Source organism: Ceratotherium simum, chromosome 9 (genome assembly GCF_057802395.1).
Source record: "Ceratotherium simum simum isolate JZ-2026a chromosome 9, ASM5780239v1, whole genome shotgun sequence".
Taxonomy (NCBI): Eukaryota; Metazoa; Chordata; class Mammalia; order Perissodactyla; family Rhinocerotidae; genus Ceratotherium; species Ceratotherium simum.
This window is the reverse complement of record NC_141908.1, coordinates 7,266,402-7,843,117: the sequence shown is the minus strand read 5'-3', so window position 1 is coordinate 7,843,117 and position 576,716 is coordinate 7,266,402.

Here is a 576,716-nt window from a genome sequence, read left to right as displayed (position 1 = left end):
TCAATTAATGATGAGTTGAATTGTTCTGGCTAAAAACCTTGGAGCCACTCTTGTCTCTCATCTTTGTCTCAAATCCCACATCAAATTGTTAATAAATCATGTAGCTGTTTGCTTCAAAATATGTCCAGGATATGACTGCTTGTCACCACTTGTACTGCTACCACTCGTGCCCGTCATCACCATCCTGTCTCATCTGACTTATTGTTAAAACCTCCTGGCTCATCTTCCTGCTTTTGTCCTTGCCTTCATTCATTCAATGCACAATTTACCACAGTAGCCAAAGTTTTCCTATTAAAATATAAAGTAAATTACATCAGTTATTTCTCTGATCAAAACTCTACAATGCCTCCCAATCTTACCCAAAATAACATCCAAAGTTTTTATAATGACCTACAAGGCCATATAAAATCTGGCCCCATTGTCTCTCTGACCTCACCTCCTAGTACTCTCCTTTTTGTTCCCTTTTCTCTAGTCCCCCACTTTGTATTGGTTTCCTTCTCTTCCCTGTCTCAAATTCCCACTACTTTACTAGTGTTTTCTGGAATCACCATCCAAATAAACTAATTGCACTAGAATCCTTAACCCAGGGACTCTGTTAGTGACAGTCTAAGCCAAGACTTTTGGTAATAGAAGTATTTCTAGGAAGCAAACCTTGGGAATCCCTTCTGACTTTGGAACACCTGCTACCCCAATAGCAAAGATGACTTAATTGCTTATGATTAGATGAATGTTAATGACATGTTATACCATCAAAATTTCTAAGACTTTTGCCTATGGTGAATTGGGGTAGAGCTAGAAGTGGATACACTGGCCCATGCAATAGCTCTAGCACATGAGAGGTAGGAAGTCAATGGTAGTTATGAGAAGGTGGTTTAGTTGACTACTGTTAATATCATCAAAGCTCTGGAAGAATAAAATCACAGGCTCAGGTCAGCCAACTCTCAACTCAACTCCAGTATGAAAGTCAGAGTTTAAAGGAACTCACTTTTTGCCACTGGATGGTAGATTGTGCTGAAAATCAGGTCCAGGATATGATAGTTGCAGAGTTACAAAGGTAGCTATATGCACAATCCCAGAAGTCTGTTATGCTGGATTCAGGGCCCAGATAGGAAAGGTATTGAATCCTGAGGTCTGGAATGGAGACATATGGTAGATTTGCTTGAGGACCAAAAGCATCCAGGTTCCCTTGAATCCTCTCAGAAGGCAGAAATGGCCTCCTCTATCTTGATAGAGATTAGCAGCCTTCTCTTGCCTGGAGATCATACAAAGTCCTTACCTGCGATGGATTCCTCACAACATTATGGTTGCTCTCATCAAGACTTTTCTCCTTTTACTGTTTATTGAGCAAAAACTGAGGTCAAGTTTCAATATGCCTCAGTCTGGAAGTCCTGTCCATGCTATAGGAGGAAAGACATTATTTACTAAAGTACTAAAGTAACTGGCCTTGTGGATGGGCAGAACTAGGAGAACAGCTTAGGAATTATTCTGGAGTTTGCTGAACCCTGGTGTTAGAGAGATTATAAGGATTGATAACAGAGATTTGATTGATATGGGGGCATTCTTCTGTTAAACTTGGTGTTTAATGTCCTGGCAAGGTTAGCTAGAGCAAGTCCCAGTACACTGCTGGAATGGATCATTAAAGCTTAAAGAAAATGACAGTATATTGAAAATGAAGTGGAGGTGAGAGAAGTGCCTTGGAAGAATATTGATGAATGGATAAAAGGCTCAAAGAACTGAGCATGTTGAAATCAATCTATTACATAACAAGAGAGAATCCACCAGCTGACCATGTTCCCTAGGGAGGCCCATAGATTCTCCCTTCGCTAGCATGGAAGGAGTGTGCTATCAAGGAGAGTACTGGCATTGTTGAGAAGCTCAGTGTAGACCTCTGTAGGCATAGGTGGACAGTGACAAATTCTGCTATGGAGATGGGCTCTTTCAGGTCATTGGGAATGATAGGCTTCTAGAATAGCAGAGGCCAGTTGGTGTCACTAAACTGTTTGGGATCAGGTGAACCTAAGCAATGTAATGGGCCAAAAAGATAGAATATTAATCAAGATATCCTGATTCACAAGGACCTAGCCATTACTAGGGATTCAAAGAGCAGCCATTGGTGGAATTGCTTGACTTATATAACCAACAGATCATATAAAGCAGAAGGAGAGATACTGATACCACCTATTACAAAGGAAAAATATGGCTGTTGCTGCCTTTCCATATCTGAGCTAATTCTCAGACCCAGATCCCATACATTAAAGGCCAAGAAAGCACCTCAAATAGAAATCCTCCCAAATTTTACTCAATGAACCTATGGTCATGTGTGAGAATAATTGTGCACTGAGGAAAAGGAATACTCAAACCCACAGCTAAGATGGTAAATCAAAGCATGAGTGGAATGGAAGGTTAGTGCCATCTTCAAAGGCTAAATAATGCAAAGGTTATTGTCCTTGTTATATCCACATTTAAGCTTCCAGCTTAGTGCCTGCACAAAGCAGAAGGGCCATGATAGATGATGGTAGATGACTATATGCTTACCTATGTGGTAGTCCCTAATAAAGCAGCTCTGCTGGATGTGGTGTATTTCCTAGAAAAGGTCAACACATTCTCTACAACTTGATATGCAGCTATTTACCTGGTTTTATTCGGTGAGAGTATTCTTTAAAATATCCGTCAAGAAGAGGGATCAGAAACAGTTCACCTTCACCTCGGATATACAGTGGTGCAAGATCACATTCTTACCCCAAAGTTATGTTTCTTTGTCACAATATAGTTTGAAGGGACCCTGATCATCTGGAAATTCCTCAAAATATTACACTGGTCCACAATTTTGATGACATTATGCTAATTGGACATGGTGAGATAGAAGTCCTAGTAAGAACTATGTGTGCCAAAGACTAGGAGATAAACCCTACAAAGTTTTAAGGGCTGTCACATGAGTAGACACTTCAGGTGTCTGGTGGACTGAGTGCCAAGACAACCTGTCCAAGTTAAAGGACAAGATTTTGCATATTGTGTTCCTTAACACCAAGAAAGAGAGGCAGTGCACTTGCCAAACCCCTTTGAATTTTGACTATAGCACATATTGAACATGGGAATAGTTCCAATCTATTTATTGGAAGCCTAACAAGTTTGAGTGGAAATAGCATTAAATCCATCATAAATTGGAGACTGCACATTCAGGAATGAACTTAAGCAATCCAGAGGGTATTTCATTTGGACCTGTAGGATTTTAATTTATGGAGGTGACTGGGTGATGACAGAGAGAGGCCAGCCAACACCATTGAAAGAAGATTTATTACGTACATTTCTAGAGAGAAAGGGCACACCATACCATGCAGGAGCACAGAGGGAAAGCACCAGCATTTGGTCAGCAGGCAGACACAGGAGGGAAGGGAAAGCCTAGGTCAGAGACTTCGTTTGAATTTCCATGGAAAAGACAAGGTTGGGCAGAGTAAACAGTTTAGGATTGGCTTGTTTGAATAATTCCATCAGACTTGGGGCTATAGGAGTGGTCTCTAGTTGTCTGGTACCTGGCCTTCAGTGATTTAGGGCAGGAGAAATATTGGCTTGGTGAGTGAGAGGTAAGAAGGTGCTTGGGAAATATGGACTTAGGATTGGTTGATTTGTATATGGAAAGCATGCTTGTAGGCAAGTTGTTATTTTTGGAAATTCACTAGCCCTGGGAGGGGCAGTTTAAAAGGTCAAAACATCATAAGATACAGAAAATTAAAAAAACATAATTAATACAGAGGGCACAAATAAGTTGCATAAGCAGATGGCTTGGACCACTATCATCTACCTCATATGCACTGACACCACTCCCTCAGCTCACACATGTGAATTATTGGGAGCTGCCGAAACTAGCTAACAGAGTAAGAAAAAACTGATGCCTGGTTCATGGATGAGCTGGTTAGATATGTTGATGTCAGCCAGAAACACACTATTGAAGATTACAGTTTCAGTCAGAGTTGGCCCTGAAAGACAGTAGTGAGGGAAAGTTCTCCCCACATGAAGAAATTCTAGCAATGCACTAGGTCCAAAGTCAGCAAACTTTTTCTTAAAAAGCCAGCTAGAAAATATTTTTGGCTTGTGGGCTATTTGGTCTCCTTTGTAACTACTCAAAGACATCCTTGTAGTCTGGAAGCAGCTGTAGACAATATGTAAACCTATGGGCTCAGTTGCGTTCCAATGAAAATTTACAAAAACTGGTGGCCATGGTTTGCTGACACCTGTACTAGGTTGGTAGGGAGAGAAAAGTGGCCTGAAACAAGAATATACGTGGATTCTAGGGCAATGACAAATGTCTTTGCTCGTTGGGCAAGAGCATGGAAGAAGTAAGTTTGGAATTTCAGTGATAGGAAGTTCTATGGGCCCGTGGGCATAAAGTGTATGGATTTTTGAAACTTGTATCAGTGCCCACCAAGGATCATCTATCAAGAGGAGGAACAGAACAACAAAGTGAATAAGATAACTTGTCCATTGGACGTGAATCATCTGTCTTTGCACACCCTGAGAACAGAAGCAAGGCCAGTGATTCACAGTGGGCCCACGAACAAAGTAGCTATGGTGCCCAGAGAATACTCATGGGTCCAATGGCATGAGTTCTCTTTCACCAAAGGAAATATAGCTACTACTAAAGCTGAATGTTCAACCTATTAGCGGCAGAGACTGACACTGAGCCCTCAATAAGCTTCTCGCTCTTAAAAAGACCAGCAAGCTATTTGTGGTGAATGAGTTAGTTACATCTGTCTCCTAATACCTAAAGCTATGGCTGCCTCATCAGTTTGGGCTTTCCATGCTGTGGGATTAGTGGGCAAAGGAAGAAGTTACTATGCTGGAAAAGATGTGATCCTTATTACTATGAAGAGACAGAGTTTGGATCAAACACTCAGGAACAAATGTCTGAGTAACAAACAACCTTGGCCAGTTGGACTAAATAGTAGTCCAGGGTGACGGGAATATAGAATGAGTGGTAGAGGGTGAAAAGGATGAAAATAAATTGCAGCTTTGGGAATATATGCTCTGTCACTTGGTCCCACTGAAACTCCTGTCCTAGAACTTTTTTTGTTAAGTATTTGTGGCTGACTACCACATGAAAAATAGGTGATCTGATAGAATGAACTTGCAAGTGGTGAGATATAGCAGATGCTTCACTGCCTTACCCTTATCCCCTGAGCACATATCTCTACATGCTGAAGGCTGCTTAAGTGGAAATATCTTAAGTCTCTTCTTTGGGGCATTTTCTTTCTGGCTGTGGGGACATGATCAGTCTTTGCACAGAGCAAACAGACATGCCAAAGCATTAATTATGCCAGTCACAGCCTTCAACCAACGAGGAGAAGGGATTTGATACATAAACACCAGAGCTTCCTCAAGTCATCCCCAGTAGGACTGAGCTCCTACATCCACTGCAGTAACTCACTTGATTATACACCATACTCTTCTTGGCTTGCTTCTATTCTGTGTCTCAAGACCCCACTTTTTTACTGATATTTCCTGAGATTAATTCCCTAATTAATTAATTAACTGCAACTTAAATCCTTTTTCAGAGTCTGTTTCTGGAGAAACTCACGCTAAGACAATGATCTGTTGAGACTGGAGAAGCTAGGTTTGTGCTTGCATTTTGAGGGACCCATTGCACTTAGAGATACAGAATTCCAGAAGATTATAGTTGGATGAGATTCTAGAACTATTTAAGTCTACAGTTCTAAAAAATGTAGTCAGTCTCTCTCTTCACATTTTATAGGTAAAACAAGCCACGGTCCACATTAGTTAGTGGTTAAACCTAAACTATTCTAATTTCTAGTTAGTAGCATTAGCCTACCTTTCTAATTCCCATTTTTAACCACTGAGGCCTCTAAGAGCAACTACGGAATATCTAAAGAAACCACAATTATTCCCAATAAGATAGAAAAGGAATAACTACAGTTCCCATAATTTTGATGAATTGTATAATATAAGGAATTATTCAGAGATTGTTGGAACATGAAATTTTGTTCATTAGTGTATATAAATACATTCATTATAACAATCTATGATATATTTACTAGTAGAGATAATAACAGAAACAAAATCTAACCTCTCTACTAAATTGTGTCTCCTAATCTCAGAAGTTTTACAGTCATCTCCTTTCCAATAACTATTTCATTTGTTTGCTTTTAGGGCCCTCATTTCTTTCTCAAAAGTAATACATACTCTTTACAAAGAATATTTAAGTACAGACCTATAAAGCTGCACACTCTTTTTTCCCCTTTCCCAGTCTTTTGCTCCATTTTCTTGAAATAGCCACTGTTTCCAATTCTTTGAATATCTTTCTTGATATTTTTCTGTAGGTATATACACAAATACCTTGACACACCTGCACAAACACACCTTAAGACCAGACATACATGCATGCACATATTTACATCCTTACATAAATGAGATCATACTACTCAGAGCACTTAGCAACTCACATTATTGATGTAATGTATCTTAGAGATGATTTATGTCACGTCAATAGCCACCTATTTTTTTATTTATCATTCTTGTTGTATTATATTGTATGATTGTACTCCAACTTATAACTAGTTATGTATTGATGGATTTTAAGTTTTTTTCTGATTTATTTCCTATTACAAACAATAACACTGTAATCAATATTCTTATATGATTATCTCATAATATTTCAAAGAACAGATTATTAGAAGTGGGATTTTGGAGTTTAATGATATAGCCACTTTAAAATTACATAGATGATGAGAAATTTCTATCCTAAAATTTGTTGTAATATTCTTTAAACACCAAGAATATTATTTTTGAGAATTCTGGTTTTCCTGTACTTAACACTATTATAAATATTTTACTTCTTCTATTATATTAGACAAAAATAGTATTACTAATAATGTTGATCATCTTTTTAATATACTTGGTGGTTATTTGTGTTTCTTCCACCATGAATTATATGTTCAAATATTTTTCTCTTTTTCTATTGCATTGTTTATATTTAAATTTGTAATTCATAAGAGCATTCATGTGTTATAGACATTAATTTTGGTTTAAATATTGCACATATTTCCCTAGACTTTCTTTTAACTACTTTGTTAAAATTTTCTTCTCTAATAGAGTGTTTTATTTTCATATATTCAAATCACTCACAATCAAAATCAAGTTACAAATATTCGAAGTACTTACTTGTTAACTGAATTTAAGATTTGTTTGTCAAGTTCTTTTGAAAAATCCTTTAGATGACAATTATATGAATTTTGGAAGGCAACAGCATTTTGATTTATATTTGCTTTCTTAAGTTATTTCAAAACTGTCATTCAGTCAGTTCATGCATACTTACCATATTGGAGGCATAATTTTAGGCCTTGGCAATATAGCCATGAACAAGTAATTGACAGTTCATTTTTTTCTCAGGGTAATATTTTAACACTTAAAGGTCAGCGCATATAAAAAAGTAAGCTCTCCATCCAAAATTAGTCATTCCTCTTATATCTTTGATTCCTAAGAATAACACTTCTAATATTCTCAATTATTTAGATCAAAATTCATAGAGCCTCCTTTTCTAGTTTTGTTTTCCCTTCCCCTATCATGGCATAAGTATTTTATCAATACTTGCCTGGTCTGCACCTACAAGTCTTCATCTTCCCTTTCTCTTTCCTGCCTCCACTTTTGTACCATCTTGCCAATTCATGAGTCAGTCTGCCTTTATTCCCCCTCACTACCCCATTCTGTGTGTTCCCTGCTGTCAAACAGAAAATCCTAAACCACGGTCCTGATCATACCACCTCTCAGATCAAGTCCATCAAGTCTTTCCTTCAAATTTTTGAGAATTAAAGCTTGGCCTGGCATTCAAGTAAGACATTGAAAAATCAGTGACAAAATGTGATTTGCTCTGAAAATTAATATGATCCTTATAAAAAAATACAGGAAACATGCGTTAGAAAGGAACATGGCATCAGCAGATAATGAACAAAAGGAAAATAAATAGAACAAAGGAAAGTTTACTAGAATAAAAGCTCCACGAAAGCAAGTTTTTTGAGGAGGGGTCTATTTTATCACTTCCATATTCACAGTGCCTAGAATTATACCTCATGCATAGTATGCTTTCAGTAAATATATTTTTTAATGAATGTCAAAGGCAGAGACAAAGACATTGACATGGATTGTTTGTTTGGGGATTGTCAACAAAGAGTATGGACTCAGGCCTTCCTATCTGAGCAGTGGTGCTATTGATTACAAATAGCTCAGGGATAAACCCTTTATGTAACGATAGCTGGTAATAGTTTCTCAATGCTTACCAGGTACCAGGCATTGCTAAGTACTTTCCATTCATTATATTATTTAATCCCCAAACAGCCATATGATATAATTGTATCATTTCTTCTCACTTTAAAGATAAAGGAACTGAGGCTTAAAGGAGCTAATTAATATGTCTGATGCCAAAGCTAAATGTATGCTAGAACCAGAATTTGAACCTACAGAGTCTTACATAGACTTTATTAGGAGCTACAGACTGCTAAGATCTAAGATATATAGGTTACAAAATAAATAGAGAAAATTATCATAAGATGTAGAAAACCTAAATACGTAAATAACCTTGCACTATAAATTTAAAAAGTCAAAGAATTAAAATAAAAACGTCAATTCCTGATTATTCTATGATGAATTCTTTCAGATTTTTAGTGTTGACACATTCTAATGCTACAAAAGTTTTTCAAGAGAAGAGAAAATTGTGGAAAGTTTTATAATTTATTTTGCAAAATTAATTATTTTTCCAAAAGAGAGCAACTATAGATTGAGCACATACAAGTGTACATGTAATAATCTTACATAAATTACCATACATACAATCCAAACGTATATTAAACTTATAATTTACTTTGTGACAACAGAGTTTTCAGGTAAATTTAATATTATGAAATGTGTTTTTGTAAAAATTAGATCATTATGTGGAAGGGAAAAAAAGTATGCTCATATTTTAGACAATATGCAGGCACAAGAAAAAGTGCAACAACTATTTCTGGTAAAGGCTGAAAACTAGTATCATAAGGATATGTTCTTAGTAAAATAAAGATTGTCTATATCTTTAACCAATAGTTCATCCCATAATTGAAAGCAAAAACACAGGGGAGTTCCCATCACATTTAGGGACATGGCCAGGAGTGTGATTATGTCAATATTATTTAATATTATTCTGGAAGCTTTAGCTAAGGGATGTAGAAAAATATGTATAATATAAGAAAAGACAAAGAAAACTAGTTTTATATTTATTTGATATATTTATTATGCTAATGTTTGGAGTGAGAGAGAGTTACTTGAAGGGACAATCCATAGGGAAAACTTATTTTATGTCTGATTTTTCAATTTATTTTGAAGAAATCAGTGGTCACACAAATGATCTCATGAAAGAAAGATGAAAAAACAAAACAAAACAAAACAACCTCTGGGTCAGTGATAACAGCACTATGCTGTGGTTGTTCTGATCAATAGAACCATTCTCCAAGACCTGGGAAGTCCCACCCCAAGGTAGAGATTCATCATCGTTTACATGTCTTAGAGTGTGGTCAATGTCTTTTATGGAGATCTTTTCTAGATTCCATCTCTTCTAATGTTCTCTGGATAAAAGTGAGGCCCAAGTTTTGACAAAGCAACATTATCAACCTATTAACCAATGGAAATAGAGCACATAGCAGGAATTTGAAACATGTTTTACCCATCCCATTTCAGACTTATGCAAAACCTGTACTTGTTTCTACTTCCCTCATTGTAATAAAGACAAAATAGATGATGGGGAGGAGGTATGTGGTAATCCTCGGGTTTAACTCCTATTTTGATATTCCATGATTTTTAGGACTTCAGGTAAATAATTTGAGATTCAGGTATCTCTGCAAGTCTCAGACTTTTCTATAACAGTATGGTATTCTAAATCTTTAGATCCTTCCACTTTTCCAACTCCATATACCAAAAATCCTAAAATAGTGAGCTTTAAATACTGAAGTGAAAATCATAGGAGAAGTGATTCTAAAAGTAACAGATATGCAAACATATATGCTGAAGTATTAAGCTATGGAAAAATGGTAAATTTAGAACATTTTAGACCCTTGGGGTTCAGGTATTGAAAAACTATACCTTGATTTTGAATGAGCATTTTGTTTCCTATGAAAGCAACACATAAAGAAACAATCCTGCATTGATACCACCCACATCTATCTAAAAACTGAACCGCCAAAGTGCAAAATGACTTAGATAGTATTAGAAACAAGTGCAGCAATGTGGACAATTGAAAAATTAAAAACAAAAATAAAAAATGATTTCTAGTGAATCATTTTCATGAAATTAGCATGCGGCTAGGGTACAAAAATACACATGCAGGCTACATGTTCTGGCTAAGACAAATTAGTCTATAGTATAACAATTATCTGCTGGGAAAAATTATGAAAGCTGAATAAAATACCAAAAAAAAATTTATTTGAAGGCTTAGAGGAAGTATCAAGACAGCCAGAACTTGAGGAGTCAAGCTTCTAGAAAGAAAGAATGGAAGATATTTCTATTGTGAAATAAGCACAATATTTTACACTGCTTCAGAAGTAGCATAAGACAAGATATAGAGAATGCATGCAGAAAGCAAAGGCTAAGAGACTGAGGTTAGTAGGGCTTTTGGCAGTTTCACAGAGCTGGGGAGACGAAAACTGGAAATCTAGGCCAACCAAGAAAAAGGAAACCTGGTATAAATCCCAGGAGTAAGGAGGAATAAGACATAACTGAGCCTGTATAAAGATTGATAAGCTGTGTCTACTTAACTGAAGCCGCAATTAGATTAATATGATGTGCCTCTACTGACACTACCTGCCAGAAGCTAAGGCGGTATTGGAATGCCTACATTTTTTTTTAGTTCAAACGTGTAGCATTCATTAAACAAACAAACAAACAAACAAAGGAAATAGCCACATCAATCACAGAACTAAATGGAAATACACACAATAGAAACAGATTCATAGGTGATCTAGATATTGGAGTTATCATGAGTAACTTTAAAATAATCATAATTAATATGATAAGAAAATCAATGCAATGATTGACATTTTAAACAGAGAATTGCAATCTATACAAAGGGAACAAATGGAAATCCTAGGATTGAATAAAGCAGTGCTTTAAATTAAGACTATACTAGATGGGTATAATAGCAGACTGGACACTAGGGAATAGAAGATTAGTGAGGAAAAGACAGATTTGCAGGAAAATATCAAGACTGAAACACTAAGAGAAAAATAGAAAACACATATAGAAAAGGGGGAAAAAATCTTAAAGGCATCTAATTGAGTTCTCAAAAAGAGAGGAATGAGAAAGAAAGAAGAAAGTAGAAACAATATTTGAAGAGACAAATGGCCAAGAATTTTCAAAAGTTGAGAAAGATATGAGGAAGATCTGCTAAACCAAATACAATAAACACACACATAAAGAATAAATAAATAAGTGCATTGTAATAACACTGAAGAAAGCCAATGAAAAAGTTAAAAGCATCCAGGGAAAAACACATATCTTTCAAAAAGCAACAATGAAATGACAACCAACTTCTCAGAAGAAAGAAGAAAGGATGGAAGCTTGAAGATGATGGAATGGCATTTAAAATGTTTGGGCTTTCTCAGAGAGTCCAAGATCGCAGCATAGGAAGACCCTGAACTCACCTTCTCCCATAGACACACCGAATCTACACCTACATATAGAGCAATTCCTCCTGAAGAAGAACTGAAGGCTGAATGAACAGCTTCTGTGCAGCAAACAATAGAGGGACCACATAGAGACCAGTAGGAGAGATGAAGACATGGTATTGATGGGATATCCACCCCCAATGCATGATATGCAGTAGGGCAGGGTATCACTGAGGGGCTTGCCTGCAGTCTTACCTGCCCTGGGGCACAGCGAAAAAAAAAGCAATTTAAAAGGCAGCTAGACTATAGGTGAAAGAACTTCATTTACTAACCCTAGAGTATTTGACAAATGGGTGAGAAGATGCTGGAATGCTCTCTGGGATTTGAGGCACAGGCAAGTTCCATGCTTTGCATTCCCTCTCCACTTGGGTAAAATCAGCAGGAGCATAGTCCAGGCACTCTAGCCATCCTGGCAAGGACTCCCCAGCACACCATGGGACACTGGCCCACATCATCTCCAGCTGTTCCACCAAGGTGACCCCATCATGGTGCACCCTGGGCCCCCTTCTGATGCCCACCCCAGCCTCAGCCATCCGACCAAGGCAGTCCCAACAGGGAGCTCCCTGAGACCCCTCAAACCCACACCCATCCCTGCTCCAGCCATCCTGCTGGGGTAGCCTCAGTGTGGTGCACCACCAGGACCCTCCCAGCCCATACCCGCTCCAGCTCCAGCCAGCCTGCCCAAGTCATCCAGCACACACAGTCTACACATGGGATGCTCCTACCCAAGGCGACTCCTTCAAGACTGGGAGAGGTAACTGTTTTGCCTAATTCATAAAAACAAACACAGAAAGTCAAACAAGATAAAGAGACAGAGGAATATGTTCCAAACAAAAGAACAAGATAAAACTCCAGGAAAAAACGCTAATGAAACAGAGATAAGTAATTTACCTGATAAAGAGTTCAAAGTACTGGTCATAAGGATGCTTACTAAACTCTGGAGGAGAATGGAGGAAAACAGTGAGAACTTCAACAAAGAGTTAGAAAGCATAAGAAAGGACCAATCAGAGCTGAAGAGTACAATAACTGAAATAAAAAAAATACGCTAGAAGGAATCAACAGCAGATTAAATAATACAGAAGAACAGATCAACAATTTGGAAGACAGAATAGTGAAAATCACCTAATCAGAACAGCAAAAAGAAAAAAGAGTTTTAAAAAATGACACTAGTTTAAGGGACCTCTGGAACAACATCAAGCACATTAACTTTGCATTACAGATGTCCCAGAAGGAGAAAAGAGAGACAAAGAACCAGAAAACTTATTTGAAGAAATAATGGCTGAAAACATGCTTAACCTGGGGAAAGAAACAGACATTCAGATCCAGGAAGCACAGACTCCCAAACAAGATGAACTCATAGAGATCCCCACCAAGACGTATTATAATCAAAATGGCAAAAGTTAAAGAGAGAATCTCAAATGCAGCAAGAGAAAAACAACTATTCACATAAAAGGAAAACCTGGGGGCCGGCCTGGTGGTGTAGTAGTTAAGTTCATGTGCTCTGCTTCAGGGGCCCAGGGTTCACCAGTTCAGATCCTGGGTACAGGCCTACGTGCTGTTCATCAAGCTGTGCTGAGGTGGCATCCCACATAGAGCAACTAGAAGGATGTAGAACTAAACATATAACCATCAACTGGGGCTTTGGAGAGAAAAGGAAAAAAGGAGGAAGATTGACAACAGATGTTAGCTCAGGGCCAATCTTCCTCAAAAAAAACAAATAAATAAAAGGAAAACCAGATAAGACTATCAGCTGATTTTTCAGCAGAAACTTTGCAGCCCAGAAGAGAATGGCAGAATATATTAAAAGTGCTAAAGGGAAAAAACTTACAACCAAGAATACTCTACCCAGCAGGTTATCATTCAGAATTGAATGAGAAATAAAGAGTTTCCCAGACAAGCAAAAACTAGAAGAGTTCATCACACTGAATCAACCTTACAAGAAATGTTAAGAGGTCTTTCAGTGAAAAAAGGCCAGAACTAGAAATTAGAAATTATCTGAAAGAAAAAATTTCACTAGCAGAAGCAAATATATAGTAAAGGCAGCAGATCAGCCACTTAAAAAGCTAGTATGAAGGTTAAAAGACAAAAGTAGTAAAATCAACTATAGCTACAATAGGTAGTTAAGGGATATGCAAAATAAAAACATGTAAAATTTGACATCAAAAATATAAAATATGGAGGGGAGTAAAAATGTAGTGCTTTTAAATGTAGTGCATTTTAACTTAAGTGACTGTCAGCTTAAGATAGACTGCTATACACATAGGTCAATATATATGAACCTCATGGTAACTACAAACCAAAAACCTACAATAGATACACAAAAAATAAAGAGAAAATAATCCAAACATAGCACTAAAGAAAACCATCAAACCACAAGGGAAGAGGCCAAGAGAATAAGAAAGAAATAAAGAACTACTAAAACAACCAGAAAACAATGAGCAAAATGGCAATAAGTACATACCAACCAACAACTACTTTAAATGTAAATGGACTAAAGGCTCCAATTAAAAGATAGTGGTGAATTGGATTAAAAAAACAAGACCCATCTATATGCTGCCTAGAAGAGACTCATCTCAGAGCTAAAAGCATACACAGGCTAAAGGTAAAGGGATGGAAAAAGATATCCCATGCAAATGGAAATGAAAAGAAATCTGAGGTAGCAATACTCATATAAGACAACATTATTCTTTAAAACAAAGTCTATGAGAAAAGACAAGGAAAGGAATTACATAAGGATAAAGGCGTCAATTCAAGAAGAGGATATAACATTTGTAAATAACTATGCACCCAATATAGAAGCACCTAAACATATAAAGCCAATATTAGCAAACCTAAAGGGAAAAATCGATGGGAATGCACTAATAGTAGGGGACTTTAATACCTCACTTACATCAATGGATAGATCATTCAGGTAGAAAATCAATACGGAAACATTGGCCTTAAAGAATATATTAGATCAGAAGAACTTAATAGATATATGCAGAACATTACATCCAAAAACTGCAGAATATGCATTCTTTTTAAGTGTAAATGGAACATACTCCATGATAGATCACATGTTATGCCACAAAACAAGTCTCAATAAATTCAATAAGATTGAAATCATATCAAGCGTCTTTTCCAACCACAATGGTATAAAACTAGAAATCAATTACAAGAAGAAGACTGGAAAAAACAAAAATACTTAGAGACTAAACACGTGCTACTAAACAACCAATGAATCAATGAAAAAATCAAAGATGAAATAAAAACAAATACCTTGAGACAATAAAAATGGAAACACAGCTTTCCAAAATCTATGGGATGCAGCAACAGCAGTTCTAAGAGTGAATTTCATAGTGATAAAGGCCTACCTCAAAAAAACAATCAAACAAACAAAAAAATCTCATATAAACAATCTTACTTTACATCTAAAGGAACTAGAGAAAGAAAATAAACAAAACCCGAAGTTAGTAGAAGAAAGGAAATAATAAAGATCAGAAGAAATAATTATAATAGAGACTAAAAAAAAATATATAGAAAAGATCTGTGAAACTAAAAGCTGCTTCTTTGAAAAGGTAAAATTGATAAACCTTTAGCCAGATTCATTAAGAAAAAAAAAGAAAGGGCCCAAAAAAACAAAATTAGAAATGAAAGAGAAGTTACAACTGACACCACAGAAATACAAAGGATCATAAAAAACTACTATGAATGATTATACATCAACAAATTGGAAAACCTAGAAGAAATGGATCAATTCCTAGAAACACATAACCTTTCAAGAATGAATCATGAAGATATAGAAAATCTTGACTAGACCAACTATAAGTAATGAAATTGAATCAGTAATTAAAAAATTCCCAGGAAACAAAATCCAGGACCAGATGGCTTCACAGGTGAATTCTACTAAATATTTAAAGAATAGTTAATACCTATCCTTCTCAAATTATTCCAAAAAATTGAAGAGGAAAGAACACCTCCAGGCTTATTTTATGAGGCAAGCATTACTTTGTTACCAAAACCAGACAAAGACACCACAAAAAAAGAAAATTACAAGTTAATATCCATGATGAATATACATGCAAAAATTCTCAACAAAATATTAGCAAACTAAATTCAGCAATGCGTCAAAAGAATCATACACGATGATCCAGTGGGATTTACTTCAGGGATGCAAGGATGGTTCAATATCTGCAAATTAATCAACATCATCAGTTATGGGACAAATCAAAATGTGTGTCACCTGGTAGGATGCAATGAAAAGAATACAGCACCTCATCCATGAAATTCTTGCCAACAATACCTAACCTGAATTTAATCACAAAGAAACATCAGCCAAAATTAAATTGAGGAGCACTAACTGGCTTTCAAAAGTGTCATGAAGTCACTAAACGACTAAGGAATTTTTCCAGGTTGAAGGGAGCTAAAGAAATATAACAAGTAAATGCAGCATGTGATTCTAGACTGGAAGTTTCTGTTATAAAAGATATTATTGGGACAACTGGCATAACTTGAATGTGGCCTGAGGACCAGATGACAGTCATAAATTAATATTAGTTTCCTGATTTTGATGGTTGTACTGTGATTATGTAGAAGAATGCCCTTGTTTGTAAGAAATCCACATGAAAATATTTGGTGATGATGAGGCATCATGCTGGGAACTCTCTCTCAAATGGTTCAGGTGGGAATAAAGTTTTTCTCGTACTGAACTTTAAAAATGTTGTGTTTGAAATACCCCTCCAAAAATAAAATAAATAAAATTTTGATTATTTTTCACATTTTGAAGGTTTTCTTAAAGATAGTCCCCCAAAAGCTAGTTATATAATAATCAGTGCTTATACATAGAGAAAAAGAGTGCCTTACATTGAAAGAGTTCATCAGACTATCCTTAAAAGCTAATAAATTTCTGAGAAAATAAGCCATAGAACAGACACTACCTAGAGTCAGGCAGTGATTAGAAGGAAGAGAAATGTCTGAAGCGCAAGACTGGACACAGAGAACACGTTTAACATGTAACAATCCCACATAGAATGCATTCATGCTAACATATTTTTTAAAGATGCATTGCTTACATACTTTGGCCATTTTATATGTCCTTTTCTTTGTTCTTAGCCTTCATTATTTATAACTAAAAGGTTTTAGTTTTTCTCACATGCAGTCTCAGAACGATGTGCCTTAACTGATTTTTTACTGTGTACTTGTTTTTTTAGTAAGCTTTGCATAATGTTAACTTCCTGTTCTTTTGGTTAATGGGAATAACTATATGGGACTGTGGTTCTATGCCTCTTTCTCTCTTCCACCACAATTGTCTACACCTGTGTTCTCTTACCGAGCTGCGTCTCTCAGGGGAACAATAAACTCTGTGAGATGTGGTGAGCAGGAGGCACTTTAAGCCTCTTTGAGTTGGACGAGTCCCTTGTGTATTCAATTCTGAACCAAAAATAGATCCCTCCACTCCTCTTACTGGCTGCTTCCTGCCTAAAACATCAAACACTGCCCTAGCAGCATTACTTAAGATCACCATGATCTAACCACTCTATGCTTTATACCAGCCTTCAGAAGTGGGAAAGGAGTAGTAAGGAACGGAAGCAATAAAAAGGAGAGAAGTCATAATAAAAATTGAAGAGAAGGGGATAGGAATCCTATTTTATTGCAAATTTTAGTGACCATCTTTTGCATACAGGATACTGTTCTAATATTCACAAGAAGTCTGTAAAGTAGGTTTTTACATCTGATTTCTCATTGTCTTACCCAATTAGCAAGTGGATTTACTGGAATCCAAACACAGGATTATTTGAAACTAAAATGTTTGCTCTAATTCCAAAATGACTATAACGCAAAGTTTCTAATTTTTTCTTTCTCTCCAGTTTACTGACTATATAGCTGCATCCTATTTCTAATAGACACATATATATATCGTCAAGATACTTAGAGACTATATCTCTTAACTTATAAAAGATGAAGCCTAATATTGTTGTCAGCATGTTTGCCTTCAAAAAGGTAAAACTGGTCTTATGTTGAATTATAGTAGATGCTCAACTTTTGTTTTATTTGTCATCCATGGTTATAGCATAGGTAGATCATGATTTTCTTTCTTTCTTCCTAATTCCAGAAAATTCTTTTCAAGACAACTATATGTACCAAGATTGGGTTGTTAAGATTGTATTTGTCCCACTAGCCGTGAAGTTCACTACATTTTGTATAGATTATCAAGACCCTACCTGTTTTTTGACCTAGTAAACAACACTTCTTAACCCAGCATGGCACTGTGACAATTTCTCATGTAACTGAACGGAGCTCTGTGAGGGTCAGTGCTATCCCTCCAAGGCCAGCATATTGTCTGGTAGGTAGAAAGAATCCAGAACATAGTGTTGATTACTGTTATTATGCTTTCTTTATTTACTAATCTCTATGTACTTACTCAAAGTTCTAAGTGCTGGCCAAAGTCCTGCCCAAATTTAATGTTTATTCTTTTAAAATAAGAAATGAAGAGGAACTTTATGACAGAGGAAATTTCAGCAGAGGTTAGGCACATATCGATTGCCCTTTGTCTTTTACCAAATGATTTCAAACAACCGTCAGATAATGCACTGAATTCAGCCATCTACTGACATGTTTTAGGCTTTTGCTTTGTGAGAGTTTTTGTTTTGTTTCCCCAAAGTATGAGCAGTTCTTAACTCCCAGTTTTGGAAAGAAACAAGGACAAGAGGTTTTTCTTTCACACTGGAGAAAATGATTCAAAGAAAAGAGGTCATCTCAACCCATTTTATAACCTGTCATTGGGCAGAAATAGTTATCTTTGTTGAATTCTACTCAAAACTATGCTAAGCTATTTGAGGTAAATTGAAAGGACAAGGTCCTGTCCATCCTCATAGCTGCAATAAACAGGAAGCAAACAGACATTGGAGCAAGTTTTTTTTTGTAATAGGAACAATGCAAATGTTGCATGTTTCAGGTATTGCAATATAAGAAATTCATCTTCCAAAGAAAGAAACAGACACATCTTAGTACTACTTTCTTAGTAGACATAGTTAGTCTTTTTCATCTTTCTTTTTTTTTTTTGAGTAAAGAAAGTATCATTAATTATAGAGTGGATATCAGCAGACCTGTACAGGGAAAAATAACCAAGTGTCTTCTGGAACAGTCTGTCAATTAACTGATTTTGACCTTAGCGAATTTGTCCTAATTGCTGCAGATGAAATAGTGAAGAAAACAGTTGTCACTACCAACATGGAATTTGTAATTAAGTGGAGATAACTGAATATTAACATGTTTGTTTTACAAAATAACTACTAGGATACAATGGATTGATGAAAACTGTCAGTGGAACTTGTCTGGAGTTTCAGGGAAATATAGATATGAAACTACCTTTATGGAAGTTTATGCACGACTCATATCCCTATCTAGACTCTTGCTACCTGATGAACTATCATTCGTTCTTCACAACACAGCTTTTGCGAAGTCTTGCTAGCATACTGATTGCCATACCCTCCTCGTACAGACACTGCTTACTGTATATGCTTATTGTGGAAATTGGTGACACTAGGTTGTTGTGAGGTATCATTTTCCAGGTGCATCTGTACTAGATTTCGAGCTCCCAAGGGCAAGCATCTGCCTGTACTGCCCAGCGCAGAGCCTGCCACAGGAAACACCCTCAAAACATATTTATTGAATTGAATAGTAGTGATGTGCCCAGAATGGGGAAATGAGGTTTGTTAGCTTCCTATGTTTTTAATCGTCAAGGCAGTTGTACATTAGTACGTGCATGGAAACTACATTTAATGAGTGTCAGAGGGCAAATCAAGATATTAGTTGCAAGCAGAGAAGAAATATGAAACCTTAGGAGGTTTGGTCCCCTAACAGAAATACAAATAACTTGCTTGGATGGGAAACATTTTTATACAGAATGATTCTCCTGTGCTTGTTTTCATGAGCAATGGTCTCAGGTGTTTTCTTCAAACTCACCATGTTTTTCTCTTGACTCTCTTTTCCCTGAGCTTTTGAAATATTAGCCAGATCTTCTGATGGGCATTGGCATTACCAGCTTTATCAAGCATGACATCTCCTCTTAGTCTCTAATATTTCTCACAGATGGTGTTTCTCAACATGAACTACTTTGTCAATCATGACATTTACTTACAGTTTCTGAGGAGTGGATTAGAGTCTTCCACATAATTTTTACTGCTACAGGTCATTTTTTCATAATTCCCATTGATAACTTATTAGCTACACCACCTTGCTTCTCTGGAAGTCCACTGTGAAGCAGTTTAAAAGTTATGCTTCATAGATTAGTTTAAATAAACCACTTCTGACTTGATTTCATTTTTCATTACCATCTAGAAAGGGATCTTTCTAACAGTTCCTAAAAATCAAGCAAAAGAACCAAGTCTTTCTCAGCGTGTGTGTGTGTGTATGCGCGTATGTGTGCTTGCATATATGTCTAACCTTATACTTCACGTATTTAGTTATCAACATGTGCGATTGGTATATTGAGCACAGAAGTGTTTGGTTATGGGAAATGAAATGTTAGAAAAATACAGAACACCAAAAGCTGTGCATGTGCTTGTGTGTATGTGTGTGTGTGTGTGTTTGTTTGCCTTAACAAAACTGAGAAAAATAGAAAAATAAAACAAATCATTTTGTCTGCGTTTTGTTACTCTAAAGTTAGTTGGAAATATCCATTTAAAAGATTACTTTAATTTTTAAACAGATGTTTAATGTCATGTGGAGATAGCTTCTGGCAATGTTAAAGATTTTTCCTTTGGACTCTGGGGTGTAGCACTAATCCCTAATCCTTTCTTTTCTGTACAAAATTCTGACGTCAATACCATATGGGAGAGGTTCTTCTGGGTTCTGGTTTTACTTTTGTCTATTTTCTTTTCATTTCTCACTGGAGAGCAATAGGTCCTGGCCCCTGGCTTGTTAATTCCTCTTCTTCACAGCCTCAACTTTACAGACTTCCTCTTACTGTCATCTCAAAGGGCACTAACGCTGCCTTCTACACTATCCGTGAGCCACTAAAACGTGAGCTGAGCCATTGTTCTTGAGGCATTAAGACTCCATTGGGTTACACATGGCTAAATTAACATTTTAGGAAATATTGTTTTGGGAGAAATAGTAATTGCAAGGATAGAAAATAAATAAAAGGCTTCCTGGACAACCAATGATCCTTACACATTGGACATTAAGATTCAATACATACTTTGATTGTCCTTGCAAATCTACAGAGAAAATGTGCCTAGAAAAATAGGACATGGGATATTAAGAGTTCAAAATATTATGAAATAAACTCATAAAACTTCTAAAACACTAAGTTCATTAGCCCTTACAAAAACCAGAGCACATTTGTTCATAAAAAAGAAAAGTTTGAAAACAAATTGGAAGTGTATTAATAAATTAAACTCAGGCCACACAAAAAGAAAATGTCATAGCAATTCTAGAAATTAAATTAGTCACTTAATTGCAATTTTAAAGACTCACACTAACTATAGTGTGAGAAGTTAGGCATTAACTAGAATTCATTGCAAATGGATTTTACGTGATTAATCAGAATGGGCCAATTCCAGGGCTAGATGTTAACTGTTTTAATCATTTAAATGTATTAGTTTTTTCCCATGTCATTAATTTTCATCTTTATTCTTCTTATAATCAAAAATCTAGAGTGTGTCTGTTTATCAAAAAATATCTTAAAGATTATTTCCTTCACTCTCTCTGGTTCTTGTATATTTGTTCTGGCAGTATGTTGAGGTGAGAATGACTTAGAATTTCAAGTTAAGTTTAATTATCTGAATTTGATAGTTATCACATACAGAATAGAAAATCACTTATTCTCTCCCTGTGCCTCAGTATCATCGTTTTTCTAGTGAGGGCGAAGATGAGAAAATTATATCCACTGAGGTGTCATTGTCTCAGTCACCTGTTTAGAATCATCCCTTGCTCCTCGGGTCTCCTTTGTCCTCCACAGTCAACTTTAACTCCTTCAGGAAATAAAATGAGGGAGAGGTGGTTAATGCATGATTGACTGAATTAATTATTTATTCAGTCAGGAAATACTTTGTGTTTGTCTCAATATTTTTTATACTTATTTGTTTTTCCATGATTTTTGAAAGTATCCTATTTTAAATAATCATTCTTCTACTTTTGGAATATTCTGTTAACTTGCAATTTCCCTCAATGTAGTCATTCTTACACAAAAACCAAAACTACATACTTTCATCAGATTAATCTTGCTGTTTGCTTCATTATGATTATGTGTTTAAAAAAATTTTCTAATAGTTCTTTATTGCCTGATAAATAAATCTTGGGCCTTGCAGAACATTTAGTCCTGTCCAAAAGATCTATGAGCATATTTGATCTATGCCAAATGGTTTTGGACAGGTCCAGATATCAAGAACCTTTTGGTGTGGACCCAATGTCTTCATTGACATTTTGGACAGGACCAAATGTGACCAGATATCAAGGTCGTTTGGGCACAGAACAAATGTCTGATGGACTTTTGGACAGGACCAAGTGCCAAGGACCTTTTGGCATAGACCAAGTGTCTTATGGACCAAATATCTTTTGGATGTTTAGGACAGGACCAAATATCAAGGATATTTTGGCATGGACCAAATGTCTTACGGATGTTTTGGATAGGACCAAATGTCTGCTAATCATTTAGAGTCATCACCTTGGTGTTGAGTGTTCTCCAAGATTGGGAGCCAACTTACCTTCTTAACCTTGCTTCCAAATACTCTCCCTTGGCAACATATTTCTCCAAAATATGTTAGTAGACTTCTTAGCTACAAAACGGCATTTGAGGTTTCATGGGCCTTAAATGTGATCTATATAAAGGGAATAAATAGAAAAAGTACAAACTATCCTCAAGGAGAGTGTCCAACATCTAAAGACGAAATTCTCATAAAAAATTTGATTCCTATGTTTAATGTATAGAGATTGAAGGAAAATGTACCACAGATGGATGTTAGAAATTTAGCTTCTAAACTTCTGCTGTGAATGGATACAAGAACACTGTTTGAGCTAATTCATACTTAGAGGAAGCTATAGGCCAAGAGGAATTCAGATCCTTGAGGTTTGGGATCTGATAGGTGAAAACCTTTAAATTAGACACACTATTCATCTTATATCACCTAGTTTCTGATACGTAGTGCTTTTAAATATAGATTAAATGAACAAATGAATGACTTAATATACAGTAATGTGCATGCTCTTGCCAATTGCCTGAGGTATAAGGCTGGATTTTTGCTGGGCACCCAAGATATCCAGGAGCCACAAATGGATGATTGAGTATTTGGGAAAAGGTGGGTCTGGTGGTAGTCTGGAAACTCTGGGAAGGAAAGCCAAGAGAAGCTACTACTTAAGGCCTACAAGGTTATGTCTGAAAGTTAGATAATTCTCTCATTAGAATTTAGATATTATCTCAATATAAGTCACCAGAAAGGGGGAAGGTTATCATCAACAAAATGTAAATGAAATAGAAGAGCTTAAGAAGCAATCTTTGATCATGTGTGTCTAGCAACAAGCAGGACAGAAAAATAATGAATGCAGGATGGTTTAGTAAGTCAATAATCACCACCTTGTTGATATATCTTTCAAGACTATTTGCCTCCTTCTGATCAAATTTTAGGCCCAGCAAGCAAATTTCTCATGACTGAAATGCTGGTGAGAAAATTGCTACCACAAAGAGGAGGCCCTGAAGAAAGCGCACATACACAAAATATCCTGGTTGGAAAAGCAGCGTCTCTACCATTGTAAATAGAATGTGTTTAGTCCGTTAGGAAGTTTTATTCATCTGGGTCTACTAATAAAAATGTTTTTCTTTTTCTTGATCTGCAAGTTTCATTTAATTTAAGACACAGGACACATCATAGCAGACACAAAATCATGTGATTCACTGAAGCCTCTCAGCAGCCCGCTCCCTAGCCTTCCCCCGGGCCTCCCTCCACCTCACCACTTATACTGCAGCTCTCAAAGATAAATATCTCTATTTTCCACCATCTCTTTTTTGTTTCATACAATGTTGAAGACAACGATTGCTCCTTAAGTCAAATTTGAAGAGGCTTCTTCCTAAAGTGAGTAATGAGGAGTGAGAAGAAAACAAATCTTCAGTGCACTTCATGTCAGGAGGGCCTGAGAGGAAAAATATAGCCATTTCACAAAGGAATATTAAGTGAGGCCCAGAGCCACAGCCGCAGTGGTACGCGATTGGCCAATTTAATTGTCTGCTGTGTAGGGCTCTGTTAGCAAAGTGACCTGAGGGGCCTAGGTTAAAAATAATGGAGACATTAGTCTTCTATTATAATTGTCTTGGCTTACATCTTATGGATTGCTTTATTAAAGGTAGTTTCTTGAATTGTTCCCCTCTAAGGGGCTAGTTACATTTTAACGCTGGGGCAAGACATATTCCTACTTCCTTTAGATGTTTATCTAATCAGAGATGGGAATCAAGTTATTGTGGACCCAAAGAGAAGAGCTGGGGCTACTTCAAAGCATTAGCGAATCTGTCAAAGCTGCTGCCATCTGGAGTGTTGTCCTAATATGGCAGACAGCAGAGTCCCTCACTGAATGCATTAAACTGCGGCTTAATCAGAGCTACTCGGTGAATTTTGTAACTTGAGGAAATTACTATTGAATATGTGTCTGGGTCGGTTAGGGTTTATGTAGATTTAGGCTGGCATATTATAGAGTATTTTGGTTGGATGGTGCACGAATTGACCAGGGCCAGGGATGGATAGCTCCATAAAAAATTTCATGCGTCAGTATAGCTGGTAAAATCTATAGATTCAACGCAATCCTAATCAAAATCCTCGCAGGCTTTTTTGTAGCTTTAAATAATGTGATTTTGAAATTTATATGGGAAGGAAACATTTATATTGAAAAATAAAGTTGGAAAACTCACACTACCTCATTTTAAAGCATATTATAAAGCTATAGTAATCAAGACAATACGGATTTGGTGAAAGAATAGACACAAAGACCAATGGCACAGAATAGAAAGTCCAAAAATATGTCCACATTAATATGGTCTATTGATTGTTGACAAAGGTGCAAAAACAATTCAATGAAAAAATAAGAGTCTTTTTAACAAATGGTGCTAGAAAAATTAGACATATAATTGCAAAAAAAAAAAATCAAGTTATTTCTCATGTCTTATGCAGAATTAACTCAAAATGGATTATACACACACACATAAACTGTAAGACTATAAAACTTCTAGAAAAAGAAAACGAAAAAATATCTGTCTTGAGTTATTCTATATAACTCCAAAGCATGTGTCATAAAACTTTTTAAGAATAATAAATTGGACTTTGCCAAAATATAAATCTTTTGCTATGCAAACAATAGTGTTCAGAGAATAAAAAGACAAGCTACAAACTGGGAGAAAATATTTACAAATCATAATTGACGAAGGACTTGTACGCAGAATATATAAAGAACTTTTTAAAACTCAACACTAAAAGAAAAATTCAATTAAAAAATGGGAAAAAAATTTCAATAGATATTTTACCAAGGAAGATATATGCATGGCAAATGAGCACATGAAAAGATGCTCAATATTATTAGTCAAATGCAAATTAATACTACAATAAGACTGCACTAGACATCTATTAGAAAGGCTAAAATTACACTCATACACACATATATAGATCTGACATTACACAATATTGATGAGCCTGCAGAGCAACTGGAAGTCTCACATACTATTCGTGAGATTGCAAAATGGTGCAAACAGTTTGGCATTTTTGTATGAAGGTAAACATACATTGACCATAAGACATAGCATCCCCTTTCTAAGTGTTTACGCAAGATAAATGAAAACTTGTGTTCATACAACATTTATATGATATTCTGGAAAAGACAAAATTGTAGGAATAGAGACTAGATCAGTGGTTGCCAGGATTTGGGGCTGGAAAGCATCTGAGCACAAGGGGTAGCATGAGGAAATTATTTAGGGAGATGGAACTCTTCTATGTCTTAATTATGGTGGTGGATACATGACTACATGAGTTTATCAAAACTCATTGAGCTGTCTATCATGAAGAGTTAATTTTACTCTATGTAAATTAAAAAATAAAACAATTATAAAACATATAATGGGTTGGTTTGACAAAAGGCAATGCCTATTTTAGTTTGGTTCGACTGTGAATGCCTATCATTATGATGTCTGGAACAACTGATGGTCCGGCAGACAAAAGTGTTATTGAGAATTTATAGGGTCCATGGATTGATGGGAGCAAAAGCAAGGGAAAGAAAATGAGATTGATATGTACTGAGTATTGATATGACCTGGGCTCTATTCTAGGCTCTTAACATACAAGATTTACCTTCATGTTGATGAGTATTACTACTCTCATTTGGTGGATAATGAAATTGAAGCTTGTCCAGATTAAAAAGAAACTTTTCTGAAGACACACTGTTTCTACATGCAGAATACATAACACTAACCCAGGCCTACAGGTCAGGGAGTGTGAAAATAAAAGAATACATAAGAAAGCATTGAACACAATTCTGCTTAAGGTTTAACATTTCCTTTGTTTTCCAATGATGACTCTAAATAGTCTTGGGGATGTGATGGAGAAACATTAACTGGTTGATAATGCAAATACATGGAGTTATAGATATCAAAACAGCCATATCCAAGGACTGATCACTTTCTGACGGGAAAGAGTGTTCAGGTGATATGCCCCAGGGCTCTGTCTTGTTCTGTAATCTAACACACAACTTGAGTGAAGGCATGTCACACATGTTTATCAAATTCACATGCTATCCAGAAGCAGATAAATGTTTTGTATATTGGATGGTATATGCAAAATATCATGCCAGGCTAGAAATATGGGAACAAGTAAACACTTGAAATTTGCCAGGAATCAATATAAAGATGTGCATTTTAGTTAAAAAAAATTAATTATAGGGCCGGCCCCATGGCTTAGCGGTTAGGTGAGGGCACTCCGCTGCTGGCAGCCCAGGTTCGGATCCCAGGCGCGCACCGATGCACCACTTCTCTGGCCATGCTGAGGCCGTGTCCCACATACAGCAACTAGAAGGATGTGCAGCTATGACATACAACTATCTACCGGGGCTTTGGGGGGAAAAAGAAATAAATAAATAAAATTAATAAAAAAAATTAAATATAAAACAGAGAGTGTCCTGCTAACATTTTGTGAGTAGAATGAGAGAAGAACATAGGTGCTTTCCTAGGTGCTTGTCTGTATCTTTTAAATTTCAAAACATTAAAAAAAAATAGAAGACAGAGAATTTTGGTTTCATAGCAAGTTTTAGGAACACAAATTTGAGTATTTTTATTGGTCAGATTGTAATATGATCAACTATGTGGCTATATATGTTCCATCTCAAGCTGTATTAATGGATGTGTAGAATAGAATCGACATCAATGGAGATGTTGGGTCTATTTCTCTGCTCTGATCTGAACTTCTTTTTGAGGCTGGCCTTTAATTTTACTGTGTGTGTGCATGTGTGCATGTGCGTTGGTAGCTATTGAGATCTAGTGGCCAAATAGCAGCATTCCTGATAGAAATTAGCAGTGAGATAGTAAACTTCAATTTTATTATCTATTAAATTAAATAAATAATTAATTCAACTAAAATCTATTCATAGTGTGCCATGTATGCCAGACACCATTCCCAGGGCTAGAGTTACAGCAGTTGGTTAAAAAAACAGAAAATGAAGATGATAATATCTGCCAGTTTGCACTATTGTGAGGACTGAAGACACCCGGTTATGATATGTGTTCAATCATTGTTAGGTGTGATAGCTATAGACAGAGTGAACAAGTTAGGATAAATATACATTTTATATCCTGATAACTTTTTAAAAACTTCATATAAAGTTATTGATTTGCCAAGACAGAATTAAACAATTTGGCTCGTCTAACCTGTTACTTCAAAGATCACTTTGGGCATTTTTGTGAAAATCCCATTAAAATGTCTCCTTCTGATCAGCGATTGATTCTAACTGCATTGCATGCCTGGCAAACTTGATATTTTAAAGCTGTTTGAAACTGATAGAAAAACAGCGCACAAAAAAAGGTCCTGTTGGAATTGTCAGGGCTCTGAAGATGGCTGTATTCTGCGGCATGGGGAAGGGCGTTCCCACTGGCAAGCAGCCCCTGAGCACCAAAACAGGGGCCTCCTGGAAAGGTGATAACCTGGGCAGCTGAGAGCACAGTCAGACAAACAGGCAGCACAGAAGCCTCACGGGAGGGTAATGAGAATCTCTTCTACCTGATTGAGAGGTCATAAAAAATAAGGGCTCCAACGGACCATGTTCAAACACTGGCCAGAACAGAATAACTTACAAAGTTGAGAAAGAAAGATGACTTCAGCCCCTCTGGAAAGAATAAGATACCTCCAATTACAAAGGGAGAGAAAGAACCACTTTTTAAGGTGGAAAAGACAAATTGAATTTCTTTTTGCATAACTTGCATGCCCTACAGAAACAATGTGACGGCCCCATTAGTTTCTATGCTGTGTCAGGTTGCTCCTCTGGGTTGGTCTGCCAACTAGGTGTCAACCAAGGGACATTTCTGGATGTTTGCCTTACATTAAGCTTTATTTTCAAGGTGCTGAGGAATATGTTAGTATATTTATCCTAGATTCAGAGAATCAGACTATGAATTCTAGCTAGGATAAAATAAGAATGAGGTGACTGAGACAGATATTCTATAATAAACAACTCATTTGGTATCTTGGTACTATTTTCGCAAATCTAGGCTCACAGCTTAAGCACACACGAACCATGTCTAAGAGAAATTTCTTGGTCACAAATACTAGCTATGAATGTTTAGATGTGTTTTTCCATTTATCAGTTGTTTATTGAGAATCTACCATTTGACAGGCACTGCAAATCCCTACTTGTTGGGGTTATATTGTTGCTTCCCTCAAACTGTACCCTCATTAAGGGAAGAGAAAGAGAAATCCACAGACAATTACAATATATTATGGTAAATTGTAAATTTTATGGTCAATTTTATCTCTAACTGGGTAATACTAGTGGGGAGGCATCAGAAAGCCTTCCTAGAGATTAAGTGTAGAACTGAACCTCCAAGAACAAGTGTATCTTACCCAGGTGAATGTGGATGGAAGCAGAAGGGAAATAGAAAATTCTAAGTGGAAGAAGCAGTGTGAAGATTGCCAGATGCTTCACAGAACTTTACCTAAAAGATTTAGGAAATAGTTCTATGGTCAGGCAGCAGCAAAAAATGACACTGAAAAGGTAGTGGGAGTCATAGTGTGAATGATTTTGCTAAGGAACTTTATCCTGAAGGCAAGAACAGATTCCAGGGAACCAGGGTGGTCCCTTTTTTTTAGGCTCTGGTTGAGTCAAGATAATTGAGGGCATTTTGGTTGGATTACAGAGAGATCTCTAACCCAGAGATGGCTGCTGAACAGTTGGAAGACTCAGCAGGACATTTGTTGGTGGAAGGGCGACAAAAAATTGACATCCAACGTCAGGGAAGAACTTCCTCTAAAGAATCTCTGTTTGGGAACTATTCAAAACAACCTAAGACTGACTATGGAAATGGGGCCTTCCCTTAATTGCCACTTTTATACCAGCCTTCAAGAGTTAGAAAGTTCTTTAGAATTGGCCACAAAGTGGCCAATTATGATGTAAGGGATCAAGTCATTCTAATTTCTGTGACATTAGTATTCTGTAGAGTAGATATATCTCTTAAATCAGAGATCTTACAGGCAGGGAGCAAGTAAGCCTGGTGGTGCATGTTTCATGTACAGATCTCATCTGGATTTTGTGGGCTCATAAGGAAGCCTCTGGGATGTGGGCTTGAAGGGGTTGAAAAGAGCTCCCTAGCAGCAAGGGGCTCTCTTTCCTGGAATGCTTTTCACATTTGTAAAGACAAGTTGACAGCACCTGAAGTCCTCCAAGCCCTGACAGGAGAGTTCTGGGTTTTTGAACAACATCCAGCCCTTTGGCAGAAGCAAATTGTCCTGTCTTTCTCACTCGTGGCCCTATAGTCTCCACAACTACCTGCTCCACACCATTTCCTCTTTAGTGATCTGTTGTGCATACTCTTCTGAGTTTCCACGAGGGAGGTCATTGCTCATTATACTTGAACCTACTCCTATGGAATTACTCCGGCACACCAGGTGACGTGCCCTGATCTTTTGTTTGATGGTCATGGATGTAGGATGTAGGCTTCAGTGCAGGTAAGGCAAAGGGCATACGATTTGAAGCTTCGTTGGTCTCAGGTTTGACTTGGATTTTTTTCCTGAAGGCTTTTGTGCCTTTGAGTGACTTCCATACCTTAGATGGTCTTCATGAAAAAATAAAACATATAACAGTCGTCTAATTTTGTTCTGAGATTTTACACTTCCCTGAATATAATGACCTCATCTGACATGAGAGAAGGGGAACAGTTGCAATGTGGCCTGCATATGTCATCTGAAATTTCCTAGGCCTTGCTTCCACAGAGCATCTAAAACAGATACAGCTCAGTGATGTGCTGATTCATGATTCAGATGACCAGGTGACCATGCCCCATGTAGGTGCCGTAATTTCCGCTTTCAACAGAAGGGACTTGAGTTTAAATCCAATTTAAAATTTTCTTTTGTTGTAACCCTCCAGATAGCTGCCCTACCTCTTTCTTGGAAGCAGATTGTTTCTGAGCAAAGCTGATCTCTTGAAATAGGATGTTATAGACTTCCAAAGGACTCTGCTCTAAAATGTATCCCTCATTGACCCTACCAAGATTTCTGCATTAGAAAGCTGAGTTAAGACAGGGCCTCCCACATTTTGGTCATTCCTGTACTATCCTCACAATTTTTGGCACTTGCACTAATTTTTACTTAATGTGTTTTCCCTTGTATTTTTTTTCAAATTAATTTAATACATTTTTTAAAGGAAATTTCTCATCACTAAGATAAGACGAGTGAAATATATTTTTCCAAATAAATATAAGGAAAATACAACAATTAAAATAAATCACATCCGTCTACGTAAAACTCAATCATTTCATGAACACTGAGCTAAAACATAGCTAGTAACATGTAATCACATACATTGTGCTAGGGATCAGGGGTACAACGATAAATACATATAATTCCTATCGTCAAGGAATTCAGAATATAGTAAGGGAGAGAGGCACACAAATAGATCATTGTAACTTGATGTCAGCATTTCTGTGATGAAGAAAAGTCCAGAGTGTTTTATAGGCACAAAGCACTGCCAGCTTGTGTTAGAGAAGAACTTGCTGGAGGAGGTGGTGTCTGATCCAAGCGTTAGGTAAGGGACTCGCAGAGGCAATGGCTAGATGACAAAGGAAAGGTCTCCCAAGCAGAGGGACATCATGAGCAGTCTAGATTCCAGAAAAGGCCTGGGATGAGTGGAAAGTTAGATAGCCTTCATGTCACCAAGGAGTGTTGGGAAGCAGTTGAGGTTGCAGGCTAGACAGGCAGCTTGCGCTTCATTTTGTAAGTAATAGAGTGAGAGGGATAGATTTTACTCTTTTAAGTAGGAAGTTTTTAAAAAAATATTAGAATTGCAGTTTAGTAAGTAAATACCACTCACTGAACAAGGAACACAAAGACGAGAGGGAAATGGAAAGAGGGTTCTGTAAGAGGCACCATGTGGAGACCTTTGGAGAATAAGACAGAGAGCAGAGCATCACACTGCCTAAGAATGACAGACATTAGCCTGACCTTTCCACCTGGTCCAGGCAAGCTTGTTCCAAGGGTAGAGTATATGCTGGAGCGTATGTTGGGGTGCTGGGATTGGGAGGCCCCCAATTGTTCTGTGATAGTAGACAGTGTACCTTGATGGTTGACCTTCTTGAGATTAAGTCTATCCTTCCTTTTCAAAGACTCCTGTAAAATTTCTTACAGCCTCCAGGCAAGAATTTCTTCCTGGGCCAGGATCATGTCCTTGCACTCATATGTGTGATTGTAAGTTTGTTTTTTCCTTTTCAAAGGCTTAATTGTTTCTTCTCTGAAATGAGAGCAATAGAAGTCACCTTGAAAGGTTGTTATGGGGATCTGTTGATATAAAGTATATGAGGGCCGGCCCCGTGGCTTAGTGGTTAAGTGCGCACGTTCCGCTACTGGCGGCCCGGGTGCAGATCCCGGGCGCGCACTGACGCACCGCTTCTCCGGCCATGCTAAGGCCGTGTCCCACATACAGCAACTAGAAGGCTGTGCAACTATGACATACAACTATCTACAGGGGCTTTGGGGAAAAAAAAGGAGGAGGATTGGCAATAGATGTTAGCTCAGGGCTGATCTTCCTCAGCAAAAAGAGGAGGATTAGCATGGATGTTAGCTCAGGGCTGATCTTCCTCACAAAAATAAATAAATAAATAAATAAATAAATAAATAAATAATAAATAAATAAATAAATAATATGAAAATACCTCACCCTGTGATTTGTGCACACTGTAAGTACTCAGTATTTGTTAGTTTTCTATTTCATTTGCTACACAATAGTAAACATGCAACATACAATCAATGTTTGATAGTGATAGTGACTTCAGAAAAGATTCAGCACATCCTTTTGGGTATTGGAAATGTGATTAATGAAACCAAATGGAGTTCAGACTTTTATTTTGATGACAGTGTCAAATAATTTTGTGTTTGGACCTTCATTGTATTTGAAGTTATGGTAGACTGTTCTCTGCTTTAGTGTCACAAGGTGACAAAAGAGAACCCAGGCTTAGAGCATCATCAATTTCCATTAATCCTGATACTGGCCATAATATGCCTACTAGTAGTTACTATTAGTCTATTAGAAAACATTCCTATAATGAGGCCTGGGCCACGAAATACCAATCAAAATCCACATTTACTTTGGACCCATTGCCACTGCTGAACCACTCAGCCTGCATTCCAGTTGGCCTTAGAAGACACATCTTCAGACCAATTGGGAGGAAAAACACAGTTTGTGAAGAGCTTATGTTCAAGACAGTTCATTTTCCTTTTCAGTGGCTATTTTATACCAATGTGTTCAAAGATCAGATGATGGCAAGGACACATGAACAGAATGAAATGCAAAGTAAAATCCATTCCTCAAAAATATTTTATGTTGGTCAGGGCAGTGATGTTGATCTTTCATTTATTAAAATTCTATATGTGTCAGTAATTGTGCTAAGTGCTTTACATAAATTATTTCAGTCAATGTTCCCAACAAGCTAATGATGTATAGAGTTATTGTCCTATTTCAGAGATTAAACAAACTGAGGCTGAGAGAAGTTGAATAAATTGCCTAAGATGACACTCCCGGTTAAGAAGCAACGTAGATATTCACTTCCTGGTCTACCTGCAGCCAGTGTTCAGAGAAATTGCTGTATCCTCCTTTGTCAGATGATGGAAAAGACATTTCCACTACTACGAAACTCACAGGGACACATGGAAATCAACTAAGTGAGTATATGTGAAGGAGATTGAGAAAAAAATATCTAAATTGCTTAGCGTGAGAACCGTGACTAACGTATCTCTACCACAGCCAAAGCAGCATTTCACGCAAAGGAGATGTCAAATGAGTGTGAATGTCAAATGTCAAAGGAGATGGCTGTGAGTGTGGATTAGACAAGAAGTTCCATTAGAAACAAACAAGTGTGGTAAAGTAATTGTGGGAAGGGAGCTGGGCTTCCGATTAATGTAATATTCAGGTTGATGATGTTGCCATGACCTATATGTGGATTACCCATTTCACCAAACTTAGTACGTAGAAAACGCTTCCCACCCCACCAATATCCTGAACACAATGACATCTTATTTTGATGACTCCTGCAGTGTCTGAACTTCCTTTCCACCCTCCAGAGTTCTCTGAAATCACCTTCTGCAGAAAATCTTTACAGATGTCTCCATTCAGATATCACTTTTACTTTCTTTGAGGAACAAAGCAGTATGTTAATAGCTTTTAGAAGACATCATGTCTGACCTCTTTGTTTTAAACATATTTTTGGGGTTTTATATATATTCCCTATTATCACAGCACTTAGCTCACAGCAAACGCGATCATTCTTTTTCACTGAGTTTAATTAAATTGCTACAAATTCCAATTACATTTCTCTCTTAGAGATGCATAAACACTTACTGAATGAAAACTAACAGTTGATACATGCCAATTTTCCAGTGGTACAAAGTCACACTATAGTCTATGCCTTTAGTAACCAGTTCACATGCACTCACCATTATTGTACTTCTGGAATAAAATTTCCAGCCAAAAATATCTTGCTAAGCACTAAACTATGCATGTGTGTTCTGAAAAGAAAAAATGGCCCTGAAATGGGTAGGTCCTGCAAACTTGCTAAATTTGCTTGAGATTAATTTGGCAGAGGAGTTCCTTACCGCTGAGAATGACTAAGTCACCAGACCAAAATTGCACACATTCTTCTTGGGGAAGAGACCACTGGCAAGGGCAGGTATATGTTTTGTAGGCCCTAAAGTTTATAAAATGTTGTGTACCCTCTTTAAGAAAAAGAATACAGGGTGACAAAAATAAAATTATGTCCACTAAGCCCTAGAGATAACAATTCTGTGATGGATTCCATTGGGAATAGAGACGATTGCCTCTCCCATCTTGGGAGACATTTTGAAAGAAAAGCATGAAATAGGAGCTATTTATGCCTTAGACATTTTTCATAAAGTGTCCCTTACATTTTCTTTCCATTCCCTTCTGTTGTCATCATAGTCCTAGGTCTAGAAGTGAGCTAAACAGGGATAGAGCTGAGATACCAATCTGAGAGTCAGAAAATATGCTGCAATCAGATTCATCTGTCTTGTGATTAGACTTTGTTCCTACATCAAACTAATTGTGCCTGATTTCTTGCTCCTATTAGGAGGTATAATAATCATGAATGGTGTTTGCCAAATATGTACAGCACATGGTACTAACTAAACTTCTTGGATTCTTGTAGTTGCGTGTATGTCCGTATGACTAGTTCCAGCCAAGAATTTATGAGCAGAATTGATGTGTGCCACTTCTGAGCATGAGCACTTAATTGATAGCCCAAGAGTGCACAATCTTCTCCAGAGCTCTCTTTCCCTCTACCATGCTGACTGACGATATGAGAATGTGGCTGCTCTGTTATCCTGGCTGGAGTGAGGAGACAAGAGTGCCCCTAGGCTGACCCACAATGGGCAGAAGCTTAAAAATATACCTATCTTGTTGTAGGTCTCTAGGGCTGGTTTGCAAGATGTTTCCAGATGTAACTGAGTCTCATCAGTGGGTGCATATTGGGCTCAAGCAGGGTCTCCACCAAGTAGATGTGAAAAGACTAGTGAGAGGTATGAAAATATATTCATTCAACAAAATTGTATTGCATTCCTATTCTGTGCCAAGTATCTTACGTGATCTTGTCCTGAAGACCAGAATAATTAATAAATTTACATGTGAAGTTGGCACTACTTGGGGGAAATTTTGATGGTGAAGAGGGGGATTAGGCCCCTTTTTCTCTTTCTTTTCCTCTGGATATTGCCAGGCTTAGGATGCTGTATGCTTCTGGACAGCTTCGAGTTGGGAGGAATGAGAGAACCTGGGACATGGCCAGGGAAAAGTGGGTAAGGAGAAATATTTACACTGGCTCTAGGCTTTTAGAGAGAGAAGTTAAGGAGACTTTGAATTTGGTTTATGGTCCAGCCATGCTTACCACACTAAGACATTGCTCAGAAATTTAGGAATATAGATTACTCATTTGACTAAGCATCTCCAGCTTTGTATCTTTTAGAGACCCAGCCTAACTGGCTTCTGGTCCAGGGAAGGAAATTGATGTGGCCAAAGACGGGGGATATTTGGAGTAGCAGTATTTCCTGGAAGAGGCTCTTTGGCTCTGTGATATGACTAGAAGTTACGCTTTATACAAACTCAAGGTGCTCTTCAACTATAATATAGATTTTTCCTTTTCTGGCAATTCACAAACCCCTAAATGGAATGATGCAACTTTACTTTTGTGAAAGCTGTAAAATATTCTCTGAACTTATGCTGCCCCTTTACTTGCTGGTACCAAGAAACTAACTCTCTCCCTTTAAATTCCCTCTTTGAGTCAACTACTCCTAGATCAAGATGTGAGTTTCCACAGGATTTCAATGCCTGCCACACCAAAGCCCACCAAACTCAGAGGTGGCACTGGCTCCTTTTGTTTCTTTCCCCTGTAAAGTGCTTTTCACTGATCATGTCTGGAAGACACTCTCTGGAACATTGTTCCAATTGCAACAATCTGAATAAAGTACCCATTCCCTTGTAATTTGGATCCAGGAGAATTTTTTTAAATTTGAGAGTTTCTAAGAGATGTAAATTTCTAGCAGTCTTAAGAAACAAAAATAGTTTAAAAATAGGGACGTGCTCAGACCAAGAGGGTTTATGATTGGTGAGAAGAGCGGGGGAGGGGTATGTTTCAGAATAGCTGAGCGACTCATTGCCCAAAAAAGTTTCTGTTAAAATTACAACGAAGTCACACCTTTTATACAACATAAAACTTTTTTTTAGGGTTCAATCAATTAAAAGAGACATAAAAGTAGATTTTCTGAATATCTTTAGAGTGTAACAACAATAATTTTAGCTTATATCTATGGAGCACCTACTATATGATAGTTACTTGAATACTCACAGATTAGATAATTATGCATGAACATGAGGAAGAAATTGTATTAGTTTTCTATTGCTGTATAGCAAATTACCACAAACTCAGCAGCTTAAAACGACACCTATGATCCATTTCTGTAGGTCAGGAGTCCAGGTGAGCTCAGCTGGTCTCTGCTGTTATCAAAAGCTGCAATTATGGTGTTAACCAAGTTGAGCACTTCTCTGGAGAACTGGAGGAAGAATCCATTTCCAAACTCAAGCAGGTTGTTGACAGAATGCATTTCTTTAGGGTTGTACAACTGAGACCCCCATTTCCTTGCTGGCTGCTGGGGGTCACTCTTTGCTCCTAGAGGGCACCCGCGTTTCTCTCATTTTGAAATCAGCAGTAGCACTTTGAGCACTTTTTGTACTTCAAATCTCTCTGACTTCCCCTTCTGCTGCCTTCTTCTACCTTTTAAAAGGCTTATGTAATTAGATCAGTCTCACTTGGATAGTCTCCAAATTTTAAGGTCAACTGATCTGAATCTTAAATTACAAGTACAAAGTCACTTCAGAGCAATACCTAAATCAGTGTTTGAACAACCAGGTAATGGGAATCTCGGAGGGAGAGAAGACAATCCTTGGAATTCTGCCTAACACATTTGTTGCATTCTCAAAGTCCTAGAATTTCTTAAAATTGAGCATGTTGAGGGTATGCTAACCTATTTAAACTCCTACTCTGATAATTTTTCCATCTCTGTGTCGACTTCACTCCGATCCATGAATCTAAGAAGCCACTTGGCAAAGAGAGTTTTTCTTTTTTGATGAATAACACCCCCAGCACCCATTCACCTCCAACAATACACACACGCATACACATAACACACACACATGCGCATTTTAGTTCTAAGGTAACTCAGATTATTGACTTTTACTTTTCCACTGAGGAAAAATTTGCCACAGAACTCATTAACCCAAAAAATCAACAACAAAATAAAACAATAGGGAAATTACATGGCACTAATTTGGGATTATAACTAATTTGTAAGGTGAAGCAGAGATATTAACACTTGCACTCATGCTCTAGACTCATCACCACGCCCCAGTTTGAACTCACAGAATCAGCTCTGAATCATATCAGCATCACACTGCTCCTTTGTTAGGAATCCTACATCAAAGTGCCAAAGCCATTCAACGGACTCTTCTTTGCAAGTGCTGACTGCTTGTGTGTGTTTTTACAAATTCATGGTATCCCACTGAAGCTCAGATGTTACAGTTTCTGAACAATTGATTTTCTTCTGTCTTTCTCTTGTCAGATTGCCAAGAAGCTGGCAATTAACTGAAGCTGGTTCTACTGGATAACTCCTCAAAAGCAAGTGTGAAGAGTCCCCTAGAGAGACCCCTGGTCTATAATTCTGAGCTCAATGGGGAAGAAATAGCTTACTGGCATCTGTTAGCAAATAGAGACCTTCCTTAAGTGTTAATATTTCTCTCTATTTCTCCCCTCTGCTCTAATCAGACAGCACTTTATGTCTTTTCTGTTCACGATCCGTTAATTTCCATCTCAGGATCTTTGTTTACGCTTGTCTCATACCTGAAAACCTCCTTCTTCCTGTCTACTTATTTAGAAGGTTATAAATTCTTGATTCAATTTCTTTATAGACATAGACCTATTCAGATTATCTATTTCTCCTTGTGTGAGTTTTGGTAGTTTGTGTCTTCCAAGGAATTGGTCTGTTTCATCTATTATCAAATGTGTGGGCATGAGTGTTCATAGTTTATGTATTCTTTTATTCCCTTTTATTTTTATTTTAAGGTATATGAGACCAGTGATAATGACTTCTCTTTCATTTCTGATATCAGTAATTAGTGTCTTCTCTCTGTTTTCTTGGTGCCAAATAAAAACAAATCCAGACTTAGTTAAGGAAAGATTGTACTGAAAATACTATTGCAATGAGGAGAACACTCCAGACACAGGATCTAAAAGCCTCTCAAAAGCAAACAGAAAAAAAGCTTTCCTTTTATAGGAAGGGGTAAGTAGGACTAGCAGGAACTTTTGAGGGAAAGTTGAGTGGGAATGAACAGACAGCATAATTAAGGCCATCTGCCAGGAAATGTTTCTGTTTCTCACTGTGGTCAGCCAATTCTCAGGATGAGCTGTTAAGCAGGGATGTTCTGTTTTACTGCCTGCTCAGACTTGGGAATAAGCCAAAGTTCGGGGGCCTGGGGGTGGAGAGAAGCCTGCCTAAAGATTGGCCAAGCCAATGTAGAGGGTATGTTATGGGCAATTGTAAACACTTGGTCATTGTTCAGCTCGGCTAGAGGTTTATAGGTTTCATCGATCTTTTCAAAGAGCCAGGTTTTTGTTCATTGATTCTCTCTGTTATTTTCTTGTTTTCAATATCATTCATTTCTGCTCTAATTTTTATTATTTTTTTCTCCTACTCACTTTAGGCTTAAATTTCTCTTCTTTCTCTATTTTCTTAGGTTAAAGTTTGTATTATTATAATACAACATCTTTCCTCTTTTCTAACATACACATTTAGTGCTATAAATTTCTATCTGAGTATTACTTTTGCTGCATTTGACACATTTTGATAAGTTGCATTTAAACTTTCATTTAGGGCCGGCCCTGTGGCTTGGTGGTTAAGTGCGCGCGCTGCAATGCTGGCGGCCCGGGTTCGGATCCCGGGTGCGCATCGAGGCACCACTTCTCCGTTCATCCTGAGGCCGAGTCCCACATGCAGCAACTAGAAGGATGTGCAGCTACGACACACAACTATCCACTGGGGCTTTGGGGGGAAAAAATAAAATAAATAAAATCTTTAAAAAAAAAAAAAATAAATAAACTTTCATTTAGTTCAAAATATTTTTTAAAATTTTTTCGTGAGAATTCTTTAACATATATGTTATTTAGAAGTGTATGTTTAATCACCAAATATTGGGGATTTTTCAACTATCTTTCTGTTATTGGTTTCTAGTTTCATTCCATCATGGGCTGATAACATATTTTAATTATTTTTATTTTTAAAAATTTGATAAGGTGTATTTTATAGTCTAGAATGCCATCTCTCTTGGTGAATATTCCTTGTGAGCTTGAGAAGAATGTGTCTTCTGCTGTTGTTGAAGAGAATATTCTGTAAATATTAATTAGATCAAGTGGATTGGGAGTACTGTTCAGGTCAACTATATTCTTAGTGATTTTCTGCCTGCTTGAACTATCAAATGCTGGTAGAGTGTATTAATGTCTTCGGCTATCCTAGTGAATTTGTCTTTTTCTCCTCGCAGTTCTGTCAGTTTTTGCCTCATGTATTTTGATACTCTATTAGGTACCTACATGTTTAAGTTTATTATGTCTTCTTGGAAAGGTGACAGCTCTTTGTTCCTGATAATTTTCCTCATACTAAAGTCTGCTTTCTCTGAAGTTGATATCACTATTCTAGTTTTCTTTTGATTAGTGTTAGCACGGTATATCCCCTTCTTTCCCTTTATTTTTTATACATCTGAGTCTTTTTTTTAAGTGGGTTTCTTGAAGACAACATACAGTTGGGTCTTGTTTTTTCATTCACTCTGACAATCTCTGTCTTTCATTGGTGTATTCCTTCTACATATATAGACCTTACTCATTGTGGTAGGCAGAATAATGTCCTCCAAAGATATTCATGTCCTAATATCTGGAACCTGTGAATATGTTACATTTCAAGACAAAGGGCGTTTTGCAGATGTGATTAAACTTGAGATGGGGAGATTATTCTGGATTTTCTGGGTGGACTCAATCTAAATCACAGTGAAAAAGGAAGGCAGAAGAGTAGGCCAGAATGATGTAATATGAGAAGGACTCAATCTGCCACAGCTGGCTTTAAAGGTGGAAGAAGGGGCCCATGAGCTAAGGAATGTGGGCTGCCTCTAGAAAGTGGAAAAGACAAGGAAGTAGATCCTAACAAGAGCCTACAGAAAGAAACATAGCCCTCCAACACCTTGATTTCAGCCAAGTAAGACCGCCTCAGATTTCTGAGCTGTAGAACTGTAAGACGATCAATTTATGGTCTTTAACTCTCTAACTTTGTGCTAATTTGTTATGGTAGCAATAGAAAACTAATAGACTCATATTTCAGGATCAAAACCAGCCTCAATATCTCTGGTGTATGTAGCACTTATATACTGACCTGGCCTGGGCTTCAATTCCTTTCGTGCTAAAACACCCTCCTTATATTCTTAACTGTTCTTTGTTTCATGCATGTTAGTTAGTGTCTACGAGACAAAGTTAGAGTGTGTCTGTGTTGTTGCTGTTATTCTTCACTAACGTCACATTCAGCTAAATTAATATTTTTTCCTAAGTTTTTCAGATTTTATATATTACCTAGAAGCGTGCTGGAAATAAAAAAAAAATAAGGCCAATTTGATTGAGGAGAAAGGCTACATGCTGATGTTAGATAATCACAGATTCTAATTTCATGTTACTTAACATGACACCCAAACCTCAGTTTTCTCATCCGTAAAATAGGAATAAAAGTACCTACTCCAGGGAATGTATGTTAAGGATTACAGACAGAAGCATGTAAATTGTTTGCCACTGAGTAGGTGTTTAGATATTAGATATTCTTGGTACTTGATTCTCTTAATAGAAATAGAATATACACAATAATTATGACCATGAAATTTTCACTTCTGTAGCTCTGTTTAAAAAATTGCAGTGAGAGACAAAGAGAAAGTTTATAGCTCCTATTTTCTTGAATGATTACACACAAATTCTGTAATTCTTGAGAGGTAACCGTCCTGTCCATAGACGATACAATGTTCAATCCAATTATATATGAGTAAACATGACACTTGTCCATACATCACTCATTTCCATGGTCTGAAAGATGACAATTAAACTGTTTTTCCTTCATTTAGCTCATACTCATTAGCTGATTGGACATGCATTATGTTATTTCAAAATTTAATCTGTGAACAAAAACAAGCACTTCATGTGATCATTTTTATTTTAATGTATTTTTAGACGCTAAGCATGTGATATTTTATTAAAATGGATTTTGTTTTCACACCACACAAAAAATACTTTTATTAATTTGAGTTTTGTGGGCTTTTGAAAATAATTTAATTAAATATAATTGATATAATTTTTATTTGTACTAAGAACAGATGCACAGAGAATACTCAGAAGGGAGTTTAAAAATCACCAGTATATTTTCAAATCTAATCATTCCCTATATATATATATGTATAGATGATATGTATATATATATCTTATGTATTATTCCCTTTATATATATATGATATATATGTCTAATATATATAAGATATTTATATCATACACACATAATCATATACATCTAAGATATATATATCATATATACACATATATTTATATATGTTTTAAATAAATAAGCTTGTTTTAAATTTTTCAAATGCTGTGTAGTTGAAGAAAAGTGGTTACTTTGTCTGACACTCCAGTTTGTCTTTGGGAGGCCGTGTTGGGAAATAATTTTACACAGGTCTACCGTGTTTCTACACATCTGGTGAACAGAGACACTGAGGCCTTTTTTAAAGACTATCTTCTCAAGGATATTCATAATTCAAACAGCCTTGGAAGATAGAGATTGTGTCTTCCTCCAGAGCAGAGGGAAGGCTTCTTTACCTTCCAGTCTAATAAATCTAGTGTTTCTCTCCATGGCAAATTTTGTGCAGGTGTGCTTACAGTCCCCTATAAGATATATGGGTTCCCAAAACCTGGGGTTTCTCTCCTGTAACAACACTTTGCATATGCAACCATCCTCTGGCCCTCCTTGTGTCACCCTATGGGAACTGGGGCTTGGGAAAACCAAGCAAAAATGATGCTATTCTGGCTACTGCTATTTAGGTGAATAATAAACCGTCCTTTGACTCAGCGCCCTGTTTTCTGCCAGCATCCATAAATCTGTGGCAGGCTAACTTGTTAGTCTGCAGGTAGAGTAAAATCTCAGACCCATTACAGTTCTTGACAGAATGAAATATTAGTACATATTACAAAAGAAGTGCTTCATGGCAACAAAATAAATCAATTATGTGTATGCTTATTTTAAGAAGTCTGGACACATGATTTTCACACATATTCAGAAGCTGCTTAGTGTAATGGGACTAGCACTGGGCTTGTGGCGAAGACACTGAACCCTATTCCAGCTTCTCCTTACCTCAGTTTGTGAACTGAACAAATTTACTTTTGTTCAATATGTTTCTCGTTTATTGTTCACAAATGCAAAATGCAGTAGGTTTTAAGTTACACTCTTCTTTATAAAAGAACATTTATTTTTCTGTTTCCTCTAGTTGATATTTGTAATTTATGCAATTTTAATGTTGTCTGGTATATTTATTCTGGATATGGGAGGTGTGGAGGATATAGGGTGTTGGAGAGGACCACATACAATTTTAGGTTCATTATTTTAAGTTAACTTCAGATCTTGCTGGAAACATTTCAATGTTCATGGGTATTTCCCATGTGTCATAAGACTCCAAGAATTCACTAGAGGAAGATATGACATCTCTAAGGTCAAAAGGGGAGTAAAAGTCACATTGGCCTGTATACATCTCTTGACAAGATACCTCTATGTGTCAGGGGATATGGACTATAATAGAGTAGTTTTGAAGGTTGGACCACAAAGCAAAGTGACTGCAAAATGTCACAATTGGAGAAAAAAAATTGTATTTATTATTTTGATCCAGGCTGAAGGCTTGTATTTTACCATATTTACTCACGATAGTGATAGGCATAATACTGTTATCAAAGGGTTTTTAAATGTTCTGTTTTGAGTGTGATAGTGATTACACGGATGTATATATTTGTCCAAAGCTGTTAAGCTGAACATTTAAATTGTATCAATTTTATTTTATATAAACTCTTCCTCATAAAATAAAGAACATTTTACAAGTTAGTCCCTGAAGGAAAGTCTTTATATTCTCCATGACACCCTAGGTTCCCAGGGAATCTCACCTTTTAATGGGGACATCCAGGTTTCAGGGACACCATGCAATCTTCCATCAGAAGGGACAGCAGTATAAGATTTAATGTAAATGTGTTTCCCAGATTTATTTTTTCTGAAAATAAGCTTTACTTAGGAGATAAAGAAAGAGAGTGTGAAGAGACTAAGACTATGAATAAAAGTAAGAATGAAAGAGAGGTAGATCCTCAAGAAAAAGTGAATCCCTAGGTAACTTTGAATTTCCTCCCAATGCAACTTTCATTTAATCTCACTTTGTATTTTTCCTGTTTCGTAAAACACACACACAGGACACCTAGCCTTCTTTCTCTACTCAGTACCTCATTAATGTAAAAATATTTCCTGTCTTTTTAGACCAGGTAAAGAAATAAATGCAGTTCATTGGCTTTATGTTGTTAGCTATTTAAAACAAATTTAGACAGCTGTAATAGACTATCTTGTATTTATTTAATATTCAGATGATTCAAGCTTGAGTTGCCATTAAAAATAATATCCAGTACAAAAAATTATCCTAGACTTACTGGTTCCATCAAGAGATATGTGAAGAGTTAACTGATCATTATTAGGGATAGAATTATCTATAATTTATCATTATCATCATCATCATCTATGTTTTTTCTAGCATAGTGATCGACATAATATAACAACTTAAAAAAATTTTCCTCTCTGTCAATCTTCCACAGCCACAATGAAAATTATGAACTATAATATTCTGTTAGAATTCCGTTCATCAAGTTGAGCATCTGCACTGTTCTAGTCAGTTCAGGATGACATAGGACACATAAAATTAATGTCTAGTTCCCATTTAAGGCTAGTCATACAGACATTCAAGACCATGGACTTTAGAGTTGTGCTGTGATAGGGTTCCATGGCAAAGGCTGCATCTAGTGAGGTATTTGCTCAGAATGACCAGAAAAAAAAGAAGGGAAATCAAAGGCAGCCCCCAAAATGTTTTAGGGTAAAGTTTCGGGGAGTAAGGATTAGCTGTAAGCAGAAGGTGAGATGTAGGTTCTGTAGTGAAGTGTTCATCGGCAGTTCTGGAAGTTCAGTACAAGGTCTGGTGAGTTGAAGTGGGCAGAAGAGTATCCATGGGACGATGAGATATTACAAAACTTCCTTTGTTATTAGGCATTGTGAAACGTGGCACAGGCGTGCATATAAAGATACAGAACTAGGTTTCATAGAGGAAACAAATTTTGTTCAAGAGACAACATATCCAAAGAGCAAGCAATTAGAACGGTAGTTCTCAACTTTTAGGGTAGATGCTTTTCTCCCACAATGCTTATTATAAGTACCAATTCCCAAGCTCCATTTGAGAATATTTCTGATCCAATAGTTCCAGGATAGGGACAGATTCTTCATTTAAACAAACACCTTAGGTAGCAAAAGTGCAGATGCAATGTTTCAAATATTAAAGTTAAGCTCCAAGTATCATGATTATTATTCTAAAATGTGTTTATTTATTATGTACTTTCAAAATATTTTTAGACATTAACATTTGAATCTGATGCAGTTTGTCTATAAGCATTGGTGATCATGAGGCAAAATGGGACAGTAAAAAGAACCCATTTTTGGAATCAAAATTATGTAAGGTAAAACTCAACCTTTGATATTTTCTAGTCATGTAAACTCTCTCAACCTCATCTTTAAAATCAGGGAGTAGTGGTGCTTATTGTGTAGGGTCATTTGGAGAGTTAAATGAGAAAATGGATGCTAGATGACCAGCAAATGCCCAGAATAAAGTGGGCATAATACAAATGTGATTCTCCAAACTGGGCAACATGAAACTAAAATAATAAACTAATAATAAACTAAACTAATTTTAGCTGGATACAAAGCAATTTGTTTTGATGAGCTAATGATTTTTTTTTTACTAATTTTTTTAAACTAATTTTAAACTTACAGAATAGTTGGAGATTTAGTACAAATAATTCTCTTATATTTTTTATAAGATGTCACCTGCTCCCACTTATGTTAACACCTCACATAACAATAGTGCAATTATCAAGAGCAAGAAGTTAACATTAGCACAGCAATATGAACTAAACAACAAATTTTCTTCTGGGTCATATCCAGGATCCCACATTGCATTTAGTTGTTACTTCTCCTTTGTCTTTTCTAGCATATAACCATTCTTCAATTTTTCCTTGTCTCTTGTGACTTTGACACTTTTGAAAGGTACTGATTTGAATGAGTTCATGCACTTTTGGCAAGAATACTGTATCCTTCTCAGTACGTATCAAAGGGATTAACGATATCAGTATATATTGTTACTAGTGAAGTTTACAGTGATCACTTGTTTAAATTGGCATCTGACAGATTTTTCCATTATAAGTTATTTCTCTCTCCCTTTGTAGTTAACAAGTATCTTAAGAGAGCTACTTCAGGACTTTGCAAATCCTGTGTTTTCACAAATTTTCCCCTCTAACTTTAGCAGCCATCAATGAGTTGTCTTCTACAATTTTAACTTTAGTGTTTACCTAACGGTGACTCTCCATTTTCTACTTTTATTCTACATTTATTAGTTGGATTACACTGTAAGGAAAAATTATCTCTTCTCTCCCATGCATTTATTTATTTATTTATTTTATTAATTTTACATCAGTTTGGACTCATAGATATTTATTTTTTATCAATTAAAATATAGTACTTGAGTTAAAAGTCTTTTATTGGCTACTTTGATCAGGCTTTTTGCCCTAAACTGATGAAGTAGAACTTGTGGCTTGAAGTTAAATGATTGTTCTATCCTAAACAATCTTTTCCAAAATGGTATCTAAATATTGTAGAAACAAACAAACAAAAAATCATGGTAGTCACACAGCTACTTAAAGCAACAATATTTAGAGAGTAGAAACATCAGATTTACACAGTGCTGTGTATGGTTCTTGATTTTACAACTCTCGAACATAACGAAAAATTGTTTGATGTATTAGATGCTCATTTCTTCATTTTTTGAAGTGTACAAGTGAAGTATACAAGTATACTTAAAGTATACGAGTATAAATGTCTTCTTTACATAATTATTATTAGAACAGATGCATGTAAGTTGTTGGTGTCTTATCTGGTATATAGTGAGTGCAAAATAAATTGAATCTATCATACTGTTTGAGATGATGAATCTTTATTTTCTGAATTTCTTGACAAGGCACAAAGCATTTAACTTTTTCCCATGTTGTTCTTTTTCCAAGTGCTAAAATTGAAATAATAGTGTTTGCTTTACCTAACTTCCACAGGAGAATTTCTAGAGGTTCAGTGGTCTAGAGCTTGTTGTAAAATTTTCTCCGAAGGAAGAGAAAGATGAACCCTGCCTTTAAAATGCCTGATGGGGCCAGCCCGTGGCTTAGCGGTTAAGTGCACGTACTACGCTACTGGCGGCCGGGGTTCAGATCCCGGGCGCGCACCAATGCACCGCTTCTCCGGCCATGCTGAGGCCGTGTCCCACATACAGCAACTAGAAGACTGTGCAACTATGACATACAGCTATCTACTGGGGCTTTGGGGGAAAAAATAAATAAATAAAATTTAAAATGACTGATGGTTCATTTTTTATCTTGGAGGCAGCATATGTGACAGTTATGTGTTTTGCACTAAATCTTTCAAAGGGCAACTCAAAGAGCTGCCATTACTGAATGTGGTCCAGGACAGGAGAAGGTTCTCCAGGGTGATCAAGGATACAGAATTCCTAGCCCATGGGCTCTGGCAGATCTCATGGAGGTGATCTGTGATGACCATCACAAGCCTAATAGAAGATTCAAAGAAGATTCCCTATGGTTTGAAGCAAGACAAGTTCCTCCTAAATAAGACCGTTCTATGAGAAACACAGAGATTAATATTGACAGGTTGACATTGACTTATTTTGGAGCTGGAGGAGTTGCCATTTTGGACTCCAAATAACTTTGTCATATGAAGTAGCTATCATGAATCAGATGTTATCTGATTAGGATAACCATATATCTCAGTTTGGCCAGTACAGACATGGTTTAAACTCAATGCCTCAGCATAGTTACTAATCATCCCCACCTTACTCTCAAAAGTGTTTTGACTGGATAATAAGAATATGGTCACCTTATACGTTATGAATCAAACTATAAAGTTGAGTTTGACTCATGTGACACTACTATAAAAAAAAGAAATGTGTAAAGAATTGGCCCCGACACATCTTGCAGGTCCAAACGGTATTTTGAACAACTTTTCCCTGCACATTATGAATTTATCAGCACTTATTCTTTGTATGGTATCTTATACAACATTGTTTTGAACAAAGAATTCCACATCACATTAAAGGAAGACAATGGCCTAATGCCCCTGGAAGTCTTTGATATTATTAGAAAATAGGGAGGGAGAAAAAAGTAGTGGTTAAGGGTCTGCTTTTTGGAGATAGATTACTTGAGTTCAAATCTTGAGCTTTATAAGCTCTCAACTCTTTACTCAGCCTTTTAAGCTAACCTACCTTTTATAAGGTGTGTATCCTGGAACAATATATTTCACTTCTCTATGCTTTCTTTTCCTCATCTGCAAAAGGATATGACTATGATACTATATATAGGGTTATTGTGAAGATTAAATAAATTAACATATGTAAAGTTCTTAGAACTGTGCTTGGCATATAATTAGCACTTGATTATTTTTTATCATTGTCATCATATGTTAGTCTTCTGGAAAATTGAAATTGTTTATTAAATACCTAGCTATAATGCTAAATAAAAGACAAACTACAAGTCCCACTGTTTTGGAAGATTCTGTCTTCTGAACTGCACACTAGCTGTGGTTTGGCAATCTATATATAGCACAAATAGATAGGTTCATGAAGAAAGTAATGGCACTGAGGGCCAGGGGAAAGATATCTACTACATCTATTGACATATTTTCAAAATGATTTTTCCCTGTCCCTACGCATCTGTGCTCTGTTTAGGTAGATGTTTTATTAACCCAAGGGAGGAATGCTTCTACCACTAGACTCAATATATTATACAACTCAGCCTAGAAGCTGAACCTGTCACAGGGTTATTTCAGTCTTCTTATGACATTCAGAGAAGTAGGTAAAAAGGGGGTCCAGGGGGAACCAAGGTTTATAACACATATTGGGGAAGTGTACTTCCTTTGTAATCCTTTGTCCAGTGTTAAAAACATTAAGCACTACTGCAGTGTTTATAGGCAGAACACTGACCTCTTAAAAATAAAGCTTAGTTGCACCTGAATAGCAAAATATAGACCAGCTGAGGCAATGTCTAAGGACAAAAAGACACAGCAGCATTGCAGACGTAGTAACAGATTTATAAAGGGCTTATATATTTGTCAAAACTGATTCAACTCTATACTTAAGATATGTGTATTTCATAGTATAAAAATTACAACTGTGTATAAAATATGTAAATATAGCTTTATTTATCAAACACACACATAACATATACACATATATATTTGTTATATATGTTTATCATAATATATTTACATAGCAAAAGTTGAAAGAACAAAAAGGAGAAATAGAAAAATCCACAGTCATCATAGTTGAACACTTTAATACATCTCTCAATATAATGACCAACTCTAAGCCAATATTAGCAAATTAAATCCATTCATGTATAAAATGCAATCCATTCACGTATGATCATGTATAAAACATCATAATCAAGTGGGATTATTTCAGGTGTGCAAAAATCAATTAACATTAACATTTAATTATCAATCTAGTACACATTAATGAATATTCCTAGCCAGGGCCTAGCTAGTACATAGAAAATTCAAATAATCTAAAGCCAAAATTGAATCAATTAGTAGGGTTTTTTGAGGTGAAATCGATATAACATAGAGTTAACCATTTTAAAGTGTAAAATTCAGTGGCACTTAGTGCATTAACAACTTTGTCAATTCCAAAACATTTTCATCGTGCCAAAGAGAAATCTTATACTCATTAATCAATGACTGCCTATTTCCCCTTCTACCAGCCCCTAGCAACCATTAACCTGCGTTCTGTCTCTACAGATTTACTATTCTGGATATTTCAGATGACTGGGATCATAAATATGTGATCTTTTGTGTCTGGCTTCTTTCACTTAGCATAATGTTTTTGAGGTTCATACTACCAGTACATAATTCCTTTTTATGGCCAAATACTATTCCATTGCATGGATATACTACATTTTGTTTCTCCATTTATCTGTTGCCAACTTTTGAGTATTGTGAATGGTGCTGCTATGAACATTTATATACAATTATTTATTTGAATATCTATTTTTAGCTCTTTTGGATAGATATACCTAGGAGTGAAATAGTTGGATTGTAAAGTAAGTTCATGTTTTACTTTTTAGAAAACTGCCAAACTGTTTTCTAAATTGGTGGTACCACATTATATTTCCCCCAGCAAAGTATGATGGTTCCAGTTTCTTCACCTCCTCACCAACGCTTGTTGTTATCTACCATTTTTTTTGTTATAGATGTTCTAGTAGGTATAAAGTGATATCTCATTGTGGTTTTTATTTACATTTTCCTAATGGCTAGTGATGTTCAGCATTATTTTATGTGCCTATTGATCATTTGTATACCTTCTTTGGAGAAATATCTATCCAAGAACTTTGCCCAAGGAGCCAGCTGGAGGCATAGCGGTTAAGTTCATGCATTCCACTTCGGAGGCCCAGGTTCACTGGTTTGGATACTGGGCATGGACCTATTCACCACTCATCAAGCCATGTTGAGGCGGCATCCCACGTAGAAGAGCTACAACTCTACAACTACGATATAATAATTATATATCAAAGCTGTGTGAGAGAGACAGAGTGAGAGAACAGAAATTACTAATACAGGGGATGAAACAGAGAATATTACCAAAGGCCTTTCATATACTAAACAGATAATAAGGTAATACAGAAAGTGATTATACAACAAAAATTAGATAACTTAGATGAAATTGACCAATTCGTCCTAAAGCATAAATTACCACAATTCCTATATAGAGATTTTTAAAAAATGACATACAATTCATGGAAGAATGAACAAAAAATTAAACCAAACCTTTACAAAAGAGTTTATCCCATTGACCAATAAACACGTAAAAAATTGTTCCACTTCATTTTTTGTCAGGAAAATTTAAAATCAAATCACAATGCTATCCTTGTTCACACTCCTCAGAAAAACTGAGATTTAAAAGGCACATAATACCAAATATTTTTTAGAATGTGGAGGAACCAGAGCTCTCATAACTTGCTTTCAGGAAGACAAACGAGTTCAACACTATTTGTAATCTTTAGTAAAGCAGAACATATGCAAAAAATATAACCCAACAATTCCATTCCTAGGTATGTATCCAACAGGAGTGCATCCATATGTTCACTAAATACATGTATAAGAATGTTTATAATAATGCTGTATGATAGCCCCATATTAGCAACTATGTAAATCACTATCAACGGTACAGTAAATGAATTGCAATATACTCCCACCACCGAACGCACACAACTTTGAGAATATAGTATCTGCTCTTACATGGAACAATTTGGATGCATCACACAAACATAATGGTGAGCAGCAAAACAAGCCAGAACAAAACAAGGGGTATTGTTATGAGCTGAATTTTATCCCCTCCCAAAATTCATATGTTGAAGTCCTAATGCCCAGTGACTCAGAAAGTGACTGTATCTGGAGATAGGGTCTTTAAAGAGGTAATTAAGTCAAAATGAAGTCTTCAGTGTGGGCCCTAATCCAATATGACTGGTATTTGTATAAAAAGAGGAAATTAGGACACAGACACATAGAGAGGGAAGGCCATGTGAAGACAAAGAGAGCACATGGCCTTCCACAAGCCACGGAGCAAGGCTTCAGAAGAAACTAATTCTGCCAACACCTTGATCTCAGGCCTCTAGCCTCAGAATAGGGAGAAAAATTTCCGTCTTTGAAGCCATCAAGTGTGTGGTAGTTTGTTACGGCAGGCCTAGCAAACTAATATAGATATGTATTGTATTTCCACATTTTTTGTTAACAACAAAAGCTGATTAAACTACTGCATATTGTTATTAGTCAGAATAGTGATTACCCTTGCAGAATAATAACTGGAAAAGAATGTGAGAGTCTCTGGCAAGCTGATAATGCTCTAGTTCTTGAGCTCCAGGTGCTAGTTAGACAGGCGTGTTTAGTTGGTGAAAATTCGTCAAGCCGTGTCTTTATAGGATGTGCATTTTTCAATATATATATTATATTTGGAAAAATTTTAAAAGAGTATAAGTTGAAGAATATTGAGATAGGGTATCAACGTGACTTTAGAAGTAAGAGACATCATCCCCAGCACTTGGATTTGGGGAACGCTGGCCTATATCATTCGTTCTGGGTGAAGACATGACTTTGCATTCTGCTCCATGAGAAAGAGCAGTGAGAGCTTGTGTGGTGATGGTAGCTAATCTTTTTTTAGTTGGATGACATCACTGGATATATGGAAAGAAGGATGTGCGTGTGGTCAGTGGAAGGGGTAGAAGCTACATGTGTCTGGACAGCCAAGATGAAATATGCCCGGCTGGCTGAAGACTTTGCTTCTCCCTCCCTGTGAAAAGCCCTGAATACATGGGCAGGCCCCTCGTGGCCATGGCCCTGCCCTCCACCGTTCTCTCCTTGTAGAACGGATTGGTCCAGGACTCATATAAGATAACCACACCTTTTCTTCTTCTTTTTTAATCCCAGGAAGTTGTAATGTTGTATGAAAGGGTGCAAATATTGAGTTATTGTTGCTGAGCAACGTAACAGCAGCACCTGGTGACCCGGCCAATGAGCTCCTGCTGCTGAGATTCCCGGAGCTACTCTGCTTCCTCCCTTTCCCAAGGCTTGGGTGTTCAAGTCTCTCTAGGAGTCCATAAACCAGAGGTCTTCCAATGAATGGACTATGTTGCTTAAGTGAGCTAGAATCTCTTTCTCTTTGTTTTAACACAAAGAGCTATAACTAGTATACACATGTTGCAAAGTGGTTTTGAGAACTAAAATAAATGTGTATAAATGGATTGATGAAGTCCTGAGCATATGGTAGGTGTTGTGTAAGGTGTACCTATTTGTATGACAAAATTTTGTTCTTCCAATAATTTGCCATATTACCAAAAATAAACCATTACAGACCACAGAGGATTTTTAGGGCAGTGAAACTATTCTGTATAATGCTGTAATAGTGGATATATATCATTATACATTTATCAAAACTCATAGAAAGTACAGCACCAAGAGTTAAGCCTAATGTAAACTATGGACTTTGGATGGTAATTGTGTATCAATGCAGGGTCATCAATTGTAACAACTATACCACTTTGGTGCAGAATGTTGATAGTTTGGGAGTTCGTGTGTGAGTGAGAGCAGGGGTTATATGAGAACTCTTTAGTTCTGTTGTACTTTTTTTGCTATGAACCTAAAAACTGCTCTAAAAAATAAAGTCCATTTACAAGGGAAAAAATAATATAGCAGGAAAAAAAAACCATTAAAGTTCCCTGCTGATTCTCCTAATAACTGTAATCAGGTGGTATTGATTTGACCAGTTTTCTTCACAGATTTTATGTGAACATTATATAAAACTTAATCTATAAATGGAAGGGAAATATGTAATACATTTAAAAATTTATAATATGAAAAACACATGGAGTTCAATTATTGTTATTTAATTTTTGGTTACTCGATATAGGTTTTCTTGCACTTTTTGTATACAAAAATATTTTCAAGTTTCTAAAATATTACATATTATATGATATACATATTATATAATATATTGTTTGTAATAAAAACCAATATAAAACAACATTATTCATTGAGTTATAATTAGTATAACTTATTTTATTTTAAAAAATAAAACTCTATTTAAATTATTCAATTATATATTTAATTCTAGAATAAATATATAAATTAATCTATAATATAAAATATTATAGATTAATTTTATAGCTAATATTAATAAATTAATATTTAAAAAGCATTTGTAGCCCACATTATGCTGAACTCTGTAGTAAAGCAAACAAAACAATAAAAAATAGACATTCCTTCAACAACTCAAGTGATAAATTCTATAACTGAAATATATACAAAGTACTAGCTGAGCCCTGAGAAGGGATAAATATATGTGTCTTGGAGAAGAGAAATGCTTCATAACAGAGATGGCACTTAAATTAACTTTTGGTGAATTCATAGGAATCTCATTGGGGAAGAAGTTTACTAAAGACTTTTCAGGCAGACAAACCATCATTGGAAAAATCACAAAGATATATAGGAGCATGCTTTTAGGGGAGTGAATAATTAAGCGTACTGGAATTCTGTTGCACTGTTAATAGTTGCAGAAATGGAATAAGGAGAGGTATATGCAGAGAAACGTTCATAAGGGACCTAAGTGACTCGTATTAATACATTTGGACAATGTCATATAAAGCCATTGTTTATTTTTTTATTTTTATTTTTTGGTGAGGAAGATTCACTCTGAGCTAACATCTGTTACTAATCTTCCTTTTTGTTTTTTGCTTGAGGAAGATTAGCCCTGAGCTAACATCTGTGCCAATCTTCCTCTACTTTGTATGTGGGATGCCTCCAGAGCATGGCTGATGAGTGGAGAAGGTCCACGCACAGGATCCGAACCTGTGAACCCAGGCCGCGGAAGCAGAGCATGCAGAACTTTAACCACTTGGCCATGGGACCAGCCCTCAGTCATTGCTTATTATTAAGGTTAGAAGTGACATGGTCCTATAAGGCTTTTAGGTCCAGCACTTTGGCAATAATATTTGTGTCATAATCTTCTAGAAAATAGACGACAAAGGCCTAAATTAGTCATGAAGAGAGAGAAGAAATTGGATTTAGAAAATTCTAAGACAATAAAATTTATACAAAATTTTCATCAATTGTTTGCTTGCTAAGGGAAGAAGTCATTAATGACTTCTAGTTTTTATCTAGATATGTGTTGATGATATTACTTGAATGTTGAAAAATGGAAGATAAAATGATACTCAAGTGATAAGTATTTAGGGACACAGAGATGTCTATGAAACACGCCTGAGGAAATGGTCACCAGCTGGGACTGGCTACATAATTTATGAAGCCCAATAGAAAATGAAAAAGCAGGGCCCTTGTTTAAGAATTACTAAAAGTTTCAAGACAGTGACAGCAGAGCATTAAACCAGGCATGGGCTTCTTCTGTATAGGGGGCCCTGTGAGACTGCACAGATCGCATGCCCATGAAGCTGGCTCTGCTGGCAGGCAATAGAAAACACGGCAGTAAATTTAGGAGAGAGTAAAATCAATGGTGTCATATGTGATAACTGATTAACAGAAGAGGAAACCCAGGATGAGTCCTAGAAAGGTTACATTTTCAAGAAATTAAAAACATAAAAGAGATTAAAAAGCAATGGTCAGAACATGAGAAGAATCCGGAAAAAAATAATATTGGAATATGGAAATCAGGAAAGAGAAAGTAGCATGATTATAAAATATCAGAAGAAAATGGACTAAAGTGGAAATTCAGAAGTAAACTTGAGTAGGTAATTAGAAGCTATCGGTGACTGATTTTAGATCAAAATCATTGGACAGCAGAAGAATTGCCAAAAGGGATCAAAAGATCAATGTAATTTGAGAAACGGGAGCAACGCTTTCAAGGCTTTGATTCTGCAAAAGTTTCAATGTAACGTTTTTTAAAAAATGAAGAAACAAAGGTGGCTAAGTCCAGTGGTCCTGGAAGCTTTTAAAAACACCATTTTCTTTGATTCATTCAGAAACTATTTATGCTTATTTGGAAATAACTAAATACTGAGCATTTGCTGGGAGTGTCTCCCAAGGCATAAAAAATTTTACCTTCCTAAATGAAGTAAAGTGGCTACCTGGTGACAGGATTATCAAGGCCCCCAATTCCCCAGTAGAATTCTGTCACTCTGGTTGCCAACATCAGCCAATGAGAAAAGTATTGCTTCTCTGAGCTTCTCTTGACTTTGGGAGAAATGCTCTCACGTAGCCTTATGGCCACTGCGTTTCCATTCAAAAATATTAGGGTCAGGGAAAGGTCTTTTTCTTTTTCCTTTATGCCCTCAGAATTCCATTTGGCTTCCTGTCATAATTTTTTCTTTTTCTTTTTGGTACACATATTTTTCTTACTAATATTGAAAGATTTGTAAAAAGCATTAAGACTGATGGTGATGGAATTTTTTTTTTTTTACCAAGCATTTGATATTGAGAGCAATATAAGGTTGACACTTCCCATTATATCTCAAATGAAAAGAAAAATATCAAATTCTGGGTGCCAATAAATGTTGGGATGCTTCTCTTTAAGACATGACAGATATGTTCCTTTTAATGAAAGAGAATGATAATTTCTACATGAAAAGGTAATGATAGGATGCTGTCTCTTTAAATTCTTTATCCACAATACACTTTTCACTGGGAGGAAGAAATGTATAGACTTAAATTCCTGCATTGAATTGAAAAACTAGAATTTAAAGCTGATTTTTTATGTTATGTGCAGTTTTAATGCACATTTTATTTTAAAAAAACACACTGTCACATAAAATCTTATGAGAGCTTTACTGTCACCATGAAGACTGGACATGTCTTATTGTTCTAATTTTAGAGAAGAGGGGGTAGAGGCACAGAGACAAAATGCCAAAGGGTATGTGTGTAAAGGTGAGAATTGATGTCTCTACCTCTTGGTTAAATGCTCCGTCATCTATAGAGTTCTCCCTCAGCGCTTATTTTAACATTCTCCATAATCATCTTTTTTGGCAGAATAATCTTCTCTCTTCCCCTGATTTACGGCTTGGAGAAAATGGTATAGTACTAGGGCAACAACAAAGACAAATGCAACTTGATAATTTTTCAACTTAATGACTGATGTCTTGATTTTAAAGAGGTAACTAAATTAAGGATTCTAATAACCTAGTAACCCTTGTTCCATTTTACTTTCACTAGCTGGACTATATGAAAGCAAAGCATGAACCCAATTTCTGATTCATTATTTGCTGTATAACAGGAACTTGATGTTTTTGAAGGTGAGTGAGATCTTAATAATTTGCCAAATTCAAGGAAGTTGTTAGTTGAGATGCAGACACTTAGTAGTCTCCATGACTCTTCCTCATTAGCTAAGTGACTCCCATTTGCAACATAGCCCAGCAATATGCAGGCTGAGAATGCACACTAGATGCCTAACAGAGGTAATCAAGGGACAGCTCTGATCAGCTGGCCCTTAATGTCTAGAGAAGATAGGCTCAAACGTCTATTCCATTATATATACTGTATAGTTCTCTTCTTTCCAATATTTTTCATGTTTCCAGGATGTTTGCTTTCTAATAGTCGCTAATGTCTTAAATATGTTATTTTCACTTAATTAGTAAATTTTTAAATAGTTCCACCATTTTGCATGGGCTGTTCCTCTTTTGCCCTATGTTGGTTGAGCTATGCATTCCTTACTATCCAACAAAATAAAGTTCCAGATGGCTTTTGTGCATAGTAGAATTTAGATAAATCTTTGAAGAATGGAGAGATTTATGTTACATAAGACAAATACTACCACATGGATTATTAGATATCAGTGTTTTCAGAGTTCTTGCCAATTTTGCCCCTTTTATTTTTTCCAGCTTTATTAAGTATAATTAATAAATAAAATTGAAATATATTTAAAGTGTACAATGTGATGATTTGATATACATATACATTTTAAAAGGATTCTTACCATTAAATTAATTAACATATCTAACTACGCATGCCGTTCTTAAGAACGCTTAAGATCTATTCTCTTAGCAAATTTCAATTATACAATATACTATTATCAATTCTAGTCACCATGCTGTACATTAGATCCCCAGAACTTATTCATCTTATAACTGAAAATTTGGACACTTTTCCCAAACTCTCGCTATTTTTCCTACCACCCAGCCCTCAGCAACCACTTTTCTATTCTTTGTTTCTATGAGTTCAACTTTTTTTTCTTTAGATTCCACATGCAAGTGATCCCATGCAGTATTTGTCTTTCTCTGTCTGGAATATTTCACTTAGCATAATGCCATCCAGGTTCATATACGTTGTGGCAAATGGCAAAATTTCCTCCTTTTTTAAGGCTAAATAATATTCAATTGTATATATGCAACATTTTCTTTATCCATTCATCTGTCAATGGACACTTAGATTGTTTCCATGTCTTGGTTGTTGTGAGTAATACTGCAAAAACACAGGAGTACAGATATCTCTTTGTGATAGTGATTTCATTGACTTTGGATATTTACCGAGAAGTGGGATTGCTGGTTCCTATGGTAGTTCTATTTTTAATTCCTTAAGAAACCTCCATATTGTTTCTATAGTGGCTGCATAAGTTTACATTCCCACCAACAATGTACCCTTTTGTCCACATCTTCATCATCATTTGTTATCTCTTGTTTTTTTGATAACAGCATTCCTAACAGGTGTGAGGTGATCTCTAATTGTGCTTTTGATTTGTGTTTTTCTGATGATTAGAGATATTGAGCATCTTTTCCTATACCTATTGACCATTTATATGTCTTTGAAATTATGTCTATTCAAGTCCTTTGCCCATTTTTTAGTCAAATTACATGTTTTTTTGCTATTGTAAAAACCTTTAGCTAGACTAAGTAAGAAAGAGAGAAAACTTAAATAAATAAAATCAGAAATAAAAGAGGAGACACTACAACTGATAATACAGAAATACTAAGGATCACAAGAAACTTCTATGAATAATTAAATGCCAACAAATTGGACAACCTACATGAAATAGATAAATTCCTAGAAACATACAACCTACCAAGACTAAATCATAAAGAAACAGAAAATATGAACAGAAAAATTACAAGTAAGAAGATTGGATTAGTATTCAAAACCTCCCTGCAAAGCCCAGGACTAGATGGTTTCACTGGTGAATTTTACCAAATATTTGAAGAAGAATTAATACCAATCCTCAAACTCTTAGAAAAAATAGAAGATAAGGGAATACTTCCAAAATCATTCTACTAGGCCAGCATTACCCTAACACTAAAGCCAAATAAAGACATAACAAAAAAATAAAATTACAGGTCAATATCCCTGATAAGCGTGAATGCAAAAATCCTCAACAAAATATTAGCAAACCAAATTCAATAACACATTAAAGAGCCATATACCATGATCAAGTAGGATTTATTCCTGGGATGCAAGGATAGTTCAACATATGCAAATCAATAGATATGATATACTGCATTAACAAAATTCAACATCTTTCCATGGTAAAAAAAACCCTGTCAACAAAGTGGGTATAGAGGGAATGTATCTCAGCATAATAAAGGCCATATATGACAAGCTTACAGCTAACATCACACTCAAATGTGAAAAACTAAAAGCTTTTCCTTTAAGGTCAGGAACAAGACAAAGATGCCCACTCTTGCCCCTTTTATTATAGTACTGGAAGTCCTAGCCACAGCAATTAGGCAATAAAAAGAAATAAAGTCATCTAAATTGGAAAGGAAGAAGTTAAACTTCTTCTATTTGTTTCTATGTGTCTCTATTTGCAGGTGACATGATGTCATATATAGAAAACCCTAAAGTCTCCACCAAAAAACTGTTGGAACTAATAAATGAATTCAGTTAGGTTTCATGATACAAAATCAATATAAAAATATCTGTTGCATTTCTATAAACTAATAATGAACTATCAGAAAGAGAAATATAAAAAATAATTCAATTTACAATAGCTTCAAAAAGAATAGAATAGCTAGGAATAAATTTAACCAAGGATGTGAAAAACCTGTACACTGAAAATTGTAAGATATTGATGAAAAAATTTGAAGAAGACACAAACAAATTGAAAGATACTCTGTGTTCATGAATTGGAAGAACTAATATTGTTAAAATGTCCATACTAGCTAAAGTAATCTACAGATTCAATGCAATCCTTATCAAAATTCCAATGACATTTTTCATAGAAAGAGAACAAACAAGCCTAAAATTTGTTTGAAACCACAAAAGTTCCCAAATAGCCAAAGCAATCTTGAGAAAGAACAAAGCTGGAGACATCACAGTTCTTCATTTCAAACTGTACTACAAACTATAGTAATTAAAACAGTATAATACTGGCATAAAAACAGACACATAGATCAATGGAATAGAATAGAGAGCCCAGAAATAGACCCATGCATATATAGTCAATCAATTTACAACAAAGGAGCCAAGTATATACAATGGGTAAAGGATACCTTCTTCAATAAATGGTATTGGGAAAACTGGACAGCCACATGCAAAAGAATGAAACTGGACCTCTATTTTACAACATATGCAAAAATTAACTCAAAATGGATTAAAGACTTGAAACCATAAAACTCCTAGAAGAAAACGGGGGGTAAACTCCTTGACATCGGTTTTAGGAAAGAGTTTTTGGATTTGACACAAAAAACAAAGGCAACAAAAGCAAAAATAGTCAAATGGGACTACATCAAACTAAAAAGCTTCTGTACGGCAAAGGAAACCATCAACAAAATGAAACAGCTACCTATTAAAAGGAAAAAAATATTTGTAATTCATATATTTAATACCTAAAATATCTAAAATATATAAAGACCTCATATGACTCAGTAGAGAAAAATCTGATTAAAAAATGGTGAGAGGATCTGAATAGGCATTTTTACAAAGAATCTACACAAATGGTCAACAGATACATGAAAACGTGCTTAACATCATGAATCATTAGAGAAATGCAAATCAAACCCATAATGAGATATTACCTCACATTTGTTAGAGGGTTATTTTCAAAAAGACAAGAAATAGCAAATGTTGACGAGATTGGGGAGAAAAGGGGACGCTTGTGCACCATTGGTGGGAATGTAAGTTGATGCAGCCACTATGGACAGTTCTCAAAAAATTAAAAATAGAACCACCATATGATTCAGCAATTCCACTTCTGGGTATTTACCCAAAGAAAATGAAAACATTGACTTGAAAAGATGTACGTACCCCCATGTTCGTTGCAGTATTATTTACAATAGTCAAGCTATGGAAGCAACCTAAGTGTCTATCGACGGATGAATGGATAAAGAAAATGTGATATATACATACAACAGCATATTATTAAGCCATAAAAAAAGAAAGAAATCTTGCCATTGCGACAACATGGATGGACCTTGAGGACATTATGCTAAGTGAAAGAGAGACAGAGAAAGACAAGTACTGTATGATATCACTTATATGTGGAATAAAAAAAAAATCGGTCATAGATGCAGAGAACAGATTGGTGGTTGCCAGAGGTGGGGGATAGGGGTCACTGAAGTGAGTGGAAGTGGTAAAAAGGTACAAATATTCAATTATAAGATAAATAAATCCTGGGGATGTAATTTACAGCATGGTGACTATAATTAATAATACTGTATTACATACTTGAAACTTGCTAAGAGAGTACGTCTTAGAGGTTCTCATCAGAAGAAAAAAAATGTAGCTGAGTGTGGTGATGGAGGTTAACTGAACTTATCAGGGTAGTCATTTTACAATGCATGCGTATATCAAATCATTATGTTTTATACCTAAAACTAGTACATTGTTATATGTCAATTATATATCAATTAAAAAATAAAAAATTTAAATTTAAAAAGAATCATTTCCTAAAATAAAAAAGATATCTCACATCTATTGTTTACTGTTAATCATATGACAGATACTGTTCTAAATTCCATTCATGTCTTACTTTTAAATATCCTTTGCTTACTTTAAATAAAAGAACATTTCATCTGTGCTTTAAAATTTCTTCAACTTCTCACCCTACAATACTACAGAGTTCCATGGCTTTATTTCTCATATAATAGGTTCATCTGGAGCACATCAAGACAGATGAGCTCTCTGACTTAGTTCCAACAGTCTATCCCCTGCATCAGAGACCCTCATTCTGATGATAGTGAGTCCTAAAGTTTTGTTTTTAACCTTTTCTCTCATTTAATGTGTATTATAGCTCTCTTATCTTCTTAACCATCCTTTCTCTTCTGAAAATCTAATTTATCTTTTCTCTTGTTAATATCTAACAGAATTTATATTCCACTTTACACTAACAGAGAATTCCATTTTTCGTATTAAATATATAGCCTTTATGTGCAATTCTATTTTGAATAGCTTTCCCTCTAAATCAGTTACATCTTCATCTTCATCAGATCCCATATAAATGTACAATTTTGTATTTTCTTTTTCTTTTTTAAACTTATGTGCCAGTTTCTTTTATCCTTTTATCCTGATTTTTTTTTCATTTTTCTGGCTTACATTTCTCAGTAACTAATTCATAAAATGTATGTAAACAATAATGTTTCTAAGCTCTTGTCTTACCAAAATGCTGTTAGTTTTCCCATATGAATCCAATTTTGCAGTGGTGTAGAATTCTAGCTTCAAAGCATTTTCCTGCAGAAATTTATGGACAATGTTTCATTATTTTTAATATGAAATATCTCAATATGTTTTGAAATTTCACTTACATATGCATCTTCTAATTTTATTCAATATGTTTTATACTGAATAGACACTTTCAGTATGAATACTTTTTATTTTTTATTTTTAAATGATGGGCAATATTATTCTACTGGTTCTTAGATTTATTTTTTCCTTCTACTCTGTGGTAGAGACCTCCAGCTAGTCAAATTCATTCCTTGATCTTCCCTCCAGTGAGGTGTGGTCATGGGTGTAAGTCCTTCCCAGTGGATTATGAGCAGCAAAGATGTGCGCCCATTCTATAATGGATACCCATCATACATAGCACTCACATGCACTCTTTGGTGATGACCTTTCCTCCCCCAGACTGCTGGTGATGCCTAAAGAGATCTTGCATATGACAGATCCACTGCTAGCCTGGCCCGCAGAAGGTATACATGGAGAACCCTCCACCTACTACCAACCAGAATACCACATGCTTTGGAATATTTGAGCAAGAAATAATCTTCTGCTTCATTAAACCACTAAAATACTGAGATATATTTGTTCATCTCTTAGTCTCCTCTAAAAATATACCATTCTTATGCTGTATGTACTGAATTTTTATCTCTTTGCATATTTATCATATTTTACTTCTATAATCTTTTGTACCACTCCTGTGAAAAATCTTTGAGTCAATCTCCTTGCTTATTGCTTTTCAGTTGTGTCCATTCTTCTCTTTTTTGTCAAGGGTAATAATTTTTATTACCAAGAGTTTTAATTGATATTTTTTCAAAACAATCTGTTCTTATTTCTGGGATATAATGTCTTGCTTTATAATTCTGGAGATCTTGATTTATATTGCGATGTCTTCTGTTTCTTAATAACAACCATTCACTCACTTGTTTGTTCTTGTTTTGGTGACTTGGTTCATGTTTTTATTGGCTTTTCTTTTTTTTTTTTTTTCCTAATTCTAATCTTTTTTTTTTTTGAGGAAGATTGGACCTGTGCTAACATCTGTTGCCAATCTTCCTCTTTTTCCTTTTTTCTCCCTAAAGCCGTAGTACATAGTTGTGTATCATAGTTGTAGAGTTGTAGCTCTTCTTTGTGGGACGCCACCTCAGCATGGCCTGATGAGCAGTGAGTAGGTCCACACCCAGGATCCGAACAGGAAAACCCCGGGCAGGGAAAGTGGAATGTACAAACTTAACCACTACACCACCGGGCTGGCCCCTCTTTTTTTTTTTTTTAATTTGTTTTTTTATTATTGTTTTTTTGCTGGGAAAGAGTCACCCTGAGCTGACATCTGTTGCCAATCTTCCTCTCTCTTTTTGTTTTCTTCCTCTCCAAAGCCCCTGTACATAGTTGTATATTCTAGTTGTAAGTCCTTCTAGTTCTTCTATGTGAGCCACTGCTGCAACGTGGCTACTAACAGACGAATGGTGTGGTTCCATGCCTGGGAACTGATCCCAGGCAGCCAAAGTGGAGTGTGCCAAACTTGAACCACCAGGCCATCAGGGCTGGCTCTTACTGGCTTTTCTTAATTTCCCTTTTGTTAATATTTGGTGATTTTTGTTTGTATGTTCATCTTTCTATTAGAGACTCTCTCTTAACCTATCTGTGCACACATTTTCCGTGTATCAAAGGTAACCTCTACGGACTCTATGGAAAAAAAGGTACATGCTGCCAATAGGCATGCACCATTCCTGAATCTTCTAGATTTGGGCATTTTTCACTGTGCTGATTGTTTTCCCTCATTTCCTGGACACCTGCCACTCTCCCAAATACCTGCACTCACTATTCCAGCCTGAGGGGAAACACTTCTAATGTTCACTGCCAACACAAATAGAGGCCAAGATATCAGACAGAAACCATCTCAGCATATGAAAAATAATGTCCATCAACATTGAATGCCAGAATAATGGCCCTAGGGCTCTTCTGCCAGGGTATCTTTTATCTCTGAGCTTGAGGCGCTGTTGACCAAATCATACCTTTCATAGTAATCTTCCTCTAGCTATCCTATATTTTTAGTGATTTCTGATATTCCTAAATTGTTTTTATTTGCAGATGGGATGAACTCTTGTTTTCCACAGATTTTATGACATTTTGTTTTCACATCATATTTTCTGCAATTTCTGGAAATTTTGGTGAAGGTTTGAGATGGATACCTGTTTCTGCTCAATTTTTCTTCTTTATCCAGTTTCCTTTCAAAAAGTTTTCAATATCAAAGTCACGCAGTAATCATTCCAAATTATCCTTGGTTTTTCTTGTCCAGTCAGTAACAGAATTGACTGCTTCTTAGAAATTGGGGGAGCAAAGACAAAATCACCAATGGCTGTGTAACAGGGTCCTATAAACTAGGACATTAAAAATCACGCACAAGAAGTTGCTAGGTTTAAGACGACAAAGTCTGCCTAGCATTCAACAAGCTTCAGCCAGAGCCCTGATTCATCTGTATATTTTTATTCCAGTGGATGGATGATATGGACCCTTAACTATGGCAGACAAAGAATGTTTGCAGATTTCAAAAGTTTCCGATTAATACACTGAGCACTGTGAGCATATAACATTTCAAATATAATGATATCCTTTATTACAGTAATAACTAATATTTTCTAGCCCTTATACGTCCAATTCTGTTAAGTATTTTATGTATATTGCTTCTTAACTATCACTACGTCTCTATTAGTTAGGTACTTCTAGCTGTTTCATAAAAGAGGATAGTGAGACACGAAGACTATAACTAACTCATCCAAGGTCACATGAGTCAGTGACAGCATTTGAACTCAGGTCCACCCGAATTCAAAGTGCATACTTTTGAATGCTAGGCTATATTGCTATGTACTTCTATGCTACAAAACACTATGCTATGTTTCTACATTGTTCCCCCACAGTCCATCCACTATTCTGATAAACCGAATAAATTTTATTTCATTTCAATGATAAGGAGTTATATTATTGATTCCATTTCAACCTGAAATTGCAGAGTGAACTAGCAACTCTAAGAGAAAGAATGAGATGATATATTTAAAACACTTAGCATAGGAGCTAACAGGTAAAACACATTTAGTAGTTATTGGATAATTGAAACCCTCTCATATGCTTCAAAAAGGCCCAGTTCTCAACTATTAACAAATCACATGCTCAGAATGTAGTTGAGATGCACTTATAGTGAAAGACCAGTCTCTGGACCTCCCAAAAGTATAAACTTTAGTGGTGAAATTTCTTGCTAATTTTTTACTTCGTTATCTCTCAACATATAGAAATGAAAAATTAGAATTCAAATTTCTGGAATAAACATTTGTCTATTTTCTTATAATCTTGGCTTGTTCATAATACCAAGATGTGCATACAGTATGATGCACATGTTTTACTGTGCCTTTTAGTGGATAAACTCTGTGTGTGTGTACGTGTTTGCCTGCTGATTTGTTTTAAAAAAAAGCGAAGTATAATGTACATTGCTTTAATTGTTTTAAATACCTTCAGGTACATTTTATTGCATTCATTGCTAACTAGGCTAGATGGAGGCAATAATCAAATGAATGTTTAATACTTTTTAATTTTGTAGTCTTTGAATATCTACTACTTTGTGTTTTGACAACTCAGCAGTTCTTCTCTGCTACCCTTTGCTTTGCCTAAATTCCATGCTGCCTGGGGAATGAGAAAACACAGAGACAGATTGTAGGTTTAGATCATAAACTGATAATCACCTGCAGCATCCCATAATTTCCCTAAATGCAGGGAAAAGATATTTCTTAAGTCATGTAATTATGGTTTTATGTGGTAACCTTCACATTTCTATTTGTGTGGATTGCAATTTCCAACTGCCTGCCATTTGCTCATAAAATTGAAATGTAAATCTAATTGGAGACTAATGTGGCATTATCACTGTTGCCATGTTAGCTATTTATATGTATGTGTTACATGTATAAATAGCTATTTTGAGTTTAAGCATTTCTGGCAAGACAATATCAACACAGAGGTAGTCTTATGGTAGAATAGAAGTATGTCAAGTACACAGTTTACTTCAGGGCTTCAAAATTTTGCTTGTGACATAAGAAGGATATATTATATATATATATAATCAATACTATGTTTTATTTCAGATAGTTCAAAAAAGACAATTAGTGGAGTACAAATTGTAAAACATTTCCCCACAGTAATGCTGTCAAACTGTTACACGTGGTATCCTCAAGAATGCTGACTTTCCTTGAGGAGACTCCAAGGCTAAAGGTGAGGAACAGTGTGATTATTGCTCTTAATAATAAACTCATTGATTTATATATTCCAAATGTTTCCTTAATAATTCGTTATAGTTCCGTAATTAACAAATTTAGCTTTTCTGAGCGTTTTTTTCTTCTTTTATATTTGCCTCACGGGAAGGTCATGATTTTTTGAAACCCAAATCAAAAGGAAAAAATATGTATATACATGATTTGATCAGACATGAATGCATCCCTTCCTTTGATGAACCCAGTTAACTAGCTGGTTTACTTGTCTTTTGTGTATTTGGAGTTCTGGTCTGTTTCCTGATTTCTTTTGAGTCCTGGATGTTCTTTGAGTTTTATTTTTGGAGAAAGAAGGAAAAAAGTATGATCTTTTCAAAACAAAATACAAAACAAAGAGTAGAAGAGAGAGAATATCACAACTCATATTTATTAGCTTTCTGGACTAGGTCCTCTGGCAAAGGAAGAATTCTATCAAGTCCTAAATGTCCATACCAGTGCCTTCTTGCCATGGCAAAATTGCTGATTGCAAATATCAGTTTTTCCATACAATGTTCCTTTCTTTTATTTTTTATGTTTTTATTATATTTTTTGTCTCTATTTATCCAATACCATCTGTGTGAAATGGATAGAGAAAAGAAAATTTCCTCCATTAGATGTGCAGAGAAACTGAAGACCAGTGAGGCAGTCAGTCAGAGGCTACAGCTCTAACTAATCATACAAACTCTGTGACATGGGTCCACCTTGTTGATTATTGTGTGCCCAGTAGGTAACATAGTGCTTGAGACGTAGCTGCTGTTTCTTAAATAAAAGTAAATGAATGACTGGGTGAAGAGGGCCCAAGCTTGAGACCACATCCCCACATGTCCCCCCATCAATTCACAGCTTTTTATCTGTGGCACATAGCTGGGAAGATTTATTCCCTCAACTTTCTGAGTCCTTCATTTTTAACTTTTATTATCCTGTAATCTTATTACAGACCTCACCACAGATTCTGACAATGGAGCATATAAAGGAACTTAGTAGATGATAATGGTTTATAATCATGGTCTTTTCCTTCTAGATTTAAAGGCTGATTCCAATTACAACCAGTGTCATTGTAATTAATATTTCTTAACATTAATGCTGTGTTTAATATTTTCGAAGCACTTCAGAGTTATTTAGTGAATAGCACAACATTCCCATGAATGATGGCATTATTATTAGCTGCAAGTTCTGTAGATGAAGGTCCTGCTTAAGTGAAGAGACTCGCCTAAGGCAGTTGGCACATTTGTAAGAAAAGAAATTTGTTCGATTCTGTGGCTAGAGAAGAGCACCCTGTTGCAATGGACAAAGCACTTTTTGCTGAAAGTCAAGGGCTGTGTTTAGAAAGCCTCCTTTCTTTTGCACTGTGAGTGGGGCACAATGTTCATTCCCTGTGTCTTCTCTCCTCTTTAATCATGCCTTCACTTTCATTTCCCTACTTAACTCAGGAAAATCTCTGTCTCTAATGAGGTTGTATGGAGATTAGGGCCACACAGTATTGAAAGAGAAAGGTGTGTTGTTGCAGGGCTGCCTCATACCAGGCACTCTGCTAAGGATGACTCCTACATCCTTCCATGTACTACTGCTCGCTGAGTTAGGAAGACATTTGTTTCATTTGATAGTTGGGGTATCGAGACTGAGGGGAGGAGGAGGGATGTGGTTGACTCCAGAACACCTCATACCCCCACTGCACTGAGCCAGAGGTGAGATAGTGCAACCTGGATTCTAGAGCCAGCTCTCCTGCTAATGAACATTTTATGTGACCTTGGATATTTCACTTCAATGTCAGAAGAGTATTACTTGGAGAAAAGACTTCCCTTTCTCTGTAATTAATAAACTCTATAATTGTTTATTAAAATTTTACTGTGTGCTGGATTCTATAGTACTGGGAACAGCAGAATAGCTAGGTAGACCCACCCTTGCACTTGACCCTAATAATTGATCTTATTTTAAGAGTTTAGAAAATTGAGAAAAATAAAATTTATAAAAATGAAAAAAATACACTCCTAAGGCATGTGAGAATACTCTTTCTTACTTATGTGAAAGTCAGAAAACACGTGTTTAGAATTTCGGTCATCAATGCATTTTCTTGTCAAAAATTCCTAATAGTAAGGTCTGAAAGATTCAATATTACTTTTTATTGAACAGATGATAAAAAAGCTTAAAAATTAATTACAAAAAAATTAAAAAGGCCCCTTTTTCATAATTCTAAGAAAGCAGTTTTTCTTTTTGCACATAATCTACTTTTAATTCCCGTTCATGCATGTTGTTATATAGATACAGTGTATATAGCATTTAGGACCATTTTGTTTTTCACTGACTATTATGTTCTAGATGTTTTCTACACTTATTTAATTAATGCACATTTTTTTTTTTTTATTTTCACCTCATCTCATTTAAACATCATTTGGGCAGCATGTAAAATATACTTACAAGGCAATGAGATTATATGTAATGTAGAGGGTAAAGTTGAGGACAATGGATACAAAAGATCTGTGTTCAATTCACAGGTCCACTGTGTGATAAACGTATGACATTGGGCAAGTTATTTAGTGTCTGATGCCTCATTTTCTCTTCTGTTAAATGGAGATAATGTACTCACCTCACAGAGTTGTGAGCATTCAATAAAGTAGTGTATTAGAACTCTTGGATCACTACTTGGTACGGAGTAAGCACTCAACAAATGGTGTTATTAATAAAGAAATAATTCATAACAATGGAAATATATAATGGTAGAATATTAAGATGAAATAAGAATAGTCTTTGGTACAAAATACTGCACTCCAGAGTGTTTTATGCAGTCACTAAAAGAGTAGCACAATGTGGTAGTCTTCGATGTGTTTAAATGTTTTATGTATAGACTTACATCATTTATTAAATCATGTGCTTTTTTGATATTGTTTTCTACCTTCAGTTATTCTATATACTCTTCTAATAAATCCTTCCAACAACTTTTCTTTATAGATGTATGTCTTTGGGATAAGAGAGTCAAAAGGTATAAATATTACCATATAAAACAGATACTGGAAATGTATTTTCAGAATAAGGTAAAACTGATTTTGTTAAATAATATCATTTTACCAAACACTGGATTTAACATACTTGAGCATTTAAATTCATCACATGAAATAAAAAACGTAAGGAAAAAAATAACATGACTGTGACAAGACTAAAAATGTAGGGTGCTTACCACATGATCCAGCAATTTCACTCCTTGATATTTACCCAAAGGAATTGAAAATTTATGTCCATACAAAAACCCGTACACAGATGCTTATTGAAGCTTTATTCATGATTGCCACAATTGGGAAGCAACCAAGACATCCTTCAGTAGGTGAATGGATGAACTGGTACATCCAGACAATGGAAGATCACGCAGTGTCAAAGAAATGAGCTATCAAGCCATGAAAAGACATGGAGGAAACTTAATGCATATTACTAATTAGAAGAATTCAATCTGAAAAGGCTGCATACTGTATGATTCCAACTGTGATACTGGAAATGACAAAACTATGTAGACAGTCAAAGGATCAGTGGTTGCCAGGGGTAATGGTGAGAGAGGGATGAATAGACAAAGTCCAGAGGATTTTCAGGAAGTGAAATTATTCTGTATGATACTATAATGGTGAATACATGCCATTATATATTTTTCAAAACCCATAGAAGGTGCAACACTGAGAGTGAGCCCTAATGTAGACTATGGACTTTGGGTGAGATTGATGTGTCAATGTAGGATCATCAATCGTAGCAAATCTACCACTCTGGTGCAGGATGTTGATAGTGGGGGAAGCTGTATTTATATGGGGGCAGGAAGTATATGTGTAATGTCTATACTTTCCTCTCAGTTTTGCTGTGAACCTAAAACTACTCTAAAATAATAGTCTTTTTTTTAATGCATGATGAATGCCAAAGCTTTAAAGTTTTTCACCTATGAGACCTATCTCAATGGTGATGATGAACCCTTCAGACCAGATGATTTCAAATAATTTACGCATCTTCTTTCAAATTCACTATGTTAAGTAAAAGAGATTATGTACATCGAATCTCAGACTTCAAAACCATAACATAGTGCATTTATGTTTCAAAGCTATATATATTCTCACATACACACATTTATATATGTATATATACCTATATGCATCACTTTTAAGAAATTCATATATATATAAATTTTTTAAAGGCTTCTTGATCCTAAGAAAGACTAGACGGTAGCAATGTGATCAGAGATGTAATGATCATACGATTTGTATAAAACACTATGCTAGACATTGGGGAAAAAAGAGATATAAGAGAAAGGCATTTTTTCAGAAAGCTCAAAATCTGGTTGGAGAAACAATATAATGTGGAAGATTTGTAGTCAGCAGTGGGAATGGGTTTCAGCAGTAATAGGAAAAGGTGAAGGACTCTTGTGTTCTCCAGAGCCACCATTTCAGAAAACTTGGTGAAGATGATGTTTACATCATTAAAAGTGATGCATTTTAGTAATTTTTTCCTCTGTCTAGGAATTCACCTCTCCTACAGGGTGATACAATCTCATTTAGATCTTGTTTTCCACACAACTTGCCATTCCATTATCATATTACTTAGAGTGTATCAGTCACTTTGTTCGCACTGTGTGTGCCTCATTTGTAAATGACATTGTCAAGGCTATTATTGCAGCTGTTTGCAGAATGTCAGAAAGCTGTCAAACCCAGCAGAGTCAAACTATTGCAGCAAACAGCAAATGAAACATGCTTATAAATGATTAAAGGCACTTCATAAGTGATCCTCACCAAGGAAATGGAAATGTTGTCAGACCGAGTCATCATCTGTCTTCTGCACCTGGGATCAAGCGAAAGACAGTTGCTGCTAATAATCAACTAGGGGAATGCCTGTCTCTCTAAAGGAAAGGGAAGCCCTGGAGGAAGAGCCTTTCAATTTGAATGCAGTCTTGTCACATCAAGTGGGGGTTACTCCCTTGTTTTTAGACTCATTATGTAAACTCTATTGTATTCCTTTTGGTGACATCCATAAAAAATATTAGTAATCTGAAAAACAACATAAAATAAAAAAATATCAAAAGTAACAACCAAACACACACATGCACACAACCAGCATTGATTCAAAAGGAACTCATCCACTTGGATATATCTTTTCTTTGTTGACAAAGTAGCCACCTTTATTAAGGAGAATATTACATATATTTAGTGAGATTTGTCCTCAATATGTTCATTGACAGTAGGTCAGGGTCCCAAATGATAATGGAATTCCACTTTTTCAGTTTTACCATTTGGAGAAATTGAGGCCTCTGAAATTAGTTGTCCATGATCACATCTAGTTTAATGAAATTGATGGGGCATTTGGTGGTAAACTGATCACCCTCCAAAACAAGATTTTGATATAAACTTAGCTATATGCAGACAAAATGAGAAAAGCACTCTTAGAAGATGTGTTTACACATGGCTCAAAGAGACAGGTCCAAATCACATATAGTCTTTAAAAAAATCAGCTTTGTTCATGTCTAAAACTCCACTCACAGTGGAGTTTTAACAAAAGTGCATCACCACAAATATGATATAGAGCATTTCTGTAAGTCCAAAAATACTCCACTCCCATTTGCATAAAATTGTTCTTCCTACACTCTAGCCCCTGACAACGACTTATCTGTTTTTCTCTCTACTGATTAGCCTTTTGTTGAATCTTGTATAAACGGGCTGGCTTTGTGTCTGGATTCTTTCCCTTAGTAATGCTTTTGTGACTCACGTTGTGAACATGTTGTGGCCTGTATCGGTAGTTCTTAACATATGCTAAACATTAATGTTCATTCTCCTTTACCTTATCAGAGTTTGTCAAAAACTTTAGAAATTTGACAGTGTTGAGGGGCTCACGATGGAATAATTAATAGTTCTTGAAGGGGAAGTGCTAAGCCATGTGCTGGGTGTGTTCTACACATTAGATTCCCTTCATAACTCTTTAAGGCAGAGTTTTATTAATGAAATGAAAACCAAAGCTCATCAGATGTTTAGGAAAATGTTAAGAATCTCAACAGCTAACCAGGACACAGGAAGTGGAGAGAAAATTTTGTGCTTCAATGGAAAACTATGCAGTGTCTAGAGCACTATTTCCAGGTTATCTGACTGTAGGGAGTTTTTTTATAACGCTGTAAATTGTGGATAATGGATAGCAATGCAGATAATTCTTGTCTATAGACATGCAAATTCTGTCCGGTGGAAGTTCAGTTTACTTCCCTCTCCTCTGTGGAAGGTACCAGGTTTGCCTCCCATTTGCACATTCATTTTAATATTCCTTATCTATAAACATGTCTGTTCTTTGGATTCTCTTTTGAACCATTGTAACATCTTACCAATTTTCTCATTAGTGAGTAAAATAAAATTTTTAACAGATGTTCATTTTTATACATGTATGAGAATCGTGATTTTACCTTTTTTCTTTTTTTGAAAATTATCTTTTAACAGAAGGGAATTAAACTCAGGTTTTGTGACCATAAATTCTCTCCACTGTACCATGATTACCTCACATATTTCCATGATACTTTACCTCTGTCATTATCAATTCCCTTAACACATCAAAAAATATGTTTGCATTTTGAACTCTCTTCTGTCAAAGATATAACAATCTCCCAGGATAAATTTATCTTTTCTACAACAAGCCGACCTTGTGAATGGCATATGTGGGTTGTAAGGGAACTATATAGCTTTGTTTTATAAAGATCAGGCTTCATCAAGTTGTAGCAATAGCAGGAAGCTTGTAACCTTAAGGAAGATGAGGTCATGTCAGACTATCTCCCGTAAGACGTGAAACTGAGGCTTCTCTAAACTCTGACTTTTCTAGCTGCCAACATTTTAGGGAGCATATTAGTGGTAATATTTGCTGGTGAAGAAATCCAGGAAAAAAAGGACATGCCGTTTCTCTGCTCTATTATCCATATAGGTAAAATCTGTGTTTGGTTCTCATAGGAAATGCTGGGTTAGAATAAACCAAATGTCTAAGTTTTATTTATGTCTTGGAATTATAAATAAAGTCCAAGTGTTATAAGGGACTTTTTGATGTCATCTGGGCCAATCTCCACGTGATGTTTCAATCCCACCTATAAAATCTTTTTCAGATGATTGCTCTGGCTATGGGTAAATACTTCCAATGAATAAAAGTTCACCATTATCCAAAAAACCCAATCTATGCTCAGGAGCTCTGATGGTCAGAAGTTTCCCATAGATTACGGTGCTTCTTTACCTGTGAGGTTATAATGAGTACCACTTACTAAGGATTTATTTTAAGTGAGGCACTGTACTGGACACATAAGTACCCACTGATCCTTGCAATTTCTCTAAGGTGCTGTTATCTCATTTTATGGAGATGGAAATTGAGGCTCAGGAGATAAGTAACTTGCCTCCAAATTCAAAAGTTTGCCTCTCTTAACTGTCAAAATTGGAATTCAGACTCAGAGTTGCATGACTCCAAACTACCCTCCCCTCTCTGTTTTTAAAATTTAGCTCTTGAAACCATCCAACAGCTCAAATTCTTCTTCCTGGGGATAATATACAGAGTTTGCAGTATTTAGTAAGGAGTCAGTATTCCTGTCTTTTTGAGTTGTGACATTGGGAGGCTTAAATTTTCAGTGTTGTAGATACAATGATTGCTATTATGGAATCCTTCATTGTTCTCTAGTTTTTACAAAGGGAACTGATCATGGGCCAATTATAGTTCTCTTTTGGAACATATGCTAGATATTGTAGTTGCAAGAAACAGAATCTACTCTAACAAGTTTAAGCAAAAAAAAAAATTATTAAGGGATATTAGCTAGATTTCAGAGTCTTCACCAGGGGCAGATGGTCAAGCTCTGAATCTTCACAGTCAGGAACCACCCCCAGTCATCACCATGGCACTCCTGTGTCAAAGACACTGCCTATGCCGCCTCTTGGCACAATATCTCACCTTGATGATGCTGACACTTGCCCCAGAAGCCCTCCAACTGCTGTCCCCACAAAACCATTCACCTTCACCCACCACCACCCCTGCCAAAAGATGAATTCTATGTGATACATACTTCCTCATATTGCTTTGTTTCAAATAAATTCTAATACAAGTGTAAATGAGAGCTGCAGCCTAGTTCACATGTCTGAGACCTAAGGGAAAAGACTTTGGTGGAAGGAAAAGTATAGCTTCTATTACTTGGGGATGAGAAGGACATGATCATAGACAAAGCAAGAATATTCCCATTAAGATATATGGTGTATGTCCACTGAAGGAAGTGTAGTGTGTGGAGAAAGAGATTCTGTGATTATGAAAAAAAAAAATTCACACATTTGCAAAGTCATCTGACATACTGGTGTTTCTAGTGTATTCCATAAATGTACCCAATCTCAAAGCAGTTTGTTCTTGGCAGTGACTTAAGTTTCTTATCATTTGGAAGCTTGGAGATGACAACTGGATTTAGCAATCTTTTCCCTAGTTTTTCATATGGAAGAGATCCGGCTTTACTGTACCAAACCTAGGACCTTTCAATTTTTCTGTGAATTACTTCCATTGTCATTTTTTCCATTTTTCTCTGTTTCATATGAAATTCCATACCTCATATCTTATTTCACATATAGTATATCCTCTGGGAAGATATTTTAAATGCATGAAAGAATAAATTACTTATAGAACATTAGTCTATGAAATTCAATTTTGTATTTAAGTTTGGTTAATTCAGATCTTATGATGAAATATGTTCTCCTTTATTTCTTATGTGGGAGACATCATTATTTTATTCTCATTTAAAAATCTTGGACCATGGAAGACCCAGCTTAATTTCTACTTTTTCAAGCAGCCAGTTCAGACCAATTTAACTTGAAGTGACATCTCATTTCTCTGAATTTCTGAAGCAAGGGTTATCTATGGCATTTATTTAACCATTACTAATATGTTCTTTTGTGATATAAAAAAAGATGTCCATAAGCTGGCAGAAGGAGCATGTGATCAAGGCCAAAGGACTAGTGCTAGGAATCTACAAGTACGGTCAAGTTGTGTTTTTATAATAAGTTTTTATATGATATAGTGCTAGTCTCCTGTAATTTTCTTTACTTAATATTTTCTTTGTTATTTTTATCTATTTATGCTTCCTCTTTACATTCGGAATATTTGCCACACTTCAGAGAAATGCCATTGTGATTTAGATTGAAATTGCATCAAATAAGTCAATTATTGTGAGAAGCCTTCATATCCTTTTTTGAGGGAAATCCTATATTTCTCTGTTGATCCCTCTCTATCAGATATTAACATGGTCAATTCATTCATATCTTAAAATACCCGTCTTCAATCCCTACCTCAACACCTTATGTCTTTGTACTTCTTCAACATCAAGCTTCTTAAAGGAGTTAACTGTACTTGCTATCTTCTTTTCCTCATATTTTGTGCTAGGGTGACATTCATCCTGGTTTACAGGGAATAATACCCTTTCAGGCTTGTTGTTTAGTCGTCTGTCCATCTGGTTTAACATTCATTCCTAGAGTTTGATTTTTAAACTAATGATCATTAGTTTTTGCATTAACATAAGCTGGGATAGATTTGGTAAAACTCCACTTCACATTTCTAACTTCTGTCATGGTCATACCTCACAGTGGTGAGGACATGTACAATAGACAGACCACACTTTAACATGAGGTTTAATCTGGAAGGACAGAGTGAGTCCAGGCTTTCAGAAGAAAGGCCAGGTGCACTGACCACGACTTAGCTGGGGTTGGAAAGGGGAGAAACTAAGGAATTCCATCCCAACCCACTGGCCACACCTCCTACTCTCCAGGTTGCTGCACATTTTACCTCTTCCTGGTCCTTGCTGGGGCCAGTCCATAGGCCTGTAACCTGAAGAAAAGAGTGCATGAGGCCTGGACCACCTGGAAAAACTACCTCGTGGTTATCACAGCCTTTGAGCTTGTCCCTTCTGTTGCTCCTGGAAACGGCAGAGGACATGCTTTTGCCCAACTGCTCCTGTAGGCTATTTCTTTCACCTCTCATCTCCCTGTACTGACTTTCCAATTTGCCCTGAATTTCTAATCACTCCTCCTCCAGGTCCAGCCCACCTCTGTATAAGGGCATGGTTTTCAAGCTTTTAAGGTTCAGGCAAGCCTGATTGCAGCCTAGGAAGATGGAGGAAATTCATTCATGTTAACACTTCAAAAGGCATTTAAGTCTGAAGTGCCTAAGAATGATGGGGATCTAAGGCTCTTCACAACCATTTCCCTTCCCAAAGACTGTACATTCTAGTTTCCACAGAACCTGCATCCATATCTTTATTCTCAGGTCTCAAATAGCCAAATGACGAGTTTTATTGATCCATGAGTACAATAAAATCAATGTGTAGCATACTAAATAAATATGTTTAAAATATTTAATTTGTAACAATTTTAGCACCTCCTCATTCTCAAAATTATTCATGATTGGCTGATCACTCTTGCCACCATTTGAATTCATCTTTGTTCCACTAAAACTATTCTTGCTAAGAGATCAGTGGTCTCTATGCTGCTATATCCCACAGGTACTTTCCTTTCCCTTTCTTCCTTGACCTTTCTGAAGCCTTCGGTACTATTGGGAATTACATCATATTTGACATACACTCTCTGCTTTTGGTTTCCGTTATATCATACTTCTTTGGTTTTATTTCTATCCCCTAAGGTGGTCCTCACAAAATTCCATAGTTAACCATGTTATAGTTTTTTTTTTAATTGTGTTAAAAAACACATAACATAAAATTTGCCATCTTAATCATTTTTCAGTGTATGTAGTATATGCACATTGTTGTGCAACAGATCTCTGGACCTTATTCATATTACAAAACTGAAACTCTATACTTGTTGAATAACTATTCCCTTTTTCCCCCTCCTTCCAGCCCCTGGCAACCAGCATTCTACATTCTGTTTCTGAGTGTGACTATTTTAGATACCTCATGCAAGTGGAGTCTTACATTATTTGTCTTTATGTGACTGGCTTATTTTACTTAGAGTAATGTCCTCGAGATTTATCCATGTTGTAGCATATGACAGTACTTCCATCTTTTTTGAGGGAGAGTAACATTATATGGCATGTATATACCACATTTTGTTCACCCATGTATCCATCAGTGGACGTTTAGTTGCGTCTACCTCTTGGCTATTGTAAACAATGCTTCAGTTAACATGGGTATGCAAATATCTCTTTAGGATCCTGTTTCAAGTCTTTTAGACATAAACCCAGAAGCAAGATTGCTGGATCATGTGGTAATTCCATTTTTAATATTTTTGTGGAAACTCCATGTTGTTTTACATTCTCACCAACAGGGCACAAGGGTTCCAGTTTCTCCACATCTTCACCAATATTTGTTATTTTCTGTTTTTCCGATAGTAGTCATCCTAAAGGATGTGAGGTGATATCTTATTGTGGTTTTGATTTGCGTTTCCCTGATAATTAGGGATTCTGAAAATATTTTCATGTTTGTTGTCCGTTTGTGTATCTTCTTTGGAGAAACATCTATTCAGGTCCTTTGCTCATTTTTTAATTGAGTTATTTGTTCATTTTTGTTGTAGAGTTGTAGGAGTTCTTTATATATTCTGGATATTAACCCCCTATCAGATATAGGGTTTGCAAATATTTCTCCCATTACAGAGGCTGCTTTTTCACTCTGTTGATTATTTCCTTTGTTGCACACAAGTTTTTAAGTTTGATATAGTCCCATTTACCTATTTTCACTTTTGTTGCCTCTGCTTTTGATGTCATACCCAAGAAATTGTTGCTAAATCCAATGTCATGAAGCTTTTCCCCTGTTTTTTTCTAGGAGTTTTATAATTTTAGTCTAATACTTTATCTTATTTTGAGTTAATTTTTGTATATGATGTAAGGTAAGTATCCAACTTCATTCTTTTGTATGTTGATATCCGGTGTTCCCAACACCATTATTTGAAGAAACTATCCTTTGTTAATTGTGTATTCTTGCCACCCATGTCAAAGATCATTTGACTATAAACACAATGGTTGATTTAAGGGTTTTCTCTTCTGTTCCATCAGTCAATAATGTATTTGTCTTCATGCCACTACCATACTGTTTTGGTTACTGTATCTTTATAAGAAGTTTTGAAATTAGAAAGAATAGGCTGCTGTTTTTCTTTTTCAAGATATTTTTCCTATTTGAGGTCCTTCAAGAGTCCATATAAATTTTAGCATGTTTGTCTCTATTTCTGGAAAAAAAAAATGTCATTAGGATTTTGATGGGGATTGCATTGAATCTGTATGTCGCTTTATGTAGTATGAGCATTTCAATGATATTGAGACTTCCATTCCATGAACTCAGGATATCTTTCGATTTATTTGTTTCTTCTTCAACTTCTTTCAGCCATATTTTGTAGTTTCCAGAGTAAAAGTCTTTTGCCAACTTGGTTCAGTTTATTCCTAAATATTTTATTATTTTTTGATGCTATTGTACATGGAATTGTTAATTTCCTTTTTGGATTCTTCCTTGTTAGTGTATAGAAATACAACTGACTTTTGCATGCTGATTTCATATTTTGCAACTTTGCTGAATTTGTTTATCCTAACAGTTTTATTGTGGAGCATTTAGGGTTTGCTACATGTAAGGTCATGTCACCTGCAAACAGAGATAATTTTCCTACTTCCCTTCCTATTGGGATGCCCTTTATTTCTTTTCCTTGTCTAATTTCTCTGCCTAGAACTTCCAGTAGTATGTTGAATAGAAGTGACAAGAGTGGGTATCTGTGCCTTGTTCATGATCTTAAATGAAAAGCTATCAGTTTTTCACTCTTAAATATGATGTTAGTTGGGTTTTTCATATATGGATTTTATCATTTTGAGATAATTTCCTTCTATTCCTTCTTTGTTAAGTGTTTTCATCATGAAAGTGTGTTGGATTATGTAAAATTATTTTTTTCTGCATCAATTAAGAGGATCATATGGTTTTTCTCCTTTGTTCTGTAATGTGGTGTATTACATTGATTGGTTTTTCTATGTTGAACCATCCTTGCATTCCAGGAATAAATGTCACTTGGTCATGGTGTGTAATCTTTTTTAGTTGTAGTTAAATTTGGCTTGCTACTGTTTGCTACTGTTTGTTTTGTTGAGGTTTTTTGCATCAATATTCATCGGTTATATTGGTCTGTAGTTTTGTTTTCATTTTTTAGTATCTTTAACTGATTTTGGTATCAAGGCTATACTAGCTTCATTAAATGACTTTCAAAGTGTTCCATCCTCTTCAATATTTTGGACAAGTTTGAGAAGGATTGTTGTTAATTCTTTTTTAAATGTTTGTAGAATTGACTAGAGAAGCCATCAAGCCCTGAGCTTTCCTTTGTTTGGTAGTTTTTGATTACTGATTCAGTCTCGTTACTAGTTACAGGTCTATTTAGATTTTTTACTTCATCATGATTCAGTCTTAAAAGGTTGTATCTTGTAAGAATTAATCCATTTCTTCTAGGTTATCCAATTTGTTGGCATATCATCACTCATAGTAGTCTCTTATGATCCTGTTAATTTCTGTAGCATCAGTTGTAAAGTCTCCTCTTTCATTCCTGATTATTTTTATTTGAATCTTTTATTTTTTTTCTTAGTTTAGCTAAGATTTGTCAATTTTGTTGATCTTTTATAAAAAAGAACTCAGTTTCATTGATATTTTTCTATCATTTTTAATTCTCTATTTCATTTATTTCTGCTCTAATATTTATTATTTTTGCTTCTGCTAACTTTGAGTTTAGTTAGTTCTTCTTCTTCTAGTTCCTTGATGTTTAAAGTTAGGTTGTTGATTTGAATTTTTTCTTCTTTTTTAACGTAGATATTTCCGCTATATACTTCCCTCTTAGTACAGCTTTTGCTGCATTGCAGACATTTTGTTTTATTTTGTTTTCATTGTCATTTATCTCAAGATTCTTTTAGATGTCTTTTTTGACCCATTGGTTGTTTAGCAGTGTGTTATTTAATTTCTTCATACTTTGAAATTTCCAGTTTTCCTTTTGCTATTGATTTCTAGTTTCATTCCATTATGGTTACAAAAGATATTTGGTATAATTTCTATCATCTCGAAGTCATTAAGACTGGTTTTATGACCTAATACATGATCTATCCCGTAGAATGTCCATGTGCTCTTGAGAAGAATATGTATTCTGCTGCTATTAAACAAAGTGTTTTGTATATGTCTGTTAGGTCCAACTTGTCTATAGTATTGCTCAAGTCTTCTGTTTCCTTATTGACCTCCTGTCTAGTTGTATCAATTATTGAATGCAGGGTATTGAAATCTCACACCATTGTTGTGTTACTATCTGTTTCCCTTCAATTCTGTCAATATTTGCTTCATATATTTGAATGCTCTGATGTTAGGTGCATATATATTTATAATTGTTATATCTTCATAGTGAATTGACCCCTTTATCATTATATAATGTTCTTCTTTGTCTCTTGTAACAGTTTTTGACTTAAAGTTTATTTATTTATTTTTAATATAGGTATGGCCACCCTTGCTCTTTTTTGGCTACTATTTGCATGGATTATCTTTTCCTCTCCTTTCACTTTTAGCCTATATATGTCCTTACATCTAAAATGAATCTCCTGTACACAGTATATCATTGGATCTTGTTTTTTTATCCATTCAGCCACTCTATGTGTTTTGACTGGGGACTTTAATTCATTTACATTTAAAGTAGTTACTGTTGGAAAAGGAATTACTGTTGCCATTTTGTTCATTGTTTTCTGTATGTTTTGTAGTTTTTCTCCCTCTTTTCCTCTTTCAGCTTTCCTTTGTGTTTCATTGATTTGATTGTAGTGACAGGCTTTGATTCCTTTCTTACTTTCTTCTATGTATCTTCAATAGGTGTTTTTCTGTGGTTACCATGAAGATTCATAAAGTATCTTATAGTTGTAGCAATCTATTTTAAATTGATAACTTTACTTCAACTGCATATAAAAACTCTACTCTTTTATATCTCCTCTCCCTCCATTTTATGTTATCGTTGTTACAAATTACCTCTTTTATATATTGTATCCATTAACATAGTTTTATAGTTATAGTTATTTTAATGCTTTTATCTTTTAAATTCTAAGCCAGAATTAAAAATGATTTACATACCACCATTACAGTATTACAGACTTCTCTGTTTGTGTATATATTTACTTTATTTCAGAAAGCTTTATATTTTCATATACTTTTGTGTTTCTGTCTAGTGTCCCTTCAGTTTAACTTTAGCATTTCTTGTAAGTCAGATCTAGTAGTGATGAACTCCCTCTACTTTTTTTTTTATCTGGGAAGATCTTTATTTCTTCATAATTTTGGAAGAAGTTTTTGCTGGATATATCTTTGGTTAGCAGGGTTTTTGTTTTTTTTTTTTCCTTTCTTTCTTCTAACATTTTGAATATGTCATCCTACTATCTTTGGCCTATAACATTTCTGGTGACAAATCCACTGATAATCCTATGGGTGTTCCCTTATACATGACTAATTGCTTTTCTCTTACTGCTTTCAAGATTCTCTTTTTGTCTTTGGCATTTATCAGTTTGGTTATGATGTGTCTCAGTATGGACCTTTTTGGATTTATCCTGGTTAGAGTTCTTTGAGCTTCTTAAAGTTGAATTTCCATTTTCTTCCTCATATTTTGAAAGTTTTTAGCCATTGTTTCTTCAGATAAACTCTCTACCCTTTTCTCTCTGTTTTCTCCTTCTGGGATGCACATAATATGTGTAATCGTCCCTTGATGGTATCCCATAAGTTCCTTAGGCTTTCTTCACTTTTCTTTATTCTTTCTTCTTTTTGCTCCTCTGATTCAATAATTTAAAGTGAGCTGTTTTTTAGTTCATTAGTTCTTTCTTCTGCTTGATCAAGTCTGCTGTTGTACCCCTTTAGAGAAGTTTTTAACTCAATTGTATTCTTCAGCTCCAGAATTTCTATTTGGTTATTTTCTATGGTTTCTATGTTTGTTTATATTCTCTTTTTGTTCATACATCATTTTCCTTATTTTGTTTAGCTGTCTATCTGTATTCTCATGTAGCTTTATGAGCTTCTTTAAAATGACTATTTTGAATTCTTTGTAAGGTAATTCATAGACCTATGTTTTTTTAGTGTTGGCTTCTCAAAATGTATTTTGTTTTCTTGATTGGGCTGTGTTTCCCTGTTTCTTCAGATGTTTTATTATTATTTTTTTTTGGCATTTGGTTACTTGAAAAAATAACCATCTCTCCCAGTCTTTATGAACTAGCATCATAGAGGGGAACATCTTCACCGATAAGCCCAGCTAGAGATTCTGGGGCTGTTTCAAATCTTTTCTGTGGATTTGTCTTTGGGTGTGTGCATGTAGTTCTCCAATTATGGAGGGTTGCTGGTTTCTTCTTTAGGAGTTTGTAATATTTTCCTCCCTCTGGTGTCTGTCTGTGGCACAGGCTGATTCTCTGGGTTTACAACAAGCCACTGAGCTCCCCTTTGTTCTCTTTTCCTTCAATGGAGAAGCTGCAAGTTGGGCATTTTCTCTTGATTGTACCAAGCTACACTGGCCTGGGGTAAGGGTTGTTGTGGGTGAAATGCATCAACTTTTCTTACCCATTTCAAAGCAGCTGTTCTTAGCTTTGTGCTTATCTGAGGTACTGTGACTTCTTAACTGGTTTCTGGAGTTTTCACAAAGTCCTTTTGAACTATATATTGTGTAAGTCAGTGTCTCTTTGGGGAATGATATATAGGACTCCATACTCCACCATTTTGCTCATGTCCTGTTATAGTTTAATATAATAGCCCCTAAACACTACGCATGTCTGACTTCCACATTAATTATAAGAATCTTTGGGAATAACAACTGTATGTGAGTTTAATTTCATTCTATCTATCTATCTATCTATCTATCTATCTATCTATCTATCTATCTATCTAATCTTATATCTTTCCTTATATTTGTATGTGTGTATATGTATGGCTATGTGCATATATATATTAATATTGATAATTCTAATTTCTTCTTTAGTGCTAGCACTAGTAGACATTCAAGAAATATGTTTATATTGTTGATCTATAAACTTGTAGTAGAGAATAATCTTTTAGAATTTCTTTTCAGGAAAGATTGAAAAATCAGTAGTTGATTACGAGAAATAATGCTTTATTCAAAACTGGTTAAATAACTAGTATGTTTAATGGATTGACTGTAAATATAGACAATGCTTTTCAGGGACATTTCCCAAGGACAGTTACTTGGCCTTGTCAGATGTATCATGTTTACCGCTCACTTCCCAGGGTTCCTTGGGCTTCCACTGTGTGGTCAATGCCACTCCTTATGGCCATTCTTGTGATGCAGCTTCAAGATAGAGAAGCTTCTGAGAGACCAAGGTTTATAAAGTGGGCTCTTATAAAGTACCTAGAAAAGTTATCTTGAAAGAAAAAAATAGAAAGTGCTTTCTGCCTCTGATAGATTTGTTTGAATAATTTAAAACACTATATCAACAACAATCACCTCATTACCATCCTTTACCCCCAGTACCTATGATTGCTGACAAGTCAATTAATATTAAGCTTATTATCGTTGCAGTACCATGAGCAGGGTTCCTTGCAGCATTGCTACCAACCCCCTGGCTTATACTGTGTACCTATCACCATCCTCCTCCTCCTCCTCCTCATCATCATCATCATCATCACTGTTGTCATTATCTTCATCAATCATCATTACCAAGTTTTGAATATTCTTATGTCCTAGACATTGTATTGGGAGCATCACACATATGTTACCAAAGTATGAATATGTGTGATAATCATTACCTCCATTTTACAGATAAGGTAATTCAATTGAGACATAATAAGTAATTTGATTAAGGAAAAACAGATAATAAATTCAAGACTAATATTATTTCCTAACTTGGGAAAGAGAAGAAATTACCCCTGTAATATATTCTGTTTTATCAAGTGAGACACAGCAATCACCCTTCACTTCCTTGATTCACCCCTGGTCTCTTGCCGCAGCTTATGGGTGTATAGATAGGCTATGTCTTCAAGGAGTGAATCTAGAAACACCAAAGGAGCTTACTATTCAAGAGAGTGTCCAAGTGCTGAATCCTTTAATATCCTCCCCCAGTAGGGAAGCTCTCTCTCAGAGATCTCTTCTGGTGACTCTTTGGTTGCCCTCTGGACCTCCCTTCCTCACTTTCCTCAATTTTATTGCAGAGCATTTTATTTGTTCTGAACCTGGCACAGTTTTATCCTCTCTATGTACATCTTTATTTGGATAAGACAGCTTTCAAATCTTCTAGGCAGCAAGATGTTTATACTTTGGGTTATATCTTTAGGTGAGAGGCAAAAGTCCCTTCAAGCCTCTGTACTCTCTACTCCCATTCAATGTATTTGTATTTCAATATTAAGTAAGTAGACAAATAAGGATTTTTTTTGTGGTGCTGGAGGTGGTGGTAGTAGTTGTGGGTTAATTTTATACTTTTCGTCTCAGGAATTAATTGATGCAGTGACAAGGGTTTATTATTAGATTGATTTATATATAAATCTAGATATAGAGATATATAGAGATACAGATATAGATATATAAAACTCAGCTGCTGTAAAACCTGAGTTGCCTTTTCCTACTTGAGTCTCAGTTTCTTCACCTTGAAAATGGGAATAATAAAACCTACTTTACATTTGTCTTGCCATAATCAATTGAGGGACAGGAAAAGCTAGATCTATTACAAAAAGAATAACTCAAGACTATTTTTGTCTGATCATGATGGCACTGGGAATTCAAGGATGATGCAAGCATTTCCTCAAAATTCTCAAGAAGTGCCTCAGTTGGAGCTGTGGCAACTTTACATGGGGTCCTAAAATGTGTCTCTCTCCTTTCTTTGGTCTTTTTCTGCCTCAGCTCCCCCACCTATCTGGAGTTTCTGCTTGACCTTGAAAATATTGTTTCACATAACAACCCCTTGAAGCTACATAATTCTTTATAGTGGAAGACCTATAGGAAAGGAGTCTCACTTGTAATATTGATCACATTTCATGGAAAAACTTCGATGCGTGAGTTTGTTAAAAGTAAAACAAAACAAAATGTAACACAAACTTTTCAGCTAAGATGAGAATGGCACGAAGCACAAGTGGTGAGGTTGCGGAGGATACCATACTGCCACATAAGAATAGCACCTCATATGCTGCTTAGAGCAAGTCAATCACGTGAAATAATTAGAGCCCTCCCAAGAATGACCTTGAAATAATTTCTCAGAAGGGATAGCTGCCTTTCCAAGATCAGAATGAGTGAAAAACACATGTAAACACACACATCAACACACATACACAGACACACAATTCAATAAATGACCCAGAAAAAAACAAAACTATGCTATATAGATTCATGCTAATGGAGGTAAATGCAATGAGAACCAAGAGGCACCTCCTCTTTTGGCAATGACTTCTTAAATAAAATGAGAGTTTATCACCTGTGGAAAGGTATCTCATACCAAGATGAAGATGTGCTTCATGTCTTGTGCTTTTAGTGTAGATTTGATTTTTCAGGCTGGTTAAATGGCTTTGGGAGGGGACAACAGGTGCGAGAGACAGGGATTTCTGAACAGCAAGGTGCTTGCGTTGGGATGCAATCTTGGCTACTGAGGGAAGCTAGGAACTGTTGTTATAGTCAAATTAAATTTTTGATTAAGTATTTTGTTTAAGTATTATTGCTTTCACGACCTGAATTTCTAAGTAAAAATATTTTGAAAACATTACACATTTTGTATACCATCAGCTTTGTTTCAATCCCAATTGTGTCATTATTAGTATCATTCTTTTTTAACTCTCCAGTGTTTCAAATCTTAACACTTAAGGCTCAATCCTGAATTTTTGATGCACATAGTATAATTAGTTCCCTGTGATCCTAGAGGGTTTTTGTTTCTATATTCTCAGTTTTTTGCCCCCGAGTGCTGATTTCTTTTCAGAACTGAAAGGAGCCAGAAATAAATTTCAGCCTTCTAAACTAGGGGTATGTTGGGAAAGAGGTTAAAAAATCTTACATCCATCCAAGAGCAGCAGTTTCAGTACTGAGACACAACTGGTAATGAAATCTGGTGGATCCCTAGGGAAAATCTTGACCAGGCTGAGAGCCCAGAAGTTCTGAGTATTTGAAATGTACTTAACGTGCTCCACTGAGGTGTGGAACAAATGCTGAAAGACCACAAAATCCATGGGGGTTGTTTAGCGGAACTGACTATATTGTGGTATCTACCTCTATTTCGGGGCCAAAAAATATAATTCTGTTTAAGCCCTGACTTTGTTTATGATGAATATACATTGGGTTTTCAAAACTGCCCAAACAATAGTGATGATATATTTGAGGAATATGTGTAGGGACTGACTTTGTAAATTATAAAAGTAAGATCTAAATGGAAAACTTACTAACGTTTATTATGTTTACCACATGAAATGCACTTTAGATATATTACCTTTGTTTCCACAGTCACCAATTGTCAAACCTCATTTCTCCTTCTAGAAATTTCTTTCATTCACTTAAAGGGCTAATTCATCTAATGTACCATCAGATTACCACCAGAGAATGTATACTATTCCATTTTGCAGTACACTACAGATATTTCAGTAATTTTCCTTTATTCACACAAGATTTTATCATCTCACTTTCTGTATTCCTATCTACAACTAATATCAATGTCATTTTTTATGACTATAAAATCCATGCAATTCCATTTAGTACTCTCACTTGTCAGGTCTTCGACCTCCTCAAGTCTACTTTTCCACCTCTGAATCTCTGATTTCCGTTATCTTGCTCTCTAAATATCATACCCTATATTTAAATCTCGCTTATGATTTTAGCTCAACTCCAACAAACTTTCAGCCACATTAGGGCATTCACTGGATGATCCAACTGCTTTTTCACCACTACCGTCTCTTTTCTGTTATCATTTCCCTGCTAACTCAACTTAGATTTAATAGTCTGACACTAAAATTGCCTCGTTACACAGATTCTCAAATTTGTCACACATAACTGACCAAAATCAAGCCCGTTAAAGGAAACACCTTCACTAATCACTTTTACACAAATTTAGTTGAATGATTAAGTGGGATTATTATTTATATATATGTATATAATATTGTTATATTTTCTGACTGGACTAACTTTATGATAAATTTCAAGTGTGCCTTCAGCACTGCCTGATGGTGTCTCAGTATTTTCCTAGTTCTTTCTATTTGCAATGGCCTGAGATGACTATTTGATACACTCTTGTTTCTTCTCAGAACTTAAATACACCTTCTCCTTGCACAGTCTCAGCTGATGCTTCACTATTAGTTCACTGGAAAAATAGAAGCCATCAAATAAGTAGTGTCATCTTCTCACTACTAATTATACTAACCTTTCTATACACACACATAAACACACACACACACACACACACACGTGTATTCTTCCTGTTACAATCAATGTACTATATCTGTGATCATCTAAGACCAAAACTTCCATGTGTGCACTGGACTCCATTGGCTCTTGATCACTCAGAAATGTCCTTCTGTAAATACATAGTTTCACACTTGCCTGCATTACCAATGTTTCCCTCTCTCTCTCCAATTTGTAAAGGGAGAATATGCTGAGAAACTTTCATTTCTTGGGCTGTAGAATTTACCTTAAAAAATATCTCTTGACTTAAAAAAAATCCCTGATAGAAATTGTGTGCATGATATAGTAGGGATAATTTTATAAGTATGATTGAGTTTCACAAAACGCTAAGATAAATCCCCAGGCACCAAAAATGAAGAAAGACTAGAAAATCATACTGACATGTTGACACCACAGCTATGGCTGTGCTCTAGGTATTTGCTAATCTCAGTAATTTAGATATATGGAGTTTGAATGGACTCATGTAGAGAAGAAAAACAAAAATGTCTCTCACTTTAAAATTTTATTATCTATTTTAAATACATAGTTTGTTTTAAAGTAATGGGTACATTATTTTAAAATTAAAAATGTATGAAAGGTTGAAAAAGAGAAGGATAAAGACATACAAGGAAAGAGAATAAAGCCAGGACCCTCAAAAGTCTATCACCTCAATGAAAGGTAGGACTAGAAGAAAAAAGTTTGGTTGCCAGCTATGTTCTGGGTGAGAGAACATGCCCTTTGAGGAGTCATTCACATAGGTCTAATCTTATATGGGTCTGAAGTTTAAATTTAATCTCATCTTATTTCAACAAATTAATTCAAAACACTCAGAGATTGGGACCATCTTAGAACTCCTGGTAGAATAAATGCAAATAATCTCTGCTGGTGTGCATTCTGACAGTATTCCCATAAACCTCTGCTGTTTGAAAACGAATATACAATCCAAAAGTATGAAACACGAAAGAAAAATAAGATTATGAGTGAGAGTCAGTAGAAAAAAAAGCTCAAAGTAATACGATGTTGGATAATGCATATGTTCAAAATGGTTAGAAAAGTAAAAGAGAAAGTTGTAAATATGAGTCAGGAATAAGATAATAGCTTAACACAAAAAGACAAATATTAAAAATTGTACTATTTACAGTTACAGTTGAGTGGGTAAAACAGTAGTTAAGACAAAGTAAGATTTTGTGAGAATGAAGGTACTTCTAAAGAGACTATCTGGAATATAAACAAAGAGAGAAAGAAAAGAAAAAAAAAGAAAAGAGAAGACTAAAAGCTATTGTAGCTACAAGTGGAAAGTTTGGGATAAGACTAATCCAAAGAAGAGAAATACTAGAAAAAGAGAGTGAGGGAAATTGAAAGAAAATAATTCCTGAAAATGTTCCAGATTTAAAGGAGAAAAAAATAATTCTTAGATCTAGATATTATAAAATATTCATACAGAAAAAATAAAAATAAACTCACACCTAAATACATTGTGGTGAGAAAAAAAATGAGAGATAATACAATTTTAAACCAAGCAAAGACAGAACACAGATTATCTACTAAGGTACAGAATTTAGATTGATAGCACCCTTCCTATCAGCAAAAATGGAAGCCACAAGATACAAAAATAATAAATTCCTCCAATGTACTGAGAAAAATAATTTTTAAACCAAAATTGATTAACCAACTAAACAAAACATTTAAGAATTAAGTAAATTGAACACATCCCCCCCCCCAAAACACACACACACAAATTTAAAAGAAAACAAAAAACAATATACCAGCAAAAGATCCTTTCTCCAGGAACTTCCTCCATGACACGCAGGAAATCTCAGGAAAAAAAAAGGTTTTATTTATCTAATAACATCTTGCTTTGGCCTTAATTATTGACAGAGTTTTGTTGTGTACATACTACTAGTTTATACTATATATGATCTCTGGAGCAGTTGCTTCAGGTTGAAGCATGGAGGACTCACAGGGAAAGTTTAATCACCCCTGGAAGTGGACACTTCATTTGACTCACATGTCATTGCCAGAACTGAGTCACGCAGCTGCACCTATGGAATGGGAAAGCTACATAAGGCAGTGGCTGGATTATCAATTTCCAGGGACAACTCAACTATAGTCATCCATCGCTTAACGACAGGGATACATCCTGAGAAATGTGTCGTTAGGCGATTTTGTCGTGCAAACATCATAGAGTATACTTACAGAAACCTACATGGTAGAGCCTACAACACACCTAGGCTGTATGGTACTAATCTTATGGGACCCCCCTTGTATATGCAGTCTGTTTTTGATTGAACCTCACTGTGTGGTGTATGAGAGTATAACGGAAGTGGACAGATTTTGGTGCATAGCTGAGATTCCTCCACCATTGCAGAACCATATGATCATTTCCCAAGTTCAGTTTTCTGGGAGGACTGTTTTGCTCAAAGGCGACTCATATTTTATTGTTAACCAGAAGGCAGTTAATAATTTCATAATACAGATCTTCCTTGAATAACGATGTGGTTACATCTTGATAAACCCATAGTAAGTTGAAAATATCATACATTGAAAATGCATTTGATACCCCTAACCTACCGAACATCATAGCTTAGCCTCACCTACCTTAAACGTGCGCAGAACACTTACACTGGCCTACATTTGGGCAAAATCGTCTAGTACAAATCCTATTTTATAATAAAGTGTTGAATATCTCATGTAATTTATTGAATACCGTCCTGAAGGTGAAAAACAGAATGGTTGTCTGGGTACAGAATAGTTGTAAGTGTGTGGGTTGTTTACCCTCGTGATCGCGGGGCTGACTGGGAGCTGCAGCTCGCTGCCACCGCCCAGCATCGAGAGAGAGGATTGTACCGCGTATTGCTAGCCCAGGAAAAGATCAAAATTCAAAATTGGAAGTACAATTTCTACTGAATGCATATCGTTTTCACATCATTATAAAGTCGAATAATTGTGAGTCAAACCATCATCAGGGACACTCTGCATTGCCATCACAGTCAAATTATTTTATATCTGGAAAGGACCTCAGGGATTACATATCTTTTTTCTTTGATCTGTCCATCTTTCTATCTATCTTTTTCAAAGCCCCAACTAAGGATCAGGCATTAAGTACAGGGTGGTGACCAGATAGGCCACATCAGAGGCTTAAGGCTAGAGAGCAGTATTAGAGTCAGACAAATAAGCATGTATAACAAACACACCTATTAAATCATTAGTTCTAAATCCTATTTGGAAATATGTTTTTATTTTTAACAGCGTTTTTACTTTTAGCATTATTCAAATACATGGTTTAAAATGCATTTTTAGTGAAAAGCTTGTGATTAAATTCATTACCTTGTGCTCGTGCTCAGCCTACCCTCCAATTCCATTCCTTTTTTCTTCCATAAAAATTTTACCACTTCCTCACTTAATTTTCCAAAACATTTTTATCAGGGTTTTTGAATAAATTAGTCATTGTTTATATTATTCATTGATGTAAATATTCTTCATTGATAAGTAGTATACTATTGCTGTATTTTTTTTGCTCAATTTTTATTTTTCCTAGAATTCATGATTTCATTTTTTCTTTTTGTTCTTCCTGTGGGATCTGAGTCTAGATAAAGGTAAGTAATTTATCACAGTATTCACACAGATGTAAGAGAATTAACTAGAAATTCAGACTTAAGATTTTTTTTTTGCAAAGATCATGCTTGTCCTACTCTGTACCAGGCTGAAGGTTCTGGAATCATCTGTGCTGTAAGTAAGTAAAACAAATGAAAATTTTAGCTTAATTCTTCTGTAACTTGAAGCCGTGTGATGCTAGTATGTGGGAAAAGGGTGAAGGTCACGTTCCTAGAGTGGGTTTTCCCCCAAAAGCTCCAAGGGTAAAGTTTTGTTTATTTATTTAGAGTCTGATAATCATTAAGTGTATTCAATTATTAATTTTTTTTAATTAATAAGTATGTAGGAGAATTATAACTAGCAAATCAAGTGGCATTGCTTTTCTTTTCATGCTATTGATGTAAAATTATGTAAAAACAGGTTAAATATTGACTTAAAATTTCCAAGTAAGTTAAAATACAACTGATAATATGAAAGAAATGGTGTGGTGGTATTCACACATGACCATAGGCTGGGCAAACCTGCATGCTAAAAAGTGATAATAGTAAATATCCTTTTGTTCCCCATCTATTATGTGTAAGGTATTGTGATAGATACATATATACATGTCTAATCTTTTAATTAATTTATCCAAATAGATACATTTAGTTCCACTTACAGATGAGGAAACTAACATAACAAAATTAAATGAATTTCCCAAAGTAAGATAATTGATGAAGGGCATAGCAGACCTGCCAAATACCAGACCTATTCAATTCTAATGCCACCTTCTCCATCATCTGCCTTGCCTAATTGTATCTAGAGTGAGGAAAGTCCTCGTAAGTTTACAGAAAACTTGAGGCAAAGCATTTTTGCTTGTCTGCTATGTAAAATATACTCACTATATAGGTGCTGTGCAAGACAGAAGGAAATGCAAGGTTCTAGCCGTTTATAAGAGGCCATGAAGAAAAGTTACAAAGCAAGTTTCATAGTAATATGATATAAAGAGAGACATCAGGCAGTTTGCAATTTATCGTCAATAATTAATTGTTGGTTACATTTTTTAATTACTTTTTCTAAATGGTAGGGCAAATGCAAACATAAAGATGCCATGCCCCTATTAGTTTATAAAGAATCATTTCTAATTCTGAATACAAAGCTACTTGACACCAAATACTGACTGCATTAATTTAGAAACACTATATAGCACACAGTAACATTGCCCTTTATTTTATTTTGTGTCATTTTATTTTATTTTGCATTTCTGTTTTCAAAATCATGATGTATCAGCATCGTTGAACCTCTTGAGGTTATCTAAATATTTTCTTCTGTTTTAGACATGTGTGCATATAATTCTCCTACTCTAATATATTTGATTGGCTTCCATAGTCATAATATTTAGCAGAAAAACTCCAGATATTTTTTTCAGTTCTTTTACCATTCAGTACATTCTTTTGGTTTTGTTCTAAACTGAATTCTCCCCTCTGCAATGTCCTCTCATTTATTCTATGTTCTCTGTGCACTCGGGTCACAAGCTTCACTAAGATAACCATGCTTGTTTTCAGGAACTCTTCTTGCCTATTCTTACTGCCCACACAATCCATCCATTTCTGGCCCCTGTTTGTTGCCTTCTCGAGACACATCAAAATCCACACGACGAAGGCCGGCCCGTGGCTTAGTGGTTAAGTGCATGCGCTCCGCTACTGGCAGCCCGGGTTCGGATCCTGGTGTGCACTTACGCACCGCTTCTCCAGCTATGCTGAGGCCACGTCCCACATACAGCAACTAGAAGGATGTGCAGCTATGACATACAACTATCTACTGGGGCTTTGGGGAAAAAAAGGAGGAGGGAAAAAAAAGAAGCAGGCCAGCGTCTGCTTCTAGTGCTGATAAAGGGTTTATAGGTATGATGGGAAACATGCGTAACATATCTAAGTCTGTTACTCATTTTTCTTCCTGGAGGTCTGTTTCTATCATCAGTAGGTTTGCTCTGAGACTTACACAGAAGAAACAATGGCCCTGAGGCAACAGGGGCACTGTCTGCCTGCGGAAAGCGCTCCACATCCCTCGCTTCCCTAACTTGCAGCAGCTGGATGTGTACTGCCTGCCAAGGAGAGTGGTGCACCTGTGTGCAGTGTGGGGTCATGCGTTAGCTCTGGGTGTCCCGTGACACCCCAGAGCCATCTGGAGAACCAAGTGAGTGCCAGGGAATTAGCAAATTTGGACACAAACCAAATCAAACAACTTACTTAAAAGAAAGAGCAAATTTTCTCAATGTTCTTTTCTTAAAAAGTGATGGAAAAGTTACAGATTTGGAGTGAAATGAAGTTAAAATTACCACTTTACTTCTTTGTTTCCTTAAACTTAATTAAGTAGTCTAATCTTATTCTCCTTACCCCCAAAAATGTAGGAGAATAATATGTACGTAAAGCTCCCAACTTTATATACATTACGTTTAATGTTTCATTTCTTCTGACTTCACTTCCATCACATTGCACAGCAGTATTTCCAGGTCTATCCTGGCCTGGGAAAACTCAGTGCTTATCTTTTTGCAAATAACTTATGTAAATTCCCCTTCCAAGGAATAGACCATAACTCCTCTTCTTTTATGTGAGGGTTGTGCTTAGTCACTTCCTTCCAAAAGAACAGTATGGAAAGGGAGGAGGGGGAAGAGAACTTTACAGTGGAGAAAACTGACAAACGAACACTCCCTCAAGCCGGGGAATAGTCATTGTAATACCATGCACTTTGGATATGATGTGTTGAAAAGTGACACTTTACGTCTGTGGTCTTGGTCCCCCAAACCCATAACCCCAGTTTATCCATGAGAGAAATAACAAGCTGACCCAAATCAAAGAAGATTTTAGAGGAGCCTAACCCTGGTATCCTGGATGAGATCTTAGAACAGAAAAAGGACATTATGTAAAAATTAAGGAAATCTAAATAAGGAATGAATTTTAGTCAATCACAATGTATCAATATCAGTCCGTTGTGACACACATGCTACAGTAATATGTTAATAATAAGGGAAACTGCATGTGATGTATAGGGAACACTCTTTACTATCCTTTGTAACTATTCTATAAATGTAAAGCTACTATAAAATAAAAAGTTTATTTAAAAACTCAAATGTATAGAATTCACAGTAAGAGAAATTGGTACATGGCATGTCCCCATTTTTCTCTCTCACCATGACTGTCCAGTCTTAGACACTAGACCAGAAAAGTACATTTTTAGAAATTTATTATATACAATCAATTTTGTCTAAAGATGCTTTAGTAAAGTTCTTTTTTCAATTGAAACGCTTTTTAAAAATGTGAGTTACCAAAACTTCTTCTTAGTTAAATCTGATTTTGTGTAAGCAAAATCTACAACTCTTTTTTGGAAAATAAAATCTAGGAATACTTTGTGCAAATTCTTAGTTGAGTTTGGATTTTGCTTCATGCAAAATTCAGTGAGCTTCTTAGATAAAGGAATAATGGGAGTCATAAAATCACACTGACAGGTAATTTATACTTGATGAATTTATCCTCATGAAATTTTGTAACAAGAAATTTAAACCTGGGCAAAGTTTGCCAAAGCCAATGTGTATCATATCTGAATAATGTAGGTTAAAAAAAGATCTCTGAGCCAAATGAATTCTGGCCAAAGGAATTTTGGGGAAGATATGAGGAATATGATTTGTCTAATTTACCCAATGTGCTAATATTTGCTCTATGGATTTGTTGAGAGAAAACTGACTGCAATATGAAATAAAATTTACTTTCCTCTTCACCAAGTCTACATTTGGACCACAGAGGAGAACTATCTAATTATCTCTGAGTCAGAGCTTTTAGGTACCACAGTTCTAGTTTATGTTCATTCAGATGACTGAGCAGGTCAGATGCTAGGAGTCAGAAATACCTAGATTTAAAGTCAAATTCGGATACCCTAATGACATTAGCAATTTGTCCAACTTTGAAAAATCTCATTTTCTTCTCCTAACATGAAGGTAATCATAACAACTTAATGCACCAGGCACCTGGTAATTGAGAAATAAACATTAGTTTCCTTCCTTTGTGTTTCCACTTTCCATAACCCTCCTCCTCATCTCTCCAAAACAAGAACGAAAACAAGTGAAAATCCATTCATTGCTTGCCAAATAAAGTTCCGTTCACCCACAAAATGTTTACCAGTTTTTAACTATTCTGCCCAGAGTTCCCACTCACAAGAAAAATATTTACCACAACCCAACATTTTTTTGAATTATGATGGGTATGGGATTTTAGTCTCTCTGAATTTCTCTGACCTAAAATATTACTGTGCATTCAGGTTTACAAGGCAAGTTGTCACATGGAGCAGAACTAGAAGCGATCAGAGTTATTGTACTTTTTAACATGGTGATACAAGGGAGACCGTTCAATAAATATTTGCCATTGTTAATGAATCCGGCATACTTACCCTGAGACTCATTGTCTTTAATTCAATTTCAATTTTTTAACTGCAAAGAAATGACAGTTAATCCTCAAAAGTGCCCAATATGACCCAGATTAAATAGTTTCCTTTTATGGTATCATCTAGTAATCCCCACAATAATTGATTTATTTAGCGAAAAAAAGTACTCCCTTTAGTTCAACATGACATCCAAAATATTTTGTCTCCTCATAATTCTTGCTTCTCTGAATTTACTGTCACAAAAATATTCCTTTTCATGTTCTTTTCTTTAAGATTCTGTATTAGTTCTTGGTGGTCTATACAAGATAAGTTCAAGCACGTCAGCATGACCCACGAGGTCTTCCATCACCCGCTTTCCTCCCAGATGTCACCTCCTGCCACTCACCTATTTGCAGTTTATGCTCTGACAATGGTGAACTACATAAACGTTCCAAATGTTCTATGCTGATTTATGATTCTATTTATTGGCTTCTCTTCTTCTTTTTGTCTTTAATGAACCCTGTCTCCTGCTTAATGAACCCTTAGTACTTTTGTTCAGTTCAGGTGTCATCTTATTAGGAAAACCTTAAGCCTCAAAATTTGGATTGATATATTTCTTTTTTCTATACTTACAGAAAATTTTTTATTTATGCTAACCTCACTCTTAAATTATTGGCTAGAAATAATGTTTAACTGCTTGTCTGAACCAATTATTAATTGAGGACAGGAATTGTGTCCTTTTCATCCTTTCATTTGTAATAACTATCAACAGACTTTCACATTTAGTATGTGATCAATTATTTTTTCCCATTGAACAATTTGCCACCCATCTCAATGCTGGAGTTAATCATCCATAAAAACTATTACCTCATTTGATTAATCATCACAATAATTCTGAAGCTATTATTATTACCATTTATAGAAAGGACAAACTGAGGCTCAGAAATGTTAATTATATTACAAAAGAAAACAATGTTGTAACAATTATTCAACTTCAAAATCCATGCTCTTTCAACTATGTCACTTAACTTCTATCCTGCTTGCCCATCTTTCAAGTAACAACACAATTTCTCTTCCTAAGAATTCTCTCTGCTTATTGTGGTAATGCAAATTATAGCTGCTTAAATACAAAGAGAAACGAGTTAATCATGATCCCAGGAATCGACAAAGAAGATTTCACAAAGAAAAACAGAACTTGAAGTAGACTTTGATATAGGTCAGGATTTATGGAGGTAAGGATGCTGGAGGGAAGAAATTCCAGATGGGTTCATGCCACTGGGATGGATACATGAGGCTCATGTTTCTTGCTTTGGCAATTAATTTTGTTATCAGGAGAGGAGAAAAGAAAGAGGCTATTAAGATGAAACAATAATGTTTATTCTCAAAGAAAAGACACCTAGATTGAGAACAAGGTGGTCAAGAAAGGAATTTTTATTTTCTTTACTTTAAGTAAATTTTATTTTTTCAAACACTTTTAGAATTACAGAATAATTGAAAAGATAGTATAGAGATTTCCCACCTTCACCACACTCAGTTTCCCCTATTATCTTGCATTGGTGTGATACATTTTTTACAACTAATGAGCCAATATTGATACATTATTATTAACTAAATTTCATAGTTTGTGTAGATTATTCAATTTTACTTAATTTTTATCTAATGTCCTTTTACTGTTCCAGGATCGTATCCAGAATACCACTTGATATTTAGTTCACATTTCTTTTTAGGTTACTCTTGGCTGCGGCAGTTTCTCAGACTTTCCTTGTTTTTAATGACCTTGATAGTTTTGCAGAATATTGGTGAGGAATTTTGTAGGATGCTCTGCTATTAGATTTTGTCTGATGTATCAAAATTTCTACTGTCCTAAACAACTGTCTAGTAATTTAATAAAGCTTGCTTAGAAGAAATGTGCTATATAAGCATAAATTACAAATATAGTTGGTGTTATAATTCTGGGGCCAGACAAAGCAAGGGCACCGACAGGGTAATGGACAATGGAGTGTTAAAAAGCTGACTCCCCAAACATTATCAGCACAACCTATTGATAAGACCACACTGAATGTGTTGCTTACTTCAGTAATGGGGAACACCACCTTACAAAACTTTAGCTGTGTATGTGGGGAGGGAGGAGGGATCTTGATTAGGACTGGGTAAAGATCAGGATACAATAACCCAGAACTGGTGGAAACCTCAAGGGAAGAATTTTGAGGTGAGGAATGTAAAGAATCTTAAGGCACAAACTATCTGTTGATATTTTCCATTGAAGCGTTGTTGGGTCTTTTGCAAGGTTTCTGTAGTGAATAATTAAACCATTTACATGAGCAGGAGACATAAAGTCATGCTAATGAGAACAGGGAAATAACACAAAGTCATATTACTGTAGACAATAAGATGTGGTTAACATTCTCAGTGTCCAGGCTGAGTGTAGGTGTATATGGTTTCAGTTCTCAATAAAGTTCTTCATGACAAATAAGAAAAGAAAAATGCATGCTGTGCACACCATAGTAGGCATCACCAGTTACACAAGTCAGAGTGTTTAGTAAAGGTCTTCATTATACCTTTAACCTGTTTCAGTCTTGGATTCACTGTTTAATGTGGTGGAACAAAAGCACGAATGCTCCCTTTTCCTCTAAGTAATTATGCAACCCCAAAAGAAGAGTGGGGCACAGAAACATGAGTTCCTGTTTAACGCATCTAAGAGAAATTTGTGAAACATATTTAACATAAAACGACTGATAATAACTCAATAAAATATGATATTAAGTAAATTTCTATGAAATAAGGAAGTGTAATGAAACACAACTTTTTCAGAGAAGGTCACAAAACAAGTATACAAGAGCTCAAGGAAGACAAGAAGAGTAAGTAAAGAAGTAGATTGGCAACAGATGTTAGCCCAGGACCAGTCTTCCTCAGCAAAAAGAGGAGGATTGGCATGGATGTTAGCTCAGGCTGATCTTCCCCACAAAAAAAAAAAAAAAAAGTAAAATCAAGTACACAAATTAAAAACATAAGATGTCATCAAAAACATGCAGAAATTAAATGAATTAAAATATTATTTTGCTTTATTCTAATAAAATAAATTAAAATTGAAAACACTGGATTAAATGGAATAATACAATTTTATAGAAAAAAATTTGCAAAACTAATAAAAAGATATATTAAGTAGACCTATTACTATGGATGAAATCAAGAAAGTTTTTAACGTTCGATCCCCCCAAAAACACCATACTCAGGAGATTCACAGAGGCATTCTTTCAAATGTTTGAAAATAGATGACTCTAAAGCCTGTTAAGCTTTTCAATAGTGTGAAAAAGAAGGAATTCTCTTCAATATACTTTATGAAGCTAGAATGACGTCAATTCCAAAACGCAACAGAACATGTATAAAACAGAAAACTCTCCATATTTTTACTTACTGAAAATACCCTAAAGAAAATATTAGTAAACATAATTTAGTGGCATATTTAGAGAATAATATGCCTTTTGAGAGAGAATTGTCCCCATTTTTGGCACTCCATTATCATATTTTACCACAGAAGTTGGACAAAATAGAAAAACAAATCATATGGGCAACTCCATAAATATTAAAAAGGTGTTGATATGTTGTAACAATTCCTTGATTTAAAAACTGTCAATAATATATGGATATTTTAAAATAGAAATAAATATTAAATGTGATTTAATATAGATCCATCAAACATAACTTAGAATCTATAATCCAAAAGAATCATCTTTAGGTAGAATCCTGCTCTATTAGAGGAGCCTGACAATCTTGGATGATTGCAGTTAGATGCTTATAGCAAGGAGAGAATCACGAATTAAGCTTTCCTGAAAGTCTCTCCAGCAACATACCATCCATGAAATGATTCTGGTAACTGAGTGACCTCCTCATTGACCTCACTCTGAGCCAACTTAAGCCACTAAGAGAGTGTGAATTGACAGTCCTCACTATATATCTGCAACCCAAGTGTGTTACTACTCAGAGGGACAAGCCCTCTCTCCTTGCTCTCACTCCCACTTTGAAAAATTATCTAAGACTCTTTTGAAGGTATTGCTTACGAAATACAGAAATCTACCAATAATTACCTCCTTTCAAAGTAGTGTAAGAAATCTTTGTGAACAGGGAGTTCAGGATCTTCACAGTAACTCCCTTTCATGGCCTTGCAAGAAATTCTTTATCTCAGAAGACGATGGGAAAATGCTTTGCATTTGGAGCCATTCTACACCTACCCTTTTCCCCAGTCAGGCTTATAGCACCAGAGAATTTCACTATTTTGCCAAGTAATTTATGAGATGAAGAGGTCAATCTGAATGTGAGAGAAGTTTGAGTTCTGGAGTACTTTTAAAAAATTACTGTTTCATAACTTGCAAACACTAGGGTAATTCCAATTCTGAATTTTTTTGCAATTATGCAGTCAACTTGACCCAGTTTAAGGAAGAAAACTTCAGAAGTCAGCATGAATAATGGAAAATCAGAATGGACAGAAAACCACTCTGAGAGGATTTAGTGTCACCTTGGACAAGGTCATGACCTTCCTGTGTTTTGGTTTCAATCCATCAGATTCCTCCTCCGTGTCTCCATATGGGACATGCAAGTGGTGGAAACTATAAGGAGGTAGAGTTCACAGAGGAGATATCAAGTGACAATATTAATGGGGGCAGAAACTGGAAGGAAGTTGGTTACAGACCGAGGAATTTGGGATCAGGATGCTGGGATGAGAGCACATTGAAGAGTGAAGAGATTTGGACCCCTCTCTAGAGTGTACATTCTGAAATCAGACAGTCTGAATGACTCTTAGCTCTGTCACTTATCAGCTCTGTGATATTGATCAAATTATTCAACCTTTCTAAGCATGATTCCTCTTCTGCAATGTGAGGATAATAATAGCAACTTCTTCAGAGAGATGTTGAGACTATGAAATGAGATAAACAGGTAAAAGAGCAAGCACAATGTGTTAGGAATGTTGATAATGATGTTGTTCAGGGATCCTTTTAAGGGCTGGGTGTCAAAGAGTATGAGTAGGTCAGCTGGTGGAAGGCTCAGGGATGGGACTGGGAAGTTCAAGATAAAAATGAATCTGATAATATTTATTATGCTTCTCATATACATTCCTTTTAAAAGGTTCAAATACCATAGCATATGTAAAAGCACAATAAAATTACAAAAAGTGTTATAAATAAAAGATTTAATTATATAATTAGCTGTATTTATCTGCAAATGATGCTTAACACATCTGGATATAGTTTTTTTTTTTTTTTTTTGCGTTAATTGAGTACTGTACAATAGTGTCTAAAGTTTGTTAAGCCATATCATTTTTGCAAAAGAATGAATAAAGAGGGGCCAGCCCGGTGGCGTAGTGGTTAAGTTCACACACTCCACTTTGGTGGTCTGGGCCTCATGGGTTCAGATCCCAGGCACGGCCCTACACACCGCTTATCAAGCCATGCTGTGGCAGGCATGCCACATATAAAGTAGAGGAAGATGGGCAGGATGTTAGCCCAGGGACAGTCTTCCTCAGCAAAAAGAGGAGGATTGGCAACAGATGTTAGCTCAGGGCTAACCTTCCTCACCAAATAAAAAGAAAAAAAAGAATGAATAAAGAAATTTTACCTCAACCTAAGTTGAATTGCCAAAAAATTGAATTAGTGAGATCCAGATAAAGAAATTTCAACTTTATTTGCTGCTCCTTTGGATTTAACTTTGAAGCTCAGAAAGCTTAAGCTTTGTGGTTCCTCATTACAACAGCCCTTTGTAAGACTCACTATGCACCGGAGACTGAGATTGTTGCCCCAGCCTGGGCACAACCTGTAGCGTTTAATGATCACAAGCCTATGGACTATGCCGAGTATCTGAAACCTTTCTTTGTCCCCAAGGGGAAGACTCTGAACTCAGTGTTGTCATAGGGAACTATGACCACCCAGGGATGGGGGTCAGTTGTTACTGGGGAGAATGGGACTTAGTTCACTCTGCTGATATACTGCTGTGGCAGATGCCCTCTGGTGCCAACCAAGTAAGATCAAAGCCTCGGAGTCTACTCAGGACCTGGCATTTGGCAAGAAGTGTTTCTCAGGAAGGAACTATGGAGCTGGATCAAATATAGCATTACCAAAAACGAGTGGTGATGCTGCAGAAAACTTTAATAAACTATCAATAATGATAATTTTTAAAAAATCAAATCAAATCATGCTAAAGGAAAGACTAAATTAACTTTACATTATTTCTATAGAAAAATATTGCAAGTTTATTTTCCTATGAAGAGATGTTTAAAGAATAAGTTGCTAGGAATTTCTTCTCCCAGGAAGATGGGTAGACATAATTTCCCTCTCCTTCTTGCTAAGAACAACTAGAATCCAAGGACATCATATTAAAACAAACAAAAAACAACAACAAAAGAAAACATAAGACGCTGAAAGATGGAGAGGAGGTAGCAGACTGCGTAGGAACCCAAGAAATGACACAGTGGTGAGATCCCTGGGTTTTCTTTTTTGTCCTATATATCCCAGACTTGGAGTGAAAGAATCTGACAACCCAATAAGGTCAGTGGGTGAAGGCAATAAAAGCCTCACCAAAATCCTGCTGTATCTACACAAGAGACCAGGAGAATTGTAGTCTAGCAAGACATGAATTGTTTAGACAACAACCACCCTACCTCAACCAAATACTACAGAAAACATTGATTTCTACCCTACCCACGCCAGCAATTCTGAGTGAAAAGCCTAGATTTCTACCCTTGCCAGGTTACTGAGGGGTCCAAACTCCCCAGATGAAGTGGCTGAGTAGGAAGCCAGGATTTTAACTCCCACCAGGCAGTAACAAGTAGCCTCCCCAACTCCTTGGGTCAATGGATGCCATGCGGGGGGCAGTAATGAGGCAATTCTATCCCACTGTCCAGAGAGGTATCAGGGAAGGCCTAGAGAGAAGCTGGAACTTCCATCCATGCCCAGCAGTACTAAGGAGCTCCCTACCTCAAGTGCTAATGGAGGCTGAATGGGAATCTGGACTCTACCCCCACCTGCCAGGAATGAGATCAACCCAGAATCTTATATCCAGTGAAAACATACTTCAGGGGTAAAAAAAATAAAAAGGAAAAAAAACAAAAAACAAAAACAAGAGATATTAAGTGACGAAAAACTAAGGGAATTTATTTCTAGCAGAACTACTCTAAAAGAATAGCTAAAGAAACTTGTCTAACCAGAAAGGAAATGATAAAAAGAGAACTTTGGAATATCAGGAAGGAAAAAAAAAACACAGTAAGGAAAAAATATGTATAAATATAATCAATTTTCCTGCTCTTTTTAAGTTTTCTAAGTTACGTTAAACCATAGAAGCAAAAATTGTAACGCTATCTGATGTCATTCAAAATTAATGTAGAGGAAATATTTAGGAAAATGACACTATAAATGAAGAAGAGGAGTGAATAATGGGATATAAAGGAGGTAACAATTCTATAGTTCATTCAAATGATGACAAAAGTAGACTGTGGTAAATTATGTATATATAATGTACACAAAATGTACCACTAAAAATCCTGTACACAGAAATGGACTCAAAATCTCTGTTGAAAAATCAAAATAGAATTTTAAAACATATTCCAGTAACCCACAGGAAAACAGGAAAAAAAGGAACAGAAAGCAATAACAACAACAACAACAAAAAAAACCAGAGAGAGCAAACACAAAACAATAAATAAAATGGCAGACTTATACCACGACATAATGATAATTACATTAAATATAAATTATCTAAATACACTAATTAAAATATAGAGATTAGAGGAATGGATTACAAAATGTAAACCAAAATATAGATAGTCTAAAAGAAGCTCATTTCAAATATAACAATATAGATAGGTTGAAAGTAAATAAAAAAATAGAAAATGTTACATTATGAAAATGTTAATCAAAAGAAAGTAAGAGTGACTATATTAATATGAGATAAAGTAAACTTTAGAACCCATAAAATTACCAGAGACCAAGACAGACATTTTATAATGATTAAAAGGTCAGTCTATCGAGAAGATATAGCTATCCTAAATGTGTATATAACAACAGAGCTGCAAAATCTGTAAAGAAAAAATTGATAGAACTAAAATAGAAATAGACAAATGCATGATTATAAGTGAAAACTTCAACACCCCTCAGTCAATAATGAAAACTATACCTAGACAGAAAATCAGCAAGGGTGTAGAAGAACTCAACACCGTCATCAACCAGTAGGCTCTAGTTGACATTTATAGGACATTCTACCCCAACAACAGCAGAATACATTTTTCTCAAATGCCCATGGGCCATATACAAATATAGACAATAACCTGAGTCATAAGATCAGTCTCAACAATTAAACAATTTCAACTAAAAGAATTGAAATCATATGGAGTGTGTTCTCCAACCACAATGGAATGAAACTAAAAATCAATAATATAAATATAGCATAAAAATCTCCAAACACCTGGAAACAAAGAAACATACCTCTAAATACTCCATTATGAGTCTAAGAGGAAGACTTAAGACAGACAAAATAAAAATAAAACATAACATTCATGAGACACAGCTAAAGTAGTGTTGAGAGGGAAATTCATAGCATTAAATGTGTACACTAGAATAGAAAAAAGGTCTAAAATAAAGATAACAGTATAAATTAGTGCAACTGGAAACAGGAAAACAATAGAGAAAATCAATGAAACAAACCTTTTTCTTTTTACATCAATAAGATTAACAAACCTCTAGCAAAACGGACAAAGGAAAAAAAAGAGGGAAAACACAAATTACTGACACAAGGAATAAAATTCTGTCTTGCAGACGTCCAAAGGATAATATGTGACTATTATGAACAATTCAAAACACATTAAGTTGACAACTTAAATGAAATAGACCAATTCCTGAAAAATACAAACTACCAACTCATTAAAGTGATAATTTTAATAGCACTCTACCTATTAAGTGAAAAATTCCTTATTTAAAAGACTCTAAAAAAAAAAAATCTCTAGGTTCCAATGGTTTAACTGGAATATTCTTCCAAATGTTTAAAGAATAATTAATACCAATTCTTCACAATCTCTTCCAAATAATAGAAGAATGTGAAATATTTTTAAATTTATTTTATGAGATACTATTACATAAAAAGCATACAAATATAGTACACAAAAAGAAAATTACAGGCTAATATCCTTCATGAATATAGATACAAATATCCTTAACATATAGTAGCAAATAGAATTCAGCAATATAAAAAAATATATATACACACACACACACACACACACACACACACTATGAACAAGTGGGTTTATTCCAGGGATGCAAACAGAACTGATTCAATATTCAAAAACCAATTAAATAAATCCTCCATATTAACATCCTAAAAAAGAAAAAAAATCACATGATTCAATTACTGTAGAAAAAGCCTGTGGCAAAATGTAGCACCCATTCATGATAAAAACTCTCAGAAAAATTGAAATAAAGAGAACTTCTCCATATTGATATAGAGCATCTTAAAAAAAAAAAAAACATTATTCTTAATTGTGAAACACTGAATCTTTTTCCCTTAAGATGAGGGACAAGGCAAGGATGTCCACTCTCACCAACATAGTGCTAGAGAATCTAGCTATTGAAATAAAATGTGTCTAGATCAGAAATGAAGAAATAAAACTGTTCCTTTTGGTAGATGACAAGAATGTCTATGTGGAAAATCACATGGAATCTCCAAAACCAAAAACTTAGAACTTATAAGTCAGTTCAGCAAGGTCACAAAATACAAGATAAACACACAAAAATCAAGTATATTTTTATATACTAGCGATGAACATGTAGATACCAAAATTAAAAATATAAGAACACTTACAAGAAGATCCTCTACAAAAGAAAAAGGTCCCAGTTAAAGGAAATATTTCTAAAAGTTCGTTAATAATTATTTTATAAAAGTTAATTATTTATTTATAATACTTTATTGTTTTATTTTATAGTATGTTATATAATTATTATAATTATACAATTATTATTATAATTATATTATAGTAAATATAATTATATTTACTAATATATTTATATCTATTATATATCTATAAAATAAATATATTATAGTATGTTATATAATGATTATAATTATTATATAATTATTGTAATATATTATTAGCACTGTATTTTTTATAATGTTTGCATATCCATGAGTTTATAAGAAAATGCTTAGTGTCAGTGGGAGTTTTGGTGAAAGAATGTTTGATTGGATGTCAGAGTGTTTATCTTCTAGCATCAGTTCTGTCACTTCCAAACCACATAACCTCAAGTGAATTCTTTAATCTCCCTGATTCTTCCTTAAAAATGACAGGCAGAATTTTAAGATTTAAATTCTGTCTATCTCTCATGACCTTGGAAAAGTTATATAACCTCCCTGGGCTTCAGTTTCCTTATCTGAAAAAAGGAGCTGATCATAGTATCTCCATCATAGAGTAGCTGTCCTCATTAAAGCAGTCACTATATGTAAAATATTTAGAATTGCACCTTATATAGTAGGTGCACTATAACCTTTTACTTTTACTATTATAAATATTAAGGTGAATTACACGGTCTAAGAATTGTTTCTTGCACTTTGGAGAATATAAGGATGAACATGAGAGTCTCTGGCTTGTCGGTACTTGAAATTTCTGTTCAAGTTTTAACTGTATGTTGTACAATATTCCCAGTGTCACAGCGGGGGCGTCTCCTAGGTCAGAGCACTTTAAAACTTTTATTCTTTCATTCCACAAATACTTCTGAAGTAACTTCCACTCTCCATGACCTTGTGTAGGCCTTGGAACTAAACAAATAAATATATAATATGGAAGGTGATTAGTGATACTGTTGTGTGGGAAATTGTCTGGATGTATCGGTGGTCTCCAAGCACAGTACCAGGCAAGCTATCTTAATGGGCACCATGTAGCCAGTCTCAGGGACCAAATTAAAATGCTCAATTCACAACAGCTCATTTAAATTACACAGCTTAACAATTCAAAACATAGAGTGAGAAGCAAGGGGAAAGAGATGGCAAAAGTCAAGACACTTAGAATAGGGTGCAAGTGAGCTGGGAGGTCCTCACTACCTGAATGCTGGGGCATGCAGTATTCAAACGTCCTGACTTTCTGTCTGCCACACCTGCCTTCTTGCTGATGGTGTAGAAACAAGTTCAGAATGTAGGTTCAAACAATGGGGCCCACAGATAGAAAGTGCCCTGGGCCAATAACACACTTGATCTATTGGAGACACACAGGGACAAGTATCCAGGCACAGCTCTAGGTTGATAATTAGCTGGAGGAACAGCCGTGGGATTTATTTGTGTTTCCTGTGCGGAGGACATATGGGGCCAGAATGGGTGTCACTGATGTGAGACTGAATTAAAACCTCATGAAAATTAAGGTTTAGTGTCTGTTGAGCGTATCTTGAATATTTAGTGACTTTTGTATACTTGCATATCATGGATATTTACTTCATAAACATCTCTCCGTCCTCCCTTCTATGCCTGACCCGTATGTTCTACTTCCTCACTACATATCAACACTTAACACGTCATGTGAATTCTGCCTATATCTAACAAAAGTTTTGCTTACTAGCTACTTATATATTTAAATATTTTAAAGGTTTTTTATGTTTGGCAAACTACAAATTTATTCATCCAAGCAAAGCACGTATTAGATATGAGGAAAAATGAAGCAGGCTGAGTGACAGTATAGCCCAAGTCAACTACAACATCATCTCTATCCTGGCGCAGCGCAGAGCTCAGCCCTTAGCCTTTCTTGTTTCTCTCTCTCTGGAGGTCCTAAGAGGAAGTTTCCCCACATCGCTGCACCAACATTAAGGTTTCTGCCCTTCTGCGCAGAGCTGCTGTTTTCTCAGTGCTCGTGGGCCACAGTCCCCTCTTTCTTTACTTGGTCTTTAGAGCCTGCTTGCCAGTCTGCACTGGCACTCTCTCTGTTCCTTTTGCCCTGAGACCCTTGGCACAGCTTCTCTTTCTGCTACTGCTTGTAGGAGTTCTTTGCCAACTTTCTCACTTGACCATCTCAAGGGTGCACCACAATCTCCTGGGGGGCAGAAAAATATTTGTCTCTTCACATGTCCTATCTTTATTTTAGCAATCTGATAGCAGAGTGTGAATTCCTATCTATCTCTATCTCTATGACTATCTATCATCTATGTATCTATCTATCTGTCTATCTAATTTTGACACAATATCTCCCTCAGTGTAAAGATCACAGGAGGTTAGATATTGCCACACATTGTTTTCTTCCAATATTTAGACCTTGACTTTTCCATCAATGACTTCCGTTTCCATTTCTACATTCTAGATTTTCAATGAGCAACTCCAAGTGCATCAAACATGTTTGTAGACATCTGAATTCTAACTGCAATAAAACTTAAAAATCATTCTGATAGAGTTCAATGACCACATACAAATCAAAATTTGCATTGAGCTGTCATTGGGAATTAGATGGCATTAAACACCATAGGTTTGCAACCACAAAGGCCTCTATATCAGGCAAATTTTAATGGGCATTGTAAGCCAGACATTGGCAAACCTTTTTAGTAAAGGACCAGATGGTAAATATTTTAGGCTTTCCAGACCATACAGTTTCTGTCGCAACTACTCAAATCTTCCATTGTAGCACAAAAACAGCCATAAACAATATAGACATGAAAAGGTGTGTCTGTGTTCCAATTATTTACAAAACCAGGTGGCAGGCAGAAGTTGCCAATCCCTAGTCTAAGTCATATCTCTCTCTTAGGAACACAGTTAACATTTCTTCAAGTGCTGCATGTGAGGGTCTCACAATCAATCTGTTTGTTAGTTGAGTAAGCCACTTTCTGCCATCCTTTTTCCATTAATCACATTCTTCCAGACACTGGGGATAGAGTGTGGGAAAAAAGTCAGAGAAAGAACCCCACCTCTGTGAGGTTTACCCTCCAGTGCTAGGAGGGAGAAAATATATAAAATAAATAAAATATGTACTATATTTCACAGTGATCAATCAAATGATAAAAGCAAAGCAGATAAGGGAGATGGGCTCTGTTGGGGTGTTGGGTTTAAAGGTGAAATCTGAGCAAAAGCTTGAATGATGTGACCCAGCAGACCACGTGAATAATTGAGGGAAGAGCACGTGAGGCGCGGCAAGTGCGAGAGCACTAAGGTAGCAGCATGGATTTTGATGAACTGCAAAAGAATGTGGCAGAAATGGTGACAAAAGGAAGAGAGAGTCTTAAGAAGTAAGGTGAGAAACTAAATAGGCCATCTTATGTAGGGCCTTCTAGACCAGTGGAATCACTTAAACTACCATTCTCAGTGAGTTGGGAAGTCATTTGAGGATTTTGATAGAGATTAGATATTTCAATCTTATCTCTCTCCTCCTTTCATCTTTCTTTCTCTCTTTTGCCGTCTCTAACCATACCTACTTCCTTTTCTCCTTTCTTTTCTTTCCTCCTTCCTTTCTTTTGTAAATATGATGGATTCTACTGAGTGCTAGACACTGTACTATGTACTTGAGATACAGAGATGATGTCTTGTCTAAATTCAGACTAGAGTCTCACAAGAAGAAAGAAAACTGTAAAGAATTACATCACAAAGTGGTATATACTGAGATAGAAGTCGGTAGAGAGTACAGGGAACAAGGAGACCATTGAAAAAGTCACATCTCAACATGGTGGTGAGAATTGATGATCAGAGATTGGTTTGCAAACATTTTGATTAAATTATCTGACTGTTGAATAACTAATTGAAATTAATTAATCAAGACTATATTCTAAGCTAAGGGATATTTCATGACAGGAGGAAAAGTTGAGAAAGCATAATATAATTGGTTAAGCACAAGTAGTTCCATAAAGTGCACATGTGGTGGTGATGTGCAGAAAATGTTAGAAAGGAGTGAAGGGCATATTATTAAAGGTCATATACACTTTAGGGGATGGATCTATTTCAAATGGAATGTTAATTAATTAAAAATTCCTTAATATGCTTTTGATTACAACATCCACGTAGTTTTGCAACAGGCTTGACTGCATTTCACTTATAAAATACCTTTTAACCTTATTTATTTGACCAACACTAGTATATTTTGGGGAGAATGTTCTATATATCCACATTTAAAAACAGTTTTGACCTTCTTAAGCAATATAAAAGTTGGAAACGTACATGTCTGTAAAATACAAAGATGTTAGTAAGTGTAGAGAGCCACAATTTAGATGGATAATAATCTTATTAGAAGTGCAAACTGATATAGAAATGTATCATGGTAGTAATTTTCCATTATGTCTTTTGCATCCTATTAACATTTCATGTCAACTCTAGTTTATTTACTACCATATGGATTCAGCAATGATGCTTTCATAAAACTCATGAATAAATGCCAGCCATAAAAATGCTGAAGATGCTTCACATGACCAATGATGTACCACTCAATGAGGTTGTTTTTAAAATAAGTTCATCTATGATCATGTTCTGTCAGTTTATATACTAATCACAATTTGTAATTTTTCTAAGTTATCTGGGAAGTATTTATTCATATCTTCCAAGCAAGGTGAGAGATGTTTCAGAGCTTCGTCTTTATAATTAGTAGCCTAAGCCAGTTAATGATAAATCTTTTTATTGTATGCAATCTAAATGATCAATTTGATAAGATAGTATTCTTGGAAAGGTTTGAAAGTTTTACATATATTACACTTAAGATCTACTGGCTTGATGATCTCTCATACTTTTAGTACTTTGAGCCTTTCAGAACAAAGCTAAATTGAAACAAGATTTCCCTCGATAATCAGGGATATATTAAGATTAAATTAATAAGGTGTCTCTTAGTTAAATAATCTTGAGAAATATTAAATATGACTAAGTTGAACAGATTTCTCAATAAATTTAATAGACCATACTTTGAATTAAAAAATACCATGGAGAGGGGTCAGAAAAATCACAGAAATATTTTATCCATAGAGCATTTGCCAAAGCTCTATCAAATCATGAAATAAAATATAGTAAATGATGATATAGGCAGCTGTATATAAAAGAAAAGCATTAGATTCAAAACTTCGTTAAGGACAGCCCTCACTAAGAAACAATATTAATTTCTTAGGAATAAGAGAGGTGATGGAAAACAAGAAGTGTTGGGTCAAATGTCTATAACTACTTTATGAACCTGGAACTACATACTAACACTAGAGTATAATGAGATGTTTTAAAAATAAATTTGAACACTAAACTCCACTATTGAAAATATTTAGGCTGTAGTATATTATTGCTGTTCATAATGATGACCCTGATTCAACAAAAGAAGTAAAAAGACAAGTTTATTGAAGAAATCATTTACTATACACAACCAGGAAAAAATAAGCATCAAGAATGTATAAATGACCCATATATTTCAATAAGAAAAGCACAAACAACATAAGGAGAAAAACACGTAAAAGGTATAGATAGGCATTACTCAGAAGAGAAAACATGTAAAGCCATTAAACATTTTAAGATATATTTCACATCATTAATGATCAGAGAAAATAGATCAAGATCACAACGAGATACCATTTTATACCTATTCAACTGGAACAAATTAAAGTTTGACAATACCTAGTATTCAAGATGAGAACAACAACAACAAAATCAACCATGATGACACCCACACAGCTTACTGTCTTCATCAAAATAACTACTATTTCAGAAGAAGATAAAAGTTGCAAATAACTATTATTTCCTTCTGAAACTCTCCCTACCAAAAACAGAAGAATGAACCAAAAAAAACCACCTCTTTAAGTAAACATTGGACTGTTCATGTCTTCTATAGATAGCATGAAACCACAGTTTACTCCCCAAGACATTGTTCCACTTGCCTTGATATCCTCACTTTGCTGGGCCCATCATGTTCATCACACAATCTTATTCAACACCCCACAATGAAAGACCTGCCTTAGATCAGATTCAAAAACTATATGAATAAGTCAGCTTTGCCCTCCCATTCTAAATTGCAACTAAGACTGTGTCAAGGTACTGCTTGCTGTTTCTTACCATGGTAAACTTATCTTTGTCTTATCAAGGTAATTATTGAGATTTTTTAGGGGAGGCAGTATTCTACAGAATAGATGTACATCAACAATTTGTATTGCTTGCAGAAGTATAAATTGGTGCAACATAAAGAAATGCCAATAAAATTAACATCTGACTTCTCAGAAGAAATAATGGACGCCATAAGGCAGTGAGATAACCTATTTAAAGTGCTCAGAGAAAAAAAAAAACTGTCAACCAAGAATCATGTATGTAGCAAAGCTGCCTTTTGAAAATGAAAAGGAAATAAAGACATTCCTAGATAAGAAAAAAGTGAAAGAACTTGTTGCTAGCAGACCTGCCTTTCAAGAAATACTAAAGGAAGATCTTTAGACTGAAATCAAGTGATCCCAGATGGTAATTTGAGTCCACACACACAAAAAAGAGCAACATTAAAAGTAATAAATACATAATGCACAAATGCATATTTTTCTTCTTCCTTGTCTGAACTAACTTAAAAAGCAATTGTATAAAATAACATGTATATAGTATATTATTGAGTGTATAACATATAGACACGTAATATATTTGCCAATTACAGAATATAGGAAGTGGGCAAGAGCAAAACTATATTGAGCTAGTAGAATGACTAGATGGTAATGCAAACCCCATGGGGACAAATGAAGAGAACCAGAAATGATAAGTAAGAGGGTTAATATTACAGAAGCTATAAATAAATAAATACATATATACTTTCCTTTTTTATGTCAGCTTCTTTAAAATATATAAACTTATCTAAAGCAATAATTAAAACAATGTATTTTTGAGTTAATACATTTATAGATTTAATATGTATAAGAATAATACCACAAAGAGAGGGAGAAAGAAATAGAGCTATATGGGAGTATCATTTCTGTATCTCTCTAGAATTAAATTAGTATGAATATGATGATGATTCTGATATGTTAGGATGTATATGTAAGCTCTACAATACCAGTAAGGAAATAATAAAAAAAATATTTAAAAACTATTAGAGAAATTGAAATGTTACATTAGAGTATATTTTCTTAATGCAAATGAAAGAAGAAAAGTGAGAATAGAACAACAAAAAAGACAGGAGACACATAGAAAACAAAAAGGAAAAATCCAACTGTATCAATATAACGTTAAAACTAAATAGATTAAACAATCCAATAAAAAGGCAAAGATTGCAAGACTGAATTAAAAAATATGACCAAACTATGTGCTATCTATGTGAGACACACTTTAGATTCAACTATATTGAAAGTAAAAAGATGGAAAAAGATATATCACTCAAACAGAAACCACAAGAAACTAGGAGGGGTTATACTAATATCAGACAAAATAGACTCTAAAACAAAACTGTTACTAGAGACAAAGAGAGCCATTTTATAAAAATTAAGGGACCAATACATTAGGAAGAAATAATAATTATAAGCATATATGCACCTAATAACAGAGCACCAAAGTACATTAAGCAAAAACTTACAGAAATGAAGGAAGAAATAGACAAATAATAACAGTTGGAGACGTCAATATTCCACTTTCAATAATGAATAAAACAATGAGGCAGAATATCAAGAACATATAAGAAATAGAAAGCACTATAGACCAATTATACATAACTGACATCTATAGAACACTGCATCTAACAACAGCAGAAAATATATTCTTCTCAAGTACATATGGAACATTTTCCAATATAGATCATATTCTAGTCCACAGAATAAACATCAATACATTTAAAAGGATAGAAATAATACCCAGTACATTCTCTGACCACAATGAAATTAAATGGGAAACCAACAACAGAAAGAAATTTAGGATACTCGCAAATATTTGAAAATAAAATAACACACTCACAAATAATCAATGGGTATAAGAAAAAATCAAAAAGGAAATTAGAAAATACTTTGAGACATGTAAAAATGAAAACAAGGATACTAAAACATAGAGTGCTGCAAAAGCAGTGCTCAGAGTGAAAATTATAGTTGTAAATGTTATCTTAGGAAAGATGAAAGATCTAAAATAACAAAACCATACATCTTAGGGAACTAGGAAAAGAAGAGCGAACTAAACTCAATGCTAGCAGAAGAAAGAAAATAATAAAGATTAGAGCACAAAATAATGAAGTGGAGAATAGAAATATAATAAAGAAAATCAATGAATGAAGTGGAGAATAGAAATATAATAAAGAAAATCAATGAAACTAAAAGCTGGTCCTTTGGAAAGATCAATAAATTTGGCAAACTTTTATCTAAAGTGACTAAGAAAAAAGAAAAGAGACTCAAATTACTAGAATCAGAAATGAAAGAGGAGGCATTACTATGTAACTTACTGAAATAAAAAGGATAAAAGGGAAATAGCACGGGGCTGGCCCGGTGGCATAGTGGTCAAGTTTGCACACTCTGCTCTAGTGGCCCGGGGTTCACAGGTTCATATCCCAGGCACGGACATATGTACCACTTATCAAGCCATGCTGTGGCAGGCATCCCACATGTAATATAGAGGAAGATGGGCACAGATGTTAGCTCAGGGCAAATCTTCCCCAGGAAAAAAACAAAAAACTTGTTCTGATATAACTAGAATACGTCTGTTTTCTCCCTTTCTCCTCCTTTCAGGGACAAATGTTTTATCGTCTTCACATCCACAGATACTTTTTATCTCCTAGGAAAAGGAGAAGTCCACTAATTTGTTCTGCTTGGCCTTTATTCTTAAAGCCTCTCTTGTGAATAAACTGTTATAATATCTTCTGAGGAAGGGTCTCCTTCCTGTATATTGACAGAAAATTCCACCCGGTCAACTATTAAGCTAAAGAGTTCTTAAAATACCCTTTTACCCTATTACCTATTAGGTACTGTTTTATAAATAACATGCCATTAATCCCCACTTGCTCTGAGATGTCAATTTTCTTCTTCCCAGTTTATAGGTGATAAAATTATGGTTCACAGAAATTAAGTAATTAGCCCAAATTGATAGGTGCAAGTCTGAGAACTCAAACCCAGTTCTCCACCACGCCAAGAGGCGTCCTAAATCTAGAGGAATTGGGTCCCCTATTTCAAATCAAATATAGATCAGAATCCAATATACCCAAGAATACATGGCTGATATTCAAGAATACATGACTGTCTTACTATCCCAGGCCATTGCGATACAGCAGAAAAAAAGCGGATAAACTCACTGTCAACTCTTTGTGTCTTTAATCCCCCTTGCTGTGTTGTAGGCATAGCTCTAGGGCTCAGGGTACCTCTGTTAGACAAAAATACTCTCTCTCCCAGAGCCTATGTTCTAGTAGAAAATAAACATACTAAAGGGAAAAAGAAAACATACCCTCAGGGTGGGGGTTGACGGGCTCTTCTCGTGGACAATCATGCTACAAGGAGGCAAGCATTGAGACCTCCTCCACACAAGACCAGTCTTGGTGGGGACTCTGTGTCTTTTTGTATTTGCATGCATTTCACTGCTTCTTCCTGTACACAGTGGCATAGATTTCACTTGTATTTCCTGCCTTGTTTCCTCTTAACGATGTTTGATATTGATGCCGCAACCACACCTCAGCCACACCAGGAAAGTCTCTCTTCTTTCTTTATCCACTTCCAATTCAGCTGCTGTATTGCTGCTATTAATAATAGTGGCCACCATACACTGGTTTCTTTTTGTACTAAGTGCTTTTCTATTATTTATTCAATTCAGTTCTCTCAATTACCCTATTAAGTAGGCAGTATAATTTCCATTTAGCAGGTGGGGAAACAGAAAAGAAGGGAAGAACACACAGAGAGTAAAGAGCAGACTTGGACTTCTCATTCGGGCCTGTCAGACTCAAAGCCCACTTTCTTTATACTAGACTATATGATGAAATATTACCATTCCTAGACAAAATGCCTTAACCTGGTTAAAGTGTACATGGTTCTTTAAGAAATATATTTTTATTGAAGCATACTCTACATACAGAAAAATAAGTGCAGATCTTGATGAGCTTCCAGAAAATTAATACCACCACCACCACCATTCATCAAGGAAAAGAATATTAACAGTACCTGGAAGTCCCCATCATGCTTCCCTTTAGTCCTCTACTCCATGGATAATCACTACCCTGAGAAGGAGGAATGTTAAAGTGAAATTAATTTCAGAGATTAAGGCAAGGTAGTGTTGAGAGGGGCTTTGATCAGAAAGACTTTCCATAGATTGTATAGATTACATAGACAGAATCCTGGCACTAATCACTCCAGGTGGCAGTCCATGGCTAAGCAGGTGGCAGGGGATCCACTGCCCACCCCACAGAGTATAGAGAAACAGGTAAATTTTAGGAATAATATTTAGAGATTTTACAAACTGCAAAAAGTCCAAGTCAAATAGAGCCTGGTTGTGGGGCCACAACTTGAATTGCATGTTGTGATGTGTTTTCTGACCAAGCTGCCACCCAAGGCTAGCCTCTCATGGGTATGTAGACAATTTTATATCACAAAATAACATGTTCAGTTTCTACCCTGAAAAGTATTCAACTTGTGCAGAATCAGAATAAATCTTGGAGATAGATAAATATTGCTGAATAAAGAGCAAAATTATGGCTAGTAAAGAGTCTGGGAACAATGAAGAGAAATTTTTAGGAAACCACAAATTATCCTCACAAAGTAACGTCTTAAAATGAAAGTATCAGATGGATGCATGTCTCTTTTTCCTTTCCTTTTTATTTGTCCAACTGAACTTCATTTATAACTTCTTGTGCTTTGATTCAATTAGATTTGACAAGATTGATGTCCTAGGGGTGCAGAGAGAGCTGGTTGTGACTATATACTGCTATTGGGGCGTAAAGTATAAAGATTGCTAATAAAAAAAACAGGAGGTAGAGAAAAATGTCATTCCATGTCAGTGCTTCCAGGTTTGGTTGGAAAACAGCGATGATCTTGTTTACATGACTTTGTGCCTGTCTTCACAATGATAACATGAGAAAGGGATGTGAGATAGAGAGAAGGAAACACACAATACACACAAAGACTGATAGATGGTGTGGGGCTCAGTTTAATAAATCTTTATAGCATGCATTCCATACTCTAGGCCATATGCCATACCCTGGGATAAAAAGGTCCTTTAAAATTATTGGAAAAAACAAGAGAACATACATTTTTACACAATATATTAATTATTATGAGAGGTGATGGTACAGGGTGCAAGGAGGAAGAGTATCTAAAATGGAGAGTCAGCCAGGGCTTTTCCTGGAGGAGACAACACCTGAATTAAGGCAGTCAGGTGAAGAAGAGGTAGAAAGCCATTCTAGATAGATGGACTAGCCCAAGAAAGGGCTTAGAGCCAAAATAAAAAAAATGATACAATCAAGAAACTTTTCATAAAGCAGTGAATTGCCAGAAGGCTATGGAGGTCAGCCACACAAAGATCCTGAGAACTCTTATTCCAGGTGGAGGGACATGGGTTTTATTTGAAGGCCAATGTGGAGCCTCTGAGGGCCACAGTCTTGAGATTTGAGGACTTGTGCTTTAATAAAATCTCTCTGGCAGATGTGTAGAGACAGGGACTGAGAGGGTCAAGATTTGAGACAGAGATAAAAAAGTGACCACATCTTATACACTGGTAAATCAATGGCTTAAACTTTTGTGGTAGAAAGAACTACGCAAAAATTTTAAAATATGTATTTAAAGTCTCATCAGGTTAACTTGTCTCACTAAGTGTTTTCCAAACGTATTTGACCAAAGAAATGTTTGCTCCTGTGTGTGTGTGTTTTCCAAGAAGTACACATTAGCATAATTCTTCAGAAAAGACTTTATGCAGAAAATTAACTCACAGTTGGTTAATAACTTAAATGTAAGACATAAACCCATAAAACTCCTAGAAGAAAACATAAGGAGGGAAGACAGCAGCAAAGAAGGATCCTGCGCTCACCTCTTCCCACAGACACACAAAACTTATAACTATCTGTGGAACAATTTCCTCTGAGACAGATCTGGAAACTGGATGAAAAGAAGCTCTGCAACAAAGGACAACACAGAGAGGGGTGGAAGAGGCAGAGATACAGTCCTGCTGAGGAAAAAAGCCACCCCAATCACTGCACTTCATAGTCAGGAGCAATCTCAAAGGTATGGAGCTTTCCCCGGTGGAGTGGGAGATTTGAGCTTCACATTAGGCACCCCAGCCCTTAGATCTAGCATAAGAGAGATAAGACCCCAAAACACCTAGCACTGAAAACTAACAGGGGATACACATGGAAAACTATAGAACTTCAGGGAAAGGAAAACCTGCTCTTAAAGGGCCAATGCGAAGACTCACTCAACCTGGAAATCATCACAAAGACACCAGATAGAAAAGTGCATAGTCCATTGGTAAAAGAGACTCACTTACTAAGCTCAGAGTGCATCCCAGGTGGCAGGAGGTAGTTGGGATCCTCCCCCACCAAGGACTGCGACACTGGTGACAACCTTTTTGGTGACCTAGTTTGTCTGTGTTGACACGGATGCTGGTAGGTGCCATTTTGGAATTCTTCCTCTAGCCTGTTAGTGCAAAGGCCTGCCTCACCCCCTAGAGCACCCAAGGCAATTGAGTGTAGCCCCAGGGACAAATTGTCCCACCCCAGGGACCTGTCCTGTCCACCAGCATGCCCAAGGCAGTTGTTCATCACCAGGCTGCATAGTCAGCCCATACCAGAGGCCTGCCCCACCCAAGAGCAAGCAAGCAACAGCCACATGCCATGCAGCCAGTCACACCAGGGCTTCCCCCACACACCAGCATGCCTGAAGCAGCTGTGCACCACCAGGACACACAGCCAGCCAGCATATGCTGGGAGCCTGCCCCACCCACCAGTGCATCAGAGAAAGCTGAGCACCACCACACTGTGAAGCTAATGACACCTGGGTCCTGAAGCACTTGCACACCGCTGGGCCTGGCAATTAGCCACACCAGGGGCCTGCCCCACCCACCAGTAAGCCACCAGCACTCATGCATCACTGGACCCCACAATCAGCCACATTGAAGGTCCAACCTGCTCACCAGCAAACCTGCAGTAGTTGTGAGCTACCAGCCCTCACAGCCAGCCATGCTGGGGGCTTGCACCACCCAATAACACATCCGTAGCAACAGCATGTGGCTGAACCCTGCAACCAGCCAGCTTGGGGGACAGCCTAGCCTACCCACATGCCTGCAGAAATAGCAGCCCCACCAGAACAGAAGGGCACATGCAGCCCACACAGGGGACACCTCTGGAGCTTTTAGCATGGAGAGGGGAGCACGCTGGTAGACCCCATAAGTTATCTCTATATAATGCCACATTTCCAAGATTAGGAGATGTAGCTTATCAGACAAGTAGACAAGAGAAATAGACAAAATGAAGAAACAAAGGAATATATTCCAAATAAAAGAATAGGGCAAATCCTAGGAAAAATAGCTAAATGAAACAGAGATGAAAAATCCTGTTAAAGAGTACAAACAAATGGTCAGAAGGATGCTTACTGAATCGCGATAAGAATAGATGAACACAATGAGAACTTCAACAAATAATTAGAAAATATAAAAAAGAACCAATCAGAGCTGAAGAATATAATAATTCAAGTGAAAAATTTACTATAGCAAATCAATAGCAGAGTAGATGACATAGAAGAACAAATAAGCAATCTGGATTACAGAGTGGAGGAAATCACCCAAGCTGAACAGAAAAAAGAAAAAAAAGTTAAAAATAATGAGAACAGTCTAAGAGACCTCTGGGACAACATCAAGTGTACTGACATTCACGTTATAAGTGTCTCAGAAGGAGAAGAGAGAGACAAATGGGCAGAGAATTTATTTGAAGAAATAATAGCTGAAAACATCCCTAACCTAAGGAAGGAAACAGACATCAATGTACAGGAAGCACAGAGAACACCAAAGAAGATGAACCCAAAGAGGCTCACATCAAAACACTTTATAGTTAAAATGTCAAGAATTAGAGAAAGAATCTTAAAAGATACAAGAGAGCAGCAAGAAGTTACATACAAAGGAAATCTCATAAGGTTATCAGCTGACTCATCAGCAGAAATCTTACAGGGTAGAAAAGAGTTGCACAATATATTCAAAGTTCTGAAAGGAAAAAAGCCTATATGCAAGAATACTCTACCCAGAAATGTTATCATTCAGAATGGAAGGAAAGAAAGAGTTTTCCAGACAAGCAAAAACTAAAAGAGTTCACCACCAGAAAACTGGCTTTACAAGAAATGTTATAGGGACTTCTTTGAGTGGAAAAGAAAATCCCACAAAAAGAAATAAAATTATCAAAGAAAAACCACTGGAAAAGGCAAATATATAGTAAAGGTAATGAATCAACTACCTATAAAGCTAGTATGAAGGTCAAAAGACAAAAGTACAAAAATCTATATGTACAATAAGAAGTTAAGTGATACACAAAATTTAAAAAGGTAAAATATGATGTAAAAAACATAAAATGTCAGGGAATAACAATATAGGGCTTTCAGCATGAGGTTAAAGTTAAGAGACCATCTACCTCATAGAGATTGCTATATACATAGCTTATTATATATATGAACTCCATTGTAACCACAAACCAAAAACCTATAAAAAATGCAGAAAAAAAATAGAAAAATAAATCCAAATATAACACTAAAGAAAGTCATCAAATCACAAGGGAAAAGAGCAAGAGAAAAAGAAAAGAATAGAGAATAAATACAAGAAAATCCAGAAAAAAAGTAACAAAATGGCAGCAAGTACATACCTATCAATAATTACTTTAAATGTAAATGGATTACATGCTCTAATTGAAAGACATAGGGTGGCCCAATAGACAAAAAAACAAGACCCATATTTATGCTACATAAAAGAGACACATTTCAGATCTAAAGACACTCACATAATGAAAGTGAAGGGATGAAAAAAGATATTCCATGCGAATAACACTAAAAAGAAAGCAGAAGTAGCAATACTTATATCAGAGAAAATAAACTTTAAAACAAAAACTGTAACAGGAGACAAAGGAAAGCATTACATAATAATAAACAGAACAATCCAAAAAGAGGATATAACACTTGTAAATATCTATGCACACAACATAGGAGCACCTAAGTTGCATAAGGCAAATACATAAAGAAAATATTAACAGAAATAAAGGGAGAAAGTGACAGTAACACAATGATAATAGGGGACTTTAACACTCCATTTACATCAATGGATAGATCATCCAGACAGAAGATCAACAAGGAAACATTGGCCTTAAATGATACATTAGACCAGATGGACTTAGTAGATATATGCAGAACATTCCATTCAAAAACTAAAGAATATACATTCTTTTCAAATGTACATGGAACAGTCTCCAGGATAAATCACATATTAAGCCACAAAACAAGTCTCAAGAAATTTAAGAAGACTGAAAAAATATCCACAAATTTTTCAACCACAATGGTATGAAACTAGAAATCAAATACAATAAGAAAACTGGAAAAATCACAAATATGTGGAAATTAAACAAAATGCTACTGAACAACTATTGGGTTGATGAAGCTATCAAAGAAGAAATCAAAAAATAACTGGAGACAAATGAAAATGAAAACATATACCAAAATCTAGGGGATACAGCAAAAGCGGTACTAAGAGGGACGTTTATAGCAATGCAGGCCTATCTCAAAAAACAAGAAAAATCTCAAATAAACAATCTAACATTTCACCTAAATGACCTAGAAAAAGAAGAAGAAACAAAGCCCAAAACTAGTAGAAGGAAGGAAATGAGAAAAATCAGAGCCGAAATAAATGAAATAGAGACTAAAAAAAAATAGAAAAGATCAATGATCCTAAGAGCTGGTTCTTTGAAAATACACACACACAAAATTGACAAACATTTAGCTAGGCTCACCACGAAAGGAAGAGAGAAAGCTCAAATAAATAAAATCAGAAATGAAAGAGGAGAAACTAAAACAGATACCACAGAAATACAAATTTATATAAGTGAATATTCTGAAAAGCTATACACCAACAAATTGGGTAATCTAGAAGACATGGATAAAGTCTTGGAATTATACAACCTTCCCAACTGAATCAAGAGGAAATAGAGAATCTGAATAGACCAGTCACTACAAAGAAGATCAAAAAAGTAATCAAAAACCTCCCAAAAAACAAAAGTCGATGACCAGACCACTTCCCTGGTGATTTCCACCAAAGATTCAAAGATTTAATATCTATACTTCTCAAACTCTTGGAACAGTTGAAGAGGAGGGAATGCTTCCTAACTCATTTTATGGGCCAACATCACCCTGATACCAAAATCAAGGACAACACAAAAAAAGAAAATTATAGGCCAATATCCCTGATGAACTTAGATTCAAAAATCGTCAACAAAATATTAACAAAGTGAATAGAAAAATATATTAAAAAGATTATACATATAATCAAGTGGGATTTATTCCAGAGATTCAAGGGTGGTTCAACATCTACAAATCAATCAGTGTGATACATCACATTAACAAAATGAAAAAGAATCACATTATCATTGTAATAGATGCAGAGAAAGCATTTAACAAGATACAGCATCCATTTACAATAAAAACTCTGAATAAAATGGGTATAGAAGGAAAACACCTCAACATAATAAAGACCGTATATAACAAACCAACAGCTAACATCATACTCAATGGCGAAAAAGTGAAAGCTGTCTCTCCAAGAACAATGAGACAAGGATGTCCACTTTCGCCACTCTTATTCAACATGGTATTAGAAGTCCTAGCCTGAGCAATTAAACAAGAAAAAGAAATAAAAGGGATCCAAATTGAAAAGAATTAAAACTGTTACTTTTTGCAGATCACATGATTTTTGTATATAGAAAACTGTGACGAATCCACCAAAAACCATTAGAAAAAATAAACAAACACAATAAAGTTACAGGGTACAAAATCAACAGACTAAAGTGTGTTATAGTCTATACACTAATAAAGAAATAGCAGAAGGAAAAATAAAGAATACAATCCTATTTACAATCATAAAAAAAGGAATAAAATACATAGGAATAAATTTAACAAAGGAGGTGAAAGATCTGTACACTGAAAACTATAAAATATTGTTGAAAAGTATCAAAGATACAAAGAAATTGAAAAATATTCTGTGCTCATGGATTGGAAGAATTAACACAGTTAAAATGTTCATACTACCTAAAGCAATGTACAGATTGAATGCAATCCCTATCAAAGTCCCAATGACATTTCTCACGGAACTAGAACAAAGAATTGTAAAACATATGGAACAACAAAAGACCCTGAATGGCCAAAGCAATCCTGAGAAAAAAGAACAAACCTGATGGCATCACACTTCCTGATTTCGAAGTATACTTCAAAGCTATAGTAATGAAAACAGCACGGTATTGGAAGAAAAAAACAAACCTACAGATCAATGGAAGAGAATTGAGACCCCAGAAATAAACGCACACATTTATGGACAGCTAATTTTTGAAAAAGGAGCCAAGAACATACAATAAAGAAAGGAAAATCGCTTCAATAAATGGTGTTGGGAAAACTTGACAGCCACATGCAAAAGAATGAAAGTAGACCACTATCTTATGTCATACACAAAAATTAACTCAAAGTGAAGTAAAGACTTTAATGTAAGATCTGAAACCACAAAACTCCTAGAAGAAAACATAGGCAGTATGCTCTTTGATATTGGTCTTAGCAGTATCTCTTTGATTATGTCTCCTCAGGAAAGGGAAACAAACAAACAAAATAAACAAATGGGACTACATCAAACTAAAAAGCTTTGGTGTGGCAAAAGAAACCATCAACAAAATGAAAAGACAGCCTACCAATTGGGAGAAGATATTTCCAAATCATATATCTGATAAGGAGTTACTATCCAAAATGTTTAAAGAACTCATACAACTCAATAACAGCAAATCAAACAACTTGATCAAAAAATGGGCAGAGGATCTGAACAGACATTTTTCCAAAGAAGATGTACACATGGCAAACAGGCACATGAAAAGATGTTAGATATCACTAATTACTAGGAAAATGCAAATCAAAACCACAATGAGGGGCCGGCACAGTGGCACAGTGATTAAGTTTGTGCACTCCGCTTTGACGGCCCAGGGTTCCCAGGTTTGGATCCTGGGCATGGACCTACACACCATTCATCAAGCTTGCTGTGGCAGTGTCCAACATACAAAAATAAAGGAAGATTGGCATTGGATGTTAGCTCAGGGCCAATCTTCCTCACCAAAAAATAAAAAGAACACACCACAATGAGATATCACCTCATACCCATTGGAATGGCTATTATCAAAAAGACAAGAGATAACAAGTGTTAGAGAGGATGTGGAGAAAAGGGAACCTTCATACACTGCAGATGGGAATGTAAACTGGTGAAGCTTTTACAGAAAACAATATGGAGATTCCTCAAAAACTTCAAAATAGGGGCCGGGCTGGTGGCATAGTTGTTAAATTTGTGTGCTCCACTTTGGTGGCCCAGGGTTCACAGGTGTGAATCCCAGGTGCAGACCTATGCACCACTTATCAAGCCATGCTATGGCAGGTGTTCCACATATAAAATAGAGGAAGATCGGCACAGATGTTAGCACAGGGCCAATCGTCCTCAGTAAAAAGAGAAGGATTGGCAGCTGATGTTAGCTCAGGGCTAACCTTCCTCACCAAAAAAAAAAAAAAAAAAAATTCAAAATAGAGCTACCATATGATCCAGCTATTTCACTTCTAGGTATTTATCTAAAGAGCATAAAAAACACTAATTCAAAAAGATATATGCATCCCTATGTTCATTGCAGCATTATTCACAATAGCCAAGACTTGGAAACAACCTAAGTGACCATCAATGGATGAATGGATAAAGAAGATATATATATAATGGAATACTACTCAGCCACAAAGAAGATGAAATCTTGCCATTTGTGACAACATGGGTTGATTTTGAGAGTATTATGCTAAGCAAAATAAGTCAGATGGAGAAAGCCAAGTACTGTATGATTACACTCATATGTAGAAGATAAAACAACAACAACAATAAATAAACACATAGATACAGAGATTGGATTTGTGATTACCAGAGGGAAAGAGGGGAGGAAGGATGGTGAAAGGGGTGATAGGGCACATATGTATGGTGATGGATGGTAGTTCGTCATTCCAAAGAAGACATACTAATGATCATCAGGTATAAAAAAAACTGTTCAACATCACTAATCATCAGGGAAATGCAAGTCAAACTCACAATGAGATAGCACCTTATACCTGTTAGGATGACTATTATCAAAAAGACAAGAGATAATAAGTGTTGTTAAGGGTGTGGACAAAAAGGAACCCTTATGTGTTGTTGGTGGTAACTTAAATTGGTACAGCCATTTTGGAAACCAGTATGGAAGTTCCTCAAAATTTGAAAATAGAACTACCATATGATCCAGCAATCCCACTTCTGGGTATACATCCAACGGAAATGAAATCAGGATCTTGAAGAGATATCTGCACCCCCAAGTCCACTGCAGCATTATTCACAATATCCAAGAGATGGGAACAACAGGTGTCCATTGACAAATGAGTTTATTTAAAAAATGAGGTATATATACCCAAAGGACTATTATTCAGCCATAAAAAAGAAGGAAATCTTGTCATTTGGGACAGCATGGACGGACCTTGAGAGCATTATTCTAAGTAAAATAAATCAGACAAAGAAAGATAAATACTATATGATGTCACTTATATGTAGAAGCTAAAAAAGCCAAGCTCACAAAAGCAGCGAGTAGAATGTCGGTTGCCAGGGTCTGCAGGAGGGGGAAATGGGGAGATGATAGTCAAAGGGTACAAATTTTCAGTTACAAGATAAGTAAGTTCTGGGGATCTCATGTACAGTATCATGGCTATAGTTAACTATACTCTGTTGTATACTTGAAATTTGCTAAGGCAATAGATCTTGTGTTCTCACCACACACACACACACAAAGATAACTAGTTGAGATTACAGTTGTGTTAATTAGCTTGATCGTGGTGATCATTTCACAACGTACAGGTATATCAAGTTATTACCTTGTACCTCGCAAACATGTAAAATTCTAATTTGTCAATTACATCTCAGTAAAACTGGGGGAAAAAAAAGACTAGGAATGCTAATATATTAGAGAGCTGGCCTTCAAGTTCATAGAATCCCATGCAGTTGAATTTCCTGTGCAGAAGGAAATTCATGTTACTATCAGAAACATGGTTACAAACTGCATGCCTTCATGGAAAGAACATTGAGTCAGAGTCATACAAACAGGTTTATCAGTTACAGCTCATTAACTACCAGCTCTGTGACCTTGGGCGAATCTGTCAAACTTTCTGCACTTTAGTTCCTTCAAATGAGAAGTGATATAGAAAATAATATCCATATCACGAGGTTGTATTAATAACTAAATGATATATCATCTGGGTAAACCCCTAGAAGAGGACTTAAACCTCATCCATTATTATAAAGAAAGAAAGCAAATGGATTAAAACCCAAAGGATTTGATCTTTTCATTCAAAGTAGGACCTAACTTAAGCAGACACTAGCAATAATTATGTTTCTTGCACCAAATATTTGGAAAGGATGTCTGACAATTGTGAATGACAATGACAACATATTTTAAATATTGATGAGCCCCCATAATCCAGGACCTGTTATTGCTGCCTCTACAGGCAACCAATCCACTTGTTTACATGGTTTGATTTGAAGAGCCAAAAGAGCAGTCCAATTATACAAAGATCTCTACCAATACTAAACATTCCTTTAACAAGGAAATAAAACTTTCTTTACACAAACTGACATAAGAATAACAGCTAAAATTTATAGAGTATTTACATGGATCTGAGTGGCATCTTCTACATGCCATTTCAACCTCTCAATGACTTTGTGAGTTTCATGTCATTGTGTATATTTATAAATAAATCTAAGAGAGGTTAAATAAATGGTCTAAGGCCAACCAGGTAGTAAATAGTGGAGTCAAAATTAGAATGGGGTTTGATTTGCATCCAAATATGATTAAGGCCCATAGAATTTACAAAGAAAAAAACAGACCCAGTAATTGCAATAAAATTATTTAAAATAAAATAATATAAAAATGAGATTCCAGACTTGATTTCATGGGTCTGGCACAGAACCCAGGAATCTGAATTTATAATAAGCATATTTTGTCATCATCTAACTAGTTTGGGAAACATTTGTACAGTTTGTTTTTTTATTTTATTCTCTTAGCCTGAATTGAGTGACTAATGAAGAAACAGCTAAAGGAAACTGAATATTGTGCTTATTTTAGTGACATTAAGACTGCTGAAGAACTTTCCTTAACTTCTCAGAGTCAGATTTCAAGTAATCAAATTTTGAAATACTTTTCTTACTAGATATTGTGACAAATATTTTACCATTTGCTTTGGCTGTTGGAAAGATCAAGTTTTTGACTCAATGTAGATATGCAGTTATCTAAATCTTTCCTGATCCCATTCTAATATTCTCCTTTTGTTTTCCTTTTTGTTTTTATATCTTTCTTCATTTATTTCAACCTAATTTGATTGTGTGTTGTAGGGGAGCAGAATTTGACACCCCAAAATATGTCTCTTTGGCATAAGAATTATTTTAGGCTGGTTATTTTTTAAGAAACAGCAGATGTGGGAGATACTCTGAAAACCAAGTAGAAGTTACCCTTTGTAAGAACCATTTACATGTATAAGGGAAATCTCCATTTGTAAGCATGTCTCCCTGGCTGCACCAGGAAGGGGGGGGGGGGTGACTCAATCTCTAGAAACTCTCACCAGTGGAGAAGGCAACAACTTAAATCTGCATAATGACCTTATCCTTGTTTACTGTGCTTTTCCTGGTAACCTCGCATTACTGACTCCCCACCACCAACATCTTTTGTCTTTAGCTGAAGGTGGTATATAACATGATGGCTACAGACATTTTGGAGTGTTGGGTCTCTTGGGTCTCTCTCATATATATATGTGACTAAACTTTTGTTTGTTTTTCACCTATTAATCTGTCTTATGTCAATTTAATTATTAGGCCAGGCAAAGAACCCAGCAGAGTAAAATAAAAATTTTTCCTCACCTATAGTGTGTATGTGTGTGTGTATACTTATATAGTATGTATGTATATATATACATATATATGTAATATATAATCTATTGTATATATATTTAAAAACTACCACATTTATATTCTGATCATAAATAAGAATAATAAATAATGCAAACATACACCATAAAACACATGAAGACCTCATTAAAGTAAAAGCATAATAATATCAGATCCATTCCTTTGAGAGCAGCTCTTTTTTCATTGAGTAGATAAAGGAAACAACCAGAGAAGAGAAACACTGGGAAGGTGGGATGGGAAACCCAGGCAGACTGAACATAAACTTCTCTCTGCCATAGTTTCTCAGAATCATCCTAGCAGATAAGATAGACGTTCCCTGTTTAAATGACATAATTTGTCAGAAGCATTCATTCTAACACATAACTAGAAGCAAATACTCTCCAGAGTATATTGCATTCTGAAACGCTTGGTTAATCTCCAGTATATCAGCTATAGCCAACTCATTTCTATGTCACTCTGATTGTTTGTCGCCAAGAAAGAAAAAGAGTGGGCAATGTAATCAACATTTACTTTTCATGAACTCTTCTTTATTGTCAAGAAATTCCTACTGCTTAAAGAAATTTTGACCAAAACATAACATTTATCCAGTTGCCTTCTTCCCTGCAGTTACAATGAGCTAATGTTTGTTTCAAATTCTGTTTTCTTAAGCAACTGTTTCTGTGGTATGCTTGGAGACATGGGGATTTTGCTCTCAAAATCAGATTAACAACATCTGATTGAATGCCAATACGTTTTTTTCCAAGTTAAGATCAGAAGTACTTGGGTAGATTTTAAAAACTTCTCCAATGGCAAAAAATAAAAGAAAATAAGTTTATAGGAATAAAGCCATTATAATCAAAACCATAGAGCCTACCATTAATTTTAAGTGTCTTTGCATGAATAAGAAAATGGTTAAATGACACATTATCCGTCTGTAAACTCTGCAGATGTTTTGAACCAGCAAGGAGAAGGCAGATGTAATTCAAACGTGCATTGTTCTTTCAATGAGAAAAGTCTGGTCCTTTAGCTGGTGGGTTAGGATTTCAGAAGATATTCTTTAGGTTATTAGATCACTTATTATGGAGTGAGATGACAAGAGTTGAAGAAATGTGGTTTATGACAGAAGACAAACATGATAAAGAACTTATTTGTAAAGGACCAATGCCAAGTCTGTCAATTAGATATTTCCCTTATGAAGAGTAACATTTGTAAAGGATACAGAAAATTCCTTTGTTGCTTTAGCTTAATTGTGTATCAAAATCACTGTAAGTGTTAGCACCGCGTAACAGATAAAATATACCCAACGCTTAACGTAGGTTAGCATAAGGGAAGCCATCTTGTAGAAGGAAGCCATGTTGGAACAGTAAATGACCCTGATTCACCAGACAGCCCCCCTTTTCTTGTCAGTAATGCTTTAATTTGCACATAGCCTAGATAAGTAAGCACCTGCTTATGAGAAATATGCATGCCCTGCTATTTTCGTAGCCCTGGCTTACAGATAAATCTCCCTATTGCGATAAGGCAATAACTTTGTTCCTTAAGTTTTCTCAGGAATGTAACTACCTCTGGAAAAGAGCCCTATGCTGGTATCCATCACTAGTGACAGGAGAAAGAGACAATCTAGTGTCTCAAGGGCTACTACACCAGATGGTCAACATCCTGAAACCCCCCTTTTCAGCCCATTTGGCCTATACAACTGCTTCAAAATTTTGTAGTTTTAAGATGGTTCTTTGGGACATTAGTCAGCCATCTTCCCCCTTGCTAACAATCTGTAATTAAAAAAAAACTCTTTCTCTCCTACCACCTTGCCTCTTGACTGCTGGTTTGTCTTTGCAGCAAGTAGAAGACCCCTTTCGGAGGAAACATGAGGAGATTGGCTAAGTACATATATCCAGGATGTTTACCAATGACATAGATCTGGCTTAGTTATATAGAGCAGAGAAATTAATGTTTATTGAGAGCTTACAATAGGACATGCACTCTGCTAGATGATTTCAAACTTCTTGTTTTATTTACAATACTCTTGTGTAACAAGCGCTATTAATCTCAGTTTTTCAGAAGATTACACAAATTATCAAAGAGAATCCAAGTAACTCAATGCCACAAAGTTAGTAGGCTGTAGATCTGGGATTTAACTCTCCACCATCTGCTCCAAAAATCTCATTCCTACATTGGGTCAGGCTGGTTGCCATTGAACGAGGACTGCTTCTTAGCAGTTATTAAGAAAACTTCTTTACTTAGAAACTTAGTTTTGAGATAATTATAATTTCATACTATTCAATAACAACTATTCTCCATTCATCCAAAATTCTTAGCAGAGTATTTACAATTGCTGTCTACAAAATTTATCCAAACATATGACTGCTTTCATATTTTACTTGTTACTAATTTGTTTAGTGTTATTTCAATAGTAAAAACTCTTATAATAAATTTACTAACTTTTCTTATTAAATGGTTCAGAAATAGTACAACATGAAATAGCTTTTTATCTCCCCACTCAGTTTTTGTGCACATCTCTACCAAATACGAAGTGTGGGTCACTGTTCCTTCTGGTGCCCAACACAATAATTGTCTTGGTTGCCAAACAATTTCAGAAGTACAAACAAAAGGCAGCCAATACCTTTTCATGTAGGCCAGGGTGCAAACACTGCTTAGCTCCCCTCTCCAAATAGACTTCTAGATAAATGCTCAAGTTTGATAAGTTTAATCAAAAGAATCAGTTAATTCTGGAGATAAATGGTAATTCTGCATGATTTTACTCTTACTTGGGGAGGCCACACTATCAAATGTAACAAATATGGTTCTTGGCATCAACAGACCAGACTATAAATACTGGATCTATCAATATTTTCGAGGAGTTGAGCAAATTAACTCATCCCACTAAGCCTCAGTTTCCTCTACTGTAAAATGAAAATCATACTTTAAGGAAGTGATTCTGAGGATTATACATGATAACTTATACAAAGCTCTTGATAGATTTTAGTATTCAATTATTATTATTTACCATTCCCATTTCTAAATACTTTCTACTATCTCCATCTTCTCCTTGTCCCAAGCTCCGGTACAGTTAAGGAATAGTCTAATTCTCTTTATGTATTTACTGAATGTAATGTAAACAATTTTAAAAAATGAAACACCACAAACAGAAGAATGTATTTCACATAATTCAACCTTATAGTCACCTTATATCAGTTTGATTATATGCACGCAACCTCTGTCTCCCTTCCTTTGTTGAACCTAAACGTAAACATACAGTGGATTTTCTGTAGCTGCTAATGCAGAAACATACAGAACTTTGAGAGGTAAGAGGAGTATGCTTACCAAATCAATGATCAGAACTGAAAACAGTATGTCTACAACATTTATCAAATGACAGGATACGAGCTGATAGTAACTGGAAATCTGGTGTTGGGTTTTCAGGGTTCACATATTTGTGTTTATTACAAAGTGGCTGCAGACACAAATTGAATCCATTCACTACTTGGGTAAAGGTCATCAGGAAAAATCAGCTCAGAGCTGTGGAGTCTGACAGGGTTTTTGTAGATCTTGCTACCAATCCCCAAAATAACTATTGGTGAGCACATAAGATTCAGGGCAGATGAATTTTGAAACTGGTCCTATTCATGTGCAGAAGTGCCAAAGGCCGAGCTAGACAGAAGCAACCTGTGAACCTGTGTGAAATAGAAAATCCTGACGGCGATCATAATGCATTTACCACCATCCTTAGCCGATTGATTGGCTCAATGCTTACTAAACATCTCTTATTTCTGAATTTAATGTATCTTCCATGTTCCTTATTTTGTGTATGATCATTATTGTTAGTTTTTTTCAAACAGTATTTGTCATTTTTGAAGATACAATAGCCATTTCAAGGCTGGAGTGAGGTCAAAATTAGAGGCTGCACAAGGTCCCAGCCACCTTCTTGGTTACACTTGCTTTTGTCCCTGACTCAAGCTACCTTCAGCAAGGCATCTATTTCTCTGAGCTCCTGAGCTGATGTGGGATACTACAGTAACTCCAACAATCAAGGAGTCTGGTTCTGAGATGCACTGAATGCCTTAGCACTTCAGATTAACTGAGTTGGTCTATCTCCCCAAAATACATTTTAATTCTAAGTTTTTAAGAAAATATCTATTTTCAAAAAGACATTTATAAGCCAACCAAACTAGGATGAGATTTTTTTCCCCATTAAACAGATACGAAAAACATATATCTGAAATGATCCACCTTATATAGTAAACTGTAAAAAATTGTTTTAACACAGGAAGGTAGTTTTGCAACACAATTACATTATTTTACTGCAGTAGAAACATTGAGTATTACAAGGTAGCAATCAATGGAAAATCAAACAAATAAATATTTTTAAAATCATAAGTTGTGCTACACACTTGGAATTTACATTGAAATTAGAATGAAATTACTTGGTTGGTTTCTTTGTAATAAAGTGGAACATGGAACACTCTAGTTATAAATTTCCTTATAAACAAATACCTACAAAATAATTTTGCAAGTAATATTAGAATGAGGAATAAATGTGTAGAAACATATGGAAAGAAAGTATTTCTTCGTTTTTTATGTCAATTCCCTTAATTGCTGTCATTGAATGCTTTTTCTCATCGAGCCTAAGTCATCAACATAGCCTTCAATGGCAAATGAATAAATAACGTTTAAACTCCAGTTGTAATTGTGCAGACCTCTGCTCTTGCTGATAAGCCAGATGGTGACTTGCAATTCAAAGCAAGAGTGCGTGATAGAAAAAGTGTAGGCCTTGGAGAAAACAGACCTTAGTACCAATTCCAGTTTCACCCCTTATTAACTATGTAACCTTGGACAAATTCCTCTGGCCCTCTGACCTCAGGGTCCTTATCTCTAAAATGATTATAACTCACAAGATTATTGTAAGGCTATAAAGGGAGAAAACATGTAAAACAAACCAATGCAGAGCCAGACTCAAAACTGGGACTCAGACTGACCTTTCCTATAGGAAACGAAGAGATGACCATGAAGCCTTCGTAGCAAGGGAATATAAACATCATGGGCCACACAGCCTGAGCACTGCAGACTTGGGCATCTTGCTCTAGTAACATCAAACAGAATTTTCTTTTGTAATTCATAGAAGTTTCTTAGCCTTAAATTTCTGTCTCCTGTGGGAAATGACATGGTCTCTAAGCATCAACCTCCTTGGCAATACACAATTTCTCATTTTTCCCCTTAGGCAAGGAATAGTTCTTTCTTTCCTGTTCCTATTTCATGATAACTTTAATGCTGTTATGGTTTTATCTCCTTCTGTCTTATTAGATTAGCGTATTGTTTATATATCTTTTTTGCAGTCATATACTGGACCTTTGGGTGAAAGGCCTTGTCTGTGTCTCCATTGTTTCTCTTAAATTGTGTCTACCCACCTGTGCCCTTAATCCTCTCTAACCCACTCTCATAATAGGCAGCAAGGTGATAAAATGTAACAGACCTTGTCCTGAAAGATATCAAATACATGCTGCAAAAAAAGAAACCCTATTATTTCTCAGTCACAAGACCTGAATATCACCTTCATGAACCCAGAGAGGCAGCCCTTCAAACTAGGTGTCTCTTAGGATGCATTCACTATTTCGGTGACTTTCCCAATATATAAGGCCTTCCTCCACACTATATTTGCTCATATTGTGTCAGAATGTGGGAAATGTATCCAGCTGTCAAGGGTAGATATGTTTCAATAAGTTTCACCCAGACATAGAAAAGCAGGATGCCAATTTATTCACTTACAATCAGACATATGGTCATGAAGACCCAATATTTGAAGACCTTACCATAAGTAGGTTTTTTTTCTCTTTACTTTCACTATGAGGAATTACTATCACATGCAAATTAAGAATAGAAATTTCCATCACTGATGTTCTCTTCTCCAATTATTCCACTTCCTTGTGAGTCACACAGGACAGAAGAGGCAGAGCTCCTACCCAGAGTGTTTCATTGTTCACTTTTTTGTTGAATCTTTGTTTTTAATAAGCTGGACCACTCCCCTCCTCATTTTTAAAAAATTTATTTGTAATCGATCTCTCTGAACTGTGGCTATTGTGCATTTTTTGAATAATCACTTGTAAACATTGTGACTGCTTGAAGCTATTTTCTTTACTCAGGTTAAAGGAATTTTGTTGATTTGAGGACCTTGGTGGTAACTCCAAGAGCAGAGTAGGAAACATCCCCAAGTGTAGACTTGATTACTACGAGGGCTGTGGCCCTGCTTTATATTTGTGTTTTTATGTGTCCCTTCATATCAGGATCTAACACACACACAAATGCACAGAATTATTCAATAAAGGATAGCTACTAATATATATGCATTTGCAATATGCTTGAGATAATAAAGATTATCAAACATAAAGCATACATTGCAGTAATTTCTAGCTCTAGCTAATACTTGTCATTTAAAGCATTAGGTAATCACATCCGTCATTCACCTTCACTCTTGGAATATCTTTACTACACCTGCTAGATATTTTTATGTCAAAGATTCTGTTTCCCTAAATAGTAAAAGTAAAAGGACAGGTATCAAATGGGAGGAGAAACCAATTACTAATGAATTAAATAAAAACTTACATTAATTGGGCTTCTATTGATATTCTACGTAGTGCTAAGGTGTTCACAAGAGCTCAGAGTAGTTTTCAGAGTAGATCAGAGTAGTTCCAGTATCTAAGTCAGAGTCAGAGACTCAGAAGTACAGTTGTCACCCAGTGTATAAAGTCCTCAGAGATGCAAACTGCAAGCAGGGGATAAGGACGGCTCCATCTTGATTGCATTGTGTTCATTGATTACATGTAAAGTCTACATCGAAAGGAGGTAGCGTTCTGGGTGTTTTGACGAACGCTTTCCTTCAAACCATATTCTCAGCAAGGAGTTAGGACAATGAAGGCAAAATATTTGTGAAGGTCTGAAGCCTCTTCCCCATGGTCCCTCCTGTTGTTGCTCACATGATTGTTTACTATGTTGTCTAAAGAAAATACATTGAAAACAGGGAGGTTCTGCATCTTTACTGACTCGAAGGCGTGGAGACAGCTCAGAACAACTGACACAGTTCTAATTTCTGCATATAGGGTGGCACCAAAACTCCAAGTTCTAGAATGTACACAAGTTGTGTCATTTTTCTCCTTGTTCATTCTAATTTTTGTGGCTACCTCCTCAGTTCTGGAAACTTTCCCAAGATGCAACTTCTCCCATATACTCACAGTTTTCCCCTAGTAATGATTTCCAAATCTCCTTCTGGTTATTTTGTGCTTGTCCCCATCTCTGTCTAATAATTCTAATTACTTGCTCACTCAGAAGTTTCCTGGGTTTCCACTTGGTTGAAGGTTAGACAGACAGAGTAGTTGACGCAAGCATGCAATCATGTGGGAGGAAGGCTGTGTCCCAGGGCTTGTGATAAGGAATGAAAAATGGCCCTAAGCAGATTGAGCTATGGAAACTCCATGTTTTATTTTATTTTTCTCTCACAGAAGACTCCAGAGATAAACTTTGGTTTTAGCAGATTTGTTGTTGTGGTAGTTATTTGACTTCCAAAATGTCCTGATATTTTCCCAGGTCAAACTTGCTCTTCGGGGAAAATTCTAAACATTTTGGTAAAATTATTATTAGAATAGCCCTAGTAGGCTGATCCCAGGAAACCCAGTATAAAGGGGGTAGAGTCTCCATCGAAAATGCTGCCTTCACTTTCTGCTTAACTGACAATGGACTGCACAAGGAACCAGCCAGTTCCACATTTGATTAGCAGTGAAATTTTCTGAGAGGGCTGTTTTTTGTCTTTTGAACACCTCAAGTTCTACAAAACTTCATTCTCTAACTGAGGAAAGGAGTACCAGTGGGAATAGAAGGAAAAGAAAGGAACTCATTTTTGCTATTTCAGGTATTATATTCACATTCAAAGCACTTTTTAACACAGTTACTTTCAGAAATCTTCACATTTTCCTGAGGGGCAGGTAAGTGTTTTTATCCCAATTTTACAGATGAAAAACTTGAAACCCAAGGTTAAGTGACTTGCTTGCAGCAGCACTGGGAGCCAGTGTCAAGATCAGACTTTCAACGTCAGTGTTTGATTGCTCAGACCACTGGACCGCGACTCTAAGTACATCACAAATGTTTGGAAAATAGTTTTAACTGCCCTTAGGAACACAAACATTCTGAACTGTGTTCTGGGTCAGAGTAGACCTTCCAAATGCCTGACAAACATGGGAATAGTGAAGGCAGAATGGTGGCTGCTATATTTCACTGAGATGGCTACTACTGTAAACAGTTTCATAGGTTAATTCACTCATTGTTTATATTTTCATGCATTAGTTCAACAAACACTTATTTAGCAGCCAATAGCACAATTATGAGGTAAATTACAAATATATATACATATAAATGTTATACATGTATAACACACACTTTTGTAGCTATTATCTATGATTATTCAGTGCCAGATAGTCTAAAATGATTCACATACATTATTACATATATTTAAGCATATGTTACTTCATTTAACATTAAACAACCTTGCCTGATAGTTTAATTGTATCAATTTTATAGGTGAGGAAGTTCACAAGTTACACAGCAAATCACTTATTAAACCAATATTCAAACCTAGGTTGGTGTTGGAAAGAACATGGGCTTTTGTATCAGGCAGACTTGAATTCCAATTATAGTTCCATCCTTTACTAACCAGGTTACAATGGTGTTATTTAAAATCTATGAGTTTAAGTTTACTTGATTTGAAAATGGAAATGTTAATAACTTATGTGATTGTCTAACAATATATGATTCTTGTGCAGATTAAGGAAAAAAATATATTTTTAGTTTCTAATATGTTTTTTCCAGAAAGTTAAGGGCACTCCTCCTAAAAGTAACTTAAAAGTACTCTAGATAAAGCTACTTTAAAAAATCTTAGAAGTATAGGGACTTTGGTGATTAAATAAGGAACTTTCAGAACAGGGACCAAGTGAAGGCAGAAATCCAAGCTGAATCCAATAGCAAGCTGAAGTCAGCAGTTGGCTTTCCCTTCAAGGCATACAGTTACCAAGTGGACTGGAGCCCTGATCTTCACAGACTCATAGGGAAATGGACTAGATGACAAAGTCTAGGTCTTACACAAGGTAGAGTGTCTAATGGGACATCCTCTCACATAAAATGGAGATACCTAAGAGTTATGCCTCAATGAAATAAACTAACCATATTGCCAGATGAAAGCAAACATATGAAAAATATAATATTTTGACAAAGAATGGGGGTTAGAATATGGCTGAGATTTTGAAATAAGTCAGCTATCAGGTTTGTTTATAGCTTTAATGGCTCAAATACTTCCCAGCTGAGAATTTAATATACAGTAACCTAAATTAGTAGCACCACTTAGACACTGAGAAGAAGCAAATAGAGAAATTCTCTGGATCAAACTAACTTCAACTCACATCACAAAAAAGTATAATAGAAAATAGGGGGCCAGCCCGGTGGCTTAGAGGTTAAGTGCGGGCGCTCCGCTGCTGGCGGCCCGGGTACCGATCCCAGGCGTGCACCGACGCACTGCTTGTCCGGCCATGCTGGGGCCGCATCCCACATACAGCAACAAGAAGGATGTGCAGCTATGACACACAACTATCTACTGGGGCTTTGGGGGGAAAAAAAAAAAGGAGGAGGATTGGCAATAGATGTTAGCTCAGAGCCGATCTTCCTCAGCACAAAGAGGAGGATTAGCACGGATGTTAGCTCAGGGCTGAACTCCCTCACAAAAAAAAAAAAAAAAAGAAAAAAAGAAAAGAAAATAGGTAGCGTACTGTTAAATGTAACTATTCCTACAATGAAGTGAGACACTATGAGAAAGAATCAGCACAAAGGAAAACCAAAATAGAACCATAAGGACCTCAGGTATGGATCTGTTAAATATGCATAATAAAAATATTTTGAGCTGAATGTACTTGTAACAAGAAACTATAAATATTTGAGAAGATGATTGAAAAAATAACCAATATAACTACTAGAAATGAACTAAAAGCATAATTAAAATTAAAAATCAACTGAGTGGTAAATGTTGAGTAAGTTAGGTTAGTTTCCCATACATAACAATTATAAAATCTGGACAAAAATTTTTAAAGCTCTATTGGATGGAACTGGAGATTAACCATAATTAGGAAGAAAATAGAAGGGAATATATTCCTGAAAGAAGAAATTAGGCAGGTAAGATTTATAACTTTGTGGCTTTTGCTTGAGGACACAGGCTATGGAAAACCACTTCTATATTGGTGTGAAGTATCAGAGGACAGAGTTTAAAGCCTTCAGAGCAGTGAGAAAGTCAGGGGGAAATCCAAGAAGAAAATGAGCCAGAGAGGGGTTGAGCCCTAAATTCCATTTACAAAATCCACCTTAATCCTTTAGTGATTGCTAAACCAGGCACATATTGAGATGATCCCACACAGCTCAGGAAAAAGAAGCATCTGGAGAGTCAAAGAATTAAGGAAGGATTCCAGCTGATGGCCACTGCAGGTAAGACAGTTTGTAATTTGAATCAGATCAAATTAATTACCTTGTAGAACAATAACAACCACAAAATTACTTATTAGAGAAAGATAACAAAATATAGAATCTCTAAAACATGTATAGTACGCTACTAAAAATTACAGAATCAGGGAGGAAGTCAAGATGGCGGCGTAGGCAGACTCTGAACTCACCTCCTCCTGCGGACACAGCCAATTTACAACTACTCGTGGAAAAATTACCCCTGAGACAGAACTGAAAACTGGATAAGAGGAACTCCTGCAACAAAGGACAATCCTAACTGAGGTAGAAGAGGCAGAAACTCCCTTCTGGAGAGGAAAAACGCCGCCTTCACAAGCAGCAGCACCTCACGGCCTCCCGGGAGCAGCCCACAGGTACACAGCCCTCCCTGGAGGCGTGGGGCCCTGAGCTGGGAGCACCCCCACTGTGGGCATTTTGTGGACCCAGCACAATCCAGATGAGTGTCATAATATCTGACTTTGCCTGCCACTAAAACAGTGGGGAGTACCCCCAGAAAAGCTGGTTCACAAAGAAATTAAAACCTGCTCTTAAAGGGCCCATGTGCAAACTCACCCGTTTCAGAAAGCATCCTAAAATCACCAGAAAGAAAGGTGCACAGTGCTGTGGTGAAAAGAGACTCACCTAATAGGCCCTGTGTGCATCTTGGTGAGAGGTGAGACCTGTCTAGGGACTGGGACATTGGCGTTGGCAATTGTTGTGGCCCGGTGTGGGCATACTGACACAGATGCCATTGGAGTTCTCCCAGAGGGCTGCTAGCCCAGGGTCTGCCCCACCCACTAGAGCACTGACTTAATCCAGCTCAGCCAGGGCAGGCAGCCCACCCTAGAGATTGGCCTCAACCAACAAGCCCTCAGGCAACTTGTGGGTCTGCATAGATTGGTGACTGGATTCTCTGTAGCTTGGCAACTGAGCCAACTTCAGTGGGGCAGGGCATGCACAAGGAGCAGGTGGAGAGTGTGGGGTGGTGTGTGTGGGGCTCCCGCTGTGGAGAGACTGGGTTCACTTCAGGAGGTCGGGACGAGCACACGGGGCAGGACTGTGTTGACTGTGTGTGTGGACCTGTGGGCGGCAGGGCTTGTCAGCTGCAGAAGACTTGTGTTTCTCAAAGACCCACCTAGGGGGTTTGCCCCACCTTCCAAAGCCTGAAACAATTGGGTGCTCCTGTGCCTGAGGCCAGCCCCACCCAGCTGCAATCCTCACAGAGCTGACAAGAGACCTAAAGGCTGGAGGCTTATAGCAATTGTAAGGCCCTAAGCCTAACAACCTGCCACGCTGGGGGCCTACTCACTTAAAAGAAATACTGCAACACAAATGAGGTATTAGAACTTGCAGCCAACTGTGCTGGGGCTCCCCACACTTCATAAAGAGACTGAAGGGCCCACAACAACTACAAGCACCTGAGCATTACAACAGCTGGCCAGGAGCATAAGTCAGCCTCCCTGGGTGCCTACAGGGAGAGCAAATAGGCCACAACAGAAGGACACAAATAGCCCACATAGGGGTTGCCCCTGGAACATTGAGAACTGAGGGAAGCACACTGCAGACCTCCTAAGCCATCACTTAAATAAGGTCACCTACCCAAGAGCAGGAGACTTAGCTGACCTACCTAATACGTAGACACAAGCACAGGGAAAGAGGCAAAATGAGGGGGCAAAGGAATACATCCAAGTAAGGGAACAGGACAAAACCCCAGAAAAGGAACTAAGTGAAACAGAAATGAGCAACCTACCCAACAGAGACTTCAAACAAAGAGTGTTAAGGATGCTCACTGATCTGGGGAGAAGAATAGATGAACTCAGTGAGAATGTCAACAGAGAGATGGAAGACATAAAAAAGAACCAATCAGAAATGAAGAATACAATACTGGAAATGAAAAATTCACTAGAGGGACTCAAAAGCAGAGTAGAGGATACAGAAGAACGGATCTGTGAGCTGGAAGAAAGACTAGAAGAAATTACCCAAGGTGAACAGGTAAAAGAGAAAAGAATTAAAAAGAGTGAGGACAGTCTAAGGGACCTCTGGGACAACATCAAGCGCACTAACATCCGTGTTATAGGTGTCTCGGAAGGAGAAGAGCGAGACAAGCGGGCAGAGAATCTATTTCAAGAAATAATAGATGAAAACTTCCCTAACCTAAGGAAGGAAACAGACATCCAGGTACAGGAAACACAGAGAGCCCCAAACAAGATAAACCCAAAGAGGCCCACACTAAGACATATCATAATCAAAATGTCCAGAACTAAAGATAAAGAGAGAATCCTAAAAGCTGCAAGAGAATGTCAAGTTACATACAAAGGAAAACCCATAAGGCTATCAGCTGACTTCTCAGCAGAAACCTTACAGGCTAGAAGAGAATGGCATGATATATTTAAAGTGCTAAAACTTACAGCCAAGAATATTCTACCCAGCAAGGTTATCATTCAAAATGGAAGGAGAGATCAAAAATTTCCCAGACAAGCAAAAATTAAAGGAGTTTGCCACCAAGAAACCAGTGCTACAAGAAATGTTAAAGGGACTGATTTAAGGAGAAAAGAGAAGATCACAAATAGGATATGATATCAAAAACAAAAAATGAGGGAGGAGGGGAGTTAAAGAGTAGAGCTTTCAGACAGAGGTCAAACTAAAGAGACCATCAATTCTGTATAGAAGAAGAAAGGAACAGAGAAGGACTACTAAAACACTGAGAAAAAAAAAAAAGTTAAAAAATAGCAGTAAGTACATACTTATCAATAGCTGCGTTAAACGTCAATGGACTAAATGCTCCAATTAAAAGGCATAGGGTGGCTGATTGGATAAAAAAACAAGACCCATATATATGCTGCACACAAGAGACACACTTCAGACCTAAAGACACTCACAAACTGAAAGTGAAGGGATGGAAAAAGATACTCCATGCAAATGGCAATGAAAAGAAAGCTGGGGTACCAGTACTCATATCAGACAAAATAGACTTTAAAACAAAAACTGTAAAAAGAGACAAAGAAGAGCATTACAGTATGATCAAAGGAACAATCCAACAAGAGGATATAACACTTGTAAATATCTATGCACCCAATGTAGGTGCAGCTAAATATATAAAGCAATTAACAGACATAAAACAGAAATAGACAGTAACACAATAATAGTAGGGGACTTTAACACTCCACTTACACCAACGGATAGATCATCCAAACAGAAGATCAATAAGGAAACATTGGCGTTGATGATACACTAGAACAGATGGACCTAGTAGATATATACAGAGCATTCCATCCAAAAACCGAAGAATACACTTTCTTTTCAAATGCACATGGAACATTCTCCAGGATTGATCACATATTAGGCCACAAAACAAGTCCCCATAAATTTAAGAAGATTGAAATAATACCAAGCATTTTTTCTGACCACAACGGTATGAAACTAGAAATCAACTATAGGAAGAAAATCAGAAAAGCCACAAATACGTGGAGATTAAACAAAATGCTACTGAACAACGACTGGGTCAACAAAGAAATCAAAGAAGAAATCAAAAAATACCTGGAGACAAGTGAAAATGAAAATACAACATGCCAGAATTTATGGAATACAGCAAAAGCAGTTCTAAGAGGGATGTTTATAGCAATACAGGCCTTCTCAGCAAACAAGAAAAATATCAAATAAACAATCTAACAATGCACCTAAAGGAACTGGAAAAAGAAGAGCAAACAAAGCTCAAAATCAGTGGAAGAAGAGAAATAATAAAAATCAGAGCAGAAATAAATGAAATAGAGACCAAAAAAAAAAAAAAGAAAAAGTTAATAAAACCAAGAGCTGGTTCTTTGAAAAGATAAACAAATTTGGCAAACCTTTAGCTAGACTCACCAAGAAAAAAAGAGAGAAGGCACAAATAAGTAAAATCAGAAATGAAAGAGGAGAAATTACAACAGACACCTCAGAAATACAAAAGGATATAAGAGAATACTATGAAAAGCTGTATGCCAACCAATTCGACAATCTGGAAGAAATGGATAAATTCTCAGAATCATACAACCTTCCAAAACTGGATCAAGAAGAAGTAGAGAATTTGAATAGACCAATCACCAGTAAGGAAATCGAAACAGTAATCAAAACCTCCCCCAAAATAAAAGTCCAGGACCAGATGGCTTCCCTGGTGAATTCTACCAAACATTCAAAGAAGACATAATACCTATCCTTCTCAAACTCTTCCAAAAAATTGAGGAGGGGGGGAAGCTCCCTAACTCATTCTACAAAGCTGACATTACCCTGATACCAAAACCAGACAAGGACAACACAAAAAAAGAAAATTACAGGCCAATATCACTGATGAACATCGATGCAAAAATCCTCAACAAAATACTAGCAAATCGCATACAATAATATGTTTAAAAGATTATACACCATGATCAAGTGGGATTTATTCCAGGTATGCAGGGATGGTTTAATATTCGCAAATCAATCAACGTGATACACCACATTAATAAAATGAAGAATAAAAATCACATGATCATCTCAATAGATGCAGAGAAAGCATTTGACAAGATACAGCATCCATTTATGATAAAAACTCTGAATAAAATGGGGATAGAAGGAAAGTACCTCAACATAATAAAGACCATATATGACAAACCCACAGCTAATATCATCCTCAATGGTGAAAAATTGAAAGCTATCCCTCTAAGAACAGGAACCAGACAAGGATGCCTACTGTCACCACTCCTATTTAACATAGTACTGGAAGTCCTAGCCAGAGCAATCAGGCAAGAGAAATAAATAAAAGGGATCCACATTGGAAAGGAAGAAGTGAAACTGTCATTATTTGCAGATGACATGATTTTATATATAGAAAACTCTAAAGAATCCACCAGAAAACTTTAGAAGTAATAAACTAATATGGTAAAGTTGCAGGATACAAAATCAACATACAAAAATCAGTTGCATTTCTATACACTAACAACAAAGTAGCAGAAAGAGAAATTAAGAATACCATCCCATTTACAATTGCAACAAAAAGAATAAAATGCTTAGGAATAAACTTAGCCAAAGAGGTGAAAGAGCTGTACATTGAAAACTATAAACGTTGCTGAAAGAAACTGAAGAAGACACAAAGAAATGGAAAGATATTCCGTGCTCTTGGATTGGAAGAATTAACATAGTTAAGATGTCCATACTTCCTAAAACCATCTATAGATTCAATGCAATCCCTATCAAAGTTCCAACAATATTTTTCATAGAAATAGAGCAAAGAATCCTAAAATTTATATGGAACAACAAAAGACCCCGAATAACTAAAGGAATCCTGAGAAAAAAGAACAAAGCTGGAGGTATCACACTCCCTGATTTCAAAATATACTACAAAGCTATAGTAACCAAAACAGCATGGTACTGGCACAAAAACAGACACACAGATCAATGGAATAGAGTCAAAAGCCCAGAAATAAACCCACACATCTATGGACAGCTAATCTTTGACAAAGGAGCCAAGAACATACAATAGAGAAAAGAAAGTCTCTTCAACAAATTGTGTTGGGAAAACTGGATAGCCACATGCAAAAAAATGAAAGTAGACCCTTACCTTACACCATATACAAAAATTAACTCCAAATGCATTAAAGACTTGAATGTAAGACCTGAAACTATGAAACTTTTAGAAGAAAACATAGGCAGTATGCTCTTCAACATAGGTCTTAGCAACATATATTCAAGCACCATGTCTGACCGGGCAAGGGAAACAATAGAAAAAATAAACAAATAGAACTACATCAAACTAAAAAGCTTCTGCACAGCAAAGGAAACCATCAACAAAACGAAAAGACAGCCTAACAATTTGGAAAAGACATTTGCAAACCATACATCTGATAAGGGGTTAATCTCCAAAATATATAAAGAACTCACGCATCTCAACAACAAAAAAACTAACAACCCGATTAAAAAATGGGCAAAAGACCTGAACAGACATTTCTCCAAAGAAGATATACAGATGGCCAACAGACACATGAAAAGATGTTCAAAATCATTGACTATCAGGGAAATGCAAATCAAAACTACAATGAGATATCACCTCACGCCCGTCAGAATGGCTATAATTAACAAGACAGGAAACAACATGTGTTGGAGAGGATGTGGAGAGAAGGGAACTCTCATACACTGTTGGTGGGAGTGCAAACTGGTGCAGCCACTATGGAAAACAGTTTGGAGATTCCTCAGAGAATCAGGGATAGAACTACCATATGATCCAGCTATTCCACTGCTGGGTATTTATCGAAAGAACTTGAAAACACCAATGCATAAAGATACATGCAACCCTGAGTTCATTGCAGCCTTATTCACAATAGCCAAGACTTGGAAGCAACCTAAGTGCCCATCAAGGGACGAATGGATAAAGAAGATGTGGTATATATACACAATGGAATACTACTCAGCCATAAGAAACGATAAAGTCCAGCCATTCGTGACTGCATGGATGGACATGGAGGGTGTTATGCAAAGTGAAATAAGTCAGAGGGAGAAGGTCAAATACCGTATGATTTCCTTCATTAAGTAGTAGATAATAACAACAATAAACAAACACATAGAGACAGAGATTGGATTGGTGGTTACCAGAGGGGAAGGGGGGAGGGAGGAGGGCGAAAGGGATAATTCGGCACATGTGTGTGGTGATGGGTTGTAATTAGTATTTGGGTGACGAACATGATGTAATCTATGCAGAAATAGAAATATAATGATATACACCTGAAATTTATACAATGTTATAAACCAATGTTACTGCAATAAACAAAAAATTAAAAAAAAAATTACAGAATCAGCAAAAAAACAAAAATATCACCCATTCTCAAGGGTAAGTTTTTAAAAAAGGAAATAGAAGTCAGCCCCATGAAGACACAAATTAGTAATTAGCAGATAATAACTAGAAAGCAGCTGTTGTAAATACATTCCAGAACTTAAAGAAAGATATATGTTTAATTAATGAAAAAGTAGGGAATCTCAGCAGAGCATTAGAAATTTATATTTTTGAAAAAACAAATTGGAAATTTCTGAGATGAAAAGCTAAAGAAACGAAATAAAAATGTATTGAGTGGATTTAACAGAATATTGGAGATGGTGAAAAGAGAGCCACTATTACTAAGATAAATCAAAAGCAATTATCTAATGTGAAATACAGGGATGAAAAAGATCAGTGACTTAAAAAAATCCTCGGAATACTTTAAGACAATATCAAATTAGATCATATAAGTTATTTGAGTCTTAGAAGAACAAAAATCATAGGATGAAGTAGAAAAAAGATATATTTGAAGAAATAATACTCTAAAACTGCCCCACATTAATGAGACATCAACTTGAAGATCCAAAAAGATCAATGTACTTCCAACTGGAAAATATGATGAAAACAAAAGCAAAATAAACCTACATCTAGGCATATTCATGTCAAGTTGCTCAAATCCAAAGAGTAAGAGAATATCTTGAAACTAGCCCAAGGAAACCCAACCATTACACACAGGAGAAAAATCATACAAATGATGGCTATCTATTCATTAGAAATGATGGGGGCCATCAGATATTCAAATGATGTCTTTAAAGTGATGAAAGAGAAAGTAAAGTAGTCCACCCAGAATTCCATATGCAACAAAACTAAATTGAGTTTGAAGGTGAAATGATAATATTTCAACTAAAGACAAAGTGACAGAATGTATCATTAGCACACCAGAATTACCAGAAATGCTGAAAAATTTTCTTCAAGATAAAGAATTTTTCAGAATAAACAGTTACCAGATGGTAAGCTTGATTTATTAGAAGGAATGAAAAATAAAATAAATGGTAAATACGTAATAAATATAAAAGTATCTTCTTCTCCCTCTCTCTTTCTCTTTCCCTCTCTCCTCACTTTGTATGTGCACACACATATTTTCTTTTCATCTCTCAATTTCTTTAAAGATATGACTGTATTGCTGTTTAAAGGAAAAATGTTAGTACTATATTTTGGGGATCATAATGCATGTATGTTATGCACATTCTTGGAATGCTTCAACATATGAAAATCAATTGAGATAATACACTACATAAATGAAGAGAAAAACAAATATCTCAATTGATGCAGATAAAGCAAAAATTAACTCACTTTCTTGATAAAAACACTCAACAAACTAGGAATAGAAGGACATTTCTTCAGCATAATAAAGGCCATACATGAAAAACTCATAGATAACAGTTTTATACTCAATGTTGAAAAACTGAAAGCTTTTCCCCAAAGATCAGGAATAAGACAAGAATGCTTGCTTTCACCATTTCTAATCAACATAGTATTAGACGTTCTAGCAAGAGTGATTAGGCAAGAAAAAAAATAATATCTAAATATAAGAGCTAAAACTATAAACCTTTTAAAGAAAACAAAGTGGAAAAAATCCTCTGAAATTGGATTTGGTGATGATTTCCTGGATATGTAAACAAAAGCACAGACAACAAAAGAAGAAAATAGATAAGTACACTTCATCAAAATTAAAAATTTTTGTGCATAAAAGGACACTATCAACATAGTGAAATGGAAATCCAAGAAATGGGAGGAAATATTTGCAATTCATATATCTAATGAGGGATTAATATCAAGAATATATAAAGAACTCCTATGACTCAACAACAATAATTAATAAACAACCCAATTGAAAAATGTGCAAAAGTCCTGACTAGACATTCCTCCAAAGACAATATACAAATGGCCAACAACCTCATGAAACAATCCTCAACATCTCATATTCCACATACTTAACATGCAGATGCAAATCAAAACAACAATTAGATATCACTTTACACCCATGAGGATGGATTTTATTGAAAAAAAAAAAACCTTAAAATGACAAATGTTGATAAGGCTGTGGGGAAATTAGAAACTTTTTGCATTACTGATGAGAATATAAAATAACATATCTTCTATGGAAAACAGTATGGAATTTCCTCCAAAAATTAAACATAAAATACCATAATATCTCTCAATGCTACTTCAAGGTGTATACCCAAAGATTTGACAGCAGGGACTCAAAAAGATATCTATACACTTATCTTATGTTCATAGTAGCATTATTCACAATCACTCTGACGGTGGAAAAATCCCAAATGTCCATTGATATATGAATGGATAACCAAAATGTGGCTATACATACCAAGGAATATTATCCAGCCTTTAAAGGAAGGCAATTCTGACAGACACTATGACATGGACAATCTTTGACAACATTATGCTAAGTGAAATAAGCCGGTCACAAAAGGACAAATATTGTATGGTTCTAGTTAAATGAAGAACCTAGAATAGTCAAATTCATAGAGATAGAAATTAACAATGATGGGCTCCAGGATCTTGGTGAAGGAAGTATGAATTTATTGTTTAATGGGTTCAAAGTTTCAGTTTGGGAACAAAAAAAGTTCTGGAGATGGTTGGTGATGTTGGTTGCACAACAACGTACATGTACTTAATGCCACTGAGTTGAACATTTAAAATTGGCAAATTTTATGTTATGTATATTTTGCCACAATAAAAAATAAAGTGCCCAAATTGCTTAATTAAACTGTGAACAAATAACTAAAGAAACCAGGAGAATGGTATATCAACAACTAGAAAATATCAATAAAAAGTAGAAATTATAAAAAGAAACCAAATAGAAATTCTGGAAATGAAAAGTACAGTAGCTGAAATGAAAACATCACTAGATGATATCAACAATAGATTTGATCAGGCAGAAGAAGAAATTTGTGAATTTGAAGGACCAGCAATAAAAAAATAGTGAAGAAGAATGAACAGAGCCTGTGGGAAAACATAATATGGACCAATATACACATAAAATCCAAGAAAAGAGAAGAGAAAGGCTAGAAAAATATATATCAAGAAATAGTGGCAGGAAACTTCTCAAATTTAAGGAAACACATGAATCTATACATCCAAAAAACTTAATGAATGCCAAACATGATAAATTAAATAAATCCATACCAAGCCATATTATAACCAAACTGTAGAAAGGTGAAGACAAAGGAAGAATGTTGCAGCAAGAGAGAAGTGACACATCATGTACAAGGGACCTTCAGTGTAATTAAAAGCCAATTTCTCATCAGAAACCATGGAGGCCAGAACGACATATTTAAAGTGCTGAAAGGAAAAATAAATTCAATCAAGAATTCTCTATCCAGGGGCCGGCCTGGTGGCATAGCGGTTAAGTGCACATGCTCTACTGCGGTGGCTTGCGGGTTTCGCAGGTTCAGATCCCAGGTGTGCACCAACACATCGCTTGTCAAGCCATGCTGTGGCAGCGTCCCATATAAAGCAGAGGAAGAGGGGCACGGATGTTAGCCCAGGGCCAATCCTCCTCAGCCAAAAGAGGAAGATTGGTGATGGATGTTAGCTCAGAGCTAATCTTCCTCACAAAAAGAAAAAAAAGAATTCTATATCCAATAAGACTGAACACCAAGAATGAAGAATAAATTAAGACATTCCCAGATTTAAAAAAAAAATCTGAATAAGACCATTGCTAGACTACTTGCCCTACGTGAAATATTAAAGGAAGTCCTTCAAAATGACATGACAAAACACTGAATGGTAACTCAAAGGCATGTGAAGAAATAAAGAACTCCAGTAACAGTAATTACGTAAGTTAATATAAACATCAGCACTATGGTACTTTTGGTTTGTAATTATTTTTTGTATTTCTATGAGTTTAAAAGATAAATGCATAAAAAAATTATGTCTATGTTAGCCAGCACACAATATATAAGGATATAATTTTTGACAATAACCACATAAAGAGGATTAGAAGTTTATATAACTAGAGTTTTTGTATGTTATTGAAGCTAAATTGGTATCAATTCATAGATTTTTACAAATGTGAGATGCTAATTGCAGTCATTGGGGTAACTATTAAGAAAACAACTAAAATAGAGATATATATACATTTTATATACATAATTCTATATATACTGTATATATGTACCGTATATATGTATATTTGTGTATATATATACACAAAAGGAAATGAAAATGGAATAAAAAAGGTAGGCTGAAAAAATCTTTGAAACACAAAACAGTGCAGTGTTGGAGGATTCAGGGCGAAAAAGAAGCAAAATTTATTGAAAACAGAGTAAAATGACAGAAGTAAGTACTTCTTTATCGGTGATCACATTAAGTGTAAATGGATTAAACTCATTGTTTAAAAGACAAGAATGACACAATGGAGAAAGTAATATGATCCAATTATATGCTAACAGAGACTGACTTAAATCCAAAGACACAGATTGAAAATGAAGAATTAGAAAAGATATTCTGTACAAACAGTAAACAAAAGGGAACTGGGATCACTATACTAATATCAGACAAAATGATGTTAAGTAAAAACATGTTACAAGAGAAAAAAAGGAGTTTAAACATTGATGAAAGAGTCAATTCATTAAGATGATATGACAATTATAAACATATACATAACAAACATCACAGCAACAAAATATATGAAACCAACACTGACAAAATGAAGAGAGAAATAGACAGATCTAAAATAACAGAGTGAGACTTCAATACCTCACTTTCAATAATGGATACAACAATCAGATAGAAGATGATTAAGGAAATAGAGGACTGAAACAACAATATTAATAAACTAGAGTACATAGACTTATATAAAGCACCCACCCAATAATAGAACACACATTCTTTTTAAGATCACATTGAACATTCTCCAGGATAGACGATATGCTAGATCATAAAACAAGTACCAATAAATTTTAAAATATTTAAATCATAAAACTCTCTTCTCCAACCACAATGGAATGAAGATAGAAATGAATAACAGTAAAAACTGGAAAGTTCACAAATATGTGGAAATTAACACAGTCTTAGACAACCAATGGAACAAAGTAAAAATCACAAGGAAATTAGAAAATACTTCCACATAAACGTAAATGAAAACAAAACTTACCAAAATTCGTGAGATATGTTAAAAGCAGTGCTCTGAGAGAAATTTATAACTACATTAAGAAAGAAGAAAAATCTCAAATCAATAACCTAACTGCACTTTAAGGAAATAAAAAATGAACAGCAAACTAACCAAAACTAGAAGAAGGAAGGCAATAATAAAGATTAAAAGTAGAGACAGATGAAATACAAAAACAATAGGGGGAATCAACAAAACAAAAAGTCATTTCGCAGAAAAGATCAACAAAATTGACAAAGGTTTAGATAGACTGACTAAGAAAGATGAGAGAGAAGACTCAAATCACCAAAATCAGACATGCAAGTGAGCACATTATTACCAACCTTATATAAACTAAATGGATTTTAAGAGAATACTATAAACAATTGTATGCAAACCAATGAGAAAACCTAGATGAAATAGGCAAATTCCTAGAACACACAAATTACAAAAACTGACTCAAGAAGAAATAGAAAATCTGAATAGACCTGCAAGTACAGAGATCAAATCAGGCATAAAAAGCCTCCCAACAAAGGAAAATCCAGAGTCAGATGGCTTCACTGGTGAAGTCTAACAAATATTTAAAGAACAAATACTAATCCTTCTCAAAATCTTCCAAAAAGTACAAGATGAAGGAATACTTTCCAACTCATTCTATGAATCTAGCATTACCCTGATACCAAAGCCAGACAAAGACACTACAAGAAAATAAAACTACAGACTCATATCCCTTATTGATATAGACGTAAAAATTCTAAACAAAATATTAGCATAACAAATCCAACAGCCTACTAAAATGATTATACAAATTATATATAGTAAATTATACATCCTAAAAAGATTATGATCAAGTGGGATTTATCCCAGGAATGCAAAAGTGTTTCAACATAAGAAGATATACCAAAATATACCACATTACCAGAATAAAGTGGGAAAAAAACCCACAAGATCATGTCATTTGATTTTGAGAAAGCATCTGACAAAGTTCACTTATAAAACAAGGAATAGAAAGGAACTTCCCAAACATGATAAAGGGCATTTATGAAAAACTCACAGCTAACAACACACTCCTTACTCGATGGTGAAAGATTAAAAGCTTTTGTCCTAAGATCAAGAACAAGGCAAGTACACCTGTTTTCAACACTGTTATTCAAAATTTTATTGGAAGGTCTAGCCTGAGTAATTAGGCAAGAAAAATGAGTTAAAGCCATCCAACTGTAAAAGAAAAAGTAAAACTATCACTATTTACAGATGACATGATCTTATATGAAGAAAAATCTTAAGGACTACACACACACACACACAATTAATAGAGCTAATAAAGTAATTCAGCAATGTTGCAAGGTACAAGATCAGCAAATGCAAACCAGTTGTGTTTTTATACACCAGCAATAAACAATCCAAACAAGGAAATGATTTAATTAACAATAACATTCATATGAATAAAATACCCAGGAATAACACTAACCAAGAATATTAAAGATAGGTACATTGGAAACTACAAAATATTGCTGAAAGAAATTAAAGATGAACTAAATAAATAAACAGACATTCCAAGTTCATGGGTTGGAAGATATAATATTGTTAAGATGGCAATTCTTCCAAAAGAATCTACAGATTCAATTCAACCCGTATCAAAATTCCAATTACATTTTTGCAGAAATAGAAAAACTGTTCCTCAAATTCTTATGGAATTGCAAGATATTCTGGATAGTCAAAACTGTATTGAAAAAGAAATCAACCTATATATTTATGGTGAATTGATTTTTGACAAGAATGCCAACCCTATTCAACGGGGAAAGAATAGTCCCTTCAACTAATGGTGTTGGGACAACTGGATATGCATATGCAAAAGAATGAAGTTGGATCCCTACTTCACATCATATAAAAAACTATCTTAAAATCAATCAAGGACCTAAATAGAATAGCTAAAATTATAAAACTGTTAGAAGGATCCATAGAGGTAAGTCTTCACAATCTTGGATTTGGCAATGACTCTTAGATGGGACACCAAAAGCACAAGCAACAGAAGAAAACATAGATAAATTGGACTTCATCAAAATTAAAAATTTTGTGCATCAAAGAACACTATCAAGAAATTGAAAAGACCTCTCACAGATACGGAGAAAATACTTGCAAGTCATATATATTGTGAGGGTCTAGTATCCAGAATACATAAATAACTTGCACAGCTCAAAAACAAAAAAGACAAAAACCTCAACTAAATATTTGCAAAGGACTTGAATAAACATTTCTCCCCCCACCCCAAATATATACAAATGCTTAACAAGCACATGAAAAGAAGTTCAATATCCTTAGGCATTAGGGAAATGAGATACCATTTCGTGTACTCTATGATGGCTATAAACAACCAGAAAATAGCAAGTGTTGTTGTGGATGTGGAGATATTGGAGCCCTTGTACACTGACGGAAATGGTTCAAGCACTGTGGAAAACAGTTTGGTGGTTTCTCAAAACGTTAAACATAGGGAGGAAGGAGAGATGAATAGGCAGAGCCCAGAGGATATTTAGGGCAGTGAAACTATTCCGTATGATATTATGATTGTGGATACATGTCACATACATTTATCAAAACCCATAGATTACAACACCAAGACTGAAACCTAATGTAATTATGGACTTGGGGTGATAATCATGTGTCAATGTAGGTTTTCAATTGTACAAATGTACCACCCTGGTGCAAGATGTTCATAGTGGGGGACGCTGTGCTTGTCTGGGGGTGGTGAGTATACGGAAACTCGCTGCTTTGTGCTCAATTTTGCTGTGAACCTACGACTGCTATAAAGAATAAAGTCCAGGGCCGGCTCCGTGGCTTAGCGGTTAAGTGCGCGCGCTCTGATGCTGGCGGCCCGGGTTCGGATCCCGGGAGCGCCCCGAGGCACCACTTCTCCGTCCAACGTGAGGCCGAGTCCCACGTACAGCAACTAGAAGGATGTGAACCTATGACATACAACTATCTACTGGGGCTTTGGGGGGAAAAAACTGAATAAATAAAATCTTTAAAAAAAAAAAAAGAATAAAGTCCAATTACAAAAGATTAAACATAGAATTACCATATGACCCAGCAATCCCACTTCCAGATATACATCCAAAAAAAAAAAAAAAGAAAGAAAACAGGTACTCAAACAAATACGTGTACACAATATTCCTAGTAGTTCTATCCTCAAGAGCCAAAGGTGGAAATTACCTAATGCCCATCAAAGGATAAATGGATAAACAAATTGTTGTATGTATGTACGATGGAATATTATTCAGTCACAAAAATGAGTGAAGTACTGCTACATGCAACAACATGGATGAACTTCAACCTCATTATGCTAATTGAAAAAAGTCAGGCACAAAATGTCACATAATGTATAATTCCAGTTACATAGATTATCCAGAATAGGTAAATCCATGGAGACAGAAAGCATATTGGTGGTTGCCAGGGGCAAGGAAGAGGGTAGAATGGGAAGTAATTGCCTTACACTTATGGAGTTTTCCTTTTGGTGATGAAAATGTTTTGGAACTAGAAGTAGATGTTGGTTGTACAACATCGTGAATGTACTTGATGCCACTGAATTGTATGCTATAAAATGGTTACTTTTATGGTATATGGATTTTACTTCAATTAAAAAATAACTCATCATAGATTAGCTAAGCAAAAACTCAGATGGAAAGTGAGATTTGCTATTGATTAAATTATAGTTTGTCAAATCAGGGAACTTTAGAGTCGTCTTGTAAATATGTGATGCATCTGAATGGCATCTTATATTTTTTGTTGTTTAATATAGATTATTTTAAGGAAATACTAGAAGCATGGCCCTGCTCTGCTTAGTTTTATGAGTATATAAATTTATTGGAAATTATCAAAATGGATTTATTTATAAGTCATTTACAAATGATTGCTGTGAACTTAATTTATTTGAAGATAGCTTGATTTCTGAATCAGGTTAAGAATTTCCCCTGTAATTTTATATAAAATATAGATTTTATAAGTAAATCTCTTAAGCTAATATTAATATAAATTCTACTTCAGGTCCATACAAATTCTTTATCATCCAAGTCATCTTAACATCATTAAACAGAAGGACGATAGGCATAGTGATGACAATAATCATGAAATTCAGAAAAACAATTCTAATTCCCTCTTTGATTCTCAAAGTCCAACTATGTAACTGAGGGAATTATGGGATTTATACAGGACTTCATTTGGTACCAAATTCTTTCTCTTTTCCATCTATAATAAACATCCATGCAATGATGCAATGTACCTATAAAGATCTTATATCAGTTTATGTATCTCTAAGAACCTTCGGATAATTAAATGAAATAATTTTTTCCTGTGCTACAGTTCTGATAGAAAATTAACTCAACATTTTCCTTCTTTTTTGTTTCATGTTGAAATTTCCAAAGGAATACCAAAAAAGATTTCAATTTCCAAGGTAGAACATTTGAGTCTAGGTTTAATTAAATTGGGAATGGGTTGACATACATTTGATATTACTTAACTATTTCTTGCTCATTTATACCATACGACCTATTTGCTTTATGTTTCCTATATGCTAAGTATTCTTAATATTATACATTATTTATTTTTACATCAAACCAAGGAAATTGGTGTTATTATCCCCTTTTTACTGATAAGAAAACTGAAGTCTGGAGAAGTTAATTAAATGTGCCCATGATCAGAAAGGAGGCTTTGAAAATTCATGCTTTTAAGTACTGTGTCTTATAGCTTAATCTATCATTGACACGTATCTTTGATGATAAAGAAAAAAAGATTCCATTGTAAAAATTTCAGGTGTACATCACTGTACTTCTATTTCTGCATAGATTACATCATGTTCACCACCAAAATACTAATTACAACCCATCACCACACACATGTACCGAATATACAAACCAATGTTACTGCAATAAACAAAAAATTAAAAAAAAAATAAAATAAAATAAAAATAAAGCCAAGTTGAATCTAAAAAAAAAAAAAAAGATTCTTCTGCCATCAATAGAAGTTTGATGAAGTTGGGGAGAAAATATAGATACTCATGTATTAGGTGATGGGTGACCCTTATCATCAATGAACCTTGATTTATTAGGAAAATGGATTTAAATATCTTTCTCCTCGCAGGACATTTAGTCCTTCTGGACAGTCCCAAATGTCTGCTAATCATCTTTCTTGCTTTATGCACAGATTTGTAAAAGTGTTTGCATGTTTATGATACACTGCAAAATTAAAGATATTGATTATTAGTTCAATAAGGACCAGAATGCCATTCCATGTAACTGAAATATGCAACAAAATTATTCATTAAACATCTCCCAGTGCCAGGCAATATGTTAACATTAATATTAATCTTCAAAACAATTTTAGAAGACAGGCATTACAATATCAACTTTACAGAAACAACAATTATTAAGAGATGTTAAGTAACTTGTTTAGAATGTAGGTGGTGATATTAAAAGTCATGCCCATCTGGCCAAAATTCCCAAGCTCTTTCCACAGGCTCCTCTAAAGTCAGACCAGATGTGCTTGAATCCATGTCAGCCATTATGGTGCTCTGGTGCTCAGTGATTTACTGAACTCAGAGCCTCAGTCCCCACATCTCTTGGCCTTGTCTGAATCTACGGTCATTCTGCTGTAAATTACCTTGTCAAATACAATATCTAAATTGCTTTTCTTCCACTGGTAACAAGGCATGGATTAAGAGCAGCAAGATGCTCAAGTTACAGAGATTAATTACAAGGCTGTTGAGGGTATGCAAATGTGAGGTGATCATATCAGTAGTAGGAAATGACATGAGAAATATGAATGAAAAAATGAATAACAAATGCCCTTGGGAAGAAGATACAACAAGACTCAATGTAAGAATTTATGTAAGGGATAAAAGAAAGTTTTGAAGTTAATCCCAAACCACTCTACTTAAGGAATTAGCTTAATGGTGGCAAGTCTGAAAGAAAATGTTAAGATGAGAAGAAATCCTATCTGAAACATGAAATACATCATTTCTAACTTTAGAGAACACATAAATTAGTGAGAAAGACATATAAATGGCAATTAAATAGAATGTGATAATGCTAATGTTTCATAAATGTTGGTTAAGACACCACTGTGTACCCTGCATGCTGTCCCTCCTCCGCTGAAAAAGAGTCCATTACCACCACCCCTACTCAGTGGCACACAGGAACTGTGACACCCACATAGGACACGTGACCCCACCTCTGTTATTGAATGACTGTGCATCTAACCAGATTGGGCCAATCAGATTATTTTTCCTGGGAGTTTGGTATACAAGAATGCAGAAAGCATAGACTGGATGATTAAACTCTGTGGTTATGTAACTCTGGGGCTAGGGCAGCCATGTTGGACCAGACATGGTACACATGTGAGTAGTTTCCAAATTGTACTGCAGTGAACATTGTTGCTGTAAACAACCCCATAACTGATGACATCTCCAGCAGGAGGTGATTTGCACACAAACACTCTGCTTCATCTCTCGTGACATGTGACTGCCAGGTGAGGAATGCTCACTATGCTATGCTGTTCTATGCATCACTGGGGCTGGATGAAGTTTGTGGAGTTCCATGAGTCTACTGGCTGTCTGAGCCCAAGACCACTGCAGCTAGTTAAGCAGAACAGACATCACAGACTCTTCTCATATAGGTTTACTGAAGAGCAATTATTGAGGACAGATTTATCCTCCATGATTAAAAACTCAAATCGTCTTTTTACATTTAATCATACTCTATGGATTGCCATCCATTCATCTAAATCATTTTGGCATTTTTTATAAATTTGGTTTCAAGGGTGGGTTGGTTAAAATTAGTTCTGTGAGCTAACTGAGTGTGGTGTCTGAATTAGGCTAGATTTGTGTTATGCTGTCAGTCTCAAACTCAAGGGAAATCACCTCTCAAATCCTCAGTTCCTGCCTCATAGAATATAAATGATAAAAATAGCCACCCTTAAAACTGTTATGTAGATTAAGTGAGATAACATTAGTCAACGCTTAGCATAATGCGTCAAATATAATAAGCTCTTGATTAATCTATTTTGATGCCCATCCTTTTTCTCACAGCCCCCTAGTTAAGTCGTAAGCTCTTTTCCTTCTACTTATGAAACATTCCTTCCATGTTTTGGTAATTTTCCTTCTGAAATGCTAGTACTTCTTGTTTGGGGTTATAAATAAAGAACTACAACACTTTTGTGTAGTCAAAAAATATTAAGTGGGGGGCCAGCACGGTGGCATAGTGGTTAAGTTTGCACACTCTGCTTTGGTGGCCCAGGGTTCACGAGTTCGGATCCCTGGCGCGGAGCTGTGCACTGCTTATCAAGCCATGCTGTCACAAGCCACGTGTAAAGTAGAGGAAGATGGGCATGGATGTTAGCCCAGGGCCAATCTTCCTTAGCAAAAAAAAAAAAAAAAAAAGAGGAGGATTGGCAACAGATGTTAGCTCAGGGCTAATCTTCCTCATCAAAAAAAAAAAAATTAAGAGTGCAGCTGGTGAATAATCTGAATTGGATGTCCAGCTAGGACACTTATTGAGTTTATAATTATGTTTAAGCCAACATATAGCTCAATATGGAGATCAATAATACCTTCTTCACATATGTTGTGTCATATGTGAAATAACATTGTGATCTCCAAACTATGCAAGCTTCAGCAAATGGAAAAGGGGAAGTGTGTGCCTTTTCTGTGATTCTCAGAATACTTTATCTCCATTTCCTTCAGGAAAACATGTTCAGTCATGTGACATAGCAGGAATGTCCTTAAAAATCACCTTATTCATTTTCCTTCATTTTGCAAATAAGGAAAACCATAGGAGTTAAACCATTTCCTTGATGTAATATAGGAAATTCGCTTCAGAGGCTCTGACCACTGCAGAGCTCACCTCTCCTGATTTCCAGTGCAGTGTCCTTTCCTGCACCATGTCAGCTCTTCTCTCAGAGTGAAGGACAAAGATCCAAATATTTACAACTCAGAAATCAAGTCTATATTGTTGGAAGATTTAAGGCACGAGCATGTTTATTTTACATTTCTTTCTTTAAAATCATTGTTAAATATTTCATATATACAAAGAAGTATACATAATCTGAATATAGAATTAATGTATAATCAAATCTGTAATCCACGTAAACACTACCCAGGTAAGGGATAGCATGTTATCAGTGTATTTAAATCTCCAGCCTCCACATGCCTTGATTCTAACATCCACTGTGTATGTAACCACTATCCTGAATTTTATGCATTCTTGCTTTTAAAGAAATGGATTTTTTGTTACATATTCTTAAATGAAGTATTACTTAGTTTTATTTTTTAAAAATTTTGTTATTTGTGGAATCACACTGTATATACACTATTTCAAATTACATTTCCTACTCACAATTATATTTCAGAAATTTATTCATGTTGATACTAGTTGCTAAAGTCGCTTTTTCACTGCAATATTGTAATCAATTGTATGAAAGTATCATAATTTATTTAGCTGTTATTCTGTGGATATACATTTGAGTAGTTTCCAAATTGTGCTGCAGTGAACATTGTTGCTGTAAACATTCCTTTAGATGTCTCATGGTTCACACGTGCAAGAGTTTTTCTAGCCTGTGTACTTGGGAACAAAGTTGCTGTGACCTAGGTTAAGCACTTATTCAAAATGGCACCAATTTACTCTGCCACCTTCCCATTGCTCTATATCCTTGGAAACCTCTGATATAATTCTATGTTGTAAATTTTTGTCCATCTGTTAAGTGTGAATGGTATCACATTGTAGCTTTGATATAAATTACTGAAAAGGATGAATGTGTTCTTACTTGTTTATAGGCCATTTAAATTTCCAATTTTGTTAAATGCTATCTTTTCCCTTGCCCATTTTTTCTGTTGTGCTCTTTTTCTTGTTCTTACTGATTTATATAATATATATTATATATGTGTGTGTCTGTATGATAGAGAGAGCTCTTATTCAAGGGTGAAGGGCAATGTTCCAAATAGTTATAGCCCAGAGGTCAAGGCCATTTTGCTGGAAGGTTTAAGGCACAGCATATAGCCCTGTAAATGGAGATCAATGGTACCTTTTTCTCATATGTTATATGAGAAATATATATTTCATATATGAAATAACATAGTGACCTCCATACTATGGAATATACATATATCGAAATTTTCTAGATTGTTTAAAATTAAGTATGGCCATGTAACTTGCTTTGAGCAATGAACTAGGCGTAGAAACAATTTGTATTACTTCATAGAGAAAGTTCAAAGAGCAAGTAAATGATTTGAAATCCTCCCATACCCATGCTGAAGGGATAATGGTTAAATATGTCAAGGTGAAGCTCCTGCAGTCTGAATCTTTGAGTAAGTGCAGTGAGCAAATTCCTTAGCCAATCCAAACTAATTATGTAATGTGAGTAAGAAATAAACTTTTGCTGTGTTAAACCAATAAGATTTTGGAATTGATTGGCTTATGTTGAAATTTTTACCTTTTTTTTTTTACCTGATAAATTATACTTCACCAAAATTAGAAAATTTTGCTATTTAAAAGACACCATTAAAAAAAACAAAAATGCAAGGCACATATTGGGAGAAAACATTGACAACACATATGTCAGAAAAAGAACTTGTATCTAGGAGATATAAATAACTCTTAGAAACAATAAGAGATGAACAATCTACTATTTTTTAAAAATGACAAAATATTTGGTAGACGATGAACAACAAATATACAAATGGCTAATAAGCACATGAAAGGATTCACAATAACATTAGTTATTAGAAAATGCAAATTAAAACTATAATGAGATATCACTATACACACATTAGAATGGCTAAAATTAAAGAGCAAAGTGACCATACCTCATGTTGGTAAGGATGTGAAGCAACTGGAATTCTCATAGCTGCTAGTGGGACTGTAAAATTTTATAATCACCTTTTATAAAGTGATTTTATATTTCATAAAGCATTTTGGCAGTTTCTTAAAAAGTTAATTACGTACCCACCATAAGACCATATGATCAGCAATTCCAGCCCTAGGTGTATGCCCCAAATAAATAAAAACATGTACATACAAATACTTGCACATGAATGTTTATAGCAGCTTTATTTATAAATAGCCCCAAACTGGAAACAACTCAAATTTCCATCAACATGTAACTGGATAAACACATTGTGTTATATCCATACGATAGAATATTACTAAGCGATATAAAGGAAGAAACTAGTGATACACGGAACAACATGGATGGATCTCAAAATAATTGTACTTTAGTGAAAGAAGCCAGACAAATGAAGAACACGTATTGAGTGATACTGTTTATAAAAACGTCTAAAATTAGTATAGTAATTTATAGTGACACAAAGTACATCAGTGGTTTCCTGCATATAGAAGGGAGTGATGATTACAAAGAGGCATGAAGAACTTTTAGAGGCAATTGAAATGTATGCTATTTTAACTGTGGTGATTGATTCATTGCTATACACGTTTGTCAAAACTTATCAATTTGTACACTTTAAATATGTGCAGTTTATTGTATTTCAATTATATCTAAAGTTAGCGAAAAAGAAAAAAATATTTAAAATGACTTGTTTACTTAAAAACTGTTTTGAGATATTGTTTATAATTTCTTTGAAACTTTAAATAAATATGAAGTGTCTTAACATCATTAATATTTATTTTCCACATCCCTACCCATTGTATGTCTATTTATTTACTTCTTCAACATCTTTTAGAATTTTTATAATTTTCTAATGAAATTATTGCACACATTTTGTTAAATTTTCCTACATCAAAATTTTTTACTATAAATTTTTTTTTTACCGAATCATTGACTTATTTAATAAAACCCATCCATTTACACAGACACCAATTAGCCAAAATTCTAATATTGATTTTAAAAAAGAACAAACAGTACCCTTATGTCTCCATCCAATATAATATAATTATTTGGAAAAACATTTATTTAGAATATATATTAGTTAGAATGCACATTTTTCCCAAAATGAAACTCATATATTTTAAAATTTATTTTATTGAGGTCGTATTAGCTTACAACATTGTGTAAATTTTGGGTGTACATCACTATATTTCGGTTTCTGTATAGAGTGCTTTGTGTTCACCACCAACAATCCAATTTTTATCTATCACGATACGTATGTTCCCCAAAACCCTTTTGCCCTCCCCCACCCCCTTCTTCTCTGGTAACCACTAGTCTATTCTCCTTATCTATGTGTTGATTTGTTTGTCTTCCACATATGAGTGAAATTCATACAGTATATGTCTTTCTCTGTCTAACTTATTTCACTCAGCATAATACCCTCAAGGTCCATCCATGTTGTTGCAAATGGCACAATTTTGTCTTTTTTTATGAATGAGTAGTATTCCATTGTATATATATAGCACATCTTCTTTATCCATTCATCCATTAATAGACAGAGGATATGAACTGACATTTTTCCAAAGAAGATATACAGATGATCAATAGGCACACAAAAAGATGTTCAACATCACCAATTATTAGGGAAATGCAAATCAAAACTACAATGAGATATCAACTCACATTTGTCAAAATGACTATAATTAAGAAGACAAGATATATCAAGTGTTGGAGAGGATGTGGAGAAAAAGGAACCCTCATATACTGCTGGTGGGAGTACAAAGTAGTGTAACCACTATGGAAAACAGTATGGAGATTTCTCAAAAAATTAAAAATAGAAATACCATACCATCCAGCTATCCCACTACTGGGTATTTATCCAAAAAACATGAAATCAACAATTCTGTTAGGTATATACACCCTTATGTTCATCTCAGCATTATTCACAATAGCCAAGATGTGGAAGCAACACAAGTGCCTATAAATTATATATTTTATTTAAATTACCCTTCCTGCACATTTTTTACTGGCATATATGAATGCAGTTAACTTTTATATACTAATCTTATAGCTGTTAACTTACGTAAAATTTGCAATTATTTTAACTTTCTATTTATATATTCTTTTGACTTTTTACATCAACAGTCTTATCAGAAAATTATTACATCTTTATGTCATTTACCTCCCCCTTCACATAGATTTTTTTTCCTCTCTTATTGTACAGGCTAGTACCTCTAGTATTACATAGATAGACACGATGCTAGTAGGCATCACTGCTTGTTATTTACTTTGATAAGAATAATTTTAATATTTTAAATATTGAAAATAATGGTTGGTATAGGCTGTTGGAGAGTAGTAAATTTTATCAAGTTAAGAAAAGTCCTTTATGTTTATTGATACAGGCATTTTTTGTGTTTTATTTTCATTATGAATGATTATAAAATTTTCTCTAATATTACTTTCTGCACCAATTCATATGATTACATAGGTTTTCCATTTTTTTCTGTTATATGATGTGACGATATATTTTAATATCCACAGAAGTAATATCTAGGATATTCTTTCCTGGAATAAAGCATATTTATCACAATTTCTTATGTCTTAATACATGCTGGATTCAACTTGTGTGTGTGTGTGTATATATAGTGCTTATACTTTTTTTCTTATACAGTTTTTTTTCTTATGTTGTTTCTGTCTAATTTTTGAAATAAAGTGATATGATCCTCATACTATCCTCATTACATAAATCGGAAAGAATTCTCCATTTCCTCATTCTTTTAAAATAGTTATGATACATCAAGGGACACAATCAACAGAGTGAAAAGGCAACCTATGGAATGAGAGAAAATATTTGCAAATCATATATATGATATTACAAATCAAAGCTACAGTGGGATATTACCTCATACCCATTAGGATCGCTACCATCAAACAAACAAACAAAAAACCCAGAAAATAACAAGGGTTGATAATAATGTAGACAAATTGGACCCCTATGTATTGCTGGTAGGAATGTGCAATGGTGCAGTCACTATAGAAAACAGTATGACAGTTTCTCAAAAAATTAAAAATAGAATGACTATATCATCCAGTAGTTCCACTTATGGATATATACCAAAAAGAATTGAAAGAGGGTCTCAAAGAGATATTTTTACACTTGTGTTAAAAGCAGCATTATTTACAATAGGCAAAAGGTGGAAGCAACTCAGGCATCAATGGATGGATAAATGGATAACCAAAATGTGGTACAGTGTATACATACAGTGGAATATTATTCAGCCTTAAAAAGGAAGGAAAATCGGACACATGCTACAACATGTTTGAAGCTTGAGAACACTATGCTAAGTGAAATAAGCCAGATGCATAAGGACAAATACTGTGTGATTCTACTTTTCATGAGATAACTAGAGTAGTGAAATTCAGAGACAGAAAGTAGAAGGATGGTTGCCAGCGCCTGGGGAAAGGGGAGCATGAGGAGTTATTGTTTAATTGGTATGGAGTTTCATTTTTACAAGAGAAAAAGAGTACTGGAGACGGGTTGCACAACAACGTGAATGTACTTGACACGATACCTTAAATATGGTTAAGATGGTAAATGTTATGTTATGCACAGCTTACCACAATTAAAAATAGTTTAGTTAAAATTGATATCTACTCCTTGAATGTTTTTTACAACTTTCCTATAAAAATACTTGTTCCTGCTGTATTTTTATGAAAATAATTGTATTTATCAATAGAATAATTTAAAATTTTGATATATTCTTGAATCATTTTGGTTCTTGGTATTTTTCTATAAATTTGTTCATTTCTCTTTAGTTTTTTGCACAAAATTTGTTATAATATCTCTACCCTCTCTTTCTTAACATTGCTGTTTTTAAATTTCCAATATTGTTTAAGTGTCTCTTTTTTTCTTGAACAATTTTGCCAGTTTAATCTTAGCCTTTTTCAAGAACCAGCTTTGACTTTCCTGAATGTACTTAATGCTTGTTTTCTATTTCTTTATTTTCTGTTTGTTTGTTTTTATTGCTTTCTTGTTCCTGATGTGTCTTCTTCTCATTTTTAAAAAAAAATTTCAATTTTCATTGCATTGATTTTCAGTCTTTATTTTATCTCAGAATTATTCTGACATGACAAAATCCCTTAAGGTTAAAAAGTATATCTTCAATATTATTCAGTTCTAAGAAATTTCAGATATCCATAATAGGTTATAGTCAAGTGTTTTTTGAACTTTCCTAACACATGGAGAAAATTTAATTTACCTTTAGTTATCCTTTTTATCAATTGCTTAATTGAATGCATTGGTATCTAAGAATATAATATCTTTGATAAAATGCTTTACATTTGTACAGAATTGCCATATGAATTGTAAGGATGTTAATTTTCATCAAGTTTACATGCTTTCTTGGAGATGATGTATGTTCTTCTTTTGTGGTGACAGTATAATATACAATATTCGTTTGTTAGATCAGATATGTTAATTGTCTTATTTAAATATGTTTTTGTTTACTAACAAGTTTGTTAGTCTTTAACTCTGATTATTGATATATGTACTTCTGTCTACTTTTGTTTTATATTTGAGGCTATATTACTAAGTGCACAAATATTTAGAATCACAGTAACTTCCTTTTATCATTGTAAAGCGATGACCCTCTTTATCTTTTAGTGATGTTTGGTTTTAATTTTTTTGTTTTTTATTGCTAAAATTCTACAGCTATACTCTGTTTAAGTGGTTAATACCTTTAGTATATAATTACCCATATTTTCCTCTTAATTTTTGTAGATCTTTTGTGACAAATGTCACTGTAAGCAGCATTTGGCCTGATTTCCCTTTTTAATTGAGTCATACAGGTTTCTATTTTACTTATAACATTTAATATGCTTACTAATATGTTGGAATAGAAATTCACAATCTTCTATCTTACATTTACAATATACTTTTCCTTTCTTTCTTCTTTTTCATTGTATATTTTCATGATTCCATTTTTTTGTTCCAATAACTTATAAATTATGAACTTTATTTCATTTTAACAATTATACCTGGTTCATCAAATTCTAAAGTTAATCACTACCTTTATTTTTTTCCTGAGCAATAGAAAGTTCTTAGAATATTTTAAATTCAGTTATTTCCTTCCTATATTGTATGATATTATGTATATTAACTCTATCACTTCTTTTCTAATATGTTATTTAATAATTTTATATATTCTTTTGTTCATTATGTTTAAACACATATTTGAAACTCTCTTCAGCTTTCATTCCCTCTTGAACTAAAGATATTCCAATAAAAACATTCCTCTGACATGAGATCAATCCTTTAGACGATGCTTATTGCAGCTAAGGTAGTGTCTAACTCAGATTTTGATTTGTCTGAAAATGTGTTTTTTTCACATTCAATATTATGTATATTTTCACTGCCTACAGAATTCTAAATTAACGTGTTTCTCTATATTGAATTAAGAGATTATTCCACTGTCTTCTGTGTTCCACAGCTGCTGCTGGTGTTTTTACCAAGCTAATCATAAGCCCCACTTCCCTTTGGTTTTCTGGTTGCTCTCATTATATTTTTTTAAGAAAATCTAAGATATTTCTTAGATTCTTTTTTTCATTTCTAGAAGTTCTCTTTTTTCAAGTCAGAATATAAATTTTGCTATTTCTTATTCCCTTGTCATAATTAAACTATCATCTATTATTTATTTAACCATTTTGTTTAATGTTATGTACCATATAATTCTAACTTATAATCTTTGTAGATCTGAATTTGTAGTTGATTACTTTTGTTAAGCCATACTTGTAATAGTTTTTATCTTCCAGTGTTAAGTTATTTTTTAATTGTTTGCTCTTGTTCCTTGGAATCAGGTGTGTGTTTAAAGAGAATTCCTTCAGATAAGATTTAAGTTTGCCAGAGCTTGACCAAACCAGATCTGAAAGATACTTTGGGTAACATATATACTGTAATTCTGGCCCAGTACATCTACACATCTGTAAGTGCCGGCTCATGATAAAAATATTCTCAGAGAAGAGTTTTATTCTTTAATTCTCTGTAAAGAACCAAGGCCCAGACAGGCAAAATAGTGCTTTGTCTTGTAATTTCTGGCCTCTACTGTTTCCATTGCTCTACCACGTCTCAATTTTACTTTAAAAATGCTTGGTTACATATTATCAAATAAACTTAAATGTTTTCTACCAGAAGTTGTATCTCTACTTATCTGTACCATCAGAAACAGAAGCCATATGTAATCATATTAGTCTGCTAGAGCTGCCATAACAAAATGCCATAGCTTGGTGGCTTAAATAACAGATATTTATTTTCTCACAGTTCTGGAGGCTAGAAGTCTAAGATCAAGGTGTTAGCAGGTCTGGTTTCTTATCAGGCCTCTCTCTTTGGCTTGAAGATGGACACCTTCTCACTGTCTCCCCACATGTCCTTTCCTCTGTGTGTATGCATCCCTGGTGTCTCTTCTTCTTCCTGTAAGAACACTACTCATATTGGATTAGGATCCCACCCTTATGATCTCATTTAACCTTAACTACCTCTTTAAAGGCCCTATCTCCAAATACAGTCAAATTGGAGGGTAGGGTTTCAACATATGAATTTTGGCCTGGGAGACACAATTCAGTCCATAACATTGATTAAAATGTTTTTATTGCAATTCCCTCAGGTCTGGCTTATTTTTGCTATTATTACCTATGCCCACTTCCAAGTTAAGCATGTAAATACCTTGATAAGCTTTCTCGATTTCATTAGAGATATTTTACTTATATATTAAAAGCTATTAGCGGATAAGGGAGTATCACTATGTCATCAAATATTTACTGTAATATGGACAAAAGGATATCTTCTTTAAACATCTAAGATCTAGTTTCTTTGTTAATATCACCTTAAGGAGTTTGTTGATTTTTGCTTCATTGTCTGTCTTGCCACACGATGATAGTAGCAGTGTCTCCTCTAATCCCAGATGTAATTTGCTATTTAAATTCCAACAAGAGATTCAGAATTATAATTTTCCAAATGAGCTCGCCCTCATAACCAATAAGTTCCAAGTTATATCTGAATAGAAAATATAATCAACTTTACCACATAAACTTTACACAACTTTGAGTCATAAGTTATTTTTTAAATCCTAAGCTTACGAAACACTTGAAGGGAGAGTTTAGAGTTAGTGAAATGAGAAAATCTCTGAAGATAAAGAAGGCCTGTTGTAATTTACTCTGAATCTTATTTTTTGGTCAGGCTGTCTTAGTTTGCATTTTCCTAAGCAGCTGATTTTACTTATGCTTTTACTTATGAGTCATTTAAATATCAGATACATATTAAAACTAACTTTATTCCCTCATCACTCCTCTTACTAATCCATTTGAAGGCTTGATGGGACAGAATCTGCCAATAAAGAAAGAAGCAAAACATGTGCCCTCCTAAAGCTGAATCAATGACACTTTTCTGTAGCACAAAATAATTCTACTTCCCCTCATCGCGGCCAACACATTTGTTTTCACCTTTTAACTCTCCCTTTGGAAAACTTTGTCCTATGTATTCCCTCCCATTATCCTCTGACTTCCAAGGATCTTAAGAATCAACTAACATATACTTAGTTGTATCCCATAGTTAATTTCAATTAACATTAGATTTCAGGTCTCCATTTGGTTAGCAAGAAAATTTATGACAAAGCACTCCAAGTACTATTTACAGTCATGTCTTCGCCATCACTTACTAGTTTGTGGCCACGAATAAATTATTTACTAGGGGTAACTTTCTTTCTACTCATTTAGTACTGTATTTTATCTACAATATTATTATAAGAATTAATGGTCAATATACAAAATATAGTGACTTTGTATGCATTAGTTACTTAATATACTATATTATTTTATCTATGAGTTTTATTTTTCTCACACTTGCATCATTAGTGTCTCAAAGAGTGATTGGCACATAGTGTGCATGGAGTATATATTTTTTGAATAAAAGAATGAATTACAATTATTTTTAGGCCGATAATACGCTCTGCTTCTTTTTAAGGCCAAAAATCAAAGCTCACATCCTTCGTAAAGACTTCCTCGTAAGTTTTGTTCCACATACAACTTAGCATGTCGTTGCAGAACCTGTTTGATTGTCCTCTGGTTGTATTTTGTTTATAAATAATTTCTACTCTCTCAAAATAATTAACTTCTTTTAGTGCCAGGGATAGCTATTTTATTATAGACCTACAGTCATGCATTACTTGACAACGAGGATACATTCTGAGAAATGTGTCTCTAGGTGGTTTTGTCATTGTGCAAACATCATAGAGGGTACTTACACAAACCTGGATGGTATAGTCTACTACACTCCTAGGCTATATGGTACTAATCTTACGGGACCACCATTGTACAAGCAGTTCATTGACCAAAACGTTATGCCGCACATGACTATACTGTACTGTATATAGCACTTAAACAAGGACTGGGTGTGTGACAGATCCCCAAGAAAATCTTGCCAAGCTTTGCTGTTGGAATGAGATTTAGAGGTCATTATGCTAAACATCCACCTGACGCAAACACACCATATGAATTTGAGTCTCTCTTTACTCCCAGTCCAATGTTCTATCTGCCCAGATAAAGCAAGAACTGATATTTGTCTCCTTAATCGGGACTGAAATCTGCATTCACTTGCTCAGTAACGACCAGACAAGTTGGGTTCCAGTGACACTGATTGATACTTTGGAGAATGTTTGGACCGACCGTGTATTAATCTGATTTCCGACAGAATATCTTTTCTCTCATGTCTAGTTTCAATGAAGGAAATTGTAAAAAGCAAGATAGCCACAGGATCATCTGAAAGCTAAAAGACAGTATATAACACATTTATCAAAATTATCTGATACCCTCATGTGACCCAATATATTTTTCTCATCTTCATCAAATATGAAGTGAGAGGGGTCATAGAGCAATAGCATAACTGTGCAATTTTTGTGGCTTTCCTCTTCCATGGAGCACGCTTCCACATCTCTAGCATTAGAAAGTAAGTATTTAGTGCTTGACTCTACTAAGTACTTTTAAGCTAGTAGTTGTTCCTCTCAGATTCCCTCCTTCCTCCGCCGTATAATCAGCACCAAGTAAATAGAGTTGATCCTCATTATTCACCTATTCCATGTTTGTGAAATCACCTACTCACTAAAATTTATTTGTAACCCCAAATCAACACTTAGGGTGCTTTCGTGGCCTACCCAGACATACGCAGAACAGCAAAAATTTGAGTTGCTTGTGGACATGTTCCTGGCTGAGATCAAGCAAGGTAACTTTCTGCCTTATTATTTCAATTCTCATATCATTAACAAATGTTCTTTTCTCACTATATTTAGTGCCACATTTTTGTGCTTTTCATTGGTGATTTCACTGTTTACGGCCCACAAATCTAATGCTAAATTGCTGTCTAGTGTTGGTAAGCACAGGAAGGTTGTCATGTGCCTTACGGAAAAAATACATGTGTTAGATAATTTTCATTTAGGCATGAGTTGTAGTACTGTTGATAGTGAGTTCAATGTTAGTGAATCACAATACGTACTAAATAAGGTACCTTTAAAAAGAAATAGACATAAAACAAGGTTATGTTGATCAGTTGATGAAAATGTTGTGGCCAGAGGCTCATAGAAACCTAAATCTATATTTCTCCTAGGAGCAATCCTTCAGTTTTCATTAATTCAATGTATTGACTTTATAGAACGTAACTACCACAGATAATGAGAATTGACTATATGTACTTCTGCTATACTTAATAAGTGTGGTAGACATAGCTGGTTGCCTAATCTGTGAGCTACTTCCACTTCTTCCTTACAAGCAAAAGTCTAATATGTACACATTTGTATTGAGCTCAAGGACCCATTTCTTCAACAGCCAATGCATCTACGGTAACCATGTAATACAATTCTGGTCAATGTGACATGGCTGGAAATTTGGTATAGGTGATGATTTCTGGAGTGGTCTTCTTTGTATTCCTTGACCCTCCTCACTTCCTCATTCTAACCAGCATGAAACAGTACACCTGGTGGAGTGGCAGCCATCCAACAAATAAGGAGTAATAAGCATAATGGCAAAGGATTACAATGAGTATTACAACAGAACATCCAGATCTCTGAAGCTCAGTCAATATCTTTACCTTGATTGCTTACCTTAGGGTGTCTCTTTGTTAATATTAGGATAAATAGCTTCATATTTTACAATAGACACATTATTATTGCACATATTCACCCTTCACTCTACTTCCTGAACACTCTTGGTTTTTCTGCAATGTTTTCCTATTCTTTTTTCCTCTATGTCTTCAACCATACAAAAATAAGATATGAAGGTTGACACTGTTTCTCTCCTAGACTGCAACTAGCCCTTGATATTTAGACAAATGGTTTTCCATTGCCCTGGAGAATTGTCTGACATTTCAGTCTGTTTTAGAAACCCATTCCACTATAGCACCTCAAAGGCCTACAATATACATACATTTATCCTTCTGTCTGCGAAGGTAACCAAGCATTCAATATCTCTTCTTATAAGTACAAGGTGTTTAGGAAAAACAATGCATTCCCCGTAAATGAAGGGAAGTGAGAAAAACTTGCATTTATTGAGTATTTATTGTCATGCACTAGGTCCTGTAGATATACTGAGATATTTAACCTTGACCAGAAATAAACAAAATAAAACAAAAGTTGTAAGCTAGGTGTTACCTTGCTCATTTTGCAAATAAAGACGTTGAGCTTAAAAAAAGAAAGCCACTTGTCAAAGTTCCCAGAGCTTGTATTAGTTATCTAATGTATAACAAATTACCCAGAAAACAACTTTAACCAACAGTATTTTATTATCTCTTACAGTTTCCTTGGTTAAAAACTCAGGAGTGGTTTGGTTAGACGGTTCTGGAATGGGCCTCTCTCATGATGTTGCAGACAGATGTCCCCTAGGGCTTCGGTCATCTGAGTCATCTGAGGGGCTGGAGGATCTACTGCTACCATGGCTAGCTCACATGCTTGACAAGTGATGCTGGCTGTTGGTAGGAGGCCCCAGTTTCTTACCACACGGGCCTCTCCACAGGGTTGCTTGAGGGTGTTCATGGCATAGCAGCCAGCTTCCCCCAGAATGAGTGATCCAAGAGTGCACTGGGGAAGCTGCAATGCCGGTTATGATCTAGCCTTGAAAATCACGCACCATCACATCCACTGATTCAACCTAAGCGTGAATACAAGGAGCCAAGGATCAGTAGAGACTATTATGGAGACTGAGTGCCGCGGAACACTAAGTTGAAAAAACTTAATTAAAAAAAAAGAAAAAGAAAAAAATCCTGATACAAATACCCATGCACATTCCTTCATACCATCCTATATCAAAAAGTTTAGGCATTAAGTAGGTTTCCATACTTTATAACATCCCAGATCCCAAGAAAGTTGGTGTCCTAAATTTCAGGACTAGTTAGTTATTTTAGTTTAACATGCATCATTCCTGACAATAACATGTAATAAAACAACAGCAAAACAAACTTGAGTTCCTTGAACACCTCCAAGATCTGATCCAGAATTAGGGGGAAAAGAAAAGTTTGTTTACTGAGTCTGGTAGTTAATGTCCTTACTCCTGTAGGCATTTGACACATATTAGACCTACAGGAAAATTTAACATTCATAAAGCAATGCCCTTTATGAAGCTTGGTATAATTTGCTTCTCTACTTCAACACCAGCAGACTTCAAATTTCTATTCTACTTTCTTTAATTTTCTTATGGTGACAGGATAATATGATAGGATTGAAACAAGGGAAATTTGGGGCAAATAAATTAGATCTCTTAAAATTTTTACTAGTTGTTATAAAGGTAACTTTACGCTTATTGGAAATTGCATTATAATGAGGATGATTGGAATAAAAATAATAATGATGATAATTAATAGTCATTGATACTACTACCACAATCACCATTTAATGAGAGTTTAAAATGTGCAAACTTCTGTGTTAAGTGCTTTATATGTTTCAATCATTTATCCTCATATAAAATATATCTTATAAATTATTATTACTCTTATTAGACAGACAAAACTTTGAAATATTAAAAAATTTAGCCAATGCCAGATAGTCTAAGTTCATAGCCCAGGGTTTCAAAAGCCAGAATCATTCTATTATATTCAAATGCTTTTCTCATCCATTGTTCATGCCCATATGGTCAGAGTAACTTTCTAAAGCAATAAACTCATTTTTCTTCATCAGGCAAGCAAAATAGTACCTTGTTCATGTGGCCTTACCAAAGACCAAGATGTTACACATAAAAGAATTTTCCAGATGGCTGAAACTTGACGTGCACAAAATTTATTTTAACCGCTTTGGATAGAAGTCTTTCTCAGATGTACTTCACACATTCCTGCTTCTTGAATGAGTATATGAAACCCCACATAATCTTTTCTTGATAAGTCAGAGATCACTGAAACTTCTACTCTTGCCCTGGATTGTCATGCTGGGATAACTTTAGGGGTAACTAAGCTATTTAAGATTGCTTATCCAAATTTTTAGGGGCTCCAGACAACAGCTTCTTATATATTATACAGCTAGATAGAAATGTAGAACAAAATGTTTGCTTCCTCTCCTTTTGAGTGATAGCTATCACCTTTACCTATCTCAGCTATATCCTCTCCTATACAGTACCCAAATGCTCACCACATAGTGGACTAGAAATATATAATACAAAGGCAGCAATGTTGCTAGTATCACGCCTTAAATAAGAGTAAGTATTAGAACCTCTTCTACTGGTAAAGTGGGTTAGTGCTAGCATGTGAATTGATTAGACCTTATTTAATTTCTCAGAGGCCATTCACATCGCCTCCATTGTTCTCTGGGGTATTTTCAGATGTGTCTGAGACTTAAGCAAACATTGAATAATTTGGCTTATATTGTAGTTAATAATATCAATGTTGGGCACCTACAATACTGAACATAAGACAATATTAAACAAGTTCCATAAGACAATATTAAACAAGTTCCAGGCTTTTAAGGGACTGATAAATTTGTGCTCTCAGAAAAGAAAAGAGGAATCATCGTGCCTGCACATGCCATTGTTCAGGGCTCAAAACAATGCTCTCAATTAGTTAACTAGTATTCACAGTTTATATATGGATTTAAGGAAAGTATCCAAGGACACAGAACCTGGATGCAGCCAAAGCCATCCCTGAATTCAAAATCTGTGCCCTTATTAATTCACTATTACTCCTGCCATCAATATGATGGAGTAGGACATATCGAACAGAAACAAAAGACGTACTGAATAGTCTTGATCCTAAAGTGCTGTCAGTTATAAAGCTCATCAATAATTTAGCAACATTTTAGTGGAAGATAAATGATTCAGTAAATGTACTCATTGACAGTAAGAGGTACCGCAGACTTAAAAATGTATAAATGTGAAAAACGGATCTTAGAATGGAAAATTCACATTGTGGAAACATCAATGACATATGATTGTTGGTAAAAAATATGCAATACTTAGAGTGAAACATATGTTTTCTATGACTCTGGAGACGAGGAGTAAAGGAGTAATGACTGCTTAGAGATGAGCTTAATTAGAGGTGCCACACTGGAGTCAAGTTACTTTAGGACCAGAACTTGATAAAGGCATGATAATAAATGGTGGTAAAGATGAAATAGTTAATATTGTTATCATTAATAGAAAAATAAGCAAACTTTCTTGTACATTACTTGTCTCCTAATCTTCATGTCAAATGAAAGGGCAAGGTCGAAGAGGCTCTAGAAAACATTTTTAGATTGCCGTGCCTCTGTTTTAAAACTACAGTGAATTCAAAAGTAATCTATGGAACGTCTCTCTGATCCTCATAAATTGTTCAACTCAAGGTGAGGATATCCGCTATTGGGAATCATTTCCAGGAGACAGTAGAGAATGAGTGCACATATACACGACCCCCCACCCCCACCCCTACACACACTGTCTTGGGACACTACCGTAGAATTTCCAATTTGCTGTACAGATAATCAAAGCCCTAGAACCAGCTAAGGTCAAAAATGCTAGATGTTACACAGGTGGGATTATTTTGACAAGGCACACTAAAGCCTGCAAATATCTTCCGATGCTCTCCAAATATACCCTTATTTGTGGGTATAGGAGAAAGCTTTACAAAAATGACAAAACTTGTCAAGCAAATTGAAATGTATAAGAACAGAATCAGCTGAGCAAATGGTAACTTCTAATTATCTGCTAGTTTTCAAGGGTTCAAAGTTAGCAATTTACCGTTTTCATTGATGACTTTCTGGAAACCATTCCTTTTGGGGGGGCATTTTTCTCTCTTTTTAGTAGAGATTTAGCAGCCAAGTTTTGGGCATGGATATTTGAACATGTGTGAATGCCATGCTTTAGGATCTAAAAACAGATTTTCCTATCCTGGAGAGAGGAGATTTAACTATTCACCCGGCAACAGTCCAGATGTTGTTTGTTGCAACTGTCAGGTCCCGAACAACTGATTAAAAAAATAAGAAAGAAAGAAATAACAAAATGGTGAGTTCCTTTGTAGTTGAGTCATGCTGTGAAAACAGTTGTGAAAAAAAGTAAGCATGAGGCATTATTGCAAATAGTAAACACTTTATTCTAAAGTAGGAAAAGTCTGCCAAAGTCAGGGAGGCCACTTAGAAAGGCCAGAACAATCTGATTCATTTTAATGCAAGTTTTAAGTCTTTTATTATGTGTAGAGGGGAAAAGTTAATATTTTAATTTAGAATCACTTTTACAGCTACTGCTAGCATAGATAAAAATTTATAGTTTCACAGCTGTAGAGTTTTTAGATTTAATTAGAGGAACTGTTCCCTTTATGCAACAACTTTCTCACGGAGGTAGGCAGTGCTGATTTGAATTAACGTGCTTTAAATAATTTTTACTGAGTTTCCTGCTGTGAATAGCTAAATAGGAGTTTGCGGTGTGTGATTTTAAAAGATTTTTTTTTCCCCTGTACCTAAGTTTTGTCCCCCTATAACTGATTTTTTTCTGTCTTTAGCAGCAACAGTTGATGAACACTTTTATAAGGAGAGGAGAGGTCAGCATGACCCTGTTTATTAGTCACTTCTTGGTTTATTGAGAAATATGTCCTTAGTGATTTGGAAACTAAAAGAGAAATGTCTTGGGGCTGGCCCCGTGGCCTAGTGGTTGAGTTCCATGCACTCTGCTTTGGCAGCCCGGGTTAGTAGATTCGGATCCTGGGTGCAGACCCAGGCCACTTGTCAGCCATGCTGTGGCAACAGCCCACTTACAAAATAAAGGGGGATTGGCACAGATGTTACCTCAGGGTGAATCTTCCTCAGCAAAACCAAAAACAAAAAAGAGAGAAATGTCTTATAAAACTTACCTTTGCCTTTATAAATTTCACAAATTTATTGTGAAAAAGTAAGGGAAGAGAAGTAGACGACACATATTTACATGCTAAATTTTGTGAAAGAACCTGGAATTGTGGAAATTAGAAGCAGATGAGATTCACATGAGGCAGAAGAGCCAAATAGCCAGAAACCCATTTGGAAATACCACCAAGCCTATGAGAAAGCCCCCCACAACCAAGGCAGATGTGGAGGATGCCCTGGGTTTCTCTGTGCTTGGGGACTGGTTAGGCTCCTTGGACTTCACAGAACTATCAATTTCAAATTCACATCTTTAAATATGAAATGCAGTTATACAACCATTTGTGTACAGTTTCTTTTGGTTAACTATTTTACATGTAAAATTCAATTTCAATGAAATAGTATGAGCAAGAGGCAATAGAAACGTTTTTGCTAGTTTGACATTATAGCAAAGAGAAGGTTAAATGTAAATCATTTTACTTTATATCAGTTAACTGACACACCCAGCTATACTATAAAAAGAGGATTTTAAAAACCAAAAGTAAGCATACAAATGTTTTATTATTTCTACACAAGACCATCCGCTCCACTTCCCTAGATGATTATTTCAAACTCTCTCCTCCGTCTTTAATTCACCAACAACTTCCTCCTCAATCCTCCCTCTCGGCTGCAGAATCAGTTGCTATTTCTCTGAGAAAACAGGCGCCTGACAGGAGAAATTGCACAAGCTTCCACCACCACATCCATCCCCCTGCATGCATGAGGTCAACATTCTCTGTCTGCCCTCACGTTACTATCATATTTATCTCTGTGTCTCTAAATAACACACTGATGTTGCTGTTGGTGATTTGTAAGTTTTACTGATCAGTTTTCTTCCCAATATGGAAAGCTGTATTTTTCCTTCTGCCTCATTATGCGTATAGTTCATATTCATCGCCATACCCCCTAGGGGTTATATTGCTATTTTGGGTAGAAAAGTAAATTCTCCATTTATAATATTTCATGACTATTATATTCTATTTACCACTGAACTCTGTATTAAACCATGATTACATTTGCTTTACTTCACTTGTATGGTGGTGGGATTTTTTAATGTTTTTTAATCATTTAGTTTTCTACATTCATGAATTCAGCATGATTTTCTTGCCAAATATCAGAATCTCCTTAAAAGCCTTTCAAATGCTGTGGATATTCTACTCTATATATCCTAAATCTTCCTAAAGAAGCATGTCCCACAACTTCTGACCTTCTTCAACTCTACAGGGTGTCTTTTGCGCCCCGTCCATAGCAGTCTTGCTGAAATGTGCCTTCACTGTCATCCTACAAATTTCTTCTCCCTGCTGCCTGGGCTGGATCTCTAGCTTCCAGCATCTTGTGTTTCCTATTTTGTTGGTTTACTCCTTTTTTTAAAATTTTTGAATAGGAATTTTCCAATAACTTTATAGAAAAAAATGCGTTGGAGTAGGTTTTTTTTCAGGTCTTGCGTGTTAAACTTATGTTTATTGGAATCCCACATTTGATTACCTCCGTACCCATTAAACACTAACTCCCCACTTCCCCCTTTCCCCAGGCCCCCTTAATCACCATTCTACTCTCTGACTCTATGAACTTCACTACTCTAGGTACCTCTTATAAGTAGAATAATACAATATTTATCCTTTTCTGATTGGCTTATTTCACTTAGGAAAATATCTTCAAGGTTCATCCACGTTGTAGCATGTGTCAGAGTTTTGTTCATCCATTCAACCATCGATGAACACTTAGGTTGCATCTATCTTTTGGCTGTTGTGAATAATGCTGTTACGAACACGGATGTACAAGTATCTGTTAAGTCCCTTCTTTCAGTTCTTTTGGATCTAAATCCAGAAGTAGAATTACTGGATCATAAAGTAATTCTATGTTTAATTTTTTTGAGCAATTGCCATGCCATTATCCACAGTGCCTACCATTTGACATTCCATTTCTACGACTTGACGTTCCCACCAGCAACGCACAAGGATTCCAGTTTCTCTTTATCCTAGCTAAAACTTATTTCTGTTTTTATTTGTTTGTTTTTTGCTTTATAATAGCCATGATAACGGGTATAAAGTGGCAAGTCATTGTGGTTTTGATACACATTTTCCTAATGATTAGTGACTTTGAACATCTTTTCATGTGCTTATTGTCTATTTGTACATCTTTGGAGAAATGTCCATGGAAGTCCTTTGCTCATTTTTTAATTGAGCTGTTTGTTTTTTTCTTGACGAGTTGTAGGAGTTACTTATGTATTCCAGATATCAATCTCTTATCAGACATATGATTTGCAAATATTTTCTCCAATTCCTTGGGTTGCCATTTCACTGTGTTGATAGTGTTCTTTTATGGACAAAAGTTTTTAATTTTGATGAAGTCAAACTCGTTTATTTTTCTTTTGTTGCCTGTGCTTTTGATGTCATTTCCAAGAAATCATTGCCAAACCCAATATAATGAAGATTTTCCCTTATGTTTTCTTCTAAAAGTTTTATAGTTTTAGTTCTTATATTTAGATCATGATCCAGTTTCAATTTTTATAAATTGTTTAAAACAAGAGTCCAACTTTTTTTTTTTTTTTTTTGCATGTGGATATTTAGTATTACCAGCACCATTTGGTGAAAAGACTGTCCTTTCCCCATTGAATCTTCTTGGCACCATTGTTGAAAATCATTTGGCCATATATGTGAGGGTTTATTTCTGAGCTCTCAATTCTATTCCATTGGTCTGTATGTCTGTCTTCATGCCAGTATCACATTGCTTTGACTACCAAATCTTCTTAGTAACATCTGAAATCAGAAAGTGTAAGATGTCTAAATTTGTTCTTTCTTTCTTTCTTTTTTTTTTTTTTTGTGAGGAAGATTAGCCCTGAGCTAACATCTGTTGCCAATCCTCCTCTTTTTGGCTGAGGAAGTGGCCCTGGGCTAACATCTGTGCCCTTCCTCCTCTACTTTATATGGGACACTGCCACAGCATGGCTTGACAAGTGGTGTGTCAGTCTACCCCAGGGATCCGAACCAGCTAACCCCTGGCCACCAAAGCAGAGAGTGCAAACTTAACTGCTATGCCACTGGGCCAGCCCCCTCCAAGTTTGTTCTTTTTGTAGGTTTTTTGGCTCTCCAAGGTCCCCTGAAATCCTAAATGAAATGTAGGATAGATTGTTATATTTCTGGAAAAAAAAATCATCGGGTTTTTACAGAGATTGCATTTAATCTGTCTTCAAGTTGGCTTATTCTTTCTTCTGCTTGTTAACATCTGATGTTGAACCTCTATAGTGTATTTTTCAATTCAGTTATTGTACATTTCAATTCTAGAATTTCCATTTTTTAAAGTAATTTCTATCCCTTTGTTGACATTCTCATTTTGTTTGTATATTGTTTTCCTGATTTCCTTTAGTTATTTGTTCACATTTTCCTGTAGCTCTTCGACACAGTTATTTTTAGGTCTGTTTCCAATAAGCCCAATGCCTGTCTGGAGATTTATTTTTTCCTTTGAATGGGCCATGTTTCCTTGTTTCTTTGTATGTTTTGTGTTCTTTTGTTGAAAATTTGGCATTTGGAAAAACAGCTATGTCCTCCAGTGTTTGCCGACTGGTGAGGAACACCTTCAGTAATTAGTGATCCCCAGAGCCTTGAGATCACCGCAGGGTGAAGTTTTACACTCTTTTCACGTCTTTTCTATACATGTGTATGTCTAGGCCTGTGTGTGTGTCTGTGTTTATTTCCCTCACTTGTTTTTAAATGTTTTAATTTCCCAAAGAGTCTCACCTATGCTATCCTTAAGTCCTTAGATCTGTGGTTTTGTAGGCCCTGTGTAGTTTTCACACATTGCAGCACCCATCACTGCGAGTCTGGCTTCCAGACTGAGATCAAATCTTACTTCCATTCCCCAGTGCAGCTCCAGTTGGGCAATACAGAAACAAGTCCCTTGGGTAGCCCACAGAAGGGCCAGAATGTTTCAAACAAGTGGCACTGAGCTCCATCTATCTTGAGTGAGGGAACTGAGAACTGCATCACTTTCTTCTGACTGCAATGCCACAATATGGAGGGTGTTGGGCAAGGGCAAATGAAAATGTCAAAAATTTCCTACCATTTGAATGGGGCTTTTTCTCGATTGGGCCTTCACTTGGTTGCTGTAAATCTTTGACTGGTTCCAGAGCTTCTATAAAGTTATTTTAATGAATTTGTAATTGCTTATTTAATGTTTCCATAGGGAAACGAGAGCCTAGAGCTTCTTAGTCCACCATGTTGCTGACTTGATTTTCTTCTTTCAATTAAATGTAGAGTCTCTAGATTCCACTTTTTTGAGATGATTGAGAACAATTTCATTCCCGTTAAGATTCCTGATATGTGTTATTTAGCATATGGTTTTGTTTTTGTCTCAAAAGATTAACAGATTTTTTTCTTTGTTATCTAGTACTACGATCTTTCAGAGTGATATTCACTGGTGTGGATCTGTTAATCAATCATGCCGAATACCTTGTACATTTTTTAGTCCAGAAACATATCTTTCAATTCTAAATAATCTTGAATATATTGTTGATAATTAACTCTGCTCTTTTCTTTCTGAACTTTCTTTCTAGAACCCCTATTACATGGAATTTTTATTTCCTGGATAGTTAGTTTGATAGTTTCTTTAAATGTGTGTTTATTTGTTTGCTTGTTTGTATATATTTTTTTATTTCATCTCATCTTCTCTCCTACTTTCCTTTTTAAAAAAAAAAATTGTTCTCATTTTCAGGGAACTCTAACTTTATCTTCCTATTGTCCCAAATATATTTTCAATTTATTCCACCATATTTTTAATTTCCAAAAGCTATTTTTCTGTTCTTTAAACATTTAAATTTCTTACTAAGCAGTTCATTTTTTATAGTTATCGTATCTTTTCTTATCTATTTGAAAATATTAATGGTGGGCTTTTTTAAGGTCTTCTTCCCATGAGATAGTGAAAGTTGCATTTTTTTATTTTTTCACACTAGGGGCATTCATTATATATAGACAGTCCCCAACTTACAATGGTTCAACTTAAGATTTTTTGACTTTTTAGTGGTGCAAAAACAATACACATTTAGTAGAAATTGTACTTTGAATTTTTGTCTTTTCCAGGGCTAGCAATCTGTGGTACAACACACTCTTATGATACTAGGCAGCGACAGTGAGTTGCAGCTCCCAGTCAGCCATGTGCTCACAAGCGTAAACAACTGATACACTTACAACCATTCTGCACTCATACAACCATTCTGTTTTTCACTTTCAGTACAGCAGTCAGCAAATCACATGAGATATTCAATACTTTATCATAAAATAGGCTTTGTGTTAGATGATTTTGCCCAACTGTAGGCTACTGTAAGTGTTCTGAGCACATTTAAGGTAGGTTAGGCTAAGTTACAATGTTGGGTAGGTGAGGTGTATTTAAATACATTTTTGACTTACAATATTTTCAACTTAACAATGGATTTATCAGAACATAAGCCCATTGTAATTCGAGGGAGATCCGTATCTACCAAGTTATTTATGTACAAAATAGAGATAACTAAAACTGGTACAAGTTTAGTGTTAGCATGTAGATCTGGGCTGGTAAGAGTCATCAGAGGAAACTTTTACAGTTTCCTGTTGGAAAATGAAGTAATGATCATCACAATTTTGAAGCTAAGTAAAAGAGAGTATTGCAGATTTTAGCATGTATTACATACATGTGTATTTAATCCTCCTATGTTCAATATGGCTCTGCTAGCCTCAACCACACATCACGCTATGTGCCTGGACACCTCCTAAAGAATGGATCTTCTGAGCCAGCCCTGACGGCCTAGTGGTCAAAGTTTGGCATGCTCCACTTTGGCAGCCCAGGTGTGGTTCCCAGGCTCAGAACCACGCCACCCATCTGTCACTAGCCAAGCTGTGGTGGTGGCTCACATAGAAAAACTAGAAGGACTTACAACCAGAATATACAACTATGTACTGGGGCTTTAGGGAGGAAAAAAAAAAAAACAGAGGAAGATTGGCAACAGATGTTAACTCAGGGTGAATTTTTCCCAGCAAAAAAAAAGAAAACAATAGGCCTTCAGCCTAGATGAATCTGACCGTATTAAAGAAACTTCCAACTAATACCCCCTTTTTTTGCCCACCTCTTTATCCCGCTTCCAGCAATAAGTGAGATGGACGATTGCTGCCTTTTTAAAAAGAGTATGATGGTAACTCAGATTATTTCTCAGCTATCCCTTAGGATTTAAGTTTCCATTTCTTATGCCTCTGTTAAATCTTTTACCACATGTTCATCTGCTTTTCATCTTCTGTTTCTTCCCCTCTAGTTCTTCTTTTCTTCATATGGTTATGTCTTTTAAAAAATTTCTTTACTGATATTACTGATGTTTTGGGATACTGTAATTATAGATAAATATGTTCTGTCTACAATCTCTAAACAAGAAACTTTCTTCTATTTTTTTCCCTCATATACTCCAAGCAGGCTTTCCTCTCCACAACTCCATCAAAATTGTTCCCCCCAAGGTTACCAAAGACCTGCACCTTGCCAAAACCAAGGGTTAATATAATGTCCATCAGAAACAGTAATGTGCTAGACTCATTTCTAAATTCCAAGTTTGCTATGTATTTAATATAACTTTGGGCCTTAAGAACACATTGTGGACAGCGGGGTAAATTATGAATACACAAGCTTGCTGATATCAGATATGTGATTTTTGGTGTTGTGCAATAAAAAGAAAATGGCAAATTCATTCATTTTTATAAACATTACATAAGAGACCAATATTCCAGATAAGTTGCTATGTGTTAATGATACACAGATGAATATTTCTGGAATTCATGGCCTTGAGAAGAAATACCTATAAAAATATAAAATTAGATACTCTAATAGAGATTTGGAGAATATGTCAAAAGACTGTAATTCAGGAAGAATTTAGCACTATCTGGAAGTTAGAGAAAGCTTCCTTAAGATGATTTTATGGATGGGTCTTGAAGAAAGAGAAACCATTTGTTGGGGAGCCGAGAAAGAAAGAACACTCACATACTTTGGCATGAGCTCTAAGTACAGGGAGCCGTTGCTGCCTGGTAGTGCGGGACCCTGCAAGTTATCCTGTAAGCTGACACCATTTCCTTGATGGGGAAATTGATAATTGCTCTGCGACCTTTAAAAATGCTTTGTCAAAACCTTATAAACTCTTTTATTGTTGGTTATATATGTATAGGTGAATTGTAAAAAATAGTGAAACTAATATATATTTAGTATATTAATTTAAAATATTAGAAACATTCAGAATTAAAGTGTTTTATTTCTTTAAAAAATCTTTATAAATAGTACTTGCCTTCTTCTAGTCATAAAATGTGGGATATGGAGCAAGCATCTTTTCTATCCCTGTGCAAATTGTTATGTTCTTCCTACATTTGGATCAGATTCTAACATTTATCTTTTGTCCTTTAATTTTGTGAAATACTCTGCGAGTTCCTTCACTTGTGAAGTTTTTTGGTGTTGTCACTTTCTTTGAGACATCTTCCTCCTTTTCATCACAACCACTTTCCTCATTAATGTTGATAAATACATCTTCATTAAACTCCTCTGGCTGAATCTCTCGAGTCTCACAAATGGCAGCAGTGTCAACATTCCATGGTCAGCTATTTCTTCTGTAATGGATTATATGTTTTATTTGAATTTCACTTCTAGTATTATCATATTTTGTTTTTTTCTTTAGTTGCACTTGCATCTTTATTGATCAATTTCCTCTTTCAGTTATTTATTTTTATAAAATGTCATATGAAGTTATCACTGAGTGACAAGGAGGGAATGCAATGACATACTTTGTTGTCTGTGCGTGAGCTGAGTGATGGATGTGCAGCAGCCAATCACTATGGACTTTGAAAGATGGGACATGATTGGTCATTGATTGTGAGGTGCATCTGTTATTGACACAATGATTCGTGGACTGAAGAGGTAGCAGCAAAGTTTGTACTTCATGCACTTACTCACTGTTAATATGCCATGGTAACTGGAATTTGAACTGTATGGTGGGGGACTGATGTTATTTAACTAAACTGTGGTAGCTGAAATTCATGCATATCAGTGCTGTGCAAAGTACAAACAACCTGAAAGAACAGTCGAAAGAACTAGAACACAGGAGGTGAAGGAGGATGCACTTAAGGAAGTGCCAGCTCTCTGCTTGGATTGTGGGTTGCTGTTATAACCACATTCAGTTATACGTGGTAGCTCCTCTTCTTACATGTACTCTCATGGACCTAGGGATATCCATTTTACACTATGTTTTGATTGATATCATCTATATTATTTCATGACTTTTTGTCTGCTATTAAATTCAGGCCTGTGCAACTAGCTCTTCTATTAAAGACAGTTGCTAATGGTTTTAACCAACAAAAATTTGTAACACATTAGAAGAGTTATAATACTAAAATACTGTTGACTACAAAAATTACATTATATTTTATGTTAGATGACATTACTTTAAATATCTGCTATATTTGTCTGTCAGAGAGAAAGCGCAGATGAAACTACGAACTTCATAATTGAACTCTGACATCCCTCCATATGGCTGTTTCTTAGAGTCTACTGGCAGTTGGGGTTTCCTTCTGAGTTCTTGTTTTTAAGGGGCTCCAACCTATGTAGAGAGTCAATGGACCATCTAGGGGAGCATGCCTTTTAGCTGGGCTTCTCATTTCAGTAGAAAGTGACACATTTTTGTTGTTGTTATTGTTGTTGCTGATTTAGGCTTTTTGAATTGATTTTTTGAAGCACTCTAGGAACACGTATATTCCCCTCTAAGAAGCTCTTCAGGCTTCTTGAATTCCAGCCAAGGCAAAGCGTTGAGAGATATATGAGATCAAGAGCTTCTCTCTCCCTTTCATAGGATCCAGCCCAAAGCTAACGTAAAAGCAAGAAAGGAAGGAGGGTGCCTGCAGCTGTGTTCTGTGTCTGCCTGTCAATCATCAGAAACCTTGATCCAACCCAGCAAGCGAGACCTGGGTCAAAGAAAAACCAAGAGCTGGTATTCTTAATGATTTTGAATTTAGAGTTCAGAAAGCAAACAATTCCATTTACTTATATAATAGCAATTAGGAAAGATAATGAACTCAAAGTGTCAATTCAGAATAATTGTAAGGAAAGGCACAGATTAGATCAATATATTATGCATTTTGACATTTGTTCACTTACATTGTATAGAAATAGCATCTAGAAAGAAAGAAAAAAAACTGAAAAAAAATAACCCCAAAGGGTAATAGTAAATTGAATGGGTTTTGATGCATTCTTACAAACAAGTGTACATTTATGAATTTTCATTAGTCACACTGTCTATTTTTCATATCATTTTTAGCTGAATCCTGATATTTAATAGTGGTGTGTTCTTGATCTAAATCTTCAGACAGGTATAAAGCAAGAAAGGAGTAAAATGATAACATTTGCCTAACCAATGACCTGGAAACCTTTGCCTTGGCCAGACTGTTAAAATTATGAAACCAATGGTGTGTTTTATATTTCTATTCATATGTGCAGTGTCCTGTCGTATTTTCTCATCATAGGTTCTTTAGATAGCTATTTCTGGCCTTTCCATATATCTTCTTACCTAATGAGCATTCATCTTTTTGCATCTCTTGAAAGAAGGTGACAAATCAGCATTTCTCTCTAAAAAAATTGCAGCTGAGAATGTAAAGCAGTATCTTTTTTTTTGTTTACTTTTTCATTTCCTTATTGTGATAGCACCTAACAGATATCATCCTGTGGAAACTTTTCAGAGTCATTCTTTAAGAGATATTTTTCCATTTTTAATTAAAATTTTCTATGGCCATCAAAGACTTTGTTATAGACATTAATGTATTACTAAAATAGACTGACATTCCTACCTCTATTTTCTAATCTTTTATACAAGCCTATCTTTTATTTTAAAAATTTAAATCTTCTTTCCAAGGCTATGTGGTTGAGCAAGAGAATTGCTGAGAAATCATTAAATGTTTCAGGATTTTCTGGCCCTGAATTTTATGTTTTTTCCATTTATTATATTAATTAAATGAGGGATATTTTTTATCTTTTATATCTAGCTAGAAAGTTTATATTGTGGCATGATATGCCCTCTGAGATAATTCCAAATGGATAAGGGACATTAATGGAGAAACAAAAATATATTCCCAGTACAATGACTTCTCAAGCCCTCTTCCTTATTTGCTAAGGGAAGAAAGATGGGTAAACTGTAGAGTATTCTACAGTTTAAATGCTGCCATCAAACTCAGTGAGACCAGGATTTCAGTTTAGTCCCATAAAAACCAATTTGTCAACAACCCTGCTCCAGGGCTTGAGAAAATTCCCAGAGACTGGAAGGTAAGACAGACACAAAATTCCCTGAAATTGGAAGGTAAGTAAGACAAAGCTATTAACTAGACTTCCCTTAATAGACAATCACAGATGAGTGTGAGAAATATTATAGTGGAAGACCTGGAGAGACACTGCAGAGAAACGTCCCTGTCTCCTCCACAGAGGAACTACTTTTCTGATTTTTTCAAATCACAGATTGGTTCTACCTGTTCTAGAACTTCATGTGAATAGAAGCATATAGGATGTACTCTAGTGTCTACCTTATTTTGCAAAGCATTATGATTTTGAGGTATATTCATGCTGTCACGTGTATTAAAACTTGATTCCTTTTTATTGCTGGGGAGTTTATGTATCTATCCCCCTGTTGCTGGATAGTTAGGTTGTTTCTACTTTGGAGCTGAGAACTGCAGAACTATTGGCACATAATGACTCTGTCCAGGCCTCTGCACTAAGAAATGACCAAACTCCAGCATGGTTTCTACAGCACAAGGCAGAGACACTAGGATGACCTCAGTCTCCCATTAAAACACCTGCCTGAGAAAGTTCAAAGCTGCCAGAAGAATTTATTGTTTGTTCTAGCCAACACCTGATGATAGGCCCCTGACCTCGCTTTCTTAGAGCATTACAATTGTAAATCCTTTCTCTGTCTCTTTGACATGTATATGTATCTTCTACAACTCAAGCGTCTTTCTCAAGGAGCTGAAAGTCATTCCTTTAAAATGTAATCATCACATAACTGGTTGAAAAACAATTTACCATATAGGTGTGGGGTCATTTCTAGATCCTCCATTGTGTTCCAATGATCTACTTATTTACCTACCTTTAAAACAATACCATATTGTATTGATTACTGTAGCTTTATAATTAGTATAGAAATCAGGTTGTATAATTCTTCCAAATTTGTTCTTTCTCCCCCACTCCCAGATTATTTGGGTAAAACAAGCTCTTTTGCATTTCCATATAAATTTAAGAATTAATTTGTAATTTTCTACAAATATTCCTGCTGGGATTTTGATTGAAATTTTATAGGTGATAGTGAACATCTTACTAATATTGAAGTTTGTAATCTATGAATATAATCTCTCTCTTCATTTATTCAGGGTCTTCTTTAATTTCTCTTAGCAATGATTTGTAATTTTTAATGCAGAAATCTCACACATTTTGTTAACTCTCTCTCTAAATTTTCCTTTATGAATTTGACGTTTTTGTAAGTGCTATTGATATAAATTTAAATTTTATTTTTCAATTGTTTATTGCTAGAATATAGAAATGCAATAACTTTTATAATAACTTTGCATACTGCAACATTGCTAAATTCACTAAATATTTTTAATATCTTTTTGTAGATTCTATAGGATTTTCTACTTACTTGATCATGTCATCTGAATAAATGCAGTTTACCTCTTGCTTTCCAATCTACATGTCTTTCAGCTTTTTCTTCTCTTGTTTCGTTCAGGTGAACATCTTGTACAATGGTGAGAATAAACATCTTTCCTTTGTTCTCAACCTTAGGAGAAAAGTATGCAGCCTTTTACCTTAAAGTATGTCGGCTACAGAGTTTCCTTAGATGTTCTTTTCATATCAAGGATATTTACATTTATTTCTAGTTTGATAATGTTTTTAATGGTGAATTGGTTTTGCATTTCATCAAATGCTTTTTCTGCATCTCTTGAGATAATCATATGATTAATTGATTTTTGAATGTTCCACTAATCTTAAGCTCTTAAAATAAATCCCACTTAATCATGATGTGTTATCCTTTTTATATGTTGCTGGAGTCAATATGCTAATATTCTAAAAAAGTGAATTATGATCTTTCAACTCTGGCTTGTTGGAACACAAATTTTTCCCAGTCCCGTGTTCTCTGGGAATTGTTCCACCTAATGCATTACAGTAGTTCTTTCTCCAACCTTGGGTAGTTTCTTTCCACAGGTACACAGCCATCCCTCAGCCACAGACAAGAGCAGATCCCTCTACCAATATCTGCGGCTCTTTCTGTACACAGCCCTTTCTTCTTTGCTGTTTTGTCCTGCAAATTCTGGCCCGAAGGGTCTCCAGAAGCCCAAACCCACATCACCGATGTCTGTTTTGGCCCCTCTCCCTGTGCTATTGCTTGGAAACTCTCCAGTCAGTAAACTGGAGTAATTCTGCGGCTTCCCTCATTTGATTCCTTTCTCTTAAAGTACATTGCCCTGAACTGCCTGTAAACCAATGTCTGAAAATCATTGTTTCATATAATACTACCCAGTTTTCTAGTTCTGATAGTGAGAGGGTATTTTCAGTCTCTGCAACTCCATCAGAGAAGTCACAGTGATATGATTTTTGAAATTAATATAGTACTATGTTAACTACCAGGGATTTTAGGAGGATGCGATCAATTCTTCTGTATGTATTTGTCTTTCTAGGTTTGCAAACTCAAATACCTTTAAAGACCAGGTAGGTAAGGAAAACATAAATTTTCAGGATATAAAAATAAAAGGACGTGGTTAAACTGTAGCTAAACTAGGCAGTGCATTCCTCAACAAAATAATATTAAAAAAAATACTTATCATGCCATTAAAAAAAAGTCTGCATCTGTAGCTTCCAGTTTAGAATCAAATTGCAATTAACCATTTCAGAAATGAGTATTATCAAAATTATTCTATGAGAATGAAATTTAAATTTAGTCTGGCTCCTGCTAACTCTTCTCTAGTTGGCCACCATAAACCCTCTCATAATTTTTGCTTGAAAAACACTACACTATCTGGAGGTCCCGGGCATGGCTCTCACGCCCATCAGCCTTCGTGTGTGCTTATTCTTGTGCCTGGACCACTATTCCTTCTTGGCTTTTCGGTAAATATCCATTTCTCCATAAAGCCTTAACCAGCTAAATACTACCTTTCCAATGACTTTTTTCCTAGACCTCCCACATAGATTCAAGGGCTTCTTTAATTTATTTTACCACTGCATCTTCTAGCTCCCTCCTTACTGCCGAGTCCTATTTTATCATAATTATTGTCCACAAAATAGTCTTCTGATTTGTATTCCACAAAGTCAGAGACCATGTCTTTTCATCTTTGAACACCAAATGCCTAATACTTTGTCTAACAGATAAACATTTAGTAAGTGTATGCTGCATGAATGAGTGAATGAATGAATGAATGAAGGACCAAACATATTAACCCAATTTTAGTATTGATCCTATTGCTAGTAGTTTCTCTGCACCTTCTGGGAAAAATCAAACTGACAATCTAATGCAATTACAAGTTAACAAAACATACCTCAAAAGACCTAGAAAAATTGATGCTATACTGAAAATAGAATCAAACAGAGGAAGTTGTATTTAATTACATACTTTGCCTTGAGGAATGCATTCTTTAGTCCTCTTGACTAAAAAGGAAGTTCACAATACAAAAACCAAAGGTTAAGGTCCTATATCTGTAACCTCTTCATTATCTTATGTGTCCAACTTATATTTCTCCCAATACAAAAGAGTATGTAGTGGATCAAATGACAGCTCCCCAAAAGATGTCTGTAAATCCTAATCCCAAGGAATAATGAATGTGACCTTATTTGGGAAAAGAATCTTTACAGATGTAATTAAGTTATGAATCTTGAGGTGAAATCATCCTGGATTATCTGGATAGGCCCTAAATCCAGTGACAATAGTCTTATAAAAGGCAGAAAAGAACAAGACACAGATACAAAGGGGAATGCCATGTGAAGACAGAGATTGGAGTTATGTTGTCACAAGCCAAGGAGCCACCAGAAGCTGGAAGAGGCAAGGAAGGATTATTCCCTAGAGCTCTGAGGGCTACCAATGGATCTATTTCAGATTTCTAGACTTCAGAACTATGAGAGAATAAATTTCTGTTATTTTAAGCCACCAATTTTGTGGCAATTTTTTGACAGTCCTAGGATATTAATACAGGATATAATCCTAAAAATGAGACAGCCCAGAAAGGCCAAGACTAAAAGGCAGATGACTCCTCTACTCTCTTGCTGTGCAATCAAGAGAACAATTTATCCCTTTTTTTTAGGTCTGGGTTTCCTTATTTGTAAAATGAGGGGCATAACTAGATAAAATCTAATTTGCTCTGGCATATTCTCTAATTTCCCAACAAAATGGTGAAGATGTGATTTTAGCTCTTCCTCAAATGTAAGCTGAATAATGTTTACTACAATTTCAATTACAGTCTTACTTTTTCTAATTTAGAAAATGAATGGATCCCATCCTTTGCCTTATGTCCAATCAAATAGCCAGATATTTGGTTCCTTTCTAGCTCACCTATCTCCGTTTGTGCTTGTATCATTTCATTACAATGACCAGGGAGCAAGCACATCTTAAATTATAAAATTTTAGACATTTGCTTATCCAGGATCAAGGCCATTTTTACAATTTATAGTTCTACCAAGGAAATAGAAGTCCATGAATACTAGGGAAAGTTACAGAATTTAATTCACCTTTGGTGAACAGTCTTAGTGCCAAATGCCCAGATTGTTTTCCGTGGTACAGTGATGGAAAGCTGCCTTTAGAGAACTTTCTCTCCATCTACTGTAAAACTACCACCAGCAATATTTGTAAACAAGAAGAGATATATTAAAGGTCAGAAATTACACACAAACAAACACGTTCAGTCATGCTCATTTACAAACAGACATTTGTATTCCCAGATAAACAGTTTTCATAATGATACATTTTTTTGCCTTTTTGTTTTTTAAATAATTATCTTTTAGAGTAGAACTATAAACTGGCCATCATCACAAAATGATTGCAAATCTAATGCTTACTGTTTGGGTATGTTTATATTTATGTATTTTGAATTTAACCTTTTAGAACTCATACTGAGAAACAAGAGACGATAAAGCAATATTCAAGGGACTTTGAAATTATGTTCATCTGAATTTGAAGTCTTTGTTTTTGTATTTACCGCAGGCTGCTTAGGTGGTTCAAGAGAAAACTATAAGTAGGGATAAAAGTTTAAACCCAGTCCCACGATTGAGCCAAGTCAGAATAAAAGAGGAAACTGGTTTTCAGACTGTATTGTGTATCAGAATCACCTTGAGCCTTGTTAAAACACAGGTCACAGAGGCCCACCTCTAGAGTCTCTGAAGTCTGGTGATGGATGCAGAAATTTTACTTCTGAGTTACCAGCTAAAGCTGACACTTTTGGTCTGGGTACTACCCTCTGAGAACTACTGATAATAATCTTAGAGAAAAAGATATATACTCTTGATCATGTCTGAGATGCTAAAATGTCAAGGTGCTAGTGGCTTTGACTTTGACATGGTATCCAAAGTGTAAGTGCTCAATCTTACCCATCTGGAAGGTAGAGTTGAGATTGTTGATAACTCCCTGTATCAGTCGAGTACCATGTAAGGAACTAGGACTGGACTGAATCTGTGAGTAGTGGAGTGAGAGGCATTGACTTAAAGTCCAGCTGGAGATGTTGGGAGGGAAGAAGTGTTTGAAGCAAGCCCAGGGCCTTGAAACATTATGCTTCTTCAGCGTAGGGGCGAGAGTGACACATAATCCTTTAAAAATATAAATGACAGAAATACTGCCAACACATAAACATGAAAATTCACTACAGCAAGCAAAAATGACTACAGCAAATAACTCTGCAATACGAAAGCAAAACTTTTCTATGAGTGATGTTCACAGGAAGGCTGAACTTTCTGGGGTGTATCCTGATTTCTGTTGGGAATAAGCTAGCTCTTGAGAAGGCAGGTTCCAAAGTCAACAGTTCCACTCTATTGATTGGGTGGTCTTGAGTAAGTTGCTTGATCTCTTCAGTCTTTCAACGATAAAAACTCTTTGTAAAATATAATTTATGGATTATAGGAACTATCAAACATAGTAAAGGACATAAAGATAGTTTCTAAAGTTCAGTAGGAATTACTAAAATTTTATCTTATTATTTAGCTGTATGATATGTAGGTATTTTGAAATGTCAAGAATTAGGGTAAGTAACCATAGCTAAAACCACAGTATGAATATATTAATTCTTCCTTGTTTCTTAACACTAAAAAAAAGAGAAGATTAAGGAAAGACATTTTGTATTTTATTTCTCCCCATTCCCAATTTTCACAAGGAGTCAATATCATCCTTTAGTGGAGTAATAAAAAGAAAATCAACATGACATTCACAATTTACTAGACAAGCCAAAATACCTTCCTAGGGGGGTTTTGATAATGAAATACTGTCATTCACTTCATCTATTTCAAAATCAAATTGAAAGCCTAAGGGAAAACCTCCCAGAAGAATCAACATTTTTTCATGTTTTATATAATACTATAATTCTTAAAGTGGAAGCAATTTTTTCCTGAGTGTCATAAAAAGGGGAAGATGGTAAAATTCCCAATTTACCAATTGGAATGAGCCTGAAGAGTGCCATGTTCAACATCCTCTCATTTACATTTTCTAAGGTCTACTTACAATGGTTTGTAATCCCTCCTTACAAGATAATTGGCTTTTTCTTTTACTCTTATGATTGTTACTGCTTTTACTAATGGTTCTCATCTTGTTAGTCATGATGAAAAATAGGTTCAAAAACAGGTGCTTTCATTGTTCCTTTGTTTTTGTTCATTTGAGTGAGTTCCATGGAGTCCCACAGTAGGCATGTGATATATATCGGCCAAAAATACAAGGTTAGCAACAGCAGCAGACAACAAATGAATGCTCTGTATTTTTTCATTCAATTTTTTTTTGTGTGTGAAGGATTCTGATCAAACATGGTGCCCATTGAGCAGCCTTCCTTTATATTATATTGCTTAGAGAAGGAGCAATCTGTCTGTTCTTTAAAAATACAAAATCCATTTATTTAGTTTATATGAAATACGTGTAATATATCTAGAAGTAATACTTATAATACCCCTAGAAATTTCAGGAAGAAATTAGCTATAACTATTTTTCTAGGGTATGAGCAAAAAGCACATGTCATATTTAAACCATAAGGCATGGGTAGAGTACATATTTCATTCCCATTGGTGGTCAAGAATGAGTCATTTAAACAAAAATATATGCCTATGTCTGACCTCAATCCTGAGAGCTTGTGCATTGTGTAGGGGGCACAAAAGCCCTCTACACAGATGTTACAGATGTTACAGTCTGCCTCACCCCAGGGCAAAACATCTATGCCATTGCACTGAACCCCGGGCGGGGGGGGGTAAAAGATTGTTACATTTTAGGATGTAATCATCTATTATTTCAGATACACAAGTGTTTTCCCTATATTTTGTAGTTTGAGTTTGTTGTTTTGCATCATAATCTTTTTTAACCGTTTGATACACTCTCTTCCCAAGAATTCTCTTCTCTAATTATTACCACTGATTTAACACCAGAAAAGATGATTTTTCCCACTGTCATGGTTTCTCCTTCATTTTTCTGGTAGCCTAGCCATTGACACTGCCAGTTTTGTGACAGCTGAAACTGGAAAATTTTTCAGGCGACGATTATCCAGTTAATTAGATTTGGTTTACTTGTTGCTAAATCATGGCATTTTTAGAGCTCCCACTGTGCTTCCTCATGCCCTACTCCCTTAAGCAGTCACAGTTATTGATTCTAAAATACCTACTTCTGTGGATTAAAATCAATACTTGATTCTTCATCAAGAACTCTGCCTCTTGACTAACTCTTATCGACTGCTTTACTGCCTTCACTTGCCACTATTCTAACAACAAAAATCTTGTCTCTTGTAGCTACTTTTGAACACACCGAAAATTGGATAAATAAATGCATTCTTTTTGTAGTTTCTTTGCCTGCTGTCAATAGAGTTCTCTGTCATGTTCTAAGTATAGCTTGTCGGAATTTATTAAAACTGCGAGGTGGGAGTTGAGCAACTATAACCTCTCAAAGAACAATTCTATCTAGATTCATGACAATCAAAGAAAACATTTCTTTCCACACTGTAAGATACAGGTGACAGATAGGGCTTTAGGTCCCCATAAGTCCTTATTTGATCAGGAGAAAGGCTTTAAGACTAAGTGAGTCTGACGTATACATTCTGATATGCCATATTACAACTCATTTTTATAGCTGGATGAATTTTTGTCATACCTCAGACAGTTCAAGGCAATGACTAGATTGGTTATCTTTGCTATATAAACTATATTATTCTAAATTAAATTGCCTTTCAGATAACCCTCTTTAATAACTACTTTCCTTTCTACTGCCTGCCCTTTACCTTGCCTGGATTCTTACATGGTACCATGCTTTCTTCATGCTAGAGGGCAGTGTAACAGCCCTGCTCAAAACTTCCCTGGAAAAACTCTGGCTCAGTCTTTTCAATTTTGCATTATCTGCATTTCCTGTTGAAGGCCTTGTTATTTCTTGATCACGTGGCAGATTCAGTATAAAATTTGGTTCATAGCAACTCTATAGGCTTCCAAAACAAAAAGATGGTGTGGACACAGGACTGAACCAAGATAACTTTCTACCAACAAGTGAATTTATTTTCCAGTTACAGAAAAGGGTGCACTGAAAAACAAGAAAAAAGACATTTAAATTTGCAGGTACCCTAGTGAGGAGCTGACCTCTCAGTCTTAATCCTAATCTTGACAGCGCTTCTGGCAACATTGAGACTTTGTCAGCAAACAAACCACTCCAGCTGAACTCACAGGATTAGCAGACTAGGGTGTCTATTTTAGATTTGTTAATAGCCTGGAGAGGCTTTACAATCTGCTGCTGGAACAATTCACATCACGAAAGAGAAGGTCAACTCTTCTACAGGAGGCAACATTTAGCCCCATACTTGCAAGAAGAGACAAGCTCCCCATTTCCGTCTCTGCCTGGGCTGTCGTTGAGCCATTCTAAAGAGCTGAGCCTGGAATCACTTCTAACCTTTCTTGGGGAAGGCATTGCTCAGCTCAGGCTGTTATCACAGAATACCATTCTGTGGCTTAAACAACAGAAATTTATTTCTCACAGTTCTGGAGGCTGGAAGTTTAACATCAAGATACCATCAGGGTTGTTTTCTGATGATCTCTTTTGAATCCACTCACCAATATCAAGAAATAGGTATTATTTTATCCCCATTTTACAGACCAAAAAAAAAAAGTAAGGAAGAGTTTAAAAAACTTGTCCAATCATTTCTGTAGCATGCAATAATAATAATATTGTTAAATCCATAAGATGTTTATAAATAGGATACATTACAGTGAGAACGGTATTGGAACCAAAATTATTAGGGAAAGCTAAATTTAGATGGTCTCAAAACTCTGTTTATTCCAGAAAATTTCATTATTCATGGCTTCTCTGAAATTCTCAGCTCCATCAAAAATAGTAGGGAAAAAATTAAGCACTCAGATATAGCATTCTCTGCTTTCTCTAGAATGTTAGGTTCCAGATGGCAGGCACCCTGTTTGTAAGAATAAGTTCCTGTCCTTTATTTTTAATAGACAGACATTAAGTGTGTAACTACTGTGTTTAACTGGAAGAAAGATCTAAGATTTTCCCATGAGGAAAAGGAATACTTTTCATGCTATAGGAGAGTCTAACTCTAATTTTGTGGCACACACAGCATTCATATCTAATGAGGTCCCTCACAGTTGAAGTCCAAGGGATTAATAATAAAAGTAATAACATACATGCACAAATGAACCCACACATAGAAAAATAGAGAAGCTAATTACTACTAGAAGACAATAATCCAAAGTTTCAGTTCTCTACTGTCTTGGAAGAGTTCAATGTCCACAAAACTATGGTCTAGTCTCATAACAATTTAAAAGAGAGACACTTTCACCACAAACAAAACAAAACAGAGCAAAAGGAAAAAAATATTTGACTTATTTTTGGCTGTGTTTCATTTATGGCTACCAATGTATAGAGTCAACGGGGATTTTACCAGGTGATGAGATGCTGAAAAACTGTGTTTGGTCGTATTTTTATCCCTTCCATTGGCTAACTGCTATTTGGGATATGCTGTTTAACTTCACTGACTTGGGTTTCTATCTTTCACACAAGTGTATGAAGAATTCATCTCTCTACCTTTGGGGGATTTTATGTGGCCAAACAAAAATTTCAAAATTGTGTCTTAAAGAAAACAAAATAAAACACGACTTAATAAGGCATAGCACTAATAAGTAGAAGCACTAATTTTTTTCCAGGTTTATTAAGTCAAGTTTCTATTTTGATTAAGACCACTTTGGAAATAGTTTCAATTTGTACGGGGAGATGGACATGTGGTGTGCCATCAACCGTAGTACGTGAGATACATATAGGAAATATTTTAAAATTAAGTCTACAAATATGTTAGTCTCCTTATATTGGTCTATTTTGAAAAATAGTTAGGAATACCCATTTTGTGCATTATTCTTTGTAAAATCAGAAAGTTCCCTCCTCTGAGAATTTACTGTGAAGGCATATGACTCTCAGGATCCCTCCAAGTGAATTTCTTTCTTGCTTCATCTCCTTAACCTGTGTCACCCATACACCAACTTCAAAGGGAATTGTTTCTCTAACAAAAAGATGTGACTTGACAAGAATCAAAACTATATCTATCATTCAGAGTGGAGGTGCTAGGTTAATATCATCACCATCACTAGTACCCATAAGATATTTTCATGAGAAGCGGCAACAAAGTACAAGATCAATGACTGGAGTATATATTAAATATAAACATCCATTTCTTTAATGATACATCTTATTTTTATCTATTAAAATATTTTAGCAACTGGTTTAGTTTTTAAGAATTTAGATCTTATTCCTTCCAAAACACAGGAATACAACTGTCAGAAACCAGATGATATTATAGTCCTTTGCTAGCACACATCAAATTTTTTTCTAGTAATTGATACCATGGATAATATAAATTATTATATAGGAAATGCTCCTAATATGTGAAGGAGAAATTTTAGAAGTCCCTAATGTTTCTCTGAAGAGTTAAAAGTTAATAACCTGGCTTTGGACAAAGATAATCCTGAGGTTAAATTTTTGTTCTAATAAATACAACACTGTGACATTGGGTGACTTACTTCATTTTACTTATCTCAGTTTCCATATTGAATTCCCAACTGAAATGAGAATTTTTTGAGACTTGAGTAGAATTACAGAGATGTATAAAACTGTTGGCTTAAAATCTGTGTATAGTGAAGACTTGAAAGCCTGTGGGTTCTGTGTGTGCATGTGTGTGCACACATACATGTATTTAACCCTGATATATTTAAGACAGAAAGAAGTGAGGAAAACTTCCGAGAAGACCATGATACATGGCCTAAAAAAAAATCAATAAATATACGTAGAATGAATGACAAAATGAGTATAAATCTACATATAAATTTTAAAAATTAAAAATAAATAAATGAATTTTGTCCCATAAAAAGAAGTAGCAGGAACCTGATTTATTGTAATCTATGTGTCCTCTTCTTTTTTTTTTTTTTTTTTGAACATCCCTCTAATCTCACTGATTAAAACTTCACAATCAATATGTTATCTTTCATGCAAGGAAGGTCTCAATAAAAATTGCAATCAAGGAAAGTCATGAAATATACGAAGGGTGGACAGCGGAATGTAGGTCACCATAACCTACTGTTATGCCATAAACACTGTTAAGTCCATAAAAATTTTCAAACTTCGAGTTGTCTATGGTTTCTTATTTGGCTGTTGCAACTATATTATTACTACATTATATCATTAATCAGAATATTTAAGTGTGGCTGTGGAATCTGTATTTTTAACAATCCTTCCAAATAATTCAATACAAGTCACCAAAGCACTACATTTTGAAAAACAATGATGTAATTCTCATCCAGAAAAGGGTATCAGGACCTTGTGCTACTGAGAAAAAATATTTTCACAAAACAAATGCACTTATGTGCTTGGCAGACTCTTTGGGTCATCAGACAGAATTTATTAGCTTCAAGTTGTAATAAAATAAATTTACTGATGTATAAGCTGATTTGTGATAATAGAGAATAATTTAGAAATCCTAAAGCTGAGTAGAGAGGAATTACTTGATGTAGACACATTAAAGAGTGCACAAGGACAAAAAATTTAAAAATTATGAAAGTATACTTGAATGGGGATATTCAGTTCAGGGACAAACCATTCTGTATAAATTTCAAGCCCTTGAGTGTCTTATTGAATATAGATTTGCACAAACGTGCTTTATTTTCAAAAACATAGCAACGAACTCTTTTCAATCTACTATATTTGCTAAAACTTTGTCGGAAAGACAAAATCTTTATAATCTCGGCTTTCAAGGTGCTTACAAATTAACAGGAACAGGTAGAGAGTCATCAAAAGTTAATTTGAAAATCAAGCTGCAGATTAGCAGTGCAAGACAACAAGAGAAAAGATGTCATAGTTAGTAAGTGATTCATTGCCACTTGAATTACATTGACAGTAATTGATAGAGGACTTCAAGGAAGGAAGAGGTTATCTGATGACCTTCCTATCCTATCCAGATAGCCTCCAGAAGAGGTTATCTGATGACCCTGAGTCATCCAAAGGTGAAACTGTGCCAGGTGCCTCTCAGCTGAAAAAGCAAGCAGGCAGATCAAGTACAGCAAAGGCTCTTTGAAAGCTTTTATAAGATTAAAGTAGACAAAGTTGGTACTTTCTCTGTGATTGGAACTGTACTAGGTGTTCTATATACATTGGTTTCTTTAATCTTCACACTCTGGGAATTAGGTGTTAGCACCTATTTTACAGATGAGAAAAACCAAGATTCTGGGAGTAAATAATTGGTCCAAAGTCATATAACAACTGAGTACAGGATTTAAATCTTGATTGATGACTCCAAATCTTGTTCATGTTATATCATATCATACTAATATCTGGTATACTCGCTTATTTGGAAGAGACAATAATGTGAAACAGGTGATAATGTCAGACTAATGAATTTTAACTATAATTACTTTCATTCATGATGCATTTTCGTGCTATCAATTTCAATAATTAAAAGGTTGGGTTTTCGTCTTTCTGTATTCTGTCCTCAACTGACTGACTTAATTTTATTTTTGGCCACCAATTTAACTATTGTTGCAATTGCCTACAAGTTCTACTCTGGTTTTAACCCTGTTGAGATATTTAAGAACTGTTTTTGGCTGTGCTCATTTCTCTATTGTGGCATTGTTCACTATATTGTAAGATTATTTGATACAGGATGAAATATAAAGATTTACTTAAAAAAAATAAAGACTTGATCCAAGAGACAAGATTGTACTTTCCTTTGGTATTTTATTTAACTTGTAATGCTGTAGGCAATATTTAGTCTCAGCTAGTCAATAGTTTCCAAGGTAAAATAGATATTTTGGTATTGCTAGAATTAGAGATTGGGATCAAAAGTTAAAAATAATGTCCTCAAAGTTCACCCATGTTAAGGACATTATGCTAAATGAAATAAGCTAGTCACAGAAGGACAAGTATTGCACGATTCAATTATATGAGGTATCTAAAATAGTCAAACTCATAAAAACAGAAAGTAGAAAGGTGGTTCTCCAGGGCTGAAGAGTTTCCCTGGGTTTCCCAGGGGTGGAGGAAAGTAGAGATTCGCTGTTCAGTGGTTATAGTTTCAGTCATGCAAGGTAAAAGAGATCTAGAGATCTACTTTACAACATTCTACTTATAATTAACAATACTGTACTATACATTTAAAAATTTATGAGTAAATCTAATTCTATGCATTTTTACCACAGTAAAAAAAATAGAAATTCACATCAGAAAAGTATTCTCTTATATGATTTAAAGAAGTTATATGACAATGAAGATAGAGTTATCTTTAAAACATTTCATATTATCTTTGCAAATTATAGACCTGAAGAGTGTTTGAAAGCAATTTTAAGGATATGAGCAGGATTTAAGATGCTCAATTCCTTTAACTTAGAAAAATGCCAGTCCTGCTTGGCCTCTAGTGTCACTAATTGCAAAAGGCAGCAACTAACCTAAAAAATAAATCCAAAAAATAAATAAATAGCATAGATGTTTTAGAAATTAAAAGTTTACCTGTTTTATTTTCTGAAATTTACATTAAAATACTTCAAGATAGAGTTCCACTTCTGCATACAATGTAGAAAGCCACAAGAAAATATTGCTTCTACACTATCTGTGAGAAAAATCATAATTTTTCTTAAGCCCATAAAAAAGTTGAGTCTGCAAGGTAACCAATTGAATTGTATCCTAAAGAGTGATGAATCTCTACAAGGAGAGATGGGACACCAAATTGTTTCCTGGGTGGCAGAGCACAAATGAAAGAGTTGGGCACTGTAAAAATAGGTAGGAATAAAACAGCTACAATTTTTATGATTTCTTATAGGCTGAGTATGGACTAGCATGACAGTTTAGAATAACTAAGTACTCCAAACCCAAATAGTGTCTGTAGTCACGCATGAGCTATTTTCCGTAGACCTCCACTGGATATTCAAGAGAAAGTTTGGAGGCAGAACAGAAGACTATTGAGTCCTCTTTGGTGATTCACAGAGCCAAAATCCCACCCCTTCTCCATGCCCTTCTCTTACATTAAGCAAAAGACTTAAGTTGGTGGGGAAAGGACAAGGAAAGCATCCTGCCCCCAAGGCCCAGGCAAAGATATACTGTGAAGGAGGAAAGAAGGAGAACAATCTCTCTGCCACTATAAACAGGGATGAGAAACGCTGTAGAGTACATCATTCTGCATGACACAAAGAAAACGTCAACTACCAACTACTGCTGGGCAAGGGGCAGGAAATTCTTTCCCTTCAAAACCTCTCCTCTTCCCAAACACTAGGCCAACTTTGGCTGAAATAAAGAGAAAGAAACACTGAGAAATTCTCACTTCTGAAGGGTAGGGTTTCAAACCTAACACTGAAGCTGGACCTGTGGAAACAAGCAAGAATACTCCCCATGTTCAACTTGATACAATGTAATAAGCAAATGCAGACTAGTGCTGGTACAGAGATAATAGTGTGAAGGCAGTGCCCATGGTGCAGGCATACAAGGGGAGACGGAAGCTGAGGGTGGTACTAGATTTCTCAAAAAAAATACTTATTTTTTTTATATTTATATTTTATATTATATATATTTTTATATATTATACATATTATATAAATATATATATATATTTTTTATATTTATATATTTTTTTTATATTTTATACAAGGCCCAGTCCCCCCTAAGAACTATAACCAGCAGCCCACTTCTGGAGATGTCTGAATTTTGTGGTGCCCTAAATATAACTACAGCAACAATAAATCTCAAAACCAGCTAAAATGCTGATTAGCGAGATTCAATTCCCCACACAGAGAGAAGATGCATGCCTATGTCCAGGTGCAAAACTACCTACCTCAGTCTTTACTACTCTTCTAAACACAAAGTCCAGAATTCAATAAAAATGATGAGACAAAAATGAAGAATAAATAAACCAGACCCAGATGTCATCTAAATTTTGGAACTATCAGGAGCTTTAAAATATCTATGATAAGTATGTTAAAGAATGTAATGGAAAAGATTGAAAAATGCATGAAAAGATTGGGAATTTTGTCAATGAACAGATAGGGCAGCTGTGGAAAGAATCAACAAACGTGAAGATAGGTCATGCTTATTATTCAACTTTAAGCGCACACATGAAAAGAAGTGAAAAAAGCATCCAAGTGCTGTGAGATAATATCAAATGGTCTAACATACCTTTTATTGAATTCCCAGAAGTAGGAAAAAAAAAAAAAAGAAAAAGAAAAATTTGAAGTCATAATGGCTAATAATTTTCCAAAACTAATGAAAGACAAATTATATATAAACTAAAAAGGAAATATAATTAGTAATCCTAAAGTGGAGAGAAACCAAATACATAAATACGTACAATTAAACCAAAAAAAAAAAAAAAAAAACCAAAAGCAAGACAAAAGCGAAAAAGACACAAAGAACAGATGGGTTAATAGAAAACATTTAGCAAGATCAGAGATTTAAATACAAACAGACCAGCAATTATATTAGATATAATTTACATATATCCTAACTGAAATAATAAAAGAGTTTCAGATTGAATTAAAAAACAATCAAAACCCAGTGATACGTTCTCTGCAGGAATCCCACTTTAAATAAAAAGTTATAGACAGATAAAATAAAGGGATGGAAAAGAAGATACCATGTAAATTATAATCAAAAGAAAGGTGGAATTACTATGTTACTATCAAAGTAGAATCTAGAACAAGATATATTACAAGAAATAAACAGAAATGTTATATAATGATAAACTAGCAGAATCTCCCAGAAGACATGAGAAGTCAATATGTATGCTCCTTAGGCAGCGCTTCAAAATGATTGAAGCGGCAGCTGATAACATTGAAATAAGAAACAGACAAGTACACAAATACAGTTGAAGACTTTAACAATCCTTATCAAATAATTGATAAAAAGTAGATTGATAATCATTAAGGATATAAGAACACTTGAAAAATTTTATTAAACAGCATGACCTAATTGACACCTACAAAACACTTCACAAAACATAGAATGCATATTCTTTTCAAGTGCACATGATATATTCACTATCATAGGCCATACCAAGTCATAAAATAATCTTGAATAAAATTAAAAGTTTTGATATCATACAAATTATGTTTTGGACCAAAACAGAATTAACTAGAAATCATAAACAAAGTGGTACTTACAAGATATTCAAATACTTACAAAATAAGCAATATATTTATTTTTTACATGTGTATTTTTATTGAGATATAATTAACATATAACACTAAGTATACAATGTCATGATTTGATACCTGTCTATGTTGCAAAATGGTTACCATCATAACTTTAGTTAACACATACTTCACCTCCTATAATTACCATTTCTTTGTTGTTGTTATGGTGAAAACATTTAAGATCTACTATCTTAGTACTTTCAATTATACAGTATAGTATTATTGATTATAGTCACGATGCTGTACATTAGATCCCCAGAACTTATTCCTCTTTTAACTGTAATTTGTACCTTTTGACCAACAACCCTTCATTTCTCCCACACACTAGCCCCTGCCAACCACCAATCTGCTCTGTTTCTATGAGTTTGGCTTGGCTTTTTTAGATTCCTCATACAAGTGAGACCATACAGTATTTGTCTTTCTCTAGCTAACATTTCGCCTAGCACAACACCCTTAAGGTTCATCTATGCTATTGCAAATGACAGGATTTCCTTATTTTTCATGGCTGAATAATATTCCATTCACAACTTCTTTATCCATTTATCCATCTATGGACATTTAAGTTGTTTGCATGTCTTGATTATTGTAGATAATGCTGCTATTAACATGGGGGTTCAGCTATCTCTTCAACATAGTGGCTTTCACTTCCTTTGGATATATTCCCAGAAGAAGTAGGATTACTGGATATGGTAGTTCTATTTTTAATTTTTTGAGGAACTCCATACTGTTTTCCATAGTGGCTGTACCAATTTACAATCTCACCAACAGTGCACAAGGGTTCCCTTTTCTTTAAGTTCTCACCAGGATTTGTTGTCTCTTGTCTTTTTGATGATAGCCATTCTACCAGGCTTGAAGTGATAGTTCATTGTGGTTTTAATATGTATTTCCCTGGGGTTAGTGATGTTGAGTGTCCTTTCATGTGCCTGTTGACTCATTTGTATGTCTTCCTTGGAAAAATGTTCGTTTAATTCCTCTGCCCATTTTTTAATTGGATTACTTGTTTTTTGTTTTGTTTTTTTGCTATCGAGTTGTATGAGCTCCTTACATATTTTAGATATTACCACTTGTTATATCTATGATCCGTAAGTATTTTCTCCCATTCTGTAGACTGCCTGTTCACTCTATCGATTATTTCTTTTACTATGCAGAAGCTTTTCAGTTTGATATAGTACCACTTGTTTATTTTTTTGCTTTTGTTGCTGGAGCTTTTGGTATCATATCCAAAAAAATCGCTGCCAAGAACAATGTCAAGAAGCTTTTTCCCTATGTTTTCTTCCAGGAGTTTTATGGCAACAGGTCTTACATTTAAATATTTACTCCATTTTGAGTTAATCTTTGTGAATGGTGTAAAATAGGGGTCCAATTTCATTCTTTTGCAAGCAAATCTACAATTTTCCCAGCATAAGTAATTAGAAAGACTATCCTTTCTCCAATGAGTATTTTTGAGTCTTTTGTCAAATATTAGTTGACCATATATGCATGGGTTTATTTCTGGGCTCTCAATTCTATTACACTGGTTTATAGGTCTATTCCTATGCCAGTATCGTACTATTTTGATTATTGCAACTTTGTAATACAGCTGAAATCAGGACATGTGATGCCTCCAACTTTCTTCTTTCACAAGATCACTTCAACTATTCACTATCTTTTGTGGTCCATATGAATGTAAAGATTGTTTTTCCTGTTTCTGGAAAAATTCCTATTGGAATTTTGATAAAGATTGCATTGAATCTGTAGGTTATTTTGGGTAGATTAGCAGACATTTGGTCCTGTCCAAAATGTCCATAAGGTATTTGGTCCATAAGACTTTTGATTCATAAGACATTTGGTTCACACCAAAAGGTTCTTGATATTTGCAGGACCATTTGCTCCTGTCTACAACTTCTCTCAGACATTTGGCCCCCACCAAAAGGTCCTGGATATTTGGTCATATTTGGTCCTGTCCAAAATGTCCATGGAGACAATGGGTCTATGTCAAAAGTTCCTTAGTATTTGGTCCTGTCCAAAACCATTTGGCGTGGACCAAATATGCTATGAACACTTTGGACAGGACCAAATGTTAAAGATCTTTTGGCTTGGACCAAACGTCTTACAGACGTTTTGGACAGGAACAAATGTCCTTCAAAGTTGGGTAATATGGATATTTTAACCATATTATCTATTCTGATCTATGGACATGGGACACCTCTTCATTTATTGTGTCCTCTTAAATTTCTTTCATCAATGTGTTATAGTTTTCAGTGTATAGATCTTTTACTTTCTTATTTTCTTAAGTATTTTATTGTTTTTTGATGCTATTGTAAATTTTATTGTTTTCTTTGTTTCTTCTTCAGATAGTTCATTGTTAGTGTATAGAAATGCAACTGATTTTTTATGTTGATTTGTATCCTGCAACTTTTAGTGAATTTGTTTATTCATTCTAACAGCTTTTCGCTGGAGTTTTTAGGGTTTTCTATACATAAGATCATGTTGCCTACAAACAGACAATTTTAGTTCTTCTTTTCTCATTTATATGTCTTTTATTTTTTCTTCTTGTCTAATTGCTCTGGCTAGGACTTCCACTATTATGTAAAATAGGAGTGGTGAGAGTGGGCATTCTTATCTTGTTCTTGATTTTAGAGGAAAAGCTGTCAGTGTTTCTCTGTTGAGTATGATGGTAATTGTGGGTTTGTCATAGCCTTTATTATGTTGAACTGTGTTTTTTCTATACCCAATTTGTGAAGAGCTTTTATCATGAAGGGGTGTTGAGTTTTGTCACACACTTTTTCTGCTTCTATTTACATAATCATATGATTATTATCCTTCATTCTGTCAATGTGGTGCATCACATTTATTGATTTTGTATATGTTAAGCCATCCTTGTATCTCAGGTATAAATCCTGCTCACTCGTGGTGTATGATCTTTTTAATGTACTGTTGAAATCAGTTTGCTAGATTTTGTTGAAAATTTTTACATTATATATTCAATAGGGGTATTGTCCTCAGTTTTCTTTTCTTGTAGTGTACTTACCTGGCTTTTGTATCAGGGCAATGCTGACCTCGTAAAAAAAGTTTGGGAATGTTCCTTCCTCTTCAATTTTTTGGAAGAGTTGGGGAAGAATTAGTGTTAATTCTTCTTTAAATATTTGGTAGAATTTGTCCATGAAGCTATCTTGTCCTGTGCTTTTCTTTGTTGGGAGGTTTTTGGTTACTGATTCAGTCTTCTTACTTGTTACTGATCTGCTCAAATTTTCTATTTCTTCATGATTCAGTCTTTTTAGCTTGTGTATTTTAGGAATTTTTCCATTTCTTCCAGATTATCCAAATTTGTGTCATATAATGGTTCATAGTAATCTCTTATGATCCTTTGTAAATCTGTGGTATTCTCTTTCATTTATAATTTTTTTGAGTCTCTCATTTTTTCTTGGTAAGTCTAGCTCAAGATTTGTCTACTTTGTTTATCTTTTTAAAAAACTGACTCAGTTTTACAGATCATTTCTATTGATTTCCTGTTCTCTATTTCATATATTTCTGCTCTGATCTTTATTATCCTATTCCTTCTGCTAAATTTGGGCTTAGTTTGTTCTTCTTTTTCTAGTTCCTTGAGGTTTAATTTTTGGTGGTTTATTTAGGTTCTTTATTTTTTTTAATATAGGCACTTATCACTATATACTTTCCACTCAGAACTACTTTTGCTGCAACCTATTTGTTTGGGTACGATGTTTTCACATTCATTTGTTCCAAGATATTTTTTATTTCTCTTTGTTTTCTTCTTCACTCATTGGCTGTTCAGGTATATCTGTTCGATTTCCACATATTTGTGAGTTTTCCAGTTTTCCTCCTGTCATTAATTTCTACTTTCATACAGTTTTTGTCCAAAAAGATAATTGGTATGATTTCAATCTTTTTAAAGGTGCCAAGACTTGTTTTGTGAGCTAACATATAATCTCACCTGAAGAATACTCCATGTGTGCTTGAAAAGGATGTGTATTCTGCTGCTGTTGGATGGAATATTCTGTATATATCTGTCACATCTATTTGGTCTAAAGTATAGTTCAAATCCAATGTTTCCTTATTTATTTTTTTTCAGGATAGTCTATTATTGAAAGTGGAGTATTGAAATCTCCTACTATTATTGTATTTTTGTCTATTTCTGCCTTCAAATGTTAGTACTTGCTTAATATATTTAGGTGCTCTTGATATTGGGTACATGTATATTTATAATTGTTGTATCCTCTTGATGAATTTACCCATTTATCATTACGTAATGACCTTCTTTGTCTCTTATTACAGTTTTTGAGTTAAATTTTATTTTTTTCTGATTTAAGTATAGCTACCCCTGCTCTCTTTTGTTTTCTATTTTCATGGAATATCCTATTCCTCCCTTTCAACTTGAATCTGTTTGTTCTTAATGCTGAAGGAAGTCTCTTGTAGGCTGCTATAGTTGAGTCCTATTTTTTAATCCACTCAACTACTCTATGCCTTTTGATTGGAGAATTTAATTCATTTCATTTAAAATAATTATCAATAGGTAAAAACTTACTAATTTCATCTTATAAATTGTTTCCTGCCTGTCTTCTAGTTCCTTTGTTCTTTCTTCCTCTTTTGCTGTCTTTCATTGTGAATTGATGATTCTTCATATTGGTATGCTTTGATTCACTTCTCTTTATCCTGTGTGTATATAAATCTATAAATCTATAGTAGGTTTTTGTTTTGTGGTTACCCTGAGTCTTACATAAAACATAAATGTAATAGTCTATTGTAAGTGGATAACAACTTAACTTCTACCGCATACATAACATCTACTATTTTATCTCCCCTCCCATTTTATGATTTTGATATCACAATTTACATGTTTTTATATTGTGTATTCATTAATAAATTATTGTAGCTATAACTATTTTTAATATTTCTGTCACTTAACTGTTACACTAGAGTTATGTGATTAATACAACACCATATTACAGTGTTAGAATATTCTGAATTTGATTACTTATCTTTACCTGTACATTTTATATTTTCATGTGTTTATGTTACTGATTAGCATCCGCTCACTTCAGCCTGAAGAATTCCTTGCAGTTTTTCTTGTAAGGCAGTTTTGGTAGTGATGAATTCTCTCAGCTTTTGTTTGTCTAGGAAGGTCTTTATGTATCCTTTATTTCTGAAGAACAACTTTGCCAGATAAAGTATTCCTGAATGGTATTTTTGTTTTTCTTTCAGCACATTGAATATATCATCTCACTCTCTCCTGGACTGTAGGATTTCTGCTGAGAAATCCACTGGTAGCTCTTGTAAGAGACAAGTTCTTTCCTCTTACTGTTTTCAACATTCTCTCTTTATCTTTTACATTTTTATTACATTGTTTCTTGGAGAAGATCTTTGAGTTGAATTTGTTTGGGGACCTATGAGCTTTACAAACTTAGATAACCAAATGTCTCACCATATTTGTGAAGTTCTCAGCCATTATTTTTCAGATAAGCTTTCTGGCCCTTTCTCCCTCTCTTCTCCTTCTGGGACTCAAATAATGTGTAGACTCTCTCTGAATGATGGATAAGTCACATAGACATTTTTTATTCCTTTTCTTTCTTTTTTTTGCTTCTCTAACTGGATAATTTAAAATGGTCAATCTTCAAGTTCACTGACTTTTTCCTTCTGCTTGATCCAGTCTGCTGTTGAATATTTTTATAGAATTCTTCAATTCAGTCTTTTTATTTTTCAGCTCCAAAATTTCCATTTGGCTCCTTTTTGTTTTCTATCTCTTTGTTGACTTCTCATTTTGTTCTTGTGTTGTTTTCCTGAGATCATTATATTTTTTATGTGTGTTCTCCTATAGCTCTCTGATTATCTTTAAAACAATTATTTTGAATTCCTTGTTAGATAATTCATATATGTCCACTTCATTGGGGTTCTTTGTGATCTCTGAAGCCTAGCTTCCACGCATTTGAAAATGCAGTCACCTTTTCCACTTTATAAACTGACTTCAGTAAGAAAAGACCTTTACCTGTGGGTGGGACAAGCTGGAGCAATTCTCGTGGTGTAGGGCACCACGTGCAGGGGTATGTAGTGGCTGCAGGTCTGGGGGGCTTGATGTCTCATTAGCTCAGGCTGCTGGAGTCCATGACATCAGCAACTGTGTGATCCTTGGTGAGGGCTGTGAGGTGTCTGCAGTGGCAGCAAGGGCCATCGGGGATTCAGTGGCACCTCCAGGTCCAGAGACCAGGGACCAGGGAAGGCAGTAGTGGTAGCCAGAGCTGGTCGTATGTTCACACTCAGCTGTAGGGGCTGGCTTTAGGTGCCTATGTAGTGACAGGACCTAGCTGTAGACATACATATAGTACAGGGACTGGGATAACAGCAGAAGCCATGACTCACTATGGGTACACTAGAAGGGTACTGGATATTGGTGTGCACTCCTGTGGCTTCAGGGGCTTTCTGCTAGTACACACATGTCAGTGGAGACTGGTGATGGGATGTAGGCCAGCAATGTGAAGGTGCTCAGCTGCAGTTGTATATGAGCCCAGCAGTGCAGGACAGTGACAGGAGACAGGCCCAGATCCAGAGCAGCCATGGGGACCTTACCTATCCTCATGCACTCTTGTGGCTGCAGAAGCTTGCCCCAGCTGCCCACACAGCAGTAGAGGCCAGTAATTGGAATCAGCCTGGTGGTTTACAGGTGCCTAGATGCAGGGGTCAGCCACAAATGCGTACATGGTTAGGTTCAGCCACAGAGGTTTAGGCTGGCATCTTTTAACTTCAGCTGCAAAGGCAGGTTGGGGCTGGCTGTTGGTGTTGATTCCAGGCTCTGGCAGGCATTTGGAGGAGGGAGTGAGGAAGGGCTCAAGCAGCTTGTGGGAAGGAATCATGCAGGCAAAATGAAACTGTATTTCCTATCATTTTTGGGTCCTTATTCTTAGCTTTCTTTATTCAGCTGTGTTGCTGAATTTACTTAAATGAACTCCTGATCTCTCCAAGAGCTATTTTCACTCATGGGTAACTGTCTAATTGTTGCTCTTTGTGGAGGGATGGATACTGAAATTATTGTAGAAATTTACCGTATCCATGAATTGGAGATTCAACTCAATCCCAGTCAAAATCCAATCAGGCATTTTTGTAGAAATTTACAAGCTGATTCTAATATTTGTATGAAAAAGTGAAGCATCTAAAAGAGGCAAATGTTTGAAAATAAACAAACTTGGAGGATATACATTACCATATTTCAAGGCTTAAAAAAAAATATATTAATCAAGACATCGTGGTATTGGCATCAGGATGGACATGTTGATGAAAGAATCAACTAGATCTTCCAGAAATAAGACCCACACGTATATGATCAGTTGATTTTTGATAGAGATGTTAAGAAAATTCAATAGAGAATGATAGTTTTTCCAACAAATTTTACAGAATTAATTGCACAGCTATATCAAAAAAGAAAAGAAAAGAGAAATAAAGGAAAGGAGGAAGGAAGGAAGGAAGGGAGGGAGGGAGGAAGGAAGGGAGGAAGGAAGGAAGGAAGAGGAAGGAAGGAAGGAGGAGAAAGAAGGAAGGAAGGAAGAAAGAATGGGGAAAAATCTCATACCTTTATACTATAGATAGCATTGAATTCAAAATGAATCAAAGACATAACTGTAAAACATAAAGTATAAAACGTCTAAAATAAAACATAGAGGGCCAGAGAGAGGCGGAGTCAAGATGGCGGCGTAGGCAGACTCTGAACTCACCTCCTCCCGTGGACACAGCCAATTTACAACTACTCGTGGAAAAATTACCCCTGAGACAGAACTGAAAACTGGATGAGAGGAACTCCTGCAACAACGGACAATCCTAACTGGGGTGGAAGAGGCAGAGACTCCCTTCCGGAGAGGAAAAACGCCGCCTTCACAAGCCGCCAGCGTCATGGCCGCCGGGAGCAGCTCACAGGTATGCAGCCTCCCTGGAGGCGCGGGGCCCTGAGCCGGGGAGCGCCCCCGCTGTGGGCATTTTGTGGACCCAGCACAATCGACACCAGTGGCATAATATCTGACCTTGCCTGCTACTAAAGCATTGGGTAGCACCCCCAGAAAACCCGGTTCACAAAGAAACTAAAACTGGCTCTTAAAGGGCCTGCGCACAAACTCACCCGTTCCAGAAAGCATCCTAAAATCACCAGAAAGAAAGGTGCACACTGCTTTGGTGACAAGAGACTCACCTAATAGGCCCTGAGTGCATCTCGGTGAGGGGTGAGACCTCTCCAGGGACTGGGACATTGGCAGTGGCCATTGTTGTGGCCTGGTGTGAGCGTGCTGACACAGAGGGCATTGGAGTTTTCCCTGAGACCTGCTAGCCCAGGGTCTGCTCCACCCACTAGAGCACCGATTTAATCCAGCTCAGCCAAGGCAGGCAGCCCACCCTAGAGACTGGCCCCACCCAACAACAAGCCCTCAGGCAACGTGTGGGCCTGCATAGATTGGTGACTGGATTTTCTGCAGCCTGGCAACTGAGCTGACTTGAGCGGGGCAGGGTGTGCCCAAGGAGCGGGTGGAGAGTGTGGGGTGGTGGCGGAGTGTGTGGGGCTCCCGCCGTGGAGAGACTGGGTCCCCTTGGGGAGGTCGGGGCGCTCACACGGGGCAGGACTGTGTTGACTGTGTGTGTGGACCTCTGGGCGGCAGGGCTTGTCAGCTGCAGAAGACTTGTGCTTCTCAAAGACCCACATAGGAGGTTTGCCCCACCTTCCAAAGCCTGAAACAATTGGGTGCTCCTGTGCCTGAGGCCAGCCCCACCCAGCTGCAATCCTCAGAGAGCTGACAAGAGACCTAATAGGCTAGAGGTTTACAGCAATTCTAAGGCCCTGAGCCTAACAACCTGCCACACTGGGGGCCTACTCACTTAAAAGAAATACTGCAACACAAATGTGGTATTAGAACTTACAGCCAACTGTGCTGGGGCTCCCCACACCTGATAAAGAGACTGAAGGGCCCACAACAACTACAAGCAGCTGAGCATTACAACAGCTGGCCAGGAGCATAACTCAGCCTCCCTGGGCGCCTATAGGGAGAGCTAACAGGCCACAATAGAAGGACACACGTAGCCCATATAGGGGCCACCCCTGGAACATTGAGAACTGAGGGAAGCACACTGGAAGCCTCCTAAGCCATCACTTACATAAGGTCACCTATCCAAGAGCAGGAGACTTAGCTGACCTACCTAATACGTAGACACAAGCACAGGGAAAGAGGCAAAATGAGGAGGCAAAAGAATACATTCCAAGTAAGGGAACAGGACAAACCCCCAGAAAAGGAACTAAGTGAAACAGAAATGAGCAACCTACCTGACAGAGAGTTCAAACTAAGAGTGTTAAGGATGCTCACTGATCTGGGGAGAAGAATAGATGAACTCAGTGAGAATGTCAACAAAGAAATGGAAGATATAAAAAAGAACCAATCAGAAATGAAGAATACAATACTGGAAATGAAAAACTCATTAGAGGGACTCAAAAGCAGAGTAGAGGATACAGAAGAACGGATCAGTGAGCTGGAAGAAAGACTAGAAGAAATTACCCAAGGTGAACAGGTAAAAGAGAAAAGAATTAAAAAGAGTGAGGACAGTCTAAGGGACCTCTGGGACAACATCAAGCGCACTAACATCCGTGTTATAGGTGTCCCGGAAGGAGAAGAGCGAGACAAGGGGGCAGAGAATCTATTTCAAAAATGATAGATGAAAACTTCCCTAACCTAAGGAAGGAAACAGACATCCAGGTACAGGAGGCACAGAGAGCCCCAAACAAGATAAACCCAAAGAGGCCCACACCAAGACACATCATAATCAAAATGTCCAGAATTAAAGATAAAGAGAGAATCCTAAAAGCCGCAAGAGAATGTCAAGTTACATACAAAGGAAACCCCATAAGGCTATCAGCTGACTTCTCAGCAGAAACCTTACAGGCTAGAAGAGAATGGCACGATATATTTAAAGTGCTAAAAGGAAAAAATTTACACCCAAGAATACTCTACCCGGCAAGCGTATCGCTCAAAATGGAAGGAGAGATCAAAATTTTCCCAGATAAGCAAAAATTAAAGGAGTTTGTCACCAAGAAACCAGTGTTACAAGAAATGTTAAAGGGACTGATTTAAGGGGAAAAGAGAAGAGCACAAATAGGAAAAATTATCTATTTCCACGATTAGAACGTAATGGATACAAATGCACAAAAAAGAGGTTAGATATGATATCAAAAACATAAAAGGAGGGAGGAGGGTAGTTAAAGAGTACAGCTTTCAGACAGAGGTCAAACTAAAGTGACCATCAATTCTGTATAGAAGAAGTAAGGAACAGAGAAGGACTACTTAAACACTGAGGAAAAAAATAAAAAGTTAAAAAATGGCAGTAAGTACATACTTATCAATAGCTACTTTAAACGTCAATGGACTAAATGCCCCAATTAAAGGCATAGGGTGGCTGACTGGATAAAAAAACAAGACCCATATATATGCTGCATACAAGAGACACACTTCAGACCTAAAGACACTCACAAACTGAAAGTGAAGGGATGGAAAAAGATACTCCACGCAAATGGCAATGAAAAGAAAGCTGGGGTAGCAGTACTCATATCAGACAAAATAGACTTTAAAACAAAAACTGTAAAAAGAGACAAAGAAGGGCATTACATAATGATCAAGGGAACAATCCAATAAGAGGATATAACACTTGTAAATATCTACGCACCCAATGTAGGTGCACCTAAATATATAAAGCAATTATTAACAGACATAAAAACAGAAATAGACAGTAACACAATAATAGTAGGGGACTTTAACACTCCACTTACACCAACAGATAGATCATCCAAACAGAAGATCAATAAGGAAACATTGGCCTTAAACGACACACTACAACAGATGGACCTAGTAGATATATACAGAGCATTCCATCCAAAAACCGAAGAATACACGTTCTTTTCAAATGCACATGGAACATTCTCCAAGATTGATCACATATTAGGCCACAAAACAAGTCTCCATAAATTTAAGAAGATTGAAATAATACCAAGCATCTTTTCTGACCACAACGGTATGAAACTAGAAATCAACTATAGGAAGAAAATCAGAAAAGCCACAAATACATGGAGATTAAACAAAATGCTACTGAACAACGACTGGGTTAATGAAGAAATCAAAGAAGAAATCAAAAAATACCTGGAGACAAATGAAAATGAAAATACGACATGCCAGAATTTATGGGATACAGCAAAAGCGGTTCTAAGAGGGAAGTTTATAGCGATACAGGCCTATCTCAACAAACAAGAAAAATCTCAAATAAACAATCTAAAAATGCACCTAAAGGAACTGGAAAAAGAAGAACAAACAAAGCCCAAAATCAGTAGAAGAAGGGAAATAATAAAAATCAGAGCAGAAATAAATGAAATAGAGACCAAAAACAATAGAAAAATTAATAAAACCAAGAGCTGGTTCTTTGAAAAGATCAACAAAATTGACAAACCTTTAGCTAGACTCACCAAGAAAAAAAGAGAGAAGGCACAAATAAGTAAAATCAGAAATGAAAGAGGAGAGGTTACAACAGACACCTCAGAAATACAAAACATTATAAGAGAATACTATGAAAAACTATATGCCAACCAATTCGACAATCTGGAAGAAATGGATAAATTCTTAGAATCATACAACCTTCCAAAACTGGATCAAGAAGAAGTGGAGAATTTGAATAGACCAATCACCAGTAAGGAGATCGAAACAGTAATCAAAAACCTCCCCAAAAATAAAAGTCCAGGACCAGACGTCTTCCCTGGTGAATTCTACCAAACATTCAAAGAAGACTTAATACCTATCCTTCTCAAACTTTTCCAAAAAATTGAGGAGGGGGGGAAGCTCCCTAACTCATTCTACGAAGCTGACATTACCCTGATACCAAAACCAGACAAGGACAACACAAAAAAAGAAAATTACAGGCCAATATCACTGATGAACATCGATGCGAAAATCCTCAACAAAATACTAGCAAATCGCATACAACAATACGTTAAAAGATTATACACCATGATCAAGTGGGATTTATTCCAGGGATGCAGGGATGGTTTAACATTCGCAAATCAATCAACGTAATACACCACATTAATAAAATGAAGAACAAAAATCACATGATCATCTCAATAGATGCAGAGAAAGCATTTGACAAGATCCAGCATCCATTTATGATAAAAACTCTGAGTAAAATGGGTATAGAAGGAAAGTACCTCAACATAATAAAGACCATATATGAGAAACCCACAGCTAATATCATCCTCAATGGTGAAAAACTGAAAGCTATCCCTCTAAGAACAGGAACCAGACAAGGATGCCCACTGTCACCACTCCTATTTAACATAGTATTGGAAGTCCTAGCCAGAGCAATCAGGCAAGAGAAAGAAATAAAAGGGATCCAAATTGGAAAGGAAGAAGTGAAACTGTCACTATTTGCAGATGACATGATTTTATATATAGAAAACCCTGAAGAATCCACCAGAAAACTTTTAGAAGTAATAAACGAATATGGTAAAGTTGCAGGATACAAAATCAACATACAAAAATCAGTTGCATTTCTGTACACTAACAACGAAGTAGCAGAAAGAGAAATTAAGAATACCATCCCATTTACAATTGCAACAAAAAGAATAAAATACCTAGGAATAAATTTAACCAAAGAGGTGAAAGATCTGTACACCGAAAACTATAAAACATTTCTGAAAGAAATTGAAGAAGACACAAAGAAATGGAAAGATATTCCATGCTCTTGGATTGGAAGAATTAACATAGTTAAGATGTCCATACTTCCTAAAGCCATCTATAGATTCAATGCAATCCCTATCAAAGTTCCAACAACATTTTTCACAGAAATAGAACAAAGAATCCTAAAATTCATATGGAACAACAAAAGACCCCGAATAGCTAAAGGAATCCTGAGAAAAAAGAACAAAGCTGGAGGTATCACACTCCCTGATATCAAAATATACTACAAAGCTATAGTAACCAAAACAGCATGGTACTGGCACAAAAACAGACACACAGATCAATGGAATAGAATCGAAAGCCCAGAAATAAACCCACACATCTATGGACAGCTAATCTTTGACAAAGGAGCCAAGGACATACAATGGGGAAAAGAAAGTCTCTTCAACAAATGGTGTTGGGAAAACTGGATAGCCATATGCAAAAAAATGAAAGTAGATCCTTACCTTACACCATACACAAAAATTAACTCCAAATGGATTAAAGACTTGAATGTAAGACCTGAAACTGTGAAAGTTCTAGAAGAAAACATAGGCAGTACGCTCTTCGACATCGGTCTTAGCAACATCTTGTCAAACACCACATCTGACCGGGCAAGAGAAACAATATAAAAAATAAACAAATGGGACTACATCAAACTAAAAAGCTTCTGCACAGCAAAGGAAACCATCAACAAAACGAAAAGACAACCTAACAATTGGGAGAAGATCTTTGCAAACCATACATCTGATAAGGGCTTAATCTCCAAATCATATAAAGAACTCATGCATCTCAACAACAAAAACTACCAACCCAATTAAAAATGGGCAAAAGACCTGAACAGACATTTCTCCAAAGAAGATATACAGATGGCCAACAGACACATGAAAAAGATGTTCAAAATCACTAACTATCAGGGAAATGCAAATCAAAACTACAATGAGATATCACCTCACGCCTGTCAGAATGGCTATAATTAACAAGACAGGAAACAACATGTGTTGGAGAGGATGTGGAGAGAAGGGAACTCTCATACACTGCTGGTGGGAGTGCAAACTGGTGCAGCCACTATGGAAAACAGTATGGAGATTCCTCAAAAAATCAACGATAGAACTACCATATGATCCAGCTATTCCACTGTTGGGTATTTATCCAAAGAACTTGAAAACACCAATTTGCAAAGGTACATGCACCTCTGTGTTCATTGCAGCCTTATTCACAATAGCCAAGACTTGGAAGCAACCTAAGTGCCCATCAAGGGACGAATGGATAAAGAAGCTGTGGTATATATACACAATGGAATACTACTCAGCCATAAGAAACGACGAAATCCAGCCATTTGTGACAACATGGATGGACATTGAGGGTATAATGCAAAGCGAAATAAGTCAGAGGGAGAAGGCCAAATACCGTATGATTTCCTTCATTAAGTAGTAGATAATAACAACAATAAACAAACACATAGGGACAGAGATTGGATTGGTGGTTACCAGAGGGGAAGGGGGGAGGGTGGAGGGTGAAAGGGATAATTCGGTACATGTGTGTGGTGATGGGTTGTAATTAGTATTTTGGTGGTGAACATGATGTAGTCCATGCAGAAATAGAAGTACAATGATGTACACCTGAAATTTTTGCAATGTTATAAACCAATGTTACTGCAATGAAAAAAAAAAAAAAAATCAACAACAATCTAAAAAAAAAAAAAAAAACATAGAGGGCCAGCCCCACAGCTTAGTGGTTAAGTGCACATGCTCCGCTGCTGGTGGCCCGGGTTCGGATCCCGGGCGCGCACCGATGCACTGCTTCTCCGGCCATGCTGAGGCCGCGGCCCACATACAACAACTAGAAGGATGTGCAACTATGACATACAACTATCTATTGGGGCTTTGGGGAGAAAAAGAAGGAGGATTGGCAGTGGATGTTGGCTCAGAGCCGGTCTTCCTCAGCAAAAAGAGGAGGATTACCATGGATGTTAGCTCAGGGCTGACCTTCCTCAAAAAAAAAAATAGAAAAAAATTTTTGTGATAATTGGTTAGGCAAAGAATTCCTAGATAGACTTAAGAACCACAATACCATAGAACAACCACAGGTAAATTAGATATCATCCAAATTATGAAGTATCTTTGAAAGACACTGGAAAGTAAATTAAAAGGCTAGCCATAGACTGGAAAAGAAATATCTGCAAAACACATACTAGATAAAGGACTAATATCCAAAATACGTAAAGAACTGATATACTTCAGCAAATGGAAGACCAACTCAAAAGCAAAAACAACAAAGCAAAGATTTTAGCAGACATTTTACCACAGAAGAGAGAAACATTGCAAAGAAGTACCTGAGACGATACTCAACATCATTTTTAATAAAGGGAATGCCAATTAAAATCACAATAAGACACTGCAATATACCAACTACGGCTAAAATAAAAAAGAGAGAGGGACAACACCTACTGCTGGAAAAGAGCAACTAGAACTGTCATACATTGCTGGTTGGAATGCAAACCATTCATCTCCTTTGGAAAACAATTTAGCTGTCCCTTAAGAAGTTCACATTTGCTTACTTTTTGACTCAACAATACTGAGTTTAGGTATTGTTTACTCAAGAGAAATTGGACAGATATCCATATAATGACCTATACACAAATATTTATAACAGCTTTATTTTAATAGCTCCAAATGGGAAACATTCTAAATGTCATTCACTTGGTAAATAGATTAACAGTTGTGGTGTACATGTACAACTAAATACTACTTAGCAATTGCAGAATATGGAACATTGATATACCTAACAACATGGATAAATCTCAAAAGCAGTATACAAAATGACAGATGCAAAATTCTGCATAATGTATGATTTCATTTATACGACTTTCTGGAAAAGGCAAAATTAGTGGTTGAGTGAGCCTATGTTTGAGGGAGGGAATTTGACTGTAAAAGAGAACAAAGGGAACTTGTTGGGATAATGAGAAAGTTCTCCCTTTAAATTGTGATGGAGTTTATACTACTTACACATTTGTCAAAGCTCATTGAACTGTTCAATTAAAAATTGATGAATTTTTCTGAATGTAAAGTATGTTTCATTAAACTTAGAAAAAATAATACAGCACTCTTTTTTAACATACTCAGAGTCTCTATCGAAGCCCAGCTACTCCTTCTCTCAAGGTTCCTGAGGAAGACTGTTTAGTTCCCAAATACCATTCATTAGAAATGAATAAGTCTTCCTTATGGACTTGAAATTAATGTAGAAAGAAATATCTTAATAGAACTTGCTAAAACTGTAGAATTACCAAAAGATCTACTTAATAATTGTACATGCTACACTTTGACCTAGAAAAACACCACAAAAGCTCAACACCATCCCTTTGCTGACAAAGATACTTAATATCTATGCAAATTATTTCTATTCATTTCTATCTCAGGTCCCCTGTCCTTCCAGCTGCCATTTTCAACCATTCTAGTTCATGAAATGCTCATCTTGCATTTTCATGTCCTGTCTTTTAGTCACTTGATTAAATACTGCCTGATATGTGTGTTGGCCTGATCTGTGTGTATGGCTTTCTTAACTAAACCCCAAGCTACTATCAGGCCAGGATGTAACAAGGACATCTATTTTTAAATATGTTAACAAATATATCTGTACTGTTTTCCAGGCAGAATAAAAGAAACGAATAGATTTAATTAAATGAAGACAGGAGAAGAATTAAATCTCATCTCTAGTGCATTTATTACATATGCATCTCCCCCTCTCACCTGCCTCGCCCGCACCCATATCTCAACCAGATTCCTACAACTTAGAGATGTGCTACTGTTATTTCTAAGCCCTGCGTTGCTATTTAGTCTATTCAGCCTAGTTGGATATTCATTTTTCTCTTTGGATATGCCCTTGCCCTAAATACTTTTCGTTTTCTTTCCCTATTTTCTACAATTTTGGAAATAGAGCTTTCAGTGCTCATGACTCCTTAAAAGAGACTGTGCTCTTTCAGAATGACATTGTCCATTTTGGCTTAAAAACTTTTATGAACTAAAAATGCAGAGCCAAGAATCATAGCCTATACCCCAAACCCATCTTATGTAATCTCAGCCACACACAGAAACACACACACACACACACACACACGCGTACACACCAAAAAACTAAAATTGTCTTCTATGCCACCTTACTTCATCAATAACAATTATTTTTCTAGACTCTTAAAACACTGATTTGGAAAACAAACTTCCTTCCACTTATGCTTACAACAAGAGGTAAGTGGTGGGAGAAATAGAGTAATGTTGAATCTACTCATCTTGACAATGTTTGGGTTATTTTAAAAGTGTATCATAGAGTTAAATGGTCAAATAGTTAATCCTATAAAAGCAAAACATCATTTTTCAAGTATTTCTACTATATGCAATCTGACTTGAACTCTTAAGATTTTCTTGACTCTTCTAAAATTTTAAAAAAGAAACAAAAAAATTAAGAAAACAACAAAACCACAGAATTTATACTGAGGATGAGAGGTTGTAAAAATTAGTACAAATAACTCTTCCCTACTCATGTTAGCATATTTTCATATTTTTTACCATTTAAATTTTTCTGTAAATTTTCTATTTATTTTTTAAAATTAATTTTGTAATTGGACTGATTATTTAAAACAATTTGTGACACTTTGCAAGTATTATAAATAAATGTCATCAAAAATATTATCTTTTTTTGTTTCTAGAAATTTTGCTATGAAGATTTATTTTTTATAAATATTTATATGCCATTTCTTTCTCAATCTCTTTTAATCAAGATGTTCTCTTATACCTACTTTAACTTTCTTTTACATTTTTTGTTTAATTCATTCTCATATGTTATTTCTAATTTCTAATTTAAATAATTTAATGTTTTAACTAACATATAACAAAATCATTTTAACTGATATGAGCAAAACTTATCTTTTCTTATATTTTTATCTTATGGCAAGTTTTTCTTAGTAAGATCTACTGAGTTTTAGCAATTACCTTTTCAGCATGCATCAGTATGGACATATTTTTTCTTTTTTCTTTTTATTTTGGTGACAATGACCTAGGAATCCATATGCTAGTATTTTCTTTTTCTATATTCGTAAAACAGATTTTATTTGCAAGAACAATAATCAAACAAAACTGACCAAGAAAATGAAGTCTCCAGTTTGTTCCTCTCTGTTGACATTCACTCCCTAGTCCATCAATAAAAAATTATCTTTTTTGGGGTCCGGCCCCGTGGCTTAGCAGTTAAGTTTGTGTGCTCCGCTACTGGCAGCCCCAGTTCGGATCCCGGGCGCGCACCGAAGCACCACTTCTCTGGCCATGCTGAGGTGACGTCCCACATACAGCAACTAGAAGGATGTGCAACTATGACATGCAACTATCTACTGGGGCTTTGGGGAAAAAAAGGAGGAGGATTGGCAATAGATGTTAGCTCAGAGCCAGTCTTCCTCAGCAAAAAGAGGAATATTGGCATGGATGTTAGCTCAGGACTGCTCTTCCTCACAAAAAAATTTAAAAAAATAATTATCTTTTGTTTTTAACAAATCACACATATGTGTATCCTTGAAAAATTTATAGTTTACTTAAGCTATTTATTAATTTTAGGTAAACAGAATAATACTGTATATATGCTCAAGTAGCTTAAATCTTTTGCTCAACATGATAATTTTGGGGGTTAATCCATGTTACTGTGGTTAAATATCTTTCCTTATGTTTATGGACTGTTGGGTGTTTCCTCTTCTGTGATTTTTTTTTTTCCATTTTGTTTTATGTGCTTGTTGTTCTATATGCTTTTGTATAGCAATTCTGAACACTTCATAGGGATTCTTTCACGTATCCTGGGTATCATTTCTCTGTTGGTTATTATGTTACAAATATCTCCCATCACTGTGCTGCTTACCTCTTTTCTATATGGGCTTTTTCTTCTATAGTTGTACAAATTTGACTTTAACACACATGTCTGTAACCCAGCTAGATTGATTCGAATATTTTTGTGTAAGGATTTGTGTGCGAGGCAGCAGTTGAATTTCATTTTATTTTTAGATATGGATATCAGTTTTCCAGCATGATTCATTGAAATGTCCATCTTTTCACCCTGATCTGCAATGTTAAAATTCTGGTCTTTGTTTCTGGACTTCCTGTTCTGTATCACAGGTTTTATGTGTCTATTCTTATGCCAGTGTCTTATTCTCCAAAGTACTGTAGCTTAATAATTATCCTTTGTATCTGCTAAGGCGTGTCTTCACAGTTTTTCTTGTCCATTCCTAGGCCTTTGAACATCCGTATAAATTAGAGAATCATCTGGTGAAGTTAAACCACAGACCCATGCACATACACATATGCACACACACAGATACAAACATCATGCCTCTGTTTGGCTTATTTTTTACTAGAATTTCATTAAATTTATATATCTATTTGAGGAAATTTGACATTTTGATTATGTTGTCATCCAATCTATATATTATATAGATATGATATAGCTCTTTTCTTAAAAAAATCTCAATTTTCTACATGTAACTATTGCATAGCTTTTTACAGATTTATTGGTAGACATTTTATGCATTAGCAGCTAATGTAAATGGCATTATTTTATTTCATTTTACCAATATATTTGCTATTGAATAGGGATATATTTAATTTGAGGATATTGATTTAGTTCTGAATATATTTTATATTTAGAACAAAACTTGTGCAGATGGTACAGAGAGCTCCTATATATTTGCTGAGCCCACACAGTGTCTCCTAGTATAACACCTTGAGTAAATATGGTAGCCATTTAATGAACCAATATTAATACATTGTTATTAAGTGAAATTGGTTTAAGGATTTCCTTAGTTTTAATCTAATGCCTTTTTTCTGTTCCAGGATCCTATTCAGGAAACAGTACACTTAGCTGTCATGGATCCTTAGGCTGCTCTTGGCTGTGACGTTTTTTCAGACTCCTTGTTTTTGATGACCTTGACATTTGTGAAGAATAATTTGTCGGGTATATTGTAGGATGCCCCTCTATTGCAATGTCTCTGTGTTTTTCTCGTTATTAGACAGGAGTTATTGGTTATTGGGAGGTAGATTCCAGAGGTTAGGTGCCATTTTCAACACTTCATGTTAAAGGTACATACGATCTACCTGATTTATGACTGTTGACATAAACCTTGATAACCTAATCAAAGTAGTGTTTGTTAGGTTTGTTCTTTGTAAAGTTACTCCACCTCCCACCCCCCTCTCATATTGTACCTTTTACAAGGAAGTCACTGTGTACAGCCTACACATAAGAAGTGGGGAGTTATGCGCCACCTCCTTGAGACCAAAGTATCTACATAAATTATTTGGAACTCTTTGGCATGAGAGATTTGCCTCTTCTCTCCTATTTATTTATTTATACTACTATCAACTCATGGGTATTCATTTTATACTTTGGATTGTAATCTAACACTACTCTGTTTATTTTTTAGGGCAAGTTTTTCCAGATTTGGCTATTGGGAGCTCTTTCAATTGGTTCTTGTGTCCCATTGACATAAACTTATTATGTAGACATGTAGGATTTTTTTTTTTTATTTGGTTACTTTTTTTTTTTTTTTTGCAGGGAAAGATTCACCCTAAGCTAACATCTGTTGACAATCTTCCTCTTTTTTTTATTTTTCCCCTCCCCAAAGCCCCAGTGCATGGTTGTAAATCCTAGTTGTAAATCCTTCTAGTTCTTCTGTGTGAGTCGCTGCCTCAGCATGGCAACTGACAGACAGGTGGTGTGGTTCCATAACTGGGAAACCAACCCAGGCCACTGAAGCACTCAGAGGCCATCAGGGCTGGCTCTGTAGGCTTTTTTTTTTTTTTTTTTTAAATAGTACTTCTTTCTATTACAGCACTATAAGATGCTACAGGCTCATCTTGTATATTTCCTTCCTCAGTCTTGGAATCAGCCATTTCTCTCAGGTGCCCTGGTTAGTTTTTAGAATGTTATTAGAAACCAAGGACTAGGAGATAGGTGTACTAGTTGATACTGGGATGTCATTAATTTTAGGCCCTCTCACCTGATAGATCAAGGAAATGTATGTCTGTGTACTACCTGTGTATATATACCTATTTATAAATATTTTCATATATATGCAGCTGTATGTACATTAAGCTAAACATAACTTCATATGAATTTTTCCACCTTTAACTCATTACAACATGGATAGTTCTAGCCTCATTTCCCTGCTACTCTATAACCTCTCTCTTCAAGAGTAGGGTATCTGGCTCTCACCATCCACCATACATCTATTCTTTAGTTCCACCGAGCATGAATAGCAGTACCAAATTGTTAAGCCACATCCTAATAGGGAACAACATTATCAACTAGATTACGGTGTTTAGCATTTCATTTTGCCTTTAGTTTTACAGACTTCATTCATTTCCAAAGTTCTTAGGTCAGCATCCTTTTCTACCACTCCCTTCAGTGAGGTTGTTTTATACATTTGTGATACCATTAGATTTTTCTGTCACATTCTGCTTTCTATCCTGGGTTCCCCTAACCCCCTAGATGATTTTTTTGAAATTTGCATACATTAAGGTTCACTCCTTGTGTTGCAAAGTTCCATGGGATTTGAGAAATGAATGCCATGTATCTACTATTACAGTAATATACAGCATATTTTCTCCACCCTACACATCCCACATGCTCCTCCTCTTCTAGCAAAATATTCTTCCCAAACCTAGGCAACCACTAATTTTTTAAAAAAATAAAGTATAATTGATATACAATATTCTATTAGTATCAGGTGTACATCATAAAGACTCAATACTTATACACATTACAAAGTGATCACCATAGTAAGCCTAGTTATCAGCTGTCACCATACAAAGTTGTTACAATATTATTGACTATATTTATTGTGCTATAGATTACATATTCATGACTTATTTATTTTATAACTGAAAGTTGGTAGCTCTTAATCTCCTTCACCTATTTTGTCCACCACTCCAACCTCTCCCCTCTCTGATAACCATCAGTTTTTTCTTGTAGCTATGAATCTGCATCTGTTTTGTTTTGTTTGTTCATTTGTTTTGTTTTTTAGATTCCACATATAAGTGAAATCATGCAGTATTTGTCTTTCTCTATCTGACTTTTACTTCACTTAGCATAATACCCTTGAGGCCCATCCATATTGTTGCAAGGGCAAGATTTCATTCTTTTGTTATGGTTCAGTAATATTCCATTGTATATATATACACATCTTCTTTATCCATTCATCCATCAGTGGATGCTTAAGTTGTTTCCATATCTTGGCTATTGTAAATAATGCTTCAGTGAACATAGGGGTGCATGTATCTCTTCAAATGAGTGTTTTCATTTTCTTCAGATAAATACCCAGATGTGGAAATGCTGGATTGTATGGTAGTTCTATTTTAACTTTTTGAGGAAACTCCATACTGTTTTCCATAGTGGCTGCACCAGTTTACTTTCCCACCAACAGTGTATGAGATTTTCCTGTTCTCCACCTCCTCACCAACACTTGTTATTTTTTGTCTTTTTGATAATAGGCATTCAGACAGGTGTGAGGTGGTATCTCATTGTGGTTTTGATTTGTATAATAATGTTGAGCATCTTTTCATGTGCCTGTTGGGCATTTGTATGTCTTATTTGGAAAAATGTTTAGTCAAGTCCTCTTGTCCAATTTTTAATGAGGTAGTTTGTTTTTTTGATATTACATTGAGTAAGTCCTTTGTATATTTTGGAAATTAATCCTTTGTCAGATGTATGATTTGCAAATATCTTCAGTAGTTTGATTTTTCATTTTGCTGATGGTTTCCTTTGCTGTGCAAAGGCTTTTTAGTTTGATGTAATACCATTTGTTTATTTTTGTTTTTGTTGCTCTTGCCTGAGGAGACGGGTCCAAAAAATTATTGCTAAGACCTTTGTCAAAGAGCTGACTGTCTATGTTTTCTTCCAGGAGTTTTATGGTTTCAGGTCTTACATAGAAGTCTTTAATCTATTTTGAATTTATTTTTGTGTATAGTGTAAGATAGTGGTCCATTTTCATTCTTTTGCATGTGGCTGTCCGGTTTTCCCAACACCATTTATTCAGGAGACTATCTTTTCTCCATTGTATATTCTTGCAGCCTTTGTCATAGATTAATTGACCATATACACAGAGGTTTGTTTCTAGGTTCTCGATTCTATTCCATTGAGCTATGTGGCTATTTTCATGCCAATACTATAACATTTTGATTTCTGTAGCTTTGTAGTATAGTTTGACATCAGGGAGCATGATACCTCCAGCTTTGTTTTTCCTGCTCAACATTGCTTTCTCTATTCAGGGCCTTTTGTGGTTCCATATAAATTTCAGGATTCTTTGCTTTAGTTTTCTGAAAAATGCCACTGGTATTTTGATGAGGATTGCACTGAATCTGTAAATTGCTTTGTACCATGGGCATTGTAACAATATTAATTCTTCCAATTAGTGAGCATGGTGTATCTTTCCATTTACTTGAGTCATTTTCAATTTTTTTCCGCAATGTCTTGTAGTTTTCAGAGTACAGGTTCTTCACTTCATTGGTTAAATTTATTTCTAGGTATTTTATTCTTTTTAATGTAATTATAAATGAGATTATTTTCTTAATTTCTCTTTCTGATAGCTCATTATTAGTGTATAGAAATGCAACCAATTTCTGTATATAAATTTTGTATGCTGCAACTTTACTGGATTCATTTATTAGTTCTAATAGTTTTTTCATGTAGTATTTATGGTTTTCTGTATACAGTATAATGTCATCTGCAAATAGCGACAGTTTTACTACTTCCTTTGCAATTCAAATGCCTTTTATTTCTTTTTCTAGCCTAATTGCTATGGCTAGGACTTACAATCCTATGTTGAATAAAAGTGACAAGCGTGGGTATCCCTGTCTTGTTCTTGACCTTAGAGGAAAAGCTTTCAACTTTTTACCATTACGTATGATTTTAGCTCTGGATTAGTCATATATGGCCTTTATTATTTTGAGGTGCCTTCCTTGTACACTCACTGTGTTGCGAGTTTATATCATAAATGAATGTTGAATTTTTTTAAATACTTTTTCTGCATCTGTTGAAATGATGATATGATTTTTATCCTTTGTTTCATTACTGTGGTATATAATATTGACAGACTGATGTACAGATGTTGAACCATCCTTGCATCCCTGAAATAAATCCCACTTGATCATGGTATATGATCCTTTCGATGTATTGTTGAATTTGATTTGCTAATATTTTATTGAGGATTTTTCCTATTGATTCCCTCTAGGGTATTTTTCATTTCAGCTATTGTATTCTTTGGCTCTGATTGTTTTTTTCATATATTTTCTCTTTGTTGAAGTTTTCACTGTGTTCCTCCATTTTTCTTCTGAGTTTGATGAACAACTTTATGACCATTGCTTTGAAGTCTTTATCAGGTAAATTACTTATCTTCATTTCGTTAGAGTTTTTTTCTGAAGTTTTATCTTGTTCTTTTGTTTGGAACATATTCCTATGCCTTCTCATTTTGTTTGAATTTCTGTGTTTCTTTCTATGAATTAGGCAAAACAGCTACCTCTCCCAGTCTTGAAGGACTGGCTTTGTGTAGGAGTGTCCCCTGTGTACACTGCAAGTTATGGGCAGCTTTGGCTGGCTGGGAGGGATTCCCGGGACATGCCCTGCCAGGGTTGCCTTGGTGAGTCAACTGGAGCAGGAGTGAGCATGAACTGGGGGGTTCCATGGTGCTCTGCATCAGAGCCCCCTTAGCGGGATGGCTGGAACTGAGACAGGCACAGGCAAGGGGTCCTGGGGCCCAACACACAGGTACCACCTTGGGGGGATGGCTGGAGCTGGTGTGGGCCAGAGGCCTGGGGTGGCTAGAGTGTCTGGACTGTGCTTCCACATACACTATCAAGGTGGAGGGAGAATGCAAAAAACTGCCTCCTGCCGTCATCTCCAGCCCCAGGTTGAGTTCTAGCAATTCCTCACCTGTTTGGCAGATGCTCTAGGGTTAGTAAAGGGATTTCCTTCCTATATAGTCTAGGTGCCCTTTGTACCACTGTTGTTTTGTTGTGCCCCAGGGCAAGCAAGCCTGCACATTGGACCCTCAGTGATATCCCTCCCTGCTGCAGGTTGCCACATGGGGCTGTGGTTCCTGTCTATACTGTGTCTTAGTTTCTCCTACTCATCTCTTTGTGGTCCTTCTATCATTTGTTGTGCAGAAGCTGTTCAATCAGCCCTCAGTTCTTCTTCAGGAGGAATTGATCTATGTGTGGGTGTGGATTAGTGTGTCCATGGAAGGAGGTGAGTTTAGGGTCTTGCTATTTGGCCATGTTAGACCTAACTTAGAAATGTTTCACAGCTACTGATTTTTTAATATCTCTGTAGTTTTGCCTTTTGAGCTTATACAATATGTAGTCTTTTCTAACTGAATTCTTTTATGAAAAAATATGCATTTGAGTTTCCTCCATGTCTTTTTGTTGTTTGGTAGTTCATTTCATTTTATTGTTTAATATTCAATTGTATGAATGTATCACAGTTTATTATATTCACCTATTGAAGGCCACTTTGCCTCCATCTTTTGGTGATTGTGAATAAATCTGCTATACATATTTATGTGTAGCCTTTTATGCAGATGTATATTTTTAACACAATTGGGTAAATACCTAGGATTGTTATATTGTATGGTACATAGCTTTGTAGGAAACTGACACAGTGTCTTCCAAAGAGGCTGTACCATTTTATATTACTAGCCACAACGAACTAGCTTCTATTGCTCCTCATTCTAACCAACATTTTGTATCATCAGTTTCTAGGATTTTTAGAGGTTCAAAAGGTATGCAAATGGTATCTCAATATTGTTTGAATTTGCAATTGCCTAATGCCAAATGACTTTGAGTTTCTTTTCATATGCTTATTCGTCATTTGTGTATCTTCTTTGCTTAGGTATCTATTCCGATATTTTCTCTCTCTCTCTTTTTCGTTTTTTACAACTTCCTGGGTAGACTATCCACCTCCAATTGTTTTTTCTTTATTGTGAAATTTTTGTTGTACATTGTTGTTTGTTGGTCACCATATAAATGCACCCCTCCACCCCTTGTGCCCTCCTCATCCTGCTTGCTGCTGGCAACCAGCAAACAGTTCTATCTGTCCGTGTGTTGGCTTATCTTCCACGTGAGTGAGATCATGCAGTGTTTATCTTTCACTTTCTGGCTTATTTCGCTTAACATAATATCCTCCAGGTCCATCTACGTTGTTGCAAATGGGATGATTTTGTCTTTTTTTATGACTGAGTAGTATTCCATTGTATATATATGTACATATATATATATACCACATCTTCTTTATCCACTCATCAGTTGGGGGACACTTGGGTTACTTCCATGTCTTGTCTATAGTGAGTAACGCTGCAATGAACAGAGGGGTGCCTAAGCCTGTTTGGATTGTTGATTTCAGATTCATTGGGTAGATACCCAGTAGTGGGATGGCTGGATCATAAGATGTTTCTATTTTTAATTTTTTGAGGAATATCTATACTGTTTTCCGTAAAGGTTGCACCACTTTGGGTTGCCACCAGCAGTGAATTAGGGTTCCCATTTCTCCACAGCCTCTCCAGCATTTGTTGTTTTTTGTCTTGGTGATTATAGCCATTCTAATGGCTGTAAGATGATATCTTAGTGTGGTTTTGATTTGCATTTCCCTGTTGATTAGTGACGTTGAACATCTTTTCATTTGCTTATTGGCCATCTGTATATCTTCTTTGGAGAAGTGTCTGTTCATTTCCTCTGCCCAATTTTGATCGGTTTATTTGTTTTTTTGTTGTTCAGTTGTGTGTGTTCTTTATATATTATGGAGATTAATCCCTTGTCAGATACATGTTTTGTAAATATTTTTTCCCAGCTGGTGGGTTGCCTATTCATTTTGATCCTGGTTTCATTTGCCTTGTAGAGGCTCTTTAATCTGATCAAGTGCCACTTGTTCATTTTTTCTTTGGTTTCCCTTGTCTGAGTACATATGAAATTTGAAAAGATCCCCTTATGTCCAATGATGAATAGTGTACTGCCTATATTTTCCTACAGGAGTTTTATAGTTTCAGGTCTCAGCTTCAGGTCTTTGATCCATTTTGAGTTAATTTTTGTGTATGGTGAAAGAAGATGGTCTACTTTCATTCTTTTGCAAGTGGCTGTCCAGTTTTCTCAGCACCATTTATTGAAGAGACTTTTCTTTCTCCATTGTATGTTCTTTGCTCCTTTGTTGAAGATTAGCTGCCCGGAGATGTGTGGTTTTATTTTTGGGCTTTCAATTCTGTCCCATTGATCTGTGTGTCTGTTTTTGTAGCAGTACCATGTTGTTTTGATTACTATTGCTTTGTAGTTTTTTTTGAAGTCAGGGATTGTGATGCCTCCAGGTTTGTTCTTCTTTATCAGGATTGCTTTAGCTATTTGGAGTCTTTTGTTGCCCCATATGAATTTTAGTATTCTTAGTTCTATTTCCATGAAGAATGTCCTTGGGATTCTGATTGAGTGTACATTGAATCTGTAGATTGTTTTAGGTAGTATGGACATTTTAACTATGTTTATTCTTGCAATCCAAGTACATGGAATTTTTTTCCATTTCTTTATATCATCACTGATTTCACTCAATAATGTCTTATAGTTTTCATTGTATAGGTCTTTCACTTCCTTGGTTAAATTTCTTCTTAGATATTTTATTCTTTTTGTTGCAATTGTGAAAGGGATTGTCTTCTTCAGCTCTCTTTCTGTTAGTTCTTTGTCGGTATATAGAAATGCAGCTGATTTCTGTAAGTTTATTTTGTACCCTGCAACTTTGCTGTAGTTGTTGATTATTTCTAATAGTTTTCCAATGGAGTCTTTAGGGTTTTCTATATGTAAAGTCATGTCATCTGCAAACAGCAAGAATTTCACTTCTTCATTGCCTATTTGTATTCCTTTTATTCCTTTTTCTTGCCTAGTTGCTCTGGCCAGAACCTCCAGTACTGTGTTGAATAAGAGTGGCAAGAGTGGGCACCCTTGTCTTGTTCCTATTTTCAGAGGGATGGCTTTCAGTTTTTCCCCATTGAGTATGACGTTGGCTGTGGGTTTGTTGTATATGGCCTTTATTATGTTAAGATATTTTCCTTCTATACCCATTTTGTTGAGAGTTTTTATCATAAATGGGTGTTGGATCTTGTCACATGCCTTCTCTGCATCTAGTGAGATGATCATATAGTCTTTATTCCTCGTTTTGTTAATGTGGTGTATCACATTGATTGATTTGCAGATATTGAAACATCCCTGTGTCCCTGGTATAAATGCCACTTGATCATGGTATATGATCTTTTTAATGTATCGCTGTATTCTTTTGCCAACATTTTGTTGAGGATTTTTGCATCTATGTTCATCAGGGATATTGATCTGTAGTTTTCCTTCTTAGTATTGTCTTTGTCTGGCTTTGGTATCAGGGTGATGTTGGCCTCGTAGATTGTGTTGCAAAGTGTTCCATCTTCGTCTATTTTTTGGAATAGCTTGAGAAGGATAAGTATTAAATCTTCTTTGAATGTTTGGTAAAATTCTCCAGAGAAGCCATCTGGTCCTGGACTTTCATTTTTTGGGAGGTTTTTGATTTCTGTTTCAATCTCTTTACTTGTGATTGGTCTATTTAGGTTCTCTATTTCTTCTTGATTCAGTTTTGGGAGGTTGGATGAGTCTAAGAATTTATCCATTTCTTCTAGATTGTCCAATTCTTTGGCATATAGTTTTTCATAGTATTCTCTTATAATCTTTTGTATTTCTGTGGTATCTGTTGTAATTTCTCCTTTTTCATTTCTAATTTTAGTTATTTGAGCCTTCTTTCTTTTGTTCTTGGTAAGTCTGGCTAAGGGTTTATCAATTTTATTTATCTTCTCAAAGAACCAGCTCTTTGTTTCATTGATCTTTTCTACTCTTTTTTATTTCAATTTCATTTATTTCTGCTCTGATTTTTATTATTTCCCTCCTTTTGCTGACTTTAGGCTTTGTTTGTTCTTCTTTTTCTAATTCTGTTAGGCATAGTTTGAGGTTGGTTATTTGGGATTTTTCTTGTTTGTTAAGGTGGGCCTGGATTTCTATGAGTTTCCCTCTCAGGAAACTTTTTTCTTTTTCAATAAAAACTCTTTTACTGCATTCCCATATGAGTTGGTATGGTGTCTTTTCATTTTCATTTGTCTCCAGATGTGATTTGATTTCTCGTTTAATTTCATCAATGATCCATTGGTTGTTTAGTAGCACGTTGTTGAGTCTCCAAACTTTGTCACTTTCCCGTTTTTTTTCTTGTAGTTGATTTCTAGCTTCATGGCTTTATGATCAGAAAAGATGCTTGTTATGATTTCAATCTTCAATTTATAGAAGCATGCCTTGTTTCCCAACATACGGTCTATTCTTGAGAACATTCCATGTGTGCTTGAGAAGGATGTGTAATCTACTGTGTCTGGATGGAGTGCTCTATATATATCTATTAAGTCCATCTCATAAAGTTTTTCATTTAAGTCAATTATTTTCTTGTTAACTACCTGTCTGGATGATCTATCCATTGATGAATGTGGGGTGTTAAAGTCCTCTACTATTATTGTGTTGTTGTTGATATCTACTTTTAGGTTTGTTAATAGTTTCTTTATGTACTTTGGTGCTCCTGTGTTGGGTACAAATATATTTATAAGTGATATGTCTTCTTGGTTGGGTGTTCCTTTTATCATTATGTATTGCCCCTCTTTGTCTCTCATTACCTTTTTTATCTTGAAGTCTACTTTTTCTGACATAAGTATGGCAGCACCTCCTTTCTTTTGTTTGCCATTAGCTTGGTGTATCATCTTCTATCCCTTCACTCTGAGCCTGTGTTTGTTGTTAGAGCTGAGAGGTGTTTCCTGGAGGCAGCTAATTGTTGGGTCTTGCTTTTTAATCCATCCAGCCCCTCTGTGTCTTTTGGTTGGGGAATTCAATCCATTTACATTTAGCGTGATTATTGATATATGAGGACTTAATGCTGCCATTTTATCACTTGTTTTTCAGTTGTTATGTATTTCCCTTATTTCTCACTCTACATGTTTTGGACTGCTAATTCAGTTTGGTGCCTCTCTATGATAGAGTTTTCTTTATTTATCATTTGTGTCTTTGTTCTGATTTTTTGTTTAGTGGTTACCATGCAGTTTGTATAAAAGATCTTGTAGATGAGACAGACCATTCCCTGATAGCCTCTTGTTCCCTTAGTCTAAGCAGGTTTGATCCATTTGTTTTTCCCCTTCTAAGTTGTTGTTGTCACAATGTATTCCATTATGTGTTGTGAATTTGTAGTTAAAATGAAGTGATAGTATTTATTTTCCATGTTTTCCTTCCTTTTACCTTTAGAGTTATAACTAAGTGTTTGCTAATCTGTTCTGATAGAGAGACTTGTCATTTTCTGATTTTGTCTGCCTTTTTATCTGCTTGCTCAAGGCTTTGTAAACCCTTTCTTTCTTTCTTTTTCAGGAATGAGGGCCTTCTTGATCAAATCTTTTAGGGGGATCTTGTGGAAATGAACTCCCTCAACTTTTGTTTATCTGGGAACGTGTTTATTTCTCCATCATATCTGAAGGATATTTTCACTAGATATAGTATTCTTGGCTGAAAGTTTTTGTCTTTCAAAATTTTGAATATATCATTCCACTCTCTCCTAGCCTGTAAGGTTTCTGCTGAAAAATCCACTGAAAGCCTGATAGGGCTTCCTTTGTAGGTTATTCTCTTCTGCTTTGCTGCCTTTAATATTTTTTCTTTGTCATTGACTTTTGCCAGCTTTACTAATATATGCCTTGGAGAAGGGATTTTTACATTGATGTAATTAGGAGTTCTGTTGGTTTTTGTTACATGTAATTCCAGCTCCTTCTCCGTGTTTGGGAATTTCTCAGTTATCATTTCTTTGAACAAGCTCTCTGCTCCTTTTTCCCTCTCTTCTCCCTCTGGAATACCTATAATCCTTATGTTGCATTTCCTAATTGATTTGGATATTTCTCAGAGAACTTCTTCATTTCCTTTTAGTCTAAGTTCTCTCTCCTCCTCCATCTGAAGCATTTCTGTGTTCCTATCCTCCAGATTGCTAATTCTACCCTCCATATTGTCAGCTCTGTTGTTTAAGGACTCTAGATTTTTCTTTATCTCATCCATTGTGTTTTTCATCTCTAACAATTCTATTTGGTTTTTCTTTATAGTTTCAATCTCCTTTGTGAAGAATTCCCTCTGTTCAGATATTTGGTTCCTGATTTCATTGAACTATCTTTCAGAATTCTCTTGTTGCTTATTCAGTTTTCGTATGACAGCTATCTTGATTTATTTGTCATTTAGATTGTAGATTTCTGTGCCTTAAGGATTGATTTCTAGGTGTTTGTCTTTTTCCTTCTGATCTGGTGTATTAAAATATTTCTTTATACCATTTAAAGGAGTGGATCTGTGCTGGCACATAGTGATAGCTTCTGGTGCAGGTTCCACCTGTTGCCACTTGGGCAGGAGCTGTGTAATCTGTTCCTGCTGCCGTGATCCCTGTCTACTGTGCCTGTCTGAGTCAGGGTCACTCCTATGGATCACAGTGGCACTGTGGGGTGTCGGGGGAAGAGGGAGAATCTCCCTCTGCCCTTTTCCTTGAGGTTCTTATGGCTGGCCAAATAATCAACAAGACAGGTTAGCAGGAGAAAATAATACCAAGTTTAATAACATGTATACATGGGAGAAAGCAGGGACACTGCGTTTCTCAACACAATAGCAGAAATTCTCATCTTAAATACCATGTTCAGCCAATGACAAAGGAGGATTTTGGGGGTGGGGGGAGTCAGTTACAGGAGATTACCACTAAAGCACAGTAAACAAGAGTAAGATTTATTATGTAGCTCAAGGCCTCACCTTCCACAGTGATAAGTCACTAGAAATGAGCTCATCCCCCTCTCTTCTCCAAACAGAGAGGGAGATACCTTTACAAATGGAGATTTCCCTTATAAATGTAAATGATTATCTGGCAACTCTTCGCAGGGTCATCCAGAGAATGTGGCCAGAGAGACAGAACTTTTGATAAGAGGGGCTTGTTTGTGCCCTTCCTATTGTAACATTTACCCTACGTTATCTTTACAGCCATCATGATAGATCTGTTCCAGGAAGGAGCTACCATGTCAAATTCTTTAGGCAGTTAGTGGGGGAGGTCAAATGTCCCTAGAGAAAACAACCAAGGTAAAGAGATAGATTTCAGGGTGGCCAAATCTTGATCTCCCACAGGGGTCTCCCACCAAATAGGCAAGTAGTCACACGGAGGGCTCAGGGCTGCTGTCACCTGTTTCCACAGTCCTGCCAAGATGTGCTCTCCCCTTCAGGGCCACAGCAGTATTATGGGCTTTCTCAACAGCCAGGGGCTTGTTTGGTTTCTTCTGCCTTCTGCTCCTAGATTGCACCAGCCGTTGTGCTTGGTGGGCGGGACCTCGCCTATGGGACTGATCCAAAACCACTCCCTAAGACCCTGGTGTGATTGTGGATCCTCCTACTGGATGAAAGAGTGATCACACAGGGACTCAGGGCTACTGCCGCCTGCTCCCACAGTCTCATGGAGTTAGTTGTGCTCCCCACTTCAAGGCTGCAACAGTACTATAGGCATTCACAGCAGCTGGGAACTTGTTCACCCTGACTGAGATCTCAGCTGCCCCTGCTCTTAGTTTGCACCAGCCTTTGTGCTTGGTGGGCAGGACTTCCTCTCTGGGACCAAGCCAAAACCACTCCCTGGGACTGGGTGGGATTGTGAGTTGTCCCACCAGGTGAGAGAGTGATCACGTGGGGGTTCAAGGCTACTGTCACCTGCTCCCACAGTCCCGCTGAGACAAAATTCCCATCTTTGGGGCCGCAGCAGTACTATGGGCTTTCACAGCAGTTAGGGGCTTATTTGGTTTCTGCTGCCCTCAGCTCCTAGATCACACCAGCTATTGTGCTTGGTGGGCAGGACATCCCCTCTGGGACTGAGCCAAAGTCACTTCCTGGGATCTGGGTTGGATTGTGGTTTCTCCCACTAGACAAGAGAATGATAACACAGGGGCTCAGGGCTACAGTAGCCTGCTCCGACAGTCCTGCCAAGACATGCTTCCCCTTTTCGGGGCTGCAACAGTACTATGGGCATTTGCAGCAGCCAGGAGCTTGTTTGCCCAGGCAGCAGCTCAGCAGCCCTCTGCTCCTAGTTCACACCAACCTTTGCGCTTGGTGAGCAGGGCTTCCCAACTGGGTCCAAGCCTTTGCCGCTCTCTCTGGGCCACATGGCCCTGAGGGCTCTCCCACTAGATGGGGAAGCAATCACACTGGGGGCTCACACTCAATTTTCTCATTTTTTATTTGTTGCTTGTTTCCTTATCATTGAGTTCTAAGATTCCTTTGTAAATTTTGGATACCAATCCTTTATCAGATACCTGCTTTGCAAAGATTTTCTCCCATGCTGGGAATTTTCTTTTCATTCTCTTAACCTTGTCTTTTGCAGAGCAGAAGTTTTTATTTTAGTAAAGTTCAACTTATCAGTTTCTTCCTTCATGGATCTTGCTTTGGTCTTGTATCTAAAAACTCATTGTCAAACTCAAGGTCACTTAAATTTTCTCTATTTTATTTTCTAGAAGTTTTAAGTTTTGTATTCTACATTTAAGTCTACAATCCATTTTTAGTTAATTTTTGTGAAAATTATGTTTCACACGTAAATTCATTCTTTTGCATATGGATGCTCATTTTTTCCAGCACTATTTGTTGAAAATGCCATCCTTTCTCCATTGAATTAACCTTGCTCCTTTGTCGAAAATCAGTTAATAATATACATGAGTCTATTTCTGAACTTCCTATATTGTTTATTCTTTTACCAACGCAATGCTATCTTGATGACTGTAGCTTTATAGCAAATCTTTAAGTCAAATATTGTTAGTCCTCCAACTTTTTTCTTCTTAGTCAATCTGGAGTTGGCTATTCTGAGTCTGCATATAGAATCTGTGTAGTTTTATTTTTACCTAAGTATTTTGGTTTTTTTCGTATGGTATTGTGCTTTTCATTTTAAATTCCAAATTCCCATTGGAGCTACGCAAGAAGCAATTGACTTCTGTATATTAATCGTGTATCTGCAACTTTACTATGATTGCCTATTAGTTACAGGAGTTTTTTGTTGTTTTGTTGGTGGTCTGGGGACAAACTCTCTTTTGCTGGACTATGAATGTCTTTATTTCTCTCTGACTTTTGAGGGATAATTTTTCTGGATATAGAATTCTGTTTCTTTTTTCCTCTCTACACTGTAAATATTTTACTCAACATTCTTGCTTGCATGGTTACTGGCAGGAAGTCTTATGTAGCTCTTATCTTATTCCTCTATTAACATAGTGTTTTTCCTTTCCACCCCTCCTCTGGATTTTTTCACAGTTTTCTGTTTGTCTTTGGTTTCTTGCAGTTTGAATAAGAATGCCTAGCTGTGGTTTTTTGGTATTTATTCTGCTTAGTATTCTCTGAACTCCCTGGATCTGTGGTTGGTGTCTGTCATTAATGTTAGAAATTCTCAGCTATTATTAATTCAAATATGTCCTTTCTCTCTTCTCCTTCTGGTATTCCCAATTCATGTATATCACATCTTTTATAATTGTCCCACAGTTCTTGGATATTTTGTTCTCTTTTTATTTTCATTCTTTTCTCTCTTTGAATTTCAGTTTGTACAGTTTATATTGACATATATTTAAGCTTGCTGATTTTTTCCTTGCTTATGTTCAGTTTACTTATGAGCCTACCAATGGAATTCTTTATTTCTATTACAGTTTGATTTCTAGCATTTCCATTTTTCTACTTATATTATCCATCTCTTCTTGCCTGTTGTTTACTTTTTCCATTACACTCCTTAACATTAATTGTAGTATTTTAAATTTCCTGTCGGATAATCCCAAAGTCTGTGTCATATCTGAGTTTGGTTCTGAGGCAGGAACCAGCCTAATGAGACAGGGTCATCTGCAAGGCCCCTGGCCTAGCAAGGTAAGGCCCTTAACCAATCAGCAAGCTAAGAGAATCAGATAGAGACCACCAAGATCCACATTCCACAGCCTCGGGACTTTCTCAGTCTTATGCATGTACCGTAGCACCCAGGAGTCCTCTGAAGGTGACACTAGCCCCATTATCATTAGTAAAAATTGCACCCAGAGGTGGGGAGCTAGCATGCTAGTGATACAAGCATGGCGTGTAGTAGCATGCTACATGACAACACAGGTGCAAGCACAACCCCACCTCTACATGCCATGACAAGGTGCTCCTCCCCATCATTTGCCTAATAAAAAGCCCCACAATCCCACTCCCTAATGAGCTTGTCACCTGCTCCTTTCCTTTATGCACCAGCTCCCTTGTGTGTTCCCTCTGCACAAGCTAATAAACTTTCACTTTTCTGTTCCCATTTGTTGCCTCTCTTGATTTGTTTCCTGGGGGACAACAAGAACCCAATGTGCCAGTAACATTCTGGCAACCCAGATAGAACTTTCTTGAGTCTTGGTTGAAGACTGGATGAGCTCAGCACCAGTGTAGCCTGGCTGCCCCATGTGGACATAAGCAGCTGCAGCTGAACATTTGTTTTGGACTCCAGCATTTGGTAAGTCAGGTAGAGGCCTGGGAGCCAACACCCTCCAGTCTGACCAACTTTCTTAAAGTCTCCCTCTTTTCCCTCTCGCTCTCTCTCTTCCTCCCTAGGAGAATTTTCTCTCTTCTGCTTTTAGGGGCATCATGATCCCCTGAGTCAGTCATTAGACTGACAATCTGGTTTTTCTGGTTTCAGAGAGTCCACGCTTCAACTCTGGGAGCTCTCCTCTGGTTCCTGGCCTCATCACTCTGGCAACCCCAGGTGAGGTGCCCTCTCTTGGCCATCCTGGTTTCTATTAATCTGTTTGGGCACCTGGAGTGATTCTGGGTTGACTTCTGGGTCAGTCCTTTGACTGACAAGGCTTCATTTGGGCTCTGCACCCTTCTCCAGCCCACTGTCAGTGGGACATCAGCTTTACCGCCATGGGGAATGCCTCAAGCATCTCCAGAGACTCACGTCTCCAGTGTATTTTAACTAATTGGAAATACCTTCTATTGGATGGGTTATGCCCCAGAAAGTCCATCTTGGGGAAAACTTGAGTGGGTTCTCTGTGTCTTTGTGATATAGTTGGACAGGTAGATCAACCTATAATGTCATTTGAGTTACAACCCAATTCCTGAGAAATCAAGAGCAATTGTCCTTAAAAACTCCTTGCAAGACTGGAAATGTAGCTCTAGAGGCAGTTCAGGTTCCACTCATTTCCCTTATCTCAAGAGCTTGCAAATCCTCTGGTGAATATCTAGCTCATTACTAACTCCTAGCACTAAAGGGAAAAAAAGGAAAAAAAGCAAGAAAAACATCCATAAGGGCACCCTTGCCAAAAATCTAGCATCCTGAGTGTCTTCTCCACAAATATTAGTAGAAAAGGCTTAACACAAAATTTTGATTCATAACTAGGGAGCTTTGTATTACTGTACCCGAATCAAGGCAGTAATTTTTAAACAATAGCTGTGGAGTCTTTGTGTATGTGTCTCTATATGTATGTTATATATGTGTCATATCTTACCTCAGGGTGGTATAATTTCGAAAGAGCCCTATTTAATTGGCTTAAAGTAAGTGCTTATATAAATTATTACTAAATTCAACTAACCTAAATGTCTTTAAAGTTAACACCATAAAGATTGTTTATTTAAGATTGTTGGCTTGATTAAAATGGAAATGTCCTCAGAGTTATCAATATTAGATATGATGTAGACGTACAGCCTGGGTTTACTAGTCAAATAACTCATATTATCCCTATTACAAATTTGTCAGCAAAATAATAGCTTAGAGTGATGACTGATTTTGTCTGATGTCTCAAAGTCTTTGTAGGCAATCTAAATAATTATTGGGAATGAGTAAATGAAATAGATGTGAAAAAGATAAAAGTGTTGGGTGAATGTTTTATGTGTTATGGCATGTATATTTAAGATAACTTCCAAAATCTCTCTGGTAAATTGGAACTTTGAAGTTTTGTTAAGTGAAATTAAACAATAGAAAATTCATTAAATATTTAGATCACTTCTCATTACAGAGAAACTAAAAGGTCTTTGGGTCTATTAGTAAATATATCTTGTATTTTTATTTAAAAATTGTACTATGAAGTAACATGTTTCTAGAAATTATAAAAAAAGTATTTATAAATTTGCCAAGCTGCAGAATGCTGACATAAAGCACAGTTCATAATTGCTTAGTTTATAGTTTTCACTAAGGTCTTTAAGGGTTAAAAGTTCTAATTAATGTAAGTAAATAAGTTTTAACATAAAAAGTAAGCTGTTGCAAAAATTAAAATTTGGTTTTCTTACTCTTACAAGGGTAATTTTCTTAAACTCCTTGTCTACTCTTGATAAAGAAGTTATAAAAGGTTTTTCTTTACTTTTGAGTAAGTCTATCTAAAAGACAGAAAACCTATATTTATTCAAATAATTTTATATGTTCAAAAGGACTGAGGTCTCTCTATTAAGATTTTTTTTGACTATTTTAACTCTCTCTTTGCCCTTGACTGTTTCTGTTGTCACTTTGATTAAATGTATAACTGAGCATTGTTTCACAATGAGTGTTGTTTCCTATTTGATCAAGTGTTTTAAAACTTTTTGATATTTTGGACAAGCTTACCCCCAAAAGAAATATTCACATACTGAATGAAGTCTTTCTTTTGACCCACAAGAAGAAAAAGTTTTTCTCTGAGAATTTTCAGATGGCCCCTGGGACTTCTCAAAGAAAATTCCTCTCTCTTCCTATAAAGAAGAAGATACTAAATTAATTAGGCTTATTTTATATGTTAAATTACATGAGAAGCATTGTCAAATAAGTGATGATAAACCTTCTTAGGTGGTATTATGTGGGTAAATGTTATTGATATGTTTTAAAAATTATATAACATTCCTAAAATTCTGATCTGTCCTCATTGTCAGCCATAATTCAAGTTATTATCTTGAAGTGTTGTATATCACAGAAATAGCCAAGTTTCTTTGTCAATCACCTTTTTTTTTTTAGTCTTTTGTCATTTGCAGATAGTTGTTTTACTCTGCTTTTGCAAATGCATTTCATCTTCAGAGAGATTCATAGTAAGGACTCTGACATTTACTTTAGAATACAGGTTTCTGATAAATTTTCATATCGTAAAACTGAACTGAGTAAGAAATTACAGAACTCTAATAGAGAAACTGATGACTTCATGAAACTACTAACAGAAGATTAAGATCAAAAATCAATTACACAGGACTGAATGAACTGATGAAGATGATTATAATTTCTATGACTTTTCATTTGAAATATTGCTGGCTTTTTTAATATTTTGTTTTGTTTTCAGATTTAAGGAAAGCTTTCTCTCTTTTCCTTAAGCTACTATGACTTATAGCAATTTGGTAAAATTATACTCTTGTAAGCAGAATTGAAACATTTATTTTTTTCTCCCGACCTGATCCCTCCAGAATTTGGAAACTCTTAATGAGTGAGTATTGTTTTCATAGCAATACAGTTCAATAAGAATCTGTTCTTCTTATAACAGGACACAATTGGAAACATTGTTTATATTAACAAGGCCTTGACTGGAATGTCATATTTGAGAAAAATGTGCAGACTCAGATATGAAAAGATAGCTTTTGAGAAACAAAGGTTGACCTTATGGAATAAAGCCACTTGGAAATATCAGCCTGGTACCTTGTTTACAGGATTCTCAACAACTTTCCAGGTGAGTAAATAAGGTCATTTCTGGCAGGTGCTGGAACCTCAGAATATTTTGGGGACCTTGAGAAGAGACGAATTCACCCAAATCTAAGGTATTGTAGATGAAACCTGATAACAAATCCTTGGCTTGGCTTTTCTTGTCTCAACAAGCCTTTAAAGTTCAATCTGAAATCCCCTATAAAAAGTTCCAGCAAAGCAGATTTGAAAGAGCCTATATAATCAATTTCTATTCTTGCTGTACTTATGTAAATAATTGGGCCAAGTTTATTGAAACTAAACTTACTTTGCAAACCAATGAGTCTTAATTGGCTATCTTTGGTGAAATTGGGGGTGATTTTAGAGAGAAAAATTATGTTTCGATAGAAACTACAGTATATATTCATGGATATTAGGTTCTAGTTCTGATAGTTGTCTTTGAGGTTTCTGTTTTCTATTTATAAACTGGACCGGATCCTGAACTTTTCTAGTCTCCTGAAATATCTGACTACAAATCTCCAAACTAATATTTTCAATTTTTTCCATCATTTTTATTTGGAATCATTGATAACTAAACCTGCCCTTTTCCTGAAACCCTGCAGACTGAAGCTAGACAACTTGAAATAAACTTAAGAGAAATTCACGTCTGTCCTGTGAAAGCCACTCAGAAAAATACCTGAACACCTGATGACATCATCAGAGACATTTCAACCTACAAAAGAGGCTTCAATTCTGACATCTAGAAATATATTTGGCTGGCTGCTCCCTGGGCTCAGAAATTGGTTTATAATTTGCTCCCACCATTAACTCGGTTTTTCTTTTTGTTTTGCTAGAAATGACTGATGTAAATAACTCAGGGAAAGTTGAGACCAACATTGGGGAAATCTATGAACAAGCATCCTGGCTTCACCAATAAAACCAAGGAACAGACCCCAATTGGGTGTGACCACTGATCAAGGGTGCCCTCCCATCTGTCGCCTGGTTCCTTTCCTTCTTGGGACCCCTGGTAATCATCCTATTCCTATTAATTTTGGGTCCTTCTCTTTTGTTTTGTTTTGTTTTTTGTTTTAAATTTTTTGTTTATTGCCGTAACATTGGTTTATAATGTATAAATTTCAGGTGTACATCATTATACTTCTATTTCTGCATAGATTACATCATGTTCACCACCCAAATACTAATTATAACCCATCACCACACACATGTGCCGAATTATCCCTTGTCTTTTTAAACTTCTTGTCAAGTTTGTGTCCTCTAGGCTCCAACAATTCCATGTTAAACTGATGGTTATGCAAGGATTCCAGTCATTTCCAATGGTTGAACCACTTCTTCCTCATTACTATTCCTTACCAGACCCTGGAATAAGCTGAAAAAGATTTTTACTCCTCCCAGATATAGGGCCTTCTCAACACCCCCTGTGAGCAAGAAGTAGTTTCAGAAGAAGAAAACTTCACCCATGATGCTTAAGATTAAGGAGGATAAAATCTCTCAGGGGGAATGAGACAGGAACCAGCTTAATGAGACAGGGTCATCCACAACTCCCCTGGCCTAACAAGATAAGGCCCCTAACCAATAGGCAAGCTAAGAGTATCAGATAGAGACCACCAAGATCCACATTCCACAGCCTCGGGACTTTCCTGGGCTTACACATGTGCCCTAGCACCCACGAGTCCTCTGAAGGTGACCCTAGCCCCATTAACATAGTAAAAATCACACCCAGAGGTGGAGAGCTAGCCTGCTAATGATACATGCATGGCATGTAGTAGCATCCTACATGACAATACAGGTGCAAGCACAATCCCACTTCAACATGCCATGACAAGGCACTCCTCCCCAGCCTTTCTTAATAAAAAGACCACAATCCCACTCCCTAGTGAGCTGTTCACCTGCCCCTTTCCTTTCCACACTGGCTCTCTTGTGCCTCCCTTGTGCACACGCTAATAAACTTTTACTTTTCTACTCCCATTTGTTCCTTTCATGATTTCCATCCTGGGGGACAACAAGGACCCAATGCGACATTAACAGTTCTGATCCCCATTTTGTTTCTTCAGACTGTGTTTTCTTGCCTTTAGCATGTCTTATAATTTTTGTTGAGAGCTAGACATGATGAATTGAGTAACAGGATCTGACATTAATAGGCCTTCAGCATGAGGTTTTATGTTAATCTGACTAGGAACTGGGCTGTGTTTAATGTTTGCTGCAGTTGTGTTTAATGTTTGCTGCAGTTGTAAGTACAAGAGATGTCAATTTCTTGTAATGTCCTTTGTTTTGTTTTTTTCTCTTCTGTTGCTTTTGAGTTTTCCTAACTTTCTTAAACAGTGTCTGTGTTTTGTGACTTTTCTAGTTCTAATCCACTGTTAAACTGGTGCCCCACTAACATAGTAGTAAGATTTTGGGGGAAGGGAAGTGGACTACAATCATGATTAGGTCTCAATCTTTTAATGAGCCTGAGTCCTTCAGCTGTGTCCTTCAGAAGTGATCCTTAACCTTCATTTCTCCTTTATGTGAGACAGAAAAGCTGGAGAGAGGGGGCAGAGTCGGCCAATTGCCCTTTTCCACATACAAAAAGTCTGGTAGAGTAGTTTCTTTTGCAGAGCAGGCAGTTATTATGGACATAATTTGGACATAATTTACAATGGTTATTTTTCTCTTTCCCTGCATGAAATAAAAGGAGATTTTTCTCAGAAATTTATTATAAGAACCTGGTGTGGTTCCTGGAAGCGTGAGGACCCTGCTAAGATTGGACCTCTGGAATTTTTCACTCTCAAGCTAGTCTACACTCAGTCCCCAACAATTCATCAAAATTACCATTTAAGTGTTCCTACCAGTTTATGGCTTCAGTGGCTTCTGCTTCAAGTAGATTAATCTCAGCCGAGATTCTCTGTATTTGTATTTCTCTCCAGATTTTGGAATGATAGTATTCTCTGTTACCCAATTCTCTGATAGAACCAATAAATGTTGTTAATCTTCTGTTTGTTTTTTTTCTTTTTTTGCTGTGAGATTGTAAGAGATGTCTTGCAGGCTCTTTACATGTCAGAGATTAGTAATTGTTGATGTTGATTTTGAATCTTGCAAAATGTTAAGTTCTCATACTAAGATAAATTATCTTTAAATTCATTTGGAGCTTCTTTATATATGATCATATAACTTGTCAATGATGGTGAATAAAATTAGTGATTACAATAGTTTTCTATTGCTACTGTAATAGCACAAATTGAGTGGCTTAAAACAGCAAAAATTTATCTTACACTTTTGTAGGTCAAAGATCCAGTACAGACTGTATTCCTTTCTGGGATCTCTAGGACAGAATCCATATCTTTGCTAATTTGGGCTATTGACAGAATTTAGTTTCTTGTAGTTGTAGAACTGAAGTTCCCATTTCCTTATAGGCTGTGAAATGAGAGCTGTTCTAGAAGCTGTTCTCAGCTTCTAGAAACTTTTGCATTCCTTGGCTAACGGTTCCCTTCCTCCCTCTCTATAGCCAGCAACGGTGGGCCCAGTCCTCATGTTGCAACCTCTGGCTCATTCTTCTGCCTTCCTCTTCTAGTTTTAAGGACTCCTGTGATTAGTTTGGGTTTATCCATGTAATCCAGAATAAGTTCTCCATTTCAAAGTCCTTAAATTTAATCAACTTGGCAAAGTTCCTTTGCCATATAAAGTAAAATATTCAAATGTTCAGAAAATTAGGAAATGGAGATTTTTGGAAGGACATTCTGCATTCTCCAGTGATAATGGACATTCTTCTCTTATTCCCAGTATCAAAGAGAATGTTTTTTGTTTTTTACTAATATTTTTTAAAATGCTTTTTAATATTGAAGAAGTGTCTTTCCATTCCTGTTAGCTAAATTATTTTTTAATCATGAATGAATGTTTATTTATATTACATAGTATTTTTGGTACTTATTTGAGATAATTAAGGTAGTTTTCTATTAATCTATTGTGGTGAGTGGTTTTGAATTGATTTTCTAATTTAAATAAAGTTTGTGTTCTACATTGCTGAAATAAACTCAATATCAGCATACTGTATTATTTTTAATACATTGCTAGCTCTTTTATTTTGTTCTATAGGATTTTTGTCTATTTTCATGAGATATTATAATAATGTACATTTTATTCTCATATTCTCTTTGCTATTTCTTTCATTCTCTCCATTAGAGATAACTTATAGAGTAAGATGCTCAGATATTAACTATACTGTTCAATCAATTTTGATAAATGCATACAGTCAAATGATACCCATCTCAAGACACAGAAATTTCTATTACTCCAGAAAGTCCCCTTGTGCAGGTTCTCATTTAACCTCACTCCACCTGGAAGAGATCACTGATATGATCTCTATTATCACAGGTTAGATTTTCATATTCCAGTGTTTCATCTAAATGTAACCGTAATATATACACTTTCATCTGGCTTTTTTCACTCAGAAAATTATTTTGGAATTCACATTGTTGCTTCTTGTATCATTCTTATTCATTGCTTAATAATATTCTATTATGTGAATGTACTAAAATTTATTCCTTCATTCTTTTGTTGATAGACATCTGGGCTGTTTCTGGAGGGATGATTGCTGTTGTTGTAGTTGTTGGTAATAAAGCTACTTGAATAAGATATTCTGAGGGCATAGATTTTATCTGTCCTGAGTAAATATCTAAGAGTGAAATCACTAGATCAAGAGTGGATATATGTTTCCCACTTTAAGAAATAAACAAGAAATTTTCCAAAATAGTTTCACCACTTTGTGCTACCACTAGCAATTTCTGTGAACTCCAGTTGTTCCACACTATCTCAAACATTTTCTCTCTGTTTGATTTTAGATATTTTAGTAGGTGTGGTATTAATTTATAGTAACTAATGGTATGCAAACTAATGTTTCTTGTTATTTTACAAAATTTGCTTTTTTGGGATTAAAATATCTATTAGAACTTTTCCCCATTTTTATCAGGTTGTCTTTTCATTTTTCAGTTGTAAGGGTTGTCTACAAAAGTTTTCCCAGGATGAGACCTGCTTATTAATTTTCTTACCAGTATATTCTAATGAACTCAAGTTTTTGATTTTGGTAAGGTCTAATTCACTGTATTTTTTTCTTGTATGACAAGGTTTGTGCTTTTTGCATTCTCTTTAAGAAACCGTTGCCTACCTGAATGTCACAATGCATACCAACATTTGGTATCATCCTTCTTTTTGATATAACCATTCCAGTGGGAAGGTAGTGGTATTTCATTTTGATATTAATTTGCATTTTTCTATTGATTAATGATATTAAGCATCTTTTTATATGTTTATTAAACATTGTGTTTCTTTGATGACCTGTACATTCAAATTTTTGTCCATATTTGTTGGGTTATTATGCTACTTAATATTGAGTTATAAGACTTCTGTATGTTTTCTGTGAAAAAGCCCTTTGTTACAGTATGTGTTGCAAATGTTTCTCTCCAGTCTGTGGCTTGTTTTTACATTTTAGTGCTACCTTTTGAATAGAAAACTATTTTAATTTTGATGAAGTCCAGTTTATCAAATTTTATGCTTTTTTTTTCAAGTGTCATTCTTTAGTGTCATAGCTAAGAAATCTTTACCCAAGCCAAGGTCAAAAATAATTTCTCCTGTGTTTTCTTTAAGTAATTTTAGAAGTTTAGTTCTTGCGAGTGGCTCTACAGTATATTTTTAGTTGTTATTTGTATATGGTATTAGGTAAAGACATAACTTTATTTTGTATTCTTTCTTTTACATATGAATATCTCGTTCTTCCAGCACAGTGTGTTAAAAATACAATCATTTCTCATATTTCATTACTTTGGAAACTGTTGAAAATCAATTGACCATGAATGTGAGGAATTATTTCTGGGCCCTCTATTCTATTGTATTGAATTATGTCTATTCTTACACAAACACCAAGCTCTCATGTTTACTGTAGCTTTACTTTTAATTTTGATATCAAGCATTTTATGTTCTCCAACTGTTTTCTTCATTTTCAAATTTGTTTTGGAGAATCTAGTTCCTTTACATTTCTGTTTAAAATTTAGAATCAGTTTATCAATTTCTATGAAAAAGCCTGCTATAAGGTTTACAGGGTTTACATTGAATTTATAAACAAATTTTGAAAGAATAGCTATTTTCACAATACTGAATCTTCCAATTCATTAAACTGATCTCTCTCTCCGTTTATTTAGCCTTTGAATTTCTTTCAACAATGTTTGCAGTTTTCAGTGTACAGATTAGCACATCTTTTGTTGCTTTTTCTAGGTATTTTATTTTTTTTGATGACATTTTTAATGAAATTATTTTCTTAATTTTATTTCTAGTTTATAGAAATACAATTGATATTTATATATTGATCTTGTATTCTATGACTTTGGTAAACTCACTTACTAGTTTTAGTAGTGTTTTATTGTAACTTTTACTCTTTAAAAAACATATTCCTTGGAATCTTCATGCAAGATCATCTTGCCTGTCAATAAAGACAACTTTACCACATTCTTTCCAATCTGGATGTCATCTACTGCTTTTTCCCCCCAATTGCATTGGCTTCAGCCTCCAGTATAATATTGAACAGCAGTGGTAAAAGCACACATAATAGCCCTATTGCTGATCTCAAAGGAAAGCATCTGGCTATTTTTTTCATTTTTTGCTTTTGTCCTCCTCAACTCTAGATATTCCATTTGGTTCTTTTTATAGGTTCTTTTGATATCTCCCATTTTGTGCTTAATTACCATTATATTTTTATTTAAATTTTTAAATGCAGTTTAATTTAGTTCTTTGAACATATTTATTTGTTCTCTGCCTTTGGTCAGTTTTCAGAGTTCTTAACCGGTTGATTTTGGCAATTTCGCCAAATTTTATATTTGTTTTTATGGAAAGGGTTTGGTGAAATTTTTATGCCTCCCAAGCTAGAAGTTCAATTGTTATATTTTGAATTAGGATATGTTGCTGCCTTAGCCTAGGTTCCCGAGGTTCTTGAGGGTGTGAGGCAAAAGCTTATGTGCTGCTACTTTATTATGGAGGGCAATTCTAGAGGAGGAAATGAAAACATGGAGGAAAAGTGAATTGTGGTAGGGGAAGAATGCCAGCCAAATTGGTCATCAGTTGCTATTAACAAGATTGGTGCTCAACCATGCAGAATCCTGTTCCCCAAAACCATATAAACACCCACCCATATCTCAAAAGTCTGTCTGTGGGAAGAACCAATTCCTTTCTCTTGTTGTTTAAAGGTTCATTCTATGGAGAATATCCTTTTTCACACTCCAGACCTTCACTGAGCAAGTTGTGTCACACTTTAATAGGGAAACTTGAGGACAGAGAATTAAGAAGTCCATGGTACAGGTGTGAGGTGAGGAGCTGTCACTGAAGCCTTTGTGAGATGTATACTTTGTAAGGTCAGCAGAGGTGTTCATTATGGGCAGTGGTTAGAGAAGAACACATGGCATGGCAGCCAGGAAAAGTGAGGCTGCAGTGATCTGAAGTGGACCTCAGAGATGTTCATTGTGGCCACCCCTTCCTTCGGCTAGAACTTTACTGATGTAGTTTTCTATCTCCTACTTCCAACCTTTCAATATCATTAGAATTTAGCTGTCTCTTATAAACAGCATATGGGTGGATATTTTATCTTCTCTTAGAGATTTGTCTTTTAGCTGGAACATTTAGGTCACATATTTATCATAAACACTGGATTTGAATTATTAGGGATTTATTGCTATGCCAGTTGTGTGCTTGTGTTCTTTCTATTTGTCATCACTTTTCAATTTTTTTCTCTTTTCTTGCCCTTTTTGAATGTTTACTTTTCTTACTGTTTTTCATTCCCTTGCTGTTTTAGAAGTTACCCTCTATAAGGTATTTGCCCTAGATATCAAAAAAGATAAGCTGATATTCACACTTTGAACATTGAGATTTTCTGATATACTCACTGACGCATGCATTTATTTCTCTCACAGCAACTATAACTTAGATCCTAAAGTTTGGTTTTCATCAAGAAAGGTGACACTGTTGGTAGTGACAGCTGACTAGTTTCTGCTAGATAAGTCCGGACTTGTGGTTGGGTGTTTCTCCTGACTCCCTGTTCCTTTGTAGCATCTAACTTGGACTCTCTGGCCTTCTCAGAGATTATGAAAATTATCAAATAACCTTTAACAAATCTCCATTTACTCATTCTGTCTGTAGTGGATGCTCTCTGAATCTAAGAAATCGGATCAAATAAATTCGCACACTTTGTTGTCTGTATAAACTTTCCTGACTATGCCCTTGTTATAACACATTATATCTTTCTTGTTCAGTGCTTCTAATCTTAAATTTTACTCTGTTGTTTATTTTCTTACTCTGGTTTTTATCTTGTATCTGTATATCTGTCTTGTATCTCTTTAAATGTCCCTCTAGTTTTAACCTTTAACATTTTTTCTTACATATATTTTTATAAACAGCATATTGATGAATCTTGATCACTGACCCTATTTGATAGTATTTGTCTTTTAATTGGTGAATATAGCACCTTCATATTTAGTGTAACTACCTGATATGTTTGATTTTATTGTTTATTTTATCTTTACCATTCTATTAATTCATTGTTTCCTCTTTGTACCTATCTTTGTTGTTATTGGTTTGATTTTGTAACCACTTATTCCCTTTTTTCCCTTGTTAAATTGGGAGTTTTGCTATATGTTTCTAAAGTTAACTACCTTCTCTTCTTAATGCATCTAATCAATCTTATATATCTGAACAATGGAATCAAGAGATCAACTATTTTTCCTACCACACTCTGCTCCTTTCTTCCCTAAGCCTTCTTCCCAAATACATGAGAATTCAAGAAGGTTTTTTTTTTTTTTTTTTTTTTTTTGGAAGGCAGATTGGCCTTGAGCTAACATCTGTTGCCAATCTTCCTCTTTTTGCTTGAGGAAGATTGTCCCTGGGCTAACATCTGTGACCATACTCCTCTATTTTGTATGTGGGACACAGCCACAGCTTTGGCTTGATGAGTGGTATGTAAGTCCACACCTAGCATCTGAACCCACAAACCCCAGGCCACCAAAGTGGAGTGCATGAACTTGACCACTATGGCAATGGGCTGGCCCCCCAGAGACTTTCAGAAGATTTTAACCTCCCCATTCCTTCTATAGATGCACTACACGTGAGAGAAGTAGAGGACTTTTGCTTTGCTCTTCAATCTCCAAACATAACTTCTATATACCTCTGTGACTCACGTGTGGTTTGAATCCTTTCTTGAGTATTTTCCTCAGTGGTTATTGGGTGTTAAAATCTCTGAAATATTGGTAAATAAAAATATTTTCTTTTATCTTGACAAATAAATAATATTTTGACTAGAAAGAGCATTATAGTGTTACCCCTGGTTCTCTTTGTAGTCTGTAGAAATTATCCCAACAATGTCTACTTTCCAATGTTAACATGAGAAGTCTTGTCAGTTCAATTTCTATTTATTTATAAAGAATTAGTCATTTCTGTCTGGGAAATAACAATATTTTCTCCTTTTCCTTAGAGTTCAGGATTGTTATGTGAGAATGTCTATGTCTTTTGTCATCAATCCCACCTTGAACTCAATGATTTTCTCATAACCACAGACTCATGTCTATTTAGCTCGAAGAAATTGTTACCTCTTCAATTATATATACTTTTTCTTCTCTATAAATTCCATTTTTTCTTGAATTCTTGTTAATTGCACACTAATTTTCCTGGATCTAGACACACACACACACACACACACTACAAACAAATGTTAGATATTTGATGTGTCTTAAGAACTCTTAATGAAACTCTCAGCAGACACTATTCTCTCTTTTCAGTTCAGCTAAAGTCAGTTTTTGTTAAACAGATTATGTACTTTATATATATAATTTATGTGGCTCTATTTAAATCTGCTTTTTCTTCTTTATCTTGTCTATTTTATTGTTCTTTACTTTAATGCCTTAAAACAACATAGTTTTATTATCTTACAGTTCTGGAGGTCAGAAGTCCAAAATAAGTCTCAGCAGCTATAGTGAAAGTGTCAGTAGGGCTTGTTCCTTCTGGAGACACTAGATGAGAATCTACTCCTTGCCTTTTCCAGTTCTAGAAGCTGCCAGCACTTTATGACTGGTGGTTGATCACCCACACCTCCACATCCCAGTCCCTTCTCTTCTTAAATACACTTAGATTAACTTAAACACGATAGATTTTAGCTCATCACGTTTTCTCACCCTGACAAGCTGAGAATGACAATCCACTCCTGTATGCCATGTAAGGCAGGTAATGCTAGGACTGCCTTCCTGGTTTGTGTTTCTAACACAACCAAGGGCTACATTATTGAAAATAAGGGAAGTCCTAGATTGAGCTATCCTAAATATCCAGTGGCAGAGACCTTGGAGTGGGCCTGGGGAGTGGGAAGTGGAGGCTGGAGATGAGGCATACGTTATGTTCCATACTGCCTGCTGACGTTGCTACAGCAGCAATCATGAAATAGGAAGTAAAACGGCCTGAGCACAGCACCTCATTGTGTTTTTGAGGGAATTATCTTGCTTTTCTCTTGTGGTAACTTGTGAACTCCTTGGCTAAATACCCAGATGGGGTACAGTTTATTGTCTACCTGGAAGTTAAAATGTACAGTCTGGGGCTGGCCCCGTGGCTTAGCAGTTAAGTGCATGCACTCTGCTACTGGCGGCCCGGGTTTGGAACCCTGGGCACGCACCGACGCACCGCTTCTGCGGCCATGCTGAGGCCGTGTCCCACATACAGCAACTAGAAGGACGTGCAACTATGACATACAACTATCTACTGGGGCTTTGGGGGCGGGAGGAAGGAGGAGGATTGGCAATAGATGTTAGCTCAGAGCCAGTCTTCCTCAGCAAAAAGAGGAGGATTAGCATGCTAACGCTAAGGGCTGATCTTCCTCACAAAAAAAAAAAAATGTAAAGTCTGTTTCTTTCTGTCTTCAGTTTCTTTTTTGTCTGTTTGTTTAAACTCAGATACAATTTAATAAATATAAAAATATCTAGTTTCAGAAATTTAAGAAGGAGTTGCCAGGGTGTTTGGTTTAAAATAGTGATATTTACATGCTCAGTACTATAAGAGAAAGGCTGACACTAGTTTTGCATTTCAAAATTTGCCCATCTTCCCTTTCAAAGCTAACATTAACCTCAAGAAACCGTTAGGACACTGTGGCTCACCACTCCAGATTAATGGAGTTTTGAATTGAGATAGTCTCAGAAGGGGTCTGCAAAACCATTTTGTTTATTCCCCAGTTCTTAAGCATATATTTGGAATAAATATAGTCAGCATTTAGCAGAATGCTTACATTTCCTCTTTAACTCTTGTGGTGAGAGTACTTAAATTCATAAGGGCCAAGTTTAAGACTACAGAGTTCTGGTAGCCTACAGAGATATTAAACAAAAGCAAAACCACATGACTGGGGCACTTAAGAAAAAACAAGATTGATGTCAAGATAGTGGAAATTCTCAAGGGCCAAGTAAGGACTATCATAGAACTAGAAACTTCAGGAATCTCTGTATCACATAATTTCCTAATGCAGTAAGGTACCATGGAGAAGGCTTTTCTAGTCCAATCCCCTGACTTTTAATTATAAGGAAATTGATGAAAACTTTTAGCAGAGCCTGGACTCAAATCTAATGTTATTGATTTTAAGTCCCTGAGACATTAATTGGGACAGGAAACATTGTTATGATGCAGGCACTCCCTGGCTCTGTTTTATAGGTAAATATGTTAACACTCGGATCACAGATCTCGTAAAGCAGGAAGCTGAGATTCAAACCCAGGTCTCTCTGACCTTAAAATCTTTGTTTATTCCATTACATCACACAGATACCTCTTGGCAGTATGAAACAGAATAGAAAGTTTGCCTTTTTTGTTTTCTTAGTCTTACACTCTTATGGTCAGGGGGGATGAGAATGGCACTCTACTTCCCTTCAGGAACAGTATTATGGATTAATTTTCTTGCGAATGGGTTAATGTGGAATCTTTCGAGTTGGATTTCTCTGGGTGTAAGTGTGAGGATGGGTTTATATTGTTGTTATTGTTTTGCTAGTGTGTTTGGCGGTGGCAGCGGCATGGCCCACAGGTCTCAAAAGGGGTATGAGAGGGCAAACAATAACAAATATTAATAATAGCAATGATAACAGCGAATATTTATTGAACATTTCCCGAGTGCAAGAAGAGAGAAAGTCACTTCCTTTTTATATTCTTCTCACTAGTCCTTGGTTTCATTACTTAGATCTCAGAAGATAAGATCCGTGAGTAAATTCGTGACTGTAACAGTATTTTGACAATACTCAGAAGAAAGTGATTGTTGCATTAATTCAGAGTAAGTATAAAAGGAGACTTTCCACAAGAACAGAGTAGATGGTTCATATTTGTAATTATTTTTACCTAATAAAGCTCCACTTATCTCAGATGAATGTCTCTATTAAATAATGGCAGAGGATAAAATGACAGCAATACATCTCTTTTCTCTTACCTGTGCTAGAGAAAGGGGACTAGTATGAGGCAATGCTTGAAAGCATCTAGCTCCTATTTGATGGATCAATTTTCCCCCTGTAATCAGTTGCTGCTTAAAGTTAGCTATGATCATCTTTTTTTTCTCCTGTTTTGTATTGTTAAATGCTGAAAAAACACCTCTGCGCCTATTCCCAAGAACTAAAGAAGGCCTTTCTTCCTTGCATCTCCTCTTTGAAGCCAGTGAGTGTTCTGCAAAAAAGAGAAAGAATACAAGCTTTGGGCTCAGAGAAAAGGCATAGTCTCAGTAGTTTAGTAATAAAGTTGATAGTTCTAAGGAAAAAAATCTGATTGGGCAGATCCATATGTGGCCAAGTATTCCCAGAATGAATGTAAATCATTGCTGGAGTTGTTCCACGTGTTGATTTAAAAGGGGCTTCATTTTGTTTTTATTTTAATACAAAAATATACTTTTGTGTATTTGTGGATAATTAAAATAGAGCACGAAAAAAACCAACACTGAGAGAAACAGCTGAAGATGGAATATTTTTCTTCTTGATAAAAAAATGAAGTTCAGGGAAATGCACAAATTCATTACAGCCATCAGACTGGTTATTTGGGGTGGGTGGAGGACCAGTAAGACAATGACTAGCACACAATCTTTTAATGAGTTTATCTTTCAGATGCTTTCTGATTTGCCACTGACCCACTTCCAGAATCTTTTTTTCCAGTTGCAATAATGTAAAATAAGCATCTTAGACAGCCTGGAACACAAACAGGAGATAAAGGATTTCCTTCTGTACAATGGAGGCAGATTTGTAGTTCAAATGGTAATATCTTCTTATAAAGATTTTCTTTAAATAAAAGTAATGACATTCTTGGTGAATTTTCAAATACAAAGTTGAATTGTATTTGATTATGTATTGTGATGCTTAATTTTATATGTCATCTTGATTGGGCCACAGAGTGCCCAGACATTTAGTCAAAAATTATTCTGAATATGTTTGTGAGTGTGTTTCTGAAGGGGGTTAATATTTGACTCATTGGACTGAGTTAAGGAGATTGCCTCTTCTAATGTGAGTGAGCCTCGTCCAATCAGCTGAAGACATGAGTAGGACAAAGAGGCTGTCAGTAAGAGGGAGCTCCTGCCTCATTGCCTTGAAGTGGGAAATCAGTCCTTTCCTGCCTTTGGACTGGAAGTGAAACATTGGTTCTTCTCTTGTGGGACCTCCAGCCTGCCAACTTTCAGACTAGAGCTTACCCTATCAGCTTCCTGGGTCTCCAACTTAGTGACTGCAAATCTTGATACTTCTCAGCCTTCACAATCATGTGAGTCAATTCCTTATAATAAATCTCTTTATATATGTAATTGGCTGTGTTTCTCTGGAGATCAATGACTAATACACAGGTGGATTCACTTGAAATATATACGTTTAAATAAATAAATAAGTTATTTATTTACACACATTTATATATACAATGTATCATGCATACTGTAATAAATATTTAAAATCACGTTATATATTATATAGAGAGGACAGAGCAATAGAGATAGGAAGAGGTATTAAAAGGTGATGACTAAAAATTCATCAGAAGTTACAACAAAAAGGAGAAAAGAGTCATGCACTTTGGAAAGTCACAGTTCTAGATTCCATTCTTAGTTTAACATTTACAAGTAATCAAATCTCAGGTATGTTTTGGGAAGGATGGGTAGGGTGTGCAGAGTCATCTCTTTCAATTCTATATCAAAGTTGAGGACATTTAGAGGAATTGAAGTTGTTGGATGGTGCCAGCATTGAGAAAATGAATGGTGAGAAAATCTTGGGTAGTCCTCGTCAGTTACCATTTTCCGTAAGTGGTAAGAGCCAGGTGCAAACCCATAGAAGAAACAAGGTAGGCACAAGAGAAACAAGAGTTCAGGGCCTCACCATCACCCACTGAGGTCAGAATAAAGCTTTGATTCCCGAGGAAACCAAGATAACTAGAAAGGTTTTCATGACTTTATTTTGCATCCTAGGAAGAAGGCCATTCCTGATACCTGGAGTCAATACTTGACTAATTGAGAGTATATTCAAAAAAATTGCTTAGGTCGCTAGAATCCTGAGGTGGCTAACTCCAGGTTGTGATTTGGCTCATAAGTATCATCTTTTCCACAAAGAAATCTTTTCTTCTGGTTAGAATTGACTATTTCTGTCTTTTTACATTTATTTAGGAAATATCTTTAAAAATTTTGATTTAATTTTTAGTTAAGACATATATATATATGTAAATCCATATACACGGATTTTATAATGTGTAGTAGCATATGTTATAACAGTGTTATATATTCTATTACATGTCTCATGGCTCTGGTCTGGAAAAATTTTATTTTTATTTTGCATTTGTTTTCCTACACTTTACTATGAGCCACAAAAAACAAAAGCTACTTTACACACACATAAGCACACACACACACCTATTAGGATATATATATATATACATCTCCTTTACCTTAGCATTGTGCTGCTAAAATTTTATTGTACGAGAGTCACATGAATGGCTTATGAAAGCATAGGTTGCTGGGCCAGACCTCTAGAGTTTCTAATTCAGTAGGTCTTTGATGGGGCTGTGGAATTCACATTTCTGACAGTTTCCCAGATCATCTCAGCAAGCACACATTGAGAATTACTGCCCTAGCACAATACCTGGCAATTAGGAATGCAGAGATTAAATTCTTAATGAATGCATAGAGAAATGACAATCCTGATAAAACTTTCATTGGAGCTAGGCTCAGAAACCAAGGTCAACTTGAGTTCTTGAGTAGAGAGCCTGTGAACATTTAGCTGATGGAGCTTGAACAGAAGAGGGAGACGGAGAGGAAATTGGTTCGAGATTGAAGCAGTCATTCATAAAAATATTTTAAAAGTTAATAATATGATTATTAATTCTAAAAACACCTTACATTTGTGCTGCACTTTTTACCAATGAATCAGTAAATATTCTTGTTGAGCATCTGCTCTGAGAAGTCACTAGTAGTGTACTCACTGCAGGTTATGGGCTAATTTTGTACTAGTCAGACAGCTTTTGTATTGTTTTTCTTGCATGTGAACTCCTGGCATCTTCTAACATTGTCTTCTGATTATATACCACTGCAAACAAAAATAATCATATTTTAAAAATCTTGCTGATAACGTAGGAGTTGCAGTGTACAAGAAATTAAGGATGTTTTTAAATAGCCTCTGATTTATGCATTTATCTAGAGCATTAAAGAGAAATAAAATAATTCACATGCTTGGGGGTCACTGTAGAAATAGCAGGAGGAAATATTAAAACAGAGATAGGCAAGAAAAATTGCTTTTGGAGAGTGAAAATGAAGTGAGGAGAGATTGGGATAGAGAATGTGACTATTCATCAGAAGACATTCTAAATGTTTGTTTTGTAAAGATGTGCATTTATTATTTTGATGATAAAACTACAAAAATAGATACATCCAAATGCATAGGACACGTATAAATAATTATGCCGGCTTTCATCTAATTTGGGGGTTCCATAGTCACTTGCTTTGTGGAAAAATTGATATGTTCTTTACCACCTATTCACTATTTAATCACAATTATCTTGTCGTTTATTTCAATTGATGTACATTTTTAAGATTTTTATCTACCAAACTGTTTTGGAAATTTTTATTAATATAGAAAGTCTAAAGAATAGGACAGTGAATAGCTGTTTATCCTTAACCTAGAGTCACCAAGTGTAAGCTTTCACCACATTGAATTTTGTCTCCCATACATATATAATTTACATGCACGTGTATATGTGTGTGCGTCTGCAGTGTTATTTTGTACATTGTAGACATTACATTTCAACTTTCATACTTCAACATTTGCCTTCTTAGAATAACTTCCTACATAACCGCAAGAACATCCTCATACCTCTAACATTTCAATTAAATTCTGTCGTCATCACATATGGAGTCCACATTCAAATCCCCTCAATTACTCTGAAAGTGGTTTTTATTGTCCTTTCTTTTTTAATTCAGGATCCAATAAAGATTTATATATTGTATTTGATTTTTCCTTAATCTCTTTAAATCTAGAAGATTCTTCACACTTCTCATAATATTGACCTTTTTGAGGTATCAAGCTCATTATTTTGTGTAATCAACCATATTTTGAATTTGCTAGATTATTTACTGGTGGTCAGTTTCGTATTAAACCTTTTTTGGCAAGTATACTACATAGATGCTATAGAGTATTCTTTTTGCGTTGTTTTAGGAGGCGTATAATTTCAGATTGTCCTAAAATTGGAGATGCCAGCATTTGATAAGTTGCTTAAGCTGGTAAACACCAGATATCTCCATTTTAAAGGTATATTGTCCCTTTACAAGTACAATTTGTAAGCAACGTATGAGGTGATATTTTGAGAAAATATGTTTGTATTCTCTATTTTCACCAAATGATTTGGTTACATCATGATTCTTGCCTAAGTATTACTTTAGTCATCACAAAATGATGGTTTTTCTAGTTACAGCATATTGTCCTTTTAGATATGACCTCAATAGTCTTTGGGCATCTCTTTGCTTTCTGGCAAAACAGGGTGCTTCAAGCTGATATTGTATTTTTCCTGCCTCAGATTCAAAATAAGCTACTTTTATAATGGTTCTGTAGCTTTTAAAAGAGAATGGTATTTAGAACAAATATCTGTGTTAGAGGTTGTTCTAGGATGTTTCATTGGATAAAATTAGAAAAAAATATGTATTTATATTTATACCTACAATATTTGAGTTCATGTTGACATTTCCAATTCATATTTAACATTGAAAGGTTTTTCCTTTCTTACTTTTTAAAAGTATTTGTATTAATTTTCTCTTACAGAGGAAATCTTGGTTCCTATTAACATTAATACATTTGCTTATTTATTTCATATTATAATGTTCATAAAATAATTTCAGAATTATAATACTAGTATTGTTTCTAAATATAAACTGACTAATTAAAGTTTAAGATTTCTTTGTAGCAATATATGCCATTAGAGTATATCCCACTAAGGATATGAAATCCTTTCGCTATTTTAAAAATTCAGTTGAGAGAAAATTTTCACCTCAGACGTAGAAAGAGTAAACAAAAACATTGCTCTCATCCTTACAATAAGAAAAACGCTGGACAAAAGGCAAATCAATTCCCTTTCTGGAATCCATCAGAAAACTAAGGGTGAAATATAAAGAAGTAACATGAAATCCAGGGAGAGATAAGAGCCTGCAGGGAGATATAGGACTGAAGATTTGCTTGTTTGGGTAGATGCTGCCAGAACCATGTAAGCTAGTAGGAAGATTAAGGTAGAATTTTAAAATGAATTGCTAAAGGCCAATTGTTGGCTAGCATGGAGACATTGGACACAGAGGGATTTAACCCTCTTGTAGGCCTTCCCTCACAGGGAAGATTTCTGAAAACTTTGAGAAAGATTCTCTCATGATAATAGCCGGGAGTGGATATCAGCCCAGATCAATCTTCTCTCTTTTATCTATGAAACAAAAGCCTGACTCTGAAGAAGAAAGGGAAAATAAAAATAACTGTAACTTTGGGATCTGGTAGAAATCCAATACAGCTAAGGGGAGGTGAATTAGAAGAGAAAAATAAAAAGCTCTACTCACAGGGTAAGGCAGGAATAAATGCTATGACCAGCTTTCCAACTGAAGGAGGGGCAGGAACACACTTGAAGGCCACAACCCCAAAGTTTTGTGGTATGTGTTTCCTTCCAAGACTTGATCAAAGTACCAAAGAATGTTTCTCTGTGCCACACCAGCATGCTGACAAAGAAATAGTGACAGATACTCAAGAAGAAATAGGTAACCTGAACTGTTCTATAATTATTAAAAAAAAATTGAATTTGTCATCCAAAACATGCCCAAGTCCATACATTTTCATTTATCAATTCTACTGGACTTGTAAGAAACAAATAATAACAATTCATACCATTTGCAAAAGAACTCAAAGAAAATTTTTAAAAGTGGAGAAATGTGCCATATTTATGGAATGGAAAACACAATATTATTAAGATATCAATTGTCCCTAATTTGATCTGGAGGATTAATAAACTTCTGTTCAAATTTCTACAAAATTTTTGTGAATTTCAACAAGTAATTCTAAAATATACATGGAAAGGCAAAGAAACTAGAATAGCCAAATAATTCTGTAAAGGAAATCAAATATTCGAGACCCACACTATCCTTCCACAGGTCTTAATATAAAGCTACCATAATCAAGACTATGGTTTTGGTGAAAGGATAGATCCATAGATAAAATGGAACAGAATAAAGAGCCCAGAAATTGATCCACGCAAATACAGTGAACAGATTTATGACAAAGGTGCAAAGAAAATTTAACAGAGAAAAGATACTATTTTCAACAACTGGTTCTAGAATAATTGGACATCTATATGCAATAAGTGAGTAAATATAAATAAATAAATAAACACCCTCGGCTTATATCTCACACCTTATACAAGACTTAACTGGTAATTGATCTTAGACATAAATGTAAAACATATAACTATAAAAATTCTACAAGAAATTACGAGATAGTCTGATGACCTTGAATTTGGTAATGTTATTACACTAAAATAATTATCCATAAGAGAAAAAAATGATAAGCTGAGCTTATCAAATTCAGGAGTTTTTACTCTTTAAAAGAAATTGTTACAACTGAATAGACAAGCCACAGACTGTGAGAAAATATTTGCAAATTACATACCTTACAAAAGACATATCCAGAATATTAAATTAAAAACCCTTAAATCCTAACAATAAGAAAGTACACCACCCAGTTACAAAGGGCAGAATATCTGAACAAACACTTCACCAAGAATGATATTTGTGTGGAAAATAAGTATGTTAGAGGATTCTCAGCATCACTTGTCACTAGGGAAATGCAAATTTAAACCACAGTAAGATGCCCTGACACTCACTAAAATGGCAAAAGCAAAAGAAAATAAAACAAAGAACAGAAAAACCACTGACAATATCAAATGCTGGCAAGAATGCAGAGCAACTTAAACTCTCATTCACTGCTGGTTCCAGTGAAAACTGTCACTGTCATTTTAGAAAATAATTTGACAATTATTTGTAAAGTTATATATATTCTTACCATAGGACCCAGCAATACCACCTCTTGATTTTTATGCAAGTAAACTTAAAACTACACGCACACCAAAACCTATATGGAAATATTTACAGCAGCTTTATTCATAGTGACCAAAAACTGGAAACAACCCAGATGTCTTTCAACGGCTGAATGTATAAACACTCTGTGGTATACCCATATGATGGAACACTACTCAGCAATAAAAAGGAACACATTATTTTTTATTATCAACATGGATGTATTGTAAATGCATTTTGATAAGTGAAAGAGCAAGACCCAAAGGCTATTTATTGTGTGATTCCTTTTATCTGGTATTCTTAAAAGGTAAAACCATAAGCAATAGAAACAAAGACCAGCTGTCACCAAGGGTTGGGGCACTGGGAAGAGATTGACAATGAAGAGGCCACATAAGGAGATTTTAATGTGATTAAACCATTTTTATGATGCCATGGTGGTGGATACATGACTCTGCATTTTTCAAACCCATAAACTGTATATCACAAAGGGTGAACTTTACCATATGCAAATTTAAAAAAATCAACCAGGATGTTGTGGAATACCAAGATGAAATGTGAATTGCGACAAATGAATCAACTCTTTTGCCAATCTATAGTATATCTTCACCAAAGGTGGGAAGTAAAAAGGAGATGACCTAATAACTTTGGAAAAGTATGTTTTGACTGTATTCTGTAAGGCTAACAATAATAATAACTGCACATAAACTCTCTGCTTAGTTGATAACACTGTTTCTCGTGGGGATATGGGTTAGCAATTTTGAAAATTTTGCATGTATACTAGAATTGAACAAATAAGCAAACAAATTATGGAAAATAGGAGCCAGATCTCTTGCTACATAGAGAGAAATTATAAATCAGCATGGGGGGAAGAATCTAGAATAAACACTGTGGTATTGAATTTGTTAGACGCAGTATGCATTCCAATTGATTTTATCATATATACAGATAGGAAAATATATATAGATGAATGTCTACATGGGTTCTTGCACATACATATATTTTCTAGCTTTCTCAGTTCAGGTGACCTAGAAACAGAAATACCACAGTACTGATGAGCAAAACCTAGGACACAGATTTTGTTTCTAAACACCATTCACCAGTAAAAGAAACCAGACTTATTGGAGAAATAGCTGACGCTAGTGATACAGCAAAGAAAATATATATCTGATGCATCTTGTAGTTCCACAAAGTAAGGAAAAAAAATAGGAGCATGTGAAAAGGACACAGGAGCCAAGCTGAAAGAACTCTCAGCGGCCAAAAGACGAACAATCTGAGTGTTGTTACATACAAACAATGACAGAACTGTAATGAATTATAATCAAATAATAAAATAAGTATCAGTGAGTTCATACTGGTATAAATAAATGGTAGCATAAATAAACAAATGAATGAATGGGGAGAAGGAACACATACTGCTCGCAGAAAAAGTCCAATTAATAAACATAGAAAGAATGAGAGAGACAGAAAGTCACCATTAAAACATCACTATAATAACAGCTGCAGGCAAAACACATTGATGAGTGTTATAATCAGTGTTGGAAACCTTGTGAAGAAAAAGACTATTTTAATAGAATCAAAATACCCTTTCAAATTATTTATTAATTAATGTGTTGGTTTTGACATATGTCCACAAATTGTTTGGTAACCTTCTCTCCAGGAGGTGGAGTTTAATTCCTTCCTCAGAGTGCAGAATGGACTTAAGATCTCATTTCTAAGAAGACACTTCTGGAAAGAGGAAAACAGTGATTTTTCAGGAGAGACACTTGGCACAGACCACCTTAAACAAGTGATCAATGTTAACGTCATGAGCAGTAACTCACACTGATATCATATATCCTGTTTGGTACAATACGAAAAGGCACTTCACATTCATGGTGTTCTTCCCCAAAATCCATACTTTTGGTTGAATCATGGCAATACCTCACACAAACCCAAATTCAGGGATATTGTAAAAAAGAGCTTGACTAGTACTTTTCAAAACTGACAAGGTCATGAAAGATAGGGAAAGACCAAGAAATTTTCACACATTAGTGTTGACCGTGGAGTCATAAAGACTAAATGCAGTGGGTGTCGTGAAGTGGATCCTGACAGAAAAAGAATGTTAGCAGAAAAACCTGTGAAATTTGAATAAACTTGTTAATAGTATTGTGCCAATGTTAATTTCACAGTTTTTATAAACATATGGTATATTTACATATTTCATTATGTGAAATAACTTTAGGGGAAGTGGGGCATAATTAGGACCATCTTTACAACTCTTCCATAAGTCTAAAGTTATTTTAAAATTACATGTTTATAAAATCAGCAAAAAATTTTGTTGAATTAATTTTTTTCCTTTCTATAGTTATATTACCAGTTTTACGTACACAGATAGTCATTTGTCTCTTATTTTCCAATTGAAGATTCAGCTTTTTCATCTTGGTGATTAACTTAAATTTTGTTTTGTTTTGTTTTCTGGTATTTATTTGGTATTTAGAAAATCTAGTTTTACAGACTTATGTTTAATTTTATGCTAAAACCTTTTATGAAACTAATGTTTCCCTTGGCCTTGTCTTGATTGGAAAGGCCATCTTCTGTTAGATTTCTCAGAGTGGGTTAAATATAATATTCCACAAATTTTTGCATGTTTAAAATTGTTTTTCAACAATATGGATGATTTAAATCTGTTTATCTGAATATGACATAATTTTTGTGTGTGTGTGAGGAAGATTAGCCCTGAGCTAACATCCATTGCAAGTCCTCCTCTTTTTGCTGAGGAAGACAGGCCCTGGGCTAACATCTGTGCCCGTCTTCCTCCACTTTATATAGGACGCCGCCACAGCATGGCTTGACAAGCGGTGTCTTGGTCCGAGCCCGCGAACCCCAGGCAGCTGCAGTGGATCTCTCGAACTTAACCACTATGCCACCGGGCTGCCCCTACATGTATTTTTAATTAACTTCATTTCTTATTCATTTTTTTCTTCCCTGTTTCTTATTGTCCCTCCAACAGGGCATAACACAACGTAGCACAAGGCAGAGCAATCACTTTCTCCTTGAAAATCATTGAACTAATTGCCTGTATTTCATTTTTGTTATGCTGAATTGTGTACTACAGAATGGATCTCTTCTGTTGTTACATAAAAGCATTACATGATGCCAGAGTTATTATAGATAACCAAGATGAGGGTAGGCATTGTATCATGTGCCCACTATTCTGCCTCTTGTCTTTCGGTTTTTCTTTTTTCCTTCTTCCTTCTCATTTCTCCACATTCCTACTTTAACTATATATATACACATATATATATTCCTTTTGTATCATTCTCACTTTTTCTTCCCAAACTCCAGGATTAGAAATTTATCTCACCATTTTTTTTGTGAATTTTAATGCTCAAAATATAACGCTGTTGGGGCCGGCCCAGTGGCTTAGCGGTTGAGTGTGCACACTCTTCTACTGGCGGCCAGGGTTCGGATTCCGGGCGCACACTGAGGCACCGCTTGTCTGGCCATGCTAAGGCCGTGTCCCCCATACAGCAACTAGAAGGGTGTGCCACTATGACATGCAACTATCTACTGAGGCTTTGGGGAAAAAAAGGAGGAGGATTGGCAATCAATACATGTTAGCTCAGGGCCGGTCTTCCTCAGCAAAAGGAGGAGGCTTGGATGGATGTTAGGTCAGGGTTGATCTTCCTCACAAAAAAATAAATAAATAAAAATAAAAATAGAATATTAAAAATATATATATATAGTGCTGTTTGATTAAACAATATTAGTTGTCCTAAAAATATTTACCAGAGGAATCAAGCAAATGTACGATGACTCAGTTAATCATTCTGAATTACCTAATAAAAAACCCAAAGTGGTGGTGAAGTCATTCACCTCATTTTTCTTTAACACATGGATATCCTCCACTGAGACCCAGTACAGACCATCTTACACGTCGTTGGTAGCTATCCAAAATGTCTGTCTAATCCCTTAATTAGTTGATGCATATTTATTCATCTAGTCAATGACAATTTTGTTTTGATCTCTTAGTACGTTCTAGATCCAGGGGATATGGCAGTGAACAAAAAGAAAAAAAAAACCTTCCCCTCATTTAGGAAAGCCACACACCTCAATAATGGAACCAGGTGAAGTTAGCACTGAAAGCAGAGCATTTTAGAGGCAGAGACTATATATTAAGATCCCATGCAGACTCCTACACGAAAAAAAAAACAAGGAGCAGAGGAGAAAGCTCAGAGAGGAAGGGCAGGGGTGCTGCAAGAAGACTGTTGCAGGGAAAGCAGAATCCATCCACTACTGGACCTCAAGGAGGGCTGTGGACACCATGAAGACACTTCACGTGCACTGATTGGGCCACCTCTCTTTACACACTGTATTCCATCTAAACTGATAGGTTAATATACCATATATAGGCCCATTAAATCTAATATATATATATTACATGTATATGTATCCATATGATTTTTTATTTTGAAATAATAACAGATTCATAGAAAGTTGCAAAGACAATACAGAGAGGTCTCATGTATCCTTCACCCAATTTCCCCTCAGGGTTATATCTTACTTAGTTATAGTACATTATCAAATCTCGGAATTTGACTTTGGTATATTGTATGTGGTTAATTCTATCATTTTATTACACCTGTATGTTTATGTAACCACCACCACACTATGTCAAGATACAGAAGTATTCCATCACCACAAATGTCTCCCTCGTGCTATCTCTTCACTGTTGTACTGATACCCCTCCTGACTGTGAGTTTGGGGTGCCTTGTTGAACCCTGGCAAGAGTACAGTTTTGGTTTTCCACTCAGTCTTTGTTGATGGAGTTGAGAGTAGGGCCTCAGTTTTTTCTGTGATGTTTGGCTGGAGTAGAGTGGTTATATCCAAAAGTTTCTGTCCTGCTATGCTGCTCCTTTCTAGGCTCTTTGGCTAAGAAAGCAGGCTTTTCTTATCTACATTTTTTTAATCTGTGCCTATTGATATCTCTGGGTTGCTGGCTTCTTCATATTCAGTCTGAGACATATGAGACAAAAAGAAAACCCAGGAAACTCACTACAGTGCCATTCCTCAGTTACCAATGTCCCTAGCTATTTAGAGTTTCTATATGTTGTATGTTTGTTTTATATATAATATCCAGAATTTTCACTTGCACTTACCAGGAGGAATAAGGAATGTATCTCACCAGAAGCTGAATTTTCTGTAATATACTTTTAATCAAACTATTTATATAGTTAGAGGTCCCAGAAAAATACTTGCCTGGAGCCCTGAACAAAATGAGGGATGGTCCTGTTCAGAACTGTGTAACATTGCCATACCCAGCAGCCAGATGGGATGTAAGAAAATGTATTTTTAGCAGAGGATAATATCACCCCAATTAGAACTGGGCCTCTCTTACTGTAAAGTACAAAGAGAAAATGAGTATTTAATAGGCAATCTGCTGTGTCTGCTACACATTCGTATTGTTTAACAACTTATTTTAAAATAGTAAGTGATATGGGAAGCCCATGAGCTTTCAATTGAAGTTTAAAAAACATACATATTTGTGAGAAAATATACGTATATAAAACAAGTTAATGCCAAGTCGTAATGTGGAAGAAACCAAACTAAAATGTTGGAAAAGTGCAAGAGACCAAATACAGATTTCTTACAGCAGCAATGACAGGGATGATCTCAGTCTCAGAGCCCAGATGAGCTAGATGGAGAGATGCATGTGCTCTGTGCAAGGTTAACTGTTGTAGAGGCCTCGGTCTCATGAGTCTTAGAAATTCTCCCTTCCTTCAGGTGTAGGATAGTCATAAAGGAGGTATAGGATGTCATTCTGAACTTAGCAAACTGTGGAAAAATTGAAAGAATGTTAGAAACGTTGGAACGTTGGAGGGCATTTGATAAATATATTTGGCTTGTTATGTAGGTCAATGAATATTTCTGAAACACTTAAGGAAGCTCTGGAAATTCACCAAGAATTTTGGAAGGGTGATGGTAATAAATAGAAAGATTGGTTGTCTGACTGATATTTAGAAGAAGTTCGTTAACTAAATGATACTAACAGCTGATTATGTTGCTTAAAAAAAGCAAATTAGGGGCCGGCCTGGTGGCGCAAGCGATTAAGTGCGTGCGCTCCACTGCAGTGGCCCGGGGTTCGCCGGTTAGGATCCCCGGCGCGCACCAATGTACCACTTGGCAAGCCATGCTGTGGCGGCGTCCCATATAAAGTGGAAGAAGACAGGCATGGATGTTAGCCCACAGCCAGTCTTCCTCAGCAAAAAGAGGAGGATTGGCAGATGTTAGCTCAAGGCTGATCTTCCTCACAAAAAAGAAAAAAAAAGCAAATTATCCTTTATTGAATGACTACTCTATATCATAATTTACATCAAAATACTGTTAATATCATTTTCCCATATTATACTTTCAATCTCTAAATATGTTATTAAAATTCTAAGTAAACAATACATATAAATGATGGAAAATATTTTAAAAGTTTTACACTGAAAAGTAAATCTTCCTTTTATTCCTCTACCCTGGTAAATCGGTATCTCTCCTCAAAGGTAAACATTGTTTATATTTTTTTACATAACGTTCCAGAAATAATCATATATGTATGCATGAGTATGTATTTTATTTTACTCAAATGGCAGCATAATCAGCCTATAATCATTTGTATCTCTATAACTTCATAAACAATGTATCTTGGAGATTGTTCCTTACCACAACAATGGTGAGGTCTCACTTTTTTTTCCCCATTTAAGGAAAACTTTATATAGATAGTATAAGATGACATACATAGGGAAGTGCCTTTCTTCGCTACCTTCACTATTAGTTGCATGTGCTATCATATCAATGTTTTTACAAGCATTGTGTTCAATTCAATAACCTGGTTATAATCTGGTTATGTGCCATTTTCCCACTAGACTATCTTCTCACTCAGTTCCTTGAGACGTGGTACAATGCCTTTACTGTGGTTCATTTCCCTAGCATCTGACATAATACCTGGAATAGAATAATGACATATATTACCATTTATTGAGCATATGCTCTAGAAACATGGCTATGTGCTTTGTAAATATCTTATATAACCTGCTGAATAAATCTAGCAGAGAGGTAAAGTTATCATCTTATTTTTAGAGATAATGAAAACAAGATTTAGAGATGTTAAATAACTTGCATAAATGATAAGAATTTATGTATGTTGTACCTCTTTCCTTCAAAAATTTATCGTAAACGCTAATGTCTCTGGAATTACACTGTATGTATTTCCTGCATCATTTAAAAAACAAATTAATAAAATGTTGAAGGACCAGAATTATTTGCTGTCAAATCATGAAAACTCCATTTGAAACATGTCCTTTCACTTCTCATATGCATTTTTTAGTAAAGATAATTTTTTAAAAAAACTAAATATGTGCTAAATATTATAGTAGTGAAATTTACTCAGAGAGTGCAAATAGAAACTTTTTCTGTAGATTTACATAATATCCAGTTTATCTGGTTCTATAACATCAATTCACAAAAAGATGCCCATTTTTCCCCCACAACACATTTCAATTTAAATCTCATGTTTTACATTAAATTTACATAAAGCTTGTGTATTTAGTTCACTGCATAAATCCAGAGTCTTGTATGAAATCAAATATGTCATGCACTGGATTTCAGTTTTTCATTTTCTCACAAATCTCCTTATCACCACAGGAAAAGTACAGAATTACGTTCCTTTCAGCCAAGTATGCCCTCCTGAGCCTATCTCTCCTGCTAAAACTCTGGACAAGATGCCAAAAATCAACTACCTGAGGACCTTTAAAAGTAAATTGTAGAGAAGAGTCAAAACTCAGAGAAGCAACCTGTTATGTGGGAGAGGTTCTCATTTTTTGGTTTCTCTTACAGCTTTATCTTGAGAAAAAACTCAAGTCATCAAGCTATGTAGCAGTGGTAACGCTGTCAGCTAAATCTCCAATTGAAATCCCATCTTCCTAGCCACAAGGAATCAGGAAAAGGAGACTGCCTGTTCAAAGAAGTCAGGGGTATCCACGCTTGTTTTCTGTCTTTCCTCTTGTGTCATTTCTAATGGTGAGACTCAACCAGGGAGCTTCATGACTTGGGTGGTAACTATTTGGGTTAGTATAAAAGACTATTGTTTTCTTAGGTTCCTTAAATATATACATTGATATTAAAAACAAAAACGACCACATTGTCAGTAGGGTTTTAATTGTATATAGATGTAACATATATGACAACTATAAAATAAAAGAGAGTGGTGCTGGTAAAGAGTCCTAGATGTTTTTAAGACATATAAATTCACTGTGAAGTACTAAAATATTAAACCAAGTAGGCTGTAAAAGGCTAGGCATACACATATTGTAATCTCTAGCACAACCACTAAAACAATAATATAAAGAAATATAGCCAAAAAGGCAGTATATAAATTAAAATGGAATGCTAAAACTTATTTATATAATCTAAAAGAAAGAGGAAACAGAGGAACAAAAAGCAGAGAGCACAAACAGAAAATGAATAATAAAATAGTAGGTCTAAATACAATTACAAATAATTGCGTTAAATGTAAATGATCTAAACAGCCGTCAAAAGACATATATTATCTGATTAGATGAAGAATAAAAATGATTCAATTATATACTGTATAAAAGAAACTCAGTTATAGTATAAAAACATAGATAGGCTAAAAGTAAAAAAATGTAAAAATATATACTATGCAAACAATAATCAAAAGAAAGTTGGAATGATTATATTAATATGAGACACAGTAAGCTTTAGAGCAATGAATACTACCAACGATAACAAGAGACACTACATAATGATGAAAGTATCAATTGTCTAATAAGTATTATCATTCCTAAATATATAATCACCTATTACAGAGCTTCAAAATAAACAAAAGAAAAACTGATAGAACTAAAATAAGAAATAAAGAATTCCACAATTATAGTTGGAAACTTTGACATCTCTTTACATAATCAATAGAACACGTAGACAGAAAATGAGTGATGGTATAGAAGATCTAGTCAACACTATCAACCAAGTGAACTAAATTGACATTTATATAACATAACAATGCCAAATAAAAATTCTTTTCAAATACACATGGGACATTCATCAAGATAAATCATATTCTGGGTCATAAAACAAACACTAATGAATATAAAAGACTAGAAACTACACAAATTCTTTTCTCCGACCATAATGATATTAATATAAAAATCAAAAATGATACCTGCTAAATCCCAAAATATTTGGGAATTAAATAATTCATTATTGAATCACTCAGAGTTAAAAATGAAGTCACAAGGAAAATTATAAAATGTTTTAAATTAAATGAAAATGAAAGCTTTATATATCAAAAATGTGGAATATAGCAAAAGCAGTAGTTAAAGGAAAATTTATGCATTAAATGCTTGACTTAGAAAAGAAGGGTGTTAAATTAATGATCTAAGCTCCCACTTTAAGAAACTAGGAAAAGAAAAAAAAACTAAATAGAAAGAACATAGGAAAAGAAAATATTAAAATAAAAACAGAAATTAATGAAATTGAAAGGAAAAAATAGAAAAAAATCAATGAAATCAAAATCTGATTCTTTGAAAATCAGAGTAAACCATATATTTTTTAGTTTTATTATATGATACATACTTTAAATCAATTGTTCTTCCAAAGTTTATTATTTGAAAAATATAAAGTATTCTCAAATACTAGACATCGTTTAACAGTTGCTCATATTTTCTGTCTCTCACACACACATACACACAGTTCATTCATTCATTCATTCATTCATTTTTGCTGAACCATTAGAAGTAAGTTGCAGACATCAGAATGCTTACAAATAAAACACACTATTACATATCTACTAAAGATGAGGATATTCTCCTACTTAATATCTCCACTAGTACCATCATGACATTAATTTATCTATTAATAATTTATTGTAGGTCCAAAATGCAATCAGCCTTCCTACTTTGTTTTCTATTGTCAAGTCTTTTGAGTCTCCTTTAATACAGAAGAGTTTCTCTCCTGTTATGGTGGGGCAGGGTGTATTTCACTGACATTGATAGTTTTCACGAGTAAAGGGCAATTGTTTTGCAGAATGCATCACATTTTGGACTTGTTTGGTGGTCTTATGTTAGATTTAGTTTAAATCTTTTTGGCAACACTATTTCATAGGAAATTCTGTGATCCTCTTAATGCCTCATATCGAGTTAGTGTGCCTCATTAGTGATGCTGTTAAACTTGATCATGTGGTTATGGTGCTACAGCCAGATTCCTCCCTTATAAAGAAAACTTTCCTCTATGTTTAACAAGTAGAGCTGTGAGTCACTATATTTAGACGGGGTGAATACTCTATTCTCTAATAACTATTTATGTTTCTTGGGATTTTTTTTTCTCTGTTTACAATTATAATTATTACATAGTTGTCAAAGGACAATTTTCTAATTTTATGATCCCCAATACATGTAGATAGTACTTTTCTTTAAAGAAAACTCTACTGTTTTTTTCCATTTTCTGTTTCCCTCTCTTTCTCTCTACCTCTTTTCCTTCCTTTCTTCCTTTATCATTGAGGGTTTATGGATTGTGTTTTTATTCAATCTATCAGTCACAATAATAATAATAATCAATTTTTATCAATATTATTTTTGATGCTCAAATTGTCCTCAACTAGCTTATGTCCTTTTTACGTGTTCTCATCATTTTGGGAGCATTTCCTTCCTTTCTTGCACTCACACTTGAACTCATATATTCACTGCACCAAAACTTAATCAGAAATTTCATTTTTAAAAGAGAAAAGTCTCTATACCAAATGTACACAGCTTAAAAAAAAATAATGAGTTTATACTGACAACTCCAATATCAATCCAACACCCATGGATTCACCCTTTCCTTCCCAAATTAGATATTTGTATCACTCATCTTCCACAATAAGAATCATATTTCCAACAATAACAATGTGTTTACCCATTTGATCTATCCTACAAGAAACATAAAAATTATAAGAACATTTATGCTAATACCACAACCTACAAGAAACTTATTAAATACAGTTCAAGATTTTTTTGAATGGCTTGAGATGGGAACTCTATATTCACTTAGAAAAGAGTCAGAGAACTGTGTTCAAATAACTTGGGTAAATTATTTTTTGTAAGTGGTTATTGTATTAATTTGATATGGTTAGAATCATTAATTGTATTTGTGTTCAATTTAGATTATTAACCAATATTTCTTGATTTAATATTATCTTTTGAATATATAAAACATATGGTTTAAAAGTAAAAATTATCCAAAAAAGAATTCTCACACTCCCCTTTGTAGATAACCAATTTTATATTTCATTCATCTCTGGTTTATCCTTCTTGTGTTTTTTCTTTTGGGGATTTATATCTATACATACACACATGTGCATATATATACAATATATACACACACATATACATCTTAGGTATCTTTTACCAAAGATATCTGTATAAAAATTTTATGTATAGTAATAAATTTACAGTCATGTACCGCATAATAACGTTTAGGTTAACAACAGACTGCATATACAATGGTGATTCCATAATATTACTGTCATATAGCCTAGGTATGTAATTGGCTATATCATCTAGGCTTGTGTAAGTATGCTCTATGATGTTGACACAACAAGGAAATTGCCTAATGACGCATTTTTCAGAATGTATCCCTGTCATTAAGTGAAACATGACTGTATATAAATATTTTACTAAATATATATATATATTTTTATGTTTTACTCTCTTTTATTATCTTTATTTAGTGTCAGTATGAAGATATAAAAGAATATTCCCATTATTTATTTCACAGAAGTTTGCAAATTATATATAATATTTTCTTTGCACTTATTTTTTTCGTGTCACATACCCTGAAAATCGCCTCATTTCCCTCATAAAAATCTCCCCATTTTTTTTCTTTTACATCAGCCTAGTACTTATTATATGAATGCACCATAGTTTATTCAACCAATCTCCTCTATGTAGCTATTTATATTGTTAACAATATTTTGGATTTTTTTCCTGTATTTTTATGGGTATATATTCATGGTAAATTCCAAGAAGTAGATATGCTGGGCCAAAATGTCCGTTGTAAGGGAAGTATTGTTAGATTTTGCCGAATTCCTCTCAAGTATATTGTATCATTTTATACTCCCACCAGCAATGTGGAAGGGGGTTTGTTTCTGCACAAACTTGCCAGAACAATGTGGTCAGGGTTTTGATAGGCAAGAAAGGGAATCTAATTGTAGTTTGTAGTTCTTCTATTATCGATAAAGTTGAGAAGTTTTTCATTGTTTAAAGTTCATTGGTTGTCTTTTTTTAAGGAACAATCTCTTCATGTATTTTGTCCATTTTTGTACTGAGTGTTTGGCTTTTTCTCTGGTGGTCAATAATTTTTTATATATTAAAATGTTAGTCTTTCGTCTGTCATAAAGCTGTAGCAAATACTTATTTCTGACTTTTCTTCGGTTTTTGATTTTGCTTGTGTGTTTTCTTCATGTAATGCATTAAAAATCTACCTAAGAGGCCCAGCCCCGTGGCTGAGTGGTTCAAGTTCCACATGCTTCTCTTCAGCGGCCCAGGGTTTTGCAGGTTCAGATCCCGGGCGTGGAGCTACACCACTTGTCAGCCATGCTGTGGAGGTGTCCCAAATACAAAAAAATGGAGGACGATTGGCACAGATGTTAGCTCAGCGCTAATCTTCCTCAAGCAAAATAAAAGGAGGAGGATTGGCAATGGAGGTTAGCTCAGGGCAAGTCTTCCTTAGGGAAAAAAACCACTTAAATTTATCAGTCTTTACTTTTCTTGCATTTGAATTTTGAATCACAAATAAAGATAATTTTCTATACTCAAATAATAGAGGAATTCATTTATCTTTTCTTCTATTATTTCTGTTGTATCATGTCCCTCTTTTACATTTATATCTCATATATTTGGACTTTATTATGATGTATGATATGAGCTATGGATCCCGTTTCATCTTTTTCTAGATGGCTATCCAAATGTTCTAACATCATTTACTAAAAGCCTATCTTTACTCCAGTGCTTTGAAATGTGAAATTTGTCATACATATAAGAAATTTGTAATGTTTTTGTCTTCTAATTCTAGATTTTCTACTCTGTTTCACCAGTCACTCTCTCTCTCCATGTGCCAGTACCACGTTGTTTTTTCTTTTTTTTTTTAAAAGCAGTGCTTTTTTTTTTTTCGTGAGGAAGACTGGCCCAGAGCTAACATCTATTGCCAATCCTCCTCCTTATTTTTCCCTTTTTCTCCTCAAAGCCCCAGTAGATAGTTGTATGTTATAGTTGCACATCCTGTTGGTTGCTGTATGTGGGATGCTGCCTCAGCATGGCCCAACAAGCGGTGCGTCAGTGCGCACCCAGGATCCAAACCCAGGCCGCCAGTAGCAGAGCACGCACACTTAACTGCTAAGCCTCGGGGCCGGCCCCAGTACCATGCTGTTTTAATGGTAGAGGCTCTTTAATACGTTTATTTACTGGTGAGGCAGGCCTGTCCTGCTTTCAGGGGTTTTCTAGCTATTTTTAAAAGCTGATTCCTCCTGAACGGTAGAAGCAACTTTCCTCCAGAAACAAACAAAAAAGCCCTCATTAAATAAAATGTTTTCATTTAGGGAGAAATAGCATCTTTATCATGTTTATTCCTCATATCCAAGAATAAAATGATGTCTTTCCTTTCATTCAAGTCTTCTTTTGTGTCTTTCAGTAAGGAATGTTTTAAAGTTTTCCTCATATAAGTTTAGCAAACTTCTCATTCAATTTATTCCAGAGTACCATATGTTTTTATGTAGCTATTACAAATGGGATTTAATGTTTTATTATGTCCTTTAACTGATTGTATATATGAATGCTCTTGATTTTTGTTAGTTAATTTTATGTTCTGCTATCCAAATGAATTTGTTTCATCATTGATATCATTTGCAAATAGAAATCATTTTATTTCTCCTTTCCACATTTTAATGTCACTAATCGTTTTCTCTGGTTTAATTGCACTAATATTTCCAAGAAAATATTAAATAGTAATGAAGATGGGTGCATCCTTATCATTTTTCTTGATTTTAGTGGGAATGACTTTGGAGATTCCACATTAGCTAAGATAAATGCCACAATATTTTTAATGACCACTTTGTATTCCATGATATGTAGATATAATGTAATTTACCTAATCAGCTATATACTGATGGAAATTTAAGGAATTTTTATCTTGAGCTATAACAGAAATTGCTGAAAAGATATATTTGTTCATAAACTATCACAAATTTTATGAATATGTACATAGAAGCCATAGCTAAAATGCTAGATCAAGCAGTGTAGTTTAAATTTTGATAGCTGTTTCCAAATCATTCTCAATACAAATTTACATTATTCAAGAAATGTATATGACTTCCTATTTCTTCTCACCCTTGCCATGTTGTATTACCCAATGTTTTTATCTTTGCCTAAGTGATAGGCAAAAATGGTATTTTGTTGTAATTTTAACAGAAAATGTGCAAAAAAATATGAACTTTTACAAAATATGAAAGTTTACAAAACGGGAATTGACATGGAGCTCAGACCATAAAAGCATAGTGAACATTCTTCATTAAAAAAAGAAATGCTTGTTTATTTGAGGAAGCATTACGTTTATTACACAAATTTTGCCCTTTGCAAAATATTGCCAGTTATTTTGTAGTGATTTTGTCATGCAAAAAACATTTTCTACTGTATAGTAAATTTTGTCGTCTTTATGCAAGGTTTTATGGTGTAATGGGAAAGACCTTCTACAGGCCAAGTTTGCTTATTTATTTTTTTATTTTATTTCCTCCTCAAATCCCCAGTACATAGTTGTATAGCCTTGTCTAAGTCCTTCTAGTTCTATGTGACCCACTGCCACAGCATGGCTACTGACAACAAATGGCGTAGTTCCACACCCAGGAACCAAACCTGGGCCACTGTAGCGGAGCACACCAAACTTAACCACTAGGTCTTCAAGGCTCTACATGCCACGTTTATTTAAAAAAATGATAATTCATATGTTTCTACCTATGATTGTTATGATTTATTTTTTACATATAAACATTTTATCTATTTGGAATGTATTTTGGTGACAGGTGTGATATCCTATTTATATTTTTCCTGATTTTCACAAAAATTTTTTGAAGGTTTCCTTCTCTTTCTATATTCTCCAATAATTTAAACAATGTTATAATGATCTGTTCGGAAGAAAAAAGCAATAGCTAACAAGTATATATCACTCACTGTGTGCCATACACTCTTCCAAGACCTCTCATCTAATTACCCAGCGTCATAGGTTCTGTTATTTTCCTTCTTTTACAGATGAGGAAACTAAGGCACAGAGTGGTTATGTAATGTGTCTAAGTTTATACGACTAGTAGGGATGTTGCTGGGAAGAAAACCCAGGCAGCCTAAGCCTGAAGTCCATGTGCTTTTTACCACAAGATACTCACTGGAAGAATTTCCCTGTGAATTTGCTAATGTTTTTTCCCACTCAGATGTGTCACTTACTTTGGAAGCCTGTGTTGTATAGACTTCACCCGGTGATCTGTAGCTGCAGGGTCATGTTGCAGAGCCTCCTGTGCCCTGTTGTGACACTACATTTAGAAGCTCTTCCACAGGTCTTATCAGTGCTGATTTTTATGGGCGTGGTCCCTATGCAAGAGCACAGGGCCCCAAGCTTAACGGGACATGGTGAGTGGTTTAATGGTATGCCACAAGAGTCTTGAAACTTGTAATAGTTTTCAATAGGGAGTCTCAGAGTTTCATTTTGCATTGGGCCCCACAAATTGTGTAACTGGCCCTGCATATTGTGTCTCATGGGTACTCCTGTCTCTGTTTTATCAATGCTAGGAATCTGTTTTTCCCTTTTCTTGTTTCTTTTAGGTGATTACAGAGATAAAAGCAAAAGTGGTTTTCTACTTTGCCATTTTAAATCAACTCCCAAAAGTTTAAATAGTTTCCCTACAGTCACAAAATCATAAGTGAGAATTCAAGTCAGAGTGCTTTGTTACAGAGGCCTTGCTCTTTCTGTTTTACCGTAGTGCTGTCCTAAGAATAAAACCTTGTAGAATTAAAAAAGTGACTCTTTAGAAACATGGGAAAATCAAAATAATATGTATAAAGGAGTCATGACTTTGGGCCACATGACAGACTGAGTACATACAGATGGTCTCCCAACCCCACCACATTGAAATGCTGAATAAATTAAAATGACAAAAATGATTACATTGCTGAGCTTGAAAGATAGGCAGGAAAAATCTTCCTGTACTAGAGAATAAGAAAGAACTAATAGCTACAGAGTAAGTGCCATCTGATACTGCCCAGGCACAGATGTTATCAGACCGCATATCGAGCCCAGGGAAGGAGACCAGGGTCCAAATGCTGGAATGGGAGACTGGGCTACTTGACTTGAGGAAGCTGTACCTTAGGTGCCTACTCAGATGCTAGAGCCTCAAAAGATATGTAGTTCTCGTAGAATAGAAAATTCTCAACTCAAAGCTAGGGAAATGGTGAGAAATGTTAACACTTTTTTAGAGCTTTGTGTAGAAAACTAAAATGTCACCAATGAGAGTCTGAAACCTCAAGAATTTCTTCATTAAGGTTTTTAATCCAAATTTAGAATGATTTTATTATGCATGAATCCCCAAGCCTCCAAATTCAATGAAAACTGATCCTGGATCATTACAATCTGGAGGCTTGAGTTGGAATAAGCTTGAAATTGCTTTACAATAAATTGTTCATTCTCTAGGCTTTGCAAAACTGCAAAGAATGATCAAACTCTAGTGAAGTAAGTTCACAACAAAAAGAAAATCATAAATGGAAATGAAATTCTATTTGGAAGAGTTAGCAGATATAAACAACAGAATTAATGCACTAAGAATGAGAAGTAAGGAAATCATCTGAAGGAGGCTACAAATTCATTGCTCAAAAAATTAAATAGGTCAAAGAAAAAAATAGTATCCGTAATGAAGGAATAGGATATTATGATAAAGAAAAGTTGAATTGAAAATAAATCAACTAGAACAATTACAAAACGAAAACCTAATTGATAATTAAATTTACTTTAAATGAGATAGCTGATTACATTCAGCTGAAGAAAGAATTCAAGCATTGTCTAATTGATTCAAAAGAATTGTTGCAGATAGTTAAAGAAATGTCAATTAAGAGAAAAAGAGATAAGAGACATGACAGATGGAAGTAGCAGGGCCAACACAATCAGAGTTCCAGAAGAGAGGATAAGGAGAATAAAACAAAACAAATGCAATATGTAAAGAGTCAAAGGCTATAGACAATCCAGAATTTAAGAAAGAGATGAATATTTAGATTAAAGATGTATACAACTTCCAGGGCAGGATAAATAAAATCAAATGCACACCTAAACACATCTTACTGAAACTGCAGAGCATCATAGAGAAAGATAAAATATTAAAATAAAACTGTCAGATTCCACTTTCTAGTAAGACTTGCAAAGAGCTTAGAAGGCATCACTCCTATACTCAACACAAGAGAAAAGCTGGAAAAATTAAAATCGACAACTCTTAGATCTGTCAGAGAATTGAGGTCCCAGGGCAAATCACCACCCCAAAATCTGGAGAGATAGACAGGGGGAACAGAGAGTCCCAGCTTACTGGGAGCAGAACCTGCTGCTGGCGCATGGTGGGAACATTTAAAGGGTAATTGACTAACTGCTAGAGATTGAGCATGGACTAGTTTGAGAGACAGAAACTCCTGGGGGCCCAGGCTTAAGAGGACCCCCACACTACAGTGAGTTTCACCTTCAGCAGCCTTACTAGGTTCTCAGGGTAAAAAAACAGAGAAAGATCTCTTCCTGCTTCCAGCATCAGGAGAAAAAAAAAAATTTAAATACACTCGGAACACTGTTTTTCTTAACAAAGTTTTGCCTTCAAAGGAAATTATTTTACCAGAGCCCGACTGACCTGGGAGTACAGATGTACCCAAATCCAACTCCTTCCGGCTTTCTTGTCTCATCTAAGGAAGGGAAGCGGGGAAATCTAAGAAGCACTTTTGAAGTCACAGCCCATGGACCCAGTTTCACAAAAAGACTTATACCTAATCATAGGAGTGGAAAATTCTTCTCCTTCCCCCACATCTTACCAGTACATCAATAGGGCTCCCGTATAATAACAAGAGATGGCAGCTAAAAGAACTGCAAGCCTGAGACCTTATATAAGAGAGTGGCTAGGGATGGCCAAAGACAACAGAGGAGACAGAAAAAAAAAAAGGATGTTAGAGGAAATTTTAGCCTCTGACACAACAAGTACAGCAAGCAGTAAACACTGCCAGACTCCTACCAGATATACGTAAAATCTCATACTAAAAATTGACTTAACCTCAGTTTCTTTTACTTGATATATTATTTCCAACTTTTACGAAAAAGATTACAAGGCATAAGAAATTCAAAAAAATACTTTGCTTTTTGCAAAAAAAAATGTTTGAAGAAACAGAGCAAGCATCAGACTCAGATATGTCAGTGATTTTGCAATTATAAGATGAGGAATTTAAAATAATTCTGATAAACAGGCTATAGCCTCTAACAGAAAAAGTGGAAAACATGTAAAAATAGAGAGGTAATGTAAGCACATGGGTAGTGAAAACTCTAAGAAAGAATTCTAGAAATAAAAAACATTTTAACAGCAATAAAGAATGTCTTTAATGGGTTTATCAGTATGTTGGATGAGGACAAGAGAAGAGTTAGGGAGTTTGACAATATGTCAATAAAAATTTCTCAAACTGAAAAGCAAATGTATAGAAGAATGAAAAAATAGGAAAAGAATATTCAAGAATGGGGAAACAATTGCAAAAGGTATAACAGACACATAACGGTGATTCAAAAAGAAGAAGAGAAAGGAACAGAAGAAATATTTGAAAGAAAAATGGCTGAGAATTTTCTAAATTAATGACAGACACAAAACGTCCAAGAAGCTCAGAGAATACCAAGCAGAATAAGCACACACAAAAACAATAATAATCTATACCTTGGCATATTCTATTCAAACTGCAGAAAATCAAAGACAAAGAAAAAAATCTAGAAAGAAGCCAGAGAAGTTAAAACACCTTACCTAGAACACCTTACCTAGAAACAAACATAAAAATTGCTTCCGACTCTTCTTTAAAAACTATGCAAGCAAAGTGACATTGGCATCATGGCAGAGTGAATTCTTTTTGCTCCCTCCTTTGATTTACAACTAATTGGACATTCATAAGCAAAAAAATTGCCTCTGCACAGCACATCTGGACCCAAGGGATCCCTCTATCTGCGTACCAGAAAGTGGGTGGGTTAGACCATGGAGGAGGCTGTGGAGAGAGGGAGTGGTGGTGGAGGGGCAGAAGTAGAGATGATAGTGGTGGCAGAGGTGGTGGCAGCAAAGGCAGCAGTGGGCCAGCACAACTTTTCTGGCAAAGGAGGTGGAAGGTGAAGGCAGTGAGTGGGGATCTGCCTGGCCACAGGTGCTGCAGCTGTTGGGACCCATTGCTCTCTCTGAGGAGAGATTGCAGTGACTGGGGTGGGAGGAGGAAAGGGAAGAAGGCAGACAAAGAGAACTGAAGGAAAGCATTTCCTGCTGTCAGCCCCTGGATTCTGGAAAGAGGACCACCCACAGGCCTTGGGGCAGCCCCTACTCGAGGATACCTCTACTGGGCTGTGGGCACAAAGCGCACATGCTAAGTACACACGTCCCCCCACTCTGTCACCACCCTTTTTATTTTTCCTCTGCCAACTTTTTTTATTCTGTACTCACAACTTTAGTGGCAAGTCAAATTACTCCAAAGGCAGCAGAAGAGGCACTTTTCATTAAGCACTATGAAAAAATCACAGTATCACAAAAAGAAAATGACAATTTTCTAGCAACCAAACTCAAAGACACAGAATATTGTGATCTAACTGACAAAGAACTCAAAATAGCTCTTATGAATAAATTCAATGAGCTACAAGAAAACTTAGAAAAGTAATACCATCTTGGAAATAAAATTAGCAAACAGAAGGAGTACTTTACCAAATAGATTAAAATTCTAAAAAAGAAGCAAACAGAAATTTTGGAGCTAAATAACTCAATAAATGAGATGAAGAATGCATTAAAAGAGAGTGGAAATAGAGAAGATCAGATGGAAGAGAAAATAAGTGAGCTTGAGGACAGGAATATAGAAATGATTCATGTAGAAAAGGAGAGAGAACTGAGAACTAATAGAGCTGAGAAAAATGAAGAAACCCTAGAGAACTATCAGACTCCATTAGGAGAGCCAACATAAGATTAATGGGTATACCAGAAGAAAAGAGAGAGCGAAGGGAGCAGAGAGTGTTTTTGAGAAATAATAGCTGGGAAATTCCCAAACATGGGGAAGAAACTGAATATACAAGTCCACAAAACTAATAGAACACATTATTTTCTTGACACAGAGGACCTTCTCCAAGACATATTATATTAAAGCTGTCAAAAATCAATAATAAATAAGGAATTTTAAAGGAAGTAAGGGAAAAAAAGACAGTAACTTAAAAAAAGAACCCTCATTAGTCTATTAGCAGATTTCTCAGCAGAAACTCTACAGGCCAGGAGAGAGTAGAAAGACACATACAAAATATTGAAAGATACAACCTACCAGCCAAAAAACACTTTATCCAACAAATTTATCTTTTAAACATGAAAGAGTAATAAAGGCTTTCTCAGACAAACAAAAGCTGAGGGAATTCACCACCAATAGGCCTGCCTTACAAGAAGTGTTGAAAGGAACATGTCAAGATGAAATACAAATACAAATGTACACAAAATTCTGTTTAAGGTGATAAATGAAATTAGAAAACTGTGACTCTTTTTCTGAATAGTATATTAAACTCTTAATTACAACATAAAAGTTAAGGGAAAAGAGCATTAAAAAGAGCTATAGCTACTACTACTTGGTAAAAAATGATCACAGCATTAAAAGAGATAATTTGTGACTTCAAAAATATAAAAGGTGAACAGTAAAAGGAGGAAATCTTTATAGATGAATGAAGATAAATTGCAGCAGAAAAGGACTATTTTATCTATAAGATGTTTTATGTAAACCTCACGGTGACCACAAAGCAAAAATCTGGAACAGAGGCAGGAAACATATAAAAATGGGAGACTGAGCAAATCACCATGGAAAACAGCCAACTTACATAAGTATATCAAAACAGAAGGAAAAAGAAACAATAGAGAGACAAAATAACCAGAAGGCAAAAGATAAAATGGCAGCAGCAAGTCCTTACATATCAATATTCGCCCTAAATGAAAATAGATTGACCTCACCAATCAAAAGGCACTGAGTGGCTGGATGGATTAAAAAAAAACAATAAGGCCTAACTATATGCTGCCTCCAGGAGAATTATTTCAGCTCTAAAGACACACATAGGCTCAAAGTGAAGTGAAGGGATGGAAGATGATATCCAGCTAGTGGAAACCAAAGAAGGCTGGTATAGCCATATTTATGTCAGACAAAATAGTCTTCAAACCAAAAAGGCTAACTAGAGACAAAGAAGGTAGGTAAGTTGTTACTGGTGAGTTTTGCTTTTTTCCTTATGTGGCATGTTTATGAATTATGAGACTCCAACTAAAGCTATGAAAATGCAAATTCTAATGCCTTCAAAACATTTCTTTCCATACATCACTGAGGGGAGGGGGGCAGTCATGGAAGTTGGCAGTAACCAATGAATGAAATATTATATTTCAACACATTTTTGGAAGAAGAGCACAACTTGTCACAGGTTGGCAGTGCAGGCAGAAAGCTACCACCTAGTGAACTATGGAAGGACTGCACGGAGATTAGACCTCCTCTGCTGAAGCCCCAAGAGGCTCTGGGTTCTGAGTAGATGGCACATTGGGGGGCAGGAGCAGCTGAAGGTCTGTATACTGTAGTCCCACCTTTTCACAGGGGATACATTTCAAGGCCCCCCAGTGGATGCCTGAAACTGCAGATAGTACCAAACCCTATATATACTATGTTTTTTCTATACATACATACCTATAATTAAGTTTAACTTATAAATGAGGCATAGTAAGAGATTAATGATAAAGGAGTTAGTGCGTCAAGAAGATATAACAATAGTAAATATATTTATGCTCCCAACACCTGAGCACCAAAATATATTAAACAAATACCAACAGATCTTCAGGGAGAAATAAACAATGATAAAATAATAGTAGGGGACTTGAATACCTCACTATCAGCAATGGATAGATTATCCAGACAGAAAATCAACAAGGAAATATTGTTATTGAACTATACTTTAGAACAAATGGACTTAACAGACATATGCAGAACATTCCATCCTACAGCAACAGAATACACATTCTTCTCAAGTGCACATGGAACATTTTTCAGGATAGATCATGTGATAGGCCACAAAACAATCAGTAAATTTAAGAAGATTGAAATCATACCAACTATCTTTTCTGGCTACAATTGTAAGAAATTAGAAATCAACAAGAGGAAAGTGAGGAGATCTACAATTATATGGAAACTAAACATACTTCTAAACAACCATTGGGTCAAAAAAGTAATCAAAACGGAAATAAAGAAAACATCTAGAAACAAATGAAAATGGAAATATAACATATCAAATATTGTGGGATTTAGTAAAAACAGTTCGGAGACGAAAGTTTATAGCAATAAATGCATATATTAAGAAATTGTTGTTAGTGCTGTGGAGTCAATTCTGACACCTAGCTACCCTGTGGACAGCAAAACAGAACCCTCCCTGGTCTTTTTGCACTATCCTCTTACCTTCCAGTGCTATGTCAGACAGTGCTCCACTGCTATTCATAGGGTTTTCAAGGCCATTTTTTTTTTAGAAGTGGGTGGCCAAGTCCTTCTTCCTAGTCTGCCTTAGTCTAGAAGATCCACTGAAACCTGTCTACCATGGGTGACCCTCCTGGTATTTAAAATACTGGTGGCAGACCTTTCAGCATCACAGCAACACACAGCTGCCACAGTATGATGACTGATAGATGGGTGGTGTGATTCCCTCACTGGGAAGCAAACCCAGGCCATGGTGGTGACAGAACCAGCTCTTAATCACTAGACCACCAGGGTATTGCAAAGGTAGAAAGTCCCAAATAAGTAACCTAACTTTGTATCTCAGAGGGGAAGGGGGGAGGGAGGAGGGTGAAAGGGATAATTCGGTACATGTGTGTGGTGATGGGTTGTAATTGGTATTTTGGTGGTGAACATGATGTAATCTATGCAGAAATAGAAGTACAATGATGTACACCTGAAATTTTTACAATGTTATAAACCAATGTTACTGCAATAAACAAAAAATTAAAAAACAAAAAAAAGAAACTAGAAAAAGAAGAACAAATTAAGCACAAAGTTATCAAGGAAGGAAATAACAAAGATCTGAGTGGAAATAAATGAAATGGAGACCAGAAAAACAATAGAAGGGGTCAACAAAACTAAAAGCTAATTCTTTGAAAAGTAAACAGAATTGACAAATCTTTAGCTAGACTAAGAAAAAAAAAAGACTCAAATAAAATTAGAAATGAAAAAGGAAAAATTACAACTGATACTACAGAATTACATAGAATCATGAGACTACTATGAACAATTATATGCCAACAAATTACACAACCTAGAAAAAATGGATACATTTCTAGAAACACACAACCTGCTAAGACTGAATCAGGAAGAAATAGAAAATCTGAACAGACCAATAAAGAGTGAAAAGATTGAATCAGTAATCAAAAATTCCCAACACAGAAAACTCTAGAACCAGATGCCTTCACTGGGGAATTCTACCAAACATTAAAGAAAAATTAACACCAATTGTCTTCAAACTCTTCGAAAATATTGAGGAGGAGGGAACACTTTCAAACTCATTCTATGAAGCCAGCATTACCTTGATACCAAAGCCAGATAAGGATATCGCAAGAAAAGAAAACTATAGACCAATATCCCTGATGAATATAGATGCAAAAATTGCCAAAAAATATTTCAAACTAAATTCAAGAATACATTACAAGTATTATACACAATGACCAAGTGGGATTTATCCCTGGGATGTTAGGATGGTTCAAAATATGGAAATCAATAAATATAATACATCACATCAATGAAATGAAAAATAAAAATCACATGATCATCTTCCTAGATTCAGAAAAAGCATTTGACCAAATACAACATATTTTCATGATAAAACCTCTTAACAGATTGGGTATAGAAGGACTATATCTCAACATAATAAAGGTTGTATATGACAAATCCACAGCTAACGTTATACCCAATAAAGAAAAATTGGAAGTGTTTCCTCTAAGATCAGGAACAAGAGACGGTACTTGCTCTCACAACTCCTACTCAGTATTAGTACTGGAGGCCCTAGCTAGAGCAATTAGGCAAGACAAAGAAATAAAAGGCATCCAAATCAGAAAGGAAGAGGTAAAATTTTCACTATTTGCTGATGATGTGACCTTATATACAAAAAGTCCCAGAGAGTCAGTCAAAAAACTGTTGGAATTAATCAAAAATTTCAGTAAAGTGGCAGGATATGAAATCAACATACCAAAATCATTTGCATTCCTTTACAATGAAGAAGCATCTGAAAAACAAATAAAGAAGACTATCCCATTCATAATAAATGTCAAAAACAATCAAGTACTTAGGAATACATTTAACCAAGGAAGCAAAAGATCTGCACAATGAAAACTACACGACTTTGCTCAAACAAATCAAAGAAGATACAAACAAATGAAAAGACATATCATGTTCATGGGTCAGAAGAATTAATATTATTAAAGTGGTTATATTACTCACCTTCATCTACAGAATCAATGCAGTCTCCATCAAAATATCAAAGGCATTCTTCACAGAAATAGAAGAAACAAACCTAAAATTTCTGTGAAACCACAAAAGACCCTGAATAGCCAAAGCAATCCTGAGAACGAAGAACCAAGTCAGAGATATCACGCTTCCAGATTTCAAACTATACTACAAAGCTATAGTAAAAAAAAAACAGTATAATACTGGCACAAAAAAAGAAGCATTGACCAACAGAACAGAATAGAGAGCTCAGAAATAAATCCATATACAATCAACTAATATTTGACAAGAAAGCCAAGAATATCCAATGGGGAAAGGATAGTCTCTTCAACAAACAGTGTGGGAAAACTGGAGAAACACATACATACAAATGAAATTGGACCATTATCTCACACCATTCCCAAACATTAACTTGAAATGGATCAAAGACTTAAACATAAATGGTGATACCATAAAACTTCCAGAAAAATCCATGAAGAAGAAGCTCAATGATTTCTTGAACGTGATGTCAAAAGCACAAATAACAAAAGCAAAAATCAACAAATGGGACTATATCAAACTCAAAAGCTTCTGCACAGCAAAACAAACAATTAACAAAATGAAAAGACGACATACAAAATGGGAGAAATTTTCCACAAACCATATATCGGATAAGAGGTTAACATCCAAAAACTATAGAGAACTCAGTTAACTTAATAATAAAAAAACCAAATTATTCAATTAAAAGAATGGCAGAAAAACTAAATAGACGTTTTTCCAAAGAGGACATCAAAACAGCCAATAGGCACATGAAAAGGTGCTTAACATCATTAATCATTAGGAAAATGCAAATCAAAACCACAAGGAGATATCACCTCACACCTGTTAGAATGGCTATCATCAAGAAGACAAGAGACAACAGATGCTGGTGAGGATGTGGTGAAAAGGGAACACTCATACATTGTTGATAGGAGTATAAATTGGTCCAACCACTATGGAAACCAATGTGGAGGTTCCTAAAAAAATTAAAAATAGATCTACCATATTATCCAGCATTTCCACTTCTGGCTATATACTCAAAGGAAATGAAAACAGGAGTTTGACAAGATATATACACTCCCATATTTATTGCGGCATTACTCACAATAGCCAAGATATGGAAACAACCCAAATGCTCACTAGTGGATGAATGGATAAAAAAGATGTGCTACATATACACAATGAAATATTATTCAGCCATGAGATAGGAGGATATCCTGACACTTGTGACAACATGGATGGAACTTGAGCACATTATGCTCAGTGAGATGTCAGACAAAGACAAGTACTGTACGCTACCACTTATATGTGGAATCTAAAAAAGTCAAACTTGGAAAAAACAGAGAGTAAAATGGTGGTTACCAGTGGATGGGGTGGGGGTAGATAAAATTGATGGTGTTTAAGGGTATAGACTTGTAACAAGTAGTGAATAGGCCATAGAGATTGAATGCCCAGTATAATAAACCTAGACAATAGTATTGTACTATAATTATGTAATGTGATAAATATTGCTACATCAGCAATCATATTACAATATAAAAATGTATCAAAGTAACACGCTGTACACCTTAAACTTACCCAATGTTACATGTGCAATTTATTCAATAAAAGAAATGTGCAATCTGAGATAGAGTGGAGTGAAATATTTAAAATTTTGAAACAAAACAGAAAAAAAAAACACCAACCTAGAATTTTTTATCTAGCAAATTATCCTCAACAGTGAGAGAAAAATAAAGATATCTTCAAAAACAAACAAAAATTGAAGGAATTTGTTGCTAGTAGACCTTTCTTGTGAAAAGTATTAAAAGAAGTTCTCAGAAAAGGAATATGATGTAGGTCAAAAATTTGCATATATGTAAAGAAAGGAAGAGCATTAGAGAAGGAATATATAAACATAAAATAAAATCTTTTATTTTTCTTATTATTTTTATGATCTAAAGATTAAGTTTGCTCAAGTAATAATAGCAACAATGTATTTGGTGATTATAGCTTGTGGGTAAATGAAGTGATTGACAGCAATGTTATAAAGGGTACGGAGGGAGGAATTGGGGGTATCATGTTATAAGGTATGCGCACTACCTGTGAAGTGGTATAGTCATAAATGTTCATTGCAAAAACTAGGCCAATCCCTAAATAAATCTTTTAAAAGAATAGTAATTTATATGGTAAGAAATAGGAAAATATTGAATTATATAAAATAACGAATTAAAACCATAGGTAGCAGAAAAAGAGTGGAAAACAAACAAGAAGAAATAAAGAACAAGGACAACAAACAAAAAATAGTTACAAACCTGATAGATATTAATTCAACTCTATCAATAAACACTTTAATGTGGCTGGTCTAAATACACGAATTAAAAGACGGAAATTGTCAGAATAGATACAAAAAAAGAATCAACTCTATGTTTTCTACAAGAAATGCACTTTAAAGATAAAGATACATAAAAATTAAAAATAAAGGGACAGATAAAAATATGTAATCCTAACACTAATTAAAAGAAAGCTGGAGTCGCTGTATTAATTTCAGGCAAAGCAGACTTCTGAGCAAAATAAATTATCAGGGATAAAGAACGGCATTACATAATGATAATGCGGTCAGTTCTCCAAGAAGATGTGCATCCTTAATGTATATGCCAAACAACAATGTCAAAATATATGAGGCAAAAACTGATAGAACTTCAAGATGAAATAGACAAATTTACTATTATTGGTGGAGACTTCAACACTCTTCTATCACTAATAGGCAGATCCAACAGGCAGCAGGAGGAAAATCAGTAAGGATACAGTTGATCTGAACGGCATCCTCAGTCAATGGGATCTAATTGATATTCATGGAATACTTCATCCAACAACAGTGAATGCACATTCCTCTCACGCTCACTAAGATTGATCACATTCTGGCCTAATGTAATAAAGACAAGGACAGAAAATACAATTTATACAGATTTGGAATGAAGGAATAGAACGGTCTTTGTTCACAGATGACATGATTTTCTGTGTAGAAAATCTCAAAGAATCATCAACAACAAAAAGTAGAATTAATATCAATTACAATAAGGTTAAAGGATAAAAGGTTAATATACAAAAGTCAATTGCTCACCTATATACCAGCAATTTACAACTAGAATTTGAAATTAAAAACACAGCAGCATTTACGTTAGCACCAAAATATGAAATAGTTAAGTATAAATCTGACAAAATATATACATGATCTATATAAGGAAAACTATAAAACTCTGATGAAAGAAGTCAAAGAGGAACTAAATAAATGGAGAGAGAGTCCATGTTCAAGGATAGGGAGACCCAAAATTGTTTAGTTGTCAGTTCTTCCCAACTTGAGCTGATTCAACACAATCCCAATCAAAATCTCAGAATGTTATTTTGTGAATATCGACAAACTGATTCTAAACTTTATATAGAAATGCAAAAACTCTGAATAACCATTGCAATATTGAAAGAGAAAAGCAACACTGAAGGATATAATTTAAAGACTTACTATAATGCCACTGTATAAAGCTTACTAATAAAGCTTACTATAAAGCCGTTAAGACAGTGTTTTACTAGTAAAAGAATCAACAAATCGATCAATAGTACAGAATGAAGAGCTCAGAATTAGACCCACACAAAAATACTCAATGGATCTTTGACAAAGGAACAAAGGCATTTCAATGGAAAAATGATAGTCTTTTAACAAACAATGCTAGAACAACTGGACATCTGCATAGAAAGAATTAATCTAAGCACTAACCTTACATCTTCCACAAAAATTTATTCAAAATGGGTCATAGACCTAAATGTAAAATGCAAAACTATGAAAATTCTTGAAAGTGATGTATACATGAGAGGATCTGGATGAACTTGATTTTTAGATAGAACACTAAAAACATTATATATGAAAGAAAAAAAATAATAAGAAGTTGGATTTCATTATAATTAAAATCTGCTCTGCAGATGTCACTGTTAATGGAATGAAAAGACAAGCCATACATATGGTAAAATTTGTGCAAAATACACATCTGATAAAGAATTTATATCCACAATTGCTAAAAACTCTTAAAATTCAACAATAAAAACCAAACAACCCATTTAAAAAGTGGACAAAAAATTGAAACAGACATCTCACCAAAGAAGATAGATAGGTTGTAAGTAAACATATAAAAAGTGGCCAGATTTCATACGCTATTAGAGAATTGCAAATTATAACGAAATGTGATACTACTACACCCCCATTAGGATGGCTAAATCTAAAACACTGACAACACCAAATGCTTGAGAAGATGTGGAGCCACAGTACCTCTCCTCATTGCTGGTGGGACTGCGAAATGGTACAGCCACTATGGAAGAGAGTTTGGTAGTTTTATACAAGGCTCAACATAGTCTAAATACATGTTATGTATTGAATTGTTCTCTCTCCAGAAAGATATGTTGAAATTCTAACCCTGAGTACCTCAAAATGTGGCCTTATTATGAAATAGGTCTTTACAGAGGTAATAAATTTTAAATGAGGTCATCAGGTTGGGACCTAATCCAATATGACTAGTGCCTTTATAAAAAGGGAAAATTTGGACCCAGTGACAGAACGCACCTAGGGAAAAGGATCATGGAGGATTGGAGTGATGAATTTACAAACCAAGGAACACCAAAGATTGCCAGTAAACTACCAGAAATTCAGAAGAGGCAACTAAGGATCCTTCCCCTACAGGTTTTACAGAGATCATGTCCCTGCCAACACTGTGCTTTCAGACTTGGAGCCCCCAGAATTGTGCGACAATAAATTTCTGTTGTTCTAAGCCACCCAGCTTGTTGTACTTTGTTATTGCAGCCCTAGCAAAGTAATACACCATAATTTCAAGCAATTATACTCTCAAGTATTTTTCAAAATGATCTGAAAGCATATGTCCACACAAAACCTGCACATGAATATTTATAGCAGCTTTATTAGCGATTGTCAAAAATCGGACGGTATCAAGACGCTTTTCAATAGCTGAATGGATAGGACCAACCCCAGTGGCTTAGTCGTTAAGTTCGGCATGCTCCACTTCAGCGGCCCAGGTTTGGTTCCTGGGCACCGACCTATACCACTCTTCTGGCAGTGGCCGTGCTGTGATGGTGGCTAACATACAAAAAAAGAGGAAGATTGGCAATGGATATTAGCTCAGGGTGAATCTTCCTCAGCAAAGAGGAAGATTGGCGACAGATGTTAACTCAGGGCAAATCTTCCTCAGGAAAAAAAAAAAAAGTGAATGGATAAATAAACTATTCCATACAATGGAATACTATTCAGTCATACAAAGAAATGAGCTATTAAGCCATGAAGACATGGAGGAACTATTTTTTTTTCCCATTATTTTATTGAGGTCATAATGGTTTACAACATTGTGTAGTTTCAAGTGTACATCATTATTCATCAGTTTCTATATAGACTGCGTTGTGCTCACCACCAGTAGTTTTTATCTGACACCATACATATGTGCCACTTTACCCCTTTTTCCCAACCCCCAACCCCCTTACCCTCTGGTAACCTTTAATCTATTCTCTTTATCGCTGTGTTTATCCTCCACATATGCGTGAATTCATGCAGTATTTATCTTTATCTGTCTGGTTTATTTCACTTAACATCATACCCTCAAGCTCCATCCATGTTGTTGCAAATGGGATGATTTTGTCATTTTTATGGCTGAGTAGTATTTCATTGTATATATATAGAACATTCCATTGTATATATATAGATATACCATATAGTCTTTGTCCTTTCATCTGTAGAAGGAGACTTGGGTTTCTTCCATGTCATGACTGTTATGAATAATGCTGTGCTGAATACAGGGTGCATAAATCTCTTTGAGTTGTTGATTTCAAAGTTCTTTGGATAAATATCTGGTAGTGGGAAGCTGGATGGTATGGTATTTCTATTTTTAATTTTTTGAGAAATCTCCATACTCTTTTGCATATTGGCTGCACCAGTTTGCATTCCTACCAGCAATATATGAGGGTTCCTTTTTCTCCACATCCTCTCCAACCTTTGTTATTTTTTTCTTCTTGGTAATTATAGCCATTCTGAGAGGCGTAAGGTGATATCTCATCATAGTTTTGATTTGCGTTTCCCTAATAATTAGTGATGTTGAATATCTTTTCAGGTGCCTTTTGGCCATCTATATATCTTTTTTTGGAAAAATGTTTGTTTATATCCCCTGCCCATTTTTTGATTGGGTTGTTTGTTTTTTTGTTGTTGAGTTGTATGAGTTCTTTATATATTTTGGAAATTAACCCTTGCCGGATATGTGATTTGCCAATATTTTCTCCCATTTGGTGGGCTGCCTTTCATTTTGTTCGTGGTTTCCCTTGCTTTGCAGAAGCTTTTTAGTCTGATGTAGTCCCATTTGTTAATTTTTTTTTGTCCTCTTGCCTGAGTAGACATGGTATTCAAAAAGATGCTGCTAAGATTGCTGTCAAAGAGTGCACTGCCTATAGTTTCTTCTAAGAGTTTTATGGTTTCAGGTCTTACATTCAAGTCTTTAATCCGTTTTGAGATAATTTTTGTGTATAGTGTGAGAAAATGATCTACTTTAATTCTTTTGCATGTAGATGTCCAGTTTTCTCAATACCATTTATTGAAGAAACTTTCCTTTCTCCATTGCATGTTCTTGGCTGCTTTGTTGAAGATTAGCTGACCATAGATGTGTGACTTTATATCTGAGCTTTCAATTCTGTTCCATTGATCTGTGTGTCTGTTTTTGTGCCAGTACCATGCTGTTTTGATTGCTATAACATTGTAGTACATTTTGAAATCAGGGATTGTGATGCCTCCCGCTATGTTCTCTTTTCTCAGGATTTCTTTGGTTATTCCCTCGAATATGTTCTATATAAATTTTAGGATTCTTTGTTCTATTTCTGTGAGGAATGTCACTAGATTCTTATTGGGATTGCACTGAATATGTAAATTGCTTTAGGCGATATGGACATTTTAACTATGTTTATTCTTCCAATCCATGAGCATAGAATATCTTTCCATTTCCTTACATCTTCTTTGATTTCTTTCAATAATGTCTTATACTTTTCAGTGTATAGGTCTTTCACCTTCTTGGTTAAATTTATTCCCAAATATTTTATTCTTTTTGTTGTGATTGTAAATAGGATTGTATTCTTAACTTCTCTTTCTACTAATTTGTTATTAGTGTATAGAAATGCAACTCATTTTTGTAGGTGGATTTTGTACCCTGCAACTTTCCTGTAGTTATTGATTATTTTTAATAGTTTTCTGATGGATTCTTTAGGGTTTCCTATATATAGAATCATGTCATCTGCAAACAGCGAGAGTTTCATTTCTTCCTTTCCAATTTGAATTCCTTTTATTTCTTTTTCTTGCTTAATTATTCTGGCAGAAGCCTCCAGTACTATGTTGAATAGGAGTGGCAAGAGTGGGCGCCCTTGTCTTATTCCTGTTCTAGGAGAGATGGCTTTCAATTTTTCCCCATTGAGTATGATGTTGGCTGTGGGTTTGTCATATATAGCCTTTATTGTGTTGAGATACTTTCCTTCTATACCCATTTTATTGAGAGTTTTTATCATATATGGATATTGGATCTTGTCAAATGCTTTCTCTGCATCTATGGAGAGGTTCATGTGGTTTTTATTCCTTGTTTTGTTAATTTGGTGTATCACATTGAATGATTTGTGGATGTTGAATCATCTCTGCATCCTGGTATAAATCCCAGTTGATCATGGTGTATGATCCTATTAATGTATTGCTATATTCAGTCTGTCAAAATTTTGTTTATAATTTTTGCATCTATGTTCATCAGCAATATTGGCCTGTAATTTTCCTTCTTTGGGCTATCCTTGTCTGTTTTTGGTATCAGAGTGATGTTGGCCTCATAGAATGAGTTAGGAAGCATTCTGTCTTCAGATTTTTGGACCCAATGGTTGTTCAGTAGCATGTTTAGTCTCCACATATTTGTGCCTTTCCCAGCTTTTTCCTTCTAGTTGATTTCTAGTTTTGTAGCACTGTGGTCGGAAAAGATACTTGATATGATTTCAATCTTCTTAAATTTATTGAGGCTTTTCTTGTTTCCCAACATATGATCTATCTTTGAGAATGTCCCATGTGCAATGGAAGAACTTTAAATGCATATTGTTATGTGAAAGAAGCCAGTCTATAAAGGCAATGTACTGCATGATTCCAACTATTTGGTATTCTGGAAAAGGAAAAACTGTAGAGACAGTAAAAATATCAGTGATTGCTTGAGGTTCAAGTGGGAAGGAGAAAAGGATGAATAGGTGGAGCACAGGGAATTTTTAGGGAAGTGAACTATTTTGTATGATAATGTAATGGTGGATACATAAAATTATGCATTTGTCAAAGCCCGTAGAACTGTACCACACAAAGAGTAAAGTCTAATATAAACTATGGATCTCAGTTAATAATAATGTATCAATATTAGTTGATCAATTATAACAAATATACAACACTAATGCAAGATATTAATAATGGAACTTGTGGATGAGTAATAATATACAGGTTCAGGTGTACTTTCTTCTCAAATTTTCTATAAACCTACAACTGCTCTAAAAAATACAATCTATTAATTTTAAAAATAAAATAAAACTGTCATAGAGAAAATAGAAATTACATAGAAATTAGGCTGGCATCATGTTGCTCTTCAGCATCAATAGGAATCATAATAGATCAAAATGATACTTTGAAAATGCTCAGGGAAACTGTCAACCCTAAATTCTACATTTTCTTAAAATATAATTCAAGAGCAAGTCTAAGTAAAGGTGTATTCTGAAAAAAGAATGCAAGTTTAGCACACATAGACCCTTCTTGAAAGAATTACTAAAGGATATATTTCAATCAGAAGTAAATTGAACCCAGAAGGCAGGAATGGGATGCAAGGAGCAATGCACCTAAATATTAGAAACTCTCTAAATCAAAAGTTTCAATGTCTGAAGCTTGTTTTCTTGACGTAATAGCAGAAGCCATTTTTTTGTCCTTTCAGAGTAATAAAACCAGTATTTCATTATGAAAAAAAATAGCAACCCAAAATTTCATATTTCTGAATATGTTGGTCTTTAGATATGTGAATATAAAAACTTAACAAACTAGTGGTTAATTGCCTACTTTATTAGATACTACCAAGTTTATATTAAACTTCTGTGCAAAGTAGAAACTATTGAGGACATTTTATTTGAGAAGTTTTATAAATACCAGCACTAGTGTCACATTCTGTGATAAATCCCAGTTACATTTGATTTAATCCAGAACAGGAAGGTATATTACAGGGCAAAATATCACTCAAATATGTGGGTTCTTTCATGGATGGTGTCATATCATGCCTGCAATTTCTGTCCTTACTGGCTATATGTGACAAATTAGCAAGGGGCCCTGATTATTTGGGCATACTAAGGATAGTAAAAATCATGCACAACTTGGGTCAAATGGGCAGCATGATGACTCATTCTTTTGAACAACAACAAAAAACTTATCAAGAATAAACAGAAGGTAGCTATAAACAGGCTTCTTCACAGATGTGCTTGCATATGGGTTGAGCAGCACACATTTAAAATACTTTAATTATTATCTAGCACAGTAAATGAATTGCTCTGCAGCCATGAGTACATCTTGAGCCAGAAAATGCATGTTGGGTTGTAAAACAGTTTTCCAATCCCCTCCAGCACTTCCCTAACAAAGATGCTATCACAGGTACCCTTATAAATCTCCATTTCCTAGGGATTACTTCAAAATCAGCTCTGGTCTAAAAATTGTCATGTGCTCAGGGGCTAGAGATTTGTTTTTAATCTAATTTATTTTAAGCCAATTTGGCCATTGTAAACACACATTACCAAGATTTATCTTCAGATTCTGAATGAGGCACTATAAATTATCTTTTAAAGATCTGGGAAGAAAAAAAGTCAGAAACCAAAAAATGTGTGAAAAAGCAAGAAAAGAAGAAGTGCAGAGGGTGTCTAGAGGTAGCTGTTTTGGGGACAAGATTAGTTCTGGCTCCAGTATTAACTCTGTGAGGGTCCCCAGGCAATTTATTTAAATTTCTTCCTACTCAGTCTTCTTATGTGTTATGAATGAATAATAATAGCTTCTTTAGCCATTCCATAGCATGAGTTGAGAGGCCAGTTAGTAATCAAATAAAAGCAATTTGAAAGTACAAATTATCATATAAATGTCATCATCATCATCATCATTATTTTATTAATTAATATACCTTGGAAGTGTTCGAGGTTTCCAATGGTTAAGTGGCAGTGCCAGCCATCATTTTTCATTATCTGATTTTACTGAACGCCTCCTAATCTCTTGCACAAGGGCTCACACACAAATCCACAACATGCACAGGAACATACACACTAGATTCACACCCCCACCTCCTTGCTTGGCTCTTCTTGTTTGCTTTGTAGAGACAGTTGGTGTTTATAAGCCTAAAAAGGTAGACATTTCTTTGACAAATAAAGTAAGGAAAAGGAGGAATTGGAAAATAACTGAATAAAAAGCAGAAAAAAAGTCACAAGGAACGAGAAACATAAAAGCTAATAGTACTCAGTAAAGAATTGCATGGTTCCCTCACTCCCAAATCAGCAAAGTCTTGCAGATCAGAAGTCATGATCCAAAAGACAGAAAAATCACCCTATGCTGAATTATTCTTGGCCTTAAAACGATCAGAAGAAAATTCAACTGTAGCAGATCATAGCAAAAGCACTTAAAAAGCTGACCATGGCAGTGAGCGGTGGTAGACGTGGAATTTCTGCCGGGGTATAGGTTTGGGTAGGGGGACATGTAGTTGTGTGCGCGGACAGGAGAGACAAAGGGGTGGGGAGATAATTGTCACTCATATAGTCAGGGCCCTCGAATCCCACAGAAACGTATCAGTGTGCCCTGTAGTTTAAATATGTTTTTGTTTCTGTTAAAATGATTAAAGAAGACAATTTAGGTGATATAAACAAACTTAAACACTTCACGATGTGGAGAGTCTCCACTAAGAGAACTGCGAGGCAGGGGAGAAAGTGGCAAGATTTTATAGAGGAAAAAATAAGGAATAAGGAAGAGAAAAATAGAAAATGAATAAGAAGCAAGGAAAGAAGTATGGAGCCCACGGCTGGCTTGGTGTTTGAGGACTGACTGACTGGATACACTGCATTTCGGGTCAAGCAGAGCATTTACAGGGACATGCAAGTTATCTAAATTTCAGTTCACTGATGTGGGACCCTCCGCAGGAGCAGCTCCATCTTGGGCCTAGAAATTATTTCAACACTTCCGAAGGACCCACACCTGCAACTCTTCTTTGGAGGAAGCCTTCAGGCTCAGGAGGCCTCTTGTCAACATGTGCAGAGATCTGAAAGTAACTAAGAGTGTATGTCCCCTGAGAGCAGCCCTTAGCCAATGAGTGACTGCTCAGCAGAAGAGAAAACTCGGCAACCACGCTTCATGTCAGGTTACACAGGACATAGCTGAAGCTACCTCTATGGCACTCACCCTGGCTTGACTTCATTCCCTTCCCCGTCCTGCTTTCCCACTCCCTTAAATATTTCCCTCTCAAAAATTTCCTCAATAGATCCCTTGCACGAGGATCCTCTTCTCAGTCTGCTTCTGGATATCTCTACCTAAGAGAGAGGGCGATGTTGCTTAGTCTCTCTCCTTGGACCTTCTACTGTTCTATGCAGGGAATTTTCTAACTGCCTCCAAACCTGGGGCACTCTGTGTGCCAGAGACAGTAGTGTCATCTGTAGAACTGGCAGCAGTCAGGGCCTGTGATGGTTAATTTTATGTGTTGACCTGGCTGGTGCTCAAATATGTGGTCAAACATTATTCTGGATATTTCTGTGAGAGTGTTTTAGAATGTGATTAAGATGTAAATCAGAGGACTTTGAGTGAAGCACACTGCCCTCTACAATGTGGGTGGGCCTCATTCAATCGGTTGAAGGCATGAATAGAACAAAAGACTGACCTCCCCAGAGCAAGAAGGAATTCTGCCAGCAGACAGCCTTTGGACTTGAACTACAACATTGCCCCTTTCCTGGCTCTACCGCCTGCCAGCCTGCCAGCCTACTCTTCAGATTTTGGACTTCTGGATTTTGAATTTCTCTTTCTCTGGAGGACCCTGATTAATATAAGGCATATAAAACAATTGTTCAGTAACTTTGAAATTGGTGAGGCTGCAAGACTTACTTTCAGCAGGAAATACATTATTAATGGACAACACACACAGTATTTTCTGTTAAACACAGTAATCTAAACTTTTGTCAAGAATGCTTGCTTTTTATTTTAAATATTTTGAAGAGTGCTAGAACACAAGAAGTCAGCAGCCATGAGTCTAGTTGTCTGGGGGAAATTCATGAATACTTAAATAAGAGTTTATACCTATATTCCTATCCTTTTCTTAATTATGAGACTGGCTTTCCAAACATTTTTTGAGACTTATTCTCCCATGGCTTTCTTAAATATCTTAACACTGCAGATACATCAGAATATCTGATTCCTGTTCTTAGGCCTCCCCCAAAATTATTGGTAAATTGGAGAAATCTTCCTTAGTCTTACTGTCTCTTCTCAACACCTTCCCAAACCCACTACCTTTTGAAAGCACAGGGCCAAAACATGCAAGGATCCCACTCTGGGGATGTCCACTATAGGTAGAACCCCGATTAAAGGAAATTCTGAGCTTCTCTTCCTATGAGAATTTCCTTGCCTCTTACTCAATTACATAGGACCATTCACTTTAGATCATCAGAATTTATCTTCAAACAAATGCAAATAAACATATTAATATGTATTAAAGGTCTAATGTGAGCTTCACTTCCCTTCCACACCACCTTTCGCACACACAAATACTCTCACTCAGAGTTCTCTTGAGCAGGATTCATAAAATCCTTAATTTGAGATGTTTGAGAAGACACCAAAAATCATTAAATTTGACTTCTTCATTAAAAAGTGAGGCTTAGAGATGTTTCCTGAATTTTAAAAGTTACTCAGCTGATAAGCACAAGGACCAGAAGAGGACACTGAACTAAAACCACTGTCTTTCCCCAAATCATTTTTTTAAATTTATGACTTTATTGAGGTATAATTGACATATAACAGAAAATCCCATTGTCATAATATAGCAGGAAGATAACTAGCCATTGTGTAAGTGAGCATAAGTGAAGTCATCTTGTTACACTAAATGGCCCCACCCCCTCCGCTGTGTGACTATTCACTGCTCTGCACGTACTCTAAAAATTCACATGCTCTTCTGATTTATAGCCTCTGCTTAGAGTATGTACTCTCCAATAGCTTGATAAATTAAAAACTTTGTTCTATGAGTTTCTCTCCAGGAACAGGTTGACCACAGGCAGGAAACACACCTACAAGGTATCCATCACAGCTAACAGAAGAATGGAACAATGTGATGCCTGGAGCCCATCACTCCTGGAGACCAACATCCCTGGACCCCCTCCTTATTGCCCATTTTCCCTATATAACTGCTTGAAGATTCTGTAATCTTTGAAGACGGGTCTTTGAGACATTATTCACCTGTCTTCCGATTTGCCGGCTAATCTAATTAAACTTCGTTTCTCGATCTCTAACTCGTTGTGATTAATTGGCTGAGATCCAGGGCGAGCAGAGAGAGCCCATTGCTCAGTATCAATTGTACTTTTTTATTCTAAATGTATTCTATTGTTCCATAAGGAAGATAATTCTCTTAGATCAAATAGTGAGGACATTCTAGTCCTCCTATTCATATCTACAAACCTCCCCAATTACAATCGTCATGAACCTTGATGACTCTACTTGATGTTTTATTGTAATGTACAGGAATAAAGTCCATTAGATCAAAACTTCTAGCAAAGAATTCACTTTCCCTTACTTAAAAAAAAATAAAATTGATCCAGGTAAAATTTCTGACAATTAAAAGACCTTTAAAGTGCAATTAAAGAAATGGTAAACATTGTTACAAGTTAACTGTGAATACATATTTCATCAAATTGCCATTTCAGCCTCCTTCAGTCTCTAACACATAGTCACCCACCCCATGCACACCCAGGAACAGTGTTGACTATTGTCTATTTCAATATTTTAGAAGGTCTTCCCCTTTAAGAATTGCTAGATCTCCAAAGAGAATGAACAATTTATCTCACTGTTTTGTTTTCCAGACATATCCCTCCGTCTGATTTCTGAGCTGTTTAGATGACAGCCACCCAAGAAATACGTAGATAGACGAATGATTGATTAGCTTTAGAGACTGCTCCTCTGAGTGAATTTGGCAGCTAAAGAAACTGAACTAGACAGGAATCGTGATGAATGCCAGACATTAAAAATATTCGTATCTTTTCCTGGGCTGATAAATCTAAAAATTGTCCACAGAAAAAAATGCCAAGATTAAAAAACTAATAATAAAATGTCTTAAGAATGTAAATTTATAAGAAAACAAATATTATCATAAAATTATATTTATTAATTCCATATCATTCCTTAATATCCACTTATATTTCTTTAAAATGACTTCACAAAATCTTAGCTCCTGGGTGTCACAGATGATAATGGGCAGGGGTCTTGTTGTATAGTGTTTACATCGAAGCGGTGTGTTTGGTGAAAGTCAATTTTCTTTCACAGGATGGAGGTAAGTATTTAGACAGAAAGATGCTTTATTTTGATCATCAACAGCTCCCTTGTGGGTATAGTGAGATTCAACCAGATCTACTTTAAGCTGTGCTAGACCTGACAAGTGGATCTTTTGTAACTTGAAAATTATAATTTGTGGAAATTTTAAGATTACTATTCACTACGTTGCAAAGATGTATCCACACCAATTTGTAGCAATCAAGGTCCCAAAACTCATCTGTTCCCAGTCAAAGTTTAACATGCTTATATCATCCAAGGTCTATTTGAAAAAAATGAGTGCTGAAATAAATCAGTCAACTTGGTGTGATATTATAAAACTCCATTTTTATTCTAACAGGACACATATTCCAGTTATTACTTGTGTATCTATTATAAGTCTTGACAACAAAAACATTAACAAAACCTACCAATTCTAACCCCTCTCCATAGGGCTCTAAAAGACAAATATAACAGCATGCTGCATCTAAAAGGTGAGTTTCAGAAAATATTGAATTAACAGGAGAAAATAATCCAAAAGTTCATCTGAGTAAATTTTCAACTTTTTATAGGTGCTTATTTATTCATTCAAATTGATGCCTCGTTAATTGATCATATTAATGAACTCTTTAAGGTTGAATATTATAAACCTAAAAACATCAAAAGTGATATTGTGGTAATGTGAGAAGCAAATGTGATATTTTTGCTATGGATCATCATTATTAAACCAATATTTTTTCTGAAGAAAATTAATTTAAATAAACAGATCCTTGATTATCTTAATAATTTAATTTTATTGGAGAGTCATAAGACATTGTAATTAATAAATATACAATTTAAAAAGCCATCTGTGTTAATAGACATGCTTTTCCTTAAATCTTTCATAGTATAGGATCAGTACATATTTTAAAATGTTAATATATATGACAATCTTTACTGTCAGGACTTCTGCTATATGGTCAGGAAATGCATTTCACAAGGAGAATAAAATATTGCCAAATGAGGAAGAAAAAAATAATTGACTTGGAAGAGCAGAAATGAGTGTGTATTCTTGGCCAGAGGATATAATATAGGCCCCAAGGATGAGACATAATCTGAGATGGGCTAGAACCCCCAAACCCTCAGGTTACATTGGTAATGGCTATTAAGAAATGAAGGGAAATCAGAGAATATTCCACAAATTAAGACATAAAAATATATTTCAAATTTATTGATTTATAAATATGAATGCTTAGAAATAATTATTTAATTAAAAATCTTCCTAGAAATTTACACACTGTTATGTATATATAAACACATTGAATTACTTCTGTGAAATGTAAAAGAGTAATATTGTTCCATAGCTTTCTTCTGAATACACTCTCATTTTTCTACAAATAATACCCTGAGTAAATGTAAATAAATGATGCTTTCCTCCATAAGCTAATTTGAGTATTCCTGAAAAAAATAATTAAATTTTATAGAGCTAGTGTCAATGAATTTCTCTTGCATTTCCCATTTCAGTGGATGGCTGGCAGTCTTCTCAGGCGGCCTCTCCATGAGTCACAGAATGAATACTCTAAACACCTGCATTTTTCACACTTAAGTTAACTGACATCTAATTTTGAAAATTATTATTACTGAACAGAGAACAATTTATTTCTCTATTTCAGAAGCTAATAATTTTTAAAAAGTTAAGATATATTGATACTGTCTTTTCAACTACCTTCAAATTTGGTGCTTACCCTATATTTTACCTAATAAATAAAAGATATTTATTTAGTAGATGAGCTGATGGCCCCTGGATCACAGATAAAGTGGATGATAACTTGTGCAAACACCATCACTGATATAGCCTAGGTTATGGCACAGGCTGGGGCTGAATCGCAGATAAAGCATTCTGAATTTAGAAGATCCTAACTACCCCCTGATAAAACACACTAACATATTCAATTCAGTGCACTGTTATTAATACCTGCTATGAGCCTGAATCTTGCAAGTTCTGAGACAAGGGAAGATTACAAAACAGGCCCAACACATTTATAGAGAAATTACGAACTTTAGAGAGAAATGCGTGTCTTCTATTGCTTCTATTGCTCTTCTATTGTCTTCTAACATATATAACATCTGTTAAGTATGTAAACGGTACTTGCCCAATTATGCAAAATAATATATAGAAATACATATGCATACACACCCATATACACACATATATATATATGGAGAGAGAGACACCATCAGCCCTGAGTAGCACTATCTGCTACTGTCAAATTCTGACTGCCAATTTCACCTCCTCACCCTACTATTATTCCCCTGACTCCTGTTGCCCTCCAAATCTATGCTTCAGATGAGCTGAATAGCATGTAGTCTTTGAAGGTGCAAAGTGTTCCATGTATTCTGGCTTTAGCATGAAGTGGCTTTTAGTGGGAGGAGCAGTAGCCTCAGAAGCAGTAGTGTGTTTATTGATATTCCTCTCCACTCTCTCCACTTCTCTTGGGTAACTACTGCTCTAGTCTTCACATTAAGCTAAGATATAGGTTTTATTTTTGTCCATGTGATTCTCAACAGGAAGCAATTCAGCCTCACTAATAAGGCACTTGAAAACTCAAGGGTACGTTATCGGTTGGCCCAATGAGTGAGAAATGCTACTGCCATTTGGTAAGCACGAGGCAGAGCTGCTAAATGCATTGGACTGTCCTATACATCCAAGAACTGCCCCGTTCAGTGTGCTGCTTGTGTGCCTTCGAAAACCCCTGAGGAATTGGGGAAGGCCATTCCACACAGAAGGATCATCCATCTATCAGACCTCTCTGGGGCTAAGACATCAACATGGATTCATCCTGATATGCTTTAGTTCCTGGCATACTGTAGACTTTCACTAAATGCTTGTGGAATGAAAAAGCGAATGAAGGAATTCCTGTTTACTTTACCCAACCCCTTCACAGTGTGCTATGTGTCTCTACACTGCGCTTTGCAGGCACTGGGTGCTTACCTTTCAACTTCACTTTTTTTTAAGTAAGTACATTCAGCTATCTATAGCATTTCTTTTTTGTTTAAGTGGTACAAAGAGTCATGACAGAAGTACTATATATATATGGTATATGGCATATATAGTATTTATATATATAGAAAGAGAGAGCTAGAGAGAGAGAAAGAGAAAGAGAGGGAGAGAGCTTCCAGACGAGAGGAAGATCTATTTAGGAATGTATGTACTTTGTACCTTACACGCAGAAATGTTTATTGAGCACTAATTCTGAGATAGGTGCTTTTCATAAGTGCCTTAGAGAATCAATGATAAAGCAGACGCCTCATGAGATTGATTTTTTATGCATGTTGTTTGATTCCCGAGCACCTTGAAGAACCAAACATTGCTTCAAAATACTGCTGGAGCTTCACTGTACAGTGAAGTCTTCTCTGATTACCCAGGTTTGAGGTAGATGCCTCAGCTTTGTTTGCCCATAGCACCTCGTGCCTCATCCTGTCATGGAATTTCACGCTGAACTGCTTTAGCAGAACTTCATCACTGGATTTCTTCATCTGGTAAAATCCGCCTTTTAATCTTGCTGTGCTAAACCGTTCCTCAGACATTTCAAGCAGTGAGAGAGTCGTGAATTTTTTACCATATGCCAGAGACAAGGGGAGAGAGAGGTTTGGGTCCATCTTGTGTAATTGACTACTACTGTGTGGAAGAAACCTCATACTCATGAGGTCAGGAAATACTTGTCCCATCAGTGACCTGAACTAAACTGGATCTTGCTCAATAGACTTTTCAAAACCTTCCCTAGTTTTGAAAGGAATAATTGGATGTCATTATGATTTCAAGGAGATTTCTTGGTTAGTGGACTTTTAAGCTTCCCAGTCCCATTTTCTGATATAGTCTTTAGAACATAGAATTTTTGTGTGTGAAGAAGATTAGCCCTGAGGTAACATCTGTTGCCAATCCTCCTCTTTTTGCTGAGGAAGATGGGCCCTGGGCTAACATATGTGCCCATCTTCCTCTACTTTATATGGGACACCGCAGCAGTATGGCTTGACAAGTGGTTTGTCGGTGGGCGCCTGGGATCCAAACCTGCGAACCCCAGGCTGCCGCAGCGGAGTGCATGCGCTTAACTGCTACACAACCAGGCCAGCCCCCAGAACATAGAATTTAAAGTTGGACAGACTGGGGTGTGAATTATGACTCTGATCTTGACTTTGTGATATTGGACAGAAAATTGAACCAATGAGTCTCTGCTTTTTGTGTATAAAAATGAAGATAATTCCTCATCAATTGAACTAGGCTGAGGTAGTTCTCAGATTTGGGTTGCAGTCAGGCCAAGACTTCACAGAAAATATGAACTTGTATATTAACCTCTGACATGCTACCTTACTCTTAAGACTGTGACTGACTCATAGAAATAACTTTAAGATCACTTGAAACCCTGAAATACATATAATTAGAAAACTATATTAGTATTGTATTTAGGCCATACTGTGGAATAAGTCATGGAATAACTCTCTAGGAACCAAATCTCTGTCTATAACTTTGCTTTTATGAAATACCACAATATCAGTTTCTTATACACCTTTGAAATACACAATGGCCATAATTGGTGGCTTTCCTTACCATTAGAAAGCACTTTTAATGGAATATGATTATTAAAGTATCTACTACTGAGTTAACTTTTCCTTCATGAAAAAACAGCAGTGATTACAATTTCTAAAAAAAAAATTTGCATATATTCTGGACCCAGTCTGGCCAAGTTTGAATTATTACTCTGTTTACCACTAGCTGTGTGATATGGAGCAAGTCATTCAGTCTCCCTGTGCCTTAGTTTCCCTCTCTATAAACTAAGGTAATGACAGTAAGTAGCTAAATTATAGCACGCTGTAAGAAGTACATATAAAGTAAGTAAATATCTGTCATGTAGTTAATGCTCATTTCTTTCTAATGACACCTCATTTTGTGGTCTTTCTGCAAATGTTTCAGAATGATCCACAGATGCATCTTGGAAATCTACAGTCCTCACAGCCTTTGCTTGGCCCTGCTCTGATTTGGTTTGGGCTAGGTGCAAGTAACCTTCATCAAAAGTAAAGAATATATGCTTTATTTGTGTGTTCTCAAGATCTAATGAAAGCATGTTATTTTAACCATATAATAGAGCTTATACATAAGGAATATACTAAAAAAAAAAAGAAGGAAAAAATAGAAAAACTATTCCTTCAATTCCCTCTTTCTTTCCATATTTTTCCATAAGCCTAGCATGGCTTCACTATGGAATCTTGGTCTGTTTTTCTATTACTCATTTTTGACCACGTCCAATAACAGATATTGGTGTCTATGCTGTTTATTTAAGAAATGAGGCAGAGTTCAGGAAATGGCTATGCTCAACAGCAACAGCATCGCTGGATTTTTCTGAATGCCTGCCAGCATCCAGCTGTTTTTAGGAGATACAGTTTTCTTCCACCTACCTGCTCATTCTCAGTCTTCCTCAGCAACAACAAAAAAGCAAAAAAGCAGAGGGTGTGGGTACTCCAGGGAATAAACTGCAGGAACAGATGGGCAGGGATTCTTCTGACAACAGATCCTGTTTTCACTCTGTTTTTGCTTTGGTTGAATTTCAGAGTTCAAGAACTAGAAGTGCTTTGGCCAAATTTTTTATTTAGCCCATTAAAGAAATTATACTCAATAACTTTGCTTTCTCACTATGCCTGGCTGCAGAACTGATGAGGAATGGAGTGGGCTGAAAACAAAGCTCTCTGACAAGCACAGGCAAGTGTATAATCACGCTCAGAGTAGAGAAGCTGCGTGATTGACTTCCACCAGAAATTGATATGGTGGAGCAGTGGGTTGATTTGCTGTGATGAAGTCAAATAAAACATTTGTCATTTAGGTAGGCAGAGCTGTCGAGGGAGAAAACTAGATTGGAGAGATTTAATTACTATCAGGATTGAGTGAAAGGACAGAAATGAGCAGGTGTCTCACTGGCTTAGAGAGTGTTTTAAGTCATACTGTCTTTACTGCCTATGTTCTGGAAAAAGTAGAGTGGGTCTTACGGGTTAATTGACTGGCTAATATATCAGCCGCTATTCCAACATCTTTCATCATCACCTTTTTTGCATAAGTCCTGTGTTAGGGATGGTTGAAGTGGACAAAGCAGGCACTTGATGAAAACTGGAAAGGAGAATTTCAAGTGCATTCCTCAGCACTGTTCTAGTTTGCAAATGATAGAAACCCAATTTGAACTAAATAGGCAAAAGAGAAATCTACCGGCTCATTGGCTCTGTGCTGGACATCTTACATTTGCCCCTCTTGATCCCTTACTGTCTTTTTATACCTGCTCTATCTTCAGGAGGCTGACCTATACGAATTATATCAATAGGATCCCTTGCTTTGTGGGCTCCTGTTTTGTCACTGGTAGGAGATTACAAAGATGAGGAGAGTGAGGTCAAGGTAATCCTTCTCGCATCACCTGGTTTTGGCTGCATTCTTCTATCAAAGGTTATAGTTTCTCTATAGAGTTTTCTGTCTGCCTTCTGGACATCTTTCCCTCCCCCTTGCTCCCGCAGGCTTAGGAGTGTCAATGGATCACCACTCTTACTGCCCCATGCCTCGTGTTTTCCCTGCTCCCATGTTTGTGTATAGTCTCCTAATTAAAATTTCCTCAAATATTCAGCTTGAAGGAAGCGTGTCTTACCTGTTTAGCTCTTCATTGATATTATCTTCAAGTAAGAACTGAACAACTCCAACTATGGAAGGTCAAGAATATAGTTGTGCTTTGGGATACCTAGACGCAGAGACCAGAAACTACCAAGAATTGTTTCTTTGAGTGTTGTGTGTTTTTTCTCTGTGGTGCAGGCTTACTTGTTTCCCACTGAAAATAGTTTAAAGTCTAGCTTCCTCCAGAAGTTGAGGAAAAAACACCAATATTAACCCTGGCGTCCCACAGTCCTACATCTTCTTTTACGAATGTGAGTTGCTCTATTTCTGAGCACCACTTTTATAAATACTGAGTGGCCTAGGGTGAGGTTACCCCTCTACCTTCCTTGATGAATCAACTTTGACAGAGGGCCAAGGTATACAAATTTGGCAGCTTTCCCCAGACTTAATGATTGAAATAGTGGGAAAAGCTGTTTTACACAATTGAAAACAGAGACAGCATATGAAACAAAAAGCTGACCATGTTATCAAGGATACGTACTTTTCTCCTATTTGGAGAAGTCAAGTAGTCATAATAAATAAGCTTTACTAACAGGCAAAAATTTTACTGGGAAAGATGTGCCCTGCTTCAAACTGCAAGGCCTGTTTCAAATGCTTAGTATTCGTGTGCCCAATGACACGTACCATGCACACCTGCACACACAAGATTGAGATCTGTCATTATGAAATCATAATCTGAAACTTGCACTCTAGTAAGGATCCAGTAAATATAAATATTTCAAATCGTGGTTTGTTCTTAGGTCTTATAAATAAATAAGTAAACGAACCAATAAATAAAAGAGAGGCAATCCTTATCCACCCACTACTATATCTGTTTATAATGCCAAAGATTCAATGGAAACAATCCATATCAAATTTTCCGCATGCCTGAAGTCCAGCCAATAGGTGACATTACTTTCCTTTTTCCTTCAACTATTAGAGAAGCTAATGTTTAAATTAGCCAATGAATAGGTAGTTAGAGGCCATTTTGAGTTATAGCATATCAGAAGTATAGAAAATATAAGCAAGTAAGAGAGGCTTGATGAATTATTTATTATCACCTGGAGAACACAAACTCTGAGTTTCCATCTTGGCTATGCTTGTGTAGCCATCAACTGAACTTCTGACTGCCGTAGCAAGAATGACCATTGACTAGATGAGACCTCGAGATTTTTGTCTTACCAGGATCCCATTGGCCAGATGGGCCAATCTGACCCACTGGCCAGATACTTATCCTGTTGTGAGGGGAAATGTATGTCCTCTTCTTAATGGGATAGTGATTAAGATAGTAATGTTGGCTTTTGGCAAAACCATAAAGAAGAGAAGTGATCCCACCATGTCTGGGGGAAAAGAAACATTAAGAGTGAAAAGATGACATCTATCTTGTAGAATAAAGATGGGCCCCTTTGCTAAAACACATGAGCTTTCTGAAATCTGTTCACAGCTGTGCATTATCATCCTGGTAAGTTCCTGTTACCAAGCTGGGCCTTGTGCTCAACTTAGAAATGCAAAAGGAAAGATAGCTGATGTTTAATGAAGACCAACCAAGTGTCAGTCCCTCCGTTGAGAACTTACAGGGAACATTTCACTTATTCCTTTTAATAGCCCTAGGACTTGAGCATTACTATGCCCATTTTCTGTATGGGGAGACCAAGACTCAGAGAAATTAAGCAAATGGTTAAGTTCAAATAGAGAGTGGTGGCTCTGGGTTTGGACTCATTCTTTTTGATTACAGAACCTCTATATTATTATATATATCAGAGCACTATATTATTTAATAGTTGTACCATCTGAATGCTATATATGTTTCACACAATCTAGCAAAATAGTGTTGGGTAAGTGTGCTGTCTGTCTTCCATGAAGCATCCCAAGTGGGGCATTACCTTGGTAAATTTATTACAATCCAATGTCTTCCCTTATTTATGTAGCCTAAGAAATCTGGTTTTGCTTATTCACCAAGAGCATCTCTCTCTGTTATACTAATAGTACCTTAGGTTCTCTGATTATTGTATAAAATCAGAATGCCAATATATTAATTTATGATGACAAAAGTATTATTTTACATTCCCTTGAAGATACACAACGAAATAGTAATCAAAAGATAGATGTTGACCATAGAATTAGAATAAAATAAATTATAATGAAAACAGAATGTTCAATGATATCCAGATAAAATAGTCTAATGAATCTATTTACCTAATAAGGCTGACCTTTCCAATGGGACCATAATTCTAGGAGCTCATTGGATGGGTTTTTTCAGTGTTTGCATATATGACTCTTTTTTCACAGTTTCTGTGGTTAAACAACCCCCTAATGTTGAGCTATGTTTACACATATAATCAGTCAAGTTAGAAAGGAAACCATTCAGTCTCTTTAAGAAATTATATCCTCTGTTTACTTTTCTGTCACTATATATTTTAACATTTAAAGTTCCAAGGACAAATTTATTGTTAAAAACCCAAGTGTTGGGAAGAAGAGTGAGAAGAACATAGTCTCTACTTACATTTATAAGTGGTAATTAAGTGTTTTAGACTTTAAGTGTCTTAGAGGTATTAAGATGAGAGAAGTGAGGCCCATAAAGGAATGTTTGATACAAGTAGAGGTTCTTAAATTTGGGACTTCAAGTTGGGCTAAGTCTCTGAAAACAGAGACTCACTCTTACACAATTTCTGTTCAACATCTCCATTCAAATATTTGGCCTTTATTTATCAATACTTACTATGTTCTGGACACTGCCAGGCACTATGAATACAAGATGGATCAGATGTGGTCTCTGTGCACTCTTACTTCACAGCGTAGAGACAGAGACAAAAGAGTCACGAGTTATTTATAAGTTAATGCGGTAAATGGAGTCATAAGCATACACAAAACGTGTTAAGAGGAAACAGAAAACCTTTAAATCTAGGCTAGGACATAAAGGGAGGATTAAGGGAGAAAATTAGGCTCCAGAGAATGGCAAGTGGGCAGGTTCAATATAAGAAAATCAATCAATGAAACACACCACATCAATAGAATGGAGGGTGAAAAAAACAAATACATGGTCATCTCAACTGAAACAGGAAAGATAGTTAACAAAATCTAACACTCAGAAATCTAAGAAAAAGATGTCCTAACCCCAGGTACCTATGAATGTGACCTTATTTGGAAATAGAGTCTTTGAAGATATAATTAGTTAAGTTAAGATGAGGTCTTACCGTATTAGGCTGGGCCCTAAATCCAATGATTTGCTTCTTTGTAAGAAGGCCATATGAAGACACAGAAATACAGAGAGGACTTAAGGGGCAGGCCATGTGATAGCAGAGGCAGAAATTGTAGTGACGCAGCTAAAGTCAAAGAAAGCCAAGGACTGCCAGCAACCATCAGAAAATAGAAAAAGGCAAGGAAGGATTCTTCCCTACAGTCTTCAGGGGAAGTATGGCCCTGCTCACATCTTGATTTTGCACCTCTGGCCTCCAGAACTGTGATAGAATTAATTTCTGCTGTTTTAAGCCATACAGTTTGCGGTATTTTTTTATGGCAGCCCTAAGATACTAATACACAAATAATGATTTACTATTGAAACATAAAAAGGAATGAGTTACTGATGAATGTTACAATGTTGATGAGCCTGGAAAACATTACACTAAGTGAAAGAAACGGGATACCAAAGGTCATATATTGCATGATTCCATTTATATAAAATATGAAGAATAGGTAAATCTATAGAGACAAAAGCCAGTTTGGTTGTCGCCAGCAGCTGAGAGGAGCGAGCAATGAGGAGTAACTGCTTAACGGGTACAAAGTTTTATTTTGGTGATGAAAATAGTTTGAACTAGAGAGAGGTGGCATTTGCACAATGATGTGAATGTAGTAAATACCAGTGAATTGTTCGTTTTAAAGTGATAGATTTTATATTATGTGAATTTTACCTTAATAAAAGTGAAGCTATTAGTTTTACACAGAATTATCACGAGTTAAAGGAGAATAAGTAAATCACAGACAAAAGCTGGTGAGATGATTTTCTGGGGAATTTGTGAGTTTTCTCTGGACTGCTTCTGTTTCTTCTTCTTCCCATGTGATCATACCTTTTTTCTTTTCTATTTCTTAGTTTGAGCATGTCTAAAAGCACCTCTAAAAAATTATTTATTTGAATGTTAGAGGATATTAAAAATGATCTCTAAGCTTTAATCAATATCTAGAGAAAGACATTACTTGTAAACTTAGAATTATCAAATCCAACTCTACTTTTTGGTTGAATAGTTCAGATTCCAATATAGCCTGCCAATGGTTATCTTTGTGACCTGTGATAAATGATTATTCTAGGTTTCTTTATTGAAAGCTTTTAGAAATGATCAAATTATTTAACAGAGCCTAAAATCACATAACTAACTGGGGGAAATGTCTGTGTTTGCTTCACTTCAAGAAATTATATATGCAAATTCATGCTGATTGTTAGACAACTTAAAAGAAAGATTTAATCTAGGAGAATAAAATTTAGCATATTTATTATGATTCACTTGATTTCTTTCAAGAACTTGTTATCTCTTCTCTTTTATACTGACAACAAATATTTGCAGTGGGCAAGGACTCACTGCTAACTTCACTTGCAGCTAAGGAAAGATCTTTGGAGATAGAGGTGGCCTATCCTAATTCCAATGCTAGGTGTGGCCAAGAGCACAGGATTCTAGACTTCTCACCAAGTGCACTTCCTCTTGGATAATATTCTCCTTCTGGATATTTGGTTTTCCATGCACTCACCCTCAACAACTGGAAATAAATCAGAAGCAGATAAACTTAAGATAATTTGATGCTTTTGTCATATTTATTTTCAAGTAGTTAAACATAGAAATTTCCAGGTGGGGTGGGAAAATAAATCCAAATTTTGAAATACTAAGTATTTCACATTTTCTTAAAAGGAAAAGAAAACTTACTTCAATTAACAGACTATCTTTTTTGTGTTGAAATAGTAAAAAGAATAGCGGTAACAATCATATTAATCCCTCTCTGGTTAGAAACTCATTATGCCAATGAACACTTCATTATTTAGAGATCAAATGTTCTCATCTACACATAATACACCAGAGAGGAGAACTACCAAGGGAATATCTTCTAGGATGAGAGAATCAATTTCAATATAAAATCAAAGCTAGTGAAGTCAGAATGAGAAGCACAGGAAATGAGAGGGCTGCTTTCCCGTTGCAGAGAGTGCCATCAGGTTAGGAGCCAGCTAAAGGGAACTGATTTTCTGGCTATGTTTTGAAGTATGACCAGTCAGGAAGGATGTCTCTTCTTGCCAACCTCGCTTTTCTTGCTTTACCTATGCGTCTTTGGAAAGACGTACTCTCTGTATCCCTCACTTATTGCCACAGGTAAGTTTATAAGAAAATCTTAAGACCTTTTAAACTATGGCTTGTTTGGGAATAGAGGTTGTTGAAATAATTCGATACCTTAAAACATATGAAACATTAAGAATAGTAACAGCATAAAACATGTACTCAAGGAATGTTAGCAATTTAATATTAACTTATTGAATTATTGTCCAGTGCTTCATGATCAGTAAGAAAATGGCCCAACGGCTGACTCTGTCATTCAAAACATTCTAATTTCTAACCCCATCCTGTTTTTCCAAATTATTTCTCACAGCTTAATTACAAGAGTTCATCTCATCAGCCATATTTGTTTATAAGAAACCAGAAATACATAGTGTCCTTCCTCGCAGCCTCACTTGTGCCTATGCCATTGTCCTTGCCTCTGTGGCCCTGTCTCCTTCATTGCCGCTTATTAAATGTTAGCTATTGTCTCTGGGCTGGGTCAAGTCCAACCTTTTCCTGATCACTCTATATCACACTGTTCTCTCCTGCTGGGGTCTTAGGATACTTGTTATCTGGATTAGTAAATTTCTACTAATTTTATGATTTGAATTTATCTTTTTATTTTTATCCCCAAAGCTAGATTTTTAGATAGTTGAGTAGAAAGTTAACCATTTATATTTTTCTCATATTGTACATTTCTCATATTGTACCTTTCCTAATATCTATTAATCCTTATTAGTGATCACTCTATGTTTACTAATATGGCTTGGAAAATTGATGCACGTGAAAAGAAATTTCTGTATAGGAATATAGTCTACGCTCTGCCCCAGATTCTCTGTTTCCCTGAGCCTCAGCTGCAGGTTCAGTGAAAAGCCTCAGCGGCTGCTGAGAGTCCCTGCTCTCCTGATACTGCAATCCCACCACACATCAGAGTCAGTTCACTCTCCCTTTTTTCTAGATGGTGATTTCACACTGTCCCCTTCTTCTTCAAACATCTAACAAACTCCCCTACTCTCATCCTCAGCTGGTGACCTCATTCCTATTTCCAGATGGAAGGAATTTGAAGACATTACACAAGCTCTCACAAGGATACCTTCCCAATTTCACTCAAGGAAATTCCGCAAAGCTACACTCTAGTATTTCCTCCATTGCCCCTACTGAGGCAGGAGCCTCAGTGATTGCAGAAATAGGGAGGCTCTGGTTTCTCTCTACTGAAATCAGATAAGGCAGGTGGCACAGATAAAACTGTGGCCTTGGGATCTGACTTTCTGGAAGCTATCTGGAGGGACGGGGTAACCCAGCCTAAAAGGGTGGGGAATCAATCACTTGGGAATGAACATTGTCAGATGAAACATAGCAGGTGTGAAGGAACCAGCAGATATACTCCTATCCCTTTCTTTTAAGGGATTTAAAAAAAGGTCCTTTTTTTAAAGAGTAAAGAAAGATCCTTTTTAAAGATTAAAGAAAGATCCTTTTCTTTAAAGGACTGTTTTCTAGTCACAGTGGCTTCATAGGACCTGTCTAGAGGATGTGCTATGGAGTCAAACAATGGTTTGTGTTTTCTCGAGACTGTGCACCCAAATTGTTTGTAACCCACTTTGTACTTGCTTTTTCTCCTTCTCTGCTTCATTTCCCTTCTCCTGCTACCCTAAGATTGAAGTGCCCTAAAAGCTTCAGCACGAAGGACATGCCTTGAGCTCTATTTTCTAGGGACCTTGTTCTATAACTTTCTAGTCTATTGCCAGCATTACTGGGACATGAAATGGAAAAACTAAGACATAACTTTAATAGAGAACCGACAGCATCACAGGTTGTTTCATGCATTTACAGAATTTAACGTTTGTTCTCTAAGATGTTCTTTAAGTTCTCTAAGATGTTATTGCCTTTAAATGAGAAAAATGAGTCTCAGAGAGTTAAATGAATTTCCTCAAAGTACCATGATTTGAAACCAAAACTCACTAACCCTTGACATACTGCATGCAAACAACACTTCATGACTGAAAAGATAAAACTTCCTCCTATTACTTGTACATCATCACGGACGGCAATTTGGGGGCACGTAGTTCTTACATTCTCTCAGTGAGGCAGGCCTCCTGGATGAGTTTCTTTCCTAGAGGACTAGAGGGAAGCACAGGCCCCTTTATGCAGGTTTACATGCTTAAGCATTGTTCAGAAGTTGGGGAGGTTATCCTGATATTACCCCTCATGTCCCCATAGGCCCCCTGATTTTGGCTACTCTCACAAGTTGGTCCATCTGTGTGCTTTATAGAAGATTTAGAGGCTTGGAACAATCTGGATATAATTGGGTATACAGCTATCTCCTCTCTCCCCTCTAAACAGTTAAGCATTTCTAAATTGTCACAGGCACACTTAGCCTTTTATGAAAGATCTCTGGGGAAGATGACTTCAAAGCTTTCTCAGTAGCTAATTCAGAGGCTAATAACCTTTCTAGTCAGTTTTTCCTACCGTTGAAACTGAATTTCTATGACAATCAAAACTCATTTCTGTTTAGCATCTCTGCTGGGACACAACATAAACTTGCAAAGTATTATAATAGGTTATCTGGCAGATGAATTCCAAAAATACCAATAGTAATAGACTTATAATTTAATAATAAGACCAAGAAAAAAAATAAGTACTTGAAGCAATAGCCTGTGAAAAGCTGCAAATTGGAGCTAGTGCCCCAGAAGTCACTTACCAAAATGGGAAATGTGGAGCACTGAGTATTGGGGTGGAAATGGATGGCGGGAAGGAGAGAGAAGAGAAATACTGCTACAAATAACAGGAGTTTATAGTTGGCATGCATTGGGTACCTGCTGTGGGGCTAACACAGAAAATCATAGAGAGTAAATAAATTGTCCAAGATCCCTCTGCTATATAGATACAGAAACAATATCTAAGACACTCTTCCCATCAAGCTCAAGGTAAGGCATCTCACAATTGCTCTCAGCAATTCATAGTGAGGAAAGAATAAGAATAGAAATTAGATCAATGGGAAATTTTGGGTCAACTTATCACTCTGTGACATATCCCACTACAGACATGAAAGGACCATGGCAACTCTGTTGGCTCCCTGGGCAACAGGTATTTCCCCTTCTTCCTTTGAAAGAGAACCTTAATTATTTTCACATGTTAGAGGGAGAAGACACATGCTTCAGGTGAGGCTGTACCCATGTCCAGCGCAGGAAGTAAATTTGGATTAATCTAATACAACCATGGTCATTTTACCTTCCATGACAAAAGGATTTCTGGTGGACTTGAGGTGAAGTCCTAGCCAATAAGACAAAAAGTGCAGTCCCCTGGAAACATTTCCACCTCTCTTAAAAGCCCGTTAAAGGGGATACTTTCTTTTCCTTATCTCTCCCCGGACTTGGTTTTATGAGGCTGTGATGCCTGAAAGAGTAGCAGCCGTCATGCAACGATGAGAACACAAACCTGAAAACCATGTCAGCAAGCTGAGGAGGCAGGGTGAAAATATGAGACCATACCTGCAGGTTTATGAATTAACTACCCTGGGAACCACTGGACCTCCAAACTGAGAAAAGAATTGCATTAAATGCTGAGTCTCTGACACATGGCTTTGGTAAATAGAGCTAATGGGAAAATTAGCTAATTTTTTTTTCCTTCTTTTTCTCCTTCCTTCCTTTCTTCAGTTCATCCTTTCAGTGGTGGGGAAGTGGTAGAGCAAGAAATGTGAATATTCTGCGTGAGGTCATCCAGTCCAAAATATGTTTTCTAATCAAGGGGGTCAGAAAGAAAAATGATGCTAACATATAAGGCAGGAAAAAAAAATTCAGTGGTTGAGCAGCAACAGAATAGAAGTAAGAGTCTGGCTGAAGAGAGCTCCTTTTATATGGGTTTTATGTTTACTGACATAGGAGACAACAGAATTTTTGAAGTACACACAAAAGCACACTCAAAGAGATGAAAGCATGATTCACTTACGAATTAATTTGTTAGAAAAAAGAAAAATAGAATGAGAAAAAGAACCAAACTAGAAGGAAGGAGTAGTTGACCTTTGTCCTGTTTTTCTTATGCAATAATAACATAAGTCAGGATAGAGCTTCCCCATTATTATCCATGGGGATAATAATGAATTTTCTATTCATCCTTGAAGTATTGATGTTAAAATAAAATAATGAATAGGAAAAGTCTTCGAAAGCATAAAATACATCATCATCATAATAATAACATGGTTATGAGGAAAATATATTCCATTTATGGAATACTTACTTCGTTCATCACATTTGAAACTTACATTCCTGCATAGAAAATATATGGACATCATTTTTAAGTAAGAAAACTGAGGCTTAGAGAAATTCTTATTTATCTAAATGTACATAGCTAACCAATGGGAGAACCCACAATTTCATATATAGTAAAGACATCATCTTTCTTTTATTCTCCCTCTCCATTTACATTGGGATTGTCCAAAATCGCTGTCTATTTTTTCCTTTTACAATAGGGTAGAGACAGGCCTATAAAGTTTATTTCAACCTATATCTTGCTCGATTCAAGAGTGTTTGGCTCAGTAGAGGTTAGTCATAGCCCACAAGTGTTTACTCCTATATCCCTCAAGAACAGGGAAGGATTAGAACTTTCAAACACACTAGACACATTTCATATTCAGCTAGATCAGAGAGGTCTTCTGCGTGAATTCTTCCATATGTTTGTAGAAATGCAAGTCTGTTCATTATTCATCCTATGATATGGAAAGTAGTTCATTTCTATGGAAATAGCTGAATTGAGATAATGTGTTCCTTGTTCAAAATGAAACACAGATTTCTGATTAAATGCCAAATCATTCTTTGAAAAGGTCAAAAACAGGGGCTTCAAATAAAATTATTTCAGCTCTATTTTACGTGGGTCACTGATGAAATGCCCTGCTAAAATATGATCTGGTTCTCTGGGTTTCCATGTGATTGCAAATTTAAGAAAATCCCCTTCCACTTAAAAGATTAAAAGTAGATATATGTTGAATGCCTAGAAACATTTTGAATGTGTATATTTTGTGTTTTATAAATATATGTATATAAAATTGAAATGCATCAAATAATAAAAGAGAAAAATAAATGACATTAAATTATTATCACAAGCTATCAGTGTTATGGACTAAGGAATTGTGTAAATCAAGGTCCTAGTGGGGATTATATACATTACCTAGTAAAGCTGAACATCAGTTATTATATGATCCAGCATTTCTTCTCAAAATATATGTTTATATCTACAAAAATGAGTATATAAACCCAAAAAACATGTGAACAAATGCATATGGAAACAATATTCGTAACATATCATAAGATCTGGAAACAACCCAAATGCTCATTAACAGTGGAACGGACAAATAAAATCGATCTTACAGACATGATACTGTGCAAACAAGTCAAATACAAAAGAGGGCATATATACGATTTATTTGTATGAAGTTTCAGAACAGACAAACTTTACCTACGGTCTTAGAAGTTAGAAAGAGTTTTTTGGAAGCTTTGGAAATATTAACTGGTAGGGGTTAGGAGGGAATGTCTGGGCTGCCAGAAATGCTCCCTTTATTGATCTCTGTACTGCATGTATTTGTAAAAGATCAAATGCTGTACACTTAGAATTTGCGCATGTCACTGTGTCAATTGGATACCTAATAAAAACAACGCAATCGCATCTTCTGATTTCGCAATTCTATATTTGAGAAAAAAATTGCAGGGATTTTGTCCTAACTAGATCTTTTACAAAGCTTGTGAATGGGCCTTCCTGAGCGGCCTGGTTTGTTTCTCACGAGTAGCTCTGCAGTGATTAGTAGAACCAGAGTTTTCAGCTTTTCTGTAAATTGCAATAGATAGCCAGTGTTAAATATGAAACCAATTTTTATGCAGATTCATAATAATGAGCTCTTTTTACATTTTACTCCAATAGCTGCCCTTTTGAACAAAAATATGCATTCAGCGTCGTCTTTATTAGAAAAATACATTGAGTTATTTCGGTTAATATAGGTCTCCTCTATCTAGAATGGGTTTCTAATCTAATCTACAATTACACTCCAACAATAATAATGATTAAAATAAGACTGTTTAGGTATAATTAATGTTGCGTTGTGGGCTGCTTTTCTTAATTTTACAGAAAGAAAAACATGAAATCATTTGTGACCACTTATGAAAACATTGGTTCTTATGTACATTATTTTGTATTGTTGGTTTGTCATGCACGATGTGCATGAAAATCTTTGAACCAAGCACTGTTTCACAGTTTCCTTTAAATAGCTGTGCTTTGAGGGAAAATGGTTTTATTTAGGAAGCTATTTTTAAATTATTTCTTTTATTTTCTCACCAATGTTCTTAACTGTATTTTAATGATTTTGATTTCCAGATAATGATATTCATTCTCACAGGCCAGAGATCTCCAATTTCAAACAAATATTTCATTCATTCACCCTTTCTCATTACATTATCTTTTGATTTAGGAAAGTTTTTTTTTGTTTTCCTTTTAAGTCAATGGGCATTGACTTTTGGTTATCTAAGGATGGTCCAGTTAGCTCAGTTGACAGGAGTGTGTATTAATGAAGTCAAGTTTTGAGGTTGTTGAGGAGGAGGAAATTACCCATTGTATCTTTTTTGTGTTCTTATGGCTGGACTAATAATAAAATTGACACAAGACCAGATTAACAGGAAAAAGATTCAATTTCATACGTATGTATTGGAGATTGTAAAAATGATGCTCTTCAAGATGGGCAAAGCAGGCTGCTTTTATATCTTTTTACACAAAGAGACAATATATTTTTGAGGAATGATAAGACAAAGAAACTTAGGTTTGGGGTATGTAATAAAGAGAGGAATTTAAACAGAGTTTAGGCTTGAGGTGGTAAATGAATCAAGGCAACAGGGTTTGTTTATACACGATTCTCAGTGCTGAATTCCCTAGCTCGTATGATAAAGATGCAGGGAGACATTTTTTACACAGGAGATTTATTTCCTGCTTTCAGGAGGAACAGAGACAGGAGGGTCAGAATGCCCTTTTGCTCCTGAAATAACTTTAATTCAAAATAATTTGCTATTGTGAAATATTTTGGAGTAGCCTGCCATGAGTCCCAACATGGTTCCATACCTGATAGGAACTAGACTTTACTCATAAGTCAGATGAGCTGTCCTGAAAATACCTCTCAGGAGCCCAGGGACCTAGATGTCTGGATTCCTTCATCTACAAATGGATGGATGGATGGATGGATGGATGGATGGATGGATGGATGGATAGATGGATAGATGATAGATACATGGTAGATAGATAGATAGATAGATAGATAGATAGATAGATAGATAAAATTAAACCACTTAGTATCTGAGAGGTCTAGCTGCAAATATCTGATTTTTCAGAATCACAACAGCGTTGATAACATATGTCACGCATTGCAATATAAATTATATATTCTAAAATTTATAATTCCAGAAAGAAAGCTCAAATTAGGAACCTGAAATATGGCAGGCACTGTGCATGGTGCTTAACATGTGAGGACAAACATGACACAGTGGAATACCCCAGGTAATTCATAACTAATTGAAGGAGGGGGCTGTGTGTGAAGATGCATTAATCAAGAATTAGCATTTAGAGTACACTAGAAAAAAATTATATTCAAGAAGAGATGATAGAAAGGAGGAAGTGAAAAATTTTATAGGAATACTCACGAATAGGTGTGGAAATCAGACAAAGTTTTTTGAGAGAATCAAAGTTTTTATGACGGAACACCTTCCAATTTCTCTACTTAGCCTTTCCATCCTTCTTTTCTTTCTGTCCTAGTAGAAAAGTATTTTTTTTACATTCTCCTCACTTTCTTTAGTGCATCTCCTTTCTTCATGTCTACAGTTCCTTCTATATCCATCTCTTTCTTTACATACGCTTTGTTTTTCCTTAATTCAGAAAAATCTCAGTTCTTTTATACTTTTAGAAAAACAACAATAGCAAAGCGCTTTCTTATTTCCACCCTTGACTCCATCCCTTGCTTTATTTAGTTCTTTTCTTACTCAAGAAGTTGAAAATTAGTTTGCATATTTAGTTTCTACATCTTCCCCTTTCCTTTACTTATTAGTCCACTGTAGTACAGATGTTGCTTTTAGGAAAGTCACCAATAAATTTCATTTTCAAAATATTTTGAGATTTGTCTTCATTTCCTGACCTCTCTGGTGCTTTGCTAGTACTGGATCATCCCTCCTTCTTGAAAGAGTCCCTTCTTTTACCTTCTCCTGGATTTTCTATGTCTCTGAGAAATTCCTCTCATTTTCTCCTAATGGTTCTTCTTTCTGTTTCTTCCTAAATGTTAAAACACTTTGGTCTTAACCCCTCTCAATCTACACATTTTCAACTTAAACCACTCTCCCTATGATTCCCAAAAGTTTATCTTCAACATAAGCCTCTTCACTGATCTCCAGACTTAATTTGGAAAATGTTTTTGAAACACACACATATACACCCCCACAAGTTTGATGGAGAAACATTGAAACCAAGTTTTGAAAGGTAAATTAGAAGTTGGCAAATGTAAAGGGAATAGAGAAATATATTTAACAGAGAAACAGCATATGACAATAGAGTCAGGCCTGGAAGCATGAGATGGCTTTTTGGATGGGAGAACCATAGTTTTCTTGTTAGTTGTAGAAAAGCATCAGGGGCATGGTAAGAAAAAATGTCACAAAGATGAGGAGAACCAAAATTAAAATTAAAACAAAACAAAATGTTTATAGCATCCTTAAGAGTTTGGATGTTTTTCTTTTTATCCTGCCTGATATACAGTGTGGGAATGCAGAGTTTTAGGAAGAAAATGACAAACACCATCTGCTCTGGTAGCTAGGTGGACCACGAGGTGAGATATGTGACAGATGGAAATAAGAAAAATATAAGGGAGCCTAGTAACAGCTGGCATGTGCTTTGCCTCCAATGCTATCACTTTCTGTCCATCAACCTCCCCTGTGCGGACCATGGTGTTGTCTTCTGAGTCTTCTATAACTCTTCGTCTAGGGCCCATTCTGTACTGGATTTCAATCTCAGTGGTCTTGCCCTATTTTGAGAATAGACACTAATCCCTCAGAGAAATTGTCTACAAACTTATGGAAGCACACTCTGTCAGTATAGTAAACCAACAGACACAGCTTTAGGCTAACCCAATGGATGCCTATTTATTTATATATTATATCCCTGTAATGTTGCACTAATATGCAATAAACCTTACAAAACGTGCACAAAAGAAATTTTAAAATGATAAAATAAAACTGAAATTAAATGTTTTAAAGTGATTAATGTCTTTTTTTTAAGATTTGCCCTGAGCTAACATCTGTTGCCAATCTTCCTCTTTTTTTTTTTCTTCCTCCCCAAAGCCCCAGGACATAGTTGTATATCCTAGGTGTAAGTCATTCTACTTCTTCTATGTGAGCCACTGCCATAGCATGGCAACTGACAGAAAGGTAGCAGGGTTCCACGACTGGGAAGCAAAGCTAGGCTGCCAAAGTGGTGAGTGCCAAACTTTAGCCACCAGGCAATCAGGGCTGGCTCAAAAGCAATTAATATCTTTTAGTTCAAAAGTTCTTTTAGCTTGAATGCGTGTGTATATATACATTGATTTCATATATGTATATGATTACTTTGTATATATGTGATACACATATAAATATACATTTTTTTAATGCTCAATGATTTTTGAAAATATTGATTTAACATTTTTGATACAGCATTTCAAAGAGCTGATTGTAAGTTCAGGTTATTTTGATATTGTTTTTAATAATTGTCATATATGAAAAATAACCCTTATCAAGGAATAATTTACACCATATTTAATTAGGTAAGGTTCTTGTTAATAATGGTGGTTATGGATTTGTATCCATATTTCAAGTAGATTTTATAATTTTAAGTACTTTTCCTGACTTTTTGTTATATCTGCTTAGATCCTCATTTTTTTTTAACCACTATGTTTGAAGTGAAGAATTCACATTAGAATTAGGAGTGTCAGCTCTGCCTATTTTTATTCTTGGTTTAGCTTGTGTTATTAATATGATCTTTAATTTACAGTTTCCTTGCAGGTATCTTTTGAAGTTACGTGTCTATTTTGTAAGGCTATTTTAGTTGAAATTAGACTCTATAATTTGTAAATTAATTTAACCAGGAATATAAAAGCTGCAAAACATTGCAATATACTAAAAGTAGATAAATGAGTGAGGACACCATTCTGAACACTTTGCCCTTTGTCCTGACTAACAGGTCCCAGACAAAATGAGGGGTTTTAAAGTATAGTTTCAAAAGTTAAAAAAAAAATAATTCTTCTACAAATACAAAATAAACACTTGTCAAAGATGTTATTCAACTTATTAATGATATAAATAGTGAAAAGGGAGAGGTGGTTCAAAAAACAGTTAAGGAACTAAGTATTTATAGGCAATTTAATAAAGAATGAAAGAATGAGATAAGATCACTTGGTTACATATCCTGTAGGGCAATAAAACTTATCCCTCAGGATTACCTTCTGTGTCCGGCATTTGCATTTCCACTAGAAAAAAGATGACAAATTAACATGCAACTTCACTATGCCTGGGGTTTCTAATAAAAAATAAAAAGCAATTTAAATAAAGTACATTCCAATAAATGATAATTCTTAGGTGCACCTGTGCCCATGTTGATCACCTTTAGTCCAATTTCCAAGTTATAAATGATTTTTCTTAACACTTTGAAATGCATTATTTTCAGCACAGTTCATAATGAAAATAAAATTCAGGAACAAAATTGACCTTATCTGAGATACCAATGTACAGTATGGCGCAATTAGAACCACTAATGATCAATGTTCTGTCTGTTTCCCTCAGGGGCTGTTATCTGAAGCAGCAAAGTTGCAAACGATATTCTCTAGCATGTATTCTTGAGACGAACAGAGAAAGAAATGCAATGTGCAATTGTTTTTATTATATCAGTCATAATATTTGATTGTGTGCCCACTGAGAGCGAAGAGCTCTATAGTGTGTACAGAAATATAAGGACAACGGACAAAAAAAAAAAAAACGCAAAAGCTTAACATAACTCTCTGGAAGATAATTCAGGGAGCACAAAGAAGAAAAGTTAAAGCAATGAATAGAATTCTGTCTTTCAGATTTCTATTGTTTCATCAACAATTTATTGTGGATTTATATTGTGTTTGGGAAATAAATATTAATCTGTGCCCTTAATACTTGCCTTACTAATTTTATTTATTTTAGAGAGAGAGAGGGAGAAACATAGTGAGATATAGAGGTAACATAATAGAAGTTTGTAAGGGTGCAGAGTGACACACAGTTGAATATGAATAAATCTTCCTGGGCATGTGATAGGAAAGTGTTTACAGGGGAGGGGACACTTGAGTTCTGTATCTTGAAAGATTAGAAAATGTTTTCCAAGTGGACAAGGTGTAGAAAGGAATGCCAATCAGACCTGGAGGTGTAGACAGGTGTGGAATTGTAAACAATGTTATGAGTTTGGGGAAATGGATGTGGTTCTGAGTGTGAGATGGAATATGAGGAAAAGGGAGGCTAGGAGAACTTCACAGAGGGCAGGATAATGAGGGTCTTCTAAATCACACAAAATATTTTATATTTGATCAATGACAAACCTATTCTAACACTGCAGGCCTTGGTCAGGAAGAATGGAGAAGTAACAGTAACTACTTCCATTCAAATCATTGGTAAATTTTCATTTTAATGCCCTGATTGACCTTTAACATACAGGTTGCTGCCAATGCCATTAGCTTGGCTCCTTCTACCTTCCTACCAATTTTTAACAGTAATGATCTTCAATATTGCTATAAGCTGAAGAGCAGCTTAAAAACTGAGCTCAAAAATGTATTCATTTTATGCCTTTAACAGTTGAAAATTAGTATTACATGCTACCAAGGGGTTGCTATGGAACAGTATGGGAGCAGTGGTTAAAAAAGCATTGTTCTAGGAAAACTGCGTTCTACTACACAATCAGTTTAGGTGAATGCTTCCATCTCTTCTTGCTATCAGTTTATCAATGAAATGGAAGTTAAGAGCTGTAAATGGAGAATATCCTTCAAAGCCCCTGTATTTGCCCTTAAGATTTAACCTCTAATGGCTACACTCATGCAAAAGAGAAGGTGCCTGCTCAAAGTAAGAATAGACTTTAACTTATGGGTCACAGTCAGCTATTTAGCTAAAAGAAAACCATTTCAAAAAGTAATGAGCAGGGCCGGCCCTGTGGCTTACTGGTTAAGTGCGTGCTCTCTGATGCTGGCGGCCCGGGTTCGGATCCCGGGCGCACACCGACGCACCGCTTCTCTGGCTACGCTGAGGCCGCGTCCCACATACGGCAACTAGAAAGCTGTGCAACTATGACATACAACTATCTACTGGGGCTTTGGGGTGAAAATAAATAAATAAATCTTTAAAAAAAAAAAAAAAAAAAGTAATGAGCAAGCAAAGGGCGAGTAGACCTTTAATAGCCAAGTTGGCAAGTGTGTCTCCAAGGAGTGTCCTGGAGAGGTGAGGTTGCAGTGTAAGTGGAGGCATCAGGCCTTCACACCCTGAAGCAGGCAGATATTTTAAACATATAGCCATTAGCTTTTGTTCTGAAGCCTCTGTTACCCAGCACCTTTGAACTGTAATGTGATTTCTCAACTCTCCTGCTCCACATGGAGAGAGAAAGTATGAGCCAAAGGATAGACTTTTAAATTCCCAAAAACTGCATTTCTAATGTGGAGTGATGAAAATGGCAGTCTGAACTTAAATCACGGCCCCTTATAAGCCTGGTTATATGTGCTCTTCTATGAGTCTACCATTGAAAAACTGATCTCATCAGTTATGTATGCCCTTCTGTCAGGCTTCCATTGTAAAACTGACCTCATCTTGCTATATTAACATGATCAAATTTTTGTGCCTGTTAGTGAAGACTAGATGATTCTTGGTAAATGAACCACATAAGTTTTGTGGTGCATTATCTTGGTGGCAGGTTTACCCTAGAGACTATATACATGATTTCTTTCATATTTCGACAGCAATTACATCTGTGTTCATTATTTTACATGATTGATACGAGAGACAAGTTTATTGAAAAGTAACACATAAATGAAGCATTACTCTCACTGGTTTTCAAATTTTATCTAAGATATTATAATTAGTGAATACAATTAGTACGTTTTTAGCCACCTCTATTATTCAAAGTTTAAATGAATGATTATTCTAATACTCTAATGAATATTTGCTTATTAGAGAATTTTCCTACAAACTTATACACTAAAATTAAAAAAAATAGAAATCTGTGGAATTTTAAGTACCATATTAGTAAATGCATAATGAGAAAAATAAATCACATGGTCAGATATTAACTTGATTTACTTAACGGCTTAACCCAAGTTCCATCTAGATTCTGCAGTCTTTCAATTTTACAGAAGAATATAACTTTTGGAGAATTTTTAAGTGACAGAAATGCATTCTATCATCATGACTTCTGAAAATTCTTAAGAAAAATTATCGCAAGTTTGGAAATAAGGTGGTGATGGATAGACACATATCCTTAAAATATCAGATCATAGTACCATTTGGCAGCCCCAATAAAAGATTATTTGTTTCTCTCGGAGAATGTACGTGGGTCTGATTTTATAATTTACTATTTGATTAGAGCTCAGCATTGTGAAGTTACACGTTAACTTATAAATTTCTTTTCAGTTTATATTTAATTTAACCCAAGATTATATTTTTATTGCCTTATGTGGGATTAACCAATTTTATTATTCTAACATTCTTTTAGTTTTTAATGCTGCAATTCCCCAGTTCCTCCTCAAATGCTCTTGGAACTAGTTCTATCATTTTTACTGGTCCCTTCACTGATGATTTAAATAAATCTTTGATCTGTGCATTTCTTTTGTTGCTGTTGAAACTCATGTTTCTAAGTTTTTTTAAAATTATGAGTTAATATATGTAAAACACTATCACAGTGCTTGGAACACAAAAATGTTAACTATTAGCATTATCCTCTTGGTAATATAGCTTACAGATTAAGGGTATGGATTTTAGAGTGAGACTTTTTGGATTAAAATCCAAGCTTTGGGTCATATTAATTATGTGAATTTGGACAGAACTGTCAACCTCTCCAAATTCTCATGACTATGTATTACACATAGTGATAGCAACTACCTCCTTTGTTATGAGGACTAAATAACATAAAGCATTTTAAAGTTCTTGGCAAAAGTCTGACACCCACTAAGTGCTCAGTAGGCATTGGCTACTGTTACTCTTCCTGGAATGAAGTTATAATAAACAACGGCCATGATGGATTGTGCAGTGTCATAATTGCGAGAGGGTGGGAGAAGACAAAGCGCCCACTTATATGTCTATTACTGTAATAACTAAAGTAAAATTGCCTTTGTTTTACTGGAGGATTCCCTCATCAAATGCAGTGAAATTGGTAAAGAAACATTTCCCATTTCCTTAATGTGCGAATTGCTGAAATGGATTTTCTTAAGCTAAAGATTTCTACTCCTAAATCCTTTTAAGTGTGTCCTAGTTCCCAGAAGACAAGTTGGAAATTGCTCTCAGGCACTAGACACACATTTCAAAGTGCAATATTCAGTGAACCCTTCAGAATCTGCTTAATAATGAACCCTTGTGTGTTGACATGAGGCTAATATAGGTGATATATTGATTATAGTCCTGCTGAAATATGAACTTTTTCTGCATAACCAAGTGTTGTTAAGTAAGAAATGTGGACTCTCTGCCTGGACCAATTAGCAGGTGCATGAATTTGACTTGTCCTATTACCTCCCAGAGTTAATATTAATAAAGGAACTAGAGATGCTCATTGAATTCTTCCCCCGCTCTTTTTTTTTTTTTGCTTTGTCTTTCTGCAAAGCAAGTAAAGAATGAGTGGCCAAGGGCCAGTAGCCATGCCTGTGATTAACAGATGATGAACACGCACAAGGGCAGAGCTAATCAAAGTGGAGCAGAGTTCAAATAAATAGCTTTCGACCCAGGCTAGAAAGGATTATGACCAGGAAGAGGGGCAGTACGAAGAAGCAAAGAACAACCTTTTCATTCATACAGACTGCCATTGCAGTGTTTGGAGAATTTTTAAACCTAAAATGGTTTTCATTTACCACCCAGCATGTTCCTAGGCTTCCTCCTTTTACTGCCAGCTGGTGTGTGTGCAAGAAATGCCAACTCCGATATTACCCTGATGCAAGAGCAGTTAAGAAGGTATGCTAACACTGAACTTGTATATGCCTGTGGGAGTGAGAACACACACTACTGAAGACACTCCAATCAAGAAAGTGCTGTATGATATCATTTAAAAAAAAGTAGATGGGATTTTGAAGGAGACAGGCTTTATTTTACACCACTGTGCTGTCATATATGCTCTCTGTTACCTTGGCAAACTCTTTAAACTATCCAGGCTCAGTTTTTTCATCTGTAAAATGTGAATAATACTACCAAAACTTGCAGGGATGCTGTTGGGACTAAACCAGAGCAGCCGTGTTCAGATGATTCAGTGAGACAATGGATGTGAGATCACAATTTCTGACACTTAGTGTATGGCTAGTTGATGGTAGTTTCCTTTTGTTAATCTATGTTAGTACTTCCTACTAATTAATCTTAATTATTCCACATTATTGTTCCCTGATAATTAACGTAGACCTTACTGTAGTCTTTTGTTGGATATTTGCTCCTTGAAAGAGGCCTCCCAAGATGTTTGGCTATCTAATTCTGCCTCCAGTCACTCTCAACGTGGAAATATTTCACAAGTGAGTAATGAGTCTCTCTGTGTTGGTGGTATACTTGATTTGTCTAAAACAGAAATGCTTCTATGATCACCACCATCAAGTCTTCTTTATAACAGCTGCAGCTTCTAAAATCCATGACCTCAGATTGATAATTTTTGCTTTTAAGGAAAATTTGTAAGCTGAGTGTTATATGAGGTGTTGGGAATTTAAGTGGAACATGGCCCATTGGAGAATGCCTCATCGTGCAAATTCCTTGGTTCTATATATGCAAAAAGGCAGATTAGACTGAATCATCTTATGCATTTCTGCTCAATAATGCAATAAAGGAAGGTCTATGGTACCAAATTTTGGGAAGAATTCTACTTCCACCTTCCAAGTCTCTTCATCTCCTTCAGTTGAACCACAAGTGAGCCCCAGGGCAATTTACTTGAATCCATTCCAAAAGTGTGCATTCTCCCTCTTTCCAGAAACTCTCTCTTCTTAACCTAGATACCTTTGTCTGCTAAATCCAGGATGAGCCCACAATTCTGTAGCTGACATTTTATTAGTCGTCATCTACATGGATGCAATCTTTTAAATTTTGTAGTTCCTTATTTACTTATATGTATTGTCTGGATCTTATGAAATATTCTGGTTTACTTTTTCCAATTACCTCTTAAGAATCTAGACATTTCTAAACTATAACCAACTGGTAAAATGTCCCTGACTCAGAGTTAAGAGGGTTAAATTGTGATCTATCTGACTTGATAGCCAGTGTTCAAGCGACCAAGTTTTGAGAGAGAAGTAGCTGACTACAAATTAATGGTAAGTTACATCTGAATTCATACACTTGGTTTGGATCTTTCAAGGCAGATTAACTCATCACATGCCAGCCCCATGGGTCTATAAATCATTCTCTTTGCTCTAATATGCTTTCAGGTCATTCTTACCCTATGCATACCCTTTTCTCTGTGTCTTCTGGCCTGTCACACATGTGGTATCTTTACAGTACTGTCATCCTGATTCTTCACTTAATTTGGTTCAGTTTATCCCTACATCCTTTGGTGTGCCACGTGGTCTCTTTCATATTTTTCCCAAATAAAAATCCAAATCTTTTTCCTTTCCTCAGTGCCTGATCAGCACTGACTTTCCAGGGGGAGATGAAAAATAAGGAAAGCCAGTGCATAGGGATCTAATGTTATTAAAAAATGCTTACTTTTCCAATAAATTGGCTAGTCAAAATAAATGGAACTCCTTCCTTATTTTTTCCATATATCCTCTCATCAATTGCTTTTTATGGTAGTTTTCAAGTCCATTCCAACTTCACTTTTTGGAAATAAACATATTATTTATAAGGAAAAGAATAGCACAAATGTGTAGGATTTCCCCAGAACCATGAAAATTGTTCTACTTTGAAGTTTAACCTCCTAAAGACAAATTATTCCACAAAGATATACATTTTATATCTTTTACAGTTTCTCAAGTTTCTGATCAATCCTTGCTGTGGCCAACTGGCTGTATAACTGTTCAATTCCTCTTGCTCCATGCTGCTACTACTTCCCTAGGACCTCAGAACAGTTTACAAACAGGCAAAGACAACATTTCCAAATCACAGATGAATCAGCTCTAAAATCCCTCCACACTATAGTTTTATTATTCAAAAGTTTCCATTCTTGTTGATGGAAAAGGAACAGTTCATTTTAGAGTCTTCTACTAGACTCACAGAATAGTGAGTAAAGATCATGGGTTCTGCTAGAATTTAAGATACCTAGTGTGAGTTAGAAAAATGATCCCTTTCTCCCTAGTGGGCAGAATCAGATCCACATGAGGGCGTGTGACTTGGTGTGCAGACCCTAAGCTGATTTTGGTGCCCTTGTGCCCTGATCTGGCACCACCATGCAGAGCACAGAGCATAGAGTCATTAGAGACAACAATATGAAAGAATCCCTTGTTTTGTTTTACCATTTCGCTAGGAAATCACCTATTTGACTACATTGCCCTTTCCTTTGAAATTTTTGCATTAATCTAGCTAGAGAATAATACAATTAAATAATTGTCGGATTTGTGGGATATCCATTTCCAATTAATGCCATTTCTGATTTTTTTCCATGAGTATAATACAGTAAACATATGCTTTCAAACTACATGGGTGAATTCTTTTTGGAGCTAACTCAATGGTTTTTTTTTCTGTTTCTTCTGTTTGTTATGCTTATTCATGACATTTAAAGCAGAACTATTCTTTTTGAAATTTAACTTTCATTCAGAAATTTGTACACATCATAATTATAAATATCAATGAATTTTCACTAAGTGAGCAAAGCTATGTAATCAGCACTACCACCCCAGTCAGATCACTCATTTCTTGAGTGAGGAATATATTTGTTAATGCAAGCTTACGGGATTTTTGGTTTGTTCGTTGTGCAATTTTATTACAGAAAAATCTGACTAATATACTAGTTAACAGAAAATTTAAAAAATCTATGAGCTCGGTTTATACATATTTTGCCCATATATCAGCAGCTGGAAGTTCATGTCCTCTACACTTCTATAGCTCCACTCACAGGTGGCCCTCAGAGATAGAACTGAAAGAACATCCACCAAGTGAACAGAATTTCAGGCAATACATCTGTTTGTCCATTTTCCGTGGAAGGAAATATGATATCGGTTAATGGACCTACCTTGATCCATAGTTCTCTAGTGACTCAAAAAAGACAAAACTATAAAAACAGCTGACAAGGAGATCTGAGGGACTCGTATGTGGACAGACTACTTAGAATGGACATAGCTTCTAAAAATAAGCGTATTCCATATAAACATCCACTAGAGGGTATCCACTGTAGCGAAGGTCTCAATAATCAGTGGAGAAGATGATCCATCTTGTGAATGTCCATTGTTCTTTATTATTTGTTTATTTTTTTCCAGCCTTATTGAGATAGAGTTGACATATACTACTGTGTAAGTTTACAGTGTACATGTTGATTTAATACACTATATATTGCAAAATTATTCCCTCTATCATATTAGGTAACACCTCCATCATATCACATAATTACCATTTCTTTTGTGGTGAGGACATTTAAAATCTACTCTTTTAGCAACTTTCAAGTATATAATACAGTAGTATTAGCTATAATCAAACACCCTGGTGCTTACTGATAGGGTCCATGGGAAAAATGGCCAATGCATCTGAAATGGAGTATTGCCTGAGCTGAAAAACTTGGAATTCCCTGAATTGGAGATGATTTGGTAGACACCACTGCTGAGTGTCTAAACTCCCAAAAAAGGCCAAAACTGAGCCTCTGATTGGTGCTGTTCTGCTAGGGAGACATACAAACCACTCGATAGAAAGTTGATTGTTCTGGTTCCTGTATTTATGGAGAAGACTGATTTTTCTTTAGGGAAATATAAACTTATTTTGAAAGTGATTAGGTTTTCACCACACAGGACTTCTGCCAGCACCAACATTCTGCCTCATAAATGTCATGGAATTGCACAAACGATCACCTCTTACTAAGATATTCATTTCATGGATAAGGAGGTTTAACTATGGGCTCAGCCCTATGGAATTCTCTGGTATTTCCTTACCATGAACAGATCAGTAAAAAAGGAAGCTAGTTGCAAGACAACACCCTGAGAAGGTGAGGAGATTTCCTCCAAGATACGATATGAATCTTAAACCAGCATCCAGTATCTGGTACTGTTTCCCCATAGCTAGAATAACAGGAGGTGTAGGTGGGAGCTCTACCTCTCACTAAAACATCTGATACATGTTAGAAATTTTTTTGCTTACTGTCCGCTCAACCAAGGGCTTGATGAGTTCAAAGGTTCTGATGAGGGAATCCTGCCACCATTGAACACAGTCATAGTTTCAGTAAATTGAATTTTGAGAATGGAGTCTGACCATTTGGGGTTTTTCATGCCACCAAATTAAGAGGCAGAGAAGGGAGCATCTAACATGGCAATTGATCATGGTTATCATGGAGAAACAGGATGGGTGCTTCACAGTGGATACAAACAAGGATTATGTGCATATCCTGAGGGATTTATTGGAGCAACTTTTGAGTGCTCTCATATTCAGCAATAAAGGTAAAAAAGTAATAAAGGTCAATTGTGGCAAACCCCCCACCCCCCCACAAAAAGAACACTGCTTCTAAGGACTTGGATCTTGGACTGGCCAGAGAGAGTGAAGGCAGCTGTGATTATCAACTGGGCTTCGTGGCAATCTACACAAGCAGGGACTGTAGAGGTTATGTTTGTGTTACTTAAATATTTTCTTCTCTCCTATTTTTCTGCTAAGTTATATGAAGAGCACTGGTGATAGTACTGCCATGCAGACTTCAATAAGAGGGAGAGAATATGATGGGATTAATGTCATCCTAATATGAAACATTAATTGATGGGTTTTGATGAGATTTGTTCCATATGTTTTGAAATTGTGTTTTTACACCTAAAGAAAGAACAAGATCGATGCTGCAGGGCAAAAAAGGTGGACTGTACTGCTGATTTTCCATTTGTGCTTACAGATCCATTCTCCTTCTTTGCTCTACTTTGTGCCCTGGGAGGCTGACTACTCTCTGGTTAGTCTAGGCTTCTTGTCTTCTGCCTTCCACATCCATAGGAAATCAGAGGATGGTTATTCACCCAGCTCCTTCTCTGCAAATCTGTGGCCACATTTCTCAATTCCTATAACTCCTGCTGGGCAGCCTTTCTACCGTAGCTACGTGTCTTATAGGTTTCCAGTAAGATTTAGGGCTCTTACTAGCTTCCTACTAGTATGTGGCCCTGGGTGCTAAACATACTTTGTTGGTATTTTAACACTCTCCAAACCTCTGGAAATAGTCCATTGATTAAATTCTAGTCCAGTAAACCCTCTGTGTGTACCATCTGTTTTCTGCAGGGATCCCATGGGGATCCAGAGTGCTATTGGCTTCTGTCTGTTAATGTTTTAGAATATTTGCCTCTGCAGTGATGGGTGAGGCTGGTTTGTTGTTTGCTTTGTATGCAATTTTATCAAATTTTGCGACTACTATGCTGCTACATCACATCATGAATCTCATTGATTTTTTATAATTTTATTTTAAATTTAAAACTCACAAGAAGATGCAAAATATAGTACAGAGATAGAGGTATACCCTTCACCCAGATTTCTCAATCTCATTGATTTTTAAAAGTTCAATGATTGGTTTTTCCCAACTTCTATTGTTTTCCTTTGCAAATCCGCCTCTTTTTCCACAACACTCCTTGCCATATCATTATTTCAGTATCCTCTATTTCTCTATTTCCTTATATCAAGCATGTTTATTTAATAGTGCTTTATGTTATAAATGTGCTATTTTTTAATTTTGGTAGTGTTCAATCTCAAATTTGGTGTGTTTTATGATTCTTCCTCCTGATGGATTACTCAACCATCTAGTCATCTAATCCGTAATTTCTGTAAGTGGATATAAAGTCATATTTACCAGTGATTTCTTCTTCAATGCCCCTCCTCTTTGGCTATAAAAGTGTTTCTAAAGCGTGGATGTGCAGTGTCACTGTTGAATGTCCTGGGAAATTGGGTCTGGGTCCAGTTTTTAGAATAATATCTCAGCTTGGGTGTTCCAAAGCATGTGAGTAATGCAAAGTTTGCTTTCATCCACTTGGAATTTATATTTCTCTAGGGAGATTTCTTTTACTATCCGTTACCTGAGGCAGGGAAAAGCTTCCTTGTGGCTCCTTTTAGACTTTCTGTCCCTCAGAGGACAGATCTTTCTGCCTTTAGCTTTTTGTTGGGGTTTCAGTTTCAAATCCCCACTCTGCATGTATCTAAGGCCAAATTTTCTCTCCTTACATGAACATTAATTCATTAGGGAAATAAATATTTCCAATTAATTCCCAACCTTTCTCTACATTAGTTTGGAAGCTGATTGTGCTGTCTTCAAGTTTTCTTTTGTCTGATACCTGGAGATCTCTTTTCATTCTTTTTATACTCAGCTATGAATAAATTTTTAAAATAAGTTATCTAGCATTTCTATGTGTTTTTGTAGAGTTACATATAGTTTGTTAACTTTCTTAGTATAATTGTGAGAATAGACAAGGCACTAGAGCTTATTCAATTTAATTCCAGTAAAGTATTATTAGATATTTACATATATACTAAGTACTTACATCAATAAAACTGACCTTACGGTGTATGTATGTGTGTGTGCACCTGAGATTTTTCTTTGAAAATCAAGAATGAGAATCTTCATTTTTCTTTCTGTCATTGTTTAAAGTCCTGGGGAAAATTCTATCTCAAGTCACTATCTCAAGTCACTTACATTTAAAGAAAAAGCCTTCCCTCTCCCATTTTCCCAAGATAAGTCTTGGGCTGTTCTCAATTATTAAACATATATTGGGCATGTCTCTGTTCACACCACTGTACTGAGTAATACTATGAAAGATAAAAAACAATAGGGCAGCACTCTCCTCTCAAGTTATCAGGAGGAAGAAGTGATTTAGGTGATCAACTCTAATAGAAGATACATTTTGGTGAGGGTTTTAATGGAGACAAAGAGTGCTGTACATTGGCAAAAAGAAAATATTCCTAAGAAAGGGCTATATCGGCAAAGACTTCATGGCAGTATCGAAGAAATGTTATGAGAAAGGCAATGATGGAAAAAGAAGTCTAGCAAGAAGAAGGGCAAACAAAAGCTTAAAGGAGGGAAAGGGCAACAAGAGGCTTAGGGACAGTAAAGAACCTTTAGTCTGGAGGCTGAGTGAATGTGCAGAGTTAAGTCAGAAGACAAGTGATTCTAGGTCTTGGTGAACTTTGTTTATTCAAAAAAATGACTTTGGATGCTATCTTAGAGTTAGAGCAGCAAAGAGAAGATAGGATCAACAGTAGAAACATGAAGTCATCTAAGTAAGATCAGAAGGTTTAGAGACATTTCTGTTGGTTTTCTTCAAACAACACATGTACTGTAATCAAGAGCCAGCTCCCCATTCTTCTGATTCACTGTTGACATCTAACCAAGGAAAACACAATTATCTATTCTAATGTGAATGTGAATTCACAAAGAGGAGAGGTATTTACCAATACCTGCATTCTGAAATGCTAGTGTTCAAAAGCAATTATAATTATGACAGTTATTTTGCATTTATGTAGCTGTATTTTATTTACAAGAGCTTTACAATTGTGTTTGTATGTACATTTTTATTTTCATTCTCTTTCTGCAGCTTTGTGAAGTGTGTCAGGGTTATTGGCCTTATTGTATAGATTATACTTCTGAGGCAATTACGATTTGAAGGTAGTTTTAATTTATTTTTGGCTTTGGAAGAACAGTTCACAGGTAACAAGAGGTCCATTTAAAAGTACAAAGGATGGGTTTACAGAAGATAGCAATAAAAGAAAAACAAATACATTTGCTTCTAGTAAATTAAGATAAGCCTCATTTCACATTAAAAGCATTTTTAAACTCTGAAGCTTCTTTTTCCATTAATCAGGAGAATATAATGTACCTATTTAGACCAAAAGCTTTTGATGCTAGTAGACTTGTGCTCAAATTCTAACTCTGCCACTTACTAGCTGTGCAGTTCTGGTAAATTCCTTAATCTCATTGAGTTTCAAGGTATAAAATATAAAAAATAATATGTTCTTAACAGGCTTTTCGTGGAATAGTAACATCATGTTTACACAATATCTAACAGGTGTATGGAATATTATAAGGAAAGAATGAATAGCATTCGTCATTAACATAGTTGGCATCATGACCAAATACTTTTTAAAATTTCAGCTTTAGTTTCCTTATCAGAATAATATGAGTAATTATGCAGTAAGGTACTCTACAGCATTTTTATAAATATTATATGATATTTTTTATTTAAAGATTTGTCATACTATCTAAAAATGTCTTAATGTGCATATAATAATATATATATATATATAATTGCCTCATTTTTAATACTTGATTCCTCAAAACTTTGGACCATAATTTGATGATACACACTGCTATAGAAATATGTGCAACAAATGCAAGAGAAGTTTACTGAGCAATTATTTCTGACTAATCAATAAAAAACCTCAGATGCTCCAATTTAGAAAAATGATGCTAGTAAATAGATTATTCCCAGAGGAAATGCAAATATGAATAACCTGAATAGCGCTGTGGAAAATAAGACTACAAACTGAGTGTTTAAGTATAAGACTTCATCATGTTTGTGAACTATACGGTAAGAGGAAGGAGACAGTAGATGGCCAATCAGCACACGGATCACCCACCAAGATTAAAGAGTTTCTTTGATACCTGAGTGAACTCTCCGTTGCTTACCCAACCTGACATGGTCAGCATGAGAGGAACAGCCCAGACCCTCATGACACTAGAGGGGGTTAATAGACTTCACTCCAGGCCACCTAAATTCAAGTCGCCAAACACATTCTGTACAAACCACACATATCAAGAGGACAGAAAATAAATCTGCCAATAACCCATGCCTAGAGCAATACCAGGAGACACAGAATGTTGCAAACGTTAATTCACTTGCGGTAAATAAAAATCTGAAATTACTAGTCAAATCTGGAACTTTTCCAGAGGAAAGTTGAAACAGGATTACACTGAAAAAGGAACACGCCGTGGAGTCTGGGAAGTGGCCCTGATTTTGACAACTTCCTACACAGAGAGGGTCAGCTCTGAGCGGAAGAATAACTGAAAACAACTCTGAGACAATAATGGATCAGAACACCATCTACTGAGGCTTAGAGAGTGTGAGGGATGCAGAAAAGAGATGCAAATTAAAGGACAAAGTTATGTCTACAGGCTTGGCAGGAAAGGGAAAGAGGAAAGCAAGAGGTAGAAATTAAAGGATCTACCAAAAAAAGAAAAACAAACAAACGCAAGCCCTTCATCTATTAAAAATAAAAATCACAACACTCCTCATCCCTCCAAATAAAAGGTAATTCAACACATAAACTGAATTTCATGGTTCCAACACAAGAGGATGGATTTTGGCTAAGAAAATAATAAACCAAGTCATACTTTTAACAATTCTCATAGATACATCAGATGTTGCAAGTCCAGAAAATCCCAAATACCTATGAAAACAAATAGAAAAAGACAGATAAAAATCCATAAATAGCCCATACTAAGGAGAAAAACAGAAAATAAGGACCAAAGTTTTCACTGCTAAAAATACTACCCCTATGTATCAACTACAAAACAGATGAAAACATAATAAAACAGAAATTAAATGCCATTAAATAGCCAAATGAAGATATTAAAGAATATTTATATTTAGAAATTCAAAAACTCAAAATAGAAATGAACATAGAGAAGGAAAATGTAAAATAAAAGTTAATGGAACTAAGAAAAAAATAAAAGAAAGAACTAAATCATCTGAGACATAAGTTTGAACTACAAGGTGCTAAAGAGAGAATAAGTTTGACTGACAGTATAAGTTGAGATGGAGAGAATAAATGAGAATATCTCAAGATTTAAAAACAAAATTATAGAGGGGGTAATAAAGAGTGAATGGAATGTAAAAGATAGAGAAAATAGCTCCACATACATACAAAAAGAAAAGCACCTAGAGAAGAATAATAAAATTACATATGTAGAACTATTATTTAAAATTCTGAAATAAAAATAAACTCTCTGAACATAGAAGGAGGACGAAGTTCTACACATCAAAGGGGTCCACAATTTACCTGAGAAAATGGATTGGTCAACTATACAATACATGTTAGCAGAACTAATAGACTCCAAAGATATTTTTAAAGATTTTATTTATTCAGCTTTTTCCCCCCAAAGCCCCAGTAGATAGTTGTATGTCATAGGTTCACATCCTTCTAGTTGCTGTACGCGGGACTCGTCCTCGCGTTGACGGAGAAGTGGTGCCTCCGGGCGCTCCCGGGATCCGAACCCGGGCCGCCAGCATCAGAGCGCGCGCACTTAACCGCTAAGCCATAGAGCCAGCCCCAAAGATATTTTTAAAAAATATCTTGGACCCCACACAAAAAGAACACGTTACAAATGACTGAAAGAACACAAGGTAGAAGTAGATTTTCCAAGAGCATCATAGAAAGCAAGAAAACAATAGTAAAACATTTTCAAAAACTCAAAGAAATGTGTTAGCCAAAGAGCATGGATCTGGAAATAAAACAGCAGTGTCACGAGTTCCTTCCCCCAGTCATTACCCCTGTTACAATTAACTATGAACTATTTTGCTTTCTGTCCCTAGAGATTAATTTTGCCTTTTTTGAGCTTTATATGAATGGAGTCATACAGTATGAAATATTTTATTTCTAGGTTCTCTTGCTCAATACCATGTTTGTGAGATTCATTCATGATTTTGCAGCCATAATTTATTTCATTCTCTTTGCTGAATAGTAACAGTTGTATAATTACACAATAATTTATTCTCTTTATTGTTTATGAATATTTCAGTAGTTCCAAGTTTTGGTGGATTATAAAAAGTGCTGCTGTTATTGTAGTCCAGGTCTTTTGATGAACACATGTACTCATTTCTGTTGAGAAGCACTTAGAGTAGAATTTCTGGGCCACAGGACATCCTGCCAAATAGTTTTCCTCAAGAGTTTGACCAACATGCCTTTCCACGAGCAGTGCAGAAGAGTTCTGCTTGCTCCAGCTCGGTATCTTTCTGTCTTTTCATTTTGGACATTTTGGCAGTTGTGCCAGTAATACCTCAATGAAGTTTTCATCTTCCTGATGACTAAGGAGACTGAGCACCTTTTCAAGCATTTACTTATTTTGATTTTCTCTTTTTGAAGTAGCTGCTTGCAACTTTTACTCATTTCTATTTTGTTGTCTGATTTTTTTTTATTATAGGAGTTATTTATATTTTCTGTATACAAAATAATGGCAGGTATATTTATCATAGATATATTTATTTTCAATACACATGCAAATATATGGAATTCAACAGTCTGTAGCTTGCCAGTCTATGAATTTGTTTTTCACACTCTTAATGATATTTTTGTAATGATCATATGTTCTTAATTTTAATAAAGTTAACATCTACATTCTTTTTCTTTCATGGCTAGTGTCCTTTTGAGAAACTTTGTTAACCTATGGTCATTAGGATATTCTCCTGTTTACATCTAAGAGTTTTGTTTCCTTACCTTTCATTCACGTTTAGATCTTCAATCCATCTGGAAAGAATTTTTGTGTATGATGTTAAGGTAGGGATTATTTTTTTCTCTGCATACTAAATATCACTTAGTTGCAGTACTGTTTTCTAAAATATCAAATATTTGCCCACTTAACCGCCATTGAACTGTGTCACAAATCAAGTAACTGTATTTGTGTGGATCTGTTTCTGGACTCTTGTCTCTGCCATTGGTTTTTTTTTTTTTTTTTTTTAAAGATTTTATTTATGTATTTATTTTCCCCCCAAAGCCCCAGTAGATAGTTGTATGTCATAGCTGCACATCCTTCTAATTGCTGTATGTGGGACGCGGCCTCAGCATGGCCGGAGAAGCTGTGTGTGCCCGGGATCCGAACCCGAGCCGCTAGCAGTGGAGCGCCACGCTGAACCGCTAAGCCACGGGGCCGGCCCTCTACCATTGGTTTTATACATCTTTGTAAGTACCATGTTGAAAATCTTCAGATTTCTATATGCAAAAGTTTTTACCTGCAGTTTCAATTGATTTAATAAATTTAACACCACTCAGATTTTCTACTTCTTTACTAGTTTAGTATGCTTTTTTCTTGTCACTGTTGTAGATGTCTTTTGATGAGCATTTACTTAAATTTTAACATTCTTGCCATAAATTTGTATATTATGTATTCTAATTTTCTTTTTATTCTATGTGAGAACTGTAATAGGGTATACTGTTACATTCATAGTATTGGTTATTTGTGCCTTTTCTTCTCCTTTCTTTTATTTTTTTCTGAATTGATTGGTCTTGATGTAGTATATCAATTTTATTGACATAAAATAAACAACTCTTGGTTTTCTTTAACATCTCAATTATATTTTTGTTCTCTATTCTTAGTTTTCATTCTCCATTTTAATGTTTCCAACTTGTTTATCTTGATCTAATTGGCTATTTTTTCCCTAACTCCTTGAGATAAAATTATTGATCATTGTTATTTCCATTTGTGGTCTCTGTTCATACATAAATTGGAGGCTATAACTTTTCCTGTCATCAAGGTCTCAGTGACATCTTACTAATTTTATGCCCTATATTTTATTATCATTCAGAATAAAATATTTTTTCATTTGTGATTTCTTCTTTGACTAATGAGTTGTTTAAAATGTGAAGTTTAATTTTAAAATATTCAAGAATTTCTAGCTAATTTTCTAATTATTTGATTATTTCTTCAGTAGTGAAGAATATACCATTTATCATTTCATATTTGTAATTTATTGAGACTTGCTTTGTGAGCCAGAATATGGAAAATTTTGGTAAATATTTCATGGACACTTAAAAGAAATATGTGTTCCCCCATTGTTGAATACATAGTTTTATAAATAATCCAATTAGGTTAATTTTGTTATTCATGTCCTTGAGATATTCTTATGTAATTGTTTTCTGAGGTATGTGAATTAACTTCACATACATGAAATAAATTAACTTCAGCCAGAACAATCTCATGGAAATTGTTCACTTTCCTCTGTGCTCATTTTGCTTGTCCCTGAGTCTTACATCTGATGCTATAGCATTTGTCAGCTCCTCACCATGTCTGCAGCATTTACAAATGTGGAAAATACTTCTAAATAGTGAATTGTTCAATACTATCAGCATGTCACTGACAAGTAAATGTGTTTACCACCTTTTTGGTGTAGAATATAAAAAGTAGTATCTGGCCCTCAGTATGCCCTCCTTCCTTGAACTGGCTGAAGACACTTTTACTAATGCACAGGAGTCTGCTGAATGGAGCCTTTCCTTTAATCATATGGATAAAACAGAGAATTTTAAAGAAGAGAATCCAGAGAGATTTTTGGGTGTCACCATTGGTTTATATGGTTACCTGGTTCTGTCTAGTGCTTATTACTATTGCCTGACTAATTATTAGTTGCTGACTTTTTACTCAAAAGTTTGTTGCAAAACACTCTGTGATTCTAGGTAACAGTGTTTAGATTGATGTTGTGATTCATCTTACTCTATCTACTTTTTGATATTTGATCAAGAGATATAAACACAAGTTACCAATAAAGGTTGATATCATGAAGTAAATCCAGACACTCAGATGACCAAGTGATAATAATTAAGACCTGTACAAAAATTAACTGAGCCATTTTTTTATGGATTCCAGAGGAGAGTTCCAAGAACTCTTCTAAGTTTGCAAATTTATTTAAATTTAAACTTTCTTTAAACTTACTGTATAACATAGAATGACCATATGACACAGCAACTCCATTCCTAAGTATATACCCAAAAGAATTGAAAATAGAAACTCAAATAGATATTTCTATACCAGTGTTCATTGTAACCTTATTCACAAAAGCCAAAGGTAGAAACAATTTAAGTTTATTCAGCTACAAAAAGGAATGAAATTCTGATACATGCTACAGCATAGATGAACCTTGAAAATATTATCCTAACTGAAATAAGCCAGACATAAAGCAACAAGTATTGTATTATATCACCTTTATGAAATATCTAGAATAGTAAATTCATAGAGACAAAAAGTAAATTAGAGGTACCAGGAGCTGGATGGAATGCAGAGTAATTGCTTAACAGGTACAGTGTTTCCATCGAAGGTGACCAAAGGTTTTGGAAATGTGATAGTTGCACAACATTGTGAATCTTAGTGCTACTAAATTGTACATTTTAACATGATTAAAATGGCAATTTTTTTTTTTTGCTGAGGAAGATTCGCCCTGAGCTAACATCTGTCACCAATCTTTCTCTTTTTCCTTGAGGAAGATTCACCCTGACCTAACATCTGTGGTCTGTCTTCCTCTATTTTGTATGTGAGTTGCTGCCACAGCAAGGCTGATGAGTGGTGTAAGTTCGCTCCTGGGAACCGAACCCGTGAACCTGGGCCGCCGAAGCAGAATGCCCCCAAACTTAACCATTATGCCACGAGGCTGGCCCCCTAAACATGGTTAAAATGGCATATTTTATGTTATATGTATTTAAATACACATACACAAACACACACACACAAACTTGTACAAAAGTGACTATGTGTGCGTGTGCTTTGAAAATATAACAAGCAGCATATCCTAACATTAACATGCTCAAAACTTAGCAGATAATGATATCTGTATTGTCAACTGCACTTTTTTTTGAAGTTGCCACCAAAACTCTTTATTATTTGTATTTACTTTTTATTTTCCATTTTTTTTCAGCTTTATTGAGGTATAGTTGACAAATAAATTTTAAGGTATTTAATTAAATTATACATCATGATGACTCAATATATGTATATATTGTGAAAGGATTCCTCCCAGCTAGTTAATTATCACATCCCTCACCTCATATATATATCTTTATGTATGTGAGAACACTTAAGTTCTACTTTATTAGCAAATTAAAATTATACAATACCACATTATTAGCTACAGTCACCATGTCATACATTAGGTATTCAGACCGTATTCATCTTATACATGAAAGTTTGTACCTTTTACCAAAAAGAATTTAACCTCACTCTATTTCTCCAACTCCCTTCAGTCCCTGGCAACCACTTTTTTATTCTCTGTTTCTATGAGTTTGACTTTTTATCTAGATTCCACATGTAAGTGATACCATGCAATATTTGTCTTTCTCTGTCTGCTTATTTCACTTAACATAATGCCTTCAAGGTCCATCCATGTTGATGGAAGCAGCAGGATGTCTTCCTTTCTCATGGCTGAATAATATTCCATTATATATATATATATAAAATTATGTATAATATGCCACCAAATTGGACAAACTAGAAGAGATGGATAAATTCCTAGAAACATACAACCTACCATGACTGAATCATGAAGTAGAAAATTTTTAGAGACCAATTACTAGTAAGGAGATTGAATCAGTAATCAAAAACCTCCCAGACCAGAGGGCATCACTGGCAAATTCTACAAAACATTGAAAGTGGATTTACTACCAATCCTTCTCAAACTCTTCCACAAGGTAAAAGAGAGGTAACTCTTCCAAGATGCCAGAACTACCCTGATAACAAAGCCAGACAAAGACATTGCAAGCAAAGAAACTTACAGGCCAATAAACCTGATAAACACAGATGCAAAAATCCTCAACAAAATGTTAGCAAACTGAATTCAACAATACATTCAAAAGATCATATACCATGATCAAGTGGAATTTATTCCAGGGATGCATGGATGGTTCAACATACACAATCAATGTGGTACACCGCATTAACAAAAAGAAGGATAAAAATCATCTGATCGTCTCAATAGATGCAGAAAAATCATTTGACGAAATTCAATATCCATTTTTGATAAAAATTCTCAATAAACATGTATAGACAGAACACACCTCTACATAATAAAGGCCATATATGATAAGCCTACAGCTACTATCACACTCAACAGTGACGAGCTGAAAGCTTTTCCTCTAAGATCAGGAAGAAGATAGGATGCCCACTCTCACCACTTTTATTCAACATAGTATTGGAAGTCCTGGCCACAGAAATTAGGCAAGAAAAAGAAATAAAAGGCATTCAAATTGGAAAGGAAGAAGTAAAATCATCACTCTTTGCATTTATATAGAAAATCCTAAAGACTTCATCAAAAAACTGTTAGAACTAATAAACGAATTCAGTAAAGTTGCAGGATACAAAATCAATACACAAAAATTTGTTGTATTTCTATACACTGATTAAAAACTATCACAAAGAGAAATTAAGAAAACAACCCCACTTAACAATTGCATCAAAAAATAATAAAATACCTAGGAATAAATACAACCAAGGATGTGAAAGATTTGTACACTGAAAACTATAAGGCAGTGATGAAAGAAATTAAAAAAGACACAAATAAATGAAAAGATAGTCTATGCTCATGGATTGGAAGTATTAATATTGTTAAAACATTCATACTGCTCAAAGCAATCTACAGATTTAATACAATCCCTATCAAAATTCCGATGGCATTTTTCATGGAAATAGAACAAACAATCCTAAAATTTGTATAGTATAAAAAAGACTTCAAATAGCCAAAGCAATCTTGAGAAAGAAGAACTTATTTCCTAATTTCAAACTGCAATTTTCAAAGTAATTCTAATATTTAACATACTTTTAATTTGTGGGCTTCCAAATCCTGTGATTAAAATGGTTATTGTTTTTTCTATTTGCTGGAAATAAGAAGTAACACATAGAAAGCATGTAAAATCATACCTGTTGAGTAGAAGATGTTAAATGTTAGTTTATTCATTTTTCTTCATATATTACTGTGTAAAATAAACAATGAAGACTGAATGATATTTTTTTAAATCACTTTATAAAGTATATGTCTTTCTGATACAGCTTCACCTTTACAAAAATTTTATTTTCAGTACTGAATTCAAGGAAGTGGTGATTAAGTAGAGTTTCTAAAATAATTTACTGAAGGAGTTTAAAACATTGTCATGGATCTTGGATATCTGCTGTTCCTAGTTAGGATTTTGTTGGTATAATAAATTTCTGTTTGTTGAACACATTCTACAGAAAGTCAATATTCTACCCCAGAGTAACTAAAAAATACCAACAGTTTAAAACTGCTCAAAGAAATGCAATTTGAATATATATTATTTAATACATTTAAAAATGTATATAAAATAATAATTGCATTCTTTAGCTCTCCTTTGATTCACTAAAAGAAGTAATTAAATCATGCTACTTTTAAAAGTAGAGGATAAGATCAATTTAGATATTGTCATGAAAGAAAGGAATCAAAGAAAACACACAATCATAAATGTAATACAGAAAATAGGAATATTAGAAATGTGAAAAAAAGAGAAATACATTCTATTTTGGGAGGACTAACTTGTTATCTTTGTTAATTTTAATGACAAATTTGAATAGTATTGAAATTATTATTTGGTGACCAAATAGTACTATATACTAGGTGTTTTACATAAGATTATTTCAATGTTAAAAGTAACTTTAAATGGTGTCTAATCTTATGTTCATTTTATATATGAGGAAACTAAAACTTGAGGAAGTTAGTTAAATTGCCAAGTTGACACAGATTGGAAGTTGCGGAGCAAAAATTGCAATAGTGGTTGACTGACATCCAACTTGTGTTTTCTCCACTCTACCTCACTGTCATTCATTCTTGAAATTTAAAAAAAAAAATAACAGATAATCGTATTCTTCCAATATGAAAAGAAATTATGCTTGCATCAGATTATTCTTTTAAAAAGAAACAGGACTTTTGCTTATGGGAAGAGTGAATAGATGTACTTTTCCTTATTCTTCCCACTAGTACAGTTTCAAATCTTGAACATGAAACATAAAACAAATATAAGAAGACTCTAAAGGGTAGAAATAAGAAAATACATGGAAGCCACGTGAAGAGTCTGGAATTCTACCCCTCATTACAGTAGTGAGGTGCCCCTTTTTCTCCCAGATGGAGGTATCAGAGGAGGTCATGTCAGATCTTTCACAATTGCTCAGTGGTAACAAGGCCATCCATACCACAGTGTCAGTGGAAAACGCATAGATGGCCAGAAGTTCAAACTTAGCCAAGCAGGAACCAGGAACATCCTTTTTGGGTATCAACAGAGGCTGAGGGAGAACCTAGACTTCTAACTCCACCTGGCAGTAATGAGGCAGATCCTCCTCCTTTCCCCTACCTGAATGATGCCACTAAAACCAATTAAAAGAGAAGGCTTGGGGCCGGCCCAGTGGCGTAGTGGTTAAGTTCATGCACTCTGCATCAGCAGCCCGGGATTCCTGGGTTCGGGTCCCGGGCTTGGACCAACACCACTCATCAAGACATGCTGTGGTGGCGACCCACATACAAAAAAATTAGAGGAAGATTGGCACAAATGTTAGCTCAGGGAGAATCTTCCTAAGCAAAAGAGAGGAAGATTGTCAACAGATGTTAGCTCAGGGCCAACCTTCCTCACCAAAAAAAAAAAAAAAAATTAGCAAATTCAAAAAAACAAAAGAGCAGTCTCAAACAAGACCCAGAGGTTAATAATATAATACAAAATGTCCAGGTTTCAATAGAAAATTATTTGTCACAGCAAGAACTAGGAATGTCTCAAACAGAATGAAAAAAGACCATCAATAAACGCCAAAACAAAGATGGCAACCACTTTAGAATTGTTAAAGATTTTAAAGCAGCCATGATAAAAATGTTTCAAATATGAACAAGCTTGAAACAAATGAAAAAATAGAAAGTCTCAGTGTAGAAATAGAAGATATAAAGAAGAACTAAATAGGAACATTAGAACTAAAAATAAGCCAAATAAAAAGCTCAGTGGATGGGCTCAACAGCAGAATGCCTCAGCCAACAAAATAGAAAGTCTCAGAAAAAAAAAAAAATAGAAGATATAAAGAAGAACCAAGTGGAAAATTTAGAACATAAAAATATAATAAGTGAAATATAAAGTGAAATATGGACTCAGCAATAGAAGGAGAAAACACTGGAATGAGTCAATAAACTGTAAGACAGAACAACACAAATTAGTCTGACCAACAGAGACCTCCTAGACTGAAGAAAAATACAGAGTCTCGAGGACCTGAGGGACAAAAACCAAATGTCTTACATTCATGTTTCCAGGGTCTGAAGAAAAAGAGAAAGAGGGTGGGGCTAAATATGTACTCAAGGAAATAATGGCTGACAACACCCAAAATATGGAAAGATATTGTATTAGGATTCCCCAGAGAAACAGAACCAATAGGATAGATATAGATATAGATATAGATATAGATATAGATATAGATATAGATATAGATATAGATATATAAAAAGAGATTTATTATAGGAATTGGCTTACATGGTTATGGAGACTGAAAAGTCCCACAATCTACTATCTGAAAACTGGATAACCACGAGAGCCAGTGGTATAATTCAATCTAAGAACAATGGCCTGAGATCTAGGGTAGACAATGGTTTAACTCCCAGTCTCGGCCTGAAGGCCTTATAACTGGAAGGCCACTGGTGTAAGTCCTGGTATCTGAAGGCCTGAGAACCAGGAACTCTGATATCCAAGGGCAGGGGAAGATGGATGTCCCAGCTCAAAAAGAGAAGAATCAAAAACTTGCTCTTCCTTTGTCTTTTTTGTTCTGTTTGGACCCTCAATGATTGGATGATGCCTACCCTCATTGGAGACTGCAGATGTTCTCTTCTCAATCTACTGATTCAAATGTTAATCTCTTCTGAAAACACTCTCACAGACGCACCCCAAAATAATGTTTTACCAGCTGTCTGAGCATCCCTTGGCCCAGTCAAGTTGACACATAAAGTTAACCAGAAGAAACACAAACCTGCAGATTCAAGAAGCTGTGTAAACCTTGAATGGAAAATTCAAACAAATCCATACCAAGACACATCATAATTAAACTTCTGACTAGTACAGGCAAAAAAAAAAAAAAAAGCCCTGAAAGCAGCTAGAGAAAAATGACACCTTACATATAGGTAAAAACAATGAGAATACAGAGGATTTCTCATCAGAAACCATGAAATCTAGAAGGAAGTGGCACAATAGATTTTAAATTCTGAAAGAAAAGTACTGTCAACATAAACTGTATATATAATGAAAATATGCTTCAGAAATGAAGGGTAAATTCAAGAATTTTAACAAAAGAAAAAAACAAAAACTAAAAGAATTTGTAGCAGACCTCTCCTTAAAGATTGGCCAAAGAAAGGTTTTCAAACAGAAAGCAAAGAATAAAAGAAGGAATTTTAGAGTATGAAAAATGAAGAAAGAACAACAGAAAAAGTAGAAATATGGGTGAACAAGATAGATTTTTCTTCTTTTCACTTTTCAAAATCATATTTGACAGTAGAAGCAAAAATTATAACACTCTCTCCTTTGGTTCTAAACATATAGAGGAAATATTTAAGACAATTGTGTTAAGTATGGAGGATGGCAAAGAAAAGGTAAGACTTCCATATTTTTCTTGATCTGATAAATAATAACACCAATAACTAATATTTATCTATGTATATGTACATATAAAAATTAACATATAACATACAAATTATACATAGTACACAAATTATAAATAATACATATATAAAAATAAAATGACAGACTTAAACCATAATGTACCAATATTACATTAAATGCAAATGTTAAATTAAATGTAAATTTAATTTATATAAATACACCAATTAAAAGACAAAGATTGGCAGAGTGGATTAAAAAACTTGACCCAAATAATACTGTCTACAACTAACTCACTTAAAATATAACAATATGAGCAAGTTGAAAGTAAAATGGTGGAAAAAATATATATCAAGAAAATAGTAATCAAAGGAAAAGTAGGGTGACTATATTATTATCAGGTAAAGTAGACCTAAGAGCAAAGAAAATTATGAGAGACAGAGAGGGAAACTATTTAATGATAAAGGACGCTATATAATGATAAATACTCCAAGAAGACAAAGCAACCCTAATAGTATATGCAGCACCCAAACAGAGCTCCAAAATATGTGAAGCAAAAACTGAGGGAAGTAAAAGAACAAATAGACAACAGAAAGGAAAATGGAAGACTCCACAATTATAGTCAGAGCCTTCAATATCCCTCTCTGAACAACAGATGGACAACTAGACGTAAAATCAGCAACGATGTAGGAGAACTCAACAGCACCATCCACTACCAAGATCTCATCAATATTTATAAAACATTCCACACAAGAACTCCAGAATACACATTCTTTTCAATACCCACAGAACATATGTTACCGGACCAAACGTGGGCCTCTTCTTGGGAGTTAAACCAAATTGCACCAAAAGTAGTTGTTTCACAACGTACTTTTTATTTGCAGCATGCTGCAAAGAGAAATGGAGACCATAGGGCATAATATCACAAAGTCGTAGCACCCGAGCATGGGGAGATGAGTAATTTTATTTGAGATGGTGGATGAGTATTCAAAGAGGAAGTTTCATCATCGCATGTAGAGGTGGGCATAAGCTTACACATGAGCAGTTTGAAATCATGCTTCTACATACATAGCATGACCTAAATATGGCTGCTTTGTGTCTCTCAGAGGAGGGGAATTTACAGGATTAATGTGGGCAGGTTACTTTAGTACTCTTGCCAGCCTATCTGTGCAGGTGCCAATCTCATGGTTGTGGTCTGGGCCGACCAGCTCCGGTTCAGTACAGCGGGTCCATGGCAGTTGTCGCCTAGAGCTTCTTACTGGAACATAGCTTAAAACTGCATAAACTCAAGGCCCCAAGGTGTTAGATAACAAAACACCTGCAGCTCGCAAGAAGACAAGAGAGTTAGATCTAACATAACAGTTGATGTTTTTTTTTTAAGTAGGGCAAGAGACACGGGGTTAGGGTCCATGTCTGGTGACACATGTACCGAGATAGACCATATCCTGAGTCATAAAACAACCTCAAGAAATAAAAAATAATTCAAATCATATAATGTGATTTTAATGAACACAATGGAATCAAACTTGAAATCAACAACAGAAATAAAAAAGAAATTTTCAGACCCTTGCAAAATAATCAACACATTTCTAAAGAATCAATAGATCAAAGAGGAGGTCTCAAGGGAAGTAAAAAAAATACAGTGAACTGAATGAAAAAGAAAATACAATGTGTCTACATTTGTGAAAAGTGTATAAAGCAGTGTTAAGAGGGAAACGTACAGCACTAACTAGAAAAGAGGGAAAGTCTACAATCAATAGTCTCATATACCATCATCAGGACATAGAAAAAGAAGAACAAACTAAACCTAAAATTCAGCAAAATGAAGAAAGCAAAAATAAGAGCAGAAATCAATAAAAATGAAAACAGAAAATAATAGGGAAAATCAATGAAACAAATAGCCGATTCTTGAAAAAGATCAATAAAATAGTTGAACCTCTAGCATAGCAGACAAAGAAAATATAGAAGACACACATTAAGAATATCAGAAATGAAACAGGAGATATAACTACAGACCCTGCAGACATCATAGGAAAATAAGAGAATACTATTAATTCTATACACATAATTTGACATCTAAGATAGAGCGGACTAATTCCTCGAAAAACACAAAATACCACATCTAAACCAATGTAAAATAGATCATTTGAGTATCCATATTGTTACTGAAGAAACTGAATTAGTAAATTAAAAGCCTCCAAAAAAGAAATACCCAGATCCAGATGATTTCACTGTAGAATTCTAGGAATGCTTAAGGAATTAACCCCAATTCTACACAACATTTTCCAGAAAATAGAAGAGTAGAGAACACTTTCCAATTCATTTTATAATGCTACTATCTTGATATCAAAACCATAAAAATAAAGTATATATTAAAAAAAAAATATACAGACTAATAGAGTTGATGAGTATAGATTATCTCTGTACCAGGAGAGCCTGAGGGGGTGACATAACTGGTAGAAGCAAGAGTTCTAACAAACATGTTATTAATACAGAGAAGAATCATGATATCCCCATAATCTCAAACCCAAATAAAGGCAAACATAATGAAATTTATCCCAAGTTGAGTTGCAGTTAATCAATACATCTTCACCAAACGGAACATACATTTGCGATGAGAACAGCATAGAGAAAGCAATTTCCTTTCATTTTGTCACTCGAGCTAAATGAATTAACAAATTCAGTGCTCATGTGACAGCCGTCAGGAGATACATTTCCAAGAACCCTCAGCAGAGAGAAGAGAGAAACGAGTGTAAGCCTAAACTTTAACTGACAATCACTTCAGCTCTGAAACTCTCATGTATTTCACAAGTCAAATGGAGACCACAACAATAGCCTTCATAATGAAAAGTGAAATTACCTTAAGTATTATTAAAGTAAAAGATAAAATTACTGATGTAGATGAACTTTTAAGTGTAGAGATCGTTAAAGCATTAAAACAATGCGACATATTATAAACTTCTAAATTTCGCACCATATATTTCTTATATCTTCTTATTTATTTATTTATTTATTGGCTATATTTCTTTGGGTGATGTTAAATAATTGAAGAAATTATCATATTTGTATCTGAATCTATTTTATTTGACATTACTGTAACAATTGAGAACAAATTGTATTGACAGGCCCTTCTTAAACATAATTATGCAAAAAAATACCATCCAGAATCAATTAATGTTGGGTATCATGTTCAATTTTATGGAAATCCAGAGTTCCGAAAAACACGTATCCAGGCTATCCAGAGGACAAAGCTAGTGGCAGTAACAGGCAATGTTTTCTTGCATGCTCATATTTAACAGTTAAAGGGTAAAAATGTTATGAAGATTCGAAGATTTCTCATGGAGTATTAGTACCATAGAGTCATCAATTATAGCTATGTACGCGTGTTTGTGTGTGTCTATGGGTGTGTGTATGTGTGTGTGTGTGTACAATTGGTTAGTAATTGCATTCAGGTATTTTATCCAAGACATACATTGGTACATATGTATGTGTTCACTCATATACATTGTTGGTTACCGTATCAGCACCAAACTGAGGAATACATGGTATGAACACTGGGGTATGAAGAATTCTTCTTTTAACATATTAATGGTTACAAATAGCATGTATATTTTGAGAAATCTTCTCAGTATACCTGCTCTGAGTACCAAACTAAAATGCTGACAAAACAAGAAAGAATTTTTCATTGGTAACACACGTACACAAACACGCCATAAAAACAAAGACATCATTTTAACAATATCAGATAATAGAAGCATAGCATGAAACCCCAAAGACAAAGCCATAACAGTCCCAACGACCAAATCCAAATGCATATGCTGTGTGTATGCAAGTGTATGTGTTAATTAATTCAGGTATGTGAGCACCTAAACTCAATTCTAGAGTTTCAAATTCCTCATTAGTAAATTCAGGCAACTTTTCCAATATTCTAATTCTTATTGTAACTATTTATTGTAACTTTATGGCAACTTACTTCAATTCATATTTTGAATAGTTGAATCTATACCATTAACTCTAATCCTCTGCATCTAATCTTCTGCATCCTAAACTTCATCTGTTTCTACACAGTTGAAAAGTTTTGTATTCCTAATATAAAAAATAAACATTTTTATCTGATCAGCAAGTGAGGGTTTTATACCTTATACTCTTAAACTCTCTAAATGGAAATTTGGGAGGATAAGATTTGTTATTGTTTAATTATTTGGGTGTTTGTTGCAAGATTTTTTTTAAGTATAACATTATAATGTGTATATTATTATTAGACTGGGTATATTCAGGGGAATGAGGCATGATATACATATAACACATAAGTCTCCACTCCCTCTCTCGGAGCTTTAAAAGGCAGAGAGAACGATTTAATTCTGTTTCCACTGCCTTTTAGATTAGCACATGTCCCTGCCTCCACTCTCTTAGAGTTTCTGACCGTATTATATAAAGTTACAAAAGTCATCTTCCTTAAACCCCGTCTTCAAATTGACAGTCTCATGCCTAAAGGGCCCCGTCTTTCCACTGTCTGAAAAAAATATCCTCAAATGCTAATCTAGAAATCAGTCCCATTTTGCCTGACATTTAATTAACTAATGTAGAGAAAATTTTTATTAATTCATAGGTTCATATCACACTTTTAACAATTCTCATTGCTGAAACTGAAAGTAGATATTTTTCCTAATATTTCTGCTGATCTAAGTCTTGTTTGAACTGGAATTCAAGTTCTAGTTCAAATCAGAAATCTCACAAAACACTTTTTTTCTCAGTTTTAAATAATCTTTGCCTTACTCATTCTGTCATTTTTCTTTGCATCTTTATTATAATAGTTGTTAAAACCTACATTGGAGTATATCTACTAGTGTATGACATTTTCTCCTTCTCCTTTTATGTTATTAGGCTCCGGGAGGCAGGGGTCATGTATGATCCACTGAGATAACTTTTTTGAATATCAAGTAGTCAAGGGCTAATATATTTGATTCTGCATCACCTGGTTCAACTCCAAAGCCCAAAGTGTACAGGAGAGATCTCAGATAATTCTGTCTTGTCCCTTTCCAATGAAAATGAAGAAATTCCTATTTGGAAGAAAGGTTATTACATCAGCTGTAGTGAAAGAAAACACCACCACCTCTGCCAAAGAGAGAAATGTATATCGGAAAGAGACTAGGGTAAGAAAATTTGGCTGTTATAACTTGTAGGTGTGAGGGCATCGTTGGCTTCAGTGGCAGATGTGAAGATATGTTACAAATAGTCTTGGTCAAATTCACTGTCCTCTTGTAGGCTTGGTCAGAATACTTCAGGCAGACTAGGTTGGATGCAGACCCCATGCAACATAGAGCCAAGGACAAGCAGCTAGTACTGATTGGAAGATATTAAATAGCAATGTGTAACCGATGAGTAGTTTTCCGTGTAATCTTTTATTGATAATTTGAAATAGTGGTTTGAATATTATTGTATTAAACAATGTGATGGTTATGATCTTGTGTGGCTAGAGGAGCTGTCTTACAACCTCTCACTCACTAAGGAGTCACAGTGTTGCCAGACAACAGGCTCTCAAAATATTAAAGATAACTAATGTTTGGATTTCCAGTATAGCAGACCAAGTGTCTATTTTTATCCCAACTTTCCATTTACGGGAACTTCAAAAATATATGCAATTCTGTAGAAATTGTGCAAAAGTAAAACTTCATCTATTAGTTATATGCCCCAATTTAATACATCACTTTTTGCTTTTCAAAGTGTTTTTATCTCTACAATTTCTTATTATGCACACAGAAATTTTGAGCTAATTATTTTGGGAATGCAAGCTATTATCTTCTTTTTACAAATAAAAAAACTGTCTATTGCCAATGACAAGAATTAGTAGAACTGTTTTCTCATTCTGAATTATATCTTCTTTCTTATTCAGCTATTTTAAAATAGAGTTTTAGAAGCAGCATTAATAATATTCCTAAATCTTACATGATCCTTTCGAAACATATTTATTTGAATTTTCTTCTATATTTTGAAAAATTAGATTCAAGTGTTATATAAGAATAGTAAGTCACTTTTTATTAAACCATAATGTAATAATCAGGGTTTTTAACTCTTCAAATCAAAAATTGAGAATTCAAATTAGGAACAAGATAGAAGAAAATGTGCTTGCTCTAATGCATATTATCTCCAACAAAGCAAAACATACTTACAAGCATCTTGGGAAATAGTGAAGCTTTCATCAAGTAAAAGATTACAAATGGAAAGGGATTTGCACTATTCCTTATTACTAATCCAAGACATGTAAATGTCTATGAATTCTCTATATGATGTTACTTTGATTTATTTATTTAATGAACATTTAAAAAAGCAAAACATGCATAGGTTCACTACTGACCAGTAACCACTCCACTCATTTACTTATCTTATAAAATTTTCAGTTTCTCATTTGTTAAAGGAACGTAATAAGTACACTTTAAGTAAGAATAGCATATTTTCAAAATGGTAGATATGACCTGGAGAAAACAAGAAAATGTTTACAAAACTGCACTCACAGTTTGGCAACATATTTGAATTTTCTTTGTTAACAATTTTGTAAATCACCAACATCACTCCCCTCCAAAAAAATAATATGTGCTTTGGAAAAGGCAGTTAGTACTGACCTGCCTTTTAAGGTTTAGTGGTAGGTGCATTTGCTTAGATCTTGCTATTTTCCTATATTTTTATCCATTTTTAGAAATAAAAAATACAAATTAAGAAAATATTTCAAGAAAGTTACCATAATGTCAAATATTTTCTAGCAAAAATTATTCTGATAGTGAAAGTAAACAAAAATTTTTATATTTATTGTGTCTGTACATTTAACAACACTTATGATACTATTTGTTTGGCATTTCTTAATTTATCCTGACAGCTCAGCATATATAACATTTTCTCTGAGTAAAGGATCTGATTATTATGGCTGAGGGCTAAGTGTTGGAACAGCTGACATGAGACAGTTGAAATTGGCTCTGAAAGATAAATGACTCATGAAAGCAACAAAATAACAAGAGCAATAAACTATGCCTAAGTTACTCTGACCACCCATCAAATACAAAATTAGTCTTAGTGTATTCATCTTAATTACGTAAAAAGCCTGTTTTTCTCAATTCATGCCAGCCTGGAGGTAAAACTCGTGTCACAAGAACATTTTTTAAAAAATATTTTCATAACAAAAAGAAGAGTTATGTAACATAAAAAAAATCTCTTAAGAAGTAATAGGAAAAAGAAGACCTCTAAAAATTGGGCAGAGGATGTAAGCAATGCATTCATAAAAGAGTAATGCAAATATCCAATAAATACATTTACATTATTTTCAATCTCATTGATAATTACATAAATTTTTAAAAAGTGAGATACTCTCACAATGCAAAGATGATATCAGAATTTCATTGAATGTTCTAGAAACTAAATTTCATACATGATTGGTGGCATTTAGAAAACATGAATCAAAAGTCTAAACTTTGCACACTCCATGACTTAGTAATTATATGTTTGATATGTATTATAAAGAGATAATCATAGATATATGCACAGAGACATTTAAAATTATAAATATACTTTTTTACTTAAGATAATGATAACTTGAAAAAACATTCCCAAATTTTCAACAGCAGAAGATTGGTTATGTAAATTATGGTGTATACACACTGATTGTTAAACTTGTGTGCAAAGGGGTGTTTATTGGCATGTTGAAATGTTTTCAATATATTGCTAATTAAAAAAAAAAAGGTGACCACAAACGTCATATACAATATGGCCTATTAAGATGATAGACTTAATGGGGTTTGGGGAACTGGGTATAGCAAAAGTCAACTCTAGGTTTGACAAAGGAAATATGACAAAATTTTATGACAAAATACTGTCATAAAAATTTCTTGGACTTTCTAAAATACACTTTTTATTTTAAAATAGTTTTAAATTTATAGAAAAATTTTAAAGATAGCATAGATTGTTCAAATATACCCCACACCAAATTTCTCCTATTATTGATGACTTAGAATAGTAAAGATACATTAGTTCTGATTAATAAACCAATATTGATACATTATTATTTATTCAGGTCTAGAGTTTATTAAGATTTTATTAGTTTTTGCCTAATGTCCTATTTTTTTCTGTTCCAAGATCCCATCCTGGATACCACCTTACATTTAGTTGTCATGTCTCCTTGGGCTCCTCTTGTCTGTAACAATTTCTCATATGTTTCTTGTTTTTGATGACCTTGACAGTTTTAAGGATTGCTTGTCGGGTATTTTGTAGGATGTGCCTGAATTGGGATTTGTCTGATGTTTTTTTCTCGTGATCAACTTCGGGTTGTGAATTTTGGGGAAGATCCCAGAGGTAAAGTGCCATTTTCATCACATCATATCAAGGGAACATACTATCTCCATGATTCATGACTCTTGATGCCGACCTTCATCACCCACTGAGGTGGTCTCTCTCAGGTATTGTTGGGCACCTAAGTTTTCTCTTTTTCCGTACTGTACATTTTGGAAGGAGTCACTATGCACAGCTTATACTTAAAGTGTGAGGGTTATGTCTCTTCTATCTCATTTATTTATGCAATCATTTATTTATGCAATCATTTATTTATATCAGTATGAGCTCAAGGGTATTTATTTTATATTTTGGATTAGCCTATGATAAAATGTTATTTATTATATTGCTCCAATTGTTCCAGCTTTCCCCTTGGTTGTTCTTTATACACTTTGACACACTCTCATCAACATAGGTTTTTCTTTTTGTTTTTTTCTGTTTTGTCAGCACTTCTTTACTTACTGACACTTCAAGACATTCCATGGTCACGATATATATTTCCTGCCCCAGCTTAGAATCAGCCATTTCCCCAAAAAGCGTTGTTTCTTTTCAGTGAAGAATGATATGAGAAACCAAAATCTGGATGCTAAGTGTACTTGTTGCTGCTGAGGCATCATTGCCTCTGGGCTCTCCCAGCTGACAGAACAAAGAAATATGTGTGTGTGTCCTAACCCATCTATAAACATATCTGTAAATATTTGTACATATATTCATCTTTATTTAATGGAAAATGGGTTCATGGTGATATTCCTAACACTAATCCATTGTCATATGTATCATTCTAGCCTCCTCCCCTTGCTTATCAATAGTGAGAAACCTATCTCCCTTCATCTAGCATCCATTTACCTAATTGTTCAATTCCAGTATATATGAAGAGTGGTATCACAATATTAACCCACACCTTCATGACAAACACCTTTATCGACTAGGTTAAGGTAGCTTTGTACAGTTTTGTTTGCCTTTAGGCTCGCAGACTCCATTCATTTCCAAAGTTACTTAGGTCTTCATCCTTTCCATCACCCTTTCAGTGAGATTGTTTTACACTTCTGTGATACTATTAAATTGTTTTGCCACATTCTGTATTCCAACCTGGAATCCTCTGACATCTTAGATACATATATTTTTAATTTGCTTGCATTAAGATTCAAATCTTTGTGCTGTAAAGTTCTATAGATTTTGAAATATGCATGATGGCACGGATCCACCATTACAGAATTATATACAGTACTTTCACCACCCTACAAAATCCTGTGTTTTTCATCTATTCATCCTCTGTCCTCCACCCAAAACCCTAGAAACTACTGATATTTTTACCATCTCTATAGTTTTGCCTTTTCCAGAATGTCATAACCTGGTGGGATTTCTGGAAGTAAAATCCTTGAAAGTGCTGGTGCCACCCAAGACTGCAGACTCCAGGAGCGTCTTGCTCTCAAAGCAGTCCAAGTGCAACCTCCAACAATTTGTCATCAAAGTATTCCTACTGGTTTCTGGCACCAGCCGCTTTTGCTCCAGGTAAGTAGGTCTCCATCGTGACTCTCTGGATTTGCCTAGCATTCCAGATTTTGGGGTGGCTGTTTGCCCTGAAGCTTTAGTTTTCTCATGGTTCTGAAAAAAGTTACTGATTTTTAGTTTGTTCAATTTTATCTTCTTGTAAGGATGGGAATGAAGGCTTCTAATATCTTAATGTGTTGGAACTGTAACCAAAAGTGTTCAGGGGCTTTTCAAACATTTAAGTAAAAAAGTAGAGACTTAGTAAGATATATAGATTTGGAACTTTATGAATAAATCTGGATTATTGATATGTTTGTGTGTCCCTTGTACATGGGTGGTAATTAAAGCTAATGGCATGGATGAGATTCTCTTGGGGGGAACTATAGGATTAGGAACCAAAAGAAGTGTCAACATTTAATAGTCAAGTAGAAGATTAACCAGCAGAGGTCCTGCAGTATCAAAAGGGTTAAGATGAAACATAGAACATTGTGATAACACCAAGGAGAGTGTTTCCAAGGCAAGGTGAATCAGACGAGGACTAAAGTATACATCCATTTGATTAGTAGCATAGTAGTTATTGTAGATGTGGGAATTATGTCAGTAATGTAGGTGCTGGCTAGTTTTTAATGGTTAATGGATCAATGAGAAAGAGTAAATGATGCAATTTTTGAAAGAAACAACATTTTAAAGATTGGAGATACTTTATATATTTACATTGGTTGGAAAGGATGTACTTGGGAAATGAAGATCTGATAATATAGAAGAGAAAGATTATCATCAACAGTTTAAGTGGGTGCTGGAAAAATTATTTGTGAAATTAGGCCTATGAAATCACAGATGAGAAGGGAGAAATATATATCTAGAAAGAATGCCCAAAAATATTAGCAGAGATTATTTCTGGTTGGTGGAATTATCTGATTTTTTTTCTTTTTGAGCTCTTTTCCCTTACTCATCTTTCACTGATTATATGATAGTTTGTAGCTAGAGGGAAAAAAAATTGATAAAACAACAGTAAAAAAAAACAAAAGACATAACAACAACCAAGATTCATCTCTGGCTTTTCTCTGACTTTAAATTACATGAATGATAGTCCTAGTTCCTACTTTCACGAAGTTTACGTCCTAGGAGAGGAAATAGTGAAATATATAAAAAACTTTAACATAGGGTGATAAATACTAATCGAGGTTTGCATTTGAGGCTATGGAAGCAGCCTGATTATTCAAATAAAAGATCTTTTGGTAATAAAGTAAATAAATAATTTGTTTAATTTATTATAAAATAAAATAAATAATTTAAGTGCTTTATCTCAAGCCCTTTGGGAATTATCACACATATTGTGATAATAAGTTACAATTGATGCAATTTTACTGCATAATCAAAGAAGGCTTGAATCTCCAGATTCGAGCCATGGCAGTCTCATCTCAAAAATAACATGTAAATAGGATGAGACTGTGGCAGGAAGCTCAAACTTTATTAATCAGTACCATCTCCATTTAATTCACTGTTAAGTGTCTCTGTTAAATAACATGGCCTCTCTGGTGCTCATCATGATCTTGGATGACTAAAAAGCACTTGGATAATATCTGTAATAAAATTAAGGTCACCGAGCTATGTATACCACTGAGTTCTGGGGACCAAATGAGACAAAAGTTTCCAACTGTCAAATTAAGTAGAGTAAGTTAAAGGAAATTAAACATGTTTTTCCCCAGAGATACGATAGATACATTCTATTGCCATTTTTTTGTCCTTATTTCATCTTTGAAGACAGATGTTGACAGCTGTTTGTGAACTAGCATTGAAAGGTGTCTTTGGAGCAGAGAAGTAAAAAAGAAATCCCAATAGAACATGTATTGCTTTTTATCTTATGTATTTCATTAAAAATCAATTCCCAAGCTCCCTTAACTAAAGTTGACAATATTTTTCTTTGTATGTTTTTCTTAGCTTCAAAAAAGAGATTTTTACCATGTGGGAATTCAAATTATTGAAATCACAGTATTGAATGAGTATATTTAAATATATTATATCCTCCTTTCAAAAGAGCAGGTGGGGCCAGCCTGGTGGCACAAGCGGTTAAGTTCACGTGTTCTGCATCTACAGAGTGGGATTCGCAGGTTTGGATGCTGGGCGCAGACCTACGCACCACTTGTCAAGCCATGCTGTGGCGACGTCCCATATAGAGTAGAGGAAGATGGGCACAGATGTTAGCCCAGGGCCAATCTTCCCCAGAAAAAAAGAGGAGTATTGGTAGCAGATATTAGCTCAGGGCTAATCTTCCTCAAAAAAAAAAAAAAAAGCAGGCATTAATTTCACTGGACTGTGCCCAGAAGGCATCTTTAGCTTCAAAATTCACAAAACTCATCATCTAGAGACTTTATTGGTGAGTCTAGAGTTTAACTCAAGTCAATCATTTTGCTGCTCTTCAGAAATGCAAGAACAAGACGCCATCTAAATTGTAAAATAACAATGATGATGATGCAAGACTTAAAGAGATCCCAGCAAATTCTTTGCTTTACAATGTCACATTGCCCTATTAGATGAAGGTGGGAAAGAGCATAATTCTGAAGCAAAGAATATTGGGGTTCAAGAGGAGATTCATTTTAGAGAGGGTCATTTGCCTGATGAGTGGTCATGTGGGGCTATCATACAGCAAACACATCTGATGTCATGGCAAGAGCACAAACTTGAAGTCAGACATGTGCTTGTGTCTAACACACGACATATTAGTTAATTTTGAAGGCACTTAAAGGTGGATTCAAATTCCAGCATGACTATAGACTATCTTTCACATGTGACATTGCACAAGATGCCTAAACTCTCTGATCTTCATTTTTTTCACTTATGAAAAATAAACTGGGAAATAATCCTACCCCATTGACTTACTGTGAAGAGTAAATGAGCTAATGATCTTAACACAGCTAGGATCCTCCCTGAGTGGGCTCTTAACAGATATTATTTTCCTTTTCTATCCTCCTCTCTTTTTTTCCTTTCATTTATTTTAAATATCTCCCATTATGATTCAAAAGGATTTGCAATTATTGTCTTCATGGAACTGCTGTATTAAAAAAGTCAAAGATTGTATGCAATACTGTTTTACAGAGTAAGGGTTCTATTACAGAGGAGTGTGAAGCAACTCTATTATTAAACCATCAGTGCAGGTAGAGAAAATATTTAAATCAACTCAAATATTATATTTCCAGCTTTAGGGCACATTGTTTAGGATATATCATGATTGTATGTTTGGTAAATATTGACATATTTCATTTTTACTTATCTTCACTCAATCTTCTGTCATCCAAACCCATAGTCCCTCTGCCCCCGACTGCTAAGGAGCCTAAAGCAATAGCTATTGCAATTACCTCTGGCCCCATCATTGCCTCTGCAACTGGATTTGTGAGATAGATTTCATTTTGGCATTGGCAAAATAGACACTTGCTCAGCAAGAATTGCGCAAAATATTTTCCCAATGGTATTCCTAAATATCAATGTTTTTATTTTTGTCATTTTTTAAAATGCCAGTATTTCTGGAAGATATAGGAATTAAACTGATAGCAATTATTTTTTTTCTTGACATGAATTCTTTTATTCAAAATAATTAACTTTATTTGAAATAGATGGTTTTGATGTAGAGAGGAGAGAGGTTTGTAACATGGTCTCTGGCTTTTATGTATGTGCAACTCAAATTTCTAGATAGTATATATGTTTTTATATATATGCACATATATAATATTATATCTCCTTGTAGGTCTATATATAATATAAATAGGTCTATATATAATACAAATTACATATATTAAGCACAATGCCTATCTATTTATCTCTCACCTATCCATCTGTGTATCATCATAATGAGTATACAAGGAGATAACTTGTCCCAGGTCATATAACAAGTGATTAGCAAAAAGAGGATTGATTCCATCTCAGTTCTGTTTGGCTACAAAACTTGGGCTTGGCGTTTGGAAATTCTTTTCTTTTTTTTGTTAAGGAAATCTCTCCATAGTTTTGATACTTGATATATAAGACCACTGTTCTTATAAAAGAGAGAAAGAAAAAGAATGGGCATTTTAAAACACACAGGTTGTAGGACTGTCCTCCCAAGCTTTAAAAGATAAGAAAGAAGGAAGCAGGCCACAGAAGTTTATTATTTCCAGATGCTGTTTGTAATCTCATGACTCAAAAATACTTTTGCTTTGAAATGCCTTGGCACTGCATGATAAGCTACATTAGATCAACTAAATATTTTTATTGAATGTTTATTTTAAATGAAATTTTAGGTTTATGTATCCAAGCTGTCTCTATCTGCAGCTCTTCAACTGTCTATGAGCCACAGAAAATTACTTTTTTTTTTTACTATTTCATTAAAAAAGATAAAGAAAATTTAAGCAGCACTCAAAGAATGCACAGCTGGACAGATGCAGTCAAAAAGTTTCCGACTATTCCTCAGAAGACAATGATTCCAGGTAATGCATGCTGTCAATATAAGGGTTTATGACAGTTACTAAACCTAGTTGTTTCATAAAAGATCTTACTAAAATTTCAACTACTTGTCAGCGTTTTTTACCTGATCACAAAAAAGCATTAAGATAGTGGAAGAGAAAAGAAAACTACCATTTTACTAATATTCTGAAAAATGCTAACTGGGTCATTTCTCTGGTGTTTTTCAGTTCCAGATTTAGCCTGTGATGTGTACTGCAAGTTACACGGAGAGACAATGAAGCACAAGCTCTAAGAATCCAGACTTGGGTTTTGTATTGGCCTTAGTTTAAATCCAGGCCCTTTACTTGTGAGTGTTCTTTAAGCTTCAGTTTTCCCCTCAGCTTTACCAAATAGTGTCGCAGTTAACATTAAGTGAAATAATCCCTACAGAGATCTTTGCACGGTATCTAACACTCAAGTCAGTGCTCAACCAAGTTTAGTGGTGTTGATGATGGTAGTGATGATGATGATGATAAATTTTAGGTGATGATTAATGATGGCAACTACTTTGGAGGTGGTTATAATCTAGGGCCGGGTTACAGATTATAATTCCTATCTTTAAAGAGACCCCACTTTTATATTTCTTAAATGAAGAAAATTCAGGGTTTAAGTCTACCTAAAGTGTATTTCATAAAATCTGGGACTGAACTTGGCCATGGATGAAGATTGAAAATGACTCATCAGCTTTGACCAGGGAAATTGAACTGATTCTAATCCCCAGTGCCCAAGTCATATATGTGTCCAGATCAGCTCAGGGCCAACGGAGAGCAAGGACTGAAAGATAGCAAAAAGTCAAACTCTGGTAAAGGAAGAGTCGAAATGACTGAGCATAGCATGAAAGTGGAAATGAAAATACAGGCAGAGTGAGGATATCTGAGTTGGACACAGTGCGGGCTCCTTTACTCTGGACCTTGCTGACTTCAGCGGTGTTTGCTGACACGCAAGATATGAATTCACACGTGGAATCACTCTGCAGGCCGGGTGCCTTGAAAGAAGACTGCTGCCTTGGTTTTCTTTCATGTGGCATCTTTGAAAATTAACATGACTTAAAAACTCTATGACTTGATTATTGCTGGATAATTTGTACCTTATAGAGCTTGTTTATGTTTACGTCCTGACAGCAATTCAAATAAGCAAGCAAGTTTAAAATTGTTACTATTCTTATCCAAATCTTCATCATGAGAATATATATTTTACTTAATTCTAAATCTATTTTCCATCCATTCCAAGTTTAAAGAAATGTGTTTTATATAATAACTTGATTAACTTAAAACTACACTTGCTCTTTGAATGATTAAGGTGATTCTTCATAGTGAATTTTGAAAGATTGAGCTAACTGCCTATGGTACGTCAGGTATTATGTTAAGGATTTTACATTAGTTTTGACTCAGAGCTGCAGAAATTCAGCACTTAACAGCTCCATCCAAACCTCTGCAATAAGAGAAGACCAAACTCTAGCCTGCCTTCTAGAAATGAGACTGTCTCTCTACGATGACCAAATGTCTGCCTGAGAAAGCTCGACAATGACAGGAGAATTTAAGGTTTGTTCTAGCCAATACGGGATGATAGACACCTGGCCTCTCTTCTTTAAAATATTTACTAAAAAGGGCTTACAATTGTGAGTATGTATCTGCTTACAGTTCAGGAACATCTTTTTCAAGGACCTGAATGCCATTCTTTTGAAAAGTAACCCTCAGGAGAGAAAGGGCCTCTGTCTCCTAGTCTCTGTGGGGATGTAGAATCCTAACTTCCTTATTTGCCAGCTAGCAGACAAGGCAGACCTAATTGCATTTACACTGACGGACCCTTTTTAACTTTTCGCTTCCCTAACTCCATTGAGTCCCACTTGACCCCCTCCCTAATCCCTCATTCTCTCTTTAAAATGTTGTCACCTCTGTGCAAATCAGAAAGGGATTAAGTCGCTTCCCCTGTTGTCAGTAGTTACTGAATGAAATCTGGTTTTTTTTGGTGAGGAAGATTGGCCCTGAGCTAACATCTATGCCAATCTTCCTCTACTTTGTATGTGGGTTGCTGCTACAGCGTAGCCTGATGAGTGGTGTATGTCCACGCCTGAGATCCAAACCCATGAACCCAGGGCCACCGAAGTAGGGTGCTCTGAACTTAACCGCTACACCACCAGGCCAGCCTCTGAAATCTATTTTTTAATGCCTTAACTAATGACTGGCTTTGTTTATCTTTGACAACTCTTTATACTCAAAAGGATCTCTTTATACTCAAAAGTTATCCCCATTTTACAGATGAAAAAGCAGAGGTTCAAAGGAATTAATTATCCTAAGACCACTATATCTAGACTTCAGCAGAGCTGGGGTTTTAACCTAGATTTGTTTTGGTCTCAAATTTTGTCTTTTTTTTAATTACTATTCTGTGGCAAATATTCACTAATATGCATCTTAAAGTGACAGTATAAAAGATTCATGTTGATTCCACCTATGCATTTAGTAACTGCCTAGAATACCTCATATATGTAAGGCCTCATCCCAGATATGGTAAATGGAAAACTAAAATAAACAGTCATTGACTTTAAAGGCTTGTATTTTGTCTAGTAGTCAACAAGCCAAAAATTACAAGGAGATGTTTCAATTATTCCAAGTGAGAAAATTTATTGATTAGAATTGACAAAATCTTGGACTTGGAAAATAAGAAAAGTCCAAAAAGAGCTCTTAAAATTTTGGATTTGCTTTTATTAATTAACAAAATATATTAGGAGTTTAGGGTATTCACCAATTCTAGTCAAACTGTGAGTTTGACCTTGTTGTCTAAGCTAGTTTTCACTTCTCCAATCTTTTACTTATTTAAATACACTTAGCACATTTTCCATCTATCAAAAATAATCTTAGGAAAAATGTCATTCATTTATTCATTAAGGTAAATAAATCACTTAGCTTCTTTTTCTTGTGGAATTATTGCTCCAAATGTTATCCACAATGTACAAGGAAAAACGTGTAACCCCCACCCCACAAAAAATTTCAGGTATCAGTACAGGTGATAGAGAATGGGGGTAGGTGCAGGATGGGAGAATGGAAGAAGAGAACAGGGTACAATCTATAAACTCTGGAATCATTAAGCATATTTCCATCTTATTTCTGTTGAAATGAAACCCAAACCTAGCCTTTCTCTTCAATAGATTTTGTCCTCTTATCCCATCCACCTCTCACTAGTACAGAAATATAAGTTAAAATTGTAGGAATAAAGTTTTATTAGCCATTTCAAAGCAATCTCAAACCAGAACATCCAGAACACTTCTCCTTAGAGACCTTCCTATTTCCATCCTGTAGTATCAATAAAGCAATTACCCAAATATTAAATATTACAATAAGGACAGTCAACTCTGATGGTCTTGGCATTCATCACAAATCTGTCACAATGCACTACCTCAGACAGGTAGAAATAGTTCAGTCCCATCTGGCTCTGTTTTCTTCCACTGCAGAAAAAATACAATTAACCTCATTCTTATTGTTTCACCTGTAATGGTAAGAGCACTATATATATTATGATTCCAAAACATGTGTTTAATTACTTAATTAGAGAATGGAGAACTGCAGTAGTTAGTTAACAGCTAGACAAAGAGAGATAAAGCAGGAGAAGATGAGGATATGTAGTGAAATATCCCCACATTTGTGTGAGATCCTTTACTGTGATCATTGAATGTCAAGCAAGTAGTTTTCTTACATGAGAGGGTGCCAAAAATTTGATTTTAGTTTAAATAGTGGTTAAAAAACACTCCTGGTATTTTAAAGCATGAGTTAATGACATAAGGCTTATCTGAATTATCAGCTAAGGTGGCTGGTCCTCTAACCTTTCAGGAAGGAAGTATCAAAGGTAAACATAAAGTAAGATTTGAGAAGGAAGCAATAATCCAACACAGATATACAAAACAACATTCACAATTTAGTGAGGAAGCAATTTACGGTAATTGTTTTGTATCATTTGTAAAGCTTGTAAATAAATGTTACTCTCTCCAAAAGGTATGGATATACTTGCCAGTCTGAGCATGCCAGGGCAACAAACAATCACTACCTGGGGCCGGCCCCGTGGCTTACCGGTTAAGTGCACACGCTCCGCTACTGGTGGCCGGGTTCAGACCCCTGGCATGCACTGACGCACCGCTTCTCCAGCCATGCTGAGGCAGCGTCCCACATACAGCAACTAGAAGGATGTGCAACTATGACGTACAACTATCTACTGGGGCTTTGGGGGAAAAAAAACGAGCAGGATTGGCAATAGATGTTAGCTCAGGGCTGGTCTTCCTCAGCAAAAAGAGGAGGATTAGCATGGATGTTAGCTCAGGGCTGATCTTCCTCACAAAAAAAAAAAAAAAAAAGAATCACTACCTGGAGCTTCAAGGAGATTCAGGCTTTTAAGCTCCAACTGGAAATAATCAAGTCTAGATATTAACAAGATGATTTGTATTCATATTAACATTTGAGGAACATTTGTGTGGACTGCTCCTCTCCTCCCCATTTCTTTTTTTCTTCTTTTTTTTGCACTCAGATATAATACATACTGCAAAATGGTTAAATGATTAAGACTCCTGCACTATGACATGACATATATGTCATCTAGCATGACATTTATTTTTCCTCCCAATGGAGATCTATCCTCATCATCAAAACAAAACAAATTCATTTTTTTTACTGTAGAAGAGGAGCAAATGCCATTGCATAAAATAACGAAATTGAATGTTCATAAGCTAGATATTTCAGAGAAGATGAAAAGGTTGACATCAGAGGAAGAAAAAAAGTTCATTTAAAGTAACTCACTTATTTAACCCTTTCTTTCTCAGAATATTTCTTGCATTTGTCATCATCTTTTTAGATTTAATTTTTTCCAGCTCATATGAGCCTTTTAGTAAATCTTACAGCATATGTTTCAGCAATAAGCTCTCATGTTTTGTTTTTCCAAAGGATCAGTCTCATTACCTAATGATAGTTTAGCTGGGTATATTTTCCTCAGCAGTTTAAAGATATTTTCCCATTGTCTATGGAGTACCTTGGAGCTGTTGAAAGAGCAACCTATTTATTGTGCTTTTTGGGGAAATATATCTTTCCTCTTTTTTTAGATTCTTTTTTTTTTTTTTTACCCACATTGACATTATTTATTTTTTAACAATATATTCAGTTTCAGATTTAGGTCTTTAATAAATCCTGAAAAAGTCTCAGTCACTATCTTATCAAATATTGTTTTTAATATTTAGTGATAAGATATATTATCATTTTTTCTTTTTTCTTCTAGAGTTTATTTTAGACTGAAGTTGAAAAATCTCATGCTGTCTTCTATATCTTTGAAATTCTCTCTCTCTCTATATATATATTTTATATATATATACACACTATAATTCAGTGTAGCATATATATATACTTACACAATATGTATACTCATTGTAAACACATTAGTCTGATTATTTCAGGTTATTGTATTGTCTTCTGTTTTTGACATACTAATCATCCTCTGTGATATGGCTCTTGACTCTTTCAGGATGAATCATTTCCTTATATGTTTTGCCAGTTTTGAATTGAGCTTATATTCAGTGAAGATTACGTTCCTGACACTTCTGATGCTAAAACCATGTCCTTGAGTTATGGACATGTCTTTCACAGAATTTTTAAAATTTTGGTTTTGTCAAATGAGCCATTGCTATACCTGGCCTGGAACAATTTTTATGTTCATATTTAAATTCTATGATTCCTGTAGTAGGTAAGTAAGGTAAATTCGAACTTGAAACTTCTTGTATAGTTTCCTTGACCATGAAAAAAAAAAAAAGTATTCTTCCCCATTTAAACACAAAGTTAGTGGTACATTTCTTTTAGTCTCCATATCAGCCAGCGTCCTGGCAGGGAATATATGGTACATTCATATTGAAATATTTGAGAAGAATTAATAAAGAATTGTTAAAAGATGTAGACAAGCTGTAGGAAAATCAAAAGAGTACAATACCTCAGGGATGGAAATAGGAAGGCTCAGTGACTGACACCAAGTTGAAGGAGTAAGAAGACTGAACCATTCATTAGAAACCTGAGGCTGATAAAACAGTGTCGGATGGCCTCCTGACCTTCAGCCAGGGAAACACCTACCTGCAGCAAAACTGCGAATAAGAAGCTAGGGGAATAAATATTCACATCTCACCTCCATTCCTTCATTTTCTTGCTTGTACTCCTCATTGGTGTACCCCAACCAAAATCCAGAAGGCAAGTGAGCCAGTTGATATGGTTCCCACAGGTCAGGGTTCCAGAGTACAGTGGGGTAAATACAGATGAGGGGTGGATCTTTGAGGAATCCAGGGCAGTTTCCTTGGCACTTTTTTGGAGAGTTACTTTCACTAGGGATATATAAACCTTTAAAGTACAATGATTTCGTTGTCTCTTCTAACCATGCTATTAAACATTTCCCCTCTAATCACTGTATAAACATTAACATCTAAGCCTGAGTACATTGCTACGTAACTAAACATTTAAATATGTTTCCCCTCAATATACACATGCACAAAATGTAAGCAATAATATAGAGTACCTATAGTTTGTTCCTGGCATTTAGAGATTTCTCTTTCTTTCTTAGCTGCATGACCATATATAAAAATTACATTTTTATCCAACACTTTTAGGAAGGATTCCATTTTCATTCAGATTGCTTGTTCCTGGAATTTAAAGACCAGAAAAATACTTGGTTCATGGGCTTGTATCCTAACTGTTCTGCATCCTGAAGTCCACACATAATTCACAGCAGTGCTGTTTACTATTGTGTGTATTGGTGAATGTTTTATTGGGATTAGTTGGGAAAGACAGTGAGGATAGATGATGTGCTATATTGCTTTTCAGCTTTGACTTTATTCATGAATTGTGTAAGAGATTATTTCCATTGACATATTTGAAATTTTCTCTCTGTGCTATTCTCCTCCTCCTCAAACCTGAAAAGGAATGGGACCATCAATATAGGCAAACACACAGATCAAAAAAATCCATAAAGTAAAGTGACACACAAACATTATTTCCGAAAAATAAGTAAATCAAGTAGTTAGAACATTGCAGATATCGTTGGAGGAAACAAATCTCTTTAATGTTATGATAAAGACTAGTATTTACATTGAGCTTTAATCATTTGAAGATGAGATTAAAAAAAAAAAAACAGCAGATAATAGTAAGGATCTTTTCAAAAAGAAGCAAACAATCCTAATAGAATGGCACAGTAAGCTCAATGGTACAATATGCAAAATATGGACAATAAGAAAAGAAAAATAACCTGGACTAGTCCAGAAAATAGAGCATGTTTAGTGGGTTAAAAAATTAATATAAACTATAAATACATACATTATAGATAGAGGTGTTATAGATTTATATTATAATTTATTGGCAGTGCTCCTAGGTGACCCAACTATAGAAATTCCTCAGTTTATCCAGTCCTTGGCTCTTCCCTTGCAATTCTACCTCCCAGTCTGCCAGCCTTCTATTGCCCAACTAGACCTTATGCAGATCCCTACTGATCAGCCTGCAGTGGCATCACTCATTTTTCTAGATGAAACAGGGTCTCTCTTCTGGATTCAATAATATTATCAGACAGCTATGGTATACCCTTTATGCTGTAGACCCTGTGCTGGATGTGGAAGATAAAACAGAGAAAAAAATACTTCTTGGAACTTAGAGTCTAATGGGAGATAGAAATTAGGTAACTCAACAAATTCATGATTTCAAAAAATCATAGTTGCTATGAAGAAAATGGATATGACTCTATAATAGAATAACAGGGGATTAGTTGGAGGTAGGCATGATTATTTAATCAGCACTACATTGGAGCAAGTTAAAATATTTTCTGATGTGAACTACAAAATGAGAAATATGAAGAAAGGAGAGCTAGATAGTAAGGAAGTAAAGAAGAGAAATGTTATTGGATGTATATTAAAACGTATGCCCCTTTGACAACATTTAGTTAACCCATATGACCCTGAACCCATGTGTCCTTTGTCTTGACTCTAGTGATAACCTGGAGATGATGCACTAATATAACTAGATTTGTGTAGTTGCATTACATGTACACCAAGGACTTTTCTCCAGCTGTCACTCTTTGAGAGGATTCCGGAGAAGTGGATGATTCCAGATAAGAGACTGACACACCACCCTCCAGATCATGAGTCATCACAGACTAAAAAGTTCAGGTGGGCCACAAAGAATTAAAAGTGGGGTACAATAGGAGCAATTAGACTAAAGAAAGTTTTTTCCTAAACTTTTAGTACAGTGTATAAAGTTTTTAACTAACATCCTGCATGAAGTGTCTATACTTAGATTCATGTAAATTGGCAAATTATTTACCACAGGAAGACATAAAACTAAGTGTGATTTTCACTTAGAGGTTCTCTTGACCTGTTAGAAGAACATCACCTATGTTCACTGATGCTGGAGTATCAAGTAATTTGCAAATTTAAGGAAAAAAAGGTGCAGATAGAATTGTCAATTTCACTCAATAAAAAGTTACTATTTTTCTAAGCAGCAGCCTTAACTCTGTTTTCTGTTATTAACTAATGGTAGAAAAAGACCTCCGTATTTTGTTATTGAGAAACTACAGGTAACTTGGTCCTTAATTATTCAGCAGCCCTAGGGGCAACCTCCAATGTTAAGATAAAAATAAACTTCTATCAGCTGCAAGAGTGAGTCCAGCAGAATCAGAGAACAAATCATACCTTTATTTCATTTGTGTGTTGCAAAATGTGCCTGGGAAATGATCTAAAGAAAGACTATTATAATCAGAACCTTGCTGCAGGGTGACTTTCCATGAAGTGACAAATTATACTTTAATGTATCACATGCCATTGTACTAAGGTTTAAAAGTGAGCGGGCAGTGCACTGACTTGATTCTTTCATTCGATCTGTCTTAAGGGGATTTCTTAGTACAGGTTCTAAATAGAAATCAGTGTAATCTACATATGTGCAGATCCTACCTCCAGAATCCTAAAGAGAATATTTCCAATTATTGCCTGCTGCTGTCCTTCATCATAAAGAAGTCAATTTGTGAAATTATTCAAGGCAGAAAATGGTGATTCTACTATAGAACCTCTGCAGTAAAGATAGACTTTGTAATCACTTGATTACCTAGAATCTGGTTTCTTCTCAAGCCATGATGTACAGATCTAGTCAAAATGGATCTATAGTAGAGAAATTGAGTTCTAGTTCTCTGTTACTGGACAGCTATGTGGCTTTGGGCCAGTGTCGTCAAACAGAAATAAAATGTGAGCCACAAACACAAGCCACGTACATAATTTTAAATTCTCTAATCAAAAGATGTAAAAAGTAAGTAGTAGTAGGTAAAATTAATTTCAATAATATATTTATTTAACTCGATATACCTAAGATATTTTAATATGTGATCAATATAAACACTATTAATGAGATAGTTTATAATTTTTAACTAATATTTTGAAATTCAGTGTATATTTTACACTTAGCAGTACATATTGATTCAGACTTTTCAAATGCTCAATATCACCTGTGGCTACTAGCTACAGTATTAGACAGCTCAGTTTTGGACAAATCTTCAGTTCTCCAGGTATCCTGTCTTAGTCATAAATGACATGAAAAGACTTAACTGTATAAAAATTTCCCAGAGATGAATGGTTGAATAATCAGAACAAGAGTAAAATATAACACTGAGAGAGTTATTAATATTTGAATGTAACATGGGAATCTCAAAAATCTAATATTTGAGATTGTAACATGGGAGTGGGATATGATAGATTTGCATTGGCAATTGCCGTTGAAATGTATTAAGAAGACAAGGAAAATTGGAACTCATTCAGTAGAAAGTGCAAGAATTGGGGCCGGCCCTGTGGCATAACAGTTAAGTGTATGTGCTCCGCTGCTGGCGGCCCAGGTTCGGATCCCAGGCGTGCACTGAGGCACCGCTTGTCAGGCCACACTGTCGCAGCATCTCATATAAAGTGCAGGAAGATGGGCATGGATGTTAGCCCAGGGCCAGTCTTCCTCAGCAAAGAAAAGAGGAGGATTGGCATGGATGTTAGCTCAGGGCTGATCTTCCTCACAAAAAACAAACAAACAAACAAAAAAAGAAAGCGCAAGAATTATTTTGTGGAACACAATGGAAAGCACCGGGGACATTTCATCTGTAGAGAAATCAATTAGGGAAATAATTAGGGAAAACACCACCTGTCTCCAAATAATGACTAGAAAGACTGTTGCAGAGAAAAGTTAATATTTTTCTAGATTAACCGAAGAGACATATTTAAGACCAAAATATGGCCATTTATTTGTACTTTCATTAATTCAACAAGCATACATTGAGCACCTACTGTATGAACTCAATATGCTAACTGCTGGGATACAAAGATATGAATAACAAAAATGTAGACAGGTTTGAGAAAAATTAGGAGCTAAAGTAAGTAATTCTTCATTGTACAAGTTGCTCCAAAATGGACTGAATGGTGACTTGGTGAGTGTGGGGTTATAGAGTTTTAATTATCATATAAAAATATTATACAAGAGTGCCACTGCCAGCAACAATGGACTGGGCTGTTTCAAACCAATCATGCTATCAAGAAATGCATGACATGTAGAACAATTTTTTAACAACGTTTGTGATCAAAGCCCTCAGAGAAATTCCAAGACAGTAAGGATTTGTGGGTCTGAATTCAAATGAAATGAGCATAGCTTAGAATGGTAAACAAGATATTTGTTACTACTTTTCCCTTTGAGGCAACTGTCAAATCAGTAACTCAGAGGCTGAAAAGCAAAACAGCACTTTAGCCATTCAGATAATTAATTAGGAACATGTAAATATTCTTAATGTGTATAGATCTAATAACAAAGAAAAGTAATAACAGATTCAAAGGGAAATTTTCCTTATTATCTCTGCTGATAATCTTTTTTCTGGTTTTATTTTGTTTCTTAATGTCATTATTCTATTTTATTTTTTCCAGTTTTGTTGAGATATAATTGACATATAACAATGTATTAGTTTAAAGTGTACAACATAATGATTTTACATATGTGTATATTATAAAATGATTACCACAGTCACTTTAGTTAACATCCATCACCTCAGTTACAATTTTTTTCTTTTAATGAGTATTTTTTTAAGATCTACTCTCTTAGCAACTTTCAAATATACAACACACTGTTGTTAAATATAGTCACCATGCTGTACATTACAGCTCCAGAACTTATTTACTTTATAATTTGAAGTTTGTGCATTTTGATGATCACCAATTTCCCCCACCCCTGCCCCTCACCCAAAGGTGAGGACCTTTGGCCACTACCAATCTGTTCTCTGTTTCTATGAGTTCCATTTTCTCAGATTCCACGTACTAATGAGATCATACAGTATTTGTCTCTCTCTGTCTGAATTATTTCACTTTACATAATGCCCTCAGGGTCCAACCATGTGGCTGTAAATGGAAGAATTTTCTTGTCTATTTACGGATGAATTATATTCCATTATGTATATATACCACATTTTCTTTATCCATTCATTCTTCAAAAAACATAGGTGGTTTCCATGTCTTAGCTATTATAAATAATGCTTCAATGAACATGGGGGAGCATGTATATCTTTGTGATGGTCACTTCATTTTCTTCAGTATATACCCAGGAGTGAAATTGCTAGATCACATGGTAGTTCTATTTTTAATTTTTTAAAGAACCTCCATACTGTTTTCCATAGTAACTGCACCAATTTACATTCCCTCCAATATTACAGAAAGGTTCTCTTTCCTCCACATCCTCGGAGCAGCTTATCTTTTATTGACAGCCACTCTAACAAGTGTGAGATGATATGTCATTGTGATTTTGACTTGCACTTCCCTGATAATTAGTGACTTCCTAGAAATTAGTAATTTCCTTAACTGTGCAGAAGCGTTTTAGTTTAATGTGGTCCCATTTTTTCATTTTCGCTTTTGTTGCCTTTGCTTTTGGTGTCAAATCCAAAAAATCATTGCCAAGACAATGTCAAGGATTTTATCCCTGTTTTCTTCTAGGAGTTTTATGGTTTAAGGTCTTACATTCAAGCCTTTAATCCATTTTGAGTTAATTCTTGTGTATGGTGTAAGGTAATGGTCTACATTCATTCTTTTGCATGTGGCTGTTCAGTTTTCCCAACACCACTTATTGAAGAGACTTTCCTTTCTCCATTGTATTTTCTTGGCTCCCTTGTCAAAAATTAGCTCTCCGTAAATGTGTGGTTTTATTTCTGGTCTTTCAATTTTGTTCCATTGATCTATGTGTCTGCTGTCGTGTCAGTACCATGCCCTTTTGATTACTATAGCTTTGTAGTATATTTTCAAGCCAGGGATTGTGATGCCTCCAGCTTCGTTTTTTATTTCTTTTCTCTGGCTGTGTGGAGCCTTTAGTATATATTTTAGGATTCTTTTTTTTGTTTTCCTGCGGAAGATTAGCCCTGAGCTAACATCTGTGCCAATCTTCCACCACTTTGCATGTGGGTCACAACCACAGCATGGCTTGATGGGTGGTGTAGGTCTCCACTCAGGATCCAAACCCATGAATCCAGGCTGCTGAAGTGGAGTGCATGGAACTTTAACCACTACACCACGAGGCTGGCCCCAGGATTCTTTGTTCTATTTCCATGAAGAACGTCATTGGGGTTCTGACTGAGATTGCATTGAATCTGTATGTTGCTTTCAGTAATATGAACATTTTAACTATGTTTATTCTTCTAATACAGGAGCATAGAATATATTTCCATTTCTTTATGTCATCTTCAATTTCTTTCAATGATGTCTTATACTTTTCAGTGCATAGATCTTTCACCTTCTTGGTTAAATTTATTCCTAGATATTTATTCTTTTTATTGCCATTGTAAATGAGACTGTATTCTGACCTCTCTTTTTGCTAGGTCCTTATCAGTGTATAGAAGTGCAACTGATTTTTGTAAGTGGATTTGGTACCCTGCAAATTTGCTATAGTTGTTGATTATTTCCAATAGTTTTCAGGTGGATTCTTTAGGGTTTTCTATATACAAAATCATGTCGTCCACAAACAAAGATTCACTTTTTCCTTTCCAAGTTGGATAACTTTATTTATTTTTCTTTCTAATTGCTCTGGCCAAACCTCCAGTACTATGTTGAATGAGAGCGGTGAGAGTGGGCACTGTTGTCTTGTTCCTGTTCTCAGAGGGATGGCTTTTAGTTTTTCACTGTTAAGTATGGATGTGGGTTTGTCATATATGGCCTTTATTATGTTAAGGTACATTTTTCTATACCCATTTTATTGAGAGTTTTCATCATGATGGATGTTGGATCTTGTCAAATGCCTTCTCTGCAACTGTTGAGATGATCATGTGATTTTTATTCCTCATTTTGTTAATATAGTATACCACATTGATTGATTTGAAGGTGTTGATCCATCCCTGTATTCCTGGTGTAAATCCCACTTGATCATGGTGTATGATCCTTTTAATGTATTGCTGTTTGCCAATATTTTGTTGAGGATTTTGGCATCTATGTTCATCAGCGATATTGGCTTGTAATTTTCCTTCTTTGTGTTGTCCTTGTCTGGTTTTCATATCAGGGTGATGTTGGCCTCATTGAATGAGTTAGGAAGTGTTCTGTCTTCTTCAATTTTTTGGAATAGTTTGAGAAGGATAAGTATTAAATCTTCTTTGAAAGTTTGGTAGAATTCTCCAAAGAAGCCATCTGGTCTTAGAATTTTATTTTTTGGGAGGTTTTTAATTACTGTTTCAATCTCTTTACTTGTGATTGGTCTATTCAGCTTCTCTATTCTTGATTCAGTTTTGGGAAGTCATATGAATCTAAGAATTTATTCTTTTCTTATAGGTTATCCAATTTGTTGGCATATAGTTTTTCATGGTATTCTCTTATAATCCTTTGTATTTCTGTGGTATCCATTGTAATTTCACCATTTTCATTTCTAATTTTATATATTTGAGCCTTCTCTCTTTTTTTCTTAGGGAATCTGGCTAAGGGTTTGTCAATTTTGTTTATATTATCAAAGAACCAGCTCTTTGTTTCATTGGACCTTTCTACTGTGTGTGTGCTCTACTGTGTGTGTGCTGTTTCTTTTTTGGTTCATTTTCATTTATTTCTGCTCTAATTTTTATTATTTCCCTCCTTCTGTGGACTTTGGGCTTTGTTTGTTCTTCTTTTTGTAACTCTTTTAGGCGTATTTTAAGATTGCTTATTTGAGATTTTTCTTATTTGTTAAGGTTGGCCTGTATTGCTATGAATTTCCTTCTTAGGACCCATTTGGCTGCATCCTGTGTCAGTTGGTATGGTGTATTTTCATTCTCTTTGTCTCCAGATATTTTTTGATTTCTCTTTAATTTCTTCAATGATCCATTGGTTGTTCAGTAGCATGTTGTTTAGTATCCACATATTTGTCACTTGCCCAGCTTTTTTCTTGTAGTTGATTTCTAGTTTCATAGCATTATGCTCAGAAAAGGTTCTTCATATGATTTCAATCTTCTTAAATTTATAGAGGCTTCCCTGTCTCCCAACATATAGTCTATCTTTGAGAATGTTCCATGTGCACTTGAGAAGAATGTGTATTCTTCTGTTTTTGGATGAAGTGTTTTATATATATATATATATATATATATGTATATATATATATATATATATATATATATAAAGTCCATCTGGTCTACTTTTTGTTTTAATCTGCTATTTCCTTGTTGACTTTCTGTCTGGATGATTTATCCATTGATGTAAGTGGGGTGTTAAGGTCCTACTATTATTGTGTTGCTGTTAATATCTCTTTTTAAGTTTGTTAATAGTTGCTTTATGTACTTCGGTGCTCCTGTGTTGGGTGCATATATATTTATAAGTGTTATGTCTTCTTGGTAGAGTGTCCCTTTTATCATTATATACTGCCCGTCTTTGTCAGTCATTATCTGTTTTATCTTGAAGTATACTTTGTCTGATATAAGTATGGTAACACCTGCTTTCTTTTGTTTGCCATTTTCTTGGAGTATCATCTTCCATCCCTTCACTCTGACTTTGTGTTTATCTTTAGAGCTGAGAGGTGTGTCCTGGAGGCAGCATATTGTTGGGTCTTGTTTTTTAATCCATCCCACCACACTGTGTCTTGTGATTGGAGAATTCAATCCATTTACATTTAGGGTGATTATTGAAATATGAGGGTTTAATGCTGCCATTTTATAGCTCATTTTCTTGTTCTTCTACATTTTCCTTGTTTCTCATCCTGTGTGTTTTGGACTACCAATTGAATTTGGTAGTTATCTATGATGATTTTCTTAGTTTTCTCTTTATTTATCATTTGTGTCTTTTTCTGATTATTTATTTAGTGGTCACCAGGAGATTTGTATAAAAAATCTCGTAGATGAGATAGTCCATTTTCTGATAGCCTCCTATCTCCATTAGCTTAAGCAAGTTCCATCGCTTTCCTCTTCCCCTTCTGAGTTATTATTGTCACAAACTATTGTGTTTTGTGTTGGGAGTTTGTAACTAAATTGAAGTGTTTACAGTTGATATTGATGCTTTTCTTCCCTTTATCTTCTACGTTGTAATTAAGTGTTTGCTAACCTGTTCTGATACAGAGCTGCAATTTTCTGATTTTGTCTGACTATCTTCTTGCTCAAAGCTTTGTAAACCATTTCCTTTTTTTTTTTTTCAGGTATGAGAGCTTCCTTCCACATTTCTTGTAAGGGAGGTAAATGGTTATGAACTCCCTCAGCTTTTGTTTATCTAGGAAAGCTTCTATTTCTCCATCATATATGGAGGATAGTTTCACTGGATAGAGTATTCTTGGCTGAAAGTTTTTGTCTTTCAGTATTTTGAATATATCATCCCATTGTATTCTAGCCTGTAAGGTTTCTGCTGAAAGCTTGATAGGAGTTCCTTTGTAGATTATTTTCTTCTGCCTTGCTGCCATTAATATTTTTTCTTTGTCATTGGCTTTTGCCAGTTTTACTATTATATACCTTGGAGAAGGTCTTTTTGCATTGAGGTAATTAGGAGTTCTATTTGCTCATGTACTTATAAGTCCAGTTCCTTCCCCAGGTTTGGAAAATACTCAGCTATTATTTCTTTGAACAAGCTCTCTGCTCCTTTCTCTCTCTCTTCTCCCTCTGGTATACCTATAATCCTTATGTTGTATTTCCTAATTGAGTCAGATATTTCTTAAAGAATTTCTTCATTTTTTTAAAAATCTTATTTATCTCTCCTCCTCCACCTGAAACATTTTTATATTTCTATTCTCTAAATCACTAATTCTGTCCTCCATAATGTTAGCTCTATTATTTAAGGATTCTAGATTATTTTTTATGTCATTAATTGTGTTCTTCATCTCCAGATTTTCTGTTTTTTTAAATCTCTTTTGTGAAGTATTCTTTTTGCTTGTTAATTTTCTTCCTGAGCTCATTGAACTGTCTGTCTGAGTTTTCTTGTAACTCATTGAGTTCCTTTATGACAACTATTTTGAGTTCTCTGTCATTTTGGTTGTAAATTTCTGTGTCTTCTGGGTTGGTTTCTGGAAATTTGTCATTTTCCTTCTTCTCTGAAATGTTACTTTAGTTTTTCACAGTGTTTGATGAACTGATCCTTTGCTGGGGCATTTGTAGTAGTATCAGGTCACAGATTCCACCTGCCACCTCTGGGGGGTGGTGTGTTTCCTGAACCCATCATGTTAGCTGAAAGTTGTGCCAGTAGGGGGCTCGTCTGCATTTGCCCACTGGACACATCCACTTGGCAGATCACACATGCATGTATGGGCACTATGGTGTGGGACCACTGCCTTGGCAGTGTACTAGCCAAGCTGGTGTGCTAGGTGGGAGGGAAGGGGCACTTTCTTTCATGCATGTAGGCCAGCTCTGTGCTCACTGGCAGTTCACCTGAGCTGCTGTGTTTGGTGGGGGCTCTTTTGCATGGATTGAGCCATGCCACTCAGTGGAGAGCATTCCCATGGGTGGGCGCTCCTGCACCTGTGCTGCAACTCCAAAAGCAGAATTGTTCACCTGCGGGCCTGGCCACACCTTGCCTCCTCTTACATTCATGCACTGGTTGCTATGTGAGAACCTGTGACCTAGATTGCTGCTTCCAGGGAGGGGAGGGATCTGCTCACCTCATTCCACTGCTTCCCAAGGATCCAGTCCCTCCACCTTCATGTGTATGGCTGTGTGGATTTCTCAGATGTCCTATTGTGTATTGTAGAGAATTCTCTGTTGGTTAATGAACATCTGTTTATTTGTAACGTAGGGGTGAGAAACTAAGAGAACAACTCACTCTGCCATGATGCTGACATCAACCCTCTAAGATTGTTTTCTTACTTTCTCGTTCTGATAGTTTATTGTTAGTGTAGAAACATAACTGATTTTTGTATAGAGACAACTTTATTGAATTTGTTAATTAGTTCTAACAGATTTTTGGTGTAGTCTTTGGGATTTTCTATATATAATAGCATGTCATCTGCAAATGAAGAAAATTTTACTTCTTCCTTCCTCGTTTGGATGTCTTTTTTCTTTATTTTGCTGAGTTGCTCTGGCTAGGTTTCCAGTACTATGTTGAATAAAAGGGGTAAGAATGGGCATCCTTGTCTTGTTCTTGAGCTTAGAGGAAAACTTTATAACGTTTCACAATTAAGTATGATGTCAACTGAAAACTTGTCATATATAGCCTTTATTATGTTGAGATCCATTCCCTCTATACCCATTTTGTTGAGGGTTTTTATCATGAATGTACATTAAATTTGTGAAATGGTTTCTCTGCATCTATTGAGATGATCATATGATTTTTATCCTTCATTTTAGAATGTGGTATATAATATTGATTGATTTACAGATGTTGAACCATCCTTACATTCATGGAATAAATCCCACTAAATCATGGTGTATGATCCTTTTAATATATTGCTGAATTTGAGTTGCTAGATTTTGTTGCAGATTTTTGCATTTATGTTAATCAGTGATATTGGGCTGTAATTTTCTTTTCTTGTGTTGTCATTGTCCGTTTTTATCAGGGTAGTGCTGGCCTTATAAAAGGAATTTGGAAGTTCTCCCTCCTCTTCTTTCTTCTGGAAGAGTTGAGAAGGATTGGTATTAATTCATTTTTAAATGTTTGGCAGAATTCCCCAGTGAAGCCATCTGGTCTTGGACTTTTCTTTGTTAGACGATTTTTAAGTACTGTCAATCTTCTTACTAGTTTATGGTCTGTTTTAGTTGATCTGCTCATATTTTCTTTTTCTTCATGATTCAGTTTTGGTAGGTTTATGTTTCTATGAATTTATCCATATCTTCTAGATTGCTGTACAATTGTTCATAGTAGTGTCTTAAGATCCTTTGTATTTGTGTGGTATCAGTTGTAATGTTTCCTCTTGTTTCTAATTTTGAGTACACACCCTTTTTTTTGTTGGTATGTCTAGCTAAAGGTTTCTCTATTTTGTTTATCTTTTCAAAGAAACCAACTCTTAGTTTCATCAATCTTTTCTATTGTCTTTTTAGTCTCTATTTCATTTATTTCCATTCTGATCTTTATTTCCTTTCATCTACTGAGTTTAGTTTGCTCTTCTTTTTCTAGTTTCTTGATGTGCAAAGTTAGATTGTTCATTTGACCTCTTTCTTTTTTATTGATGTAGACCTTTATCTCTTTGAACTTTCTTCTTAGAACTGCTTTTGCTGCATCCCTTAAATTTTGGTGTTTTATTTCCATTTTCATTTCTCTTAAGATATATTTTGATTTCTTCTTTCACACATTGGTTGTTCAATAGCATGTTATTTAATCTCCATATATCTGTGAATTTTCTCATCTTTTCTTGTTTTCTATTTTTGTACCATTATGGCTAGAAAAGATGCTTGTTATGATTTCAGTCTTCTCAAATTTATTGAGACTTGTTTGGGGTCCTAACACATGATCTACCCTGGAGAATGCTCCATGTGTGCTTGTGAATAATGTGTTTTCTGCTGTTGGATGGAATGTTCTGTAAATATCAGTCAGGTTTATCTGGTCTAACACGTAGTTTATATCCAATATTTCCTTTTTTTTTCCTGAGGAAGATTCACCCTGAGCTAACATCTGTGCCGATCTTCTATCTTGTATGTGGGTTGCCGCCACAGCATGGCCACTGACAAGTGGTGTAGGTCTGCACCCAGAAACCAAACCCAGGGCACTGAAGCAGAGCATGCCAACTTAACCACCAGGCCATGGGGCCAGCCCCAAATATTTCCTTATTGATTTTCTGTCTGACTGATGTATTGGTTGTTGATATTGTGGTATCGAAATCTCCTACTATTATTGTATTACTGTTTATTTCTCCCTAAGCCTGTTACTATTTGCTGTATATATTTACATTCTCCTATGTTGGATGCATAAATATTTGCAAATGCTTTATCCTCTTGTTGAATTGATCCCTTTATCATTTATTCTCCTTTATCGCCCTTTCTTTGTCTCTTATTACAGTTTTTGCCTTAAAGTCTATTTTGTCTGATATGAGTATAGCTACCCCTGCTTTCTTTTGGTTTCCATTTGCATGGAATGTCATTTTCCATACCTTTACAAAAGTATTAAAAAATATGTATGTGTCCTTAAGGCTGAAGTGAGTGTCTAGTAGACAGCATATAGATGGGCCTTGTTTTTTTTTTTTTTTTAATCCATTCAGCCACTCTATGTCTTCTAGTTGGAGAATTTAGTCCATTTACATTTAAAGTAATTATTGATAGGTACAGAAATACTACTGCCATTTTTATAGTTGTTTTCCGACTGTTCCTTTATTCTTCTCTATGTCTTTTCCTTTGCAATTTGATGATTTTCTGTAGTGTTATTCTTATATTCCTTTCTCTTTCTTTTGTGTAGCTATTATAGGTTTTTACTTTGTGATTACCACATGGATCATATAAAACAAATTATATTTGTAAGAGTGTATTTAACAGTGTATTTTACACTAGTAACAACTTAAGTTCAAATGCATAAGTTCTATATTTCTAGTCTCCCTCCCTTTACATTTTATGTTTCTTTTTATGTTTTGTCAGGAAGATTAGCCCTGAGCTAACATCTGTTGCCAACCCTATTCTTTTTGCTAAGGAAGAATGGCCCTCAGCTAATGTCCATGCCCATCTTCCTCTACTTTATCTGTGGGATGCCTGCCACAGCATGGCTTGATAAGCAGTATGTAGGTCTGTGCCCAGGATCTGAACCTTTGAACCCTTGGGCCACCAAAGTGGAGCACTCGAACCCAACCACTAAACCACTGGGCCAGCCCCCTACATTTTATGTTTTTGATGTCACATATCCTTATCTTGTTTATCCATTAACAAATTATAATATAGTTATTTTTACTACTATTGTCTTTTAACCTTGATACTAGATTTATAAGTGATTAACAACACCATTGCAACATTGGATTTTTTTCTGAATTTAACTACATATTTACCTGTACCAGTGAGATTTATACTCATATGTTTTTCTCTTACTAATTAGTGCCTTTTTGTTTCAGCTTAAAGAACTCCCTTTAACATTTCTTGTAAAGCTAGTCTAGGGGTGCTGAACTTCTTCAACTTTTGTTGTCTAGAAAACTCTTTATCTCTCCTTTAACTCTGATGGACAACTTTGTGGGTAGAGTATTCTTGGTTAACAGTTTTTCTCTTTTAGCACTTTGAGTATATCATGCTGCTCCCCTCTGGCCTGTAAAGAGTCTGCTGAAAAATCTGCTGATAGTCTTATTGGGGTTCTCTTGATGTAATAAGTTCTTTTTCTCTTGCTGGTTTTAAGATTCTCTTCTTGTCTTTAACTTTTGACAATTTAATTATTTGTGTCTCAATGTGGGTCTCTTTGGGTTCATCTCATTTAGAACTCTATGGGCTGCCTCAATCTGGACATCTGTTTCTTACCCAAGGTGAGAGTTGTTTTTAGCCATTATTTCTTTGAATAAGCTTTCTGACCTTTTCTCTCTCTCTTCTACTTCTGGGACTCCTATAATGCACATAATTATCCTCTGGATGGTGTACCAATGGTCCCTTAAACTATCTTCACTCTTTTTCATTCTTTTTTTCCACTCATCCTGGCCCTAACTCTTGGTTGTCTCTCAAAATTTTGTGATAGTCCAAGATGCCTTCTTTGTTCTTATTGGTTCCGAGTAGTTGAGGGTGTGTGAAAACGTGTCAGTGTCTAATAGGCATGGATTTCAGTCAGCACCTAAATGAAGGCTGACTGGAAGTTGGAGCCCCAGGCAGCAGCTTTTAAAGTATGCACATTGGCCTCTTTCAGGAAAAGACTGGGAGATGAGTGTTTCCATTTGCTCACTCTGCACTGAGCCCTGGGGGGATAGCCAGTTAAGAACTCTTTCTTTGTTTGCAACAGCCCTATTTTACCCACAAATGAAAGCCTGCTGGCCACCAGAGCCAGGCTATCAAGCAGTGCATTCTTTGGGTGACCGATGCAAAAGCAATGGCACTAGATGTGTGCACAAGCTCATTGGAGGGAGATATCAGTGACCTAGGGTTGGGCAGAGGGACATCACAGAGATGGCTCCTGCTGGCCTCCCTAGTCTTCAGGGATAATCACAGTTCATCCTAGAGTGTGCTAAATTAGGAGCCTGACTTTCAGGTTGCAGATTTTAAAGTAAATAAATGGCCCTCTTTCGGAGAAAGACTGAGAGATGGGCATTTCTGTCTTGCCTCTGTGCTGAGCCCTGGGCGGAATAGCCATGGTGACTACTCATGAGCCCATTAAGAACTGTTTGCTTGTTTGCTATAGTCTTATGGGTCTCATGGATGCAAGCCCCATTGGCTTTCAGAGCTAGATGTTTTGAGAGTCTGTTCCTTAAATGGAAGTCTTAAAATTTGTGGCACTAGCTGTTGGGTCAAAACTGAGAAACTAGGAGCTGTGACTTTCCTCCTGATTGTATATCACTGGGCCAGAGGTGGGATTTATGACAAGAGTGTGTCTCAGTGTTTCCTGTTTCAATGTTGTTTTTTTCTAGTTTGCCTGATGTGTGGGAATTGCTCAGCTAATTTCTGGGGTTTTTTTCAGAGGAAATTGTTCCATGTGTAGCTGTAGATACAGTGTGTGCAAGGGAGGAGGTGAGTTCCAGAACCTTGTATGTTGCTATCTTGGACTGGAACAAGTCTGATTTAATATAGCCACGTCAATTCTCCTGTGGTTACTGTTTGCATAATCTATCATTTTTATGCATTTACTTTTGATCTATCTGTATCTTTATATTTAAAATGAAAACGTTATAAACACATTATTTTTAGGGTTTATTTCCCCAGAGTGATAATCTCAGTCTATTAATTGAATTGTTCAGTTCATTTACATTTAGTATAACTATAGTTATGATTGATTATAAGTTAACCATTTTGTGATTACTTTTCAATTATCCATCTGTTCTGTGCTCCCATTTTCCTCCTTTCTAGCATTTTTTTGTATTGAGTATAGTTTAGTGGTCAAAAGGTACAAACTTCCAGTTATAAGATAAATAAGTACTAAGGATGTAATGTACAACATGATGAATAGTTAACACTACTGTATGATACATATTTTTATTTATTTATTTATTTATTTATTTATTTATTTATTGAGGAAAATTGGCCCTGCATTAACATCTGTTGCCAGTCTTCCTCTTTTTCTTTTTTCTCCCCAAATCCCCAGTACATAGTTGTGTATCATAGTTGTAGAATTATAGCTCTGCTGTATGGGAGGCTGCCTGAGCATGGCTTGATGAGCGGTGAATAAGTCCGCACCCAGGATCTGAACCGGCGAACCCTGGGCCACCAAAATGGAACATGTGGACCTAACTGCTATGCCACTGGGCAAGCCCCAGTATGGTACATATTAAAGTTGTTATAAGAGTTCACATCAAAAGAAAATTTTTTTTTTTGCTTTTTCTTTTTATTGTATCTATATGAGATAATGAATGCTAACTAAAGTGATTGCAATAGTCATTTCACAATATATGTAAGTCAAATCGTTATGCCATACACCTTAAACTTATACAGTGATGTATGTCAATTATATCTCAATAAAACTGGGAGAAATGAATACATAATTACATTTATTTATACCATCCTGTATGTCTTTGTTCCTTTATGTGCGTCCGTACTTCCATCTTGTATCATTTTCAGTGAAGCTAGATACTTCTTACATATGATTTTCTAGTGCAGGTCTGCGAGCAACACATTCTCTCAGTTTTATTTATCTGACAATGACTTTATTTTATCTTTAATTTTGAAAGATATTAATTGGTTACATAATCCTGGATTAAAATTTTTCTTCAGCATTTAAAGATGTTATTCCATTGTCTTCTATTTTGTGTAACTTTTTTTGAGGAACCAGTGGAATTTTTTAGTGTTATTCTTCTATATATTTTGTTTTCTGGTTATTTTTAGGATTTCCTATTTATCTTTGGTTTTAGAAATTTTATTTTCATATGCCTAAGTGTGTTTTCTCAAGAATGGCTTGGACTCTTGTATGTGTGATTTGATATTTTTTATTATACTTAGGGGAAAAAATAGCTATTATTTCTTCATGCATGTTCTGTCCCAATTTCTGTGTCTCCTCTCTTTTTGTTAGTCCACTTACTCATATTTTCAATTGCTTAGTATTGACCCAGAAGACAATGACGCTTTGTTTATTCTCTCAGCTTTTTTCTATGTTTAAATGTGGGTCATTTCTGTTGATTGTTTATTTCTTTTGCAACATCCATTTGTTATTAATTCCATCCAGTGAATTTTTTATTATAGGCATTTTGTTTTCAATACATACTTTTTAGTTGCTTCTTATAATTTTCATTTGTCCGCTAGAACCTACCCCTCAATTCACTCATGGAGTACATCTTTTTATTTATATCCTTAAACATTTATAACAACTGTTTTATAGTTTCTGTCTCCTAATTCTAGCTTTGTGATATTTCTAGGTGTGATTCTACAGATTTTTTTTTTCTTCCTGGTTATTGTAATTTTTTAATGTCTTCACATATCTAGTTTTGGTTTTATTTTTTAATATTATGCTGGACATTGTTATACCATTTTACTAAAACTTTGAATTGTTTTCTTCCTTTAAAGGGTGTTAAGATTGATTCTGATTGTCAATAATTTATTGGATAATAAACTTTAATGTGTCAAGGCTTGCTTTTAGTCATTATTAGGGCTGGCTATTCTTACAGTGAGATTTTTCTGGGATCTTACATTAAATGCCTAATATATTTGGTGAGATTTCTCTTCTCTGACCAAATATAACTCCAGTGACTTTCAGCACTGTTTGTTCTCCAGAATATCTACACATCTTAGAGTCTTTCACTATCTCTTGAGGCGTGCCAGGCCTCAATGAAACTTGACCTGGGCATGCAGAGTTTTGTATTTGGGCAAAGATTCAGGTGACTCCAGGCATACTTCTAGACTTCTATCTCTATCCAACAAATTATAGCTTTGTTAGCATACCCAAACTCTAATCTCTATCTCTTCTACCCTACAAAATTATTGGTCTTTATGTTCTATTTCTCCAGGCTATGTTATGGAAAGTGTCCCTAAGCATATACACTGGAAGAATGTGCTAAACTTGTGTTATCCTCTTGTATCAGGAACACCCTCTTGCACTGTCTTTCGACTAATGTCTTAAAACAGTTGTTCCACACATTTTGTACAAAATTAGAGTCGTTTATAACAGGAGGTTAAGTCCAATACCTCTTAATTTGTCATGGCCATGCAACCAGAAGTCCTCCTTATGTAATTTTTCAATATCTTTGTGGTATCTAGTCATAATCTCTTTCATTCTAGAAACTGATTTTTTTTAGTCCTCATCCATAGATTTCATTAATTTTACTGAATTCAGAAGAGGATACACAAAACTATCCCTCTAAGTATTTGGAATGAAAGGAGCTGGAAACAACACCAAAAGAAAGAAATTTCCTTCACAGGTATTGATTAAAAAATATCAGTTGTATTTGTTATGAAACAATATAAATTTCTCATATTTATTAGAAACATAGATTAAGAAAAATTATGAGCCTTGTGGTAGAACTCAACTGACTAGACATTAATTACATTTCCTGTCCTATTATAGCACTACTCTGTCACTTACATAAGCTTATTTGGGTTGACATTTCCCAGCTCTGAATTTCTATGTATCCATATTCATATCATATTGTTATTCCTTTTATTATTCATTTTTTAGCCATGGTAAATTTTAGTTTATTTCTTGTTAACTAATTATGTAATGATCTCCAACAGTCTAACTCCATCATTTTCTTTTTTCTTTCCCTCTCTAACCTTATATTTTATTATCAATTTTTCTTTCAACAGGCTTAGAAATCCTAGGAGAGATTGGCTGTCTTACCAGTTTCCTAGTGTTAGGGAAATAATTCTTGATTCTGCATGAGTTATAAGAGGAGCATGGAGAGTGACATAGGTGCTCACTTCTCTCTCTTCCTAGGTTCATCCTATCAAAAAGAAAAGAGAGTGAGAAAATTAAATGAAATGAAAATATTAATATCTGTCTAGGGATTTTATGATTCTAGTTCATAAAAAGAAATTGTTCTGTTGCATAGAATCAAAATCTTTCTGAGGGCAAATAATTTTACCTTACTATTCCTCCCTTTGCTACATTGTTAGCCTTCTATCATAGAAGAAAATAAAAATTGCTTATAAAATACACTTTTCACAAATCTACGATGACTGTTTTATAGTATGTTACACTTTATTTAAAGGCTGTACATTGATGTATATTTTGAAGAGATATTCCCCAAAATATGGATATCAAAGAGATAGGATTATAAATTTTATTGTCACCTTACTTCTCTAGTACAAGATTCTCACCTTCAAAAGGTTGTGATACACTATTGTATGAGTAGCTTCTCAAGAAGAGCTTCATATACTTAGGGAGTAAAGGAGATGTGGGAGATGAAGATGGAGACTGTATTCTTCTAGGTTGATGGTCTGAGATCAGCTGGAAAGTTTCAGAGATTATTTCATCAATTTTTTCAATTTCAGCCATACACTATAACATGAAGAACACTATACTGGAATACAAAAATCTGTACTGGACAAAACTTTCTCAATAATTCCTGGATTAGTATCATTTTTAATCATTTTAAAATATGATTAAATTTACAACCCATGATATCCCTTTATATTCTTTGTGTTTTGGAAAATTTATTTACACTAGGTCAAATTGCTATTGCAGTTCTTATAAAGCAGACTTACTCTTTAATCTACACTGGATAATCTAACTTTCTGATGACTAGAATATGCTTGTTTACAATTCTAAGTAAATCCTTCCCGGGTTCAATGTTCCATGACAAAAGATAAAAAAGTTATTAAATATCAACCTGAAAACCAACTGCGCTATGATTTACAACATTCTTACCTTACCAACCCAAGACTAGATAAGTGTACTAATAGTATTCAATGTTACCTTACAAACATAGATATATTTTTAAGGAAACAGTTTTTGAGATAATTGTAGATTCACATACAGTTTTAAGAAACAATACAAATTACAGAATCCATTACTAAGTTTCCTCTAATGGTAACATCTTTTAAAACTATAGTACAATTTCACAACTAGAATATTGATAGTCATAATGTAAATACACATAATAGTTCCATAATATCAAATACCAATAGTTCCATAATACCAAAGGGATTCATTGTGTTGTCCATTTATAGCCATAACTAACATTGTCCCTACGCCCACTCTAATTATTCCTATGCCCACTCTCAATTTCCATCTCTACCCCAGGCAACCACTCATATGTTCCTCATTTTTTTAAAAAAATTGTCAATTAAAGAATATTGAATAAACGGAATGATAAAGTAGCTAACCTTTGAAATTGGCTTTTTTATGTTCAAGGTGATTCTCTGGATATTCATTTGAGTTGTGGTGTGCATCAATAATTCATCATGTTTTTAAAATTACTGAGTAGAATGTACCATAGTTTGTTTAACCATTTCCTCATTGAAAGACATCTAAATTTTAATGAACTTTTGGCTATTAAAAATGTAAACATTCAAATATAAATTTTGTGCAAACATGCATTTTTGCTGAGGATGATTGGCCCTGGGTTAACATCCGTGCCCATCTTCCTCTACTTTACATGGGATGCCACCACAGCATGGCTTGACTAGCGGTGCATCGGTGCCTGCCTGGGATCCAAACCTGCGAACCCCAGGCCGCCAAAGCGCATGCACTTAACCACTGTGCCACTGGGTCCTTTATTATCTTTTTAAAATGACTACATAATCTGCACTGATGTTTTCTGTTTTATTCTTAATATTGGTAATTTGTGTCTTCTTTTTATTCTTGTCAGTCTTAGTAGGGGTGTATTTATTGAACTTTTTTAAGTACCTGATTTTGTTTCATTTAATTTTTCTATTTTTGTTTTCATTGATTTCTTTCTTCTGTTTACTTTGAGTTTATTTTGCTTGATTTTTTTTTTTCATTTCTTTATGTAGGCACTTAGATTATTGATTTAAGACCTTTCCTTTATTTTTATCTAAGTATACATGGCCATAAATTTCCCCCTTTTTACTGCTTTAGCTGTGCCTCACATATATTGATACATTGTATTTTTATTTTACTCAGTCTGGTTATTACTTTTTATTTTCTTTTACATTTATTCTTTGATCTATGGATTATATATGAGTACATTAATTAATTTTGAAGTATTTAGAGATTTTCTTATTGTTTTTCTGTTTTTGATTTCTAGTTTTATGTCGTTAGGGTCAGAGTATTTACTCTTTTATTATTTCAATTATTTTAAATATGTTGAGGTTTATTTTATGTCCCTGAATATGTTCTTCCTGTGTGAGCATTCCCTGTGTATTAGAAATTATGTATTATTGTATTGTTGGATGGAGTGTTCCATGTATGTCAATTAGATACTATTAGCTGATTTTAACGTTCTGATCTTTTACATACTTTCTATCTGTTAATAATTTCATTAAGGGAATGTTGATGTTCCTAATCATAATTGTGGATTTTTCTATTTCTCATTTCATGTCTATCATTGTTTTCACTCCTATATTTTGAGGCTATGTGGTTTGAAGCATACACATTTAGGGTCACTGTATCTTCTAGATGGAGTCATATTTTATTACTATATATTATTACTCTTATGTCTAGAAATCTCTTATTGTAAATTCTATTTTATGAGATATTAATGTAAATACTCTTCTACTTTTAAAAATTAATTTTAGCATGATTTATCTTTCCTCATCCCTTTACTTTCAATCTAACTGTTTTGTTGAATTTCAAGTGAGTTGCTTGTAAACAGCATATATTTGAGGTCATGTTTTATTCACTTTGCCAATCTCTTCCTTTTATTTTATTTTTTAATTTTTAAATGTTTTCTGAGGAAGATTAGCCTGGAGCTAACATCTGCTTCCAATCTTCCCTATTTTTTGCTTGAGGAAGATTAACCCTGAACTAATATCTCTGCCAATCTTCCTCTACTTTACATGCAAGTCACTGCCACAGCATGCTTGATGAGTGGTGTAGGTCTGTGCCTGGAATTCGAACCGGTGAAACCTGGCCACTGAAATAGAACTCGCTGAATGTAACCACTACACCATGGGGCTGGCCTCAATCTCTTCCTTTTAAATGGTGTATTTAGACCATTTAAATATAAGATAATTATTGATATTCTCAGGATTATATCTGACATTTTAAAATTTGTTTTCTGTTATTTCCTCTGTTTCTTTTATCTTTTTATGAGTTACTTGAACATTTTTCTTTAGGATTTCATCTTGATTTATTTATAATGTTTATTAGTGTGTCACTTTTATAGTTGCTTAAAGTTTGCTCTTAGTGATACCATATACCTATGTGACATCACAGTCCACTTTAACTATAGTGTGCAAACATTTCTTCCCTCTAGGTCTGTTTATACTTCATAATTTTAAACATCATTGACTTGAATATCAAATTGTGTTATAAATTTTGTTTTAATGATCACATATGATTTGGAAAACTCATTAGGAGAAGGATAGTCTAATATAGTCACCCGTATTTCTGCTTTCTGTTGTTCTTTCTTCTTTTCTGTGGCTCCAATATTTCTTTTTTTAATATTTTATTTCTTTTCAAAGCACTTTTAGTAATTTTCTAATGGCTTATCCATTAGTGGCAAATTATTTTAGTCATGCCTCATCTGGCACTTTCTTTATTCCCTCTTCTTTCCTGAAGGGAAAGTTTTGCCACATGTAGTATATGTGGTTGATATATCTTTATTCTCAGCACTTAAAAAAATATTCTGTCACTTCTTTCTGACCTCCATGGTTTCAGATGAGAAATATGTTATCAATTGAATTGATGTTTCTCAACAGGTAATGCATCATTTATCTCTGACTATTTTTAAGATTTCTTTTTTTGTGTACTGTTTTCAGAATTTTAATTTTGACATATCTTGACATGAAATTTTTTGGGGGGAGGGTTATTCTATTTGATATGGCTCAGCTCCTTGAATCTGTGGTTTTGTATTTTTCACAAAATTTAGTGAATTTTAATCCATATTTTATCAAGTACTTTTTTAATACTACTGTATTTCTCTTCTTCTTATGAGACTCCATTGATATAAATTTTGAATATTTTGTGATTGTTTCACAGGTTCCCAAAATTGTTGATTTTTATTTTCAGTCTGTTTTCCCTTTGTTGTTCAAATTGGGTAAATTCTATTGATCCATTCTTAAGTTCACTGATTCTATCCTCTGTTATCTCCTCTCTACTGTTAAGCACATCCAGCAAGTTTTTTTTTTTAATTTCCTTTGTTTTATTTTTCAGTTCTATAATTTCCATTTGGTTCTTTTTTTATAACTTGCATGTCATGCTGAGATTTTTTTAAATGTTTTTCATTTGTTTCAAGAGAATTTGTATTTGCCTGCTGAATCATTTTTCACGATGGTTCCTTCAAATTCTTATTAGAAGATTTAAACATCTGATTCATCTTGGTTTTCATATGAGGTAATTGTATTTTGTCACTCATGTTGTGATTTTTCAGGTTTGTTTATATGATAAGTGACTGCTTATTCTACACTGGGAATTTTGGCTCTTATTTTAGGAAACCTCATGTCATATTTAAATTGTTTATTTTAGCATGCGATCACTCTGTTTAGGTTTTGAACACAGGTTCTGGTCAATTTTTGTCAGATATGTTTCCTATGATATTTTAATTTCCAGAGTATTTTTCATGCAATTTGGTATGCTTAGTTTATCTCATGCTACTGGTGCTCCTACTGGTCCCTACTGATGCTGCTTGAAGGGACATTGTCCGGTGTCTTCTACTGTGGGAAAGGAGTCTCTGGCCCAAAGCATCAAGGAGAGCTTACTGGGTGGTATTCTTGTTGTGATGTAATCTCTGTTCTTGGAGCCACATGGCTGTCTGGTGTCTCTTTCTGGGGTAGGAGAGTTTCAAGCCTGCAGTGACAGAGACACCCTGGACTGTGTGTTCATTGTAGTGACATCCTTATTGCGCATTCTTTCCAACTGTGTGGTTTCCTGGGTGAGGGAAGGGATTCTCAGGCTTGTCAGTGAAGTAGAGCACTTCTCACTTATTTCCAGATATTGTCAGTATGGTTTCCAGTACAACACCCTTGGGAGTCATCAAACCCCAGACCTGGGTTGCCTTTTTCTGTTGGATGTGGAGGTTATAAGACACACTAACACTGTGTTGTTCCTAGAGTCTGAGGGTCCCTAACCAGTATGTCCCCTTCTTTCACTTTTTAGATTTCTCCTTTGGTTGTCTCTTGCCTTGTATTCAGGGTTTAGAGTTGGGGAGAAGCAGGAATAGATGAATCTATGCCATCTTGACTGGACTGGAAGTCCCTGTGACATATATATTTAAATTTTTTTTCATGAATTTAGTAGAGAAAATTAAGAAGTATTTTTCCCCCACCAGCTTGACATGTATTTTAAGACTGCTCTCAGAGGACTGGATTACTTTATAATCATGGTTCTCTTTCCCTGTGTGAGGATTGACTGGATATTTAATTTTCCTGAAAAAATATTATCACTAATTTTAAATTCACTAGTTTATTCATTCTTATCTTGAACTGACACACATTTCCATTACCTGAACACATTTTGATCTATTTTCTAAACTTAAAGATGTACATTTTTTCCACTTCCATGAAATTTTAAAGATGATAAAAAAAGTAAAGTAGTTCTATTGTCAAAAGAGGTTATGTTTAGGTTTTATTATTTGGTTTGTTTTTTTCCATTTGAAAGGAGTAATTCAGATGTTTGGGCTGAATATCAAGAACCAGTTGGTAGCCACATACATACATTTTAATAGTGGTGTAATAAATGTAATTATAATACACACATTTGTTTAATGTAACATAGTATATTAAAATTAAAATTCAGCGGAAAAAAATCTTTTAATTCAGGAATAAATAGAGGGAAAGGAGATATAAATATGATTATTATATTAAATTAGAAATATCGAACACTATATACTCTGTTCTGTCTTTAAAATGTTAATTAGAAGGAAAAAGAGGACTAATGGAAATGAGAAACATTAAATGGTCAAAAACTTATATACACTTCCATTTTAGAGAGAGTATAAAGAAGCTTTATCTTATAATGGTAGGAATTGAAGGGTAGAAACCAGGAAATTTGCACTGATGGTGTTGTTTTTTTTTTTCTACTGAATGTCTAAATCACTGAATGTCTTCGGACATATCAGTGATATTTAAACTGAAAACAAAAACTGGAATAGGGTCTACCTATAATACCTTTAGAACTGATAGATTTAATAAAATAACATTGAAAGACGTTATACACAAAGTAAAAGACCGATAATAAATACAAGAAAATAAGTACACTAAGATGTTGAATAGACCAAATAATAAACATAATGTACAAAAAGCTGCAAGAAATCAATAAGATCAACTCAATGACCCAAAACGAGAAAAAAACAGGGATAGTATATAAAGAAAATTTAGAGAACAATTCATTTGGTTTTAAATCATTTAAAGAATGAGAAATTATGTTTCACCTCCTTGAAAACCATGTATATACATAAATTATTTGGAATTCTTCTGCAGAGGAGATTTATGTGTTCTTATCCCTTTCATTTACTTATTCAATATTTATTTGTATCATTCCAGATTCAGAGATATTTATTTTATACTTTGAGTTGTTTATTTTATTGCTGAAATTGGCCCAGATTTGGCCATTGAGAGCTCTTTTAGTGGTGTCTGCATCTTTTTGACATCCCCCATCATTGTTTTGTTTTGTTTGGCTTTGTTAAAAAAATATTTTTTTATGAAAAGCATCTGTCCATTTTCTTGCATTCCAGGTTTGTATATTTTCTGCATTAGTCATAGAATTAGCCATTTTTCCAGTATAAATTTTTGCAGTATAAATTAAAATCTGAGTGTGTGGTGTATGTTGCTACTGGGGAATCTGCTTCTACTTCCCCACAGCAGACTGAGGAACGGAACACATGTGTGTATACTAGCTTGTGCATATATATATTTTAATAAATATTTATCTCTCTCTCTTTTGCTCTGGATATTAATATGAATAGAATCATATAATATGTGGCCTTTTGGATTAGCTTCTTTCAGTTAGCGTAAAGTTTTCAAGTTCATCCATGTTATAGCATATTTCAGTACTTCATTCCCTTTTAAGGTTGAATAATATTTAATTGTATGGATATAACATTTTTTTATTTATCCATTTATCAGCTGATTGACATTGTATTCTTTCCCCCTTTAGCTATTATGGCTAATGCTGCTATATATATTCATTTACAGGTATTTGTGTGGACATATGTTTTCAATTCTCTTGAGTATATATGAAGCAGCAGAATTGCTGGAGTATATAGTTACTGTACGTTTAATCATTTAAGGAAATGTCAAAATGTTTTCCAAAGGAATTTCACCATTTTACATTCCCAGTAGTTGTGTATAAGAGATCAAATTTCTCCCTATTTTTGTCAACACTTCTTATCTGACATTGTGATACTAGGCATCCTAGTCAGTGTGAAGTAGTATCTCATTTTCATTTTGATCTGCACTTCCCTGATTACTAATGATTTAAAACAACTTTTCATGTGTTTATTGGCCTTTTTTATACCTTCCTGGAAAACATCTATTGAGAAACTTTGCCAATTTCTAATTCAGTTGTCTTTTTTTTATCCTGAGTCATGAGTTAGTTTTGGATTTTGGATACAAGTCTCTCAGATATATGGTTATATATCAGATATATAATTTGCAAGTATTTTTGCCAGATATTATTTGTTGCTTCATTTTCTTGATAGTGTCCTTTGAAGCACACATTTTGTAAAAATTTTTATTAAATTTAATTGATTTTTTTTTTGGCCGCTTGTGCTTTGTTGTAATGTCTATGCTAAATTCAGTCTCATGAAAGTTTATTCCTATGTTTTCTTCTAATAGTTAAATAGGTTTAGAGATGTAACAACAGCAAAATGTCATATTAGGAAGTTCCAGGCCCCCATTCCCCACAGAAACACCAAGTAAACAACAACAAACAGATTGAAAGAAATTAAAAAGACACAAGTAGATGGAAAGCCGTCCTGTGGTGATAGTTTGGAAAACAATATTGTCAAGATGTCGATACTATCTAAAGCGATCTATAGATTCAGTGCAATCCTGACCAAAATCCTAATGACAATTCTTGCAAAAATAGAAAAAATCACTCTAAAATTCATACGAAATCTCAAGGCACCCTGACTAGCCAAAATAATTTTGAAAAAGAAAACAAAGTTGGTGGTCTCACACTTCCTGCTTTTAAAACTTATTACAAAGCTACAGTAACTAACACAGGGTGATACTGGCATAAGGAAATACATATAACCCATGGGATAGAATAGAGAACCCAGAAATAAACCCTTGCATAAATGATCAAATAATTTTCAACAAGGCTGACAAGATCATTCAGTGGGGGAAGCACAGTCTTATCAACAAATGGTACTGGTAAAACTGGATATCCATATGCAAAAACTGAAGTTGTACTCTTAAATTACATCATATACAAAAATTAACTCAAAATGGATCAAAGACTAAAACATAAGAGCAAAAACTATAAAACTCCTAGAAGAAAATATGGAGGAAAATGTTCATGACATTGACTTTGGCAATGATTTCTTGGATATGACTCTAAAAGTCAAGGCAATAAAAATATGTAGATAAATTAGACTACATCAAAATTAAAACCTCTGTACATCAAAGGACACAATGAACACAGTGAAAGCCAACCCATGGAATGAGAGAACTTATTTCCAAATATATATCTAATAAGGGGTTATCTATAATTCATCAATAACAGCAACAGCAAAAACAAGCAACCCAGTGAAAAAATGAACAAAAGACTTGAATAGATATTTCTCCAAAGAAGATATACAAATGGCCAATAAGCACGTGAAAAGATGCTTAACATCACTAATAATTAGGAAAATGCAAATCAAAACCACAATGAGATACGAGCTCATACCTACAAGTATGGTAAAAAAAATAATAAATAAGTCCGACAGAAAATAACAAGCATTTGTTAAGATGTGGAGAAAATAGAACCCTTTTGCACTGTTGGTGTGGATGTAAAATGGTGCAGCTGCTATGGAAAACAGGATGACAATTCTCCAAAAAATTAAAAAGAGAATCTCCATATCATCTAGTAAATCCACTTCTGTCTATATACCCAAAAGACTTGAAAGCAGAGTCTTGAAGGGTTATTTGTATGTTCATAGCAGCATTAGGCCAAAAGTTGGAAGCAACCCAAGTATTTAACAAATGAATGGATAGACAAAGTCTAATATGTACATACATAAATATCCTTCAGTCTTAAAAAGGAAGGAAATCCTGGCACATGATACAACATGGGTGAACCTTGAAGGCATTATGCAAAGTAAAAAATCCAGTCACAAGTGGACAAATACTGAATGGGTCCACTTACATGAAGTACTTAGAGTAGTCTAATGCACACAGACAGAAAGTAGGATGGTGGTTGCCAGGGAATGACTGACGGAAGAATGGGGAGTTATTGTTTAATGGGTGCAGAGTTTGAGTTGTGCAAGATGAAAAGAGTTCTGCAGATGGATGGTTGTATTAATTGCATAAAAGAATGAATGTACTTAACACCACTGAACAGTATACCTTAAAATGGCAACATGGCAAATTTTATTTATATGTATTTTAGCACAATAAAAATGGAGATTTATAGCTCTACCTCTTACATTTAGGCCTTTGATCCATTTTGAGTTAATTTTTGTATATGTTGTGAGATATGGTCTAGCATGTGGATATCCAATTGCCCTAGCACCATTTGTGGAAAAAACTCTTTCTTCTCTATTAAATGGGCTTGCCATTCTTGTCAAAGTCAGTTGATTATAGATATATGTGTGTATTTCTGGATTCTCAATTCTATTCCGTTGATCTATATATGTATTCTTGTGTCAGTACCACATTGTCTTGATTAGTATTGCTTTGAAGTAAGTTTTGAAATCGGAAGTGTGAATCCTTCTATTTTGAGCTTCTTTTTCAAAGACTGTTTTGCCTATTGTTGGTCCCTTGCAATTCTGTATGGATTTTAGATTCAGCTTCTCAATTTTTACAAGTCAGCTACAAGGAATGAAGAAATTCTGATTTGAATTACACTGAATATGTAGATCAATTTAGGGAGTATTGACGTCTTAACAATGTTAAGTCTTATGATACATGGACATGAGATTTTTATTCCATTTATTTAGATTTTTAATGTATTTCAACAACATTTTGTAGTTTTCAGTGTGCAAGTTTACACTTCTTTAGTTAAATTTGTTACTACGTGTAGTACTCTTTTCATGCTACTGCAAATGGAATTGTTTTCTTAATTTCATTTTTGGTTTGTTCATTGCTAATGCAGAGAAATAAAATTTATTTTTGTATATTGATCCTGTAATCTTCTACTTGGCTGTACTCACTATTTCAAACAGTTTTATTGTGGATTCATTATGATTTTCTACATATGAGATTATGTCATCTGTAAACAAAAATAGTTTTCTTTCTTTCTTTCTGATTTGGGTGTCTTTATTTTTCATGCCTAATATCCCTGGCTGTGGTCTTCAATAAAATATTGAATAGAGGAGACTACAGCAGATATTTTGTCTTGTTCCTGATTTTAAGGGGAAACATCCAGTTTCACAATTAAATACGAAGTTAGAAGTGGAGTTTTAAAGATGCTCTTTATCAGGCTGTGAAACTTCCCTTCCATTTCTGGTTTTCTGATATTTTTCAAGAAAGGGTATTTTATTGTGCCAAATACTTTTTTGGCATCAATTGAGATGATCATGTGATTTTTGTTTTTTATTTTCTTCATATGACATATTACATTAATTGATTTTCAGAAATCAAATCAACTTTGCATTAATGGGATAAATTCCACTTGATCACAGTGTATGATTCTTTTTATATGTTGCTGTATTAGATTTGCTAGTACTTTGTTGAGGATTTTTGTGTTTACAACAGAAGAATTACTGATCTGTAATTTTCTTATTACGTCTCTGTTTAGTTTTGGTACCAAGATACTACTGGGCTCTTAAAATGAATCGGGAAGTGTTTTCTCTTCTTCTGTCTAGAATTTGAAAGTAAATGGTATTAATTCTTCTCTAAATATTTGGTAAATTTGAGCATTAAAGTTATATGGGCCTGGGTTTTGTTGTGTATGGATAATTTTTGGATTACTGATTTAATCTTTGTTTATAGGTAAATTCAGATAGTCTGTTACTTCTTACTTCAGTTTAAGTAGTCCTCGTCTTCCATGCACATGATTTAATCTAAGTTAACTAATTTATTGACATACAAGTGTTCATAATATTCCTATATAAACCTTTTATTTCTGTCAGTAGTAATGTCTTCTCTTTCACTTCTATTATAAGACTTTGTCTTCTTTCTTTTTTACTGGTAAATCTAGCTAAAGGTTTGTCAAATTTGTTGATCTTTTCAAAGAGTCATCTTTTGATTTCACTGATTTTCTCTATATTTTTCTATTTTCTGTTTTATTATTTGCCTCTATATATTTATTATTTCTTTTATTCTTCTTTGTTTAGAGTTAATTTGCTCTTCTTTGTCCAGTTTCTTAAGGCAGAAGGTTAGATTACTGATTTGAGATCATTATTCTGTTTAATATGGGCAATTGCAGCTATAAATGTCCCTGTAAGCACTGCTTTAGCTCTCTCTCTTAAGGTTTGCTATTTGTGTCATTATCTTCATTCATCTCAATATTTTATGATTTTCTTTTTCAGTTCTTCCTTAGTTCATTTATTATTAGGCATATGTTATTTAATTTCCATATATTTGTGACTGTCTCAAATTTTATCCCTAAAGCTTTCTTTTTTCTAGCCACAAACCAATTTTATTTACTATACTGAATCCCTGTAGATGTGGTGCTGTGGAGGAGGAGCATTCTATAATATTTTGACTAAGTATCAGTCCCTGACCCTTGTTACTATGCCCCCCCATCCTTAGATGAAACTAAATGCTAAATGGAGATGGAGTAAGAGGAATATTCTCCCCCTGGATGAGATAAAGCTTCAAAATCTTTCCCCTAGAGTGTAGGCCTTAGTTATGAAGAAGGCTCTGAGTGTATTTCATAATGATTACTCTTCTCTGCCCCTAACAAAGCCATGAGAGAATCTTTTTCAGATCTTCATCATGAGAACCAGGTGAGGTTCCTGGAAGTAAAGCCCATGAAAGTTTAGTGATCTCCCTAAGCCTGCAGCCTCTAAAGAGTTTCTCACTCTCATGCTAACACCCAGTTTCCAGCAGTTCACCAAAATTGTAATTTTTCTTTTTTCTTTTTGTAAATGAAGTTTTATTAGAACCAGGGCCGTTATTAGGATGGGGCAGAGTCATCCAGTGCAGGGTCAGATCTTGTCCTTAAAATTTTTATTTTTTATGTATCAAGGATTTTTTTGCATTCAAAATTGTAATTTAAAGTTTCTACTTGATTGTGCCTCCAGTGACTTCTGTTCCAGGTAAGCAGTTGTTGTGTTCCTCTGGAGGTGCCTGTCTCTTCAGATTCTTGAATAATAGTTTTCTTTTTGGATTGATGGTTTTCCTTGCAACCACAATTCTCTTATGGGCCCAAGAAAAATTATTGATTTTCAGTTTGCCCAGCTTTTTCTTGTTATAAGCACAGGAGTGACAACTGCCAAGCTCTTTACATGTTGAAGCTAAATCTGGAAGTCCTCAACAAACTATTTTTTAATATTGGTCTTTTATATTTTATCCTACCTCACCCTCCTCCATCTATCATATACCACCGACATTTATTGATTTAATGAGTATTGAATAATAGATACAAATTTATACAAAGGATAAACCAGTCTTATTTACTTTATTTTCCATTTCTGGTACTTGAAATATGACTGTCATTCAAGGACTCTTGCAGCTTCTGGAATTTTGAAGTCAGTCTCAAACAATGGTGCTTTTTGCAAGAAAGTATACAGACCACATTATGTTTATCCCATACTGAATTTTCTTATCCTTCTTCTCCAGTTCACCAATTTTATTCTTCATGCATCCTACTTTACAACTGTTTTGAATACTTTTTAGGACATCTTTTTTTCTCAAAATATATATATTTCAAATTGACTGGTCCATACTGTTTAACAGATTTCGATATTCTTTATGAGCTTAAGTGAAAGGCAATACTTTTCAACACTCTATCATTGAATCAGATTAATGAGTTATCCCTCATATCTAACTAGGTAAAGGGATTCATATATTCCTTCATTTTATAGAATGATTACTTGCCTGAGATCCTCAAATAGTTAGTGAATCTTGATGGCTGCTTTGGAGCTTCCAGCAAATGTGATCAGCCATGTTGTTTACATCCTTGAATAAAAAGTCATTCTCTTCTATTTAGAGGCTGCTTTCTTCAACGATGTCCACCAATTTGAGAATGATATGTCCAAAATCAAGAGAAATACACAAAGAAAATAAAGAAAGGGAAGGAATTTCCACTTTGCTGTTAAGTTAGTCTAATTAGTACTGGTTCTCAATGGAATGAGAGATGTGATAGCATGATCATCCCTACATTCCACAGTGAGTTTTTGGCAGCCCTTTTATATGGCTTATATTTTTGTCATTTCTGGGCTCGTTTCACTTGAAGCAGATCCTCTTTGGCATATCTGCATTGAGCACAACAATCTCCTTTATCTGAAATGTTTTCTTTCATCTCTGAAATAGACCAAGAGAGACCTTTGGAAATAGTTGATCAATAGTTGATTAGACTCAAACTAGGCCAATAAGATTCTGCTTCCTAGAAACATGATTGCAAATTTACTCATCTCGATTTTTTATGAATGACTAGCATTATGGTAATATAAATGTCTCCAAGTTTGGAGACGCAAGTGAACAGAAACAACAACAAGAACAGAAATTCAATATGCAGAAATTGAAGGATGGATCAGATACTCAGACAAAAGTAGAGGTGAGAGATGAGAGAGAGAAGATAGATATTTGGATAGAGAGAGAGAAAGAAGAGAGAATGAGATGAGGAAATGGTGACTGCGATTGCTGCCAGCATGTTCCTGGTGTGAATGCCCGCTGAGACCTTGTTGCACTTAGCTTTTGCAGCCCAGGGGGTAACCTTCTCTCTATGATACAACTCTCTTCTGGCTTAAGCTGGCTGCACGTTCTTCTGTTATAAGTGATCAAGAGAATCTTGCTTAAGATTTCTCTGCTGCTTTACTTATCTTCTGTATTAGCTAACAAATATGTACGTTCTTGATGTGCTATCAGTGTTCCCAAGAAGGGTCAGTGGAGGATTGTGAAACCACCCTATGATGGGGCATCACAACCATGCTGATGTGTAGAAAAATTCTCACTCATAATGACATTAGGGATTTCAGGTTTTATTATTTCTGCTTTGCTCCTGAAATAGTTAGACCATAAATATTTAATATAATTCCTAGGTAGTGGACTTGTAAGAATTCCTCCTGCCAAATTTTAGAAGAGCCAGACTTACAAGCGAGGGAACTAATTATTCACAGCAGATGTTAGGTGTATAATCTGTATTCTCTCTGAGGACGTATTTTTTAAAGGAGGAAGAATATAAAATGTGTCTTTGACTGAATATTGTTGAAACAGTATAATAAGGTTGGTGACATATGACAATAACAGAAGATTTTTACAAACTGTAAGATTTTTTAATTTCACCATGGATCTTGGGTCTGACTCTCTTTTTATTCCTGGAATCAAGAGATAAAATTCCTATATGAATGCTGTCCTTCCTATACCAGAAGGAAAGTAATATTCTTACCATCAAAGATGAGAAGTTGAGACTGAGAGAATTCTATACAAACAGACCTTGTTAAAATAATTCTTATCTTCCTTTAGCCTCCCCATATAGTTTCATTAGTTTTCCACAATTGCCTCTCTTTTTTCAACCTCTATAAAAGTTTATAGGTTTCATCATTTCTTTGGGTCTTCATTCCTTACGAGGATTCCTGTGTCCGGTAAAACTTATGTAAATTTGTATGCTTTTCTCTGTTAGTCTCTCTTATGGCAGTTTAATTCTCAGACCCAACCAAAAATATCTGAAAGGATAAAGGTAAAATTTCTCATTCCCTTCAATATGAATGCATTTAAGTTGGATAAATGGAATCACCTGCTTTTCTTTTAAAAAAATACTTCTCAGAATAAACGTAATAAATATGAATATGACTATTAAATAAAATTTAGCATATAAAATAAATTGAAGAATAATTTGTTTTCAAATTCACCCATAATCACATCACCCAAAATGGGAAGAGAGCAGTTCCTTCAGGTCTGTTTCTACTAGTTAATGTCCTACTGCACATTTCAGCAGTGTTCTGAGTTTTCATATGCCATTATCAAGTGATGCTCAATTATCATACAGTTTTGTGAATAACATTTCTAATATATGCATACTGTTCTATTAAATGAAATTACCACAGTTTTCTTATAACTCTCTTGCTAAAATTTTAGCTTGTTTCCAATAATTCTGTCTTAAAGAACATAGAAAAATTGACTTTTATATGAATATTATACTACAATGACAATTTCAGCTTGACATATTCCTTCAAATGGAACACTGTAAAAAGAAAATAATATATGTATAGTTTTTGCTAAATTTTGTCTAATTGCCTTCCGAAAATTGTCAACAATTTTTCCCTCTGTCCCTCACTGACATACGTAACAGTTTAATTATGTCTAAGAAACTTTAGGGAATTATGATTTTTGAAAATCTTTTTGAAAAATCTGGATGGACAAAATTACTTTGGGTTTGATTTGCATTTTTTTCTACTTTTATGTTCTGTATATTTGTGAATTATCTATTTCTATCCTTTGCCTCTATTCCTTTCGAACATCATCAACTAGAATTTGAAGATTTTCTTAGCATCCCTGACATTAAAACTAGAGTATCTGCCATGCAAAATGGTGAGATCATCACCGAGGGACATACTTATCAGAACTAAGGCATTAGCATACACTGGTGAAAATTCACAAATAAAAGAGTGATGGCATGTATGTTCATCCCCTCGCCCATTGCCCAGCGTTCTAGCAGGAATTTAGGGCAGGCTGCAGAGGAGAAACCACAACCATTGGTCTATGAAGCTTCTAATGTGTGCAATTACGGAAACACCAGCCCTTTCCATGCTGTGATCAGGGGCTGGGGTGCAATGACAGCATCATGTAGTACTAACATGGCTACAGCCTTATCTTTTCAGTTCAGCTTTGTTGTTGATTTAAGTACTAGGTCATACTGATTTGATGTACCTTTGTACAAGGCAAACTCCTTGTGAGGGATACGTCATGCAGGATATAATGAAAAGTTAACCCTTAACCCTTATCTCTTTCATGGCAGCTCTAGCAAACTAATACAGACCACTCCGCTGCAGCTGGTGTCAAAGTCGCACTTGATGTTTCTTGTCTGTGTCTCTACTACAGAATCTAGATGTCCATCTTTGGCTAGCAACAATGCTGAGGTAGGTTCCCTGCTTAGTAGGGTTATTAGCATACCCTGACTAGTAAACTTTCTTCTACCACTAAACCTTGGTAACTTAGAGCAGTAACAAAAATTGCAAAATTTTACACTTTCATGTAGTTCAAGTAGGAACTGAACTTGTCAGTGGTCTGTGATAACGATTCTTAAAAGCTAAACTGGAAAATCACAATATAAATTTTCATTCTCGTTAATTAATCTAGGGGGGACATATGTGTTATTTTTAAAGGAAACAGCAAAACTAAGAAATGTAATATATTGGCTCCCATTATAACTAGTTTTCACTTGTTGAGAGTGGTGAGTTGATTGAATTCAATGTGAGTGGGACAGTGTGTGAGCTGTATAGAAGACTTTCTAATTTCATTAAAAGATGACTAATGGATAAAATATAATTACCATTGTCCTCTCTATACAATGTCAGCATCCTAAAAACAACAATCTATTTTTGAGTTGTGTAATTATGAATAACTCGGTTTAGCTTTGTTTAACCTAAGTTTTGTATTGTTGCATTGTTTTACAAAAATAGAAACATTAATCGTCTGTATCTTTAAAAGGACTTTGATTCATATAAAAGTAATTGTCTTTGAGAAGTTAAAATTGATACAAAGTATTTAACTGCCTCTTGTAAAATGCTAATTAAAATGAAGGAAAAGAAAAAAGGAAGAGAGCAGAACCTAGAATAGTTTTGACACAGATCCATTACAAAAAGTATTAACATCCATACACACAGCAAATACTTTCCAATTATTTAGGAGTGAGGAACACTTAGGATAGATTCATCAGTTAACATTCAAAATGAGTAAATCAGAGACTACAATGGGGCAAAAATGTCTCTACTGTAAATAGTAGCTAAATGTTGGTTAATGAAGATAGAATTAAAATTAATGAATGCTTTTATTGAGGCATTGATCTATTTAATATTTATTTTATGTATCCAAATGCGTTCTAAGAACTGTGAACTTGGGGTGCTACAATGAATATAGACAAAGTCACTGTATTCAGTGGAATTATAGTGTTGGATTCCAATGACTAAATTTTAAAAGTATAGTTTGTATTATTGGACCTTAGCCAACGTATGAAGGGCTTAGGCTAGCCTTTAGGAAGACGAACTAATATTTGGAATATAAAGAGTAAAGTAGCACTTGTCACAGCCAGCTGACAAGTATATTTCAGAGGTTTTTTTTTAGTTAAATACCAAGTCTAAACGGAATATTTAACAGTTTACAAAAGTGAATTTAATTAAATGCACTGCACTCTAAATAAACCTTTTTATGTGCACATTTGTGAGATTCTGAGACACAAAACTGCTTGTCAGATACTCACGTCTTAGGTAATTCAAACAACTCTGTACACAACATAAAGTAGTCTCTGGAGTCTAGAAAGACAGAATGTCTGCTCCATTATGCCTAATATGGAGGTGATAATACTCTCCTTGCAGGCCTGATTGGAATATTAACCGTGATGTGTGTACAAATCTTTCCCAGGTTCCAATTCCATTTATTACTGAACATTATTTAGTATTCCTTTGATTATTAAACGTTAGCATTTCTTATAGTTACGTCCTTAATCTCATCCTCACTATTTACTCACTCTCTTAGTTATACTATCCACTATTAGTTTTAACTTACATATATTTGATGATGGTCAAAAATATCTATCAAAGGTCTTTCTTCTGAGTTCCAGACACTTCTATAGATATATGTTCATGAGCATATCACATGCCTTCAAAATCAGCAAGTCAAAAAAATGAGCATGTAATTCCCTACCCTACCTTCTCAAATTTGGTCTTCTAAGCTCCCTTAGACTCTAAGGGAGGACTCTAATTCTGAGGAAGGAAATGTAGTCTCTTGACACTAGGCTATAATATGACACATACACAAGATGCATAATGACTCCAACTGAAAAAAAATATTTCCCCATCCCAAAATAGTTAGAAACTGATATTCCTAGACAAAATGCAACTTTACTGTCTCTGGTATTCATGGACCCATGTTCCATTCAACTATTATCTGCATCCAGCTAGTAGTATGGAAAAGAAAGTGTGGAGGAAGCATAGACTCCTGAAAAGGTCCCACATTACTTCTGCTTACATGTTATTGCCAAGAATTAAACATATCTTCTGTTCTTTCACAGCTATATGTTGAACTATCAGAGTTTTTATAATTGTCTTCTACACTCTCAGTCTCCTCACTTGAAAGCAAGCTAAGATTAAAAACTGTACTACATTTTATTGCACACTTATGCCTAGCACAACATCTAGAATGCAAAGTTGAAATACATTGGTGCATAAATATGAGGCTATTTTTCCACTCATTTGTTGGTTCTATGACTGTGAGTATCTGCTTTATACAAACAATACCCTAGGAGCGGGGGATATATTGAGTAAGATAAATTGTTCCCTCTTGAAACTTATACAATGGAGATAAGAAATACACAAACAAGTAAATATATGTCACATGGTAATGTTACAGATGAGAGTAAGGAAAATAAAGAATGACAAGAGAGGAATGTTGCACTGTGTAAGATTTTCAGGAAAAATCTCATTGAAAAGGTGGCATTTGAATAAAGACTGCCTAAAGCATGGGAGGCAATGAGCCATGCAGATATCCTAGGGAAGAACATTCTCAGTAGAGAGAACAGCAAGTGCAAAGGTCCTGAGGAGGAAACACACTTTCTGAATTCATGCTATGACAAGGAGCTGATGCATTGGAGGAGAATGAAGGAAGAGAAAGTAAGTAAAAATGAGAACAGAAATGTAGCAGGGATCCTTATCTTATAGATCTTCTGGGCCAGAGTAAAAGCATTTCACTCTGAATTAGGTAAAAAGATATTAGAGAGTTTTAACAGAGGAGTAAAGTGATCAAACATATTTTAAAGTATCAATACATTGAGCATGAAGAACAGATTATAGACAAGTAAAGGCAAAAGGAGAAAGACCAATTATGAGACCATTGACATAATAGAATTGAGAGATGATAGTGGCTTAAACTAGGGTATGACAGTGGAGGAGATAATATGGACAGATTCTGGATATATTTTGAAAGTAGAGACAAGGAACTTTACCAGAAGACTGGAGATAAATTGTGGTTATGATTTGAAAGAGAGAGAAAAGAGTCAATGACAGCTCTAATATTTTAGGACTGACAATGTAGTTATTAACACATTTCACCAAATGTTTCTGGTTGTCCTTGAACCAAAAGAATATATTTCCTCTTCTTGATACATGAGAGGAATGTACTCCATGCCCCTTTACATTTGGATATGGCCACGTGATTTTCTTTGGCCACTGACATATGACATGACACCTTTTGGTGGCACCTGTAGCTGCCAATGTATGATTTACCAGATACTCTTTATCTCATGCTGAACTAGCAATGTTACAGATGTTGGTTACTTCATCAGCCTAGATTCTGGAGTGAGGACAACATGGGGCAGGGCCCTCATCCTACCCCAAAGTTGACGTAGCATGAAAGAGGAAAAAATTTGTTGTTTTAATTTACTGAAATTCTGGAGGCTATTTGTAACTACAGTGTATCCTAGACCATTTATGATGAATATATCTGAGCAACTGGAAGGATAGGATCACTTGGAAGGGTAGGATCACTATTTACTAAGATTAGAAGGAGCAGTTTAGGAGGGATAACCAGAAATTTGATTGGACAGATCGAGATGCAGTTGAGTCTATTAGAAATTCAAGTCTAAATGTCACATAAACAATTGCATATGAGTCTAGAGCTTTGTGTAGAGATCTTGGCTGGAGATAAAACTTTAGAAGCTATCAGGATTGAGTATGTAAAACTACAAGATTGCATGAGATCACTAAATGATTGAGTGCAAGTAGATAAAAATAGAGATTCTAAGGATTAAGCCTGGGGCATGTTAATATTTAAAAGTTAGATAAGGAGAAAGTAATGAAGACTGAAAAGAAATTGCCAATAATGTGGAATAAGGGATGTTTTAGAAGTTAAATAAAGAAAATTTTTTAAATGGAGGAAGTAATCAACTATGCTAAGTGTTGCTGAAAGTTTAAACATGATGGAATTTGAAAATATACCACTGGATTTAGCAATGTGGAGATCGATCAGAAACAGGAAAAGGATTCTGTCCATGAAGTGGTGCCAAAAAAAAAAAAAAACCTGGCTGAAGTCGTTTACAGGGAAATGGGAGAGGAGGGATTAAAGGTAGGTAGTTTAAGCACTTTAGGGGAACAATTTTGCTCTAAATGTTATCTTACAAATGGAAGCAGTATCTGAAATCAAATGTAACTAAAGAGAGTATTTTTATCACGAAGGATATTATGCATTTGAAGAAGTTGGGAATGAACTAGCAGAAAAACAAATACTGATGATGCAGGAGAGAGGGGACAGTTGTGGGAACACTGTAACCCATTAAATAAAAATGATTACTACTTAATATACAAATAGAGAGTTTGGCTTATTTTAGTGCATGCACATTTTATCCTTAGTAAATTGAGGTAATTCAGACTAAGTGAGTACAGGCATAGCTAAGAACTCTCAGAAACATATAGGGACAGATGCAAGTAGGGGGGTATATGCAATGGTGAGTGCACCGGACGTTTGTTTCTGATTGCTTCTCTTTCTCAGTTAAAGTAGGAAGCAACATAATCACCTTAAAGTGAAGATGCCACAGGTTTGAGTGAGAAGATGTGAAACAGTAAACTGAAAATGTGGGAGCATGAAAGGATAAAGGAAATGAAATCAGAACGTCAGGCAGAACTCTGAAGTTAGTGATCATGAATTAAAGTCAGAAAGGTCATCATAGTTACATATTTTTTTCTAATCCAAATCCTGCTATATGGTACAGATGCAGAGTGGACCGAGAGATAAATGTAGCCAGGGTTGGTGTCTTGTTATAGATTTTGAAGAGCGAAAGGCTCAAGGGAGAGCATATGCAAGAGAAGGATGGAATCTGACCTGGGTAAGCAGGAGACACCTAAACCTGTGAAAGACAATGAAAATTACTGGTATCAGTGGGTTGTTAGTTCAACAGAGGTGATGAATTGTTTTATGTGTGTTAGTAGAGGCAGTCAAGAAAAAATTTAGTAGTTGATAGTCTGGCAGTTGGCGGAGAGTTAGTAGTTATTGTTTTTTGAAAAATTTTCTTCTTATTATTACTATTGATAATGAAAAAGCAGAGAATTTTGGTGATAATGAAACATCACTACAGACTTGCTCAGCAATCACAAACTCTTGCTAAAGAGGGAAATATTATGTGTTAATTATATCAAGATTGCTCAATCCTTGTGGTTAAATGTGCTTATGGACTATTTGCCTTCGCAATTCCTCAATTCAGTTCTCATTTTGTGAAAGTGATTGCTGTTGGTAACAAAAAAGAAAGCTTTGGGGAAGAAAATAATCTTTTTCATGTCTATTTAATTCCAAGCTCTATATAATTTAAAAAGGAATAAACCAATACACACAAAGCAGCTATTTAAATTAATGAGCCCTGCCAACCATGGTCTAAATACTTGTAACTAAATATATATTATTTTATTCATAAAAACTTGGAAACAATTATACCCAGCAATCTTTAAAATAAATTGCTAATTTCCAACATGGATATAACTTCCTCTTGAATCGTGTCATTTGAATTGTGAAATGTTTCTGTATTTATACAAATGTATATGCATATTTTTTATAGGAAAATATTCTGAAAGAATAAAAATTCTGATATAGCAAGTATTTTTGTATTTAATGACAACATGGAGCACAAAGTGATATATAAAGCTGAGTGAAATATAAGGGAATGAATTTATTCAATGTGTGGACAGCTAAGCTCACTATTTTCCTTTCTCTCATGAAAAACAGTTTAAGTGAACTTGTAATTGGAACTGTATTAATCCAGTGGAAAGAGTGAAATGGACCTGGGAAAAATTATGTCTTGATTTTTATATGGGACAGTTCCCTAAGCCTTAACTGTATCATTTAAAAAATAAGAAAATCCCTATCTCTCTCTTCCTCTCTCTGAAAGGGCTTACATTTTATAAAGAAGGAATAAATATCTTTAGGTAAAATTTTATTTAATGTTAAATAAGGTTTCAAAGAAGACTTTAAAAATATCCAGTATTTGGGGCCGGCCTGGTGGTGTAGTGATTAAGTGCACGCTCCTCTTTGGCGGCCCTGGGTTTGCGGGCCTGGATCCTGGGCACGGACTGACACGCCACTTGTCAAGCCACGCTGTGGCAGCGTCCCATATAAAGTAGAGGAGGATGGGCATAGATGTTAGCTCAGGGCCAATATTCCTCAGCAAAAAGAGGAGGATTGGCAACAGATGTTAGCTCAGGGCTAATCTTCCTCAGCAAAAAAAAAAAAAAAAAAAAAATCCAGTATTTAACTTATTTTACACTGTTTACCTTAAGCCAGCCCTTATTCTACTAACTCTGAAAAATTTTGCTAAAAGTTTCAATATTCAAATAATCTCAAGAAAGAGTGAAGTTTTATTAGATATATCATATGTACAGAAAAGTACACTAAAAGGGTATAGGTAGATGAATTATCTCATAATCAAAATACTGACGTAATCAGCAATTAGAGCATCCAGAAGTAATTCCCAACAAGACACTCCCCACCCTACACACTAGAATAACCATTATAGTGATGCAGATTAATTTGTCTGTTCTTGAAATTTACGTAAATGAAATCATATTACTATATGCAAAGTTCTGTCTGACTTTTTGCCTTAATATTTGGTTTGTGAGTTTCATCCATGTTGTTTCACATAATGTAATTCATTTATTCTTTTGATTCATATTATTTCGTTGGATGCATATACCAAATATTATTTGTCCTTTCTGATATTAGTGGAGACTTGGGCTATTTTGAGTGGTTAGGTACTCTACATTATCATCTACATTTAGATCCACTATTGTTTTAATCACTTTCTATTCATTCCCTCGCTCAGGGAGGGATTATTGCTGAGGGTTATGGAGATGGTTGAACACATGACACTTAACAATGGACGATAAGATTGACAGTTTATTAGTTGTATATACTCACAGCATGAGAGAGAAGGACATGCCACATGGTGTCACATGGAAATTTTATTCAGGAACAGAGTGAACAACCAGGGACTGTAGGAAGCAGGCTTAGTAGTATCAAAAAGGTTAGGTGACCTCCCACTCCTATGGTAGGATGTCATTAGCTTGTTTGAAAAATTTTGTGGGCTGCCAGGGAACTGCAACCTGCTACTCAGGAAGAAGCAGGAACTGTGCCTGGTCCCCTTGACAAGGAAGGATTTTTGGCTGGAGAATCTTTCCTAATGGAGCAGAGTGGGGAGGGGAACTTGTGATTCGGCTATTTGAAGCCCTCTTGGTTTCACAAAATGTCAAGGCAGCACATAATTTGGGCTTTAATTTTAGGCCTTATACCACAATGATCCATCTGGAATTTATTATTATTTTTTTATATGGAGACAATTGATTTAATCCTTTACTGAAAAAAAGTATCTGTTGCCCAGCTTTGTCACTTGTTTCATAAGTCATTTAGTCTTATATGTGTATGTCCATTTCTGGAATCCATTCTTTTTCATCGCTGTACTTGCTAATTCTTACACTACACTATTGTAGTGTAAGAATTGTTTTAAAATAGGTCTTGATGCCTTACTAAGTCCTCTAGTTTTTATTTCCTTATTCAGGATTGCCTTTATTATACTTGGACATTTGTATTTGCATATAAATTTGATAATTGCCTTTCAATTTCAAACTTAATAACCTACTGGAATTTTGATTGTGACCATATTTAATTTATAGATCAATTGTGGGAAAATTGACGATTTTACAATATCAACCTTCCAACTCATGAATCTGGTATATGATCTGTAAATTCTCTTTAATTTTATTTCAGTAATGTTTAGTGTACTTGTATATGTGTGTTTCCTGGAAATTCACCTTACATATCATTTGTTTGATTGATTCCTTGGTGTTTGAGTTTCTAATGATATTGTGTGTGAATATAGTCTTCTTTATTCAGGTGAAATTCATATAACATACATTTAACCATTTTAAAGTGTGTAATTCAGTGACATTGAGTGCATTCACAATGTTGCACAACCAGTAACTCTCCTTAGTTTCAAAACTGTTTCATCACCCCACAGCAGCATGCCATATGTATCCTCCCAAATCCTCCATTCCTCCTCTCACAGCCACTAATTTGCTTTCTGTCTCTTTGAATTTGCCTATTCTGGATATTTCATATAAAAGGACTCATAAAATATGTAAAATTTTGTGTCTAGTTTTTTTGAATTGGCGTAATATTTTCAAGTTTTATCCAAGTTGCACCATATATCAGTACCTCATTATTTCTAGGGCTGAAAAATATTTGATTATATATATATACCACACTTTGTTTATCCATTTACCCACTGATGGACATTTGGACTGTTTCCAGCTTTTGGCCATTATGAATAAGGCTGCTATAAACAATTATATACAAGATTCTGTGTGTATACACATTTTCAATTCTCTTGGCTGCATACCTAGGAGTGGAATTGCTGGATCGTATGATAATTCTGTTTAACTTTTTGTGAAATTGCCAGACTGTTTTGCACAGAAGCTGCACTATTTTACATTCCTTCCAGCAATATACAAGGGTTCCAATTTTTCTACGTTTTTGCCAACACTACTTCTTCTCCTATTTTTTTTTAATTCTAGACATCCTATTGTGTGTCGAGTGGTAACTCACTGTGATATTGATTTGCCTTTACTTAATGATTAATGATATAAAACAACATCCTGTGCTAGTTGGCCATTTGTATATCTTCTTAGGAGAAATATCTGTTACAGCCCTTTACTCATTTTTTAATATGTTTTTTTTTTTCGCCTTGTCTTTGAATTCTAAGAGTTCTTTATATATTTTGGATATTAAACCTTATTATATATAGTATTTGCAAATATTTTCTCCCATTTCCTAGTTTGTATCTCCATTTTACTGGTAATGTCCTTTGATGAGCAATTTTTTTTAATTTTGATCAAGTCCAATTTATCTTTATTTTTCTTTTGTTGCTAAAACTTTTGACATCAAATCTAAAACCCCATTGCCAAATATGAGATTGTGAAGATTTATTCCTATGTTTTCTTCTAATAGTTTTATAGTTTGGCTGTTACATTTAAATCGTTTATCCATTTTGAGTTAATTTTTGTATATGGAATGAAGTAGGGGTCCATCTTTATCCTTTTGCATGTTGTTGTCCAGTTATTCCAGCACCATTTGCAGAAGACTATTATTTCTCCCATTGAATAGTCTGGGTACCCTTGTCAGCAATCAGTTGGCCATAGACATTTGAGATTATTTTTGTATTTTTAATTTTATTTTATCTGTCTATATATCAATCCCTATACCAGTACAACACTGTTTAGATTACTGTAGCTTTGTGGTAGGTTTTGAGATTGAGAAACATGAGTCCTCCAACTTTGTTTTCTTTTTCAATAATATTTTGGCTATTTAGTCCCCTTTGCAATTCCATATGAATTTGAGAATTGGTATTAATTCTTTAAATGATTGGTAGAATTGAGCAGTGAAGCCATCCGCTCTGAACTTTCCTTAGTCACTAGTTTGTGATTATTAGTTCAAACTCTTTACTTGTTATAGGGCTATGGAGATTTTCTGTTTCTTCTTGATTTAGTTTTAGCAATTTGTGTTTTTCTTGAAATTTGTCCATTTCATCCAGATTATCTAATTGTTCTAGCGTACAATTGTTCATAGTATTCTCATAATTCTTTTAATTACTGGAAGGTTGGTAATAATGCCTCATTTTTACTTCGGATTTTAGTTATTTGCATCTTTTACCTTTTTTTGTTAGTTTAGCTAAAGGTTTGTCAATTTTGTTCAACTTTTAAAGAAACAACTTTTGTTTTTGTTGGTTCTATCATTTTTATATTCTTTATTTTATTTATCTCCATTTTAACCTTTATTATTTTCATCCTTATGCTGGCTTTGTGTTTGCTTTGCTCTTCTATTCTAGTTCCATAACTTTTAATGTTAGGTTGTTGATTTCAGATCTTTCTTATTTTTTGATTTAAGTATTTACAGCTTTAAATTTTCCTCTGAACACTGCTTTCATTGTATCTCATAACTTTTTATTATATTCATGGAATATTTTTTCAATCCTTTAATTTTACCCAATTTGTATTCTTGGGACTAAAGTGTGTCTCTTATAAGGAGCATGTATTTGGATCATGTATTTTTAGTGCATTCTGGCAATCTCTTTTAATTGAAGAGTTTAATTCATTTACATTAAAAGTAATTACTGATAATGAATAACTTATTTCTGTCATTTCAATTTGTTTTCTATATTTCTTGTATGTGTTTTGTTCCTCAGTTCCTCCAAACTGCCTTCTTTTGTGTTTGCTAAATTTTTTTCTAGTGTACAATTTTTATTCCTTCTTCAAATTCTTTGTGTATATATTTTAGTTATCTTCTTAGTCATTACCATGGGAATACAGTTGCTATTCTAAATTTATATCAATCTAGTTTGAATTGATACCAACTTAGCCTCAGCAGCATAAATTAACTCTGCTGCTACTCAGTGAGTTTTTATTATCATAAATTACATCGTTACACATTTTATGCCCATAACAGATTAAAATTATTATTTTAGACAGTTGTATTTTAAATCATATAGATAAAAAGAGAAGCTACAAACAAAAATACATTAATACTAGCTTTTATATTTTCCTATGTAGTTACCTTTTTAAGAGATATTTATTTCTTTTCATGGCTTCAAATTAGTGTATATTGTACGTTTGTTTCAGCCTGAAGGACTCCCTTTAGCATTTCTTGTATGGCAGATCTACCAGTGATGAACTTCCTTAGCTCTTGTTTATCTGGGAATATCTTAATTATCTTCTCATATTTGAAGGATACTTTTGCTGCATATTAAATTCTTGGCTTAATTTTTTTTTTCTTTCAGCACATTAAATACATCATCCTACTGCTTTCTAGCCTCCCTGGTTTCAGAGGAGAAATACCCTGTCAATCTTTTGCAGGATTGTACAGGGCAAGTCATTTCTCTCTTACTGCTTTTAAGAATGTAACTTTGTATTTGGATTTGGACAGTTTGGTTATAATTTGTCTTGGTGTGGGTCTCTTTGGTTTTCCATACTTGGACTGTGTTGAGCTTCTTAGATGTGTAAATTCATGCCTTTCATTAAATTTGGGAAATTTTTGGCCATTATTTTCTCAAATGATCGTTCTGCCCCTTTCCCTCTCTCTTTTTTTATTCTAGGATTTCCAGAATGCAAATGTTGGTATGCTTTATGGAATTTAGTAGGTTTCATAAGTTCTGTTCATTTTTCTTAATTCTCTTTTATTTCTTTTCCTCAGACTGGGTAATTTCAATTTGCCTTATCTTCAAGTAATTGCTTCTTTCTTCTGCCTGAAAAAACCTTTACTGAACACCTGTACTCAATTTTTCATTTTCACAATTATACTTTTAGGCTCTGGAATTTCTGTTTGATTCCTTTTCATAATTTCTATCTCTTACTAATATTCTTTCCTTGTTTGAACATTATCCTCCTGTTTGTCTTTAATTCTTTCTCCATTATGTCTTTCAGCTTTTTAAGCATATTTAAGGCAGTTAAAGTCTTTTTCTAGTAAGTCTAATGTTTGGCTTCCATAAGGAGTAATTTCTATCAATTTCTTTCTTTTATTTTTCTGAAAGAGCCATACTTTCCTGCTTCTTTGTATGCTTTATAATTATTTGTTGAAGCTGGACCTTTTTGATATTTTAATGTGGTAACTCTGGAAATTAGTTTCTCCCATTTCCCTATGGATTACTCTTGTTCATTTTCAAAGACTGCAGTCATCCATTTGTTTAGTGACTTTCCTGAACTATTTTTGCCGTGACTATAATCCTAGTCTTGCGGTCATTGAAGTCTCTATTCTCTTATCATCATACTCAGCCAGTGACCTGACATAGATTTCTTGGAATGCCTACATCCAATAATAAAAGAAATGAAAAATAAATAAAGATGTTTTGTCTCTAAATTCTTTCAACAGACTTCATGCCAAGGAAGACACTTCAGCCTGCTGGGCTTAAAACAGTGGCTGGCCTCTGGGCAGATCCCTCAGTGAACCACCAGGCAGATCAAAGCACACAAATCAATGAGATGAGTTCTTGTTACTCACCCTGCCACCAGGAAGCTGCACCGAAAATGTGGGCGATCACACAGTTTCTATATGAAATGTCAAAATGCATCAAAATTTACCTGCCTATTTCTTCATCAGTCTCTTCCCTGGATGCTGCAACTGTTCAACTAGACTCCAAAGTTTTTAATAGTGGATTCTTGCCAGCTCAATAGTTGCTTCAATGGAGATACTGATCCCTGAAGTGTGGTACTCTGCCATCTTTCATGACATCACTCTTGTGTATCATTTTTTAAACTTTCATTTCTATATTTTGTTTCTGGCACAAAACATTTTTTTTAATATTGTCATATCAGATAACCATTCTATATTCATTTATTAGTTGTATTCATTTTTTTTAAATCTTCTTTTCATTTTCATATTATTTTTATTTCCTTAAAATCCTAAATTATGTATTTTTCAACTGAGGTATAATTTACATAGAGTAAAATGCAGAGATTTTAAGAAATCCTAAACAACTTTTTTTAGAGAGAATGTACTTGTATAATCGTAACCTCAGTCAAGTTATAGAGCATTTCTTCACTCCAGCAGGTTGCATCCCTTCGCCCACTTCAGAAAAATCATTATTATTATTTTTATTTCCATAGTTTAGTTCAACCTGAACTTGAACTTTGTAAAAATGAAAATGTAGAGTTCACGCTCTTCTTTGTCTAACTTCTCTTACTGAATACAAAGTTTTTTGAGATTTATCCATGTTGCTGCATATATCAGAAGTTTATCCTCTTTTATTGATTAATAGTATTGCATTGTAGAACTCTACCAGACATTATTTCTCCATTCACTTCTTGATGATGTGTATTTCTAATTTTGATCTTTTATTTATAAAGCCGCCTTAAACATTCCAGTGCATGTGTGTGTATGTTCTTATATGTGAATTGCCTTTTTAGTTGCTTTATAACATCTTTTGGTGACAAAAGCTTTTATTTTTTATAAAACCCACCTTATAATTTATTTTAATTGGTTTGTGCTTCTTGTGTCCTGCTTAAGAAATTATTGGCTGCTCCAAAGTAAAGAAAATATTTTCTGAGATTTTCAAGAAGATATTTTTATGTGTGATACTCATATCACATTATATTTTGTATATTAGGTAGAAATCAAGGTTGGCTTTTCCAAGTAGAGATATCTAGTTTTCCAGTCCCATTTTTTAAATGACTATCTTTTTTCCTTTTAATTATTCTACCACTTTAGTCAAAAATAATTTGAGAATATATATGTTAGTCTATTTCTTGACTCCTTATTCTGGGTCATAGTTCTAATTCTTTTTCTTTTCGTCATTACTATGCTTTCTTGATTACTACAGTTTATTCTCAATATCAGTAGGATAGGTCAGCCAACTTTGTTTTTATTTTTCAAAATTGTTCGACTCTACCAAGTCATTTGATTTTACAAATACGTTTTGAATTTTCTTTTCTTTTTTTATGAGAAAAAAAATCCTACTGTAATATGTTTCGTATGACATTGAATATATAGGGCAATTTAGGATGAATGATATCTTAGCCACATTGAGTCTTCCAATTTATGAACATAATATACCCCTCCTTTATTTAAAACTTCCTTAAGTACTCTCCACAGTGTTTTGTAGAGGTGTGTCATATATTTCATTTATTTTATTACCAATTATTATTGTTTCTGTTATAAATAAATTTGTCTCTTTAAACATGTGTTTCTATTATACAGGAATGTAATTGATTTTATGTTGGCCTTATGTACTGCAACCTTGCTAAATTCACTTATTAATTCTAGTAGTATTTTTGTAAATTCCTAAGAAATTTCTAAAGAAATCATTTCATATGAGAATAAAAACAATTTTGTTTTCCTTTTCTGATCTCTATTTCTTTTTCTTGGCACATTGCACTGTCTAGATCCTCTGGTGATGAGAACTGGCATTATTGCCTTATTCCAGATCTTAGAGGAAAATCATTCAAGATTTTACTAGTGAGTATGATATTAGTTGAACATGCCTTTCATTACATTGAGGGAGTTCATTTCTCATTCAAGGTTGCTGAGAATGTTTTTTATTTTTTAAATAATGATTAGTGTTGAATTTTGCCATGGGTTTTTCTGTGTTTAATATAAACAGAGCATATGACTTTTTATATTTTATTTTATTAATGCTGTAAATTTAATTGCTTGATTTTTTTGAATATTGTGTCTATCAATTAATATTGAGGTAAACCAATGTCATGATGTATTATTATTTTTTGTATATTTTTGCATTCTATTTCCTAATTTACAACTTCCATAGACCTCCTATGCTAAATATAAGAATACAAAACAGAAAGAAATGGAACTCGTGTCAGGGATTTGAGTCATTTGAATTTATATGTGTGAGATTCTTATGCTTACTGGAAGTTGTGGAACCCTCTGACCTGGCTAATGTAGAAAAGCAGTCTCTCTTCACCTATTGATTATGTCAAAGTATAACTTGAGGCATCATTCTCCAAAGATGATGGCTGTATTTATCAATATCTACTTTGTCTTTCTCTTCGACTCCAGACAGCAGGTTAAGTCTCAGCACATCCCAACTGAGTCCAGGAACCTGTTATGAGTAGTATATACAGCCAAGAAATTATGAGTCATGGTGAAAGTATAATGGCAGGAACTAAGCAAACATGTATAGAAGTGGGTATTAAGATTGTTAAACCAGAGAGGACATAATATTAGGCTGGATAGTGAAGGTTTAAGATTGGGAACACTCCCTTAACATACTTCAAGGATATCTGAAACTGGTTACAACATGCTCTGGGATGTCTTCTTGATATTCGACCTCAGTAAATTAAGTGGAAGTATCAGAACTGACTTTAGAGAGTATTCAGAAAGAAATTAGAAGACATAAGGAGTGAGAGCTGCTAGAATGGATTTATAAACCAAATAATCTAGCACCTGATTGCTTCCTGGGAGTGACCAGAGAACATGTACTACACTAAGGCAATAAGCAATTCATTGTGAGGCAGTTCTGGCACATTCGAGAAGCTCTCTGGTGGCTGTCCTCTGTAGGCCAGGGTTGACAATAGAGATCTTTCAATAATTGGCATTCCTGATATCAAAGGGGATTAGGGAGTTTCAGAATATCCAAAGCTAAGTAGTTCCTCTGAATCAAAAACAAGACAGACCTAAGTATCATTGCAGGCAACAATGCTAGAGGAGCAATCACAATATCTTGACCTGAAGAGTTCTGGAATTCTCGGTAACAGATCATAATGTTCTAGGGATGAGATGAATTGAGTAGTTTGAGTATTGTGTTACTTGAAATTCATGGGTTGTAACCAGGACAAATAAAATCTGGTGAGCCAAAACTAAAATCAGCTGCCACAATGGCAAAATCATGATTTCGCACCCACTTTCTAGATCTAAGTTAGTTCTCAGAACCTAGTGATTAAAATACTTTCCAGGAAAGGAACTTCAATGTCAAATTATACCTATGTTATAAGTACTCCCCCAATCCTTCTCCAAAGGGATTTGTCATTTACAAAAATACCTGGATCTGAGGAACTGGGATATCCAGATTGTTTGAGGGATGTTGAGTACAGGGACTGAGCTGACTCTGAATCCATGGTATGCCAGTACTCTCATCACTGGAGTGAGATCTAATGGATACTAGGTGATAGTGGAGCCCTGGCTATCTGTAATGGAGTCCATCTCATAATTAGTCCAATGTTATTACCTTATCTCTAAATGCATAGTTAAGATAGATATACTTAGGAGCTAACAGAGTCCTCACATGTGAGTGGGCAAAAAGTATGCATATTTTTGTGTCTCATGTTAGCTTCTATCACAGATAGTCATTCAACAACAAAGTAGCTAGGATGACTTATGTGATGTCAGTAAATCTGTTTCTTCAGTGACCTGAGGTACTTACACAATGGGGTCTATAGCAGAGAGCAACCATGGCTCATGGTTTAAACTTGATTTTACCAGAATATCAATAAAATATGGTCAAAGCTCAGGCACCTTGTTCAGACTTATTAAAATCACCTTATTAAAATTAATATTAGGGGGCCGGCCCAGTGGTGTAGTGGTTAAGTTCACATGCTCTGCTTTAGCGGCCCAGGATTCACAGGTTCAGATCGCTGGCATGGACCTATGCATCACTTATGAAGCCAGGCTGTGGCAGTAGTCCTACATATGAAGTAGAGGAAGATGGGCACAGATGTTAGCCCAGAGTCAATCTTCCTCAGCGAAAAGAGGAGGCTTTGTAACAAGTGTTAACTCAGGGCTAATCTTTCTCACCAAAAAAAAAATCAATATTACAATACCAATGTATAAGTCAACACTTTGAAATCTTAGTGCCAATCATTCCTGAAATCCTATTTTAATTAAGGTGGAGTAAATTAAATTTATAAATGATTAAATATTAATTAATTTACTCATTCATTCAAACGTTGATTTTTTTAATATTAAACTAATTTGTAATCCTGGGATATGCCCAGATAATGATGCATTATTCTTTTACATGATGCGTTATTCTTTTAGTATCTTCTTGAGAAGATTTCTAAACAAATTGCCATCTGTGTAAGATATTTTATTTGGTCGATCGATTTGTGTTCCCCAGCTTCGTTATCCTAATTATCAGAGTGTGAGACAAGATCTTACATGGAAGTAGTTTATTTTTTAAGTGATCCAAAGGAACAGAATCAGGGAAGTGAGTGGCATGAAATTGGGAAGTAGGTAAGACAATGGTTATATTATCGAGCTAGTCCTTGCTGTGGGCAACTGGGACTTGATTCGACTCTCAGGAGTTATGTGGACGGAATCATGGAATTGTCAACTCCCAGGATGGAAGTTTTTAGTGGTTCCTGTTTTCAATTGTTCAAACACTGCTCTGTGTAGCATTTCCTACACATATACTTCCGTGTTTGTATGTGAGTCAAATTGGATGAGCAGTTTCCATTAGGCAGCATCAGATAACTCCTGAGCTGAAACAGAGATGCGGTATTACTGAAGTGATGCATTTTCTGGTTATAGTCACGCATAGTTAATTGTAACAGTAACACTGTGGAGAAGAGGTTATGAGGTAGGACGCAATAGGCATCCTATTCTGTAACGCGTATGTGGCATCCTTCAGATCCCTTCTGTCTTACACAAAGCCCAATCCCTTACAGAATCTTCATGGTGGCAGTCAACCACAAAATCTACAAAATACTTAATACAAGAGAGATAGTAAAACAAGCTACAGTTTCTTCTCATAAAACTGGTACAAATCAGTCACTGGTTTTCATCATTTCCCTTCACAACCATCCAGTCTAGATTTATCTAAGACTGAGTCAGGACTTCAACAGATATAGTTTGCTTGCCTGATGGAGGGCCCCAGATCTTATCCCCAAGGGATTGGCAGTCATTAGTTGCTTTACCCTTTTCGGTCTGTGGTTGTTGCACTTGTCTGTTTACAGTACTCACTAGGCAAAGAACACCAAGAGATTGATCCCTTGATTACTAAATCTCCTCTTTACTGCTTCTATTTTGTAACAAGCTTAGCTTTTTAGGTCACTTATAATCAATTACTCCATCCATAGCTTAACCAATTTCTTTGCTTTTTAGGCCATTGGCAAATCATATAGCTCAAATGGCTACATGATAGTCAGAGCTTCAGCTTCAATGGAACTCTTTCTGTTCCCCCTAAGAAAAAGATCCTCCTCTTGAAACAAGTTCTTCCAATTTGGTGTAACCTAAATACTCAGTAAAGGATGTATAAATTCTGCAGGAATCGTGGGAAAGATGATGTAAAGTTTGTACCTTTTGCTTTCTAGACCCACGTATTCTTACTATTTTGGATGCTGCTCCATATGTAGGTTGTTGGTATGGTGCAAATATTACATCTAAGACTATTACACCTCAAATTTCAGAGAGTGCACCAAGTGAGTGCTATAGGCTTTTATTTTTTTTTGGTGAGGAAGATTAGCCCTGAGCTAACATCTGTTGCCAATTCTCCTCTTTTTGCTGAGGGAGATTGGTCCTGGGCTGACAACCATGACCATCTTCCTCTACTTTATATGTGGGACGCCTGCCACAGCATGGCTTGATAAGCAGTGAGTAGGTCAGTGCCCGGGATCTGAACCTGCAAACTCTAGGCTGCTGAAGCGGAACACACAAGCTTAACGACCATGTCACCAGGCTGGCCCTGCTTTAGGCTATTTTTTAATAGAATAGTCCTGCATTCTATTAGTCTAGATATTTTCAGTTATATAGTGGCTGAGAGGACAAGTGGTCCCTGTGGCCACGTACCTATAGTTGCACCTCCTTTGACAGAAAACAGTCTCATGGGCTGGGACTATTTCATTTAAGATATTATGTTGTTATACTGGACAGCCCATAAGCCTTCAGATGTTTGTACTAGCAGACACAGTGCAAACAGGATAGACAAATCCACATCAAGGGTCGATGTCAATTCTAATAAGAAAATAAGCACTGACCCCTCAAAATGTCTGGCTGGATTCCTAAGGAGATGGTAAAATAATGACGGCTTGGTTTTGGTCTCTGCTATTGTCACATTGGGCTATCAGCAAAGACGAGAGCTATAATAGCCTTTGTATAAAGAAGATTATCTTTAAGGGCAGTACTTCAGGTTGAGAAACATGGTGTTAGAAGGTTTGTTTGCCTTATGACTTGATAAGTATCTACTAGGTGAGCAATTGCGTTTATAAATAATCACATCATATTTAAGAGTCTGTGAGAACTAGGTAATTTATGTATGTTAAATTTTATTTTCACGTGTATGAAATGGAATATTGCCATTTCAAATTGAAGAGTCTAATATAAGTGAGTTTTCTGTAAAATATCAAAGGAGTAAATCTGTTATGAAGCCTATGCTGTTAGAGTATATAAAAAATTTTCCAGCTCTCATGAACTAAAGAAAAAGGGTTCAGTGCGAGTTCTATATGAGAATGTAGAAAGAAATCCATACCTTTTTTCTTAGTAGGTTTCATAGACTCAGGACACAGAATACAATGATAGAAAAGGTTATTCTTAGTCCAGATATTTAGAGACCATCAGCCTTTAGGATATACAAAATGCTGAGAGGCAGATCAAAGCAAACTCAAATAAGTTATTGAGTAAGCATGTCCATAGACAGATGGTGTAAGGAAGAGGTGATTTCAAATAGGAAGAAAAGTGAAAAATCTTTTGCACTAAATCATGCCCTTTATGCCAAATAAAATGCCTTCAAATGTTGACAAACGGTAACTTGGACAGATGAATTTTGCCATGGTTTACATGTCACTACCTAAATCTGTCAATCAGCTAATTCTCATCAACTATCAGCAAAATTGGAGTTTCTGCACTCTATTGACCCTTCTTTTCCAGACATAGTGGTTTGTTTGTATCGCTGATGATGGCTGTTTCTGTGAAAGGCAATTTGCTAAGCCTGAGAAAAAGATAGATTGTGTTTATGTCTCCTCATCTATCTCAAAATCAATCCTTAATTCTTGAATTCTTATTTTTTTATCCCTTTTAAAAAGCATAACCTCAATGTATATTTCCAGGTATATACGCTATAAACTAATTCATGGAGGAATTCTCAATTGGGTATCTACTCTGTGCTGGCTACTGTGCTAGACACTAGAAAACAAAACAAAGACACGATACTCTGGATTTCACAATATGCTACAAGCACCACAAGTGCAAGAGAAAAAATAAAAATATAGAGCTGGGTAAAGGGTATCTAGAGTTGTGACAGAATAAAAATAGTTGCAATTTTATATAGTTAAATCCAAGTCTTATTCAGTAGGTGATATTTGAGTCAATGCCTGAAGAGTTATGAGGATTATCCTCTTATAAGCAGAGAGAATAGCTTATAAAATGATTCTGAGGAAAAATCATGTCTGACATATGAAAAAAAGGAAGGCAGGAGATAAAAGGAGCAAGTAGTAGGAGGTGAGTGAAGGGAAAAGTATTGGAATAGTAATGCAGAAAGAAAAACAAAGTTCAATAGTCACGTGTATTTAGAAAGAACTGCTATCTTGTGTTCTGGGAGATGCAAAATGTCCTTAGCGAAATTAGAGATTTGAGAAATACTATAGTGAGAAATGCATTTAACCCTTTAAAATCCAATTGTTCCCAAACATATCTGACCCTATTCCAGGCATTTTTCTTTTCCTGTACATGTGATAAAAGGTATTCATTAATTTATGAGTTTTCTCCATCTTTCCCTGGGACTTCTTGGTCCCCTCCAGATGCACTTCTCTCTGATCTCTGGAGATAGCACAGTCTTGGTCTGGTTCCTGAATCATTTTGCATGATAAATAGGTGAAATGTGTGGAGAAAAGTTATATCTCAGGAGCAGAGAAGAAAGCAGAAGAAATTGGCTTGAGAGACCTTCAGCACTTCACTCCTTCCTAGACTCCTGGTCTTTAGAAATAGATGATATGAGATTCCAGGTTGTTTATAGCAAGTTTCCTTGCCCATATGAGGATCTCTGTTCCCTGCTAATGAAGGAGATACTCCCACAGATCTCTGTGAACCTGTAGGTGTAACCCCATTCACAAAGTGTCCTAGAGGAGATGATGTTTATGTGAGCTTTGAAGGTAACAAAGAGTAGGCAAGAAGATTACATATGGAAGAAGTATTCTAAGAACAAAAGGAAGCATATATGTTGCATTATGACACTGATGACTTGTGCTATTATTAATGATGTTATATTGGAGAAATAAGAAATCACTGTAGCAATATAAACACAAATGTAAATTGTTAGTAAGCCGTTAAATGATACAATCCCAAGTGATTATCATTTGGGGATGAAAAGGTGAACAACAGGATTAACCACAGAGTAAATACCAAGTGGCATCAAGCAGCCAGACTGGTGGCATAGTGGTTAAATTCGTGCACTCCACTTCGGCAGTCCAGCGTTCACAGGTTCGGATCCTGGGCGTGGACATATGCACCACTTATCAGGCGGCACTGTGGCAGGCATTGCATATATAAAGTAGAGGAAGATTAGCCGAGGGCCAATCTTCCTCAGCAAAAAGAGGAAGATTGGCAACAGATGTTAGCTCAGGGATAATCTTGCTCTCATACACACACAAAAATACCAAGTGGCATCAAAAGACTTATCAAAACTGCATACCTAAGGGAGTGGTGGGACTTCTGAGGAACTACGGGGGTGATATGCCAGGGAGACTAGCATGTGTCTTCTGACAGGCATAACCAGAAGTGTCGCTAAGACAATAGCGAGTCAAAGAAGGGGCAGGCATGCCAAGTAGCAAAAACATTTTTCAACTCTCAAGATATCAATATTAGTTCAGGAATTGCAAGCTCTCTGGTATAGATAAAGTGAAGGGTTCCAGGGAAGAAGAGAGTGTAAGATCAGTTTATACAGAGACTTAAATTGTAGCTACACGATTGCCACTACATAGAGTGCTTTAAAATATTTCTTATGTCGAGAAATAAGTATACATATTTATTTATACTCAGGTGGGGCATTGGTTTGTTTTAACAAGATCTTTAGGTAGTTCTATTATTCAGCAAGTGAAGAAAATTGTTGGGCTGGAGCAGAACACTGTGACCATGTCTGAAAAGATTTGTGTGCTAAGTTCAGAGATTTTGAACTTAAACTTAAAAGCTCTAGGGAAGCCTTGAAGAGCTTCCTTGAAGAGTTGGGTAAATTCTTCTTATTTTGGTTTGAAGGTTGGACTGTAATAACTTGAGCTTTTCTCAGAGAAAACAGTGGGAGAAATAATAAAGGTCCTAGGTTAGGCCCCTTCTACAATGGAAATGCAGAAGAGGAAGAAATGTGAGAGGCAAGTAGCAATCAAGGTGGATCAAGAACCCTGGAGCTTGGCAATGTGTTTAGTGAGTAGTCCTTAATTCAAAGAGTATATAAGAATAGTCATCGCACAGGTAATTAAAATGTCCTGGAATCTTACAGCTTGTAATAAAAGAAATTTGATAGACTTCTCAAATTTTACAGTAATGTGAGAAGTTTTTTCTTCTTTTCTGTTTTTAGAGCAGTTTTAGGTTCACAGCAAAATTGAGGGGAAGGTACAGAGATTTCCCACGTACTTCCTGCCCCCACACATGCATGGCCTCTCCCATTATCAACATCCTCCATCAGACTGTTTGTTACAATTGATGAACCTATATTGACACATTTTTATCACTCAAAGTCCATAGTTTACACTAGGAATCACTCTTGGTATTGTACATTCTGTGAGTTTGGGCAAATGTACAATGACATGTATCAACCATTATAGTGTCATACAGAGGAGTTTTACTAACTTAAAAATCCTCTGTGCTCTTTCCTATTCTTCTCTCCCCCCCCACTTAACCTGGCAACACTGATGTTTTTACTGTCTCCATGGTTTTGCTTTTTTCCAGAATGTCTTATATATATATATATATATATATATATATAGTTGGAATCCTACAGTATGTAGCCTTTTCAGCTTGGCTTCTTTCTCTTAGTAATATACATTTAAGTTCCCTCCATGTCTTTTCATGGCTCGGTAGCTCATTTATTTTTGGAGGTGAATGATATTCCATTGTCTACACATACCAAAGTTCATTTATTTATTCACCTACTGAGGCATCTTGGTTGCTTCCAAGTTTTGGCAATTGTGAATAAAGCTACTATAAACACTTATGTGTAGGTTTTTGTGTGAACATAAATTTTCAACTCATTTTAGTAAATCAAGGAGTGTGATCACTGGATCTTATTGTAAGAGTATGTTTAATTTTGTAAGAAATCCCCAAAATCTCTTCTAAAGTGGCCGTACTGTTTTGCACTCCTATAGCAGTGGATGACAGTTCCTATTGCTTCACATCCTCATCAGCTCTTGGTGTCAGTGTTCTGGATTTTGGCCCTTCTAATAGGTGTGTAGTGGTATCTCATTGTTTTTTAATTTGCATTTCCCTGGTGACATATGATGTGGAGCATCTTTCACATGATTATTTGCCATCCATATATCTTCTTTGATAAGGTGTCTGTTCAGGTCTTTGTCCCATTTTTTAATTAGGCTGTTTGTTTTCTTATTGTTGAGTTTCAAGAATTATTTGTATATTTTGGATAGCAGTCCTTTATCAGATAGGTCTTTTGCAAATATTTTCTCTTAGTTTGTCTCTCATCTTCTCATTCTCTTGACTGGCTTTCACTAATCACTTTTTTTTTTTTAATTTTGATGAAGTCCAGCTTATCAATTCTTTCTTTCATTCATGGATCATGTCTTTGGTGTTGTATCTAAAGAGTCATCACCAAACTCAAAGTCATCTAGATATTCTCCTATGTTATCTTCTGGGAGTTTTATACTTTTTGTTTTATCTTTAAGTCTATGATCTATTTTTTTGTGTGTGTGTGAGGAAGATCAGCCCTGAGCTAACATTCATGCTAATCCTCCTCTTTTTGCTGAGGAAGACCAGCTCTGAGCTATCATCTATTGCCAATCCTCCTCCTTTTTTTTTTCCCCCCCCAAAAGCCCCAGTAGACAGTTGTATGTCATAGTTGCACATCCTTCTAGTTGCTGTATGTGGGACGTGGCCTCAGCATGGCCGGAGAAGCGGTGCGTCGGTGCGCGCCTGGGATCCGAACCTGGGCCGCCAGTAGCGGAGTGCGCGTGCTTAACCGCTAACCACGGGGCCGGCCCCTGTGATCTATTTTGTATTAATGTTTTTGAAGGGAGAAAGGTCTGTGTCTAGCTGCATTTTTTCTTTTTTTGCATGTGGATGTCCAGTTATTCAAACATCATTTGTTGAAAAGACTTATTTTTTGTCTGTTGTATTGATTTGCTCCTTTGTCAAAGATGAGTTGACTAAATGTATGTGTATCTATTTCTGGGCTCTCTGTTCTGTTCCATTGATCCATTTGTCTGTTCTTTCTCCAATACTACACAGTCTTGATTACTGTAGCTTTATAGTAATTCTTGAAGTCGGGTAGTGTCAGTCCTCAAACTTTGTTCTTCTCCTTCAATATTATGTTGACTATTTTGGATCTTTTGCCTCTCCATGTAAACTTTGGAGTCCCAGCAAGTTATGTTGTGGATATTGATCACAAAATAATTTGCTGGGATTTGTTTAGGATTGCATTGAATCTATAGATCAAATTGGGAAGAACTGACATCTTGAGTATATTGAGTTATCCTATCCATGAACACAGAATATCTCTCCATTTATTTATTTCTTTGGTTTTATTCCTCAAAGTTTTATAATTTTCCTCAGGTAGATGTTTTAATTTAATCTGAGAACTTTTCATGAAATTTCCAATAACAAGTTGTCACACTGAAAGAAATATTTATTAAAAAATCAATCATGCTAGAGAGAGGATAGTAAAAAGAACATAAAATCTTTTATTCCAGCTATACAAAATTATATTATCAAATCTTTGTCATGTAGAGGGAATCGAAGAATGAAAGTCTGAAAGTGTAAGAAAAACATGCCATAGAGATGTTTAAGGGGGTTAATTAAAAAATAATTATATTATCTTTCTGTACATTGCAAAAGCAACTCTATTTTTTAATTTGCCCACTTTTAAATATTGTATTTGTTTGCGATATCATTTTTGTTTCTAAGTATCCACTTATAAAACTAATTGTATCTTTTTTTCTGAACAAGAGCTTCTAAAAATGGTGTAGACTCAGGTTTAGCATGACTTGGATCTACCCCTATGAAGCAGTTAATCCATGAGGCTGACTGATTGTATGTGGAGAAGTCACTCAGATTTCATCAATGAAATAAAATGATGATTCAGCTGATGATACATGTGTCTATTTGGACACTCTACACCTCATTTTAAACCAATTATTACATAGTTACACTATACCTTTCAGGCTTTCTATAACATACAAATTCTACAAAACAGTGAAAGTAGACAGGGATTGAACCATTGCAACACAGGCTATTAAAAGTTTAAACGTGATTTGCATTAGCCTGGTCAAGCCATTATCCACAGGCCATGCCTTGTCCTGACTTTACAGACTCTTTCAAAACCTCAATCTGTCTAAAAGTAATCTGACTCTTTTTTTAATCTGTATTTTGCAAAATGAAACCTAAAGAGTAATTATAATTGAAAATCTGAAAGTAGCAGTGATATCTATTTGAAAAAAAATTTAAAGACTATAATGAGAGACATTCTACATCTCATTTTTTTTCTCATTTTTCCCCCAAATTCAAAGAAATTTACTCTTCTAGACTGATACATTAATAGATTCAAATATTCAATTTACTCAATTCACTTTTAATTTTCTCACTTTTTTTGTAATTTATTCATTGTGTGAGAAATCTAATCATTGGAAAGCATTAGGCATGAAAGTTGGTTGACTTAAACTCTGTATATGTGACTAAGGCATAGCAGAGCAGTTAATAGGTACAGCTACAAACAGCTATTTGGAAATTAACTAATTAAAGATTTCATTTTCACTTCTCTAGAAAAGACTGTTTCCCTTTTAAGCAATTATAGATCCCTGAGTTTAAGATTAATGTGAAGAAACTAAATGGTTAACACAAATCTGAACAATTAAAATTATCTATGTATGAGATATAAATGATAATATAACAATTATAATCAGATATGGTTATGAATTGAAAATGACCACACTTTTTGTATAATGAATCAGATAAAATCTATTTACATATAATATTGTATGCCATCTATTGGTAAATAGTAGTAGTAAATAGTAATAGTAAATTGTTATCAAGAATAATGCTAGCATTAAAAGCTTAATCTCCAAAATCTCTAAATATTTTAGAAACTGAAGAATATGTCTCATAGACCATTTACACCTCTTTTACTTCTAAGTTTCTTCTCTATTTCGAATAAATAGACATTTATTGAGCTCTAACATTGGGTCAAGATGATCAGCAGGTGAACAGTAATGTTTGAGAATTATATATGAATAAGACACTAAAAGTTTGGAGTACATTATGTATTAAAGCAAGATGGTGGGTACAGTAAACATTTTTCACCCCGATAATGCATTTTCTTAAAGTCTATTTCATCTGATACTAAGTTTGCCAGCTCTCATTTCTCTGTTTTTAAGAGTATTACCTATTAATGGCATATATTTGTAATTTTTTTTAATCCAATTAGAAAAATATTTTTTCTTTTAATTTCCTACTGCATCCTGTTTAGCTCAAGGAATATTGGAATATTTGGATTTATATAAAACATTGTATATTTTCACTTTGCTTTTATCCAACTTTTCTAATAGTTCTTTTTCCTTCTGTGCTGATTTTAATTGTATTCATGGTGTTTTCTTTAGTCCTTCGTCTTTCCTCACCTCTCTAAATTAGTAATATGATAATATTAACAATAGTATCAATAACAGGTAACAGTGGATCATGCTATGCACCAAGCACAATTCTAAGATATTTACATAGATGAAATAATTTAATTATCAGAATAACTTTGTAAAGTAGGTACTGCTGCTGTCTTATCCTCATTTTGCAGATGAGTAAACAAGCACAGTTTGCAGGGCTAAACCATTCCTACAGAAAAGACTACTCTCTACTTGCCATAACAAAGTTTAAAAACACCTCAAAAGAAACAAGCTGCTCTGTAAGCAACATAACTGCCTGCCAGAAGAAAGTCAGTCACTTTAAAAAAAAAATCAAGCAACACACTATTGACAACATCTGTCATCCAGTCACATATTACTAGACATACAAAGAAGCTAAACAATTTGACCTATAACCAGAAAAGAAATCATTCAACAGAAATAGAAATGACAGAAAGAACAGAATTAGCAGACAAGAACTTCAAAAAGGCTGTCTTAAATATGCTCACATATTTAAAAAGTATTATTTTGGAGGTTGCAGGACAAAGCACATTTGTCATCCTTTTTGACGGACTGGACTCCAATCCTCCCCACCCCCCGAATTACTATGAAGAGTTGTCAAATGCTTCTCAGTTTCTCTTCTGGAATCTACATGTTCTTCAAGGTTAAAAGGGGGCCTAAATGTCAGTCCCACACATCTGGGTGACTGATTCTCCGGAATCAAGGTTCCAGAATTCTTTTGTGCCTTGGTAACTTAGGATGCCTTTAAGAAAATCTTGTAGATGTTGGCAGTTTTCTAGGGCCCTCATTGGTAGAGATGACCTGAATTACTATGTATGTCATTCCGGAAAGTGAAGATCTATCTTTAAATTTTAACAGACATATGTGATTTTAAAAGGCTTGGAGTTAATATTTTAGCCACCCACAACCACCAAATAAAAGGAATTTAGGATGCTTTAAATCTAATAATCCTTTCCATGCTTTTATGTTGTTTATTCTTTTATTGCTACATTGTTTTTTTCACTCCCAAAATCTTTAACTGAATGATTGTTTATATTTACCTATATAATTATAAACAAATATAAAAGATTTGGTTATCATTCTTTTTACTGTCTCTCTTCTTGTTCTGGATTCTATTTTTTTCTTACTTAGTTACATATTTCTTCTTTATTAAAATGAAGATACCTTTAGATATCTATAAAATTTTTAGATAACTATAAAGTGCATAAAATGTAATATCTTTAAATGTAGAGTTCAATGATATTATCAAATGTTTACATCCATATGTCAACCACCCAGACAACATATAGAACATTTATAGATCTCATAAGGTGCCTTGTATCTTTTCCCAATTCATAACCCTGAGATATATACTCTTATGACTTCTGCCATCATCGATTAGTCAAATAATCTATGTTGGTTGATATTGTCAATCAATTCACATATATTTACTAATTATTTTGATTATTTGTTCTATCACCTCCAAAGAGATACATGCAAAAACCTCCACCCATGAGTGTGGATTTGTCCATTTCTCTTTTCAGTTCATCATTTTATGTCCTATATATTTTAAGCTATATTTTTAGGTGAATACTTAGCATCATTGTATCTTTCTATTGAATTGACCACTTGTTATTACAGTATTTTTTTCTGGATTGTTTAAAGATTTTTTTTGTTTTGGTTTCAGCAATTTTACTAGGATTTTTTTTGATTGTGTATTTGAGGTTTTTCTTTCTTTTATTGGGTGCTGGAGCTTCATTTTGTTTGATGTTTATCCTGTTTTTGTTTCACTGGTTTTCTTGAATGTGTGGGTAGATATCTTCCATCAATTTTTAAAAATTCTTGACCATTATCTTCTCAAATATTGATTCTGCTCCATTTTTTTGCTCCACTTTTTGGGGACTTCAATCAAGGTGTCCATTCAACACACTGTATTTATTTGTTTTAATTTTTTTCTCTCTCTGGGTGATTTGTATTGGATATATCTCTGAGTTTACTACCCCATCTGCTACTGTGTTCAGTCTGCTGTTAAATGCATCCAATGAGTTGAAAAATTCAATAACTGAAATTTAAAAAAATTACTACTGGGGGGCCTGCACAGTGGTTAAGTGCGTGCACTCCGCTGTGGCGGCCCAAGGTTTGGATCCTGGGCACGCACTGACGCACCACTTGTCAAGCCATGCTGTGGCGGCATCCCATATAAAGTGGAGGAAGATGGGCATGGATGTTAGCCCAGGGCCAGTCTTCCTCAGCACAAAGAGGAGGATTGGCGACAGATGTTAGCTCAGGACTGATCTTCCTCACAAAAAAAAAAAAAGAAAAGAAAATTACTATTGGGTCTCAACGGTAAATTTCAACTAGCAGAAGAAAGAATAAATAAAATTAAAGATATACTGTTAGAGATTATACAAGCTGAAGAACAGAGAGGAACAAGAATGAAGAAAAATGAAGAGAGTCTCAGACAAATGTAGGGTACCAGTATGCATCCCAATATATGCATAATTAGAGGAAAAGAAGGAGAAGAAGGAAAAGAGAAGAAAAAAATCTTCAAATCATTAATATTGAACACTTTCCAAATTTGTTGAAAAACGATAACTTACACATCCAGGAAGCTCAATGAATTCCAAGTAGGATAAACACAAAGAGAGTCACAAACAGAGCCATTATAGTAAAAATGCTGAAAGTCAAAGACCCGGAGAAAATCTGAAATGAAACAAGAGAAAAACAATTCCTTTCTTGCGAGGGAGCTCCACTAAGATAAACAGCTAATCTCAGCAGAAAAAATGGATGCAGGAAAGGAGAAGATAACATATTCATTGAGCTCAAAGAAAAAATTGTGAACCAAGAATCTTATACACAGAAAAGCCATGTTTCACAAATAAAGATAAAATAAAGTCTTTGTCAGATCAACAACAACTGAGAAAATTTGTGGCTAACAGACCTGCCTTACAAGAAATAACTACTAAAGAAAGTTCTATAGGCTGAAATCAAGAGACCCCAGACAACAATTCAAATCGACATTTGAAAAAAAAGACCACCAGTGTTATCCAGTAATTATGAAATTTTAAATGCATTTTTATCCTTCATTAACTCATTTTTTAAAAATTGCATAGAATTATATCTACTTTATTGTTGGGCCTATAACATATAGAAATGTAATATATGTGTGATATTTTTGCAAATGGCAGCACAAAGCAGGTGGGTGGGAGCAAAGCTCTATTGGGCTAGAGAAATGACAGATAAAAATACATTGTATGTATTGAATTGGAAACATTAATAAATGTAATATGTATAATAATAATATGTAAAAAGGAAGGAAAGGAATGGAGTTATATAGGAGTAAGATTTCCATATATCACTGGATTTAGCTATTATGAATCTGGTGCTTTTTCTAATAAGTTAGGATGTATATGGTAAACCTTACAAACAACACTAAAAAAATCTCAAAAAATAGTGAAATAAGTCACTAATAAAATCTACATTAGAAAATATTTATTTAATGCAAAAGAAAGCACTAAGGAGGACTAGAGGAATGTAAGTCATATAGAAAATAAAGAGTAGAATGGCAGATGTAAATTCAACTATATCAATAAAAATATCAAATATGAATGGATTTACCAATCTTATTAAAAGAGAGAAATTGTCAGACTGGATAAAAAATAAAATAACATGATCCAACTACGTGATGTCTATGAGAGACACACTTTAGATTCAAGATACAAAGACATGGATAGAAAAAGATATACCATGCAAACAGCAAACACAAGAGAGCTGAAGTGGCTATACTAAATTCAGACAAAATAGACTTGTTATAGTTTGAATTATGTCCTCTCAAAATTCATATGTTGAAGCCCTAAACCCAGTACCTCAGATTGTGACTGTATTTGAAGATGAGGCCTCTAAAAAGATAAGTTAAAATGAGGCCTTTAGGGTGGGCCCTAGTCTAATCTTACTAGTGTACTTATAAGAAGAGAAAACTGGACACAGAGAGACACCAGGATGCCCATCAACAGAGAAAAGACCATGTCAAGACACAGCTAGAAGGCAGTCATCTGCAAACCAAGGAAAGATGTCTCAGAAGAAACCAAACCTGCTGACACCTTGATTTTGCCTCTAGAATTGTGAGAAAATAAATTCCTGCTGCTTAAGCCACCCAGTCTGTGGTATACTTTTAGGGCAGCCCTAGCAAACTAGTATAAGTATCTAAAACAAAAATGTTATTAGAGATAAAGAGGGACATTTTATAATGATAAAATGGCCAATTAATAAGGAAGATGTAACAATTATAAACATATATGCATCTAATAACAGAGCACCAAAATACATGAAGCAAGAAATGACAGAAATAAAGGGGAAATAGACAATTTAATAATAATAGTTGGAGACTTCAATACCCCACTTTCAATAATGGATAGAATGACTAGAAAGATTGAGAAGGAAAGAGAAGACTTGACTAATACTAAAAACCAACTAGAACAGACATCTACATAACACCACACCCAGCAACAACAAATATGCACTCTTTCCAAGTGCACTTGGAATATTCTCCATGATAGACCATATGCTACGTAATAAAATAAACATCAATAAGTTTAAGAGGATAGAAATAATTAAAAGTATGTTCTCTGACTGCAATGGAGTTAAATTAGAAATCAGCGGCAGGAAAAAAATTGGGAAACTCACAAATATGTGGAAATTAAACCACACACTCCTAAGTAACCAATGGGCAAAAGAAGAAATCAAAGGGAGAATCAGAAAATGTTTTGGGATGAATGAAAATGAAAACACAGCATGTCAAAACTTACAGGACACAGCTGAAGTAGTGCTTAGAGGAAAATTTATAGATGTCAATAGCTATAATGTGAAAGAAGAACGATCTCAATTAAGACACTGGAAATAGAAGACCAAAATCAACATGAAGCAAGCAGAAGGAAAGACTTAATAAAGATGAGAGTGGAAAACAATGATATAAGGAATAGACAAACAATAGAGAACATCAATGAAACCAAAAACTTGTTCTTTGAAAAGATCAACAAACTGCCATAATCTCAGATAAATTAATCAAGATAAGAAAGCCAATTCAAATTACTAGAATCAATAATAAAAGGAAATATTAACCTTACAAAAATAAAAAGGAGTATAGAGTTACCACATGACTCAGCAATTCCATTCCTAGGTATATTCCCAAAACAAACTAAAATCTATGTCCATAGAAAAACTTTTACTCAAATGATTATAGCAGCATTATTCATTATAGTCAAAAGGTAGAAATAACTCAAATGTCTCCTAAAAGATAGATGAGTAAAATTAATGTGGTATTTTTGTAAAATAGAATATTATTCAGCCATAAAAAAGCGATGAAATACTGATGCATGCTGCAACATTTATAAACATTGAAACACTATGCTCAGTGAAAGAAGCCAGTCACAATGGCCTCATATTATAGAATTCCATTCATATAAAATGTCCAGAATAGGGGAATCTATAGAGACAGAAAGAAATTTAGTGGTTGCTTAGGATCGCAGGGATATGGGGTAAGAGAGATGATACCTAAAATGTACAGGGTTTCTTTCTGAGGTGATGAAAATGTTCTAAATTTGACTGCGGTGATGGGTGCACATATCTGCTACTATACTAAAACACATTAAATGGGTTAATTATATGGTATGTAAACTATATATCAATAATGTTGTTAAAAATTTCCATTTGGGGGGCCGGCCCACAGCCTAGTGGTTAAGTTCAGTGCACTTTGCTTTGGAGGCCTGGGTTCAGTTCCAGGTGTGGACCTATACCACTCATGGCAGCCACACTGTGGCAGTGACCCACATACAAAATAGAGGAAGGCTGGCACAAACATTAGCTCAGGGTGAATCTTCCTCAGCAACAAAAAAAAAAAAAAAAAAAAATTCCATTTGGTTCTATCCTGGGTTAAAAGTATAATCCTCCACATTACATTGTATTTACGTCCACCAGGTGCCCCAGAGGTGTGCCAGAGGTATTAAGATCCAGGACTCTATAAAAATATAAAAATATGCTCAAGTTAAGTAGAAATCATGGAAATGCTATTTAAAAAGCAAAAGCCTAAGTTACCATTTCAAACCCATAAGACTGACACCTATGTGTTATCTCAAATTCTGATAACACAAAGTGTTGGCAAAGATGCAAGGAAATGATATAAATCAAGTTTCACTGTAGGAATATAAATGTCTATATATAAATATGTGTCACATATTTACCACGTGTCAATATTATAACCAGAAATTCACTTCAGGAGTTTACTCTAGAGAATATCTAATGTATATGAGTAATTTTTATAACATAGAAAAATAGAAATAACTTAATTTTCTGAAAATAGGACATTGGGGACATGTATTGATTTTTATACATGGGACAAAAATATTACAAAGCACTTAAGGTGAATGAATCATATAAATATATCAACATGGCTAAATCTCAAAACAACTATATTGAAGGAAAACAAAAATTTGCAAAAAGAATATGTACAATATGATACCATTTTTATCATTTTAAGGGGTGTGTGTGTGTGTGTATACATATATACACACACCACTATTAAGTTAAAATAATTAATGGCAATCGTGGGCACTAAATTCCAATAGAGAGATAGAGAGATTGTGGTGATAGCTGTATCTGAGCTACGGAAAGAGAGATAGCAAATAACATATAAATATGTTAATTAAATATAATCAAATATATAACTGGCAAAATATCAAATTCAGGCAACAGACAGCGAAGAGTTCTATTTTTTCCTTTTTTCTTTTCCAAATGTTTTCCTAAAAACTGGAGCAGGAAGAATTTCCAGTTAGAAAGACATCTGAATATTAAATTTATATGGAATTTAATAATTTCCTTTCAGGGCTAAATAGGGTTTTAAATATGGTTTTCAAAGAATGCTAGAAGGTCATAACACAATACAAATTGCTTTCAAAGGGAATTTCTAAACATTTTTAGCAAATAAAGAAAACAGAATTGATCTTAATAACTGAAACACAGAATACTCAGTAATTCAGAATAAGTGACAAGAAAACGTAAAATTCTTTCAAATTCGAAATACTTATTCAGCAATTAGCCCAGGACTTTATTACATCTTGAGATTTCAGTAGCCTATAAAAAAGGTTAATGAAGTGACAAATTTCCCCATGTTCGCTTAATTAATTTTAAAGTGCTTTAATTTTCAGTTGTCATAATGTGAGGATCTGCCAAATATACAGCCTATTTCCTACTACTACTATATTAGGATAAAAGATAACAGATAATGTTGACAACTGATATTTGCCCCAGGGTATGGATACTTTTTTGTCCTGTTATTAAAATTTTATTAATAATTAGAATTGCAGAATATGAATACATATAGGTCTCTATTCAAAAAGGCAATGTATTAATTCTTTTTTGTATATATAAAATGATAAATTTATTCATAACTCTAAGAATGTTAAATGCATACAGTGAATGGCAAGGTGTTGCATTATATGTGTGTGAGAAGTGATGAGAATGTCCCTTTTAATAAATAGAAAAAGTAAAAAGACTTGTTTCATACACATGAAAATGAAAATACTGGTACATTTGACTGTATTAAAGACAAGCAAGTTGAAATTTAAGGCATAGAATGGGAGGAAATATTTGTAATACTTTTAAAAACTGATACCTAGATCATATATAAAGAATATATTTATGTGTTATAAAAAGTCATGAGAAAGAAAATAAAGAGAGAATGCAATAGAAGAATATGTGCAAAATCATGAAAACTCAGTTAAAAAAACCCTGAATTTCCAATAAATATTCAAAAAGTTTATATCTTTACAAATCAGAGAAATGCCATTTCTCAGCCATTAATTCAGACGATTAAAAATCTCTGATAACGCCAAACATTATTAAAAACATGACGATACAAGAATACTCATATATGATGAGATTGCAAACTATTACAATCATTTTAAAGAATAATTGTGTTGTACTATTTTAATCAAATAGAAATGTAGAATTGGAACTCAACACTTATATTTGCATTCACATCGGGGTGTGTGTAATAATGTTTGTACACCTGTTAGAATGGCTATCATAAATAAAACAAGAGACCACAGGTGCTGGGGAGGATGTGGTGCAAAGGGACATTTATACATTGTTGGTGGGAAAGTAAATTGGTCCAACCACTATGGAAAACAATATGGAGTTTCTTCAAAAAAGTAAAACTAGATCTACTATACAATCCAGCAATTCAACTTCTCGGTACATAAGCAAAAGACATAAAAACAGGATTTCAATGAGATATATGCACTCCCATGTTTATCATAGCATTATTCACAATAACCAAGATATGGAAACAAGATAAATGCCCATGAACAGATGAATGGATAAAAAAGATGTGGTACATATACACAACAGAATATTATTCAGCCATGAGAAAGGAGGATTTCCTTCCATTAGTGACAATGATGGTGGACCTTGAGAATATTATACTAAGCAAGATAAGTCAGAAAAAGACAAGCACTGTATGATATCACTTATATGTGGAATCTAAAAAAGTTAAACCTGTAAAAAAAAAAAACAGTAAAATAGTGATTACTAGATGATGGGGGAGGGATAAGAGTAATGGAGTTTAAGGGTACAAACTTGTAGCAAGTACTAAATAAGCCATAGAGGTCTAATACACAGTATAATGAATGAAAACAGTAATATCGTACTATAATCATGTCGTGATAAATATTGCTACATCTGCAATCATATTACAATATATAAATGTATCAAATAATACTCTGTGTACCTTAAACTTACACAAAGTTACATGTCAAATTTATTCAACAAGAAAAAATAATAATAAAAACATGGAGTAGCAGGAATGTACATTAAAAAAGGAATAAATGCATTTTAAATTAATAAATTCCAGAATGATCAAAGAACATTCAGCAGTTGAATTGAATAAACCACATCCACATGCATCTTGACAAGATAATATGAACCAATTTGTTTAAAAATAGGTTCAATATGATTGTAGTAACTGTAATGTTAAAATGATAACATAGTTTAATCCTAAATTGTACTATAGTTTATATTTTTAATGAATATATTTAAATATGAATGGGAGTAATACTAATTAACTAATTAACTTTGCTATTTACTTCTGGGAAGAGAAATATTTAAATAGGGATTGTAAGAGATGTTTGATTTTATCTGTATTACCCATGTTTAAAATTTAAATGGTTTAAATTAAATGTGGTGACATATTAACATTTGTTAGTAGAATGTGGCTGTATTCTGGTCCTCCACACCTTTATGTTTTGGGTTTCAGTAAGGTGCAGCTGATGTGGTAGACTCAATTTCTTTTGTACACAAGAAGCTTTATAAAATTTTATTTGTAAATCTCCTATTTTGAGAAGTTGTTTTGCATATGAGAAGAATACTGTTGAAACAAAATATTATTTTCCCAGAAACTAAAGCATTATTATTGATCAAGGTGATTCTGAAAGTTTAAATTTTAGATGTTAGAATGTTATGTTATTGTTAATTGTACTCTATTATGCATTCAATAGGAAATTATGGTTTATCAATAAAAAATAAAATTCCCATCTATTTAAAAAAATAAAAAATAAATAAATAAATCTAGATGCTGAGTATACATTTACTGTAGTATTAAGTGTGAATTAATTCACAATTAAAAATATAAGGAAATCACAACCCAAAACCTAACTTAATTACAAAAACTCTTCTTGTACATTTTCTTTTTATATTCTTTGCAAGTACATAAAAAAATATGCACTGGCAGCTTTACAGAGTCAGATATATTTGAAATCATTTCAAATTTGAAAAGATTTCAAATATATTTGAAATTATTTTCATTACAAACAAATTTCACAGTGGGCCAGAATCTCATTTCTCATATACCATCTTCTGTTTTAAGGGAACCAAATCAAGAAAATGACAAAGTTTTATGAATAAATACGAAATTTTAAAATAAAAATTCTACTTAATCTTTTTAAATAGTGGAAACATAGAATATACAACTTACATTTTTGCAAAAAATATGTGATTTTAAGACTGTGTGCCTGTATGGACTGTATTTATTTTCAAATGATGATTCAAAACAACAGATCATCTTGTAACATAATTGAACTGTCTATACCTTATCAATCTTTCATCTATATATGTGTTTGATCTAAGTTTATGTGTTATTCATTATTGGAACTTAAATGAGAGTATGAAAAAACTTGATAGGCATAAGATGTTTAAAAGCTTTATTTTCTATGAATAATTTATGGGTGTCAATGTAGCTGAATTTTTACCTCATAAAGAGAATTTCAAATGAACATACTAACAATTTAATATCAGTCTTGGGATAGGACAAAACTACAAATGAAAGAGCCAGAGTGTGAGCTTTTCCACTCACCAGTGGCCTAGATGTACAGAACATCCTATTGGCTACAAGCAGGAACTTGGGAGTCAGATTGACAATAGTTCATTTTTCAATATTACTGCACATCGTATCTATCATTTAGTCTCATAAAGTCTTATGTGAACCGAGAAATGGGAGTCATAATGGCATTTTTTCCATAAGTTATTGATGATGATTAAAAAAAAAAAAACAATAGAGTGATTGGAATTGCTTAAAATGGTTTCTTATTAATATCATTATTACATATTTATTCTATGAAATCCCTGACAGAAACTCTTTCTGATCTTTGAAATGCAAAAAATGTTTACTTCTACCAGTCACCTTTTAAGAATTTACTGCTCTGTTTCAAATGCTAATCATTATCCAGATTACATTTCCTTTCCGAAATCTTTTTTTTTTCTCCCATACTCTAGACTCCAGGTGGCTTTACTAACTCCCTAACCATTCATATGTACCCTTCACTTAGAATGCCACACATGCTTTCATTTACCAAAATATTGGGTTTTGTTGAGAAACCTCAACTCAGTGAATTCTAAACATGATATATTTTATTTATTTATTTTATCAATAATGCTGCCAACTTGTTAGTTTTCTACCTCCTTATGGCTAGAAGAGTATCTTCATGATATCTCATACTGATTCTGTAACTAACAATTCTTTGACAGTTTAAAAATTATTGCAGTAGAGAAAACCTTCTTGGACTTAGGACTTCCTTCTTTAACAGCCTAGACTTTGTTGGCTGCTAGAAGACATTCACACTGAAGGGGAACATGAGGCCCAGTTGGTACCCCCTCCACAGCCTTCTGAGATTGGGAAGCGTTGTCCCTGTCCTCTTCCTAACATTTCCTCATGGCATCGGTAGCAAATGTAGGCCTGGAAAGAAATCTTATTTCTCTTTCTTCAAGAAAACCCTCACACTATATGTGTGAATCACTTGTGGTACCCCAATTTGTGATAGGGTAAAGTATTGTCCCCCACTAAGGGAGGTGATTGACAGGATAATTCTTTCTTAAAAAGCCCTTCCATAAAATGGCTCAAACTACAATAGGTTTTTTATTTTCTTAACTTAATTCAGGCTTGTAGCACCTTTATATTTTACAGCTGTCAAGAGACTAGATTTGCAAACTTTTCTTAAAATGCAGATAGTAAATATTTTAGTCTTACAAGTTATACTGCCATATTGCAATTACTTAACTCTCCCTGGTAGCTGGAAATCAGCCATAGGCACTACATACCATGAATGGATGTGGCTATGTTACAATAAGACTTGATCTACAAAAAAAGAAAAAATAGTGTGTGATCTGCAATCTATAGTTAGCTGACTCGCCTGGGACATTTTCTTCTTCTGTTTAGGCATCAGGCTGTAGGTATAAGTTAGGATAAGAATTAAATGCTGATTCCAGGGAAGTAGAAAGAACATGTCTTAGTAATATTTCATATTGCTACAATTGTTTCAACAAATACACTTCTGAAAGTCTTGATAGATAGGCACTTTAAAGTATTTTTTTATACCTGGCCAAGTAGTCATTAGGATAAATAGTTCCGTTATGAAAACAACAGTAATAGGAAGAACAAAATAAAACAAAACAAAATACCACCAACATTAAAACCTATCAACAAAAATAGCAAAGTAAACAACAAAATCACATTATTGTTTATGTGAATACTTTGGATTGACTTTAGTCTATGTCTACTTGTGAGCTTCATTGGTCTTTCCCACTTTGCCTTCATGCCATAGGTCTCTCTTCCTGGCTCCTTATGGACAGGTATCTTAGCATTAGGCTGTGTACAAACATTCTGACCTAGAGTTTCTTTATTGTATTCATACTGGCATTTCCTGGTTTCCAGGGAAATTTATTCAATGCACTAATTAATTACTGAGGTTGAAAAAACAGTCCTTGACAAAAACTCAATATACATGGAGAACAGACACTGCTATTTGCTTCTTGTATTAGTGAGAGTTCTCCAAAGAAACAGAATCAATGGAAGATTATATATGTATTTATAATAATGATAATTATATATATATTTATAATTTATAATTAAATAGATTTATTATGAGATGTTGACTCACACAATTATGGAGGCTGAGAAGTCCCATGATTTGCCATTGGCAAACTAGGAGACCCAGGAAAACCAGTGGTTTAACTCAATCTGAGTCCGAAGGCCTGAGAACCATGGGAGCCTATAGTCAGCCTGAGGGCAAGAGAAGACCTGTGTCCCAGCTCAAGCAATCATGCAGGAGGGGTGAATTCTCCCTTTCTTTGCCTTTTGTTCCATCCAGAGCCTCAATGGACTGGATAATGCATGCTCACAATGGCCAAGGCAATCTGCTTTGCTGAGTCCACCAATTCAAATGATAATCTCATGTGGAAACACCTTCTTTGACACACTCAGAAATAATTTTTAGCCAAATATCTGGGTACCCCATGATTCAGTCAAGTTGACATAGAAAATTAGCTGTCACAAATCTACTCCTTGTCAACTTGGCACCTGTACACATATCGTGGAACCATACTTAATCTCCAAATAAGGTCAATGACAGGATAATATTTTCACCTAATGTAATACAACAGTCCTGTGTATAATGGAAACCAACTAACTCCTTCCTCGGAAGAGGAGGTAAAGTCCATGACTGATATTTACTCTTCTCCTTGATATCCCATAACTTAAATACTGTGATATAAAATTAACAATGCTTAATTACTAAGATATAAAGTCAACATATTTTATTTTACATGATACGGGAATAAGAAAGGAAAAAATACATATATCTTTATAAATGCATAGAAAGATATTTATAACAAAATAAGAAAGGAATACTCATGACAAGTACAGTCTTCATTTTTGTAACTGGTCATGTGGTCACAGTTGGTATTTGTAATTACCTTTTTCTACTACCCATTCTGTACTCCTTTTGCTTTCAGCAAGCATCTCAGCTGGTTGTGTTTCTTTACCTGGTAGGGGGATGACTCATTTCTGAAGGGTCTGGGCTATTAGAAGTCATGCCTGGATTGGATTCTTGTAGTTTTCCATTGACCTTTATCATAGGGCATACTAATACTAAGATACGCCTTAAGAGATCTCCTGTATTCTAGATATATTCTTTCATAACTCCATGGTGGAGTAGGAGTCCAATTTCCACTTAGTAGTCAAGATCAATCACCCCACTTGGCACAGTAACTCCCTTCTTTGCCTGTTGATTCAGAAGTATGAGGAGTCCAAAGTGACCAGATGGTAGTCTTAACATCCAGTTCAATGGATCAATGGAATCATTGTTGTGCTTCCTATTGGGAGCATTTCTTTTTTTTTTTTTTTTTTTTGAACTAAGACTTCTAGGCCAGCAGAATATAAAGTATTAGGAACAGAAAGCCAAAATTTTGCTAGTAGATTACTGGGCAAAATAGTAAGTGGTGTTATGCTCATTTCCACCCCTTAATTCCTAGACCTGTGAATCCTGGCTATGAAAGAAACAGCATCATATATTGGACACCGATATAGAGCATGCACAGCCTTCTGAAGAATTTTACTCCAACCCTGCAAAGTATTGCCACCTACCTGGCACTGTAATTGAGTCTTCAAAAGACCATTCCACTGTTCTATCAAATTAGCTGCTTCAGAATAGTGAAGGACATGATAAGACCAGCGAATTCCGTGATCATGGGCCCATTGCTGAACTTCTTTTGTTGTGAAGTGGGTTACATGATCAGAAGAAATCCTGTGTGCAATACCATGACAGTGGTATGACTAAGACACCTATCTAATATTCACACCACTGCCCTTCTTTATGGCAAATCACTCAATTATGTGTGAGATAGCAAGAAACCAAGTCAAATGTATACATTTGCACAAGTTCCACGAGGATGAAAGTCACATGCTAAGAGTGGCACAGAAGTAAGGAGGAAAGAAATAGCCCGGATCCTGGATAACATCCTCAAGTAACTACTCTGGAGTGGTATAAGACTGACTACTTTTAGGTTATTTGTTACATAATAAAAAAAAAATAATAACCTTTTATTTGATCAAACCACTGTAGCTGGGTTTCTACACTTAAAATGAAACACAATGTTAACTAATATAATTTGTGTCAATCATGATATCTTAACTTGCTACATGATGTTAGAAAAATCTATAAAAACTGAGATAATTGGACTATCCTACCTAAAATTGTCCCTCCAATTCTGAGATTCTATTAATCATACAAACATTTTGACTCTAAAAACTCTTGTCAAGAGTGCCTTTTATGGTATTATTAAACATTATGCTAATGATAAATACTTCTAGTTACTTGTCCATGCCTTCTAGAAACTCACAAAGTTCTTGATATTCTTAAAATAGAATTTTTTCATCTGCTGAGATCTACCTGTAGTGTCACAGACATTTGAAACCTAACCATGCATTTAACATAATTATTCTGTATTTATCATCTCCATTACCTCGTGACTTAATTAACTTCTATTGAGTGTGATGATCAGTTAGAAATCATACAATTAATTCTGCATATACTGTTCAGGGCACTTATACATGAAGATAGACTCTCAGGCACAAATATATGCAGGGACTTCCAATGAATCATTAGCCCAGTCAAAAAAAACTAGGGACAGAATATAGCTTTCAAATATTAACTAATGTGTGTGTATACTTATTTCCATCCTAGTAGTTCCTTTTCTTTTTTATTGCCTCAGCACTTACTCTTACTCCCATGGCCTAAGGGAATTTAGATGATTCCAACTATGTAATAAATATTTGGGAGAATTTTTGTGAAAGAGATTAAGATATATCAAGATTGGAAACAGAGATGCTTTCTCCCAAACCAAAGGGTCAAGCAGTAAGAAAAAAATGCAGAGGACATGAAGAAAGTAGAGATGTGGTGCAATTTAGAGAAAAGGATCCCAGAAAAACCAGGTTTAGATTTGTAGTGGCCTTGGTAATTTAAAAGTGATGGAGCACTTACCTGTATGTAATTCAAAACAGAATAACTACATGAATCCCTAAAATAAATAAGGAATTTGAATAAAATTTTAATTTGTCCATGATTACTATTTTGAAATAGCCATTTTTTTGTAATATTAACGTCAAATAATTTCAAACTTTTATTTATGTATTTATTTATATGTGGTCTTGCTTTATTGGTGACCTAAACACCTCGTTATTTGCTGATGCTTATAGCGTAATTCATGGCACTCCACAGAAGGAGCTCAGTGGAAGCAGGCAGGCTCCAAGAGGGAACAGCTGGGCCCTGAATTGCGGAAGACACAGCCAGGACTTGGCAGCACAAAAGCTTGAAATCAGACCTGCCTGGCTCTAAATTGCACACTTTCTATTTTTTTCTATTAAAGTAATTGCAATGAAGGCGTGGTGAGGGCAATTTAGACATATGAAATAAATTTAAGTTTCTTTTCAGAGAGGAGAAAATGTGAAAAATAGATATTGGAGTCCCAAGCCTGAAACCAAAAGGGAGAAAAGTTGGGTGAAAGAATGTAAAATGTCTTAGCAGATGGAAAGAAGAGGAGGAAGAACCAAAACAAGAGCCCCAAACTCCAAAGATTTTAGCCAAGAATTTTCCTCTATGGCATATTATATCCCAGAAAATATTGAAGCAAAATATATTTTATTCCCAAATCAAAATCCCTCTAGTTCAGCATTTCCTAAAATATCTTTTCAATGTAAACTATCCTTACAAAATATATCATCCCATGGTCAAAATGATTGAAAACATTACATAGTACACAAGTAGACTCTACCTTATGCATTTCTGGTGGATTGCAAATACAATACTCTGAACCAACACCAGGTAAAGAAATTTTTTGTTTGTATCTTTTGTTTAACTTACAGTTTTTCAAAATTACTTAATTGTGGGTTATTTTATTCTTTAGAATGGCTATTAATATAATGTAGAACTAGTGTAACATGGAACACAATTCCATGCGTTACATTACTTTTCTACGCTATTTCTAGGTCACCATGGAAGGAGTTAATGCAACATAATAATTTTAAACAATCAAACTGAGTAATATATATTATAGAGTATGAGGATAGTTCAGAAAAACATGATTATGGTGCAAATGACGAAATGTATTTAAGTAGAAGTATTAACTCTCAATCCAAAGGAGAAAGAAAAGCTAAGAATTGAAAATAATAAAATAGAATGGCCAAAATATAGTCTACTATAATTGTCATTAAAAAAAACTGTTAGCATTTCACGCTTAGCACATGCTCTAAAATAAATTTGCCTTGAGTGAGATAATGAGAATGTTTTGCATGGTAATATTATTTTCCAGTGGTTCAAATCAGGGTAATTTATATTTCCCTTTCACTTCTACTTATGTAGTTAAATTGCTGACTGGTGGTAGATTGCTCTTTTGCTGCATTTGAAAATGTAAATCACCATCACAGTTGATCTGTGCAACCATTAGATTGTACTTAGTCAACTCTCTGTTACCAACATGACTAGTATATCAATAATTTCTGGTTAATGAAACAGTTTATTTAATACAATAATATGCCTTCCAAGATTGCTAGTTATCCAAAACTCTGAACTGCTAAAAATCAAAGAAATCTATTTAATAAATTTGAGTATTCCTTTTGGGATCCAGAAATTGTTTTGGCACCTTTCAGTGGTTTAGAATTATCCATATAAATAAGTATTAATGTTACATTGCCCAGGTGTAAAGTTCAAGAATAAAAATTCTGTTTGATGGACTATAAGCTCGTCATCCAAAAGTACCATTTTCCTACCATATCTCTTAAGTACCTACTCCTATTTTAAGTTACTCTCTTTAACTATAAGTTGTTCTCATCCGGCCAATTTCTGATCCATGAGATTTTATAATTAACACAAATTGCCTGTATAATCATTAGATGCATAAATAACCACCCTTTTGCAAATGTCTTAATGAAAAGAGAAAACATATAATTCATCAATCACACAAACAAAAAAATTAATAATGTTAGGAATGTTAGATCTTCATGAACATACAATAATTTAATTGAAAAGACTTTAATACAAGCTGCTCAGCATTAAAGCTATATTTAATAAAATAAGCACTGCTGTATATTTAATTTTTAAATAATTATTTATCAAGGGCTTGCTGTACACATTATTTACATATTTAGTCAATGAAACTGGATACTTGTACATTGTCTTACAGATATTCATCAGGCGTCTTGCATGTGCAAATCATTGTGGTAGGTAAAGGATCAACAAACTAGTATGAAGAAACAAAAATGCCATAGTTCTACAATGAAAAAAAGTAAACACGGGGCCAGCCCCGTGGCGTAGCGGTTAAGTGTGTGTGCTCTGCTGCTGGCGGCCCAGTTTCGGATTCCCGGCGCCCACCAATGCACCGTTTGTCAGGCCATGCTGTGGCGGCGTCCCATATCAAGTAGAGGAAGATGGGCACACATGTTAGCCCAGGGCCAGTCTTCCTTAGCCAAAAAAAAAAAAAAAAAGAGGGGGATTGGCTTGAATGTTAGCTCAGGGCTGATCTTCCTCACACACACACACACACACACACACACACAAAAAGTAAACACTAGCGGAAGAAACTGAAATATGCACAGATATTACCAAAAACAACATAAAAAATAATTTGAGGGAGGAGAAATATGATAATAATGATAGTAAAAACAACCTGTATCTATTCTACATTTGTGTATTAGTTTTTATTATAGGAACCTTACACATATTAACTTTTCTTCTTTTCAAAACACTGTGATTAGGCAAAATTATTACCTCCATTTTACGTACAAAAAAACTGAGCCACAAAGAAGTTAAGTAAATTGCCTATGGTAAGTAAAGTGGCCAGGTTCAAACCCAGAGCAGATCTCCAGAGAATACACAATTGATGATCTTGTTATATTACATCTGGAAATTTGAATAGAGGAGGATGTTCTCAAAAACAATAACAGGCTAGCTTTAGAGTCTTATTAAAGGGCACTTGCACTGGTGAATTTAAGAAATTACAATGGCTGCTTTGTAAACTCAAAAACTTTTTTTGTCAGCCTGTCAGAATAAACTTATTTTTCAAGAACATTTCACATTCATTTAGTTCAAAACAATGATATATAAACCCCAAATAGCAATCATTTATGTGAGACAACGAATGTATCAAAGAACTAAATCATAAACCATGGATACTCTTTCTGTAAGTGTATCTACTTTGGAAGACAGATTATAATCAGAAGACTGGTGAATACAAAATCAGATTGAGTAAAAGTACTTGGTCATAGGAATGGTTGATGGCATTGGGACATGATGTCTAGATTATATATTCATATTCCATCATGAGAACATTTCCGTATAGGTGCCACTAAAAATACAAAGAATGCATGTGTGTGTGGCCTATATGTTGTCTACCTGAGACAGATATTGTATGAGAATGTCTTAAAATATACATTTTTTTCTGAGTGTAGGTATGTATAATTTAAAGCAACAAATTCTATTTTTAGGAAAAAATAGAGAATGGAGAAAATTTTAAATAAAAAATGAAAATTATTGGGGCCCACCCAGTGGTGTAGTGGTTAAGTTTGTGTGCTCCGCTTTGGCAGCCCAGAGGTCATAGGTTTGGATCCCGGGTGCAGACCTACACACCGCTCATCAAGCCGTGCTGTGGTGGCATCCCACATATAAAATAGAGGAAGATTGGCACAGATATTAGCTCAGGGACAATCTTCCTCAAGCAAAAAGAGGAGGACTGGCAACAGATGTTAGCTCATGACCAATCTTCCTCACCAAAAAAAAAAAAAAAAGGAAGAAAATTATCAATAATCATATAACCCAGAGAATTTCTTTCACCATCTGTACATTCAGTTTACTTTTTTTTTTTTAACATGAAGTCAGAATAAACATTTAAGCAGGGCAGTAGAATAGTCTTCAACATTCTCCTCTTACAAAACTGTGTAACTTTTCATCATGATAATGTCATCATTTAATAATTATGTATTTCCTTGTTTTTAGACATTTAGATTGTATCCACTTCTTTACAACTATAAAACATGCTATAATAAGCATTACTCTAAATAAATTTTCATACAAATTTCTGAATTTTCACTTAGGTTGTGATCTTAAATGGGGACCCAATGGAGCAAAATATGTGAAATTTTAAAACCTTTGTCATAATTTGCCACATTTACCCTGACTTTGGTCAGTACTACCTTATTAATAAAAAATTTTATGTTTTTAGAAGGAAATTGTATTCAGGGTATATTTGCTTGTGTATTTCTTTAATTTCTAGTAAAGATAATCATTTGAATATTTAAGCATTTGCCCTTTCTGTTCTTTGAAATGTATTTTCTATATATTAGTTATTGAAATCAATTTGTATGAACTCCTTATACATAAAAAATTAGCTTTTGCTCAGATTTGTTTTTCCGCATATATCCTCTAGCATATGGTTTACAGTTCAATTTGTTTTATGAGGCAAATTGATTTACTCCCCAGAGAACTCCATAGTCTAACCAAGAAGATTTAAGTAGATAAGATTTCAGAAGGCTAGACTGAGCTTTATTTCACAAAGTACTAAACTCTGTGATACAGGTCTTAAGATACATAGGATAATGGTGAAGAGAGAGATGAATATAGCTTGAAGACTTCATGCAGTGAATGGGAAATTCCATGTTTATATTCAACATATACTTATAGACTGGGAATTATGTGTTAGGTACTGGTCAGGTACTGGGAATGTAGATTGGGAATGAAATAAGAAAGCCAATGACTCTGCTCTCAAGAAATTTATGGTTTATTTGAGAAAACATTTAAACAAGTAAAAGTAAGCATAAGTGTGTTGAATATAGTAAGTGCTGTTCTGGCTACTTGGACTTTAAGTATGGGAAGAATCTGACCTTAAAGAATCTGAGGTTAAAGGAGAAATAGGGTAATTCCTATCTGGTAAAGAACATAAGCCAAGGCAAGCTGCCGACACGATTTTGAGCAACAAGGAGTCTTTCAGGGAAGAGTTGAGAATAGAAGGCACACGGCGTTAGAGATAGAAAGGCTTACTGTTGATGGGCATCAAATATTAGGATGAGGATTTCAGACTTTGTTCTATAATCATAGGGAACATCAGATATTTTTTTAACAATATTGGATTTAGAAACTGAAACTTTCTTACCCATTTAATCCATGGCAAATTTTTAGTAAAAACAATATTTTAAATAATGGTTATTTTTGTCTTAAATATCCAAATACTGTTTAATTCTGCTCTTGATTGTGTGTCTTTGTAGACACAGGAAAAATCTCTTCTTAACAAATGAATACATAAAAAAATAAATAAAGTAGGATAGGTTGATATATTGGAGAGATCATGGGTTTACATAATAGAATTCCATGCTTTCAAACATTGTTCCATGTGTTTTGTTTTGTTTGTAATTGCTAGAAAATTAATAAATCTTTCTTATTCTCAACATTTTATTTATAAAATGTAGATAATAGACAATAATAATGTGTGTGGAAAATATAATGATAAGTGTATAGAAGTAATAGCACAAATTTATGCTTCTTTTTCCTAAAGAAAGTTGCTTTCAAAATAGCTACTGTATCATAAAGTATGAGTTAATTTTTCAATTTGTATTTTCATGGTCATTTTCTTACTATACAGCTGATTTAATTTATTGAATTTGCTATTTAATATATATATATATCACATATTCAATTATAAATGTATTTTTAATACTATAAATGCAATTTATACTTTGGAAATAATACTATGGACTTTTAGAAAGTAAACCTGTTGACTTCATAAACATCTTAGTTAAGCTTTTTATCAAAAGATTGTACTGTTAACAATTTGGTATGGATATTTTCATATTGGTTTTTATGCGAACATAAATATTTACAGTTGTATACACACCTAATTAATTATGAAATCCTACATGCATAAAAATAAAAGTATTCATAATATAAAATGACATCAAATAACACATTAAAAATATTTTTTCTGTGAAAACATCTCTCAATTTTAAGCATTATAACTACAAAATCTTTTGCTTCTTTATTAACTCTAAAAATAACCAATTAATGAATATAATGTTATAAATATAATGAAATAGTATCAATTTCTTCCCCAATCATATCATGAAAAATCCAGTAAGTTTATGTGTTCTATTCCTAAGTTTATGTATTTGAGATTCATATGTTGTTGCACCTATTAATAGTTACTTCTTTTTATTGTTATGTAAACTCCATTGTACAAATACAATACAGTTTAGATATCCATTCTACTACTGAAGGATGTTTAGGTTATTTCCAATTTGAACTTTGTCAAATTATTTTTTCCTCATCTTTTGAGATGAGTATATGTTTTACCCTCTTTATTTTATTAATTTCATGAACAAATTTAAATTATTTTTGGATGTTAACCTATCTTGGCATTGCTCTGAATTTACGTCACTTTTTCATAATGTTTTATATTTTTCATATATTGCTAGATTTAATTTTATAATATTTTACTGCATATTTTTGTGTGTACACTCTTGAGGGATATTTATTTGTATGTCTTGCCTTTGAATACCTTTGTCTGGTTTTGGAATCAGTATCAATAAATGTTTTGATCAATTTTCTAAACACTTTGGAAATTAAACAAAGGCTTGCACCAATCTGAGGAGCATTTATTTAGGAAAAACAGTTGAAACTTGGTAAAGTCTGCAGGGTGTGACTTTGTCACTTGACACATTCCTGTCTGTCTCCTGCTTTTTCCGTGAGAGCCTTTAATTCAGCAGTCTTGCAACTATGGCAGCTGTGGAAACCTGCAACCTTGCAGCCATCTGAGGGGGAAGACTGGGTCCGTAGCAACTCAAAAAATTTCATACCTGGTGCATTGTCAGTATTCAATCTGTCTTACAGCTCCCTGGAAAAGCCTCACTCACAGGTGTTGTGGTTACTTGATCTGACTCAGGATTTACTATGTAAGAAACATCCTAACCCAGGATATTTATTGAAAATAATTGATGGCAATTGGTAAACATCAGTTACTCAAAGGTGCAATTACCAGTTTATGCAAACAGCAGCCTGGCTAAAAACTTAAAATGAAGATCTGAATAATGAGATATGTATAAGTAATTTGGAAAGGCTGTGATACATTCTTGGGGTTTTGGAAGGCTGCATGCGTATGAAAAACTGTATGGATGCCCAAGAGACACCAAAGAGGGCCCAGTCTCACAACTCTGGCTGACGTTGAGGCCATGCACAATTAAGAAGTGAATGTTAAGGCAGAATTATAAACTGCTTTGGTGTTAAAGATGTACTCAACACACATGCAGAGGTCCTTGGGAAAGTGTGGAAGAATAATTGTTAAAAAATTTGAGGAAATCTATATCTAATCATTAGCCCATCATTAAGCTAACCAAGCTGAGACTTCAATGCCAGCATACTACATGAAATGTAGACATTACAAAATTAGCACAGGAAATTAACTAAACAACAACAACAAGACAGTGAATCCAATGACAACCAAAACCTGATAAGCAGTAACAACAAATTCTGGGGGTCAGCAAAATCTGATTTCCAGAGCTCCCACATTATATTATCTATAATTTCCATGATTTAACAAAAATTATGAGACATGTAAATAAACAGAAACTTCTGGCCAAATGCAGGCAAATGATAGACATTGTTCCTGAGGGAGATCAGATGTTTAACTTACTAGACAAAGACTTTAAATCAGCTATTATTAATACATTGGAAAAAAAAGTAAAAGAAAAAAAAGCCCAGTGTAAAGAATTAAAGGAAATAATGACAACAATGTCTCACCAAATACAGAGAATCATAAAAGATAGAAAACAAAAAATAAAAAAATTAAAGGAAAAATACACTAAGGGGGCTCAACAGTAGAATGTAGCAGAGAGCAGAAAGCATCAGCAGATCTGAAGACAGGTTAATTGAGATGATCGAGTCTGAGGCACTGAAAGAAGACAACAAAGCAAAATGATTGGAACCTCAGAGAAATTTGGAGCATCATTAAGTGTAACAACATAAGCATTATGGGAGCCTTAGAAAAAGAGGAGAGAGTAAAAGGAGTAGTAAATGTGTGAAGAAATAATGGTTGGAAACTTACCAAATTGGATAAAAAATTATGTGCTTATCCAAGAAGTTTAACAAACTCCATGTAGAAAAACGTCAAGGAAATCTACACCCTGACACATAATAGTCAAACTATCAAAAGCCAAAGACAAGAGAGGTTCTTGAAAGCAGCAAGAGAAAAATGACCCATTACCTGCAAAGGATCCTCAATAACATTAACAACTGACTTCTGCATTAAGGTCAGAAAGCAGTGTGATAACAATTTGAAAGAAAAAAGTCTATAAAACAAGAACTTTATATCCAGCCAAACAATCCTTCCACAATTAAAGGGAACTTAAAACATTCTCATTTAGACAAAAATTAAGAGAATTGCCACCATCAAACATTTCCCATAATAAATACTAAAGACAGTCATTCAACCTGAGAGAAAAGGATTTGAGAGTTAACTCAAATTCACATAAAGGAATAATTGCAGCAGTAAAGGTGACTACGTAGGTATATATAAATGGCAGTAGAAATGTACTTTTGTAATCCTATTTTCCTACCTCATTTAAAATATAGCTGCATAAAGCAACAATTATAAATTGTATTTCCCGGACTTACTTATAAAAGTACAATTTACATGGCAAAAATAGCACAAAGGAGGAGCAAAAGCACGGAGCTATATTGGAGCAAAGTTTCTAAATCCTAGAGAAATAAAATTAGGAGTAATCCAAACTATATACTTTAATTTAATAGCTAATTATAAATTAGGGAGGTTAACCTCTAAGAAAATAATTTAAAAAATACAGTAGTAGAAAAAAGTGATTTAACTTGTACTAGGCAATATCTATTTAACATGAAAAAAGTATTCATAGAGAAACGCAGAAAAAAGATATAAAGTATATAGAAAATAAATGTCAAAATGGCAGACATAAATTCTACATTTCAGTAGCCACATAAAATATAAATAGATAAAACGTGATTAAAAATCAGAAGACAAAATGGATTTAAAAACAAAGCAAAACGAAATATGATTCAATTATATATTTTAGATGAGAAAACAAAAAGTTCAAAATTAAAACGTTAGAAAAAGATATGCCATACAAATAATAACTAAGAGAGAGCCAAGATAGCTATAACGATATAAGAAAACATAGGCTTTAAGACAAAAATTGTTACTAGAGACAAAGAGGAACATTTTATAATGATAAAAGCGTCAATCCATCAAGAAAATAAAAATATATATGTACATGACAAGAAAGCCCCAATACACATACAGAAAAACAGAATTCAAAGGAGAAATAGATAAACTATAATAGTTGCAGATCAATAATCCACCTTCAATAAATGGATAGAACAACTAGCCAGAAGATCAACAAGGAACTAGAAGGTTTGAACAATATAGTAAACCAACTAGATCTAAGTGAAATCTATAGAGCACTTCACCCAGCAACAAGTACACATTCTTCTGAAGCACACTTGAAATATTCACCAGGATAGATCATAAGCTAGGACATAAAACAAACCTCCATAAAATTAAAACGACTGAAATCATGAAAAGTATGTTGTATAATAACAATGGAATTCCTTAGATATTTATAATAGAAGAAAAGTAAGAAAACTGAAAAATAATAACTGATAAAGAAAATTAGAAAATAATGGAGATAAAAAAATTAAAACAACAAATAAAATTTATAAAATATAACTAAGCAGTGTTTAGAAGGGATTTACAATGTAAATGACTATATTTGAAAAGAAAATAAAGCTTCCTAACTTTCCACCTTTTGAAACTAGAAAATGAAGAGAAAACTGAAAAAAAAAATTAGAATGGAAATTAATGTGAGTAAAACAACAAAATCAACAAATAAACTCTTGGCTCTTTGAAAAGGTTATAATCGATCTCTAATTACACTGGCCAATAAAAAAATGAGAGGAGATTCAAGTTACTAAAATCAAAAATGAAAGTGGGAAATCAGCACTAACATTACAAAAATAGAAAGGATCATAAGGAAAATACTACAAACAACTACACATCAACAAACTAGATAACCTGGATAAAAGGGGGAAAAAAGCCTGTAAAGATAATAATTACCAGAATTGATTCAAGAAGAACTACAATATCTCAATAGATCTACAACAATTTTAGTATTTGATTAGTTATTTTAAATTATCTAACAAAGACCTCAGACCCAGGATTCACTGGTAAATTCTACCACATGTTTAAAGAAGAATTAATACTAGTTCTTCACAAACTCTTCTAAAAATAAAAGGAATACTTTCAACTTATTGTATGAAGCCGGAATTACTCTGATGCCAAAGCAGGGAAAGACAAAACATGAAAACTACAGACTAAGTTCTCTTAAGAATATAAACATAAGTTTTCTCAGAAAAATACTAGCAAATTGATCCATACAATGTATACAGTGGATTATGTACCATGACTAAATGGGATTTATCCTAATGCAAGTTTGGTTTAACATCTGAAAATCAATCAATATAATATACCAATTGATAAAATAAAGTGCAAAACCTATGATTATCTCAATAGATACAGAAAAAGCATATGACAAAATCTAAAACCTTTTCATGATAAAAGCAAAACACACTACAAATAGAGGGGAATTTGCTCAACTAGATAAAGGGCATCTATCAAAATCCCACAGCTTACATCATACTTAATGATGAAAGCCTGAATGCTTTTCCACTAATATCAGAAATGAAAAGGATGCCTGCTCTTGTCACTTCTAGTCAACATTGTGCTGTAAGTTCTAGCCAGGGAAATTAGACAAGAAGAAGAAATTTTAAAAGGAATTCAGATTGGAAAGGAAGAAATAAAACTATTTCTATTTACAGATGATATAGTCTTGCACATGGAAAATCGTAAAGAATCCACAAAAACCTATTAGAACTAGTAAACAAATTGAGAAAGTTCACCAGAAACAAGATATTTTTAAAAAATCAGTTGTTTTTCTGCATACTTGCAATGTGTAATCCAAAAATAGAAATAAAAATCCACTTATAATAGTATCAAACAGAGTAAAATACCTAGGCATAAATTTAACAAAAGTGCTAAACTCATACACTAAAATCTACAAAACATTTTTGAAAGAAATTAAAGGTCAATATAAGTGGAAAGACATCCAATGTCCATGAATCAGATTTAGTGTTATTAAAATGGCTATACTCCTCAAATTGATCAAGATTGAACACAATCTCTATCAAAATCCTACCTGAATTTTTTTTTTTTTTTTGCAGAAAATGAAAAGCTGATGCTAAAATTCATATGGAAATGCTAGGGACCTAAAATAGCAAAACAATCCTGTAAAAGAATAACAACCAGAGGACTCACACCTCTTGATTGCAAATCTTAGTACAAAGCCAAAGTAATCAAGACAGTGTGGTTCTGTGATAAGCATAGATATGTAGATCAATGGAATTAAATTGAGTGTCCAGAAATAAATCCTTACAATTATGGTCAATTGACTTTTGACAAGGCCACCAAGATACTCCAGGAGGAAAGAAGAGTCTTTTCAGAAAATGATGCTGGAACAACTGGATAGTCACATGCATAATAATCCCATGAGGCCTATCAGGTAAAGCCGTCATGATTGCCTATACGCAGGCCTAAAAAATCACAGGTTTTTTCCACCACCAGGCAAACTCCTAAACCTCTCACCCGCTCTATATGTTGTTTCACGTGTTTCCCTACATATATTATAAACCACATATAATCATAATTTTTAATTTATTAATATATGAATAAATATATTTTTGTTAAATTTTCAGCAAATTCCCTATGATATGCCTATGTAACCAATATTTTCTCTATATCTATGAGCTTTGTTTTGTCTGTGTGTTTGTTTTATTTTGTTTTAGATTCCATACATGAGTGAAATCATACAGCATTTTTCTTTCTTCATCTGACTTATTTCACTTAGCATAATACCCTTAAAGTCCACCCATGTTGTCACAAATGGCAAGATTTCATTCTTTTTATGGCTGACTAGTATTCCATGATATACATATACATATGTACTCCACATCTTCTTTATCCATAAAGGTTCTGCACAGCAAAAGAAACCATCCTCAAAACAAACAGTAACTTACTGAATGGGAGAAGGTATTTGCAAATCATGTATCCAACAAGAGGTTAATATCCAAGATATATAAAGAACTCATACAACTTAACAACAGGAAAATAAACAACCTAATTAAAAAATGATCTGAGCATCTGAATAGATATTTTTCTAAAAAAGACATACAGATAGCCAACAGGCACATGAAAAGATGTTCAACATCACTAATTATTATAGAAATGCAAATCAAAAACGCAATGAGCTACTACCCAACACCTGTTAGAATGGCTATTATCAAAAAATAAGAAATAACAAGTGTTGAAGATGATTTGGAGAAAAGGGAACTCTCATACACTGATGGTGAGAATGTAAACTGGTGCAGCCACTATGGAAAACAGTATGGAGATTCCTCAAAAAATTAAGAACAGAACTACCATATGATCCAGCTATTCCACTCCTGGATATTTGTCTGAAGAATACAAAAACACTAATTTTAAAAGCTATATGCACCCCATGTTCATTGCAGCATTATTTACAATAGCTAAGATTTAGAAACAACCAAGACTTCACTTTTTTAATCATGCTGTTTTCCATATGGATCTGCTTTCATTTGGAAGATATGCTTTCTTGTTTTATTTATCTTAGAGTCCTCAGACTTTCCTTTTATTTATTTATTTATTTATTTATTTATTGCTGAGGAAGATTCATCATGCATTAACATCCAGACCAGTCTTCCTCTATTTTGCATGTGGGTTGCTGCCACAGCATGGCTTGATGAGTGGTGTAGGTCTGTGCCTGGGATCTGAACCTGTGAACCTGGGCTGCTGAAACACAGTGCGCAGAACTTTAACCACTTGGCAATGGGGCCGGCCCCCAAACTTTTCTTTTAATATGTCAATTGCTTTTTTTATTTGCTGCGTAGATATCAACCTACAATTTCTGTTCCTGATTTTCCTGACTTATACCATTTCCTGAATTTCATATTTAATGTCTCAAATTAATAAACAGAAACCTCATTCAATCGGAGTCAGGAGCCAAAAGGGAGAGTTCTCATGCTCTATGTCAAAGGAACAAGAAAGACTTCCTCTTCTTGACCAGCAAGAAGCTCAGCCAATGAGACACTGTCACAACTCAGTGAAATCCACTACGCATCCAGCTCCCAGGCTCCTCCAGTGGACTCTTCGTTTACAATAGCCCTCCCAACTTCCTCTTCCCCAGAAAAGAATTTCTCCTCACTTTGCTGCTGGGGAACATGCAAGTGGCTTGCCATGGTTGCAAACCCTGAATTGCAATTGTTTGCTGATCTTGAATAAACCCATTTTTTGCAGGAGAAATAAGTGGCTATTTGTCTACTATCTGAGGTCAACAAACTTTTTCTTCAACATTTTACCTTTAACTTTGAACGAAGTAACATTTTCTTTTCACAAAAAAAAGTGAGTGGTAAATTAACTGAATTCTTACATAAACAATTTTAATGTATTTTAATATTTTATTTCCTAATATTTTATTTAGTTACATAAATACTTACATGTAATATTTATTTTGATTTTTAATTATCTAATTATTAGACATTTGTATGTTGGTCATGAAGAATCTATTAGTAATACTATGGGACTGATATATTTCTTATTGGTCTTGGAAAGTAGAGTGGTCATATGACTATTTTTTCGTTAAACCATTTGTTAACCCCCAAACTTAAAGCTACTATGGGGCTATCTATACACACATTTATACATATTTGTATATTTTATGTTTTTATGTTATACATTTATCCAATAATTATGTATATTTATAAGTTATTAGTATTTAATAGACAATTTTTAGGAGGTGATTATTAAGGAAGGTATCTGAATTTCCAGGAAATATTTCAGTGAAGATTTGGAGAGCTATTGTGTGCCAAGCACTGTTCTAGGCACCAGGTTGAAGTGTTTAACAACACATAAGAGATCTCTCAGGCAGTATACTTTTTGGTAGTTGTGTATATAATTTAGATTAAGTAAGAATTTTTCCTTTTTTTGAAAAAAATGAGGTGATAATTCTAGTTATAACTATCAGCCAATTTTCTGAAATATTATATTCTCTTTTACTACTAGACAAAAAGTCCCAATAAAGGAGGTAGGGCCAGAAGATTGTGGAACAGCTATTACTTGTACTTACATTCTATTAGACATATATATGTATGTTTTATATATATGTTATCTTATTTAATTCTAATAAGAATCTATGAGGTGGGCATTATCACATTTATTTTCACATGTAAGGAAGCTATGTGTTAAAGATGTTACACTTTATCTGGGTTATCCAACTGGTGTCAACACTGTTTTTCTATTCAAGATCACTGTGACTCTAAACATAGTAATTCTTATAGTCTAGTATGTTGCATAGAGAAGAAATTATTAAAACTGGGTTTCAATTTTTTAAACCAAGTTTGAATTTTCAAATCCATGCTAAATATTTGAAATTGGTGGTTATCATGTTTCCTGCTTTCTGCTTATACCTAAATTAAAACATGAATCAAGTTATTTCATCCACCTGAAGATATCATTTTGTTAGCTCCCCATAGTCATAGGATAAAGGTTAGACTAAAATCAGTTTAAAGAATGTCCCACGTGATTTGTACACTTATCTTTCCTAGTCTCAGTTTTGTTATGCCCCTATTTGTTCACTAAGGTACAGCTATATTCAGATTTTCTTGTTTTCTTGCACTTGCCATGCTCCTTCCCCATTTGAAGGAAGTTGTACATGTTATTTTTGCCTGGAATACTGTCACCCACCTCTTTACCAAGCTAACTCTTAACTGATCACTCAGTCTCAGCTTAATTGTGCCAATAATTTTTTTCTGAATCCCTATGGCTGCGTTATGTATTCTTTATACAAGTTCCTGTAGCACATTGTACTTTCCTTTTTACTTAACTTGTATTACACTGCATTGTGGTGATTAATTTAGTTTTTTATTTAACATGCTTAATTCTTAAATTCATGAGGCTGAAAACTGCCATTCTGGTTCAAGTTTCAATTCAAACACTGCATCTGGTATTTGGTTTCAATAAATACTTATAGAATGAATGCTTTGTTAAATTAATAACACCAAATAATTTATTTCAAATAAAGATCATCTGAATTCTGAGTTTCTGAATAAAATAGGAAATAGTAATGATTTCTACTCTAAAAGTATAACCTTAATAGAACACTTGTAGGCAATTACAATTGTATGATTCTATAAATTTTATAATGGGATAATAAATATAATATTTCAAATTAGTGCTACATATTTATGCCTCTCTATATATGCCAAACATGCCAGGATATTGTATTACATGTATATGTAATATCTATTTTAACTGTACAATACAAGTAATTAAGGTTTAAAATGTAGAGTGTCTTAATTTATGTTAGACTAAAAAAATGTAGATGTCTGAATCTGTTCTTATCCTTTTAACTTTGTGTAAATATGGACAACTTTTTGATCTGAATGGACACAAAAAATCAGTTATAGAAGAAGGAAGTAAGTTGTATAAATTTTAGAGAAAAAAATTAAAATAGATTTCTTTTTCATTTAATCAAGGGTGTTTCTTGTTAGCGATTGAAAACTTAAAGATGTTGGCTTGCTTGAGAGCACTTGTTGCAATCTCTAAGAAGAGTTAATTCTAAAATGTGCATGTTTCTGAAAAGATAAGATTATTTTTGTGCTAGGTCAACATATTCAGGAGGCAAGTGAATTTATTTCAAATTTCTAATGAGCGGAGAGAATTTTCCTAATTAACAGGATCACACAAAGAGTAAAAAAGAAAAATCAGTTAATGTAGTCTGCCATTAATCAACTAATTTTGATGCAAGTGGCTGAGTCATTGATTCTTGTTCCTCATTGTGCGGGTCTCCAATATTGATGAACTGTAGTGAACTAAACCTCTAGTTTATAGCATCCCCTCTAGGATTCATGACTTTTAGCTCTACTGGAGCAAGTCTACTTTCCCAATTGAAGGACTTCTTTTTAGTTTGTAAAATATATTAGTGTTGTTGCTGTCACTCCATAATACACACAGAGTACAAATTAATCCGGTATACAAGTGCATTCAGGAGAAAAACGTGGTACTCTTTCCTTTTCTGTGTTAGAAAAACATTTATTCTAAAACAATCTTCTAATAATAAATAAAATATAACTGGTCAAGCAGAATAAACATTATTGCCATGAATTAAAATATTCTTGATCACTAGAACCATTTACTAATTTTGAGTATCTGTGCTACTTTCTTTTTAAACCTCTCAAATATTTAGCTTCTTAATCTATAGAATAGGAAAAATAACAATGATAATTTATCATATTATGGTGAGAATTGAATGAGATAATGAAGTTAAATACTTAGCACAATGCTTTGCACATAGAAAACTCCCAAAACATGCTAGTTGCAATAATTATAATTAAATACTAAGATTGTTATTATTAATATTAGCATTGTTCTTCTTTTGAGAGGATTGACCATTTAGCAATTTCATCCCTGGTTTTGTGTTAGGTAGGTAAGTGAGGGTATCAATCATTAAATAAGGGGACAAAACTCAATACCTGGGAATCCAACTATGATTATTGCCCAAGGGTAAGGGTAATTCGAATGTCTGCTCCTTTTTTTTAACCTTTGCTTGTAACCATATCCCCCAGCTTAGTAGTAGTTGATTTCATGGCAACAGTGACAACTCGATTTTCATCTATATATATATATATAATGCTAATTAACTTCATCTTCTGCTGCATAAGAAACCCCTGAGCCCTGAGTCACATTTGGTGCTTCCTTAATGAAAAATTTTATAACCATAGTTGTCCAGAGGGTGATAAGATCATTCCCTCAGAATCATATAACATAGTTAGATATAGAAAAATAGGAGAAAGGAAGATTAATGAACAGTAAGTGGTATAAACAGAAGATTGACATATGCAGCTTAGAATTATAGATCTTTTTGAAACACTGGTTTCCAAACCACTAGAACATGAAAATTACCTGGTATATTTCCTAAAATAGTAATACTTGATAATTCCTGGGCCATTCCTTCCCCATTACAATGAATCGTAACTTTCCAGAGAACATCTCTGGAATTTTTAAAAACATGACTTTGTGCAGGCGATTCTCTCTGCTTCGATGGCTCTCTTCTGGATGTGATAGCATTTCTTTTACTAAAAGCTGCTCCCAGCAACAATTAGATCTGTTTTCACTTACAAATCCTATGGCCCCTGTTCAAAAATATTATATGGTAAGGGTAAATTTTATTTTAATTGTTTACTTATTGCCTTTGTACCAAATGATGTGCTCCTTAAAGGTCACCGTGTCCCCAGACTCTGCTATGCTGCCTGACATTTTGTAGTTAGTTGGCCACTCAATGTTGTTTAAATGAACCATCTTGCTAAGGCGACATGGACGCACACCCCACCAGGGCTACACACTATAAATATAAAGTTGGGCTTATCGGGAAAGAAGTTACAAGCACAGACAGAAGATGACATACTATTCCTTGAGCTCTCAACCTGCAGAAATGTGCTTGGGGCAGGAATAAAGGGGCAGGTATAACATAAGATGGGCTTATTGGAGGAACGCACCTCCTTAGTACTATATACTTTTATAAAAAAAGGAAAAGCAAACCCCTAGCCAACTTTGTAAATACCTGGAGCTTCCTGGTTGTGAAGGTAAACTAGTTAAAAAGTAAAAGCTTCTGGGTTTGGTTATTGGAATGAGCCAATTCTTGTGTTGACCTCAGATTAGCAACTATGTGCTACGTTATGAAATGAGAGGAGGAACTGAATTTCCTCCCGTCATACACATCCCTCATTGTAAGAGTGCACCACTCCCCGTCCAGACACCGCTCTCCACTTTTTTCTGAGTGTCGTTTCTTCAATTAATTTAAACTGAGCTGCAGATGACCTAGGATTTAAAGGATTCTTTTAAATATTTGGTAAGAAATAAGAGTGATAGAAATTTAAGCACTAAGTCTGCCAATGACAACTGTTCTGGAATACTTCAAAGCATTACATGCAATTAGCTTCCTAAGCCTAGGCTCACAGCAATTTTGTTTTGTTTTCTGCAAAACTGGCATGAGTGTGTGTGTGAGTGTGTGTATGTGTGTGTCTTCATTCTCTGTTCTTTCCTTGTAATGGGAAGTTCAAAGGTTAAAAATTATGTAATTCCTATAAGACACAGCTTGGGTCCAAGATATGCATCAGAAGAGAAATATGTGGGAAAGCACTTTGAAATTGGTGAAGGTTTCCCCAGACCCTGACTTTGTTAGGTGTGACAATTAACTCTTGTCATTTGTATAGACTATTGCATATTCAGTCTGATGATGAATGAAGTTAAAAGAATTTGATCTCTCTCCCAGAGTTTTCAAAGACGTGGAGAGGAGAAATTTATCTTTGAAAAGTAAAAAACTTATAAACAGGAATAAATGAACAGAAAAGGAATGATACATTGAATAAAGCCAATGAATTAATATATTTCTCACCTCTTACCAATGATTGGAGTGAGAAGTCCTGGGACCTAATGCTAGTCTTATTCTTAGTATTCTTGATGTCCATGGATGAGTTTATTCATCTCTCCATGACTGAACATTTAGAAACATCTTTAAAATGAGAGTCCTATAATAGATGATACCTCAAACTTTCCTTAGCTTTTAGATTTTTAGATTGTCTGATGCAATAAAAATTCTTTTATATTGTGTGGTCAGTTTGTAGATAGAGCATGTATTATATATATATATATATAAAACACATATATATGTATGTATATATATGTGAGAAATTAGTTAGAATTTTTCAGAATTCAGAACATGGTTAATATGTCAAAATTGATATATAAGGCAGGTATTTAGAAGGAAATTAAATAAAAACCAAGCAAGTAAAGCTGATTTTTTTAATATATATTGCATTTAGTCCTTAAGTTTGTTAGCTATTGTTTTTAATTATATAAAGAATAATTGGTATAATGTTAAAGTAAAACATCTATAATATGATCTCAAAAAATGTTGAAACTAGATAAATAACAAAAATAACCTAGAAAATCCATCTTAATGTTGACCATGTTTATTTCTCGTTATGTGATGAGGGACAATTTATTTCCTTTTTTTTAAAATTTTCTTATTTATATTTTTTATTTTTTAATTTTTTGCAAGGAAGATCAGCCCTGAGCTAGCATCTGATGCCAGTCCTCCTCTGTTTTGCTGAGGAAGATTAGCCCTGAGCTAACATCCATGCCCATCTTCCTCGACTTTATATGGGATGCTGCCACAGTGTGGCTCGACAAGCATGCGTCAGTGTGCGCCCGGGATCCAAACCTCCGACCCCGGGGCCGCAGAAGCAGAGTGCGCGCACTTAACCACTGCGCCACCGGGCTTGCCCCCAATTTAGTTTCTTTTTTATGTATCTCTGTATTTTAAAATTCTTTAAAATTGCTTCTATTATTTAGGATTTAGAAAATATATTTTTTTAAAAATGCAGCGTATTTCATGTATTATTCTGCACCTTGCTATTTTTCAGTGAAGGCAGGCTTAGGGTAGATGATTGACTAATATATGGGAGGAGATGTCATGTTCCTCCCAATTCAAAACTGAACTACTAAGTTTGAATGAGCTTATTTGATTTTGCTGCCACGGTGGCCCATAAGTTTGTTGCTGTAAAATGTGACTATATTGGAAAGATGCTGTGAGGAGTTTCCTATAAATTCCTTTGACTAAATGCAGGACAAACAAAGTTTGAAAGCAAATAAGTTAGAATGCAAAATTGAAGTCTAGTGAATGAGGTGCTAACCACTGGTACTTAAATGCTTTTCCTTCAGGTAGCAGTTTATCAAAAGCATTATACAACCACATAATGCTTTGCAGATAGACAAAAAGAAGTGGCAAAATGCCAAGCTAGGAACTGTAAAAGAAGTTTTAGAAACTACTTCAATCTTGCTTGTAATGGAAGCAATAATATACATTGATATTATGTAGCAATTTTCTTTGTCATACAAGAGGTGTTGCTGTCAGTTAGTGCTGTTCAAAGACAGAAGCTAATTTTCTCGTCTATATAAATAGTGAATTGCCTCTCACTAGGTATACCCAAGCAGAGCTACGATATCATCTGATGAGAGGTCTTGGTAAGAATAAAAGGAATGGGAGGAAAACTCAAATCTTTTGCCGTGTTGTTAGGTTCTAGGTACTTTCCGTATATTGTTGCACCTACGTATATTCTTTTATTTCTTAAAGAATCCACTGAAATAAGAAAATAATTTTTGTCATTTAATAGATCAGAAAACTGGACTTTAGCTAATTTTTGGAAAAACTGGGATGCAAACACAAACTGAAAAACTCATGACTTTCATGTTATATTTCACTACGAGATTGGGTTAGTCATTTTCAAAATTCCTTTAGCCTAGAACACTTTTATTAAGGATATCTTACGTCATATAGCAACATAAAACAGACAGAGGGAAAAATGGTCTAATTGACCAGGGAGTAGAGGACCTGGAATTCTTTCTGCTTACCAGTCAACCCTGGACAGAGCACCACCACAGATCACTGGAGAGAGCTGCAGAGAACATAAGGGAAAATATGATACTAAGTGACTTCTAATATCATTCCCAAACATCTTTTAATTTTTAATTTTGTAATTTCTCTTCAGATTATAACCAAGAAATATTTTTCTCCACCACAATATATTAGCGTTGAAGCTCTTTATTTAATCTCACCGAGCTTCTGTTTCCTAAAATTTCAGAAGACAGTTATACTACCAGCCTTTTAGCAATTTTGTGGTTGTTACATGTGATAATATTTTAAAGCATTTAATACATCTCCTGAAGCATATTAATAATAAGCGTTACAAGTTTGATGTTATTAATATATTTATTACTAATAAAAAGCAGATTAGACTTTAGAAAGATAAAAGAGCCATATGAGAGTGAACTAAACAAAGAAAAACATTTCAAAAGACATTAATTAGTACACAAAGGTGTAAGCAAAGAATCCTATAGAATTTCACAAGAGCATGGAAGCCATTTAGACTTAGTCAACGTGCACTGTTGATCAACTTGGATTGGATGTTGGCTGTGGAGATGTTAGAAATGTGACAGGTGGAGCTGGTGGGAAAAGAGGGAAACAGCTGTGCATTGATCGAGAAGGTAGGGTTTTATAATGAATCCCATATTCCATAATAAGTCAATATTATTTTATATTAATTTTAAAAGTAAGTAATTTATTGAATTGAGAAGTCTGAAAATTGTAGGAATTCTTTGAAAATGTTGACAGTGCCTTACAGTCTCAGAATATATTTCCTCTAGTGTCAAGACACTGTGGTATAATGAAAGGTGCATCACATATTAAGCTGGCAGCTATACGTTCTACATCCGAGCTGTACTTCTTTCTAGGAAATCAGACTCTTTGAGTCTCAGCTTCCACATCTGCAAAATGAAGATAACAGTGCCTGTCCTATAGGATTATTATTCAGATAAAATAAAATATCACACTGAAAAGACATGGCACATATCAGATAGTCAACAAAACAAAGTCTCCTGGCCTGAAGGAACCCCATGCTACATTCTCATGGTGGAGCTCACATTCAAGCAACAGCCAGAGGGAAGTCCCTTTTTCTTCACTGACATATTTTGACAGAACACTATCCAAGTGAAGAGAACTAAAACATCGGTGGTGGCTGAGAAGCATCACCACTGCTTCCTGGATGTAACGTTGCAAGATAGGCTTCTCCGCCATATTGGTCTCTCATCTTGGGGCAAATTCTGCCTGCCCAAGTAAATTTTGTGGAAAAATACATATCACGTCACAGATATTTGCCAGGATCTACTACTATGTAAAAAATTCCATTTCTCTACAATGATTTTTCCTCCTTATATCAGTAGCCCTTTGTTCTGCTTATGACCCTGCCACAAATTCTGAAGTAAGATTGCTGTTTTTATTTTCTTGCTAAATTATCAGAGGCCTACTTGATATTCATAAATCAACATGAGGTTCTTTGGTGTAAGGCTCTTTGGTAGAGATTGACAGTCACTGACACTGGTACAATGTATTATTCTTTTATTGGTCAAAATCATTGTCATGGAATTGATGTATTCAGATGAGATCCATTGATCTCAAATTTTAATTGGAAAAGGAAAATTACAAATATTGTTTCTAAATTAGAATGTTCTTCAAAATTAAGTGAGAATTCAGAAAAGTAGAACTTTGTTCATTAAGAAACACTGTTTAAAGAAGAAAAATAGTCTTATTTTTGGTAGGAGAAGAGAAAGTAAAGGTTTTTGACTGTTTTTTTCTCCCACATGAACTTATGACCTTGCTACTTTTATCAATTTAGAAAATAATTTTATGTATATTTGTTTCCCATTTTATTCACTAAATATTTTACACATTTTCCTCATGTCATTAAGCATTTTCCTACAATATATTGCTTTGAATGACTACCTGATATTTGTTGTGTAGAATACTTTAAACCAATTGGAATTTTAGATTAGTACAAATTTTTCACTGTAGTGTAGATAGGTCAGAATTTATTTCTAGAAATATTTATTGAAATTTTAGAAAATGCCAATTTAAAGAGTCTATGAATACACCACCATTGGCAAAGGATGCCTCTCTTCATATTCCTGGATTTGTGGTCAGAACTGACAGAATCAATATTAGGCAATTCTCCACGTGACAGGATTTTAGGATCTGCCACTCCTGTAAATTTTTTTATAAGCCATAGAGCATTCTTGAAAGTCACCCTACTAGTATTTCATCATTTGTTCTTGTTAAAATCCAAATGCCCTATGAGAAAGTAGTGCAAAACTCTTAACCACTTACACATAAATAATAATAATATTTGTGGGACAATATATGGTTAGGAGAAAGAGGGCTTGATATAGACTGAGTATGATGCCTTTAAAGGACAAAGGAGCCAGGGCCATATTCCCCCCTACAGAAAATTTTGGACAATGAAGGACAATCTTATTAAAATCAGCCTAAGTAGAATGATTAACCCAGAGCCTATTTGATGGTCTTTCATTTCTCTGCACATGCAGCCCAAATGCCACTTTGGCTCTGGAATTTGGATTTGTGGTCTCTCACATTGTGAAGTCTGCACTGTGCTGAACAAACTTAGCAAGATTTTGCAGGAAATATTTTTTAAAAAGTTATAATATGTTTTAATGATTGCCAAGTGATATTAAAAAAGAGTATGCTTCCCCTTTTCAAAAGAAAAAATAACACAGACATTTAACAAGTTTTATCTTTGCATGAAATAATGAAATTGCTTTTTGGATTAGGAAATGCAATAACTCAGCCAAACCTTGGCACAAGAGATGCTCCCCTGTTGAATCCACTTCTGTTCCAGGCTGAAAAAGTAAAAGAATTGGAAAAGGAGTGACATATTTAATGCATGTAAAACTGTAAAGATAATATATTTTTAATAAACCTCTGTCTTCCCTGTCACTTTTTACTATGACGGTGCTATATTGCGTTCATTTCAAAACAGTGATGGTGTAGAACTGACTGTGTTCAATCTCGTGGATATGTATTTTTTATTTTGCCAAGCGCTCTTTTATAGATATCCAATCCAACAAGCATGAAAACACCCCAGAGGGTTAAAAGCAAAGAAAAATATAATCAGGTCATTGAACCAGCTTCTAGAATCATATTCATCTTCAAAACAGTGGTAACTAAGCAGTAGTGACCTTTTACTTCAAGAAACTCTCTCTTTCAAAAACCTAGTTTCCTAAACTCTGCAAAGTATGTTTTGATAGGAAAGGCAAAGTCCTTGTGAAAAGTTCAGGTTCGTATAGTATGTTTACTTTGCCATATCAAATAATCATTAAAATTCCATATAACTGACCTTCTTACCACTTGTTTAAGAATTTTTCATATTCTTTACCAGAGGCTTTGGGTAAGCTAACATGAAATAGAAAAATACCACTTAAAAGAAAAGATCAAGGAAATAATGATAAAATGGAGTATCAAATCTTTTTTGAAATTGGAACTAGAACTTTAACACAATGATATCCAGGCTGTACAGAAATTTATTGTTTTTTAAACTGAGTTACAAATTTAACTCTGATATCTAGGAGGTTAAAGCAAAAATGAAAGCAGTGAGTTACATGATTCACAAATTCCAAGAGAAAATCCATAACAAACTTCTCAGGAGACCATATTTTTTTTGGCATTTAAATATGATAGTGAAGGAGAGGAAAATCGTTTTCTCCCTACTCTCCTGAATTCTTGGCTGAGACCCCCCCCTTATAATAAAAAACAGATTAACAAGAGAAAAATAAGCAGAAATTCATTAACATGTATACCTCATGTAGATATGGGAGATACCCAAGAGTAAAAATTGAGAAATTCTCCACTATGGTCCAAGCTACCACCTTCAGTTAAAGACAAAAGAAAGATGTTGGGGGATGGGGAAGGCAGTTATGGGAAATTACCAGGAAAAGCACAGTAAACAAGAGTAAGGTTGTTATGGGGATTTAAGTTAGTGCCTTCTCCATTGATAAGAGTTTCTTGAGGTTTAGAGTCATCCTCCTCTTCCTGGTACAGAAAGGGAGATAGCCTAAAAAATGGAGATTTCCCTTATAAGCAGAAATTTCCCTTGCAAAAGAGTACTTACTACTGAAAAGCATCTCATGTGTCTGCACATTCTCAAAAATAATCAGATTAAAATAATCCTTGGTCTAGCCCTGGTGGCTTAGTGGTTAAGTTTAGCAACACTCCACATTAGTGGCCTGGGTTTGGTTCCCAGGCACGGACCTACACCACTCATCTGTCAGTGGCCATGCTGTGGTGGCGGCTCACATACACAAAGAGGAAGATTAGCAGTGGATGTTAGCTCAGGGTGAATCTTCCTCAGCAAAATAAAAAGTTAAAAAAAAAAATCCTTATGCCAAAGAGGCATATTTTGGAGTAGCACATTCTGTTACCCTTTCATAGTTATTTTCCCTCTTTTTTGTCTTTCTATAGTTGATACTGAGTGAAGAAATAAATATTTTTGTGACTTTGTAAAGACATGGAATGAAATATTTTATGTGAATAGCCCAACATTTCAACATAAGATAAAGGAAAATTCCCTCATTCAACTCAACGAGAGTCAGTTATTGAGAGGCCATGTGCTCCTGGTGTAGAGAATTTTGGTTCTACAGACTTATCAAGTAACAACACCCCGATAACACAGAGGAGCATCAGTAGTCTTCTAGCTATGTGAATAAGCCTTACTCTGAAGAGAAAAAGTGGTAAAATTTGATAGAAGCCATACCATATTTTTACTAAAACCCAGATCTAGTATCAACCTCTCAAGTCTCATTGTTTCTATGAACTACAAAAAAATTCTGTTTCCAGCCTAGATTTGTTATATAGTAATTGGATAATCTAGGGTAAACCATACTCTTAAAGAGATAACGCATATAAAGTTAATTTTTAAATGTTGCAAAGTGTTCAAGAAATAGTATTTACTGGTCCCTGGTATATTGCTAGTGAAGGTTACTGACACAGAACAAGTAGTGACTATAAACAGCAGTTGAATGAGATGGAGCCATGTTTGTTTAGATATAGATATATACTATTTACTGAGGATATAACCAAAGTTAAACCATGTAGTTGACCTTGATAAAATTGTTAAAGTTAGAGTTATTTATGGCATATTATTATATCCTTTCATATACTCTTTTCACACACTGGTGTTATCCACCTAGTTATTTGGTGAGCTCTCTGAGGTCTGGATTTTTGTTTTGCTTTATACACCTCAAAAACTTAGCACATATTAGGTACTTACTACTATTAAAAAGAGCCTGAGGGGCCAGCCTGGTGGCACAGCAGTTAAGTGTGTGTGCTCTGCTTCAGTGGCCTGGGGTTGGCAGGTTCAGATCCTGGGCGCGCACCGTTGCACTGCTTGTCAAGCCATGCTGTGGCAGCATCCCATACAAAGTAGAGGAAGATGGCCACAGATGTTAGCCCAGGGCCAATCTTCCTCAGCAAAAAAGAGGAGGATTGGCATTGGATGTTAGCTCAGAGCTGATCTTCCTCACCAAAAAAAAAAAGAGCTTGAGCAAGTTGACCCCTTGATCTGACCTAACATGCATTTTCTCATTTTTCTTGAAGTTTTCCTTGTATTTGGTTGTGCCATAAGAAATTGCCCTAGTCCAAGTCACATGAGGATTTTTGTGTGAAATTTAGCCATATGGAACACTAAAAAGAAAATCAGTCATCCTGCACTTACAGAATGAGTTCATATTTAACTTCTGTACTGTCGATAGAAATTCAGTTTTATGAACCAGTTAAAGGCGAAAGTGCATGGTGTGCTTTCTGGAGCACTTAGATATTGATATATGATTTTTTTCTTGTCCCAAAGCTAAGCAGAGGAAGTCACAGCAATATGACTTTTTAAATGTGAGTGAAACTCTCATTTGAAACCTTTCCACTACATAACTCCACTCAATTGACTTGATGACTCAGATAGACACTGGCTGTATGTTAAAATAGGAAGAGAGGACTGAAAACTCTAATAATAACACTAAAGTTGAGTCAAAATATCGCATTAGCAGTCTTGTATTTCAGAGTTCTCTTTACACAACCTTCACACTAGTTTGTCCTGGAATGCCTCCATTATGATCAGACCCAAGAGTACTGGGCATGAGAGGGAACCAAGAATCTTCCCAGTCCACACTTTCCTGTAAAGTTCACGTAGTCGAGACAGCCAGCGCTTGCCTGGGCTATGCACTGGCCAACATGTGTAGCCCTTTCAGGGAGTAAATGCCATTTATCAGATCTCTGGCTCAGTGTTCTTAATAAATGTGTTTGATTCTTTACTACTTAAAATGAAAATCCACTTTTACCAAGAAAAGTTACATAGATGTGCTAGTGTATACATATGTTTTTCTCTTCTTGCTTTATGTGTCAAAAACAAAATCATTATGTACCCACTCTATTCCATGCACTATACTACATGCTAAGGAATAACATCAATAGATTATAATAACTGTGCCAGTTGATTAATGAAGATATTACCACAATAAACATTCATTGCATTGGACATTACACCACTATCAAGCACTGGGGGAGGTATTGGGGATATGACTGTAAATAATACAGATGTATTCCCTGCCTTCAGTGGACAAGCAGCTCACAGTCTAGAGGAGAGCAGAAAAGTAGGGATAATTGCAATGCAGTATGATAAGTGACTAATGGACATATAAGCAATAACCAGTTCCACAAGCTTTGAAGAGTAGGGTAGAAGAGCATTATGTGTTTTGGGAGCAGGAAGTATTCCATTCTGAGAGTCTGAAATCTTTTAATTTTTATTATCCTTTCAGTCATAAGCTATAATTTGTTATATAAATATTTATTTTTATTATTCATTATATTTCTTAGGTTTTTGGCAAGTGTCCTCCTTCTAAGCCCTTCTTCCCTGTATATCTTCCACAAAATTTGAAACTATTTTCTTTTCAGAAAACAGGTTTTCTTTTGAAGAAAAATTGTGTAAGACTGTGGTACCTCATGTCTTCTGGGAATTGCACTCCCTGTACTTCTAGGGACCATTCTGGACTCCACTCTGATGATTTAATGTTCATTTTCTCGTATGACATCCTGAAACTACTGATGCAAAGATTGACAAATAGTCCAATATGTGCCCACCAAGTCCTTCTTTAAGTCTTTTTAGCAGGAACAGAGACGATCAATTGCTCAGTATTGATGGAGAACTTGGGGATAAAGATCTGAAATTTTGGGAGCAACAAGATTTGGCTTGTTGAGGAGGTAGGTCTATAATGTGTGAAAATAGACCCAACATACAGAAAGAAGCTGTAATGAAGGCTGAACAACTATGTTTTGGAAAGTTTAGGGCCTGAGCCAACTTAATCCTAGGGCGAAGGTACATTTTTTCCTTTTTCAAGTTTTGATTGTTCAAAACTTCCTTGATATTTATGAAACAATAAATGCTCCTTGAACAGCAAGTTGAAACACATTGGATACCAAAGAATTCTAAATAACACATCACCACTATTTTTTAATTTTCTTCTTTCTTCCTTTATAACACAATCTTCAGGGCAAAACCCTTAATAGATACCCTACATTTGAAACTATTGTTTGTGCTAGGGATATTGATAGTATCATGATATGACAAGAAGAACTGCATAATCCCCATACTTCATTAAAATTATCCTTGGAAAAAATCTACATGACAATTTATACTTTATCACTTAGTCTCCCTGCATTTTACAAATACACATTATTTTATGTCTGTATTGTTAGGATAGATCAGTTTTCTTATTTATCATCACACCAAGTGGTATTTATAGTTCATTGTCAAGGGTAAGGGATTGGTATACAAGTAAATACTTCTGGAGTTCTACCTACTTATTTCCTCTTCCTTACAGGAAGAGAAGTAAATAATTAATTGGTTAGAATCATACAAGCTTTGGGATATATAACAATCTGGGGGAGTAAGTTCACTGCTTTAAAAAGATAATGCACACCCATTCTATTTCACCTGGCTCTGTTTGGACATGCTGCTGTCTGAAAGCAGCCCATATTTTAGTAATACACAAATGCAAAGTAAAGAACTATTAAGAAATGAGTTCTACTTAAGGCTTGGAGACTAAACTATCTACCGTAGGCTTGTTTCTTCTGGTTTCCAATCTAGTTCATGTATTTCTTTGAACACGCTTTGTGAAAAAAGTGGAGAGATAACTAGTTTCAAAATTCCTTTTTAAATATTTAAACCATATGAGTGGCCAAGAATGCTAAGGAAAAAATAAAGAAATTGACCTCCTGAGCGACTTCTCTGAGCCCAAATTAGAGGCCACGTAATTATAGAACATTAACCTGGTTCCTTCTCTAATTAAATGTTCCAAATCCTAGATCCTGGCCTATTCATACTTTAAGATGGATTGAGGGTATGGAAATAGGAGTTTTGAGATGAATCTAAAAGTTAGTAGGTTTTGCTGTCAATGGAATTCTAGTAGACATAACACACCTTGCATAAAGATGAGTAGATTGGTTTCCTATTGCTGTTGTAAAAAATTAACACAAACTTAGTAGCTTAAAATAGCATGAGTTTATTATTTTACAGTTCTGGAGGTCAAAAGTCCAAAATTAGCCTTGCAAGACAAAAACCAAAGTGTTGATGGGCTGCTTTCCTTTTGAAGACTCCCAGGGAAGAATCTGTTTCCTACATTTTCCAGCTTCTAGTGATCATCTTCATTCCTTGACTAATGACCCCTTCCTCTATCTTCAAAGAACATCACTCTAACTTCTATTTGCATCATTATATCTCCAATCTCTGACTCTCTTTCATTAAGACCTTCCTGCTTCCCTATTATAAGGACCCTTGTGATTACATCAAACCCATCTGGGTAATCCACGATAATCTCTCCTTCTCAAGATCTTTAACTTAATCACATGTACAAAGGACTTTTTGCCATGTAAGGTAACATTTTTACAGGTTCCTGGGGATTAAGATGTAGTTATCTTTGAGCAGCTGTTATTTTTTCTATTATAACATGATATGAATACCATGGAGGATGTTAGCTGTGAAGAAAAGCACGAAAGATCTCATTATGCACCAATCAGAGAATCTGAGAATTCCTGATTTTATTCAAGGCAATTTGACATCTTAGAACATACAAAACAATAGACAAATTGTTATTTTGCATTCATTCTAGATAATAAGTAAGAAATTATTGATATGATAATTTAAGAGAGAGGGAGTTTTCAAGAAAATGTCATATTAGTTAATCATTCTTTGTTTACTCTTGATGTCCATGTTTGTTACCAAATCCTTCAATATTTTGGTTTAGTTATTTTAAGTAGAGGTTAATTACTTAAAGTAAAAATAATAATAATGCAGTAAATTTTTTGTAGCATAGATAAGCAGAAATACAATATATGACAAAAGGAGTACAAATGGTAGAACATTGGAGATTGGAAGTAAAATAATGTAAAGTACTTATATTGTTTGCTAAACCATAAAACATTTTTGAAGGTAGATTGTGATAAATGAGCATGGATATTTTAATCTCTAGAGTAACTACTAAAATATACACACAGAAAAAAACATACCACACACATGAACACACAGAGGCACAACTATAAAAGCAATAAAAGAGAAACAATGGAATAGCAAAAGAAAATATTTAATTTACCCAGTATCAGGCAGGAAGAAAAAACAAATATAAAGCTGATGGACCATATAGAAAATAAACACTGAACTTAAACCAAAACACACAAATACTTGTAATAAGCGTAAGTGGACTAAATACTCCCCAAGAAGACATATAATGTAAGAATGGATTGAAAATTAGGAATTAATTATGTGTTATTTAATTACGTGTCAAAATGAAAAGGTAGAGATAGGTTGAAAGTAAAATGATGGGAAAAGATATAACATGAGAAAACTAGGAACATGAAAGTTGGCTGTGACTATATTAATATTATACAAAAATAATTTTCACAAAAATAGTTTTACTGAAAAAAAGAAATTCTTAATGAGTAATGAGTCAATCAATTATGAAGATATAATAATTTCAAATGTGTATGCACCTAATAAAAAATCTCCAAATATTGAAAGTTGATAGAACTAAAAGAGTAAATAGACATATCCACAATCATAGTTGAATCTTTTAATATCTCTTTTAGATGCGATAGAATATGTAGAGAAACATCATTAACACTATAGAAGTTTTGAATAACACTATCAATCAATGTGACTCAATTCAAAGTTATAGAACATTAGAACCGAAGAAAGCAGAATACACATTACTCTCAAAAAGTACATAGAATATTTATCAAGTTCGACATTATACTGGGCCATAAAAAATACATCTTTAAAGATCAAGATGACACAGAATATACCCTCATGTCACAATAAAATTAAATGAGAAATAAATGCTAATATCTAGAAAATTCTCAAAAAATTAGAAATCACACATTTGTACATATCTTGGTGAAAGAAAAATCACAGACATACTTGAAAAATTGAATTGAATGTTATTAAATATGCAAGATTTGAAATCTGTGGGATATACTCAACATACTAATCATTAGTAAGATGCAAATAAAAATTATGAGATACCACCTGTGCCCATTAGGATGACTATTATTAAAAAAAAAAAAAGAAAATAACAGGTATTGGTGAGGATGTAGGGAAATTGAAACACTTTTACTATGATGGTGGGAATGCAAAATGGTGCAGCTAGCATGGAAAACAGTATTGTGATTCTTATAAACAAATAAACATACAACTACCATATGATTCATCAATTCCACTTACAGGTATATACATAAAATAATTGAAAACAGAGACTGAAAGAGATGTTTGCATACTGTGTTCATAGTAGACTATGGACATACATAAATAAGACACTTGAGGACAATTTATAGCCTAAAATGCCTATATTAGTAAAGAAGAAAAGTGTTAAAGTCAGACTTATATTACCACATTAAACATCTTGAAAAATGAGGAGAAACATAAACTCAACATGAGTAGAATAAAGGAAATAAATTAAGAACAATACAAAAAATGAAAGCTACCAAAGTCAGAGATGTGTTTCTTCAAAAGAATAGCGAAACTAAAATAGACTCTGGCAAGTATAATTAAGAGGAACACACAAAAAAGTATAAATCTTCAATATCTGAAGGAGAGGCCTTTTTACAAATTATGTAGACAATAAAAATAAAAAATAATGGATATTTTAAACACTTCTATGCAAAGATGAAATGGACAAATTACTTGAAAAGCACAACTTAAAATTGACACATGAGGACTGAAAAATATGCATAACCTTATACTCATTAAAGAAACAGATGTTATCTTATTAAACACACATACTGACCACATAGATCAGATGTCTTTATTGGTGAATTCTATCAAATATTTAAGAATAAAATAATATCAATATTACACTAACTGTTTCAGAAAAATAGAGACAAAAACAGCTTTTCACAACTCATTTTATGGGATTAACATAATACTCCTTTAAAACCCAGAAAATCAAAGTGATACCATGGAAAATGGCAAAGAAGGAAGATCCATGAATTGGCCCCTCCACCGAAACAGCTGTTGACCTGGCAAGAGCTGTCAGAAGAAACAAATTTGGAACTCTGGAGTCTATTTGAACATGAGTAGCTTCCAGGTAATTGCTTAGATGAAGAAAGAGGCTGGCAAATTTCAGTGAATTTCACTATTTTGCGTAGTGGCTGCCATCCTCTACTGTCCAGTCCCACCACAGACAGCCATGGGATTGGTAACTCTCAAGCCTAATGTGCCTTCCTGGTGCGAGGGTGAAAAATAGAGACTTTGCAGCACAAAAATTGAGTTTGTGTGTTTTGATCACTGATTTTGATTGCTTAGAGCCTGGTACAAGGACTATCCATTGTTTCAATATTCCACCCCTCAAATACACACACACACCAGTTGAAGTGTCTAAGGGTCTAGTAGCATCATTCAGAGGAGATATAAAGATAGATTTGTTTCTTTTCTTATTGAGTTCAGTAATTAAGGAAATCTCTGTCACGACACTACCGACTATGGAATAACAGAATAGAGACATCATTGACCATACACTACAATGAATATAGTCTTTGTGAAAATAGTTTAGAAAAGTCACTAGATAAAAAGATGGAACCGGACCATTGTCTTACACCAGACACAAAAATTAATTCAAAAATGGATTAAATACTTGAACATAAGACCTGATACCATAAAACACCCAGAAGAAAATATAGGGAGGTAAGCTCCCAGACATTAGTTTGGGGATTAATTTTTTGGATTTGACACCAAACATATACCCAACAAAAGCAAAAATCAACAAGTGGGACTACATAAAACTGAAAAGCTTCTGTACAGCAAAGGAAACCCTCAACAAAATGAAAACGCAATCTATGGAATGGGAGAAAATATTTGTAATTCACATATCTGTTAAAAGATTATTATCCAAAATATGTAAAGAATTCATACAAATCAACACCAAAAATCAATTGAATTAAAGAAATGGGCAGAGGATCTGAATAGATATTTTTCTAAAAAAAGAAATACAAATGCCCAACAAGCACATGAAAGGTGCTCAATATCACTAATCATCAGGGAAATGCAAATCAAAACCACGAGATATCATCTCACACCTGACAGAATAGCTGTCGTTAAAAAGACAAGAATTAACAAGTGTTGGTGAGGATGTGGAGAAAAGAGAACACTTGTACAGTGTTGAAGCAAATGCAGATTGGTGCAGCCACTATGGAAAACAGTATGAGACTTCCTCAAAAGATTAAAAATAGAACTACCATATAATCCAACAATTCCACTTCTGGGTATTTCTTCAAAGAAAACACAATTATTATCTTGAAAATATATTTGCACCCTCAGGTTCATTGCAGCATTATTTACAATAGCCAAGACATGGAAACAACCTAAGTGTCCATTAATAGATGAATGGATAAAGCAAATGTGATATACATGTATACACACACACACACACACACACACACACACACACACACACACAATGGAATATTATTCAGCCATAAAAAAGAAGGAAATTCTGGGCCGGCCCCATGGCTTAGCTGTTAAGTGCTCATGCTCCGCTACCGGCAGCCCGGGTTCGGATCCCAGACGCGCACCGACGCACCGCTTCTCTGGCCATGCTGAGGCCGTGTCCCACATACAACAACTGGAAGGATGTGCAGCGGTGACATACAACTATCTACTGGGGCTTTGGGGGAAAAAAAGGAGGAGAATTGGCAATAGATGTTAGCATAGAGCCAGTCTTCCTCAGCAAAAAGAGGAGGATTAGCATGGATGTTAGCTCAGGGCTGATCTTCCTCACACACACACACAAATATATATATATATATATATATATTTAATTTATTTAATATATATATATATATATATATTAAAAAAAAAAAGAAGGAAATTCTGCCATTTGCAAGAACATGGATGAATCTTGAGAACATTATGCTAGGGAAAATAAGTCAGACAGAGAAAGACAAATACTGTATGATCTCACTTATTCACTTATATGAAATCTAAAAATGTCAAACTCATAGTGGTGTTTGCCAAGGGCTGAAGGATAGGGGAAATGGGGAGTTGTTGGTCAAAGGGTACAAACTTGCAGGTGTAAGATGAATAAGTTCTGGGAATCTAATGTACAGCATGGTGACTATAGGTAACAATACTTTTGTATACTTGAAAGTTGCTATGAGAGTAAATCTTACATGTTCTCACCATAAAAACAACAAAAAATTTGTAATTATGTGAGGTGAAGGATGTGTTAACTAACCTTAATGTGCTAAATACTTTGCAATATATATGTATATCTAATCATCACATTGTACATCTTAATTCTATGTCGTGTTCTATATCAATTATATCTTAATACAGCTGAAAAGAATACATTTATGGTTTTAAAAAATCCAAGGAGGCTTTTTTTGGAGTATATTGTTGAGTTGATTTTAAAGTTGGTATGGATATGCAAATGATATAGAATAGCCAAAACTATTCTGAAAGAGAAGAAGTTTGGGGGACTTATTCTATTTGACTTTTGAGATATGAAACTACTGTCATTGAGACAATATGGTATAGATGATAAGATAAATAAATTATTGGAATAGAACAGAGTTCAGAAGTAGACCCACATATAAATTTTGGTACTCAAGAAGAACACCAAAGCTAATTTGCTTTTAATTTAAAGGGAAAGGAAAGTCTTTTCAACAAATGGCGCTGCAACTATTTGTATCTATTTGGGAAGGAAAAAAAAAAAGAACCTTGATTCCCTACCTCACATGGTATACATGTATTAATTGAGGATACATTATACAACTAAACTATGGACTCTTATCTATGAGGTTTCTAGAAGTACATCAATATTTCCACTGATAAAGATAAGTTAGTACAAATTTTGCTAGGCAAAATTTATTAAAGAGTACGTGGAAAGTATTAATTGTTAAAACTTGATAAATTGGACTTCATCATAATTTATAAATTTCTGCACATCAAAAACCAGAGCTAAGAAAACTATATAGACAAGCCACTGACTGGGAGAAAATGTTCAGAATACATCACAATACGTATATCTAATGAAAAACTTGTATCAAGAATATATAAAGATTTCCTACAACTCAATAATAGAAAGACAAAGTCAGAAAAATATTTGAACAAAAATATTTATAAAATAAAAAGATGCATGGCCTTGAGTCAATATCATTAGTCATCAGGGAAATACAAATTAAAGTCAAAATGAGATAATGCACACCCATTAGAATAACTAAAATTCAACGTCTGAGAACAGAATATGTTGGCAAGAATATAGAGCAGGTGATACTCTCACACATTACTGGTAGGAGTGTAAAATGGCACCATCATTTTGGAAAATTACTTGATTGATTTTTGTAAAATGTAAACAAACATCTACCATGTGATGCAACAATTTCTCTCCTAGGAATTTAATCATGAGAAACAACAAACATATGTCCATAAAACTCCTTGTGCAAGAATCTTTATAGTAGCTTCATTCATAATAGCCAAAGTTGTCCATCAACAGACGGAATGATAAATATACTGTAGTAAAGAGTCAAACAATGAATACTACTTAATAAAAAAAGGAGGAGATAACATGTGTAATTTACATATACAACACTATGAAAAACATTATGCTAACTGAAAGAATCCCGACCCAAAAATATGTACATACTGTTTAATTACGTGAAGTTTTAGAATAGATGAAACTCTTCTATAGTGATTTTAATTAAATAGTAGCTGCTTGAGGGGTGACTGTCGGACTGTGAAAGGAAACAAGGAATCTTCTGGGATTACGAGAAAGTTCTATATCTTGAAATGGTTCTGAGTTACAGTAGGGGACATATTTATCAAAATGATCAAGGTCTAGGCATACTTGTGCATTTTACTGTATATATCACAAATTGTAAAAAAAAGAAGTCTAGGAGTCTTCTTAACTCTTAACTTTTCTGTCTTTCTTGTTTCTCACATTCATCTATAACCAGTTTCTCTTTTTCTACCCCCCAAACACATCCTCCTTATTCCTATGACTGAATCTTTTGCTAAACCTCTCATTTTTTCCTGCTTTGACTAATGCCATAAGTTTTTTTTTAAAGATTTTATTTATTTATTTTTTCCCCCCAAAGCCCCAGTAGATAGCTGTGAGTCATAGCTGCACATCCTTCTAGTTGCTGTATGTGGGACGCGGCCTCAGCATGGCCGGAGAAGCAGCGCGTCGGTGCGAGCCCGGGATCCAAACCCGGGTCGCCAGCAGTGGAGCGCGCTCACTTAACCACTAAGCCACGGGGCCGGCCCGCCATAAGTTTTGACTGGACCTTATAACTTTTACACTTAATCCTATCAAATCCATCTTCTGCCATGACCACAGCAGTAATTGATAAAATTAATAATAATCTGATCATGTCAAGCAATATTGCATATGGTAAAAGTAGGGGCTTTGGAGCTTCACTTGCTGTGTTTGAATTTTGACTCTACCATTTACTTTGTGTACTAAGTCAAATTAAATAACCTCACTGTTGTATTTTCTCATCTCAGAATGAGATATTTAATGAGTTACCATAATTAAAGCACTTAGAAGAATATGGCACACAGAAAGGAATAATAAACATCAGCTCTCATCACTGTCAATTGTTAGAAATAACAAACAAAAATCCTTCAATATCTGCTTAACATATTATCTAAGAGCTTCTTGGTCTACCGCCTCCCTTACCGCTCTAGTTTTCTCTCTGTCACCCTCTGTGCACCACGGTTTACTCCAGTACACAAATATCTTACTCTACTTTTTCCACCACGGTTTCTTATAAGTAATTTTTCTAATATCTGTTTTCTCAGTAGATAAAGTTGAGGGCAGGTTACATGTATAATTCTCTGTTACAATTTTTTTGCATATGTTACACCCTCAAGAATTGCTTAATGAAATAAATGATTTAAAAATCCAAGATTACCAAAAAAAAGACAAATTAAATGAATAGATCAAAATCATCATTCAGGAAGATTAAATACTAAGTACAAAATAATTTCTAAATTGTACCCAAAAGGCAAATCATAAGCCTATTACTAGAAAAAAATATTAATCAGTACCCACTTGAAAAATGATACAAGATATAGTTTTGCTCAAACTGAGTTTGTCAACAAGAAAAATAGCAAATGTGTAATTCAGAGTATTGGGAAAACAATGATTATTTTTAAATTGTATGTAAAAAGTGGTTTCTTGGATAAAGAATCTGTACGATAACCTTGGGATCAGATAACGAAGTTCTTGCTACATAGACTAATGACGCTGGAGTTAAACAGCATGGGTTTGGAACCTGAATATGCTGTTCCCTAGCTGCACAACATTGAACAAGGTACCTGAAGACTCTGTATCATACTCTCTCCATCTGGAAAATGGGGATAACAATAATATCTATCTCTTAGAAAAGATATAACAATTAAGTGAATTAAAATTTAAAAAGCACTTAGAAGATTATTTGATGTACACGAAAAACTATATATAAAAGTTGTTTAAATAAAAACACAAAATATTTTTGAATTTCATTAATCATTGGAATCATCTTAATATAAATATTTACTTGCAAAATAAAACACTGGTTCTGTTGCATTTTTTATGATAGTAAAATATACATAATATAAATTTTGTCATTTTAACAATTTTAAATGTACAATTCAGTGGCATTGAGTATCTTCACAATATTATGTAACAATTACCATTATCCATTACCCAGAATTTTTTCATCATCCCCCAAAGAAATTCTGTATTCATTTAACAATAACTTCCCATTCCTTTACCCCAAACCCCAGGCTCTATCATACTTACGGTTTCTATGTATTTGCCTATTCTATGTACCTCATATAAGTGGAATCATACAACATTTGTCCTCTCGTGTGTGGCTTATTTCAATCAGCATGTTTTCAAGGTCCATTAGGTTGTATATTATATCAGAGTTTCCTTCCTTTTTAAGGCTAAATATTTCATCATATATATATATACTGTGCTTGTATACATATATACATATACATACACACATATATATATACATATATATACACCCAACTTTTTGTTTACTCAGTCTCTTGATGGACTTTTGGGTTGTTTCCAACATTTGGCTACTGTGAATAATGTTGATATGAACATTGATGTACAATTATTTTTTGATTTCTGCTTTCAATTCTTTTGAGCATATATCTAGAAATGGAAATGATGGTTCATGTAGTAATTTTATGTTTAACTTTTTGAGGAACTGCCATACTGTTTTCCACAATGGCTGCACAATTTTACATTCCTGACAGCAATGCACCAGGGTTCTAATTCTTCCACTTTCTCATCACTACTTGTTATTTTCTGTTTTGTTGTTGTTGTTGTTTTTAATAAGAACCATCCCAATAGATGTGAAGTAATATCTCATTGCGGTTTTGATTTGTATTTTCCTAATGACATGTGATGTTGAACACTTTTTTATGGATTCATTGGATATTTGTATTTCTTCTTGGGAGAAATATCTATTCAAGTCCTTTGTCCATTTTTTTAAATTGAGTTGTTTGTTATTTTGGATTTGTTGAGTGATAAGAGCTCTTTAAATATTCTGGGTGTTAATCTCTCATTGGAAATATGATTTACAAATATTTGCTCCTATTCTGTCAGTTGTCTTTTCATTTACTAATAGTGTCCTTTGATGTGCAAAAGTTTTTAATTTTGATGAAATCAAATTTACCAATATTCTCTTTAGTTATTTGTCTTTCTAGTGTCATATTCAATAAATCCTAGCCAAATACAAAGTCATGAATATATTCTTCTATGATTTCTTGTAAGAATGTTTATCATTTTAGCTATTACATTTAACTCTTTGACACTTTTGATTTAATTATTATAGCTTTTTAGTAAGTTTTGAAATAAAGAAATGTGAGTCTTCCTTTTTTCTCCTTTTTCAAGATTATTTTGGCTATTTGGGGTTCCTTGAGATTCCATATGAATTTTAGAAAAAAAAGTGTCATTGGGTTTTAATAGGGAGTTCATTAAACTTATAGATCTCTTTGGATAATATTTTCACCCTAACAGTATTACATCTTCTAATCCATAAACGTGGGATGACTTTCCATTTATTTGGCTTCTTTAATTTCTTTCAACGATGTTTTGTAGTTTTCAGTGTAGAAGTCTTTCACCTCCTTGGTTAAATTTATTCCTAAGTATTTTCTTCTTTTTGATGCTATTGCAAATGAACTGTTTTCTTTAAAATTTTTTCAGGTTGTTCATTGTTAGTGTATAGAATTGCTACTGATATTTGTGTGTTGATTTTATAACTTAAAACTTTACTGAATTAGTTTATTACATCTAATCATTCTTTTTTATGTGGAATATTTATGTCTTACTACATATATGTTATCTGTGAACAGAGATGATTATGTTTCTTTCTTTCCAATTTTCAGGACTTTTATTTTTTTCTTGCCTAATTGTTCTCTCTAGAACTTCCAATACCATGTTGAATAGAAGTGGTAAAAACTGGCATCCTTGTTGTCTCATCTTAGGGGAAAGATTTAAATTCTTCACATTAGGTATGATGTTAGTTCTGGGCCATTCCATGTTAGTTCTAGCCTTTATTACGGTAGAGATGTTTTCTTATATCCCTAGTTGACTGAGTGTTTTTATCAAGAAACAGTATCGCATTTTGTCAAAGTTTTTTTTATGGATTAATTTAGATTATCATGACATTTTTTCTTTCATTCTATTAATGTGATGTTTTACATCGATTGATTTTCACATGTTGAACCATCCTTACGTTAGAAGAATAAATCCTACTTGATCATGTTGTATAGTCCTTTTAACATGTTGATGAATTTGGTTTGCTAGTATTCAATTGAGGATTTTTGCATCAATATTTATAAGGAATCTTAGTCTGTAGTTTTCTTTTTTTTGTAGTATCTTTGTCTAATGCTGGTGTCATAGTATGAATTAGGAAGTTTTCCTTCCTCTTCATTTTTTTGGAAGAGTTTGAAAAGGATTGGTGTTAATTCTTCTTTAAATTTTTAGTAGAATTCGCTAGTGAAGCCATCTGCTTCTGGGGTTTTCTTATTTGGGAGGGTTTTGAATACTGATGAAATCTTATTACTAAGTATAAGACCATTTAGATTTTCTATTTCTTCAAGACTCAGCTTTTGTAGATTGTATTTTTTTTAGGAATTTGTGCATTTCATCTAGGTAATCTGAATTATTGATGTAGAAATATTCTGTTATAATTCTTTAATAATATCTTTTATTAGAATCCTTTCCATTTTTGTAAAATTGGTAGTAAAGTCCCCACATTCACCACTGATTTCAGTAATTTCAGTCTTCCTTTTTTTTCTTAGTCAATCTAGCCAAATATTTGTTAATTTTATTGATCTTTTCAAAGAACCATCTTCTGGTTACCTTGATTTATCTAGTGATTTTGTATTATCTATTTTATTTATCTCTATACCAATATTTACTATCTTCTTCTTTAAGGTTTAAAGTTAGTTTATTAATTCGAGAAATTTCTTTTTCAATATAAGCATTAAAAGCTACACTTCTCCCTCTTAGTATTGCTTTCACTGCCACCCATAAGTTTTGGTATGTTGTGTTTTGTTTTTTTCTCAATTAAGGTACCTTTTCTATGTTCCTTTTGATATCTTCTTTGACACATTGGTTGCTTAAGACTGTTGTTTGATTTCCACATATCTGTGAATTTTCCAATTTTCCTTCTTTCATTGATTTCCAGCTTCATTTTATTGTTATCAGAAGAGATACTTTGTATTTCAATCTTTTTAAATTTATTAAGGCATATTTTGTAGCCTAAAATACTATCTAGCTTAGAGAATATTCCATGTGCCATGGAGAAAAATGTGTATTCTCTGTTCTTCGGTGGATTGTTCTGTATGTCCATTAGGTCTAATTGGCTTATGGTGTTGTTCAAGTCCTCTATTTCCTTATTGATTTCCTGTCTGATTGTTCTATCCATTATTAAAAGTGTTGTGTTTCATTATTATTGTGAAACTGATTGTTCTATCCATTATTGAAAGTGTTGTGTTTCAATTATTATTGTAAAGCTCCAATTATTATTGTAAAACTGTCTATTTCTCTCTTCAGTTCTGTCAATGTTTGCTTTATATATTTTTGGTCTCTGATGTTGATGCATATAAGTCTCTAATTGTTAGATCTTCCTGAAGAATCAACTCTTTAACAATATAAAATGTCCTTCTTTGTATCTTGTATTAGTTTTTGACTCAAAGCCTGTTTTGTCTGACATTGGTATAGCCTCCCTTGCTCTCTTTGGTTACTATTTTCATGGAATATCTTTTTCTACCCTTTTATTTTCAACTTGTGTGTGTTCTCAGATCTAAAGTGAGTAAGTTTCTTGTAGACAGAAGACAGTATATAATTGGGTCTTGTTTGGTTTTTTTTCATTTTTTTAACATTCTTCCAATGTATGCTTTTTGATTGGAGAGTTTAATTCATTTACAAAAAAGTCTTACTTATAAGGAAGAACTTACTTCTGCCATTGTGTTATTTGTTTTCTGTATTCCTTACAACTTTTTTGTCCCTCATCTTTCACATCACTGCCTTCCTTTGTGTTTAGTTGATTTTCTGTAGTGACATGTTTTGATTCCTTTTTTATTTCCTTTTATATATCTTTTGTCAATATTTAGTTTGTGATTGCCATTGGGATTATCTATAACATCCTAAAGTTATAACAATTTACCCTAACTTGATATCACTTTAACTTCAATTGCACTAATTGTACTCCTTTATAGCTTTTCCCCTCCCCTTTATGTTACTGATGTCACAAATTACAGCTCTATATATTTTGCACCCATGAACATTAATATATAATTATTTTTATGCATTTGTTTTTTTCTTGTTTTTTTCATATATGGTTTAGTTGATTTTCTTTAGTTCTTTTTCTGTGTTTCCCATTAGTTCCTTGAGTATATTTACAACAGTTTTTAAAGTCTTTACTGGTAAAGACAGTTTTTGTCAATTTAAATTGCTCCTTTGAATTAGTTATATATTCCTTTTTATTTGCACACCTTGTGAAATTTTTCTGAAAACTAAACGTTTGATTATTATAATGTGGTATCTCTGGAAATCAGATTCTCCCTCATTTGCACTGTTTGCTGTTTTTTTTAATTGATTGTTGAAGCTGAAGTAGTTAATTTGAGACTTCTCCAAACTATCTTTACAAAAACTATTCCTTATTGTGTGTGTGTTCACTGAAGTTTCTGGTCCTTAGCTCATGTCCAACTAATGATTTGACAGAAATTTCCATGAATTCCAGAAACTGAAACAAACAAACAAATATGGAATCATTCACTTCCAGTCTTTGCAAGCTTGTTCTGTGCTGGGGAAGTCCTTCGCTGATTAGCTAAGCTTTCTCCGAGCTCATGGAGCAGCCTGAGGTGAAAGTTTAAGGTCTTCTCAGGAATTTTTTTCAGCATGTTTCTTGTTTGGACATGCACATGGCTTTATAAATTTCCCTATTATACATGGCTGCTTTTGAATGTCCTAATTTCCCAATGAGTCTTAACCCAGCTTCTTATTCAGTCCTCATATGGTGTACTGTATGTCTCTGCCCATGCTTTCTTTCCCAGCTGTAGGTTTGTAGTGTCCTTGTAGCTTTTACAAAAAGTGTCCAGTGCTTTCCCTGCCTGTGTTCCAAGTTACGCAAAAGAGAGACAAGTGATTAAGTCCTGCAGGTAGACCCCAGGCAGGTTAGAACAAATATTCACAATATTATGCAAATAAGATCTGTTATTTTCCCTCCTGTTTGAGGTAGGGAACCAGGAACCAGGTTGTCACTGCTCAAGACCAAGACTGCTGCTCTGCAGGAAGTGGTGGGGCAAAGGTAAATAAAAATGACAAAACTTTTCTATCATTTTAAAGATGGCTATTTTTTCATTGGGCTTTTGCTTGGTTGCTGTAATCCTTTGTTTTCTAGAGCATCTACAAAGTTGGTCCAGACAGCTTCTGATTGTTTTTTGATGTTTCTGTGAGGGTACAACAGCTTGGAGCTTCCTAGTCTGCCATTTTGCTCAAACTAATCTAAAGCACAAAACAAAAACAAACTAAAAGAAGGATGATGAGGAAGACAAAGAGAAGAATGGGAGGAAAGGAGGAGAACTAGGAGGAAGAGTAGGAAGACTAATAAACAGACAAATAAAAATTAGACTATTCAAAATAAAAGAGTGGTTTTTTGGTTTATTTCCCATCATTTTATTCAAATTGGTGAATCTCAAATTTTTAAGAGTTATACTATTAAGTACCAATTATTAACAAAGTAAATATGATTGAAGCTGTCTGGTCCCTCAGCCCTTACCCTTTCTTACATGAAAATCTCTGGGATCCTTTTGCCAGTTTTACTGGAGTTAAGTCAGAAGAGTAAAGCAAGAAGCTTCAATCTCTCTCCAAATTTTATTGCTTAGACAATGGGGCCCATTTAGGAAACATTATGACAAAGTCATAAACTAACTCAACTCACGTTAACAAATTAATCAAGTACAAAAAATGCCTTATGAAAGAAGCTTGGGTAGATGTTGAGAAACAATTTTCCCTAAAAAAGGTACAAGTTTTTTCACATTTCAAGATACCAAGAATTTAAGAGCAAAAACTAATAATAAAAATTAACATATCTGCTCCACATGTACAAATAAGAGGCCTGGCAGATGTGGAATCTTGTGATTTGATGATATTGAGTCCTGTCTGTCACCTAACATCAATTCAAATTCTGACCTGTATTTTCTTTTCTGCTGCTTTAAATCCTTTTGGCCCGAATTTCATAACTTGTTCTCAAGTGTCTTCTACTTCTTGCATTGCATTTGAGTTCTGAATTAGATTTTATATTTATGAAAGACTTTGAGCTGAAAGTGGTCAATCAGAATTCCTTGTAGTAGAAGAATTATGGGTTAGAGTCAACGTTAAGTTATCCACCTCTGACATTTTGGGAGATTGGTCTTATATCAAACCTGAGAAAAGGGGCTGCAAACTGCATTTCACCAAGCTCCACATATTACCTCTTTTTTTTTTTTTTTAATTTTTGTTTATTGCAGTAACATTGGTTTATAACATTGCAAAAATTTCAGGTGTACATCACTGTACTTCTATTTTTGCATGGACTACATCATGTTCACCACCAAAATACTAATTACAACCCATCACCACACACATGTACCGAATTATCCCTTTCACCCTCCTCCCTCCCCCCTTCCCCTCTGGTAACCACCAATCCAATCTCTGTCCCTATGTGTTTGTTTATTGTTGTTATTATCTACTACTTAATGAAGGAAATCATACGGTATTTGGCCTTCTCCCTCTGACTTATTTCACTTTGCATTATACCCTCAATGTCCATCCATGTTGTCACAAATGGCTGGATTTCGTCGTTTCTTATGTCTGAGTAGTATTCCATTGTGTATATATACCACAGCTTCTTTATCCATTCGTCCCTTGATGGGCACTTGGGTTGCTTCCAAGTCTTGGCTATCGTGAATAAGGCTGCAATGAACACAGGGGTGCATGTACCTTTGCAAATTGGTGTTTTCAAGTTCTTTGGACAAATACCCAACAGTGGAATAGCTGGATCATATGGTAGTTCTATCGTTGATTTTTTGAGGAATCTCCATACTGTTTTCCATAGTGGCTGCACCAGTTTGCCCTCCCACCAGCAGTGTATGAGAGTTCTTTTCTCTCCACATCCTCTCCAACACATGTTGTTTCCTGTCTTGTTAATTATAGCCATTCTGACGTGAGGTGATATCTCATTGTAGTTTTGATTTGCATTTCCCTGATAGTTAGTGATTTTGAACATCTTTTCATGTGTCTGTTGGCCATCTGTATATCTTCTTTGGAGAAATGTCTGTTCAGGTCTTTTGCCCATTTTTTAATTGGGTTGGTAGTTTTTTTGTTGTTGAGATGCATGAGTTCTTTATATATTTTGGAGATTAAGCCCTTATCAGATGTATGGTTTGCAAATATCTTCTCCCAATTGTTAGGTTGTCTTTTCGTTTTGTTGATGGTTTCCTTTGCTGTGCAGAAGCTTTTTAGTTTGATGTAGTCCCATTTGTTTATTTTTTCTATTCTTTCTCTTGACGGGTCAGATGTGGTGTTTGAAAAGATGTTGCTAAGACCTATGTTGAAGAGCGTACTGCCTATGTTTTCTTCTAGAAGTTTCACATTTTCAGGTCTTACATTCAAGTCTTTAATCCATTTGGAGTTAATTTTTGTGTATGGTGTAAGGTAAGGATCTACTTTCATTTTTTTGCATATGGCTATCCAGTTTTCCCAACACCATTTGTTGAAGAGACTTTCTTTTCCCCATTGTATGTTCTTGGCTCCTTTGTCAAAGATTAGCTGTCCATAGATGTGTGGGTTTATTTCGGGGCTTTCGATTCTATTTCATTGATCTGTGTGTCTGTTTTTGTGCCAGTACCATGCTGTTTCGGTAACTATAGCTTTGTAGTATATTTGGAAATCAGGGAGTGTGATACCTCCAGCTTTGTTCTTTTTCCTCAGGATTCCTTTAGCTATTCGGGGTCTTTTGTTGTTCCATATGAATTTTAGGATTCTTTGTTCTATTTCTGTGAAAAATGTTGATGGAACTTTGATAGGGATTGCATTGAATCTATAGATGGCTTTAGGAAGTATGGACATCTTAACTATGTTAATTCATCCAATCCAAGAGCATGGAATATCTTTCCATTTCTTTGTGTCTTCTTCAATTTCTTTCAGAAATGTTTTATAGTTTTCAGTGTACAGATCTTTCACCTCTTTGGTTAAGTTTATTCCTAGGTATTTTATTCTTTTTGTTGCAATTGTAAATGGGATGGTATTCTTAATTTCTCTTTCTGCTACTTCGTTGTTAGTGTACAGAAATGCAACTGATTTTTGTATGTTGATTTTGTATCCTGCAACTTTACCATATTCGTTTATTACTTCTAAAAGTTTTCTGGTGGATTCTTTAGGGTTTTCTATATATAAAATCATGTCATCTGCAAATAGTGACAGTTTCACTTCTTCCTTTCCAATGTGGATCCCTTTTATTTCTTTCTCTTGCCTGATTGCTCTGGCTAGGACTTCCAATACTATGTTAAATAGGAGTGGTGACAGTGGGCATCCTTGTCTGGTTCCTGTTCTTAGAGGGATAGCTTTCAGTTTTTCATCATTGAGGATGATATTAGCTGTGGGTTTCTCATAGATGGTCTATATTATGTTGAGGTACTTTCCTTCTATCCCCATTTTATTCAGAGTTTTTATCATAAATGGATGCTGGATCTTGTCAAATGCTTTCTCTGCATCTATTGAGATGATTATGTGATATGTGATTTTTGTTCTTCATTTTATTAATGTGGTGTATTACATTGATTGATTTGCGAATGTTAAACCATCCCTGCATACCTGGAATAAATCCCACTTGATCATGGTGTATAATCTTTTTAACGTATTGTTGTATGCGATTTGCTAGTATTTTGTTGAGGATTTTCGCATCGATGTTCACCAGTGATATTGGCCTGTAATTTTCTTTTTTTGTGTTGTCCTTGTCTGGTTTTGGTATCAGGCTAATGTCAGCTTTGTAGAATGCGTTAGGGAGCTTCCCCCCCTCCTCAATTTTTTGGAAGAGTTTGAGAAGGATAGGTATTAAGTCTTCTTTGAATGTTTGGTAGAATTCACCAGGGAAGCCGTCTGGTCCTGGACTTTTATTTTTGGGGAGGTTTTTGATTACTGTTTCGATCTCCTTACTGGTGATTGGTCTATTCAAATTCTCTACTTCTTCTTGATCCAGTTTTGGAAGGTTGTATGATTCTAAGAATTTATCCATTTCTTCCAGATTGTCGAATTGGTTGGCATATAGTTTTTCATAGTATTCTCTTATAATCTTTTGTATTTCTGAGGTGTCTGTTGTAACCTCTCCTCTTTCATTTCTGATTTTACTTATTTGTGCCTTCTCTCTTTTTTTCTTGGTGAGTCTAGCTAAAGGTTTGTCTATTTTGTTGATCTTTTCAAAGAACCAGCTCTTGGTTTTATTAATTTTTTCTATTTTTTTTTGGTCTCTATTTCATTTATTTCTGCTCTGATTTTTATTATTTCCCTTCTTCTACTGATTTTGGGCTTTGTTTGTTCTTCTTTTTCCAGTTCCTTTAGGTGCATTTTTAGGTTGTTTATTTGAGATTTTTCTTGTTTCTTGAGATAGGCCTGTACCGCTATAAACTTCCCTCTTAGAACTGCTTTTGCTGTATCCCATAAATTCTGGCATGTCGTATTTTCATTTTCATTTGTCTTCAGGTATTTTTTGATTTCTTCTTTGATTTCTTCGTTAATCCAGTCATTGTTCAGTAGCATTTTGTTTAATCTCCATGTATTTGTGGCTTTTCTGATTTTCTTCCTATAGTTGATTTCTAGTTTCATACCGTTGTGGTCAGAAAAGATGCTTGGTATTATTTCAATCTTCTTAAATTTATGGAGACTTGTTTTGTGGCCTAACATGTGATCAATTCTGGAGAATGTTCCATGTGCATTTGAAAAGAACGTGTATTCTTCGGTTTTTGGATGGAATGCTCTGTATATATCTACTAGGTCCATCTGTTGTAGTGTGTCGTTTAAGGCCAATGTTTCCTTATTGATTTTCTGTTTGGATGATCTATCCGTTGGTGTAAGTGGAGTGTTAAAGTCCCCTACTATTACTGTGTTACTGTCTATTTCTGTTTTTATGTCTGTTAATAATTGCTTTATGTATTTAGGTGCACCTACATTGGGTGCATAGATATTTACAAGTGTTATATCCTCTTGTTGGATTGTTCCCTTGATCATTATGTAATGCCCTTCTTTGTCTCTTTTTACAGTTTTTGTTTTAAAGTCTATTTTGTCTGATATGAGTACTGCTACCCCAGCTTTCTTTTATTGCCATTTACGTGGAGTATCTTTTTCCATCCCTTCACTTTCAGTTTGTGAGTGTCTTTAGGTCTGAAGTGTGTCTCTTGTATGCAGCATATATATGGGTCTTGTTTTTTTATCCAGTCAGCCACCCTATGCCTTTTAATTGGGGCATTTAGTCCATTGACGTTTAAAGTAGCTATTGATAAGTATGTACTTACTGCCATTTTTTAACTTTTTTTTTTTTTCCTCAGTGTTTTAGTAGTCCTTCTCTGTTCCTTTCTTCTTCTATACAGAATTGATGGTCACTTTAGTTTGACCTCTGTCTGAAAGCTGTACTCTTTAACTCCCCTCCTCCCTCCTTTTACGTTTTTGATATCATATCTAACCTCTTTTTTGTGCATTTGTATCCATTACATTCTAATCGTGGAAATAGATAATTTTTCCTATTTGTGGTCTTCTCTTTTCCCCTTAAGTCAGTCCCTTTAACATTTCTTGTAACACTGGTTTCTTGGTGACAAACTCCTTTAATTTTTGCTTATCTGGGAAAATTTTGATCTCTCCTTCCATTTTGAACGATAACCTTGCTGGATAGAGTATTCTTGGCTGTAAGTTTTTTCCTTTTAGCACTTTAAATATATCGTGCCATTCTCTTCTAGCCTGTAAGGTTTCTGCAGAGAAGTCAGCTGATAGCCTTATGGGGTTTCCTTTGTACATAACTTGACATTCTCTTGCGGCTTTTAGGATTCTCTCTTTATCTTTAATTCTGGACATTTTGATTATGATGTGTCTTGGTGTGGGCCTCTTTGGGTTTATCTTGTTTGGGGCTCTCTGTGCCTCCTGTACCTGGATGTCTGTTTCCTTCCTTAGGTTAGGGAAGTTTTCATCTATTATTTCTTGAAATAGATTCTCTGCCCCCTTGTCTCGCTCTTCTCCTTCCGAGACACCTATAACACGGATGTTAGTGCGCTTGATGTTGTCCCAGAGGTCCCTTAGACTGTCCTCACTCTTTTTAATTCTTTTCTCTTTTACCTGTTCACCTTGGGTAATTTCTTCTAGTCTTTCTTCCAGCTCACTGATCCGTTCTTCTGTATCCTCTACTCTGCTTTTGAGTCCCTCTAATGAGTTTTTCATTTCCAGTATTGTATTCTTCATTTCTGATTGGTTCTTTTTTATATCTTCCATTTCTTTGTTGACATTCTCACTGAGTTCATCTATTATTCTCCCCAGATCTGTGAGCATCCTTAACACTCTTAGTTTGAACTCTCTGTCAGGTAGGTTGCTCATTTCTGTTTCACTTAGTTCCTTTTCTGGGGTTTTGTCCTGTTCCCTTACTTGGAATGTATTCTTTTGCCTCCTCATTTTACCTCTTTCCCTGTGCTTGTGTCTACATATTAGGTAGGTCAGCTACGTCTCCTGCTCTTGGATAGGTGACCTTATGTAAGTGATGCCTTAGGAGGTTTCCAGTGTGCTTCCCTCAGTTCTCAATGTTCCAGGGGTGGCCCCTATGTGGGCTACGTGTGTCCTTCTATTGTGGCCTGTTAGCTCTCCCTATAGGCGCCCAGGGAGGCTGAGTTATGCTCCTGGCCAGCTGTTGTAATGCTCAGCTGCTTGTAGTTGTTGTGGGCCCTTCAGTCTCTTTATCAGGTGTGGGGATCCCCAGCACAGTTGGCTGTAAGTTCTAATACCACATTTGTGTTGCAGTATTTCTTTTAAGTGAGTAGGCCCCCACTGTGACAGGTTGTTAGGCTCAGGGCCTTACAATTGCTGTAAACCTCTAGCCTATCAGGTCTCTTGTCAGCTCTCTGAGGATTGCAGCTGGGTGGGGCTGCCCTCAGGCACAGGAGCACCCAATTGTTTCAGGCTTTGGAAGGTGGGGCAAACCTCCTATGTGGGTCTTTGAGAAGCACAAGTCTTCTGCAGCTGACAAGCCCTGTTGCCCACAGGTCCACACACACAGTCAACACAGTCCTACCCCGTGTGAGCGCCCCGACCTCCCCAAGCGGACCCAGTCTCTCCACGGCGGGAGCCCCACACACTCTGCCACCACCCCGCACTCTCCACCCGCTCCTTGTGCACACCCTGCCCCGCTCAAGTCAGCTCAGTTGCCAGGCTGCAGAGAATCCAATCACCAATCTATGCAGGCCCACACGTTGCCTGAGGGCTTGTTGTTGGGTGGGGCCAGTCTCTAGGGTGGGCTGCCTGCCCTGGCTGAGCTGGATTAAATCGGTGCTCTAGCGGGTGGAGCAGACCCTGGGCTAGCAGGTCTCAGGGAAAACTCCAATGGCGTCTGTGTCAGCACGCTCACACCAGGCCACAACAATGGCCGCCGCCAATGTCCCAGTCCCTGGAGAAGTCTCACCCCTCACCGAGATGCACTCAGGGCCTATTAGGTGAGTCTCTTGTCACCGAAGCACTGTGCACCTTTCTTTCTGGTGATTTTAGGATGCTTTCTGGAACGGGTGAGTTTGTGCGCGGGCCCTTTAAGAGCCTGTTTTAGTTTCTTTGTGAACCGGGTTTTCTGGGGGTGCTCCCCAATGCTTTAGTAGCAGGCAAGGTCAGATATTATGCCACTGGTGTCGATTGTGCTGGGTCCACAAAATGCCCACAGCGGGGGCGCTCCCCGGCTCAGGACCCCGCGCCTCCAGGGAGGGTGCCTACCTGTGAGCTGCTCCCTGCCGCCATGAAGCTGGCGGCTTGTGAAGGCAGCGTTTTTCCTCTCCAGAAGGGAGTCTCTGCCTCTTCTACCCCAGTTAGGATTGTCCGTTGTTGCAGGAGTTCCTCTTATCCAGTTTTCAGTTCTGTCTCAGGGGTAATTTTTCCACGAGTAGTTGTAAATTGGCTGTGTCCACGGGAGGAGGTGAGTTCAGAGTCTGCCTACGCCGCCATCTTGACTCCGCCCCTCCACATATTACCTCTTAAGAACCATCAGATTAAGATTGGATAAAGAAAGCTTCTAAAGATGGCATTAAGTTTGCCTATGATAAATGGGTTTGTGTGTGGCTTTAGTTGTCTCCTGCTGCTAAAGTCAATGAAATTCCAGTTCTCATTAACTCTTAGTTTTTGCCTCTCTTGAAGGTACTTCACATAATGTATTTTGATCAATTGAATTCAACATTAAATAGATCAAGACTTGCACAGATTCCCAGGAATTATCAGCCAAGTTGACTTAGAGATGCTATGAACAGATGATAAGACTAGAGAGACCCTCTTGCTCATGCTCTTTCCCTGGTGGCAAGGATTTCTATATGGACCCTTGTGCTCCATGGAGAGGCAACATTTACAACATGTCCTTTAATAAGTATCAAGAGTGTTTTTATTGTCCGTTATGAATAGGATATATATATACACACATACATACAAAATATATACATTTATGTTTGTGTGTATATATATATAGTATGTATATATATAGTTTATTGATAATGTACAGTAAAAGAATACTTGATACTTTTTAAAGGCCATGCTGTAAACACATACATATTACATGTATGCATATATATGTACATGCATATATTACATATGCATATACACACAATTTTTTGTTTGGTGTTTAACAGATCCTACATTACAGTTTAATTAACATTCATGAAGTATTATGTTTTTTGTGTGTGTGTGTGAGAAAGATCAGCCCTGAGCTAACATTTGATACCAATCCTCCTCTTTTTTTGCTAAGGAAGATGGGCCCTAGGCTAACATCCATGCCCATCTTCCTCTACTTTACATGGGATGCCACCACAGAGTGGCTTGACAAGTACTCTATCAGCGTGCACCCAGGATCTGAACTTGCAAACCCTGGACACCACAGCAGAGTGTGCGCACTTAACCACTGCATCACTGGGCCAGCCCCTGAAGTATTGTGTTTTTTAATAATGCTCTAATCTAATTGTGAGTAGGGTGCAGCAACTGCATTATAGTATGATTAAAGAAATACAATACTTCATGAATGTTATATGATTGAATCAATGAGTATGCAAAAGAGGGAGTGATGCCCATAAACTGACGGAAGGTTCCATAGATGAGAGGGAATATGAAATACAATAAAAAGAGAGGGTGAAGCTTAGTCAAATCTTAAGGTATAGGAAGGGCTTGTAGGTCAGGAATGGCATGGTATAAAGACAGAATGAACACAGCGTGTTCAGAGATCAAAGAAACAAGTAGTTCCTCTGGAGTGGATGTTGATAGATGGGAGAGACACATACAATGGTGAAAGTAGGTAGAAACCAATCCTTATTATGTAAAACGTTTCCTAGTAAAAGAATCCAAGATATTTTTCATTTAGAGCCATAAATAGATTAACAGAATGTAGGAGTTAACATAAATTGGAGTTATCATTTGCAAGAAAAAGTGCTGCAAAATATTGTATCTCTGACTTATGTAAATAAATCCATAAATGGGTAGGTGTGTGTATGTATGTGTATGTCTTTCAAAGTTTACTGATCACCTGTATAACCTCGAAATAGTATTGGGATAAGGCTACTCAGAATACCTAAATTTGCAAAATCGTAAAAGTAATAAAGAGATATTCTGTTGATAAAATCTTGTTTTTTTTTTAAAGGTTAGATTTCACATCTCCTGGAGGTTACATAAATTTACAAAACAAAAAATATTCACAAGGCCTGCTTCAAGAAAAGAAAATAATGCAGTAATAAGTAATAAGCAAACATTATTTGCTGTATCAATGAATATTCTATGTTATTCACTTCTAGTTTGGTGCAATAAGCAGAAGAGACTCAAGACCTCACTCTGGGTGTTATGGACAAGAAATCAGCAGGGTCATGTTTCCCTTTCCTAGAGTAAAGGATTTTCCACCAAGACCAGCTTTCTTCAGGCTCCAGGGGATAAAACTCCATGGATTTTAAGATATTTCATCTCAGATAATGGAATATTGCTAGTTCTCTAAAGCAGAATATAAGAGCCAAACAGTGTGTATAATCCTTTTACTTACTTTTTTTTTTTTTCTGGTGAGGAATATTGGCCCTGAGCTAACATCCGTTGCCAATCTTCCTCTTTTGTGTTTTGTTATTTTTTGCTTGAGGAAGATTAGCCCTGAGATAACATCTGTGCCAATTTTCCTCTACTTTATATGTGGAATGCATCCACAGCATGGCTGATGAACAGAGTAGGTCTGCACCCGGGATCCGAACCTGCGAGCCTGGACTGCCAAAGCAGAAAGTGCAGAGTCTTAACCACTCTGGCCATGGGGTCAGGCCCCTGCTTACTTTTTAAAAAGGTAGTTCCTCAGAGAGAAGAGGACCTTCCACTGAACAGAGATCCACAGCATGTCCAGATGATGTCTCTGGATTCTACTCAGCTCTCCATGGATGAATATGAGTGGAGAACAGCCATGACAATCAGGAAAGAAAAAGAAATAAAAGACATCCAAATTGGAAACAAAGAAGCAGACTACCTCTATTTGCAGATGGCGTGATCTTATATATAGAAAATTCTACAGATCCACTAAAAATCTAGTTGAACTAGTAAATAAATTAAAGAAAATTGCAGGTTATAAGGTCAACATATGAAAACTAAGTGTTTTCCAATATATTTGCAATGAACAGTGCAAAAAAGAAATTAACATAACAATTCCATTTATCATATTATCCAAAAGAATAAGGTGCTTAAGAATGTATTTAACTAAAGAAACATAAATGTATACTCTGAAAGCTATGAAACCTTAAATAAAAAACAGCCCATATTCACTATCAGAAGACTTAATATTATTAAGATGGCAATACTCTTCAAATCTACAGATTCAACGTAATCTCTACGAGAATCCCAGTTGACTTCTTTGTAGAAATGGCCAAGCAGATTCCAAAATTCATATGGAATTTCAAAAGACTCAGAATAGAATCAATAATCTTATAGAGAACAAAGTAAGTGAATCCACACTTCCCAATTTCAAAACATGCTACAAAGCAATGATAATCAAGAAAGTGTGGAGAGAAGTCAAGATGGCGGGGTAGGCAGACTCTGAACTCACCTCTTCCCATGGACGCAGCAAATTTACAACTACTCTTGGAAAAATCACCCCTGAGAGACAACTGAAAACTGGATAAGAAGAACCCCTGCAATAAACGACAATCCTAATCATGGTAGAAGAGGCAGAAATTCCCTTATGGAGAGAAAAAAATGCCACCCTCACAAGCAGCAAAGCTTCACGGCCACTGGGGAGCAACCCAAAGGTACGCAGCCCTCCCTGGAGGAGTGGGGGCCCTGAACTGGGGAGCAGGCCCACTAGGCATTTTTTGGACCCAGCACAACTGAGATGAGTGGAATAATATCTGACTTTGCTTGCTACTAACAACATTGGGGCATACCCCCAGAAAAGCTGGTTCACAAAGAAATTAAAGCTGACTCATAAAGCGCCCACATGCAAATTCACCCATTGTAGAAAGCAACCTAAAATCACCAGAAAGAAAGGTGCACAGTCCTTTGGTGAACAGAGACTCACCTGATAGGCTCTGAGTGCATCTCTGTGAGAGGTGAGACCTCTCCAGTGACTGGGACATTGGTGGCGGGCATGGTTGTGACCTGGTGTTGGCATGCTGATGTAGATGCTGGCAGGTGCCATTGGAGTTCTTCCCCTGGCCTGCTAGCCCAGGGTCAGCTGCACCCACTACAGCACCAATTTAATCCAGCTCAGCCAGGGCAGGCAGCCTACCCTGGGACTGGCCCCACCCAACAATAAGCCCTTGGGAAACTTGTGGGCTTACTAAGTGAACTGCCTAGATTCTCTGCAGCCTGGTGAGTGGGCCCACCTCTGTGGGGCAGCGCATGTGCAAGGAGTGGGTGGAGAATGTTGGGCAGTGGTGGAGTGTGTGGGGCTTCCACCTTGGAGAGACTGGGTCCACTTCAGGAGGTTGGGGCACATGCATGGGGCAAGACTGTGTTGACTGTGTTTGTGGACCTGTGGGCAGTGGGGCATGTCAGCTGAAGAAGTCTTGTGCTTCTTAAAGAGCCACATAGGGGCTTGGCCCCACCTTCCAAAACCTGAAACAATTGGATGCTCCTGTGCCTGAGGCCAGCCCCCCCCAGCTGCAATCCTCAGAGAGCTGACAAGAGCCTTAAAGACTGGAGGCTTATAGAAATTGTAAGCTCCTGAGCCTAAAAACCTGCCATTGTGAGGTCCTACTCATTTAATAGAAATACTGCAACAGGAATTTGCTGTTAGACCTTGCAGCCAACTGTGCTGGGTCTCCCCATATCCAATAAAGAGACTGAAGGGCCCATAACAACTACAAGCAGCTGAGCATTACAACAGATGGCCAGGGGGACAGCTCAGCCTCCCTGGGTACCTACAGCAAGAGCAACCATGCCACAACAGAAGGACACACATAGCCCAAATAGGGGTCACTCCTGGAACATTCAGAACTGAGGGAAGCACACTGCTGGGCCTCATAAGGCATGATTTATATAAGGTCACCTCTCCAAGAGCAGGAGATGTAGCTGACCTACCTAATACATAGACACAAACACAGGGAAAGTGGCAAAATGAGGAGGCAAAGGAATAAGCTACTAGTAAGGGAACAGGATAAAACCCCAGAAAAGGAACTAGATGAAACAAATGAGCAACCTACCTGACAGAGAGTTCAAACAAAGAGTGGTAAGGAGGCTCACTGATCTTGGGAGAAGAATAGATGAACTCAGTGAGAACATCAACAAAGAAATGGAAGATATAAAAAAGAACCAATCAGAAATGAAGAATACAATACTGAAAATGAAAAATTCACTAGAGGGACTCAAAAGCAGAGTAGAGGATACAGAAGAAGGGATCTGCGAGCTGGATGGAAGACTAGAAGAAATCACCCAAACTGAACAGATTAAAGAAAAAAGAGTTAAAAAGAGTGAGGACAGTCTAAGGTACGTCTGGGACAACATCAAGGGCACTAACATCGATGTTATATTTGCCCCAGAATGAGAAGAGTGAGACAAAGTGGCAGAGAATCTATTTGAAGAAATAATAGCTGAAAACTTCCCTGACCCAAGGAAGAAAACAGATATCTAGGTACAGGAAGCACAGAGAGCACCAAAGAAGATAAACCCAAAGAGGCCCACACCAAGACACATCATAATTAAAATGTCCAGAATTAAAGATAAAGAGAGAATCCTAAAAGCCACAAGAGAAAGACAAGTTACATACAAAGGAAATGCCATAAGGCTATCAGCTGACTTCTCAGCAGAAACCTTACAGGCTAGAAGGGAGTGGCACGATATACTTGAAGTGCTAAAAGGCAAAAATTTACAGCCAAGAATACTCTACCCAACAAGATAATCATTCAAAATGAAAGAAGAAAAAAAAGTTTCACAGACGAGCAAAATTTAAAAGAGTTTGTCACCAAGAAACCATTACTACAGGAAATGCTAAAGGGACTTATTTAAGGTGAAAAGAGAAGACCACAAATAGGAAAAACTATCTATTTCCATGATAAGTGGGTAATGGAGACAAACGCACAAAAAAAGAAGTTAGATATGATATCAAAATCATAAAATGTGGGAGGAGGGGAGTTAAAGAGTAGAGCTTTCAGATACAGGTAAAACTAAAGACACCATCAATCTAATATAGATTGTTATATACGTAGGTTACTGTATATGATCTCCATGGTAATCACAAACCAGAAACTTATAGTAAATACACAAAAAACTGAGTGAAAGGAACCCAAACATAATACTAAAGAAAGCCATCAAACCACAAGGGATGAGAGCAAGAGAAGAAGAAAGGATCAGAGAAGAACTACTAAACCACCAAGAGAAAAAATTTAAAAAATGACAGTAAGCACATAGTTACCAATAGCTACTTTAAATGTCAATGGACTAAATGCTCCAATCAAAAAGCATAAGGTGGCTGACTGGATTAAAAAAACAAGACCAATATATACACCGCATACAAGAGACACAATTCAGATCTAAAGACACTCACAAAGTGAAAGTGAAGGGATGAAAAAAGATACTCCATGCAAATGACAATGAAAAGAAAGCTGGGGCAGCAATACTCATATCAGACAAAATGGTCTTTCAAACCAAAATGGTAAAAAGAGACAAAGAAGGACACTATATAATGATCAAGGGAACGATGCAATAAGAGGATATAACACTTGTAAATACCTGTGCACCCAATGTAGGAGCACCTAAATATATAAAGCAATTATTAACAGACATAAAAACAGAAATAGACAGTAACACAATAATAGTAGGGGACTTTAACACTCCACTTACACCAATGGATAGATCATCCAAACAGAAGATCATCAAGGAAACATTGCCCTTAAATGACACACTAGAACAGACGGATCTAGGAGATATATACAGAACATTCTATCCAAAAACTGAAGAACTCATATTCTTTTGAAATGCACATGGAACATTCTCCAGGATTGATCACATATTAGGCCACAAAACAAGTCTCCATGAATTTAAGAAGTATGAATTAATACCAAGCATCTTTTCTGACCACAAAGGTATGAAACTATAAATCACCTATAGGAAGAAAATCAGAAAAGCCACAAATATGTGGAGATTAAACAAAATGCTACTGAACAACGATTGGGTCAACAAAGACATCAAAGAAGATATTACAAAATACCTGGAGACAAACGAAAATGAAAATATGACATGTCAGAATTTATGGGATACAGCAAAAGCTGTAAGAGGGAAGTTTATTGTGATATAGGTCTAACTCAACAAACAAGAAAAATCTCAAATAAATAGTCTAACAATGCACCTAAAGGAACTGGAAAAAGAAGAACAAAAAAAGCCCCAAATCAGTACAGGAAGAGAAATAATAAAAATCAGAGCAGAAATAAAAAAATTAATAAAACCAAGAGCTGGTTCTTTGAAAAGATAAACAAAATTGACAAACCTTTACCTAGACTCACCAAGAAAAAAAGAGAGAAGCTCAAATAAGTAAAATCAGAAATGAAAGAGGAGAAATTGCAACAGACACCTCAGAAATACAAAAGATTATAAGAGAATACTATGAAAAGCTATATGCCAACAATACAATCTGGAAGAAATGGATAAATTCTTAGAATCATACAACCTTCCAAAAGTGAATCAAGAAGAAATGGCGAATTTGAATAGGCCAATCACCAGTAAGGAGATCGAAATGGTAACCAGAAACCTCCCCGAAATAAAAGTCCAGGACCAGATTGCTTCCCTGGTGAATTTTACCAAACATTCAAAGAAGACTTAATACCTATCCTTCTCAAACTCTTCCAAAAAATTGAAGAGGAGGGGAAGCTCCCTAACTCATTCTATGAAGTCAACATTATCCTGATACAAATACCAGACAAGGACAACACGAAAAAAGAAAATTACAGGCCAATATCACTGATGAACATTGATGCAAAAATCCTCAACAATACTAGCAAATCACATACAACAATACATTGGAAAGATCATACACCATGATCAAGTGGGATGTATTCCAAGGATGCAGGGATGGCTCAACATTAGCAAATCAATCAACATCACATTAATAAAATGAAGAATAAAAATCACGTGATCATCTGAATAGATGCAGAGAAAACATTTGACAAGATACAGCATAAATTTATGATAAAAACTCTGAATAAAATGGATATAGAAGGAAAGTACCTCAACATAATAAAGGCCATATGTGACACACCCACAGCTAATATCATCCTCAATGGTGAAAAACTAAAAGCTATCCCTCTAAGAGCAGGAACCAGACAAGGAGGCCCACTCTCACCACTCCTATTTAACATAGTATTGGAAGTCCTCGCCAGAGCAATCAGGCAAGAAAAGGAAATAAATGTGATCCAAAATGGAAAAGAAGAAGTGAAACTGTCACTATTTGCAGATGACATGATTTTATACGTAAAAAACCCTAATTAATCCACCAGAGAACTTTTAGAAGTAATAATGAATACGGTAAAGTTGCAGGACACAAAATCAACATACAAAAATCAGTTGCATTTCTATACATTAACAATGAAGTAGCAGAAAGAGAAATTAAGAATACAATCCCATTTACAATTGCAACAAAAAGAATAAAATACCAAGGAATAAAATTAACCCATAGGTGAAAGATCTGTACACTGAAAACTATAAAACATGCTGAAAGAAATTGAAGAAGACACAAAGAAATGGAAAGATATTCCAGGCTCTTGGATTGGAAGAATTAACCTATTTAAGATGTCCATGTCCCCCAAAGCAATCTATAGATTCAGTGCAATCCCTATCAAAGTTCCAACAACGTTTTTCATGGAAATAGAACAAAGAATCCTAAAATTTATATGGAACAACAAAAGACTCCGAATAACCAAAGGAATCCTGAGAAAAAAGAACAAAGCTGGAGGTATCACACTCCCTGATTTCAAAATATACTACAAAAGCTATAGTAACCAAAACAGTATGGTACTGGCAGAAAAACAGACACACAGATCAATGGAATAGAATCAAAAGCGCAGAAATAAACCCACACATCTATGGACAGCTAATATTCAACAAAGGAGCCAAGAACATACAACGCAGAAAGGAAAGTCTCTTCAACAAATGGTGTTGTGAAAACTGGACAGCCACACGCAAAAAAATGAAAGTAGACTATTATCTTACACCATACACAAAAATTAACTCAAAATGTATTAAAGACTTGAATGTAAGACCTGAAACTATGAAACTTCTAGAAGAAAACATAGGCAGTACGCTCTTTGACATTGATCTTAGCAACATAATTTCAAGTACTTTGTCTGACCGGGCAAGAGAAAGAATAGAAAAAATAAACAAATGGGACTACATCAAACTAAAATCTTCTGCACAGCAAAGGAAACCATCAACAAAATGAAAAGACAACCTAACAACTGGGAGAAGATATTTGCAAACCATATATCTGATAAGAGGTTAATCTCCAAAATATGTAAAGAACTCATACAGCTCAACAACAAAAAAACTAACTACCCGATTGCTAAAATTGGGTTTAAAAAATTGGCAAAAGACCTGAACAGATATTTTTCCAAAGAAGATATTCAGATGACCAACAGGCACATGAAAAGATGTTCAACATCATTAACTATCAGGGAAATGCAAATCAAAAATACAATGAGATATCACCTCATGCCCATCAGAATGGCTATAATTAACAAGACAGGAAACAATAAGTGTTGGAGAGGATGTGGAGAGATGGGAACTCTCATATACTGCTGGTGGGAGTGCAAACTGGTGCAGCCACTATGGAAAACAGTATGGAGATTCCTCAAAAAATTAATGATAGAACTACCATGCAATCCAGCTATTCCACTGCTGGGTATTTACCCAAAAAACATGAAATCACCAATGCATAAAGATATATGCACCCCTGTTTTTGGCATTATTCACAATAGCCAAGAATTGGAAGCAACCCAAGTGCCCAGCAAGGGAGGAATTGATGAAGAAGATGTGGTGTATATACACAATGGAATACTACTCAGCCATAAGAAATGATGAAATCCAGCCATTTGTGACAACATAGATGGACATTGAGGGTATTATACTAAGAGATATAAGACAGAGGGAGAAAGTCAAATACTGTAGGATCCCCCTCATTAAGTAGTAGATAAAAACTACAACAAACACATAGAGACAGAGATTGGATTGGTGGTTACCAGAGGGGAAGAGGGAATGGAAGAGGGTGAAAGGGATAATTAGACACGTGTGTGTGGTGATGAATTGTAATTAGTATTTGGGGGGTGAACATGAGAATAACATGTAATAGACCCATATGTCCATGGTCATATGGGTCAAAAAACTGATTTTTAATGAAGGTCCCCTTACTCTTCAATGGGGAAAGAAAAGTTGTCTCAACAAAAAGTGCTAATATGACTAGATAGCTACATACAAAGGAATGAAGTTTGCTCTTATCTCATATCATATAAAAATACCCACTGAGATAGCTAAATTTAAAAATAATAAAAATAATAAAAAAAACAATAAGTATTGGCAAAGATATAGGGAAATGGGAGGCCTTATGCACTGCTAATGAGACTGTCAAATGGTGCAGCCATTTTGGAAAACATTCTGGTTGCTCCTCGAATGATGAATCATGGAATTACCATAAGACTCAAGCAATCTCACCCCTATGTATATACCCAATAGAAATGAAAACCTATTTCAACATAAACTTTTACATTATTATTTGTAGTAATATTATTCATCATACTCGAAAGGTAGAAACAGTCCAAATGTTTATCAATTGATGAATGGATAAACAAAGCATGGTATATCCATTCAATGAAATATTATTTACCAATAAAATGAATGAAGTACTGATACATGTCACAACATGGATGAACCTTGAAGCATCAGGCTTAGAGAAAGAAACCAGTCACAAAAGACCAAATATTACATGGTTCCATTTATATTAAATGTCCAGAACGGGGGAATCTATAGAGACAAAAAGTTGATGAGTGGTTGCAAAGGGTTGCAGTATGTGGGGGACTAGGGGGTCATAGCTAAAAAGTATGAAATATTTTTGAGGTGATAAAAATTGACTGTAGTGATGGTGGCACATATATATGAATACACTTAAAACCATTGGTTTGTACACTTTAAATGGGTGAATTATATGATATGAATGTATGATATATAAAATATAATTCAATAAAACTTGACGAGCACATGATTTTCTGTTTTGCTAACCTGGCATTCTGAGTTTCCTCCTTTCTCAATAAAGCCCAATTCTTAACCCACAACTTGTGAAGGTATGGAGTTGTTTCTGACCCCTTGAACAAGAGATGATACCCAGGGTCATCAAGATGGGTCATTCCTGACTTCAGTCCCCCTCACAAGAATACTAACTAACAACTGTTAATAAACAAGACAACATTTAGAAAATCCCACAACCTGAGAGTGAGGCTTAAGCAACCCCCCGGATCACAGAGACCAGGAAGGATCACATTAGAGGATAAGAGGAGCCATTTCACTTTGAACCCATTACCCCTCCCCTAGTTTGGCACAGCACTACACTGAGAAGGTCCCCTTGGGCCCATGGTTTCTCCAGTAGGAAAAAGAGAACCCAAGTGGATACCCAGGCCCTCCAGGATTGAAGGATACTTCCTGAGAGGCCTCACGTGAGTCACTGGGGGAGCCTGTGAGAGTTGACTTTTGGGAATGAGATAGAGATGGAGAAGTGGAATGAAGCTTACAGCAACCAATGACTAGATCTTGGTGAACTACATTCCTCCTTAACAGCAGCAACCAAGCAGAGATTTCAGCTCGTTACTCTGCCATGTGCAGAGCTAAGCCAGTATCCCCAGATGACCAGAGAGCTTGGTGGGCAGTTCTACCTGATTTGTATCCCCAGTCAATGAGCTGTACTGGCCATGGAGCCCAATCTACAGCCCTGTCCAGGCAGGGAAGCAAATTTGAAGCCCCATTCAACTGCTGAGTATAGCCTCCAGTATTGCCCAAATGAGAAGCCTGGTCAGAGAACCTGTATAGCTGTATAACCCATCCTACAACTGCAATTGCAGTGGTCTCTGAGCAAAGATTCCAGCTAGTGGTTCTGCCCATCTGCAGTCAAGTCAGTGCCCCTGTATGGCCAGAGAGCTTGGTGGAAATTGCTGCCTGATTCAGGTCCCAGTCAATAAGCTATAACAGCCATGGAGACTGTTCTATAGCTCTGCCTGGGCAAGGAAGCAAATTTGAAGTTCTGTCCAACTGCAGACTAGAGCCTTCAATCCCACCTGTTCCAGAAGCCTAGCCAGAGAAAGTGGGCATCCATGGACCCCATCCTACAGCTACACTTGCACTGGCACCAAAGCAGAGCTCACAGCCAGTGGCTCTGCCTATCTCCAGAGCAAAACTGGTGGCCCCATTTGGCCATGTAGCTCAATTAGCAGTTCTGCCTGATTTGTGTCCCAAGCCAACAAGCTGTACCAGCTGTGAAGCCTATTCTACAACACTGCTTGGGTAAGAAAGCAAATTTGCAGATTCTCCAAAATGCTGAGTGTAGCTTCCAATCCTACCAATCCAAGAAGCCAGGCCAAAAAACCTTAGCATCTACAGAAACTATCCAACAGCTGCCTTTGGACAAAGAGCCAGTCCAGCATTCCTGCCCAACTGTTAAGGAAACCTCTGACACCAAACAATAAGGAGCCTGGATAGTGACCCTGAACAGCCTCAGAACCCAGCCTATGGTACCACCCAGCTGAAACACCCAGCCAACAGCCCCACCTCAAAGCAGAGACCAGTCTATGGCCTTGCCCTATTGCTGAACACAAGCTGCAACCTTGCCCAGGCAGGGAGGCTGGCCAGTGATGCCACTCAATCATGGAGCATAGCCTGTGCCCCAGCTGATGAGGAAGGCTGGACAGTGACCCTGACTGACCACAGAGACAGTCTACAGCCCCACCTCACCGCAGAACACAACTGGAGGCCCATCCTAACCAAAAACCCCAGCCAGTGACCCTGCCCAACAGCATAGCATAGCCAGTGGCACATCTTATCATAAAGCCAATTCTGCAGCCCCAGGCAACTTCACGGAACAGTCTACATTACCACCTGATTGTAGAATACAGCCTCCGACTTGTCCGACCACAAAGCCCTGCCTGTGGCCCCACCTGAAGACAAAGTCCAGCCAGTGGCATCAGCTGATTGGGGGAGCACAGACTGGATTCCACCAGTACAGGAACAATTGTAGAGCCCAGCCCATAGTCCTGCTCAATCGTGGAGTCCAACTAGTGGTACCAGACTGCCATGGAACATAGCCGGCAATATTGCCCAACTAGAGGTGATCACAGAGACCAGCTAGTGGCCCTACCTGACCCTGGAGCACAGCCAGGAGCCCCATCTGGTCAGGTAGCCAACCCAACAGCCCCATAAGAATTTGGGGCCTAGCCAGCAGGTCCGTCCAACAATGGAACACAGCCAGATTCACCCCCTGTAACCTCAGAGCACAGGAAGAGGTTTCATCCAAATAGAGATCACAGTAGCAAGACCCACTTGCCCATGGTTGCTACCAGCTGACCCATTTATACCCCCAAACTGTGCTGACTGGTGAAGGTCTACTCTGATGAAGTAAGCCTGTAAATTCTGGAAGAGGAGATTGCTAACTCAAATGCACAGATACCAATGCAGGGAATCAAGGATCATGAAAAATCAGGTAAACATGACATTACCAAAGGAAACTAATAAAGCTACAATAACTGACTCTAAAGAAATGGAGATCTATGAACTGTCAGACAGAAAATGCAGAATAATCCTTTTAAATAAGCTTAGTGAAAAACAAGAACACACAAACACACAACTAAATGAAATTAGGAAAAGTGCATAAACAAAATGAGAAGTTCAACAAAGAAATAGCAACCATCCAAAAAAAAAAAAAACCTCAGACAGAAATTTTAGACATGAAGAATACGATGACTTAGTTCAGAATTTAATCAAGAGCTTCAACAACAGACTCAACCAAGCAGAAAATGAATCAGTGAACTGAAAGATAGGTCATTTAAAATTTTCCAGTCAGAGAAGCAAAAAGAAAAAAGAATGAAAAAAAGTGAAGAAAGCCTGTAGGACATATGGGACACCATTAAGAAAAGCAACATATGCATTATGGGAATCCCAGAAGGAGAAGAGAAAGAGAAAGGGACAGAAAGTCAATTTAAAGCAATAATGGCTGCAAACTTACCAAACTTGGAGAGAGAAGTAGACATCCAGATTCATTAGGCCCAAAGAGTCCAAATAGATTGAAAAGGGTTACACTAAGACACATTATAATTAAATCATCAAAAGTCAAAGACAAAGAGAGAATTTTGAAAACAGCAACAGAAAAACAAATCATAACATACAAGGGAACTCCCTTAAGACTATAAGCATATTTCTCAATACAAAATTATAATTGAAAAATATAATTGAAGCAAATGGTAACCAAAAGAAAGCAGAATTAGCTATACTTATATTAGACTAAATAGACTTTAAGCCAAAAATGGTCAAAAGAGACAAAGAAGGTCATTCTATAGTGGTAAAGGGGTCGATTTATCCCAAAGATACAATAATTGTCAGTATTTATGCACACGACATTGGAGCACCTGTATATATGAAGCAAATAATAACACAACTAAAAAGAGAATTAACCAGTAATACAATAATAGTTGGAGACTTTTATACTCCACTCTCAATAATGGATAGATCATCTAGACAGAAAATCACCAAGGAAACAGTGGATTTGAACAATACTATTGACCAAATGGAATTAGAAGACATCAACAGAAAATTCTATCCCTAGCAACAGAATACACATTCTTCTCAAATGTAGAAGAAATATTTTCTAGGATAGATTATATGTTAAGCCAGGAAACAAGTCTCAACAAATTCAGGAAGAATATCAAGTATATCTTATGACCACAACCATATGAAACTGGAAATCAGTAACAAGAGGAAAGGTAGAAAATTCACAATAACATGAAAATTGAACACACACTCCTGAACAACCAATAAGTCGTATCCTCATATGTGGAACATGCAGTATTTTTCCTTCTGTGACTGGCTTATTTTACTTAGTTAGCATAATGTCTTCCAGATTCATCCATGTTGTTGTAAATGGGAGTAGTTTCTTCTTTTTTAAGGCTCAATAATATTCCATTATATGGATTTGCTATATTTATCCATTCATCTATTGATGGACTCTGAGAATACACTAGTGGATGAGGGAAGTGGGGAGTTGTCTTTCAATGGGGATAAAGTTTCTGTTGTGTAAGATGAATAATTTCTAGAAATCTCCTATCTAACATAGTGCCTGTAATTAACAATATGGCATTGTGAACTTCAAAATTTGTTGAGAGTATATCTTATATTAAATATATTACCACAACACAAAAACAAAATAAAAAACAAAAGCCAAAAAAATAAACAAAGGGACACAAGGAAACTTTGGGAGTGTTGAATATGTCTATTACCTTGATGGCGGTGATGGCATAACAGGTGTTGCATATGTCCAAACTCATCAAATTGTACATATTAAATATGTGCGTTCTTTATATATAAATTACACCTCAATAATGCTGTTAAAACAAACAATCATAAAAACACGAAACATGAATGGTAACAGGAATTTCCCCCAGTAGGAGAGAGAATCAATAAATGTATGAAAGACAGAAATAAAAATGTAAGAGGCTTGACTAATGGCACAGAACAGAGGAAGTTAGCTGTCATACTCCTGTAGGGTATATATACAATGGCAGTAATGTCTGTCTGCCTTGTAGAACCCCTAGGAAGCTCTGGGCTCTTGGAAGGCTGCAAAGACAGATAAAATGTAGAAGTGAGAAATGGTGAAGAAAATACAGATATTAATTTAATGCTTTTATATGAAACAGTAGACATCCTTCACACACCTCCAGCCACAAAGCTCAACACCCAGATGTTAGCACCTAGGCTAATACAACAAAAGTTTATTCTTTATAACTTTATAAAAGCTAATGTGAAGTGAGACAACTAGTGGTTGTCAGCATCGGAAAGCTATGTCCTCCCATACTGCATGGGAGATGGGTCAGCTTACTGTCTGGCTCCCTCTAGGCTAGTCCTAAAAAAAGAATCTTACCAGTTGACAAGAACAAAGAACTCCCAGTCGGCATTTCAATCATATCAGTCTTCAATATGAGTAGAAAATTAAGAATCATCAGACATTTGATAAAACATAGGAGAAAAAGATAGAGATAAACAAATAGAAAAGGTAGTATGGGGAGAAACATCAGTTTCTGAGGAAGAGAAATAACAAAAAAACACATTATTAACTAAACATATTATTAGTATAAACACACATTTTTAGTATGAACTCTTAATGTTATATATTAGTATAAAAAGTCTTTAAGTTTCTAATATTTTTATTTTAGCTATTCCATGTATGAAGCAACCTCTTTGCCTCTTTAAATATACAATACACATATACATATATAGAGAGAGATCTGCGCTATACAGAGATACATACATACATATATATGTATATATATATACTTTCTTTATTATTTCCTACAGTTATCTTAGCTGGAGGCCACTGTGGGGGCTGTCAAGACTCAGGCAGTGGGAATATGTGATTTTGTGTCCTTTCTCTTCTCACTAAAAACCCATACCAATTATCTTACCAAAGGTATTGAATTGTCTAGGACATTTGGAGCACTTTCATTTTCTTCCAAAACTATTTTAACATTTGAAAATTTAATTGTCGCTGCATATTTCACATGTTAAAATAGTTAATCTTTCTGAGAACCATTTAAGTGTTTTTCACTTATTATCCTATATCACTCTTCCAATAACCCAATGACATATGCTGCATTTACCCCTCTTTTACAGATAGAGCAACCAAGCCAAAGTAAGTCTAAATAAAATGACCTTAGGCAGAGCCAGGTTTCAATCCCAGGTGTACTGGTGCCCGAAAGCTTTGTGTCTAATGGCTTTGATACTCTACCTCTAATGTAGAGCCTCACACATGTGAGGGGCTTGACTCTAAATCTTCAGATGATCTGCATTTTCTTTTATAGAATCCCTACATGACTAAGCCCTAGACCCGTATAACATTTCCTTATTCTTAGTGCTTCTTGTTTCTTCTAAGTATACCTGCTTCAATGTTAAGTGTTAGTTTTTTCTTTTTTTTCCCTCTGAATATATTTCTTCAGGGATCATTTGATGAGCTATGTAGTTTTGCTCTGTAAGGCAATGGAGCAGACTGTTGTGATAACAGTCTCCAGAGTTGTATCAGCTTAGTTCAACCCTGCTTCCACCTCTCAAAATCTGTTTCATCATGGGGAAAATCACTGAGCTTTCTTTATAAATCAGTCAGGTCAAGTGAAAAAGGTGATTCAAATTTAAGTCAGTTCATGGACTTAATGAGTAATTAAATTATACAGTTCCTATAAAGCAATGAGAATAATGTCTGGTACGTCATAAGCATTCAGTAAATGTTAACTATTACTATTAATATAATTGTTATTGTTGATCTGAGAAATAGACTGTCTCTGGAACTTTAGCAAAAGCCATATACATAGACACTTTGGGTTTCAAAGATTAAGTACTGGGGATGGGTTAGTTTGAGTATATCTTACAGGCAGTCTGATTATATCTAATAGAGGAATCAGTGAACAACTTGTCTTGCTAATGTAACACACATAACTTCATCTCTACGTTGTTCTATTCTAAGTGACCAGGAGAAGTTGGCCGTCCTCTTCTCCTTTGGGTGTCGAGTATCACTACCGGCTTCCCTGGTCTACACGACTCACCATGAATGATTCCTCGTTGTTGCAGCCAACAATCAGCCAAGAAACTTTCACTTAATGTCAACCTGAGATTGAGAAAGAGCACCTGTGAGGACTACATTCCCCTCTGTTTTGTTTAAATTAAACTTTTTATTTTGAGATCATTATAGACTTACTTGCAGTTGTAGAAAATAATTCAGAGAAAACCTCTGTACCTTTTACCTGGTTTCCCTGAATTGTAGCATCCTCCAAAAATACAGTATAATATTATAAAGAGGTTATTGACATTTCCTGTGAAGATACTGAACAATCCCATCACCACAAGAATCCCTGGTATTAGCCTTTATAGCCACACCATTACCCTCCTTGTCTTTGATTCCCAGCAAGTAATAATCTGTTCACACCTTCTATATTTTTATCAATTAGGGAATTATGTTTAAATGGAATCATACTATAGATGACCTTTCAGGATTGAATTTTTTGTTGTTGTTTTTGCTCAGCATAACTCATCCAAGTCGTTATTGTGTACTTTTCATTACTTTTGTTGCTGAGTAGTATTCTGTAGTATGGTTGTATCACAGTTTGTTTAACAATTCACTGAAGTACACTTGGGCTGTTTCCAAGTGTTGTTTTTTTTTTTGTGAGGAAGATCAGCCCTGTGCTAACATCTGCCAATCCTCCTCTTTTTTTTGCTGAGGAAGACTGGCCCTGCGCTAACATCCGTGCCCATCATCCTCCACTTTATATGGGACACCGCCACAGCATGGCTTGACAAGCGGTGCGTTGGTATGCGCCCGGGATCTGAACCGGCAAACCCTGGGCCGCCGCAGCTGAGCGCACGCACTTAACCGCTTGCGCCACCGGGCCGGCCCCTGTTTCCAACTTTTGGCTCTTAAAGATAAAACTGCTATAAATGTTCATACAGAGGTTTTTATGTACATAAATTTTAGTTTCTCTCAGCTATATATGAAAAAGTTCAATTGATAGGTCATTTGGTAGTTGCATATTTGATAATTTAAGTAACTGCCAAATTGTTTTATGGAGAGGCTATATGATTTTTTTTCTCCACCCTCAATGAAAGAGAGTTCTTGTGCCACACATCCTCACCAGTTTGTGGTATTATCAGTTTTCTTGGAGTGTAGCCATTCTAACAGGTGTGTAGTAGTATCCCATTGTTGTTTTAAATTGCAATTTCCTAATGACGTGTGATACTGAGAATCTTTCCATATGCTTATTTGTCATCTGTATATCTTAATTGGTGAGATGTCTTTCAGATCTTTTGCCCATTTTTTAAAAAAATGAGGTTTTTGCATTATTGTGGAGTTTTAAGCCTTCTTTAAATATTTTGGATAGAAGTTCTTTATCAGATAGCAGTTTTTTAATATTTTCTACGTCTGTGGCATCTCTTTTCATTTGCTTAACAGTGACTTTCACAGAGCAGATATTTTAATTGCAATGAAGTCCAAATTGCTAGTTTTTCTTTCATGGACACTTTTGGCATTGTCTAAGAACTCATGGCCAAACTCAAGGTCATTTAGATTATCACCTATGTTATCCTCTAGATGTTTTAATCTTTTCCATTTTTCCGTTCAAGTCTATGATCCATTTCAAATTAATTTTGTGAAAGGAGTAAGTTTATGTATAGATTCATTTTTCTCTTTTGCCTGTGGATGTTCAGTTCTAGCACCATTTGTCGAAAAGTCTATCTTTTCTACAGTGAATCACCTTTGCTTCTTTGTCAAAGATCAGTTGATTATAATTTTACAACTGTAGTTGACTATTTCTGGGCTCTTCATCCTGTTCTATTGATATCTTTGTCTGTAATTTGCCAATACAACACTGTCTTGATTGTTGTAACTTTACAGTAAGTCTTTAAGACTTGAAGTATCATTCCTCTAACTTTGTTCTTCTTTGGTATTGTGTTGGCTATTCTGTGTTTATCACCTCTTCATATAAATTTTAGGATCAGTTGGTTGACATATACAAAATTGATTGACGGAATTTTGATTGGGATTGTATTTAATCTATAGAAAAAATTGGGAAGAACTGACATCTTAATATTGATTCTTCTTTCAATGAACATGGAATATCTCTCCATTTATTTAGATCTTCTTTGATTTCATTCATCAGATTTTGTCACTTTCCTCGTATAGATCTTGTACATATTTTGCTAGATATATACCTAAGTATTTTCTTTTTGGGGGGTTGTGATGGAAATGTTGTTGTATTTTTAACGTCAAATTCCAATTGTTGGTTGCTGGTACAGGCATAACTCAAAGACAGTGCAGGATCAGTTTCAGACCACCACAATAAAGAGAATATCACAATAAAGTTAGTCACACAAATTTTTTGGTTTCCCAGTGCAAATAAAAGTTATTTTTACACTATACTGTGGTCTAAGTGTGCATAACATTATGCCAAAATAAATAATGTATGTGCCTTAATTAAAAATATTTTATTGCTGAAAATGCTAACCATCATCTGAGCCTTCAGTGAGTCATAATCTTTTTGCTGGTGGAGAGTCTTGTAAAAAACACAATATCTGTGAAGTACAATAAAACAAGGTATGCCTGTATATAGGAAAGGAATTGACTTTTTTATAACCTTGTATCCTGCAAAATTACTGTCATCACTTATTAGCTCCAAGAGTTTTTTGTTGATTCTTTGTGATTTTCTACATGGACAGCCACGTCATCTGTGAACAAAGTCAGTTTTCTCTCTTCCTTTCCAAACTGTATACCTTTTATATCCTTTTCTTATCTTATTTCATTACCTAGGATTTCTGCTACAATGTTGAATAGAAATAGTGAGAGGGGACGTCTTTGTTCTTGATCTTAGGGGGAAAGCATCCAGTTTCTCATCACTAAGTATGATGTTAGTCAGATTTTTTGCAGATGTTCTTCATCAGATTGAGGATATTACTCTCTATTCCTGAGTTGCTAAGAGTTGTTATCATGAATGTCAGATTTTTTCAAATTATTTTTCTGCATTTATTGATATGGTCAAATGAGTTTTCTTCTTTAGCTTGCTGATGTCATGTACTACATTAATTAATTTTCAAATGTTGAACCAACCTTGCAAAACTAGGATAACTCCCACTTGTTTGTGGTATATAATTATTTGTATACATTGTTGGATGCAATTTGTTATAGTTTTGTTGAGAATTTTTCCATCCATATTTGTAAGAGATATTGGTTTACAGTTTTCCTTTCTTATAATGTCTTCATCCAGATTTACCATGATACTGACTTCATAAGATGAATTAGGAAGTGTTGCCTCTGCTTCTTTTATCTGGAAGAGATTCTACAAAGTGGAATTTATTTATTTATTAAATAAATAAAAATTATTTAAATATTTGACAGACTTTAGTGGTGATACCATTTGAGCCTGGCACTTTCTCCTTTAGAAAGTTATTAATTATTGATTCTTCTTCTTTAATAGAAGCAAGCCTGTTTGGGTAATCTCTCTCTCCATGTGTGAGTTTTCTTAGATTGTGTTATTCAAGGAAATTGTTCCACTTTTTTTAACACAAATTTGTGGGCATACAGTTGTCAATAATATTTTTTTATTATCCTTTTAATGTCTATGAGATTAGTAGTTATGGCCCGTCTTTCAATAGCTATGTTAGTAACTTGTGTGTTTTTCCTCCTTGGTTAGCCTGACTGGAATTTTAGCAATTTTAATGATCTTTTTTAAAAAAACTGTTTTTGTTTTCATTTATTTCTCTACTGCCTTTATATTTTCAATTTTATTGATTACTGCTCTCATTTTTATTTCTTTTTTTCCTGCTTGTTTATGTTTATATTGTTCTTCTTTCTCTAGTTTCCTAAAGTGGAGCTTAGGTGAATGAGTTTAGATCTTTTTTTATTTTCTAACTGATGCATTCAATACTAGATATTTCCCCCTAAGCAGAGCTTTTAGTACATTTCACAAATTTTTCTGAGTTGTATTTAAAATATTTTCCTTGAGACTTTTTCTTTGACTCATGTGTTATTTATTTAGAAGTGTTGTTTAATCTACAAGTATTTGAGATATCCAGTTATATTTCTGTTATTGATTTCTAGTTTAATTCCACTGAGGTCTGAAAGCATACTTTATATGATTTCAATTATTTTAAATTTGTTAAAATGTGTTTTAAGGCACAGAATGTGGTCTATTTTGGTGACTTTTATGTGAGCTTAACAAGAATGTGTTATTTGGCTGTTGTTAGATGAAGTGTTCTATAAATGTTCATTAGATCTGGTTGATTAATGGTGCTGTTCAGTACAACTATATGCTTACTGTTTTCTGCTTGCTGGGTATGTCAATTACTAAGAGAGATGTGTTAAAATTTCCAACTATAAATGTGGATTTGTCTATTTCTCCTTGCAGTTTTATCAGTTTTTGCCCTACATATTTGTATGCTCTGTTGCTTGGTGCACACATGCTAAGGATCATATGTCTTCTTGGAAAAATGACTCCTTTGGAATTATTTAATGCTCCTCTGTTCCCCCGATAATTTTCTTTGTTCTGAGTTCAGCTTCCTAAAATTAATATAGGTACGTAAGCTTTTGATTAGTGTTAGAATGGTATATACTTTTCTATCTCTTTATTTCGATCTATTTGTGTCTTCATATTAAAAGTGGATTTCTTGCAGACAACATATAGTTGGGTCTTCTGTTTTTTTGTTTGGTTTGGTTTGGCTTTTTAAATTCTTTTTGATCCACTGTGATAATCTCTTTTAACTGGTACATTTAGACCATTCACATTTAAAGAGATTATTGATATAGGTGGACTAATATCTACCATATTTGTAACTGTTTTCTATTTTTTGAACTTGTTTTACATTGCTTTTTAAAAAACCTTCCCCTCTTTTTGGTACTCTCTGGTTTTAAATGACTATTTTATATTCTTTCCTGTCAGTATATCAATTAAATCTCTTTTAGAAACTTTTTAGTGCCTTCTAGGGTTCCCAATAAACATTTAAAATGGACTTCACTTTCAAATAACACAACTCTGCTTTTAAATAACACTACACCACTTCAAGGGCAGTGCACATACCTTATAAAAGGATATTCCAAATTCCTCTCTTCATCCCTTATAACATTGCTCCCATTCATTATCCTTATCCATAACAAATCCTCACTCAGTATATTGCTAACTGTTATTTTGAGAAAGAGTTATCTATTAGATCAGTTAAGGATAAGAAAATATAATTTATTTTACTTTCATTTATTCTTTTTCTAATCCTCTTTGATGATACATAGATCCAAATTTCTGATCTATATCATTTTCCTTTTCTCTGAAAAATTTCTTACTTCTTGCAAGCAGGAGAATTTCCTCAATGTTTATTTGTCCTAGAATGTTTTTATTTCATCCTTATATTTAAAGGATAATTTTGCTAGACATAGAACTCTGGGTTGGTTTTTTTTCTTTCCACATTTTAAATATTTCACTCTACTCTCCTCTTGTTTGTTTGATTTCTATAAAGAAGGCAGATATAATTTGTATCCTTGTCCCTATATAGATAAGGTGCTCTGTCTTATTTCAATATTTCTCTTGTTTTTGATTTTCTGCAGTTTAAATATGATATGCCTAGGTATAGATTTTTTAGTATTTATCCTGGTTGGTGTTCTCTGAGCTTCCTACATTTTATGTTGGTGTCTATTTTAATTTTCAAAATTAACTTTGGAAATTCTCAGTCATTGTTAATTATATTTCTTCTGTTTCTTTCTCTCTTTCTTCTCCTTCTGGTATCATTATTTTGTTATGTTTCACCTTTTGTAATTATCTCTGAGTTCTTAGATATTATATGTATTTTTTTAAGTCATTTTTATCTTTGCATTTTAGTTTGTGAATTTTTGACTGACATATCTTCAAACTCACCAGTTCTTTTTTGGTTATGTCCAGTGTACAGATGAACCCATCCATCAAAATTATTCCTTATTTCTATTAAAGTGTTTTTGGTTTCTAGTATTTATTTTTGATATTTTCTTAGAGTTTCCATTTCTCTCTTATATTACTCTTTTGTTCTTGTATGTTGCCCACTTCCAATTTTAGTTAGAAATCTTTAGCATATTAGTCATACTTATTTTAAATTTTAGGCCTATTATTTCCAAAGTCCCAACTATATTTAAATCTAGTTCTCATGCTTGTTTGACTTTTCACACTGTGTTTTTCTTGCCTTTTAGCATGCCTTCTAATTTTTTGTTGAAAACCAGATATGATGTATCAGGTAATAGGAATTGAAGTAAATAGGCCTTTAATGTGAGATTTTATTTAAACTTGCTAGAAGCTGGGCTGTTTTTAATGTTGTCCATAACTGTAGATGTCAGAGGCTATAATTTCTTCTAGTGTCCTTGATTTTGTCTTAAGATTTCCCCAGAAAATCTCCTTATAAAGAACCTCTTACAGATCTCTCAGTTTTAATCCACTGTCATTATACTGGAGCTGCATTGATGTGTGGTTAGATATTGGGGAGAGAAAGCATCCTATAATTTTTTGATTAAACCTATATTCTTTGTAGGCCAAAGCCCTGGGGCTGTGAGCTTCAGAAGAATTTCTTAGCCTCTTATTTGTCCCCTTATGTGAGTCTGGAAGGCCATGGGGACTGGAGTTGACTAATTGGCTCTCCCCCAGATCAGATAAGGCTCTAATAGATTTCATTGACAGCAAACTTGTGTTATGAGAAACAGAATACTTTGGGAATTTTTCAAAATGTTTACTTTCTCTGGATGTGTTTGAAAATGTTTAATTTCTCCTCCTCCTGCTCAGATCACAAGGGGATTTTTTTCTCCAATCTTCAACATGAGAACCTGGTATAGCTTGTGGTGGTAAAACATGTGAAAATGTGAAGGTCCCCCCAAAACTAGGACCCTGAGATTTTTTCTCAAGCTAGTCCACAATCAGCCTCCAATAATTCATTAATGACAGTTTAAGTGTTCCTACCAGTTGCTAACTCCAGTAGCTTCTGCTCCTGGTAGGTTAAGCTGTGATTCTCTGCATCCCACATATGTCCAGTTTTCAAGTGGCAGTTTTCCCTGATGAATCTAAGAAAAGTCATCGACTTTCAGTTTCTTCAGCTTTTCTATAGTCATGAGGATAAAAGTGATGACTTCCAAATTCTTTACCTGTTGGAGCAAACACTGGAATGTTATAACTATTTTTTATTCTAGCCATTCTGATAGGTGTGTGCTAATATCCCACTGGAATTTTAATTTTCATTTACCTATTGGCTATTGATGTTGAAGATCTTTTCATGTGCCTTTTTGCCATGGGTATATCCTCTTAAGTGAAACGTCTGTTAATGTCATTTGCCCATTTTCTTTTTCTTTCTTTTTGTGCTTTAAAACAACACTCATTTACTGCCTCACAATTGTATTGGTCCAGCATGGCGGAGCCAGGTTCTCAGCTCAGTGTGTCGTGGGCTGAAATCTAGGTGTTCCCCAGGATGTTTTTATTTGGAGATTCTGAGAAAAAATCCATTTCCAAGTGCCCTCTTGTTGTGGGCAGGATTTAGTTCCTTCTAGTTGCAGGATTGAGGTCCCCATTTCCTTGCAGCCCATTAGCAGAAGACACTCTCAGGTCTAGAGGCCAAGTACGTTTCTTCACATGTGGCCCCCTTCATCGTCAAGCCAGCAATGGCACTTTAGGTCTCTGACTTCCTCATTTGCAACCAACCAAAGAAAACTCTGCTTTTAAAGGGCTCGTGTGATTAAGTAAGGCTCACCTTGATGCTCTCTCTATCTTAAGATCAACTCGTTGCAAAATTCCTTTCCAGCAGTGCCTAGATTAGTGTTTGAATAACTAGGAGAAAGTGAGTGCACACCAGGAGCCAGGAATCTAGGATGAGCATCTTAGAATTCTGCCTACCATATTAACCATGCTCTTTGAGGAGCTTCACAACCTTTGCCCCACTCCTCTTCCATCCCCAAATCCATGTATTCCATTTAACTATGTGTAGTGCTCTCACAGATATTATCACTTGATTCTTCATAAACTTAATTTCACAAGGATGGTTTCAGGGCCCCTTATAATTGGTGCCCTGCCTAACCTATCACAGATACAACTCTCTTCACCATTTAGTGACTCTGTGTGATCTGCTGCAGTAATTTTCTTCTGTGAGTTTCTTTATTCTATCTTATATTATATGTATCTTCAATGGAAGGCAGAAAGAATATTTAATTTTTTTAAATTATTTTCTCCCACTTTTCCATAGCAAAGTGATTTGAATATAGTGGGATCCCATGATTTAATTTTTTTCCAGTTAATTCATGGAACATAATTTTTCCCCTAATTATGTGTCATTTTTATGTGTATTTTATAAATTAGAAAATTCCTCAATGGCATGAGTTACACAGTCTTGCTGAAGGAAGAAAAGTTTGCTGCCCTTATGCAGTTGCTCATTGATGCCAGAAATTGATTTCATGTTGATTTCTTCTATGATGATTAACAATTAAGATTTATTTGCAAGCTTTTTATTTTGCTGCACATGTAGATCATCTGTTTTTCTTCAAGACTCTAACTTTTGCAAACACCATAATTATTTCTCATTCCATTTATTCCAGAAGATGGTGCTGCTGCTGCTTCTCCAACAAGCAATCATGAAATAGGAAAAAGAATGCCTTAGTAGAATATTTTATTTTATTTCATATATATATATTATTGAGGTAACATTGGTTTATAACATTATGTAAATTTCAAGTGCATATCATTGTATTTTGACCTCTGCACAGACTACATCGTGTTTACCACCACAAGTCTAGTTTCCATCTGTCACTGTAAAAATGTCCCCCTTTACCCCTTTTGCCCTTCCCCCACCCTACATCCCCACTGGTAACCACCAATCTGTTCTCTGTATCTGTGTGTTATTTTGTTGTGTTGTTTTATCTTCCACATATGAGTGAAATCATACAGTATTTGTCTTTCTCCATCTGACTTATTTTGCTTAACATAATGCCTTCAGGGTCCATCCATGTTGTCACAAATGGGAAGATTTCATCTTTTCTTCATGGCTGTGCAGCATTCCATTATACATATACACTACATCTTCTTTATCCATTCACCCATTGATCCATTAATGGGTACTTAGTACTTAAGGTTGTTTCCAAGTCTCAGCTATTATAAACAATGCTGCAATGAACATAGAGGTGTATATATCATTTCAAATTAGTGTTTTTGTTTTCTTTGGATGAATACCCAGAAGTGGAATAGCTGGATCGTCTGGTACTTCTATTTTTAATTTCTTGAGAAATCTCCATACTGTTTTCCATAGTGACTGCACCAATTTACATCCCCACCAGCAGTGTACGAGGGTTCCCTTTTCTCCATATCCTCTCCAACACTTGTTATTTCTTGTCTTTTTAATAATAGCCTTTCTGATGGGCGTGAGGTGATATCTTATTGTGGCTTTGATTTACACTTCCCTAATAATTAGTGATGTTGAACATCTTTTCGTGTGTCTGTTGGCCATCTGTATATCTTCTTTGGCAAAATGTCTGCTCAGATCCTCTGCCCATTTTTAAACCTGGTTACTTGTTTTTTGTTCTAGAGTTGTATGAGTTCTGTATATATTTTGAATATTAACCCCTTTTCAGTTCTGTGATTCACAAATATCTTCTTCCAATTGGTGGGTTGCCTTTTTGTTTTATTTGTGGTTTCCTTTGCTATGCAGAAGCTTTTCAGTTTGATGTAGTCCCACTTGTTTATTTTTGCTTTTGTTTCCCATCCCTGAGGAGATATTTCCAAAAAGATACTGCTGAGACTGATGTCAAAGTGTGTACTGCCTGGGCCAGCCCTAATGACCTAGTGGTTAAAGTTTAGCACTCGCACCACATCAGCAGCCCAGGTTTGTTTCCCCATCATGAAACCACACCACCCATCTATCAGTTGCCATGCTGTAGCGGCAGCTCACATAGAAGAACTAGAAGGACTTAGAACTAGGAGATACAACCATGCACTGGGGCTTTGGAGAGGAAAAGAAAAAGAGCATACTGCCTTTATTTTCTTCTGGGAGTTTTCTGGTGTTAGATGTTGCATTCAAGTCTTTAATCCATTTTGAGATAATTTTGTGTATGGTGTAAGATAGTTGCCTACTCTCACACTTTTGCATGTGACTGTCCAGTATTCCAAATACCGTATATTGAAGAGATTTCCTTTCTCCATTGTATGTTCTTGGCTCCTTTGGTCAAAAATTAGCTAGTCTTAGATGTGTGGCTTTATTTCTGGGCTCTCAATTTTGTTCCATTTATCTTTGTATCTGTTTTTCAGCCAGTATCATACTGTTTTGATTACTATATGTTGAAATCAGGGATTGTGATGCCTCCGGCTTTCTTATTTTTCTCAAGGTTGCTTTGGCTATTTGGAGTCTTTTCTTATTCCATAGAAATTTTAGGATTCTTTGTTCTATTTCCATGAAAAATATCATTGGGACTTTGATAGGGATTGCATTGAATTTGTAGATTTCTTTAGGTAACATGGACATTTTGACAATGTTAATTCTCCCAATCCATGAGCATGGAATAAGTTTCCATTTCTTTGTGTCTTCTACAATTGTTTTCAACAACGTCTCATAGTTTCAGTGTACAGGTCATTCCCCTCCTGGTTAAATTTATTCCTTGATATTTCATGCTTCTTGTTGTAATTGTAGTCTTGATTTCTCTTTCTGCTATTTTGTTGTTAGTGTACAGAATTGCAACTCATTTTTCTATCTTGATTTTGCACCCTGCAACTTTATTGTATTTGTTAATTATTTCTAACAGTTTTGTGGTGGATTCTTTAGGGTTTTCTATACATAAAATCATATAATCTACAAATAGTGACAGTTTCATTTCTTCCTTTCCCATTTGGATTCCCTTTATTTCTTTTTCTTGACTAATTGCTCTGGCTAAAACTTCCAATACTATGTTAAATGAGAGCGGCAAAAGTGGGAATCCTTGTCTGGTTCCTGTTCGTAAAGGGATAGCTTTCAGTTTTCAACAGCTAGTATGATGTTACCTGTAAATTTGTGAAATATAGCCTTTATTATGTTCAAGTACTTGCCTTCTATACCCATTTTATTCAGAGCTTTTATCATAAATAGATACTGCATCTTGTCAAAAGCTTTCTCTGCATGCACAGAGATGATCATGTGATTTTTATTTTTCATTTTGTTAATATGGTGTATAACCTTCATTGATTTGCAGATGTTGAATCACCCTTGCATCCCTGGGATAAATCCCATTTGATTGTGGTGTATGATCCTTTTAATGTATTGTTATACTGAATTTGCTAATGTTTTGTTGAGAATTTTTGCACCTACATTCATCACAATGTTGGACTGTGAATTTCTTTTTTTGTGTTGTCGTTGCCTGGTTTTGGTATCAGGGTTATGATGACCTCATAAAATGAGTTAGGAAGTGTACTTTCTTCTTCAATTTTTTGGAAGAATTTGAGTAGAATAGGTGTTAAATCTTCTTTAAATGTTTGATAGAATTCAGCAGGGAAGCCATCTGGTCCTGGGGTTTTGGTTTTTGGGAAGTTTTTTATTACTGTTTTAATCTTCTTAGTAGTGATCAGTCTATTTAGATTCTCTATTTCTTCTTGATTCAGTTTTGGAAGGGTGTGTGATTCTAACAATTTATCCATTTCTATTAGATTTTCCAATTTGTTGGCATATAGCTTTTCACAGTATTCTTTTACAATCTTTTGATTTCTGAGGTATCATTGTAATTTCTCCTTTTTCATTTATTTTATTTATTTGAGTTTATCATTTTTTTTCCTAGTGAGTCTAGCTAAAAATTTGTTGATGTCTATCTTTTCAAAGAATCAGCTCTTAATTTCAACGATCATTTCTATTATCTGTTTAATCTCTATTTCATTTGTTTCTGCTCTAATTTTATTATTTATTATTTCCTTTTATTGATTTTGGGCTTTGTTTGTTCTTCTTTTTCTAGTTACTTTAGGTGTAATGTTAAATTGTTTGATATTTTTCTTGTTTCTTGAGGTCGGCCTGTACTGCTATAAACTTCCCTCTTAATACCACTTTTGCTGTATCCCATAGATTTTGGTATGTCATATTTGCATTTTTATTTGTCTCCAGGCATTTTTTTATTTCTCCTTTGATTTCTTCACTGACAAAATAGTTTTTCAGTAGCATTTTGTTTAATCTCCACATATTTGTGACATTGTCCAGTTTTCTTCTTGTAGTTGATTTCTAGCTTCATACCATTGTGATCAAGAAAGATGATTTCAATTTTTTAATATTTATTGAGACTTGTTTTGTGGCCTAATATGTGATCTATCCTGGAGAATCTTCCATGTGCATTTCAAAAAAAAAAATGTGTAGTCTGCATTTTTGGATGGAATTTTCTGTATATATCAATTAAGTCTTTCTTGTCTAATGTGTCATTAAAGGCCAATGTTTCCTTATTGATTTTCTGTATGGATGATTTATCCATTGATGTAAGTGGTGTGTTAAAGTCTTTCTACTACTTTTGTGTTACTGTCAATTTCTCCTTTTATGTCTGTTAATATTTGCTTCATGTATTTAAGTGCTCCTATGTCGGGTGCATAGATATTTACAAGTGTTATATCTTCCTGTTGGATTGTTCCCTTTATTATTATGTAATGCCCTTTTTTGTCTCTTTTTACAGCTTTTGTTTTAAAGTCTATTTGTCTGATATGAGTATCGCTACCCCAACTGTCTTTTCATTTCCATTTGCATGGAATATCTTTTCCCATTCCTTCATATTCAGTCTATGAGTGTCTTTAGATCTAAAGTGTTTCTATTGTAGGTAGTATAAATATGTGTTTTGTTATTTTTTTCTTATCCATTCAGTCATCCTATGTCTTTTGATTGATGCATTTAGTTAATTTACATTTAAGTTAATTATTGATAGATATGTACTTATTGTCACTTTGTTACTTGCTTTCTGGATGTATTTGTAGTTCTTTGTTTCTTTTTTCTTCTCTTGCTCTCCGCCCTTGTGATTTGATGACTTTCTTTTCTGTTATGTTTGGGTTTGTTTCTCTTTATTTTTTGTGTATTTATTATAGGTTTTTGGTTTGTGGTTGCCGTGGGGTTCACATATAACAACCTATGTATAAAGCTATCCATATTAAGTTGATGGTCTCTTAATTTTGACCACATTCTAAAAGCCCTACATTTTTACTCACCCCCCCCATTTTTTGATTTTGACATCATATTTTACCTCTTTTAATTTCGTGTATCCCTTAAAATCTTATTGTAGATAAAGATAGTTTTAGTACCTTTGTCTTACGACCTTCATACTAGTTTTATAAGTGATTTATCCACTACCTTTACTATATATTTGTCTTTACCACTGTTATTTTTCTTTGGTAATTTTCTTATTGCTATTTGTGGTCTTTTATTTTCCACTTAAAGCAGTCCTTTTAACATTTCTTGTAAACCTGAGTGGTGATGAGTTCCTTTAGTTTTTGCTTGTCTGTAAAACTATCTCTCCTTCTATTCTGAATGATAACCTTGCTGGGTAGAATATTCTTGGTTGTAGGTTTTTTCCTTTCAACACTTTGAATATATCATGCCTCTCCCTTCAAGCCTGTAAAGTTTGTGCTGAAAAGTCAGATGATAGTCTTATGGGAGTTTCCTCATACGTAACTTGTTGCTTTTCTCTTGCAGCTTTTAAGATTCTCTCTTTGTCTTTAATTCTTGTCCTTTTAATTACAACGTGTCTTGGTGTGGGCCTCTTTGGGTTCATCATTTTTGGTACTAGCTATACATCTTGTACCTGGATGTCTGTTTCCTTCCTCAGGTTAGGGAAGTTTTTGGCTATTATTTCATCAAATGAGTTCTCTGCTTCTTTGTCTCTCTTTCTCCTTCTAAGACACAGGTAGTGCAAATGTTAATATGCTTGATGTTGTCCCAGAAATCCTTTAAACTGCCCTGCTTTTTTAAAAATTATTTTCCTTTTTTCTTTTCAGGTTGGGCGATTTTGTCTACATTGTTGTCTAGATCATTGACCTCTTCTTTTGTCATCTACTCTGCTCTTGATTCCCTCTAGTGAATTTTTTATTCCAATGATTGTACTCTTGCTCTTTTTTAATATTTTTTATATTTTCTAAGTCTTTGTTGAATTTCTCACTGCATTCATGTATTCTTCTCTTAAATTTAGTGAGCATCCTTATTACCATTACTTTGTACTCATTTTTGGTAGATTGTTTATCTCTGTTTTGTTCAGTTTTTTTCCTGAGGATTTGTCTTATTCTTTATTTAGAACAAATCCCTCTGTATTCTCATTTTGCCTACTTCTCTGCACTTATTTCTCTGTATTATGTAGATCAGCTACATCTCTCGATCTTGGAAAAGTAGCCTTATGTAGAAGATGTCTTATGGGGTGCAGCAGCATGCTCCCCTCTCATCATCTGTGCCAAATGCTCCAAGTGTGCCCCTGTGTGGGCTGTGTGTGCCCTTCTGTTGTGGCAGGGCCACAATTTCTGTGGCACACAGGCAAATGAGGCCTGCACTCAGGTCAGCTGGTCATGAGGCCTGACTATGTGCAGCTGCTGCAGGTGTGCTATTATTGGGGCAGGTCCCAGTGCAGCTGGCTACAAGGCCTGTTAGCATACAACTTCTGAGTTTGCTGGTGAGTGAGTCAGCCTCTGGTGTGGCTGGTTGAAGGGCCCAGCAGTGCACGACTGCTACTGGCTCACTGGTGGGTGATGTAGGCCCCTTATGTGGCTGGTTACAAAGCATAGCAGCGTGTGACTGCTGCTAGCTCACTGACGGGCAAGGCAGATTTCTAATATGCTGATAGTACAGCTGGAACTGCTGCTGGTTTACTGGTGGGCAGGACAGGCCCCTAGTGTAGCTGAATGTGTAGACTGGTGGTACCTGGCTGCTGCTGATTGCTGCTTGGTTGGGCAGGCTCCTGGTGCTGCTGGCTGTGTGTCTTGCAATTGTTGCTGGCTCACTGATGGGTGGGGCAGGCCCGTAGTATGGCTGAGTGTGTCGTCCAGTGGTGCACAACTGTCAGGCATCCTGGTGGGCAAGGCAGGTCCCTGGTAGGGGCTGGCTGTGTGGCCAGGCATCATACAACTGCCTCAGGCATCCTAGTGGTTGGAGCAGGCCTTCTCACACTGGTGCACAACCATTTCAGGCATGTTGGTGGGCAAAGCAGATCCCTTCTGTGGCTGATTGTGAGGGCTGGTGGCCTGAGATTGCCGTGGGCTCACTGATGAGTAAGGCAGGTACTTGGCACAGGCTGCCTGTATTGCCTGGCTGTGTACAACTGCCTCTAGTGTGCTAGTGGGCAGGACAGGCTCCACACACTAAAAGGCTAGAAGGAGAATTCCAAAATGGCAGTGTCTAGCATCAGAATCAGCACAGCTAACCTAGGTTACAAAAATGGCTACTGCCAGTGTCTCAGTCCCTGATAGGTGGGCTGAGCTGCCTCCTGCCTGTCTGAGATGTGCTCCAAGCCTAGTAAGTGAGTCTCTTTTACCAATGGACTATGCCCGTTTCCATCTCTTGTTTTTGTGTTGGTTTCTCCATCAAGTGAGCCTGTGCATGGGCCCTTTAAGAGTAGATTTTTTTTTTCCCCTGAGGTTCATAGTTTTCCTGGGCATATTCCCCATTGCTTTTCAAAGCCAGATGTTTTGCGGTCTCATCTCTCCTGTGCTGGATCCAAAGGCTGAGGTGCCTAATGTGTAGCTTGAACCCCTTGCTCCTCCAGGAGGAGCTCCATACCTTTGTGATTGCTCCTGACTGTGAAGTGTCATTGCTAGGATTTGTTTTTTCCCTCAGCAGGATTGTACTTCTGCCGCTTCCACTCCTCTTAGTGTTATCCCTTGTTGTGGAGGTTCTTTCCATCCAGTTTCTAGATCTCTCAGAGGAAATTATTCCAATGTAGTTGTAGATTTGTTGTGTTTGTGAGAGGAGGTGAGCTCAGGATCCTCCTACACCACTGTCTTCCAAACTTTGCCTGCCTATTTTCTAATTAGATTTCTGTTTTGTTTGTTTCCTGTCGAATTATGAGAGATTTTATATATTCTAGATAATAATCCTTTTTAGGATATATGGATCGTCAATATATTTTCTCAGTCTATAGCTTGTCTTTTTGCCCTTTTCACATGGGCTTTTGCAGAGCAGAAGTTTTTAATTTTGATGAGGTGCAATTTTTCAATTATTTCTTTTATGGGTTATGCTTTTGATGTCAAGCTTTGCTTGGTCATATATGCCAAAGATTTTCTATTTCCTTAATTTAAAAAAAAATTATAAAATAATTATAGTTTTATGTTTACCTTTAAAGTGATAATCCATTTTGAGCATATTTGTGTAGAACTACTTCTGTGTCCTCTAGTCCATTTTGTTGATCAATGTGACTATCCTTACACATACACAACATTGTCTTGATTTCTGTTGGTATAAGTCTTAATCTCAAGTAGAATAATTCTTCCAATTTTATTTTTCTTTATTCACTTTTCAATATAAATGATAGAATATGTTTGTCTATGCCTACTACAAAAACTCTTGCTAGAGTTTTGATAGGAATTGTCTTAATCCTGTAAATCAACTTGGGGAATATTGCCATCTTTAGTATGTTGAGTGTTCCACTCTATGCACAAATTATGTGTTTCTGTTTATTTATGTCTTCCTTGGTTTCATTCATCCACATATGTAATTTTCAACACATGGATTCTGTACATGTTTTTACCGGCATAAATCTGAGTATTTCATTTACTTTAGAGTGATTGTGAATGGTTTGTATTTTTAATTTTGGTTTATACATGTTCACTGTTAGTATATAAAAGCGCAATTGAGGGGCTGGCCCGGTGGTGCAAGCGGTTAAGTGCACACACTCCGCTGCGGCAGCCCTGGGGTTCGCAGGTTCAGATCCCTGGCGCGCACCGATGCACTGCTTGTCGAGCCATGCTGTGGCGGCATCCCATATAAAGTAGAGGAAGATGGACATGGATGTTAGCTCAGGGCCAGTCTTCCTCAGCAAAAATAAAAAAAAAAAGAGGAGGATTGGCAGATGTTAGCTCAGGGCCGATCTTCCTCACCAAAAAAAAAATACAATTGATTCTTACATGTTGAACATGTATCCAGTGAACTTGCTGGAGTCATTTATCAGTTTTACAAAGATATTTTTTTGTGTTAGATTACTTGGAATTTTCCATGTAAACAATCATGTTTTCTTCAACAGGAACAATTTTATTCCTTCCTTTCCAATCTGTATGACTTTTATTTCTTTTTGTTGCCTTATTGAACTGGATAAAACTTCTAGTACTTTGTTCAATAACACTAGCAAGAGTGGATATTCTCATTTGTTCCCAATCTTATAGGAAAATCATCCAGTTTTTCACCTTTAAATATGATACTGGCTATATATTTTTTTGTTTGCTTTTGTGTGTGGAGGGTAGATATTCTTTATCAAGTTGAAGGATAGATTGGTGCGAGATTTTCTGTGCTTTTTTGCTGAGGAAGATTTGCCCTGAGCTAACATCCATTGCCAATCCTCCTCTATTTTTTCGTATGTGGGACACCTCCACAGCTTGGCTGATGTGTGGAGTACGTCTGTAACCAGTATCTGAATCTACAAACCTGGGCTGCCAAAATGGAGCACATGGAACTTTAACCACTTGGCCACAGGGCTGGGCCCAGTGAGAATTTTTTTAATTCAGGAACTGATATCGGATTTTAACAAAATTGATATGGATATGCCAACTTCATTGATATGATCATATGATATTTCCTCCTTAGGCTGTTGATATGGTGGATTACATTGATTGATTTTTTAAAATATCAAACTGATCTTGCATACTTTTTTTTTCTTTACTATCGTTGCTTTAGATATCACAATAATATCTGCATCACACACTCATGTGGGAAATGTTCCTTCCTTTTCTGTTTTCTGGGAGCTATTTTGTAAATAGGACCTGTAGATAGATTCTGCTGGGTCTCATTGGATTAATATTGTGGTGTTACAAGTTTGTGTTCATTTCTGGAGGCTCTAGGAGAAAATCAATTGCTTTGTCTTTTCTAGATTCTAGAGGCCATCACATTTTTAGTTCATGTCTCCTTCCTCTATCTTTAAAGCCAGCGACTTCAGATCTACCACGTTAAAAAACGTCATGATTACGTTGAGCCTACCTATATAATGCAGGATAATCTCCAAGTTGGCAATGTTTCTGCTATTACACAGTTCTTGAGAAATGTGTGGGCTTTCTATGTATTTCTCTGGGATTGACTCCATTAGACAAAAAGTTCCTTCACAGACAATTCCATCTAGACTTTTTAGCTTCTGCTTAATGGCTGAGAAGATCTATGAGCCACATGCTTAATTTCTCTTAATTTCAAGAGCCCCTTGTGTGACTGAATGACTTTTTTGATCTTTTTGAAGTATGAGCAAAAGGTTGTCTGTATCTTTGGCTTTTTCTCTATGGCACGATTCTTGACAGTAAATCTCCTAATTTTAATGTCTTTTGCTATCTGAATAGGCTGAGAATTTCCCAAATCACCAGTTTCTGGTTTCATTTTATTTAACAGTTCTTATTTAAATCTATCTCATTCCTCTCATATTTCACTATAAGTAGCTAGAAGAAACCAGGCTGCAAGACTGCTTGGAAATCTCAGTTGAATGTCTAATTTCACCTTTTACAAGTTTTGTTTTACACAATTATGCTAAGCTTTCTCCTACTATGCAACAAGAATCAGCTTTTCTCCAATTTTTAACAAAATGTTCTCCATTTTCTTCTGAGTCCTCACCAGCAATGCCTTTAACGTACATATTTATGTCAATAATCTGTTCATCACAATTTAGGTGTTCTCTAAGGGAATATATGCTTTACCAACCATTCTTCTCCATTTTTTTTTGAGCTTTTACCAGCAGAGCTTTTATCATTCATATTTCCACTAACATTCTGCTCAGATCAACTTAAGCTTTTTCTATCACTTTCCTCAAAATTTTTCCAGCCTCTCCCCTCTGCCAAATTTTAAAGCCACTCCCACATTTTTAGGTGATTGTTACAGCAGCACTCTACTTCAGTTAGAAAAATCTGTATTACAATGCTATTGCTGTTATAGCAAATTACCAAATTTAGTGACTTAAAATAAAACAAATTACTTATATTACAATTCTTTAAGTCAGAAATTTGAGGCTGGTCTCACAAGACTAACATCAAGGTCTGCAAAACTGTGTTCCTTTACAGAGGCTGTAGTGGAATATCTGTTTCCTTGTTCTTTTCAATTTCTAGAGGCCACCCACATTCCTTGGCTGATGGCCCCCTTCCTCCAACTTCACCATTAACTTCATGCTGAGACTTTCTCATGCTGCCATCTGTCTAATCCTCCCTTCTACTTCCCATTTCCATTTTTAAAGATAGTTGTGATAACATTGGATAATTCAGGATAATCTCCCTAATTTAATATCAGTTTAGTAACTAAAGATTAGCAACCTTACTTATGTCTTCATCTTTGAGTCCTCTTTGCCATGAAAAGTAACATATTCACAGATTTTCAGGATTAAGATATTGACATTTTGAGGGCCATTAATATATTTGCCACAAATACTAAAGACAAAAATGAGCATATGTGCAGAGCTGCTGAGATAGTTCTCAGCTTCCCACAAGGTCCTCATATTCTAGGAAGTTTAAGGACAAACTGGACTGAGGAGGTGAGGATTAAAGTTAACAACAGTTTTCTTTGCCACTTTCTCTAAAAGCATACACACCTGCTGCATGGACTCTGGTTTACTAGTCTGGAAAATTTGCCTTTCGTTTTATCAAGGTACAAATATTGATAATATATATTAACCCCAGAACTCAACAGCTCAACAAGTCACATCCAAAAGTTATAGCTTCTTGTGTTTCTCTCCTTTGGCACTAAGCCAGAATCAGATAAATTCATTTCATTTTAAACAATCACACCCGTTTTTTTTAGTCTCTTTAAATTAAAAGGATCTTGATTTGAACTATTTTCTCCTAAGGTCTTAGAAAAGTGATTTGGATATCTATCCAAAGTTTTATGTAAACCTTAAGTTTATATAGGTTATTCAATTAAATAAAATTATGCAGACCAAAGAAAGCACATTTGCGGGTTGTATTTAGCCTGCAGGCCACACCTACCTCTACCTTCAAAACACTCAAAAGGTTTGTAAAACTTTTCAGAGGACCATAAGGGAAGCAGCATTCTTTAAGGTGGTGTGATTTTTGTGATAAGACTTTCACTTATATGTTTTATGATTCTTAAATTCTAAAGACTATAAAGATGAAAAATAAATACACAGTATTACTTGATGATTTTCTAAAATTTCAATTTTATTTTCAAATTAAGAAAGTTGAAAATAATAGATCTTTTTAAAGTACTTTCTACAGAGTTCCCATTTCTCCTCCATGCTGTGTTTTCTTAGAACTTCTCAGAGTAGATCAGAGATAAAGCGTAAGGCAAAAATTATGTAAATTACTAAACTTACATTCTTTGTTCCCTAGTTTTCATTACCTGAAAATGATTACATTTTGTTATAGAAACTACTGCAAGTAACTTAACTCACTGACAAAATATTTTTACATATAAATAACTTGCCAATCCAATCAGGGAATAGAAGTCACATGTCATGGTAAAGGATCAGCAACCTTGAACTAGTCAATGAAATACGATCTTTTTTGAAACACACAAATAATGATAGACAATGGACTGACATCATATTGAATTCTGTCTTACACTACAGATTATTAGATCAAGGCTTTCATAAACAAGATGGAGTCTTGTTACAGTTATCAGAATTTTATGCTTTGATTTCCTTTGAATTTTATACTTTCCCAGTAAAATTAAGAACTGTTATTACAAAAAACATACATAAATATACTTTAAACAAATAATTATCTGTTTAGTGTGGCTTTCTATACATTATCTTAATCTCTGTGCCACTCTAATTTCTCGTTATTGGAATCAGCTGATCATTTCAGCCAGTCCAATTCAGGTCAGCTCTTGGGTAGTCTCTTAATTAAATTTCTCATAAAACATGTTCATTTTACTTTTTGCTCCAGAAATTGTTCCCACCTAAACCCCAAATGCCTATGCAATGGGGAGCATTAACAGTTCTGTGGGGAAGGTGCAGCTCCTGAGTTTTGGTTAAGCAGAGTGCTAATTCCAATTCTGTCACTTGCCAGAGTGTGACTACAGCAGTGCTCTCACGTAAGATGGAGATGACAGTGGTACCTCCCAGGATTATCGAGAGATTAAGATTAAAGGAGGGGCATTTTTAAAGTGCCTGGCATGGTGCCTGGCTTAGAACAGTTACTCAAAAAATTTTTGTTTCTCTTCTTTTCTCCACCTCTAATATCTAGCTCCAAATTTACCTATTCCTAGATGTAATGCCTGGCTACTGTTCCTCTTTGATCACTGCCTTGTTTAATATTGTCTCAGTGCCTATATATTTATTGGTCACTGAATTATACACATATTCTAGTTATTGTTTTTAGTGTTCCTTGATATACACTGTAGAACAGGGGTTGTATTTCACATCTCCTAATGTCACTGCCTTGAGACTAGAAGTGATATATTTGATGGGTGTGAATTATGAAGAGAATTAGCAACACAAGGGAACTAACTCATTTTGACCTCATTTATATTCCTAATAACAACTGTAAAAGATGATATGAGTGAATCCATATTAAAATAGTGCTAAAGCAGCCATTTAAGAGTAATTGCCTTGCATGTCTAGACTTTTTATCTTCCAAACTGGACCTAACCACCAACATTCAAAGAAGTCAGAGAGGGCAAGAATATCCTGTTTGTAAGGACTGATGAAATTGAACTTTGTTGATGACTGAATCACTAACCAATCAGTGAAGTACAAATCTAGCCTTATTTCGTTTAACTCTAATGAACTCTTCTTTAATATAATTCACCTCATCCTCCCTTTTCCCATAAAAACTCTGAGCCCCTCTCCTCTAATCGAGACACTATTTGGTTTTCTATCTTAATGTGTGATTTCAAAATGGCAATTCTTTGATTCCAAATAAATGCTTTGCCTCTTAAACTCCTTTCTGATTTTTATAGGTTGACATACGATGTGATAAAACGAGACCTATAGTGATCTCACTTCCATGGGCTGATGTCACCTGGAACCAGGTATGGTACTTACACAAGTCTGTTGTGCTCACCACTTCCACAAATCACCATCTCCTCTGACGATAAGTCCTCTTAGTCTTCAACCTTCCTCCTTTTGGTTGAGGTCATTGCCTTTCCTCTAGATTTTGGGAGCAATAGCACAATTTGGGGTTGATTTACCAAGAGATAATTGTCTCAAAGTTGGCTCATGGCTATTGCCATCTGGGAGGGTTTCCCTCTTTGAGCTGGCTCATAGCAACTCATGGCTGTTGCCATTTGGAAGGGTTTATTCCCTATTTGATGAGTACTCAAATTCTGTCTTTTGCGTCCTTTGTCCAAACAGCTATAGCCAGTGGGTCAGAAGCACAGGTAACAACCTAAGGCTTACAACTTGTGTCTCTTCATCTTTTTGTCTGCCTGTGCTTTAACATGTAAATTTTATCTTCTAAAAGTTCCCAAGGAATTCCTCTCTTGGGAACTTCAGCTAGGTTTATGTTTAAGAACACAAGGGACAAATGGATAAAGAAGATGTGGTATATACACAATGGAATACTACTCAGCCACAAAAATCAATGAAATCTGGCCATTTATGACAACATGAATGGAACTGGAGGGTATTATGCTGTGCAAAATAAGTCAGGGAAAGAAAGTCAAATACCGTATCATCTCACTCATAAATAGAATATAAAAACAACAATAAACAATCACATAGAGACAGAGATTGGATTGGTTGTTACCAGAGGGTAAGGGGGGAGGGAGGAGGGCAAAAGGGATGATTAGGCACATGTGTGTGGTGATGGACTGTAATTAGTCTTTGGGTGGTGAACATGATGTAATCTATACAGAAATTGAAATATAATGATGTACACCTCAAATTTATATAATGTTATAAACCAATGTTACCACGATAAAAAAATTAGATAAAAATAAAATAAAATAAAGAACTGTGGTTCTTCCTTTTGTAAATTTTTGTCCCAGTCGTCCCATCGTACAAAAGATTTAAAATTACAGCAGCCACTTTGGGGCTCTTTTGAACTCCCAAAACTTGTCTTTTTATGCACTGGACTTGAGAATTGTGGACCAGACAAATTGAACGTAATCTTTAATTTCTAAAGAGTCAAGCATACCACCTTCCAGTATACCTGCTTAAAAACGATGGTCCTGGAAGCTATAAATATTTATAAAGAATAGAAAAATTTTTCTAAGCCTGTTTTGTGTTCTGAGGGCTTGGCTTGGTAAACATCAGGTTGGGGCCCCAAAATATGGCCAGACAAAAACGTGGGTTATACCCCATTTGGAGTCAGATATGGCCAGACAGAAATGTGGGTTATACCCCATTTACAGCCACATATGGCCAGACAGAAATGTGGGTTATATCCCATTTGCAGCCAGATATGGCTAGACAGAAATGTGGGTTGAGCTCCATTTTCAGCTAGGGTCCTACCAAAGTGCTGCCAGCCTTCAGGGGAATTACATCAACCATTATACGGAACATTCTAATTTTTTAAGATTAGATTATTTAAGAAGTACACTTTTAAAAGCAAAGGCTTCAAAATTTCAAAATAGGCCTTATTGAAAGTTTCATTGCTCATGAGAAAATTAAGATGTAACAGGTATCTAAAAGAAAATACTCTAAGATCATAAACAAAATCCATTAAGTTAAGGGCTATATGGTCACCTTCATATCTACCTTCAAAGGAGGGCCCTGGTATGGGCCCCTTCTAGAGTTAATGAGACTGAGATATTTTCTGGTAAACTACTACTTTATTCCCTCAAACAGTGAAGGGAAAATTAAAATGAAAACTCAATGGAGCTATTTAATACTGTCAGAAATATTAACTATTTGTCCCAGCTGAAACCTGCCAAGATATTTGCAAAGATTTAGTAACTTACGATCAGAAATTTGGCCAAATTGGAAACTGATATTCAGAGCCTTAATAGGAATTGCTTTTAGGATTTCTCCTCTAAGCAAAGATAAAACTGTTTACCCAGAGGGAAGGGAACAAATTGAAGATAATGTAATTGGATGGGTTGATCAACCTGTGATGTCATTTAAGTTATGTCTTACAAATCTTTGCAAAATTGTAAATGCAGCTCTAGAGGCAATTCAATTTCCACCCACTTCTGTTCACCAATTCCAATTCCCCCCCAATTTATCTCAAAAGGCTTGTAAGTATTCTGGCCTTAAGAAACCAAAGTCCTCCTTGGAAGCGTTTGCATTTCTTCCTTGTGCCTTTGAGGTATAAAAGTTTTACCTGGTCCCTCCTAGAAACTCTTATCTAGAACACTCTCAGATTCTTAAGATTAAAAAAAAAAACAAGCTTCTAGAAATAGAGACTCTCTTGCCCAAAGTTTACTTGTCTTGAGCAAATGTAAGTCTTAAAAAGTCTTCTACACAAATAGTAAAAAGCTTTAGCCATCTGAGACAGTAAACTTAATTTTTTTCCAACTGCCAAAACAAAATTTGGATTTTCTATTTTCTATCTAGTTTCTATGAACTATTCTTTCATAACTAGTAAGCTTTGTATTACTGTACCTGATTCTTGGCAGTAATCTTAAATAAAGCTATGAGGTCTTTGTGTACGTGTCTCCCTATATATGTAGGTCGTAAATGTGTGATATTTTTCTACATCGAGATGGTGTTATCAAACTTAATATGTACAGAGCTCTATTTAATTGACTTAAAAACAAACAAGTCATACATAAATTGAGTATACTCTCAAGAATGTAATAGAAATTAACCCAAATGAATTTCAGGATCACATGATTTAGGGAAATAATTGCTATTAAAGCTAATTAAGTTCATTGGCTTAATTAAAGTAGGCATGTCTTTAGAGTTATCAGCATTAAAATATAAAACTATTGTTCTACCTAGGTTTACTAAAAGTCAAATAAATTCCTGTAATCTCTGTTATAAAATTTGGCAGCAAAAAAAAAAAAAAATAAGGCTGACTTTGTCCAATGTCTCACAAAGTTTTTGTAGGTAATCTAAGCAAAATTATTGGGAACAAGTAAACTAAACAGATGTAAGTAAAATACAAAGGTTTTTAGGTGAACTTTTTGACAATAATTGTGTATTATGTACTTAAAAACAACTTCAAAACATTTTGGTAACTTAAAACCTTAGAGTTTTGCTAAATTAAGTTAAATGATAAAAATTTACTGAGTGTATAGATAATTTCCAAATAAAATAAATTATTAGACAGGAATTATTAAACATAGGTTTATCTATTTTGGCTTCTTATTACAGAAAAACTAAAAGATGTTTGGGTCTATTAGTAAACATGTCTTGTGCCACAGAAAAAAATTTATGCTATGAGAAAATGTATGTTCTCAGTAAAAGAAGGTAAAAGGAATGGAGATATTTTTGTTAAAAAAGTGACTTTGTCCTAAAGTGAAACTGGTTATGAGAAAGAGGAAAGGACAAATTCTGAAAGTAAAAAATAGTTTTAGAAGGTTTGTGGAAAATGGACCCTGAGAGAAGAATTTTATGCATAATCAAGCTAGCTAAAATCGAAATGAATTTAATAAAGTAAATGAGTTTTAATATCAAAAGTAAGCTGGTGCAAAATTAGAATTTGGTTTTCTTTCCATTAAAAGGACAAAGTTTCTGGAGATTTTAGTCTGCTTTTAATAAAGAAACTATGATAGATTTTTCTTTACCTTTGAGTAGTCTACCTAAAAGGCAGAGATTTTATGTTTTATCAAAATAATCTTCTGTGTGTTTTTTTTTTTTTTTTTTGTGAGACAGATCAGCCCTGAGCTAACATCCATGCCAATCCTCCTCTTTTTGCTGAGGAAGACCGGCCCTGAGCTAATATCTATTGCCAATCCTCCTCCTTTTTTTTTTTGTCCCATTTTTCTCCCCAAAGCCCCAGTAGATAGTTGTATGTCATAGTTGCACATCCTTCTAGTTGCTCTATGTGGGACGCCGCCTCAGCATGGCATGACAAGTGGCGCATCGGTGCATCAGGTCTTTAATTACAAGAGCTAAGGTTGTTCTTACAACCATTTAACTTTCTGTATTTTTCCTAAAAGTCTATAATTGTCACCATGGTTAAATGGATAGCTCAGTATTGTTTCACAGTGATCTATGATCCTATTTAACTGATTATTTTAAAATCTCTTTTTTTTATTTTGACAAACTTCCCAAAATCATATTCTAAATGTTCCACTTTTGACCTGAAACATTACAGAAAAATTGTTAAACTAATTAGGCTTATTTATTTTTGTGTGTGAGGAAGATTGGCTCTGAGCTAACATCTGTGCCAGTCTTCCTCTAGTTTGTATATGGGACACTGCCACAGCATGGCTTGATGAGCATGAGTAGATCTGTACCTGGGATCCGAACTCACGCACCCAGGCCACTGAAGTGGAGTGCATGAACTTAACCACTACGCCACTGGGTGGGCCCCTAACTAGGCTTATTTGAAATGTTGAATTACACGGGAAGCATTGTCAAATAAGAAGTAACATTAAACTTTTTTATGTTGTATTTGCATAGGTATATAAGTATTCCAGAAATTATGTAAATATCCTAAAAATTTGATATGTCTTGGTAATTATTTTTACATTTTCCCACTGGGTGGAGGCATTCCCTTGCCAACAGGCCACTGCTACAGCAGTTACTAATATATGTTAGAAAAGATTATACCTACTTGGGGCATCCCTTCTGCATTACGTAGTGACCGAAGAATGATTTTTCCTGTCATATTATGAAACAAGTATGCGAAGTGTAGCCTATATTGCAACACTTCCACTGTGCTTATCATCTTCAATCCTCCAGATTGGTAGAAACAACAAATGGCATTATTAAGACACAATTGGCAAAATTTATGGAAACTTTAAATTTAACTTGGCCAAAAGCACTTCTTTTGGTCCTCCTAAATTTACGATCTGTCCCCTTTGGTAAACATAAGCTTTCACTCTGAAATAATTACAAGTTGACCTATGTATTTAGCTCTATTTGACTTTAATATCCAATTAATTAAAGGACACATGCTTTCTTATTTGAAATAAATCATTAAAGCCATTTATAAGAATCATAGCTTTGTAGAACAATCTTTTCAGAGCACACTCTCAGGAGACAAAAAACTAAACACCACAACCTACAACCAGGTGACTATGTATATTGCAAAAGACACTTTCAAAAGGACTTTTTACAACCAAGGTGGAAAGAACCATATTGAGTACATTTAACTAATCCATATACTGCCAAACTTAAAGGTGTTGACTCTTGGGTGCATGTTTCCAATTTAAACAAAGCTCCTGCAGTCAACTAGACTGTCAAACCAACAGAAGATTTAAAATTTAAAACTTACTGGGAAGTGAAGCAGTTGACATCTGATGCTTTCCCAAGACTCCAGACCAGACTTGTGTACTCATGAATGCTGCCTTGACTCTGTTCCTAATCCTTTTCACATTAGACCTACTTTAAACTCTAGCTGTTGTAAATGGTTCTCCTAAATGCTGTAAAATGATTGAGTCTACCAGCATCTCAAAACTGGTTATTCATCCAGTGTCTTCCAGCCAACTACTCAGGGAATTATTCCAGCAGCCTTAACACTTTGTGCACAGTTTTCTACCAAAATGAGAATTGAGGATATAGACAATACCTCCTAATTTGTAAAAATGGTGCTAACAATGCAGATCCTTGGCTGCAAAATATTTTTTCCCACTTGTTGGGATGCCTCCATTAACAATCAGATGCTTGATGGTGTCATTTGTGCCTCACCTGTCTAATATCTTTGTGCTTATTGCAATGATCCATGGGTGTATGAATGCTTAGACAGCTGGAAAACGGAAGGTCAATGTTTATTAGGACACTTAACTGTCCCTTCTAGTATACATAATAAATCTGAAGCCTCCCAATTGTTCTTACATTGGGTCCTTCACCCAATAAGTCCTTCCCATTGAACCAACAACACAGATAAAAATGTGAAAACAGTTGGACATATAGCCAATGATGTTCAATTCCTGGCAGTGTCAACTCCAACAAGGCTGCCAGATTTGGAAAAATAGCATTTCCTTGGGTAGGCACTGCATGGAATAAATACACGGTCAGAATTTAATCTAAAACCTTAGGGGAGATTGCTGAATCTAATGCTAAGGCAATAGCCACCTAAGAGAAATATCTGAATTCCCTCAGGTAAATTGTATTATACAATAAAATTGCTGTTGGTTATATCCTAGCTGAACAAGGTGACATTTGTTCTGTTGCAAATACCTCTTGTACTTGGGCAAACACCTCTGGTGAAGTAGAGACAGAACTAGATAAAATCAAGGCACAGGCCAAATGGTTACATGCAATGCCCGTGTAATGTCCCTTGGTTCTTTGATCTCTTTAGCTAGCTGCCCTCAGGCATTGTTTCTTGTTTCAGATATATTCTCCCATTTGGACTTAGCATTTTGTTTGTCATTATGGAAATTCTCATTGTTGTAAAATTTTGTCTCTTCTGCATAGCTTGATGTTGTAAAAACACTACTCAGATAACGGCTGCTCAGCGCTTTGAAATGATTACTAAGGCTTATGAAACTCACGTGAGAAACTTCATGGACTGCCAAAGATGTTTACCCATAAAAGAACTTGACAATAGAGCCCTCCTCTGCTCTGGCACTCTTGTTGCTCAAATGTGGCCTAAGGCTCCTAAGGAAACCACATTCCCTCCTTCATGGAACATTACATACCTGGAATAAAACTTCCTGGAAATGAGGGACCAATGCTGCTTTGATGACTGATCACCAATGTTTTCTAGGGTTTGATCAGTGATGCATTTGGAGAAAGATTTTGATCAAAAGGGGAAAATGTAAAGGATGATATGAGTAGAGTCCTATTTAAATAGAGCTGCAGCATCCATTTCAGAGGAATTGCCTTGCAAGTCTTTTTCCCTTTACCTTCCAAACTAGACCTAACTACCAACATTCCAAAAAGTCAATAAAGACAAGAACATCCTGCTTGTAAGTACTGATGAAATTGGATTTTGCTGATGACTGAATCACTAACCAATCACTAACGTGCAAATCTTGCCTTTTGCCTGATGATTGAATCTCAAGCCAATCTACAAATGTAGGCTTACCTCATCTAGCACCAGTAAACTCTTCTTTAACACAACTTGGCTTATCCTTCTTCCTCTTTCGCATAAAAACCCTGAGCCCATCTCCTGTAATCTGCACACTATCTGGATTTCTACCCAAATCTATTCTCTTTTAACTTGGTGGAATAAAAATTAGTAGTATACCTTACTACTTACTCTCTACAGGTCTTTGACACCCATATATAACAAGGGACACTAATGAGCTCAGAGCAAACAATTTGCTTAGACTCAGAGGTCAAAACACTCCTTACTTGATTGTAATTCTTTATCTTTTCAGAGATTTCTGGACATAAATTTTGCTTCTGCCTACTTTTGTAGACTTTTCAAATAACAATAACAATAGTCATGACTTACATTTTAAGAGTCAACACAGGCTGTTCAGGAAATCTCCTTTCACTGCATTTTTTTCTTTGAGATAGATGTTTTCTCAATTTTAAAGATGAGAGAACTGAGACTCAGAATAGTGAAATAAAATTGGCAAAAATCAAAAGCTAGAAAGTGGGGGGTAAGTTTTCCATCCAAATATATTTAGATCCAGACTCCATACCCTTCTGAGTATCAAACTCAAATTCTTCCTCCTGGATTCACTTTTCCTCTTGGTTCTAGGGCCCTTGTTTCTGCCTCCCTGTTTAAAATAACTCTCTGTCTAGATTTTATTATCTTACAGATATCTCATACTTAGATAAATTTTTAGATTATTCCTCTCTAGCCTTGCCTTATGCTTTTGCTGCCTATGTTTCAGCTCATGAAGCAAGATCTCTCGGGAGTAACCACAAAAACAGATTCTAAGAGAGCAATGGCAATGGGTGGTTGTAACAGCTCAGATATATAGCCCCATTGCTAGGGAATTGCTATTTGACTGCCAGTCACACATTGCAACAGATTTTAGTTAAATCAAGCTCTGACATGATTGGAACAAAAACCAAATGAAACATCTGCCAAAACAGAAATCGTGTCAAACTCCTAAACAAGGAAGAATGTCTCTAATGGTTATAACATCTGAACAATAGTAAAACTAGTTTTTTTAAAGTTTTACAAAATTCTCAATCAATTTTTTGGTCTCATTGGACAATATTTTTCTTATTCTTTTTAATTGTCATGTATGTATTGTTTTCCAAATGTATAAGAAAGAAGTAAGTTGAGTATCAGAATATAGGATAAGATTAAATTCAATTTAATGCAATGAATATGTAGTATCCTTCAAGAAGAAATGGAACCCACCTGCTAGGCATCTGGGATGCATTCTGCATCAGTGAAGTTGTGTCTAGGTGGCATTATACTTCTAGATGAAAACAGAAGCTCCCACGAGTCCAAATGCCAGATGATTTACTGAATTTTCTCATTTTACTTTAATGTTTGTTGTTATGTAGTTAGATCTCATGGCAGTAGAGGTCAAATGAGCCTCACTCGGCATTACTGAACATCTCCATAAATAAAGTGCATTTCAACCAGTTTGTACAATAGAAAAGCAATATCACATGACAAGAAGTTCATAAGAAAGATTGACTGTGATGCTCATCGCCCCTAGGCTAACTTTACTCACGGTTGTACAATGTCTTTCAAATTTCTAGGTGTAATATGCAGACAAAACAATGTCTAGAGGGGAAAGAGGGCCCATCTTCTTCTCATGTCTCTATTTTCAGGAATAAGGACAACTTTCTTAGCAGTTTTCCCTTTATGTCATCTTGGACAACTTGGCCATCTGAAACCAAGCACTGACAAAGGGAATTGAATTATCCAGGTTGTGTTAAGACTAACCGTTCAAGCTTAGACTATGATGTGGAGAACCAACTGCCATGAACATCACAGGCATATGAAGCTGCATATCCTCGGTGTCCTTGGAATCACCACTGTGAGATATAAGAAGTATCAGTAGAGGACAAAAAGCTGAAAGTAGCAGTTACAGTTGATGAAAACAACAATAACAACAAATGCTGTGAGCAAAGGCTTTGCTTTTTTCAAATCGATTTACATAGGTTTCCTAAGCAATTAATTAAGAAGGAGGTTAGAAATCACTATACGTTTTTCCTTTATAGAATATATCTGGTTTGTATTGTCTCATCTGCGACTTTGAGGAAGACAATCATTTATGCCTCAGTTTCCTTGTCTGAAAAATGAGAGCCTTACTAATAATTGTTCTAACTATGTCATAGTCATTTACAAGATTTTATGATAGTCAGATGAACCATTATTCTGAATTCAGTGAGCTTTTTCAAGCTCTTCCTATGTTCACTGAATATAAAAATGCATAAATGCAGACTGTTTTATAATTTTGCAAATTATTATTTCTATTATATTAACTCTATTTTCTATTGAATGCCATAATCAGTTCAATTTTAAACACCCAACTATAAAAATGAGTATATGGAAACAGAGATTATTTTTGCTGCTCTTCTTTAATTTACATCTGGGTTCTTCTGAAAATTAAAAATAATAATGATAATAATATTTTGGATTCTTCCAAAATATAATACCTCATACCCGCAAACATATAAAAAAGTAAAAAAGCAAAAACAGAAAAGAAAAAACCAACAACTTAAAACAGTCAAGCAAGACACTGCATTAAACTTTGTTTCTTCCTCTTTTGACTTCACTTCACTTATAATTTCCCTCTGTATGCAATTCTGCTTCCTCAACTGAAAATTTTCAGAATTGGAAGCCAATTTTTACAACTCCTTTTTATGGACTCAAGAGGTTACACAGAGCATCTTAAGTCCTGAACTTTTTGAACAAATCACTACCGCTGTTATTGTGAAGGCTTTTTTATGAGGAGAGTTTAACAGCTCGTAAAATTCTCTTGCAGCTATATACATTTGGATTACAGACGTGTGCTTTGTTCAACAAGGCTAATGCTTGCAGACTCTACTCCTTAAACTGAATGACTATTTACCCATAGAATTAGTGAACAAACTTTACTTTTCTAATGCAACCTTATCTGAATGGCTTTAGGGTGTAAACATAATATGCCAAGAGGAAGCTCCCTATTGCTCTATATACTGCCAAGACATGTTAATATGCCAATTGCAAAAGAAAAGAGAAAAACTGGCTATAAAGAATTAGCTCTTTGCATTTTTAGAGTGTGTACTGCTGACAAATCTTTTAGAGTGTGCCTGACCACTGCTACAAGAAATAAGCAGTTCAGCATTTATCTCCTTAGCTTGCACATGGATATAATTAATTCTCACCCCACTCAACAGCACCTGATTAAACTCTCCAACTCTACCTAGCCTACCGTTACTGCTAAGAGTACTGCCAATACACACATCCTCATGTGAAAATCTTGCGGTGAACTAAGTGCATAACTCCATTGCCTCTAAAATTTTTATCACAAAAAGATGTGGATAATTTATTTCATGGTATCTCTCAAATTTCTTCTTTCTTCCTCTTCTCATTGTCATTGAAATACTGTCACCTAGCATTCTCTCTACACCCAATATCCCTTCCTCCAATCTATTCTGCATAAGAGCAGATTAATCTTCAATCATTTATCATCATCATCTTTTTCATAATCATCATTTACATTGAGCATCCACTCAATGCTAATCATGATGGAGGTGCTTCACGTATAATATTTCACTACACCAACCATGAATGACAGGCGTTATTACTCCATTTACCAGATTATTAAATAAAGGCTCAAAGAAGGATAGTAATTCCCCCAAGATTGGTCCATATACTTTACTTACTTATAAATAATGCATTGTTATATCTGATGTAAAATCTTTCATTATGTTAGTTCATCTGGCACATGGTACGAGCACAATAAATGTGAGATGATTAGCATAAAAATGGTTATTGGTGAATTCCTTAACCAGGATTACTGCTAAAGCTATTCATTATGGTTTATAAGTCTGAATTAAACTCTGATCCCCCTTTTATAATCCATATTGATCAGTATGAATACATGATCATCTGATAACAAAATTATTGAGAATTCTACATAATTGGTCTGAAGTTGCTCAAAGTTTAGTTTTGTGCACGATTCAGAAAATCTTCTGTTGATACTTCAGTTCTAAATTGCAAATACAAAAATATAAGAAAATCAGTATATGTTGGAATGATGAGCTTCTCAGCTATTATTTTCCATACTGAAGTTGTTTAGGACACAAGCAGAAAAAGATGTTTCATGAAGAAAGGATTTTGTATTCAACTATGTTTTAGAAATTCCACATAAATATCTCTATGATGGAGATGCACAATGAACAGTAGTATATTGTAGGCTCTGCAAAATCTAACTAAGAAAATTATTTATTTTTTCAAGCCATAGTTTCTAAATTGACCACAGAATATTTTGTAGTTGCTGTGGATATTATTTCATTTTTTTCTCATATGCCTTTAACATCCCATGATACATATTTTACGAAGGCTTATTCTATGCGTTTCTTTAAACATGAATGCCTTCTCTAAATGTGTGCGTTCTGTACATATTGAAACAATAGAGGAAGATGTGTTTAGTCTTCTCAAAAATAGATACTTTATTTTAGCCTGAAAGCTCTTCTCCGTTTTTCACCTATAATTTCCTGGTAGCTTTATCAATTATATTATAGCTGCAATATTTCAGGTTGAAGTGTCATCCTAACATCAAAGGAGTTTTGGTGTTGAACTATTTATTTTTATCAAATCAAAGCATTTCCTGTATAATGTCACTGTTCCAATTAAAACCGTAAAATGTTTTTTATTGCTGTTTGTTGTGTGTCTGCATCTACCGTAGTTTGAGACCCTTCATCAGCTTACCCTGTCTTAGCTATATAATCTTATTTTCCATTGGTCTCTAATAAATTTATTCCAAATTATATTGATGTGAAGTGATTAAATAGCACCACCTCCAAAAAACAATTTCTATAATAAAAATATTGTAGTCTTACCATGGAAGATTTATGACATTCATGTTTCTACTCAGTAAGGATATATCTCCACCTCAGACTTGAGCTACAAAGTAACATGTCTCCTCAAAAGTAGGACAATATTCTCTCTACATCCAGATCTGCAGAGAATACAGGCCATAGACTATGATAGGCAGCGTTATATTACATGAAAACAGAAAGAGAGAATGGTCTCACATAAAGGATATAAGCTTTACCCTCCCCCCCGCCCCAGAATTCCTTGGACCAACTCTTTCTAGCATGTTTGACTATAAGTAGAATCTAGGATTAAAAATTCCACCTTTTTTTTTCTTCTTTAACTGAAGACATGGTGTTGGATAAACAAAGGAGGAACAATAGAAGCTAGAACACAAATCTTTATGTGCTAACATTAAAAATTGTCCCTGGCTGGGACAGCCTGGTGGCACAGTGGTTAAGTTCACATGCTCTGCTTCAGTGGCCCGGGGTTTGTATGTTTGATCCAGGGCGTGAACTGACGCACTGCTTGTCAAGCCATGCTGTGGCAGTGTCCCATATAACGTAGAGGAAGGTGGGCACAAATGTTAGCCAATCTTCTCCAGCAAAAAGAGGAGGATTGGCAACGGATGTTAGCTCAGGGTTGTTCTTCCTCACACACACAAAAAATTGCCACTGGCTAATTATTTCAGTAATTCATTGTAAGATACACACACACACACACACACACACACACACACAGATTTATCATAAGGAATTGTTTCACATGATTATAGAGACTGACAATTCCCAATATCTTCAGTTGGCAAGCTAGATGCCTAGGAGAACTGATAGTGTAGTTCTAGTCTGAGTCCAAGGACCTGACAACTAAGGGAACCAATACTGTAAGTTTTAGTCTAAAGCCAGCAGGCTTGAGATCCAAAAAGAGCCAATATTTCAGTCTGAGTCCACAGGTCAGTAAAGACCCATGTCCCAGCTCAACCAGTCATATAGAAGGCATTCTCTTTTACTTAGACTTTTTGTTCTATTCAGGTCTTCAAATGACTGGATGAAACACATGAGGGAAGGCAATCTGCTTTACTAAGTCTACTAATTCAAGTGTTAATCTCAAGCATAAACACCGTGTTGGAGGAGGTCATTGAGAAGACATGACTGTGAGCTGGACCAAGGAAATCGGAGGCTTCTTACTCCTTCTCTTGTCCTTGGATTGCACATTCCACTCACTGTTCCCATTGAATTGCTGGAGCAATTTCAGGGATGCAACCTTGAGAGTAATGTGTTGTTGAGACCATCTTGACTGTATACATCTCTAAACCCCATTAAGTCCTCTGTATAAACGTTTAAGATTCTGGTGGGCAGGTGCAGAGATCTACTTATCTCGTAGCCATTCAAGACAAGCTTGTATGTAAGTTCCCTTGCTTATTAAATCTGCCGCCTACCAGTCTGGAGTGTTCTGCCTCTTTCTTTGGTCTCTCTTGCCCTTTGTATATGGAGGCCAGTTTCAAATTTCACCCAGGGAACTCCCGAGTTTGTGAACCAAGAGTTGATGAGCCAGCCAAAAGACAGAAGAAATGGGTCTTGGGAAAGAGGCATCCACAGGAGAAATCTTGAGTTGGCCATTGACCTCTATGTAGAGAGAAATGGCTTGTATGTTAGAGGCTTATGGACCACAATGTGAGCACCCCCAAAATGTCAGCTGGTTTAATGCATTTGTTAGAGGAACTGTGCATAGCACACTGTGTCAAAGAATGGAAACAAATGGCTGCTACAGTGGACTGGCATCTACTGTGAGCAGTTCAGCTAGCCACTGATGCCCAAGTAGAGGCTGAATCTTGAGTTAGAAAATTGGAGGAAGAGCTGAGGTTAGAGAAACAGGTAGAATCCCTGGGAAAGTGAGGAAAACAAAGAGGAGAATGTTATAATAATTGACAATGAAACTGACAAAATGCCCCTGGTTTTCTTACCCCTAATACAAAGGAAAGTAAAATCACAGCAACAATGACCCCCACCAGTGGGACAGCCGCCAATTCAGGAAACATTTATGATGAGAGAATATACACCTGCTGAGCTTATTGATATAGCTGCCAAGTTCCAGCAAAAGGCCAGAGAAAGTATCCAGGCATGGTTAGTGTTGTTATGGGATGCAGGAACAATGGCATTTCTCTCACCAGACAGGAGACTAAGAAAATGAACATCATCACCACACACCCTGCCCTCCAGCAGCACTTGCATGGCACTCAGGGGGGTTCAAGGTACTCACTCCCTTATAGATTGGATTATTCTATCCCTCAGGGAGGCTTGGTGCAATAAAGGGGATCTCTCTGAGCACACTGGACCCTAGAAATCTATGGAGGAGATACAACAAATACTTAGGGAGTTGGGAATGAGACAGACCATCTATACCCTGTCTTTGAAGGCCCTGATCAGGCCACATTCACTGAAGAAACAAAAGCCAAGATACTCCCACCCACCCCAGTACCTGGAAAAGGATACTGTATCTATGCTGAGCCCAGTCATGGGACAAGACATTTATGATGTTGGACAATCCATTGTTGATCTGGGGGAAACTGACAAGTTCTTGGAATAGATACAGGCTGTGGGAAAGACCTGAGGCAAAGGGTAAATTCTAGAAGCCAAAAGACCAGCCCAGTTGGCTGTAAAGGGTCTGGTAAAATTAACCCAGAAGCAAATGTGGTTTGACCTCATTGCTGCCTAAACCTCACCTGAAAAGATAGAGCAGTAACTCAATGCTGTGTTGGTTGGCCTGTGGAAAGCCTTAAAACCTGAACAACAGTTCAGACCTGCTCCACCTTCCCTTACCATTCCTTAGGCCCCTTATGTCCCAGCAGAGCCCTCAAGAATACAGTTTTATTCCAGATGGGTGCCTTCCACACCCCGGGTATAAGATGCAGGCCAAGATTGCCTCCAGATGATGGCCATTGAACGCAATCAGAGGCCTCATGTTGAATTCACTATTCACTGGTCCCCTAGATAAATAAACAAAAGGTGATGGCTCTGGTTGATACTGAAGCCAAATGTACTCTAATACATGGTAACAGTCATGAGTTTTCTGGCCCTTTCTGTGCCATCTATGGTTACAGAGGACAAAACTTATGGTCAGGAAGGTCCCTTTGACACTGCAAATTGGTTGTTCTCCCCATGAGAATACAAGATTTTTATCTCTCCAATACCGGAGAACATATTGGACATTGACATACTACAAGGTCAAACTCTGCAAACCTCTATCAGTGAATTCTGTGTCCAGGTCAGAGTAATCAAACCAGTGCTGAGGGCAAATGCCAAGTAGGAACTGGTAAGTCTACTGCCCTCAGGAAGATTGGTAATTGTCAAACAATATAAATTGACTGGGGGCCATGAAAAAATATGAGAAACTATCCAAGAACTGCACCAAGTGGGTATTGTATGCTTTGCTCATAGTCTTTCTATGAGCTGTTGCCTGGTATGACCAATAAAAATGCCAGGTGGCTTGTGGTGGATGACCAGGGACTACCGAAAATTGAACAAAGTAGTTTCCCCCATCCATGTGGCTGTGCCCAACATTGCCACCATCTTAGATACCTTGGCCATGGTCCTAGGAGTGTACCAGGCTGTAATGGACTCAGAAAATGCTTTTTTCAGTATTCCACTGGCAGCTGAATCACATGATTAAGTTGCTTTCACATGGAAGGGACAACGATGGACCTTTCAAGTGCTTCCCCAAGGCTATCTGCACAGCTCCCCACATGTCATGGGATGATAACCAGAGACCTGTCCCTGTTTTCCTTCCCCACATCAGTGAAACTGGCCCATTATATTGTTGATATATCGTCAACATGAGAAAACTTGCCTCTGCTGTGGGACACTCTGCAGACTTTGTTGGAACATCTGTGAGAGAGAAGATGAATGATGAACCCACAGAAAAGTTCCAGGCACCACCATAAATATTTTGGGAGTCATTTGATCAGGTAAGATGCACATTGTACCAGAAGCTGTGATTAATAAGATGCAAGCCTATCCAAACTCTAAGAATATGAAAGAGATGCAAGCATTTGTAGGGATTTTTGGGTCTTGGAGGACTTTTATTCCCCACCTGGCACAGCACCTCTGTCCCGTATAAGGGCATGTGTTTTCAAAAAGCAGCAAGCTGCCTTTGAGAAGGCAAAAATAGTAGTGAAGCATATTAAAGCTCTGGGCATCTCCCAAGCAGGGCTACCATTTGAGTTAGAGGTATCTGTGACTCCAGAAGGTATGGATTGGACACTGGCGAAGAGACAGCAGAAAGAGAGAGTACTCTTAGGATTTTGGCCCCAGCTGTGGGGGGGGCAGAAATCTGATATACTCCCATAAAGCAACAGCTCCTAGCAGTGTACACAGTGCTCCTCCAGGTTGAGACTTTCACCGAGGAACAGCAATATCATGGTAACAACTTCCCTTTCTACCAAGGGGTGGGTTGAAAATATGTTCCATTGACCCATGTCTGCCATGGCTCACACTCCCACTTTGACTAAGTGGCATTCCTATTTGCAACAAAGGAGCACCATATCCACCAGCCCACTGTCTTTAGAAATGCAGGTGGTACTAGGCCCTGTAGAATATGTAGATCCTCCAAATGCCCCCATCCCTATACCTGTGGTCACCCCTGCTATCTATAGAGAGGGAATTGGGGAAATTCCTGCTGATACCTGGTATATAGATTGGTCTAGTTGGGGTAACCCATCCACATGGACCGCAATTGCTCTTCAGCCCAACACTGACAACATATGAATGGAAACAGGAACAAATAGCAGCAGCCAATAAGCTGAACTCAGAGGGATTTGACTGGTAATAATTCATGAGCCCTGGTCATTAACCTTTTGCACTGACAGGTTGTTCTAAATGGGTTAACCCTATGGTTTGGAGAATGGGAAGCAGAGAGGTGGATGATCATGAATAAGCCTCTGTGGGGTCAGGATATATGGAAAGACATTTGGGTTCACCTGCCTGAGGCAATCCTCACTGTCTTCCACATCCTGGCTCATAAGGCAGTGACACACCCTGACAATTAAGAAGCTGCTGCCCTAGCTCAGGTACAACCCCTAGCAACTGAGCCTTCAGTAAATACAGCAGATTGGGTGCATAGAAAGAGTAGCGACCATAACCCCAGATGGGATGTCAAATTGCCAAGGATGCCAGATTGCCCTTGAAATACAATGACTTGGTTAACGCAGTAGTAGCATATTCTAAGTGTTCAAAACAATGTCCCAAGCAACTGCCAAAAGAGTTTGGAGCCATCTGTAGGAGTTCCCAACCAAAGAAGGACTGGCAAATTGATTATATTGGCTCTCTCCTTCTGCGTGAAGGTTCTAAATATGACTTCATTTGTGTGGACACTGTCTGGCCTAACCCAAGCTTTCCCCTGTCAGTGAACAAACCAAGCTGCTGCCATTAGGGGCTTAGAGAAGCTTAGTACCATGTATAGATACCCTCATTGAACAGACAGTGATTGGGCATCACATTTCAAAGATCATGATGTGCAAGACTGAGCAAAAACATATGACATTAAATGGAGGTTCCAATAATAACCCACAAGTAATGGGGTTGGTAGAAAAAAAGAATGGACTATTAAAACAGCACATTAAATTACTAACAGACAATACCACCTTGGACTAAAGTACTGTCTTAGGCTTTAATTCATTTGAATGATCAACCAGTAGGGCCTGTTGCCCTATATGCCAGATTGGGGACCCCTACTGAGACAACCAACACTGTGAATGTATGGGAATCTTGGGAGACAGTCATTGCCCCGACTCTGACTGTGGATCAATGTGCTATGCTGCTGGAAACCCCAAACTCCAACATGCCTGGGAGAGACATTACTAAAATTTGCATTAGGACATCTCACTGGGATGAGTAAGTTATTTCTCACCTCTAGGTCAAGGAGAACTACTCAATTTCCACTGGGATCCATTATCCAGCTGCAAGCTGGACATGTTGAAACAGGTCTTGTTGAAACTATACCTGGAATGAAACATGTACTGTTGAAAGAGAGGAAAAATTGAGGGTCCTGGTATAGTATATCCCACCCCCCAGTTCATCTCCTCGTGCCTGATGGTGCTGCCTCCCTCAACTCACAGGTATGGTACGCACAAACAGGTCAAGTTGCTAAAGCTGCCAACCTCCCTCTCCTCAAGGCCAGATGGGCATGTTCTGTTTCCCACTGGTATGATCATTTAGCCGCTGTCTTTGTTCTTTCTGTTAACCTGGAGGACATTATAGCACACATAAAAGCCCTTACTAAACTCACTAAACAAGCCTTAAATGATAGCCGGCATAACCTGTCTCCACTGAACACTGAAATGACTAATGAGAAAAGCTGTCCTCCAAAATAAGTTGGCCTTGGACAGTATTACTGCCTTGCAAGGAGGCACCTGTGCCATTTTCCAAACAGAATGTTATGTGTTCGCACCTGATGTGTCCACAAAGGTATCATCTTTATTAAATCACATGAGGACACAAGTGAATGCCCTGATCTGACCCCAAGCCTAGAGGAATTAATAAATCAGTGGTTTGGATTGTGGGGCTCTTGGTAGAAAAATATTGTTACTTATTTTGAGAATCATTATCTTAATCTGTGTTTTCTCTTGTATGTGCTTCTATTGTTGTTGGGACATCTGCCTCCAATGGAGACAGGTAGCCATCAAATGAGCCACCTCCACGCTAGGGAAATCCCTTGCTGACCACTCTGGGTACACTGGGAAAGAGGGGGCATGTAAGATAATAAGAGCTAGTCATAAGGTATGAAATGTTGGAGATGGTAATCCAGAGAGTGTGACTGCCTGTTGAACTGTGAGCTGGACCCAGGCAGTTGGAGGCTTCTTACCCCTCCCCTGTCCTTGGAACATATGTTCCACCCACCATTCCCATAGCTGGAGCTATTTCAAGGATGCAACCTTGAGAGAATAATGTGTTGTTAAGACTATCTGGACTATATACATGACTGAACCCCCTTAAGACCTCTGTATAAACTTGAAGATTCTGGCAGCTGTGGAGATCTACTCATCTTGTGGCCCCCCCAAGAGAAGCCTTATATGTAAGTTCTCTTGCTTATTAAAACCACCACCTACCAATTGAGTGGTCTGCCTCTTTCTTTGGTCTCTCCTTGCCCTCTGTGTATAGGGGCCGGTATTAAATTTCACTCAGAGAACTCTCGAATTTGCGAACCGACACACCCTCACACACATATCCAGAATAATGTTTGACCAAATGTCTGAGCACCCTATGACTCAATCAAAGTTGACATATAAAACTAACCATCACATATCCTTTAAAAAATATACAGTAAAATAACTCCTCTTAATCTTATCATAGGCAGATAACTGGGTTCACCACTCATGACCAGGGAAGGTAGAATTCTACTGGTCAGAGTAGGTAATATTAGGTAAGCAATGTCCTTGGAGAATATCACTAGTGTCATTCCATGATCCCAGGAATACTGAAAATGTGAGTACAACAGGAGAAAGAGAAAAGGTTGGGATTCCATCTTCTTCACTTAGTATGCCTGCCTCTTAGAACACAACCTGAATACAGTGCTTTCTTATCATACACTTATGAAGTGAATAAATGTGTCAACTATTAAGTAAATAAATGATTGTAAACTGAAATGAGTGAATGTATGAAGTACAGAGTCAGGACCATCACATTGGCCATACATCTTTTCCTTCTTCACTAAAATATTCTACTGTGTTTTGTGTTGAGCTTATGAATTAGACTCGGTGGCTTAACTTACCCGAATAGGATGATGAATATTCATTAGTTCTCAATATTTCCCTTGTAGATTCAATGAGATTAAATATATACCTGTACTTGATGCCTTATTACTAGTTTTCACATCAAGGAATTTATTAGGGTCAAAGTAAATTATTCACTAGCCGATGTAGATTTCAAGTTGAAATGTTAGTTACTATTCATATTAAAATCATGAATAATGTTCACAGGTAGCATTATTTCTTTAAAGGGTTATTCTTAATTTCCTTTTTTTGAGTCTTACTTTGATAAAATGATAATGAGTCATTTGACAGGCAAAATGAATGTTTGCTAAAATGTAATTTTCAAATCAATTATCAAAAATTAGTCACTGATCCATTTTCTCCTCAAAGGGTCATGAAGATTTTCCTAGCTGCCTGGTTTGTATCAATCTTTGGTTTCCCTGAAATTTTATTTCTTTTGAAATATCTGTATCACAAGTTCTGTAGTTCATATTTCTAGCTCCATGTTGCTAGTTATATTAGTTTCCCATTTTAATCTTGTTAAAGAAGAAAATCATGTTTTTAAAACTTCTTTTTACCTCTCCATGCATTCACTGAGAAATGGTTTATACAACATCAATCTTATTATATAATAGCACCTACAGGACATCAAGCTCTCTTCTAGACTCCATGGATACAGCAGTGAAAATGGGAATCTAACGCTGAAATCATTCAAGTCCAGCACACTATAGTGTCTTAACTAACTTGATTGTAGATAATGCTAAATTGAGATTCTTAGTTTTTGGAAAACCTTCATACCACTAGACCTAAATATTTTTATAAGTTTCTTAGGGGAAAAAAATGTCCTCATGGGGAAATGCTAAATTACACTCCTTAATAGGATCTTTCCTCAAAATAGGCTCTTATCCCATTAAATCCAAAGTGCTAATCTGAGTCATACCTAAGGAGGAAAATGTTAATATTTGTGAGTGTATATGTGTAGGGACAGGTGCACGGCGGCTACGTATAGTCCCACTCTCCCAGCAGTGTGGGGGCCAAAACCCTGGTGAGGAAGGATGACTTGCAGCCTTGATATCACCAGGGGAGGAGGTGGAATTGTGGATAGTAAATTCAGCATTTAGATGTGGCAGAAAAATCTTTCTGAGTCTATAATATCTAAGTGGAGAAGGTCAAGGTTTCTGTTGGTGATCATCTTCCTCTCAAGTCAGGCTCCACAGGGTGGGTATTTGGCAGTGCTGGAATCCAGGAGACTTGGGCAACTAATGAGAAGTAACATAAGGATAAAACCCTAGAGTTGACATTGAAATGGTTGGGCAGTCATGACTATGAGGTAGAGAATAGCAAATGTAATGGCACAAACCAGGGAGTAAACTAGAGACATCAGCTATTTCCAAACAGCAACACAGGGTATCCTTGCATGTAGCTCAGATGAACACTTTCCAATTTACTTGGGGTGCTCCAGAACTCTTTTCTTATGTTTGCATGGGATAACACCTACTTATCTTAAAAAATGCAGGAGAGGCCTTTGAAAACACTAGACAGAGAATCCCAAATCACAAGGGATTCCATAAATCCCATAGATATATTAAAGGAAGTAGGAAAATAAATTGTAGTCTCATATAAAAAGCTTATTGGAGAAATATACATTTAAACATCAACTAGTCAAATGAGGTGTGGGTAAACAAGATTGCATGTTACAGACCTGTACTTACAGGTAGCAAGATTTACTTATGGTTTTATTTTTGTAAAGGAAAATATTTCAACATAACAATCAAGAAGTCTATTCAGCAACTTGGTCAATGGGCATGTGTATATAAAACATACTTGTTTGGAAAACAAAAGAATAAGCTTTATGTGTGGAGTAATAAGCTTATTGGTGTATGTAAGGTGTACTCTGTGCAACAAAGCGGTGGTCACCTTACACTAATTCAGTTTCACAATATTACCCTTTTGACCTCATCAGAACCGATTTTAGAGAGCTGCATCCCATTATGTATTGAGATCTACTAACGAATCATCTTTTGTTTTATAAATTCTGATAAAAGTAAGTAAGCAGCAATCTATGTTGGTAATTTGGAATGCGCCAAGAAGCAACTCCTCTTTAAATAGTTCTTTGTTCTAGTGTCTGAAATTCTTTTTTTTTTTTTTTTACATTTATTCCCCTATGCCTCTAATATTTCAATTGCTAAGAGAAGTAACCACACCAACTATTACCCCTCACCAATTTTGAGAGGTTAATATTGAACACAGAAAACCCAATAGCAGAGGACACGAAGGAGAGAGGATAAACTAGATGAAAGAGGAACTGCAAGGGAAAACTTCACAAATGTTTAAATTGGTCTTGGGACTGGCTCTTGTGTGGATATCCTGAGGTGTGAAACCGAGCGGCAGAATATGGGACAGGGGAGTATATTCCTCCTGTCCCTGTGAATAACCTTGGCTGATTTCAAATTGACAGTCCTAAGAGTCTAGCCCATGGATTTGACATGTAATTATATTATATTTAACTCCTTTGGGGTTCTGGTTTTTGAATTCTCTCCCCACATTGATCTCTCTGTCATTCAATTTAAAAAAAAAAAATCTTCATTTGCAAAGCAAGAAATGAACAATTCCAGCTATGGGACTTCTACTTTGCCTACTTAATGAAGTCTTATCTGAATTTGAATTTTAAATAATTTCTTTCTTCATCAGACTGATTTTCAAATATATTATTCTTCATTATCTTTGAAGATGACTAAAAATGTAATAACCCAATATTATGTGAAACACTACATTTAGGGGTTAGTGATGACTTTCAGAATGAGTTTAGTTCAGAAACTCAAAGGAAAGCTAGTTTTTAAATGATGTATGTTTCCCCTTTGTCCTTCCTAGATTATTTAAAGGAAAACAGATTATTTTCTTTCTATTCCTGCTGCCACAGGCCGGGACAAAAGTATATTGTATTGTTAATGAACCCTAGTTGGCTTCTAAATAAATCGAGCACTGCCTTGTCAAATTAGAACAGTAAACTTCCACTTTCTGAGCATGTCCATGATAACTTAGCATAAGGTGGTAGACAGAACAGTTATTTTGGAATGAAACACATTTTAAATTCTAGATCTACTACTTCCTTGTCCTCAGGCAACTTACTTAGCTCAAGGAATCACTACATTTAGCAGCATTTCAGTTTCCTCATATACAAAATTGGGAATACAATATCTACCTACAAGGGTTGTTGTGAGGAATAAATGGGATTACACATGAAAGGTTTGGTAGAGAGAAACACAAATTGCCAATAAACATATTAACAATCCTGAATAATTATTAGCTATCAGAGAATAGCAAATTTTAAAAAGAATGACATAGGTAGTGAAAAAGAATGAACTATAGCTTTACGCATAAAGAATATCAGTCTAGATTGAATGAGAGAGAATCACAAAGTAATTTGAACAGAGAAAATTTAATATAAAAGTTTATTAACTATAATAGAGATTGGAGTAACAAGGTATCTAATAGGAAGTAAAGAGAGCTCTAATAAAGAGCAGCCACTATCTCCAGGGCTTAGTAGAGCAGTCTTGTTGGAAACACCATCCAGGGCTGAGATCCAGCCCTTTTTGGGGACAGTAGGGCCACGGCTTCTGAATGGCAAAGAAATCACTGTGCTCTTATGCTGCAGAACTTCCCAGAAATGTGCCCTTTTGTCACTTGGTGGAAATGTGTCCTCCAGATTGCCAGGTAAAAGTGTTCTCAAGGAAGTAAAACATCAAAGGTAATCTACCACAAAGCCACATGTGGGGAGGTTGCCAGGGAAAGCTGTTGGCTTGTTGATGACTTCCATGATCTGCGTGAGGTGGGTGCTAGAGAAGCTATGGCTGCTGCAGGAGCCAGGCTCTGGAAAATCTCTATGTACTGCTAGAGCCTGCCTAGGGAAGTACACTGAACCAGGAAGCAAAACTCTTTCCTTCTGAAATGTCTTTTTAGGATCCTCTACTGAAACTGTGCCAGTTGACTAAGAACAAAAAGTATAAAGAGTCCATGTTCATTTGAACAGAGCAGGCAAAAAGGGTGATTGTGGAACTGAGACACAATAAATCAATAATTGCCAAACTCACAAACATCACTTTTTTTGTGTGTGTGAGGAAGATCGGCCCTCAGCTAACGTCTGCCAATCCTCTTTTTGCTGAGAAAGACTGACCTTGGGCTAACATCTATGCCCATCTTCCTCCACTTTATATGGGATGCCGCCACAGCATGGTTTGCCAAGTGGTGTGTCGGTGCGCGCCCGGGATCCGAACCGGTGAACCCCGGGCCGCCGCAGCGGAGAGTGCACACATAACCACTTGTGCCACCGGGCCGGCCCCAACAAACAAACATCACTTAGAGCAGAAAATATATAAGTTATAGATGAATAACCACAATAATTTTTATTTACATAAATTTAAATATCATGCAAAAATATACATACATATTTGATAAAAATGTGAAGAAAAGCAGACATAAAATTCAGGTTTCTAAAAGGAAAGGGATATATTTGAGGTTAGGTTCTAAAGGGCTTCCAAGTTATTGATAACGATGGGAAGTGATGAGATGTGATGAGAAGTGACCTGATTTGCCTTGTAAAACCCCAAGGATTCAGAAACTACATTGGCACCAATAAGGAAGAGGTTAAAATTGAAGCATAAGTCACAGAACACATTCTTAGGTGAAAGTAGTTTGGCAGTTTATGTATGAGAACTTTTGACTCTCTTTTTCTGCCCCCATTGAAAGGTCACCCAAATCCAAGCACCTAACTCCAAAGCAGAACATCAAATAGATATTTTCCAGAAGTAGTGACCTGGATGTGCTGTAACTTCAAGGATACCAGGCACAGTGAAGGGCAGAAGTGAGATGTGGGATAAATCAGGGGAGTGAATTGGAGTTTGCGTATAGATTAGCATGAGCACAAGACAGCATTCACAGTCTGGCTTCCAGATTGTCTCAGCCTGGCGTCTTCTACTCCTTTCATTCTCCTTGGAGAATAATTTCAGACAATTCTTCCCTGGATAAGTTAACATTCCAGGAGAAAAGACTTCCTTGTATATTGACAGTTCTAAGTAAAAAGATAACAACCAGACCAAGTACACAAAAATGAGACCTACTTGTCAATAGATCCTAATCCAAGAACACAAAGTTTGCAACAAACTTCAGTCTTGAATGTGAACAGTCAATAAAATATCAACAGGCATCTGTGAGAGAAAGATAAATGAAGATACACAAAAATGGAAAGTGATGTAATCGAGAGGATTTTTGAAAATAAATGTATCAGGCTCATAGATGTAGTGATATTGCATCCTTAAAACAAGAAAATGTATACCACTCACAAAAAAATAAAGGATGTTAAGAAAAAGGAAAAGTTCAAGTATATTAGTGACCTCCAGAAAATTAAAAACATGATAGCAAGGGCCGGCCCCGTGGCTTAGTGGTTAAGTGCACACGCTCCGCTGCTGGCAGCCCAGGTTCAGACCCCGGGCACGCACCTCTTCTCCGCCCATGCTGGGGCTGCGTCCCACATACAGCAACTGGAAGGATGTGCAGCTATGACATACAACTATCTACTGGGGCTTTGGGGGGAAAAAATAAATAAATAAAATCTTTAAAAAAAAAAAAAACATGATAGCAAGATGAAGTATTTGAATACAGGAATGGTCTATAGGGTAAATAAAATCTCTAAGAAAGTATAATAAAAATGAAAAGAAAAGGGCAAATATGAAGAAAGAAAATAAAAATCTTCAAGAATTAATCCAAAAGTTACACTATTCAACTTAAAATTCTTTCAGAATGAGGAATTGGGGAAAATAAAGGATAGATAATTGTTAGATTGTATTTTTCAAAGGTGATCACAATATCTCCCTTTTCACAATATGACCATGACACTCTTTCCATACAGGAGTGAGATCCGTATCTTTCCCCTCTTATCTGAGTGGGTCTGTGATTTCCTTATAACTAATAGAATATAGCTTGAGTGATATCACGTGTTTTCTCAGATTAGGTCAGAAGAAGAAATGCAGCATCTTTGCTCACTGAAACGCTCAGTCACGGACCCCTGAGTTCCAGTGTAAGAAATGAGAAATCTGACCCCTCTGAAGCTGCTCGGCTGTGAAGAAGTCAAGTTATATGGAAGATGCCACATGAGGGTGCTCCATTCGGCAGTCCTGGTCTTTGAGTCTTTCCAACACAGGTTTTGTTGCGGTGAATCTTCTTCCCTTGTTCCAGTGCTTCAGTTTTCTGTAATTAATAAGAACTCTGATCCTTGACAACAAAACGTCAGAATTCCCTCAGCTTCTTTCTTATTTATTTATCCATAAATTGCTATATTACCTCCTTGATAGCCATATTATTTATACTGGCTCTAATCTAACCCAGACAGGTATAATATCTCTTTCTAGATTAAGAAAGTTCATTGGTTTTAAGAATATTTCTGGTTGTTAAAATTATCATTAATTTGTGAGGAAATTTTTGAAATTCTTTTTCTGTATCTACTGAGTTAATCATATGATTTTTTCATCTTTATTTTGTCAATGTAATGAATTATGTCGATTGACTTGAGAAAGTTAAACCTTTCTTACATTGCTGGAATCAACTTCACTTTGTCATGTTATATTATCCTCTTTATGCGTTGTTGTTTTGGTTTGATAAGATTTTAAGATTTTTGCATCTATATTTAGAAAAGTAATTAACATATCATTTTTCTTACAAGTACTATTCAATCATATTTGATGTCTATGCCAAGGTGACTTCATGAAATAAGATGATGATTATTCTCCTTTTTTCCATTTTCTGGAAAATAATTACATATTATGTGTGTTAATTTGATCCTTGATGCTTGAAAAATTTACCAGTGAAAGCATCTGTGTTTAAATTTGTCAAGCTATGGATTTTAATTAAAAATTCAATTTCTTTAAGAGATTTGAAAATATTCAAATTTTCTATTTTTTCTAGCTAGTTTTAATCTTTTATTTTTCTAAGAATTTTTCTATTTTATCTACATTTCCCAATTTACTAACAAGAATTATTCATAAAGACTTTTTGTTATCTATTAATACAAACTTATAGGATCTTGAGCGAGATCTCTATTTTTCATTCTTCATACCAGTAATTTGTGTGTTCTTTCTCTCCCTATCTCTTTCTCAACAAACCTCATGGAATTTATCAAGTTTATCGGGCTTTTCAAATAAGTTTTTTATATTGTTGATCTTTTTTCTATATTTGTCTTTACTTAATTAATTTCTTCTTTTTTCTGTATTCTTTCCTTCCTTCCACTTTCTTGAGTTTAGCTTGCTCCTCTTTTCCTAATTTCTTTAAAGAAGTATTTACATCATCGTTAAAACTTTGTTTATACTATATTTATTTAGAGTTATAAACTTATTTTTAATAATAGCTTTAGCTTCATACCACAGTTTACTATATTTTATTTTTATTATCTTTGAATTCCAAATACCTTCTTATTTACAGTGTGATTATTGGCCTAATTCGTGTCAAAGTATACTTCTTCAAAGACTAATGGATAAATGAATAAATTTTACTAAATGGTAAAATAGCCATATTTGGAATGATAATGTTAATAGATATTATTGTAATGATAATAATAGATAATATGATATACTACTTGCTAGTACTGTTTTCTATATATTACATATATTAGTTCATCTATTCTCATAACATCTCTGTAACTTGATCAAGTTTAAACAGTTAATAAGTGTCAGGTTTTTATACAATTCTGAGTGGTCTGGATCTTAAAAATGCATTTTTATCCAATGTAATATACTATACTTGAATAGAGGTGTTCTTGAAGTCAAACTTTCATTTTTTATAGCAGATATTTAATAAATTATTTCTAAGTTCAGTATTTCTGGAAGGAAGATGTATAAGCACTCTGTATAGAATTACGATAGTGACTACTGAAAGAAAGCTAAAATTAAACACTGCCATCTCAAGACTAGAATGAGCCACTTGGTACATATGGAATGAGAACTACTCTTATCAAAGGAATTTTATTTTTAAATCATGTGTATTTTTCTGTAACTTTCAAAAATTTAATTAAAAATGTATCCACTCTATTACTGCATTTAATTCCTGCTCTTAAACTTTTGAATTGCAATGCTTATCATTGCAAACTTTTTTTCCTTTCTATTGATTTCGGCTTGTTGAGTGTTTACATTTTGTAGCTATGTTTTATTAATTCTAGGATATTTCACTTTTGTCATCTCTATTCTTTGTTCTCTCTTCAAATTTTTATGTTTATTATTATTGCTGTGGATTATTATTTGCATATCAACATCTATTTTATCTTGTCATTTTAAATTAACATGTTATTAATGTCCTCCAAAAATTCACCTAAGATCTTAGTCATTTTACAGTTCCTATAACATATCTACTTTTTGAGAATATAAATTTTTAAAAACTTAAGAAAATGAACACTTTATTTTTTTGAGATATTAGTCATATGTAATAAATTCACCCTTTTAAGTGTACAATTCAGTGGCTATTAATACAAGATTATACAATCATCATTACTATCTCATTCCAGAATTGTTTTATTATCCAAAAATAAAATCCTACATGCTAAAGAATGAATTTAGACCACTATCCCTCACAGCATATTAAAAACAGATGAACTCAAAATGTATCAAAGTCCTAAACTTTAAACTAAAATTATAAAATGCTTAAAAAGAAACATAAGAATAAATCTTTATGTCCTTGAATTATGTAATGGTCCTTTAAATATGATACCAAAAGCATAAGCAATCTAAAAAAATAAAATAGACTTCATCAACATTTTTTTAAAATGTGCATCGAAGGACACTATCAAGACAATAAAAAGATATTCCACAAAATGGGAGTATGTATTGGCAAATCAAATATATGATGAGGATTTAATATCCAGAATATATAAAGAATTCTTATAACTCAGTGATGAAATTACAAACATTCCAATAAAAAACTAGGCAAAGCTTTCAAATAGACATTTCTCCAAAGGAGACATACAAATGATGGTAAAGCACATGAAAAGATGCTAAACATCATTAGTCATGAAGGAAATGCAAATCAAAATCACAATGAGATATCACTGCATACTCACTAGGATGGTCATTTTAAAAAGGAAAATAAAAAGTCTTTTTAAGCATTTGGAGAAATTGGAAGCCTCATACACTGCTGGTGAGAGTGTTAAAGGTGCAACCACTGTGGAAAACAGTTTGGTAATTCCTCAACAAGTTAAACATAGAGTTGCCGTATGCCCCAGTTGCCGTATGCTCTAAGTATGTACTCAGGAGAATCAAAAACATATGTTTACACACAAACTTGTATTTTAATGTTCATAGCAGTGTTATTCATAATAGCTGAAAAGTGGAAATGTTCATCAAGTAAAGAATGGATAAACTAAAGGTGGTATATCTGTACAATGGAAATTCAGCCATGTAAAAGAATGAGGTGCTGATACATGCTACAACATGGATGAATCTTAAAAATATGGTAAGTGAAAGAATCCAGGCACAAAAGGCTGTATAATGTATAACTCCATTTGCATGAAATGTCCAAAATAGGCAAATCCATAGAGATAAAAACAGATTAGTGATTGCCAGAGGACGTGCAGTGAGGGTGGTGGTGGGGATTTGGAGTGACTTCTAACAGGTACAGAGTAACAGAAATGTCTGAAATTAGATTGTGGTGATGGTTGCACAACATTGTGAATATACTAAAAACACTGTATTGTACAATTCAAGTTTAAATGAATTATGGGATTTTATTTCAATTTTTATCTTGAATTAAAAAGTGCAAAATGAAAAGAAGATCCATACCCATTAGCACTCTCTCTCACTGCTTTAAAGTGTTTTTGTCTTTTGTCTTTAAACAATTTGATTGTAGTGTGTCTTGGTATGGATCTCTTAAAGTTTATCCTAGTTGGAGTTTGCTGAGTTTCTTATATATGTAAAATAATATTTTAAATTAAATATTGAAAGTGTCTAGTAACTAATTTTTCAAATATTCCTTCTCTCCTCTCCTTCTAAGACTCCCATTATGCATATGTTGGTACATTTGATGGTATCCCACAGGTCTCTGAGGATTTTTTCATTTTTCTTCATTCTTATTTTCTTTCTCTTCCTCAAACTGGATAATTTCAGTTGACCTATTTCAAGTTCACTGATTCTTTCTTCTGCCTGCTCAAATTTGATATTGAGCCCCACTTATATATTTTTCTTTTCAGATTTTACAGTTCTCAACTCCAGAGTCTTTATTATATAGATGATAAATAGGTAGGTAGATAGATAGAGATATAGATCGATATAGATACCTTTGTTGATGTTTACTATTTAGTAAGACATACTTTCCTTTAGGTTTCTGAGCCTAATTAAAATACAACCATGCGCTGCATAATGATGTTTCTGTCGGCTGGTGGACTGCATAGCTGACAGTGGCACCATAAGACTGGTACCAGATAGCCTAGGCATATAGTAGGCCATACCATCTAGGTTTGTGTAAGTACACTCTATGATGTTCACATAACAATGAAGCTGCCTAATGACACATTTCTCAAAATGTATCCATGTTGTTAACTGATGCATGACTGTAGCTGATTTAAAATCTTTCTTTAGAAAGTCCAACATCTGGACTTCCTTAAAAACAGTTTCTATTTATTACTTTTTTCTTTTTATGGGTCATCTCTTGGAAGTTTTCTCATTTCTTTTATGATGGATAAAGTTTTAAGAGGTCTTTGCTTCACTGTTTTGCTTCACTGTTTTGCTGACACCATCCAAAACTTTCTTCTGTTTGTAATCTTATAAACAATTACATTCAAAGTCTGCCATGTTTAAACTTCTGTTGTAAAAATTCTAAGCTTAAGTTAAAAAAAGATAAATTAAATCACATTCTGAAAACCGGATAGTTCTTATTTACAGCCATTTTCTAAGTTTCACTTCTAAGAGCCCATAGACTTAAATTCATATGTGTGGTTTTTATATGACCTCTAAATGATGTGTGTGTTTATTTGCTGCAGTAACAGTTTGACAACAATTACCAGCTAAATGTTACAAAACATACCTAGCGCATATATATATTATAGAAGACATACGTCATCTTAATCATAAAAAAAGTAGGATTTTCTGTTTGCTTCTTTCTAGACCCCTGAGTATTACTCTATTTTGTCTTTAGTGGAATTTTTTTTTTTTTTTTTTTGCTGAAACTTTAGTAGTCCTCCTATCATCAATTTTAAAGAGCTGCTCAGAATCTAAAAATATCCCAAGCACTTCTGAGAGGTAATGGTCACTGAAGCAGCTAAACATGTTTGTTTCAGGAGTATACAGAAAGCAATCAAATCATTGTATTTACAGTATGACTTACAGTTCTGGGACATGGAGAGGGAGAAATAAGGAGGAAGACTAGTAATCCATGTGTGGACCACTGTAAACTGGTTTATACTTCATTCACACACCAACCTCTATGTCTCACTCAGATGCCTCCACAATTTATTTTCCCTATGATGTGGTCAATTGTGTCAAAGTCTGAGAGAGCCTGTAGACCTGAAACTACACTGACCCACCTACTCAAACTTTCCTCATTCTTTTAATACTAGAAAGGGACCTCATGACTAGAAAGGAAGAGAAGATTGCTTTGGGAGTAGTTGAAGAAACAACTTCAAAAATTCACTTATTACAGTCAGTGTAACTAAACTTTCCAACATATATTTAAGTTTCCGATATATATTTGGTGTTCTGTATTGTCTATCAATTATTGTTAGAAAAAAAGAAAGAAAAGAAGGAAAGAAGGAATGAAGGAAGGAAGAAAAAAGGAAGTAAGAAAGTAAAGGGAAGGAAGGAAGGAAGAAAAGAGAGAGACATTTTTTGTTTGAACATGGTTTTCATATACTCAGTTCATTCAGTAACATTTAGGCACTTGTGAAAACAAGACCAGGTTAACCATAGTGGTGTCTGTATAAACTGAAAAGCTATCTTTATAAACTAAAACAGAAATTAAAAAAAAAACAAATACAAAAGGAATCCAAAACCAAATAATAAGGGAAGGAGTTTTATATTTAAACCTAAATTTGGAGGGATCTAGTTGGATCTGTGTTAAATAATAGTTGGTATAATGCTTAAAAAAATTAATTATGCATAACTTAGATATATTTTTAAGTGAACTTTCTCAGAAACAAGCTTGGTGAAATTTTTAGTGTTAACTATCCATTGTTCTCCTAGTCATGATTCTTGAGTTTCTGCTTATCCTCTTTAAATATATATTTTTTTCTTTTCTCAGTGCTTAGCATTGTATATGTTGAGGTGTCTGTTGTTTAATTGACAGAAACAAATTCACCTGCCTGAATAATTCATCCCCCTCTCCTTGGTCTGCTTGAGAAACCACAAACTACATTTGTAGAGTCTGCCCTTCCTTTGCTTCTCCATACACTCACCCCAAATAGATTTGCACACTCTGAATCCCGGTGGAGCGTAATAGTGTTTGCTTGGGGGTTTATTCAAGAGTTTATTATGATCATAGATCTAAAACTTCCTAATTCTACCCTGCCCATCATCTTCATCCTCTAATTCTGTTTTCTTGAGGGCTTTTTACTTAATGAAAAATAGATATACAAATTATAGAACCATGTTATTAAAAATTGTCAGGTTGCTCAATAATCTTTGATGTGGAATTTTGCTAAAAGTTGGGTTGGAGCTTAAAGTTTAAATTCTTTGCCTTAATGTGTCCTCATCTTCCTCTCCAATCTTTTCCCATTTAATTTAAATTTTGAGGTTTATCATCCTCTGCCCTGCCAAGGTTTATGGAAAAAGTTGAGGTGAGAATGGCTGGTAGATGAGCAGATATGCAGGGCAGGCCCTAAATGGAAGTACCCACCCAGATACATGCATGAAAGGAGAGCCTGGACATGGGTACGTAGAAACCCAGCTGTTAGTGAAGATGCCATATTGTTCCATGAATGAATTGCTGTCTTCTCCTACTTGAGGGTAGAAGGAAAAGGGTGGAGGAAGATTAATATGGAGTATAAAATTGGTTTGGAGTAAAGAATGGATTTGAACACTCTCCTCCTCCAACTTGAAGCAGGCTTTTTCTCCTCCTCCAACTTTAAGCAGGCTTTTTTGAGATAATTTTGTAGCTAGTACATATTTCTATCTTAGCCCCAAAGCATACTTTGCACTCATTTGTTTAAATGCTCATTTCTCCAACTGGACATTGAGTTTCACGTAGACAGAAATTTGTCCCTAGCAATTAGCATCATACCTGAACCGTTTTACTGGTTACAACATTTATGTATGTTCACTGAAAAAAATTACAGAAATGAATTATGTAGAAAGTAAAAATGTACCATTATTATTTCCCCAGTTAATCACACATGAGTGTTTTTAATTTCTTTGAAATTTTTAATATATATACCAACTTATGTACCTGTTTACGTCCAATAAAATTTTAAATAAGTGAGTGGATCTGTCAATCTTATTTTATTTTACTTTCTTTCCTTACTTATTTTTCTCTTCATGATAGAAATTATTTCTTTTTTACATTATAAAGTTTTAAGATCCTCTCATGAAAACAAATTGTTGAATGTATACATAAAATACATATCCAAACAACTCATCTTTTACAGATTATGTTTATTATAAAAGGTAGGTCATGTTTGCTTTGCTTTCTTATGTGTTTATGGTTTGTCAAAATTTTAATTAACAATTATAAGAACCTTTACTTTGCAAGTCCATTTTGTTGGTACTCTTTAAGACTACCATTACTTCATACAACAGATATTTATCAAATATCAACTCTGTTACAGACTCTGTTGTAGATGTTATAAAAACAGGACAGTCATGGGAAATGATGGCCCTGCCCTCATAAAGCTTACATTTTAGAGGGAGAAAGACAATAAACAAGAAATCAAAAATAACAAATAAGTTACTACAGAAATTGGTAAGTGCTTAGAAGAATAAGAGAAGAGTGAGTGATGGAAGAGTGGCTAGTTTAGGTAGGAGAGTCAGTAAACATCTCTCTAAGAAGGTAAACATTTGAATAGAGACCTCATTTGTGTGAAGATTCAGACCATGAAAAGATCTGAGGTGACTAGATCTGAAAAGTCATATCTTCAAATATAGAGGAGACTATCTGATTAACCAAAGTGTATGTATTTGCCATTTATGGTGTTTTGTGCTATAGGCAAAATATCCAACTAAATGCCCCTTGGAAAGTTAAGACATTTGTTATGGGTCATCAAATAGTTCAGAGTAGAGTATCTCAAGAATTGGCTTATTTATTCAGCAATACCGTCATGAACTCAAGGTCTTCGTGTTTTTTAGTTTTTAGTATTGGGCGATTGTGTTTCCCTCAGCGTATCACATGGCGGCAGAATCTCCAAGTGACACATAGAGGCACAACAGATCTAGCAAAGATGAGAGACATTTTTCCCATGCCTTCCATTTTATTAGGAAATGAAAGCCTTCTCAGACTTCCAACCGCAGACTTTTCAGATCCCACTGGCCCAGACCAGAACCCACAACTATTCCCCAGATGGGGAGAAGGGGGCTGTGATAATAATTGTCTGATATTTTTAGCCCCTTTAGTAGAAAACAGAATCTATAAGCAGCCAAGAAGAAGTCTGTGCTGAGTGTGTGTGTGTGTGTGTGTGTGTGTGTAACTATCAGCCAGCAACAAAGTCTGTCACAATGAAATATATGTATTCAATGCTGGAGCCATAGAAAACCTTAGAAACCATCTATAACTCACCTTAGAAATCCATCTGTCCTCATTTTACAGCAGAGAGTGTAAGACATAGATTCAATAAATGCCTTGCTCAAGATCAGCAAGGAAATAGAATAACAAGAACTCTTAGCATCTAGCAGGAATGTGCTTCGATTAAACCCTGCTGCTTCCCAGAGTTGAATAAAGCAAGTCTATACTTAGGAGCAAATTTCCCCAAGGGCAAGAAAACACTAATTTACGTAATTTCACACAACGTCCAGAACTTTTTGTGTTGTCAGCGATGATTTCTAAAGCTGACTGTACTTAATAAATAAAAGCTTAATGATATATATGCAAGTATTATTTTTCCATTCCCAATAGAATTTTGAAAATGATACCTTTTTATTATATAATGATTGAATGAGTAATGCTAATACTAATGCCTTTTGGAGGTTCAGAGTAAAACTTTGGTACCTTAGAATGAAAAGGAAATAATAAAAAAATTCACACACCGATTTTGAGGAGTTGTATTTTGTTTATATGCCACCTGATTTTAAGATGAATATTTATACATTTAGACCAATATTCCTATATGTTTCAAATATCTAGATGTCTGGAATCATATTGATCTAGCATTACTCCAATCATAAAAGCATTGATGGAAAAGCATATAAATAAGAAGGCATTAGCAATCATTTTAGTATAGAATGAGTAGTACGATTATAGTTTTTGCATGAGCTTCTGATAGTCTCTCTCTGTGCTCCCTGGAAGCTGCTTGCTGGTGGAGTATTTCTGGTGTGAAGAAGAACATATTACTTTCTGGTAATCAGCTATAAGTAGTAAGATCTTAATAAATCATTTTCATGCACAGAGTAAAGACGAAGCCTGAACACTTCAGGATAGAGTTTTAGGTAAATGTTTAATCTATTTTTAATGTGCATCACAAATGTAATGCGTTGTTGGCTTTTTAAAATCGTTCTTTCTCCTACAAAAGCCTTTCCTGTATAATTACTATAGGCTACGCTTAAAGATGAAAAAACTCACTCAGACTGATCTTATTTAGCTCCCTGGCGTAACAGAACAAGCAGTAGAGCATAGGCAAAATTATCCTCACTTCTTTATTCCATCATTTCAACACTGACTTTTTTCTTCTCTCATTCTTTTGTCATCCATCCAAGTGTACTACAAAATTTTGTTCTTGGATATAGAGATTAAAGGAGGAAACAAATAAAATAAAACAATAAACAGCACATGCCTTCAACTATCTCATAAACACATAAACAGATCATCATGCCTCCATGTAAGTGTGATAAGAGAAAGCAGTCTGGGATTCAGTAGATAGCAGAAGACAAGAATCCATCTCAGGGAGGTGGAAATTAAGAGAAATTCCTGGATAAAGTTATATCTCACCTAAATCTTAGAAAATCAAAGTTTAGTTAACTGAAGATAGAGAGGAAGCAGGAAAGAGTCCTGGCAAAGAAAAAAAAAAAAAAAAGAGTAGATGTAAAATTGGACCTTGTGCTTGGGAAAATGTAAGCAAGCCAACTGGCCAATCCACTGTGATTCCCATACATATCAACAAACGGAGGCCCTTTCAGCCAACATTTTGCAGACAAAGTTTGAGAATACTGTCCTACATAATCCGTTACAAATATTAGTCCATGCCAAGGGATCCACAAACACCATCTGAGAGGGAGACTAACATGAAAAACAAAAAGAGAGACTGTGTCAGAAAGTCTATCTGAGCAAGGGCAAGGCATGTGGAGTCCTCAGAGAGATGCTCACCAGAGCCTGGGCAGAGCTTAAATAAAAGGTGAACATGAGGGGCCGGCCCAGTGGCGTAGCAGTTAAGTGCACTCTCCACTTCAGCCGCCCAGATTTAGCAGGTTCAGATCCCAGGTGCGGACCTAGGCACCGCTTATCAATCCATGCTGTGGTGGCATCCCATATAAAGTAGAGGAAGACGGGCATGGATGTTATCCCAGGGCTAATCTTCCTCACACACACAAAAAAAGATGAACATGGGCATGGGGTCATCAATTAAGAAACAGACAAGATGCAGAAAAACTGCACTGAGTATTTAGGAGTAGACCTGTGAGAGAAAGTAGGAGGTGCCAATGCTCTCAGGCTGGATTCCATTTTCTCTTTATGTAGCTTTGAGAATAGTTTTTAAAGGACCGTATTGTTGGTTGTAGCAATAGACAACTAGCTGTTTGACACACATTCTTGGATGTTAATGTGCCTGGTGTGGTACCCCGCTCTAGAACAAACACTGCAAATGTTGGTTGCTTTCTATGTGGTGTCATAAAATAATTCTTAAAATCCTCCTCCTTCCATTATCCTTTAGTATCCTTTTTGCCCATGAGCTCTGTTATACTTCAGATGTCAGCTGGAAAGGTCAACATACAAAGGTGTTTTTCCTGTTAAAGCCCTTAGAGTGATTCTTTTTCTCCTCCTCCTCCTTCTCCTCCTTCTCCTTCTTTTTCAAATGTTTTTGGCAGTAGAGTGGTAAGTTTTCCAATGGAATAGAGTGAAATTAGTAAAAGTCTTATTCAGAATATTCTGGCACCCAGGTAGCTTTCACTGCTGATGAGTTGTGAGTTCCAGTGGGAGCAGAAGATTTGAGTGGCATAGTAGGGGAGTCCAGAGAATGGTGCAAAATAAAGGCATGAAGGCATGATGATTGTATGAAGACTGAGAACAAACAAAATTATGTACAGTTCTTTCTGATTATAAAGTATTTTTGTCAGAAAATATAATAGTAAAATTAAAATAAGAAATACATATAGGTACACACTCAAACACATAATCATTCTAACAATCCCAAATGTATCCTGTTGGTCCAAAGCCTTCCCAGTTTCCTTCTATGTGTACATTGTCTTTGAATTCACAGTATGCATATATTCTATCTTGCTTTATGAATGAATGAATTAAGTAAAGCACTTAGCACAACTCGTGGAACAGGCAAGTTTCATAGTGTTTGCTCTAATTAGCACTTATCTTCGGCCAGTCCAGGGCTTTGCATAAAATCGCTCATTTGACTCTCCCAACAACCATACGAGATAAATTCAGTGATTGTATCACTTTTAGAAGTGATGAAACTGAGGTAAAGAGAAACTAAATAACTTACCTAATGCCACACCGTAGGCTCATGATGGAGTCAGGAGGCCGACCCAGGTGGTCAGTTTCCCATTTGGAGTTCTTAACCTCTGCGTTATTCTGAGAGATTACGGCAAACAATACAGATGAGGACTCTGTGTTGGACCTTATTGCTTTTCCCTTCCTAGCATTCTCATCTCTTCTTTGGGTTGCAGCAGGCCAGTTTTCTCTGAAGAGCTACTACTCTACCCGATGCAGACTTGGTAAGACTGTCAATCCAGATACCATCCAGGGTTTCTTCAATCACCAGTCCAGGAGGAGGCTAAGTGGAATTAGAGTGGGTATCAATGCATTGCTAAATTGTCATGGGTTACATATTCCCATGAAGGGATGTGTGGAATTCAATCAATTGACACAGCACGGGAAAAGCCTTCCATCTCATCACATGTTCCTCATCAGAGTGGCAGGGGACTGAGAGCTTTTATTCAACTGTTATACAGTGAACCCCTCAAGAGCTTCCAGGTTGTTTATGGCTTGTCAGGCATTGAATATGCTTTACATTTTTGATCCGATGTAAAACTCAGAGGACCTGAATATAATGTCCACATCACAAGGCACACATTACGATGCTAATTTCACAGGAGAAGAAACTGGAGCCCTTGGAGAGTAACATGCCCAAATTTAGGCAGAAAGCAAACAAATGAGTCAGGATTTAAAACACGTGTACCTGTGGTCTCTCCATTCTGCCACTCTGCCTTCCATCCACAGTGTGAGAGCAGCCTTGCACTGGCCACCAATGTGGACATATGGCCACAAACTATTTGATTTCTGCTCTCACTAAACTTCCATTATAGAGATGAGAAAAACTAGCCCCGCGAAAATACAAACTGTCCAAGAGTCATCCAGTAGTATAAGTGCTAAATACATCATACAAAGAAAAGATAGAAAGCAGAGAGTTACAGAGTTACTGAAGGTTTATCATCCAGCTGCAAAATCCACTGGTTGAAGAGTAGCTAAACACTCTTATCAGCAAAACCATATTAGCAAACTAGAAATTGTGCTCACCATCTCTACTTCATAGGTTCTCAAAGGGTGAGCCCAAGACCAGCAGCAAGGGCATCACCCAGGAGCATGTGAGGAATGGAAATGCTCAGATCCCATACCACACTTGCCGAATCAGAACGTCTGGGGTGAGACACAGCAATCTGTGTGGAACAAGTCATCCAGGTAATTCTGGTGCACACTCAAGTTTTAGAACGACTGGTCTAGTGTAGGGGTCTGCAAACTTTTTCCTGTAAAAGGTTAGATACTAAACAGTTTAGTCTTTGAAGGAATATGGTCTCTGTTGCAACTACTCAGCTCTGCTGTTATCATGTGAAAATAACCATGGACAGTACATAAATGAATGATCATGACCGTGTGCAAACAAAACTTTCTTCAGGGACACTGCCTTTTGACTTTCAAATGACTTTCGTGTGTCACAAAACTTTTTTCAACTATTAAAAAAATGTAGAAAACACTTTTAGCTCTTATGCTGTAGAAAAACAGGGGGCAGGTTTAGTTTGGCTCACAGTTTGCCAGCTGCTACTGTAGTGCCTGGAAACATCATGGCCCTTTATTCCAGAGGGATCTTTATTCAATGTCTCAGCTCTGCCATGTTTTAGCTCCGGGCTTTGGGAACTCAGCCCACACTGAACTTCAGTTTCATCATCTGTAAAATGGAGTTATTTTCTCTAGGGGTTTTGTGAGACACAGCATATGTAAAATAAATGGCGCATATGAGGTCCTCTCCACTCTTTTCACTAGCATACTTTATCCAAGTAAAATTCTAAACCTTACCTTCTACAAAAATAAATGTGTTCTTATTGCTCTATATTCCTTCGGAACCATACTACTCTTGGAATATTTTCTCCCTAATGAGAGATCTTCGAAACAACGCCCTTACAGACAGGGCCTTCTGCCTTCGCTCAGAACATTGCCGTCTGTTCCAGAGATTACAGGCCCAGATATCCATGTCAGACACAGGCCCCACATCACAGCTTCTTTAGTTGAGGCAAAGGGTAACAGATGGTTCCAATTAAGAAACAGCAGGAATGAAGCCTTTTTTCCCCTCCTTTTCAACCACAACAACAACTCAGCAAACTGGGTCAAAGCAAACAAGGGTTGCATTCACACAGAAATAACTGTGGACAATTTTTCACACCTGAGAATGAAGTTGGGGGCGAGCTGTGCTAAAGATAAATATGGCACCCAGCAGAGCACCTGGGCATACAAAATGCTCCGATATCTGTGGATTTTTTGACTGGCTACTTATTTGGCAAAGAGAATATCCTGGTTGAGTTATTAATTATGATAGGTCTAACCCTTGACAAAACTGTGAATGTAGTGAAGTGTCTTCCATATTCTGACCCATGCTGTGTGTATGCACCTCTTCTAAGCAATCTCTATTTCATCCAGACTCAGCAAAAGTGAGTCTTTTAGAAAAAAAATGTGGTATTTATTCATTTTACAGCTCACTATACATTTAAATTACTAGACCCCTTTTCTTCATTTTTTTTTAATTTATTTTTTGGTTAAGGTAACATTGGTTTATAATATATAAATTTCAGGTGTACATCATTATATTTCAATTTCTGTGTAGACTACATCATAGTCACCACCCAAAAACTAATTACCGTCTGTTACTGTACATATGTGCCCTTTTACTCCTTTAGCCCTTCCTTCTCCCCCCTTCACCTCTAGTAACCACCAATATAATCTTTATATCTATGTGTTTGTTTCTTGTTGTTTTCTCATCCACATATGAGTGAAAACATACAGTATTTTGTTTTCTCCCTCTGACTTATTTTGCTTGGCATAATATGTTCAAGGTCTATCCAAGTTGTTGCAAATGGCAAGATTTCATCCTTTTTATGGCTGAGTAGTAGTCCATTATATATATAATGGAATATATTTATACACTACATCTTCTTTATCCATTCATCCATCGATGGACACTTAGGTTATTTCCAAGACTTGGCTGTTGTGAATAATGCTGCAATGAACATAGGGGTACAAATATCTTTTCAAATTAGTGTTTTTGTGTTCTTTGGATAAATACCCACAAGTGGAATAGGTGGATCATATGGTAGTTCTATTCTTAATTTTCTGAGGAATCTCCAGACTGTTTTCCATGTTCTGCACCAGTTTACATTCCTACCCGAGCAAGGGAACCAAAAGAAAAAATAAACAAAAGGGCCTACATCAAGCTACAATCTTCTGCACAACAAATAAAACCATCAACAAAACAAAAAGACAATGTAACATTTGGGGAGAAGATATTTGCAAACCATATATGTGATAAGGGGTTAATATCCAAAATATATAAAGAACTCATATAACCCAACAACAAGAAAACTGACAAACTAATTAGAAAACGGGCAGAGGATCTGAACAGACATTTTTCCAAAGAAGATATACAGATGGCCAACAGGCGTATTAAAAGATGTTCAATGTCACTAATTACTAGAGAAATGCAAATCAAAACTACAATGAGATATCACCTCACGTCCGTCAGAATGGGTATTATTAAAAGACAAGACATAATAAATGTTGGAGAGGATGTGGAGAAAAGGGAACTATCATATACTAGACCCCTTTTCCAAGTGAGGTTTTGCAAAAGATGTCCTAAGAGCAGAGGCTAATACCACATGACACTCATTTGCTGTAACTTACTGATTTGGCATTTTCCTCATTTTTACAATTAATAAGACTAAGTTTCAATGGGGTGAAGTGAAATGGTACTGGAAAGTCTCACGCGGAAGATGCCCAAGAAGAAGTACCGTCAGCCACTGTGCACTGAAGCCGGCCCCCAGGGCTTCCAGAGTGCATTGGGCACTTTTCATCCCAACTCCACTTTGGTGGCTTGAAATCAGCCGCATGCAAACACTAAAAATCAGGGCTTGTTTTTATTTTATTTAGTTTTGGAGAACTAGTTCTTAGACTTTTACTAGCACATCACTGCACTCAGCTCCTTGCCCCAGTTCACCCCCTAAACTTTACTCCCCAACTTTAGAAAGAAAAGTTTTGTCCCTGATATTTCAGGCTTTAGCCAGAAGTTATAGGGAAGACATATTTAGGAAAAGATGGCTTTAGAGATATTACGAAATTGTTGTTCACTTTTCCACTCCATTTAATAATGAAGCTTAACACCCTTAGGAAAGAGGTGTCAATAACAAAACTAAGCCTGAGGCAAAATTAACAAAGGTTGCTTATTCATAAACTTGTAGTGTGTAATTCATAAACCTTCTTTGAACAGTGGCATAATGGTGTTATGGAGGAGAAAGATTTATAGAATAAAAAGAGGAAAATATTGAGATAGTCTCTGATTTGAAAGTGTTCTGTTAAAGAGATTTTTGTAAGTCGGGAGACTTTCTGT